This window comes from Anomalospiza imberbis, chromosome 3 (assembly GCF_031753505.1).
Source record: "Anomalospiza imberbis isolate Cuckoo-Finch-1a 21T00152 chromosome 3, ASM3175350v1, whole genome shotgun sequence".
Classification (NCBI taxonomy): domain Eukaryota; kingdom Metazoa; phylum Chordata; class Aves; order Passeriformes; family Viduidae; genus Anomalospiza; species Anomalospiza imberbis.
This window is the reverse complement of record NC_089683.1, coordinates 54186765-54675655: the sequence shown is the minus strand read 5'-3', so window position 1 is coordinate 54675655 and position 488891 is coordinate 54186765. Positions and strand designations below refer to the sequence as shown.

General features: G+C 37.0%; 1 protein-coding gene and 1 pseudogene across 3 annotated transcripts; one reads left to right on the top strand and one right to left on the bottom strand.

The window, feature by feature from the left end:
* Positions 1-18754: 18754 nt before the first annotated feature.
* Positions 18755-355251, bottom strand: LAMA2 (laminin subunit alpha 2). 3 transcript variants are annotated; one of them, XM_068184425.1, is made up of 66 exons: positions 354962-355251; positions 274183-274353; positions 270029-270141; positions 256578-256820; positions 235030-235209; positions 232861-232950; positions 230550-230667; positions 228670-228848; positions 226922-227021; positions 218438-218598; positions 214846-214986; positions 213300-213473; positions 175881-175988; positions 175062-175273; positions 168937-169048; positions 165206-165319; positions 156478-156605; positions 152551-152637; positions 146221-146432; positions 141792-141898; positions 140516-140779; positions 136979-137159; positions 133521-133657; positions 130845-131078; positions 127135-127278; positions 124574-124753; positions 123674-123862; positions 123347-123579; positions 118854-118971; positions 115641-115775; positions 114874-114998; positions 111096-111182; positions 110059-110252; positions 100352-100494; positions 99737-99835; positions 94866-94977; positions 91341-91503; positions 86815-87025; positions 85231-85347; positions 83930-84093; positions 80420-80558; positions 74791-74893; positions 68704-68820; positions 65323-65505; positions 62393-62547; positions 60587-60730; positions 59561-59694; positions 54671-54830; positions 52106-52230; positions 51348-51510; positions 48962-49106; positions 47000-47138; positions 45307-45318; positions 42745-42865; positions 40290-40508; positions 38794-38942; positions 35905-36081; positions 34911-35124; positions 32800-32859; positions 30323-30435; positions 28661-28850; positions 26164-26319; positions 22705-22858; positions 22212-22342; positions 21395-21617; positions 18755-19014 (listed from the first exon to the last, which is right to left on the bottom strand). In XM_068184425.1, exons 1-66 carry the CDS (start codon positions 355044-355046, stop codon positions 18857-18859), a joined length of 9849 nt encoding a protein of 3282 aa, XP_068040526.1. In that variant the 5' UTR covers positions 355047-355251; the 3' UTR covers positions 18755-18856. The 3 variants fall into 3 exon arrangements, with proteins under 3 accessions (XP_068040526.1, XP_068040527.1, XP_068040528.1); XM_068184426.1 differs by lacking the exon at positions 140516-140779; XM_068184427.1 differs by lacking the exons at positions 45307-45318; positions 140516-140779.
* Positions 355252-387582: 32331 nt separating this feature from the next.
* LOC137470018 (vesicular inhibitory amino acid transporter pseudogene) lies at positions 387583-410385 on the top strand (annotated as a pseudogene).
* The last annotated feature ends 78506 nt before the right edge of the window (positions 410386-488891 follow it).

The window sequence follows — 488891 nt, the reverse complement described above, 5'->3', positions numbered from 1 at the left end:
CTTTTACCTCTGGATCGACTTCCATCTTCATTTTGTTTTGTGTGATATCCAGCAGATGTATTCAGTTTCTTCCTATCTTTCACTGTATTGTGACTGTGGCTTATTCATTATGAGAGGAGGCTGCAATCATGGTGACTTCATGTATTGCTCTTAACGTTCAGCTGAAGAACTCTCTCAGCACATCAAGTGGATTCTCAGTTTCTAGCACGTGGATAAAGCTCCTGTGACACACAGGCAGCTGCTGCTTATCGGTCTTGGGCAAGTTGAGCCAAGGAAGTCTCTGGTGCTGACACTGTCAGATTGCCCTGGAGCGAAGCTTCATGCCTAGCCCAGCCTCAACAGAATCCTGGTGCCCTTGAGGAATCACTGTTACTTCAGGCCTCTGAGCTGTGCCTCAGCTGCTTTTCTCTCTTTTTGCAGTATATGGAGTATTTGTTTTGAGGCTGATGCCGTAATTGCCATTTTGGATATTGTTTGTAGGATGAGCAGACTTGGCCTTTTCCTTTGCACTGTTATAGCACATAGCACACAGTGAAGCGAGTTAAAGAATATCCAGATCCTTGTTGAGTTTGACTTTGAATGCAAATGCCTCTGCTGCTACTAAATATACATATATATATATATGTAAATTTTGCTTCAGCAGTATCAATGCAGCTTAAAAACCCTTCTATTCTCTTCCGATACCTTCCCTGTACTGCGCTACTCAAAGGATCTGATTGCCACATGTGGGCATCACTGCTTTTCTTTGCCTTTTAACTATTTTGCTTTTTAGCTTCGCTGCCAGTCTCTGTTGGGTTCCTTGATGGAGTAGCTCCCACTTCACAAAAGCACATCAATTCTCCCTTGGAATCCAGGTAAAGAGAAAGTGTCTGGGGCTCTGACACCGTGTCAACCAGACAGTTTAATGTCATGGTGTGCTTTGGTAAATCAAGGCAGGAGCATCTTTGCTCTCTAGATATCATTTTATAACCATTTATCATGGCTAGCAAAGTACATTTTTTTGGTTGTATTTCCCTTCCCCCAGTTGGGCAGTTATGGTGACTCTGGAAGTGGAGGATTTTCTGGCTTAAAGGCTGTATTGGAAGAGCCAGTGTGAGTAATGAAGCACTGACTCCTCTCACTCCAGTTCACATTCAGGACCCCAGGTCACATTTGAAACTGCAGAAAAGCTTCCCACCATCCCTTCCCCCACCAAGAGCTTGCCCCAAGGGCTCTTGCCTAAGATCCAATGTGCATGAGTGAAGTAAATGCCTGTTTCCTGACCGATTTTTAAGAAGAGCAAGTGTCACTGGAGGGTCAGTGGTGTGCCCAGGAGGGTGAGTACTGTCTCCCTCCAGGGTGTGTGTGTGTTTTGATGCACTGTACCTCAGTGCAGCATTTGAGAAGCTGAGTCTCACTGGATTATTGCCTTTCTTGTCAAGGTTTTGCTCTGACACTGGTCCTCTCCTTCTTCACAATTTAATTACTATGTAAAAAAACCCTGTCTAGGTGGAATGCAACACTCTCTCTTGAACTGTTTGAAACCTCATCTAGTATTTCTTTGTTTCCCTCCCATTTAGAAAGAGTGTATTTTCTTTCCCACCTGATTCTCTTTTCTGTCTTTCTTATCTTTCCACCCCTTTTGTTGTGTTCCAGTCCATCTGCTGTTTCAGCATCCCAGTGACCCTGAAGGCAGCCACATGACGTAAAAGGAGGAAGGGCAGCTGTTGTAATTCCTCAGTTAAGCTGCTACAGACATTCAGTATACTCAGAGACTGCAAACCATCAGCAGTCTTTAAGCTTTGTCTCTTCATTCTCCTAAATGATCATCCAAAGGGCTGCTTAGAAATGTTAAAAACTGCTCTAATTACCCAGTCTTTCTTAAATTCTTTTTCCTCTGTGTCTAACTTCCCACAGATTTCTGAATGAAACAGCATAGGCACAAATGATCTGTCCTTGAGCTATTAATTTATTTCTCCTCTGACCTTCTGTACCACTTTTAAGTATTTACGGTGTCAGGAATGCCCTGGCTCACTGGTTTCAGTGTGGCTTTTATCTGCTTTTGGCTTCGCTTAGTTTAATAGGTCCCTTATCAATGCACCTCCTGTCTACCCTCTGGCAAGGGCATGTGAGAACAAGGAAAAAGTAGTTTTTAGTGTTGGATACAGATACTAATCTCAGAAGTTATAGTAATGGCCAGATCTTCAATACAGAGCCCTAGTTTTACCCATTAGTTTAGTGTAGAAATTTGGTTTAACTGGGAGATGTGCAGCAATTACAGAAGACTGAGGGCAATTTGATACGAAATTTGAAGTTAACTATTAAATTATTTAAAATACTCTTTCTAAAGTAGAAATTCTCTGCAAATTTATCCTAATAGAGCAAATCCTTATGTCCATTATCCCAGGAATAGATTGTTCTTACTCCCTTTCAGAATGTCCTGAGTGTAGCCAGCTGTCTGTGAAAAAAAAAAAAACAGAAAAAAACCCCAAAAAACCCCCACAAAAAACCCCAACAAAACAAAAAAAAAAAAACCCAAACCACAACCAAACCCAAAACCAAAATTAATACCCAGAAAAAGTTGACTAATCTTATAACAGAAGAAGAGAAAACATGAAGTAAGCAGAATTATTCAACCTAGTTGTCTCTGGGACTTCACTGAAATTTATTAAGGAAGAGAAGGGCCAGTTCTAACTTGTATGGGTCAGATATTCTAAAAAATTTAGTATATTGCTAGCTGTTTTCTTAATACTGGATCTATCACACTTGGTTCTGACTGTGTGTTTTGTCCCTGTTTTCCCTAAAACTATGATCCCACACACTCATTAAACAGTGATATCTAAACAGTGAGAGCCTGGTTGGCAACCAGTCAATCAACTATTCTTTGTAGCAATCAACATATAGCAAATAGCACCTTTTCTTCTTCTCTCCTTGTCTTTAGCAAATCATCTGGCATAATTTTCTATTACTTTTCCATGAAAAAAGTTCAAACTTCTTATTCATTTGCTTTTATAGTTTTCATGTGGAAAATACTTCATTTTTTGTATTGCATTGGAGTGTCTTTGCGAGCTGGAGACAACTAACTGGTCAAGCAATTTCTAAACATAGACACTTGAGCACATTTTTAAATGGTTACTTTTTCAAAATTTCTGTGCCCTTGTTTGGACTTCACATTCTAGCAGAATCTATTAAAAGCAAATCAAAACAAAACCACCCACCTGTGCTGAACAAATATCAACCCTGCAGTCCTGAAATATGCACTTTGAATAGCTTGCATGGCAGAATGAGAGTCTCGTTTTCTTTCCTCAGCATTGTAGAAAATGAGATTGTCTCAGTTCTGTAATCCAGAAAAGGTTTAAACAAAGATTTATGCTGTGAAATGTAATCCTCAATGAAGTAACCCCATTCCTTGTTTTATTACATGGGCAGAAGGAAACATTCAGTGAAACCGAACACCGTGAAATCAGTATCAATCAAAATGAGAATTTGAACATTTTATAGAAATAACAAGGCTCTGATGATGTAGCAAAGGAAGAAAAATTTGAATTTACATGATTTGGACTGAATGTTGGTTTGTTCAGCTGGAAGTGACAGCAGGCTGACATTGGGACCTTGTTTGCTTTGAGGTGAACACAATCTGCTTCTCTACATATCTCTGAAGAGGTGTAGGTTTGGAGTAGTTTGTTCTGTTGAGAAGGCACTCTCCCTGCTCTCTCTGGGCCCCACAGACATATAAGGTGCAGGAGTTCTTGTCAGCTTTGTGCAGTGTCCTTAAACCTAACATGGATATATCAGCGGCTGCCTTCTATGTCCGCCTGTAGATGGAGCCTGACTGAAAGTGACAATTCCTGGGTCTTAATGGACTGCTGATATCTCACAGGCCAAGGAGCTGACAGAAATTATGAACCCCATCTCCAACTCTGCCAATGATGGAGCAGTGCCATTTATCCGAATATCACAGAAGGGAAAATCATTGAAGCCCTCCAATAATAAGAGTATCTTGTAACAACATAATCAGTCACTTCTTACTTCTGCAGACAGTAGCAGCAATATGCATGAAAGAAGGGAGATTTATGAAATGCACACTGTATAGGACTGTGTTGAATATTAGTAACACTTCCAGATCTTCATTAGGCTGGATCAAGCAGCAATAATATAGATGATACCATCAATAACATCCTTTCTACCAGTGACACATGGTCTTGCTGCAATTATAGTTCAGGGTGGGTTGAATTACAGATTTCTCATCATAAAAGTGTTGAGATGCAGATGGAAACTCAAAATCTCTTTCTGCAAAGATTCAGAGGTGTCAGCTTGCTTAAAAATGAATACAAAAGAGTTAGAGAGTTACATTTATTCAGGCTTTTAAAATTTTTCTCATTAATAGAATATTTGCCGATGTCTGCCAACTCTGTACCCTTCATGGCCCTTTCAGATCCTTAGGAAGAAAAGGTTTTCTTAGGAAAGTAAGAAAAAAATTCTGTTCAAGTATTTGGAACTCATTCACACAGGGGTTTGCCTTTGCTTTAAAGAGATGAAAGCTGTGCTAGCCTTGAATTCTGCATCTGAGATGCCCTGACTTGCAGCAGGGAACAGAGAGATTGTATAGATCAAATTTTTTTGTTAATATGGAGATTCTTACCTGATACCACTGGCATCAGACTGAAAATCAACCATGGAACATCTTAAAGAAGGAGTGTCAGTAAAAGCTGTTTCTGATATGATATTAAATGGAATCACTTAAATTTAAAAGTTTACTGTAAGTCAAAGATGTTGAGGAGGCTCTACAGCATTTAAATTGTTTTCTGTTTCTTCTTGATGTAGTCAATACTATCCTGTCAGTCTCTGTGGGTGTGGATCTGTAGGGATCTTTGTCATAATTCTTACTTTCAACTGACAGTCTGGTATGTTTATGGTACAACACTGAAGAGAGACAGATAACCCTATTTGCTGCTCTATATGTTAATTCTATTTTAGCAATGAAATATGCAGTGTACAAGTACAAAAAGCTTTCTAGTAGCATCTGGCAGTTTCCAAAAATTGGGTAGGGAGACAGTTGGAAAAGAGTATAATCAAAATGTTTGTACATCTGGAGCATTTAATCTTTTTATACTCCATAAAAGTGTTCCTGTCTTTCTTATCCTGTCACATAGTTATTTCTGTAGTTAGAAATATAAAGTATACGGAACTGAGTTTTATTCAGTAGTGTCTGACCACTCTGATTTTTCATTTGCTTGTAATGCAACTCTCTCCACAATATCTTTATGCGCTTTCATGGTAAATTGGCAAGAAGTTTTTGTCTTCTTTCTACCATTCACATGAAGTTTGCAATGTATTTTAAAAATTATTTTCACTTGCTCATAGTCACTTCTAGACAAAAAGTATTAGACTATATAAAAGAAGAATTGAGAAGATACTGCTTGCAGACTACTTGCTAGTTTGTTTTCTGCTGGTGAAAGAGATGGATCTTACTTGGTTTTTTTAAATGCATCTATATTGCTTTTAGCAGCGGCAGCAGCAGTAAAAAAAGCCACTACTCATTACTACCTTGTCAAGCAGAACAAATTTCTTTCTCGTTAAAAAATAATTTAATTCTCTTTTACCTAAAATAACTGTGTAAGGACTAATGAATTGTTCAAAACTTCAGTCCTGCACATATATAATCCAGAAAACAGTTTCTTATTTTCCAGCATTATTTTCTTGGTTCTAAGTACCCCTTCCACTGGGCTTGTGAGGCTGTTTGCAGAAATATTGGAGAAATATAGCTAATGTGATGATATTAATGCAAACTGACATGCACAGAAATTTATGTCAGAAAAATGAAGTAGGGGACCTTGCTGTAGGGTTACATGGCCAGCAAATCCATCTTTCAAACTATGGCTGAATTTGCAAAGTGTGAGTGGCTGACTCACAAAGTTGGCTGACTTGGTCCCCAAAGCAGGGCACCTCAGAAGGACGTGAGTTTTCAGTAGAGCAGGGTCCTAATGAGTGTGTTTTTTCACTGTTTTTTAATTGACACCTCTTGCTGTGTCCCAGGCTGAGGATCTAGAGGCAGTCACAGTCATTAGTTGTTTTTGAAAAGCTTTACACAGTCTTGGACCCATGAATGAAACCATTGCAGATGTGCTGAACTGGGTTTCTTTGGTGACAGAGAAGGTGGAAACAGAAATGTCAATAATTTTGATGCTGAAAGATCTTCTCCATAATATGCTGGAATAAAGAAGTTTAATATACCCAGAGCACTGAACCATTCCCGTATGACTTTTATCTCCTCCTTCTTCTAACCAACCAGGATAGATTTCCAGGTGATCAGCCCAGAAGAATTACTTGGATTTCCAGGCTTTGGGAAAGGACAGAAGTATGCCAGTGGTGGCACCAGTAAAGACTGTCCTGGGGGAAAGTCAATAGAAGGACCTGTTCCCTTTCTTCCCCTCAAACTGGTACCACCCAGTTACAGATTAGAAGAAAAAGCCTGGTCCCTAGCATCTGTGGAATGGAGGAAATGAAGTTTCAGTTCCATCTTGTTTGTTGTGGCTTTGGCTTTGTCGCAGTGCACTTAGAGAAGTGCCAGCGCTTTGCCTACTCCCTTGCTCCAAGTCTGAGTAAGTTCAGACAGGCAGATGGACAAGGTTTGCATTCTGTGTATGAGACACAAGATAAATTACCTTCTCCTTCTGAAGGGGCTAAACAGTGTTTGATTTTTTATTAATAACTAAGAAGGAGAGATTGATCTAGCAATCTCCCTTGGCAGGGGAGGGAGAAACCAGGCTGTACTTCTTGCAGGTGGGTAAGACCCAAGCTGTGCAGTGCCTGGCTGCACAGTTCCATCCTAATCCAGACTCTGATGCTTCCAGAGAAGGAAGCACTGTGACAAGCTTAACATGTGCTGTACATACAGTAATTGTGCTTTAGTCAGCTGGCATTACTTTAAAGAAACTCTTAGAGCAAAAAAGGGGGATTGCATAGAGTGTCTGATAGTGCACTGCAAGAGGACAATTTAGAACGGCAGTAATACAATGGTTGCTACAGACTGGAGTCTTGCTCACAGTGAATTAATTCTAATATATTTTCCTCTTTATTTGATTCCACAGTGTTTCCTCTAATTGCATCATTGCCTTGGAGGGACAGTAGTTCTTCATCAGCTCTTTCAAATTGGGTCTGGAGACAATGTGAAAAAATGCTGCCTCCTTTACAGTGAAAGAAACCAACTAGAAAAAAACACCAGTCCCTTAATGCCATTGCTCATTAGCCGTGAAGAGAATGATTGTAGCTGTATTGCTACAATGGCTGACTCCTCCATGCCCCTGCCTCTCCAGTCACAGTAAATGGGCTTCAAAGCAAGGGAGTGAGTGATGAATATTTATTCTGTTTATTACTTTGAAACAGCACTAACCATAAGCAGATCAGCAACAGACAGACTGACAGTGTGTGTATGTGTAACTGCTGTGAAAAATGAAGAACATGCACCATGGCTAAATAAGTTTGTTCTTGTTTGTTGCTGTAGACACGGATGTCTGATTTTGAGGGAAGTCACAGGAGGAAAGAGAGGGGCTGAATTGGATTTAATTAATTTTGTTTTTTAAGCCGACATCACTATGTACTGTACAAGTATAAGAGGGTTTGCAGGGTATGTAAGCCTTCTTCAGAGTCATTTGGTTGGCAGCTCTCTTCCCACAACTGGAGATGGGAACGTGAGGTTACATTTAATTTTTGTGTCATAAGAGGTTACATTTTTATGTGATGTCTGTGTGCTTGAAGAGCCCATGCAGCTGGTGATAGCATGGTAATCACAGGTGCTGGCAGCAGTCCAGAAGGAAGAAACAGTATACACACACACACACATACGCCCTCACTCACTTTCCCCCTCACTCCCACACACACCCTCCCTAGTTTCAACCTCCTGAAATCTGCAGCTATATCATCTCTTTGATGAGATGGTGATTTTTGCAGATGTACTCAAATGTCTTGTCTGATAGATGCATCACAGCTACAGAATATGCTCCTTTAGCAATTTCCAGCCTTCATGATGTACTCGTAGATCACACAGCACTTAAGCCTCTAATAGGCCAGGTAGTGCCGGTGGCATACACTCTTGAGGAGAAAAGGAAGTGATTAGAACACTGCAGCTCGTTTTTGTTTTCTGGATCTGTAGCACCCTTTGTGCTTTAGGTGACCTGGTTTTGGACAGGGGACTTCTGAGAGTGGTAACTGGTTTTCCATAAAGGATGGAACAACAGCTGATGGATTTTGGTAAACCTCTGCCTGCACTGGAATTAAGGCAGTAACACTGCTCTGGCTTTCTTTTTGGCTTCACTGGTTTTTGCATCACTTATTTCCTTAGGATACAGCAACTTAATGCATGAAATTCCCCTAGTGCCCAAGCTGTCCTAATTGCAAATGGCATATATCCAGAATTTAGTCTTTGAGATGTGGGTCCATGGAAGATGTGATTAATCCTGCATCTATTCCAGTGAGTATATTCCAGTATACTATTTACTGGACTATGATTTCCATATAAAGACAGTAAAAAATAAGAGGGAAGCTCAGTATAGAAAAGTAGTACAATTTCCTAAGAAATCTTAAGTGACTAAAGATACCAGGACCTAGACTCAGGAACTTCTACTCACATTATTTAGAAATCCCTTTTTGTGTCCCTTTTTTATGCAGGGCAGACATAGCAGTTATTAAGTGGAAACTTAATAAACAAAATAAATTAGGAGATGTGCTCAAACGTCCTAATTTTAGTGTTTAGATATCTACAATTTTAGTCCAGCAGACATAATTCCCTCAGTGGCTGCTTTTTGAAGAGATACTTTTATGAAGCTTTCTCTGCTGTCATTCAAAGTTGCCTCCCCCGTTACCTCCTGCTTCCTCACCCACCTGCCTTTGCAGTGTCCCTTTCCTCCTTTTTTAATTCTTGGTTGTTGGGCAAGGACATGTCATATAAAAGATTGGCTATATACACAAATCTTTATAAGAAGCGTTGCCTTTTGGCAATTTTTTTTCTACTACCAAGGAAGGATGTGCATTAATACTTAACAGAAATATTTTAAAAAGTAATAGTAGTTATACAGCACTGGTAATTCCCAGAGCCTTCATGTTATAGTCATCTGCACTAGGGAGAGTGAAGAACCCAAGCAGTATTGAATAGTTTCTGTTACAGGACACTCTTTATTATTGGTCTTTACTATTGCTATTCAGGGCCAATCTAGATGCAGCTGCACCAGAGCTACTCAGGCATGTTTGAGGAAAATCTGTCTTTGGTAGATCTGTACATAATTCTTTTACATGTTATATTGGAAACCACAAAAGAGTCTTGCTTTTTTACTTTTTTGATGGAAATTAGCTGACAGGGGACTGAAGGCAGAAGTTTCAAAGGACAAACAAATAAAATGGAATGATGTTGTTTTTGCATTGGGCAACTTAATTTCCTGGTTTTATGGCTTTGCCATAGGTATGGTCTTTGTAGTAAGCCCAAATTATGACATTCGGTTATTAATAGAAAAACAGATGAGTTAATACTCCTAAAGCATCTTAAAGACAAGTACTTAATAAATACTAAGATTTGTTACTATTTTGGGTTAAAAACTTAGTTTTTAAAGTTGTTATCAAAGTTAGTCTGCAGGTCTAAGACTTTCAGTTCTAGCTATATATTTATTTTACACATATCAGCAATCAAATGTTTCATTGTCTTACTAATTTCAGTAGGACTTTTTTCTTCATGACAACTAGATACACAAAGTTTGAATTTTAGCTCAGAATGAACTTGGATGTTTAACTTCCTTTGCATCATATCTTGAAGGTATAATCATGGCAATAACTTCTGGTTAGAATACTCAGTCTAGCTACTACTGCCCTGCAGTAATACTTCTCCATATCAGAACAGCCATTGGTACTATCTGCCACTCAGTTCTCATTCCCAAGACTCACAAAACTTAAAGTAGTTTTAATCCAATAGTGTTTTTCTCAATATGATGTAAAGTACTAGATTCTGGCTTCCATTATGTTCACCACCATCATACTTAAATTGCAAAGCCACTGAATAAATTTAAAATAATGAAATACTGGAGGTAGGCTCTGGTGTAGTAGATCAGAGCCTTCAATCCCTTTTGGGTGGATCCTGGTTTGGGCACCCTTCATAAAGAGGCTGAACGCCCTCCTGCCTGATGCCAATGTGTTAATTTTTTAAATTTTGCAATTGCAAATCAATATTCCTTTCTAAGTACCAAGTCAGGGGCAGGTCAGTTTGACTCAGCTGTAGTTACACTGCTGTATAAAACATGTGGTGACACCATGATTTTATGACCTTTTCTGCAAATGGCTCCCATGTGCTAGGTGGTTGAGATCTTTGTGGTTGAGATCTTTGAGGCTGAGATTTTTGGCCTAGCTAATGTACACATTAACAGGGATATTCAAATGTATCTTTCTTCACTGGTGTCTTTTTATTACACTGGAAAATGAGCTTTAGTTGCTTTGGTTACAGTGCTTGATAAAGCTATGAATACCTCTTGCCCTTCCATTTAGAGGGGAAAAAACATTAGAGCCCTCAGACTGACACAATCATTAGCAGAAGTGGTGGTTGGCTCCTGAGCCAACTCTTCCACTGTAAGGAAGCATTTGATGCTCTTAGGAGACTTGCTTATTTCAGTGGATAATGGTTCTGCTTATTGAGTTTGCGCAAATGCATTTGATTTAGTCAATTTAGGCTCTGCATTTAAGCAAATTACAACTTAGGACTCGATCAGCAAGAGGTAAATTAGTTTGAACGCATATAAAAGGATCTTGCTGAGGGTAAATTTACAGTCAAACCATTACATGGAAATCAAAATGTGCAGTACACAGTCAGGTTTGATAAATGAAGCAGGACTGTAAAATTGCTCTTATCTTGAAGTGTGCTTGCATTTAGCCAGCTACAGAGTTCAAGTGCTTCTTATGTCTGCTGTCTTGAACTGGCTCAGGAGAGAGAAATCTCTCCAAAGTTGGAATTACTAATTAAAATTTAAAAAAGACAAGCAGAATCCTTGCATACCCAGCTCTTTTTCCTCTGTTCCTTGGTCTCCCGCTCACTGGAACACTTGCCAAGTACAGGCATGGGGTGCTGATGCGTATTAGGGAAAGACATTATCACAGAACAAACCTTGTGCACGAATAAAAATGCAGAATTGTTGCCTAGGCCATTGCTCTGCAAATATGAGAGAGTGAACTAGGCACCCTCTTCAAGCTCTTTCTACTGTGAGGTGGAGGATTTTGATGGTTCGGGGTTTTCTTTGCTGTGAGATTGTTTACCCTAGAACTAGGGCCACACATCTTTCAATATTATCCCCCATGGTACAGGAAAAGAATTATTTTGCTTCCTTAATTGCCTCAAATCAGCCACATAATAAATGGTAGAAAAATCAGGAAGACAAAGAGTTTTTGATTAGTAATTAAGAATTTTTTAAATTTTGAAAATATACTATCTCTGTAAAGAAAGAAACCTATCGATATTCTTAAGGTCACTGATTATCTGATTATCAGTGCAAAATACTACCAGACAAAATGTTCAATTTTTATATACCAAAAAGCAGAATATTACAAAAATAAGTTGTTGATTAAAAACACCATGGAAAAGAGAAAAGCAAACTAAACAATAAAAATTTTTAGTTTCATAAACAGGGAACAGAAGACCTTCCATGAACTAGGCAGCTAAATGGTAAACTTAATTCTCCATCTGTTCTAGTACTTTTAACAGTTTCTAAGCAGTAGCAACATCCAATGTCTTTTATGGAATCACATTTTAGAGACTTCGCAACCCAACATGCCACTGCCAGCTGGTGTTTGAAAGCACACTCCTGCTGCAGTTCAGTTTATAAAACTGCTTGGAGGCTTAAAATAACAGATACCTTATGGACAATGTGTACAACGGTGTGCTTGTGCACTGTGGCCAGGCTTGCCTCAGTCTTGCACTGAATGTATTAGCACCTCACAAACTTGGCTTTAGAGCTATGATATGGATGAACTTCGAGGTTACAGTCCCACTTTGAACCTTACTTGTCAGGTTTAAAGTAGGTATGTTGGATTTTGACCAGTGATGACTGCTTAATCCTTCTTTAACTAAACTAGAAAGCAACACTGCTGCCTTTACTTTGTATTTTCAAGTGTAATGCCTGGATATAGGAGGTTTTTTCCCTCTTCTGTCTTCCCTTTGTAGAATGCAGCCTTGAATTTTCTGGCCCAAAGTAATTTAGAAACACTGTTGAAAACCTACGTAGACCCATAACCATTAACTGCTTGTTGAATAGTTGTAATCTTCAGGAGAGTAAACTGTCAAATATATACACGAGTATAACTTTGACACAATGAGTAGAACTTTTTTGGGTTTTTTTATATTCTTTCATTTACAGGAGAAAAGCCAGAGGAAAACCACAGTGAGCTATTTTGTATCTGGCCCTGGTGCAGATTTGCAGATGAATTACTCCTATCTGTAGCAACCTTTTTTTCTGCCCTGCTGTAATGACATTCCTGACCTGCTTATTTCACTGCTGTCCCTTTGGCTGCATGAATACCACTCTTGTATGGAGATGTGATTTCAGTGTTTTGCATGTTGTAAGCTTTTCCTTCAATGTGCACCAGCGGGATGCAGCATCGGCTGAAAGCTGGGTTTTATAAGTTAGGGCAACCCACTGTTGCAAGTAGATTTTGTCTGGGGATTTCACTCTTCTGCCCAGCTGATCTCCTCCATGGCCCGGAGGAGATACAGTAGAGTATTAACAATACCCTGGCCCTTTGACCTTCAGACTTTGCACAAGGCAGTGGTTTTTCAAAAGCAGTCAAGAAGTTATTAGATTTTCCTACTTGCCTCAGTGTTAGTGAATTTTCAACCAATCTACTCAGCTATTCAAGCCAAATTCACCTCCTTTGTTAAACCTTCTATTACTTTATGGGGAGATTTGTTCAGATTGTCAAAATTGACTGAATAGTAGCAATAATGCAGCCATTAACAGAAAGAAATGGGCTTAAGGGGAATACACGTACAAGGTTTATTTTTCACTTTCTTAATGCTGCAGATCTGTGAGAAAGATGTAAGAGGTTGTACTTGCAGCTTGGGTTTAGTAAGTTTTTTTTGGTTGGCTTTTTTTTTTTTTTTTTTTTTTTTTTTTTTTTTTTTTTTTTATGGAAAAGGGAAGTAGCCAGTAATGTTTGATATTATCTATGTCCGGAAGTTTTTCCCTAAGCTAGGGTTTTGCTGTACTCCATCAAGAGTAATCCTAATGCTGGGTGCTGTAGTGGATTGCAGCAGAGCTACTAAGTCTAATTGGGAAGAAAGGTTTCAGCAATGACATTAAGTGAAACAAAACACCCAGGGTGGCTGCAGGCATGTCTGTAGCTTCTGCAGTGAGCAAAGTTTGCTGCACAGTCAGCCCATGCCTCCCTGCTGTTCAGTTGATAGATCAGGCTCATAATTTTGATTCTGGGGCAGTGTGGGCCAGAAGAGCTCTGGAGGTGGCATTTGCAGACACATTGAAGGACAGCCTAAAGTTTCCTCTGGTCATTTGAAGTAGAAACTCTGCTGGGCAGATGGGTGTCTCAGTAACAGTTTGACACAACATCATTTGTTTCTAAGCAGGAATATTTTTTTACAGCTGAAGGTTTACTCCCCTCGCAACATAATTGTCCACAATGTAGGCAAAGAACAAGCCAAGAAAAAATATAAGAAGAGCAATGACTTTCCCTTAAGCAAATATAGCATAAACTCAGAATCTTTAAATAAGGAATAAAATAGAGCTGTTGCTTGAACAGGTGCTAAATAAGAAATAATAAAATAACCTGTAATATTTGCATCTTTCCTGGATCTTCAAGTGGTCTGAACTGATGAAAACTGTAGAGGTATCATTCTCTGCTGTCTTAGGCCAGTCTATGCCTCCAGGCACTTCAATGCTTAAGATGACTCTAACTTCATATAATTCAAAGTTGTGGAGAAAAGGGCTCTGGTTTATTCCACCTAACCCTCTGCCTCTGGGGTCATAGGAGTCCATGTCACCCTACGTGCTTCATTCTCTCAATTCTGAGAGATAGGCAGTTTTTCATCTCCCAGAGAGCCATTCTGTTGACATGGAACTCAGTGAAAGAGTGAGGCCTTTGGCTATTTAAAGCAAATTCGCATTGTATTGCAGTACAGAATCATAATGAAGAAAACCACAGGAAACATAGCTACTCTAGGGCCTCAACTGCCAGTCATCCTTCCTTGCTCATGCCAACTAGAAGAACCAAAATTGTCAAAATAAATTATGTTTGAAAGGGTAGATGTCACAGCAGATTATTCAGCCTCACAGAATTTTTCTGTATATCATAAAAAATAGTCTTTGAAATTCTAGACACCTACTTTCATTATTATCCTAATTACAGAATGATAGATAAATGCTGGGCAGGCAGGAAGCATCAGTTTAATTTTGTACTCAAGTGTACTGTAAAAAAAAGATGGGGTAAAAGGAGGGGACTCGAGCATTAGGAGAGTTTTGTGCAGTTCTCTTCAAAGTAAGTGAAGAGTCAAGTCCATAGTCAAGTGAAAACTGGGAGATGGGTGTTAGATTTGGGCTAAAGAATGATATTGGTCTTGTGGGAGCATTAAACATGTATGAGAGCACTGACTGCTGAAGATTTTTCACATGGGTTTTCTTTCTTTGCTTAAATAGATATTTTAGTTTCTGAAGTGCTGTCATTTTATGCTATGTTGCCTACTAAATTTGAACAGGAAAGGAGGTTTTTTTTGAGTTAAAACAGATGGCTCATATTGGGAATTATGTGGGACTTAATGAAGAAATTATTTGTACCCTTGAATATGAAGAATAACACCACAGAAATATATAACCTGAGTAAATATTGTTTACATTTCATGACATGACACATTAGCAGTGTATTTAAGAAATTGTTTTCAAGAAAGGTCTGTATGGTTTTGTGTCTTGGTATGAAGCATGAGATGGTGAAAGTGATAACCTTTCTATATATTTGCAGGAGACATTCAGCCCATGTGTGTGCTCTAAGACTTGATGGATAACTGAAGAACTGGTAAACTTTTGTCATTAGGAAATGCAGATGATAAAAAGAAAGAAAAGATTAAAAAGCCATCGAGGATATTTTCAGAAGTTTTATTTGCTTTCATAAAATCTTAACTGAAAACTGCAGGGTCTTCTTAAAAGTTTAAAAACTAGTGTGTATGTGGGGATTGGGAACTTTAGATGGTCCTTCCATAAATATGTTCTTATGAAAGTTATTGAGTACACTTTTCTTGTTGGTCAGAAACAAGTCAATGAAAAATTTTATTTGCATGTACTGAGAAACCCTTCAGTAGGTATCTCAGACTGCCCAGAAGTTGAGCAAGGGAAGGCCTAGAACTGACAATTCCTGGTGGTTTCTATGATAAAAGAGGGATAGGAGAAATGGTTTGGGTCTTTTAGCATTTTAAGTTTTTCCTGTGCATTCTAAAGAAAAATACTAAGCCAGAAACATATTCTCTTTACAAACTTCTATAAAGAACTGAAAGTATGATTTAATAGAATGAAAAAGAAAATTATTCCTTGCAAAGAGTTTGAGAACTGCTTGTCTTTAAAATTGAAAACACAACCTTTTTCAACAGCAGTTGGCCTAGATGATGAGGGATTTGTCTCATTCAGAGTAACTGTTTGTCATAAATGTCTAAAAGTGACAAGACTCAACAAGATCAATTTTAAAACAATTTAAAAACACATGGATGTAAGTTTTTTGTTTTGAAGTTTAGCAGCAGAGTATTTTAAGTGTGAGGGGGAAATATGGCAGTAAAAACATCTGTATGCAAAATATCAACCAAAAGAAGGTTTTAAATACTTGTGGCTTGTAAATATGTATTAAAACTTTGCAGTTTTGAATTGAAAGGTATTGCATTGTTCCCAGCACAGTCAGCAGTGGCATAATCTCCAGCAGCTGCATATGGCTCTAAAGATCACAGCCTGCTGGTTTCATCAATTTTAGTCTTTATCTGGAATCTGACAATCTATTAATCTCTTGTATGGCAAAAGGGAGTAACAGGGAGCTGGGATCATTCCCAGATGCTCTGCTGAATCTTCAAAGGCAGAAACTTTACTGACAGTACTCAGTGCATCCACTCACTGATCTATGAAAACAAATTAGTCAGGTTTTTCTGTTTCCTTTTACCTTATTTGCTGAAGTAGCTGTTGTTTCAGCCTACTGAGTGGATTTCCTTTAGAAGAAGACAGCAGATGGTTGATTTTTTTCGACTTGAAAGTTCAAGAAATGTAATAACGTGCATTGTTTCATTGTTTTTACTGTGTCCCACACATTCCTGGAAGGTTGCGCAAGAGAGAAATAATTCACCAGAGCTAAGAACATAAAGGCTTTTCTTTTTCTTTTTTCCCATTCCACTTCTTTTATATAGAAACTCCAGTAATTGTTTTGAAGGCAAAGACATATTTTTGTGAAAGACCATTGCTGATGCAGCACTGAGCAGGGCAGTGGCAATTTCCTGCCTCTGAGGCTGGGCATGGTTTAACTCACGGAGCTCTAGGCTCAGTTGTACAAATTTCCCTTGTGTCTTCAAGTCTGCCCTCAAAAAAAAACTCAAAATAAACTCCAAAACCTTTGCAAGCATGTGTGGGTTAAAAAAGAATGGAACATGTTGAATTGACTCTAGAGGCTAGGAAATGTGCCTGGGTAGTGTAGTGGGCCAACAATTGGCTGTTGTGTGTTGTGAGACATTCATAACATTAACATTGTCTTGGGTCTTCCTTTGTTTATATTTTTTAAGACTTTTGGAAATACTAAACTGTGTTTGAAGTGTTATGGCCTGCTTTTCTTGAGCTGCTCAAACTACCCTGAAACTTTATAGGCATGAGAATAGGTAAATACATGAGGCATAAAGAATAACACAGAAACGCATGAATATTTTACAGTGTGCTTGTTAAAAGCACAACCACGTAGAAGTTGAAGACAGTACATGTCCAATAATTAGGCTTTCTCAGAGACAAATTCATGCTTTACTAATTCCTAGCACTTTGAACACTGAGCAGCCATTAACTGTTTCTTATCATTAAAGGCCAGTTGCAACTAAAACTAGAATACTTGCTGAAGGCAATTACTTCAAGACTTCACAGGAGTTAGATGTTTTTTCTTCAGGTGTATCTGATTGATGTAGACTCCCTGATAGAGTGACAGTATACATATTTATTACCATCTCTTTAATGCATTTTCCCAGTGTAAAGGTTTTTTTTTTTTCCTCCCATGACAGTTTAAAGAAACATTGTATGCCAAAAAGGCCTTTTGTACAATACAAAGCACTCCTGCAGGAGCGCTCGCTGGCAAGCACAAATTTTGCAGCTGCCTTTCTTTTAGTAAAGTCAGAATTTCTGAAAATGTGTATTCAAGGCTCTTTGTGGACAGAACAAAATAATTTAAAAACCTTTTTCATTTAATTGCATGGTTGTACTACCTTACTGCTGGGGTTTTTATGTTGCTCTTTTTTATTTTGCACAGGTATGTTTTTTACGTTCCTACAGCAGCTGCTCTGAAGGTCCAATCACAACCTTTGCAAAACTACAGTTTAACAATTTGAAACAATCCATAGAAAACACAACCCACACTTCAGTGAAGATTTCACAGCCGTCTAAAACATACAAAGCATGAGGAAAATAACTAGGATTTGGCATTTTAGTGAGAATCTAGGAAGCAACTTTCCTCTCTCCGTCGATAGTTAAATGGCTATCTACATAGCACTATAAATTTTATTTAAGGAAGATTTGGGGTAGCTTCTGTATTCAGTATTCCTTACAAACTGACAACATGAGGCAGAAGCAGCAGAGTTGAACTTTGGAAGCTGCTTTTATGGTAAGAAATTCATTAATAGATAACAGCAGATATCAGTAGTAGATGTTGCACTAATAATCTCTGGAATGTTCTTGCTTCACCTCTATTCTGCTCCAAGTCTCAAGATTTCATCTTCCTTTAGAAAACTGGTTTGAGATTTTTGCTATGTGTAACTTCAGTATCATGTGGGAGAGAGCAGCCATGCCAAACTTTATTAAGGATCATTTAAAACTGTATTTCAAAGTAAGAAATAGAATAGAATAATAGAATCAAATTCTGCTCTCTCCATTGGAGACTCAATGTCCCAACATCAAACTCTGTTAAAATTCAATGCTGTTCAAGTGATATAGCAGGGATTTTAGTGCAACATACTTTAATCAATAATCCCAAATAAATTAACTAAGTACCAACATTTTCCTTCCTGCACTTGGTTCCATGACAGTAGCCATATAGAGCACATATAATTTCTCAGTGAAACTTCATGGGAAATATTATGATCAGAAAAGTTTTGTAAAAGCTCTTGGGTGTGACCAAAGCATAATTTTTTGAAGTAAATAAATATGCTAATGAAGGATAAGGTTGTGCATGCCCACAAGTGCATTGTATTTAGACTTGTAAAGGAATACAAGTTTACAGATCTACCCCACCATAAATCATTTAGGGAACATTTCAGAGAGTTGGACTAGATGATCCTTATGGTTCCCTTCTAGCTTGCAGTGTTTTCTGATCCTGCATTCCATAGAAAAGAAACAACCTGCATAATATATGGTCTCACTCATTACAAGAAAGATGAAACATTTCCATTTCAAGCTATGAGGAAAGAGAGAGAAAAATTATTGTGCTACTCCCTTAATGAAGGTGATGGGGGGGAAGGGATTAGTTCATGCATTCCTGGGAGGTACATTGAAAGAGCCATTGGAATATACCACAAACACTAAAAGATTTGCACAAAGACATTTTATTGTTAATGCAATGAAGATATAGATTTTTTTATTTTTAAATCTGAGGTGCTTATATAAACAGACCGATACTGGCTGAGTGACCATCAGTCTGCAGGGCACGACAGTGGCTGGACACCCTTCAGCTCCAAAGCTTTGCTAAAGGTAATCTCTTGAGGTTTTGCAGTACCCTTGGTGAGCTTTAGAAATCGAATACATCCTTTAAAACGGATATTAGTTGTCAGCCCAAACTGGGTAACACCATCTGAAGAAAGGAAAAAAATTAGAAAGGAATTATGTTAGTTTGAGTTGATGCTTAATTTTGTTCAAGAGTCCTGCATGAGAACAGATGCCCCCACCAATATATGAATGTTTTTTTTGCTGTATATATTAATTATTAAAAAATTACAAACATTATGAGCAAATGTAATGAATGCTTATGTTAGATAACAATCCAGGCTTCTTTTCTTTTTCTATCCTACTATGAAAGTGGCAGAATCTGAACACATATAAACTGTCATTGTAACCCATGTATGCAGCTTGCTACCTACAAATGGTGTACAATACACATATGATGCTCTGCAGATATTCAACTTCTCAAGCTGTTTATGCACAGAATAATAGAAGGGGGAAAATTTGCCAAAATGGATGGAATTCTCAGCCCTAATGTCACAAAGAAGCCAGTTCCTCAGGATGGATTTCAGATGTCATTTACAGACTGGTTTTGATAGTTTTCAAGTATGCTTTATTTTCCCTTGCTGATAGTAAAGCCAGGAATTGGAGTATATATCTTCCAAAAATGAAGGAGGGGATGGAAGTGAAGGTGGTTTGTTTGGGAAGCCGGAAATATTTCTCTCAACAGCGTGAAATTCGTGGCTCAACTTGTTTCTCAGCGTTCTTCCAAGTGAATTGCAGAAGTAACTTTACACTTGTAGAGACTGTCTGGCCACAGCATTATTCTGTTTCACAGAGGAAAAGATGGCTGAATCCATCTGTCTCTCCTTCCATGGGGAAGAGTGATACCAGCAGATGAATTCTAGCTTTTATGGGTACACAGGAATCTCTATTCTTGTCCACACTATGGTGGTGAAAATTTTCCCTACATAGGAAATTCTCCATCAGCTAATTCTAGCTGGTTTGCAAGTGTTTTGCTCTATTTATGCAGCTTCAAGAGGACTGGAAAATACAAATACTAATTTTACAAAATCCCATGGTACTGTGCTTCAAATTTGTGATGCGGGTGTCTAGGTATTGGGAATGTTAAAACAAATCCTGGATGAGCTAGACTAGGCAGCAAAGGAAGAGGGAAGTGTTTACACATGCAGTAGGTTTATTAAACAATTTCATAACTTGCCATGTGGCTGAACTCATGAATATCCCTTCAACATGAGGTAAGTGTAGGTTTGTTTTGTACAGATTGCAGTGTTACTGTGATTTGTGTCTCTCCTCTTGACATGCAGTCCAGAACGAGATAGTAACTCCATCTGCAGTGTTTCTTCAGTGCTGGCTCCTATGCTAGAATCTTGTTTTGTTATAAAAAGGCTGCCACAAAGCTGTTTTCCTTCTGGCACAAAGTTGTTGGTCTTTATTGATAGTCACTGTGACTAAAGTTCAACTCTCATATGTCAGTACCAAGGACAATTTTTTAAATGTTCCAAAGCTTGCAAGAGAAGGCCTTTTAGATGCACTGTATCACAGATTAGAATGGGTGAAAAAACAGCTTCCAGAAAATAATTTAGGAATTAACTAACTCAGAGGTGTCTTGCCATTGACCTCAGTACACACTAGAGCAGACACACCTCAAACACACTTCACTTTTTTGTTTTGGTTTGCAAGCTAGAGGGAATATTTATTACAAATACAACAAAATTGGTACTTTGCAAACATATTAACTGTAATTTCAGAAAGTAAACTGCTGTTGGAAAATTTATTGACTGTCTATGAAGAGATGAATACTAGCATTCATTATCAGCTTAGTAGAAGATGAAGCCAGCTACAGACCTCAGCTCAATCCTTGATACTGTTCAATTACCTCTGCATAAAACAAGTTCTCTTGAGGGCTTTCAGAATACTGATTAGCAAATGTATATTATGATTTTTTTTCCTTTAAAACCCAGCAGACCACAAGCAAAGGCATTAATTAGAAAGAGATGGTGTCTTCTTACCTCTCTGTGCAAGCTATTGTTCTTATTCCTCAGTTCCTCAGGTTTTACAGGCTGATTTACACATACACTGCCCTGCCCCCTCAAGGGCACCTATACATTCTTTGGCTAAAATTTGCTGTTTCTAAGTTAAATTTAAACATGCCAAATGCTGTTACTACTGCAGCGTAACTATTACGCTAGTGCTAAACAAAAAGTTTTAAGAGAGGCTGTATGTGTGTGAGCAGCAGAAGGCAGAAAATCTGCCTGATCCCTTGTGACAGTGCCTACATTTGAAATGGGACAGGGGTATCTGCGAGAGTCTCTTGTTGCAGAATTTCTTGTTCTGAAATGCAGCTGAATGCAGAAATGAGCATCCATGCCAACTGATACAAACTCAACCTGTCTTATCAATCATCTTTAGCATACTAGTCCTACTTACAGTTAAGTCATTACCAAGGCAGCATTGTTGGAGCCTAAGCAAAGCATAATTTGTGTGCTCACCAGGATAGCCTCCGACAAAGAGAGGGTCGTTTGTGTCTGCTGAGGTCGAGGCCCTGTTTGGGCTGTCAGTCTCCACCTGTCTGCCATCCACAGTCAGCTCCAAGCGGTGTTTGATCTTGTTTGCAAGAACCTTGTGCCACTGCCCATCACACAAACTGCCTGGTGCATCCGGCTCATAGACAGCAGAGAATCGGCCTGCACCATTGTCAACGTGAAACATCACCTGAAAAGCACAACATGGACATCAGCAAGCTTTCAAAAGAGTTCAGTTGTTTTTATTTGTTTGTTTGTTTGTTTTGAAGTCAACATGGTTTGACTGTATGCACAAAACACCATGTGGATTGCTGTCCCTCTGGGATCTGCATTCTATCACTGAGTTAACACAAGTGGAAGTATGCAAAATTGCTGTCTAAGTTGTCATTTTCTCTTTTTTTTTTTGGTCTTAGTTTTAGGGTGTTTTACACTCCTCTAAAATCTTTATAGTGATAGAATAATGACTGGTTTTCCAGACTGTGAATCAAAAAATATCCAAGAGAAACTAGTATTATTAATAACAAAGCCTTTCCTCAAAACTTATATGGTCACTAATTTAAAACCTGATTGCAGTTTTAGGAGACTCAAGTATTACAGGATCTTTTAAACTATCTTTTAAAAGTGTAAGATCCTTCAGATGTATGGAAATGTCCAAGTGTGGCTCTCCTTCTAGAGCCCTGATATTGTTTGAGACATCTTGAGACTGGGATAGTGACTTTGCATTTAAACTACCTATGCTGTCTAAAACCAGTTTATGAAGAAACAAAATGGCTTTGCTACTCACTTTTCCACCTACTAATTCAATGCCAAGCCCATCCATTTTCTGGCTGCTGACTCCTAGGAGAACACCATTCATTCGTGTTGTACGGAATTCAAATTCCACAAGCAAATCTGTTCCCACTCTGTATGCACCAACTTGGAGAGAAAAGGGAAGCACAATAAAATGAATATAAGCGTCTAATATATTATTCCTAATAATCATCACACAAATTGTGCTCAGTGTAAAGCAAAGTAACTAACTTGGCATTGTTAATGCACTCTCTTTCATGTGAAACCATGTAAATAACTTTTATGGCAATTATGCTTAGTGCAAGACCTTGCTAGGAAGTCACACAGTTTCTCCTCAGGTGGGATAACTAAAAATGATCAGCAAGAGTTTCAAGTACTGGTCTCACTCTGCCTCCAGCCAACAGGAGTTAGATAACATTGGGAGTTTTTGAAAGCAGAATCTCCTCTTTCTCTGTTCTTTGACTATGACCAGAACTGCTGTTCATTACCTGTTTTGGCAAAGCCTGTTCCATCGAAGTACGTTCCCTTCTGTGCAGTGACAAAGCATTTTCCAACGTTGAAGCTGGAAGTTGGATTATTCAGGTCAACAGCTGATTCTGTCATTTTAAAATTCCTGATGCAGCCATCAATGCTATGAAGGACCTGCAGTCAATATTTCAAACAAAGTGTAAAACTATGAGAAGCAAGCCTAAAGTATGCAATCAATGAATGCATTTTCTCTGCTTCTCTGCTGGATTTATGGAGCTGAATAAAACTTGAATTTTATGTGGCTAATCCTTAATATCTGATTGTAATTGGAATCTACTCTTAATCATACTAAGGATGAATTACATTACCTTCAGAGATGTGATCTGAGTCACATCTCTTTGACTTACTGGAAAGGACATAAAATAATACACCACAAAATGAAACATAGCAAATTACATCAGCAATGCAGGAATTTAATGGCCTGTATTTTGCCTTTTTAATTGACTAGGTTATGAGGTTTGCAAGTAGATGAAGATAGTGGCTATAGTTCTCTGGGCTGCTGGTAATTTTGCTAGATGGGTTTTCTTTTTTCCCTTCCTTTAATCACTTTACTTAGGGGCTAATGTTGCATGGTAAGACAGAGGTAATGCAGGTAACATCACTACTAAAATGAACAAAGTCCCTATGTGAAGGCTGTTGACTGCACAGTCTGATGACTCCACTGATGAGGGCCACTCAGTTGGCCAGAGAGGCACCTGGAGGCAGGGAATGTGCTCATGTCCATGTCATGGGCAGGGGTTGTTCTGGGTGTGAGCAGGGCATCCCAGTGGGACCTCTGAAAGCCACTGGCATCTCCTCCAAAACTCGCCCTCCTTTTTCTCTCCAAGGTCAGCATAAGCTGCATTTTGGTCCTCAGATTCAGACAGAGGCTTTGATCTTTGACTTAAAGAGTTAGGAAAATCTATCCTTGATACCAGTGAGACAGAGGAAAATGATACATCATGTACTTGGAGGAAGAAAAAGAAGATATATTCATAAGCAGTGCAGTAGAAAGGAGGAAAATAAACATCAGCATATAAAATTCAGCCTAGAAATACATACAAACACAAAAAGGACATAGGCACACCTGCAGAGAGAAGTCTTGACTCTGCCCACTACCCTGACCCATAATTGGAAAGAATTTCCAAGAATTTATTTTTTTGTAAATCAAAGTTGCATGTGCTATGGAATTATATAGCTTATTACAGCTAAATACACCTGTGCAATATTTTAATGAGAACTTGAGCAATACCAGTGAATAAATTCAGTTCTGAGATGAACAATGCTTTCTGTCAAATTTTTCATAAGTAGTCCTTTTTGTAATTTCTAAGTACGTCATCTCCAGATCAACAAATCTTGTTATCAAAAAACAGAAATGCCAGAAAACAAAACAAACCTTCACTGCAAGATTAAATCACAGAAATGCAAGATTTGTAGATGATTCAATAGCATTCTCTAACTTTACAATTTTCTCTTCCCTATGGAAAAGCAAATCTGGTTATACTTTAGCATGGGAACAGTAGTAGGACCTCTTTTGCTGAAAGCAGAGTTTTGAGTGCTCAAAATGTGACATCTGCTGAAGCTCAACAAGTGGGTATCAGTCTTCTACACTGAAAAGGAAGCCAATCCACCATGTTTATGTAATAGAATACCATCTAAAAAGACTAATGTGTGTACAGAAGAAAGCCCTGACTGAGATAGCACATCCTTTTAACTTGGTTTTTTGCTTCAGAGCCTCTACATGAAGCTACAACCCAACACTGTCTCATACATCAGTGTATTTTACTGAGCAGTGTATTTTACTGAGCATGACTGGAAGGCAAGCACTGGTTTTTACAGGACATTTGAAGTCACAGCTTCATTTAAATCTCAAAGCACCTAAGACTGTCAGGACCTGACATGACTGTTCTTGCCAGACTGAGCCATTTATCTGTATGGGTTCCCTCCATTACCTCTGATAAATAGTCGTAGGTAAGGACACAGTGTTATCTTTCTCCTTAGATTAGTATGTGTAAATTGCAGATATATTTACAAGAGCATAAATTGATACTACTGGGAATTATATGTTGTGGGTAAAGTATTACTTTTGGTTTTCAGTGCCTCAGATCTGATTTGGTAAAACCTAATGATTTAGACTTGCCTCAATTTGGGCTTTCTGTGCAATCAATTATTTACTAAGAAACATGATCTTACAGGTCAGTTTTCTTTATGGAATACAACTCTCAGATGTAGAGTGGTTACTCATCCCCTTCATTCCCTATGCATGAGTTAATACATAGACTTAAGCAGGATCTAGGAATTCCTTTTCTGTATTTATTTTGTCCACTTAAAGAAGGGAACTCTTGCCTGTCCATAATGGTATTAGACATTGGAAAATGGTATTTTCCATTCCATAAACATCTTGGTATAATGGTATTTACTAATGTGCAGCTTCTTTGGGAGTCTGTTTTGTTTCCTTACCAGATTCGTGCTTTGCCTGCTCTTCATGGGTTCTCTGTATCTATCCAGGATGAACCCAGGCATAGCTTGTACTGACTTTCCATTTTTAGTGTGTCTGAATTGTGCTGTGCTAGAGGCCGAATTTGTTCTTTACAAGAATAAAATTCATTCAGGTTCTGGCTTCTGCTTTGAAAGAACCATCTTCACAGAGAGCAAAAGAAAGCATGGAAGAGGTTTTTCTCCCATTCTGATACTGGTGTAGCTTGGGAGGTTTGAAGGGCATCAGTAAGATGACTGGCATGGAGTCATGCAGACAGATACAGTATATGGTCTAGGTGACAGAATACAGTCTTCCTAGTTAACTCTACAAAATTTAGGACAAAATGATATTTATTTCTCTGGGCTCTCTGTTATCTTCCATGTTTGCAAGGAAGCTGAGCATTTGAACCAAAGGAGTGATACATTTATATATGCACATTTAATTTGGAAACAGAAAGAGGACAATGGAATTTGTACAACCTTCCCTCAAAACACACTCTCTCCTCTTTTAGTAATAGCAACACAAAACTGATTATTACAGTAAGAAGCAGTATACTGGATACTTTGTCCAGGGTAATTTTGGCTTCTGCTGCTCCTTGTAGGAGATCCTTTCACTGTTTATTAGCATTTGCTGCTAGATTAATTACAGCCAAGAGAAAGGGCAGGAGGTACTCAGGAACCTATACTCTAGCTGTGCAGTGAACCAAATGGATACAAGTGTATAGAACTTTCTGCTTTTCCAATATAGTAAATAACTCTGCTATTTAATTTTTTTTTCCATTAACTGGATTCTGAGTCAGATCTTTCCACTAACAGAATGTTGTTCACCTCCACTAAGGTCCATTTTATCCCTATCCTTGAGCAGTCTGAGGGAAAAGCAAGACAGAACAAAACTGGGAAGACATCTGTACAAATCAGGACATACTTAAAGCATGTAAGATAATTTAAACAAATTTGCTTACCGGACCAATTCTCCTGGTTGTGTAGTTAATGGGCAATCCTCCCACATACAGCATTCCTACTACATCCAGTATATCGGCCTTCTTGGGGCTCATAGTCCCGTTAGAGACACCATCTACTATGAGGTTTCCTTCTTGCTTCATTCGACTTACTTTTATCTAGAAAGACACAAAAATGCAATATAATTACAGATCGTTTTCTGACAACCAAGCACTTTCAGATTGTAACTAGTGTTACAGTCCAAAATATATAGCAATATACAAGAAAGTAGTAGGAGTGGTTACAGAAGTACCACAGCAGTAGCTATGGATAATATTTATAGAACAAAGCTCCTGAGCAAGGCTTTGTACCAACATCTGACTGTGTTTAACTTGCATCTGGGTCAGGAGGCATCATGAAAATTATTTACTAGAATTACTGAAAAGACTTGAGATGCCTATAAAATGCTTCATTGTAATAGGCACGACACAGTATTTTTTTTCCTGGAATCAGACAGCAATTTTAAGTACTGAGAATAGATAAGTACTTCAGAATAAATGCTGAATGTTATGGCACCGGTTGCAAATCTTCATAGCAGCACATGTTGCAGAAAACATTGAGTTTATGATTCCACTAGCTTGAACATGCTTCAGATCATAGTTCATGCTAGAGTAAATATAATCCTAACTATGTTCTGTTGGTATTATGGCTTCTGTTCAGACAAATGGACTGTGAATCGCATGGAGGGAGTGCGGTTGCTGAAGAGCTGAGAAAATTCTAGGCCAATGTCTTTGTAAAATATTATATTGAAATCTCTACTACTCAGTGTAATAATGGTTCTGTATAAAAATGAATAAATGCAAAATGCATCATGCATGTTAGCAGATTCCTAAACAGTGTAATAGTTGGCTCACCAGAATAGCAAAGAGAGACAAACAGCATTTTTTGGCTTTTCTTTAACATGGCTGCTTCTGCTCCAGTGTGGCAGTGTATCTGTCATGCAGTGGGAATGACAACACTGACAATGATGGCCTGAAGGTGAGGGCCGGAACTTGGTGTTTACAGGCAACTGTAAGTTTGAGATGGATAACTTATGCCTTGGGCAGAAGGAAGATTAGGTGAGTGAGACAGGAACTGGGAACAGACATTCTTACAGAGGACCTAAACAGATAGGATAGCAGCAGCAAAAGTGGCTTCTGTAGGACTGACGGAAATGTTTTTAACCTAAATCATTCCGAATGGAGAAAAGGTTGTCACTAAAGGATTATTTTAAGGAAAAGCCCCTGTTTTATCAGAAACAAAGACTGTGACCTATTCTTAAAAGCATTTCCTTCCCTCCTTCTAATTTTTTTTTTTTTTCTTTTTGGGAGCTGTGACTTTGTCTCCAATCTCTGCTACAGAAACAGGACCTACAAAAATGGGCCCTCTTTTGTGGAGTGTCAAGCTGCATGCTCAAAGAGCACAATCTTCCATTAAGAAATATATGCTCCACTTAGTTCTCTGAGAATAAAGAGTAAATGGCTAAAGAAGCAAAAGTATCTCTTCTGTATGTACAGAGGGAATAGCAGAATGGTGCCTTGGTATGCTGCCAGTGCTTCCAGGCATTATATGAAAAAGATAAATGATTAATACAACTTCATTTTTTCCCTTTATGAAACACCTTGATGTAGAGCAGTTGCTTTCATCAAAAAGTTCATGACTAAAAATCTCATTAAAATAAAATTCTTGGAGAACAGAGTGGAAATGAGGCAATAAAATGTAAGAGAAAGTGCAATTCGATTTTTTCTCATTTGGGGATGAGATGTGGATGATGAATTTCTAAATATCTCTACAAAATTCAGTGTAACTTATAGCATATAAATTCAACCCACAGTTACATGTATACTTTGCTTCTCTGTCTTGAATGGTACCTTCCAGCATGTCACCTAATGAATATACTGTGTGTCTGTTGTCCTTGGCCCAGTAAATAGTAAATTTCATGGCTGTGATAGCACTCCTTCTCTCAGCATCCAAATGCCACAGGCATTGCATATAATGCTCCCTCATAAAGACCCAGAAGGTGATGCCAAATAAATCCATGAATATCATATTTATTCCCTACTGAATTAATAATCCAGGGAAGGTTTAAGTACATGTTACTATTTTTTTTTTCTTTGTTCTCAGCAATCTGCCTTAACAATAACACTATTAATGTAGAAACAACTGGTTTTAATGATGTATTCCATCATCATGAGCTGATACTCACATGAGCCCTATTAAGCAGGAAGGAACATTTTCTGTAGTTCCTTACTATACATGGCACATATTTTAAATATATTCAGAAATATGTGTTTCCTGAAGGATAAATTTCTGTGTACCAGTGCATCTGACAGAAAATTTTGCTAGATTATTTTCTTTTTTCCCCAGAAAATACTAGTTGTAAAGTTTGGCTTGTGTGGACTACATTGCAAATATCTCAAGGCAAAACAAAGCTCACTCTCACCATTACAAAGAATAATTTAGAATTAGACACTATTATACCTGGTGCCACTGGCCATCATTTATTTTGTTGGAAATCATTGTGCTGGTGTTTCCACTCCCCAGATCATAACTGAAGTAAGGCAGACCGTTCTTTATCTGAACTGTAGCAAAATCAGCGTGGTTGATGCGGGCCATATAAAACAGCAAGCCAGAATCAGCTGTTGTTCGGACTTCAAATTCAATTGTAAGCCTAGGAATCAAACAAACAGGAAACAGTAAAAAACGAAAAGATATTTGGAGTCAGGCACTAGGCAAATCTGCTTTACCTTTTTGTGTTTTTTTAAAAAAATTTTATACTGCTAGTGGCCAATTTTACTTGTCCATTAGAATTCAAGAAAAATAATCTGGTTATATGCAAATTACATTTCACACCTATCTGATCCCTGGCATGTGAACATTCATTAGTTCCTTTGCTGTGGACATACAAAACTACAATCTTGGCATAGAATTTCAAGATGTAATTCTCAGCTGCAGTTGTAGCATCTAGAAAATCCCAGCACTTGTAAAATTCCAGCAGCATTATCCATCATCCACACACATAATGTTCACAAAGAGGAGAGAGGTGTAGTGACAGCTGGCAAATGTTGAGTTTCTAATGAGTTGTATTGCCTGAAGACAGGTTGCAAAACCTTTAAAGATGCAGACAGAAGTGTTCAACATGAGGATATAAAACACTTATTCTGATCTCTCCCAAGAGAAAATGAGGCTGTGTCTAAGCAAACCTAATAACCCCTTGGACAGAATGGTAATGTTGAGAACCTCCTCTACAGCAAAGAACCTGTGAAGAAATGATTTAGATTTTCTAATGCTAAAGTTGTACTGGCAACCCATCACTAAACTTGCTCAAGCTGAGCTGCAAAGTCAGTACCTGAAAGCAGCTGATAATATAAATGAAAAATCATTGCATGAAAATGATCAGTCCAGGATCATTACTAGTTTTCTAAAATTACAATATGTGGTACAACATCTTTATAGGGATAAATACGTGTGGGGCTAATGGATTTGGAAACTATAAGCAGCAAAATTGCTTAGTGGTGTGACATGGCACATTTCTTAATGACCATGTGCCCGCAGGCAAAAAAAAAAAACAAAACAAAGAAACAACTAACAAGTCCTATCTTCACAAATCCATTGAAAAAAGCTGCATTTTTATAAACAGTTCATGGAATTCCTTTGCATGTCAACAGTTATATGTACATAGTGTTATAATTTGAGGTAGCAATATAATTTTTCCTATTTACTGTGCAAGATTGATCTTAATTATTGGAGGAAAGGGGAAAAAATTTTCCTTATTAAAAAAAAGTTATCAAGTTACTGAACAAAAAAGCCTTCCTCTGAAAAAGCCATCTTTGAAGTCAGTTGCACAACCTGATTCCATTACTCTGGTTTTTAGCAAATCAGGTCTGGGATCTGTGTGTGCCCAAACCTTTACAAACAAAGAGGTAAATTGTTTTTGTGAGAGCTACTTAGGTGGGCATTTCATTGCCTAGATTTCATGTTTTAATGCTTTCTTAGGTTTGGTTAATGAAATTAATTAGTCATGGCATGTGATCTTTTCAGATTATGACCACAGTTTTCGGAGATAACATTTGAGAGAATTAGGAGGGGCATTTTATTTTGACACTATGCCATCATAACTCATTGCTGAAACAAGCAACATACCTGTTTTTCACTTTGGTGTCATCAAATGCAACTGCAATGTGGCTGTTCCTTGAAAGACCAAACTGCTTGCCACCTTCTAAAATGGCTGGATCTGTGTCAGCAGCACAGGAATCCTGCAAAATACACAGCAATCATGAAAACTTCCTATTTTGTATCTGTCTCAGCTGTGCATATGCTGGGAGTCTCCCAGCCTCTCAGGACTGAGAATATTGTACCTAGCCTAGAGACTGGCCCTGCAATTTTCCAGCAGCCTGATGTCTCATCACACCACCTAAAGTTATAAACCAGTCTGACAGGAACTTGCTGTAAAAGCAGAGGTCATTAAGATAGCTGTAAAAGCAAATAAAAGTAATATGTGAACATTGCTGCTTTCATGCTTTCACCAGTGGACATTTACAAGAGTCTTAAGTGATTTCCAGGCAGTTCAGTGTCTCTTAGCTCAACTGACTGAGTTTTACACAGTAGGATGCCCTCTTACAGAAATGAAACAAGACTTAAGTTTTAAAGGGATGCTTTGTTGTCAACTTGAAATCCAGTCACCTTAAAAATAACGAGTTAAAAGTAATTTCAGATCTTGCAGCTGTCAATGAGTCCTTCATTTTACTTCTTTATATTGTTTTACAACTGTATTCTTTGCTTGATGTGCTGTTGTTTCCCCCGGTGCTGTTGGAAGGCCCCCACAAACAATCAGGGAATCCAAATAACTGAAGGATAGATGTAACAGCTGTTGAAATCCCCCAGCTGTCTAACATAGAGACATTATCCAGGTTGTAAAGAAAGAAACCCCTCCCTGTAGTTCCACTTCTATTAATCTTGAAGTAGTGCAACAATGCAAGGTAAAATACCTTCTGTCCACTGTCATTTTCTCGTTTTAATTTCACCAGGTCTTTTAATCTCTGGTCCTAAAGCTCTTGTATAGGGGTGCCTGGGGCAATGTGAGACCATGGTAATTACCAGCTTCTACTCATGTCTGGCTTTTGCCTCCCACTGAGAGTATTGTGAGGAAACTACTCAAAGGATCTAACTCAACAAAATATCGGACAATACTGCTGGGAAAGAAACAAACTTTGATAGCTGCAAGCTCTGTTTTTAAGCACTGTGGCTGCTATCATTTTGGATTGGTGACAGTCTCTTATTTAAGCCCTGACTCAGCAGGGGCCTGCAAAGCACAAGGTGCAGTGCCTTGCTGACAGAGTTCTTTCTCTGGAACATTTTGAAAATGTCACGAGTGACTTAAGCCCGGAGATTTCAACTGCGAAGAGGAAATTTATTTCCCTCTCTCACTCAGTTTTTCAGTAATATTTTTTGCTTTCACACATCACAAAGATCTTCACAACAGTATAGAACACTTCTAAAATATAGTTTTGCATAATAAATGCTCTAGTTTGAATATGACAGAGTAGAACACCATGCATTATGACAAGAACAATTGATACATCAATATGCAATGGGGGGAAAAACAGGGAAAATTCACCAGGACCAAGCAGGGTTATGAATGTATAATACCAGTCTTCAAAAAGAAAAAAAAAAATATTCCCATAATGCAGGGTAAAATTCTGATTTATGTTAAACTTTACAGGCTTATCTAGAAGTCTAACAACTAAGCTAATGACAATACCATGCATATAATACCTTCAATTACATTTGAGCTTGCTAAAATTTAAAGATAGGTAATAACAACTGGTACTGGAAAGAACTGGAAAATACACACACCTTTCTCTGGCACATTTTTACATTTTACATGGTAAAAGGATATATTCTGACAGTAAATTTAATCCTAGGCTGGTATATGTTAGTAAGGATCTGACCCTTACACAAGCTGCTCCCCAGCAGCAGTAAACACTGCAGTTTTTCTTCATTCCAGCAGAGTGACTGTAAGAAAGGGCAAGGAGTGTGGGAGAGTGTTCAATACACCATGATGGCTGGAATCACAGCATACAGGGATTGTTTAGTAATAACTACTTATAATAAAGCATTCATTAGGAAAAGTCAGCAAAAGGAAAAAAAAACGGTAGGGCATGTTTAAAAAACATCCGTATTTTTAAACAAGCCTGTGTCCACTTTTGTTTTATCTAAGGACAGCCAGCTTTACAGCTTTCACTAGACTGTGCACTAAGCATGGGTCACCAGCCTGTATTAAAATATCCCTTTTTGAGTAAGGGCCTTAATGTGTCCTGGCTGCTTAATAATCTCCCACATTACATGAGAGACTGAACTCTTCAGCTGCACTTTACTTCAGTCTTGTAAGATGTCAGGGACTTGACTGGTAGGTCAAGAAGCTCGGTGTATGTGGCAGTGGAAATGAAGAACAGAAAAGGCCACTGGTGGACTGTCACACACTCTCCATATTCTCATTTGCTGTATTAGTAATTACAAAGAAAGTAATTAGTAGAAAAAGCACTGAAGCAGCCCCCACAGTTCACTGGATACTGTTAATAACACAAGGCAGAAATGCATGGATCAAAAGAGGGAGGTACCGTCACGGAGTCAAAGGCAGAAGAAAGGCTGGCGCTCTTCGTTTCAGCGGCAAGCGAACCCTGAGGAGCAGGGAACAATGTGAGGCAGAAGCAGCAGTTACCCAGTGTTGAGGAACATTCTGGCATTCACAGCAAGCGGCAGCAGACTGGTGGCTGGTGTATTTCCCAGCTGTCCTACTCATGGATCTTGTCTTGCGTTTAGTACGGGGTTGGTTTTTTCCTCATTTGGGATTCAACTGCCCTCCCCTTTTACATGCAGATGGATGTATGTAGATAAAAAAGGTCCTAAAAGTACTCAAATAGAGCATATACGTTATTTAAGCCTCCTATGTGAAAATACATTTTTCTGCTGTACATTTTCCATATGCAGCCCTTCTACACTGAGATTCTGTATAATTTACTGTAGTATGAGTGACACCTTATATGAGTGTTACCTCATTACCAGACTGTAGTTACTTTTTTGCAACTGTCCCCTTAAAAATACTTTGAAGAACTCACTAATATGAATGTAACAGCTATGCAAAAGCTCGCCTTATTTAAAATAGGTTCAAGTCTTCAGCATACTAAAACAGTTTCATTATTTCCAAGAGAGAAGTGGAGTAATGGTGTTTTATTTAGAATTCCTGTTTTAAATTATCACTGCTCAAGATACGTGATATACAAAGCTCACCTAGTTGGAATGGGACTAGTTTCTGATATTAATGAGTAGATCTATTCCTCTCAATTTTGCAATTTTAATTGTATTTATAGTCTTAGGAAGTGTGCACTTGCTCTTTCACGCTCTTCTGTGGTTTGTTTCTTTGTTTTGTTTTTAAGGCTTGATCAAGGGATACTACGACTGCATTCATCACAACAGTGAGCTTTAAACTGGATAATCCTTTTTACCTTATTGCCTGGTTCCTTATCTTTCTATAGAAGACTTACTGTACTGCAAATTTGCTTTGAACTCCAAACAGAAAAGCTGCATGGTAGCCCTGGAGCTACAACTACTCCACCTTGTGGGAACGAGTCACAATCGCTGCCCTAGAGCATTGAGAGGCTGGTGTTTGTAACTGTGGGGCTTGGGGCACAGTAATAACTGAGATACAGCTTGCCTACCTTGAACCCATGCATGTGAGGTGGAGATTTCAGCAATACCTGATAAGTCCTTTTAGCTAAAGCTGTGCCATATATACTGGCCAACAAAGGTGGTCATGTATCTCAAATAGAATTTTGGTTCTTAACTTCTTGAAACCATTTCATTATTATTGAAGTGTAAATTCCAATAATGCAAATAGGTTCCTAACTGGGGAATGTGCAGTCTTTTCACACATTTTGAAACCTCACTCATACTAAACTATAGCCTGCATAAACCTGTCAGTTGTATTCAGGTCTAAGAAAATACAAATAATTTTCTCCTCAAAAATATCTTCTGGTGTATGTATTAATCATTTTAATATTCAGATGCATAAACCTATGTTTGTGAACAGTAAAATATTGCATCAGCTTATAAATCTACTATACCTGTGCGAGAAGGAGTTTCTTCCTCAAATTTTGTTGTATAAGACTGCTTGCCACTATCTCACTGTTTATTTCTAGTAACAACAGTTGAGCTCAATTTAGCAGTGACTGGGGTTTCATTTTGCAATTCTCCTGACTGACTTATAAAACAGAAGTGGAGGAATTGCCATATTGAATAGGCCTCCTGGTTAATCTTTTTTTTCATCACGTCACTGATATGACTGTTATCATGTGCATCAGAGACCGGCACAAGAAATATCATAATGAAATGGATTTCCCATGGGAAAATTTCCCTTCCAACCCCAAGCAAATATTGCTTGGTTTACACCCTGAAGTGTAAGGGTTTACAGCTAAGCATGCAAGCCAAAATATTTCTAAAGATATATCATTCTTTAGATTACCGTTGTGATAATCCAAGCAAATGATATCAGCCAATTTTCCACTATCCACAGGTTTTACTGACCTGCAACAAGGTGTTCCATTTACAGTATCATGCTAAATTGTCACTATTTTTGTGGCAAAGTGCTTCATTATTCCTGATGAACAGACTTTCAATTTTGCCTGGAAAAAAACTTTTCAAACTCTACATGACTCAAGTGATTTAAACTTACAAGTGCTGACGATAGAGATGGTGTTGGAGGAGGAGAAGCAGGAGGGATTCTTGTCCCTTCTTTCTCCCCATTAGTGTCTGGTTCAGGTTGGACCAGAACTGTTGCGTGAGTTGGTTTATCTTCATCCTCAGTTGGCCTAACTTCTGGTTCTAGTGTGGGACATCGGCCAATATCTGCATTTTCAAAGGACACAGGTTGAGCAAAGTCCATGGGGCTGAGAACACACAAAAAAGAGTGATGTCTTATTAGTTTTTCTGCCTTTTTACCACCCATTTATAAAAAGCAACTATATGCTGCAGTGTAATTTCACTTCACAGGACACAAAAGCCACCCTGTACAGGTAGGTACAGGTACAGAAGCAAGACACTTAAACTAGAGGTGATAGTGACCATTGGCTTTTCTTCCTATGGTCAGTGCAGAGAGGCAGGCATCCTCTTTGGCAAACTTTACAGGCCTACGTAGTTTCAATGGTATTATAGAGAAGTCATTTACTCTGGTGTGGATTGATAAAATCCTAATTTAGGTACATCAGATATGTGAAAGAAAGATTTAGATGGAAACTTTCTATAGAGGTTTTATTTTATTCACCATTGCTTTTCCTTTTACTGAAATGTTTCTTCCAGATTACTGCACTTTCCACAAAGTAAATTGATTCCCATGGTGGTTCTCAGAATTTTGACTTCTCTTGGAAGTCACCCTTACCTAAAGTTCACCTATTGCTGATGCACATCTTACTGCAGCGTTACCGCTGAATTTCTCTGATTAGATGGATAAACAGACAGTGTTGGCTTGTCTGTAAAACAGCTAATTAATTGCATAGCCTATGGGGCATACACTGTAGACAAAAGAAAGGAATGGCATATAAAGAAAACAGATCATATTCTAGGATTTGCTGTTAGTATGATTAGTTGCAACAATAAACTTTCTTCTGGCAACCAAGGCAGTTTAACCAGATCTCATTAACTGGATGTTTGTTGGCATCATTGAGACTTACGTGGCATTGATGACAAGATTCCATATACAGCCCTCAAATGGTGGTATGTTTCTGAGAGGTGCAGTCTGAAACTGAGAAGATGTACCCCCCACAAAAAGTTTCTTAACAGAGATGGGCTGGTCTGATGGCAACCTCTGAGTCTGGACTTTGTCTTCATCGACTTGAACACTGAACATCCTGTGGAACAGATTTGAAAGCAAAGAAATATATATTTTATGCTGGTTATTGCTTGTATTGAAATAACCCCCTTGCAAGTCCCGTTTACTCCCACACCAGCTGTAACAATGAGCAATTCAAATTATGTAATTGGCAGCTCACATTAAATGCATATTAACCACTAGAAGGGTTTCAGCTGCTGCTGTGCTTCCTTGGTAGTTGTTTAACAAAGCCTCGCAAAATTGTGCTGTGGAGGGGTGATAATGTCAGACACTGGCTGCATAGGAAGAAGTGGTTTGTGGTGTGGCAATACAGACACAGTAAGGGCTGAGCTGGCTGAACTGTGATGGTAGATATAATCGTCTAGAGCTCAGCAGGATGGGAACAGCACGGGGTCACATTTTGATTGGACTCCCTATTTCCTTATTATCTTCTTGCTGGGGCACAACCAGACTGCTCTGACTACAGGATCAATGGCAGACATACAGTACACTTTTTAAAGATCTCATAACTTCTTCTGGGGGAGGTGGCAGAGGAGGAAAACGGCTGATTGTTCACAGTGTACCAATACAGGTGCTATAATTCATTTCAATGGGTATTTCACATGGTACAAGCAAAAGACAAAGCAGTCCCATATTTACTGTTAAGGCTGAAGAGAGGAAGATAGGAGCCTCTGCGGCACCATTGGCTGACTAATGAGTCTCTGGCAAATAAATTCCCTTTTGTCAACTGCAAAATTAGATTGAACTCTGATATTCTTTCTTAACTATAATTACAAATGCAAGCAACTGAATATTGAAAATGCTTATTGAAAAGAGACCTGTTTCCAAAAACAAAATGCTTGGCTTTGTTATTTACGCACATCCTAGACAGAAATGGACAGTGACTTGAGCACCTGAATTACGTAAGTGCTGTACTATGTGTAAATTTTCCAGTTTCCTCACAGTTTTGGATGAATTAATTTGGTTTGGAAAGCTGCAGAGTAAGAAATATTATTAATTTTTCAAAGAGTTAGAAAAAGCAGTTATTAAAAGACTTATCTTTCAGGACAATGCCTATAATATCTCCCAGTCCCCTCAGCAGTGGAAGAAGAAGGAGAGAGATTTCTCTGGAGGCAGTTCAGAGAAAAAGACTAATTTAGGTTCCATGAAGTGTCCCAGAGAGGACATTTCCCTTCTCTGCCTTCAGAGGAAGTGTAGGGAAGTCAGATTGTCAAGATTCAAGTTATCCTTTTTGCTGCTGCATCTTAGCCACAGCTAATCAGTGTATACATTCTGGGTCCAAGCGGAAGCCTGCAATGATGTACAATAGTCTTCAACAATATAATTTTTCATAATTATATGGACAACTATCTCTCTGGAGAGTTTTCACAGGGTGTTCCTCACATTTCAAAAACATAAATCTTGCGTTAATGATGAGCAGAGGAAGGGTTAATCTTAATTTATGTCTTTTCATATCCATTTCAGGCTACAGAAACTTCAGAGTTCAGGCATTTGTTTTGTAATAAAGCTACTTTGAAAACACAAGAGGTCTCATCTGAACAAGGTCAAGCTAACTGTACTTGCTACAGCACTGCATAAAGTAATTTACTTTGTTGTTTAGAGCTTTTTATTATCATCTGCATATTTGTGTTCTGTCACAGTGACGAAAAATGTATCACAAAATGCAGTCATCCATTTCCAAAAAAAATCTTTTTTCCCAATGCATTTATGGTTTTACGTTGACCTAGTCATCGAAGTAGAGGAGTCTTATTGACTGGAGGCATTATTTGTGAGAGGTTTTTTAGCAATACAATGGAAATTCAGTCAGAAAACTATACAGAAAGGAAAGCAAATTACAGAGAGGACAGAAGGGCACCTGGGGACGAGACAGGAATGGCTGGTCAAGAAGGCTGCATTGTTGTGGGGGTAAGAGGGTGAAGTGGATAGGTGCCTTTTGTAACATGCTAGAAGTCACATCTTCTTTATGATTTTTTTATGATTAGTCCATAGTGCACTAATCCAACAAATGTCTGTACAGAATGTACACATTTGTATGTTCAAATGTCCATAATAAACCCTGCTTGGAACAAAGGCTATTCAAGGCCATAAATATAATTGGCTGTCTGAGTCCTACACTCTACAGTAGTGTTGTTTCTAATCACTTTCTGAATGGTGAAGTATAATAAGAAAGTTTTAAAATGTCTGAGAAAGGGCAAAGGAATTCAAGTGAAATTCACTGTAAAACAACATGGTCTGAGAAGGTCTGTGATGGCTTTTCCAATAAGAAAAGTGGGACTGTGTTTTCACTGTTTTGCCATATTTAGCTGGGCACCACTGTGTCCAGCACATGGACAAAATGGCTACAGGCTGCTGTGTTGATTGAACCATTTGAAAATGGTATTTTTCTATATGTCCTGAAAAGGAGATTTATTGCATCCCGTCAGAATTTCTCACCCACAGATTCTTTTATAAAATATATTTGCCAAGAATCAGAAGGTTAAAGATGCCATTCCAGGCAAACACAAGTCTGGAGAAACAGGCTGGTAGCCTACAAAAGCATGTAAACGCAGCTCTTCAGAACAATAATGACCATCAAACTTATTTCTAAGAATTTCTGGATAATGATGGAATGAAGCTATTTTTTGTTTTGTCTCAGAAGAAGCATTTACACAGATTGCCAAAGCCATTAACACATTTGCTTCGTTGAATTAGCTGTGCTGTGTGGTCTGTAGCACTTGTAGGTATTTGTTACCCTCTAGCTCGCTCTATCCGGATGGAATGTGGTCTGCCGTCGTGAAACTCGCCAGCCTCCGGTCTGACGGTGATTCTGTGGGGATCCCGGATTCCAGTGGAGACGTGCACTTCCAGCCGACCTCTGTTCAGGAACACAGCATAGTAGGCCTGCAAGGTACATGTTGGAGTTAAAAGATAAGTTACATTTGGAAAGAAATTATTTCACTTGGTTTTACATTAATATGTATGCTTTATTGTCTTACACTGGGTGTTAATATGCTCACCGCAGACAAGACACTGCTGTTTCAGTTCTGCTGCTGTTGCTGTGCTCAGACTCCAGCATTTTTGTAATGAGGAAGGGGTAAAACGAGGTCATGATGGAAAACGTCAACAGAAGATTTAACTCTCTATTTTCAGGGAAGGATGGAGACTTCTAACCTACAATGCTTCTGATTTTTGTTGTCACAAGACCCACTCTTAAACTCATCAAGCCCTGAAGTGCATTCATCTCAGCTTGAGTTCTGTGTTTGAAGGGCTGGCAAATCATGCCTGTAGTTCCTCTGGCACCAGTATCATACTGTGGCAGATTTCAGGATCTAAACTCCAGTTAGGATAGCGATAAGTGGTCATGTTCGCCTCTGTGACCTGAAGAGCTGGGAAGTGATGAAGGGGCCCCTAACCTGAAGTAAATGTCATCCAGGTGAGGCATTACAATGTGCTGTCCCAGGAGTGTGTTACTGTAGGTCACCAAGAGCTCTCTTCCAAAATAACCAGAAAGGAGAATAATGAAATATCACTTCCCAGAAGTCCAGAACAAAGAATGCATCAAAACAATCTGTTTATTGCTGTTTTAGTGTGCCTGTCTGTCAGGATTTTAATCAAGATTTAATCAAGACTTGAATAATTTCTAACAATTTCTAATAATCACACTTTTACCAGTCACTCAGACACTCTGGACTAATACAGCAAATTTGAATTTTATAAGAGAGAAGGAGAGGCCAGAGCACTCAAGTCTTAAATTTCACATCAGTGATGCCAAACAAGCGCCTTATCTTCAATGTGTTCACCAGCGTTTTTTTTTTTTTTTTTTTTCTTTTGGTCTCAGGGAAGTTTGATACTCATTTGTGTCTCTATGAACAGAACAGAGAGAGTTTCCAAGTATTAATAGTGCATAAGTAGTCCTCAAAATGAGTGAAGAGCAGTATTTTCTAATGTTTGGGTTTGGTTAAAAAAACCAAACATGGACTATAACAGAAAACCAAATCTGCTGCTTAGCAACAAGCAACAGATACATGACTGTAAATTTGTAAGAGAAACAATTTCTCCAAGACAAAAGAACCAATTCTGAGCTTCTATTAGATTATTTATCAGATAAAGGATGACACTAGAAATAATTTATTCCAAATACCTGAATTTTAACTTAAGCATAAACATCTGACAGTGTCTTGAAACAAACTGTGTCAGTTCAGTAGAATTGTAGGGGTTTTTTAAAATCTTTTGCCAGGTTCCTCTTACCTGTCCTATCTGCCTGCGCTTTCTCTTCAGAGGAGCAGCTTTCCTTGCAGAGTGCCTGCGCTTTCTCCTGGGGGGGACAATTGTGCCACTTGTGCCAAACAAGATGATCCCAGACTCATTCCTGGTGCTAAAGGACAGATTGATTTCTGTGCCTACATCAAAGGAGACCGGCTGCAGTTCCACAAAACCTGGCTTGGAGAAGCTGACTGTGTGAATGTTCTGTAGGAAGGAGAGGACAGGAAAGTGCATTAGTATAATTAAAAGGAATATTATGAATGCACAGAAAGATTTCTGAACTAAAATAATAAACTATGTAAATATAAATAGTGTGAAAAGATGGAAAGTAATAATAAACATTAGCAATTTACTCCTCAAAGTGTTCTGCAAATACTAGTCTATCCATTTACATCTGGCACCATTACTGTATTTGTAGAATCCTGCCTTACAGGAAGGCAAAGTTCCAGTTTTTTGTCGATATATCCTCTTGGATTAAAAAATAACTTCTCAGGGTTGTTTTTATTTTATATATGTGTTTTCCACTGAGTTAATACAGTTGGAATTTGATTTTAAATTTATACAATAAGTAATAAAATGCATTATGAATGCAAACTAGATTCTATTACTTGTCTGACGAGCTGAGAAAATACTTTTCATTAATCTTCATTACTCCACTAAGCATCACTGCTTTCTTGGTTACTCAGAGTCATAAACGATGCACTTGTTACATGTGGCCCAACTCTTTGGACATTGGTAGCTATTAACACAATTTAAAGAGTAGAAGATGTCATCAAATAATAAGTCAGTGCATGCTCCCAAAGATTTTCTGTCATCACTGCCAACTCATGTATTCTTCCAGATGTGGAAGACTAATCTATAGAAAGAGTGACTTTTTCTAAAGTAGTTCACTATTTTTTCAGTACAGCAGAACTATTTCCAGGTCTAGAGATGAAAAATTATGCCAGATAAAATCATTGCTGGTGGTGCCCACCTTTCTCTGAAATCTGAGGACATTTAAATGATTGAACACATATCCAGTCTTTATCCTTTACTTTTGCTTCACTTCTTTTTAATTTTCCTATGTCTTGTTTTGTACAATTAGAATATTTTATTTATTTTCCCAACAAAAGGGTTAATCCAATTAGATTTCATACTCTGAAAACTCAAGTATTATAAAATAATGTGAATGGCAAAGTACTTCCTAAGATTCATAGCACTAGAAGAAAATGAACACAACTATTCTTCTTTCCTGTTTCAGAAAGAATATACTATAAATAAAAATAAATATGAACCTCTCTATCAAATTTTTGCTAAAGCCAAATCTGTAAGATTTAAAAGTATTTGAACAATCTGTTTGTTTACAACTTACCTTTACCACAAACTTCAAAATATGGATATCATAACAAATCTAGTCTAATATCCTGTCTGAGAGTCCTACTCTTGTGTACTTTTGCTTTGATGAAGACCAAAGGTACAATGGATAAACACAGCAAAATAAGGAAGGCCCTTGTCTTTATTTTGGCCCGGCCAAGTTCCAGTTGCTGTTCAAAGTAAAGTTTTAATGTTTTGTAGAAAAAAAAAAAAAAAAAAGGAGAACATTGGATTAACAACAACTCACTTGGATTTACTGTAATGGCATCTGATATGGAATATCAGATATATGGTATCTATCAGATGTACGGTATATATGGTATCTGATGGATATCTTCCATCTGCTTGCAAAACTATCTTATATAGTAGAGATTATATTGTAGAAGAAATACAAATTATTAATTGGGACACAAATGTCAGTGGAAGTATTTTTTTGTATAAAAAGACTTTCCATGGAAAATTACTAAATGCTCTCCCAAATTTCACATCATACTCCTTGAATTCTATATGCACTGAAAGGTTGTTAATTGCAAGCAGCAACAACTGAAAATAGATGCATTTAAAGCTAAAATAACAACACCAATTTTTCACATTCTTAGTGATCAGTAAGAAATGTGCCTTCCAGCTCATGACAGTAACTATTCATACCTCAGGTTTTATGTCGTGAATGACTTTATAATAACAATTTTATAAAATTAAATCCTTGTGCTTTACGTGCATCAGATTTTTTTTTTTAGTTTTTGCAGTGTTGTCAATGCCTATCTTCATTAATGTCAATAATTACCATTTTAGTCAGCTGAAACAAAGCTAAACCACTGCTAAGCAGTTCAAAAAATCCTACCCTTTAGGGATAGGGATATCACCCGTGGTCAGGGATACTCTCCAAGAAGTCAGGATCTGAAAAATGGATCTACTTGCTGATCAGACTTACTCATCTTTCTTTCTCTTAAATGTAACTGTTTGGATTCTAAGGTTAGATTCCTATCTAAGAAATATACCACATATAATTACTCTACTATGACATAAAATCAGAAACCAGAAAACATTTATAAACATTAAGGCCAAAATACATGGAAATCAGACTAACCTCTAGTGTGCATCCTTTGGTTAGACCAACAAAGTCAGGACTGCTCAATATGTTATAGGGTGTCCTTGAAATTTCAATGTCTTTGAGGCAACCTGTGTATTTCTCTAAGTTCACTTCAGGCCTAAAAAACATTTAGAAGTACAATGTGTTTTCAAAAATAAAGTTTAGGGAGAACAGTCAGCCAGACACCCATATGTACAGTTTCAGTTGCACAGATGCTTGATTTTTATTTTTATTTAAACTACACACATGCACTCTAATACGTGTTGCCTTCTACAATCTATCAGTACACATTGCACTCTGCCTTGCATCACTCGAAGCTGTAACAAGAGGTTCATCTCATGTCCAATTGACAACAGTCCCCTTCTCAATTCTTTCTTTAAGGGTTTTTGGTTGGTTGTTTTGTTTTCTATGTTTTTCCTTTGGTAAAGGAGAACTATCACCTTCGGTGTTAAAACACAGTGAGCTACAAAATAAGGAACTTGTTGTTCCTTAGGCAAAGCAGAAAGACACAAGCTAGGAAATCTTAGCAGTAAGGAGAGACTTTAACTGGAAGACATTTTTCGTTCCTCTTTTTTGCACGCTAGATCCAATGAAGGAAGAACTTTAGCAGCATACAAATATTTGAATAAAGTTTTTGTCCACACACTTCAGGAATGCAATCAGGTAGACTGACATTTATTTTATATTTCCATATATTATATTTCTTATGAAAACTGCTGCATGTTTTCTTAGGACACAGCAATACATCTGACTTTTTCAGGCAGTTAAACAAAACAAAGCACTTGGGTTTGTTACAGAATGTAACTATCCATCCAAAACAGGAAAATATTGTAATGGAATTCAAGTTCCATGTTTGACTCATCAGCTGGCTGATGAGAGGAAATGAGAAACCCCTTGAAAGTAACACCGGACCTATAATGTTTGATTGCAAAAGTACAATTTCCCAGGCCTGCGTACACCAGAGTGAGACCATAACTGCTGGTAACATCTGAACCAGGCCTGCCAGAAGAAAAGCCTTATAAAGTCACTTCAGAAAAAAACCTGCCATTGATACCACGGAGAGTAAATCCAAAAAGAAAAAAAAAAAGCACCACTATTTAATTAAAAAAAAAGTATTATCTATGAGTGTTTACTAGAGCATCTGAATAGTATGAACAGCTCAAAGAGAGAAAAATTAATTTGGGAAATAAATAAGGACTTAAAACTGGGGTGGGGTGGGGAAGGGGGGTAGCAACGACCACTTCAGTTCCCTGGAAGGAAACAAAACATTTTAAAGAATATTAATTACAAAATAAAACAAATTTGCACAGATACTAATCAGCTGCATGTTTTGGCACTGAAAGCCATTCTTTGCATTATAGCCAACTGAGCAAGCGTGATGTATTCTCTGGCAAATTAGTACTCTCTGCATAAGTTAAAGCACACATCTGGTTAACTAAAATGATCCATATGCTGCTTTATTAACAGTCAAATAGCTATGTTCACCTTTCAGTTTTCTTTTTTTTTTTTTTTTTCCTAGCTCTTCTCCAGTTTCTTTATGGATTTATCTCCCAGTGGAAGAACAGTTTTGCTGTTATCATTGTCACTGGTGCCCACAGTCTTTGCCATCCAGAAACCATTCTGATACTACCCTTTCCTGCCTTGTCCAGTGACAGACTGTCCTCATCTGTCCTCTTACAAACAGCTGCTATTATCATTTCCAAACCATATCACAGAATCCCAGAATGGGTAAGGTTGGAAGGGAGCACTGTGGGTTGTCTGGCTCAACCTCTTTGCAAACACTGAACACTTGCTTGATGTTTTCTTAATACTTCTTTTTTCCTTTTTTCATTTCCAAAATACACCAAGCAAGGTCCAAGTTCACTAGATCTTGCATAATTCTTCTTTTGGTTTTTTGGGTTATTTTGTTAGTTATATTTTGCCAAAATAGGCCAGTTTTGAGGGAAAACAAACAGCAATTTCTGGAGCTTGAAAGGAAATAATCTTTCTAAAGTTCAGGGCAGGAGTGTGGGGGTGAAGTTGTATTTTTCCAATTCAAGCCAGGAATTAGGCTGCAAAACACAGCGAAGATCACATCGTATCTGAGCATACCCAAAGCAGAAGCAACGGATACAAACAGTTGCAAACTGAAAACGCAGTCAGAAATAGGTGACCTCCTCTCTCTGCCCCTCACACTCCTGTTCTTAACATGAGAGGTGGCAAATTTCCCAAAAAATCTCCCCCTCGCTTTCATGCTCTCCTCAGTAACTACTTCACTGCCTCTGGACAGGACACTCCCCACCTCCCACGGGACGAGCAGCACACGGCTGGAGGAGGCAGCTGCGTGCGGACAATGAGAGCTGCTCGTGCGGAGTGTGCACAGCGTGGGACGTGACGCTGGTGAGCCCTTGGGAGCGGCTTTGCTGGCTGTGGCAGCAGCGGCTGGCTGAACTAAGAGCCTTAGCGTAGCAGCTGCTCTAAACACTGCCCAAGCTGCTGCTGCTGCAGTGCCACCCCTGCTTTCAAGCTGCACTTTAACTAGACACATGCAAGTCATGCAAATAATCTCATTGTTTTTACCTTGCCTTCATACTGGGGTGAGAAAGAAAGACAAGAAAAGAAAACAACATTAATTGTAGCAAACGGTACTTCTTGTTTTGTTGTTCTGTGATACTTAGTAGCAAGGTTCAGCCATTTCACAGTGAAGCAGCTGTACACCATTCACAAACAACATATAATAAAAGGTGAGATTCTATGTACACTATCAGGCTATAACAATTAACAGGTTTACTCTGCAAACAGTTGCCTTAAAACGTAACACATCAGAGAGTTTTTGTAACTTGATACAACTCTTTGGTCATGAGCAAAAGCAAACCATGTAAAATAATTTGGCAGAACTGACATGACCTGATAATTATAAAGTCACGGATACCTCAGTGTCTATTGTTTGCAGTAGCTCAGCTTTGCCCTAATCCCCCTTTCACTGCTTTTGATTGTAATTTACCATAACGTTAATCTTGCCTCAGGCACTGACAAATCATAGCTGTAGGCAGAACGGTTACACAGGTCAAAGTAGCTGTGGTACACTGATTTTCTGGGCAGCCACAAAGGAAGTGGAAGATAATTGCTCTAGACCTTTTGTTATGCACTGGTGTGATTTCACAATTACATAATATAGTGTTATATTTCATGAGTAAAATAGATCTTAAATCTTTTTATTGCTGGGTGATTTGATATCAGAGGTCAATGATTATCCTAATAAATTAACAAATATGTCCATTCTTTTAGTGGCAGAAGAGTCTGTGGATTAAACACAACAGCTCCTTGTGCACAAGACCACTTCAAGGCTCCCATTATGCCATGTAGTTAAAGCTGACATAGATTAATGGGCCTGTTTCTGTATTGCTCATCTGTTCATTGTAGCACAGAATTCTCTTGTTCTTGTCATTGCAAAACTACTGAATATTCATTTAAACTTTAAATAAGTTTTTTTTTGTCTATTTAAAGCCATGGAAGAAATAACTAAATTCAAGTATCTGTTATCCCATTTCTTTAGTTTATTTGTGTTGAAGTTAACATTTATGAATATTACTATGCAATATTTAAAAATAATTACTAGGAATTTTATTTGTGTAGGAAATTCAGGATCAGACTTCTGAAGGGAAAATATTTCCTTCTGCTTACATTAAATATATGAAGAGTATCGTATACTATACTTTAAGTCCTGAACATAGGATGAATTATATCTAAGGAGATCAGGAACTAAAATCTACAAATAATTTAAAATAATATCTAAGCAAAATATTTTAATACATATTTAAAGTATACTGACACTGATTATGCAAACCCATGGATACCCATTAAGCAGTAATCCAATGTGGAATATTCTGTAGGTAAATTTTTTACTCATGCACAAAGTAAACACTTGTCCTTAATTTTGTGAAGGTATTGAGCCAATTCTCTGAATCTGCAGTCACAAATTCTGTGCATCAAATAAATACTTAAAGAATCAGCTACATCATGGTTCTGGCACAGAATCGGAAAGAAGTACTGCACTGCAAGTGTCATTTCCATTGTATCTGTGTAAGGTGAGCTGTGTGAAATACAAAACACATGCAAATAAAGCACTATGCTGCTGTGGCAGTACAGGATACATTGGGAATTCACCATTCACTTACTGCAAATGAACTTGAGAAGTAAATGCAGAGAATAAGATTACATTGTATTTACATCCCCTTATCAAGACTAAAGAAATTGGTTTGAGCCACATTACCTTAGATTCCTCAGGGTTGGCAATCCCCCAAAATATATTTTCTCGTGCCCTTTTAAGTTGAGTCCAAAGTGGCTGCCTGTAGAAGTTGTTGCTATGGTCTCTTCTTCATTAGTGTCTATGTCTACAATTGATATGTTGGCTAAAAGACATTTGAGATTAGTTACAAAATATCCATAATGAACAAGGATGTCTTAATGTAAATACCAAGAGAAAAATATTTGGAGGGTTAGCAGGTGAGGGAAGAGGCGAGGAAGGCTGTATTTTGCAATTAAGATACTGGATTTCCACATTATCAATTATGGGCAGGGGAAGAAAGCTGCACTTTCCTCTGTTTCCATAACAACCTGAAAATCTATAACAATTCTGTACACTTTATTTTTATATATTCTCTAAACCTGTTTCAATTTGGTGCCTTCTTTGTGTCACTGTAATTTGGAGCTAAAACTTCAGGACACAGTCATGACAACAGATCATTTTACATTTAATTTGTGATCTCAGTCCAAAGATTGCCTCTTGAACAGGATTTTTAGTGTAAAAGTTTGTTAAGCACTGTCATGTGCCTTAGAGATTGGTGATCAATCACTCTAAACCACTTTCAAACCAAAGCAGTCAGTTGCTGTCATGTCCAATCTCAGTCTGGAGTCAGGGATATGCTACATACAACCATCCTATGTAGGTGCCTGTTCCATGTATATTTTTAATGTACGGATTAATACAGAATATAAAGTTCAATAAAAGAAATAAGACTCGGTGAAAAATGCTGAGCAGGCCCCAAGATATATAGGGATGAAGAAAAAAGGATTTCTTTCCTTTCTTCCTTGAGAATTGAATAGATAGACTTTCTGCTACACCTTACCAAAACCAAATTAATTTTCCTTTCATTTCTATACCTGTATCTTCTTTATAAACACATGATGCTTGAATGCTATTGATACATTACAATTACATGGCATTGTATTTTATATTAATACCTCCTGGGTTAAGTATGAACTATGATAACTGGCTAGCAATAAGACATTCATCCTCTAAAGGTGCAGCAAATCTGCAAGTGAGATGACTAAATTATTTTGGCCACTGTCCCAACTTCCAAGTCTCTTTCAGCCAAATGACAGGGAAGAGGGGCTGTGTGTAAAGTGTGAAGGCCAGGTAGAGAGTTGGCACTGCAGGGGGCAGAAGCAGAGGAATGTGTTTAGGGGCTTGTGGTGACCCTCAAGATTCAGAATGCAGTAAAAATTCAAAATGCAAAAGCACAGAGTATGTCACAGTAGCCATAAACAAAATTAATTCGGCTCAGGTAAGATTCTACCAGCCCTATAACCAGACTACAAAACAAAACAAAAAAAAGGGTTTTGTCAGCATGATAACCTTTGTTATCATAATCTTTGTGATCTTATAAAATTCCACCACTTCACATTTTGTGCCAGTAACATGTTGAAGAATTAGTAGAACTTCTGGAGATGTTCCCAGTTGTTTCCGTGCAGATTCAGTTCATGACACAATGCACATCATTAGGGAAGATAAAGTAGTGGTGTTTGTCTAGTTAGATACTATCAATACTAAAGTTACTGCTTTTTTTAAGCACTTTGGTATATGCTGAGCATGAGAGGACTGTACAGGATAAAGGCTATTGCTGTCCTAACAAAAATCATACGTGTGTTTCATGATTTGGAACAACATCAGGGACCTGATGAAAAGACTTATTTTTTCCCCAGTCAGAAGAATTTTAGAATGCAATTTATAGCTGTATAAAAAAATTATGTCTGAAAAATAGGCTACCTTCATAAAGTGCTGATTGACAGTGCAATCACTCACACGCAACTCAACACAGCTATAATCTAAACAAAAGAAGTTGCTAAATCACCAGAACTTGTAATTCCCACAGCACCATCCCTGTGATTAGATGGTTAGGTGTACTGCACAGATAACTGGAAAAGTCATGCTACTGACACCACGGGAACTTACCTTGCTTTTGAATTCTTGACAGGGTGAAAGATTTCCATTTGCCATCATTATGATTTTGGTTGCTGATAACTGAAGCTGTACCTGAACCCAGATCATAGCTGACCTTTATACGCCCGCCACTGAGTTCTACACTCATGAAATCCTTCTGTTAATGAAAAAGGTTAGATACACCATTATGATTCTTGTCCATTTTGGCAAGAGGCATAAGACATTAAATAAACACTTTTTAATCCCAGGTAACTACGGACAACATATTTCAAGCTTTAAAAAATGCCACAACTTGTGCATTTACTACCCAGGACTCTCATGTACAAAACTGTGATGCCAAGCTCTTTTCCCCCCTTACATTCTCTTTTGGAGTGCTAATGTAGTTGGAATTTTTCTGTCATCTTAGTTGCAGTTTTGATGGGATAGCTGCACTTTTATTTTAGATTGAAGATAAAAGCATACATTATAATTACCTGAAATTAATACTCAGCTTTGAGTGTATGTTTGTACTATAATTAGTGTATTTATTGCATACCCCAGCTAGATTTAAACTTCCAAGGTAGAAAACAAAAATAGTGAGGATGGTAAACTGGGCGTGTTCTACCAGATTTCCGGAGAGTAATCTACAGAAGCAACAGAGCAACAGAGAGATGGAGACAAAGAGAGCTATGAAGGCTCTTATTTTCATCAACCACTGACACCAGTATCCAAGCAGCAACTGGAGATGACTGGCTGAAGCAACGATATATGCTGCACTACCTCCAGAAAAAGAGCTGGCAGGATACAAAAAGCAAAACAAATAGCCAGAGAGCCAGACAGCATGAAAGCCATTAGGTAAGTAATGGTGGAACTATGACCCAGGACATAAATGTACCAGAGAAATTTTTATTATTTTGCTCACGGCCAGTTCCACCTCCTCTCAGAGTAAAACTGAACAAACTCAGTATTCTAGCTGCTTAGGCATATCTATCCATGCAGCATTAGAAAGAGTATCTTCCAAGTTTTTATATGGTGGGATGTGGATATTCTCAGTTCAGACAGAGAGAAAAAGAGAAAGATTTCTGCCAGGCTAAGCCTGGGAAAAAGTCCGAGAGGAATGTAAACAATCTATTATCTTTCTTTCCATTCATATTGTTTATAGATATGTTCTACCACACTGACCTAAGTCTAGTGTACCAATCAGGTGAAATGTTTTTACTTTAAGACCAATGGAATTAATGTTCATGATGTTCTCTATAAAAGAGAGAAGTGCTTTTGAATAAATGCTCATTTTGCTTTCTGAAATTGTACGAGTCATTTCGCCCATCCCTGGCTCAACAGCGTCAGTGGGACAGTATCACAAGAAACAAAATATACCAGGGACCAGTTGCTTGTGTTTTTGAGATTTCAGTTAAATATTTTTTTCATAGAAAAAATACATTAGTCACAAATAATGATATAAAATAATCTAAAATAATGACTTTAATCATGCCTTCAATATTCAATTGTAAAATTTCATTAGAAAAGCTACATAAGTATTTCATTACCATAATAAAATTCTAGCTTTTGTTATAGTCAGTCAGAAGGAGCACCCTCCTCCTTGATAATTCCAGTTATTTTGATAATTATTTCCAAAATATAGGAATCTGAAATAAGACTGATTTACACAAACAGTTTTTGTAAAGTAGCAAGTGCTCAGTAATTCTTCAAGACATCAGTGAAAACTACCGTACATAATTTCTGCCCCATATGAAAAGGATAAAGGAAAGACTCTGTTTCCTGTCTGTCATGCAAATCAGTCTGGATCAGAGATGCCAAAGGTGAGTTATTCAGATCTGGACAGGTGCCTTTATAAATAATTTTTCCCTGTTAGCCACACACATTTGATACTGTGTGTGAAAAAAAACCTTAAGCAACTTTAAAACTAATGTTTCTATTCCCTATTTTAGCTGTAAGAGACATGATTTCTAGATATTGGAAAAACACAATCACTATTACATCTTATTTGTCGCACCAGTCCCCCTTTAAATCCACTTAATAAAACACACACATTTTCTTTATATGAGTAGGATTTCTACATAAGACTCGTCTCTTCCCATATTCCCCCTGCCATCACAGTATGAATAGACAAAACCAAATGAAAATGTTCACACACAAACATCTGGGATAAAGGAAAATTAATTAATAAATTCAGAAAAGCTGGAATTCTCCCCAGAATAACATTGTGATCCCCATTCAGTAAATATTAGGTAGTCAACCTCCACACTGTAACACTGTCTTCAGTTGGCCAGCAGTGAAGCACCATACCAGGATAGTGGAACCTTAAATTACTAATTGTTTTCACGATCTGATGAATTCAGTGACTGCAAAGACGGCCTGAAACCTGCAAGGAGCATAAAGATTTGCTAGCTGTTCTTACCAAGTCATCAGTAGCAAGATACATCAGCAGAGCATTTGATGAGAAGGTCCTGAACTTGAACATGACGGTGGAAATATTGGGGTTCCAGCGGATTGGGCGGCTCACCATGGCATAGCTGTCACCATCAAACTGCACCGTTCCTTCACTGTCTGCCACCTGTGGGCTGAAAAGAACAATTCCAGCCATTTTCTTTTGCCATGTGAAGTTAAAATAAAAACTGCAGGGCTAGGAAAATGTGGGCACAGCTCCAGGGAGCCTTCCTGAACTTGGTTTGATGTCTTATCAAACCTCCCACTGACAGGGACAGGATTTCCCATTCTATTTCGAGAATGCAAATGCCTTTCTTTTGTGGGGTCTCTGCTCACTACCCTGCTGGCTGTGAAAGCCACCTTGAGGCACTGGACTCTGCTCCATGCCATGTAGAAGTGCAGGCACCTTCAACACAGCTGTCCATGAGCCAGACTCAGTTCACTGTGGTTCTCATGCTCTCTCACGCTTTGACTGTTTCTGGTTACTGGCTGTCGGAAGCCTTCCTATCACAGCCCTGTCACACCAGCTCAGTTCTGGTAACTCAGTGACCACACTTACAACCCAGACTGGCTGCTTCCCCTCTCAGTGGAATTGCAACCTAACTTGTGTGGCACGCACATGGGAATTTGATGGCTGCTGTGGAAATTCCTGCTACTTACCCCCAAATGTAATGTCACTGCAGGCAGGTTCCCTAAAGAAGCAGGAGAAACAGTCGGTGCTTTACCTACCTGACGGCACACCCTTTGCAGTCGCCTTCGATATCCCTGAAATTCCAGAGTCCTATTGGTTTGCTGTCTAGAAAGGTTTCCCCCATGCAGCCAGTGAAGGTGGTGACTCTTACAGCATCTGACTTCTGCAACAGAGAACACAAACCTCTTTAGAACTGATCTACTGCATCTGAAAACATAACTGGTACAACAATTACAAAAATAAATACTATATAAAATTCCATATAAAATCATTAAAAAACCCCCGTAAGATGTTTTAAATATCAAGAGTATTATTTAATCTGAGAAGCCCTCCTACAGAACAAATGATCAGTGAAAATATGAACTGAACTTTGTATGAGTCCAAATGGGAAAGACCTTTTAGATTTGAGACTCTTGGGAAGGCCAAGGGAGAACAAGTGCTGAAGAACAAGGAGCTGCTTTGGCTTCCACCATCAGTTTTCCTGTCTCTTCAGAGAGCTGCCTGCTCTTACCTGTTCACCTGTTCTAGCTGGGTTTTCATTTCAGACTTTCAAGAAAGGACTATGAGCAATCTTGCCCACAATACAATAAGCAAAGTGTTTCTCTTCTAATGCTTGAAACCTTGGAAACTGAGCAGACTTTCCAAGCTAGAAGACAGGCTTATAACTCAGCTGTTACACCTGTAAAGTTCATGCTGAATTTTGGATGCAGAAAAAAGTGCAGAGGGCAAAGCAATTAAAACAAGTTTCCCGTCAGAATGCATTAAGCTAGGGTGATGCACATAGAGTAGTGCTCATTAGAACATAACATGGTACCATGATGAAGGTAGTAATAGTTGACAGTACACAGAATACTCCACTAAAAATTATGCTTCTAAAAATAGCCTGATTCATTTAAATTTCATTTCATCAATAGAGCTGATTAAAAATCTATTTGCTATTTGAGATAGACAAGCACCTGCTGATTTTACAGCAATTACAAATATTAAGATCTTGCAAGAGAACATGGAGAAGTGCAATTTGAAAATACTCAAGGAAAAGTATGACTCAAAAGACTTAATGTGCTACTGATATTTCCCAAGGTAATTGGATAGGCTTTAATTAGCAACAAGTATGAACTTAATGTCACTTCTAAGAAATTCATGACATCTAAGAATCATAGTCTTCTACAAGTCAGATGAAAGATGTTTCTAAAAACTGAAAATGAACTTTCTTTTTGAATACACTGCAGAAACGCATGCAAAAAAAGGGATGTGGACAAAACCATATGACAAATCTAAAGCATTCCAAACCCTAATAATATGAAAAAGCAGATTTCTGAGTCAGCGGCCTAAGATATACCAGTAGCCTTGATTAAATGTCCAAAGAGCTGCACAGTTTTAGAAAAAGTCTTGGTTAAGGTCTTCATTTTGTGAGCCTTACAACTGTACCACATGATGACAGAAAATCCCAAAAAATGGAAGTTATATTTTAATTCAGAGATGGTACTTGAACAAAACAAATCTGACAGTGTTTAAAACTCTACATTGCAAATATACCAGCCATACCAAACTTAAAACAGACTGTCTTCCTACTGCTGCCTTTGTCTTTATTTACCTGGAGAGAAAAAAATAATTCAGGAAGATTTTCCTAAATAAAATGAAAAAACAGAGAGTTCTTCAGAAAATATTTGGACAACCCTTACTGAGGTTGAAAACAGCTGTTCTGACATTGACTTTTGCACTTCAATTCTTCTGCATATTGTGTTATTTTAACACCTGAGGACATATACAAACTTGAGAGTAAAAAAAGTTCAGTGAGTTCACTATTTGGGAAAGTCTAAATTTGAGCTTCTTTTCAAGTGCTAAAATATTGATCAGGAACAGAATAGTTAATTTAAATTGTTTTGTAAAGAATGCCGTAGAATATAAGTGCTAATTAGCTTTTATTGGAAAATGATTTTTTCTAAGATTTCTGTCTATTCTATTTGGCATACATCTTCTATTCATCCCATAGGGTGAATATCCCAAGGTAGAAGGTGTCACCAGAAAAATGAACAGACAAAAAAAAGAGAAAATAGTTCAGGGTTACGATGTAGATATCTGTAGGGGAACAGGCAGGGAAACTGGAACAAAAATAAAGCAGAAACACCAAAAGCAAACTGCAAAGAAGGAGGTGATACTGTGGATACATGACAAAGGAAAGACCCCAAATGCAAGGGAAAATATACTCTTATATACGTTGTTAGGAGACCAGAAATGTACAGAAACAGAAATGGGTTCCTGTCATTCAGGAACCAAAAGCCTGTCAGGGCAGCAGTGTATCCAAGGTAAAGCATCCATCTGTCCAGGAGGAATTAGTTGTTTGGGCTAAATGTTGCATCAATACAGCCAGCTACAGGGCTTCTGATCAGAAGGTAACATCGTGCGCAGTGAAATCTCACATCTGTGCACCTTGGTCTAGGCAAATCCCAATAACATTTGAAAAGTGCAAGCGCACTACTTGCAATTAAAGCATCTACTACAATGACACCAGCATATTAAAATTTACTATTTCTATTTTAAGCAATAACAAAATTTTTCCACATAAACAACCAGCTAACACAGTAACACAGAAAAGGCATTACCTTAATTTTTTCTGTTAAACCACCAACAAACAGCACAGCGTTAACATCCACATCCAGAATGGTATAACCAGGTGGGGAGACTGCACTGAATGTGGCTGGCACGATGCTGGCTTTAGGACCATCCAGAGCTCGCACTGATATTGTGCCATTTTTCCCAGTCCTAGAGATTAAAAAAAAAAAAAAAAATTAAGCATACAAAGTCAGTAGTTACACAAGCATAGGAAATTCTATTTTAAATGATGCCTTTTAACAGAAGCACACATGACTGACCTGATCATGCCTCATTTTGATACAAATGAACAGACACTTTTGTCTGCATAAGCTAAAGACATCATCACAGAACAAGATCTTTTTCTCACCTGAATGTCCTTTGTGAACAAAATTCACTATACACATGACATGGACCTTGCATTGACAAAACAAAGAATGGTTAGTAGATTATATTTGAACTGAAATGAAGTGATAAAGCACTTCAGTTTCTTTCACTGTGAGAAACAGAATTCACATTTCCTGCAGTGTTGTCAGGCTGCTTTTCAAACAGGTACAAACCCCATTATGTTCAAGAATATTACTTCATTGTCCTTTATGAATCACATCAAATATTGATGGCAACACAACAGCAATGGAGTTTGCCATTTATTAACCGTCTCTACATCAGTTTATTTTCTACTCCTTTGATTATATTAGTGTACTAACTGGCATGGAAAGCGTTAGCTGACATATTTAGCTGACACAGGAACACACTGGGGAGAGATATGATTCCTGAATCCCCCTTCTGAAACTTCTTATAGATGGGTCTTGCATTTACCAGTTTGCAGCCACCTGGGATGTCCCCAGCTGAAGAGGACTGCTGGTATATGATTGATAGTGGCTCCCTCAGAAGTCTTGGGTGGATTCCATCCCCATGGACTTGTGTGGATCTAAGGTATAATTGGTTTATAGCAGAAGGTTTACTGATGTGAAGCCCTTAAAGGGATAAAAGTAGTAATTCTTGAAAAACCAAGAGTCACTGAGCAGACTGACACGTTTTAGGGTGTCTAATAATTCACAAATAGTACGGGTGTCTTTCATCTTCAAACAGACTGAAATGCTCACAATGGAGTCTCTTCTATAAATAATTCTCTCTTATTTAGGGAGGACAATGGAGCTTGAAGAAAGATCTTGGCTAACTTGACAGCAAAAAGACATTGCTACTCTGTGCATGACAAGTTATCAGGTTGGAAGATATTGTTCTAGTGACAGTCAGTTCTGTAAAACTGGAGGATTACACAGGATGTATCAGCACTATGTGGCCGATATGCAAAATGACACTGAAATGACACTAAATTGGGAGAAGTTGGCAACCTCCTTGAGGACAGACAGGCCCTGCAGAAAGACCTCGACAAACAAGAGAGATGGGCAATCACTAACTGTATGAAATATAACAAGGGCAAGTGCTGTATTCTGCACCTGGGATGGGGTTGTGTGTACAGACTGGAAAATGAGAGGCTGGAGAGCAGCCCCATGACCTGGCGGACCTCGTCAATGGCAAGTTGAACATGAGACGTGGCAGCCAGGAGGGCCGCCCATGTCCTGGGGAGCATTGCCAGCTGGGCAAGGGAGGGGATTGTCCTGCTCTGCTCTTCTCTGGGGCGGCCTCACCTCGAGTACTGGGGGCAGTTTTGGGTGCCCCAAAACAAAAAAAAGACATTAAAGTATTAGAGAAAGTCCAAAGCAGGGCCATGTTCAAAGCAAGAATGGTGAAGAGTCTGGAGGGAAGCCTTATGAGTAGTGGCTGAGGTCATTTGGTCTGTTCAGCCTGGAGAAGAGGAAACTGAGGGGAGACCTCATTGCAGACTTCAACATCCTCACGAGAGGAAATGGAGGGGCAGGCACTGATCTCTTTAGTCCTGTGATCAGTCATAGAACTTGAGAGAACAGCATGAAGCTGAGTTGGGGGAGGTTTAGGTTGGATATCAGAAAAAAGCTTTCCATCCAGAGGGTGGCTGAACCCTGGAACAGACTCCCCATGGAAGTGGTCACAACACCAAGACTGCCAAAATTCAAGAAGTGTTTGGACAACGCTGTCAGGTACATGGTGTGTCTCTTGCAGGTGTCCTGGGTAGGGCCAGGAGTTGGACTTGATGATCCTGATGGGTGCCTCCAACTCAGCATATTCTATATTCTATGAAAAGTTTGTATAATGACATGCAGTGTTTGCTTCTAAGGAGAGGCATGATATAAATGAGATGACTTTAGCAAGTCATCAGCATTAAATTATAAACTACCATGTAGTAAACTCTGCTCCTTGACCTCTTGAAAGCACAGAAAACCTTCACTGAAAATCATTTCTATTTGCTTATATTTGCTTATATTTGCTACAGCACTTTAAGACTGAATTCTTGCTGAACTAAACTGGATGTGCCTATAGTGAACTTGTGATTCAGGCATCCTTTGTCCTCAAAAGAAGGGCACAGCTTAAACTCTGTCACTAACAATCAAAACAATGGTAATACTTAAATCACAGTCGATTAAAATCACAACTAATCAGGTTCTGCTCTTAACTGAGGCCTACTGAAGTCAAGTAACACTGATCTAGTGAGTCTCAAAAACATTCTCTCATCCGTCTGACTGTCTCACAAAATTGACATTATTTGCATGTTGTAAATCTGCTTTAAATCATTTTGTCACATACTGTTATGCTAGATTTTCCTCTGTTAATTGATACTTGGATTGATTGCATCTTGATGCCAATCAGATTTGCTTCTGCAAGAGGTAAGTAACTTCTAAGTGACATTTGCTAAACTCCTGTATCATCAAAGTATAGGGAATTCTTTTAGAAAGTCCTATAGGAATAAACACATTTTACTTCAATTCCATTAACAAAAAATCAAGGTATTTCCATTATAACATCTGAATATACAATAAAATGCAAAGGATCAGTATGCTTTAAATAAAAAAGTTGATGAAAATTAGAATCTGTGTCCCTGGAAAGGTGATGCAGTAATTATCAATTTAGTCTAACCAACTGGAAATTTTGGTGCATGCATAAACCGACCATCTCTGATTGTTACTCAACAGTCAGATTTTTCATATTTAGATTTAGATTTAGAATGCTAAGCGAACTTGAGAATTTTCAAACCTCTGTGCCGCATCTTTTCTTTCTAAGGCCCTTTGGGATTCTTGAGAATGGCTATCAACCTATGGTGGTTTTAACACTATATCATTATTATTGTCAATCCTTGTCACCACTGAAAACAATGGCAAAATTCAGTAAGGCCAGAATTTCATTTTATCTCCTCATGCTAAGCAGATGCTCTGCTCCAGCTGCTCAGGCCATTCTGTTGGGTGGAAAAAGTCTGTGGCTGGAACTGAGCAGAAATTTGGAGAAAATATGTGAGGGAATTAAATGAGTAAAAGTCTCCAACAGGTTAGGAAGGGAGTTAGAGTAAAGCTATCAAATGGACTAAAATATTCAGAGTTGAAGACTCTTCCTCTTCCAGGGTATGTGATTTGTGAAGTCTGCCTTAAGAATGCAAAATCAGACCCAAGCTTTTCATCTTAATCCCACAAATCCACCTAATGCCTCTGTAATGTAATTCTCCTAAACACTGCTCTGTACTTCTGATTTGTGCAGCTGTAATCATCCTAAATTGCTGATCCAGCACTTTGTTCAAAACTAATGGCATGCACATCCTATATATCCAGAACAACCAGCTAATAGGTAATGGGCTTTTGTAGGATGTGTGAATTTTATACAATGTTCTGGCTACATATTCTGCTGAAGCAGCTTTCTTGTAAATGAAAGCCTGGCATTACTGTGTCATGAAGCTGCTTTGGTATGCATAATGTAACTGGTGAAGATTTCAACAATTTGTGTTGTACCCCAGTTTGTATTTTCCTAGCAGTAAGGTTTCATTAAGCCAGCTTCTGGAGACCATGCCATAATTTAATTCTCTGCTCTGAATGGCTGATTTCTGTGATTTCATTAAATTATTTAAACTGAATGTCATTTCCTCTTCTGGGAGCTATGCATGTTACCAGAATTAGAGTGCTTTGTTTTCTTCCTCCCTCGTTCTCTCATTTTCTATTATCCATTCTGTGTTTAATACTATGTGAAATTAACTGTAATGATGTGGGAGAAATTACTCAGCTTTCTATCAAATTGCAATACAGCTGATGTTATCTAAATTACTAAGATCTATTCAAGATAAAGGCTATAGAATTATGCAATCCTTATGCTGTGATTACTACACCATATGCCACATGTTTGCTATTTGAATAAAAAATACAAGCTTCAGCTAACAAATCTGGGATTTGAATATTTATATATCTATATTTCTAAAGTTCAAAGGCATTAAATAGCTGATCTCAAATTACAAAATATATTTTAACTTTTCAGAAGAGCTCCACCTTCAATTTTCATGAACTGTATCTTTCATAAATATTTCCAGTCTGATGAGACATTTTGCCTATGGGAAGGGCATTCTGAATAAGAATCAAGATACTCCTGTGTGACAGACCATTCACTTGCAGTACTGTATCAAGACCAGAAATTCAGAAAAGCTGCTCCTCTTTAAAATTCAAGGAGAAAAGCATAGTAGTTACTAAAGAGCCAAAACCTGTAACTGATTTTAAAAGTAAGCTAGTTGAAGAAGGCAATTGATAGAAGGCAATGATAGATAAACAAAAGGGAATAAATATAAGGAGTCATAGATTGTTGATGCTAGAGGGGAAATGTGTGATTGAAGTAAATTCTTGACAGAGACAATTGACATTTCAATTGTAACTGTAGTGTACACACATTTGGTACTAATGGATGCAGGTCCAAAACCTTTTATCAAACCAAATTGTAGAATTTCTCATAGCAGCCATTTTTTCTAAAATCTTGGAAGTGAAATATTTACTTACCTAGAGGCTTCAATCCGGTACCAAAACCCATCATCAATGGTCAAATCTGGATATTCTACCCGTCCAACTCCAGATCCCACATCCCACAGGAAGCTCACCTTGCCTTTGCGCATCTCTATGGCCAAGAAGTCAGTCTACATGCAAAACATGAAAGTAAAAGTGATCTCATACTTTAATTGAGGAAGTTTTCCAGAACTTTTCACTTTTCAGAAGGTCTAATGAGGCATCAGAAGCCCACATGTAGACAGAAGAGAATTAACATTAATTCTCACATTGCTCTAAAACGAGACTCTCTTTTTCCTGTTTTTATTGGTTCAAACAAGGAATCTTAAGCTAAAGACAGTAAATTATTTCTCTCAGTGATATGCAGCAAATGACTGCTAGACTTACAGAATGTTAATATTGCAGCCATCAATAGAAGGATTTAACTCACAGGAACAATGAAATATCCATTGGATGGCAGAAAGATGTCGAGATACATGATGCCATCTAGCCTTTTCACTTTGTATTAGCAAAATAAAATACATGTTGGAAATGTTGAAAAATAGAATACTTTTCCCATTTACTGAATTATTGGTTGTTCTAGAAGTCTGTCTGCTATAGGCCTCATGGGAAACCGAATCATTCACCATTACTATGCTTGAAATTGTAGTCTTGACTTAAAATTACAATAAATAGGAGCTTTGACAGATGCAACATGATTAGCTACTTCATCCCCTAAGGAAAACCCACAACTCCAAAATTACTTTAGTTGCACTGTGAATTTTAAAGCTCTAATGTAGTTCATGTACAAGCCTGCTATTTCATATCTAGTTAAAGATGTATGTAAAAAAATTGCTGGTCATATTTTAGAAATCTCTATATTAATACCAAAGACAGGAAATGTCTAGATTATTTTAGACTCTCTACTACTGCTTTGAACCTCTGGGTGAAAAAAAAAACCTTTCTCATCTTCTTTATTTATCTACTGTCAGTAGTCTGATTGGATCGAGCAACTCTGACATGAAAGGCAGGAGACAGACTCACAAACTTGGCACTTCCAAGGTAAAAAAGCAGATTGTCAGCAACTACAGTCTTCACATTGACAATGATGGTGTTGTATGTTCCCTTCTTTATTTCTGGTCTGTATGTGCGAATACAATTGCCTCCAGAGGACACGGACACTTTGATCTTCAAAAAAAGCATAACAGAAAGAATTCAGTTCACTGCTTATTATTCCAGAATTAACCATAGATGCTTCCAAATAATTATAAGACTATTACGCTTTTTTTTTCCTTCACATTTTTCTGTTACCTGTACCAGGGAGTTATCTGGATATGCGAATAAGGTAGAAATCGAATTTTGTTTCTGGGATTGTTTAGTAAAAGGATATCAAATCTCTTTTTAGAACTCACATTTAAAGGACAAACTGTGTAGATTAAAAATAGCTAGAAGATATACTGGTTTAATGCTAGTAACAGTGGAATTCTAGCAGTACAGATAGTCTGTAAGTAGAAGATGCAGCTAGGAAAATAAGCAGCACTCCTGAAGGAATTACAGCATATTGCTGTTGGGTAGTCGTAATTATCTGTTTTTCCCTTGTAATAACTTTGTGCCAATTTAAGACACCTTTTCACAATTATTTTTAAATTAACTCTTTTGTCTATCACTGCTTTTACATTGTCCCTAATGGAGTTGGCATTCATAACTAAGTTTTATTTCCACAGCTGAGTGACACATGCGTTTGGATTCATGTATTGGTTTCCTCAGGCTCTGAGCACAGATAAATACATTTTACTATTTGCTTTCATAATGCCAGCACAGACATAATGACAGTACAATGGTGTTTCAGTCCCAACTAGACATGTTTAAGCATTAGAGGAAATGTACATAATGGTATCACCTTATGCTGACAGCAAACTCTGCTAAAAAGGAGATCCATTATAGGACCAAACTCCTTATTTCCTTATCTCAAAATGCTGAGCAGTTAAGTACTTCAAAGCCCTCAGACAGAAGATGAATTTACATTCATAACAAAACATAACATTACTGTAGCCTGTCTTTCTGTTCTGTACAGATTTCATCACATATGTGCTGAAAACTTCTTTCACCAGTATCCCACTATTTATCCTATCACTTCTTTCCCAGTATCCTATTACTGTGTTGATTATTTTTTTAAACTATTTTTCAACCATTTTTGAGGAAGATTTCTCAAATACCATCTACAAGCTTCTTTTTCCTCTGCTATTTAAATCACAAGCTGAATAATCTCAATATTAACCGGATGATCCTAGAGTTGACAATATTACTAAATCAGGGAAATGGATGCCAAACTCACTGACTGGACTAGAAATACATTCTAATGTTCAAGTCTTCAGTGCTGTTACTGGACAGAGAAAAATCAAAAATATGGGAAAAGCAGATATACCCAGCAATTTCAGTGAGTCTGAAATTGTCATTCTTGAGAAATGTAACTTCTATGAAATGAAATCAGGGGCTTAATATCAGTGCTGAAGCAGAAAAATACATTTTTGTTTTCACAAAAAATCAATGATATTGTGACTCTTCTGTACTACCACCCACAATAGTTCTTAAAAATAACCTTTGGAGATCCATTCCTACAGATGTTATTCATTTAACAAGTGCATGTTTTAAATGAAGAAACAAGACACAGAGTGAAAATCATCAGAATAGTCTCTTATTTTCTGAGAAATTATACTCTATAATTTGCTCTCTTTATGCATGTTTAGAATTAGGAAAGATTCACACTGTAGGAAAGAAATAAAAATTAGAAAATAAAATCCCATCAATACTCAAAAGGTAAGTTTTTTTTTTTTGAGAAATGGGACTTACCGAATTGGCTTGCTTCCGAGCTTGGTTTATCAACTCTTTTATCTGAGAAATGTTTTTCCCTAAGTTATCCTGGAGTTCTTTGATTGGCTTGATTTTATCTAGCAGGCGATCTGCTTCCTTTTCTAGGTTTTTAATACTGGAATCTGCATCAGCAACTTCATAAGAAAGAACAAGGCAGAGCTTTAGAGAATAGCATCAGAGACTAATTATGCATTGCAATAATAAAATCCAAGAAAATTCTGCATACACAATGCTCAGGAGACTGTATATGCAACTATGAGGTACACACAGGCCAGGAAGATATCTGAACAGAATAAGGCAATTTCAGAATGTTTAGAATCAAGTTAAAGTAGCAATAGCAGAAACACTGGTGTTAAAGCAGGATTTTGAAGATGGAACTACACTTCAGGTCAGGATGATAGTTATGGAAAACATTTCCTGTACCAAAATACATTTATTAATGAAATATTTGCTTTCTTCTTTAAAAAAAAAAACAACGAAATTTTGAAGAAAAATGCTGAATTAATGAAAATTGGTTGGTTTCCATAAGTAATTTCTGAAATTATTGGGTTAAAATTAACTTGAAATGAATTCATGAACTGTAATGGGCACAAATACAAAAAGGTTTTATTGTGGTCACAAGCTTAAAATTCTGTATGTGTACTGAAAGCAGATTTAAAAACAGTGACAGTAAACTACAAATTATTTTCTTTTTTTTTTTTTCAGGTGAAGTAAATAATTTTACCATGACATTTTTGCCTCTTTTTTTTTTTTAAGTCTCAAATTCCTTTTTTGCCCCTCAATATACACCTAGTGAATATTACCCTCTCTTTGATAACTCATGAGCAGATCTATGGATTGCAACACTTGGCTCACATAAAGGTGCGGGTTTTTGTGGATGACACTGAAAGGGACAAACATGCATTTACCAGAAAGATGCATATTACATGAAAATAATAGTAATAATACGAGCTATCAAACTAATGTTTAGACAAAGCATTAAAAACTGCATATCTAATTTTTTGACCCAAATAGTCATACTAAAACCTTCCAGATATTTCTTAAGGTTTCATGTGAGTTAAATTAGCTACTGAGTCACTTTATCTCAAAGTTTTCAAAAAGTAACTATTTAGCTATTTCAGTGAATGAGAAACATGGAGGACCATGCAGAGGCTTTGGTGGTAAGCAGTGAGTAATTGTTTACTGGAAAATGCACACTATAAGCTGCAAGTAAGGAAAACATACGTACAGATTTCTGCAGGCAAGGTATGGAGACAAAGAAAAGAGAAAAAAACAGAGGACAACATAAGAGAGAGAAAATAACATAAGAGAATGTTTTGAAGATCTAAACAGAAATGTAAAGTAAGGACAGAATGAGTCTATAAATAACTTTTTACCTTTTAAATATTTCATATCTATCAAAATGAGAATTCAGCACCTGAATTTTGACATAGAGAGGCTATGTCTACTTTTGCATTTAGTTAGGAGTGCCAACCTACTCACTTCATACATCTGGAAAGGTTCCCCTACATTACTTTAATCTCATTCTGTAATCTGAGTATCCATTAACATCTGGAGAAAGACAGAAGTGTACTTCTGGAGAACATCTCACAGTTCAGCTTTATCTGACGTGGAACAGTTTGCAAGTGCTAAGACCACTCTTCCATGCAAACAAAATGATGGTGACTGGGGACAATCAAGAGATTAAATTTTAAATTCTCACTCCTAATCTCAACTAAAGTGCTTGTGTACACACAGGCTCAGAATACTTGAGCTGGGACAGGTGGCCTAGTCTCGATTCAGCAGTGCCAAGAAACAACTGCTTTAAGACTGCTTCTCTGTTGTTCCCCACTACTCTGCAAGAGACCTTACAGATGTGCTGGTTCTACAACTTGCTGTAATCTAACCACACTATTTCAATCATCAACTACTTTTCATATTGTCTAAACTTGCATGGACCCAATGGGAATTGCACTGTCACACATGTATCTCAGCTGATGAGCGATGGGCAACTTGCATTAGGCTGGCAGTGACAAACAGCCATTGGGACTAACTTTCACTTGTACAGCAACATTGTCCAGCAACAATTGGCAGAGGATATGTGTCCACAGAATGAAAATAACAGCCTCCTAAATGGTATGGTTTTAGGTGCCCAGCTTCATCAAGCTGACAACAATCTGGGGAGCCCAGAATAGCTGAGAAATTAGCCTTTCAGTCATTTTCTAAAGACACTCTAATTTTGTGGCTGTATACTCCTATATGAGAGATGGTCTAGTAATCTACCATAAAATGTATTGCAATATAGAATTCATTTTTATCCATCCTAACCAAAGTAAAAATGCTAAAGTAATTGTCACATTTGATAACAGAATTCATGGGGAAAAAAAAAAAGAAAAAAAGCAGATGAAAACCCATTCCCAGAATCTTTTTTCTTTTTATATGTGTCTTCAGTATTCTACCAAAAATAGTAACGTATATGAAAGAAGCCATGCATTTCTCCCAGGACTGATTATCTGATTGACTGAAGACAGATTTAATGTGGAGTATTTTTCTTGAATCAGGCAGTGAATTGCCAGTCAGAATCTTTGATTAGTCATCTCCTAAATACTTTAGAAAGTAATCTGAGGAACAAATCTATCCATTACATGTGCATCCTGCTGACATTAGCTTTTCTTGCAACTACTAGCACTAGTCTTTAAGATTTAAAATTCTTTCCACAGAATTGTTAGCTTTCAAAGGGACCTCTGGTCCCTTTTCATATATAAGAAGACCAGAAAATAAAAGCGATAGAGAGTCCTTTTATCCTAGCATACTGTAGTAATGCTATGTAAGTGAAATTCTGGAGTGTCTCTGTTTCATTTTGAGATATGAAATGAAAAGCACAAACTGAAAAAAAAAAACACCACCAAACAACCCGAAAGAGATCTTACTGTTCTTGACTGGATCCTTCACAACTGCATTGGTTTTGGCCACATCATCTGTAAGTTTACTGTAGTTTTTTCTCAAACCCAGGAGATTCCGATTGAGGTCTTTAATCTGGGCCAGGACATCATTTGCAGTATCGTTGGCTTGTCTTGCTTTGTCTTTGGCTGCCTGTATCTTTATGGCAGTATCTGTAAGTAGAAAATGATGATGAAAATGATTGCCCAGAGTGCAGAAGTAACTTTTTTGAGTAAATCTATATATCTGTGCTACAAAAAACTCCACCTTTATTTCTGCAGTTTTGGCTCTGAAAAACCCCTCAAATACAACAGCACCTCAGAAATACGACAGGACTCTTTAATAAACCATTATCATTGTCAGTTCTGACAAGGGAAAGAAGAGAGAACCCTGATTGCCTTTTTTCATCATATCTAAGTAGTTCCTTTTGGGTCATTATTAGAGGTCATGCACCTTTCTGTCTGAGTGAAAACTGGAGTTACTGTGTTACTTCCCTCTATTAGTCCCACAAATTATTTTCAGCCACACCTTAAATTATGGCATCCCTACACGTTTGTTCTTGTCCCACATGAGCTCTGTCTATCTCATTCAGAATCTTTCTGCTTTTATCTGACTATTAGTATAGCAGGGACAGAAGAATTATTAGTTTAAGCTGCTCTCTGCTTTCACAAATCCTTGAACAAGATATATGACAGGATCATTTTCTCTCCCTTCCTCATTTGATCATTTTCCTGTTGGACAACTAATTTACTCCATTTTCTTATCTATGCCATTTATTTGCTCTGAATTTCATTCTTAATATTCGTTTGCTTGTTTTTATGAGTGTCCTTGTGCCAAGAATAAGCATCCTGTAATTCTAATCTGCCAAGAGTTTATTACATTGCTAATGACTGCGTAATTCATATTACTTTTACTTGTTCCATATTTAGTATTCTGTGTCCTAAGGTTAACAGGCCTTAGAGGTCCATTTTGGTTGACTGAGACATCTATCGGTACTCAAGACAAATAACCATGTCAGTATCTTGACCAAAACCCAAGAAATGGTACATGATGAGCATGAAATATTAAACCATTTATTTTGTGAGTGCTGATTTCAAGGATTATTAAATCTAATCCAAAACTTTTCAGTTAGCCGGAATCTTAAAGCCACAAAAACGTACAAGATGAATACTAAATTGTTTTTCATGCTAAGGAATTACTAGTAGTCTGAACCTTCTAGACCATCAGAAACCAGACAGAATACAGATTTTCTTCAGAGACTTTTCTTAAGGTGAAACTTCAGTTTATAAAGTGCTCCTTGGAAAAAAATTCATAGCAAAATAGATTGATTTAAAACATTTAAATTTCAAAACCATTCCTTTTATCTTTCACTATTCATTATAATGAAAGTGAGATGTAGCTCCCTGTCCCTTGCTATCACAATGCAATGTAGCTAACACCCAGGACTCTGGGATTTTAATGAGTATTATATTTAAAAAAAAGTCGGTAAGAAATGACAAAGTGCATATGTGAGACACTGAAATGTAGAAAGCTAATAACTCGAGCAATGGTCCATTGTCAAAAGCAGCAGGTTGCTATGCTGAGGTCAGATAACTCCTAAACTAAGGAGAGGAGAAGAGTTTTTGGGTGTGTGGTGATGAAACCTCTGATTTGCATAAGAACAGCCCAGGTGTCTCACCCATCACCAGAGGATACCCAAAACAAAGCAACCTTTGTTTAGCAAGGAGATTTTTTTTTTTTTTTTTTGAGCCAGATTAGGAAAAAGGTCGATAAGAAGCAAATCCTGTAGAACTGGGCTAATGCTTTTTATCCCTTCAATATCCTCCCTTACACCACCACTGGGGGCATGTATCCAGATTTTCACACACATGCCTGAAGGTGCCTTCTGAGAAGATGTCACTGGCCCAACTACACCAGTGGGAGTAACAGGAGCCATGTCCTAGAAGGGGTCATAAACCACCAAAAACCCCAGACTCATTTCTGGGGCCTTCCACCAAAGGACAGCATATGAGCCACAGTGTTGCATCAAACAGTGTAAAACCACCCTCTAGGGGAGGTACCTGGGACTTCCTCCCTGAACCTGAAGGTACATTAACCCACTGAACTTAATGTTGTGTGGGGTTTCCCCCACCCTGGAGGGATCAGGACTGTGACCATCACTTCGACCAAGGGACATAAAAATTGCAACAACCAAGTCTTTTTGATGGATCCATATGTGGATCTCTTCTCTTCTCTTCTCTTCTCTTCTCTTCTCTTCTCTTCTCTTCTCTTCTCTTCTCTTCTCTTCTCTTCTCTTCTCTTCTCTTCTCTTCTCTTCTCTTCTCTTCTCTTCTCTTCTCTTCTCTTCTCTTCTCTTCTCTTCTCTTCTCTTCTCCTCTCCTCTCCTCTCCTCTCCTCTCCTCTCCTCTCCTCTCCTCTCCTCTCCTCTCCTCTCCTCTCCTCTCCTCTCCTCTCCTCTCCTCTCCTCTCCTCTCCTCTCCTCTCCTCTCCTCTCCTCTCCTCTCCTCTCCTCTCCTCTCCTCTCCTCTCCTCTCCCCTTCCCTTCCCTTCCCTTTCCCCTTCCCTCTTCTCATTTTTATACTTTTTATATTGTCAGATTTCTATAGTTAGTACCCAAAATGGCTACATACCTCCTTTCTACTGCAACCAAATTTTTTGAAAAATAACCTGCCATATTTATATGTATATATACATGTACATATACATCTACCTATCTATCTATGTACACTGATCATTCAGTGTCATTTCACTCTAATCCACCCAAGGGATCTATTAATAAGAACCTCAGTCACCCTTGCCTTCAGGGTGGGTCACAAGAGCACAGTACTTCAGAGTCCATTGAGGAAAACCTGTTCCAGTTCTAAGCAATTTACAGGCTAAAAAAGATGTACAACATCAAACAGTGGCTGGAAATGTTGAAAGGGGGGTAGAAACGTAAGACAAAACCCAGCCAATTTCACCCTGCTTTTTCTGTAAAGTCAGTAAGACTTCTTCTTGGGTTAAATTACACTGGTGAAATTATAGTGTTTCATTAAAGATTAACTTCAAAAAGACTTTTCACATATAAACAGAAGACTATTTGTCTCAGAGTGTATAATAATTTCTGATATCATAATTATTTTCTTTGAGCAACCTTCTGCAAACTGCAGAAGCATGGTACCTTTTACCATCCCAAAATTCTAACTGATACTATGTAAATATTTTCAATTCAATTTTCTCTCTCACATTGCTCATCTTTGTCTTGTAACAGCCAGTGGTCAAAGTAGAACTGGTGTGACACAGGCAAAAATCGATGAGACAAATGTTAAATGATGGAAAAACAAACAAAAGAGCACGACTGAATCAAATGTTGTGACACTTTTCTAACTTACCGTTAGGAATAGCTGACAGCTTTCCTAAGGTTTCATTCAAAGCTCTCAAGAGAATGGAATTCTTCTCATCAGCATCTTTCAGCTTGTTCTGTGTGCTGTCCAGATTATCATCCTTTTCTATAAAAAATGCATATGATACAGATGCTTTAACTCTTTATTTTCACTATTCTTTCTTTGCACATCATTTAAAATACATAATAACAAGCAATTCATTTTTCATTAAGATATCGAATTGTGTAAGTAAGGAAGTCCAGTAGAACTTGTGGGGTTCACTGATCATCTTCTCCAGTTTCTTTAAGTTCCCTACTTCCATAGTATCTAAATCCATGAGTTCCTTGAACTGTTGTTGTATATATTTAATATGGGTTTTTCAAAGGTGTGCGGGGGAAAGAATTTATGATGTTATGATTTAGGCAAATTCACACAATGACCCACTGATAGATTCAACAGCTGTGATGTTAGTCATAGTTTTGATTCCTAGATTAAGCTACTGTCTTCTTAAGGTAGTTGCCTGAGCTGAATGAGTTGAATGTGGTGCGAAAGAACCAAGACTCATTAGGCCAGCTTGCTCTTGCACTTAGAGTGGCCAGAGCCTAGTTCTCCTGGATTTTGTCAAAGGTGTTGACATAACCTCCAAGGAAATATACAAGATTACTAATTGTCAATATGAGATGAATACAGTAACGACAGGTTATGATGAAATAAGCATTCTAAATTCTTCAGGAAATCATCCACCTAGTAAAAAAACATTCATAGTTAAGAACTGGTTCAAATCAAAGGACCAGTACAAATCAATGGCACAGGTGTGTCATATTTAGTACATCACATTTGAAACTGATGTCTTCATTTACAAGCAAGTTTTTTCAGCATTTTTTTATTTTTCAGGATTTTTTTTTTTCAGCATTTATTTTTTTTATTTTTCAGCATTTACTTTGAATAAAAATAATGCAGGATCTTTTGAACCGTACCCAGCAGAGCAATGCAAGAATCTCAAAACTGAGATCCCAGTTAAGCTTTATGGCTATTGAAACAGACATTATACCAAAATTCAGAAGTAAAGTTTGACAGAAAAAAATGTAGTTACTGATTTAACTACTATTGTAGTAGACATTTTTCATTATTTCATCACTGAGCTTGGCAGCTGGAAGAGAAGAATAATTTGTAGAAAAGAAGTTCAGGATGACAAGCTATGACTGTGACCTTCAGGTATGTGACAGGCTATTGAGAATAAACACCTATGTGGTTCATATTCCACAAATTCTAAAAAAAAAGTATGGTTTCTTGAAATTAGATGTGCAAGAAGCAATTTGTAAGGAGAAAAATCAAACAAAATTCATATTGCCTACAAGAAATTATTAATTAAATTTTCCAAGGCTATAGCAAGGCTGAAACAGCACATGGAATTTAAATGAGAAGTATACTTTTGTTGTTAGACCTTTTGAAATGTCATTGAGGAAGAAATCTGTTTGCTTTATTTAAATTAGAGCAACACACCAGACTGCAGGAGTGCCTGGAGATAAGCCTTCACTCCTGCAAAATGTTCTGCAGAAGAACAGGACATTTGTGTGAACTGTGAGAGGCACAGTTAACACAAGAATAGAGTTTGGAAGAATTGCATATATTATATGATCACTCTTCTCCTTAAAAACAGCTTTATTTTTAAATGATAGGTTATGTCCCCACTGCTGAAGGAGGCTACTGGTAATGTGATATTTTTAAACCGGGATGAATTAATGAGATTCTCATCTTGTATGCTTTGAGATTTTATCTGAGTTCTTTCCTATTAAGTAATAATACAAAAAAACCTGCTTTAATTTCCAAAATTTAATTATGAAATTATGGTCTGGCTGATAATATCTTAGTGTTTCTAGTGGAATGTTAGTGTTTATCAAGTGTGTCAATATTTCTGAGAAGTTTGACTCATTTATAGTGGTGGTGTTCTAACTTTATAACATACTTTTAAATAATCTCCTTTTCTCCTCTCTACTCTGCCTATCCAGTGTGCTAATTATCCCCTGATTATATTTCTGAAGAATCACGTTGCCAGATTTATGTTTTCAGCTTTGTAACCATAGCAGCAAACTGTTTTCTACAGAATTTAACAAGGGAAGTTTCCCTAGAAATTCTGAAATTTAATATTTTCTACCTGTTTAATATTTTTTCTTTTAATTCCTCAAATACAGTTTTACTGTGGGTGGGTTTTTTTTAGTTACAATAATAAAGCCATAAATAAGTGTTCCTAGCGAGGCTCTTACACAACAAGAAGTGGAGAGATACTATGTCCTGTGTCAGCTTTTCAAGGAAATAGTTTTCACAGAGATATTAAGTTTTATTTTGAAGCAACTTTTTATCTTTTAATCCAGATGGCATCTTCACTAAGCACTGGACTAATCTCTTGCACAGGTCACAAACTGAACTGACTTCATGTCAGCTTTTCCACATCCTTTAATTATTAGCATTTATGAAAAAAGCTGTAGATTTGAAGGCCTAAGATCCTCCAGTAGAGTGCTGAAGTTTGTCAAAATACAGGCAGCTACAATCTAAGTTTTTCCAAACTATAGAGCCTATCTGACTTGGAAGAGGTTAGTAGGTCTGCACTGAAAGATGCCAGGCACTGTCAACTCTCATTGAAGTGTAGGTTGAGCAGTATAATGAGAAATTTATCTCAATCCTGTTTTCACTTAATCAGCTCTGCACAGAGATGGCACGAGATGGCAATAAATGCACTGTTTGTCATTCAAATCAGCAAAACTAGTCATGCATTGCTGAAACTAAACCCTAAAGAGTAAGAGGGAACCTGAAGGACTTTGCATGTATTGGCTTTTGCATTTGCTGGCTTGGTTAACATGAACAAAGATTTTCAATTTCTGTTTATATTAAACAGAGCATTACAGGATAAAGCATGACCCCTTATTCCTCTGCATGAATGGAGTCAAATGAAAACAAACAATGCTGTGCACATATATTTCATCCTAAGATGAACTCAGCAATTTAGTTACTTACTGTTTATTCAGAGTCATTTACAAGAGACACACAGTTTTACAAGTCTCTGCAGATCACATAAATACGTGACACTGGTTAATTGCTGATGATGTGCCACCATCATGGTGGAACAAACATATACAGGAACATAGTGAAAAAGGCCATTTTTGACAGTATGGATAAATGCAGTTTTTTCCACATGAAACTGTCCAAGGAAACATCAATAAGGCTATGCTACCAAATTCATGTATCCCAAAACCAGACTAAAGTTGGAAATCTACCAAGGAGCAAAAAATGCATCTGTTTTTATTGACTGGAGACTGCAGAAATTAACTGTTACACACATCCCTTTCTGTTATCTTTGTGTTACTTCTTCCAAATAGCATTCCTGCTCCCCACAGTCTCATCCTATAAAGAGGAACATGGGTCAGAAGCTGATTCTTTTTTTTTCCTAAACCAAGCAAGACTAAGAAACTGGCATTTATGAATAAACAGAAGAAAGAGATGTAACTACAGAAATGCAGCTAATTAAGTTTAACTTTTTAAAAGGAGTACCTTCAGCACTGACTGCCATAATCTGGTGAATGCAATATGCCAGGTCAGCAGAAAGACAACACAGAGGAGAATATACAAACAAGGGATCTATCAGCTGGATATGCTGCCTATCAGCTGGAAAATGTTATAGTTAAAAATATTCACGTGTTGTCTGACAAGACACGTCCCCCTCAAGTTGTCAATTCTTAAGCAAAAGAAATTACATTAGCAGAATTTCAGTAGCCACCTGACAGCCGTCTCTAGCTGAAGAGGAGTTTATTTATCTTATTTTCACTTTTCATTGATCAGCAGCATTTATACACTGGTAGCCCAAATTTCAAAATTCTTTCATAGCCACAGTACTACATGCAGATTTTGCTTCTCACACCAGGGTTATTCTTTCTAACTCCTAACCCCACAGAGAGAGAAATGACTAAATCTCCATTTTAATAGCTTCTGTCACAAGCTCTGCTTTGTAAGGACTGTTTCAGCAGTCTTTGGTGGTAATATAAAACATTTTCATGATTAAAAGCCATTTTATAACTCAGGTAATTGGCCACAAATCAGGGGAATGTCATAATGTAGGAAGAAAACACTCCCATCTCTATCACGGCCCAGGCTGAATTTTTGGAGGGTATATTAGTTGAGTGGCTTATGGGTCTTCATTACTTAAACTAATGTACTTCCTGTAGTGCAGACAGAGAAATTTTAAGCTAGTGATTAGTTCTGTCTACCAGATCTTTATAGAGTACCCATTAGCCATCCTGCACTTCCAGCTGAGACTCTGAAAGGGTGGCTTTATAAGGATTCTAAGGGAATATCTTTCTATTAGTTTGACACTGAACTCTCAATTTCTCTCATGGGAAAATCAAGACATCCAGAAGGGATTATGTTCATAATACTAATAACATATGTTCTATGTTATTCACAATACTAGTAATATCACCACTTTGGTGCAAAAGCAGAGTGAGGAATAGAAGTCTGTCATTACATTTTTTTCTTACACATCTGCATTCAGGGCACAATGTTAACTGATCTCCATGGGTCTAGCTGTGGAGCATGGACATGTTTTATTAGATGTAAAAAGGCATACTGTTCAAGTTCAGAATGTTTGTCTTTATGAAGCACTTTAAGATGTATTGGGAAGCATTAAAAAAGCTCCATCTCATTACCCTTCAGTTTGGGGCAAAAACTTAGACAAAGATCCAATATGCACATTTTAAGTATTGCTGCCTTCTTGCATTAAGTTTGCTTTATGAATCTTTAGGCTGTTTGGACATTTTCTTCTGAATTATGAAACCATTATCAACTTAAATTTTCACTGGTACAATGGGAAAATAACTTTTTTCAACATTCTCAGCAGTAATCATTGTATTATATCTTGTCTCAGGGTTAAATTGAACAGTTGTGTGGACATACAGAATTCATGTCCATCCTTGTAGACACCATTTGAATTTGTCCTTGAAAACAGGGCACTGTGCTTTACTCCACTACACATGCCTGGGGGGCACAGAGAGCTGTGGACTCCACTCTGAGGTGCTGAGTCTGCTCACTGGAGTGCTGTGGCAGGGGAGAGGCAGCACAGCTATTTTAGCATCTCTTATACACCAGCCATGGCAAGCTACAGCAGTTTGTATTCCAGAAAGAATCACTATTTTTTTTCCCCTTCAGCCATGCTACTGAAATTGCACATTGGCCTCTTTCAATAGTCTTGTGATTTTCTATTACATATTTCCTGAAATATGTTCCTCCAGCCCTAAATCTGTACTGAATCTGGAAGTAGAGAGTTGCAATAAAGAAGACCCTAAATATACACCCAAGATTTACTAGTGACTCAGACACATTTCTTTCCCTCAGTTCAGCTACAAGAAAATAGTCATGCTTTTCACTTTCAAACAGTGTATAACAATGAAATGCAATTAATGACTTTATGAAACATTATACTTTATGACCTTAATAAACACTGTGTTTACTTGTTACCTAGTTCTGCAGTTGGAAATCATAGAGCTGCCAAAACGAAATCAAAGTACAGTAATAGCCAAAAGATGACTAAGGTGTATGGATCACCTCCTTTATGCGGTAGGTTCTTCTTAATGTATTTCCCAGGAGGCAAAAGAGAATTTTGTATGTAAAAACATGGAAGACAGGGATCTATTATGAATATCTGTCTTGATTCTAATAAGAAACAAGTTTCTTCTTAGTTTCTTAGTTTAACGAAGCTAGCAGGATGGGGAAGATTCATGCCTCATCTCTGTGACAAATTTAAAACTCAGCCTTGAATATTTACTGTGTGCAATTTTTCTTGCCCTTATTGTATTTAGCAAGACAAGACCTAAATTCCCTCCTCCTCAGCCCTCTTGTCCAAGAAAAGGAAAGAGGGGACAGGAATTCCTGTATAATGCCTGGACACAAAACAGGAGAATCTTCTTCATTGATACACTGTCCAATTTCAAGTCAGGTAATGAATTCTAATTTTTTCCTATACTGATTCTTCATACCAGAAGCATAGCAGTCTCACAACATTTTTTACCCCTCTATTTAGTGGGTCTGAATGCCATATACTGCACATACCTTTAACATCGCTTTCTAACATCTTGGCTTCGTTAAGGACCCTGAAGCTTTTCTTAAGAGAGCTCTTGGCGCCATCCTTCAGTGATCCTTGAGGACCAGATGTCTGTAGACAGAGAAAAACAAAGTGTCAAACAGATAGGAAAGTCTGAGGTCATAAAAGACATGTGATCATGATCTAAGTGAACAGTCATCTACATTTTATGTGCACATCAATGGGCTCTGAATTACATCCCATAGCCATAATATTAGTCTAAGAGAACAAAAAAAAAATCTAAAATTTTCTAAGAAATATTTTTAATGGAATGTCAGATCCTCTTTGTAATATGAGAGATTACTTCAATAAAGAGAGACAATGTTTACAGTATTAAAGAAACAGAAACAGATTTGACTCTAAGAGCAAAACTGTCCAAAACCAACAAAAAAACCCCATATTTTAACTTAAATATGTATTTATCCTTCCAGCTATGGACAGAACACCATGAAATACAGTACTTCTCTCTAACTGCAGCTACAGAAACTCTAGAGGCCAGACTGGATCTGATGACTCTAATAATGTCAACTGAGATTCATCTGTGGTTAAATTAAAGAATTGTAATTGCTAGGTGAGTAAAGAAATAAGAAATAGAGTTTTAAAAGAAGGGCAAACTGCAGTTAATCTGAAAGAATTTTATTACTAAGTAACCATCCTTCATCATATCATGCTACTTAAAGATCTCCTGGAAAATATCCATCTCTACCTTCAGTGCAGAGACTGATCAATAGATGGAATGATTTTTCTAAATTAGATTAGTGTTTTCAGTCAGTAGGAAATGCTCCAGGTTCTGAACCACTTACTGTTCAGTTTGTAAGACTGAACTCAGGTCACACATCATACTGAATACATTTTTTTGAGAATACTCCTGACAGCCAGATAACATTCTATATTAGTCATGGGTCATAGCCTAGTAACTGGTATGTAATTAAGCAGCAGCCAGTTTTCATTTTCCAGGGCAGATACATATACTCAAAAATTAACTGTGTGTCAATTAAATGACACAATTATTATTGCTATTCATTATTTTTATAATGAGCAAGCCCAGAAGTGACATTTCACATATTGCTGAAGCTCTGATGTTTTTCAACAACACTGTAAGAAACATATAGTGAACTTGCTGTTTCTCCTTCTTTTAAAAATCTTAGCGAATGCTTTGGATACTTTCGAAATTCAGGACCAAGATTTTTTTATGGGCTATCTCATGGTATATATGTTGCCATGTCACAGGGATATAGCTATTAAAGAATTCCCTGTATTTAGATGGGATGTAAATATAAGCTTTTATGTGATTTTAAAAACTAAGGCACACATCACTGCCATTTTCTAAGCTCACCTGAAATATTAAGCTGTGTACAATTTCCTTTCAACAACAAAAACATATGCATTCAAAAGATAAAAAAAAAGTTTCTTATAGATTTTCTCTACTACATAATAACAAGCAGCACTGGTAACAGAAAAATATTAAAAAAAAAAAAAAAAAACAGGACAAAAACCCAAAACTACCCAGTGAAGCAAAAGACTGCTCCTGAAGGAAGAACTTTTGGCCAGATTTTGTGACAGATGCACCTGTCAAATCAGATAATACTTTAAAATTTCTTTTCCTGCTAGAAACAGAACCCAGGGTAACTCTGTGACCATAGACTTAAAAAATAATGATTGTTGTTGTTGTTGTTATTATTATTATTATTACTACATAACTAGGCATGGCTGACTGGCTGTTGAAGCAGCTTATAGTGAAGTTGGAAGGCCAGATTTACAATGCAATACCAAGAAGTTAATGAAATCAGGGACAATGATTGGGCAAGTACTGACAATTAGTCAGAAACAGATTTCAGCATAAAGTTACGACTAGAAGAGCCCTTTCAGAGAGAAATAAACTTGTACTTATTAAAAGCCTTATATTTTATTTTTTAAAAACAATCTTGAAAATGAGGATTAATTAAGGCATCTGATAGAAGATGTACTTTTTTACTAGTTTTTCATGTGGTTCATGAGATGTCAAGTTATGAAGCAGTCAGTAATTAAAACCCAAACATTTTATGCCTTTGTGTAAGGTGAGTCTGTACGCATGTGGCAAGCCTGGGTCGTGGTGAACCATTTTATAATTTAGCAGGATTTACAGCCAACAGACTTTGACATTGTTTACTAAATTAGGACAAATACTGTTAAAAAAAAAAGATAATAAAAAAGGAAAAAAAGGAAAAAATAAACAATTGTGATTCAAAATAAATTTGAAATTTGCAGGGTCTCTAGAATTTAATTTGTTCTAATTCTGTCTCTTCCAAAATGTCAATAATCTGCAGATAGTACCTTCCTCTCCCTATGCCTTTCTTCATGGCCCCTACCCTCCCCATGCAAAGCCTGTGCAGTTTGAATCTCTGCTTCATCTTCTGGCAGAAGTGGGACCATATTATGTAACCAAACAGTGCTGTCTCAGTCATGGTTTAGAGGCATAAACACACTGGGATGGTGTTGAGGATCACGTGAACTTACACAGGTACAAGGTTTTAGCCTCAGTGCTAATTCAAATCAGTGAAAAATAATTCTGCCTTGTTCTTAATTTTTTTTTCTTTTCACATACACTTATATTGTGAAGTTTTCTCTTATGCAAGAGATAGGGCTACTATTTCTACCAGTCCTGAAGATGGATACCAAAAATGATTTGATCCTCAGGGCATCCTCACAAGGATGTCGAGGCAGCTTTATGTTAGGAAATCTAGACATCCAACAGAACTTTGTACCACCTACAAAGAAAGTCAAAATCAAAGAAGAAAGCAGGACCCTAAACACTCAGTGTATCCCCTGTGCTTCCTACAGTCCCCAGCCTGTAAGTCCTTTCTAAAAAGCCTAAGAATAATCCACTTTTTTAATATATAGTGTACAACTATTATTCTGGTCAATGAAATATGACCACAGTATGTAAACCTAACTCCTATCAGTTACTACCTAAGTAATGGGATGCTGAAACTGACAGAATGCTAAAGATTTCTCATTTCTGATGAATTTATTTTGCTTTCAAAGGGGAGAGCAAATCCATCATAAAAACCTCAGGAGGAATTTTTCTGTCATATTTTTAATACATTTTTTCCAGTCATTTATCAGGCATCCCATAATCACAATGGCTTTTGAGCATCTTTTCATTCATGCTTTAACAACATTAGATTAATTTGAAAATTAACTCATTTTCCCATTACAAACCAAAACCCAAAAAAACCCTTGAGATATCACTAAGGTTCTTGTAAATAATTTGATCCAGTGATATACAGGATAGAACCTAAAACCAAAGCCTGTCCCTACCATCTCTGGTTCGAACACCAGCTCGTTGCTGTTGGGAAACCTTATCCCTCTGCCCCAACATTATTCCTGGTGAATATGAAAGGTGAGGATCAGGGATGCATAGTGAGCTACAGCACTTTTATCCATTATCTGTTCACAGCTGGAACTTGGAGTCTTTTACAGAAGACAGGCATCCACAACAGCTCTCATACAGAAGAGAACGTGGCTCCATCTTTCAAAAGGAGGGGAAAGACATGACCTCCATCATGCCACAGGGTCCCCAGAGCAACTTCTCAAAAAGTTGGCAACACAGTTTCTAGGGGCTTATGCTGCCTTCTAGGAGCAAATTTACCAGTGCTGCTTTCTAGGAGACTTTTTGAGCCATTCTGCTCCAGACAGCCCTGACTGAGGGTACATTCCTGGTCTTGTGCTGAAGCTCAGCTAAAAGCTCCTTGGAACCTCCAGAAAGTGGGACCCTGATTTACCTGGTTACCAGTTAAATTTCTCACCTAGACTGAGCAAACATTCAACAATCTTTAAATACAAACAAGGAAATAGAATAAAGATGTGATGACTGTAGTTTACAACTGACATATTTTTAAAATCTGGCTCAAAACCCTGAAACAATCATTTAAAAAATCACAGCTAAATCTATTGCTCTGCAACAATTTGATGGCAAGCCACCAATGACCTCCATATCAAGTCAATTACATTTAAAAGGCATCAGCTGCCTCAATTTTCTTCCTCATCAACTAGATCCCCATTTCATATATACTGCACATAAAGAAAACAAAACAAGCTCCTTTTAATGAATACATGCAAAGGAGATGCTGAAAACACCACCTTAATATTTTCATCTCTTTCCTTGCTTCTCACTTGCTTCTATTTATATCATATTGTCCATCTTGACCTTCATCACTTAAATTATCAATCCAACTTTCTCTCTATGCTATAATCATCTAGTTATATATACACTTTTGTCACCATCCTGTAATTGCTAGCTTTGTTTTGTTATTGCTCTATGTGTCCTTTTTTTCCCCTTTTCAATCCCTGAAACAGCTGCCTGTCTCAGTCATCAAAGGAGAAAAAGCACATATTAAATCTTAATGAGAAGGAAAAAGCAAAAAGGGCCTGGCCCTTATTTACTTCTGTGGTGTAATTAGGCATTCTGCTGAAAAAAAGAACTATTTAGGGAGAACTAGCACATACTAGTATGTGAGGTGATTTTTTTTATCAAGAGAGAAATACAGTAGTTAGTGTTATTTGAAAAAACACTGAAAATGTAAACAGCCTACAAATATTAAAATCTTTGTGCAGTGGCCAGTTCACTTTATCCCTCTAATGAATACAGACCTTCACAGCATGTGATTGATTTTGCTATTCTTACAATCCATTTGACTGAAGTAGCTCTCTGTAAGCTACCTTTATTCATGCACAAGTGCTGTAACTACAAGTAGTTTCTGCTCATCTACATGTTTCTATATCAAATATAAATTCTGGGAATCTCATATGATACTGTCACTGCCTCACATTCCTGTATACAGGTGAAGTGCATGTCTGTTGGTCTCTGACCGACTCCCACAAATTAGCCATTAACTCCTTTGATATCTGACCTAAAAGATAATTTTACATTAATGTTTTCTGCTCACAGTATATGCATCAAGGAGCCAAGATCCTCATTGTGACCCAGAGTGGAGAGCTGAACTTACCTTACAATCCTATTTTTAAAAGTTCTCTTCATTTTCTCTGGAAATTTACATGTTCTACCTCATAGTGAGAATGGATTTCTCTACAAAAACTGGTAGATGTCACAAAGTGAATAAAAGTTTCCACTCCCCTCCTACAATTCACTGTTTCAAGAATTCTGGCCAGATGCATGCAGTCCATCTGATGTGCAGAGAAGTGTCTCCAAGCCTTTCCAGGGAACTAAGCTGAAGAGTTAATTAAGGTACAGAGTTCTTTATATTTAATGAATGTATTACCCACATCTAAACTAGCACTATTGAATAGCAAATGGCCTATACTCCTGACTCAAAGCTGTTGGCTTGAGCCACACACAGGAACCAAAAGGTGGAAGACAGAAGGAGGAAGGATAGTAAATAAAACGGGTAAGAAAAGTAAGGATCATGAGTTAGGAACAAATAGGGACTGTCTGAAGGTACACATAGCTCTAACAGAGGCATAGCTTTCTGATCACAAAAACAAGAATGTTTCATGGCAAAGGTCTTCACATAAAGTTTTAAGATGGCAAAACATTGATGGCAAAATTTTGATTCCACAAAAAATCTAAACTTTCTTCTCAATTTACTTTTTCCTTACCTCTTGCATAGCTTCATTTGCAAGAGCCTTGGCTTCCTTGGCAACTCTTTCAGCTTCGTCTGTGTAATCCTTGATGTTAGTATAAGCATTGAAAGCACGTGTGGCATTGAAAGAGAGGTTTTTTGCTTCAATAAGGATTCTGTTGGGATGAGGAAAGTAAACACACCATTAAACCTGCTGCCAGAGCTCAACAGAACAGAGTATCCTACATTTTGAAACACAACAGCCTGTATTTCTAAGGCTATTTCTAAGGTGTTTAGAGAGCAATGCTGCATTTGAGATTTCAGGAGATCTGGCATCATGTGTTTAATGGAATTCATATTTCACCTGGGCAGAAAGACATAAAGAACAATGTTTGCTAAAAGAGGAAGTTCTGTGAGATAAAAATAGATCAGACACTGAGAAAAGATAGCACGGTGCTTAATGCTCTAATACAAGTAACATATTCATCATGTGGGTTTTTAGGCTATGTGCTGAGCCAGGCAACTTCAGGAAACTTGCACTGTATGAACATGAAGGATCATCACTGACATATTTTAAAGTAGAATCTCTGAAAAATTTATTTCTTTGTCTGACTGTCAAGCACAGAATTGCTTGTTTTGAAGGAGATCTCACAGTCTAAACCAAATCCTAAATATTAATTTTGCTGACCAAAATGAAAAACATAGGCAGTAATGCTTCATATTGAATGTGATGTTCAATTTATATGAAATACTCCATTCTGATAGCTATAAATAGATTAAATTCAGTTAGTATTTGCTGGTGCAGAGACAGCATTCAGCTAGCCTCCTTCCTAGGGGAATTTCTAGTCAGCATGCTGGGGAAAGAACTTTTCTTGCACTCTTTCTGTATGATATATTAAATGTTTTCTACAAAGAATTGCTGCGCCTACAGAATGAATTTGAGACAACTATCTCAGTAGTCATTATGACCAATGCCTATGTTGATTTTACTGAATAAAGTGTAAATGGGCTAAAATCCCCACTTGAACTAGATAAGAATGGATCTGAACTTGGATTTCTGCCTCTCTGGGAAATTCTCTAACCATGCAGGTGTATAGCAATATGAAAGAGATAGAGACTACTCCTGTTGGACCTGTTCCAGCTTGTTTAAACTAGTCATTGAGACAGTGTGTGTGGAAGAAAGGAAAATTCATCCCAGTATGTTCTCTGGAGAACTGTGACACCTGGGCTCTGATCCTTGCATCATTTACATATGGATTTCTACAAAATGCCACAGAGAAGACAAAGTGGACAGATGGTGTAGTCCCTGGACTCAACATGAGGGAGAGAGATTCCCTTTAGGTTACTGCATGACTGACCTGCCTCCGCATCACCCTTGGAAAAGCGTATCCCTTTCCTCGACTATGGCTGGAGATCACTAGGCTACTCTAAGTTTCTGTGGTGCTCTGTTAGACAAATGTGGAGCCCAGAACAACTACTTAGCAAGTAGCTCAAGAACTGCTTAAAAACATGGTTCAAATCCTTTCTGGTTAGGAAAAACCTAAACAGAATTTGCCAAATATCAATGGTGTTTACTCACGAGCAGGCAATTAGCCACAACGGAGAAGCCTATGCTAATGCTTCTTTGTACACAGCAGAAATAACATTTTTTTTCTAGGTTAAGTTCATGAATGGTTCCATGTTCTAACACTCAAGAGAACATCCTCATTGTCAATCAATAGATTATTTGAATCCTTAGAGGGTGACTGGAGAGGCAGGGCTCTCCCTCTATTTCTCCTGTAAGAAGAAACAGTAATCTATACCAAATTCAGTATTGTCTGACAGACACTCAAGTGCCAGTTGTGAATATAGATACACTTTTTAATTCCTCAAACTGATAGAGACTGTATATGGCTGTAAAGTATAACTATTTATTGTCAGTGCATGAAGTAAACAGCTTTATCCTGATTAAACAGCAACACATGATTTCTTTGTCATTTGAAGATATATATCTATCTGACCAAATCAGAAATTTTAACTTTGAACACTCTGCTTTCGGACATAATTTTTAATGTCCTTGATTCTGTAGAGTTTATTCTCTTTTTTGAGAAACTGAGGTTGACATCTGGATCAGACATAGGTATGCATGGTGCTGTTATAACATCTTAAACACTACCCTAAGCTCCTTAAAGGCCAAACTGTCACCTACATTAAGACAGAAGCACATACAAACACCCATAAAAAGGTCTCTTTGAATAGTTAAAAAGTTGTATCTCAAAGCATGTCTTGCCAATGTTTGACTAGGAGGCACCATCTTTTTTGCTTACATTTTCTCTCTTAGTGCCTTCATGACAGCCTTCCACGTATTCAGATATTTATGCGTGGATGGGTGTGACACTAAAGTCATTCCTTTTCAAATTCATTTTTACCCAGGAAACCACAGCTATCATTATTTTACACATACCTTAAAACATGTATTACACTGGGTATCTAGAGTAGTGTAACTACACTGTAAATGAAGCCAGTAATTTTGCAAGTATCAGAGCTAATTTCCTGTCTTTTCCTCAAAATTACAGATGCTGGTAAGAAAAAAATTGTGTTAAGCATCTGTTCACGAGTCTTTGGGATATTCAAGTCTTCAGGTAAATCTAAAACATATAAGCAGCAAAAAAGTAGCATATTGTTGATGTTTAAAAAAAAAAATTCATGCAGTGCTTCTATAAAATAATGGAACTCTGAAGTTATGCTGGGGGCAGGTCCAACAGGCATAATATCCATGGTCTATTTCTGAGTATTACTATTGCAAATTACACTTACTATTTATGGCTTGCTTTCTTAACTGCATGGAATGCAATAAAACAAAAGACATCCCTCTCTTTTCCCCTAAAAATTCCAAAAAGCCAACAAACCCTTGTTTTATCTTCTTTCCAGGAAACTATTTTTATGATGAGTTATATAGTATCATTCTTCTGAAAGAGCTGTGGTCAAATAAATGAAGGGCATTGCAATTCTCATATTTAGGACTGTTACAGGAGTAAACAGAAATTGAAGTTTCTGGTTTTGGGTTTAAGCATTTTGGTCCTACTTTCTTGGGAGACAGTTTTGAAACTGGTAGAGGAATTACTGTCCATCACTAAGGGGAACATCTGACAGTAAACAATTTAGCATCACAATAATAGTCTCCTACCAAAATGGTCATCTTAAAAAGGAAAATACTACTTGTTTTTAACAGATACACATGAAAATGTGTAGTGAGCTCTTTAAGAAGAATTTATATTTTTTTTCACAACATAGCAGTAAGCATATGATAAGTTAAACTGTGTTATCAGTGCATCTGAGGGCACTGTTTGCTGTCCATGCAGCCTATAAGAATCGCAAGATGTAGGAAAGTGTTTACAAGAGATACATAAATTGACTAACACAATAGTTGCATACTTGTACACATCACTGGTTATTTGTATACCCCCAGTCACAGATGTCAAAGAAGAAGAATGCCCTTCAACTTCTGCGAAGCAATTTTGCAAACCTGCCTTAAGATTTTAGCATTACCAGTGAATGTCTGCCTTACCCATCCAGCACTGCAGATGATTCATTCAGCTGACCCGCATGGTTCTCAGCTTGTAACACCTTTTCTGGAAGCATCCTGTCACGAATTTCTTGTGATAAGTCATCTATTTTATCTTTCAGCTGATCAGACATTGGCTGTATCTTATTTGCAACACCTTCCACATACTGAAAATGGCAAAAGAAAAGCCTTTAAATTTCTGATTGCAAGCATTCTGTAGCCTTATCTATATACAAGGGTGTTTCTTCTTTACTTGTGAGCTATTATCTCAACTTACCCATGCATTAAAATTTCAGGGAGCTAGTATAGAAAGAATGACAGGAATGGCTGGACCGGAAAGCAGAGAGGAGATAAACAATATTCCAAGAGCTACTTGTCTCTCTTGAGCTTAGCAGAAGCTTTTCTTTTACAATTAAGGAATTGTATAGTTTAAAAGCTTATAAACTGTAATTTGGATTTGTTTCCTAAATGTAGATGCATGTATAGCTATATGAAATTGTTGCTCTGTTCCACAGTGATTACTAATAAGTGGCAGAAGTTTCATGTTTCAGGATCCTTTGAGTGGCTACAATGTCTTTGTGCTTGTTAAAGCTTCCCAGTAAGAACCATGCGTTTTGAAGGCTTGCCACTCCTGTTCCAAAAAGCTGCCTCAGTGTGTCTCTTTTTCCATTTCTCCAAAGAGCATTTTTCAAATTATTGCAAGCTGAAATGCATGCTGGAAATTTCTTCAGAACCAATGATACTTCAAGATACCTGTTTTTTTTGTAGCTATGACACTGATCTCAAACTCTGTTGATATAACTTTTAAGGTAGAATTTTCAAAAATATTATGCAAAATGAGAGTTAATCCTCTCCCTAATCTGTCTAGACTTAAAATTGTGGCCACAGACAACAAATTATTTCTGAAGTTTCCTTCTGATATACACACAGTTTTTGTGCAGATAAGTCTATATCTAGATTACAGAGTTGTAGTGAGATGGTGAATGGGTCTGCTACATCTGTAATTCTCGAGATAAAGTTAGTACCACAATCAGAGTACCACATTTATAAATGGCTCAGTCCCTAAAACATTATAAGCTAGTTCATATGTAATCCAATGAATCACTTAAAACTCCAAATCATTAATTTTCATACACCAGACTAGCTTTTCTGCTATACAGCAATGGAAAAAGAATTATCCCAAGTAAAATATTTCAATATTGATAAATACAATGAAAAATTAGGCATTACTTTATTTATCTATTTTGCTTCCATGATGATGTCATGTTGTACTAATTCTCTGGTAAGGATGATAAAATACTCACCTCTACAGCTATGCTGATGTCATTTGCCAGTTCATCAGCTTCATTAAGGACATCATTCCCTTCCTGAAGGGTCTTTTCAACATCTTGTCTGCCACCTTCTACAGCTTGCTTCCTTTTCTATAGGATGAGTTCACACAAAGAAAAAGAAGAGCTGTTTACCAGAACAGTTCAAATGCCAGCACGTCAGTATAAGACTGCATTTTGTCACCATGCCACAATGCCTCTTCTGCAACTCTCCGAGCTCTCAGAGCTGAGGAAGTGACAACAATAAAGCACATGTAAGGTATCTTTCCTTGATCCTCCTATTCCCAGCTGTGTATTGTCCTCCCACGGGGCAGGGTTTTTTATTGCTTTCTAACAGAGGTAATTGGCTGAAGCACTATTGCAAAATAAATCAGAAAGTTATAAATCCTAATCCTTAGCCAGATGTGTAAGTTCCTCATGTTGTAAATCACCTCTGACAATGAAGGAAAAATTTATAAAAATATTCTGCTGCTTTTCTACTTCCATCCACAGGTACTTCATCAACTGCTGAATGCAAAATAAAAGGTTTGGAGTAACCTACAGATTTCTGTTTTTCCAGCTAGTAAAACTACTGCATATTGTGTGGTAAGGATGGACTTCTGAATAAGGAATTGGCAATTTCCTGTGCAAGATCCATTGAGTATCATAGATTAGTTTGATAGGAGTCCATGGCAGCATTGTGGGCAGGACTGCTGGAAAGGCACTCTGCTACAGTGATGCAGAGAATATTTTTAAAACTGAAATAGCAGGCAATTTGTCCAACCTTTATCCATTCACCTTCGGGAAGAAAATGCACAGAACAGAGATCACCTAAATTCATCAGATCCCTGCATTTCCTTAATTCAAACAAGCGCAGAAATCTCTGCTGAGAATGGAGGTCTCAGAACTCTAACCTCATATTGTACTTGAGGTGAAAGCTCACCGAGATACAGAGCTGAAACATTTGTCTTCATTAGGTTGACACTGCTCTTTATGTCTTGTTTAAATGCTTGTTAATGTACAGTATAATATGCTCTTTAAGTCTCTGCAATTTAAATTAAATCACAAGCAGACCCCTTTTCTATGAGAGAGATCATTTATAACCGCTGCTAACTACCAAGGATAGAGTTTGATTTATTACTCTGTAATATCCACACACCCCCTTCAGTCTTCTTCCCAGGGGTTGGAGAGGGAGATGAAAGCGTAAGTTTTCTAGAAGCAAATATATGACAGCAAAGATTTTAACGGAAATCCTATTTAAATATTGAGCACATGCTTTGAATTTTACATGACTATTTATACTGGGACGAATTTAATTTCCCACAGAATAATAAATCCAGTGCACCTTCCACAAAGCAGATGGTATTATTTCAGTAAAGCAGGGGAGTAATTCTACTTTTAAAAGCCAGTGCACTTCCTCATTCTGAGGAACATGTTCCCTTTAAATTACATTAGATATGGATATATTTTTATCATACTTTTTTTTTTTTGCTTTTATTTTTGTTTCAATATTTAATCATGCAAAGGTTCCATCTTTAATCAGAATCAAAGTAATTGAGGATAAAACTTGTCAGCACTCACCTCCAGCATGGTCATATTTTTTTGGTTGATTGCAGATAAATGATTGGCCTCCCAAATTTTACTTGCAGCTTCTTTTAGCAGATCTTGAGCATCAGCAACCTTGCTATGGTAGCTTGCTAGCTTGTCCTGGACCTCATTTTTGAGATCCTCATTTTTCTCACTGGGCTCACCAAATAATTTCTTCACCTTGTCCAAAAGATCTTCTGCATTCCTGAAATACATTGCCACCTATGAAGACACTGAGTTCATATTCCCTACACCAAATAATATGAATAGCCTCAATAATATACAAATGAAATAAAAAAAATTAAGTCTCAAAGAAAATTAAATTAAATTAAGCCTCAAAGTAATTTTCAAGATGACACATGTTTAATAAAGTGTAAGAACAGCTGTTTCTAAGCCCTTTCTTAAGAGAGGTTTTTAAATTCCACTAAGGTCGTATTTATGAAACAGAATATATTCAAATATTCTCCACTGAAGACTATTTTTAAAAAAAAAATTTTTTTTGGTTAATTTCCACTCCTGAGATCTGACTGGCAAACTGAGGTTTTCTGAAACATTTCAACTTGTCTAAAAGATTTCCTTCACTCACATTGATGTGTAATATGACATAAAATAGTTTCCTACCTTGAACTGAGGAGGATTTGTAGATATGCCCAATTTCAAGCTGTCTTGGACCAGACAACTGCTTTAGACTAGACAGTCAAAAATCATAAATGGTTTCTGGTGAAATAAAAAAAAACCCCAAACCTAGATCCTTGGATTTATGACTTCCAGTAATCAAAAAATTTTGCTTATCTAAAATACACCCTGGAATATTTTTAATGGATTTTGCTGACCCCAGTTTTAAGGGACTGGAGAACTGTCACCTGCCTGCCTCAAATCATTTTCACCCAAGGCAACACCACTGTGTTAATCCAATGATATGTCAAGGGCAAGGGGAAACAAAAAAAAGAAGAAAAAAAAGTGGCACTTCAGGCACTTCCAAATGATGCTTTAGAGATAAGAAAAATCCTAAGTAAACAGGAATATTTAGGATAGATAATAACTACGGAAGAAATTTATCATGCTTCCACCTAGGACAGATTAGTTCCATTACTAATCTTCTAAAAATAAAATAAATAAATGCACACCAAAAAGATACAGGGAAGGAGGAAAAGATATGCTGACACTGGACATAATTTAGATGAAGGGTCTGAAGTGGAGCTAAGGGAAGTCAAATTGTTATCTTAGTTTTGGGATTTTCTGAGATGGATTGGAGTTGGTTTTTTTTTTTTTTCCCATCAATTCTGCCTTTGGTTTTGATGAAAAAAATATTCACATATTGAATTCACAACTTCTGAGGATAAAATATTTAATCAAAAACTAAATCTCAGTATTGACACCCTGTCACAGAAGTGTAGAAAGGAATTCAGGATTCCTTTCATACCTCCTCCGTTATTCTTCCGTAAGAAGCTCCTGTCTTACACTTCTGGCAAATTTTGACACCCTTATGACACTGCAGTACTGGAGGAACAGTACAAAACAAATGAATTTTCCTTTTATTCCCTTGCCTCATAGCACAGTTCAAACTACTTATCCATCCAGTATTCTACCTGAAAACTCTTCCTTGGTGCTCTTAAGATAGCACTTTCATATTGATCTGTTGTGCATTTTCCCTCTGCTCTTTCTAATGAAGTATGAGGCAATCTGTTCCATGTAATCCCTTGCTTTAGAATTTTTGTGGACTGGACTGCACCACATTTCTTGAAATATTCTCCTGTACACTTAAGCTATGCTATTTTCACTGGATACCATCCTAGAAAAAAAATAAAACTACACAAAATGCTTGAAGTTTTAGAAGAAACAATCACAGATCTGGCCTAACACATGGAATGCTGAATGGGCTGGATGCTCAAAATGAGTGCAAGAGAACAAACAAGATTAGAAACTCATGACAAAATTATTAAAACTCATCAACTGCATACGAGAGTCTAAATATGTTAGAATTGCCCTACCAGGAGAAGAAATAAGGATTGTAACATCATGAATAGCATGTATAAGGTGATCAACTGTCCAATGTCTCTTCAAAAACAAAACCAGAAATATCAGGAAGCAATGTCAAAACATAGGTGGCATATCTTCCAACACTGTATGGCTGAGTTATGCAATTCATTCTCCCAGGAAAGTGGATGATAGAAATTCACAGAGGTTCAGAAGCCATCAGACAAATAAGTGGAAGAAAAAGTCACACAAAAATAAAGCTACTCAGCATAGTAAATAGAAAGAAAGAATTCTGGGTCACAGCATACCTTGATATCAACTCAACAGCATCTGAGAAGACATGAAAGAATGTCATAAAACAGTGAAAGACATACTTCATAAACATTAAAATCATGGCACTTCAGAACAGCAACTGGTGTGTTTCTCTATATGCTCTTTTTAGAGAGAAATTATTGACTAATATGCCATTTCAGTACATTAAGGCAGTAAGAGCCAGATTTGAAAAATTTGAAGGAAAATAAGGGAAAAAACTGCATATGTAAGAGAAGCTCTGCCATCTATGAAAACAAGAAACTTTACTTAATTCGTCTTCTTCATTTAAGTTTTGAGAATTCACTGGAAACATAGGAGACAATCCACTGAATCTTGTCATTTTGTTCTTGGACAAGATTCTGAAAACAGAATGCAATCACTGACAAAGGACAACTCACCAAAGAGGAAGCACGATTAACTACTTCAGAGTGATCATGAGGCTTGCAAGAGCCTTACTTTATTCAAAAGTAAATATTTCAAATGGGTCTGTAGATAATACATACATGTGTGGAGCACAGCGATCCACACCCATGCACCTGTACCTCCAGAGTTCTAAGAATGATTAATTTTTCTTCATTCCTCTTCCTTGCAGAGTGTATCCTATCCACTATCTTGCTACACTATTTAAAGAGTTTTATAACATTTTCCTTCAAGAGGCATTTTCAGAAAACAGTATCTCCAGGGTCCTTTCCTCTCTACCCTGTAATGCACAGTGACTAATTTTCCTTTTGTTGAGTTGACTGCCAAAATTTCTTGGATCTTAGTGACTGCCTATAAAGAGGTAACCCTATCCTTAAGATAAACCATAAAACTTTATTTGAAATCAATGAATATATACATGTATCTCTTAGTATAAAATGTATTCCTATATCAAGAAATTTAAACACTTGCTTTGTACATTTCAGGAAGAATGGAAGAAGGAGAGAAGTTCTGTCTCTCAAAAAAAATCCTGCTGCACTTTCTACTCCAGCTGTTGGGCTAGAGTAGGAAATTATTTCATCGTAGTCTGACAGTTTCATGTTGGCTGTAGCATTTGAGGACTTATAACACCTGGTGTGAAAGGACCTTCTCCAGCCAGTCCTAAATTTACAGGCAGCACTTTCAAAGGTTTAGCTAAATTTTTCTCATCTCTGCTTTTTACTGGCTTATTTCTCTGTCTGTGTAGAGAAGGCATAGAAGAGACTCAGTGGAATCAGATGAAAAAGCAATAAAACATTGCTCACAAATAAGTTTGCAATATATTCTTTCTCAAGAGAACAGAAAGCAGAGCTATCAGTTATGGGAAGAAATACTGCACTAGCAGGATTTCCAGAAAATGATCTGGTTTATAAAGTCTAAGATAGGCAGAGCAAATCTGATTCTACACTGCTTGGAATTCTCAGCTTATTTTGTATTCCATTTACGTCTCCTTACAGTATGCACGCACCTGATAACTGACATTTTCAGGCCTGCATAACTCTATCCCAGACCGTTTTCTGATCCATCACAACTTCAATGGACCATGTCACTGCTCAGCTGGATTCCCTGCTAGTTCTTTGCACTGGTGAAGAGCTAAGCAAAGTCCAGCTCTAGAAATATGCCTAGTCTTACTCATACAGATATAACTAACTACCAGAATTTTTAACTTCAAGCCAAGTATTTTTCTCAATCAGGTAAGTTTTCAGCATTTGGCATATTGCTTTATAAACAGCTGCCAATATAATTTTATATATATACATTTATTAGCAGATAATTAAATAACCAAACAGCAGGCTTCTGAACTATGCCACAGAAATGGTTTATTCTGACCTACACCATTCTAAACATGGCAAAATATATTCTTTGTAATGTCTACACTATTGAACAAACTTTTCAGACAGTTATTATTTTTATTAGACCAACTTGTTTTCCAGGAAAAAAACCCAAGCTTCCAGATGAAATTTTCAGCACAAAAGCCATTCATCAGGTCTGAAGCAGAAACTAAAATCAAACTGAGAAAAATTCTAATTCAATTAAAAATGTTGCTGGTACCTGTGGAGCAGGGAAATAACTTCCTAGGTATTGTTTTCCACATATGTAAGCATTTTCAAGAATGCAAATGCTATATCAACAGATACAAAGTATTAGACTTTGCTTTCTTTCTTGTTTCTGTAAGCCTCAGCCAGAAAACTTGACTGGCAAACATGACAATCACATTTATGAGAGTCAGACATTGTCACTAGGAGGTTGAAGACTGGGGTCTCTCTACTTACTTTAACTCATCTTCAGCTATTTTTTCTTGCACACTGAGGTCTCTATTTCTCATCTCTATGACCATTCTTTCAGCCTCACTCTGCAGTTCTGGAAGACTCTTCTCCAAAGTCTTGTCTTGGGTTCTGAGTGTCTCATTCAGTTTTAAAGCATCTTCTTTTGCAGCTGCAGGGGACCAAAATACATTTATATAAGGAGCTAGTAATTAAAAACAACAGAGAAGCTGTCAACTCTATCAGCAAATGGAGCACAATTTGCACTGGTTATTTCTGCTGTGAAATATAAAGGATGGTTAAACCAATGGTCAGTAACAAATCAGATGGTCAAATCAGATGTAACAAATCAAATGGTCAGTAACAAATGAGAAAGTAATATATGTTTTATCAAACCTTTTATTATAGTTCACTTTTCAATAATTAAAGAAGTCTTTATATCCAGTATAATAAATACACTGCTCCCTTCCTCCTCCCCCGAAAGAATTTGCACTGAACCTCCAAAACAAGCAGAAGATACTTTGCTATATTGCTTCTAGAATTAAGGAGCAGGCAAGACAAGCAATGAAAATTAGGCCTAAATTACTTTTGGAGAACCTCAAAATAAGTAATTTTTAGCATTCAGACTTAACAGTGCCAGGAAGAATAAACAACTGTGAAATTTTAGAAAATGAAGCAGAAGAGGAGTGAAACACCCACAGATGTCTAAACCCACTCATGTGTTTAGAAGAAGATACTCAGAAATGGAAAAGAATAATATGGAGGTTGGAATATATGAAGATACACTGTAAATGTGTTTGGAACAGTCGAATTATTCTGAACAGATAAAGCTGTACACACAGCATCATACTCAAGGATGGACTAAAATCTTTCTGCCATAGCACACCACAACATATTAGAATACCCACTTTCAGAAGCAGCTAGGTAATTTATGGCAACCAGTTCCATCTTCAATTTTCAAAAGCACTGCTGCCCTTCCATAGGTACAGAGCTCCCAAGCAACTGATTTCTCCAAAATGGCACCGTTCCTGGTCACAGGGGTACTTATGAGTATTTAAAATTAAATCTTTAATTTAAGAAATGAAAATCAGTCTTTCAAACCTCAACAAATTACCATTTCATCCACACATCGTATTGGTTTAGAGCAAATTATGAAGAAAATTCTAATCTAATGATGTCTTTGATTAGCTAGTGAGAGCTGAGATATGTATCTTTAATAATGAGTGGTTTTGTGAGGTCTGGAAAAAGACTGCACTTTCCTCAAATGGATCACAGATGACTCCTGTATGTACTATATTATGTATCATTACTAAGGTACCTCAGGCCAGGAATAGGTCTATATGAATTTTTTAAAAATTCTATCAAAAAATTAGTAACCTCCCTGAATATTGACCTTAAAAGAGGAAAATGAATATGTTTGCTAAGCTCATCTTAGATTCAGAAAAACTTATACCCAGTTTTATCCTTCTCTTCTCGTAACATTGTTTTGTTTTGTGTCTTGGTAGAATGCAAATATCAGAGTCCAGTGGTGGTAAAAGATCTGGATGCACTGACACAGACAAAGGCTAGGAACTGCAAAGAAGGGAAATTCCATAGCTAAGAAGGAAAATTAGTTACAGCTGCTCCGAAGTTCAGAAAGTCAACAATCAGTTCAGTAGAAGTGGATAAGCATACGGTCATTAGAACCAATCACTACAAACTTCTCACTTCTAATGAGGAGTTTTGTCAGTGAGGTAAAAGGTACGAATGTGAAGAACACAGCTGTGTTATGAATCACCAGTGGCATCCAATTGTAAAAAAAAGTTATTGAGATGTTATTAGGAGAGCTGACATAGGCAAGTTTTACTCCTCCTGAAGAGCAACACTGAAGAAACCTAATTTCATGGTTTTTACCAGTGGTTCAGAAACACTGATATAATTTTCAGCAGAGGAAGGGAAACCATATGAAGGTGAGTAGGAGATTTGGGAGAAAACTCTTTTGTGTGATTCAGTCTAGAAAAAAAAGGGACCAAAGTCAAATATGATTTCTCTCTGCAAATATATTTGGTGTTGGGGGAAGGAGGTGAAGAACTAGACAATGGAAAAAACATTATTTTGAGCTAAAGAACAAGGTTTGCTAGGAAACACGATGATAAACTAAACACAAATATATTTTTCTAGAAATGTGAACTATGTAATTATGAAGAGTACTGAAATTGCCTCCTATCCAGATCGTGTGTATTTGTAGAAATTACTTTGAAGATGAGCTTTAGAAAGTTTTTGATAATAGGGGAGTGGATGTCTTTACCCACAAGGTATCTCTCAATCCTGTGCTCTTGTATTTCATGTATTCTTAAAATGTTAACTTGGCCACTAGGCAAACACATTGATTTTAAAGTTTTTGTCTACTTGAAAGATACTGCATAAATTTATTTCACTCCCTCAATGTTTTCTAACTCTGTATTTCCTACTGCTAAACCTGCTTGAGGAAATTTTTATTTGGGCTACGAAGACTGGGCCTAAACTTAGTAGAGTCAAAGACTTTGTTTTGCTCATCATCCCAAATTCATCCTGAAATAGGAGGAACATGGTTTTTTATTTAAAAAAAAATCTCAAAAATTTGCTCACTTTTTCTTGTTGCTTTTCCCACAATTTTTTCTTGTCAAAGTTACAAGTCCTAAGGATATCCTAAAGTGCTGTTCAGTTCACTTCCAAAGCACATACTGGGATGTGTTATAAAAAGGCAATATAAAATGTATTTTGTAGCACTTGGACAAAAGTGGAAGCTTTCCCTTTCAATGACACAGGCCTTCAGAAGCATAGCTACTAAAACCAGTACTGCAGTGAATATTTGGATGAGGAAAGAACTGAAAAGACTTTTTCAAGTAAAAAACCCATTTATATTTGCCAATTATTTTAATATTTCACAGCCATTATCTATTTATTAAATATATATGTCTTACTTCTTAAGGCCATCTAGAATCTACTTTTCTCATAAGTATTTACTGCAGTGTAAGTGCAGTGAATCAGTCTGTGGAAGACAGAGCGTTGGCTTTGGCTCCATGCTTAGGTAGGGTTAGGAGTCACTTGCAAATTCCAAGCAGCAGATGTTCATTAACAGCAAAAAGTAAGTGCATCTTTGAAGTAAAGCTGGTGAATTAAGATGAAGTGTTAATGTACCAAATGCTAAAATGACATCAAACTTTTTTACCAATACATATTTTTAACTGCTTTGAAAATAAACAAAAGCTAAGTCCTGTTTGTTACTTCATCATAACAGCTCTTCAGATAACTGCAAAAATCCTGAAGGAATATGCTCCATTTTCTTCTGGTCTTTGTTCGTAATTACCAATACACTAAATGTTTATATAAACTCTATATACAGATTTGAAGAAAAATTTGAAGACTGTGTACAGCCTTTACTTCACTCAACATTTTAAGCACATGACATTTCTCAGCAAATAAAGTTTTCCTCACTGTCTCTCAGACCCTCTTCCCCTACCATCCTCCAGTTTTCCTGAGAAACAACTCGAGTATTTTAATTTTTTCCAATACCTTCAGCAGCTTGGAGAATGCCTTTGACAAACTGTCCAAGAGATTTCGCTCTGTCATTAGTCCTCTCGGCATCCTGCCTGGTCTGCTCACCATCTGCTGTCACCTTGGTAGCCTGGTGATACAAATTCAGGGAAAATATAATTAATGAACAGGACAAGGCTGCACTGTGTTATATTCCTACTGGCTGAATACATGTACAGAACTTTCCTCAAGCCAGAGGCAATCAATGAATTATTGATCAGATGCATGGGAAATGAAATGCTCTGTTCAAGTACACAATTAAATTTTATTACCTTTTCCTTTAAATGGAAATTGGAAGGCTTTATTTTAGGTTCTTAGAAACCCTACTTGTGTGCAGCAGCACATCAATGGAGACAGGATGAAATTATCCACTGACTAATAATATCTTTGCTTAAAGAAATACTGTTTGGGACCTTTTAATAGATTCTTCAGGGAATACTTTCCATAGTTTCACAACTGTGTACTTTTCGATTGACAAAGTGCAGCAGGCATCATGACCTCTTTGCTTCTTCCCTGGAGGTGTTCTCAAAGAGACAGTTCATTCCAACAGGCAAGAAGAACTTTAAATCAATATATTAATTTGACCAAGAAAGAGAGAGAAAAATAAAGAGTAGTTTTTTTCAGCTCTAATGCTTGAAGTTGTTAATTTATAACATATTGGGGTGCTCAGTATAATTTAAGCTTTCTGTTACTAAATGCTTTATAATTGCACTGAATCACAGCAGCAGCAGCAGAAAGAGAGACATCTGCTGCAGACCTGAAAAACATACCAAGGAAAGGAATCATCTTAGGACATTCTACTTAGCTCTTGAGGTCCCTACTCACAAAATGGACCCTTTTTTATTAAAAAGAAGCTAAACATTTCAAGACACAAAGCTTGTTGACCTGTACTGCAAAGCAAAAGAAACCCAAAACACCAAAACCCCCAAAAAGACCCCAACCAATAAACCCCTAGCTTTTTTCTTTAGGGATTGCATTCCCCAAAAAATCTTGAAATAGGGCATTATGAATTTCCCAGTCTCTGTGAAATGGCTAGAAGGTCAATAATTCAAAATAAGCTTAGGTTTTCCCTGACTTGAACTACACAAATTGTTTCTCCCTTACAAAAACCCCCACACTCTTCAGTAATAGTCAGAGAAATAGTAGTACTTAAACCCATTTATTTTTGCCTGATTAGCTTTTAGATGGCAGCCCTCAAGGTACTTTACATCTGGGTTTCTGAAATAAAATCCCTGGCATTATCACTCCACTTACAATTTTGGCTAATTTGGGCTACGTCAGAGTAGTTACACTGAAAGTAATTTATATGAAAGTAATTTATATGAAAAGGGTTCAGGTAAATAGAAATATACAGGAAGAATTAAGACTCATACAGACTGGGGGGAGTTTGTTCTATTCCATCCCTTTATCAGTAGAACATGTCTTTTCACACTTCGACAGCTTTAATCATATTATTGGTTACTTCCTCTAAGATTTACAAACCCTTTTTACCTGCCTGGATACAGAACTAAAATATTACTACAGGGAGCTGTACGAGGCAATTGGGATACAAAAAAAGGCAAAAATTCCAAATGGTCTTGATGGACCACTGCTCTAACTCTGCTTGGCATTTCTGACGCCGTTTAATTCTTCATGTAACTGAGAAAACCTTATTTATTGTTAAACCCTCCACAAGCAGACTTTTATTCTTTGAGTTTTATTTGTTTGGAATATTCACAATCAGTTTTATTATATTCTATAATATTTCTAGTCCTTTGCTACAAAATGGTGTTTTATAACTTACATATTAATTTCTCAGTTTTGATTACTTTTTCCACATTCGTGCTAATTCAAGTTGGCCACTTTAACCTCTCTATTTATGACTGAATAGCATGTACCTCATTTTTGTGAAAATTAATCTGTCATTGAACAATTTTCATTTCCTTTCAGTGACAGATCTCTTTAGTACTTAAATCCCATTCAGGTCCACTGAAGGCCTTTTGTATTTTGACAGAATTTCCTTTGCTGAAAAATAGGCTTTTGCTTCACTATGTAGTCTAGCTTTAATTCTGTAAACCATATTAAATGGTGAACATCCTTCATACTGTAGCTGGCCATTCCATGGCTAATTAAATATTTTCATTTGTTAATAAGGTCCTAGTAATTTTCTACGCATCCAATTCACTGCAGATCACCATTTCTACAAGGTCAGTTTTCAGCATCTTCGAATAGTTTAAACAGGCCCAACAAACTCTTGCTGTGGGAGCAATAAGGGTGAGGCAGACTGGGCGCAGAACAAGTGTTTGGAATCTTGAAGAAGTTATTTGGACACAAATAAATCTTTCTGGCATAAAGGAGATCCCTACCACAGGAATCAGTAAAGAAAGTATCTGAGATCAGATGCTTCGGTGATGAACATGCTTCGGTGATGTCCACAGCTTATACTTAGTGGTGGAGGTTCCATGAAAGGCTTTGCTCCACTCTGGAATACCCACCTAGCAATTTAAACTATAAGCAAGTATTAGCAACTATGCACACTTTTTTGTTTTGGTTTTGTTTCCATGTTTATTTAGTCTTTGTTTAGAGGACTTAATCAAGCCTTAAAGAACTCTAGATAGCATCTGGAGGGTGTCCTACAGGAATTTCTCCAGCTAGTGAGCTGCAGACCACAGAAGGAGGTGTAAACACAGACATATACAGATGGAAGTTCTTGGCTCTCTCCCCAGATGTTCCCAGCTATTGCAAACTAAGTTGCTTCTGCTACTACCAGAAATTTTTGAGTTAGAGAAATCCAGTACTTTGGGAGAAAGGCAAAAGTTAACAAAGACAAAAGAAGCATTTAAATCAAGACGAGTGATTCTGATCCCTGTCTTTCTTGAACACTCTGAAGGTACCTAATTAGAAGGTAAGTGGGGCTTTTGATGAAATACAGTGAACTGAAAGGAACTGAAGATATCAGACCTTCCTCGTGGTAGGTGTGGGAATGTGCATGCAAACATATGAACAGAATTAGTGCAAGAAAGACATGAGGATCTTCTGTATGGCAAAGTAAATGAAGCACAGAATAATGTAAAAGAAGAGAAAGGAGTGTTGCACTGAAGTAAGAGGTCATTGGTTGAAAAGAGACCACAGGGAAGCAAAATCCCCGAAAATTTTGTAGTGACTAAATACTATTGTCTTCTATATTTTATCTTAAAATTATCAGATTTTTCTTCATAGAAATAGATTCCTCACCAATCCTCAGCAGCTTTTTTTCTTCATCAGTACTGGTTTTACTTTGAAAATATAGTAAGCCTGCAAATCAGATACAGGGAAAAACTTTGGAATCTATGGTGGTACTCTGTACTCCACGTGCCAGCCATTATGTAGTTATCAGCTGTATATTCATTTGGAAATGAGCCTTGAACACACGACATCAGGACTCATGCTTCTTTTTGGAACACTATTCTTATTTACAAATACAGAAGGAGAAAGGTAGGACCTGCCACCAGTTTCCAGTCCCTAAATTAAAACAAAAAAACCAAACCAAAACAAAACAAACAAACAAACAAACAAAAAACAAACAAAAAAAAAAAACCAAAAAAACCAAAAAAACCAAAAAACCCCCCAAAAAACCAAATAAACCCCACCCCAAACTGCTCCAAGCCACTCTGTAAGGATAACTGGAAATCATAAGGTTACTTAGTCATCACAATGATGAAAAACTGCAAAATGGGAGTGAGTGGTGATAATGTGGCCACCATAATTCCCCTAAGATCACACTTTTGATATGTTTTTCCTTCCAAGAGTCGTCTACATAAGAATCTGCATTATTTTAGGTCATCTCTATGGGGGAAATTGGAAAAGGATATTAAAAAGAGCAACTTTACAAAAGGAAAAAAAAACCTATCTTAGCCTAAGATTGAGAAATATTAATAGAACAAATATAATCTTCCCTGCTTGTAGAGCTGACATGGGTTAAAATTCCAGCTAGACTTAAAACTACTGCAGTTGCTTCTTGCAGAAAAAGAAAAGATCAAACAGAAGTGGAAAAGCAAGCTTTCTCACAATGTCAGTATGTACAGACAGATACTGGTGAATGCATGCACATGTGGGTGCCTACATATGCAAACACACTTCAGATGCTTTCTTAGCCACTACCCATTTCAAAATTGCATAAAAACCACAAAAAGAAAACAGTTTCTCTGAGAATTTTAGTTCCTTAAGCCATGTACAATTTAGAGACATGATGCTAAAACTGCCTGGAGTTTATGTGATTCTCCGCAGTGTATATTGATCATTACAGTACTCCACATCTTTCTTTTTTGGTTTTTCCAGCTCACAAGCATGACTTTTGGTAGTTCTTCATATCAACGTACTTTGGATAGCTTTATTTATACTGAGCTGGTTCATTTCCCTATTTTTTCTCCACTAGGTGGTACAGTTTATATTATTTTCTTAGACATTGTCTTTACTGACCAAAAGGAGGTCTATTTTGAAATAAAACTTTTTGCTATAAAAAGAGTACATAGCACATCTATTGAAATCCAGAACATGCTAACTATGCTCATAAATGAAATCTAGAAGACATATATTTAACTAAAATCACACACCTGTTTAGTGTCATCTTTTCTAGATAAGATCATTCTTGGGACATCTGTATGGAAGTGAAAAAGCTGTCTTACCTCATTAGGAAGTTTTGCAGAAAATATGTGTCAATATATTGGCCCACAAAAAGAAATTTTTAGAGGACTTCCTGTCACTTTAGACACTGAGACTGAGAAGCATCTTATAATTCATCTATTCATTCATGTTTAATGCATATTCACAAGATTTCTGTCATTATGCAGCCTCAACCAAACCCATAGACCTCAATGTGATCACAGACATACTCTTGTCAGTAGTTCATCCATTTCTGTCACCAAGGTATCCAAATTTTCTCGTGCTAGCTGAAGAAATCTCTCTGGTGCTCTCTGAGGTGAAAGCATATGCTGTTGGGAAAGAGATGGGAGAGTGAAAAATCTGTACATGATCAATGTTGATGCTTTCAAATATTGAAGAGAAGAAGTATCAAACATTTCATTACAATATGCAATCCCTTTTGTCACTGACTCATGTCACATTCATCCAACAGGCTTTTTTCAGGAATCTTGACAACTTTGCATAACTTGTAAGTATGGTAGGGAACATACAATATATAAAATATATAGCCACTTTATAGACCATCAGCATGAAAACTATTTTATTTGTATGCAAAATTGCTTTTCTATGCCTGTAGTATAACTCCTTGCACATATGTTCAGAAAATACTGTTGCAAGATTTATTTATTAAAGTAAGTAAAAATAAATAACTGCAATACTTATTTATCAACCAAAGCAAGCCTGAAATAATTAAATCTTGAATTTTTCTTCTTCCCTGAACATACTCACAGCTGTGAGGTTGAACAGAATCAAGTATAGTTGCACTGAAGCTCTGTTATTTATGTACGTGAATACTGCCAACGTACCTTTAATTCCTGTGTCATGTTCTCAAAACCATGTAACATTTTATATGGAGCAGGCAGTGGACCACTAAGGTTAACACTAAGGATCATCTGGTTTAGCCGATCCAGGTCATTGAGAAGGAGTCCTGTGCATTCATCATCACAAGCTGGGGGAAGAGCAACAAAGCTGATAAACATTTAAGACATTTGATTTAGATATCGTATGGCACACATGCAACTCTGTGGGAGGTAACACTAATTTGATACATACTACCCCCAAATGTGTAGGGTGAGAAAAATGGAAACAACAACTAGGGAGTAGGAAAGACATTATTGCTTAGGATTTAGTAATGGACAGTTTAACATAAAACACAAAAATCAAAATTGATAGGCTTACCTCACAAAAAAAGGAAAAAATTAATGTTGTCCACTGTGGACTAGCCAATATAAAATATTAAATTATACAGGTAATTTGGATGAAGTTTGATAAAAGCAGATGGGCAATTTGGAGAATCTAAGGAGCTCTGAAAGAAAGATAGTACACCTATGGATTTGAATGCAAGAAAAAAACCGAAAAAATCTCCATATAATAGCATGGCCAAGCATACTAAACCTGGAATGCAGATAGCTGAAAGCATCCAGGTAAAAATCCTGATTTTCTTTTAAAAATGCTTTTTTCTACTTCTTTTCACTAACCAGCTTATAAGCTTTTTGTGTATGATTCTTTTCTTGCAAATATCCTTCAGGATGAAAAATATTGTTGTGTGCTGCATATATCAAAAGAAGTTTGCATTTCTTCCCCCCCTTGCTTTCGATTAACTATCACAAGAAATTCTCATCTTGTATCATTTATGCAGCAGACAGGAGAATTCTTCATCCTTTAAAACAGAGTTGTGGGAATACCTTTCTGTTTCTCTGCATAAAGAGCTAGCAAACCCAAACATCTCAGGAGATGAAGAAAACTGTGAAACAATGAATTCACTGGTGATGTTAAGAGACATGGAGAGTTGTACCTAAAATTCTACAAGCATGTAATTATTTATTTCCGCAAAGCAAGGCAGTTTAATAGCTAAAAAAAACCACACTAAGCAAGGTGCATGTTTTTTGTAGAAAAGAGAAGGATTTTCAATGGAGAATTACTTCTTTTTTTCCTGAAATCTGTTCTTCATGTAGATTAAATCTTTTCTGTTCATTAAAGTTTTCATAATTACCTAAATATGGTTATTATTCTGTTGACTGTTCAATATACCAAAGACAAAGAGTAGAGTCAAATACAGAAAAAAAAAAAAAAGTAAATTATTTCAATACACCATGAAACTCAAGTGGTGACTGAAAAGGAGACAAGGTAGATGCTGGATTAGCGTAGTAAGAAGTGGGTGCAGAAGGCTAGGTACTACTGTTATTTTAAGACTTTCTTTTGCATTTTCATTGCCTCCATTTGCAGACTTCTTCCTCCTATTTCAGTTTGTTACATAAACTGAACTGCATTGGAACTGCATTCAATAACTATAGGCATGATACATTCTGATTTATGCTCCTACGTGAAATTTTACCTCCCCCCAGCTTATTATCATCCCTGTTCTTGCCATCTGTGTGCTTGCCTTTAGAAGCCTGAGAGAATTCAAGGAAAAGCAGATTTTACAGCAAATAATTTTTTATATAACAAACACCTGCTCTGTAGCTGATCAAGAAGGTAAGGAGACCTATAATCATTTTGCAGGATGAAAATAAGTGATCTTGAACCTGAAAAGAGTTGGCCTTTATAGTTCAGTTTTTTCTGTGGTTTTTTTTTTTCATATATTATTTCACTTACGAAACAAGTGAAATCTATTCACCTTCAAAATTTTCCTAGTGGTTGGTAATAAATTGCTAAAAATTTGTTATGCGCTAAAGACAAACTCAATTCACACCAATAAGAAAAAAATGAACAGCCCATGAAGAGATGAAGTATTCTCAATGAGTGGGCAATCAATAAGGGAGCATTCAGTATAAATTAACACCTCCTGCAAAATAATCAGGTTGAAAAGAGGAACTGCATCAAGTGAGACCACAGCTGAGTAGATGAGACGGGACTAAGCTACTCCAGTACACAGTCTGTAATATACTGTAGCTATGGGAAATATTTCAAGAATGTGATTATATTTTGCAAGACTAAATACTTCTGTGTCTATCTATAAAGTTGTCAGGATAAATTTGTGTCTAATATTAACAAATACAGCACTAAATTCAGGTCATTACAGCAGTGCAAGCATGTCAGAGGAAAATCATGCAATCAATATTACAACAGTTCAACAAGCAATTAATGCAAATTACTGTATTTTCCATTTTCACCACACTTTTCCATGCACACTAAGTCTCTAAGGATTTTGACTTACCTCTTGTGAGAAACATGCCCAAAGTATGCATGCTAAAAGAAATTCTTTTAAGTTTATTCCATCTTACGAAGAAACATAATGTGTAATAAAAGAAACACATCTGAGTCACAATGTGTTCCTCCAATTGAGTGATTATCTGACACAATTTTGCTTTAATACATTCATTTCTGTGAAGATTCAGAAGACTGTTATGACTAGGAAATTTTTGTTCTAAGGGCAACCATGCAATCTCTGATGGGAGGTGGTATCCTATGATACCACTGAAGAGTATGATATCACTGAAGAGTCAGTGACTCTTCAGTATCAGCTTCCTGTCATTTCAAACAAAGTGTTGAACTACTGTTAGCTCATTAATCTGTTGGCTATTACTTCATTTTTTCCATTTCGGCACTATTCTCACACCAAATAATAAAATAGCCTTCCTGTACCTTCCAAAACAGAACCACAGTAGAAAGCTGAAAGCTTTATCTTCCTTGTCACTGCTGCTGGTTTCAGGTAGCTTACATGATCAGTATGTCTCCAAGATATGGGAAAATTCATAAACAAATCAGGGTCTAAAACACCTACTTGGGTTTATTTCTGATTTTTATTATCTAGAAATCCTCATCTGCTGGTTCTGATACATACCAGTTCTAGTTGAGCTTAAAGATTGCTTGAGTTGGGTGAAAGACAGGAGTGTGGGTCTAAACTCAACAGGAGCTCATTTTCTCACAAAAACAGAGAACAAGTGATAGTTTATCAGCTTCCAGGCCAAGCAGGGATGGCCTCATTTAGCCCATGCAGCCTGAGAAGCAGTTGCCCAAAATAGATGTAAATTTAATTCTTACAGATGAGACACACAGACACACAGCAAAACTCAGAACACTGAAGAAGATAGTCCAAGGCTTCATAGATGTAGTGTTACACACAGGATCTTTCTTTTCAGCTCACTCCGCAAAGGTTCCCAGCTCCTTCTGAATTAAGCACTGTGTAAGAGCTGGGAGAGGCTTCGTTTCACAGATTCTACAAGATCTACCTCTGACAGAGACAGCATCTCTGCCTAGTTCTGAATTTGGAATGGCTGAGATCATGGAGCTCCTCACTGTTCTAAAGGGAAAACCTTGATTCTGCCAGGACCAGTGGCTGGGACCTCCCTTGTTCTTCTTGGTGTAGGGCTGTGATGAAGCAGAGAATGACAGCTGGGAAAAAAAATCCCTCTCATTGCAGCATCAGTCTTGAGTGCAAATGCTTAAATGCCCAAGGTCTGTTATTAAAGAAATCTCATTATATAATTTTTTCTTCTACCAATACTGAATATTTAAATACATAAAGATTAAAGTTTTTTTACTGCAGCAAGGCTGAGGATCTTTTTCTTTTTTTCACCCCACAAGACTGAGTTAAGGAAAAACTCCTAACCATGAAATATCTGCTTGATCTCCCTGTATCATGACTGCTTTGTGTTCAATCCCATCAACTGCTTTACATTTAGGCTTTTGAGTGACCCCAAGGAACATTTGTGACAGGAGTACACATCCAAGAAAGGGTTTTGTAGTTTGTGTTGCAACACAGCTCAAAACATCGAAGACCTTTTTTCTGAAGTTTCCATTGTAGTTATGACAGATACCCTGAAAGCATTCAGAATGTGAGTTCTGACTTGCCATATAATATACAGAGCCACACAACAATAAAGCCTTGAAGTTCTCACCAGGATCGTTTTGTTCCATAAATATGGCACAGCAGTGAGCTGAGTCACTGTTCCTATATCACTGCCATCTAGGTTTCTTCAGTTTATGTACTACGAACTCTACAACTGAAGTGAAGTGCAATGTCACAAGGTATAACAAAAAACACACAAGAGGATTACTATTTCTAAGAAAATGCATGATTGCTGCAGGCTTGATTCAAAATCTGAGAGAAGATCTGGGAGAACTTTTCTCATACTTGACAGTATACAAGGATGCTGGCAGCATTATTGAAATTAGTTTCCAACCACCACTATTTATTATTTGGGTACTGACTTTTTCAAAAGAGAAGGGAAAGTGAACCTACAAAGTTAATTGCTTGAGTCCAAAAATTGTAAGAAAGTATTAATCAGCAGACTATTATGAATATCTCTATAGGACAACCTTGGTGGTTATTTTAGCAGGGGAAATAATCCAGCCACTAGCCATTAGAAATTTTTATAATGGGTGGTAGACCATACTCTTGTATTACTTATTAAAAGAAAAGCTACTTTTTGATATAATTTTTTATTCTCTGATGGCATCCTAGAGGAAAAAAAATTGTTCTGTTCTAAGAATATAATGGGAATGGAATTCTGTCTGTGCCATGCACCTATTATTAACAGACAATCATTGTTAACTAACAGATAATCATTGTTATTTATCTGTAAGTGAAATCTTCCCCTTGAGGCAAAAACTTTCAAAATGAATATATATTTTATTTTACCTGTAGCTCTCTAAAATATAACTGGTATAACACAGCGCTGAACAGTGACATGCACTAAGCAACTGAAAAATGACACATTATGAAAAAAAACCAGCAAAAACCCAGTAAAACAAATTTTCCTATATCAGGAATAGATCACTTTAGTGAACATGCTTCTTTTCTTTCCCCCACCTCACCTTTTCACTGAAAATCTTCATTTAAAAAATCTTTAGAATACTTATGATAAGGGGTATATTAAATTCTAACCGTTATATTTAAAGAAGAATGCATTATAATATTTTGGCTAAAATACCTCTCTGATCTGATATAAATACGCATTATTTGGTTTTCTAGGTCATACTGTGTGGTGACCTTTTATGGAATTTGCCAAAAATTCATTATTTAAATGGTTATTCTTTTTTAATTATTCAAAATAAAATTTCATTTTCTTTAACATTAACTATACCATACTAACAGAACAGCTTAATCACCATGTCTTATACTACTTACAAATACTTTTTCAAACATGAGTGACTGTATTTGAATGTATTTTCTTTAGGTTAGACCACTTTACCACCCAACTAGGGGTTCTCCATGCTTCTGACTGGTACAATGCAATTGCAATAGTTGAAATGGAACCACAAATGAGCAAAAGGAGGTACCTGCATTCAGCTCATTTTAACTAGCAAATGCAAACAGGATTCTGCTCTTGGCACTAATTAATTTTCTGTACATTAAGAGTACCATTTTTTTTACTTTTAAGGTTTTGGTACAACTGAAGCTGGTCAGAAGGGAATTTACTGCATATCTTGCAACTGATTGATATATGGAAGCAAAAAAATACATTGTCTAAAGAACCAAATTCTCAGCTGCACTAAACTCAGATTGGAACAGAATATCAGTATTCTGTGAGCAAGGAAGAAAAACTTCAAGGTTGCCCCAAAGGTGTTTCTAATGGTTCTTTGACAGGGCAAGGACTATTAAAGCACATTAGCACACAATGAATCCCTACCAACCGCTGCACTCTGAAGCCTGTGACACGGCAGACACAGTTTACCACAGCCAAATTCCCACAAAATCTAGGCATGCCACACTCTCTTTGCCACAGACCTGTGTCCACCACAGGCTACAAAGGTTATTGATCAGGCTTATTTTCTACCATGTCAGGGGTATTGTACTGCATTAGCAAAGGAAGGTTGGGAGTAATATGGGTGTCGAGGAACCTTTAAACAAGAGGAAGATCATACAGTAAGGCCTAATAGGCACATAAAATGTCTACTGAAATATTAAACTGCAGTTTTTACATTTTTTGATATGATTATTATTGACGTGGTATCAACAGTAAAAAACTATTTCCTGTGATAGGGAGATTTAAAGTACATCCCAACTGCTCCTGTAGGTGGTTCTTATCTTTATGACTAAAGAAAAGAAATCTTTGCATTTGATTCCCTACTTCTAGTGGTCAAATTATATGTTCATATGCATATGTAAAGAACTGTTTTTATGGTGAAAACTGATTACTTAGTTAAAGTAAAAATGTCACTAAAGATAGTATAGGTATATTTCAACACACATTTAAATATGTTGCCGTTAAATCAGAGATTATAGCAAATAACATCTTTCAAGGTGTCGTGGTTTGACATGGAAGTGAATTTTTTCAGGAAGCTAGGTCAAACCAATCAGTGGACGGGTTTGGATATTGGCACCTGGAGTGACTACTGAAGCTATGGATACGCCTCTGAGAACACAGGGGGTTAAAAGCAAGAACTCCCAAGAGCTCGCTCTCTTTGGTTCCGGTCAAGGTGCTGTGCAGACCTCCCCTGCCCAGCCATGGGGTTGGGTGGGGGAGGGGAAGCCATGCGGCCTGGTTGAGGTGAGCCGAGGGGGCTGAAGGACTGGAACTGAGCCAGCTCCTGTGGACGGAAGGGTGGAGAGAAGCGGAGATGCCTTTGTTGTCCCCCCCCAGAGGGATGAGACAGAGAGTCCGGACGGCATCTGTAACTTTGCCGGCGCGGAGGAGAAGGAGGAGGGGGGAAGGCGCCCAGCCTTGGCCTTGGGAATCGGCTGCTGGGCAGAGATTGAAGCCGTCCAGGGAGTCTGAACTTTTAACCCTTTCCTGAGAAATGAAGGCTTTGTAAAATATTACTCCTCCTTGATTTGAAGTAGAAGAGAGACAGCCTGGGATCTGAGATGATGGAAGAGGAAATTCTTGAGTTGGAAGGAGATGATTGGAGTGGCTTGTGGCTGGACTTCTCTTGTTAGCCATAGACTGAACCAAATTCTCCTAACAGAAGCTGCACTTAGGGTGGTGCGTTGGTAGGCCAAGAGACCTGTTTCAGTGACTGTCAACAGAAGAATTGAGAGAACAGAGGAAAGTTGAAGAGGGTGTGGAGAGGCCCTCCGATGAGAAACTGAACTGTTGTTTCTTTTGGTCCATGGCAAAGCATCCTTAAAGGAGCCCTATGAGCAGTCTGTCCATGCACGGTGGTGAGAGCACTGTGACATGGAAAGGAGAGTGTCACACCGGCAGATTTTCTCCGGGCAGTTGCCATGTGTGACATGGAAACGCAAGGGTGGCAGTTGTGTTTCCTGGGGAGTCTGTGGCACAGGAGAGACTCCTGTCTCCCTTGATGGACTGAGTATTGATTATCTGAAGGGTGGCAACTTGATCAGGATCCTGGGTGGGGTCTCACTGTTGGGTTTCTTTGGAAATTAGGTGGGAGGAGAAGGGGTGTTTTGGAAGGTCTTCATCCAGGATTTAGTGCCTAGTTTTTATAGTACTAGTAGTTTAATAAAGTTTTCCTCTTTGTTATCAAGCTTGGGCCTGCTCTGCTCTGTTCCTGATCACATCTCACAGCAATTATTTAGGAAGGTGCATTTTCATGGGGGCACTGGCATTGCGCCAGTGTCAAACCATGACACAAAGAAAAAAGGTGGAAAATATCATTTGCCTGCAAACAGCTTTTTCCATTCACAAATAGGATTTTTAACCACACAATGAAATAGCCTGATTAACAAATTGGAAAACCATGATAAATGATAACTTGCACTTAGGCTGTTTTGTACAATGAAACTCTGTCATCCTGGATACCCAAAAGTCTTTCCAGAATACTGATAAGCTTAAAGACTAATGAAAAAACATACTAAGTCATGCCTATGATTTGAAAAATAGGATAATACTGGCAATAATATAAGAGCTATTCAGGATATTGGAAAATGAAGTAATTTTCATGCAGATGGCACTCTGTAGAACACAGTCCTTATTTTAAAATTTTGTAGCTGTAACACTTATGAACTTAACTTGCAATTACAATTCTCCTTGACACATAGACCACAAAATGGAACTCAAACAGTAGTTATTTCAGCAAAGGGACTACTTACTCCAGTTGCAATCATTTTGATGTTCAAAACAGAGCTTAAGGTAGTAAGTTCAGAATTAAGTCCTAAAAACTACATCACACTGCAGGACATTAGAAACTTATTTCTCTTAAGTACACTATGCTTTTAGTCGATGAATCAATACCATGTTGTTAATAGTAAAGAAATAGAAGCAGTTTTATCTATATTCCCAGTAATCTACAATCTCTACCTGGGAATCAGGATGGATGCAAAAGCACTTATTTCAATGGACTTACTTAGAAGCTTAGATCTGCTACGTCCTGGTGACTGTCTGAGAACTGATCACAACCATTAGGTTGTGTGAAGAAATGTTTTGCATTGTGTAGTTCCTGACTCTATGTGCCTAGTATCTCCTCTTTAAGCACTCCAAAAAGTCATGCATTCCATTCTTGTATTATATGATGCCTTCAGACATTTTAAGCACTTGTTCATTTTTTTAAGTTCGCTTCTAAAATGTTTGCAATTTGTTTTAATACTAGAGAGGTGTGCACCTCTGTGTATTGAAGTACAAAAGAAATGAACAAAAAAAGTAGATGGTACCTACTCTTCTTGATGTTACATGTCCCTCACACAAACAGCCCACTCTCCATGGAAAAGCTCCAATTAAAGATAAAACATTTAAACCAGTTCACTGGGCCTAGCCAATATTTTCAAATATGTAAAGATTAATAAATATTATATACTGTGGACTTACTGGAACTCTACCAGTATTCTATTTTAAATTTAACAATCATGGCATTGAAGGAAAAAAAATCACAATGAAGTTAGTCCCTCTACATCCTGGGGGAGATGGGGAAGAGGAAAATGCCTTAATGCAGTCAGGGCTGACCAAGAGTTCTAGAAAGATTTTGCTACATTTTTTTTTATAAGTACGCAGCATTATGTGATATGAGACTGTCGGCCTAAAACAAGCACTATCCAATATAATGAAAAAAAAAATCCAAACAGAAATACAACATAATCACTTGGTATGTATCAAACTTGAGGGTAGGACAAAGATACCAGTACTGTAAAATATAAATTGATGTTTTAGGCTATTAGTTCTGTATTTTTAACAAAAAAACATTTTTAACAAAAAATGTTCTTTGCTGGATATAGTGTACTGCCATTCCTTACATCTGTTAAATTTCATTGGATGATTGTTGAATCAACATGATCAAGTAAACCTTAGCAAAAATTTTGTGTGTGCCTCATGGAATAGAGCATTGCAATTGCTGGTTAAACATTTAGGACAATACTAAAAAATTCACCAAGAGAAAATATTGTCACAACAGTAACAACAACCTTTGGCAATATTACAGACTCCAAAAATAATTGCTTCAAAGGTATTTTTTGTAAATTTTCAGTGATAACATTAGAAATTATTGAGAGTTTTTCTTGACACCTCAAGGCTTGTGAAAAAAAAAATCAGACCAGATGCCAAAGTAATAAGAAACATGGCAACTATTTTCAAAGAAAGCCATACAGCTCACCATTACACATGCAGGTTTGAATTTCTGAAATACGACAAACACAATCAGAAGCTATCCAAAATCCCATTAGTATACGTACAAATGCATTTCGTGCCATGACGCGCATGCCGATGCTCACAGCCAGCACACTTCCACCCCGTGAATCCAGGCTTGCATGTGCACTGCCCAGTGACAGGGTCACAGGGGACAGGCACAGAACCATATGGATCACACTCACATGCCTGGCAGGACCCTCCTGGAATTTGTGGGTTTCCTGTGTAGCCAGAAGAACATCTAGACATTGCAAACACAAAATAAGATTTGTCCAACTGAGATGCGGTGCACAAAGAATACCTAGCAGTATTTTAAACATAATTTACATGAATATCCATGAACCATTAAAAAAATCTTTGTTGCTTCATGATCAAGAGAGAAATATTGCAAACTGTCCAACAAAGCTACTTCTAATCAGAACACAGAACAGTCTGGATGGAGGAGGTATGCAAAATTGATTCCACATCCTTAACAATTTTCAATTAAATTTCTATTAAACTACAACAAAAATCCCCTCCACTATCATTGTGTGGCCTATAGACCTAGCCACTTGCGTTGTGTGTCAGGCATGAAATCTCCTGGTAGACATTTGCCAATTTTGATCATCTTAATCCCTCGGTGTTTTTGATGGATGGGACAACAGAGGCTGTTTAGATTATTAATTCACTATTCAGCATTAAAATGTTTATATGTAACTGTTTTTCACAGCCAATGCCCATGAGGGCACCACAGTCACTAAAACAAAGGGTATGAGTGACATCAAGATACACTATTAGCATGGCATCTAATTTTAGATAAATTTTTTTAACTTCTGAGCCCTGGAGGAAAAAAAACCCTCACACATCAAAAAGTAAGACTAGGACAATATCTGTGATAAAAATAACATTGATTATCAATTTACAGTGGTGTATATAAAAATTGTCTATGTTGGCTTTTAACAGCATATAAAGGAGAAATAAATTATCCAAAGGCATGTATTTAAACAGCAGTAAATGCACACTTGTAATATTGAAAAACATTTATCTCCTTCCTGCCTTTTCCTCATTTCATTTTCCCTCCTTCTGCTTTTTCCATTCATCCTACCTTTGGCAGTATTGGCCTTCATATCCAGGTGGGCAGGCAGTACACCGGTAGTCACTAGGTCCTTCAGCAACACAAGTAGGGCTAAAACTAAAACAAAAGTAAATGAAGAATTTTTTTCTACTCTCTTGCATCATTTTACTTTGGTCAACAGTGCAGAAGGGTCCAAGAAGTTCCACTCTTAATGTAAATGGCAGCATCTTCTTTTCTGTTTATAAAAACCTGTGAAAGGTCTCTCCTTTCTATTATAATTTTTGCAAATGCCTTGCTATGACACTTGCTCAATTTGGCCAAGGGCTCTAAGGGCTGTGTCCAAGGGGATGGAGTGAGCAATGTCCAAGCTATAGGCTTCTGTGATTGAATGGTGCTGTCACTTACTGTGAGCACTGGGAAGAATGTGAAACAAAAGATTTAGAAGCTGAGCTAATGAACATTCAGCCTTTCCAGTCGGATTTCATCTTATTTTGAATGAAATGAGATAAGGTGTGAAGAGTTTACTTGAAATTAAGATATAAAGAGGGAAAAGGAACCAAAGTCATAGCTGTGTGGAATCTTCCAAAAAGGCAGCACCAGATGATCTGCTCAAGGAGTTATGAGAAAAGCCCAGTTTACAGAGAAAAAAAAAAAAAAAAAAAAAAAAAAAAAAAAAACTAAAAATTACCTCCTTCACGATCAGGGAGAGGTCTTATTTTAATCATTGAAGACTCTATATTATCTTTTCTATGTCTCTTTACTACTGACTATAGTGTAAGCAAAGTTGCACTTAGTTGAAATGTTAGTGCATTAAGTGCCTGCATTAAGGCACATTAAGGCATTTAAAACAAAGAAAAAGGGCGAGTAGGGCAAAAGAACAGAACTAAACATTAAGATGGTGTAAAACCATGAAACTCTTTCAGGTCTTTGTAGAAGAAGAACTTGAAAAGCACAGAGGTGGCTAGTGGTGAGCCCAGGGCTCCTTGGTACAGTACAGTCAGCTTCCTCACCGAACTTGCTCATAATGCATTAAATCAATAGTGCTTGGATGAGTATATAAAATTATGTCTTTGCAAAAAATGTAAACAAATTGATCTATTACTCACAAACTCATTATCCAACACATTTTCAACTCCATAAAAATAGATGCATACTAGGAAAAATTCATTCTCTCTGTTCTTTTTTTTCCCCAGCTCATCACGTTTGAAGCCGGCTGCTGATTGTACAGCAGTATAAACACAGTATTTAGAAGTTTAGTGGAGTTTTATACAATTTCATAAATAAAAATAATTGCACTGTACAATTCACAAATACTATCGTATCAGTCATGACATAGCAAGCTAATGAGATAGCTCATTAGCCATCTGTATTTCATGTAGATTATGATTACTTGACTACCATAAAATAACTGCAGGTAGACTTTTTCCTTAATAGCATCCTGAAGAGCTTTAACTGATCTGCAAAAGATATAAATCTATGGACTGATAATCTCATTTGCCACCTAATACTGTGGCTTTATGGAATTTATCTATTCCACTCTATCCATCTAAAAGTTAGGCATTTAGTCTAAACCAATTGTTCAGGCATCCTCTGTCAGCACCGGAAAATGGACATGCACAGCCAGACTTATACGGACATTTGAAACATCTCCTTCCCTGCCCTCTCTCCAACAGTGTTTTCCTTTAGGTTTAACATGAGTGAGATATACAGTTGTCTGTCTCTATATTTACTATACAGCTACTGAAGTTGCTGATGGCTGTGGCTAACAGAAATAGAAATCCCTTCCATGATGTCTAGAGACAGCTGAGTTAAGCTCCATAAAACACAAACAGCTCTGTTCCTGGACATGCTCAGAACTGACTCCTTTCTCAACAGCACTAAGAAATTGGATGACTATCTCATGATTAAGTGTTTTTATTAAATTCAGACTAGGTGTTATTCTCTTACATCCTGTGAAGGTGTATGAAACTACAGAGTCTCATGATCACTTCCATGTGAGCGTGACACAAAAGGCTGTGACAACACCCACAGCCATGCAGGCTATGTGACTAAATGAGGTTCAGGCACATTCCTTGCTCTCCCTCAGGCAGCTCAGAAATTTGAGTGTGCACCTAGGACACCTAAAGGGAGCTTTTGAAAAAAGATGGAGGTAAGACAACAGGGAATGATTTTAAACTAATAGAGAGGAAACATAGATTAGATGTTAGGAGGAAATTCTTTGCTCAGAGGGTAGTGAGACACTGGAACAGCCTGCCAAATGAAGTGGCAGATGTCCCAATCCCTTGAAGTCTTCATGGCCAGGTTGGATGGGGCTTTGAGAAACCTGGTCTAGTGGAAGGTGCCCCTGCCTATAGCAGGAGGGCTGGAGTTAGATGATTTTTAAGGTCTCTTTCAACCCAAACCATTCTATGATTCTGAGTTACACATACTACCTACAGTCCACACATTTCTCACTTGCAGAGCACTTCAACAACATCCACTTCCTGAGTTTATGTTAGGTTTTAGATACGATACTGAAATGATCTTGGAAACACAGTGTGGAGAATATGTCTAAATTCTTGTAGCATGGTGCCATAAACACCAGGTGAAGAGCCCTACTCATTTTCTGATCTGATACATGTATTTCTAGGCAACCAAAGGTTCCTAAGCCGCATGAAAAAGATAGGATGGAATATTTGCAGCCTTTCATACTGCCAGTTAGTAACATAAATTTTTTTTCCAATATTTGCTGACTTGCAAAACTGAGAAGCGTGGTTGATCTTGTTCTTTGCAACCTGAATGTCCTTTTCTGATACTAATAGACCGAACACATAATCAAGCTGTAACAGAAAACACTCATGAAATGGGCAAACCTCAGAAAAACCTGTAGTTAAGAATGCATTATAACTTCTGACATAAAGGATGTTTCTTTAAATACCTGAGATTTGGAAGCATTTTTAAAAACTCATGCTGTGGATGAAAGATTATGATGTCTTTATCTAATAATGTTTGAAAAAGGACTTCCCTCCTTCAAAGTAAAACCAAGACCAATACAAAATGATAAAATGAAGTAAAAAGAAGCCCCCTAAACTCTCAGCTATACTTACTGAAATCCTCACTAAAACATCCTAAAGGCCAGACAAAGCACAGAAAAATGGTTTTACAGAACACTTCCAGCTTTTCAAAAGCACAATCATGAAACACAAACCTGTTCATTACACTACTACAGTATTATGCCAAATATCATTACGAGCTTCTCAGCAGAACAACAAACAAATCTCAAGTGCTAAAATATCATCTGTTGGGAACACATGCAGAAGCATTGTGGAAAGGCTCATTAGCATAAAGCAACCAGTAAAATTTATGCTGCAATAACTATAATGCTTTTAAATTGTTCTATTTTTCACAAATTGCCTAAAACTCATGTAACATTAAATAAGAAATCAATAAATTCTATAGTGGAGCAAGAAAGGCACTGTAACACATTTATACCAACATAATATGTAAGACTTTTTGCAGCTCCCTTGTGGGTACATTGTACTTGGGTTCTGCTCTGGCTTCATTTATGAAACTATCTTTATAATACACACTCATTATCTTGAGTACTGTATTTTCTAGCACTTATTAATTTATTCATCACAAATTAGCAAGGGAGCAATTTCTGACTTTTAAAGGAGGATCAATTTGCAAAAGTAGATAAGGATTTTTTATTATAGCTTCCATGAGGCAATTCTCCTGTAGACAGCCATCTGAAAAAGGACACAGGGAGCCCAGAAGGAAGCGCTGGCTTGCTGGAAGGCAATTCAGCACCATGAGTTTGCTGACTTACTTGTTACCAGGAATGGATAGGGGACAAGCACAAGGCCGACAGTCATCCGGAGAGCCTTGGACAGTGCCGTAAAATCCCGGAGCACACCTCTCACAGTGGTGACCAGCAGTATTGTGCTGACAATCCTGCCGAGGAAGGAGACAGAATGAAAGCTGCATTTGATAATGACAAGAAAGCGGACAACATTCTGCTCCTAGCCTTAGGGATTCAAACCTACTTCAATACATAATTTCCCTAATATGATTCTCAGTGGGAATGCTTGCTTTAAGCTTCTATCAAATGCCTGCTGAGTAATATACAAGCTTAAAAGGAGAAAGAATACAGGTCTGTAGCTACCCAGATGTATCCTACAGAATTTCTTATCCCATTCATCCTTTCTTCCCTCCTTTGTTCCAGCCATTGGAGAAGGAGCAATAATTAAAATTCAGTCTTACAGTACCAGGTCATGCGTATTACTGCCTGTAAGAGCAGAACTGTGTTTACTGTATGACACATGGTACATTGTTTCTTTGTTTTGCCGGTGTCTAGCTTTTCTTTTTACACTAGTAGTAATTCAGGGGTGAAAAAGCACTGCATAATCTGAACTCTAGAGAATCAGAACAGAAAATTTCAAAAGTTTGCTTTTATGACTCTCCCTCAACTTTGACATTTAAGCAATTTAGGCAAAATTGTATTAAAATACTGTCTTTTATTTTTTCAGATTAGTAGCACAACTTAGGAATTTTACATTAAGATTAACTTCCTGCAAAGGTTTAGAAGTGTAATACCTGACAAACTGATGTTTCAGAGTCACACATAGTGCTGTGTCCATGACACTCACATACAGCACAGGTGCCTAATGACTGAGCAGGTATCCTTCCCGCAGGTGGAGATGGAAGCCTAAAAAATCCTGGAGAGCATGACTGCAATAAAAAAAGATGCAGAAGAAAACAGATCATTACAGAGTGGACTGTGTGTGGGGAGCATTGCAAGCTCATCTTTCCAATCACCAGTTTTCACAAGTTGTGAAAAGAATCTGACAGGCTTCCAGCTGAGTTACAAACAATATACAGTACTTTACAGATAACAAGAGCCAGCCCTAATTGGAAACATGGCTGAAAAATCCCTGGAGCACTCTACTGGCATCAGGCTTTTATACTACAGATTGAGAGATCTTTCATTCTGATGCAGAACACCTTTCTGTTCTCACTGTGCATCAAGCATCATTCCTTTCATTACTTAAGAAAAGAGTTTGTTTTTGAAATAATTTTTACATGGACTGTGGAGAACAAGCATGATGATTCTGTTTCCTTCATCTCTGCTATGCTTTGCAGGTTCGACAAGCTAGTATCTGCCTATACACTACCTGATGGATAACAAGCAAAAACCAAATAATAAACAAGAAAATGGCAGCTTGGCTGCATTATTTATAGCTATATAATTTAAACACCATAAAAGTACAGAATTCAAAGTGTTAAAGGTTTTCCATGTCTTGAATCTATCAGCCCCAAACCAAGTTCATCCATCACTAAGTTTCCTCTACTGCAGCTTGGCAATAAAATTCCAGGAATAACCCAAAAATTGCTAGCAAAGCTGACACATGCAAAATCAAACACTTGATCTTTATTTCAGGCTTATTACACAGTTCTGTGGACGCTCTAACAGCTCTCAGAAAGCACACGACTATGGCAGCATAAAAACACAAACAGGAACATTTTGACAGTTGAGACCATTAGAGGTAAGTGCCTACTTGTCCCACGTATAAATCCCACCACCTAGTGGTGCCAGGAGCCTGTGAAAGCCAGCTGATGAGGTCATTTCCTATTGGAGACCACAATTTCTGCTTTTTGGAAAGGAGTGGTACACTTTTCACACAACAATATAATGGATGTAAAATAAAACATAAGAATCTGGAGTAAGCAATTTTTGTAACCAAAAGCAGGATTCTTGAATGAAGCACTAGCTGACATGCTAGATTTATTCATATATCATCACTCTGACAGTTTTATAATCATTGCTAAAACCTCCAGGAGTCTAAGTTATGGAAAAACTATAAACACAATTATTTTCTTTAGAATCACAAATAAATTAATCTTAACTCATTTCTGCTTTTCCCCTTCTATTTTGACTTAGACCACATTAAGTTCCCTGAAGCATAGAAACAGTCTATCTTCCCTTTCATGGCTTGTGAAGAATTCTAACCTAGATAAATAATCTCAAATGAAAGCAGTTCTGTTTCTTTACTAAAATATCCTTTTTCTCCTCCCTCTCTATCCCCACAAGTATACTTGTCCAAACAAGGTACAAAACACAGCTTTACAAGTTCTGAATGACTTCAGAATCAGATTATATATACATGGTACATCCTCAAAACTAGTATCTGGGGTTTTTTTTTTTTTTTTCTGGCATGCCATTGACAGTCTTACCACCTATTTTGATCGAAGCATTTCTGAGATGAAATAAAACACAAAAGATAAAACGGACTACATTTTTAATTGGCAGTTTGGAAGCTTTTCAGAAGTAGCCATTAGGAAAATTTTTACCACTGCTTCTGCAGCCTACAACTAGATGTGGAAAAAAAAGGGGGGGGATATAAATGTCACTTCTAGTAAAAAATGCTGTAAAAAAAAAAACTGTCTTCACAATGTTATTATATGGATAAAGCATGGCACAGACACATACACCATGTTAACACCTGCTTTAAAAATGCCAGGGTATCAGATATTTTTTTTTTTTCCTGCTAAACTTCACAGAACACACCATAACCTTCACTGAGCAGACTAAAAATAAACTAAGTTATGAGTATGTGAAGATCACACAATTAAGAATGAAGTATGAAGGTTGCAATTGAGATATTTATTGAACCCCTGGTGGGTGTGAATTAAAAAAAGTTCTAATTATATTATCATATATTTTTCTTCAAAAATCCAATTTGCTACAGTAATTAAAAAAAATTCTGTACTTCTAAGCAAATAGAGCCCATTAATTTCTCATGTATTTACACAAGTTCAGGTGTATTCTCTTATTGAAGTAGTGTGCAAAGAAAATTACTTCATTCACCTTCTTACACACCTTTCCCATGAACTTACTATTTCTGTTGACTTATTTGCTGCATAACACAATCATGTGTAACATCCAAAGGGATCAGAGTTCTCACAGATAACAAGGTATCTTTCCCTTCATTTACTTCAATTTTTCTCCCACTGCTAGTTTGGGGGAAACCCTTACAAGATCCCACTTAGGATGTTTGAGGCATTTGCAAAATACTCAAGATGTTGATCCCTGCTACCTCCACCTAACAATTGCAAACAGTGAATTCAGAATTGCTTGTGCTGAATAAAAATGAAAACACGGTATTCTGCACACAGAAAGATTGGCATTCTCATCATCTAGAGCACGGACAGTCAGAAATATTAACTTACATTCTGCAGCCAGTGGATTATATCTTAAACAATTTCTCTGGTACCTATCATGAAATCCATTTTACAAAAGCATAAACAAGTCAGCTGATTCACTAGAACACTTGAGTACTTTTGAAATATGCAATCTTCAGCATGAAATTGTAAGAAAAAATAAATATAGTGCATGTCTAAGGAGCACCCAGGTCACTTAGTTAACCAACACTTCTCTCCTGGTGTTCAGCAAGTTAGTATTTTACTATTACAAGAGTACTATACCCACATCTGTTCAAAAAGGCTTGATCTATTAGCATCAGTCACACAATTCAGCCTCAGCAATGCTGTCCCAGTAAAGCTCACTTTCCTGTATTCTAAGTATTTGAGTCATTGCCATGGTTTCAGTGGCATATATCCCTACAGCAATAAAAAAAAAAGGGCTAAAATTCCTTGTGAGAAAAATACCTGCAAGAGAAAATAAGCAATTAAATTAAGGGAGTTGCTGCCAGTTAAAAGAATTCACACTCAATTACTATTCACACTTTGCCAATGAATGGACCAGAGAAGGTGCAAAGACTTTTCCTGGGAATTAGGTTAGTACTGTACCTCACAGGACAGACCAGAGTAACCCAATGGGCAGTCACATTTCTCTATCAAGTAAGCCTGAGGAGCCATCCCGGACACAGGGCCGCCTTCAGCAACTTCCAAGGAGATCTCAGAAATCCTGGAAAAAAGGAGCAGACACCTCCAATGAGATTAGTCAAGCACTCACTCAAACCCAGTTACTTTACAGTCAGTTGGCACAGGAGGAAACAGTTTCATTTGGCTGTTTGTAGGATTCTTGATCTACAGCAGACAAACAACACTGTTTTTTTTGCATATCCCAAGAAACTACAAAGTTAACACCACCTTTGGTCTCATCTTCTAGTTCTAGGCAACAGTATAACTAACTAAATCTCCAGCTTGATTCTATCTCTTCAATTTCTTTTCAGTCAAACTAGCAAAAGTTAACATACAAAAATTCATATCTGGTTCTTCATTTGGAGGGACTCATTAAGAAATTGATGACTCTCTGGGGTATGGCAGTAAAATTGTCCTCTTAATGAGCTTTTAATGAGGCAACTATTTAAAAAACAAAATAAAATCTATCCTAATAATATTCTTGCCTCCCAACCACTCCTTGTCTTTCTAGCATGAATGCTGACCTGCTAAATAGGGTTGAGTACATCATGGACAAAGACAACAAATATAAAATCTAATGAAATACACTTAATCCTAGTGTATCAGAATGCTGTACTTTAAGCTTACTTCTTTATTTTGGGGATTTGTTAGTTTGCTTGAATGGATGCTATGATCTGGAACACCTATTGCCTCAGAGAAACAAAATGTGCAGAACAGTGAAAATTTTAAAGCTTCAAATATAATGCTAACCTAAGCTAAAACATCAAAGATGGTCTGACTAACTGGCCAAATAAATGTCAATAATGTGGGTAGAGTCTATTCAGTAAGTGTCTGAGCACAATGCTAATGGAGAGGAGCTCACAGAGCTGCTCACCTCTTCTCATGCTCAGCCTGTTCAACTTTTCCCAGACCTTGATTCCTGTGGGACTGAGTGGTGCTGCTCTGCTCATTGGCACATAGGTACCAATGTCAGGGTGAATGGAGGAAAAGCAAATGTCCACCACTGAATGAGATGAGAGTTTTGTGACTGAACTTACATGACCAGACCCACACGTCTTGATAACCTTGTGTCAATATAAAAATCCCCAAAGCAATCTAGTGACTTAAACCCTATGCTCTCTTCTTACTACCTGAAGAAAGGGGTTCAGTCAAACAGGGAAACTGAACAAAAAAAACCCCAAAAAACCAAGCAAACAAAGCCAGGTGAAAGCAGAAGACTGAAAATCAAGAGGGCAAAACCATTCAGATCTGATATGTCAATGTAAAGTTACATTAAAATATCTGTACATTTAATGGGAAAATAAAATGAAATCTGCCTCTCCAACATCCTCAAAAGTGAGGGCACAGTTGAAAAACTGTTTACTGTCATAAAGCTGTATTTAGATAACAGTACATTCTAGGACCACAAATTGTTTGTGGTCCTAGGACTACATATTGTTTGTGTGAAAATGTTACTTAAGGAAGGTCAGGCTTGGCTGACTTTTGGAAACTGTCTATTAAGCAGCAGCCAAACAACTGCTACCTGATCACTGTTGGGAATATTGAAATAATTTGCAGTGAAATTGAAAGCATACTTCAATTCAAGAAATTTATTATCACAGCCCTGTTGCAAAACAAAATCTAATAAAAGCAATGTTTCCATTTAGAGTGCTGAATGTGAAAATGAGGGCAACAAAATGAACAATACAAGAGAAAAATATTTGGGTTGGGATTCTGATAGAAACCTCTAAATCACTAATAATGCTACAGCTTGGAAGCAGAAACAACATTAGCATTGCTATTAAACTGTTTAGTTAATAGAGTGCTAACATTAGAATGAAGCCATTTTTATGTTCCCAATTGCTGCTGCTACTTTGACTTTATTTTAAAGTGTTTTTCCTGTAGTTTATCACTTACCTGCAGCTATTAAACTTTGCAATTGAAATTAAAGCACTATTAAAAACTAAAAAAAATGTAAAAATACTTCATATATATCTTTTACTCCTCCCATCCACAGATTCTTTAGCTTTATATATCTTTTTCTACTAGGCACAGTCAAGTGGAAAGAGAAGCTTTACTAGTTTAGAAAAGGGCCCTTATTTGGAAAGCATAACACACTCTATTTAAATAAATGTTTTATTGTCACTTAATTCAAACATATGCTTAAATTTGAGTATAAATATTGTTCTAAGGATGGGTCTGAACTTATTTTTAATAAAAGTTTTCAAGTCTTATGCACGGTAATATTCCACTAACCTTTAGAAACATTTTTTGGGATTTATATTTTAGTCTCACGCAAAATTTCCACTGATATCATTCAAGGTGCTAACTTGAAAAAAATAATAATGTATTCCTGCTATATTCTACCTAAAGTCTCAGATATCATGTGATAAATGTTAACTTTGTAACTAGACAGATCATAAAAATCCATTGTGACATAACTCCTCCAAAATCAAATACAGAATTATATGCAAGGTTATGACTTCAGATGGAGAGTTACCAGAAAGACCAGATGAACTGTTTGCTAAGCTCTGCTGTCATAAAATGTCACATTCTGAAATGCCATGCTGTAAAAATATATTCTGGTTCTTTAAGTGACACCTTGCAAACCTGCCTTGGAACTGAAAAGTCCTCCCCTGTTCTGACTGCCTCATTACTGGGCAGTCTTGATAAAAATGCTGGTGCAGTGCAGGCCCAGAGCAGTCACAGGAGTCACACACACCATAGACCCAAATCAGCTTTGCTGTCAAAACTTTCCTTTTGATGCTCCAGCTGAGATAGTACTCAGTTTTTGCTTCCACAGCTGAACTAAGATCTGTACTGCTTAGAGGGAAGGGAGAAACATACATGAAACATGAATATGCTTCTCAAATTTTCCACATTGCATTGAGGTTACCTCCATAACTCTTTTCCTGGGAATCCCCTTGCTTGTAATATAATATCCTAAATGGACTATGCCAAAAATAAATTAAACCAATGTTAAACACTTATGGCATCTGTTACTAATATTTAGCATCTAGCCAGTGCAAGCTACATGAATACTTTTCTTTAAATTATATACTTTAAAGAGAAACAATAGCAGCAAAAATGACTATGTTTTCTGTTACACTGTAACGTGAAGTTACATGGTATCTGCTCCTACTATTTACCTTCAAACTCCAAAGGCCTTCAAACTCTTAAAGACCTATTTGTACCTTAGAAATCTAGAAATAATTTTAGCTTATCATTTCTATCAGAAAGACAGAATCATAAGAAGGACTTCTGGAGACCTTTGGAGTTTATCTCTGAGTATTCCTATCCCCTTACCAATAAATTTTGATTACAAAGGATATTGTGTATTAATTATTAAAAACTTTGTGCAGCAATCTATGTAAGCTATTCTAGAACTTCTCTAGCCCCAGCAGTTTATCATTCATGTCTAATGTGAATCTTTCCTGCTGAAGTTTAAGTTCATGTTTGTTTTTGACTTACCCACCAAGGCAACAGAGAAGTCATTCTTTCCATTTTCTCTGTGACAACATTTTAAGCATCTTAAAGCAATTCCTAGTTTCTAAACATATCTAGTTCTTTATATCTTCTTTCTCATGTCATATTTTCTAACCTGTGATGGTGGTCGCTGATATCCTCCAAGCACTTTAATAACTATTTTCTTGAATTCCATTAACCTGAACTTCACAGTTAGGCTTTACTCGTGTTGGGTGAAAAGAAAAGAGGTTGTTTTTTTCACTTTGCAGGCCATATCTATTTATAAATGCAGATAGAGAATTAGCATTTCTCAACAAGAATATTGTTACTGAATCATGTTCACCTGGTGATATGCTGTAAACAACAGATTCCTCTTTGAAGAATAGATAACTAAGCAGTGGTTCCTTGTTTGTTCAATTGACTGCTACTTTCAGTGTAAATCTTACAACTGACCTTTAGATTGCAGAGATTTTTGTACTGTTCCTGTCATGTTGCTGCCTGATGTCCACTTCAAATTTAGTGCTATCTTAATTTCCTTGCATAACTGATTCATTAATAGATGGAATAGAAGATGTTGAATTCTACCCTAATATATTTAATTTCCCACTCGCAGGAGAAAATCCCTTTATGCACTAACATCTATATTTAATTACAGCATCATGCGTTCATAAAGTAGACCTTTATTCAAAAAGTATACTAGGTTTGTTTCAGAATGTGTGTGCCTACATGTGTTTTCTGTTCTAGGATCCTGAAAATAGAGATTCTACTTGCCTAGTGTGATTTAAATCTTGTAGTGCATAAAACTTCCCTCTTCTGTGTCTTCTGCTCTGCCAAATGCAAATTCTGTCTGCTCTTTCTTCTCAGCAATGGTTTATAGCTGGTGTCATAAATAAAAATTCTGTTGGAAGTAGCTGAGAGGTCTATGAGATTATCGGACTACTGCACTATTTCAGATCACTGCATGAAAGAGTTACCTGCTCTGCCTCATGATATTGCCATGAGTGGCTTTGATAAGAATGTAATGAACATCATACAACACGTTCATGAAGTCTTCCCGGGATACAGGTCTACTTGGTCTTGAGTCATCTCCATAATGTTTCCAGATGAAATCTGCCTGAGACATTGTCCTGTTGAGACCTGGGTTACCATGATAATATTCCCAGCGTCCAGTGTTTCTTTGGTCATCACCATAATATTCCCATTCATGCTGAAAGACAGAAACACAGAAGACAGATTATTAACGATATTCAAAAGACCCACATGCTTAAATTTTGGGCTAAAAAAGCAGATGGAAATGTTACCTCTGTCATCTCTATCTCATGCCTTGTCAGCTGGCCAATCAGAGGGGCAGCCATATGCCGGACAATAATTCTTGTATTTGTGGGAGGCCCACCTCTTATGATGACTTGTGGGGAGTAAGTAGTAAAACCTGTCTCTTCTCGTGCTTCAAAGTAGATGGCGTATTTCAGTTTCCCTCCATATGCGGTCAGCTAGCAAAGCACAAAAAGAAATCTCATTTTCAGTTAGCTAAAAATAAATTCCTGGGAAGGAGCTAGATGTGCTCTGTACCTATGTGCAGCCTGATGAATGCATGCATGGTAGAAAATAGCAATATGTACTTGTGGAATTATCTGGGGACAAGGGCTGTGTTCAAAAACACTCATCCACAATTTGTTATTATATTACAATAAAACCAGTACATTATATATTTCCTTATATGTGCCTTGATGCTCCACCAAACCAAGGAATATCAAAAGTGCAAAATAAATTGTCACAGAGGTGCATAACAACATCCAAAAGGACGGTTCTTTCAATCATTTTCTCCCATGTAATCTACAAATATCATGTATTTTTTGCCTAAAAATGAGAGAAATAAAAAACTGCAAGAGAGTTATATTAAATTTGTGTAGCCTAATTTTTCAAATAACATTTTTATGAGAAAATTTATCCTGTGGAAAAATAGAACATAGATATTTACAGATATTAACATGTAAAATATTGTTTGCGTTACTTTATGAATTTCCATAATAACAGAGCAAATAGTTTTTAATAATGGAATAGCATTTACTTTCTTTTGAAGTACCTTCCACTGTGTGAAGACATGCTTATTGGGAAGGAAAAAAGGTACTGTAAAACAATAAAGTAAGATTAAAAGAAAAAAAAAAAAGCCACATCAGTACTCAGTGGAGTTTTAGGTTTACCTTTTGTCCCTCAAACTGCTCTGGAAGTCTCCAGTAAACAGGTTCTGACCGAAGATCCTGCATCACCTGTTCTATATTTGCTACTATTTCAGGAGGCTGGAACGCAATCCCTGAAAGAGTGCTACGCTGAAGCTTTTCATCCACCAGTGGCAGAATCATTTGCTCTGGCTTCAAGGTCACCTATGCATATTTGAAAAAAATTGAGAAGAAAATGAACTCTGTTTTTTCCCCACGAAGTGTTAGTCTTTAAATTCTAGCTCTTTAAAAAATTACTTCTAGGTAATTTCATTTCACATCATGAGCAATTTGTCACAAAGCAGTCTTGCTACTCCTTCAGGTATGAACAGTGCTAATAATGACTTTCCCCTTGAGCCTTTTGCACCTTGTCCTGAATGTTAACAAAGAATGTAGCAGCACTGGTTAAAATACTTTAATCAGCAAGTAATTCCATGAATTTTATCAAAGTGATTTTCATAGTGCTATTTTAGTCTCAGGCCTCTTTTGTTCAGATTGTGAGGAATGTTACCTTACAAAGAAGCACTTTCTCATCACTTATAGATCATTGGAGCTGTAAAACACAGTGTCTGATGCCTTGATATCTCTATGCAATATTCAAGCTAAATGTTCTCCAGGCAATTTGCAGAGAGTGAGGCTTCAGTGAAGGTTTCCGTAACTCTAAATTCAGCTTTATTAAAAAAATACAAGGATGCCACTTATATGCTTGTAATTTTCTTAGACTGGTTGACAAAGTCTCATTAGCATTATATTGGAATCATTATTTTGATCAAAAACTGTAGTAAGAGTCTTAGTAATTCTGTGCCAATGGAAGAATCTCAAGGAATGCGTGAACAGATGCAAAGGGCTGGCATCAATACTGCTTTCTCCCAAAGAGTGAAGATGATGAAAACAAATGCAGGTAACAGTCATACCATCAACAAACTGGTGATGAGATAGGAGTCAGGTAATAAGGAATCAACCAAACCCTGGACTGTACTTTCAGTATCCTGGTATTTCCATTTACAGCAGCATCTATGGACTGATCAGACATGGAAGCACTCCTAACATTGCCAGCCCTGCGAGAGATTTCCTGATTTTGTATCATAACTGTATTTTACTGTTTAATACTTTAGATACCAAGAAAAGGGTCAACACATTTGAATTTCAGATCAGTAATCAGCCATGCCTTATTGTCATATAAATCTGGATTTGCTTGTTTAAACAAGTCTAATGTAATTTGAAGCACCTGAGAGTATCCAAAATAGCCACTAGCAGCTGGCAGAACACAGTCTCACTTATTTTACAGTTCTGTATCAATTCTGAAATGGATGAGAGTGCCAAATACTAGATGCAACATGGACATACACTTCTTTAGATATCAGCATAAATACAAAAGAAAATTAATTAAGAGAACAAAATAATCAGGAGGTTTAGGTTTAAATTTTTTCTGCTTTGTGCTGCCACAAAGGTCAAAGCACAATTATCCAGAACTGTTGCTGTTATGGAACTTGATTAAATTTTATAAATTGTCAGTCTTCTACAGCCTTTCATGTCCAGTCTAGCAGTATATGATGGGCAGAACTGAAATAATGAGAAAAACTGGGTCAGATCATAATAAATCACTTCATCCACTGGGAAGGGAAAGAGGTGCTATGGGACTGAACAGTGAACAGGACAATAAGTGCTATCCATATTATATTAAGCACGAGAGATTAACTTGATTTCAGCCTAAAGTATCCTTATCTAACTGATGCTTGTACATGAGTTGTCTGGGGCTTTGGCTGATTTGCATTAGGCAGACATTCCTTCTATGGCTGTCATTCTTTCAAGCAGAGCTATGATTAACCATACATGGGGACAGAACGAATAATTTTCCGTTAGAAATCTCTCCTCCAGAATGCAACTGAGGGGCTAGCATGGCAGCAGTCTCAATATGTATTTTGTGCTTGTTGTACAGATAAATGGAGACATCCAGTCTGCCTTATTTATCAGTCCAGCATAGGTCTCAAGGCCCTCTTCCACAAACAGGTGTAGAGCTCTTTGTTTGCTCTGATGGATTATACCTTTCCGCGCTTGAATTTAAATATAGTTTCAATAAGCTCTTTTTTAAAAATGAAAGAACACCCCAACAAAACAACAAAACCAATAAGGAAAATAAACAGATTAACTGAACTATGGGGAATTTATACTGGACAACAAGTATCTGTGACTCTTGAATACACCTGGGTAAACTGTGTATCACGTACAAGGGATTATGCTGCAATGCATTAGACTGCATAATTTCCCCACATGACCAGCTTGCCCTTTCTTGGGGTTTAATAGCTTTACTTTGGCTGGATGTCAGCTACCCTATCACTCATTTTCTTATCTACTTATTTCCTTTTCATGTCTTGACCCTGATTGTCTAATGGAACATACCGCTCTCACCACTCCTCAAAGCATAAAGAGGAAAGGCGATTGCTTAAATGTTTGGCCATTTTCTAGCTACCTCTCAGTGCCTGACTAAAAGATGCCAGCAGGAAACAACATTATCGCATTACATGGCTCAGCAGTTTCCTACTCACCCACACGCGGATCAGCCCCCTTGCCTCGCTGCATTGTGTAGTCAGGCCAAAGCAATAGCAACTGCTGCAGCCAAGTGGGTTTCTGGCAGAGAGACCAAATGTACCAGACTTGCACCTGTCACAGTGGACACCTTCCACATTAACCTGGAAGAGAGAGAGAGAGTATTTTTAAAAGGAAAAAAAAAATCACGTTTTATTTAAAGGTAGCAATAGAAATAGAAAATCCTACTGTTAATGATAATAACAGGGTGCAGCAAGAAATAATAATAAACTTTAGGAAATATTCAAGGAACTCTCCAGCTTCTTATCACGTGTGTATGCAAACATATGTAATTAATGCATTTGCATTTGTATCTACTGAGTAGCTCTGAGCAATAGATGCTGGCTTCACACTGAAAGTTGTAAGCACAGAAAAATTAAATGGCACTTTGGGCATGACATGCTCAATAACTGATTGATAAGATAAGAAAAATAAGTTGTTCTGAAATTGCCCATGTTAATCAAGCCTTCTGTTTAATAGGAATTAGCATTGACATGTTCAGATAGTTAAGGTACAGCACTAAATGTTCTTCCTGAGAAATGTATTTTAATGGATATTCTGAAGAGAAAAGCTTTCCCCTCTTCATGATTGTTTTCCACATCATTGAACAGTATTAACAAGGCTGAAATGTTTCACTGTTGCAATGTCAATGCTTTTATTTTCATTTTTCAATTAGTCCAAATAAAAAGCTATTCCAGATAGGGCAGATACACAATAATTTATGCAGAGCCTTTTAAAACCATTTTCATACTGAGACCAAGCCATTAAAAAGAAAAGAAGTCAACAGCATGAAAACACTGGTTGGCTTTTCCTCCCCACAAACCTTTTTTGTTCTCTTGAGACTAGTGTAAAGAAGCCAATCTAAAAAAATTAAACTTTCCAAAGCTTATAGAAGAAACCAACATTATCCCTCAGGATTTACCAGTTTTAACCCTCATTTCCACCTGTTCTATCAACAAATATGCGTGCACTGTATTTAGCTTAGATTTTGCTGCTTTTTGTCATGGCTGAAAATGAGGCTCCTGAGCCTTTGAGAGCACATTTCTGCAGCTGTAATAGCAGGTTTAAATGGCAACGATTATAATTTTATAAAAATCTAGTTTCTCCAATGTATAACTATTTCAAAAAAAGTTACACAAAAGATTAACCCTAGATTTAAATTTAACTTTAGATTAAAATTCTGGGGGGAAAAATGCTTACTTAATTCGGTATTATTTGTCCATTTTCTCTCATAAACGGCAATTTTTACTCGCTTTGAATTTTATTTCATATCAATTGCACTTCTTTATCATTAATCATCAGCTAAATATACACTGTTCATTTGCACTCAGAGAAACATAGAAGAAACTATGTTATTAGCCTTAAAAGAATCAACAAAGAAACACTTCTATTTTAAAATGCCATGAACCCCCACTCTTCCTACTTAGTGCTTACAAGAGGTACAAGAAAAATGATGACCCAGAGAAGTTGTGGAGTCTCCTTTTCTGGAGATAGCAGTCTGGACACGACCCTGAGTCATGTGCTCGAGGGGACTCTGCTTCAGCAGGGGAGTTGGACTAGATGACCTCCAGTGATCCCTTCCAACCTGACCAATTCTGTGATTCTGTGACATGCTGGACCTAATCCAGAAATGGGGCACCGAGACAGTTACAGGGGCTGCTGCTTATCATGTATCAAGAGAGGCTGAAAGAACTGAGATAATTCCACTGTTGCATTTCAGAGGCTGGCACAGGGCAAATAGCACTGAGTTTTATTCAGACAGTCCATGTGTTCAACTCACTTCCATTTTCTTATGGTGTCATCATCAAATGAGTCAGTACTTGTGAAATAGAGCCTAATGCTTCCTGTTCAAATATACCAGAAAATGGGAGGGTGGTCAAGCATTTTGCACAAAGAGGTTGTGAAATCTCTCCCCATGCTTGGAAGTACTGCCTCAGCAATGTCTTTCAGGCAAGGTGCTGGACTAGATGACCTCCATAGGTCACTTCCAACCTAATTTCTTCTACAGTTCTGTGTCTTGAAACTCAGAATTAAATGACTGTTGCCCATTTAACAAAATAATTACCTGGCAATTCAATTATTTAAATTCATCCTTCCATTTTACTATCTCTTTGTGTCAATACAGACCTAAAGAAGAAGAATTAATCTAAATCACAGACAGAATCTCTAGGGGTCATTTTTCAAAACCTCCTCCCTAGAAGTATCATCAGTACTAGGTCACATTACCCATGCCACTTTTTAGGCAGTTCTAGAAAATCTCCTAGAATGGACATTTCACATGTTTCTGGATAATGTGTACCACTGCTGCATAACTCTGATTTTTAATTTTCTAATGTCCAATCCAAAATTCCCAAGCTCCCTTAGGCAGCTGTTGTCCCTTGTTACATCTTCTGCCATCGTCAGAAAGGACTTTATTCCATCAATTACTCCTTGAAGTGGCTAATAGGTCATAATTGCATTTCCTCTTATTAGCCTATTTTTTCAGCCTAAGAGGAGTCCAGCTCTCTCAGTACATCCCCACAGATCATCTGCTTTGAGACTCTTCTCCAGACCCTTTTCAATTTCTCAACAATACTTTCAAATCAAGCTCTAAAACTGGACACCATTTCCAAGTGCACCAGCTACAGTAAGAGTAGAGAACTGAGTAGATAAAGCCTTTCTCCTGCTCACCATGCTCTTTGTGATGTCCTACCTTGCAGCTGCATTGGCTACTGGGCTCACTGCATCCAGATCAGTGGGCAGTTTGCCTTATTTACCATGAGATTATACAGTGGGTTTATGTTGTGTTTTCCAGCAGGATTGCCACTCAGGCTTCTTCCTCCCAAACTGTACTGATTCTTGAGGTCATTCCACTCCAATTAATGACCTTTCTATTTTCCCAGTCATCAGGCTTTTCAACAACCCTCTAGACAGTAATTCTACTGTTCAGCACATCAACCTTGACCTCCTCCAAGTCAGCAGTATTTTCAAATGTGCTGATCATGAATTCTGTCATCTGTGTCGCTGAGGAAGGTATTGGCTCTGGGATAATCTGCTTGCTGGCTACCAACTGCATATCAAACCACCAGTTACTGCCCTGTAAGCTCAGCAATCCAGCCACGCCTCAAACAACCTAAGTGTGCTGTTCTACCAAGCACAATTCCAAATAAGAATGTTGTCGATGATGATGCCAAAAATCTTTGCTTTAATGATCCTGAATTGGATGAAGTCTACTCCAAACAGATACTATTGCAGTGAATTCTACTCTTGAAATGATGAATTTTGACTCCATCTAAGTCAATGTACTTTGAATTAGCACTGTGGCATACTGTGGTTACTGATGTATTTGCTTTTATTGTGCCCAGAATCTGAACAAGAATTGTATTATGGGGATGAACTGTCAACAGTTCTGTAAGAATAGACAGAAATAAAAATTGGGGGGGAAAGAGGATGCTAAGGATTCTCCGAAGAGGATGCTATACTGGCAAGTGACAGTATGTGGAAAAGCAGCTGATAAACCCTGAAGTCTTTATTTATGTTGGACTCCTCGCACATCAGTTCAAAAATGCACTATGAAAACCAAGGAGATTGCTGTGCATATATTGTTTGAACAAGTAAGGGCAAGTGCCAATGAAATCTGAAATAATCTTCTCAGCAGTTATAAGATCAGTTTACAGTCTTATTGTCCTACCTTGCAGCTGCATTGTCCAGAATGATCAATGCATGAGCACTTCCCCTCTGCATCACAGCTCTGTGGATCTGTCCCAACCACAAAGCACTGACAAGCGACACAATGTGGATAATTCCAGTAGCCCAACCTGCACTCAGTGCATTTTTCCCCAGAGAATTCAGGGCGGCAGAAGCAACAGCCTGTATTTAAGTCACACTGAGAACTTAGGGCTCCAATGAGGCTGCACTCACAGGGCTGAAAAGGAGAGAAACAAGGCAATTGTAATTGCGCTTCTGAAAAAAAAACAAACAACAAAACAAAAACCCAACCAAAAACCAATTCACCTCTTTTAAGTATCTATAAATAAAATACAGCAATGAATTTCCACTGTCTAAAAATAACATATTTAAATTATAAAGCCAGTAATGTATTTTTATTAAATATGGGTCAAGCATTTACACTAAATACATTTACAACACTGGTGGGATTTTTTTTTGATAGATATTACTTACCATATATAAGTTAGGCATTGAAAACAAATAAACCCAGAAGGGTCAAGGATATTGGAATACTTTGTGGACAAAATTAACTCAGAAACTACAAGCACTCTCTAAGAAGTATTTTGTATGTAAATTCTCTGCAGGCATGTTCAGAACACTTTCTTAAAATTGGAATTGCTCAGGAGCAATGGGTTCAGTGGTTCTAGAGGAATCTAGTTCAGTGTCTATTACTCATCCATCAGACAGGTAACTATCCACTTTGTACAAACAAGACTCCTAGATGACAGTAATTTACACAGTAAGGGCTAGAGATTTAGTCATGTGATATATTTGGAAGTAAACTTGCTCATAGAATAAGACTTGCACAGGCAAGTGAGGATAGAAATAGGTGATTTTCCAGGGTGTCTAGATACTGCATACAAAAGTAGCAGGGAAAACTGCAGATTTCCAAAGAACAGAGGAATCCCTCAGTGCTATTACTGTGGTAGCACTGCACAGTTAATACAAGACATTGGCTGTAATCACTGGTGTGACCAGAATATCATATGGAGAAGTTCAACGTACAGCAAAAAACTCAGTGCCAGAAGTACAGGTTACCACAGTAACTGACATGGACAGACTTCCTAAAATTACAGACACAAAGCTGAAAAAGAGAGGAAGAAAATGTGGATTCAGTTTCTAAGCAAAACAGTTTATTAAATGACTACTTAGAGCACCTTTCCTCTGATCTGAAAACTCCATTTATAAAGAAGGTGAATATATACAGGAAAAATACAGACGCAATCTTTACTGAATACCAGAGAAACTATTTAACCACTGGTTAAATATTAGTCTGCAAGAAGACTACCTAACCTAAAAAATAAAACTTTCTGACAGAAAGAACTTTTTTCTACAAGATACATTTGAACACAAAGCTGAGAAAGCAAATTGTTCACCATTCTCTGAAATATCTTAGTGTTCATTATCAGACCCTAAACTACAATCAGATGCTATGTATGGTTTATGCGGTTTTCTACAATGCTCTCTATCCCAGACTTACAACAGCCTTGGAAATCTTCTACAAAGACTGCAAAGCAGGAGATTCACATCTCACTTTGCAGAAATTAGCAGCAACATACTGAAAGAGATGTGGGCTGTTCATCATTAATTTAGATGGTGCCATGGAACTGTCATACTAATGTGCTCACATAAAAGACAATCAGAGAATATACTTCAGAGCTCAAACAGAGGTCTTCAATCTCATTAGGCTGGTTTCAGAAGCCAGGAGTCTATATCATAGCAGCACTGCAGAGGTTTCACAGGAGTTTTACATACATACCAAAAAGAAATCATTCTTGTCAATTGCTTTGCTACATGACTAACAGCCTTTTAAGAACAAGTATTAATGGTGTATGACTATGTTCCAAAAAGATATAGTTTTCTAGAGTAATTGTAGCAGTACTATTAAATCCCTTATCATCAATGAGCACAGCAGGGAGGAAAAAGGCATTTGAACTTTGCACAATGTCCACTGTTACCAGTTTTCAACCTTAACTGAATACTGTGCCACTCAACTCAAGGTAATTAGCAACAGCTTTCATGGCCTCCTCATCATTCCATCATTGTTTTCCTATTTCTTCTCTCTTCTCTTCAGATATTTTAACTCTGTGTCAAATATTGGAATAAGAAGGATTTAAATGCTAATAATAAGGTTTGCTTCCCCTTAAAGAATACAGGAATGAAGTGCAATTTACAACTAAGGTGGATGTTTCTTTTCTCCTTGCTGTCTTTCATGCGCAAATTGAAGACTTTCTCAAGCAAACTTCCCAGTAGTGTCACCATTAAGGCCAAGGAAAATTTGTTCCCCAAAGGCACTGCTGATTACGTGTAAATATACATCTATGTACATCGTTCAATACTGTGGTAATCTCCTCAATCATGTTAAACACAGCTATAATAAAATAAAATCAGGCTTAAGCAGGACACTGACTCAGTGTGACAGCAGAACCAATAGGGTGTTTTGTGTTACAGGCGGCATACCTGAGACAGAGGATCTGTAGTGTGGTAGCAGTAACAGATTGCCAACATTTACACAACAGTCTTGCACCAAAACTTGCAGTATGGAGACAAGCCACGATTTACAAACCAAAAACTGTGTTTCAGCTATAAATTACTGTGAAAGAGGTAACACACATAGAGAAAATAGAAATCCACTCACCTTGCAGCCACCGACAATGTTATGGCCCCAGTGATTTGGTGCACATTTGTCACACATCTCTCCAACAGTATTGGGAGGGCAGATACAGCGTCCACTGACAGGATCGCAGTTATTGCCAAAACGTGAACACTCACAGGCTTCATGGGAGACAGGAAAAAATAAAGCACAGGAAAAGTTATCCCTTTATGTGACATCTGGAGAGCAGATCCTAATGGGGTTAGGATCATTCCTTTACTGTACAGTGAACTCTCTATCTGTGGACATGATGGGACAGAAAATGTAGGGAAAACCCCAAGAAACCAAAACCAGTAGCAGCCAAACACAGGTTAACTGTGGTTGAAGTAGCTGCAATGAGAACAGAATGGGAAAAATAAAGGCACCAACTGCAGAATTGCAGAGGCTTCTGAGATGGTGCACTCCTGCGACATGACTGCAGGAGGGCTGCTATACAATTTCTGGGCCCATGCTGTCTCCTCTAAGAGGCCACCTGAGGGCCTCTGAGCCATCTATGCAGGGAACTTGCAGCCTATTTAACCTCTTATATCAAATTGAGAAATACCTTCTGAAATTTCTTCTGCTCTAAAGAGACTTTCCTTAAAGGGCAAAAAAGGTGTTTAAGTTTCTTTTCCCCTTTCTATTCCTTCTATTTCAGTTTACATATCCTCTGCCTTGGGAGGACATCAACAACCTGATGTTTCCTCTCCATGGGAAATTGGTATTCTTTGCAGATTATACCACATTAAAAATACTTCCAGAAGTAGTCTTTGCTCTTAAAGGATTATTAAGTGAACAATTCATTGGTGGCAAGTACAGATTCAAGGTATGTGAGTGATAAGCAGTAAAGGGGCACAAGAAACACAAGTGATTGAAAGAGCAGAACTGGTGTGTGGTTGTTTTCACACCCACCATCCAAATAACCCATGAGGTCAGAGAAAAAGCATCATAAGCAAACTGACTCTCTGTGTGATAACCTGTTCCTTGGGTGTTTAAAGGGAAGTGTAACTTTCTTACTGAGGGTTTAATTTACGTTCATGGCCTTTACTGTGAAATACTTCAATTCAGACTGAAACTAGAAAACAAGGGATGTGCAAAGATAGAACTCCCCTCTATAGTTCAAATAAAAATTGACCTTTATTTTTCCCCATCAATGCCTTCAAGATAAGGTAACTGATACAAAGAAGATAGCAAGTTTTGCCTCCATCATGGCAGGACCACAATGTGTTGCATGCTATTTAAAATATTTTCACACACTGTAACTTGAAGTTTCAGAATACGTATCATTGGGAAACTGAGGGGTTCAGATGTGACAGCTCATCTATGGGCTTTCAGGTCTTACACAAAATTGGCTAAAAGGCATGGAGGGAAAGGAGATACTCAAGTGTTTTTCCTATTTTTACTTTTATATTTATTTTTCAAAATAAGAGGGAAAAATACAACACAGTTGTTGCAAACAATAGTGAAATAGAAACCGCTTTTGTATCTTTGCTGCTAGAATGTCAACACTGACAATGCTTTCAGGGTTTTTCAGGCTTTATGGATTTATATTGCACAAGCAAAAATCAAATTATATTCTTTTTGGATAAATGCTAGATAAAAGAGGTCCAATATTTTATTTGATACTTAACTGTCACAATGAAATTAATTTTTCTGTACTTTTCCTTCCAGCATGATTTGATATACTTCTATTAAATTTCTGATTTCCTTTGTGATTCATAATTTCTTATTTTTTGTCATTTGAAGGAATACATAAGAAGCCTACTAAAAATAAATGTGGAAAAACCAGCACACTGAAAACAGAATTCCTCTCCACCTGTTCTATTAACTTTGGAACTTTCAAAATTCTGGGTTTTCTCAACATCTATAGCTGCTGCTGTTGCTTTAAACATTTGATGATCACAGGCCAATACATTTATATTTAAAATGTTACTTGGATCTACAGTATTTTACCATTTCATTGCTGTTTCTTAAACCCTGTCATTTCAAAGTTTGCCAAGAGAGCAATTAAAATTTTAATGTGCAATTTCATTAATAGCCCTCTCATTTTCCTTCCCCAGCTGTAGTTACCAACATTTCGTTGTGTTTCACAATAGTGATGTGCTTTTAACCTGTGGAATGTTAGAATAAGATTCTAATCATAAATGATAGAATTTTTTGCCCTTCATTTAATTGCTAAAGGCTTCAGGACTCCAGTTATCATTTGCATTATATTTCAAGCGTTCTCATCAGTGAGCCTGGGAACAATCTCTCCCTTTTCTGAGGTGCCACTTTATCTGAACTTTTCAAACCTGTAAGTGGTTTTCAACCCTTCATTCCCATGGGAGACAACACCATAGAGCAACATTTTCAAACATAATCTATAATCCAGCCTGTTTCAAGGTTTATCCACATTGCAGGTAAAATTGAATTTTGCTGCACAAATATGGGTCTTGAGGCCTTGATGCTCCTTCCATTAAAAAAAAAAAAAAGGAGTAAGAAAATGTAGAGAGCTAAACTGGTTCCTTGTGCTGCCGTTCTGGATAGGAAAGGAGGAAGAACAGATTACGAGACATTGTGATTTCTGCTTCTGGAAAGAATATGTTTTATACCTGAAGAATAACAACAGCATTCTGGCATCCCAGCAGTCAGTCACACTAGCCAACTATTTATGTGTCCTGTGATTATACCTAAATGAGTCTCTGAGACTTGAAAAACACAGTTCTATCAGGAAAGACAGATATTTCCCTGTGAAGAACCTATTGATTTTTTTTTTTTTTTGATATAGCAGTCTGCACTACTTCAAGGATAGGAAGCATTCATTTCAGTCTTTGACCTGATTTCCAAAAGATAAAAAAAAAAGGTAAAGAGGTAGCTGGATATTTATGTCTAATGCTAGAGTTTCAGCACCTAGAGAAGGAGATTTTTCATGTGCTTACACAAGGGATATAGCAGATAGTTTTACTTAAAGATCTTCTTGCACACAGAAAGTTCAAGTAAGCAACTAAATATTTCTGTACAGGAAAGGATTGTGATAATGAAAGAGGATCAACCATATAAGAACAATGAAAAAGTCAAAGGGAGTGTGTGTTTTTGTTGTTTTCCTTTTACATCCCTGCAAGTTGATGTGATTTGGCAAAAATTTTAATCAGAGTTCTGTGATACTCTTAACTAAATTACAGGAACTTCATGGAATTTTTTTGGCAGACACTACATAGCGTAAAGGACATTCCTATTCCTTCTAAATAAAATAAATTTCAAAATATCTTCATAAAATAGCAGAAATGGCTTGGGTATTTCATTCTTGCTAATCACCACCTTGTCAAGTGAATGATGCACAAGGTTGTCTATGAACCCCCTGTCAGGAAAATTTGTTAGGCAATCCAAAGTTAGCCAAACTGGAATGTTAGGAATAAATAAATAAATAAATAAGCAAACAAACAAACAAAAAACAATCTGTGCTTGGGTGGAAAACATTTACATACGAGTACAGCCTCCTTCTTCAAAGTTGTAAAATCCATGTGCACAGCGGTCACACTTCTTTCCTGTCACTCCAGGCTGGCAATAGCACTGACCGTCTCCATCGCAATCAAAGGACTTGGAACCAAAAGAGTTGCAGTTGCAGGGAACGCATCCTCTGGAAGACTGTAAGCCAAATGTTCCAGGCTGCCACAGAGTGAGGAAGGGCAGTTAGTATATGGAATGATTACCAGGAGAAAAGTTGTAAGGAGATCAGGGCTGCTCTTTCCTCTTTATCACTGAAATACTGCTTTTAACAGGTTAAATCATAGTTGTAAAACCCAGGAGCAAGGACACTAAATGCCCTACACTGCTGAGAAAGGATAATGGTTTCAGTACGTTACCTGAGGCTGTAATGAATGTTCTGCAATGTAACATATTTCTTATGAGGCTGTTTCCCTAGGTACAATTCTCACTTGGAATGAAAGGTATGTCAGCACAAAACACACACCCCATCTCTGGTTGTAAGACTATGTCAGGCAGAGTTTGTTGCTAAGAGAGTGAATTCAAATTCTTAGCTATGAATGGACATCGATTCAACTAGAAAGTCTCTGAATTAGATTTTATCTCCTCTGAGCAAAAGCAATATCTGTATACAGTAACTTAAGGACAATTCTTTAGAATGATAAATAGGAATAACTTTAGAAGAACATAGAGATAGTGTATTTGTGTACAATACAAACAAATAATGGGGATTTTTTAAAGATAAAAAACTCTGCCTTCGGATTAGACCTCTGTTTCTCTTCTATTTTCTTCCTTTTCTTTCTTTTTTGCAAGCAATCAATATAAAGTTTCTACAGAACCAGAGCAGGTGCTATCAGTTGTAGTAAGAAATTTCCTCCTTAACTTCACTAGTGGAGTACAAAAAGTAAAGAAGGGAAGACACACTCATTTGTATACTGTGATACGGAGTTCTGCACGAAGCTTTCAAACAAAAGATCTTGTGAGTTTCACTGCATCAACCCACAGAGGCTCCTTGGAACAAACCAGACTTGATATTCAAACGACAAACTCAGTCTTGAGCTAGAGTGCTTTAAAATGGGAGTACTTCTCTACCTGTTTTTCAAGCATGATAATTTTCAGTGAATACTGAAATCCAAATCATATTAATAACTTCACTTGAAATTGATATTACAACATTAATAACAAAATCTATCAGCGATTTTGATAGAAAAGCAGAATGTTAAAAATGAGATATTAAAAAGATCACTGCTAATGAATATAAATGGAACAAAGTGAAAAATATTTAATTTATAATGTGCTACTTTGTGATCCAGGCATGAGGTGTTAGATTTTCACCAACTATAAATCAGTAGATCTTCAAATCAATGGAGCTGTGTTGGCTTTGACCATGGCAGTGATTGTCCATCTGTTCTAAGCAGTAGTGCTGTGTCCAGTTCTGGGCCGCTTACAAGAAGAAAAGACATCTAGGTGCTGGGGCATGTCCAGAGAAGGGCACTGGAGCTGGTGAAGGGTCTCCAGCACAAGTTCTATGAGGAATGGCTGAGGGAACTGGAGAAGAGGAGGCTCAGGGGGAAACTTTTCTCTCTACAAATCCTTGAATGGAGCTGTAGCCAGGCGAGAATTGGCCTCTCCTCCCAGGGAACCAGCAACAGGACAAGAGGACATAGCCTCAGGCAATGCCAGGGGATGCTCAGGTTGGAAAAAAGGAACAATTTCTTCACTGAAAGAGTGGTCAGCCATTGGAGCAGGCTGCCCAGGGCAGTGGTGAAGTCATTCAAGAAATGACTGGACATGGCACTTAGTACCATGGTCTAGCTGACAAAGTGGTGATCAGTCAAAGTTTGGACTCAATAGTCTTGGAAGTCCTTCTCAACCTTAATGACTCCATTACTACTATTTTATATGGATTTGTTCCACAGTAGAACCCCTAACTAACCTCTTGTATTGGTGAATTCCCTGAAACTTCAGAAGTTTTCCATGGAAAAGCCTTGAAATCTGATCTCTGAGGTTAATAAAGAAGTTCCCCACTCATACAGAGAATCTGCTGATAGATGTCAGAATACAGGACCACATCTATGGTCAGAATTTGGCCTGAAAATCATAAAAACCTAAGCAAATGCTTGATTATACATGTAATAAAGAATTACACTGATTTTCATTTCCAAACTCTATATTGAAATGTTTTGCAAATTTCATACTTCTGCCTGACAAAACATGGCATATCAGAGAGAAAGAGGTAGTCAAACTCATTTAATTAAACTCAAGGTTCAATAAAATACTTGACTATCTCTAAAGATTTCTTTTACACAGGAAGAAACACAGAAATGTGAATATGCACAATCTCAGGACAGACATTCAGAGTCATGCAGTGAAGTAACCAATGCACAGCATGCATCTCAGTTCTCAAGATAAAGTTTGCTAGAACTTAATAAATTCTGTTTATATGGGTAACATTCAGAAAAAGTCTGATATCAGCACTCCAAACTGCGTTAAGCTGGAAAAGACCACCACCATGCTGGGTTTCGTTCTGTGAGGAGGGCTGCACACAAAGTCATTTTGGTAAGTCATGCAAACTTTAGCCCCAAGTTAAAGTTCTCAGCAAAGTTTGCTTACACACAGAAATTCTAAGAATCACTGAACAAGAGATAAGATCCTAGATTACTACTAGGAAATACACTGAACTTTCTGAATATGTCATTATATTGTGTCTCCATCAGTGTACTCTGTGGGCAACACAGTAAACTAATACATGTTTATTTGGAAAAACCTAATTTCTCCAAGGAAGTCTATATGAACAAATGGGTCCCAGCGTCAAACTGAGGATGAAAAACACTGCCAGGTATTTTTCAAACAGGGTGTGGTAAGTGTGGAGATTTTGAGTTGCTGGGAGAAGAAACGATATTCCTAAAATACTGCTCTGTTAAAAGCAGTTGTATCATAATTACTTAATTTTAGGAATAAGTTGCTTTGTTGGTCTCTGATAAGGAATGAACACTCCTATCATTTTGGGCATTACATTCACATAAGTGGCACTGCACCCAGTTAAGAATGGCTCAGATAACAGAACTTTTCGCTAATATTCGCTAATGAGAACTTTTAACACCAGTTATGTTCAATATTTTAAAATTAGATCTTAACTCTTTGCCTTGGGGGCTGATCCTTCTTGCAACCTCCTTAAGCTATTGATTCTTGAATTGTTAGAAAAGCAAGTTTTATGCTGCAAAGTCCAGGAAAACCCCACTGATTCCATTGATTTATGTATATCTCCCACACATTTTCTGCATACTGCTGTTGATGGTGCTGTTTTGGGACTTAGTCTGGTATTTGATTTCTTGCTGATATCATCACCTGCATGAGGAAGCCCTTAGGACTAAGAAAGCATCCGAAAACGCTGTTTGTCTTCTGAGCCTGTCAGTTTCTTGAGAATCTCTTATATTGTAACATGGGTATTAAAAATTAGAAACCCAAGCAATCTGTGTGAACTCCAAACACAAGCAAACAGGAGACTCCAGCCCATGCAAAGCAGAGTTTCCCATTACCAGAGCTGCAGGCCGGTAAGCACCTCGTGGGCACCCACTGGCACTGCTGGTGCCCCACCTCCGCGGGGGTACTCGAATCTGCTGACTGCTTCCTGCATTTTCTTGCAATTTAGGCACCTGTCTGCTGATTTCACAGTGTCTGCCCATAAATCCTGATTTGCAGATGCATCTTCCCAACAGATCACACTGCAGTGACACAGATCCTACAGCACTGCAGCCACAGGGTATACAAAACAGCTTTTCTGGGGCCCAGACGTAGTTAGGCTTGAAGAATGAAAAGTAAACACTGTTAGAAAGTGAAGATAAGGAAACTACACCATAAAAAGGTATAGAAATAAAGATAGGAGTAAACACTGAAGTAAACAAATATTAGGTCCAATTAACCACCAGTGTTGTATTAATGAGCTTGAGATGTTTGCTGGGTACCTTATGAAACCTGCAAATTGCACTGATACCAGCAATTTTTCTTTGAACAGACTCTTTAAATACTGTTGAAAATGGAGTGTGAGCAAACCACTTCAGAAATTACATAATTTTAAAGGGTGAAAATGATCCTTTTGATTTCTGCAGAATTATTTATGTGCTTTAAATTACACATGGGTGAATGTTTTCTGAGGACATAGGCCTAACTCATCAGTCCTTATGTTGAACTAGAGAAATGTGCAACCAGCTATAGCATATTCCTTAGCTGCCTGAAGACAACTCTGAGAAAGTTTATGAAACAATATTTCTCTGCAGTGATTTATGAGACAGGAAAACAATGTCAAGGCAAAAAACACTTTCACCAGAAAATAATACATTGTTTAGACAATACAAGAAGAAACCTTAAGAAAAAAGCATAAAGGCAGAACATTCCAGCAGAACTAAACCAGCACCCTGCTTTTTTAAAAAAATAAACATCAGATGCTATCAGACATTTTGCAGCTTTCTTCATAGAGGGTTTATCTCCCAAAGCTGCAATATTTTAAACTGATTTTTTATATCAAACATTCAAAATATGAAGTGTATATACTATGTATACACATGAACATATAGATACAATGAGGCTTAAAATGCATTCATTGCATGTAAATGCTATGTCTTGTGTTCTGTTCTAGAAAACAATTAGAAAACTTTTAAAACTCAATCATTTTACCTTTCTCTACATAAGAACAATCTATATATGTTCTTTCAGTGAAAATTAAACAACAGAAAAAGCATATCCAGAACCAAATGATATTTAGTTGAGACAAACAGTGAAGAAAGCTGAAAGGAAACCCCATTTCTGGTCACTCACTTTGCAGATGTCACAGCGGCGCCCGATAACGTTGGCTTTACACTCGCACTGGCCCGTCCGAGAGTCACAGATCTCTGAGAAGGAGCCATTCATGTGACAGTGACAGGCTGCAGAGGAAGAAGAAGGAGATGTCAGTGTGTTCCCTGAAGCTAAATCTAATAGCCAAATGTTTACAGTGCAGCTTTTGCCACCCTGAGAAATGCCCAGGCCTGGGTTAAGGAGGAAGGTGTCGCTCCCATACACCGACATATTACCCTGCCCATATTAATGAGGAATTTTTCTCCAAATTATTGCAATCAGAAATTTTGCCTCAAGTTCATTAACAGCTTGTTTTAGATGCTCCTCTCAGATCAAAGCAGGATGTGGAGGGCAGATTACTAAGTACATGCCCAGAGACTTGGAGTGGGAAGGGCAGTGCTGACAGAAAAAAACCAAAAAGAGTTCAGACCCCTTACACAGGGTGTGTACAGGATGTAGCTCCAACCAGTGGGAGCGTTACTGCTCCACATGCTGGTTCTGCTGTCCTGGAGCTCACACCCTGTTCATGTAGCTGTCAGGAAATGTTGGCATGCTGCAAGCCCAGTACAAGGTTGACACTATACAGGGGCAGTAATACTCTCATGCCCCAAGCTGCCCTGAAAAACATACCAAGGACTATTTGCTACCATGACTCTCCAGGACTTCTGCCTCAGCAACAGCATCACAGTTCCCAGAGGAAATGTAACCCAACTGACCAACCTAACTCATTGCAGTGCTCTCCTGAAGATTTAAAAAGGCAGTGAAAATGCTGTTTCTTGAGGAAAACAGCAATGCTTCTGGCTCTTAAATTCTTACATTTTAAAAGAAGACAAATTTTGGGGAAGATGTCTATCACCTTTTATGTTCTTCAACCACAAGAACCTTTGTGTTCTTCAATCCTTTTGGCATGCAGAGATTTGGAAAAAACTGCTTAGCACTCGCAGTAGGGAGCAGGGATGTGATTGGTGTCACAGGGACTATAACCACACAGTCACTGATCAGCATGAGCTGGTTCCTGCACATCCTTTCTTTTTTCCCCTGATAGGTGAATGAATCCACATCTCTATTATCAATCTACTGTCTGATCTTGGACTCAACCCCACATTTGGGCTTCCTGCAGTGCCCTATCTGCATGTGTTGCTTTTTTTTCCCTCAACCTGACACCTTCATTTTAAGAAACACTTAAGAGACCCAGCAGTGAACACATGCCAGTCACATACTTGTATGTCAGAAGGTGCTATGTGAGACAAGGCAGTTATATTTTTCTTATATATAGATCATTACAACAGGACCTTCCTCATTACTTCATTGGACTTGCTAATTTACAATTTTCAATTATAAATGGAAAGGATTGGTGTGGGGGTTTTCTCCCTGCTTTTGAGGTATTCTGCAGAAGTTCCTTCTTTTAATGAAAGCAACTTGATGACTTGCCATTATGTTCATGGCATTGTTACTCAAATGTTTGCAAAAATTCTGGAATAAGTAACAAAAATGTGCTGGTTTGGCTGTTCATACCAGCTATATAACACCTTCAGAAATTTCAATCTCCTTCTGTTTTGCAATATATTTTTAAAAATTAAAAATTAAAAGACACGTCTGATGTAATTAACCTTGCTTATCTTTTCCTTTCAGCTTTCAATACTAAACAAATCTATAATTTACCTCTTTCATCCTGTATACAGCCCTCTTTAACCTGATATTCGTATTTTAAAACTGCTGACACTCCAGACCATACATGGTGATAAGTACCACATCCATATATGTTTTGAGTATATATTTAAATAAATTGGTCAGTGGATAAATAAGATGCTAAAGCTCAGATTCAACAAACTGCAATCCTCAATGTAAATTGAAAGTGTTTTACCAACCTTTTTATATATACCTCAAAACCCAAGCTCAGTCTGATTTGAATTGTTTTGCTTATCAGGCACACAACAACACAAGAATCAAAAAGAAAACTTACACCAATTTTATAAACAGATGAGTTTTTCCTATTTATATTACAGCACTGCATGGTGTCTTAACTCAGTCACAGATGACTGAGTGCAATGCAGTAGTAAGGGAGAATTTGGAATATAAGGACTTTGATTGTTTTTCTTGGCTCTAGCAAGAAAAACAGTATGTACATAGAAAAAGAAACATACAGTTAGGGCTAGCCATCTAACAAACTGTTACTTGATCTGATAAATTGCACTTATCTCACCTAGAACCTTCCCATTCATTCACCTCTACTGGGAAAATTAGCTCTTGTCCAAACCTCCAAATGGTTGTTATAATACAATGTAGCCTGTTGGAGAAATTTGTCATACTTTCTTCCCAAATGACATTGGTCAAGACTCTTCATTTGCTCTAGATTTCTATAAATATTTATGAGCTTGTATTTATGATCAAGCTACACACTTATTCTTCCACAACAGTAGTACCTATAGACAGGAACACAGGCAGACTTGATTATTTGCTTTAATTCATCTTGTGACACCGAGCTTTATTACCATCAGCTCAACCTCCAGGTATTTGCTTCAGCGTACTGCGTTGTTTCAGTCCAAAAAACAACCTACTAGAATCAAATCAAATAAGTTTGGACATTTCTTGTTGTTCTTAGATTTATGGTTTTGTATAGATACACCAAAAAATTCAGAGATGCTATGATGATATAAAGCTGTACTGTCATTTGAAATGGTTAATGCACACAACAGCACGATACTGAGAAAGTGCAAGAGACATTTCAAACAATAATTTGAAAGCAAATTCATGCTTTGCAATACTCTTGGATTTGGCTTTTTAATAAGGAACAAAATTGAAAACAACAAAGTGAAAGCACAGTCCCTCTGATATTGTTGCTGCAGGGCAAACTTCATGGAAGTCTGCAAAGGAAATAAAAAATCATATGCAAAGAAGAAAACCCACATGAAAGGCAGAGAGTAGATGAATACAAGGTAACTGCAAGCACAAGGATATGAATACATTAGGGGGCTCTCCTTGTCAATGATATGAACAACAAAAGCAAATCTCATAATTCAACATTAAACATGCATTTCTTTTAAATATTTTTTTTAGTTCTGTTTTCCAAACTCTCTCTTATAAAATCTCTTTCTCATGGACCTGTCACTACTGTGGAAATGGTCAAAGCACCAGTCCTACTGATGACTCAAGAATAGAGAAAAGGTACTGGAAGCTGTAATTTTTGACATACGCTTCTTTTTAAATCACTTTACATACTTAAAATTGTAACTTATATGACATCATTCATCAGGACCTGTTAACTTATGGGAGAGAATATATAGGATTGTCCAGTTTTTTTCTGGCATTGTGTAAAGTAGGTACAGAAAGCATTTACACAGGTATGTCTTCAGGGTTATCTATGACTTTGTGTACATCAGTGTTTATTGCCCTTAGCTGAGAAACTTGGTGATGTTCTGCATCTTGTTAGCTCCCATACACTCTCTGGATGTCCAACATAACCTAGGATTTTCACTTTTAGAAAAAGGGCAAGTCCTGGAAATGGATGGCAGTGTCTCAGACTTCTCTGCTCACAACACATACTGCAGACATGGCCCCCATGTTCCTACACACAGAGCAGTAAGGCAGTGCCCCAGCTCTTTTACTTGCATAATTTTATCCTGCTATAACACCTTTGTACTCAGTGAGGTTAATCTTGTGTTTATTATAATGGGCCGAACAGGAATAAATCCTTGTGACAGTGAAATAAAACACTTGGCTCTTTCAGGACAGTTTGTAACTTGTTTTATTCCACTTTTCAGAATATGAAGGAAGAGTACGTGAAGAAGGTTTTTAAGTTAGAAGCGCTTGTTCTGCATTCTGAATTGCGCCAGCAACAGCTCAGAGAGAGCCACTGCCCCCTATAGAAAGAAAAGGTCCTGTTCCTACCAAATCTTTCATCTCCACTGAATAATTTTTTGCAATCACTAAGGGGAAAGATGTGCTGGGGCTGGTAATTGAATAACATGCTGCCGCTCAGCTGAGAATTGGTAGCTTGCTGCAGTACCAGGCATCTTCCTCCAGAGCATTTTAGAAAAATTCTCTGGAGATTTTAGGGTCTGATTGGTAGGTGGGAGAATCTTGGCCTGCAAGCAGCAGCACGTCCTAACTCTTACTGAGGTTATTAATTTCCATTTATTTGTATTTATTTTTGTAGATCTGACATTTAATATAACCTTTGCACCCATGCAATGCTCCGTTGTTTTCTTCCCATGTCTGCTTCAACTAGAACTTTTTAAAATAAGTTCTTCTTTCTGTTTACTTTAAAGCCTTTCTAGATGCAGATGCACAGTATCATTTTTAGAGCTGTATCATTCTCTTGCTCACACATACAGAGGCACAGTCTTCCTCTCAGGAACAAAGTTATAAGATAGATCAATACTGTCAGGAGCTGTAAAACTTTGTGACTTACGCTGACAGTTCCTTGCATGAAGAGCATCACCAAAATATCCATCAGCACACCTCTCACAATATTGGCCTGTTGTACCTGGCTTACATATCAGACAAGCACCAGACAAGCTGTCACAGCTGCCAGGAACGGAGAAGTCAAGGTTGTCATTACATTGGCAGGGTTGGCATGATCCTCCTGGTATCAGAGGTTGTCCAAAATAGCCTTCTGCACACCTATGGTAAAAGACATCATCAGTTAGGACCCTTAAATAATCCTTTCATTAGAAATATTTAATTCTGTTGCCTCCCTAATCACTAAAAATGACTTGATCTTCTCTCAAGTGTGTCTTAAGTATCTTTTTTCTTTCTCTCTCCTTCTCATTTTTAACAACAGTGTAGGTACAGCTGAAATCCTGCCAGTTCTGCCAGTAATTAGACTTCAGTGGGAGAAAAATCTTGTCACTGGCACTGAAGGTGACACACAGCATAGCAAGAAATCTTAGTGGAACTCTAGAGGAAGGGGGGTTGGACTAGATGACCTTGAAAGGTCCCTTCCAATCCAAATTATTCTATGACTCTATGTTAGATATACTTTGTATTTCAGCACATTATGTATAGATGTTCTGTACTCAATCACCAGCAAGCCTGATGATGTTTTTTCCCCTCTACCTTAAAAACTTCTTTAGTTTAGAAAAACACCTTTAGAATGTAATACAGACTTTTTTTTTTTTTTTTTTTTTTTTTTTTTTTTTTTTTTTTTTTTTTTTTACCTAACAAGATCCATCCCCTGACTTAGACTTCCCCAATCTACTGCGTGGTCAGATTTGCTTAATTAATGGATTTCTAATCTCTGTGTATGGGTGGATAAAAAAGATTGCTCATTAGCACAGGAGCTATATTGTTGTGTACTACACCTTTCATATTTTAAGAGAATTGTTTGAAAATATCACATCCTTTTCCACCTTGCCCACCTGCAATTTTCTGTGAGTACCATGTAAAGCAGGTTAGTGAATCTGACCTAACACGAGTCTGTATTTAAAGCAAATTTCTACTCATCTCACAGCCTATTTCCTATTTATATTCTGGTCTGCTTTCCCTTTCTGTTATATTTGCTCACACTTCATAGTAAGAGCAACTTGTAGACAGTGAAGAAAAAGAAAAGAAAAATTGCACAGTTCTGGCTAATGAATTTATTCATGCACATCTCAGATGAACTCCAATTAGTATAAGGAAAACAGAAAGTATAAAAAGCACATTGCACAAAACGATTTTTCCTACTATTTTAAAGTCAGTTTGAATGCAGTTTTAATGTCCACAGATATCCTCTCTACTTGGTAGTAGTACTGGAGAGCACAGCTGAGGAAAGATTTTGTGTATCATTGTCAGGAATGCAGGAATGCAGAGCTCACTATGCTGTCACTCTTGTGTGTGTCAAGTTCATCCTTTTCCTTGCTTCCATAATATCTCATAATGCATTTAATTGGATCTTAAGCAAAGCTGTCTAAATATGTACTAAATATTATTCAATATCATCAGCAAAGATAATAAAGATTATAAAAACTGGATAACTGAGAACAGGGAGGAAAAAGCAGTGGGAACTAATTGAGCAGTTTTTCGTAGTTTTACACAAAATAGGATATTTTTCCATTCTCTCAAAATATCCACGACACAGCCCACAAAACAATAATATGTATAAACAGCCCAGTGGTTTGGATGCATGTAAGCACTCAGGACCACGAGTAGAATTTCCATAATCTAGCCCACTCCTGTAGCACAGCCATCTCTCAAAATTACCTCCTCATAGCAACAAGACATCAAAATCTTGTCATTAGAATAATTCAGGTATTTTATTTTCAGAACCTGTCATAAAGGTAGCAATTTATTGTATTTCCTGCAAAGGAAAATATTATTTTTTTCTTGATGGAGGATATCTCAGCAATGACAAAAGACTGATTTTTAGCTTAACTTTGCCAAAATAAATCACCTTTTTTCAGAGACTTTATCTCAGTTACAAAGGCTAAGAATGTATCTTAACATGTAACAATTAATAGCCACATTTTATCAAAACCAGAGAGTATCTGGATAATTTATGCAGTTACTTTAATTTACCTAAAATAGATTACATCTTCTGCTTTGCTATCATACTACTGATGTGTTTGTCATAAATCTGTATGTCTTGGTCCTACTAATCTATTTGACTTCACTTAATGTGTGTTTGCTTTCTTCTTTCACTCTCATTTAGGGGTTAGTTCTGTATTTGACAGCATTCACAGAAACCAAGCAGTTCACAGAAAGAGTACTCCAATGATTTATGTGAACTGCACTTCTAATAATTTCATCCTATTAACAGCAGGAGACCTCAATAACTCTGTATTCTCATCAGTTTACACTTCAATAGTTTAAATTAGAAAAACCCACTACCATCACATAGCCATAGTTTACTTATGCACATACATAATCTTGAATCCAACCGAAGATGATCCTGAAAGTAGGGGTAGATGAGTTAAAGCTGAAAAGAGAACTGTGTACATGTATCTATGCAAATTATTCCTCTTTTTCTACCACTTCTCCAGATCTTGCAAGGGAAGATTTAAAAAAAAAATCCACTTTGCTTAGTTACATCTTTATTCCCTTAAGGACATTCCTACTTCAGCTTCTTTTCTCAGGTTCAAAACATTATATATGTGGGAAGGTTTAGATTAAAAAACACCAGTAAGTATGTGGCATGGAAAATTACTTTTATGCATTACACAAAATACATGTAAAAATGACTTCTAGCTACAACAAAGCACCTCTGAGATTAAAAAAATAAACAAAAAATAGGAGTAAAAGCAGCAAAAAAAGATTGTGTTTGTTTATTTTCTATTCTCAAATGCAGGTGCGTCTGTGAGTGACACTGCTTTTATTTAGCACAAGTGGTGCCAAAGACAGGGCTACTACTAAAAAATATGTGTAAGAATGTGTACAGGGCTTGGTCAGTATGGAGTTAATATTCCTCATAGCAGTCTGTATGGTGCTTTGTATATACACATATATGCACAGAAACGCAGGTCTATTTTATACATTTCTTTATATTTACTGAGAAAAAACCACCTTGAGACAGAGTTAATTAAGCCTGCAAATCCAAACACTTTAAAGTCTAGAAATACTATTTTTATGGAGTCTTTGAAATTTACGTGCATTCAACCTGTGCACAAAATCAGGCAAAAGCCCTGAGGAGAAATGGCTTGTGAGCACGCAGTGAGATATCTTAACTCAGGTCCACAGCACAGATGTTATTGCTGTGTGACCAACTATAAATCTTGCATTTTCTAATGTCAGAATGCCTACCTTTGCAAGCTGCAAACAATCCTGGGTAACACATTTGTTGTACCAAATCTCCTGAAATGTTTGACCCTTTTCCCATCAGTACTGCAACACAGACTCGCTGCTCTGGCACGAGTGGAAGAATTATATTTGCTACAGTGAGCAGCAGTTTGAAGCCACAGTTCTCATGAGAGGCTGTGGCTGGTGGCACTCTGTGCTAGACTTCAAGAATGGGGGAGGTGGGGCAAGGAAGGACATGGGTCAGCTGACCCTTCTCCTCACACACGAGGGACACTGACCCTCCTTCTAGGAGCGAAAGGTCACTGGATCCATGCACATAAATCATGGAGTCCTACAGGAAAAGCTAGACTCTCATCTATTTTACTTCTTTTCCCTAGCAAGACTGTATTTGGAAAATGGGTATGATCATCCAGTAAATGTGCTGGGCTAAAACGACAATCTTTTGCAATTCTCATACATCCTTCCTACGAAGTTAAAAGAATGTCCATCCTACTTCATATGCCTTTGGAAAAGTGGGCAGTGAGCAAAGGAAAGAAAACTTATGTCTAATTCGTTTGGGAAAAACATTACATAGGAAAGCTGAGCTCTCTCTACAATTATAGATATACGATAACTCCCAACACAGTTTATATCTTCAATTATTTTGATGGTGTTATGAGCTGGAGCCCTCAGAATATCGAGCAATTATGACACCATTTTCCTGAGAGTTCCAGTGAAAAAAGTAGCAATTTTTTTTACACATTTTACCAATTAGACAGATACATTTATTTCCCTAGGGGACAGAGGATATATTTTTAGGCCAAATAAGTACAGTGCTGCACACTCTCACTTCATGATACTTATTATATCATGATAATTTAGCGTTGTTCAGCTAATGAATCACGTGGCTCAGATCACTTGTCACTTTGTAGCTGCTAAAATGAAAGAGAATTTCATGCAAACTCTCTCAGCAATTATACAACCACTGCTAATAGCAAAATGCAACATGCTTTCTCCTGATCATTATTATTGACAGCTGCAGACATTTTAAAACAACTTGTTACAATTAAAAGCAAATAGTTCTGTGAGTTTTGGAATTAATAGCCTAATTTCCAGTAGATTTATATCTCATGGTTACAAGGCTAAGGGCTGATTATTCGCTGCAGGATGTTGGTACTCAGCAGGGAGTAATCCCTCAGGCTATAGCAGCACTTTCTCCTTGTCCTGTGAAAGTTTTCTTATGGGCAGAACATTTAGCACTCTCTCTTGTTCGCTCTCTATCTGTTTAATCGGGTGTGAGTTCACACAGTATTCTCCCCCTTGGCTATGACATGTCCTGATTTATTAACCTCTATTCAGCCACTTCTTTTCATAAAACCTTTGGGTACAATTATCATCTTTGAGCCCTCCTACCTTCTGCCAAATTTAGTTGAAATTGACCTACAAGTACAGATGACTTTGCAGGCAGCCAGAGAGACATGCACAAAAAGATCACAGTAGCCTCATTTCCTTGGGAGATTCAATTCAGACATTTATTCAGACTCTGTCCTACTGCATCTACAGCCTGTGCTCCACTCAGAAACAGCACTTGTTTGCTAATGGAAGCTGTCAATGACCCTGCATTGACAAACTGCCACCAAAGTGCTCTTGATGTGATTTATTCCTGCCGTCATTAACTTCACAGCCCACTAGCTGAAAGAAGGTGATGACTTCCCAGACAGACAGGAAAAGACAGGCAGAAATAGCAGCAGCAGGAGCAGACTCGGTGATGATGGGTGGAAACAGGTGACAGCCTGCACTCTTGCTTCAGGACAGATATAGCACAACAGGAGATTTAAAAGGAAGTAGTTGTAAATTGGAAAGAGGGAACTATAGGGAGATTCACAGCATATGGTCAGGTTTCTGCTTTTCTGGTTGTCTCTTACTCTTGGTTTATTCCTACTTCTTCTCATCCCAGCCTGAATATTTTAAGTTTTCATTCAGAAGCCTCACCTTTTTTTAGGGTTTGCCTTGAAAAATCCTTCAAGCAATGGATTCCTCAACATGGAAGTGCCAAATGGCAAGAGCCTACTAAGCCATGTTTCCATGCCCCTTAACTGTCTAGCTAGGTGTTACACAGTTATCTGGCTCCCCAAGCCCCTCTTAAAAAGGTGTCATTGGCAGGGTCACAGGGGACTGAGATCATGGAGACAAAGCCAACACTGATTCATCATGACCTCCAAACAGCTAGCAGAAGTTCCCTGGCACACTAACTGCTCTTGAAATCTGTTCCATCCATGTGAAATCCCAAGGGACCAAAGGCATGCAGACACAGTAGTGATATCCCTTGCCTATGTGGTCTCACCTCCTGTGGAAGGGGGTTCCTGGGAGCTTAGCACTAGAAGTCACACCAGCTCTTTGTTTCATTTAAATTCTCCACATGATCCTTTCAGCATAATGCCTTTGTAAAGCTAGCAGTAAGTGTAGGAAATACATACTGAACTTCCCAATGTATTTGACCAAGAAGAATTATCTTTTTTGGTCATTAAAGCCCAGTTTGTTCTACTTGCTAAATAAAGACCGCAAGAGAAAATGAGAAGCAACAAAAATGAAAATATTATTTTAAAAGAAAAATTAAAATCTACAAATAAATTATTAGAAGAACTGTATTTTAACTGCATATTAACTTCTCTAAGTGAAGCATCAGTAATTTACTGCATATTTGTATCACCATGCTATAAACATTCCAATGACAAAAGAGCCAAAAGGTTTATAAAAATGTGAGAAGAGTGACAGGAAAGTTAGAAGAAACTTTTTTAACAAAGACTCTTACTTATCAGCAAATGCTTCTTGGAAACCTTACATTTTACCATAAAATAATAAAACAAACATAAAAAAATACAAATTCATGGATCTAATATCAGAGGAAAATGCAAAGGAATTTTTTCAGTGAGTTTCAGAACAGGAATGGGGATGAGAAGGGCAGGTAATAAAAGGTAGAACAGTTCCATGTGATCAATACTTTTGTTTCAGGTCTCATATGACTAAAAGCATGGTGCCTGCTTACCTTTCACAGCGTGGTCCCATGTAGCCAGCTGGGCATTCATCACACATTAATCCACGATGTTGGTCAAAATGACATGTTGGGCTAAAGCTGTGTTGTTGATATTGAGAAAGAAGAGGGACAAGGAAGAAACATAAAGAAAACATGGTTAGCAGCATAGCTCTCTTCCCACTTCAAAGATTGTTAATCTGCAAAACAGTGCTCAGGAAAAGTGATTCTGCTCTAGGACACGGGGCTTAAGTTCGACTCCAGCAAATTGAATTTGGAATGACTCTGCTATTTCTGCGACACTGAATATAGAGCAGTGGATGGCAGCATCCCAATAGCCTGTTATTACGGGACTTGAGCCTGCCACTGAGTGGTCTGGATACCATAAAAAAGGCAGGAATGCACAGCTGCTTGTTTGTGCCCCCGAGGGCCTGGCAAAACAATCTGTGCCATAACGTGGCCCCTATATAAATCTTTCTGAAGGACAAATGATTAAAAGCTCAGTTAACTTTGTGTATAGTCAGCTGTGAAAGGAACCCAGTGAACAAGGAAGGGGAGGGGCAAAATGAGAAATATCTGGTACAGCTTCCCAGAGAGTGTATTTGAGTTAATTGAGTGCCAATGACCTCAAGCAACAGGCCACATAGGCATGCTGAAGTTTAAGAGTAGCTTGCAGACTAGAAAGCTTTACCTCTTTGTTATGCTCTAATTATTTTTGGCTGGTTTGGGTTTTTTTTTTTCCTCTTTTTTTAATAAATGAAGATACTGTAGCCATTTGCAAGCTCCACATCTTGCTTTCCATAATCTTTGTCCCTTAACCCACTTTTCTGAAGAAACCTCCTGACACACTGGAAGATACTATACAGAAGAAGAGGCAATCTGTTCTTCTGTAATTCTGTAATGATTATTAGAGACAGAGACATACCAGCATCTTTATAAAACTTTGTCTAAGTAATGGCAATCAATTCTGATCAACTAAATAGAAAAATAGAAAAAGGAAAAAAAGAAATAAAAGACCAGGAGTAGGTGCATAGTGGGTTAGGTGCATAGAGGAGTAGGTGCATGCAAAGGGAGAAAACGAAGCACTTATGTGAAAAAAAAATACTAAATTACCTTTTATAACCTAGCAGAAGAGAATTTGAGAAGCAATAGAATTGCTCCAACAAAGACAGCAAAAGGAAGGTATATTCAAGGTAGCAGAGCATGCTACAGTAATAACGAATAGACATAATCCGACCTTGGATATATTAAAGAAGGCTATACCATGACAGTTCCTTGCAAGTAATAGGCCCAGGGAGGACAGAAAAGCTTAATTAGCATCATTTAAAGTGATTAGCTGCTGGTGACTAGACCCCACTTCTCAGAAGTCATTCATCCTGTGATTTGTCCTCAGTTTTCTTTATTCTGTGTTATCCCACAAATACAAGAGATCAGTATGAAAAACGTGGGATGGTCAGGTCCAATAAATATAGACAGGTGCTGGGATTTTTCTCTTTCCTATAAGGTTTGTGTTATTTTGCAATGGATTTACTTAATAATAGATTCACAAATGGATGAAGAGTCAGTTGGAGAAACAATAATTGTTCATTCTATTATTTAATAGAAATGAAAGCACACATTATCATCGAATATATTCAGCAGCACCTGACTTACTTCAAATAAGTTCCTGCTTGTCAGTCCCAACGTCACTCTTTCCAGAGCTTCATGGGAAACTTTGTAGAGATGCTATCGCAGCTCATTACAGCATTGTACAAAATTGACTGTACCAAAGTTCCACAAAGAACTCTGAATTTAACTACATAAATTTTAAATATAATAATGATAATAATTGTAAGGATGATGATGATAATAATAATGATAATGTACTTATTATTACTAAGTAATAACAATGAAAGTAGAATTTCTATGTTTTAAGGGTTATGCTCAGAACTTGCCTCCTTGATTCTTTCTGTGACTTAATAGCTGGACCACATTTCAACACTAAACATTAATATATTGAGAAATTTCCATCTGCGTGCTGTAAAGGAAATATATGATAGCAGGCTGAGAAAAGAAGAATTTATCTTCCTGAATAGTGAGAATCTCATTATCCCCTAGTGCTAAACACTAATGAACTGTGAGTGTTGATTTGTCAAAACAAGCTTCAAAAAATTGTAGTCCCCCTCTTGATTTTTCATTGCTCTTTATGGTTTTTCCATATGGCAACAACACTAACAGGAGTCAGGACACAGGACAAGTATGAATATACAGTATGGGAATGGATGTGATAAGTCTGTGTTGGGAGACGGGGCATCGTAAAAGCTTCCTAGTGTGTTATAGAAAACACCCCCTGACAATATGTTTGTGATTTTATCTAATTCTCCAAGAAAAAAAATTAAAATTCTGATACATCTGTACATAAAATTAGTCACTTGTTCAGTTACTCATAAAGGACAGGACATATCCTATACCTGTACAGTGATATGAACTTGGTAAAAGTATTTTTCACATGAAGGTATCTGAATTGTTTGCAAATATTATCCCTAGCATAACAAACTCATTGGCAGCTAAGTAAGAAAGCAAATAAGTATTTTAACAGCATTCAGATAACACGTTAAATCTTTAAAACTTTTTTTTTCATCATTAACAAATTTAATTAAATTTGTCTAGACTGTAACACCATGAGAGCTTGAACCTTTCAACGAGTTCTACAACATTCTAAACTTTGTATACTTCAAGACTCACACAGTTTCATAGTTCAAAGAACATTTATACTGTGTGTTTGTTCTGTACCTATTTTATTTTTCAAGAAAACTAAATATTAAAAAGGGGACTGGTAACTTCACAGAAGGAAAGTAAAGCACCCAGAAGTATGATGACTATGTAATAGAGGTCTCCAGGTGTTTTGCCAATCATAACCTAAATCCAATCTATTTGACTTGGTTTGTTGCACATCTGTGCAAGACAGAAATGTGACAGTGTTTTCCCTTCTTTGTCAGCACAGTGTTCTCAAACAAGAGAAAGATAATTGACTACTGAGGCAAGGAAATACCAAGTAATGAGAATGTCAGAGCAACCATGCCTGAGCAGCAGATATAATAAACCCATATATATGTATCTAATAAAACCAACTCAAGAGCTGTGTTAACAGGAAGGTGGGCTCCCATTCTACAATCCCCTGGAATTTCCGCTCATAAGTGCTTAGACTATTCCTGCTCTGATCAGTGCAATTTTAATAGGATGCAATGCCACAGACAAGCTTCAGAACAGTTTTATTCAGATACATCATGTAAAATGCTTTTGATACTATTATTTTCCAGGTACTCTCTTTGACAAAAGCAATGAAAAAATGTTCAAGCCACTTGGTTTATCTATTAAGATAAGCGATGGAGTAGCATGGACAAGCTTTTGTAATGAAGGAAACTTTGGTTCTTAGAACAGAATTTTTTAATAACTTTTCATTTGTATTTTTATTTAATAAAACAAATTTACAGTATTTTTTTCTGAGATATGCTGACAAAATATTTTCAATTACAAGATCTAAGGATGAATTCAAATTCCAAACAAATCACATAATGATTTGTTAAGAGAAAAGGAGAAAGTAAAAGCAGAAAGTTAAGAGAAAAGGAAAAGTAAAAGCAGGAGAAACTCACATGTCAAATCTCCAAATTCAGCTTTAAAACTAGAAACAACTACTCTTAAGGAGGACAGAAAAGCAAATGCTATTTATTAATTTGAAAAGCAATCATCCACATTCTGAGTTGCTCTTTCTGTCTCAGTGTCATCCAGCTTTTGTCTTTATCTTCCTAGTTAAGCACTCTGTACAATCATAAAAATGAAAGTTTATATTGCAGAATATAAAAGGAAAAAAGATATTTCAATCATACATCTAAAAATATAAATTTAGAAATTATGGAAATTACTATGGGGAAAAGAGCAATATGCAATAAATGCACAACTTACTTGTTAGAAGGTATATTTAGGGGGCAAGCACACAACTGACAATCTTCAGCTGTCCCTTTAGTTGCATCACCATAGAAGCCAGGCAGGCATCTATCACAATATGGACCACCTGTGTTGTGTTTGCAGTCCTAAACAGAAGATGTAAGTACAAATTGACAATTAGACAACTTGCATATGGAAAAAGGTCTGCAACATTTATCCTTATTTTCTTTTACTTGTTGAGAAACAGTTCTACAGGTTATCTGTCAAAATCAGAGCTTCGTATGTTCTTGTGGATAAATTTCTTCCATATAAAACAAAAAGAATATTTAACAGAAAACCTGTAAATTTACACCACACAACAGCCGAATTATTGTTTTAGCTTGCTTAAAGAAAACCAATTTTCAAAGCAGCATAAGACAGGTTTAGTATTGAAGTCTTGCAACAGGTCAGATTTTATGTCAAACTGTTTTCAGATGTTGACTCCAAAAATACAGCCCAGATGATATAATTTATAAAAATGAATTATTACTTTTGACAGGTATGTGCATTAGTTCATTTTTATATGGCTAGCAGTATTTGTAAACAGTAGCAAAGCATGAAATACTTAATTCTTATTTGCTAGAATAGAATCCAGCTTCTATTTTGTGAGTAGAAGGAAGGACAAGTCTACCGTGTATAGAGCGCTATCCAACACTTTATGTTCACCTATGTGACTGCATAATAGGAGAGAAATTAAGTTGAGCATATGAAACATCCAGTATAAAAATGGCAGCACTACATTTGCATTTTTGTATATGGCTTTTGGCTGATCTCAAATTAAACAATCTTTTAGTAGAATGGAAATCGGTCCTGTGAGAAAAAAGCTTCTCATGAAGACTTGTAAGAACCACGTTTTAAAGAGTAATTACCCTTTCCATTCTTTTTCTCTCTCACCATATAGGATTTAGAAACTCTACGTAATTTCACAGAATCCATAATTGATTCAGAAAAATTACTTTTCTGGCTTAATCTGTTTCCTTTCTTCACCCCACATTACTAGCACACCACAATATTCCTTTCACTGCTATTTCTCACAAAATACACAAGTGTAGCCCTTTCACAATGCAGAAATACAGAAAGCAGTAGGAATGGTTTTGGATGTTAAATGCCATATTGATGTGCTTGGTATAGACTGTAAAAAGGATTGAAAGAGCATATGTCAACTTCAAAAGGCCAAAATTAAAGTCACAAGAGAGATTTTTGTTAATGGGGTGTGTTCTGCTGTGTTTTAGACTATGGGCCAGATCAAATCTAGAATGTTCCATCTGAGCTGCAGCTTAAGAACTCTGAAGGTTTGTTTTCATTCGGGTTTTTGGTTTTTTGTGGGGATTTTTTTAGTTTGTTTTGGTTTGTTTGTTTGTTTCTTTTTTTAAGTGTGGGCACTTTCAAATTTAAGATGTAATTTAAAATTGTTTTTAGGAACACTTTAAAATTGTTTTATCATTTTAGTAAGTCATGCATATGGTACTGATTGCTATTTAAGAGCCTTACTGCCTCTGGAAGACATAATTTATCCTCAATAAGAAAACAGACAATATTCTAAGGGACACTGATTCCTTCCTCACAGCTTTCCAGGATTGCAATGATTTGTACAGAGCTTTTTTGCACTGTGCTTTGCACCTGGGCAGCTGAAAAAGCATAATATCCTTTTTAGTCAAGTGGGCATTGGCATCAAAAGCATTTGCCTTCAGAAATACTGTTTGTTGTTTTAAAGGGTGCTTTCTTATTGCTAGTGCATATAATCGGCATATATTTTAAATGAAAGCTTCAATCACAATAGTATATTTTAACATAATTTGGAGATTGTGAGCTAATATCAAATTTTGAAACACTTAATCAATTAAAATTACGGCTTTAGAACAGTCAACTGGGTTAAAATCAACTTCCATAAGTTAACCAATCCATTTGATTTGTATTTCAAGCGTTGACATTCAAAAAGAATCTACCAGCCATACAAAAAAAAAGTAGCCAGGAACAATATGCTTCTTAAAGAAGATGTGACAAAAATAATTTAAGTGTTTCAAAAGAAAAATCCTCTGCAATTCAACTTTTTTAAGACATCATGTCAAATTATTTGTACTTTTTCTGAAAAATAATGGATTCTTCTTTTGTGATAAGTTTAGCTTTAAATATCCTCAGACATATCTTAACACTTTTGAAGAATATGAACAGTTTATATGTCAAGGATGTTATTAAAGTGAGAGAAGCTAATACACTACTTTAAAGCTTCACATCTCTTACTGAGTGGTACTTGCAGGTTCTGCTTTTTTAAAGTAAAACATCTGAAACCTTCAATTTTTTAGGAAATCATTTCTTGTTACAAAGACCTGACTGCCTTCACTTTGTTGAAGTAGTTTCTAGCATTTTATCATCAGTCATTTCCATGTACTGTGTCTAATCCTACTCAATCCAGACCCTGTGTTTAATTCCTCACAATTGCAGAATGATAGAATATCCACAGCTGGTAGGATCGAGTCTAACTCCTGTCCCTGTGCAGAACTCCCCAGAAGTCTCCATGTGCCTGAGAGCATTGTCCAAATACCTCTTGAGCTCTGTCAAGGCTGCTGTGACCACTGCCCTGGGGGACCTGTTACAGTGCCCAAAAGTCCTCTGGGTAAAGAACCTTTTTCTAATATCCAGCCTAAACCTCTCCTGACACAACCCCAAGCCATTTGAGTCCTGTCACTAATCACCACAGAGAAGAGATCAGTGCCTGCCCCTCCTCCTCCCCTGATGAGGAAGTTGTACCTGCAATGAGGTCTCCCCTCAGTCTCCTCCAGGCTGAACAGATCAAGTGACTTCAGCCACTCATCATATGGCTTCACCTCAAGGCTCTTCACCATCTTCATAGCCCTCCTTTGGGCACTCTGTAATAGCTTAATGTTTTTTTTATGTTGTGGCACCCCAAACTGCACACAATATTCAAGGTGAGGCTGCCCCAGTGCAGAGCAGAATGGAATAATCCCCTCCCTTGCCTGTCTGATATCATGCCATTCACTACAACCCTCTGTGCCCAACCCATGAGCCAGTTATTGCCCATTGCATGACATGTCTATCCAGCTGTGTGCTGGACATTTTTTCCAGAAGGATCCTGTGAGAGACAGTATTTACTGAAATCCAGAAAGATTATATCAACTGGCTGCCCTTGATCACTTAAGTGGGCTACCTTGTCATAAAACAAAATTAAATTTGATAAGCTTGATTCTCCCCTCATGAAGCCATTCTGGCTGTGATTGATGACTCCAGGTGTTTTTCAATACCTCCCAGAAAAATCTTCGCCCTAATTTCATCATACACTGAAATGAGATTGACAGGCCTACAGTTTACATGCCATCCTTCTCAACCTTTTTAAAAATTCAAATGTTAGCCAGCTTCCTCTCAACTAGGGTCTTTTCATATTTCCAAGGCTGTTCAAAAATCATTGAGAGAGGCCTCAGGATGACATCAGCCAGCTCTTGAAGTATTCTTGGATGAATCCCATCAGACCCCATAGACTTACATGGATCCAGTAGATGCTGCACTAGTTCAGGGTATACTGAGAGTTTATCGTGCTTACAGCCATGGTCCTTCAGCTCAAGGCACCGGGACCCCTTTAGCCCATCATCAATGTTGGAGACAAAGGCAAAGAAAGAATTAAACATCTCTGCCTTGCCTATATCCCTGTTTGTGAGGGGACCATCTTCATCCTGTAGTGGGCCAATATTATTTCTGCACTACTTCTTGCTATTAACTCATTTAAAACACTCTTATTATTGCCTCCCATATTTTCGTCCAGCTTCAACTCCCATTGAGCTTTGACCACACAATTTTTTCCCCTAAAACTGCAAGCAACATTTCTATTCCTCTCACATTACCTGACCTTGCTTCCACTGCATGCACCTTCCCTTTCTGCCTTATCTCCAGAAGAAGATCGCTGCTCAGCCAAGCTGGCCTTCTGCCTGTTTGACTTCTGACATTTTGGAATTGCCTGCACCTGTGCCCTTAGGAGGCAGTGCTTAAAAAGTGACTAGTATTGATGGTCCCCAGCATGTTCAAAAGCAATGATTCAATATTTAAATCTAAAAACAAACAAAAAAAGAGAACCCCACATATATAGGACCAAAATCTGAATATACTATACTGTGTATGCTAGTCTATCTGAGAAATAATGATCTTGTGCATCCCGTACTTTTCTCCCTAAGCCAGTTTGGACCTTAGAGGACAAAGAACAAGGATTATGTATTATGTAGATGTGATCTGATCTGCCTGTTCTCTTCAGTGGTGCATTAAACATACTTCTTGTTAATCTGCCACATTTGCAGATCAGGACTGTAAGTACTGAAGTAGACAAGTCCTTCTAAAAATATTATCAACACTCATGAAAGATTTGTGCTTTCTTGATATCAATTGGCTGAATCTCAGTTTGAAACTTGCCAAGTGTACAGCAATGGTTTTGAACATCATCTGGTTTAAGCAATGTCTAATTATACTGAGATTACTTCTTTAAAGCATTCTTAAGCCTCTGATGTCTTAATTTCACGTTCACAGGAAAACTGTACTGTTTTTTTTCATGTCATGATACTGCATATAAAATAGATCGTGATCAACTTCTCTAACCTTCTCAGTACATTATATCTGCTTTCTTTTATTCCCATGGAAATAGAGGTTGTTCCAACACATTGATCTAGTTGTTTGGTAAAATCCATGGGGTTTTTTCACAGCTCCATAGACTTTGTGGCCAAGAACAATTTTATGTCCAAATACTTGTGCTTTCAGTTCCAAAATAATTTAAATACAATGATTTCAATTGTATCACACACTATTTTGAATGCATTAATTTTCTGTACCTCTTTCACCTCTGAACATCTTTAAACTTCTTAGACAACCTCTGTGTAACTAAAACTGTAGGATTTATTTTTGTCCAAAAGTTTCTGTATGACTCAGACCTTGTTCCCTACAAATTTCCTTGGTTATGTCCTGGAGAGTGTTTTCCACCATTTCCTACTGAGCCAGCTCTTCCTTTTTTGTAAGAAACCAAATGAATTTCTTTATGTCCAATATCGGGGAAGACTAAATTCACACTTAAAACCACTCCAGGATATACAGCTGAGTGTATATGAACATGGAAAGAAACATTTGGAATAGGATGCTAGTGATGAAAATAAAACCTTTTACAGGGATTATGACAGAGTCCAAGATAGCACATTTGGCATGCTGCTGCCCTTCCTCAGGATACCCGTCACAGAGACAACCAGGGAAGCTTTTAAAGCCAGCTAAAGAAAGTAAGTCTGGGTGCCTATTTTAGTATATGCCCGCTGTCTAGACCAGACAATGGTATTCTGACTTTGGAAGCATGCATAAGCTCTTCTAGCATTTTCAAACCACCGTAACATCAAGATGAACAGACAATTCCCTTTCCTGGTGTAACAATACAAGTGTAATCAGGACATTGCAGAGGCTTTACCTCTCTTCACTTGGAGAGAGCCTGTACTGCATTTAGCTAGGACATATCATTTTGTTACGGTGGATATGAAGATGGGTAAAGACATTTTGTCGCTCTGGTGATGAATACTGCCGAAAGCACACATCCACCAGCATTGACATTGGCCTCATTCTACATGGTATATGCTGTATCTATACACAGAGGAATACAATATGAAAAGGATGCCACTGGGGACTGCCCATTTAGGGCAATTTGATCATATCTTCGGGGAGAAAGATCTACTTTCTCTAGGTGTTATAGGTTGGGTTGGTTTAGTCAGGGATTTTATTAATGTTAGTTAGGCTTGTTCCTTGTACCCCTATTTTCCCTGACAGTGGACTGATCCAGGTTGTTTACTCCAAGATTTCCCACCACTCCTCCCAGGGTTTCTCTGTACATGGTTCTGTCAATCAGGGGTTGTCACTCCTTGTTGGGGTGTCAATCATGTAACCACTCCCTACTTCTTCACAGAAAGTTCTGTGTCATCACCCTACCTTTGCATTCCTATTTGTCCCAGAACGCTGTACCCACCTCTGTTATGTCTCCATTGGTTGTGAAACCCTACCTCGGTTTAACCCCATAGGGTGAGCCAGGTTTCCACCCCTGTCCGCCCACCCCCTATTTAATTTATTGTAATCATTTGTCTGGGGCCATTTTGCCTTGCAATAAGCTTAGTGCCATTCACAGACCATGCATGGGGGAATAACAATTCTCAGTTTTGCAGGCAAAGTGTCCTTCTCTCTTCCCTTCGCTTCCTCTCAGCGTGAAGCTACCAAAGCTGCTAACCCACGCCAGGATACTCCGCAACCCTGGAGTGCCTGTAAACGTAGCGGCTATGCCTCACAAAGAAGTGCTTTAGCTGCTTGAGGTCGTAACAGACAAACGCTGCATCTGGGCTTACTAACAGGAATATAGTATCTTGCAATGAATGAAACACCATGAAAGGTGATTGCTTTTCACAAGGTTTAGGTTTAACCAACCTACTAAAGCTACTGTAAATGTATGTGTGTAATAGGACAAAAGAATATTTCTGAATGTTCCAAATTGCCCTATGTACCAAAGCAGTTATGTATATCACAGTGGTAACGAGAACGAGGTGTTGTGCAGCTCTCTATGGCTGCTCTGGGGATCAAAGGGCTTTGCAGGTTACTGTGAGATATACGTTAAAATGAGCTTTTTATACAGGCCTGTGTCGAAGCAGATGATTTGAGCTTTTATCATGACTGAAAAACACATTTCAGCTTCTTTTCAACTACATTTCAAAGCTAAGGAAGAGCGAAAAGAAGTATCATATCAGTAAATTAGATGCCTAAATTGTCTGTTGTATTACTGAGAAAACACCATGAATAATAATAAGGAGGCCAAAAGGCTGTGTAAACCTCAATAGAAAGAATTCCTTTGATGTGAAACACTCCTCTTTTTCAGCACTCAGACTTCTCTCTTTTTCACTTCAAAAGGCTTATGATCCAAATTGAATAGCAGCGTTTAATAGCCTGCATGGATACTAACCGATCTGACTTACAGTGCTTTCAAAGTTGTAAGAAAATTCAGAACTGATTTTAAGCTCCCTGTGCACCTCTTCTCTATAGCCTGATCTAGTATGAACTACAGGACACATAAAATGCAGAGTGCTTGATAACGTGTATAGATGAAAGTGCATCTTCAGCTGGTTATTTTCCACTTCCTTGTCAGTGCTGTGTTCTCTGACACCAGCACCCTTGAAACATCAGAAGGGGGAGCTCCGCTGCCTGAGTCAACAACTCACACCAGCCAAAAAGCACAAAAAGCAATATGCAGCCTACGTGGCCTTCTCTTTTATCCAGGCTAATGCTACAGACTAAAATAAAGAGGGAAGCTGTGCAGGGGCTAAAATGTGAAGACACAGAAGCCAACAACCTCAGAACTTACATCTGCCTATGGACCCCTAACCAAAACAGTCAACAGTTACAGCACACCTTAATCAAGATTTCTCCTTCCTTTTCTCGCCTGTTAATTGATTTTATCCCACACGAATATTATAAACATTGTAGCTGGAGAATATGGTCATAAACGCAAAAAAAAAATTGTCAGGAAACACAAATCCGTATTACCCTAGTAATAAACATTTTCGCTGAGTATTAAGTGAAAGATTCAAAACATGACTGTCACATCAAACATATTTTTCATTCTAGGTACTTCTTTGAGGCTTACAGTGTAATTAAATTGAGAATAATTTTAAGCTTCTATTCATGAAAAAGCAATTTGAAAAATCCACTGATCCACACATTAAGGATATCTTGTTTTGCACTGCAATGCAATTAAACATCTTCTATGAGCAAAACAGGAAGAACAGTAATAATTCTAAGTGCCAAATTATATTGGAAAAAGCTTGAATTTTCATTTTGGCATTTTCCCAGCAAGATTTTCTTAAGGAAATAAAAGGGAACATTTAGAAACATGCACATGACAGAGTCTGAAATTCTGCAGGGAAATGAGAGTATATCCCACTAAACTGGCACTAGCTTAAATTGTGTTTCTGCAAGACTAATGGAATTAGACATGTTGTTTCAAGCTTTATACCATGTCAGACAATATAAAACTAAAAATGCCCTTGAGTCAATCAGAAAAGTATATTCAGCATAATTCACCCATTCCAAAAGGCTACTGAACAGGCAGGAAACAGTGGTGTGCTGGTAGGCTTACGATGGATAATATCACGGATTTAATTGCTGAATTAGTAGGTGACTACATAAAATCTCCGTAGTCTACAAGAAAAAAAAAATCTGATTTAACTGAGATCATATGGTTTTATTATTTTTCTGAAGTACAATTCATTAAGTGTTCCTTCAAGGTCTACTATGAATTTAGAAGAAGGAAGGTATTAACAAATTCTTCTCATCAAACTAGAACAGAATTTACAAAGTTACCTGCTACATACTATAAATTGAATATACTGCAGTAGACAAATGGAGGGGGAAGATAAATCTTGCACGAAAAAGCATTCACACATTTCCTACTTTCTGCATGCCATACCTTAAAAATATTGTATTTTAAAACATAGATCCTATATGATAAATAAAATATTTTCTTTTCTTAACAGTTCAAGACACTGTATCTTGGTGTGAGGGGATCCATAACCTCAACACAAAGATCTCCTCTGGCTTTTTTCTTCTTGATTATTCCAGGTCTCAGAGCTCACTAATCCAATTGCACAGGTATATTGGGTTGATGTTGGCCATCTCCATTGGTTCCTGTAGGAACACTTACCACGCACGTTCCTGTGATGTCATCACACACATCTGCATGACCAAAGCACGTACATGGTGCACAAACTCCACCAAAGATTGTGCCATTCACACGCCTGTGTCGAGGCCAGCATGACTGCAAGAAAAGTTAGATAAAAAAGTTAAAATCTTGTTTGCATAGAGGAAGTAATGGGTTTTTAAAAATGTTGTTGGATTTGATGCTTGCACACATGACAAACATACTTGCCAAATGAATAAAAATACCAACATTTCTCTAGAAAAATCTTCTTTCTGGTGCTGTGGCTTTGCACTGACCTTAGCCTTAGCGGTAGGTGTGAGATTAGAGGAAGCTTTAACTTGATCATTCTTCTGAAATGGTAAAATAAAGGAGAGAAATAAAGAACTGAAGTATGACAGCATGAAAGCAAGAGGTACAGACTGAAAAACAGCCAGAAGGTGAAATACTGAAGGAGAGAGAAGGAGAAAAAAACTCAAAACAACAAAAGTGTTCTCTGAGAAGTTCAGGCACAAAGAACAATTAAAATACCATTTAGTTTTCTTCGGACTCCAGCAAAATGCTACACTGAAATAAAGCACAGGCTGAAAACTAGGGTATCCTTTTATTTACAAATTGTGCTCCTTAAAGGATAGTAATTTCCCTTTAGGAAACTGCTCTGATACTTTAATTTTCTTTTTTAAATGTGAAATTCAAATCAATATTAAATGTATGGCCAGTAATTTTGTAGGCAAGGTGACACCATACAACTGTGATTCATCAGCTTCAATTCAGCTACTCCATTTGCTCATAATAAGATGTCAAGCAGCAGTCTTCCTTAGTATATACCTCACAAATGGCTTTATAGTTTTTACAAACTATCCTTCTACAATAAGACTGCTCATGTGATCCAATAATTTTGCATAAGATAAAAAAAAGCATGTGACAGATTTATGACCTTCAAAAGCATCTGGATAACACAAAGAGAAAGTTTTGCACTAACAGAATACTAAAAGTATAATTTAATAAAGAAAATCCTTTCCCCTTCATATACACACTCCAAAAAGGTATCAAATCATAATTTCTTTTCTTAAGACCTCAATCTGTAATCTTTTAGTACTGTTCTGAGCCTTGCCATTGATATTTCATGTCTAAGCTCTTAATATTAGTGACTTTTGGAGCCTCATCTTAAGCAATATAATTTATATCTATCTTCTTTATAAAAATAAAGATGTTCCTTTTTGTCCTACTCTTGAAAAACTGAAAGTAATCTAAAGAGTAATTGAAATTATTCTTTAAAAAAACATTCCAAAACCTGAGATATTATCCTTATTTTTTCACTCTTTACATTCTTAGTTACACATTCCTAAAAAAATCCTGTAAATACAAATAAATAAAAATCTAAAGTTATAAAATCCAAAACCTAAAAACAGGTTAAAATAAATTGCTGTATTTTTCTTTCTGTGGCATGAGATGTGAGTGATTTCTGCATAAATCTATAAATATTTTCCCTCTTTGGGTGACTGAAAATAATCTGTTGTGCACAGATATAAATTATATTGCTTAAGACGAGGCTCCAAAAGTCACTAATATTAAGAGCTTAGACATGAAATATCAATGGCAGGGCTCAGAACAGTACTAAAAGATTACAGATTGAGGTCTTAAGAAAAGAAATTATGTAACTGTCAACAGTTGGGATAGTTTTTGGGATAGACCATCATAGTGATGCAAGTTAAACAAAATTCCTTCTGGAGCAGAAGTAAAAGAGTACAGAGAATGGGAACAAATCTGAGGGAGAAGACCAGTTACATGTGAAGATGTTGACAAAGGCAAGAAAATTCATGAGTGAACCAAAGTAACTATCACAAAGGGGTCCAATTGGTATTAGAAATTTAAAATTTTATCTGCTTTACCTGTCCTTATGGAATTCTGTGTTCCTACACATACAAAAATGTACAGAATTTTATTTGGCCAGAGTCTTGTAAAAAATAAACTCTGAATTTACATAATGGAAAATCTTAAAAGAGACAGCATAATTTAAATGGAGTTGGTTGTCTTTGGAAGACTGATCATGTCAAAACATTCATAGCATGAAAACAAGAAAATAATAGTTGTTTCTAGTGCGGCAGCATCTATGCCAGGTACCATATCATCATTATGCAGGAGACAAATACATACATAAAATTAAATAATGAAGAGAAAATGGAACTGAAAAACTGCACAAAATCAATAAAATATGACACTCTGCTTGGTTGAAACTGGCAGAAGTAAAATGAACAATGCTGAAAGTATTCAGAAGAAGAAACAAAAATGGTAACTGGGAAAAAAAAAAAGAAAAGAGATTTTCAGCTTCTCTTTCCATACTTTCTTAACTAATGTCTGTCTGGAAATTTTAAACATCATCTTTTTTTTTTTTTTCCTATGCCCACTAGCATGAATAGGAACTTTAAATTTGCAGATATATATATGTCCTTTCTCTTGCAGGGTATGATCTTAAGTACGTATCAAATTTCAGGGACTGTTTATGATTGAAGAGAAGGTTTAGCACTGAAGGACATAATGTTGGACAGACAATTTCAGCAACACCAACACAGGAATTCTATCCAAGCCCATCAGCTTCTACAACAAAAGTAGATACTGAAATATCTGCAATCAGGGCTTTTCCAATTATTCTCTTGGACATCAGGCTTAAATCTGCACTGGAAGAATAAATGGACAAATGAAAAAAAGTGTGAAACACAGTGATACTGCATCTAGCATGTTTCTTAAAATAATTGAACAGACAGACAACGGCCAGGCTTTAAAATTATTTCTCAGCTGAAGTAAAAAATATTCTTCTCCACTTATTTTCCATCTGCACCCTTTTGGAAGTGATAGGGATATCCATTAATTCCTTCAGGCCTTCTTTCTATGTTGGTTCGTCTAGCCCCAGCAACAAACAATCACACTTGGCATGAGACTAGACTCTAAACCTTAAATATCACATATAAGCATGAAAATTTTTAAAGAAAAAGAGAGTTGACAAGCAAATGCCTAGAGTGCCTGTGTAAATGGCATACTATTTGTAGTTTTGTGAAGCAGAGCATCTTGGTGTTTGAAACTATTTCCTTAGAGGCAAAGCTTTTGAAGAATGTTTTTTTGCTTCTATTTACCCCAAGCAATGCCCACGTGAGGTAGTTAATCATATGTATACTTGTATGAATACATTCTGTGTGAACTAATGACTTAGTTAGGGAAGTGGAAGTGGGTATTTTTCTGAGCATGTGTCTACATTATTATCTGTTACAGGAGCAAAATAACGTGACAATCCTCAGAAGAACACATGCAATTCTCAACAATTCCAAGGCAAATGGCAAAGCCCTGGGAAAACAAAAGAAGAAATTCAACCCCTATTAACTCAAATAAATTGATCCATCTTTGCTGTGCACAGGTCAGATAACTGCCATTTTCATTCTAATTGTGTTCATCCGTTTGTATTATCATTTGGCTAAAGAGTACAAATATTTTTCTGCTTCCTTTTTATGAACCAAAATGTCTTTTCATAAGTTAGAAATCATCATAGAGGTGTAAAACTTCAGATTTTAAATATTATCAGATATAATGAACCATCACCTGGAAATAAAGGTAACTAGTCAAGCCATGGCGAATTCCTAACAAGGAGGGACAGCTGTCCTATTATTTTCTACCAACACAGGTCCACTGTCTCCTTCCTATCACAGTGTTAGCAACATTGAACTAGACTGCATCATGATACTCACCTCACAGGAGGTACCATCATAGCCCGGAGGACACTCACACAACTCCACTGCAGATGCTACCTTTCTTCCCCTTGAAGTGTGGTCAGCAGATTCCATAATAACGCTTCTTAATCTGGACATAACAGAAATTAAACGGGCAAAATAGCAAATTAGATGGATATGTGCAGCTGAATGCAATGAACACTTTATAGGGACATGAGGTGGCTTGTTTCTGTTTTCTTGTTTCTGTTGATTAGGAATAAGGAGATTTTCATTTTCATCTATTTCTTCCTAAACTATCTGTCTGTAGGCTTGTTACTATTTTTGTTCATCATGTGAGGGAGACTATGGTCAAATACCCACTGATAAAAATAGATTAAAAACATCTTACAGTACTGTACTAGGCTATTCCTGGCCTGCAAACCACATGTGCCAACTTGCATTGCAGCTGCATATAGAGCCAATCTGACACTAAGCAGGGTCTTCAAAATTTAAGAACCACTAGTCCAGCTTTCTAAAATATTACATTACTAAGTTTTGGATATAGGGTATTTTTACTCTGGAGATTTGACCTCTGGAAAAGATGTCAGTCCTGTCCAGAAGGATTGAGGATCTAAGTATTATGCATTTGAAAGAGAAATGTATGTACATGAAACAAAAAAGAAATCTTCTGCCATATACCCTGGTCTCCCCAGTGCCAGAGAAAAAAGTACTAAACAGCTGTTGTTTAGGTAAAGAATGACCATGATTTTATTTTGAAAGCATGGAAGTAAGATGAGAGACACAACAGAAGCCTTTTGATAGTCTTACAGCTATTATCAGAAACAGATGTAATTTACCTCAAGAGTATCTTTCTGAGGAGAAAAACTGGGATTTCGGAGTTTAATTCTTATGAGAATTCTAAGGAACATTAACATATTACAGAGGCTAAATTACTTCTATTTTCACCCAGTAATCCTAACAGACTGTTTTATAACTAAAGCTACTTGAAGAACTTGTTTTGAAGTTGTCTTCAGCAGAAAACACCTTTCATTCATGACATACATTTTATTAAAAAGGTTTTTTTTCCCCTTCATAATAAGGCATTTATGTTTTGGCTGCAAAAAAATCCTGAAAATTATTTGGATGACCTTGGACAAGAAAACATCCAAGAAAAATATTTTGTTGTTGCTACAGCGGTTGGAGGAAAGCTTAAGACACAGTATTTTCCCACTCAATTTTATGACTACTCCAAAAAAGTTAAACATGAAAGGTAATGGGGGAAAAAAGGGAAGGTTTCTTAAATTAAGATAGAAGTTCAGAAAAATAGAAATTTTACTACCACTAGGAATATGACTGGACTTTGGAGGGACTACCATTGTATATAACTCTGTTAGAAACTTCAGTCTGATTTGGTGATACTAGAACCTCAGTATAAGGTTCTTAATACTGTTTTAAGAGAAGGATGCTTATTCCTATCCAGATCTTCAGTAAATTCTGTCTGACTTTTCAGTCTATCCCCTTTGCTCCATTTATTGCTGTACATTTATTTTGCAATCATTAATTTGAATTTTCTTTATGATAAGAATAACAAATCTCTAGGATATCAGATATCAAATAGTGATTACTTTACCAGTAAAAAAAAATTAAAATTTTGAAGAAAAAAAGCAGTAAATGAAGAAAAAAATTTTTAATAAAAGGTCAAATTTTATTTCTCCTTTGAACTACAGCTAGCTCCCTCTAAGCATTGATCTTGGAACAAAGAGAAACACTAACACACAAAAACAATCTACCCAGTATTATACCACATTTGTATTCACTGAATTGTTCCAATTTTCATTACATTCTGCTATTTGCTAAATGGGATTTTAATGTGTTTAACAGTTTTTAGCATTAACAGTTACTCAGTGAAGAAAGCTGCAGTGATTTCCTTTTCTCCCATTTTGATGTTGCAATTTTGACTCCTCGATGCCATTCTGCATTCATTAAAATACATAATGCTGGCAGTAAGGGAACTGGATCCTGGAGATGCATGAACAATTTGAGGTTAGACATCAAGACCAAATATTTAAGCTGACTGTTACTGTCAGCAGGCAACTGTTGACTTCTAAAAACAAACAAGATTAAAAGGGAAGGGAACGTTTCAGGCAGTATCAGCACAGTTTACTGTCTGCTGTGCCAGGCATCTGAATCACACTGGCTACATAAGGCCCATGAAGTAGTGACCCAATCGTTGCTCATCTGTCTTGGAGCCAATTCTGCATATGGAAAAAAACCCCTGGCCCCTTCTTCCCACTTTTTCCTTGTGTCTAGCACTGTCTCCTTTCTATGTGGTTGCAAACAATCTATTCTCTTTAGCACTCCAATTTCCAGTGCCTATCTGCATGTTTGCAACACTTACATCAGTGACCACTCTGAAAATTGAAACTGAATAAACAGCGCTACTAAACTTTCTTTGAAGCTCAAGCTAACAGTATTAGATCAAACAAAACAGTAGGAAAGAGTTATCTTTTCTTGGCCTGTTGTTTCTACCACAGATGGACTTAACTGCAACCGTTTGGAAGATCTTTCAAGTTAGAGGAGGATTAGGTTTTAAACCCAGAAGCTGGGTTAACTTTCATATTGATTGCTGCACTTCTGTATTTTCAATTTTTATCTGACTTGATCATCTAATTGCCCACCCATATAAGAAAGCTTCCTAATTATGCCATAGAGCAATAATGACACTGCAAGCTTAAAATTACCTAAAAAATGTACACAAAACCATGCTTGAGTCAAAGCCCATTTATATTGTTTAGGGGATACTTGAAAACATAACAGATTTACTAATGTTTCTAGCAGGTTAAGCTAAACAAGGGTAAAAATAGAACCTTTAAATAAAGCTCTTGCCAGCTGGAGACAGCTCCATTGAATTTTTAAGTCTTTTTTTACATGTCTGCAAGAAACTTTATGCCTCCATTCTGGTCTCCTTTTAAGCACAGATTATAACAGCACCTTTGGAATCCTTACACATGTGGTGACATCCATTTTGAAAACTTTCAGTACTTAAATGAACAAGTTGCTTAATTCAGCAATCTCTAATTAGTATGTTGTATAATTCTGCTGGTGCTTTGAGGCAGAAATTGTCATTCATGATGGATCTAATAACCCTGTAATATTTCTGTCTCTCTGCCAGACCCTCTTAACCCTCTCAGAGGAATATCCATCTGTCCACTGCACACACCTGTTTAAAGACAATAAAAACCTTTTAATTAGTATCTACTTTTCTATTAAGGCTTAGTTCTACAGTATTTCTTTTCAAAAACGTCTTCCTTTGGAGACCATCAACTCCTTCGGAGTCCTTATTCAGCCCTAGATATCACAATGAATATCTTCTTCATTGGGTCTACATTTTCCCTGAAGAACTAAATGGGCAGGATATGAAGAAAAAGGCTATTTTGCATTATCTTAAGAGTGATGAGCACAGCTTTGCACCTAGTATATTTCAGCAAAAGTGAAAGTCAAAGAGAATATAAAACAGTCAGTAATGAGGCGCATCCTGAAAACTACACAGCAGATCCCTACACAGCAGATCATAAGCTGGGCTGGATGGCAGTAGATGCTGTTGCTGGTGCCTGGAAGTGTGAACTGTTCTGAGGAGACTTCACTTCGTAAATCCCACCTTAACAGGTGAAACTATCATTGCTACACTTAAAGACGAAGAACTGAATTTCTTTAATTGTGATTGAAATTTCACATCCTCTCTTCTGTCATGCTAAACCACAATGAGCACCCTGAGAGCAGTCAATAAAATTGTTTACTTTATTACACAGTAATGCAGCAACCACTGCATTCTTCTCTGGCAAGAGACATCAGAGGGACCACTAGAAATGTACCAGCAATATAAGACCATTTCTAGCAAAAAAAAAGATACTCTTCAAAATCACTTCAGTTCCTTCCCCTAACCTCTCTTTAAGGGACCAATCTTCACAATGGTAATGCCACTACACCTAGAAGCTGAAGCCTACCAACATGCAAAGGCTAAATTATATGTGTGTTGCAGAGCTCTACTCACAGAGCATTTTTTAAAAATGCTTTCAGAAAATTATCTTTAACATACCTCTAAACTGTTCCCAAAGGTTGAATATGAATAAGACTGTGAAATAGTGAGGCACCACACATGACCAAATGGCTAAGGCAGTAATCTGGGATGCAGGCAGTGATATATAGTCTTCCAAATTTGCCAGACATCTCTGCCGTATCTTACTTACAAGGCACATTCTATAGATTGTGCCAGTTCTACATGTGTGTGCTTACCTGAGCTCTACACCGCTGCCCAGAGGGGATCTCATCCATCCCATCCACACTGCTCCACAGTATAGGCAGGATGGGGCCCTTACAGGTCCAGCACTGCACTTTCTCCACAACTGCCCAGCCAAAGTGCTTATTGTGGGAGAACCCCCCGTCTCCTACTAGTACAAATGTGAGTACTCAAATATATGTAAACCTCTGATAAGTGAAGTTTGCCTTTCCCATAATACTTAGTAACACCTTTGGCCCAGGGAAAGTCAATCATACATATCTCCTTTAGAAGTTTGCATTTCCCATACAACTCAGTAAGACCTCTGGCCAAAAGAAAGTCAATCTTATATATCTGCTTTAAAAATAGCATAAAAGCCCCTATTGTCCACCCTAAAATTGCTTCTGCACTCCTTTAGTTTGGAAAATTCTGAGTAGTGGTTTGGGGGTTTTTTATTTGAATGAGAAGACAGCAGATCATCACTCCCTGAGCTCCCATTAGTCTCAGCTGTAAGTTGTGAATTAACAGCTCATGGTCTGCTCATAGTGCATAAGAGGTGAGCATTGGCCTGGTGTTTTGGCTCTTCTCAAAAACCAGGGTGGGAAGCTGAGGGACCATGAAAGGCTTTCAAACTGGATGCATGGAGATGCAAAAGAATACAAGGTTGATGACTGAATGAGCAAATTAGGAAGCAGTTTGGCCCAAACTCAAGCTAGTTATGATTCACAAACTTACTTACAGAGATGTAATACATACTAATTAACCACAGAAAAAGACAGAGACCAAAGAGATGAATTCTTTTGCAGGGAAAAAATTTACACTGCTAAAGCTCAAATCAGAAAACTTTATGCTGTTGACACAACCTGCCTTTCAATTTAGGATATATTTTAATTACCTAAGTATTCAAATGATGGTTAGATTGCTTAAGAAATTTCACAGCAGCAAAAACTCTGTCTGTGCTCTCAGCAAATAATCACTAAATATGCTATCAGCTCCCTCCATTCCAAATTGGCTTATGCTACTGAATCAACTGATGTGTAGATTAGAGAGTATTTCAGGTTTCCTGCCTTGTGAGTAAAAAGCTACTATGCAATCAATTCCATTACACATTTTAAAAATACTACTTATGCCATCTAACTATTAATGTTAATCACACAGTATCAGGAGAGATGTTTTCTTCACCCCATCTGGAGTATTTGTTCATGTACTTAGGAATATTTGAAATGCAAGATGAGCTTTACAGTTCCAAGCACACTACAGCAACTGAAATAGAACTGTTATAATCTCATATGTCTTTAATTTTATCAGAGGACTCAGAAGAGTTCACATCAAATCAGTGAATCTGAGCAGTCCATGCAGCATCCTGACATAAATCAAGGGAAAGGGTTTGGGATTAGCCAGTTCTGTGTGTGGTAATGATTAAAAACATAGAAAATTCCCCTTGAGACACTTTTCCAGCTTGGAGACTCAGGATATTATTCTCTGGTTCACTGTTAATGTTGCCCTGCATGGTCATTAAATGCGAAAAACGATACATAAGCAATATATCATTTCCTATTTCAACATGTTATTACCACTCTCCATGATTTACCATGTACATGGGAATTACTGTGTTCACAAAATAAATATATTTATAGAACTGCCATTCATGTCTTAATAGTCCATGTAATTTCATTTTCTTAAAAGGCTGCTTCTTTCTGTTGCCTTCCTCCTCCTGTCTACCCAAAATGAAAAATACTAACAAAAGTTTGAAAGTGTAAATGAATGCTGTGGATTTCATGATAATAAATTAGAGTGTTTTAAATTACATCAGCCTTGTTATCTGAAGAGAGAAAACAACTCTTTTGAGAAGCTGCCTGTAGCAAAGGGACCCGTTCCTCACATTCACCTGTAGATGGCATTCATCCCATTGCTGTATGTGGCTCTTATGAGGATCCTCTTCACGTTTGCAAGGATAGTCATGAACTCCCTCCTGCTGACTGGAACATCAGTGCCGTGCACTGAGAAAGACTCTGGTTTCAGCACAATTTCTTCAGTGTGCTCTTCAGATGGCTGCAGGTGAATTATCCCTTTTGGAGTGCTGATTTTCAACTCACCTCCCTAGACAGAGCCATGAAAGAGAGAGATTTAAACATGAAAAAAGTCTTGAAAAAAAGCCCATTGAGGTACATGATTTATTGAATAATATATTTTACACGAATAACAAATATCAGGAATAATATTCACTTTTCATAAACCTGAAATGGGCTTGCCTGATAGAACTGAAAAGCAGTGGAAAAGAAAGTTTGGGTTTTTCAGATAAAACCTACTGTCATGATGCATGGCTCTACATAGGCAAAAGCAAATTAATATAATGCTGAGGTGCAAAAGAAGAGATCTACTGAAAGAATGTCAAAGTGTAACCTCAAATGATCAACTATTTTATTTCTTCATGGATGAACAGGAAGCATTATACTTTTCTAAGCTACTTACAATAGCTGCAATAGTACCAGAGACTCCTTGAGATATTGAAGCTTTTAGTTTTATGAAGTATATCCATTTTGTCACACTAGAAATTAGCTGAAAGTATGTGCACCCTTCTGTTTTGTGTCCTCAACAACCAGACTTCACACTGAACACCTGAAAAACCAGGCCTTTTTATCTTTCTCTTTTTCTTTTTCTTTATTTTCTTTTTCTTTATTTCTTTCTTTGGCTGAAAATACTTTACCTCTATGATGACATCAGACTGAACCATCAGTTTAGCTGTTTCTTCCTCTTCTTCTTCTGTGACATCATAGGAGACTGTAAATTTCAGATGTCCTCCAGCAGCTGCTACCTGGGGAATAAAAAGATAGCAAAAAATATCTAATTAAATAAAAGAAAATGGGCCTTAACTGCCTGGGGGCAGTTTTCTTGAGCATCAGTAGATTTCTAGTGTTGTAAAAACACATGCAGATCTCTGAGGATTACAGCTGTTGAAGGCTGCAAATTCCTTAAACCCACAGACTAAGAGAAATCAGAAACATTGAATCTGTGCAAATTTCCACTAGATACTTGCATTAGACTTTCAATGTATTTTTTTCAGTTATATGGTCCTCATTTAGGCTGGCCTCTGTATCAGTAGCCTTAGCAACCTACAGAAAATTCAATAAATTCAGTTTCATTGATGGAGCAAACTACCAAAATAGAAAAAAAAGGGCTGAAATTTTTTTTTTTTAGAATGAACTGTAACCTAAAGTAAGAATTTTCCCTAGTGGAGTCAAATAAATTGACATTAAAAGAATATTTCAGCCCTTTCACTCAGTTTGACCCAGCCTAGAATGTGAGAAGTCAATGACCAGGCTCTTGTGTCATGGCAATATATTTTTTCCATGTTCTTTTAGACCCCAGGATCATGGCACTGACACAAGCTATTCCATTATAAATGGAATATATTATGATGCAAAACAAAAGTTGCAGACTTGAATGACAGAGTCCAGCATAGGAATAATGCTTTCTGTTAATTGATTGGAAGCAGCATAAGTAAATAAAATCCTGCAAGAGCTACATTTTGGGTTTTAAATGCGTCTGCCTCATACTTCATTGCAATGTGAGCTTCCTCTCCGAAAACATTAAAATCACAGGGATTCTTCTGCCCTTCCAATGCCTACTGCTGAGCACAGAGCAAATTTGTGAGTCTTTTACAAACAGAATATCTCAAAGACATATTCATTCTTCATACTGGATGCTTTTGCACACAGTAACAGAAAGCAGTGGAAGTCAACACTTCATTATTTTATGATGAATCTAATTCAAGCGTGAAAAAAATGTTCCAGCATTTAAGGCCTGGAAATCAACTGATTTTGAATTAGCGATAAAGGTATACAAAAACCCCGTATCGGAGGCTGTAGAGCTAATTCTGTTAAAGCCAGAAAACACCCTCCAGTTCATAACCTGGATCTTGAACCAGAGAATCATAGAATATCTCTAGCTGGAAGGCACTCATACTAACTTGGTCACTCTCCTCTTGATATACTTTAATAGTCTGATATCCTTGAAGTGCCCAAAAGTACACACACTGCTTTAGGTGAGGCTGCCCCAGTGCAGAGCACAGTGGGACAATCCCCTCCCTTGCCTGGCTGGCAATGCTGTGCCTGATGCCCCCCAGGACAGGGTTGGCCATCCTGGCTGCCAGGGCACTGCTGACTCATGTTCAGCTTGCCATCAACCCAACCCCCTGATCTCTTTCCACAGTGCTGCTCTCCAGCCTCTTACCTCATAATTTGTGTGTATAAGTAGGTGTACCCCATCCCAGGGACAGAATCCAGCTTTTGTTAGATTTCTCTCTAGCCTGTCCAGGTCTCTCTGTAAGGCCTCTCTCTCTACCCTTGATGGAGTCTGCAGCTCCTCCTAGTTTAGCCACTGGCAAACAGTGGCATCACATGTTTATCTACATAGTGTCCAAACCTGCTGGGACCAAAGCAACTTAGAAGCCTTAAAAGCCTTAAAAGCCTTGACCATAAAAACGTGAAAAGACTTTTTTCCTTGGATACAGCTGTTAAAGCATTGTTGTTTTGCTCGTGTCTAAGTCTAAGTCTAAGCACTGGTTTGTAACTGCTAGAGGAATGTAGAAAATTTAGATATCTGAAATGCTGCAAGAAGTACCCAGAATTGCTTTCAGCTGTAGACAAACATTTTAGAAGAGCAACTTTTGCAGAATTTTATAATTTCTATTCCAAGTTCAGACTAACAACAAAGATTGAAGAAAGTGAAAATAATGGGAAAACAACGATTAGGCAGTTTCAGGCAACCCATAAAAATTATGTACCAAGACAGGTTTTACTTTTTCCCAGCTACATAACCTTTACCTTGGTATATAAAAATCCAACACGGGAACTTATAGGTCACAAAGCAGGAAAAAAAAAAAAAAAACAAAGGAAAATAAAAAGAAAAAACCTTAAAGGAAAAGCAGCAAGAATGGATTACAGACTCCTAATATATAACCAACAGGAAACACAAGAGGAAAGGGGTGGGTTGCCTAGTCCAAAAAAGAGAACAGTCAGAGGAAACAGGAAAATAATTTACCAAAATGTAGAAGTCTGGAAAAATGTAGTGGCCATTTTTATTTACCTGTGGCAACTGGAGGGAAGGCATGAAGAAGATTCAGCTTGACTAGACAGAAAACTGATTGTAAGGATGGTTAAAACAGTACCAAATTACTTGAAAATGCTACTGAAGTAGCTCATTAATTAGCAGCAGTTCAACATGTCAGAGACACTCTGGATATGATGCCTAAGAGCTGGAATATGACTAAGTCTCTTGAGGTCCCTGCTAGCCACAGCAGTGTGAGTTTCACCTCTGCAACTGGCAAGATTTGCATATCACAAACAGGATCACACACTGAAGACGAGGCCCCCAAAAGGCACTTATTGTAGAGAATACCTCACAGTTCAGAATATGTATTTACCTTGTATGCTGTATAATACCAGTACAGATTAGAAAAAAACCTCAAACTTACATAAACCAAAAAGTACTTCCTTTTGTCATTGTTTGCAATGGTAATTTCCTTCCTCTGCATATTTCAAGTACAAGTTCTTTCACAGGCAAAGGAATTCAGAGGTCAATCCATGTACTGCATGTCATCTTGTGCAAAAAGTACTTTTCACTGAATTTTAAATATAACTGAAATACAGAAATTAGGCACCCATGAGATCCCTCTACTTTCATGTTTTTCTCTATATCACCCAAAGATTCAGAGTTCTGCTTCAAGGACTGTCATCTGAGACCATCAACACCAAAGAGAACAGGGCATAAAAGTTTGCCTGGCTGGTCACAAAGACATGTATTGTTGAGATAGGAATAGCTGTATAAAAATGTCAAGGAACTTCCATAGAACTTCTGGTGTCTCTCCCACCTGTTTTTAGATTAATGCATCAAATATTTCTTCCCAGCTTTGGAGGCAGAATCTACACATTCAAGAAGAGTCACAGACTTCCCAAGAAATAACAAGCATAGGAGAGTGAAAACACAGCTATCTTAGTTCTAATACAAGAAGTTTCTGGCAGATAAGTTTTTGGGGCTTTTTGCAATTGTTCACTGCTAACTGTACTCTACTATTATGTTACATGTTTAAGAACATGAGAGAGAGCTCTTAAGAGAGCAGACAAGACTCTTTTACAACACCCCAACAGAGCATCAACCGAATCTGAAGCAGAAAAGATGGTTCCTTTCCTGTGAACAAATGCCCATGCTCAACAGCAAAAGAGCTGGGGGGTAGGAGGAAGAACCCAGTATTACCCTATGTAAAGCATGTTTTGATGTTACATGCTTGTCCCACTAAAATTACTTTTATGCCAAGATAAGTGATAGTAGACCACAAATATTTACAGCACTGAAAACAAACAACATTTCTACACATATTAGCAAGGCTAGAGATGAGGAAAGCTTGCATCTCTTCATATGGAAATCAAAGTCTTTCTCTTCCTGCACTTAGTGATGCTTTCCCAAGGCAAGCTGTCAGGATCTTTCCTGCTAATGTCCTTGGAGAATATCTCCTTTTTATACAGATTTATATTCCATCTTGTTGTTGAGTTACTACATGAAAATTCACACTCTGCCTCTCCAATGCCTCTTGTAACTCTGCCTGTAAAGGTTTAGCACTTAGCCCACTGCACTGCGGGCTGCCTCGTTTCTTCTGAGCATCTGCCAAATGTAACTTCAGAAGGTTAGGAGCTATCTCCATTAAACAGGGTGCTGATTACAACCCCTTATCTCATTAAGCAGTAAAATGGTCTTCTGTCAGTTAAGAAGAGACTCAGTTTGTGATTAAAGCACCTAAATATGAACTGGGGCATGAGATATGGCACTAAATGGTTATGTGTAGGCAACTGGAAGAAGTCCTCTGTAGAGTTAAAGGAAAGTGGCTGGTTGGTGACCCCACCAAAGGACGACCTTCAAATCATTCCACTTTGTATTTATATTCAAAAAGCAACTTGGAAGACATAAAATTTCGCAAATGAATATGTAATTATGCACTGTGTTACTGGAATATAAAAAAATACATGTTGCTCAGATATTTGGCAGTAAAATCTATACAACAATGTATTTAACTAATAAGGGCTTGGATGTCAGGCCTAATCCAAGAGAACACAACACCTTCAAACCCAAAATTATACTACTGCATTAAACTAGATTTAGACCAATACTCATACAACACCAGACTTACAAAACCAGTGAAATAAAAGGCATCATAGAATCCTAAGACTCTTTTGCGTTGGAAAAGAACTCTGAGATCCTCAAGTCAAACCATTAATCCAACACTGCCAAGTCTACCAGTAAACCCCATCCTTAATCATCAACAAATATAAACATGAACTATATCAGTATGAATTATCTTTTCCCTCTTCACTGTTAGTGGTTGCGGCAGAAATATAGTCACTGACATATTATATTAGAGAGACAAGCATTACAGAGTATTAATATTTTTATTAGACCAATATAGCTACAAGACAACTATAGAAAGGTAAAATGATTTGGAAAAACATGAATTCTTCTTGTTATTATACAATTATATATACATGGTCATACAATTAGAACTATTTTCCCATTTAAAAATGGAAAAAAAAGCGCAAAGGCTACAAACATGAATGGGCAGAACATTTCTGTGCAGAATGTTAACACACATACAGTTGAATAAAAAACCAAGGAGTGTCACAGCAAGTTGCTAATAGTAACTTCAAGTTCTAAGATATAGTAATGTTTTCTTATTATGAAAGACATCCACAAAACAAACATCCCACTTGTTTCCTGATACACCTGTGAATGTTATTTGCTTCCTGCCATGATTATGAGAAATTACACAGATATTCATCCAGTCTTCCAGTGACTCTGTCATATTCCTATGGCTCTATCTACCATTACATACTATGCTTGAAGGTAATGGAATGATAACATACACAGCTCAACATTCCCTGCTAGCCTTCGTGAACTTCCATGAAATAGAGCTGCAATGAAAGGTTGAAATAGATTTGGACTTGCTCACCTTCACAAACTCTCTAGGCACACATTTATTTTATGAAATAGATTTCAGCAAATGTAGAGATATCTACCACCAGTATATGAGCACTACCCATGAGAAGGAAATACTTTAAATAAAATAAGATTTTTCCAGTTTTTTTTGTGGTGACAAAGTTGGTCCATAATTCATTGGCACCTAAGTAGTTGTGATACGGTTTGATGAGCCACTGAACAATGTACCACCTTAACGAATGGCTAAGTGCACGTGTTCTTCTAGCAGCCCACTCAGTGCAGAAGGGAATGGACTGAGGGTTGCTTTTTCTCCCTTAATTTACTTGTGTTGAAGGAAATATTTCACTGGTAATTCAGCTCTCATCTGGGTTATTATCTTCTTTATGAAAAAGTACCAGCTGTAAATTTATGATATTTAATTGGATTTTGCTGATCCAGTCTTCGACCTAGTTGTAGTGTAGGGAAGGCAGGGACTAGAAAAGAATTCCGATAGAACCATCACCAAGAAGACGTCAAACCTTTCTTCATTTAGTAATAGCTCTCAGTAAAGATTGCATGTGTTAGTTCTACTCCAGATCCAATTAGAGATTAAATAGACTCTCCTCTCTTAGACAGATTGAATTTAGATAGGATATAAAAGCTCTTCTGAGGCATTAGAGCAATATTTCAGATAAAGTGGGGAGCAGAATAATCATGTTTTATTTGAATGACAGTATAGTTCTGGCTAGCTTTAAAAAAAAAAAAAGTCAGTTTTCTTTATAGAGAAGTTAAACTTTTCCCCTGAAAGAATGGACTCCTACCCCAAGCTCTCTGCCATGTAGAGCTCCCCCAGCTCTATGGCAGCTAGTACATTATCCTAGTTTCCCTGCTCAAGTACACTCAAAATTCTTCTGTATAATTTGATGCTACATTCTACTTATTTTCACTTTTTCAGAACACTGCTTCCAGAGAAGTAGAGCAAATGAGGGACTAAGTTTAACTAAAGTAGCCTGACTACATATCATCGGTTGTTTCAATTGCTTTCCATGAGAATTGGTCTATAATATTGAACCATTCAAAGGGAAAATTTAGAATTTCAAATCATTCACTGTCATATTCAGTTTCTTCAAACAGAGCACTCCAACAGCCAGGATTTCCAAGTCATTCTTTCCTGGAATCTTATCCAGAATGTTATGATACAGGCTCTTTAATTTTTACTATTTCCTCTGCTGATCCTACATTAAAGCAGAGTTGAGTAAAAGAAAAAAGAAGTTTTATTGCAATTCCTATTCAAAGGAGTTTTATTCACAAATATTGTGAACACATTGTTTCTTTGGACAATGGAACAACAAATTCACAGTGAATCTCACTATTTAAAACTTTCCCAGCAATGGAAAGAACCATCAAATCTGTGGGTTTACTTTTTTCCCCCTAAGTGAATGTTTTTGGCTTAGGAGACAAAACCTGCCCAAAGAGTAAGCACAACTCATAAGGAACAATGGAAACTATGCTAAATTGTATTTCTTATGTACCTTGACTAGGTCTCTTCCCTATTTTATGCTCAATACCTGAGAAACCCTTCCAGAAAACTTATTAGTCTGAACTAAGCAGTCTTTCACAGCATCTGATCACTTCACCATAGAAAAAATACCCTGCATCTACCAGAGATATACCATGTATTCAGATTCAAACACAATGGACACATGAGGGAAGAAAGAACACCAACAGGGGAAGACATTAAAATCTAGTGAGTATCTCCTTAATCATTCCATGGAAGTATCCCTTACTTTTGCTAGAATATCAGTAGATCAAGTGTAACCAGCCAACATAAACCTGTTTGATTTTTGGTGCTGGTGCCTTTTCCTTCTTGATCCAGAAGTTAAAGGCATAATTTTGGTATAGTGGTTGATAATGTCTGCCATCCTAAACATTACAATCTGATGAGTATTTCCAGGCCCTTTATATTTAAAATAGTTTGTCACAAACAATTTAGACCAATTAAAATACTGCACAATTCCTTTAATTCAATATATCTGCTAAGAAGCCTTTAAATGGGAAATATTTTTTTTTAAATCAATAAGAAGCTTCGTATATTTTTCAAAATTATATCCACAAACTCAGCCCAGTCTCACTGTTACTGAGGTACTGTATTAAAGTTAATATTTTATAACCCTAGTTCTCTTCCTCCTTGGATGAACTAGACTGTATTATTTGGATGTCTAAATAAAATAAAACTGCTCATTGTGTTTAATATATAATGTTGAAATAGCCAATTGTCATGGAATTCTAAAATGAAAAATAGAATAAATCTCAGTTCCTAAGGAAGATAGGAACTGAATAACATAAGCTCTCCTGTGAACCCTCTGCTGCCACTCCTACTTACATTGAATAGTTGCTCCTTCTGAACTTAGCACTGAAGAAATTAATGTAATCAGTGACTGATTGAAAAATTTGCACAGTAAGATTATATGTTGTCTCCTGAAATGTATTTATGAATGTTGACATTTACACTACAAATTCTCAAATCTCTACCATAATTCCCAGCTGTCATTTCCTCTCACTCAAGAAGAGAAACAGAACTCTCCGGTCAACCACTCCTGAAGTCCAAAATTGACTCTTCTAATGATAAACTGTTACAAAATTTAAAATATGTGATTACTTTGTTACAGTTACTTAACCACAGTAACCAACGCATATCACTTTAAAATGGTTACTCCCTTTCTTTTTCTTTGCTTTCCATGAACTTGATTGTGCCTTTCCAACCACTGCTCCCTAAACTACTGTAACTAGATCAAGGATTCAAAAACAAAAAACAGGCGCATATTCTTCCAGTAGTGATGTGATAACCTAATTCACGTACAATTATTGCCCATGTCTATTACTGTGGTGGCAGGTAAATCTCAATATTTGGAAGTCAACCAATCTGGGAAAAAAAATATACCAGAAACTGTGGCTCTGTAGCATAAGTATGTCAAGCAGGCATCATAGAAGGATATTTAAAGAAATTAACCGTGTATGTCATCACAGCTGCAGACATTTTCCCCTGACTGAATACAGTTAAACTGAAGGAAAAGAAAAAACCAAAACCACTTAATACAAAATCAACAGCTGCTGCAACTGCTGCTCTGATCACTATAAGCACCAATTTAGCAGGCCAGAGGGGCTAAATTGTGTAAGTCTGGGTAAAAATACCACTTTTTATTCAACCACGAAGATGTTTCAGACTACTAGTGATATTGTAATCAAATTCAATATTTGAACATCAACTCTGAGACACGTTTCTAAGTAACATATCCTCATCAAAAGTTTCTAAATAAAAACTGTTTACTGCTGGCCTTGTAGCTGTCAACAATCTCATAATTGAAAGTAATTCTTAATTTTACTGATTAAATGTTAGTCTCCCAGTTCCATGGTCTGTGGCTCCAAAGGGGCAAACCGTAATTGCAGTAGTCATATCAATAAATGCCTTCCTGTAATATTAGAATGAATGACTAATTAGAACATTTATGTCAAAGTCCAGTTCCATTAATACACAAGAAACAACCCTTCCCCTCCCTTCTCTGGCTATACTCCTTCATGAATATTTTAACAAGAAAAAAAATTTGCATAATTTTGCTAAACTAAAAGCTGATATTTCTATGGCAACAAAATCCCAGCATGCAAGGACTATTAAACACAAAAATGTAGGACTATAAAACAAAAGCAACTGTTCAGACCCAAATTAAAAGCTGTTCTTCTTAAAAGTATTTTCCTCAGCTTTATAACGGCATTTAGGGCTATTCAGTATTTTGCGTGTGATATTGCTGAGGACATCTCACTGCTTGATGATCTGTAAATGAAAATCCACAGATGCCTCCTTAAGTGTTTACTTTCTATTGAAAAAGCTTAATGCATGAAATAGTTAAATTCTGTGTCTTTTTTAGAATCCCAGAATTATTAAGGTTGAAAAAGAACTAGAAGATAGCTGAGTCGAACCATTAACCCAACCCACCTTGTTCACTACTAAAATATATTTCCAAATGCTATCAAGTGGTACAACCATTAGTACAGTTCACCAAATTAGACTGTAAGTATTCTTGATTTTAGGTTTTCTTTTGTTTCCATGTTTGTAAAGCACCAAGCAAAACAGCCAAGGGATGTTATTTCTCAAGTTTGTCACAGAAGAAAATGGAAAAAAACACCTTTCACTTCTAGCCAGCCAAAGGTTATTTTCCTATCTCCTTCTACTTAAATGGCTTACAACATTACTATTGACAATACTGTACCACAATGACGGCTGCACTAGTAATTCAAAGCAAAGTATGACACAAGAAGCACTTTGGGATCCTTTAGGAAACTGAAATATATCATAATGGTTCAAGCTTGAAGGAGTTTTGTAACTGGAGTATCTGTTGGGCAAAATTATTCTGACAGGAAGGATTTACTGCTTTTAATAACTGCCAGTGTTTCTAAGTAGGAGATTTTGAATGAAATAAAATGTAAAGAAATCAATATTTTGGAAAAAAAAAGTTTATTTTCTAAGAAAAATGCAAGGCTTTGCAAAGCCAAATATCTGCTCTTCAAAGGTGGCTTGTCATTTGATATAATAAATATAATAAATGCAAGAATAATATATTCTTATTTGGTATTTTGCTGCTTATCATGGAGACCTCTAAGGATCACATATCAAAACAAAAGCAGTAAGAATAAACATTTGAGTATTAAGAAAATAAATAGATGTGTATAAACTTGTCTCTGTGTACTACAATTCACCAACACTAATGATAGAAAAAAAAAAACCCCAACAACTCCTTGCATTTTGCTTTCATTTTTCAGGTAAAGGGAAAAAAAAAAACAAACAGTGAATCAGAACCCTGAGGTTTTTGTCTATTTTCAGTCAGTAAAAACCATATTTTGTATTACTTTGCCTCTGGAGCCAATGCTTTCTCATGATTAAATTCCTGGCCACTTTCCTGGCTTGCTAGTTTTGCAAACTTTCCTCTGCTAACCCTACCCATGACAAACTAACACAACTTTGAAAAATACCTATGTTTTCTTTTAGAGAAAGAAATTTGTGTTTCATGTTAATTTAAATGAATGCTAGTTAGTAGTAACTGGATGTATGTACGTATCACACAAACCCTGAAATTTAATACTGTTTTACTCAAGGAACAAAGATATTTCAGAACAGAACAGACAGCACTTAATTAACAAATATGCTTTAAGACAGATTTTTTTTAAAAACATTGTAGATAAAAATCTATCATGCCATTCTTTATTGTACCCATGAAAGCAATTCTGCACTTGTTATCACCATCATGATAATCCACAGATGATTATTACTTGAGGCAATGTGCTCATATGCAGGAACACTACTCATGTGCAAGCACACGCATACACAATGCATCATATGCACACTGTGAAAATAAAAGTTGATATGAACTCATCTCTGAAAACTACAAAACTGGGCTGCTGTTTTAAAGGGTAAGGAAAAAAACAAGCTTGTTTCAAATAACCTTAAAAAAAAAGGTCCTTTATGAAAATCTTTTCAGGTATTTTTTTTTTCTTCAAGTTCAAAGTCTTTATCTTTCTTAGATATGATTTTCTATGAAAAAAACCCCTACATTTCTTCTTAGAAGGCTGAAGGAAGGATAAGCAATTGAGCTAATGAGATTGGAGAGCAAAGGAAAGACAAAAGGCATGAACTGATGCCCAAGACAGAGAAAGCAGAAAGGGCATAGCTTTCTAAGTCCTCCATAAGAAAACTTATTCTTTCAACTTCAATCTGTCTTAATGGGAGGCGACAAAAACATCCTTTAGCCATAGCAAGGATAATTCAGGGGTATGAACTTTGTGGTTGCTGCAATCATGTGTACTATTTTTAACATGACTTTATAATTTTTTCCGCTTAAATGAAAAATATTAAAAATATGTGTTCTCCATATATTGGGCCGATTCGAAAAAATACATTATTCTATAGCAAACTATAGAGGTTTCCATTTCTTATTTGTTCCCGCAAGTACAGTGCTTTCTGTTTACAGACTTGAAGCAGTATCTTTTCTACCAATTATTAATTTATATACTGTATCTTTTATGGGAAGGAAAAAAAATGGACCCTTATATTCATGAGTTACCTCTGCTTTATAGGCAGAATGATGGAGAAAATTTGTTTTGGATGAATTAATAACTGTCAAAAAAAGAGGGCAAGTCTACTGCCCAAGGGTTACATGTGCTGAAAGAATCAACATCAATCTTACACTGGCATAAGCTCTATGACTGTCATATAGAGAGTCCCATTCGAAGGATTCATCATGAAAAAACATTACAGTTCCATGAGGTATGTTAACATAGAGAGTGTGATTAATATAATATGAATTTGAATTCACACAAGTAGGGAAAGTTCTACTGAGATTAAATGTTCTTAGGCCTGTCAGCTTCAGAAACTTAATCATGTAGATATTTTGCAATTTTTCTTTTTTTACAGAAAGTGCTATGTGGATATATGTGAAAGTCACCTATTTCAAAGAAAGCCTCCTATTCCCTTCACAAATTCACTTTTCAAAATGTCAGAAATTCCTTTATCTTTGGCTATAAAATATAGTGCACAGCAAATTGAGCATGAAAACCATGTGATAGTATTGTCCTATACACACTTCATTTTAATATTCTGAAAAATAAGAGGCACCTAAAAAGTAATACAACACTCACAAGCTTGGGGAATACATACATTAAGTCAAGCTATAAAATGATATCCAATGTGATCATAATGAATGCACGTGATGAACACAGAGTAAGTATCCACAGATAGTAATGTAAGAATTTGGAAAAAACCCAAAACTATTTCTACTGAACAACTATCTTCTTCATGTCCATGTTAGTCACCTAACTCATCTTATATATTTTGTACCTTTCCAGAAGATATACTTGACCCTACTAGCTAAAAGAGATCCCCTCTTTTTTTGTTGCTTTCCCTACAAATACTGACACTTTTCAATTCAATGGAGACTTTTTAAAAAGAAATTCCTTACCTTACGGTACACAGGCACTGTGTAGTTTATATCTGGTTGCTATTACAGGAGTGGATACTACTCACCTTTGATGACTGGCAGTGCCCTTTCTTAAGATTTATTTCAAACTTCACTCTTTCTGAGTATGGAAGATGGAAGGATAAATCCATTATCTTTCAGACAGTTTCCTGAATAAAATTCAGCTCTTATTTTCAGGACTGAAAAATCCTTAGGATGCAGAAAAAGGCCATTGGCATAGTTACAAGGAAAAAAAAATCTACACAGAGATCATCAAAGAGCAACCAAGTTAAAGGAAGGGGACACTGATGTTTTAACAGATCACTAATTGAAAACCAGAAGTTTAGTGATGGACTGCAATCTTTTTCTTGACTCAACCTAAAAGACTGAGTCTAACCATTAACCCAGCACCATACCTATCCTTTACAGAGCTGCTGCCTTTTAGATATCTTAAAACATCTGTTTCAGTCCCTATAATTTTATTTATATCCATTTTTCATAAAATAAACTCAGTTCTCCAAGTTTTTCTTTTCTTAACCTCAAAAGAGAGTAAGTCTAACTCTCTTTTGGGCTATCTCCAGTTGACAATAGAACCCTAGACACATCAATATCCTTTTATGAGGGCTGAAGAGTCTTTTTATAAAGTTGGAATTGCAAGTGTCCTTTGTAAAGAGAAAAGTTTAGCTATAGAACAGTGAACAATACTTGACAGACCAACAGTTTAACCTTGAGAGAAGGAGACTGTGTTTATGTGTGTGCAGGCAAATATACGTGTTTTTATGTATATAGCAAGCATACTGTATTTGAGATAGCCTAAACAGAGAAGATACACAAACCCCCATTCCAGGTGCTTCTGAATCTCTCAGGAAATATCCCACTTGATTGCAGTAAAAATTCTCATGTCAATTTTCTAAATAAGGAAGCACTCCTTACTCTAATGTCAGGATAAACATATATAAAGTGAAACAGCTATAATACCCAAATAATGAAATATTATTTACAAAACCCACTAAAAATCAGTTTAAGCTGTTTATCTATTTCTCTCAACATAAGTTCAGTTTCTAGCAACTGATTTATTCATGTTTCCTCATTTTTGTCCTTGAAGAATGCAGAATGACATTATTTATGTGCATCAAAGCCCAGAAGAAGAATGAAAAAATCATGCTGACTTTTGGTGTTGCAAGTAATTGTTTGAAAAATAATTGTAATTTTACAGCCTTAAACAGTAAAATCTCAGAATTTCATCACGTGCTCTAGGATCTTTAAACATTATTACCAGCATATGAATCTTGAATCTAATAGAATCTAGGATTTTCTTTATTATTCATTATTACTCACTTGGTTTCAATGGCTTTTCAAAAGTTATTCTGAATTTCAACAGAGGTTGGAAAACCTCAACTTAAATTTATATTTTATCCAGGATACCAACTTTTAACTTCCCTGAAATGTCTTTTGAATTCTTGGTGTAACAAAAAGCTATAAAGCTCAGAAAGAATCAACCTCTGCAAGTAGTTCATATATAATAGATAAATGCAAGGTCTTCTGAGTGTGATTAATGTGATTTATATACCTACATAAATTTCCTTTAATTGAATGTGTTCCTTCCTTCTCTGTTTCTGTTGGCGATGTATATTTTCTCCCCATTTCTAACATAAGCCAGGCTGCTAGGTCCTAATAAACCAAGTTTTGACTAACAGTTTAAATTTTCTGCTTCCATCTCAAAGTCTTTAATATTTAGCAGGGTTTCATGCTGCCTTAGATCTAATGTAAATGGTGTAGTATGAACCAATGATTAACTTTATAGCTCTAAGATAAAATATGAGTAAAAAAGCTATCACTTCACAATAGCATTAGGAGAAAAAAAATTATTAAAAATGTTGACCTTAACTTAGTGCTGTTTAAAATATGTCATAAATGAAGACTTTCACCTACACAAAGTTATGGAAGTTTCCAGACACAGCAAGAACATATCATAAACTCCTTTAAAAATGTTAATTTATATTTAAATAATGCTCATGTATCAAGTTAATCACACACAATCAGGGAGTGGGGTTTTTTGCTATAGCATCTCTCTACAGGTTGCAAGTCATTGTTTTGACTCAGTAGTGTGTTTAAGACCCTAGTGCATTTGGTCATAAGAAAAATTAGCCTCTCCACTGTTGTGAAATTTCTTAGATCTACAATTGTTTGAAATTTGGAATGGGCAGAGATTAGATCCAACACTATCCTTCAGTCTTCCACTTCCATCATGTCCTTCACTAATGTATGAATTCTGTTTTTTCATCTGTCTCTGCCCAGCCCCACCCTAGCTGTATTGACCCATTTGTTATCGTTTCACAATCTCTTGCATTAACTACCAATTACGGTTTAATTATATAAGTAAATCACCTTTTATTTAAAACTGTATTTTCTAATCTATTCAACATTTCATTTTCTTGCCTTGACTGTAACAGAGACATTCCCTAGCTCAGGAAATGAGTGCAAATTGCAGAAGACTGGGTTGGTGGGCAGGACAGCATTGATGTGTGCTTGCATTCTTACACTAATCCATATGCATGTGGTATTAGCCACAGCTGGAGACACACAGACCTTTCCTCAGGACTAACTGCAGCTGCTCTTACTTTCTCATAGCTGTTCCAGAGCTGATCTCCTGCTGATAGAAGCTGCAGTAGCTCCATGAACTTAATTGATTTCTGAAAATTTCTGCTAACAGGGCATCTGTCTTTTCCTGTTTTGCACCAAGTGCCAACTAAGGTGTTGACATCTCACTTCTGAAGAGCTAAAGATAGTCCTAACAATCTCTGGGGAGTGAATGAATGTCCAAGGTCATTGAGCAAGAATTACCATTACTTAACACTTGAAACACATCTCTTTCCACTACTTTTCACAGCAAATCTGCTGCTATATCCACTTAAGTCTATGAAGAATTTCATAGTCAACATCTTTTATTAATCAATTGCTGAATGTCAAGCAGAAAGCAGGTAGGTAAGGTCCACACCCAAACATCAGAACTTTTTATATTACGTAAAAGAAAGAATAGAGTGTGAAACAGCAGAGAACATATTGCTACATATTAAGCCTGTCCAAATCCATACAGGCCATCAGGTTTTATTTTTAAAATGTAAGTGTGCTGTGCTTGGGAAACAAACTTAAAAAAAGCATGCAGCCCCTATTTACACACAACCTGTGTACACACATCAACCTGTCTCATGTCTGTGTCACTTTCCTGCCCTGGCAATAAATTTTGTGCATAAAACTCTGTGCACCTTCTTGTACACCATTAAACAAGTCATTAATAGGAAAAAAACACATTTTGACACATATTTAGGAAGACTGTAAAATTTCACAGTCTTGTGCCAACGTGCATGGAATTCCAGTGCATTCTCAACATTTCAAATGCTTTTTCATAGTGAATTGTAACTTCAGGTGCACAAGCCTTCTGTACAAATAATAGTGATCAGAAAGACGCATCAGGGCCTGTCGTTTGCAATATGTAGAAGCTGTATTTTGAAAAATTCAGATGACAGCAGGGTTGGTCATAGTACATCTTTCAAGAACTACTGAAATTGTAAATGGTAAAAGGTTCTTATAAATCTTGCATTTAGTATGTAATAAAAATTTAAGATCCACAGATTCCTTTAGCATTCGAGACACTAGTAAGTGATCCTCATAAAACTTTTAGTTTATATGGACTATAGTCTGAATAAGCCTCAGTTAGTCACACTTTTCAGATCCTTCTGCAGAGAATCTGAAATCTCAAATTGTTTCCTGTTTATAGTTTCTTTTAAATATACTTCAGGATAAATGGCATCAAAGGTAATACCAGTTACTTCAGTATTATTGGGCCAAAACCTAAAAGATTTTCCACCTAACTATTGACTTTATGTTTTATTCTTCAATGTTTTCTGTAATACAGTGCATTTTAGGCTATTGTGTATAAGTGGTGAGATTTTTGTAGCAGGTGGATTGCAGGAATGACCACTTTGGAGAGTGGTCAGGGGCTCCCATGAGCAAGGCTCAGTATGGTCCAGCTAGCTCTGCAGTGGACACACCACAGCCCATCAACCAAGCTGGTTATGCTTCTGCAGAAACATATGTAAGAAAGGGGGAAAAATATGGAATGGACAGAGGAGAAGGGAACAAAAACAGTGAGAAACATCAGAGAGAACACCTAGGTCAGAAAAGGAGGAGGTGCTTCATGGCACAGCAAATATCACTGCAGCCCATGAAAAACCCATGCTGAACACGTTTTCCTGACAGAAACTGCAGCCCATGCAGAGCCCAAACTAGAGAGAATTTTTCCTGAAGGACACACCAGAGCAGGGGAAAAGTGCGAGAGAGGAGTCGCAGAGTGGAACTGTTAGGTACTGACCACACCCTCCCACTTTCTCTCATGCACTCAGGTAGTGATGGAGGAGTCAGAAGTGAAGGACTAAAGTTCAGCCTAGGAAAGGAAAAGTATTTTAATTTCTTTTTCTTTATTTCTCACTATATTAATAGGCAATAAATTAAATTAATTTTCTCCAAGATGAGCCTGTTTTGCCAATGACAGTGACTGGTAAACAATCTCCCCATCTTAACCACTATGCATGAGCTTCCTTATTCTATTTTCTCCCCCTGCCTGAGAAGGTGAGAAAATGGAGAGACTGAGCATCTTGTTGGGAGTTTGGCCCTTAACCACAGTTAACCCACCACACCACCTCATTTTCATTCTAGAGCAGTTGATTTGAGATTATTATGTGAAGTGTGCAAACATCAAGATATGCCTACTAGAAACAGAAAAAATGTCTCAGTGATATTTTTAGTTACAGTTTGAGGAATACATCCAGTCTTTTTATAAATACCTGAAGGCAAGGAATACAATCTATTTAAACTCCAAGATATCCAAAGTCTCACTGAAGTCAATGCAGGGAGCTGGATTTCAATAATCTGAATTGAAGCTATGGTGTCTAAGGTTGTCTAGCACTTCACAGATGTACCACAAAAAATATAATTAGAGAAGGTCAAAATATAATACACCACAAAAAGCTTTTCAAAGACTTTAACTTGCAGCTAATTCAAATTCTTAAAATAGTTTACCCATATTAATACATTACTTTACATCTAACAAGTTACATTAAGCTCAGTTTATTTGGATACTGGTTTAATTTATTAAAATGAACAGTAAATGAACAGTTCTGCAACTAAAAGAACTCCTAACTTGTAGTGTGTCAGCCACACAACCACAGGTTTTCAAAGAAAAACTAGACCTACATTAAGTCCATATGCCAGATATGGCACATAAATGTTTCTCACTGTATTTTAGACCCTGTGGATCTATCTACTCCCATTTAACCACTGTGAACACAGGTACTCATTACTGGCATTTAAGATTTCTAGTATGATGCTTAATCTCTGGGAAAGGTCACTGCACTGCATTTCACCAGAGACTAACAGGAATGTCTGAGATTAAAAAACAAAAGTGTAACACAATAGCTTACAATACAGTGATTTCCAAATAGTCAGCTGTATCTTTGTGATATAAAGTAAGTTGCAAAGAAATTTAATTTATATAATTTTAAAGTAATTACTGGTACTTAACTGCTTGTGGGTTTGTAACTAATACAGAATCATAAAATGGTTGAGCTTGGGAGGAAACTCTGGAGATAATCTTGTTCAATCCCTAAATCCAACCAAAACTTTGGATAAAAATTTTTAAATTTAATTGATACCTATATATTTAATTTAGCTTAGCCTTGAAAGAAGAAGGATTTGCAATAGCAAAGAGCTTCTAACTTCAGCTTGTGAGAATGCAAAAAAAGAGGAAAAAGATGCCAATATAACTAGATGAATAGAAGAGGCTTTAAAAAAATATTCCCTATGGCCTCCACTATTCCTCAAAAGAAGGAAGAAAAATGAACACAAAGAATGGCACATTGATACCACAAAACTACTTGGAACAGGAGTTGAGCTGTGGAGTCTTCTTACCTTTTAATAATGAAGCAATTTCATTTTTAAAATGCTTTTTTGTTTGTTCTGGAACTATTCAGAAAATCTGAAGAAGTTTGCCTGACAGTTTAATCCAAAAAGTATTTCAGAGGCTAAACTGACAAAACAGAATTTACTAGTCATCCACAGATGCGCTGTTCTCTTTATTTTAATAAATACCTGCCAGGCAAAAATATCTGCTCCAGGACAAATGAAACCTCTGATATGTAATGAAATCCTTCAGTTTTCCATTTTAGTGAGACCAAAAAAAAGTTTTTATCATGAGCTGATCCCAATAAATTCCCACTACCTTTCTCCCAGACATTTTATGGAAGATGGATTATCCACCTAGACACACTTGAAAATTATTTCCATGTTGCCAGAATCCTTGCTCTTCATTCATGGTTATATCTTCTAACCCTTAAAATGAAGGCACATGAATTATTTGCAGTGCTAATTATGACTACCCTTTTTGAGATTAAAAATCTAGCTGCAGTAGGGAAGAAGCAACTGTGAGAACATCAAGGTGCAGAATAAATATTTGAGCAAGATAATTTAAGTGGGTCTACAACTGATTGTTAGTTGGCTACTTACCGTAAATCACAGGTGTCTCCACTGTGCCTTTTCATCAGCTGTTTTCTAAGAAAATAGGACTTTCTGCTTGGTAAGGGCAGGCTCCCAGGACACTACAGAATGTGTTGCTAAAGTTCAAAGGAGGGTATGAAAGCACTGACTATGCATCAGAACATGAACTGCTATCACAATCACACTGTCCTGGGTGGCACAAATATTTATGCAGTTTTCAGCACATTTAATTTGAAGTAAATCCCACGGAAGTTAAGTAACTGTTTTCCTGGAAATCTATCTAGGCACAGGATGACCTTGTTTTTATTCAAGGTTCTTCCATATGTTTCCATTCAATTAAAACTACTTCTCAACACACTTAGTTATCTCCTTATTTGGATATGCTGACTCTCTATATTGCTTTTGTCTATTCCGCAAATGCTTTCATCTGATTTTTTAATCAATGTGATTTCATCTGATTTTATGCTTTCATCTGATTTTAATCGACCAGTATCAAATTAGTGCAAAATTGTACAAAAGTTAGTGAATTATTGCACTAATTTTTTTTTATATTGAGGGTGCAAGGACTGGAAGCTGAACAAGAGAGGCTGGGAATTCAGTAATTAGTACCTGACCTAGATTATTAAAAGTTATCTCAGAACATTTACAACACCCTGCTGGTAGCAGTAGAGCTAAGGCAATTATTTAATAAACACTGCTTTGGGTTGCTGAGTCTATAACTGACTGGTCATGTGCTGCTGAGAGGTTTCCAATTACTTCATCTTATGCAGAAAGCTAAAATATATAAATAGTTCTTAATAGCAATTATATTTTCCACTGGAACAATATGCAGCCATGACTGCATGGAGCAGTGACCTTTGCAATCATGAGCTGATTCTAACAATGTATACAAATTATGTGTTTTGACTTGAAGATTATAGTTTGGAAAGCTAATGTTTTATAACCTGCCACATCAAGCATTTTAATTATTTATATATAAACATTTCTGTCATGTGTAAACCATTATTTACAAACTATATTGACTGTAGTTTCCTTATAGTTATGTTACACACAGGACACTGTATTTTAGTTTCATTTATAAATGAGAAAAATGACAAGCTATTATTTTTTGTGAGCTGTCTCCCTGATTGGAGACCTGGGAGTTACTGTACAGGATATCTAACAGGCTTCTATCACAAATCTAATACCAGAGGGACAATGAGACTTCCTGTGTTTAAGCTTCCTATGTATTGTAAAATTAAAAAAAAAAGTGTAACTGCACAGTAAACTGTCCAGTGCAGACTGTCAAAGAGATTTTCAACATAAATTACAACCTAAAGTACTTCTCATGAATAGGGAGGGATTTGGTCCCTTTTATCAAGCTTTTGCCAGCATTTTAAAGCATTTTTCTAAACTGAATTATTTTCAGGTTAAACTGGGAACTGCAGCGACCCTAGCCCCATCTAATGTTATACACCTTATTTCTCTTTAGGCTTGATATTCCCAGTGTTCCTCCACAGTCAGTGGAGAAGCAGAGTGTATCCCTAAATTCATGTAGAGCATAAGTTAATGCTATGATTTGTCCTCTGTGGGAACTTGCCTCTCCTCCAGTTACACAGGGAGTCGTCAAAATTGCCTTGTGAACTTAACACATCAGAACAGACCTAATCATTTGGCAAGATTTCTGCATTTCCCATTTAGGAAGTTGGTTTGATAAAGTGTGTGGTGAGCCAGAAAATCACAATTGTTTAAATTGTTTACAACAGTTTTCTCTAGTGACTCTCATCCTGCCAAGCAATTAATGTGGTTTGAAGTTTTTGCACACTAACCTAGATGTAGGTAGACTGCAATGAAGTCTTTCCTCAGTCTCTTTCTCCAGACTGACCGAACTGAGTAACCTCAGCTGCTCTTCAGATGTCCTCCCCTCAAAGCCCTTCACCACCTTCATTGCTCTTCTTTGGACACTTTCTAGTAGCTTTATATCTTCCTTATATTGTAGCATCCCAAACTGCAAGCTACTCAAATACTCTTTAATAGTTTCTCCTAATTCAACAGCATGGTGTTTCAATAATATGGCAATATCAGCGGCCTCAAAACTAGAGAACAGAGCAATTCCTAGATTAATAAAACAGATGTGTCCTTAAAGTACCCATGTGAATAATAACTCTGACAGTGTAGCTCAAAAACTACTTTGCAAACTTTTCAGTTTTAGTCATCTGTGTATCCAAAACTGATTCAATCCAAGTGCCATCATATGGCTGAATAAAGAATTTTGTATGTTGAGTTTTGGCCCAAGCACCATTTTATTACCTCAGTTTCAGCCTACTGGAAAGTTCATGAAAATTATTATTATTAAGTGCTTAGGCCCTCATTTCAATATAGTTATGGCTCTTGACTTAATAGAGTATCATTTTACAGTAAAATAAGGAAGTATATTATACTTTAAGAGCATTTAAAATTGTCTAAAGTAATAGTTGTATGTCCTAATACACTGTGCAAGACTTTTACCAAACTAAGAAACAGACATAAATTACTACCATATTGTACACATGTTGTGAAGATAATATCCTGCCAAGTATGAAAATGTCATCCTAAAATAGAAAGCCACATTTCCTCAGGATATTGATCTAGCTTAGCTAGACCCCATAAAAGACGGAAAAGTGGATAATGCAACTTCAGACATGAGAAGTTATTAAGTGAATTGGCTGTTGGAGCAGGACCTAATCCTGAGTCCCTACAGCATAAGAATTTCTCAGGTCAGATTGTTTTTATAGCTCTAATCTAATGCAGTGCACATTTGGGAAGGAGGAAGAACTCTGAATTGAGTTACTTGCTGTGGTGCCTGTGTCATGTATTTTTGCACAATTATTTGCTTACTTGCCTCACAAAGTCATAACTTTTTTTTTTTTTTTTGATGGAACTCCACAATACTCTTTGAACATTTTTGTAAAGACTTTATTTCTTGTCAGTGTTCTAGCAGTAATTTCTGCTATGAAGGGTTTTGTTTTCAAGTTCATGGTGTTTTAATACCTAAAAAGCTTAATCAGCAACTTAACAGACATGTGAAACAAGATACAACTAACAACATAAAAAAATTACATTAATTGTTAGACATTTATATGCTGGATCCCACATTACAAGAAACAGCAACAGTTGCTCAGTGCAACTGTGTTCAGCGACCAAAACTTGGCCATCTGCAACTTGTAGTGCCTACATGAACACACAAGACAGCACCAATGCAGAGTTGCTACTGAACCAGTATGCAGTTTAGAACAAAAAACACAATTCCACTTTGAAGACACACACTATCATTCCTATGGCCCAGAGAAAGACGTTTAAACTTTAGGACAAGACATTAGAAAATGAAGTGCATCTTCTCTGCCTCACAACTTATGTTGATAGAATGCAAAATATCATTAATTGGTGCATCTTTAAAGGAGTATGGTCAGCATTAGTCACCAACTCTACCACAGCTGAGGAGCTGGTGACTAAAAAGGAGGAGGCCATGATCACATATAATTTTCTACTGTGTAGAATGAAGTATTGATCTCATTCCTGTAATAAAACTGAGACACCATAAGCTGGGAAAAGCCTTTTTTGTACCATTATTTTTCTTGCATGGGCCCACTCAAGAGAAACCAGAATATGCCTTGAAAAGTAGTTACACTAATTCTTTTTCTGTATCCTCCTTTGAGTCTACTTGATCTGATTTATTGCTTCCCTTCTTCAACCCTATTTAGCTCTTTTAGTACTGGCTCAGATCACTTTCCAGGGTTCACTGCTTTTGATATACTCCAGTACAAAAATGGAGTGTGTGATGCAATCACATAAATTAGGAGATTGATAACAATATGTTGTTCATTTACTTTCATACTAACCTGAATCAAAGATATGTTTAAAAATTCTTAAAGTGTTATTACCAAGGACATACAGATTCTAATCACTGCTAACATAATTGTTTTAAACAACTAGCAGATTTTAATGTGACAACAGAAATAACTCATCCCTGAAAAACAGACATTTAAAAGGATTTTCTTACGATATAATCACAAAATATCTTCCTTCTTTCTGATGAGTGTCAAATGCAATAGACAGGAATTTACAACATAGCCTGACTGTCAAGAAGCAAACAGTAGTTTGTGCCTGCAGTTTTTTTATGAAGTACAGGACATTTTACCTCTAGGCCACTTATCTGAATTGTCAGTGTAAATTTTTCCTAGATTTTCCCATACAAACCATTTTTAGGGACCTCTCAAAATCAAATAACAATGGTAGAGGGCTGGACACAGAGTGGGCTGCCACAGAAACAGACTTGGTGTCCCAAACAAAACCTTCCTTTATTTATCATGTGATAAAAAATTTAATGTGCATTTAGGATGAATAAAGACCATTATATCCAAAGACACCCCCATGAGTTCGGAGGTACCCAGGCTACAGGCTTGAGGTTATGTGATGAAGTATCACTACATCCTTACCAGCTTACACTCTTCCCTTGGCACTTACTGGCCGTTGTGATTATAAAGAGACAGCTGGGCTGGTTGACTTTCCTCTGGTGCAGTTTAGATACTGTTACATCCTCAGACTTTGTCTTTTCCTAAGAAATATACTAGTGGTTTATGATTCTATGTAAAGAACTGAAGCAAAGAACTCAGTGGGCTCATGTGATATTTTTAGACCACTTTTTAAGAACATAATTGTCTCTAAAGCTTGCATCAATTTGAATTTCCCTGTGGTGAGCTGACACAAAAACTAACAAGGAATAAATAAGTAAGTTAACTTATTAATTAATAAAGAGAAGCTACTAAAAGTCCTTATAGAGCTTACAATTCCAAAGCAGCCCTATGGAACCTTGGGAAGTTCAAGATCAGTGAACAGGCCATGTACTTGTGGTAGGAGCTACCTGCCTGATGGGGTAGTTTTATTCTGGCTCCTAATGGGATGCTAAATGGTGTCCCAAGCAGATGTACTCATCAGGGTAGCTCAAGTCACTGAGTATTCCCATTTCTGTTCACACAGTCAGGATAATAAAGCACACCAATTAAAAAATGTTTGCTTAATTGCTATTGCCATACTGCTGGGATTTCTATTTCAGATTCTTTGTACACAGAAGAAAAGAAAGTATTTATGGCCTTTTGGGCAGTATTCAGGCTATTTTTTTTCCTACTTTTAGTATTTTACATAAACCATATATATGTATTTCTAGTGAAGTGGTTAAGAATGCTTTTGGCACTCTGGTCAAATTTTCCTGAGGGTCCCAGATTGCCCAAAGCACATGCACAGTTAGCTAGGATATGTTCATAAATCTGTGGAACTGAATACACATTTTTACTGACTGAGTTAATGAATAAAATTTAGTTTTAGTGTCCCTCCTATTACTCATTCATTTGGTATTCATTGTTTTAACACTGACCATAATGATACCCATTAGGTTTTAAAATGGATGTCATTTATCCTTCCATAAGAATTCCATCATAATTCAGCAAGACTGCAATATACTCATTATGATGGATCTTTTCATTAATAAGGTGAATGTGTGTCGGCATTATCCAATATACTATCTGCTGTATTCAAGCATTAATTAACATCCACTTATTTTAAAGTGGTAGTCACTACCTGCCTAGAGTAAAATAAATCCTGAATTGTAAGCTTAAATTCACCACATTCTTCAAGCAAAGTGAAGACATTTCAGTAAATACCCAGTGTTTCCAGTGCTTTATGAAATGCTGCAGCAATAGCATACGTGCCCCAGTATTTATGAAAACTGGGCTTTCCTATGTTAGAAAGCAGCATGCTGTTAAGAGGCAAGAAACCCTGGGACATCATTTTCAAAGACACAGTTGACTGTAGCCACTTTGCAGTTATTTCTGCTGCTGTTCTGAGCATTGCAGAACAATCTCAGGTACCTAAACAGTGAATGGAGAGTGGGTTTTCAGCTCTCTGAAGATTTTCATATTTGAATATGAAACTAAACTTACATTGTAGAAATGTCAGAAGGACTTCAATAGGTCAGATCAAAATCTCTTTAGACTAAGGCTTTCTCTTAGAAAAACACAAGAAAAATTGCATAATGTTACTAAGGAAATAATCTGTCATCTTCAATTCAAAAAGCTCTGGATGTATTCAAACTGGCCTAAGTTTCTGTATTTGAAAAATACAGTCTTCTGCTGTGTGGCAGTGCAGAATATCACTACATGTTCTAAATATCTTTAATGCATAAATGGATGTAAATTAGAAAATTTTAAATGGAAATCAAAAATAAAACATGCAAAATACATACAGGAAACCTACATAAGAATTTAAATTAGATTTTATGGGTTAAAAATACCAGGAATCTTTTGAAGAAAACAAAGGAATATTTTTTATGGATCTACTATAAGTTTTTACTTTAGCTGCTTGTCATGAAACATTTCATAGATCTATAGAACAACCATTTTCTAAATGCAGCATTTAGCCTTACAAAATACCAAAAGACAGCCTGAAAGAACTATCACATAAAAATCTCGAGAGGAAGTCGAAGTTGCATTACATTTTGGAACATAAAATGTGATCAGAGTAAAGTTACTTCTCTGTACAATACATCTACAGATAATTGCCCAAAATTATCTTACTTCTCAAAAACAAGTATATAAAAAACCTTCACAGTACTGGGAATCAAAGTAGACAAAGAATCTAAATAATGATTTACAAGAAAAGTAGCTCAATCTTAGTTATTCATATTTGCCTAGAATAATGGTCTCATAGACAGCCAAGTATACAAATGGCAGAATGAAAGCACACTGTAGTCAGTAATAATATTTATAAACCCATATAAATTAGGTGAAAAGTTGCTGCTTTAATTATTTTAAATAAAGAATCTCATAACTTTTCCACCACAAAAACTTGCATTGAAAGTTGGGAAGCTTTTTTCTTATGTAATTTCAATTTTGCCTGTAACTTTCAGAAAAACATTATATTTGTAACTCAGTAAATGGAATTAATAACTGTGTTGTGTCATACATTTTGATTGATGAGGCCACCCCCAAATGATGAATGTACTTCCATTTGATTCAAAATTTCAACAGTGCAGGGACAGTCAAGAGAGACTCTGAGATTTGGAGAGCTCTTTTGCCTATCCCAAATCTTTTTAACTATCATTTATTTTCCTTGAATATTGCAAGCAAAACCATGTTTTGTTTCATGCGGCTCTGGGAAGGCCTGCTAATGAGTCTGGTGATTTACTAATAGAATCATCTATTTGATCATACTTATGGTAGGAATAAGAGATTCTGAGTTATCCTGGAACCATTAAGGCTCTAAAAGACCTCTGTGATGAATATCATTCATCAGTGTAATGCTGCCAGGTCCACCACTAAACCATGTCAGTAATCACCCCATCTACACATTTTTGAACATTTCCAAATGTGGTGATTCCACTACTTCCCTGGGCAGTTTGTTCCAATGCTAGACCACTCTTTCAGTGAAGAAATATTTCCAAATATCTAATCTACACCTCCTCTGCCATAACTTGATGCTCTTTCCTCTTGTCCTGTCACTTATTACCTGGGAGAAAAGACCCATGGCCACCTGTTTATATCCTCCTTTAAGGTGGTTAAAGAGAGCACTAAGGTCCCCCTGAGTGTTTTCTCCGGGATAAACAACTCCAATTTGTTACCGAATGTTAGGATTTTTCCACTACTGCAAGTGTCTTTTCAGAAACAAAGGAAGAAAATTGCAGTGACATTACCTCAAAGGCACACTGCAGTTATTCAGCCAACTCCATTAATGCCAACGAGGATCACACTTTCCAAATTCAGAAACAAAGTAACTCTCTATGATGTTTCTAATGGAAAATTTGAGAATTTTTAGTGAAAAAAGCCAAAGCAGTATTTTAATGAAACATTGCCAGCTAGCTCTAACATAAAAGCTTGAGAGCTTTTTGAGAAAAGTTTCCCTGATCATTCCTCTATTTAATTTTCTGTAATTTTTAATCTCATGTGGCAGTTCTTACTCTCTTTCATCCTCTGTATTACACATTCATATTTTTGTTCAACAAATGAGATGCATGTATAAAGTGATTTTTATTCAAATGTATAAGTATACTTATCACCTATTTGATACAAGACAAAAGACAGAGAACAGTGACAAAACTGGATTCTGTGCATCTACCTAACTGAGCTAATACATCACCTGTGAAAGAGAGGAAAAATTCACTGGGCCTCATAACACTGAAGCTGAAACTCGGCAATAAAACAGTACAAAGTGCTTTCTCAAAAAGAACTTTTTATCACAGCAGACTAAACAGAATTAGCTCACACATTTAAGTAATAAGACACAGCTGACCAAACAATGTATCTATTTATTTGATTAGCTTTAAAGGCATCTTTTGTTACAAATCTACTTTCTAAGTTAAAAAATGCGGCTTCGGTCCACCAGTTTTATTATTTTCTACTGTTTAGTTTTATTAAGTTAGGAAATCTTTCCAAACCTAATAAGAACAGAATACTGATCTATTATTTCCTTTTTCATTTCACTTTTTTAACTTTTCCATCTGTTTTTTTTTAAACTTTGCAAACATTTACAATTACTAGGTATGTGTACAGCTCTGTATTGTTGCATTTAATTTAAAATATGTAAGAAGAAAAAGTTCATCTCTAATATGACAGACTTTGATCATCCAAGCTTCAAATAACTTCAAAGTAAATGAAATACTGTGTTGTGATTTTTCTGGAGCACAGAAGATAGAATATTGATAGGAAACTACAGATTACTATTCACTGTATTTAAATCCATTAATATTTCTGCAAACAAGCTACCTAGTTCACGGCACAGCAAACTTAGAATGGTGTGATGTTTTGTTTCAGTAACTGCATGGTCAAGCTTGTGCTGCAGTGAGCGAGAGCTCACCAGGACACGCATCAGGAAACCTCCTGGTACGAAGAGATACACAGCCATGGAGAGGATTGCTGTACTGACTGGCTAAGTGCACAGCCTAAAGTCTTTTGTTTAAAGGACTATTCACTCCAGGTCACACCTTCAGAGCGTGCTGGAGCTATCCTACAGATAACTGAGACCTGGTTCAGGAATATATAGAGCCATTTCTCTTCTTCAATTTCATTTTAAAAACTGAATCATAACCAAAATCATCTAGGATTTTAAACTGAAGGGATGTATCTCTGGCACTGTCATTTTTAATAAATAAAACACATTTGAAATCCTCAACATAACAAAAAAGCCTAGAAGAAAACTGACACAGAAAGTTGTTAAAATGACTGCCTTCATTGTGAAAAATGTTCCTGTCTCTAAAATGAATTGAACTAGCCAAGGAATTGATCCAGCAGTGTCAAATATTTAATGATACTTGATACTTACAGCTTCAAAAACTTGTAATAAAATAATGAAAAATATTGGTAATGTAACAGTTCTTCTATCTTGCCTATTTTTCTGAGGACGTTAGCTCTGGAAAATTAAGTGACAGAGCTAAGAGGGCCATGTGGCAGCAGCTCTCTGGCCACAGAGAGCTTCAGACAACTTTCCAAGGCCTTTCTGGGAAAGGCTGTCAGAAGACCAGAGAAAAGAATGAGAAACAATTCTTATCTTCACTTGCTGCACCTGTTGCTGTGAACACGTGGAATATGTTACTGAGATTTGTTTACCAAAGGGTGGTTTCTTAACTGGCCAATGGTGATGGTATTTGGATAGAAGGACCAATTGGGTCCACCTGTATCGTGACTCTCTGTAAGGGCAAGGGGTTTCTTAACAAGTATAGTATAATAAAGTGATTGATCAGCCTCCTGAGAATCACAGAGTCAATGCCAATTATTACCCGGCTGGAGGCCTGCGACAACAGGGCCAAACATACATCACTCTGTGCAATCAGAAAAGAAAAAAAAAAAAGATTAACCTGTATCACAAAAGAGAGTCCCTGTGAAACTGAAAAAGTATGTAGATACCAATCACAAATTCATCCAGCCATCTCAGGAGACAGGGGTGGTACTGCATGTATTGTCAGAAACATTCTAGCAAAATATGGAATGGTAAGGCAGGCTCATGAAAAAACCCACACAACCACAAAACAACCTCACTACAAATAAGTCAAAATCCATTCATTTGGGTAAAACAATCATCTGTCTCTACTCATGCATGCTATCTGCTCTTGCTGCTTTCACTCCTGTCAATCTGAAGTTGAATGGCCCTATGATTCAAAAAAACTGCTGAAGTGTGTACTCAGGCTTCAGTTTGAGTGAAGGGTTCATTTATCATCACAATAAGCTATTACCATTGATAGGTTACAACACATTGAAGAGACAGTCAGCCTAATTGGCTCAACTCAGCTCTGATGTGCCTCTAGGAGACAAGCACTGCTTTGCAGGTAATATTCCATCCTCCGACAAACCACTTGTTTAATAATTCACTGCAGTTCAGATTGGGGTTCTAGCATGTGATTATCCCTTCCATATACCAAATATTGAGGTCTTAGCCCTTTTGTATCTTGGGTGCAAGAAGACAAATAAAAATGCATTCTACAATTATGGTAATCTACACTTCTAAAAACTTACTGCATATTTAAAATTACCACTTTTAAAAGAAATATATTGTATTAAGCTAGGGTCTCTCTCTGGAAAATAAAATCTCTTCTGCCATCATTCTCTTCTAATAAAGTTCATCTTACAGTATGCAAACTTACTAGGAATGTTAAGTAATGGATCTCATTTTGCTTTCAAGAGATTTCACAAAGCAGTATGAGTCCATTCAGACTAGTCAGGATAGATGAGACATGGGATAGTGTATATGAGGCAGAGGATCTAGAGGATTTAAAGAATGCTTCATACTCTGTTCAGGTGATCGATCAAAGCATGATACTCAGTATTAATATTCTTAGAATGATAACTCAATGAAAACACAAGTTATAACTAAGCAAATAATTCAAGCTTCTGATCACTATTGTGCTACTTACTTGTCAGTTCTGGTTACCATTTCATTATTCAATTCCTTGGCTGTTTATCACAGCCATAATGATTACTGCTTCCCATAAACTGACACAAAATAAATTTAAAAATCATTACTTTGCATACACTTTGAATATCAGTTTGGGTTTTCTTTCACTAATGATGTCTTAATTGAATTAGTATGATTTTCAACCATTTGTACCACCTTTACATCTTCTGTACTCTTGTTAGAAACGCTGCTTTGTGTTTGAAAAATCAGCAACTCCTGCCAATATTTTGTTTTACAAACACACAACCTTTTTGTTAATACAATAGATGTAAAATGCTGTTTACCTAGTTGGATTAGGTCTCCCAGATCTGTGTATTGATTAAAAATTCCCATAACACCCATACAATAAAATATGAGTCCCATAAATCCACACACACAGACTTCCTAATTGCATGTGTACCCGGGTGATTAGCACTTGGATTTGGGCACCTGTGCTACACCTGTTTGGTTTTAAAACTTCTTAATGACACAAGGTAGTGTTTCAATCCAGCTTAGGTACCAAAACTTAGTTTCTAAGGACAGATGTAGAATAGCAAGGTTAATTCCTATATGTAAAATGGAAACAACAGAATTTATCCATCTTGTAGAGAAGCTGCATGTAAGGACAATTTTGAGATTGTCAGATGCTACTGAGCATGTCAAACTTAAAGAAAATATAGCAGAGATTGAATATACAACAAATGGTTTGTGCTAAAGGCTGTTTCCTTTGTGCACCATCAGAAATTCTCAGAATTTCTGCCCTGCTGCACACTGTCTTTTTGATATGGAAAGCAAAATTGAGCACCAGAAAATTACAAAACTAAAGCTCAGTGGTATCATGCAGTGTTACTAATGCATTATATAAATTCAACAATTTCAATTACATTGTGTTTCAAGATTTTGTAAATCATTTAAATTTGAAGTAAATTGGGGGGGGGGGGGGGCAGGTAAATCAAACAGAAATTGCAGTTTATTTATCCATAAATAGAAATCTGGAAACTAAACATAAAACTAACTCTTTATGGCTCTCAATATTTTGAGAACAACTATTCAGTAGTTCTCAAGTATACCCTTTCAGTGATGGGCACAAATTCCTTCATCACATCCTGTGTAACCCAATATGAACTAGATGTTTGGACTATAAATTCCCTCTGATTAATCTAAGTGAGTAAAACTTGATTAAACACTTTATTACAGGTACCCTGTGATGAGCAAGGAACTCTAAATATAGTTTTCAAAGCAAACACTTATTTGCTAATGAAGTATTTAGCATGCGGAGGAATGTATATAAGAATGAAATATAAGAAGAGCAAAACCCCTATGTATTCTTCCTTTCATAAATTTCAGTTTTCCTTTGCAGTTGTTAAGTAACCACTATTCAATCTAGCTATCTTTAGCTTGGGAATCATAATCAACATATATCTTTGCATGGTGAAAAGCCCTCACTACCAACCACCAGATATATAAATTCCTCCCAAGTCAAAGCCTTTTTTTCTTTCTCTTCTGCTTCTTCAGATCCTTCATTATTTTAGTATTTCAGATCAAAGAAATCAGAGAGTAAGACTTTGCAAGCTGGAAAGCGTATTCCCCCAATTTACTTCCTTCTTCATTATTTCCTATCACCCCTCATTGCTCTCTCTCTAGCATTCACTTCCCTTCTTTTGTCAAACTGCTTTATTTTCTGCTTGTTTCTCCATTTTTCAACTGTCTCTATTGATTGAAACCCTTGCCTTCAAGGCAGACTTAGGTAAGCAGGTAACACAAAGGACACTAGAGATTTATGAAATAATTTCACCAACAGTAAATTTTCTCTTTTATCGAGGGTAGTGTAAGACGATTTTAGCATTAAGAAATTAAATGTAACATGGAATACATGAAATACTGCAGTCAGTGTTCTCAGCTAGGCAGAGTCTGAGCCCTGTTTCAACCCATTTCCAAGGCGCAAAAAGCCTGTAACAGTCTACTGGGCATCCTTGGTTTCCTTGTAATCACAATAATGGCTGTACTTGAACCGTCCCAACAGGCTACCCAAGCATCATTAAAAGCATTAATGAGGAACAAAGTGTGCAAAATTTACTTATCTCTTGGTGGTTCTTTACAGTCATGGGTAGCTGAGCCCCAAGTAGGACAGTACTAATATTGTTGCCCTTTTTACCAGGGATCCAGCCAAATTTGGCAAGCCACAGCTGTGAAAGACTGAGAGACCTACCCCTGTCCATTTCATGGTGCCAAGCTGAAAGAATATTTCAAGGGAAAAAAAAGAATCTAAACTAAATAATGAAATACAAATTAAGTAAACTTAAAGAAAATATCAGGTGTGGTTCAAATCCTTAAAATGATTTGCTCTTCCCTTGGATGTCTGCACTGTTTCATCTTTTCCATATCTGACTCTGCCTATTATCTCAATTTTTAGAGGCTATATTGAAATAATGCTAATAAAATAAACGGCCCACTTGGTATAAAGTGAAGACAACTTCATACTGTTGACTGAGTCTGATTACTATGGTGACTTGGTTTCAGTCAGGTCAGTTTAGATTGTCATTTAAAATAAAACAGCACTATTTACATCAGTTTAATGTTACTTGTTATAAAACGAAAAACATCAATAAACTAAAACATCTTTTTCTTAGAAGAATGCATTCCAATGTGAAAGAGAGAAGATACTGAAGTAGCTGTATTAAAAAAAAAAATTAAATTTATGTTTAACTGAATTGCTTTAATTTTCTGCCACAAGTTGGCTGTTGACTATTTAAAAAGATCTGAAATTTTCAGCAACTCTGAATAACTTCAGGGGTGTTGAAGGACATTTCTTGCCTACTATGTATGGCTGATGCCTATTACTGTTATAGATATGGATAACATGCATATAACCCAAGTATTTCATCCTACTCATACTTACAATAAATATATTAAGAATCATTAAATGTCCCAACAAAATTGGTTTTATTATGTTATGCCTTACACTTGTGGATCACATTTCCTACTCTGTTCCCAATTTACTGTTGCAAGCTTGGTGATGTGCTTTGCTACACATTCAAATCTGGTGCTGACACTTTTGTGTGCAGAGGGCATAATAAAAGCAAATTCATCACAAAATACTGGACTTACCATCACAAAGTGAGCAGATACTTCAAGCACTACCATTAGGTCACTAAAGGGTGACATGCTAAAATTTGGACAACCCATATATATTAGGGAACAAAATCTTCTACTGATGGCCTAAACTGTCCATACAACCTGAAATAATGGGTTTTCTTACAAAGGTGCAAAAATGGAGATCACACCAACCCACCTAAGCTGCACTACTTTGCTTTCCTGACAATAAAAGCAATAGACATATGCTTAAAAAAATCAGTCTGTTGGCTGAATTTGACACAGCTGAGTGTTGAAATTCTCTAGGCTAGATTACTTTCATTAGGCCAAATAATTTCAGAAACAACTGATGGTAAAAATAGTAGCTTCCAACTACAATTTAACTTGTATTTCATCCATTTATACCAAAAGAATTATATTAGATTGCTTTCCTTTTTGAGGCAAGCACTAAAAGTAAAGGAGTTGTGGGTCTTTGTAACTGCATCATGTCCTATGAACAAGAAAATCTTGAGATCTGAAACCATGACAAAACCATGATGAAACTTTCTGGGCTTAGATGCATTCATAATTCAGGACAATTGATCCCAGCATTTCAGTTCCAGCTGATTATTGTATTATTTACGCTTCCTTATGTTTTGGGTCTCAACTCCATCCCTTCCCCCCTGGGAGCCATAGATTGCAATTTGCTTGCATTATTCCGCCTTTTGTATCAGAATTGCCTAAGAAATGAAAACAAATGGAAGGAAATAAACATAAAAGCTATGAGGACCTAGTTCATGATTATTTTATAATTCAATTTTTAATCCTATGAGGTATTCTAGGCAGTCTGTAATAGATAATATGTCACAAAACAAACTGCTCATTCTATCCCAATCTAGTTTTCCACAAGTGAAGTACTTTTAAAAGGCTGACAGATTTTTAAAATTTGTAAGAATTGACTACAGGCTTATTACAGTGTCTTCATTTCTGGACTCAAAGAAACAATGACTTAGTGAAGTCAGCAAATAGGTTATTAGCAAATAGCTAATTATAAAATAAAAGGAAAATAAATGAAGGGACAGGGTCAAAAACTTCCCTTCCTGTTCTGTATGCACAGACTCTACATAAGACTTTCAGCTGCTGTCTTGGTTTTAACTAAAAGTCACAGAAGGAACACTACCTATCATATGGCTGCTTTAGGTCTATGGAGTTGACAAACATGATGTTCAAGAATTTTTCCAAGAGATAACAAAGCTTAACATTAAAACATCTTTTACTTTAATTTTCAACATGCTCTGACTTCATGAAGGATCAGCTTACATTAACCTTACTTGTAGTGAATGGGATCATGCTGTACAACTAATTTAAATTATTCCTGTAAAACAGGGTTGGATTCAAGAAACATCTCAATCCAAGTGTGCCAGTATGCATATAGTGGTTTGGAGAAAACGTGGTTTAGGGTTTCCATCATGTTGTTTGCAGTTTGAGTAATGGCAGCATTAGTGGCTGCTCAAAGGCCAGACAGAAGAGTGTGAGGGGATGTATTACATGCTGTGCGTTGAGACCTAACAATGTCCAGATATTTGAATTCTAAGATGAACTCCACCTAAGGACTAAATTAACCTGCAACTGCTGACCCTAATCATCTGAAAAAGGCAAGGTAAATCACCTTCACATTCAAGCTCACACTTGGCAGAGAAAGGAAGGTAAAAATTACAGCTGCAGAAAAAAAATAAAGCATGTACCCAAAGATGGAAGTTTCCTCACAGAATTTCAAGTGGCCTCAGCTACCTCTCATGTGTGTGTCATGGAGGGGTGGGAAGGAGTGTCACATGTTTAGATATGTTGAGTATTATGTTTACTTTTATCTAATTATAAGGAGCTTCTACTCATCATACAAATTATCAAATTGCTTTTTGATGAGGCATCAAAGAGGCATAGTGTATATGTAATGTTAGACTTTCAAAATACCCCACACACCTAACCCTTCTGAATTGATTTTAAAGAAGCAAGTGTCTCACATTATCCTGCTGAGTTGGGTATCTAATTTTTAATTTATTTTATACTTTTTTTTCAGTGCTCTGATCAAACGTTATCATACTGTAACTCACAACACTTTCAGGCAAATTAATAAAATATTTTAGCATGGACACATGTTTAAAAGAAACTTATAGATCCATTGTCAAAACAATCGAAGAAACTGCTAACTAAAAGAAAACAGGGTTTTCAAATAACCTAAAATGTAATTAGAGTTTCTATAATAATGCATTTTTCAGATTCTGGAAGGTCTAACACAGCACATGACCTCATGATTGCTGCAATCCTTAGTTCAGTAGGCTATGAGAAGGTAGGCAGGCAAGAATATAAACTGCTTTATGATACCTACTAAAACCTTAATACTAGCCATTTTAAATCTGTTCTCTTAAATTATCCACTAGGTATTTTATTTCTACAAATTGAATTCCTCCAGATTACTCCCAAATGTATTCTGCATCAAAAGCATTGTTCAATTTTTCAGTGCAAATGCATATTATATGGCTTTTTAAAAAATTACCTGAATTTATACAACAAAGTTTAAGTTCTGGTAGCAGCACATATATTTAGAAGACTATAATGACATGGTTAATGTTATATTAATTTGCTCATGTTTTTGTCCCACTCTGACATAACAAGAATCCTGTACCATCTACAGCCTCTTGTTATTTAGAGTATCTCCTTCGAGACACAGTCAAAGACCAGTATCACATAGCCTAAATCACCTGGATTTAGATGAAAAAGAAAAAGCTGAAGGCTGCACAGGGGTATTCTATTTATAATGCTTTTTTTCCTTCAAAAGAGGCAGTTGGAGATGGATGTAAAACAATCAGATAGCACACATATGTCAATCAACACTGTGGAGGAACACAGAGGACATGCCAACTATATATTAAAAGCATTATTTGATATAAGTTTTTTGAGCTATATTTGGAAACTAGGAAATGCAGGATGGTTACTACCTCTATTCAATTTTATTTTGGGGAACATCATTTAAGAACAATAATTTTAGCAATATAGAGGAGAGGCAGCTTTCTGTGACATAAGATTTAAAAATTACAAGAGAAGTGTACATCTTGATAAAAGATTTCCTCAATTTTTTTCTATGTTTCTTGAGACAAAAAATTCTTAAAGAGTTTGCATGCTTTGACATACCAATTATTCTACAGCTAGCAGTTATTCTGAAGAAAGGATGTTTTTATCTAGATTCAGCTATTTGGTTTTATTCAGTTTCAGCTATTTAGAGAAATGTTTTATTGAGTTTACAAATAAGGACTCTCAATATTCTATTTGCATTTCCCTTTCCATAGCATAAATCATCTGGCCTAGGCATGTCATTATGACTATAGTTTACATGATGCAACATGACAGTTAAGATGTACTGTGGTAATTTGAGTGCTTTCACTGTTATTGTAGTATCAAAAATTTATATGGTTCAGTTATTAAGGCAAATTGCTTCATTCATACAGTGATATCTGACAGTAACCACAAAGGACCTCCAAATTACACTGAAAAAATATCTTCCACATTCAAATAATGTGTGCATATTCCTACCATTATTTCGTTCACTGACTAGAAGCAAGATGGAATTCTGTAAGGAAAAGTATCAGTTCGCATTTCAGGGTAAGTTCACCAGACATGCAATAGCATAGAAGAAACTCCCCCTTGCCCAGCTCAGTGAGCCTGACTCTCTTTAACAATTTATAGGCCATGAACAGGATGCCCAATTCTTTGGAATGATGTTATTTAGTTTCAATGTGCTCACTTACCTTCTGTCATGTTGATTTTCAGCCAACAGGAAGAAATAAATAAATAAGAGATTGACTACCCTGAAAAGACTACAGAGGAAAACTAGCTCAAATACATCAATGTTAGCATTTCTGATAAGTTTTAGCATAATCAGGGTTACAGAAAATGGAAAGCTGTTAAGCTTTCTTCACATTTAAGACTCATTCAGTCTTCAACTGAACTCTCTGGAAAAAATAATGAGATTTTCATGAAAGCATTTTGGATTTGGTATTAACCTGTGGGATGTGAATATGTATGTACATACACACTTACATACACACAGACTTCAATACACACATTAGAACTGTCACAAAGCTCACAACAGCAATTTCTGAGTTCCAGGGCAGAGAGCTCCCCACACACATGTTTCCTGAAAAACATTAAACACCCCCACAACATCTGATACACAACCTGCATCTCTGAAAAGCAGATGAGGGAACTGGTTTTCAAAGCAGAGGACAAGGTGGGAAGAGAACAGGCCAAGCTGAACCACATACATACCAGCTAGTTCATTCAAAAACTAGCGCTGTGAACCAGCTGGACTTCTCTAACACCTGACAGCAAGAGACCAAAGAGGGCTCAAGGTTAAAGATACTTAATTTTTTCTACCTTTTTGCCTCAAAAGGGTACTCCACACAGGTGATTCCTTTCTGCTTGCAATTTTGCCAGTCAAATAGCTAACCAATTTTATCCTCCCTCAGTTCCACCCCCCCTTCAAAGCCTTACCTTTTTTCTCAATAAATCAAATTAGTGTTTAGGCAAGTACCACCTGCACTTACTTTGTTGCCCAAATAAGTACTGGGTGCGCTCCAATAGTAAATCTGTGGCAGTACTTTTTCTGCAGCCACGTTGCTGATGCTAAGCTGCTGATGCCCATCAAATCTCTTTTGCGTGGGGATAACTCTGATGTGACCTGGTAAGTCAGTCAGATACCAACCATTCATGTCTTCTATCTAAAATGATAGGAAAATAAATAAATAAATAAAACCCTCATTACAATAAGAATCAGGGCATCAGTCATTTCAGTAGTCACAGCCTCTCATTCTTCCATTAAAAAAAAAAAAAACTGATTAGGTTTAACAGCAGTGTAGGAACCACTGAAAACACAAAGTAAAACCAGCAAACATTTCTTGTTGTCTATGACTGGGAATTATAACTTCTCAGTTTGAAAGAACTGCAAGTATTTGCCTTCTGTGCTTCATGGTCCAGAACAAGAAGGAAATTCCATCATACAAACATATGTGCAAGAATATCTACAAATATTTTGCAAGTTTTCAGTAAATAATATCAGTCACAGATTGTACAGAACATGAACTGACAAATGGATATACATTTTTTGATTGCTGTAGGCAGCATAATTTATAATATTTTTCCATTCTAAAATCTTACAACTTACAAGGCCAAATACACTTTTTATACTTTTATGTCTTTTTGTGCTGCAAAAGCACCAGAACTTGGATTTCTGAAATCCCATAACTAGAAATGAATCATCAGAGAAGAGCACACTGTTCATACAAAGATGGTTTTTGGAGCCCAGATACAAGCAGAAAAATAAATGAGCTCAGCCATGGAATGGAAAATTTCCCAGTTGCTGGCATGTAAATGAGAGCATTAGACATATATGATGTTACTTGCAGATCTCCAGCATAACAATATGGCCAAAATCAAGATCTAGTAGACCTAGAACACATTTCCCAAACTCAATCTATAGGCATGAATATGTAGCAAACATCCGTTTCAGCGGCATCAGTGTCTGAGCTTTGAGAACTAATTTACAGTTTAGAGTATATTTGCAGGCTAAAGACATTTTTCTACGGTATAAATAAGAACAGCAGGTTCATCTCCCTCTCACATCCTTTCCTAGGAATGCAGCATACAAAAGAAATGCATTCAAAATATCCCCTGCAAGGCATTCCTTTTTCCTACTTAAGCTGTGTGTTGTACATTTAGTGTTTCCAAATTCTTAATTACTTCAGGTCTAGAAATTCAATAATTACCTGGAAAAGAGGTTGCCCTATGGATATGGAGCATTTAATTCAGGAGTGGTTTTGTATGCACATTCCAGGACTACATATGCATATGGCTTCTATTTATATTGTTCAATTTATATTGTTATAGCTCCTTTTGTGCTTTTCACTGTTCTAATTGCTCTATTTCAGAACTTTCTCACAAAGAAGAGAGACAAAGCTTACAAGCATTTTCTTCTGGATAAATGAAAAATAAGGGACATGCATGATTTTCTAATCAGAAAAAAACCTAGTGACAATGGTTACTGACAGCACAAAAAACATAAAGCAACAACATGTATGGTATGATTTTTCTTACACTTCTGTAGGTAAAGGGAGAGTGTCTGCAGATGTTTGTTTTCCCAGAGCAGAAACATTCCTCACAGCCTTCGGGATTATTTTGCTGAAGATTGAAGAAACCTGGTTTACAACGGTCACAGTTTTCTCCTTCAACATGTTCCTGGAAAGGCACATTAGAGTATTGCTTCAATTTTCATAGATGAGAATCAATGATCATTGGCTTTTTATTCTTCAGGAGGACTCTAAAGACATTTATAGGAAAGACTTTCTTATTTGTGAATGTTAGTAGCAATTCCTTTACACGGTAAAACGTGCTACGTAGCTGCATGTAAATAATAGGACATGGAATTTGGACATTAAAAGAGTTGTCATTTCTCATTTCTGTGAATGGACATGCTTAATTTCAGGTAATAATCTAATTTATATCCTTTACACTTGAGAGCCACAGAGGAGAAGGAAGTATGGCACAATGTTACAACCTCAACAGCTGTAGGTAGGGCTGACAAAATCCATGCACATCCAGCTGATCAAAACTACAGGTATGTGGCAGTAGTTGTACCAATCACTCAGAATATCAGTTTTTCAGAGATCTGTCATTAACAGTTGAATTCAGGATAAATATAAGTGGTAAACAGGCTGCAGTATTTCTTTCCATAACTACATGTGTTTGCCAGTCATGCAGCCAGGTTTGGAAACTCTTCCCCTGCAGGAAGACAGGCACTAAATATACATCAACTATTCTAAACTTGGCATTTTGTAATTATATTTTTTCATAAAAAGCTTATCTTGTGCATTAAATTCTACTATCTTACACTATAAATCAATTTGTCCTATAGGCAAAATTGAAGCTAGGTTTTCTACACAGAGTTGGCGGCAGGAGGCTCATGAAATGGTGCTGGCTTAGTAATTCAGTATTTTCCCCAACAGAGCTCAGAAAATGCTTCCCCTTTCAGAGGTATTATGCACAGTCTCCTTAACCCTGGAGACAGCGCTCTGTGGAATGCACACAGGACTGAACTGTTGGCTCTACATCAGCAGAGAACAAGTACATTACAAAAACCCTGCCTACACAGTGCAGTCTAGGATAGCTCAAAACACACAGCTCCGAAGTAAATTCACTGGAAGCTATTTGATAGCCTCCTGGTTAAGATGTAGCAAACCTGGCAAAAACAGGGCAAAGCAGGTGGATGTATGGGGAGAAAGGACAGCACACATGAATTAAGAGAAAATAGAGACAGTGTGCAGGAAGGGGCAACAACCTGCAAAAAGGGAGATACAATGAAAATGTAATAATGTTTTCACCACTGATTATACAGTAAAAATATGTGTAACAAAGTGTCTTTTTCTCTACTGCTGTGCTCTATGCTCCTCTTCAATAATATCATACAGACTATTAAACAAACCACAAACATCTTTAATAAAACTCAAGGTTATAAGTCAATTACATTTAACTTCAACATCTCAATAATCTCAAGGCTGGCAATTTTACATTTTTACCAGAAATCTTCGGATTAATCAATGCCTATTACCAGCATGGTTATGTCAAAATGAGCTGGTTACTCATGCTTCATGTGAATAATAACATGGGCAACACCTGGACACAGAGATACCCTCACCCTTTATTTAAGAAACTACGATTATGAACACTGGTCCCAAAAGTTTCATACTGTGTTGATGTGCTTAGTGTGTGCAGAGCGGGAAGAGGAAAATAAAAAGAGAGCTGCAAACCAAACATGTTAAAATGCAAAGTTGCCCATTCTGCAGTCACAAACATCATCTGTGAGTAAAGCCTGTAGAACTCCATTGACTAGGCAGCAAATTCAGTGAATAACAGATAAATAAAATTCAGAATTGGAAAGGAGATCTAACCTATCCCTCAGCACATAAAACAATGTTTCTGCAACCCCATGTATTTCTCAATACTTTTCAGTGCAGTGTTAAGCTATCCAAAGATGAAACTTTGACCACATACCTTCATAAAGTTGTAAAGCCTATCCAGTTAGGACTGTTTTTCAGTGATTTCCTTTACAAGAAAACTATCTTTAGCAAATGTAAAGCTCATCATAGGTAATTCAAAGATGTGACTAGAAGAAGGGAATAATTTCCTAAGATCTGCTATTAACCAGATATCCCACTTTATTCTTCACATGGAGCATAACTAATCTGATGATTTCAGTGTCCCTTTGACCATATTCTGCTTTGTTTTGAATTTGAAGATTGCTAGTGAAATTAAATGTGTATGTATCTGTATCTCAGCTTTCTACAAAAGGTATCATTTTTCTCCCACAAGCACTTAAAGAGGGATTGGAGGAGCACAAAGAAGACAAAAGATGAACACTGGGGGAAAATTGCATATAATGAGAACTCTCTGAGACAGGAACAATTATTTCTATTCTTTATTTGTTCATTTTGGTCTGCATGTCAGTTGGCTTTACAAACAGGTCAGTTTGGCTTTACATGAATAACATCATAAGAATCATTAAGCAGTATTTATCTGGTGTTTAGCATAATACATCTTCATCAAAGCTCCATTCCAAGCCAGCACAGAGCAAAATCACCCTCTTATGATCTTCTAGACTTGATGGCTAAGTAATTAGAAATATGATGTGGATGATTTTATTTCTGACAGAGAGCACGTGGCTGTTACATAAAGTGAGGATAAAGTTAATTCTCTGAGTAGATTTCAGTGCCATTCAGCTGTCAAAACAGAGGTTTGTGTGTGTCCGCAGCATGAGATTGAAGCGCTTTTGTACATTCCTGTATTTAAGATTGTCATGTAAGTATTTTTAAATTCTCATTTATGACTAATTCTGTTAACTAAATTTTGGAAGGGAATTCCCACAAATATAGTATAGAAAAATTGATCCACAGTACAGTGAGCTGTCCTTTGGGCATATTCATCGTCACTTACTAGACTGTGACTTAGAAAGCAAACCATTTCCAAAGCGTTTCTGATAGCTAGGTATTTTATAATTGGATGTATCAGAATAAAAATGTTTTTCATTTCAATATAATATCAAGATATAGTTTGAGGGAGATACCAAATGGCACACAGAGAAAAACCCTATTAAATTTTCTTCCTAGAAATTAAGATATTAATCCTACAGAAAGGATACATTTTGTTTTTTAAACATGTTAGAAATTTTTAAACAACCATCCCAAAGCAGGAAAGAATGTCTGCTCCTAAAAGGCAGCTTTCTTGTTTTAATAGATCATCGGTTCTCTTCATTTTCTCTTTTTGAAATCGCATTTACAGGTTAGTTTAAGAATCAACAGTACTGTGAACATATAGTTTCCGAGTAGACGAGGATGGGGTTTGAAACAAATGATTCACAGGCTTTGTAAGTATCCCATATTTCCAAGGACTTGTATGACTGCCAGCACACAAGGCTCCTAGGTAAATATGTTGATTGAAGTGAGTTCTGAGATGGCACAAGACCATGTAGGAATTTGTAGGACCAAGACCAAGTGTTCTGTGAGAAGTGGCTAACATAAATACTAACACAGCTAGGTAGAACAGTGGAATACTCTGGCATAATAAAAGGGCATTAATGCAATCTTTCAGCATCATGAGTATCTTTCTATAGATCAGAAGAATCCAACACCCATACCTTGCAGATGCAGGGACCTATGCAGGGGTCATCATTTTCACTGCCCTCAAGGGAGCAGTTGCAGGGCAGGCACTCGGGATATCCTGTATAACCCAAGGCACATCGATTGCAGCTTTCTCCTGCATAGCCGGTCTTGCAGCGACAGAAACCAGGCAACAAATCTACGAGAAGAGGGAGAAAACATGAGATATATTTCATTTGTCATTATTATTGTCAGATATGTGTGTTAGAGTGCTCAAAGCAACACCTTTGGTAGGTTTAACGTAAGGGGGTGTTAACTGTTGCTCACACCACCCTCTATAACTCAGAGTCATCTGACAGAGGCTAGAATGAACAATGTAAGAATAGGGCAAGTATACATTGATTTCAATGCTGAGTTTCCAGAAATCTGCATATTAGAAATCTTGGAAATTGAAACATATTCCAACTTCTTTGCACGTAACAGTCCCTAAAACCTTTTTCTTCCATTAATTCATCTAAAGACCTTTCAACATGCTTTTACTTTCAGAATCTGTAAGGCTCCCTAGCAGGGTATTTCACATTTAGCCTTGTATAGCGTGAATGAAAATACTGGTGTGTGCTAAATCTCTAATTATTACCATCTAATTGTTATATCATAGAAAAGAGAAAGTAACCATCCACTTTATCCATGCCATCTGTGATTTCAATATACATCTATCATATCCTAACATTTTTAATTCATATGCCATAAACTCCTAAGCTTACTCAATATCTCTACACAGAAACTGCTGTTGTCCTCCTCTGCACTGCTTCCAGTTATAATAAATTATTTGAAGAGGGTGTGCATACTGTAAATTGGTTTGATTGGTTTTTCTGATGATTTTTAAGCTTTTTTTTAAAAAACAGTAGTATTTCCTAAGGACCTGTTAATGTTTTTGACTACTGCTGAGACAGAACTAAGATGACAGACCTGAGGCACAGTCCAAGGTAATTCCAAGAGCTGATTCACAACTGATAGTGCTTAATTCAGAAATCACTGTACAAGTCAAACTACTTTTCTCAGTGTTCTACTTTTCCTGTAATTGCTACAAAAATTCATCATTTATTTTACTACCCAGCCACTGACTATCTTGAGATCCTTCTGAACATTTTGCAGTTCTTTCATTTTTCTATGCTGAAAGATTTTGTACTTGTTAACTTTGTCACCTTCCTACTCATCCCTTCTCCAGGTTAAATATGAATATTTTCAACAGTTCATATTGATCATTACTGTGAAAATGGTCCATTTATTCTTTTAACCAAGTACTAAGCCATGAAAGAACCTTTTTTCCTTATCCTATTACACTTTCTTCTGTGGATTTTGGTAAAAGATTTTGTCAAAACCTTTTGAAAATCAAAATACAATATTAATCAAATGAGCCTTTGTTCACATATTCATTTAATCCTTCAAACAGATTCATAAGGCAGACTGTCCTTTACATAAAACACCTAGTCTTGATTTTTGCCCATTTTTGCCACATTTCAGAAATGGTATAAATCCTTTATTGTAGTTCTAGTCATTTCTGTGGAATAGAAACCAGACCTTCTGATTCTAGTTTCCTGGAACACCCTGTCTTTCTCTTGGATAGTGTCTATTTAATATTAATGTCTGTTTTAAAAAATATTATAAGCTATATTTAATGCCTCAAGCAACTCAATTTTCCACTACTCAACTCATCCTGAAGCCATGGATAAATATGCCATATGCCTGACAAATTTTGATTCTGCATTTATCAGTTCACTTTAAACTTGACACTACTGTTTGAGGCAGCTTTTCTGACTTGTCCCCATGAATGAAGACTCTCAAGTGGGAAATTCCCTGAGCTATTCTACTCACTGTTAAAAAGAATTAATATAGTTTTTCTGCTGTGTCCCTTTCTTTCTTGAGATGTCCATTTGTAACTTGATTACACCTAAACCATATTTTACTCCTACTGCATTTGAATCTCTAGCACTCTGATTCTGAATAATCTGAAAAAGCACCTCTTAGCAACATCTAAGTATTTAGAAAATTATTCCTTAAAATATGTGTATTTATTGTTAAGAGCATGACTTTCTCGAATCTGTAACAATTTGTATTCTTTTCTCTTATCCTCAGTTAGAAATAACTTCTGATTTTCAGTGAGTTTTTTTCAGTTGTTTAAATAGATGTATATTTTTTGTTAGCTTAATTGCATTGCTTGAATAATTTTGAACCAGAGAAATGCATCTTCTCTGAATGTCTAATATGCAGTCTATAAACCCTAAGCTTGCCATTAGCAGTCTTAGATTGCTCATTTTTATTTTCCTTTTATAGATTTCCTTGTTTTGATTAAGTTGTTTTTCAAGGAGGCTTTCTCATTCCTACAAGAATGTTGAATTTGACTGCCCTTCAGGAGGAGAGTTTTAAAACAGTCCCTCATGCATAAATCCAGAGGTGCTTCTCCTTTTTATGGCTTCTCTAACTAGCTATTTGACAAAGCAGCCACCTACAGGAGTTTTAAATTATATTATCTGTTAATCTATACAGAGATGAAATTCAATCTGTCTACTCTAACCTTGAAGCCTCTTTCATCTCCTGTAGCACATCATACTGAGTGTCACCTTCTTGATCTGTCCTAATTATACACAGAATTTCAGTGCATGAAATTTCTGTTACTTACTATCTCAAAGTGATGTGCTCCATGGGTTTTGATGCCTTTGGTTCAGCTGATTCTCAAATTTCTGAGTTATTCCTCTCTCAAACAGCTACCATCAAGGCCCCACAGCACAGCAGGACATAAGCTCTTGTAATCTGGGTCAATGCATCCTAACTGGACAATCCGGAACAGAGAAACTTTTGTTCCTTCCAGATGAAAATAGCTGGCTATACTCCAGGGTTCAGCAGTAAAAGACATAGGTAAGCCTACTCTTTAGAAGTGAGCCCACCTCATTTGAAAGCTTCAGGAACTCATATCTCACAAATCAAGTCTCAGCAAGCTCAAATTCAACTACATGTCTCAGTATGGAGCTCCCAAATAGTCATTTATATCTATAGTCTCTCCTCCATTGCCACTCTGTCAATTTTTTTTAGCTCCCCAACAAAAACCATCCCTTCTCCTGCTTTTCCTTTCTATGCAGCTATTGAAAACTCTACTGTCACCAGCCCGGCTTGCCCCATTCTTATACAGCACACACAGATAACCTCAGCACATCACTTATCAAGAGACCTCACACGTCACATGAGAGAGAGGAAGGCAGGAGATTGCTACCTGTCATACATTCTTCCAGCTCTCACACTTGTTGATACAGTTAGGCTTACAGTTAGTTAGTTAGTTACTTACTTGATTTGGCTCCATGCCTTCTCCTATTTACAGCTCTTGTGAGATCTCAGCTCTCCCTGTGTTACACACTGTGTAAATTCCTCTTAGTGTCCCACTGGTTGTTTTTGATGAGGCTGCTGTAGTGCATATGTAATGTACAATATGTCAACAGTGTAAGTACATTTCAATTTAAGGCAGATGTTCCAGGTTTGTCTCTTGTTTTTGTTGTAATGAACTGGTATTTCAGAAGAAGGACATCTTTTGCTTTTGGTCTATGACTTCATAGGACTTGTTTGAATGGGGCTTTATTTGATGAAGCTTTATTTGATTCCCTGTTTTCTCCCTTAATATTATCAGTTTCTGTCCTGTCTTTCAGCATGCAGAGGCTTTGAAAATGCACCCTAGAGGATGACTCATCTTGAAATATGAGTTTTACCAGTTAGTTTTTCTTAGCCTAGCAGTCTTTCAAAACTGCACAAAAATAAATGCATGCAAAAGCATGAACCAGACCCTTAAAAAACCTGCAATCCTAGGAATGGCCTCTTGTCATTTTCACTCCTGTTCAACAGCATATAAATTTCAAAAATAATTTAATGGAAGTCAGTGGTACTGCTTGCTGAGCAAAGTAGTACAAAGCCTGAATAAAGATCTAGGTGTCTGGATCTTATTTATCCTAAAATGTCTGAGGACTCTTTTAGTAAAAATAAACAACTGTCATTTGGATTACATTGTACATAAAGAGGCAATAGGGGAAAGAAACATAGCATGCTCTGAAGACTGACTCATAAAACTTTGCCAGGTTCCAAACCTGTCAGTTCTTGAAGGTGCTTAAGAGCCAAAGAAAATGGCTATTTTTAAAAACTAGCCATTAGAGCTTGAAACAAGAGTACCAATTCATGGAGAAAGCCTTAATTACTACAGCATTTCTAGATGATTGGACCTTCACTTCTGTATGGAACACTGAAATATCAGCAATGGTTAAGTTTAGCTATTATTAGGATGAATTGAACGCAGATGGAAAAGTTCAGTTTTAGAATTACTCCCTTTCAGTTACAAAACCTATAGGAATCTTCATCAGTTTATCTTATGATTGATCCTAAGCTTCTCTTTTTATATTTCTCACTAACATAAGATACAGGATTGCCATGAAAGAATACTTAAAAAGCATTCTTGAAGATTCAAAATCAAAACCACACTTTACATGCAATAATAATATTTGATTTTAGACTACTGACTGAGACACATGAGGACAAAGAGATCAAAATGGAAATTATACATAAAATACAACAATACTTCTTTCTTTCCTGAAACAATGAATGCTATATTATAAAGCAGCTTCTCCATGCCCCTCTCTTATCTAGCAAAACCTGATTATGACTACAGGATGCGGTCCGTTAAATCCTCTTGACGCATTTCACCAATGCACCAGTTATTGTAGTATTTGCTACAGTTCTCCATTTTAATTGCTGCTTACCTACTGTATTCAAGAGCAGAGAATGTACAGCCTCCAACTTTATTTTAGTTGAGAACTCTTCACAGTGACTCTATAACCCCAGTGATGTTCCTTATTATCTTATTTCCATTTTCATTTAATGTCTTTTACTCGCTAAAAGCATTTACTTAGCACACATTTAAGAAGCATACTCCCATCCTACACCAAGCAAACAATTTATCCTCATACAACCAGCCAGTGATTCTTTAAGATGTATTTCAACCCACCCAGAGTTTTCATTCCTGTTCACTGGTGAATAGATAGATTCCTTCAGAGAGATCATGCTTTCCAGCCTTTCCTTTATGAACACTCACCAATGCTTCAAACCAAATTGCTATCCAGGGTGAGCAGTATGCATTAAAAAGAATTTTATCAGTGTACTGAACACAAATGTGAGAGGGAAAAAAGGGAAGAAGTGATCTTCTTTTGGGATAGTTTTATGCTAAAAATTATATTCGGACTCACTCTTGATTCTAAAACAACCTCTTCTGTTACCACAGAAATCTTTTCTTAAAAGAAGTATTAGAAAGGCTTTTCCTTTCAACCCACATTGTGGTGTCTTTTTTGTTAAATACGGCATTACGGTCACAAATATATGACTGGTTCAAGAACTACAAACATAATGAGCAAGAAGAAAACAGTTTTCCTAATATGTTGGAAACTTCTTTAGTACAAGTAAAAAAAAAAAAAAAGGCAAATAAACAGTAATAACAAAGAGCAAAGAGCAAGTCCATTGTAGGCAGAACAGCTTTGATGCCCACATATATGTAGAGCTGGCTTGTTTTTGTTGTTGTGGTCTTAAAACAGAAAAATAATAAGATAGATATCAAAAATATCCTCTGGCCACTGTCCAGACAGAGCAAAGTGTCTACTTCTCACTAGACTTCCAATACTGGGCAGGACACAGACAAATGGTCCCAAGAACAAGTGCATGGAATACTTTGGAGAGGGAATTTCATACATAATGGCAGTTATCTAAACAACAATTGTGCTTGTCACATATGAGAATAAATACTTTAAACACAGAGAATAGCCTCTACAGTAAATAACTTGGAAACAGAAGGCATCAATGAGTTTAGAAAGGAATGAAGGGAAAAAAATTTCTTCATGTGTCGCAAATAGCAGATTCAATAGAGATTAAGAAAGCTCTTAACATCCTCAAAAGCAATAGGCCTCCAAACAACTGCAGCAGCATGAGTTAAATTTCAGGTAGACAAAGAAAAGCTGGTTACAGTCAAGACAGAAAAAGACAAGAGTTTTCATTTTGTGAAGAGAACAAAAGAACTCTCATTCTCAGGACTGGAGAAACTAGAGCATCAACAGCTTCTTTGAATGCCTGGGGCCAGATGAGCAGGACTGGCTACCTGCAATAAAAGTAAAAGGTGGAAAAGCAGAAAAAATAATCTAAGATGTTATCTTCAACATGTTAGTATGACATGCTTATTGATTTTCTAGAAAGAGAAAGTGATCCAAACAAGAGCTTAATTCTCTTCCTAGAGATATTCAGAAATGATGCAAGAGAAGAATTTGCCAGAAAGAAGATCACAGCACTAAAAAGGCAGAAGGAGACATAGCAAGGTGTCAAAGTACAGTACCACCTTGTCAGATCCAGAAAGTATAAGCAGATTTAGAAAGCAACCATGAGATGGTTTAGATCTGCTGAATGCTTAGAGGCATAACACATTTTGAGAGCTCCTAAGGACACCATTACTGACAAACAAGATGGAAAAAAGTCTCTATCTTTTTGCTTTCCTCTTCTTGTGAGAGAGGAGCTGTCAGTCTGTTAAATGCTGATCAGCTGCCAGGCCCCAGGAGGATGACCCACACCAGGGGCCAGAAAAGAAGGGGTGAAAAGAGAGACTGCAGCAGCGACAGGAGTCAGAGACCAAGCAGCTGCTTAACATGCAAGTGGGCCATCAAATTTTTTTTTCAATTAATCATTCCCCATCTCAAAATCACAGTCTGAGAGGTTCCTTTGTTACATTGTCTGTCATCTGTAACCTGTTTTAGTCTCACCCACAGGTTTGGTACAGGCATTGAAGAGTCTTGCTGTGTTTTTGCCAGCTTTGGGATTCATCCTCCCTTCTGCTCATACTGTCTCTCATATCACTCCACGTGATACACTGCACTGGGTATCCATGCCCTGTGCTGGCAGCAGGGAGGGGGCTGCAAGGGCAGCCTCTGTGAGGAAAAGGCTGTGCCAGACACGGCCAGTTCCCAACAGGGCACACACAGCCCCTCAGCCAGCCAGGTCAGAGAATGGAAAAGGGGAAGGAGTGGAAGGAGAAGCTCCCCAGGTCCAGAGCAGATACACCCCTGCAGCCCCTGGAGGAAACCAGGCTGGAGCAGATATCCACACTGCAGCCCATGAAGGAAATGTTAGATATTTCTTGAAAGAACTACAGCCCATGGAGAACTGCTGGTAGAATTTATTTTTTTTTCTTTTGTGAAGGATGTAGGCCCATGGGAAGCACCCACACTGGAGCTGGGGAAAAGTGTGAGGAGGAAGGAGTGTCAAAAAGGAACTGTTATGACCACTGCTATGACTCCTGCTTGCTATCACCCAGCATCATATTGTGGTAGTGGGGGAGGAGGTAGAGGAGCAGTCTGGAATGAAGAAGTGATATTGAGTCGGGGGAAAAAAAAAGAAGGTGGAGGAAGAGGTATATTCTTAGTATTTGTCTTTGCTTATCACTACCTGAAACTATTTAAATTGGTAATAACTTAACTTTCCCCGGATAAAGTCTGTTTTGCCCAGGATGATAATTGGAAAATGATTCCTGGTCATTACTTTGGCCCATGAGCTGCTTCATCTTATGTTCTGCCCCTGTCCTGCTGAGAAGGGCAGTGAGAAAGTGGCTGGGTGGGCAGCTTCAGCTGGCTAAGACCAACCCACCAGAGATACCACTGGGACAGTAAATCGGTATCATTTTATTACACTGATGCAATCAGTACATGGTTATTACAGTAGATTATGGGCCCTGTCTTTGCATCTCTGCCATGTTGCTTTTATGCTCTATTGATCTCTGTTTTAAAGGATTGCTGCATCTCATCAATTGATTGTAAGTAGCCCAATTTATAAATCTCTTAAGAACCGACCCTGAGTTTTGTTGTCTTCCTACAGTATTTTCAGATGTTTTACAATGAAAGAACCAAAACATATGGCAATTCATTGTTTCCAAAGCCCAATGAACAGTTCATTGTCTATGTGAAGACAGCTTTTACAGGGCTATGGCAAGCATCTTGTAATCCTACATGAATAACACAGAAAGCAAATAAATACCTTTCAAGAGTAATTTTTAGATTTCAAATGGAAATATGCTTAGATAGGAAAAGATATTATAACATCACTGTTGCATGAGTTTTAATCTCCGTGGCAAAAGAAGAAAGCTCTTTAATGACCAAATTCTTCAATATTTTCCACTGGGAATATTCTTCCAAACATACACAAGTTTCCCAGCCATTAAATCTGAAAGAAGCCTGAACAAATTGGGAATATGAGTTTCAAAAAAGAGAAAAAAAAAAAAAACAAAACAAAACAATGCAGCTGGATTACTGTTTGCATGAGTAAAATTTAAAAAAGAACCACAATAAACCAAATCCATACCTAGTGGTTTTTTTCCTTGTTAAAGACACCAAAAATGTGATTCGGCATTTCTCTGACCATTGCTGGACTTCATCTTTAACATCCTTACATCTGAGGGATCTTACCTCCTTCTGTATGTTTTTCATCCTTGACACAGGTATCATTTAAAGACCCATTTGGATCGCAGGAACATGGCCGGCATGGATCTGGGTTTCCTGGCAATACCTATAAAAATAAAGATGTTAGAAGAAAAAAACCTTACTTTCAATAATTGGAAACTTTTATTTAAAAAGTAGGAGAGAATGACTTCTGTAGAAGTGGCTCATACTTGAAGAAAAATGAGACAGCTCATAAATTTAGTCCAGGCAGACTACGACAAGAAGAAAAGGCCTCAAATTGCACCAGAGATTGGATATTATGAAAAATTTCTTCACAAAATAGTTTGTCTAATATTGGAATGGACTGCCCCAAAAAGTGGTGGAGTCACCATCCCTGGAGGCATTTAAAAGATATTTAGATGTGGCATACAAGGACATTGTTTAGTGTTAGGTTAAGGGTTAGACTCAATCTTAGAGGTACTTTCAACATAAATGATTCTAGGTTGTGTGAATCAATTAAAGCTACATTTGGGATTTTTATTTAGAAATATGTAGTGACTTAGATGCAAATATGTCTTCAACTAAAAAAATACCAGGTGTACAGATTGTAACAGAACCTTATATAATTAAAATCAATAAATGCAATTAAGTAGATTTTAAGTATTTACTACCTAAAGTAATATTGACAATATCAGCTGTTCTGGTCAACATGGTTCAAAAAACAAACTAATGTTAGTCAGTAAGAGAGAAAAAAGGTAAGTGAAGAAAAGTGAACATTAAACAATGGAACAATTTCCTTTTGTTCTTGAGAGGTTACCTCAACCAAATTTAAACCTTAATCTAATATCACACTAGGAATATAAATTAGAAGTTCTGCATGAACTAGATACATACACATAGTATGGATATACTACACTATACAAACACACACATATATATCAAATCCCTTTTAGCTGTATGATAACTTAAAACAGAGGTAAAAATCAAGTAAGTGCCCTGCTGCTGAAGAAATTGTTTCTCAGTACTCCTTTTCTCAAGTTGTAAGGCTTAAACTAGTCTATCAGAGAAAACGTAATTACTGCTATTTGCTGATGTTTTCTCTTTGAGGATTGAACACCAATCAGACTAAAGGCCATTATTTACCCATCTGAAAATATACAGATGAAATAGAAGCAATTCAAGCACACACTAATAGTGTAGCTGTCTAAAGCACAGGAATGGCCCATATTGACAATACAACCTAATATAAGATTCATCTTCTGACAGCTTCCACTTAGATGAAAATACAGTCTTATACGATGAAATACAAAAAAGCAATTTCCACTGCACTGAAATTTAATGACATTCATGAAACACTATAGAACTTCAGTGGTTATTAATTCTACATTGCGTTTAAAAAACAGAAATTACAGTCTCTCTTTCATCAATACCAAATATAGCAATATTTCTTTGAACTTTGATAACAAAAGTTGAAATTCATTACTGAGGCAGAAGTTCTGTTTACAGGACCACATCCTCTTTTAAATTAAATTGAAATACTAGCTGGAGGCCCTGACCTCAAGTGCATTCCCTCATATCAACACAATTCACTTTCCTATTTTTCCGAGCGTTAACTTTATACGTTCCCAGCTGTGAAAAGCAACCACTGCACTGCCAGATTTGGAAGTTAACCCTCACAAAATGGCAGTCCAAACTCTGTTTAGTAACGTAAGCTGATGAAGCGATGGTTTGAACAGCGAGCATTGCAGCGAAGGGAGGCGGGAGCAGGCACTTACCCCTTTTGGCCTGAAGTAGCCGTCCAGGCAGGTCTCGCAGTTGATGCCGCTGGTGTAGCCTGAGCAATTCACACACACTCCGCCCCCCAGGTACTCCCCATGGATGTTCAAACTCTGATTTCTGTCTGCCACATCCTGATCGTAGTAACACTCCTCAGTCTTCCCGTGACAGTTGCATGCTAAAAGAGAAGGAATGCGTTAGCAAATACTTCTCCACTGGGGATGCCCCACTGTTACTGAGGTATTAAAAAGAGACATTCAATATTTTATCATTGGTCCTGTGTATATTGTAAAAGCACATCCAAACATTAATTTACTACTTCATTTGTGAAAGGCAATGTGGTCCCATTACAAGCAAAGTCTGAAATTCTATTGAATTAAATAAAATTGTATTTTTTCTCCTCAATATTTTGTCTTGGGAAGTACAAAAGTTGACAGTCACAGTCTAATTATGATGTTCTTGGTTTGTTTCAGTTTGTTTGATTTTTTTTTTCTTCTTTAAATTGATAGCTGAAAAACCTTTTGGTGGTTGCATACACATACAGCTCATGAAAGGGTCATCTAAATTAAAATGCAGGAGGAGTCGTAAGGAAAGCAGCACAATGGGATGAGTAAATTAAAGTGAATCAAATAAAAGCTGAAAGACATCCTAAAAACATCTCACTTGCACATATGCATATAGGAACTGGAGCAGAACAAAGGGATTCCCAATCTTAAATCTTCTTTTGACATTTATATCTGAACTCTAGACTTCAGGTCCAAATACAGGAAAGATAATCTCATAATCTGTTGCAGTGAAAACGAGGTAGTTCACTGTCCCTTTCGCTGTGGTATTAAAACATTCATTTCATCATAAAGAGAAATTCAAAGCTTGTCAACATTGTGGAGAGGCGTTCTCCTTACATGCGAACCAGATCCCAGGGAACTGTTTCGACCAAGACAGCACAACAATTCACTGATAGCTGAATAGGGTGTAAGTGTCTTAAAAATTAAACATGAAATTAAATTTACCCTGCCTTCATTCCATAATGCATTCCCAGTGCAGACACAGTCCCAACTAAAACAAAGACCTCTGTGACCAAAGTTTACAGGACACAAATAAGCAATGGCTACTCTAAATACGGGCATATCTGCTCCTTTTTATTTATTTTTAATCCCTCATGATAACATTATAGCTGAAATCCTACAAATGAATAAATATTTAATGTAATGGAGCATTAGATTTTATTATGTTCAGAAATATAAGTGGTATGTGACCTTTGGAAGTAAGATGTTAAAGTTCAATTATAACTACCCTTACTACAATAAATCTGAAAATTAAATTTCCACCCTGTGGGAAGTTGATATCTCAAGGCATGTTTTCATTACAAGTTGGAAAACTAGATACATTGTATTTTCCATTAAAAAAATATCAGACATCAACTTGCATTTTGATAATACAAAAATATTTTGTTTCATCCAAGATGAACATTATAACATATAAAAGTGCCATTTATACAGAAATCACACCAGTAAAGTTTCCTATAATGAAAAATCTGTAAAGAGATATTTTTACTTACCAGGACATAGCCCTGTTATTTTATCAAAACAAAACCATAATGATTATAAAAACTAGACAAGACATTTTTTTTATATAGCATTCCCCATATATCACCATATTACAATAAAATACTCTGAGTTCAATAAAACCATAACTCTACATGTAATTTTTCCACAAAGTCTTTTGAGTCAGTCTAATTAAGTGAATAACATAAAATCAAATGTTATTCATAAACCAATGTGGTTAGAAACCAAATTAACTGCAAAATCACGTCGGACCCAATTTCAGTTTTCAGTAGCAGTTGCAAGAAATTTTCTCTGCTGTACTGCTTTCAACTTACGTTCACATTCATGCTTATGCAGGAGAGTGCCAGCATGCCAAGGCTTTTGATGGAAACCAGGACAACACTGATCACATGTCTCTCCGCATGTGTTGTGCTCACACTGACAGACGGATTTCTAATTTAAAAGAAAAACAAATATTTACACAATGTGATGATTTGAAAAATCTGTCCATGTACATAATATGCATTCCAGTTCAAATTATGAAAACATTACGGATGGCTCTACTCTGTAATTCCTTTGTCTATTCATTTGTATTCGTTTATGCATCCTGCATTCACCAAGTGTGTTTAACATCTATAGCTCTATTTGAAGAAAACAGCCACAAAGCAAAGGAAGACAGCTGGCCAGATAATCTAAGGAGAATCTAAGAATGCAGGAAAATTTATTTCCAACTGGTTAAAGAAATGATGATGGGAAAGTTCCCCAATAAAACAAATAAGCCAAAGTACAGGTACCCCTTGGGTACAGGAAAACTGATCTGACCTCTGAAGGAGCAAGCCATTCTCCACCCTTCCCTCTGATGCAGCAATTCTGCTGCTGAAGAATGAAATAAATTCCATTAGCTGATCCAATACAAATTGCCTTTTTTTAATATTTTGATATTATTTTTTGACTGGATAAGTCAACTTACCATGTAACCTTCCAATTGTGTAACTAATTCTATGGGAGGGATAGCAGGAGTGTTTAAAGTAATAATAGATGAGCACAAGTCCAGCCTTTCAGTCACTTTACAGTTCCCCACAAGACCACCTTAGCCTGGCATGAAAATATTACTGTAAGGAACACCCAAACTCCCTGAAGCCACAGAGGCAGCTTGAAAAAGGTAAAAAAACATGCTGTTTGGAGAAATAAGAAGTAAAAATTGCCTTCCTGATAGTTATTTAGCGAAGGGGATTTTCTGTGGTCCTTGTGAGGCCATACAAGGTCAAACCAGCAAGCCAGAGAAACTCCATGGCTCACAGGACAAAGCATAGATCTTGCAAAACAAGGCAAACTCAATGACTGCTTTGGAAAAGCATGACAGTGAGTTCAAGCAAGTTTATTCCCTGCAATGCTAAGGGAAAGATTCTTTCTGCTAACAAGTACAGTCATAATGTTTATAAGCCTATTTTGGTATGGCTCAGTCTAAAGAATATCCCTGGACAGCTGAACTTCCAAATCTCTTCTGGCTTGAGCTGTTTCACTTAACGCTATTTTTTATACTGGTGAGACAACAAATACGCATTTGATGTCCTACAAAACAGGACATCACACTTGTCAAAATGGCTTTATTTTATCTAGTAGCCAAATTATCTGAAGTATGATATTAATCTCAGTAGCAGCACTTATTTTCAGAGGCAGGCCTGATTCCAACAGATGGCATAGAGACAATGCTGCAGCTTCATCACTAAGGGCATCTGAAACAATAGTTCAACACTTACTGGTACATATCATTACAGAAAATTCTCAGAAGGGTTAAACCAAGGAGTTTGCACAATTTTTACAAGGATCCATAGAAATTGCTTAGAACTCTAAATGTATTCTCTAAAAGCTTTTGTCATTTCTTTAAATGATTTCCTACATAAGGGTTTAATGCCACATAGAAATAAGATTTTCAGTTAAATCCTATAAAGCTCCTACTTAAGCGAATAGTACATGAAGAGATCCCACAATGTGGCATGTAATAGTAAACAGGAAATTCACTATTAGTGACAATGGGTGCATAGAGTTGGACAATCAGTAAAAAAATATATTTCTGCATTAATTATATTGCTTATGTTTTGATTATATTGGTTATGTGCAAAAAAGAGAGTTACAAGTTGAAAGATATTATAAACAGCCCATCATTTTCTAGATTATCTTAAATGATCATTCAATTGATACTCGCTACATAGCCAATGCACCATTCTAGAGCCATCATATGTTTGCAAGCATCAATTAAATATCTGACAATCATTTAGGAAATATCTTGATTAATATCATGAAGGAAAAGAAAGACTGACTGCTAGTGCTCATTTCTACAGCTATGTAGTGTAACCAAGATTTCTGTTTTTCCTAGGAAACTTCCAATATGAATTATCTGAAACCTATTCTTTCATTTCAGGAAAGTCTCTGCTGACACTGTACAAATGTTTATTATTCTGGCTGCTAGCACTGTTTCATTCTGGCACTGCTTCTGACTCTTCTTCTAGGTGAAAAACAGACATAAATTCACAGAACTCTGAAGAATATCAATATCAGGGTTTTTTTTTTTTTGTTTGTTTTGTTTTTGTTTTTTTTCCTCATGTTCCACCCTATAAGTAAGGCACATGAAAAAAAAACACATACATTGGTCACTGGATCCAGTGGACAAGCCTTCGCATGGCCTGAACATATGCACATGCCTCCAACGGAGATGTCTTTTATAGAATAGTAATACTGTAAGACAAAACAGAAATTGAATTGCTAAGTGGATTCTAAAATGCAAGTGCCAAATTGCAGAATTCATTTCTCCTGACAAGACTGTCAGGTCCTGTTTTATTTCTTTTTTGATCTATTACAAATATAGCAGACAGTTAATCCAAGCCATGTCTTGATCAACAGATTCAGGCTGAGTGAAAGAAAGGGTGTAAATTGGCACAGTTCCATTTGTTTGAAGTCACAAAAGCCATGTCAATTTATACACAGCATACAAAAACATGAGAATAGGAAAAAGCTATATGCACACTGGATAATGAAAAGTCAAATGCTATAGAATTTATTCTCTTCAGAAAATATGAAAAGGAAAAGGCATGATGATGGGAAGAGGAGAAAAGCCAGGAAAAAGCTATGAAACAACTTTGTTCACCTTAGCTGGGTCTAATTTGGGCATTCACTGAATGTGGAAAGAAGAACTGTTTTTCACTATTGGCCTTTTGAATGATCATGAAACAGTCTTTATTACTGAGATTTAAGTACTTTTGACCAGTTTTTCTACCATTTGGCCATTTCTCTTTTTTTCTTTGGTGAGGATTAAGAGCCCTAAGCAGAAAGGAGGATAGAAAGATACTAATAATCTTATATTACAAAGCCTGTGAAAAGTGAATCTCATTCATTGTCTTCTGTTTCAACAAGGGTCTCGCAACATGCTCACAGCTGGCTAATCAAATGAAACATATGCTATTTTCAAATTTTGCTATTACAATGTTCAACCTCTTTATCAGATCATGAATAAAAATATCAAACAAAATGAGAACCCTTATCACTCCTAGTTAAACTTCCAACACAAATAAAATGCATAATTTGTGGCTACTCTTTGTTTCCTGACAAGGGTGGCAAGTTTCTGTTGCTCCTTGATCCTTTGAGGTCAGCCTCATGGAGAGATGCCACACAGAAGTTACAGTTCTTTGCTGGTTTGAGAAACCAGTATATTGTCCTGCACTCTGCCTTCATGAGTTTAGAATAATTTTTCAAGTGCTATTTCAATTTTGTATTTCTACTGGTTTAGAATCAGATAATGAAATATCCACTTTTATATAGACACACAGTATTCATGATTAGTGAGGCTGCAATAACTGGACTCAACTGGAAGGGATTCTAGGTTTGCAATTCGAAACAAAATGGTTTGTTCCAAACTTTCAGCAATTGCCAGCACTCTCTATTTAGACAAGGAAATTGAAACAGAAGAAACAAATTTTCTTAGCACTTAGCCATCAATGACAAATGATATTAACAAAAGAATAATGGTACACCCCCCTTCAAAATAGGACTTATTTTTGTTTTGGAAAGTTAGGCTACCACTATAATATGATGACCAACAGGAGGAGGAAGTGATCAAAATAAAAAAAAAAAAGGAGTGTTATATATCCCCCAAACCAGTTTTTGAGAAGGCTTAGTAAAAAAATCAGAGGAAAACAAGAATAACACACAAAATTTGATCAGCAGGACAACAGGGAGATATGGCTTAAAAAGGAAGTAAAAACTGCAGAAAGAAGAAACAGGGGTGTGCACACACAAGACACAGTGGAGAAGACCAGACTATGGGTATGGTATGAGTTTAAATGCTGTATCCATTCTTATAAGCTAAAGCAAAGGACAAAATGCTTGCTGCTACCCTCAATCATATGAAAATGCTACAAGTGTTGCATTCAGGCCCTACTACTACTTATAGTACAGTTAGAATTTTTACTCAGAGGGAGTGTTTAAGGCATGTTAAAGGTAGCAAAGGATTGAGTAGCAGAAGAGGCAAGAGATACTAACAGCAAACACTTGCCAAATACCTACATCCAAATGTTTGCAGCCAGAGGAGCTGGGTGTTTATGTTAATAACACCATTAAGCAGAAAAGGTAAAATTGTTAATTCTGCTCTAGAGAAGATAACAAAATAGAGTGCACAGGGAATTCTCCAACACCAGAATTTTGAAAGACAACAGTAGGTAATCATCAACTCCCAAAATTTCCTATGGCAAACAAAGGCAGGTACAGCACTTAGTGTAAGATAACTTCTACACATCTTTCTACTGTCTTGCTAGAACTTACCCTCCTTGTAACAATGGGATCAATCTCAGCTGGATCTTTGTGTGCAAACATCATTAAATCAGCATTTAGTGTCCGTATCCTCTGGAATCTCAGGCGAATAAAGCGAGCAGAGGTGAACTCCAGTAATTCACGTGACGGATCATCAGCACTCGGTCGTCCATTAATTAGAGAAGTGTGAATCTGAAGAATTATTAAAGCAGTAAGGAATTACATTACATCATTTTTGTCATGATTAGGCCAACAAATATCATTACAGGCAATGGGTTAATGCATTTGTACATGCAGAATAACTTCTTTCCTTAGAAAGTAGATTTCCCCCAAAATATTCCATGTGTCCACAGACCTCAGCTATGAAGAGTCTTTATAATAAAAACATTTAGAGCACAGGAAAGTCATCAGCTACAAAAAGACTGCATCACAAACTGCATACGTGTAACCCAGGCCCTAATCCAGTGTTCATGCTGCAGGCAATTCACTTCTCCTCCCCCAGTCTGAAATTAGGTAATCATACAACCAAATGGGCTCAGAAATTTTGAGTCAAGGGAATGTATACCTGCAATGGGATTCAGAATTCAACAGGGGTCGGTCAGTTTGCACTTCTTACAGCGATCATCATCAAAAGGCTTTTGAACTTTTGAAATACTGAAAACTACAACAGCTAGATGAGACAAAAATCAGCATTCATAAGCACCTCTCCTTTCCCATTGTCACTTTACACATCTTCTCTTTTGAATCTTGTTCTCGGCAAGGTGAAACAATTTCCTGGGTTGCAACTGTTTTCACCTGGTCCTAGAGGGAAATCTTTATCACTTCTGAGAACTTTGTTTGGCATATGTTTTTCCAAAGACACTACCACTCTCTGCCTACACTGTGGTTTCTGTAAAGATTACCTCCCCCTTTCTCTGTCTGCCCTATACTAAAATCTAGAAATCTACCTATGCTCTGTGGCTCCTTCATAGAGACTCTCTCACCTCAACTGAAGCATCAAGGGCAAGGCAACAAAAAACAAGACATCATCTTCCCCTCCTGTCTTTGTGGCTGATCATGGCACACATTAGCTCTGAATCAACTAAATAAAGCAGATGGGCTGCTACAGAACTGTTCTTGGAAAAGGCCTACAAGAAGAAGCATGTCAAGTATAGCAAAATACTGTTAATGAGCACCTAGAGGGAGAGAGGAAAGAAACCATTAATTTTCCTGTATTCTCAAGTGTTAAATTTTAATTGGGGCATTTTTATTACAGACTGGTACACTGAAAGAATGTTCAGATGCTAAGCCAAATGTGCAGAACATTGGAATGAATAAGAGAATTATTTATTCTTTGCAATGAACATGTGTTGCCTCATACCTCAGTGTTCTGAGTGAGAGGTCAGGCCACACGGCCATTTTCTGTAATTGAACATGGTCATATCAGTGCTGGTTTAGGCAAACAGCTGCACTCAAACACCAGCTGGCACTCAGCAGTGGCTGCCTCACACTGAGGAAAGAGACTGTAAATCTACTGCTCCCAGGAAAGCAGCTGCTCTTGTTTCCTGGAGTTTTTGGAGGTGCTGGATAGACTTACTGAACAACTACTGCCTTGCATTGCCTATGTGATACTATCAACTCACTTAATTATCTCAAAGGCAGGCTTCAAGAGGATGGTGCCAGACTCTTTTCAGTGGTGTTAGGACAAGGAGCAAGGTCTCTAAACACAAGAAGTTTCACCTCAGTATTAAGGAAGAACTTCTTTACATTGGCAGTGGCAGAGCACTGGAACAGTCTGCTCAAGTAGGTCATGGAATCCCCCTCTCCAGAGACATTTAAAAGCCACCTGAATGCATTCCCGTGTAACCTGTGCTATGTGACTGTGCTTTGGCAGGGGGCTTGGCTCAGATGCTCTTCAGAGGTCCCTTCCAATCCTAAGAATTCTGTGATAGTGAGATTTTTACTGCTAAGATGGAAACTGTATACCTCATCATGTCCAGCATTCTGCTCTACTGTATCTACAGGTACACCAAATCACTGGGAACCACTCTGCCAGAAGCAGCCATCAATTATATCTTGCCTGTGTATGAATCAGCACCTCTGGGTTTCTGCCATGTTACCTTCAGGAACGGGTGATATCACTACCTCCTATTCAGATCAGAGCAATACAGTCACTGAGCTCTGACTCAATTCTGCTCTTGACTACAAGTAACTAAAGGACATATCTGGAAACAAACAGAATAAAATGCTGTGAAAAAGACATGGTGCAAACAAACAAAAAAAAAAAAAAAAAAAAAAAAAACACAAAAAAAAAAAACCCAGAGGAAGTAAGGAAGAGGTCCTGAATGAGAAATGTCTGGCTCTAAATAGGATAAAAGCACATGACCAGAGAACTGCTCAAATCCCTGGCAAAGAGAGAGAGAACATGTGTGGAGAGAAAACTTCAAAAGCCTGAAGAAGGTGGCAACAAGTCAAGTGGAAATTGACAGATCTTTCAAAATGAAGGAGAATTTTAGCAAAAACACATGCCTAAAGATTTTTTTGCATAATATTTACTTGTGGCTAGGAAACATATTTATTCAGAGTATTTTTTCACACCATCACTGCCTTCCTTTAAAGCAAGATCCAAGAGATTTCTTTTATACTGCCAGCAAACATACATGGGTTATGGTTTAAAGCAACAGAATGCTAAACATTGAAGTTTGATAATCCAGAGGTAAGAAATAAATTTCTTCTTGCTCAATCTGATAGAACAACAGCACCATGGCAGTAATAAGCAGCATGGCAATCTCTCTTCAAATAGACAAAAATAAAGATTTTGGGGGTGGGGGGACAAAGATGCAGGTGAAATCCCATGTATCAAAAGAAGCAAGTTCCCACAGAGAGTTGAAAGTATTAATCGCAGACACAGATTGACCACAAATGACACAGTTGACAATCATCAGTCATACCTTTTGATTATTTTAAAAACAATAAATTTAGTCTTCAGACACTGATAGGGGAAAAAACACCTCCTTGGAATGATAGTTTTACAGAAGTAAAATGTAAGTTAACAAAATAAAACCAGAGGTATTCATTTTAGAATACACCCTATTTTTGAAAGGATTATCTGCCAGCAGTTCATCTATTTGGCAAGGCTAATCTAGTAAGATGATGACTTCCATTTATATTATTTTTAAGCTTTATCTTTAAATGTTTAATAATTTAATTTTAAAACAACAATTAAGTTAACATAATTATTGAAATGCAGCTATGTTCTTCATTAAATATGGCACCTGCTCAAGTATGTACAGCAAAATGACACTGAGACTAGAAAATTCAAAACTGGATAGTTTTATCAAAATGAATCTGAAGCTAAAATTTTACAATGGCAAAATTAATTACTCTAAATTATTTCTCCTCCTATAACCATCTGTGATGAAATAACTCATTTCTTCCTAGAAACACTTAAAATCAACTTGAAAACTGTCCAACCAAGTTGTTCCTATTCCTTGAAAAGAGAATAAGGAAGAAATTACGAATACTTTAGGAACATCTGTCATTAATCAGAAAAAAAACCCAGTAAGAATCTCAATTTAAATAGGTTTAGATTTACAATATTTTCAATATGACTCTCCCAGTGAGACATCACTGAGCTTTTCCAGAGCACACTTACTCTTTAATCTCCCTCCACTATCTTGCACCTGTTTGAAAGGCACTGTTCCCAGGACAGCGCATTTTCAGTTAAGACTCTAATGTGGCCCCTGCCCTCCAAGTATTTTTGAATCAGACTTGAAAACTGTCCCAGTGAACACAATCCTCACTAAGCATCTACCCCTATGCTATATAAGATCATCACAGTATTCCACATACAGCTCCTGTGAAGATTAGCCCCCCTTCCACACTTAGCTGTGCCCATGCTGCATTGTGAGCCACTCCACAGCTCTATAGCAGAGCAAAGATCCAAAGCTCAGTCTTCTAGGAAAATATTAATACTTTAATCCACCCACTGGGCTGCTACAACTTAGATAATCTAAGTCCCTATGAATGAACAATATCAAATTTTTTTCTAGTTTTATGGACAACTTTTTTTTACTATTTCCAAGACTGAAGTGATAATCATAATTTTGGGTTCTAAATGAAAGATACTCCAATTTCAGCTAAAGAATACTTTTCCTTAACAAGGCATTTGTCCATGACTATTTTACAACAAATGGAATATTTAAGACTCTCCAAGAGAGGCCAGAAAAAAACAGTTATGAAAGACTATAAGAAACAGAGCATTTCAACACTGATGCCTCTAATACAATATGATCACTTCCTCTGACTAATCAGTCTACAGGCTTCCTGAGCTACAGCGTGAATCTGAGTCATAGTGTTTAATATCTACCAATTGCCCTCTTCTGTATTAGAGCTCCACTCTCTTTTTCAACCATTATGTTTTTTATCACTACATACCCTTGTCCCATTGTGAGGAAATTTTCTTCTTAAAAAAAACCAACAAACACAGCTGTTGCTGGTGGGGTTGTTCTTTCTTTGTTTGTTTTCTTTTCCCTTTTATAGCTGGAACTCATAATTATTTAATTGAAAGTATTCTACATTTTCATTGGAGAAAATTGTGAGCAGTCAACATATTCTCATTTTTACAATTCAGTATGATGATAAATCAACTTTTTCTTATCTGAGAACTGTAGAGGATGTTACAAGTTTTCTACTATGAAGGGAATTTAGTCTAAGACTAGCCCATCAGCATTCGTGCAAAATTCTTTTTTTCTTCTTCTATTTATTACTCTGCTTTTAGCAACACAGATTTTCATATAGTATTTTTCATGTAGTATCATAAGCTGCTAATAGAACAAATTATCTTAAATTTCACATTACCAACAAATGCTGCTATTACACAATTTTCTGATTTTTTAGATTGCCTGCAAGAATGCCGAACAACAGGGACACTACCAAATATATTCAAAGGACATCTCAAGTACATCAGAAGCTATGGACCATGTCAGAACCAAAAGACCTATCCAGCTTGGCAGTCTGCCCCATACAGCATCCAAGCCAGCATGCTAACAGTAAGAAGGCAAGCATACATAATACTTCCTCAGGGATTTGCTGAGCTATAGGTAGCTTCCATCTGGTAAGCCTCAAAGTATTTCCATGAACTCTGTCTCACCTTAATCCAAGTCACCTTTCAATATCTACACCATCACTTAATTAGGATTTTCTCATCTCATTTAGATGTTGTAGGGAAAGAAATCCTTCCTTTGCTGGTTTTAGGTGTGCCTCATACTAAATTCACTTAATACTTCCAGTTCTGAAATTGGAACAAAGAAATGTATCTTTCTACCAGTTCTATTTTTCATTTAATTCCTTTACTACTAATTAGCTTTGCACAGGTATCAGGCTTCCAGATCTGTAGTTTCCTTGGACGACTAAGGAATGATACTAAAAAAAATAGCGTTTCATTTGACGGTCCATGCTCCTCAGTTACTGAGAATATCTGACAGTGAGGAGTTAAATAATAACTGTTATAATTCACCTGTTTTAGCCTTGAATTCCTTTTCACTACTCAATTTGTCCATTTTTTCTGCACCTCTTCAGTTAACAATCTAGTTTGCAACCGTTTCTCCAACCCCTCTACTGTAAATAATATTTCCAGTGCAGAAACCCTCCTGACAGTCTCTGTAGAAAAAACTGATGCAAATCATTAATTTAGTTTTTCAGCGATGACCTTATCTTTCTTGAACACTCTTTGATCATCTCTCAGCCCACCAATTCTCTGGCAGGTTTCTTGAATCTGATGTGTCTGAAAAAAGGTTTACTTAAACTCAGTCACTCAGAATCTTTTCAACATCTTTATTGCAGTTTAACATTTCATTTGCTGGAACTTATTTTCTTACTTCTTTGCCTCATTTGCGGGAAAAGATACAAATAACACCAGTTGATTTTGATATCTATTATCTTTCCTTGCTTTATGATTTAAACATGATGTGTGATTTCTGTGGCCATTCTAAAATGTAGCATGCATATGTGCGCAATTATATAGTTATTTGACAGTTAATTATTTGGACCAGGATCTGTGCTCTGTTTTCAATTAAACCATCTCAGCTGTACTGAGAACATTCAGGTTTTTAAGAAATACTCTTTTGCACTACATTTTATTGTGACACCTAGAGAATCTGCCAAAGGGTTGTAGAAGGTTGATATTATATTCGTAGCCTTCCTTTGACAAGAACAGCTCAGTTCCACACCTCTGGGCAATTACTGATACTACATTAAAGCAATGCTGTCCCACTTTAGGTGCTGAATTTTAGTTCACAGAGATCTCATACACCATTTTATTTCTGCTGACTTTCTTATGTTATTAAATCTATAGTGCCTCTCCTCTATATGCCAACCAGTCATTCCTAAACAGCTTCTTGTTTCTGTCATGACTATAGTGTCACGTTTCTCCAACACCCTTTAAAGGCTGGTATTAATTATCAAGACAACATTTCTCAGCTGCTGGGTCTGGATACTGGGAAATACTTGGATCCATCCAATCCTAGCTACTGTAACAAGGACACCTCAAAGGGCTTGCAATGTGCTCCATCCAGGTGATGATGAGACCTACAACTAGAATTTCACTACATATTTCATTGGGTTTCTGCCAATGAGGAAGTGACAGACAGCCTAGGAAACTTTTTGCTATTTCTGGCAGTAGACAAGTCCCATATACTGATGAACAAGAACTTATTTAGACTTTACTTGTAATAGGTCTTCAGGACAGAGAAAAGTACTAACCTGCACCCCATCAAATACTTTTTAAATGTTAACAAAATCTCCCTGGGACTTCTCAAGTCTAAGCAAACCCTGCCCTCTCAGCCTCTACTTACAGGACTGACTCTCCAAGTCCTTGTTTGTCTTCCCAAACATTTCCTGGACTTGTTCTAACATGTCCATGTCTATCTATTACTGAGGAGCCCAGAACAGGACTCATCTCTTCATGTGAGTGCTCTCAACACCTCCCTCAATGTGCTGGTGACTGTCTGACTAATGTAGCCCAGGATACTCTTGGCTTTCATTGCTTGCAAGGGCACCTTGCTAGCTTATGTACCACTTAGATTACACCCCTACTCTCACTCAGCTTCCTCCCAATGCTCCTGGGTTATGTAGGCACAGCTGCCTCGCATCTCACTGAACAGAGCTCTCAGCCCACTGCTGCTAGCCCGCATGGTACCAGGCACTGAATTGTCATTAGCTGCCCATCTGCAGGCGAAGAAGGAGCCCCTCTCCTGGTCTCAAAGTCACCAGTTTGCAGTCTTCAGCATCATGGGAATCTCCATTTCTGAACCAACAGACACAGACTCTGCCTGCCTCCCTCTTGTACAGTTACGGCTTCAGGCTGCAGAGTGCCAGATAAAACATAGTTACTCACTTTTGTCACCTCTGATACTGTGCAGTCTAATGTTGTCTACTAACATCCTTCTGCAGTACTTTACTCGGTGACACAAATACTCAAACACATCACCCATTCTGCAGGCAAGGACTCTCCCTTTCTCCCTCAACCTCAGCGAGGTCCAGACAGTTCTTGAAGTCTCTGAGGTTAAATCTGCATCCTGGCTCTGGAACTTGGCCTAAGCTAAGGGCTCTGCTATACTGGGGCAGTCATGGCAGCCAGTGCTGAGGACTGTGCCCAGACTGTGCCTCACCACCACGGCTGAGCACCTAAAACCACTCCTTTGACCCCTCCTTCTGTGTGTGTTTCTGGCACAAACTGATATCCAAAACTGCATCATGTTAGCTGCCTCTGCTGTTAATATGCAACAGTGAAAATGCTGCCATTTGGAATTAATGTATATTATCAACTGCTGAGTTACTTAAAATTAACACACTTTAACAAAGTTTTTAGAAATTTTGAGTATATATCATGGTCTCACACAAATTTAAAATACCAATATAGGAATCCAAGTGGTGTATTTTTCTACTTAGAGCTTTGGTATTTGAAGCCCATTACTTTGCCAAGCAATTTGAGTGCAATCAATCTCAAGCTGTTTGTAGGATACAAAAGCACCCAGCTGTGTGGCTGTGTGACATGGAGTTTTTTTGCTCACTTTCTTTTCAAGAAAACAGCACCACTAACCAGTATGCTTTTCACTGATGACAAGCAGGAAGACTTAATTCTTTCATAAAAAGAGAAAGCTACTTAATGTAATTTGTTATAAGGATGGACTGGGAACATCATCCTACAATAACTTTTGGGTAGTAGTGGTAAAGAACTCCCTTTGTTCAAGTACTCAGTAGATTATTTTGTACATTATATCAAGACTGTGGGCTTCAACATTGGTAGTCTGTGTAAGGCAGTGGTCTGACCCTAAACTATTGTCAAGAAACGTCAGTGTCTCACTAAAGTCTAATCTCCGAGAGAAGCATACAAGAAAGAAAACTTTCTGTCCTGCACAAAAGGTCTTGCAACTTAATAATCAGAAGTGGAGAAGACAAAAATGTCATTAAAACAATGATTAATTAAAATGATCTAATGCGAAAAGTAACCCATGATTTACATTCTCAAGTTATGCAAGCACATCAATATGAAGATGAACAATGCTGAAAATAAATTTTTCAACAGGTGATTCAGTAGTTCTCGTAATTCTCCTAAGCAATACCACCTTTAATTATCTGCTGCAAATAGCTCATTTGCAGTAGATGGAAAATTACTGCTGATTAATTAATCTCTTGGTATCTCATATTTAATCCCTAAAGACAAAATTTCTGTGAGTTTTCTTAGTGCAAGACCTAATCTATGATTAGAGTTGATTTCACAACTAAAATAGTAGATGGAAGCATATGCCAGAACTCAGCATCCAATTTTTCTTCATAAATACATATTTATAATAATAGTGTATAAAAATGGTATATTTGGCAATTTTTTCTATATTTCTAATAAGCATCTTCCTATCTTAATAAATTAGTGGTTTAGTAAGTGAAAGCACAACTCCCTTCTGTGCCTCATTAATGATTACAAGAGCTGCTTGAAATGCAATGCTTAAACTTGCATTAAAATGTCAAGGGCTATGCATGTCAGATTGTATCTCAACTAATTCATTCCCCCTAAGAATACAGGCAAATGTCAGTTTAACACACTGTTTAGCAAATACTATTGTGTCATTGACAACTATACCCTACAGCTTAAGCTAAATAGGGCTTCATTGCTTCAGTTTTCATTAACTTGCTTTTGTCACTTTTTTCTTTCCAATTTCACTTGCCTATTCAAGCCACTGCTTTTTTACGGCTTCTGAAATTCTCATGCTTGTCATTTTTGGACAAAAAACAATTTGTCAAAGACATCATCTTGCATACTTGTAAACAGACTGCTCGTTGTCAGAGAAATAGTTATTAATAAATCACAGAATAATAAGAAATTTTATCACCTTGAAAGTGTATTTATATAATGTCAAGTTCTTATTTTCTTGTTGTAACTGTCTTACTTAAGTAGAAACACTTCACTGAGCTGTAGTTTCAGCAACAGTTATGTCTTCCACAGTCTATGAGGGACTCTGACAAGCTGCAAGGCTTGGAATACTGTACACAACCGTTATGGTTTGTGCTCTACTGGCTCTTCTAAGAAAGCACTAAAGCGAGCTGACATTACAAAAAAGGTATATTTTTTCTTTACTACTCCTCAAAGTAGTACACCTCTTCTTGGACAATGATCATAAATAAGACAAGTAATTTCAAATAAATAACAAAAAAAGTAAAGTTAAGTTTTCTTGGACATTGTAATAAAAAGCATTCTGATCCTCAGATTTAACTAAAAGGCTTCTAAGTATGCCAAACCAAACAATATTAAAAAAAAAACTCACCCAAACAACACCCATCCCCACTTTCCTACCAAGATTTTATGATTTCCCCTATTCATTATATGATTATCCTAAAAACTCATGGCACTTCACACTATATTGTCCCTCCTTAATGAGATACACTGTGGAGTCCACTATGGTATTGCAGAGAAATTACTGCCAGTACAGTATTGTGACCAGTAGAAAGAAAATCCACAGGAACTTTTAACAGCTGTAAGCAGTTGCAAACTGCTGCCAAAAACAACTGCTGATGTAAAAGAGGGAGAATGTGAGGATTTAAGCTGTTCAAACAGTAAACAAGTACATCTGCTCCTGAATGTTATCATTAAATAAACTGTGGTAATATGCTTTACATTGATGCAACATTCTTGTTTTGAACCACAACTCTGAAGAATTTTAGACTGAAGCAATTTTAACAAAACTTTTTTGAGATTTTTTTTGTGATGGAAATCCATGTGTGGAAAAGTTCATTACAATTACTGTATAGCGTTGGACTCAAAGTTCTAGCAAAACCTGTGTCATGTCATTTGGAACATAAACTGATGAATGCTTTTGAAAACCAGATGGGATCCATGTGAATGGTAAGCATTAATTTCCTTTAAAACCATTTATAATGATTTAAAAAGAAAGAATAAATCGGACATTCACTTGTAGAATACAACAAACTTTGATATCTCTCCAACTGTGAACCTGACCTGTTCCAACTTCAGAGATATTTTACAGCAGCTACTAGAAGAAAAGTCAGGGGAGGGGAAAAACCCATTTCTAAGTAGCACAGAATGAACAGTCCAGGCCAGGAATGTAATCAGAAATCTTCTGTAAAACACAGCAGATTAAAGAATTATGTGCAAGAAATGTGCTTTTTGTTCTTTGCTCCTATCATGATTAATTGTTGGAAAGTTACAAAAATAGCAGTGCTTACTTTAATTACAAAAAACTACACTTGGCAGGGTTTTTTGAACTCTCAAATGCCTGGATTTTTCAGATTTCAGTTATGATACATGATATAAAATTACTCATATCATATAGTCAACTATGGTGCTGGTTTTTCCTGGGACTGAGTTAATTTTCTTCACAGTATCTTGTGTGAGGCTGTGCTTTGGATCTGTGACGAAAACAGTGCTGATAACACAGAGATATTCCAGCTACTTCTCATGCTGCCTCTCTTGGTGAGGAGTGTGGGGGTGCTAAAGGGGTCAGTAGGGGACACAGCTGGGACAGCTGACCCAAACTGACCACAGGGATATCCCCCACAATGTGATCAGCAATAAAAGTTGGGGAACAAATCTGCCACAGCCTTTAAACCATTCTTTTGGATCTGTGTTTCCTTCAGAAGATACTCCAACTTCTGAAACAAAGAATAGCTCTACTGTGGCTACTTTGTTATGTCCCTCCGTAGGAAGCTCAAGCCACAGAATCCACCTGCTATGGATTTGCTGTCCTTGGCAGTCCTATTATATCTCATTTGGCTATCAGCTTTATTATTCTGATGTGCTTGAAAATGCTTCTCTTTGGATTTTTTAGGCCTCCAGCATAAACATTTTTTGGTAGGAAAGGGCAGCAGTTTGGTTCTTGGCTCTTCTTTTACCTTGCCACAGTTTTATGTTAATTCACAAAATTCCTATTTTCCTTGCTTTTAAATGATGTTTTTCAGTGTCTAATACCTATTAACACTCAGGTATTTTATGCTGCTACCTTTTTGGATACTCTAAAATCTATTCTTTTTTTGCAAATAGCATGCATAAACTCCTACATATTTAAAAAGAGAAGATATAAAAATATATTTCTACCCTCAGAGATTGATTTATAGTCTTTTACTCTCTTTCAAAATTTTCTTAACATTAAACAGTGAGAATATTATTGCCATTTTACAGAACAGTCTTTAAATAACAGTAATTTGAGCCATCCTGCCTTGCACCTCTTCTCACAACACTTTGAATTGCATCCCATAATCTTAGTTCTACCATAACATTGCTTCTTGAAAGAACATTCAAATGGATTTTAAAATCAGTCTTGGTGACAGAAGCTAAGAATAGTTTACTTTTTCACTATAGTGGGTTTTTTGCCTTTTTTTTTGCTTCAGAGCCTCCTTACGTAGTCTCGCCACTTTGATTAAGTAGTACTGCAGTCCTAACTTTTCCTACTCTTCCTCAGGCATGATATACCAATTTTCTTTGACAGAGACTTGTTTGCTGAGACAGTCTGTCTACTTACCCAGATTTCTCTCTGCTTTCTTCATTTAAATGTTCTTAACTCCAGACCTCAATCAAATAATTGAGTAATTTGATTTTTGAGTAATTTGAATTTTGAGTAATTTGTCCATTGGTCCACAGTGTTTAATTGACTAACTTTCCTTCTATTGAATTTTTGTAACATTTACTAGGTAAACTATGCTGCTCGGGTTTTCTTTCCTTTTCTCTTTCACTCTTTTATCTTTTCTTTTCTCCTTTTCTTTTCTTTTCTTTTCTTTTCTTTTCTTTTCTTTTCTTTTCTTTTCTTTTCTTTTCTTTTCTTTTCTTTTCTTTTCTTTTCTTTCCTTCTTTTCTTTTTATTTCTTTTCTTTTTCTCTGACATGAAAGCATACCTATATTTGGCCTCAGGCTGATATATTCATATCTCCCTGCTTCAATGAGATTTTAGTAAATAAAGTTGCTTCTTCACGAAGTCCACCTGGCTTTTAATGAATTTGTCCTTTTTAAAAAAAAATTCATTTTTTGACAATTAAGCTATTCTTTTGCCCAGTAATTTTCCATGTTAACATCTAATAAAAAAAAAAAAGAAAAACCAACCAATGAAAAAAACCAAAAGAAAAACCAACCAAAAACAAACAAAAAGAACCAAACCAAACAAAGAAAAAATAAAACAAGAAAAGAAAAAAAAAGAAAAAAAAAGAAAAAAAAACCCACTCAAAATGGATCTTCAGTTCTTCTAATCAAACAGAAGACAAAAAACCCTCACCAAATACCCACTACTCTTGTTTTGCTGTCAGAATGAAACCTATTACTGTCCAAAACTCTGCTACCAACCCCAAGAAGAGAAATTTGGGTCATTCAAGTAAATACCAACACTTAAGCATACCAGCTCCCTTTGGAATGCTGAAAGAGTATGTTGAGTTATAAACTACATTTACAGGCACGAATCGTCCTTTTAAAATTTGGAAAATCTTTCACAGATTTACATAAAGATGTGTAACACTTTTCAGTAAGCATTGTGGTCAACAAACAATGGATGCTAAAGGAAAAAGGTAATTATTCTAATCAATTTGACTTCAAACTGAAAGACTGCTCTGTATATATATATATTTTTTTTTTTTTTGCATAAAGCTACTTCATTACTTTTTAAGTATTATTATTCATATGATTAATAAGGTTTTTTTTTCTTTCAAGAAATGGTAGAAATTACAACATCAGTTTTTGCTCAGGGAGAGATGTGCCAAGATAGAAAACTGGGCTGTCTAACTACACAAAAGAAACTTTCATTCCAACTTGGCCCAGATGTACCAGTAAATATCCTGTCTCTTGTTTTCACAGTAATGGGAGACTGCAATACCACTTATACTCCTCTTTCCACATTTTTTTCCTGATTGCAGCATAATTTAGAAGTACATTTCATATTTTTATATCCATTCTTTTTTCTGCATTATTAAATATCAGAATATAGTCTGAACTATCAACTTGAAAATATTACTTAAGTTTCCTTTTTCGTAGGCAAAAAATAGCAGTGAATATTGCTATAATGTTAGTACCAAATTATCAACTTGCAAAATTAGTTGTAGAAGTTTTGAATAAATTATTGCAAAGACAATTCTCATTGTGCATAACAAAATCATTTAAAATTCTATGTTTTCAATACTTTTTATGATACTGAGCACATATGTCAAATGTTTGTCTTCCTTTCACATATCTTTCAATTTGTCTATTAGAAAAACAGGAAACGTTAATTTTACATTTGTGAGGCAATATACCATTGTGTAATCAGAATATTTAAAATGTATCCATTTATTTGGCAGGCATTGTTAAAGGTCTTTTTTTCTCAGTCAGATACTCAAGTTTAGTTGTACTAAGGCAAATAACCAAATTTAAATAAAAAGACAAAACCCCAAAAGTAACAAAGTTAAGTAGACCCAAATCTTTGTCCAAACCTCTAATCTGTTTTATTTCTTTTCGTAAACCATTTCATTCAAAGTTATTCCACTGGAAAGTTTGGAACAGCTGAAAGCTTATGTACCAAATTTCTGGAAGAAAACCAGTATTCTATCACTTCTTGGTAAACACAAGTAACTTTCTAGGCTGCTACATCCTTTCAAAGCACTTGAGAAAGAAGACTTACAAGTAGAAGTTATCACAGTCATTTCACTGAGACCAATCATATATAAAGGGTATCCAAAAAATGGTATCCATGTCTTGAGCAAAAGTCTTCCTGAAGCTGCTGTAGCCAGAAGGTGGGGGTGGGGGGGGACTCAAAGAAAATGTAAACCAAAATCAATAGGGAGTATGAGTAATCCAAGAGTGTTAAGCAGGGACTGTTCAACCTCTGAAGTGATGCAACACTGAATAAAATGAGATTAACAGCCTTCATGGCAGACCCAATCTGAAGGTTACTGTTGATTTCAGTGGAAAGATCTTTAATAACAAGCACCATTTATGTACAGATCCTGTTGGCTGTCCCTACTACTAATCACTACAAAAACCTAAATGTGTATTGTAAGATGGAAAAACGGGATGAGAAAGATCCTAAACTGATGGGACACTTGGATTTCAGTTCAGAGAAAACCTAACTCATTATTTCTTAGAAAATGAAGTTGTGCCACCTAGCTAGACAGCCTGACTCAAAGTATACTAAAAACCTGGGAAGCAGAAGATCTTGGATGCAAGAATTGCATCTGATAAGAACTCTACTTGCTAAAGTTTTCCTTTGCATTCTAAGCAAAAGACTGTCACTCATTCATAGTTTTGTGAAATTGTTTTTCATTGTCTTTGCATTGAAAAAATGACCAAATAATTTTTTTTTTTCATTTTGCATCACATGGAATAATTTTTATCAATCAAAATAAAAATTTGCCTTTCATTGTTTGGGAAAAAACCTGAATTATTTAAAATTATTATTATTCTCCCACTTCAGATGTCAATCAGAAAAAAACTGTTCACAGATCCCTATTTTAGATTCTGAGTCAGACTGCATTCATTAGTCTCTGCCTAACGTCTTTGTCTAAACTGTGATGCTGGAAGTAGAATCCACTTAAATTTCTGAACAGTTCCATCCATTAATAATAGACTGTTACCTATTTTTTTGATATGGTGTTTTTGTTTTTTTTTTTTTTTCAGTGAAAATATAGCAACACAATACTGGTAACAAGACAACATATGACATAACCACAAGTACTGTGCTGAAGTGTACAGAAATGCAAGTCAAATATATGGAAATTTAGCATACTCATGAGAAATGCCTAGGGTGATTGCAGCTGAGGGCAGGGACAAAGATATTACTGGCATTAATTTTTACCATTGATGCCTTTTCTATATCTTATGCATTTGAAAATACACCTATCACTGTTACTCAAGGGGAAATAAGAAATTTTTCAGACTTTAGAAAATTATTTTGCAATAAAGACAGGATACTGAATACATGTTAGGAGCTGAGACGATTAATATAAAAATAGGAACTATAAAGGCAGCATCAACGCTGTAATTCACAAACTCTTAAGCAATTTCTTAAGAAACTGTGAAGCATCTGTATCATTAATAAATAAGAAAAAAAATGAAATAAACTCAAAATTTTTAGTCTGCAACTGAATACATTTCAATTTTGAGTACTTCTAAAATTCGCACCCTCTGTCCTCTTAGCATTGACATTCTCAGTCTAAATTTAGCTATGAGAAGAACACACTTTAAAATCCATTTTTATGTCTCTTTTTCTTCCCTTCCTTCTCTGTGAACCACTGAGACTGCACCAAACAGGACAATCACTATGGTATGAAGAGGAGAAAACCAGCATGCAAATATTGGGAAATACTAAAGTTCAATCTTCATGGTATCACAGGCCTGAGGCAAGCTCAGCTAAGTACTGGGACACTGGGGGACGTTCCAAGGGACCTGAGGCATGCATTTAAAAAGGGACACAACACATGCATTCAAGTACTACGGCAATAAGTGAACAAAATGAAAAAAAAATACTGTCAAGGCACTTGTTTCTGTTTATTTTTCTTCTTTACTTGGTAAGTACACACTTTGAACTTCCACTTGACTGAAGAATATAAAGGCTAATGAACATGCTTATACAAGGCTTGTCTTTACTACCATAGAGTATTTTAATTTTTTTTTTTACGTTATAGTTACATTGCTACAATCACAAGAAAGGTATGAGATTAAGCACTTAAAGGAGCAGAACTGAAGCATCACCTTGACTGCAGTATCGTCCTCACCACTGTAACAGCAGTAATAGAAAGACTTATTGCAGAATATGAAGGAGATAGGTTACTTAATTCCACCATAACTCTCCTCCCCGTCAGTCCTCTCCTGCTTCAGCCTTAGCCATAGAAGAGACAGAATTTTCTTGTTAAAGGACACTAGGACTGAGAGAATCTTTGATTCTATTGTTCACACAGACACCTTTTGCCAAAGTCTTTCAGTCTCCAGTTCTCGCCTTTGAACATGGAAGTACCATGCAGTTTGCAATGGACCATAGCAGATGTGCAAATATATTACCTCCTTAATAATAAACCAATAGTCATTACCAATATTGTTTTATCAACCATCTGGTCACACTGATTGCTTCACAAATGCTTTTTGCTGAAAAGAATCAAGCAACACCAAGGACTGTGTTTAATATGAGGAATCCAGACAAATGTTTTGGAAATTTGGTCCACTTGGTATACTGCTATTAGGAGTCATTCTCATTTCTACAATAAGATTACTTCCCTTCAAATACAGGGTTTCTTGTATCCTTCAACTTTTCTAAATTTAAATGTCAAGGTAGAGCATTCTCAGCAAATGAAAATAACATATGAAAGGCATCTCACACAGGACAATCAGAGACTGTTTCTCTTACTTTACAAGGAAATATTTACTGAATCCTGAGATTTCGTCTCTCCATTGTCACTGTATAACCCAAACTTTAATCAACTGCAGAAATATCCTTTGAGGCAGCATCTTCTGACAACAGATTCTGCCTGCAAAGAGGGAATTATTTCTTTTCCTTGAAAGTTTACATACCTTCCACACCACCAGAAATAATTATATTTTTTTAACCAACTTTGACAGAACAACTCTATTTGATGACAGACAAGGGAGAAAATTGGGTATTTCAATTAAGATTTTAAAGTGTGGGAATTAAATTCACCACCTTACTCTCAATTTTTAAACTTTCAGAAAGCCTTAATTTAGAGAAACTCAATGTTTCCCAGAATATTGGTGGGGGGGTGAGGCAGGAGGGGGGAGAGTGTTTTTGCCTTCTTAGTAAAGGGAAGTCCTTTCTTATCAGATTAATTAAGCTTTTCTTCCACTGCCTTCATTGCATGTGACTTTCAATATCTGCTTGCACAAAGAACTACTTGATACAGAAGAAAAAAATATAACAAGTTTTTTTTTAATTTAAATATTTATTTTCTCCTAGTCTAAACAAAACACTCTAAATTAGTGTATGTTTGAAGAATGCTGCGTCCAAGTGTAACCTCCAATTTTACTTCCTACAAAGCTGTGTCCCATTTCTATGAAAAGACATACATTTTCCTAACATGTTACAGTGATCCTGCTATATCCTTGTTATAATTGCACCTGAAGTTTTGAGATGGTCCAGCTTTGAAACAACTGCAAGCAAGAGGGAAGATTCCAATGTATCAAAATACAAATAACCTACATGTGCTAATTCAAACAAGCATTTGCTAAGAGAAATCTTTCAGCATGTCACAGAAGAGAAAATTACAGCATTGAAGGCTAATGTTCAGAACCTTACATTCACCTAATCACCAAGGTAAACAGGTTGTGAAACAAATTTCAGTCTAGAAGAAGGAGAAATACTTCAATAAAATGGTGCAAACTGGATGTAAACATCAGAGGCTCCTGTGTAAGCAAAATGAAGTAAAAATCACTATAGTAACACACTAACTTTTAGTTCTCAAAATAATGATCGTCTGAGGAAATAAAGAAACAAAGAAATGACATCCTTATACAGCGTTTAAGTAAAGATGAAAACAAAATAAGCATTCTTATTTACCTGAAAATACCAGACTCACATCACCAGCTATTATTTTTTACCTAAACTGGTCTTCCTTACACAATGTAAAAAAATATTTTAAAATACTATTAAAGCAAGAAACACCGGTTCAGCAAAAGGTAATGAATACCTCATTAAGTGAACTAATCTCTTCCCCTTATTTTTATGGTATGGGGAGACGGAGGAGTTTTGTTAATTCTTGTTTTGAGATACTGTTTTGGGAAGCTTTAGCTCATATTTATTTGGGAACTGAAGCATTTCTCTTATGAGGATAAGCTGAAGGAGCTGGGTGTGTTCAGCTTCAAGAAGAGTTGACACAGAGGGGACCTCATTGATGTAGGTAAGTATCTTCTCAGTGGTGCTGAGCATCAGTGCTAGAAGCAACAAGCAGAAAATGATGCACAGGAGATTCTACCCAAACACTAGGAAGAATTTCTTTACTGTGCAGTAACTGTGCACTGGAACAATTTGCCCAGAGAGGCTGCAGAATCAACCTTAATGGAGATACTCAAAAACTCTCTGGATACAATCCTGTTCCATGTCCTCTAGGATGACCCTGCTTATACAAAGAGTTTGGACCAGATGATCCACCATTCTTACCCATTCCATGATGCTGTGAAACAGCTTTGTTGAAAGTCTACCTTAGCCAGTATGATATAGAGACACACTGTTTTTCTAGCTATCACTGATAGCTTAGTATGGAAACCAGAATGCTAGGAATCTTTCTGCATTCAAGTCTTCACTTTTAGAGAAATTTCTTTGAGAGTTTCTTACATTTTTCATTTAGAAGTTGTCATTATGCAATTTTCCATTAACTCATTCAATAAAATTCTTTTTGCAAATAATCCCTGGCCTATAGATTGCTTGTTCCCATTTAAAATTGTGCTAGTTACACAGACTTGAAGATAAATCACAAGAGTTTTTTTTTTTTTTTTTTTTAATTTGTTGTTGCTTTGTTGGCTCTGTTGTTCTAGCTCTTGTTGGTTCTAATTCTGTGACTGGCCAAGACAATATTACTGGTGCAAATAGGAATAGTATTAAAAGACAAAAAATATTTGGCTTAGAATGAACATTTCTGGAAATATGCTAATTAATCAAGTCATTGACTAAAATGTTCTTTGAAAGTATACATGAGGAAAATATTTTCTGATTTTTCTAAGATGACAACTTAGACAACTTTTAACTTCAGACAGTATTGCAGATGTACATTTGACATTGGCACTGGCTTGCCAAGCATGCTCTCTGTGCACTTCATCAGGTTTTCTGGGTGTACACCACAATGGTGTGCCTAAGCAACTTGTGGGGTTTGAAGCAAAGGCACTTCATTTACATTTCATAATCCCATCAGTCTTACAAGATGACTGCAATATCTGATTCACACAACAAAATTACTCTCCTGGAACAAACATAAATTATATGCAGATGTAGGTCTACTGAAAGACCAGGAGCCAAATACCACCAGCAACACAACTGCAAGTAAATGTGATATTGGTAGAAATGTTATTTTTCATGTTACGTGCTTGACAAAATATGAAAATTAATTAACTTGGGTTAATTCTCTGTAAATGTTACTTCATAACGCAGCCTTTAGCTACTCAGACAGCTGAAACTAGAGGTTTACTTATGAAAAGAGTATTGTTAAAAATGTAAGATAATTAGTTCACGTGGAATGATACTCCTCCAATCACTATAAAGGTTAATACTTAGGCTTTCCATTTCAAGCTGTTCTCTCTCTATTACAGCCACATCTCAGATTAATAACTACCTGCAGGAGGTAGTTTAGGGTTTATCCCATGCCTTTCATGAGTATGCCTGTATCTAACAACTCCCCGTTGCCAAGTGGAATGGAACAGATACATTCCTCCCTTCAAAGACATCTTTGTCTTTAAAGAAACCACATACCAGATGTAGGTAATTTACTAAGGAAAGGATAGAGCACATCAGACCTGGTTAAAAATTGTTAATTGCACACTTAAGATCAGAATTAAGTTCAACTCAATTCAGTAGGCTTTAACCCAATGTTTCAGTCATGGACATATACCAGTGTGCAGAATAAAGTTCTTTGCTGTTTAGCTCAGCCACTGAAGAACACAGAGACTCAATGGTTTAACCAAGAAGACAGCAGACTACTGGAATCAATATCTGCCTGTGAGAGAAGTGGATAACCAAATAAATGGAAAAATGTGAATTAGATTAATTACTGGAATAATTACTTTTGCATTATATTTTCAGTGCAGACATGTTCTCCCAAAGAAACATAAAATTTCTTTGCAAGTGATAAATTGCTAACTCATGTTCTGTTCACCCCTCAAAAAGCACCCAGTTAGAATCTGTTTAAAAATACAGCACATGTATATGCACTATTTCTTTTAATATCACTTTATCTGCTTCTGCTAGATTTTACAAGAACAAATACCCATGCAAATGATACAGCACTAATGATACAAGCACAACTACAAATACAAAATACTTGCCATTTTTCCTAGAACTGAAATGATTTCCCATATGATAACTTAATAATCTGAGACTCTCTTAGATTCAAGGTTATAGCTTTCTACAGTGTATCGACAGGATATTTTCACTGAAAGCTGATTTTTTAAATTTTTGTAACTGTCATTGGAAATTTTCTGAGAACAGAAACGAACTATATATATCTATACCCAGGACTCAAAAACAACTGCATTAACAATTTTGCATGTGAACATAGCTTTGTGTTTAGGGGAACAGAAGAAAGTAATTTTGTACTTACTTATATGAAAATAAATTATTAAAAAAGTGGAACATAAAAAATAACAGAGGGATAAATATTGAGGCTAAAATTTCATTTGCAGAGCAAGTGTTGGAAAAAAATAGTGAAAAAAAATACAATTAGAATGTGGTACACATGGCTTTTCCTCTCATCATTTTGTGTGACTGAAAAGGCTGCATTTTCAGCTACAGGTGTTACATTTGCCTTGTTCTTTCAATCACAGATTCTCATTTTCAAGTCCCCACATCTTTTCCACACCTTCCACACCACAAAAGACTGGTCCATGATTCATGTGCTTAGACTTGAGTAAAACAGTAGCAACCTCTGAAAGAAGAAATAGGCATAAACAGGGGCAGAGGGTCACCTCTTAAGGCATTAAATTAAATTCTGGCTAAAATCATTATCATTTGACATCCTGGCTTATACACAGGGACTGAAAATGCATCTCAAAGAAAAGTGGTTTATGAATTCACTGAGTCCGTGATTTTTCCCAGTATTCTCCCCTTTGTTCACAAGTGACATGGGAACATATTTCAAGCACGTAAAGTTGTCCAAAAGTACTAAGTGCCTACCTGAAAAACTCTTTTTACTTCTTGTTTTACTTGGTAGAATGTTCTTTATTAGCATGAATCTTGGGTGCATTTATATAGGACCATGTAAGATGAGCTTTTAAAACTTGCAAATAGATTCTCTCCACATTTATCAATTGTACCAAAACACTCTGTCTACTGAAGGCAGATTTGCAATTAACCAAAGCGGGGTTTTTTCTGCTATGTTACATATGGAACACCATCTGATCTTACCTCTCCATTTTCCAGAGGGTGGATTTTGGAATAATAAGAAGTGCATATGACTTCATCATCTTTTATGTAGGACGGGGTTCCAGGCCGGGGATGAATGTTGTAGCGTGTCAGGCACTCGCTGTCTGTGATGGCATAGTACTGCCACGGCTGATAGTCCACACCATCCAGTGAGCGCTCCAATATCCAGTTCCCAGGACGAGGGGAGTTAGCTGCTTTCACAATAACATACGCGATCTGGAAAACCTGAAAAATACAAGAATTGTTAAAATACAACTAAATACACAATTTAAAATTCATTCCTATTTCTTCATAGCTGCCAAAATAAGTACTGTAAATATGCTAATGCTTGACTGGTCTTCTTTCCTCTAGAAATGGGGAATGACATTATGGCCTTAGATTACACAGAAACTCTAAAACTACAAAAAAAAAAAAAGTTGCATTAGGCCAATAGAGACTTCGAAAATAGAATTACAAAGCACCCTAAGTTTCACATAGCTATGTAGGTAACTGCTAAACTGCCATTTCAACCAAATGTTTGCAGTTTGTTTTCAAGTATTTTCCATTTGTAGGAGTGGCATTGTTTCTTTATGTATGTTTATAGACATACACTTTCCACAATGTTTAAGAGTTGCCAAACTACTACAACCCTATCTCTGTTAAAGAAAAACATACTTTTAAGCTATTGAAAGAGAATCACATCATGCTGAAATCATTCTTTAAAACATTCTTGTTTCAATCACACAACCCAGCACTGTGACCATGAATAAGCTTTACAGGACAGAGACACATCAAATATCACTACAAACAGAAAGCAAGCAGATAACCAATGCTCATTATAGTCCATTTTACCTGCTATTCAATTGATTTATCAAACTTTATTTCTGTGTACATGCTTGCTGGAATGCAAACCACAAATATATTTGAAATTGCAGAATGACACACATTAGTGATGCAGGTCTAGTATGGTTTGGTTTTTAACCTACTAATAGCCATATGCTACAGAGGTAGAACTGAAGCCAAGGAAAAGAAGCAGCTATTTCTATTAGAAAAGCAGAACACATATCGAGTTAATATTTTTAAGATGCAGTGCTGTGAGTCTGCACATGATGATGCCAGAGGGTATAATGGCAGTGTTGATTTAATACTTAAAGGTTTTTGTATTGGATAGTCACTGTAAAAAAAAATGCAAGATTCAGATTTAGTCCACAGATTTAGTTTCTTGTGAATGCTTAGACAAACAGTAAAGCCACCAAAAGAATATCCAACAGTAAACAATGAAAGAAACAGTAAGAAGATTTGAATTGGTGTTTATTACCCACCAGTATTACTGTAAAATAGAAAATGTGTTAAGTGGCAGAGTACAGCAAGTATTCCTGAATACTTTATGCTGGAGACAAGGAAAATGTTTCTCTCCAGTTATCATTCCTAACTTTTGTGCAGATGCTGAGAATGTGGTAAGATTCACAATCATTTCAGTCAGGAAAATAAATCACTAGCAGCCAATGTTTTTCAGTGGAATAAGAAGTGGGTGAGACAGTATTTATTTCAACCTGAAGCACATGTCTGTAACTGTACCTTCTTGGAGAATTATCTCATTATTTTTCTTTAATAACATTAAATAAACACTCCAGAAAATGAAAAAAAAACTGTGTTTCCATTGTTCCAACAGGAATCATACAATCATTTGTCCCCTTTCAGAAATCCCCTTTCCTCTCTCAAACTCATTTACAGCTATATTCCACTGTGGCCACAAACAATTATAGTTTTAACTGTCCTAGATCAGTGTCACTAATACTCTTTACAAAAAACAGAGACAAGCAAACCATTAACAAATCTCTCCAAACTGTTTGCCCCCCAGTTGAACTCTTAGAAATGTAAGAAATACAGACTAGAGATTTCATTCCAGAGTACTTTGAAATATTTTTTTTTTAATTTTACATAAGCAATTTACCTCAAGTTCTCAGAAAAAAGACTGTTCCTTATATGTTGAATAGGTAACAACTGAGGTTAAACACATTGCTAGGACTTCTACCACAGAAGATCAGTGGTTTAGGACATATCTCACAATAAATTCATAACCACAGGTGTGTATACATATAGTTTCCTTTTTGGAAGTCCTAAAATTTGCAAAACTTCATGTAAGATTAATTGTTAAATACAGCCAAAAAACCATTTAGTTCTGCAAACATCTTGGATGCATTGGCTCTGTGGGCCAGAGGTTTAATCAACTGGAAGTCTTTTTCTGTTTGCTTGCTTTGAAATATCAGGCTGTGTGGGAAAGTGAAACTTTCTACAGTGACTTTTCAAATTGAAGCCCTTTTCCAATAACATTTCCTGCATATTTTGCTGAGGATGTGTTTGAAGTCTTGTTTCTTGCCTTCATATAGTGCACTGCTTGACTGCAATGTAATATATACCTTTGGCTTTCATTATTTTTAGCATGCTCTGTGAATGAAACTGCAAAAAACCAAAAAGAAAATCAGTGGAGAATAAAGAGCATATTGCACATCACAGTGAAATGGATGTAATTTCTCTAATCTAAATCTGACAAGAAAAAGAACTTCTTAATGTAAGTAAAAGAATACACATGAAGAGCTGGTGGTTTTAACTACTATTCAGTTACAGTTTTCAACCTGATTTGGACTACTACTGTCCCAGCCTCTACGAGTTCCTTCTGTCACAGCACTGAGCTATCTGCAACTGCACTAACTTCCTGGACAGAGAAACAGAGCTGGATCTACCAGTCGTTTTAAACATTGGTACACTGTTAATGCTAACTGCAGACAAAGGAAGATGCATCAAAAGCATCATGCATCAAAAACATGGCCTGGATGATATTATTCCTGATCTTTCTAAGGCTAGGCTGAAGACAGTACAGGATGCTAATCCATGCTTCTTAAAAATACCTTTCCTTTGGGAGACAGCTAGAACTTTAGCATGACATGAGAAGATGGTTGCCCCAGCTCAGTCTGCTACACCAGGCACTACCAGCTCACCACAGTGCTGTGAGGCAGAGAGCAATCATGGTGCATGCCATGTTTTAGTGTGCTTTCTCAGCAAGCTGGCAATGACAACAAACAGACTCAAATTAATAGCAGCTGTATAATTATTCTCAAAGCAAATCAATGTAATGGAAGCAATGCTGACTTTCCAATCAGCTGGAAAACTGTCCTTCTCCAGTTAAAAGAGTAACTCTTTTTTTACTGTGGCGTTGTTTAGCAAATACAAAACCAGTAAGTACTACTTAGTGGCATGAGAAATCTAATAAAGTCTAATGTTGCATTTGTTTCCACAATCAAAAACAGTGATATGTTTGAACAGTTGGTTCAGTATTCTGAAGCCAACCTTCCTAGTACATCGTAACACCAATCTTCTACTCCCCTGGGGTAATCAATGGAGCAGCTTGGTTTACTTCTTCAAATGGCATCAATAAATCAACATATGTCAAATGACAGAGCAACTGCACCACCTTAAAGCACATCTGGATTTGTACAAGTCCAAAAGAATGCAACCTAGGGCCCCTAGCTTGCCTATACAAATGGGAAAATGGAGCAATACCAAGATGCCTGGTAGCATGCAAAATATCATTAACACAGCTGCCAAAGCACAGGTGGTGCTTTTTTCTACTTGTTCCTGCTCATGTGACCATAGCAGTATAATTATGGGAGTGGGAGCGAAATAGTCTAAATACTCCTTTAAACCTTTCCCAAATTATAGGCAACATAATCCTCAAGATGAGAAACAAAATGAGTCTTGGGTCTCATTTTGACTGGTAATTGTCTCAGCAGTGAGAACTATGAAGCACATATTGTAGGAACACTTCCGTAAGTTATAGCACTGTACCTTCTTGTGAATGCCTCATAAGACACAGAAAAGTGCATCCTACTATAAAGGATAATTTGCTACACTAATATTATTCAGATAGAGCTGAAGTGAATCATTAATCTACATAGGGTTAACTACTGAAGCAGGAAATCTCATTGTGTCCGACTCCCACTTGTGCTTCCATTAAAAAAAAAAAATCCTTCAGTTAGAAAGCATTCATGTAAATCAGAATATCAGCAGAGGAAAAAAAAATTGTACCACACAATTCTACAGAAGTATTTCCATTTCATTTTCTCAACAGAAATTTTTTTTTGCTCTAATGGAGGCTTCCATCAACAGTCTGGTGTAAACTCTGTATCTACTTGTTTAATATAGTTATGTAAAGTTACTGATTATTATTGCAGTTCAGTGTCAGGACTTAAGCCAGGACTAGTTTCCTTACAGGCTGATATAAATACTGTCACACCATATGACCTTTACCATGACACAGATTTATTTAAGCAGTTATTTAAAAGTGCTGATAGGGGTAGAAAAAGCACTGCAGACTCCCCTTGTCCCAGTGTGAAATCCATCCAGAGGAGTCGAGGCTATCTCAGAACACCCTGAGGTTAAAGGGGATTATTGGCTACAGGGGGGTCCCCCTCATTAAGAGAAGCAAGAGAAAGTCTATGCAGAATTCATTATGGAATGTGTTAAGGGGATTGTATAAATGGATGAGACTTACAATGGAACTGTTTAGGGGAAGGAATAGAGGTAGAGAAAGGGAGGGATCAAGGTGGATCAAGAAGGAACAAGTGTAAGATAGAGGGAAAAGAAGATGAAAGGAACCAGTTGACTACAACTGGCTGATCAGCATGTTAATCCTGAACTGATAAACTGAAGTTTATCCCATTTTCTCACTAAATCCTGTTTCTAAATATCTTCTTTAGATGTGCTCTCTCTTTTTAGTGGGTATGGGTGAATAAGAGTTAACTTCAATCTCAGCAAGCAGAAGAGATCTAAATACCAGCAACTGTAATGGGGCTGTAAATCTCCAAGACCTTCAAAGGATTATCTAAGACTAGCTACTGAAGCATTGCATGCCCTGGTTGCATCCATGGATGTATATGCCCCTAGCAGACATTAATCCTGATCAGCTGGAGAGGAAGAAGAGGGTGAAGCAGGCTGTTCTGTGTTTGCGTTCATGTGGGTGCTGACAGGGCACTGTGGTCTATTTATGTTGCTCTGTGCAGCCATGTGTGTGTTTCACTCTCTCAGGAGTATTGGCTCTGCCTTGCTACAGTCTGAATTTGAAAACAGACATAGGAGCCTGAACTTCTAATACCACAGGTGACCAAGAATCAGAAATCACAGACATCTACAGATTCTCAATGCAAAAGTGCTCCTCAATCATAAACTTCTATCTTGATACTCACATATAAAAACATTTGTTATATATGTAGCACATCATGCATAATAAATACCACATTTTCACTGTTTCTCATTTTAAATTGGCCTCTCCTAAAGGTTTAAGACATGAAACAGACCAAATTCAACTACTCATGAATTGAAGCAGAGATTGTGTGAGTTTTGAGTTCCTTGTGTTCTCAGAGGCCAATTTATGAGGTCAGTAATATTTCAATTAATGGATACTTATGGATTATTTTTGGTCACTATGTATGAAAGAGAGAAGACAGTTTTGATGCAAGAATTTTTATACCATTGGCTACTTAAGAACAATGGCTCTTCTCATATTAGTCTCACATCCGACTCACACAGAGAAAAAGCCTTCTTTAGAAATTGAATGGCTTTCCAGATTCCTCAAATGGCCATCTACCACGTATTTTTTCTATCACTGTTCTTAGAGACAGTGGCCATGATTTCAAATATTCTGCTCACAGTTAGAACTTCTGTAATTGAAGATGTTGGCATGGGTGGAAAAAAAATATGCTTAGCAGGATTCCACTAATACCAGCTTAGAAAGCTGAACATCTCCCACCATGCTGCAGTTTGCCTTTAATGACAATGTTTCTCCTGTTCCTCTCAGCTGCTTTCAACTGAAATTCCGCTACCAGATGGACAATTTGGGCTGAAAGAAACACATACTTGATTCCAACATTGATTTTTTTTTCCAGTGTTGAAAGCAATTTTAGCAGAGCATCCCTGGTCCAGAAAAATTGTAGCTACAAAAAGTTGCAGCTACAAACGTCATGCAAATTAAGATGTCCACAGCACTCCATGGGTAAAACTGAGAAAGATTTTATCATAGCTAATCTTGAGAAGCTCTAAGGCAGGTGTCTCCAAACCAGTTACAAATTAACCTTTTCTAGTTAGGCAAAAAATTCACTTTTGTACACTGCTCAATCCCATTCAGTTAATGCCTGCAGAACATGCATAAAAAAAAAACAAAACAAAACAAAACAAAAAACTATAAAAATACCTGAACTTAGAATAAGCTCAGCTTTCTCCCTTCCATGAATGTAACTGCTGGAGAGGCACAAGTTCTTTTAAGAACACTTTCTTCTCTGTGACAAAAAACACATTGTTCTAATACTTCTCAACTTTTGTTCATGCTATGTCATTAAAAAAAAAAAAAAAAAAGAAAGCAAAGTCTATTGAAAGAATGCATTTTATAAAATGTCAAACTGTAAAGCACTCAAGTTGTCCAGCTGTTGAATATCTGAAACACATTAAGCCAAATGGATGGAGTCAGAAACTATAAAGTTTCTGTCAATGTCAACTTTTTTCTTTGTAATTTTCTCAGTTGGTTTTTCTCCATTACCAACTGTTCAGCTGTTTGTGAAGGACTCAAAAAGAATAGCTGCTTTCTCTTGACTATTTTTGCTGCTCATCATTGGCCTGGTGTATACCAGAATAGAGGGCTGAAGTTAATAATCTCTTTTCACAATACTTTCAAATAAAATTAGAAAGCAATTTGTTTTCTAAAGTTTATCACTTCTTTCCATGACAAAAGACTATTTTGAGAAAAGGAAAATTTATGAAAATGCCAATATCCAAACTCTTCTTAAAACCTGTACAAGAGGGCAGGACAGAAATTGTTGTACCTCTATTTTGGTACTTAAAACACACAAAAATTAAAAATCCTTTTTTAAAAATTTCCTCAATCCAAGAACTGATGCTCAGCCTGGGTCTATTAGCATTGAGATTACTCAGAGTGAAGTGTTCTTATTCCCTTCAGTGATGTTTCCATGCAGTGTTCTCTCATGAGCTCTCACTTACTCATACCAAATCTGTACATTTTAATGTGCTTATCACAACAGAAGCATTATTTCACAACCATCATCAGCTGCAAAACTTATTTTTGCAAGTAAGCTTCTTATTCATCATAAACTATTTAAAGACAACACATTTCTTCAATATCAATAACAAAATCTGCTCAAGACTGAGAATCCTATGAACCCTTTACTTATCACATCACCATTCTCCTAGGCTCCACAATTTTCTTTAGAACCAAGACAGCTAACAGCACAAAATCAGAACACAACCTCATATTCATGTCAGAATGTATGTGTCACTGGATTCAAAGGAGAATAGCTCTCTTCCTTAAAACCAAAATTAGCAAAGTGGAATGTATATGTATTACAGTCATCCAGGGAAAATATTAAGGCAAGTAATCTCAAAAAGAAAATGTATAAATTCTCAACACTCTTCAAAATCTTTGTTATTGTGTATTATGAACTGAAGCTGAAAGTATTTGCTCACTTAGAAATCTTTCTGACTAAGCAAAAAGCAATAAATTTAGGGTCTGATTTAATGGTGAGCATAAAAATTTGGGCAAAAATAATCCTGTGGATATTTATTGTTAATATAACTCTTTAGCCCAGCTTACAGCACTTTGTTTGGTGGGTATTACAATTCATCTTACATTGCAATAATGGGTTCTTAGCATTTCAGAATGCATTTGAGACAACTCCCTCCATGTACTATTGAATGACTCATGAAAAACTTTCTCTTTTTTAATGCTGTAGGAAAGTCAGCTTGAGCATCTTCATCTTCACACATTTGTTTCTTAGAACATCTAGAAGCTTCATGCAGCAGCCTCTTCAGGAATTATGGCTGGCATAGAGGTGCAGTCTCAGCCCTTAACTGGAGAAAAAGATAATTTTATTTTCCTTAGGCTTTTGTCTGAGTGACATCAGTGGGGAAAACTTTATTCTGAGACAAGAAGGAAGCCCTGGGTAAAATCTGTTACTTACTAGTGTGCAAATATTCTCTCCTTCCTGTAAATGAAAATCAAGGTGGAAAGATAGATAATCTAAAGTAAATTTGCTAGTAGCATATTAAACAGGTAGTTCTTAAAAATGTTTACTGTAATGTCAAAATATTTACTACCGTTCTGTTTGTTTTCATGATAACAAATAGTTTTTTCTAGGTATGTTTCCTATAAATCCTTACTGGTATATTTATATGGTTTTTTTTCTTGCTTTTCTTTTCAAGGTTTTCAAATGCTTTCTTTATAAGGTAACTTCAAGTCCAACAGTCTTACTTTTGAAAGATTTTAAAGTTACATACTAATTAATAATGTAAAATAATTAAAAAGTGATAATAATTTAAAAGAATGTCAGAAAGGTAAATTACTCCTTTTCTCACCCTACACATATCTCTTTAGTTCATTACCAGCAAATTGTAAAACTAACGAACTTAAGGGAATCACTAAAATATTAAGATTCAAGACTATAAAGGTAATGAAAAAAAGAAATAAGAAAATAATGAGTATTGCAACTAACATACCTGTCTAAAAGTTGGCTGTGGACTTTATTAAAACAGAACACCTAATTCCTTTTTCTTTTTTTTTAATTGATTCAACTGTCATTTTCATGGTTTTAGTTGCATCTCTTTTGGGCTGTCACTTCAACAGTTCCTTTACTGCTTAGGTGCAACTCAGCCAGAAAACTGGCTTGGTTTTGAAATAATTTGTTTTCTGAATTCTCAAATATCTATGTAACTTCAGAACGGAATGATTCATGAGCAAGAAGTAGTAAAAACAAATATTGAGGATGACAGCCCTATGTTGCAGGCTTGGACTGTAGCTCACTGATCAGTACACTTTGAGTTTTTACAAAGTTAAAGCCAACGTGGAGTGTTGGCTGCCCCCTCCCCCAAGCTGGCAATAAAACCTCACACAGGCAAGCCAAATTAGAAAATTGATTCGGCAGAAAACCATACCCCAAAAAACAAAACAAGACATAGTTTCCAGCGCCTAGGTGCATCTGGTTTCCTGTATGGCAACACAAATACTAGTGCCAGAACAAGAAGTACAGAAACATCTCCCTTTCAGCAGGGAACGGAAGAGCGCCAATCAGGGAATTGCAGTGTGATAGTCTCAACAGACTTTCAGTTTTTCCACTTTTTTCTCTTTAGAAACATTTTTGAAGATGAACAAAACTGACTGTCTTCTGTTGAAGGAAAGTCCAAGTTTGGGCTAAACTTCATTTCTGTTAAACTACCTTCTGGTTTGGGGACAAAGAGAAGCTTTAAAACTTACCTTTACAAAAGAAGTTTTGAAAGCATTTAAAGCCCACAGTTATTGGTAAAAGAGAGAAGGAAAATATTAATTGAATACCTAAACAAAATGTTTGCACATATATAGAAATTTAACACATAAATACCAAACAGCATTTCATTTTGCTAAACTGGTTATTATATCCCAAGAATAAACAGTATAGTTAATCTTCTCTTCATTCCTTTAGCTGTTCTGATATTTGATATCAGAAGGTATTCAACAGAAAGCTAGCTGGTTTTTCCCCAATGTAAAATGTATTTGATATATGAAAATATAACATTAAAACAAATATCACCCAGTGATATGCATATTGCTATATGACTATACAGCTAACGTGTAAAGGCTATTTTAATATGCCTTTGTTGCTCAATATGTTTTGATTCCTTAGCTGCTGTCCAGTCAACTGTCATAAGTTAAAACAAAAAACTACACTTTTGTATTAAAAGAAGCAATGTTTTCAAATATCATACGATTTACCTCTTATTTCACTATGGCTGTTTTACCTCTTATTTCACTATGGCTGTAAGATTACCTTCAGTCAATCTGTAAAGGATTAGTTGAACTGGACCTTATTGTGGGGTTCAACCGTATAAACATCCAAAGAACGGGTTCCACTAGTCATTTGAAACCAGATAACAGGGAGATTGTTCCAGAATCCAAAAATCATGCAACAACTTTGAAATAGCCAAGACTCAATGGCCTGGTTATTTCTTCTTTAAGAAAAAAAAATTAATTAGGCAGGGATGCAAATTTAGTTAATTCATGGGTCTCTGCCACCAGTCTGCTGAATGACATTCCTGTAATAATGCCTTTGGAAGGGATGGTGACTGCAGTGATTTCTACATAGAGTCAGACTACGATTTCTTAGACTCCCTCCTCCCTTCCTACAGAAGAAGGGTAGGGGACAGGATGAAAAGATAAGGTGAAAGAGCTGGATGCTATCAGAGCTAAGGGAACTTAAAACTGATGAAGTGAAAGTCTTTTAGAGAGAAACAGCTACATAGCTTAATCAGTTATTCTTGTTCTTGCAGTTTACAAGGCTCTGTAGAGTGTCCATTACTTTCTTTTTCTTCAGATATGTATGCCTGGAAAGCATACCTGGACACTGAACTGATCCTCCACAGTCTCAAGCAATTAAGACATAGTTATTAAATCCAGAAATTTCTGCCAGAATATTAACTCTGGGTCCACCTGCATTCCACACATCTACAATTCACATAAAATATTCCAGCATAATTAAAAAAATATGAAGTGCACAGCAAAAAAGTCTAAATCCACATAAATATGCTCCTGGCACAAGTATCTGAGCAGTATCAAGGGTATTGCCAATGTCCTTACTCCCTAGAGTAGTCGGGAATTTGTTAATAAAAGTGTCCTGATGTGTGTAGAAATCAGAAACAGATGGGCTGACCACTTCACCTCAAAATGCCAACTGGTCTTCCTGTGAATTTGCCAATTTTCTTTAAAGATACTCTACTAATCTTCCACATCACTGTGAAATTAAGACCAATTGAGGATATAGGAATACCATGACTACAGGGAATATGCTCTCCCTGGATGCTTAAGCATTTCTGCTTTGCCAGCTCTCTGCTTTAAAATCCTTGAAGAGAAGGTCTATTTTCAGTCCTGCGAAACGCGGCACTCGTGGGACCTGAAGTACCTCTGTTTCACTTAAACCACCCAACACTCTCAAGGCAGAGCAGACAGACTCGCCCCAGCCAGCAGGACTAAGAGCTGCAGAGCAGCAGACAGCTTCTCTTGGTACCCAGCCCATCTGTGAACAACCCACTTCCAAACTTGGATCTACCAAGGTAGTTTAACCTATCACTCTAACCTCCATTTAAATTCATGTGAGAAACTCCCAAATAAATCTGTATTTTTGACTTTCTATGCACTTGCTGGATGAAAAGCACTGTAAAAAATAATCTCACATTTACAGGTAAGAATGGAGTTCCATAATTTTCTTGTGATATAGATGAGACTTGTTACAATGGCTAAAAAGTGGGAAAAATGAAGAGTTAAGAGCAAATTATCAAAGATACTCAGTACCAAATAGTTCCAGTTTTCAACTCATATTTTAATAATATATGGAGTAAAAATTTCAAGCATACTTCAATGAATTAGAAACCTAGCCTCCATTAGATATAAAAGCTCTTTGTAAATATTAAGGCAAAACTCAACTGTTGAGAGAAAACAAGAAAAAATACTACATTTTCCCAACAGAACCGATAAAATTTGGGCTTGTTCGAACATTAAGTAAATGTTACTTCCTCTAGTTTATTAGCTATTGCTAAACAGTATACATTATTTTTATATGGCTTCCCTGCACAACAAAGTTAAAAAAAAAAAAAAAGTTGCTGCTCCAAAAGGCCAAGCAGTATATAAATGAGGAAAGTGTAATTATTTTTCTGATTTTTTCATGAAACTGGGATTGCTAAAAGCATACCATGTACTATCATAATTACCAGTAATAACATAAGAACTAATGCATTCCTGCAATTTTCAGTCCATTACTTGTGGATTTGTCATTTGTTATTTCTATTGCACAAAAGGAAGTTAAGCATTTTTATACTTAAAGCAAGAATTCATCAACATAAACATAGCAATTACTGAATCTCCTAAAAGCCAAAGGTAAAGAATGGAATTTCTTTTAAGTGAGATCCCAGAGATATCTAGTGACCTTCACCATTCATAGCGACTCCTACACAAAACAAAAGCTGAAAGAGAAATTTCATATACTACCGATTACTTGAATAGTCTATAATGCTCTGACTATGAAATTCCTGGATAAGTAAATAAAAACTTCTAATATTTCTCAAGACACAAACAATGCTTATTCCTTACTGAGCAGTCCAAAAGCCATGCTAATCGCAGCAGACCTTTTAATACATTCTGGGGAACAATACTTGCTCTGTTCCTGTATGGTGGTGACTAAAATCTCATGCATTCCTAACTAGATGGGTTACTCAGCTCATAAAGGGTGTGCCAGACAGCATTAGTGACACAGGGTCTTATCCCACCTCTCTGACATCCACAGAAAACTCAACACTGCTTCTATTCCAGCCAGTAACAAATTAATGGGCTTAAGAGAAGGTATCAGCTTTAGAGCTGCAGAAGGACTGCCAAGTTTCCTTTGAACAGATAGTAATAGGACATGGGAAAGAAACAGGGTCCGACTTGATCCTTGTCTCATTTTTAAGAAATAGTAACAAAAAACCCCAAACCCATGCGACACACAGTGCAGCATTCTCAGACCGCTGTCAGCTGGCACATGGAGAAGCCTTCTAAATACATTAGAACAATCCAAACGTTTTCTCCAGTATCCTCATTGCTAGCTTTTAATACGTAAGAAAACGTAAAACTTACAGAAATTCATAAATTTGCTAATTTCTGATGATAATCTAGATAATGAAATAGCAGGGGAAAAAACAGGAGTCGTAAAGACCTAGTTTAAAAGACCTCACCTAAACAACCACACAATTAAATTTCTAGGGTGATGGAAAACAAGGATGGAAATTTACTTTTAATGCTCGAGAGCTACTTGCATATTAACAGATCACAACCAACAAGAGGCACAATTCCTTGCTGTAAAAGCAAAGCAGCAAATAACTCTGAAAACTTAAAAGACATGTTAAAAAACCCTACAAACCTTTTTTAATGCATAGCATCCTACTCTCAAACTACTGTAAAAGTTTTAGCTCTCCTGTTTGAAAGAGAAATGCACATTGAATACTTTTGCATATATAAGGCCAAAAAAGCAGATGCAGGATTGTTTCTGCCATTAGCAATGCGAGCTCCAAAGCCAGAATGCTAATGACACTCCCAGGATTCAAAGGCGCTTCCAGGTATAAAAATCCCTACCCTCCAAATACTTTCAGTATCACAGATAAAAGGTACTTACAACTGCATGACTTCCTAAAAATATATATGAAGTAATTTTTTTTATATTTGGCACATTATGTTACCATGAGTAGGTCACTCATACCTATATAAACAACAGAAAATTATAGGAGAAATTGGCCATGTCTTCATACAGGAAAGCAATACAGAGCAAAAATTAAGACAATTCAGGTGATCTATCATGCAAGAAAGCAAGCCTAGAAACAAACAAATAGAAGTCTACCTGTTGGAGGTCCAATGTAATGGTCACATAATGATAATCAATTCCATTCTGGATACTAGGGCTTTGCCACCAAGTGTTCTTGCCATCAATTGCATTTGCTATCGGGTGTCGTTCTGTTAGAAAAGCAGAAACATATAAATAAATTTCAAAACTATTACAAGATTTAATTATTTTAAGATATGAATCTAGATTTTAAGGCAATTACAGTACTAATAAAGCAGGACTTCAAAAAAAATTAATTTTTCCTGTACTCTTGAGCCACCAGTCATGCTTATTATTACTGGAATACTGACATAATATTAGTTGTTTAATTTTGGTTATGATCACAAGGTCATTCAGAACATCTAATTGCAGAAGGCCCTCCTTATGCTACAGAAAATGCAGGTGTTTAAATCAAGTAAACACTTCCTGCACTCTTCCAAAGTTTCAAGTATTGCAAAGTCAGGGAATCAGAAACCTGAGATATGGTGTGCAAGAAAAGCAGAGATTAAAGTAATACTGGCACTGGCATTTCTAAGACATTTCTAAGCACACCTGGAAATAATTCAGGAAATAATTCACAAATCATTACACAGGAAATGATTCAGAAATCATTACAGAATATATTCCTCAACTGGAAAATTTTCTGACTCATATATATGCATATAAAGGTTTGTTTGGTTATAATCCATATCAAAGTCCAAGACACACTATTTTTCATGTTTATATTTTGCTGCAGTGTCCCAAGTGAATCCTAAATAAGAGGGATACAAATTTATTTACAGAATTGAATTTTTCCTGAATTTCAAGATCTTCTACATTTTCCAAGTTTGCTTACTTAGTACTTTAATGTTATTAAACTGAGAAAGATCACACTCAATGTTTCCAGGTTATTTTTTGTGTTTCTTTCCTGTACAAAATGGAAAATAACAAAAATCGAAATTTTAAAGGGTACAAGGATCTATGTATTTTGAAGTCCCTAATTTTCTAGAGCAAGCCATTATGAGGAAAATAACCCAAAGGAAATTCATATATAGTAAGTTTCTTCTATGCAAGTTCTGTTTGCAAGAACATGAATTAGGAGAAAACCCTACCCCTCTTATTAAGGATGACTTTCTAAACTCTCTGGTTTCCTTGGTATAAAACTGGAATATGATTCATTACTAGCTGGGCCTAGAATTGCAAATAATTACTTCATTAACTGATTTACTTATTATTTTAATTATTACTTAAATCAACCAGCCAGACTGATAGTCTTTGTATCTCTGTTTTTTTTTTGCTCTGTCAGCCACCTGTGGGGGACAGGAGTCCTAGCTCATTAAGGGAAGCCAGAATGCCTGAACATATTTAAAGATACAATCAAAGGGCTTTGTGGGAGTGAGTGAAGGCATAAACGCTCAATATTGAAAATGACAAAAATTTCATTTAAATATTATTCAATGGTATTAGTGGGCAGCAACATTTTCAAGCTAGAAATCTGGTACTACAACTGATAAAGCTATAGGTAGCTTTATCTATATATTGAAAAGAAAGCAAAGCAGACCCCATGCTTTACATGCTGTAAGTTTCCACAGCTCTGATCATTTTCTCAAATCTTGGCTTTAAATGAGTGGCAACAAAAATCATCTGTAAATTAAATTCAGGGGCTTTCAGTGATTGTGACAGAAGTTGTCTAATTGGAAATTTTGATCTAAGTCTCTCCAGATGAAATTGATATAAAGGTAAATCATCAGAAAGAGGACTGGGAGATGAATCAACAATTAACCATAATCGCTATTATGAAAGTTTAATCATAATTAATTTGAAAATTGATTAATTGCTGGCATGTTTATCTTACCTAAAAGGTAAGGGGGAAAATACAGTATTTGTTAAAAGGACTGGATTGCAAATTCAGTTCAAGGACCAATTTCCCTGATGGATGGCAAGAGGGAGAACTTAGAGAGTGAGCCCATCAAACTGTGCACTTTAATTTGGACTTACGTGTGATTAACCAGGGAATTTGTGTTCATTTCCTACTGCAGTAATTAAGGGGAGGCATTCCATACTCACACATTCCAGGGGGATCATTTAAAGTCTGGTTATATTACATGGTTCTCCTATTAACAAGCCATCTCTGTTTAAACAAGGCACTTCCCTTTGCCAAATGAACATCTGAAGACCTTAAAATGAGATATGATTATCACAAAAGACCATATATTATGAAGCTGGACTGATTCGAGTTTAGAAGAGAGTAGGAACAAGGAGAAACATAGATACAGACCATTCAGATGGGTTTTTTTTATATACACACATCTATGTCTGTGTGTATACACATATTTTACTGTACACTGTCTGACATCATAGACAAGACATAGCAATATCTCTGGTTTAGGTTTGATTTTTGAAATAGGCAAGCTTCATATAGGAAAAATACTCGGTAATATGTCTCTAAATTCCCATCTGTAAAATAGGAAAGTTTTGCACAGTCTCTCTGCCAGTTGGGATGCTTCCAAAAACTGAATTCTTCTCTGAGTGAAGCACACTGCTATAATGTAACTGGATGTGTCTATTTGTAAAGAATCATATGACCTTCCCTCAGAAGGTGGCATTTTCTGTAGTTAAAGAAGACATTGAAACTTGGAACACAATCTGGAAAAAAAAAGGTGGCAAATGTCTTCAAATAAATTAAGTAGTCTGCACTGGGACAATTACAAATAGCTTCACAAATATAAAATGAGGAGTAATTTAGCAGGAAAAGAAAGCATCTGAAGTTTGCAATGGACAACTAACTGTTCTCTCAGTGGTGTTTCACCATTAGCAATGGGAAATATCAAAGTAAAACGTGTGAACAGGAATATATGATTATTCTGAAGCAAACCTGGATCTCTATGTAGTGATAGTAAGAGCTCAGGTGAACTTTAATAGATATGAAAGTCTCTAGAGAGAATTCAGAGAATTGCAATTCATGCAGTTAGAATTCTAGAAAATAAAACCCATGAGGAGAAACAAAGAAAAGATAACATAGTGTAGAAACTAGATAGAGCAATACCATCACCCCTGAAATAATTAAAATATTTTTTTAAGAAAAAGGAATAATAGTGCATTCCTTGTATTGACTGAACTTTGGATATAGGCAACATGAATTTCTGCAAGGAGATGCAGATTAGCTATTAGAAAAATGCTTTGTTTTGAGCAATGTAATGAGTGAGCCACACGTTTCTAAGGAGAATCCAAACAAGCTTCTGTCCGGAAAGCTACAGCCACAGATAGCTCATCCTGTCTAGAACTAGCAGACAGATTAAATGTCATCTTTTTTTTTTATTATCCTGTGGTTTTAAGCACATGCTTAAATGTCATGAGGAATAAATGTATCTGAGTTAAGTTTTATTGGAACGCAATTGGAAAAAAATAATTGTCTTCATGCTTCTGTGTCTGTGCTTCTTCCAGTATTTTATCTATTCCATTGAAAGCTGTCTTAAGTATCCCTACATCCTCTACAATCTACAGTGCCAATATACCCATGAAAATCTAATAATGTTAAAGCTGTTCATGTCTTTCACTGCAAGGTTACATGAAATTAAACCTGTATAACTTGACTAGAAAATTTTCTTAGCTCTAATCTTCCCAACTACCAGAAAAAGGCATAGCTGAAGTAGACGATGACAAATTTTACTTGAAAACTGATTTTCCTTCCAGGTAATCTTTAAGAAAGCAGTGTTAGCAAAAATCAATTTTAATATTAAAAACTAAGCATTAAACCAAGCAGTGCTCCATTACTTTATCTTATTTTTTCTGCTTCGGTGAAACTGAATTTACTGGAATTTCAGATATTGCTTAGATTGGCCAAAATGTTCAAGTTCCACAAGTAGGTATGCAGGTAAAAGTCAGTTATCTGGTTTTTATTAATTGTTAGTGTCTATCAAAAGAATTCAGCAACAGCTGTAGATACTTAATTTTTTATAATCTGAATTTAGGTGCTCTGCTTTTCAGTACCTGAATGAGAAAGTTCCGTGGGACGAGTACCCATATCAGATACAGATTTTTAAAAATCTTTGGAAGAGATGGCTAACCTGATTTAAAAAGAGACACACATTTCACAGTAATCAGCCTGGCGAACTACTGTTTTGTTTCCTGAGTATCCGCACCCTTTGGAAAAACATCTTTTTAAAGGAACAAAATGAAAATGGCACACATACGATGTGGAACTCGGCTTCTTTGATCACAAATGCGGCACTGAGGGTTCCTTGCAGGCTGTCCAGGTACATGTTCAACGAGTTTGCAGTACATTTCCCGCCCCTTTTCTCCACAGGTAGCATTGGTTGTGATGAGAGCATTACTAGCCAGATTCAGCACTGCAGGAAACAGTCCTGAAAATAAAATAAAATAATAAACAAAAGCAACAGAGGCAAAACCAAGGTGAATTTAGCAGAATAATCACAAATGAATGTAACACCTGTTACAACATTAAAGCAAAAGCCTTCATTTTCAACAGCTATGGAAACAAAAAAAGAACTTTGGATGTGTATCCAGAATTTAGACATCAGAATAAAGCCATTATATTGATGGGTTTATCCCCATTCCTCTAAAATTCAAATTGGTACCTTCTGGTTATATCATGAAAAACAGCAGGATGCCAAGGAAAAAGTACAGAAACATACAGAGCATCATAAAATTTTATGATTCACAATCAAATCTTGTGTTCCTATGCAATTGGCCACTGCAACATAGTACACAATGTACCTAGGAAAACTCCTTATCATTCTTTTCTGCTGATATGTCCGTGGAAAAGCTTTTCCTCCACAGACTACAGCACTTGCATTACACTGTATTACTGTTCTGCTTAGGACTTCATAGACACCTTTGTCATCAGAACAGCTGGGTAATTCATCCAGCAGCATGAATAGCATATGTCATGTTTCCCTTTCCTCAAGAAGAAAATAATATATACGACATCGTATCTTTTATGGTAGTGCTGTTGTTATTTTTCCAGGTACACATGCTGAGTGATGTATTATAATTCTCATTCAGCACAGCATTTAAACACATCTGAGTGCTCTGCTGAGCAAAGTTATATGTAGCAGTAAGCTATAAAGATTATAAACCATATGAAGAACATTCATTAAGGTGGGTTACTCTCCTTCCCACTAAGTACTGATCAAAACCTTTGAGCCATAATAAAATTGATCCACAGAGACAAACTGGTAGTATGTATCAAATGTATATATTAGTACCTCTCTCATTAGATCAACCAGTTTTGTATCTTCAAAAGCAAATTTGCCATGGCTACAGGTTAAACCAAAAAGCCCAACCCAAACCAACAAACCAACCAAAAAAAAAATAGGCTGATGTATGGACTCTTGGGATCACTTTTAGATTAATTTTATGACAATTTCAAGTGGCCCAAAAGTCACTCTTTTGCAATTTGTTCACCTTCCAAACCTATTATACTATTAAAACCTTAAAATAAGGTTTTAATAAAAACTGAATTGATCATTATTGAACTCTCATCAAGCTCCCTTTATAACGGTGTTTTTTTTCATCCTCCTCAAATGGACAACACTCTTCAACTGACTCCTTTCAGTCCTTTAACACCAGTCTCCTGCTTGTCTCTGCAATTAACCTGTGTGCCATTTAATTACCAAGCTTGTCTGGACATGGTACAGCTGTCCTTTGACACTGTCAGTTAGTGACTCTCACAGTCACTTTAAAACCATGTGTAAATATACTGCTTGAGCAAGAGAGCCAATTAGTTACTAGCCCATCCAATTTGTGCAGTCAATCAATACTTGAGATTTTATTGATCATGCAGCTTCCTCCTTCTGTATAGATTAAAGCTTATTTTTATCACATTTTAAAATCTATACAGTCGTTCTTCTATTTTTATTCACTGCATTCAGTGGAATTTTCTGCCTTCTGTGATGGGGCCACATGGTAAAAATCTGTATAAGCATTAACAGAGTAGATGAATTAATAGCTGTGGAACTTCCTATGTTGACTAACAGCCTCATTATTCTCTTTTTGGCTGTACAAAGTTAATAGTCCAGAAGCCAGTAATCATTTAGTGTTAACAAAGAGTCTGGCATTTGGTTCAGAGCTAAGTATTTTAAGCCCTCAAAAGTGAAACTCGTACAAAGGACAGAATGATCCTACATGCAAAGAACTACAGTACATGGCATCAGGAGAATAAATCCTTCAAGAAAGAGCTGAAAGACAGCAACCAAAAAGCCTCCAGATTTGCACAGCTATAAAAATATTACCTGTTCTATATCTATCACAAATCATACCATTATTCTAACACAAACTTTAAATGTAAGATATGCAAATAAATGAAGAGTACGTAAGAAACCCATTTATTAGAACATAACTTCACCCTTGGGTCACCTCTTTAATGTGCAGAGCACCTTACAATAAAGCTACCAAAAGTGCCTTATCCATAATCAGTACAAACACAGGCAAGAAAACAAATATTGGGAGTTTCACTGAAGAGCCGATGTCAAGATGCCAGCACCTCACAGAAGTGCTCCACACTTAATTCCCCACAGGCTCAGAGCGACAGGAAGAGAGCAAAAGATGCACACTACAGCCAGCACTTCACCTTTGCCAATTCACCTTTGCCAGCACTTCACCTCTGCCAGCACTTCACCAATTTATTGATTAATTCCTCGGCCCTGGGGTTTTAGCAAGTAATAATTAACAACGACATATTTGAATGTTTTTTGAAAATCTTTATTTCCAAGGTCCAAGGGGCTGGGCTCAATAGACCTTATGAGTCCCTTCCAACTCAAGATATTCTATGATTCTATAATACTTCTTTGTACAGCCCAAAAGAAAGCTTTGCTTTAAAAGAAGATTTGATGTGCAAGCCTGATAGAATGGAGGAAGCAATATTATTCATATTGATTTCTAGCAGTTACATATAGATATATATATTTGCACAAGAGAGGCATGACATTCTAGCAATACAGAAGATGAAACCATTTTCTTGAAAATTTTAGCTAGACCTTTTGAATATGAAATAAAAATGTGTATGTTTATGATGCTAATATATCTTGTCACATGAGATTCACGTTAAAAATTCATCTTCTAATCATAAATCCCCAGGAAAAAAGTCAAGAAAGCTCTAGATAGCACAGTTAATTTCTCTTTGCCTTGTTTTTCATTACAATAATCATACACAAGAAATATTTAAAAACTGGTGTACTAGTTCTGCACATCTTCAATTTCCCAACAGATTTTAAAGTTTGTTGTTATCAATACCACCTTGAATTCTATGTGCATCCTACCATCAAATACTTCCAAAAACATGATCTGCTAAAATTACAAAGACTTTTTCTTTCCTTATTGACAATGACTTTTGTAAGCCTTTGCTACAGTACAAAGACTGAATAAAATGCCTCTGAGCCACAAACACATCATCTCCATTTTGTGTAGTTCAAGTGTAAGCAGAAAAATTTGACTCCCTTAAACTGCCAGCTACATCTTCTCTAATCTTTTCTCTCCTTTGTGTCACTGGCAAAAATCATATTAGCAATAATTTCTATCTGTTAAAAAATAACTAAATTCTAGCAATTGCATGAAGGAAACAGGAAGAAAAGACTGGGTTTTAATTAGGTAGTGGTTTTAGCAAATTGAGTTCAATTTCTGGTTTTCAAAGGACTGCTGCTGTGCGAAGAGAAAGAGGATCAGATTCTCCCCTGTGAAATGGGCAGTCATCTTTCTGCTCTAGACTTTGGTTTTTAAGCATGGAACATATTCCATGAAGATTTTAGTGCATGGAAACACAATAGAAAGTTTGTTTAGTGTTGACAAGTGATTTAACTATGAAAGGCAAATAACACAGAAATTCATCAAATTATTTAAACTGTTGTACAATGCACAGGTAATCAAGCATGCTGCTCAAATCATTAGAGAATTAATGATGATGAGTTTAGCATGCATTTTCAAGAGAAACAGTTCCAGACAAAAAAACTGTAAAAAAGAAAGGCAACAAATTAGCAGGATTTTCTTGCCTACAAACCCCTATGTACTTAAGTTTTGCACTACCACTGTTCTAGTTAAGTAGGTGTGGTATCAAGGTACTAACTACATTATCTTTTTTTTTTTTTTTTTTTTTTTATAATGGGTCCTGGATCAAAGCACATCTAGATACCTATCTTAAAGATAAAAATAGGGACTGCTTGGGATCTGTGAGTTTTTTTACAGATGCCTCAAAAGCCACGCTTTATTAATACTAAAATTTTCTGGAGACACCGGCAAGCATGTCAGTGATTTACTGAGTTCAACACATTTAGACTAGTAAACAGACTTTTACAAGATTCCACAAAGGAAGTAAGCCATCATAACACATGAAGGAATGACCTCTCATGAGGTCAGAATTAAAAAATGGAGAATAGCAGTGGAAAACCATAGCAATCTTTGCTGAATCCTGTTCTGTACCAACAGCAACATAAGAAACTTAGAAAAGAGGATAAAAATTAAGATTGTTGATCATAAAAATTATTCACAGAAATTAAAATAAGCATAGACCACAGAATGGTAGAAAAATTCCACAGAATGTTTTGTCTAGGTAATAAAATGGCATATGAAGTTATGGAATGGAAACTGATACACGGGAGAAATATGATTACTTCTGCACTAGCTTTTATCAGTCCTGAAAGAGTTATTATTGATATTTCAATGAAAATATTAGCTCGAGGAATAGAAAAAAAATGTCATTACACTTTTGCGTAAATCCATCTGTACTGACAATTCAAATACTGCATGGTATCCCTTACCTCTCATCTCCAAAAGGATATGGTAGAGCTAAAAAAAATTAAGTATGACAAGCTATGTTACAGCTATGGAACAACTTCTGAATGTGGATATGAATAGGCAATGAGTTTTCTACTGGAAAACAAACAGGTTGGGAGACGTATAAAATAACGTAACTGCATACAAAATAATAAATGCCTTTAGTAAGTAAATCTTTGCAGTGAACATGGTAAGTTTAGTTATCATTCTACCACAATTTGAAGGTTCTGAGTCAACTTATCAGACAGCAGTTTTCTTCACTGTTTGGGAAATTTTTCCTATTTATAAATGAAACTGCTTTTCAACATGATAGCAATTAAATTCTAGAACAGATAAATAAGTTATATAATAAAATATTTTTATTCCAAAGGCAAGAATGGATAAAAATCCAATTAGATTAATACACAGAATAAGGGGTAATTCAGAGCTGTTAAACATGAATGGCTTGTGTTCAGTTGCCAGTTCAGAACATCCCTGAATCACTAGCTGATGCAGGGCTTTACCCAAGGAGACATCCCTGTACTCCTTCACATTTATCCTCAATATTGCTGCTGATAGATATTGGTAGTTTTTTTCTTACTAAGGCTGGTAGCATACATATCCCAACATCAAGGTTCATCCAAAATGGAAGAGAAAATATAATCTTAGTTTTGTGTGGTATTGCTAAAGAAACTGTAATATTTTTGCCAATATTCAATTCTTTTCACCAGACATGGTTCCCTATACTACTTCCCATTATTACCTTGCACCCAGAGAGGTTTCCTCAATGGCTGCTTATTCTATGGAATAGATCTTGTTCTGTAGATCTTCTGTAGACCATTCTCTTGAGCCTGGCAATTTCCTTGCAGTTTTCTGCAAAGCAGAATTCCTTTTCTTATGCTTTCCTTATTTGCACTGCATAAAGGGAAGTAACAGCCCAACTTCATGTGTTTTCTTTTATCTACTTTTCATGAGTTACCACCAACCTTCAGCTCATACAAGCTCCACAAGTATCAGTGGAATAAAACCTACCAATCTGATGCCTGGCATGCTGCCTCATTTTGTCATGCCCTATTACCTACTCCCCTGCCAAACGAACAGGTTTTCCGCATGCTTTATTGCAATAGTGGAGATCAGCAGAAGCAGATGAGCTACACAAGTAGCAGGTACAAGACATTTTCATAAAGCCTGTCAGCTGCTGAATTCAGTCTCATTCTCACTCTCACTCCCTTCTGGAACAGCACTGTTTGATTGACCTTCAGAGCCCACTGAGTTGATTTCCCTAGCTGAGAGAGGATGGAGGAATTCTAGAGGGAAATCAAAGATATTAACTGCATCTCCAGCTGCTGAATGGTCATTACAGGTTCATTATGAAGTGGGGATAGTCACTGGGGTAACCTACTTTTAAAATGTATCAAGAAGCAGTTACAGCAAAGGAGGGGTACAGGAAACAGATATGAATGTAAACAAAATAATTTCCTTGCACATTAGTGTTCCTGCCGCTCACCAGTTCTGACACATCTTTCTTTCCTTCCCTTCATATAACTCATGGGAAATTGTAAATCCTGTTTCAATCACACCACCATCCCACACCTACAGAGCAACTGGTGGGGTAAGTCTCACTAGAATTACACTCCAGCACTCCATTGGAAGCATAAGCAAGGAACCAAAACCAAGATTACAATCTCTGTTAGACTTCTGCTACTGCACAGAGGAAAGAGCAGACATCTTAAATAAGAAAGAAGGAACCACCATAGGTGGTTGATAAGGACACAGAAAACAGCAGCAGAGATCTTTGCATGGAGATGAAGGAAGGAACTCTCTGAGTGGGGAAGACTGGAAGAGAAAAAAAAATTGAAAGCAAGACCACTGCAAAGATACTCACAGAGCCTTTAACTCTTCTTTTTTTGCAGAAGATTACTGGCACACTGAAATTTGTATTCAGTATTACTTAATGTCTATACTGAGGTTTGATTACACAGCAATATGATCAGTATCTCATTTTACCGAGGGTAAAAATTAATATAAATAATTGCAGTGCCCGCATGTACAAACAAAATGTTAACTTTAAAAAATCAAGATTGATTTTCAATAGCTTTTTTTAAGTACTTCCAAGATAGAAGACAAACTTTGGTTTACCAACTCTGGGATTTCTTTGTGTCTTATTAAAGCATTAGAACAGAGAAAATGTTTTTCTCCTTCAAAGAAAGCTCTGTTAAGACCTGCATATGCCTCTTCTCTCTTCTAAACAGACCAGTATTTGGCACTGCATACTTCCTTCAATCTTCTCAAAATATCTAGTCTCTTCAAAGAAGCAAATAAAACAGCCTGCCTAAATATGTCTAACTTTTCAAGCCAATCTTCCTAGTCTATAGAGCACTTTGAAATGTTCATGGAGTCAAGCAGAGCTGTTTGCCACTGAATTTGTACTAAAAAGACAAAAGAAAATATGTCAGTTTCCGATGTTCTAAGAAGTGTCACTGGAAAAAGAGAGAGTTGTCTGCTGCAGCGCAGAGCTATGCTAGGCTGTGGGAACACAGTGGGGAGAAAAAACTGGGACAAAACAAAACAAAATGTTGCAGCACTGAATTGCTTCCAGCTGTGCACAACAGGGAGTAACTTAATGCACTCTATCCACGATGTAGATGAATACTTTTATACAACTAGAAAATAAACCCAATTTGAAGAAATAGCTGTCCAGACACAACAGCGCATGCAGACTGAAAAAACAAAAATTGACACTAGGATCATTTGTCCAGAGGAAAACAAAATGGAAAACAAATGTTTCAGTATCCATTTATGTCAGTTGCCCCAAATCACTGTGCATTACAGTACTGTTCAGCAGTCAGCCTTTTTTCCTTCCAAAGGAAGTGAAAAAGTAGTTTTTGATGTCTGGTGGTAGAGATAGCTTGCTTTTACTTAGAGGTGATTTTCTCTATCCATTCTAAGCAATATTACATACAGCCCCCTTCATATTTATCTTCAACACAAAAAACAGAGTATGAAACACTAACCTGAAGAAGCCTGATAGCAAATCTAAATATAATCCTTACATAGTACCAGACACATCTGAAAGAAGGTATATCGATTATCTAGTAATATTACTTTGCCTTTCCACAGCTCACAGCATAGAAAATCTGTAGGGACTTTGCTTATTTTAACAGCAAAACTCAGCCAGTTTTAGAGATTGGAGACTGAGTGAAAAACTTGCTACTGGCTTACCCTAATATAGTATTGTATTAAATATATAAGCATCCTCCTTGCTTTGCAATGAATTTCCTTTTTTTTCCCCAGAGCTGTCACAAAAGGTTGTTTTACAAAGGAGAACAGGAAAAACACAGGTGAAGATGAAATCCCATCTTGACATGTGTGGCAGAACTCCCACTGAATCAAAAATCCAAAGCACAAAGACTTAATGGACATCTCATTTTCAAAGGTATTTACATGCCCAGCCTGAGACAGACACCCACTGATTTTCAAATGTATTCCGTCTGTATTCTGGCAAAAATTTTGAAGGGCAAAATCCCAGTTGTACAAATACCTTATCTGTAGAAAGGGTACACTATGCATGAAGAAGCAAGCAGCAATGCACTCTTTACAGTTATTTCCTTTTATTTTTTTAATGAACACATGATCTCCATTAAAATCTTTGCAATGCAGTAGTATGGTTCTCGGCAGCCAAGCAGGCCTAACAAGAAAAAGCAAAACAAACTCTAAGAGACAACAGTGTCCTGTAAACAGGAATTTTCCCAAATCACATGTCTTCTCTTCTTAGACAGCATACACCAATTTACAACTTCCCCAAACTGCAGGACATGGCTAAAAATGTCCATTTTTATTCCATCCCCACAACTGAATACCAGGGTCTTCATGCTAAAAAGACATACTCATGCACTTCCCTCATTTGCAAATGGAAAGCAAGACACAGGCCTGTGTGATTTGTCTATCCCATCACTGAAGGAGTAAAGAAAAAAAAAACAAGCATGAACAATGGAGAAAATTAAATCAGAATTTCTCAAAGGTAGGATAGAGCCTGGGAAAATCAGAGCCTCCAGATGTAATTTACTGATGACTTTTGTCTTGATGAATTTTTTGCTTTATGAAAAAAATCTCTGCTATGCATTGTCTCAAACACTAAAGAATATTTAGAATATGACTATTTTCGAAATAACTTTAAAATCAATGTCCACTGAAACCACACAGAAAAGTCAGAATTAGTTACTGTGCCCTTGAGTCTCCAACACTGTTAACAGAAAGACTGAGATGTATACTGTGTTCTTGTACAAGAGGCAACAAAATGCATATTATGGGGGCTAATAAAAGTCATCCACTTATTCACTTTTATCTAACTGACAAAAAAAAATCCAAACTGAGTCTAACTTTATGAAACCAAAGAGCAAAGGGAAAAACTGATCTCACCATATGTAAGAGATTCTGTGCACTTATATTTACCCTGAGAATTCAGACTAAAATAGTTTGAAGTGTTTCAACTGATGAGCTTGAATAAACATGAAATTCAATTTTCATTCTTTGAACTGATTTACTTCTCACTATTCTGCTGTAATGCTTTAAAAATATGTATTTTTAAGGATTGTAAATTTTCAACATATTCTGGCAAAAATGTGAAATCACCAATTAGCAATTTCTATGCAGGGTTCTTAAGAACTGTCTTCAGAGGATTAGAGAATCACTGAGGCTGAAAGGGATCTCATATCTAGCCCAAACCCCTACTCAAGCAGGGTCATGGGAGCAGGTGGCCCAGGACTGTGGAGCCATTTTTAGTGTCCCTAAGGATGCAGACTCCACAGGCCTTCTGGGCAATATATTCCATTGTTTGACTACACTTACAGTAAAAAAATTGTTTTCTTCTGTTTAAATGGAATTTCCTGCATACTGATTTACATCCATTACCTTTTGTCCTGCCACTGGGTACCACTGAAAAACGTTTGGATATATCTTCTGTATCACCTCCTGACACATACTGATACACGTGTTGACAAAATTTCCTTGACACGTCTCAAAACTAAGCAACCCCAGCCCCCTCAGCTTCTACTTATAGGACAGACACTCCAATTCCTTAATCATCTTCGCAGCCATTCCCTGGACTTGTTCCAACATGTCCATGTCTCTCTTGTATTGAGAAGCCCAGAACAGGACACAGTTCTTCAGGTGTGCTCTCATTACCCCTGAGCTGACAGGGAATGATCACCTCCCTCAGTCTGCTGTGGACAACCCATTTGTCTGGGTTTTTTTTGCCACATTGCTGGCTCATACTCAGCTTGCCCACCAGGACAAGGTCCTCCTCTGCAAAGCTGTTTTCCAGCCATTTGGCTCCAGATTGTACTGGTGCATGGGGTTGTCCCTCCCCACATGCCGGACTTTGCACCTCCTTTTGCTGAACTTCGTATGGTCAGTCCGTTTCTCCAGCCCACCAATGCCCTTCTGGCACAGCCTTCTGGCATATTAACCAGTCTGTTCAAGTCTATACTGTTTGCAAACCTCCCAAGGGCACACTCTGCCCCATCACCCAGGTCATTAACAAAGATGGGACACAGTATTGGCCACAGTATTGGTCCCAGTACTGACTGCTAGTGCCTGCCTAGTGATCACTAATGACCTGCCTCCAGGTGAACTTTGTGCAACTGATACAACCATTCAGACCTACTCATTCAGTTTTTAATCTACTTTGCTGTCCAGTCATCTGACCTGTATTTAATCAGCTTTTCTTTGTTACTGAAACAGCATCAAAAGCCTTAATAAAGCGAAAATAAATAACATCCACTCTTCTCCTTTCATCTACCAAGTCTGTTACCTCATCACAGAAGTCTATCAGGTTGACTAATCACAAACTGTCCTCCAAAAATCCACATGGTCCTAAAACCATCATTTTAGCTACATGTACCATTCACATTTACCATTTTATGCCTATGTGTTACTTAAACCCATGCTGCACAATATCCTATTGAAATGAGAACTAACTTGCCCTTCTCAGATTATACTGTAAGGCCACACACCTTTGATCTGTTCAATTTCAATGCATGTAAAGTAAAATTAGCAAAATCAATACCTTCAGTGATTCAGTATCAAGGCAGAATGCAAAATCTATTTTTTACATCTTAGACTCCCAGCTTTTCATAAAACAGAACAGGTTACCTATTTCATTTCCATACAAATATTCTGAGGCATGAATAAGCTAAATAACTGAGAAATACTGAAAATAACAAAAAAAGCACAATAAATTGAAAAATTTAATTGTATATTTGTGTAGTAATACTACTACTGTGCACTGAATCAAGAAATGCCCAGTTACATATGAGAATATAATAGAATATTGTGAACACTCTTTGTCAGTTTTACAGTATTCTTTTGTTCTAGTACATTGAAATAGTTCTTGTGTGTCACCTCTATTTATTCACTGGAGACTTTGCTATAAAAGGGCTCCTAAATACATCTAAGAGCTGTAGTACTGTATTCATATATTTGTGAATTATATATATGTAATATAAACAGGTATGAAAATACAATAGACAGTGCATCTGTATCATTAGCCACAGTAGTTAATTTAAAATTCTTCCTGTTTCATGAAGAGAACAGAATATGTGCATGATTTTAATATATTTTAATATATATTTTGGGAGAAAAAAAAATAATATTATCTCCTGAAATGAGATAATTTCCCTGCCTTCCACATATTTTGTTCCCTTACTTGAACTGTGACTGAATGGAAAAATCAAATGAGGTCTGAGCAGATGGCTGTCAGCAAACCAGTGACAACATACCATGGTTTAGAATTAGACAAAAAATGTGCAACCTAGTATATAATTTCTGCTTGTAATTGCCAAAGACATCTGGCTTAGAATATAAGCCAGTTTGAACATCCCTACCTTACTTCACCATTCATGAAAACTGAATGATATCAGTATCTCTTAATGTTTCTCTGTTAAAGCTGTGGCTATCTGTATTAGTGTAAACCCTCTTTTTCTTCCTTATAAAAGTAGACTCAGAGCCATGACAGGCGTCACATCTTTACATTCCATTAAAATCAGTCAGAACTGCACACACATGAATCCCTGCACATTGCTTTAAAAATGCATGGGATGACACATCAAGGAAAGGAATTCTTCAGGTCTTCCAACAGGATTTTAACAAGTTTCAGTGGCACCACTGTCACTAATATGACACTTATTTGCATAACTAAAGGTTTTAGCAATGAACTCTCAGCTGGAAATGGTTTCTTTTTCAGAAGTATGAATCAAATGCACATCTCTTGGGTTTTCCTTTGGCTGTCCTCACTGTTCAGAAAGCTAGCAAAATGCACCCCTCCCCTCACAGTTTTCATGTTCCCCACATTTATGTATAGCAGCTGCTTTTTATGCAGCTTTTTCTAATTAACAGAAGTTGCTTTCAGTCATTCAGGCAAGAGACTGCTCCATTCATGGAGACCTTAGACACTTTTTGATTCTGCAAGAAGTGTCCCCTGAAGCACACTGAAAAAGTGTCACCTGAAAGTTCCACATTACCTTAGACTTCTAGCAATAGTATTGACAAGAGACAGCTGATCGGCATCCATACAAACAATATATTTGAAATGTTAAGGTCTTTGCAGACTTAGCAAGTCAATAACACTCACAAGCATACCTGGGATCGTTGGCTCTAATATTTAAAACTAATTCTAAAACTTAAGTGTTCTCTGAATTAGTTGGCCTAGGAAAGAGGAAGGGAAGGAGAGGCCCAAAAAAATCAGAGCTAGCTAGGTTAGAAGAAAGACAGATTTAATTGCTTGTAATTGTATAAATTCACAACCACCAGAGCTGAATGACAAAGGCTCCTACTAATGCTTTCCAAGTAACAGCGATACACTTGATCATTCTTTTCAGGGAGTCTAGTTACTAAGACATAGAATTGAAGAGAATTATTTCTTGATCAGTGAAAATCCAGAAAAAGGGGAAATTTTAGAATAGGTACTGAGAGCTGAAATAGACAGGAAACCTAATACTGCAGATAGGTAACAATGAAATGCAGCACTCCTTTTATGCAAAATTGGGGGGGATTTTGATATATGAGCTGAAGCACATGGTAGAGCAGAAGCTCCTTTTACAGAAGCTCCTTTTACAGACAGAGACCAAGGGGACACAGACATTGTCAAGAGAGAAAGGGTTAAAATCAGGAAGTTCCTGAAAGGAAGAAGTGAGATACATTTTTATAAGGCAAAAGGATAAAAGAATACTCAGCAGATGTATCTATACCCTAAAAGCGAAGGAAAGGGTGATCAAGAGACCACCACTTTTGGCACCCCTTCTGCTTTTGAAACCCACAACAGCTGAAGAGGAGAAGCAGGAAGACAAGGAGAGGACTACACGACCCAAGAGTGTGGGCAGTGACACATGGAGATGCACTGGATTTCTCACATCAGGGCACAGAGTCAGAAAGGCAATAGGTGAAGTGGGAGCAGTAAAGCACAGAGGGATTTTGGGCTGAAAACAGAACATCAATAAGCACACTTAGCAGTGAGAGACAAGAAGTTGTGTAACAGAGAAAACTCGTAAGAAACCAGTCAAAGGCTGCTCCCAAAGAGAGGAAAGATGATTGGAAACTTTTACACAATAAATTTGGGTGGGAACACGTAACTCTGGTTACTAAGAATACAAAGACTGTAATCTTCTCCTTATACCCTGAGGGAAAAAAAAGCCTCCTTTTATGAAGGACAACAGAAGCCATCACCCCAATGTAAAAAAAAAAAAAAAAATTGCAAGATAGATGTGGTATCATTTCTACAGGCACAGTGGGAGAGTCTGAGAATTTTCTTCAGAGTAATTTTCTGTGGAAAGGGCTTCCAACTGTGCAATGGCCACTGTAAAATCAGCAAAGAACAAAATGCCTGAAGCCACATCTCTTCATTTGAAAGTTTAAATTCTAAAGTTTTGTTTGCATTTTCTAATAAGGAAAGGATATTGATTCTTACGTATTTTTTCTCTAACTAGTGCAGTTATATCTACCAACACATCTCAGCTTTTGCTATGCACTAATAGTGTACCCTCTCTGTAAAATCCCATGCCTAATTTTGAGTCTAAGAGAACTTCTTTTACATTTCTATCAGACTGAAATACCTAAAAAAAGTTAGCAATCGGTAGCAACTTTCTTCATTCTTCTAGGATAAACTCATAATACAAGTACTGCCTTTGAATCTTCTTGAAATCTAACAGTACACATAATTATTAATTAGACTCTGCATTCTTTGAGTGTCACATAAAGGAGCTGAAAAAAGATTCTGAAAAGAATATACAAATTAATTCCCTCTGAAAGATTCATGTTTGAAATATTTTCAGTATGGGACCCTTATCACAAAGATAGGACTATTAAAAGGTAATTAAAGGGGAGAAATAATAAATATATTCTTATTTTAATCTACATTTTACATGTTTCCCATGTTTTTATTACATAGGGAATCTTAAAAGCTGGGTTGGGTGTGAAGTAGCCATTTCCATGCAATCTATGTCCTAACTGCAAAATTCAAGTACTGATCCTTGTATCTACTTAGTTTCTTTCCATATAATTATTCCTTTAAGGCAGCAGACAATTCTACTCAGCATTACCTAGCATAAAATATATCTTTTTCTACTCCAAACATTTTAACCATAATCTTGTAATCTTTGCAGTGCATTCAGATGTTCCTAGACTAGGACCAAGGCAAAGACACTTGAAATTTACTAGATTTCTCAGGCAGCACACCAGCACACCAGGGAGGCTTTGAATAACACTAGGGAGAAGCACCATATTTTCTACCATTTAAATCTTTTAGCATGCCTAAATGTGTCCCTATTGATAAGTTTTTATCCACTTGTTGAAAAAATTAAATTTGTAAGACAGTGGAGATCAGTTTAATATCCTGTGACAGGAAATTTTCTTTCATTAGAAACAGAGAAGCTATCCAGTTATTGGAAAGATAACAGAAATACACATTTCAATTAATTCTTCATATTACAAAAGAACCCCTAGGGTCATCTTTACCCAACTACTCAGCTCAAATTAGAACTATTCACAAATATTCCTCACAGATTTCTACTCAGCTGCATGTCCACTTCTCATATAATCAATATCTGAGAGACACAGCACACGTGGGTTGGTAGATGGGTTTTCTGTGGTAGTGGTTTCTCTCTGAAAAATGATATTGCTGGTCTTTATCCTTTCTTAAATAATGGTTCCATTGTACTGTCAATGCAGTTGAGACCAAATAAAAGTACCCCTGCTGTCATGTAGCACAATTCCATTTTCTGCTGACTCTTGTGGGATGCTCATACTTTATTCATCTTGCTCAAGCCTTGACAAAAACATGTAATATGTTACTATTATATAATCTTAGAGTTTTCCATTCTTTTAATCAATATGCATTCTAACCCTTCTTCCCTATTTTAATTGGATTCTACTGACTATTTTTATCACACAGTTGATCTCCAGCAAGTAACTGTACTGTACCATATGGGATTATAATCTCTATACACAGGCTAGACTTGAGTTCTTGAGCTCTCATCTGAAAGAAACCTAACAGAGTAATCTGAAGGAAAAATAGTGTAGTTCCTGCAGAGTGACAAGTCTCCAAAGACAATCCTGCAAGAACCTTAATCTCTCGTTTAAGGGAGACCTGGTATTAAAAAGCCAAGGCTATTTTTTTTAAGTATGGCTCCCTCTCCTCAGGCACCTCTGCGAGATTTTATTTCTAACATTCTCCTTGAAATACACAAGGAAGGGCATTGGAATTCCCACTTTATATGCACATACATGACACTGATTGTGTACAGTACAATTTATCTTTAATACTCTGATTTTAGATAATTATTAAACTGATGAGCTCCACATAAAGTAACTTCCAAAACAATGTTACTAAATAAGTTGACAACTATACAAGTTCCTAGCAGTATACTTTGAAAATCTTTCCCACTGAGATTCCAATGGCTGAGAGCAGCTTCTCGCGATAGAATAACTCTGCAACTGGATGGGAAGTAAAACTGGAACAGTCTGTTTTAAAACAAATTCCTCTGGCATTTAGCTCTCAAACACCACTTCCCTAAGCTTTTGTTCAGTTCTTACCAGACTATATAACAATATGGGAATTCTTTTCCCCATTATAATTGCACCTTCCCTCTTTTTTTAATGCTACAAACTACCATGCTCTTAGTCTTTTCAGTTCTAAAAAATTACATATCTGAATGACCAGATAGCTTTCCCATGGACAAGACACTGAAATAACACCGGCAAAAAAAAAATTAAAATAAAATACCCATTTATGAGAAGGGAAATTTTGGCAAGCAGAATTATTTATGAAAATGTGAACATGCAATTATGAAGAGATATAAATAATACATATGAACAAAAAATCTGTAAGATAATCCTCTGATCTGCCAATACCTAGAGAAAGAGGCTCTGAAGTAAGGGAAGCTGAGGGCTGTTCCTTCGGGTCAAAAAGACCCATTGGTTTTAATTGGAAGAACTACTCTACCTGATGTAGATAACACAAGGTACTGGCAATGCAACAGCAAAAACTTCGTATATGGTTTTCTTACACAATTTCTATGTTACTGTTTTATTCATTTCCATTTTTACTATAAGCCTATTTTTAAGAGCATAACATTTTTTCCCCATTAGAGCATTGTGCTTGTAAACAAAGGCAAAACAAAACCCATGAATTTCTTTCATGTGGCACTCCATAAAGGATGGGATTTGCTTCTCTCTGTTTCTGTCACTTTTGTGAGGTTTGAGTTAAAAGAAATGGAAATAGCTTTTAAAAATTCATCTGCCATGAAGTATACACACATAAATCAATCACAGTAATGTCTGGAAGGCAAAATATCAAAGTTCTGCTTTAAACTCTACCACTGATTTATTCTGAAACCCACATTAATTCTCTTTTTCCAAATCTGTAAAATGAAGATAATATCTGCCCTGTTTTATAAAAGATATGGAAATTATGTTGGAAGAAAAAGTCTAGAGGTACCAAAAAAATTAAATATATTTACATATGTACTTTTTTTATCCTGAGGTTGCAACATCTAAATGTATATTTTATTATTTCTATTAAACAGGACAAATAATGTACCTTTTTTTTTTTGACATAGGAGATTAAGGGAGGTCAAAGGGCACCTTTCATTCTGGAAACACACAACCTTAGGGAAGAACAAACACACATATATATACACACATAAGTAAATTGGGGTAGATCACCCCATGATATTTCTCATTAACCATTTATTTAAACATAATGTTCAAACATTAAAATGTGACAATGTGTTTCATCTTCTTTTAAACACAGGGAATCCTCTCTATGTGTCTCAAGCATTAACACTGAAGAAGATAATACTGATTCTGATTCCCTTAGTAAAGGAACTTTAAGATCTACAGAATAATTTATTAGATATTTTATAATCCTCTTGAATCCCCTCCGTGGGGAAATTCCCACTCCAATAGTTACACAGTTTAACAGACACTTAGATATCATGACAATGAGTGCAGAAAAAAAAGACTAGAAAATTTCAGTCTGAAATTTCTAGTCTGAAAATTTTTCAGACTCGAAAACCAATGTAAGGCTCTTGAGTAGTTCTGCAATCTTTCATACGTCTTTTCTGTTAAACACCAGGGACTAAGGTCTCTTTTTGCCCCTCATCACAGAACCAACTTATATCTACATATACAGTTCCACCATCTATTTTGATGTAGCTAACACTCAGTGTGTGCTGGGGAAAGCATCAGCTACTTAACAGAATCAATCTAATAAACTTACTAACTCCAAGTATCAGATGACACAAGCTGACAGACCAACTGAATACAATGCTGATAACTTCAAGTTTACTCAACACAGTTAAGAAGCCATATGGTGTATCAGATATTTATTTAATTCTACATAAATAAATCTAACATAAATCCACTAAGAATATGTAGGTTCTGCTGTCCACTTTTGCACATCTCTTACATGACAGAGAAGCAATAACCTCTGTGAGTAGCTATCTTAAAATATGAAAGAAAATGAAAAATATGTAAGTCACTTGTAAGTGACTTGTAAGTCCCTTTAACCGAGAGTTAAAGTAAAATTCCACAAGTAATTCAGATTGTGTATATATGGACATCCAGGAACCTGAAGGATAGGCAATTGAAACCAAATTCAGCTGAAACAGAAATGTGAAGAAAAGAATGCATTTTGATGATTTTTCATTTTCGTACAGTCTAATGAAGTACACATTTAAGTTAGAAGAACGGGTCAGAAGTTAAGGTGTTATGGGTCAGAATTCAGGTGCTGTGTCTTAACTGGGCATTGTTTAAAACTGGTAGAATTCCTAGGCAGAGTCTGAATTCTTTGTCTCTTGTTGACAAAAGTCATCTGATGCCAGCTACCAGAAGTCAGATGAAGTCTGACAAAGAGAAACCTATATTAATTTCTTCATTTAATCAGAACTGCCTAGTCCAACTACTATCCTCATTCATACAGTGGTTTACTTCTGCAAGTTTATCCTGCTTCTGCAAGGCACACACTGAGGGCATCATTAGTGAATCTTCTTGTAATGGCCTTCGCTAGTCCTCACTACTCTGCTGACTTCTTTATTGACACTCATATGATGTGGTTCTGTGTATTTTGCTGACATAAGCATTTATGTCACAGAGGTAAAGAAATCCTGGGATGTTTTCTGACTATAGAAGTAATTTTTTCCTCCTAATAAAGTAAATTCTTTTCAGCAAAGTGGTAAATCCCACAACCTTCTCCTTAAAGATATTCTCTGCTGCCACTTTATTTCATGTACGTGGATGTGTACAGAAAGGAAATAAACATCAAATCAATGTCAAAGCCTGGATGATCTATTAAGATAATGAGTTACAGAAAGGCACTGAAAAACTACTGTGAAGTAAATTATTTCAGAAGCTATTGAGAATCCTCTCAAAATGAACTTCAGACAAGCTAGGTGAGAATTTCGAGAGCTTCATGAATATGTAATTAGAATACAGTGCTATGTCTGTTTATGGGAAACAACATAGCATTTGTATCAGAAATTAGTTATATAAAATATAGTTAATACATATTAACACAGAGTAGTTAATTAATATAGTCACATTCAAATATACATAATTATGAATAACACTGCTAATTTGAAAACAGGGTTGCTAATAACAGTATAGACCAGCATATCTGGTAAACACTCCAGATTCAAAGCCAGCCTAAGATGACAATTTATTAGAGTCTGTGGTACTTATGTGAAGTAAATGCAAACTCCTTATGACTTGAATGATGTCAAACATTTACATTAATGCTAGAAGAGAAGGATCCTCCCTTGATTAAGAAAAAAGAAAAAAATATTTAGCAGCAGACACCAGGAACACAAGAGTGTGAGGTAAAAAAGGAGTCATGAATACGCTAAGCCACAAGAAGAGATAAAGGCTACACTTTTCATTTTGAAATGTTCAAACTGGAGACCAAGAAAAACTGCTCTTGATGAGTAGTTTAGAAACCTGGAATAGGTTTCTAGTAAAACTGTGAAATCTCTGTCATGGCTGATTTTTACAATTTGGCTAGACAAAGTCACACCTAAAACTGTATTACTTGAACAATTAATATTACTGTATTAATTATGTGCAGGTCATATTATGGTATTTGAATCACAGAATGTTAGATTCCAGTGGTCCTTTCCCACCAATATTTCTATGGTTAACATGTGATAGAGAAAAGAGAAAAATAAAGGGGAAGATTTCAAAAAAGGCTTACATTAAAAAAAAAACAACCAAACAACCAACAATAATCGAAAACCAACAGAAAAACCCTTCCAGATCCACCTAACTATTTTTAGCTTATTTTTAATGTCTATCTTTAGCTATTTTTAATGGCCCATTTTTAGTAAACATGACATAAAACAAATGCATGAGGATCCATCAATTCATACCTCTTTTATCCAGATCATACATTTGGATTATTTGGACTTCAATTTTCCTGCTCTTTTGGGGAGGTTTTTTTTTTTTTTTTTTTTTTTTTTTTTTTTTTTTTTTTTGAGAAATCACCAGTGTTTCTCCTAAGCAGCTGACCTTCTGTGATCATCAGAAAGGATACAAAATAATAGGGAAACCTCTTGTTCTGTTTCTTCTTAGAAAGAGATGCTAGAGTATTTACTTACTGACTGAAGTGGAAATGATTTTTCAAAACATCTTGTTTCAAATAATGTATTTCCTTGCTTCAAAATACTTTATTTTAGGATCACTGTTTTATCCCATGGTTTCCAAGACTCTCTCTCATTATGTAGCCTATATTCATCACAAAAAAAAATGGTCAGCTCTATGTCAACATCAGCAATGTTTCACTTAATTGAGAAAAAGGAAAGTGGCAGCTTTGTCTCTCAGTGACCTTTTATTTTGCACGTTTCATGTTTCTACTCAGGTTAGCACAGATTCACATCTGCCTTAAATCAATCTTGAGCAGGTCCTGCCACTGAAAATTGCAGATTCCCCTTCTGCCTATATCCACACATTTTTTCCATACTTTTGTCAACTGCAGAAATCATTTGGCTGCACATTAAGCTGGAATTGCATATTCACCTGAAGAAAAAATTAGTATCTGATAAGAACGGTGACCTAACTCACAATATGACCACAAAATCTTTAACAACCACATGAAAGAAATGAGGAAATGTGGGAAATCCATAGGAAGGGGTAGGGTCATCCCCTTCTGTAATTGCACCCTGTTACAGGCACATCAGGCCAGCTACAGAGACACAGGTGTTTTCCACCTCCATTTGTTTATTTATATAGTGGCAAACACATATAGTCACAGACCCACTGCGGGCACTTACTGCTAAAAAATGCAACCACCAGATCTTCAGAAGGTAAAAGCCCAAAACTTGAAAAACTACTGAATTAAATTTGGCTTTCCTAGGCCACAATTCCACCAGGACAACAATTCAGCTGCCTGTCAGCACTGGCACACTCCCATCTATGCTTAAGCACACTCTTCAGAAACTAATCCAAGCCAGAAGCCTTGCAGTTTACAAACACATTTGCTGTCAGGAGTGGCATGTCATTTACCTCAGATGGGCGGCTGGCACTTACCACCCAAGTAGTGCAGCCTTGCACTCTTCACTGTTCCTTGCTGTGACTACAGACTTCAATTTATGAAGCTTTTTGTAAAAATTGAGCAAGGGAAGACCACCCTTAAAATTGAGATGCCATTCTAGTTTGATACAAAGTCTTCCAAATAGAGTGAGTGTACTCTCTGTAGTCTGTCTGTAACCCCTTTACGCAAAAATCTCCAGCTTCCTTCCATTCTGTGGTAATCTTCGTAATACTCAACTACATCAATAGGAATTCAGTTAAAACTGCAGGTCTAAAAGCTGCAGAACATTATTTTTGCTCTTAGTGAGACTTTTTCCTTGCTCAAAGGCGGTAGTGCAAAACATTTTAAGAGACTTGAATGGTGAACTGAACATAGCACAAAAGAACTTTTCTTCATTTACATACAGAGTAGCTACCAGATAAAGACTAATCATAGAAAAGCTGGCTAAGTCAAGGGAGTAAAAAGATAAAATTACTTAGGAGGAATACAAACGGGGCATGGGAATGGAAGGCAACAGAAATATAAAAAAATTCAAATATTATTTTTCCCACTTGAGGTCTTTTCAAACATTGCCATGGGCAAGTGACAAGGGTGAAGTCCTTCAAATAAGTAACAGAGATTTAGAGAGTAGATTGTCATTAAAATGATAAATGAAGTTAGTTGAAGTTATTCTTAAGGAAGAGACATTTTATGCCCTAGGATTTCTAGACTTGGCTAATAAGAGAACAATTTAGTGGCAGAAGAATAAGCTATTCAAGAAGGATGTAAAATGAGCAAGAACAGATGTGGTCTTGCAGAAAATTAAATAGGCATTTCTCAACTTCTAGCAGTACAAAAATACCACCTTCCTACTCACAAAAAAAAAAAAAAAAAAAAAAAAAAGTTAATAAAAAAGAAAACCTGGTACAATTTCATTAAGTCATGAGATTTGGGGCTTTCTCTACATTTTATGAACCTATCACTACTGGCCACTCCAAAATACATAGCATGAGATCTGGTTTTGGCGTTTCCTCCAGGAAAAGAAACTTGATTTCATTTCTTTAAACAAAGTAGCAGAATCAGCTCTTACTAAACATTTCTCTTTCAGTTCCTGCAAACACACAAAGACTCCACCAGAACCATAACGTCTGTGACCTTCTAGCAGTAACATTCATACTCAAAACAGAAAAGAGAGATATGGTGCCTAGTTATTCTCCAAGTTTCTGAAAACATCTCTGAAATTGCACCATGAAGACTAACTCTAATATACAAATTATTGACCAAATAAAATTCTTATGCGTTCAAGGCATAGACATGGTAAGGAATAACACAAAGCAATTGTTTTTCACTTCCATCTAGGCTGAGAACTTATATGTCAGAAAAATATTTCTTCTGTTTTTTTGCCTTAGTGAATTCTGACTTTTCCTCAACCCCATGTGATATAGCCTAGAAGAACAGACTTTGGTATGTGCCTGAAGATTGCATGTATTTTCCTAGCTACCTTGGTCCATGGCTGTATGCTGTTTCTAATATAACATTAAAAATCATCCAGATATAACAAGACTTACATCTTTTAGACAAAATTCCTGAGTTGTTAATTGAAAACTTATTTGCTGTTATTGTTATCTTGCTCATGACTAATAAACCTGGAGTAATCCTGAACAGCTGTCAGCCAAGAGGTGCTGCTGAGTAACAGTGGAACACCATGCCATGAACAGGAATCAATTTTGTCTCCTTCATCATTACAATCAGGCAGGCAGAACAACTGCGGCATTTTTAATATTATTTTTAATATCTTGCAGAAACTTAGTTGAGAGATGAAACCTTACTGTAAAATTAACAAAGCACGTCCTACCATAATCACAATTATTACAGCTACACATTATATGAGATTTGAAGGGAAGCTACAGCAAAGTTCTTCCTCTGTTGCTGAATGCAACTGATAGGCAGTGAGATGAACACAGAATACACAAAATGTTCTTGAAAATGATGTCTTGAGTTTCATTAAGTCCTAGACCATACAACCCAAAGCCAGCTACAAATGACTCATAACTTATCATTAAAATTATTTTAAGTTAACTCTTTTTGTGCTTCAAGACTTTCCTTGAACTGCACTGACAGACAATGAGAAATCAGAGCCCATGTAAATATTGATTCTGTATCTAACAAAGAGATTGTTCACAATATTAAATTTCTAATAATGAAATACTGATGTAAATTTCTCTGAACTTCACTCTAAAATTGTTCTAATTATTCTAATTCAATAAGAAATGTTGTAAACAAAAATTGAAACTCTAGCACTATCAATAAAAAGTACTTTCATAAATGAATCTATCTTCGACCTCATGTGGAAGCTTAGAGTAGAACCCTATTATAGCAGCTGACACACATAATTTCCATAACAGAAGAGAGAAAAAATTGATTTCTGAAAGTTAGGTATTCTCCTGAAACCCAAATCAGATGTAAACAACTCTTCATTTATTTAACTGGTGCTTTGATCTTGCAAATTAAACACATTAAAATAGCAATTGTTATATTCCTGACAATAAAATACTATGATAAATAGAAAGTTCTGAAGATTTTCATAGAATGACCTGATTTGTAATGCTAATATCTAATGCATTATGTGGTCAGAGCTGTTAAGGGGTGTTACACAGCCTTGTTATATCTTCACTCTTCCCAGTTAGGCAGTCTCTCAAAGGTCTTCAACCTTGTTAGCAATCAGACTTTATTGTTCAGCTTGTCAGGCATGCACTCTGTGGGGACCCAGAAACCAGTCAGTCAAGACAGTGCTATAAATATGCAAATCTAAATAAACCAACAACCCACACAATTTTCACCCTTTTTTTCCCTAAAGCTCTAGCATTATTTTATGAAAGGCATAGTCCACAAGGAGACTAAAAATCAACCTCTTCAACTGACACAATCTCCTTTCTCTCACTGGAACTAAGAACCACGTAATCAAATATATACTTATCTAACAATTGTTTCAGTATTCCAATAGGCCCAATAATACTTGTCAATTATTGCAATTTTGCAAGTTCTGTGTGACACTTCCATTACACACAGTTGTGCAGCTGAAAAAGTAACATCAAAGTGACTTCCTCGAACAGTCAAAAAGCAAATTTTATATATTATATATATATATATTAAATTTTTTCAGTTCTATCAAAATTTTTATAGATGAATATCCATTTTTCAAGAGCTGTGTCTTAATCTAATTAAAGTATCTTATCTCCAGAGTGATCCAAGAGGACACAATTTTAAAATTTTTATTCTTTGTTTTCTGCATAAATCAACTTTTCAAAACTAAATTTCCACAGAAGACAGATAGAGTTATCTGCACAAATATTATGTCTTTTTCAGTTAAGCTCTGTCAATAGGCAAAATTAAATTATGCCCCTCAAGAGATACCTCCTAAGTACCTAATACAAGCAGGCTGAATCATACTATGGAGATGTCTAATTCTCGCCTAAGTTGAATGAGAAAAATACTACCATAATACTTATAGTAGAATTTCCTTTTGGGATTTAACAGTAATTGCACTAACATGTCTCACAATATTTATGTACAAGTGTATGGCTAACCCTAATAAAACCAGAGTGGGTAAAACTGCAACACACACAAGCAGTCTGTATTTCAATGCTGCTTGAGTATTCATTTAAATATAAAATTACTTCAAGAAGTCTAAGAGATTCAGGAAAACTAGTGAAGTGTGATTTACTTTGAAGAAAAATCTGAGATTTCATATCCTGGGCCACAATATCCTAACGTCAGAGCAGGCAGGTCATCAGGGGCTCTCCTGACTGGCGGCTTAAATATTTTCAAGTACCTTGCAGCTCTCCCAGGGATAGGGATCAGATGATTATCTCTGTCCCTGCCTCTTCCTCCTGTTCTGAGAGCCTTACTTCCTCTTCATCCCTCATTACGTGAACTGATTTAATCTCTAATTTCTTCTTCTGTGTAGGGGCAATTGCTTGTGCTGTTGCCCTGGTTCAGCTGCAGTTTGAGTGGCCACAGTGCCTGTTGATCTGCTTTCCTCCTCTTCAGTGCTTTCCAGTGATGAGCAGTGTCTGATAAACACCAGGACCCAGCACACTGCATAACTTTGCTTCTCTCTGAAACTGACATAGCAATTTTCTTTCAAATAATCTGCCACTTTATCAGGGTCCTGTAGATGTTCAGGGGTAAACCTCTAAACTACTGGAGCAGAAAAATCCTTCAATAGTAGGCCCACTTTCCATAACACTCATGACTGGCCCCTCTTGGGGAAGATCTCTGAAAGACCCCCCTAAAAATCTCTTTTTCAACTCTAAATATGGTGTAGATCACGCTGAGGAGACCTGGCAGAACTAGCAACAAGAACATACTTAACATCCAAGGGAAATTAAAAATCCTCGGGAGTTCTTGTAACGGGCCTGAAACAGGAAAACGGTGTGAAAGCCTGAGGAAAATGATCCTCTCCCGTTCCCCCTCAGATTGGGTATGATTATTTATGGTGTCCCAAATGCAGCACCTGAGGTAAGGGTAAGACAGCAACACTGAATACACATCCCAGATGATCCTCACTGCCCTTGATGTTACCATATCATAAACTGATATCCCACAGTACAGTAAAATTCCTGATCCCTCTCCCTGCTCCGAAAAGAGCACTGTGATGGGCATATAATGCATATACAGAAGAATATACAGGATTATGTGCCACATCCACATGAACAGACCAACCAACATAGTGACCAGTGGCTTCCTACCTACTTCAACAGATGGTTAATTCAAATTTGTTTCCAACACCTTCTGGGCAGATCTGTTGTTATCTCAACAGATACTACACTGGGCACCAAATAAGGCTGTCATAGTTTAGGAATGATATTCGCCAACTTAGTGCTCTCACACTGCCACTCACTCCCCCTTCCCTCTCCCTCAGGCAGGTGGCTGGAGAGAATTGGAGGCATAAAAGGCAAAGATTATAGGTTAAAAAAAATTACTGGCAACAGCAATGAGACAAGAAAGGAAATGATAGCAGTGGCAATACTAATGACAGAGGGTACAAGAAAGGAAACGAGTCATGTGGGGAACAAAAACACCAAAAAAATACCAATAATAAACAATACCAGATGGCTTTCCCCACCATGTTTTCTCAACAAGCAGGAAACCCATCTCCCTGGAAGAGTCCCTTTCTCCTGTCCCCAGCAATGACTTGAGGTGTTACAGAATAACTGCTGGTGTCTAGCCATATCCCCTGCTATTACCAAAAAAAAATTAACTCCCCTGTCCCGGCCAGAACCAAGGGATGCTTGGCTGGCACATTTGCAACTTGTCCACTAGGCCTCCCTGAACTTTGTAAGGTTCTTGTCAGTCCATTTCCCCAGCTTGTTGAGGTCAGCCTGTCCCTCTGAATGGATGCACAACCATCTGTATCATCCACTCTGTCCAACCTTGTAACTTGCTGAGGGTGATCTCTACCCCATCATCCAGGTCATTAGCAAACAGTTCACAGTATTGGCTCCAATACTGATCCTTCACTAACAACCTGCCTACAGCTGTCCCTTTGAGCCCAGCAGTTCAATCTGTTTTCAGTCTACCTCACCGCCATTTATACAGCCTGTATTTCATCTGCTTATAAAATATATTAGGGAAGACATTGAAGAAAGTCTTATTTAAATTAAGACAAACAATATCAACTGCTGTCCCCACATCCATTGAAGCAGATATCCAGTTATAGGTGGCTGTTGGATTGGTTAAGCATTTCTCCTTCACAAATCCATGCTGACCACTCCCAGCTATTTTCTTGTCCTTTATATGTTTGGAAATGGCTTCCAGCCTGGGAAATGGTTTTAGCCTCAACTTCCCAGGGATTCATATGAGACTCAACAGCCTGTAGTTTCCTAGATCCTCCTTCTCATGCCTCCTGAAGACAGAAATGGCAACCAGATCTGTGAAGTATCTAATTTTTATGGTGAGGGGAAGTGTAGTACTTCATCAAAATACATGGCCCAGACTAGATATGCGGTCTAAAAAGAGAGCTCAAATCTAGCACAGTAATACAGGAGCAATAAACTAACAGTACATGAGATCACTTCTGTAGAAGCTTTCAAGAAAATTGACCAGCTTGTCTTCCATCTTCAAAATCACTCATCATAAGTAACCAAACTGATGCTGATTATGTAAGTTGATCAGTGCCTGAGCATCTCCACTCACTTGTGGTCACTGCAGCACCAGACTGTAATTAGCCCTCCATAGCAGATGATATGCCAGTAACACACTACAAATATTTCAGGTGACACAGATGTTCCTCACACAATCCAAGAAATAAGGAAAGTATGCAATCATATTCAGCTTTACTTTTAATCTTCAGCCACTTTGTATATTCTTGCCTGACATGTACCTTTTATACAGAAGTTTGTATTCCTGACAACTTCATCACTGTCTGCTAAGACGTGAATAAAACTCACATAGTGTAACACATTACACTTAAATTCCATCATCCTATCCTCATGATGACAAAAAAATCAACTAATTATCACAGCCAATTTCACTGCCAATCTTATCTGCTCTTGTTAAAGGAAAAAAAGGAACTTACTGGATAGTGATGAAATAATAGCTTTGTGGATAAGTGATATTCAAAGGCAAAACTACACATATTTCTATTATAAACTGATCACGTTACACTGAGCTCTGTAACAGACATGTAAAACTCCTATTTGTTATATGTTAGATATTCAAAGCAGACCCTAGACCCTAGGAATTGTCCTACTTCTTATTTACAGGAAAAGCAAAAATACCATGTCATGCCCTTTACTTCATGCTTTCATTGCAGTAGATGAGTAGTAAACAATAGATATTAATGGTGATTCCACAGATTCCCCAATTATTTCCACAGTTAGCTGTACCAAGGTACGTGTGAGTTTGTGCCTGTCAGATTCTCAGGAAAGAGCCTAGAAAGCATATTGCTTTTTCCAAACGCCAATTTCTTCCACTGCAGACACACATATGCCCTAGAAGGACTAACATCTATCCTTTCAGTAATTTATTTGTGATAGCTGTCAAGGGTTGCCACTCTCAACATATTACATGCTATTTATGAATCCCACAATGCAAATGCCATAAGAAATTCTAATTTGTAATGCTGAGGCAATACCCCATCCTCAGGAATTACAAAAAAGGTTTTCATATATATATATGTATGTGTATATATATATATATATATATTTCAGAAATCTGCCTTGTTAGTAATGAGCTGCTAATCTCATAACTTCTCACATGTAAAACAATAAAAGAAGAAACAAAAAAATTTTAACTAAGGAGAAATTATTAGATGTATTTTAGCTCTCCTCTTATCACCCTAAATTTATCTTCATGAGAAACAGCCAATGCCAGGGCTTCATTACCCTAACCTAACCATCTTGATATTATCATGTTAGATATTTCACACAGTATTTTCCTACATTACAAACACATTTGGTAACTTCTGTTAGACAGTCAAGAAACACAGCTCATCCCCAGAAAAGAGCACCAGTACTTGTAATTATTCTTGTTTGATTCTGATAGCCACTGTCACTGATTTCAATTTGAAATACAATAAAAGGTACATACCTTATGCATACATTCAATCTTCACTCTGATTACTAGGCAATGATACTTTTTCAACATATAGTAAGCATACAGCTTTTAAGATGAGGAAGAAACCATAAATAAAAATTTAAGATCTCTAAAGAATTATGAATTCTTAGGTTGTTGAGAGGAGTAGAGCAATTATTTGCTTTGTTTTATTTTCAGTCAAGATAGGTCCTCTGTCATCAAGACAGCCACAAAGTTCTTTTGCACCAAGAGACAAGAAGTCAGGATAAGCCTAACTACATGTTAGCCCATTCAATAATTGAACTAAATGTCTAAAAAAATATAGCACTTTTTGCCATGATTTTTCCAGACTTATCCTGAAGGAAAAATGCCAGCACTTCTATAATGAAAGATATTTACATCAAATCCACAGATAGAGTTGACATATGATGAAGATTATGTTTAGAGGCTTGCAGCATTTCGGAGATGTTGCTAAAAATTTTACTTCTTAAGGTGGCCAAGATTCTCAGTTTTGGAGAGAGGCTTACATTCATTGCATGTGTTTGTAAAATATTTTTAAAAAATATAAAGTGGATAGTATTCACCCAAGAATTTTTTTTAAAAATTAAAATCTCTCATGTTATGCCAAAAGAAGTCAATCATTAGATGGTTGTGACTCAATTTCCAAACCAATCTGGCAGCACCATGGGAATCTGAGCCACTATAAATGCATGGAAGAAAGAAAGGGAAAAAAGTGTTTCAAAAGCAATAGGGAGCAAACAAAAAAAATTGCACTTGTAGTTATTCATGCTAACAGAAAACACAATTCTGGATGATCGGCAGCATCTTTTAAAACAGCTGTGACTTTTGAATTACTAAATTCCGATAAAACCATTAAATTTTTATTGTTTATTGTTTATGGTTTAATAATAATTTAATAAAATATGTTTTATATAACTATTTTATATAATTTTATTTATTTATTATTTTATTTATTTTATTATTGAAAAACTGAGGAATTCACCTCCTTGTTTACCCTAGGATTGCAACTGTGCTAAACTTTGACTCCTTTGAGACCAATGTCCCACTAACTTCAGAGATGCTAAGACTTTTTCCCATTCGTTTGCCTTTCATAATATACATGCTATGTTCAATAATATCTCCTGAAATAATTCAGAGAGTAAACCAGGGGCTTGGTGTTGCCCTGCTGAGAGGAAGAGAAATCTGTGTATTTTAGGAAATGTTGGATTACTTTAAATACAAGTGCCCTTGTTCACATGGCCTCAGAGTTCAGCTAACCAGCAGGAAATGATGAACTCTTCTCAATTCAATTAAGTCATTCCTGAAAGGTCTATTACCACTCTGTAGCATTTCCATCAGGCCTCTTCTTCAGACTGGTACCAAAAGGGAGCTCCTCTTCCAAATTTAAAAGAAGCAGCAGGACACACTAACAATTCCCAGACTCACCAGCTTCTTCACATCAGTGTATCCCAAAACATACAAAAATATCATCTCTATCAAAATATTCCCACAGGATGTTAAAATTAAATGCATCCAAAAGGGTCCATAGCAGGTCATTATAAAGTCTAGAAGGGCTGTATTGCCATGTGTGCCTTACTCATTGAGTCACTTTTTTCTGAACAAACAGGTTTTGATGTAGCTAGTGACTACGGGGAAGATATATTCCAGAGCTCACAGCACCACAGGAAAAAAAAATGGGTCCTGCAGTTAGACCAGGATTGCATTTTAAGTTCACAGTTGGTAGCTGAATGCCCTAATTCATCAGCACTGTTCCTAGTTTAAAAAAATATTCAGAGAAGCAGTATGCTTACCTAGCTGGAATCAAGGAATGCTGGTGCAAAGGTGACACCTACCAGGAAGTATAGCAGGCCAAAAATATATCTTACAATATACCTTCACAGTGGCATCCTGTGAGAGCTAAGGATACAGACAGATACCACAGAGCAGCACCACAGAGCTCCAGAAATCTTCATATTCTCAAACAATATCCACTATCTGTAACTTCAAATAAGCAACAAATTTACGGCTGTATTTCAATCCAAAGATCCCTTAAAACTCTCCCTACTTGTCTGTGTCTGCTGTATGACACACCTCCTGTACTTATCTTCTTCACCTTGAATTTTATACAGCATTGTCTGCTAGTCTTTTCCCAGTGGCATTTAAAAGTTTAGAAACATTCTGATGTTCTAATTATTCTGCAACTAGAGAAATTGCACAGATTTATCAACAGTCACTTCCTTGAGACCTTGGTCTGCATTTCACCTGATTTTTAAACAGATTGAAATCAAAGTAATCAAAACCAAAAAATAAATAATAGGGTTAAAGTTCAACATGACAACAGAAGGTATGGTAGGATTTCCAAGAGGGAAAGTATTTTTCAACTAGAAGGGTGGAAGAATGAAGAATAAGCAAGCTGCTGGTCTGAAAATCATGAACGGCACCGAGGCAGAGAAATCTACTTCATTGTACTGCAGGAGAATTTAAGAGCCCTCTGTTAGCACAGGCACCTTATAAGTATGTGATAGAAAATCTTGTTAATTGAGTTGTCCATTCATTGATTTAGGTCTTAATGGGACTGGAACAGATTTAGGGAAGAGCTTAAGGTTTAGAAAGACTGTTTTGAGAATAAAACACAGTAAATGGAGACAGCCCTTTGAAACAGCACACTTTCTCCCAAGGAAATGGCTAGTGTAGAAATACCAGGGCAGAAGCTTAGTCACCCAGCTCCTGGATAGGTAATTTATCAGTCTGTCTCCTGAGGTAAGCAGGGGTTCCTTGAAGGCTCAGTGGTTACATCAGGTTTACACAGCACATTTGCAGACACCAACCCACACCTCATCCCAGGCATCAATTCACAATGTGAATCCCACCTTCAGTGTTAGTATAATACTAGATAAAAAAGCAACTAACAAGCAAAAAACCAAAACGCCAAAATAGAATTATCTATTTACCAAACATACAGTTTCCATTCATCTCAGATATAAACCACTCTTAGATCTTTAATGTGGTCTATGTGTCTCTTGGAAATTACCTCCTAAAGTCAGAAACCTAGAAACGTTCAAATATCACTGAACAGATATCTAAGACTGAACAGACTTGTGAGCTAAAGATGAATTTGACTTCCCTAACTTCAGCTGCCTCCTTAGAAGAAGGCTTCTTCCAAAACACAGTGCCTCAAAATGCTATTTATTATTATCCAGAATCATGATAATTTGTCATCTGTGACAGACCAAAGCAACACATTTCTGAGTCCTATTGCTCAAGAACTGCAAACTGTACACACAAATGATAGAGCACTTGTGTCCTTGAACACAGAGAAGAGTGAACACAGAAAGAAGTTGTGCTTGAACACCAAAAGTATTCTCCCACTGCATATATCCAGTGTATTTTCAGGACAACATAACAATGTTTCTCAGTTGACCTCCTACAGTATGAATTTCTAACTTTATTTTTCATATAATTTTTAGGTTTTAGTGTTGCTTGATAATAGAGTTACACCAGAAGATTACTTTGCAAGTGACATATCTACAACTAAAAATTCATTTACTAATAGCATACCAAGAAATTATAGGGAAGCTATTTTAATTTCAGTAAGCAAAAGGGAAATATGAAATGATAAGGGAAGTAACAGTTACACAGGCTCAGAACACCTCTGAATAAGAATACTGACTGTGTAAACGTACTTAAATTAAATTTAAAAAAAGGCATCTGCTCACCACTCCCAACGTCTTTAAAAGAGAACTCTCATGAGAAAGGACTTGGTCCTGACCATGAAACTAGAGAACCTGCAGAGCCTTCAAGGCCTTTCACCTGACAGAAATACTGTCACTTTTGGTCGGTCTATACTTTACATCTGATTTCTACAGACAAGAATCTAAAAAGGTATAATTTTTTAAACCAAAACTGCACAAGCAATTGACCTATTTACATTCATAGGGATACATTTTGTATTCATGGCCATACACATGTAACAGACATAAATCAAAAAAGGATGAAACAGGTTATGAATAAATGGGGCTGGTGAGGGAGGAATGAGCAGTGAGATACTTACAGGTAGTGCTCTGTGATATACTTCAAAAGAATAAAATGCGATATTCTGTCTTTGAATGCCTAATAAAAACAGGTATTTCAGACCTGCCAAGTAATTAATTTGTAGAATATGCTACACAGATGAGACAGTGAGACAGTTTCTCAACAACAGTGAAATATTAATACTTTTACATTTAAAATTCTGTAGTGCTTCAAACTCTACTAAAGCAAGTCCCAAAGTTCAGGAAAGCAATTTATGCTATGTAACAGTAACATGGGCACCCCCAGCTACCCCTGCAGAAAACCAGAATGCAACAGAAAACTCATCTAAAACATGACTGGCTGCAGCAAGCAACTGGTTCTTGTGATTAAACTACAGTGTAATTTGGAAAAGGAATCCAATAGCTTGAGGTTAAAACATCATGCCCGCACCTCAAGTCTACTTCATTTTAATTGACATGAAATATAAAAAACCTGTTTAGGTCTTCCCTCACAGAGCTGCTTTAATGCTTACATCCCAAGGGCTGGAGGAAGGCTCTCATGTCAGAATAGGTTCTCTTTGGACAAATAGTATAAAATAAAAAGTTACAAGAAATAAACCCCTGCTCAGTCTATTAAGCAGCCCTTTCTGCTGAAGGAATAAGAAAGGAGAGAGCACTGCTGAAAATGATTTTTCACTGATATAACAGGTAAACCCAAAAGCAAATTTTAAGACCTAAGCCCCACCATTCTACAGAACAAGAGGAAAATCCCATAGACAAGAAGGAAATGTAGACATTACATCACACTACAGAGAAGATGAAATTAGAAATTCATGTGTATGTTTGTAGATGTCTATCATACAGAAAAGCATTTAGCATCTTTCCCCTTTACTGCTGATTTATGCAAGAGGCTTTCCCTTTCCTTTTTGTAAGAACTGTACAAACTTTGGAGTCAAAATCAATTCAGAACCACCTGAAATTCCCTTTTGTATATTTTCATGTACTATGAACATGAATCAAGAAACTAAATGGTCCTATCACCCTTAAACCACAGCTGTCTCCCAGTAAAGCTGAAAGAGATTTTGTTGATTTTGCTTTATTTTAACATTTGAATCTCTAATTTGGAGACCTAGCTCTTCATTTTCTTTCTAGAGGAGAACATTATGACCTTGTATGAATCAGACTTACATTGTCAATCAAATGTGTGTTTGATCATTTATTCAGTAATGAGTATCCAAATGTGATTCTTAGCTCCAGTAATTATGAATCTAGAATTCGGTCACAGCATTATATACTGAATTCAAAATCACTTTCAGTATTCAGAAGTTTTCTGCATTGCACTAGAACTGATCTATTGAGTAGGAAGACAAGTTTTAGTATATAAGAACCGACTTGTGCTAATCTAGTATTAACTGAACAAACATGATTAAAGAAAATTCTCTATTTTTTCAGGAGCATATAGAACCTAGAAAATCAATAATAATTCAAACAAGTGCATTAAATTTAAGAAGGGAATTATTTTTAAGCAAAAAAAAAAAGTAATTTTCATTGTATCTTGCTAGAGGGCAATTATTTTATTGAAAAAGAGATAATTCTTGAAAATAAGAGCATCAAAAGAACTCAAACTAACAAGGTAAAGCTTTTTCAAAGGCAAAATATTTCACAGTGAGGGACAGAGGAACCTCTAGAAACATGGAGTTTCCTGCTCCTTGGCAATAGTTTATTGTGCTCCTAATCAAATTGAAAATTCACAACATGCCCCAGTACCAAATGCTCTGAATTAGAATTTGAACAGTACAGAAAACTAACAAAATTATTTTCTTTTCAGAAAGCACATGAACACAAACTTAGAACTTCATGCTCAGATTAGATGACGTTAGACACCTAGGGGAAAAAAAAAGCAGGATGTTCTTCTTTGATTACAAATAGTCACCAGGAAGCCAAAATGGACACAAAAATTGAACAAAGGACAAATACAGAGTTTCTCAGGTTCAGAGACACATAATCCTAATCACTTCTGCTTTTACCTCAGGCTAACCTATTTTATTGATACAATATTTGTTCACATTGCTTACTTCCTTACTTAATTAGTAACTTGGTAATTGAAATGTACTATGTATTTTGAATTCAAATAAGCAGTGTGTGATTCCATCCACAGCTTTCAGGTTCCAGTGCTCTTTAGAGCCAGTGGAAAAAACCAGTCCCTGATCCAGTATCTGTTCAAAAAGCCTGCAGTATGCAGTCTGGAGAGGAGCCTGGTAGATATTTCAGTCATAGCAATTACCCATCCCTTAAGAATTTATTCCTGTTGACAAAGGAACTTGGTTATTTCTCCCATTATTCAATGCTTTCCTTTTTTTTTTTTTTTTTTTTTTTTTTTTTTTTTGCCTTCTAACAAGAGAATTTCAATTCTCATCCACAGAACTTTAATTCTCAAAGTACTGCCAAATCTTCTTGGAAAACATGAGTAAAATGCACAAAAAAAACCCAAACAAGCAAACAAAAAAAACCTCAACCAACCAACCAAAAAAAATCTCAAAACCCACAAGTGTTTTTTTTTAAATAATCACTGTAACCAAAATGCTCTGAGATCAAATCAGTGTAGTGGATGATGGCAATGGGCATCATAAAACCTTATTCCAAAGCTCCTTTAAATCTGTGACAGCCTTTGGATCAGACCTAGTTAACAGCAATTAATTACCAGAGCCATCAGTTTAAAATCTCCCACTAATATTACATTCATGTTAATTAAAAAAAAAAATTCCTCCCAAATAGTTTATGAGTGAATTTTTCTTTCACATTTGCATCTTTGGAGCCATAGAAACATCCCCTACAGCCCTGAAAACAGAGAAGTCATGGTCTTGCAGGTGTATGAAAACTCAGTTTAACATCTGAGATGTTAGAGATAACTGGGGATGCAAGGAAAACGCAGGGGTTTTTTTGAACAGGAAGACTGGAGTGACTGTCTAAGGCAAAGCACGTGTGCAATAACCAGAGAGGGATGCTGCAGATGGCCGTGACACTGTTTACATGAAATCTGATTACTTCCCTGATTTTTGGCACAGCGTATAAAGAAGCTTATTTTTCCCGTACATGTGTAATGCCTTTACCAGATACATTGAAGAGCTCAACAAACATATGCTTCACCTAATACAACCCACTGTCCCTTGGGATAAGGTCCTGCTGGGAAACAAAAAGTCAAGAAACATTCAGATGGAGGAACTCATCCAAAATACAGGTGCTAATGGTGTAACAATGCTCCTTCAGTCCACAGGCTTCAGAAAGAAACCAGAGAAGCATTCAGCACAGCATGAGGGTTATTAAGACAACATCAGCTGGAACAGCATTTCTAGGCAAACACTTGCTATGACTAAAATTAAATTATTCTCCTCATTTTTTCCAAACTAATTCATTATGATACAGAGTAGTAAAATTAACTACTCTCTTACTGTTCTCTGTTACAGTTTCCTGGAAAATGGTGTATGTCAGTATGTAGTTATTTTAATTAAAACAAAAAAAAAAAAAACCAAAAGAGAAAATAAAAGGTAGAGTCAGATTAGTTGCTTTAAATAACTATTTTATGAATTATAATATGTTCAAGTAGACTGGTAATAACTACTAGAGCTCATAATTGCTTGCAAGGCTTACCCTTTGTTCAAGAAAATTATGAAGTATTATCTGGAAGGTTGCTTTTCATTTTTGTTACTTTTGTTTCTTGTTGATATTCTAAGGTTTGTACCAGAAAATGGAAAAACTATCTTGGTCTAAAGAATCAACATACAAAGAGTCAAAAGGCAGAAGCATAGAAAATAATTAAAATGTTGAAGAACAAGACTTTTTGCTAAAGTCTATAGCTAAGTGAAAAGTCTATAAAGTCTATAGCTCAGAGAAAAGTTGAGCCCTGGCAAGAAACACCACCACATAAGCTGCAGGACAGAAAGTGTAAATACTCAAATGAGCATTCCCTGTTTTGAACCACGTGGAGCAGGAATAATTTACTTATTCCAGTGACAGAGAGTACTGCTCCTAAATACATACACTAGCTTAAAACCCAGGGTTGAAGTTTTATTAGAGCACCTGCCTTTGACTAGATTTGCTGAGAGTAGGCTCTGAATCCTGAAATACAACATTCATTATACTGCAGTGAAGCAGAACAGCAGCGTAAGGGCAGTTTCTTACATATTGCACACCCTGGACATCATTAAAAGATACTAGCAATAAAAAGGGAAGTAAAATAAAAAAGTTTTCTCTTGTGTCAGTACTTCTCCCATGGCTGCAAGAGAACAGGCTGCACCAGAAGAGAACACATGGCTATTCATGGATACTAACAGAGTAAAACAAAATACTTATGTCTTTTGCCACCCACCAGAGAGCCCAGATGTTTTCTGTCAAGCTATCTGGACAACAGCCTTCTAATGTAACTTTCTCTTACAAGAAGAAAGTTAATGTCTCCTTTGAAAAAGTTCACCTCTCCTGGGACCTCTGATTTTAGAGTAATCTTAGTAATTGTTTTGGTACTCATACCCCCTGGTAATCTGCAGATTCATTACTTCCTTTCACCTTAGAGGAAGATTCTTTGGGATGATCCTTCAGAACACCATGCAGATTTCTTTTCAGGCTGTGCAAGAAGCAAAAGAACCTCACTTGTCTCCACAGTGACTTCATCCACTTCTAATTGTATGAAAAGGTGCTCATGAGTATATGTTGGTGGTCAAAATTTTAAGAACGCACAAATGAATTCACCTGGGAAAGTCAGAAGATTTCACAGCTTCAAATTTAATGTAAACGTGGCATGAAAATGGAAAGGCTTTCTTCATGTTACAGTGTTACAAAACTCATCTCAGACATTCACGGTAGTAGACATGAAATGTCTACTGTGTCATGTTATGTCTCTATGCATTAGAGACAGGATATTCAAGACAACAAAATGCCAAGATGGAAAGTGAACACCAGGACCCTATTCTAGATGAATCTCTAACTTGCTTCCTCACCTTGCAGCTTGGATAGACCTCCCAAACCAAGATGTTGGAATTACTTACATTGCTCTCACTAATTTTCCTGAAGTTTTTTGAGAGCCTGAATGCTCTGAAGTGGTATGTTGTACATTATCAGCAACTCCCAGAATCTTTCTAAATGCATAATCTATGCAGATAAACAACAGGGCACTCCACCAGTATATATTAAAGAAAAAAAACCAACTCACCAAATCAAAGTCCAACTGTCTACCTAGCACCACCACCATATTCACCATCGAGATATGCACTCAAAACACAATCCCGATCAGATCTCAAACACCTACAGAGTTGAATCATGAATTTGGGGACAGAAAAATCTCCATCAGGTCCTCAGGCAGATGAAAATATGAAACTATAACTCATAAAATGACAATGGAAGGTTTCACAGAATTACATCTTAAGCTATGAATCACAGACTGATTTAAAAACCCTTGCAATGGATATGGAATAGAAACAGAGGAGTAAATACTTGCCATGACTAGATCACTAAGTGATATGCTGTATATTGAAGAAAAATGTGAACCAAAAGAAATTATGCAGCCCAGCTCTATAGAACAACTTAATGACTCCACAAAACAATTCAAAGGCCATAGGTCAAACATGGTGCTCACACTGCTGCAGCACCATCATTTAAAGACCCAGGGGGAGATTCTGCCCTACAGAAGCAGTGAGGAATCAGTCCAATCAGGGACTGTTACAACTTTACATAATAATTCTGCTTTCTTATTCTGACCTATTATTTACTCTGTGCACAAAATCTTGCCCCTGCCACAGAATTTCAAATTTCAGTCTTTCACATTTCATATCTATGGCTCTGTTCACACATATTGTGGTTTTTTATGTGCTGTACTGCAGGGATTGCAAACAGCTGAGTATACAGTAGAGAATTGACTCTGAACACCTATTTTGAGACAATAATTTTGCCAGACATTAAAATAACAAGCTCTATGACATTTAGTGCCTTTTGAAGCCAACCTTGAGCATTAACAAAAAAATGCTCCAAAGTATGAGATGTCACTGTGAAAGATATAAACCCAAAGATTTTTCCAGATGAAGAAAGGACACAGGCATAGTCTTGCTTCTAGGACTGCATATGACTATTAATGAGTGTTCAGTGTGCATACGTAGTCCTCAGAGAACCTTTCATAAGCTGCTCCCCAGCTGGGGGATGCTTGACAGCGCAGCTCCACAGGGAGCCTCTATAAATACTCCAAGGCCAAAAGAAACTGTGAGGATGAATAGCTTGCCCTTCATATAATTTACATGCTCAAAGTCACAAAACACTTTGCATATATCAGTAAGGCTCATGGCCTTAACTTATGATTTCCTATGCAATAAGGGAACAGCATCTCTTTTCCTGAATTTGAATCAAGGAAAATAAAAACAAAGTGTAATGTAATTAATGGTATGCCTGCATGCACAAGGCCACTGAGGACTACCAGAGCTAGGCCTCCTTAAACTACCTCAGTTATCAGTAGTGCTGCAGTTGTACTGAGCTGTCTCATAATCTGGAAACACGGCTGCCAACACCTGAGCTGGTTTTTTCCTCTATACTAAGCAGTCGTTTTGTTTCATCAACACAGAACTATACCGAGCCCATAACAGCTAAAGAAAACATCCCTGTGTTCCTCAGAGGCTTTGGCTGAAATACACCACTGAAAAGTAAATAAAACACTAACTTACTGTCCCAAGAATTTGCCAAGAAATAAATAGAGACAATAGATTTAGATTATAAGTAACTACTAGAAGCATCAGAATCAATCAAAAGTATAAGAAAACAGAAAATGTAGGAACTGGGAAAGACAAAAGTTAACCCTACAAAGGCTGAGAGAATTACCATCACAGATTTTTGAAACCTTTTTTTTGTAAGGTTCCTGTCACAAATGAAAGGATAATTTATCTGGGTAACAGTACTGCTTTACATTTTTCATAAGTGTAAGCCAGGAAACATTAATACATAATTAATGGCACATTTTTATTTATTTATGCAGCCATGAACCAAAGAGAAACGTGTAGAATCTATGACTGAGTCTTAGGAATAGCTTTTGGAAGGCACCTAAATTTCCCAAGAGACTGAAGTCTTACAGCAGATATTTGATAACTATTGCTTTTGGTCCTGGCATGAGGCATAATGGGTCTATATCTCATTCACATGCTTAGTACTACTGTGACCTTAAATGAACATTTAGAAAACTTCTGGAAATCAACTAGACCAAAATAAACTACTAAAAGCTACATAACGTGTATGCAGACTGCACAATAATCCTTAAACATAGTGTAGTTTATCTATGTCTAAAGATGGACCTTTGATTACATGAAATGTTTCCTGTAAAGACAAGATCTTATTTCAAATAAGATGATGCATTATGAGAATTGCAAAATGATAAAATAAATCAATAAAACAATTGACACCGTAATTGATTTTTAAAAGACAGGGAACTGTCAGCTTTAAGCTACATCTAAGATTTGAGACTAGTGTAAAACCAGAATAGATGAGTATAAGCCTATTTTATTGCTTATAGAAACATGGTTGTGTGCAATTGGACACTGTGTAGAACTCGATCTTGAGAAAAAGCAATTGTAGATATGAAAAGTGGAAAAAAAATTTCATGCAACTGTTTTATGGGACTTAAAGAGAACAAATTCCACAACAGTGTCAGTTTTATCCTTTAATGTCTTTTGTTAATGAGTAATTAAAGATTACTAACTCAAAGAATGCTGCATGACAGGATCCTAAATCAAATTTGCTAGACAAAAAGAGGTACCAGTGGACAGTAGAAGTACTCACAGGACGAACATTTGTCAGCATTCATCAGTTCACCTGGAACTGGAAATGATAATTTCTTTCTTATGGATATTTTTGTTTCTGGGGCTCAATAAGAGGAAAAAGAGGAAGAATGTGTCTTCAGTCAGACACATTTAACTATCATATACTAAACAGTACAGTATTAATAAGAAAAAAGTGTGGTTTGCAGTGAGACTGCAAACCAAATGAATCCCTGATGCAACATGACTGATATCAGCCTAGTTCTATCAGGATTACTGCACAACCATAGCTAGTTTTTTACTTCTGTAGTTTATCAGCAGTGTACAGGAAGTGGCTTTAAATCCAAAGAACACTTAATGCTTGCTTCAGTTACACTGAAGGCAATGAAATTAAGCCTATGTCTAAAGTAAAGTGTACACTTGGATACAGTGATGAAAAGTGACCTAAATCACTGTACTGCTGTAATTGGATCAGTATCTGAAAAGTCTTCCACTAATGTCAAGCTATGATCATAGCTTTTTCTTTCCTCAAATCATAGCAAGTAATTTCTTTATATACTCAACAAGAGCAGCCGGAGGCTTTCACCCCAGGAAAGCTTTTGTTTCAGGTGGTCTGTAAAATAAAATGGGAGTCACCACTGCATTTTAGCATGAGACAGCTCCTGAAAGTGCGCACTAAGGTGACTGGAGTACCTGTAAAGGAAAGCAAGAACGCCCAACTTCTGCATCTTTGCTATAGGTGTAGCCTGTTTGCAGAAACAGGATCGATGAAACTTAGAGCAAGAAGAAAAGCGAAGATTTTAGAGTTAAAAAAGTAACATGTGTATGAGGTATAAGCAGGCTAGGAGGGCATCTAAATAATTTTATAAAATCTGATTTGCTATGTGTACAAAAAGGAAAAAAAAATGCAGTTCATCCAATTGCATGGCAACATCACATGCATTAGCCACAAAAAAAAAAAAAGCGGTTTCAGAGTTCCCTTACCATTCCATGCTAGGTCTCAAACTGCACCTATAAATAAAAGCATCAGTTTTGTGAGTCCTTTGTACAAACAAAAGTACAGACAGAAGTACACACAAAATAAGTAATGTGGTAACAGGACTGGACTGTCACCACTGGTCTTTCACATCTGCTTTAAAATATATATATTTACTGGTTTGTTCACCTGGATAAACTCAAACTAGCTACAAAGAATAATATTTTAAAAAATCAAAACAAACCAACTCAGCTATTCTGGTCCAATAAAACAACTGATAATATTTAGGGCTAATTAAAAAAATGCTAAATCTTACTTTTATATTGAATTTAATTATTTGGCATATTTGTCTAGCATGATGATCATTTGAACCCTAATATAGCTATACTAATTGGAATAGAAGTTTCTTGCCCCAACTTGTTTTTTTTTTTAATGTCACTAGGACAACAGACCTCCAAATTCTGCAAATACATAAAAATAACACCAATCAAGTAAGTATGCTGACATCATCTGGTGTAAGAATCACAAATTAGGAATCACAATACTTCATTTGCTTTTCTGCTTGATAGGTAAGAACATCTTAAATGATCAGTAGCATAGAACAGTTTTTGAAATATTTAGTTTTTCAAACAATATCCATGTTAACTAGATGAATCCCTGCTGACCTTAATGCAGACTGTCAAAATATTAGAAGTCTGGAACAGAATTCTTTTCTTAGTCATGCTTAATCTTCACAAGCATTACATTTTTCTCAGAAAAAGAATCTTCTTGCCTTTCATCAAGCTCTAAGGTTCTCTGTTTCTCATACCCAAGATTATAAATAATCTCTCTAATAGCTCAACAGTCAAATACCCCTACAGCTTTTTGGGAAGTGTTCATCCACATCAGCATACAGTCTTGCCCTTTTCTTACGATGGGCAGACTTAAATGATTTCACACTTCCTCCCCTCAGGCCAGTAACTGACCATCTTCTAACTAAAGGTCACCGCAATGCCATGATGGAAAAGGAAGGTGGATGAAATTTAGAAGCTGTTTGTTTGCATATATTTCTTGCTAAATGAAGAAAATTGATTTCAGAGAAAAATCATGATGGTACAAAAAAGGCTCAAATTACTTTACATGTGGCTAAATTCTAAAAGAGACAGAAGGATACAAGAAGCATTATTTTGCATGTGAATTCTGTTCTACATTCAATACTATTCAATATACTTATTAATTACAAAAATAGAACAAAGAGTATGCTTATTACCATAGCACTGTCTGGAAAACAGGTTCAAAAGCTCTCCAGCAGCTAGAGAAGTATGAAAAGCTGAGCTTGAAATCTAGAAAATTCGAAACTTACACAAGAGGAATAAGCAGCTTGACACACACTGGAATGGGCACAATTACTGAGCAGCTGTTCTGTAGAAATTATATAGGAGCTGCAACAGACCTCAGTTCATGAGACCCCATATAATGTAGTTACAAAAATGGTCATCCTCATTCCAAGGCACCTAATCAGAGGTATAGAATGTCCAGGTTTAAGGTCTCAATAATTCGTATCAGAAGTTTTATTAATAACCAGAAGTTAGAAACAGCACTAAAAACAACAAAATATTTTCCAAGATGAGACCTAAGCAATAGTTTCATTTTAACACTACACTTCAAAAAAAGATCTGTTTTTTTTAGAAGACAAGCAAAATTATTAGAATTCCAGGTTACACTGAGTAGAAAAAGTCAAGATGTTCTGCTCAGACCAAAAGTACTCCAGATGCCGACAAAGGCCAAACAAAAAGAGTGGAATTTTGCAATAGTTTTTTTTTACATTTTTAATTCAATTAGGACGATGACTTGAGAAAATCTCTAAAAGAACAAAAAAATGCATAAAAGAACAAAAGTAAGCACACAGCATTAAGAAGCTAAGTGATATTATTTCACAAACTTCTTATTGTATCACGTAAGAATATGTTTAAGCAATTAAAACTCATATGTGAAGCAAACAGAGATTTTTATACTTTGCATTAAAATTTTAGTAGAAATTTCTGAATGTAAGAACACTTCTGTGGATGCCCAAGACAAGTTTGGCAGAGATAAATGGTTTTGCCAGTGTTAATGATTACTTTCCCAAAGTATAACTCTATCTTAATGCAGCCCTATAAAGGACATGCCTTTATGCTGTATTGAAAAGATAATCAGCTATCACCTTGCTCATGTGTACTCCCTCTTTTTCTGTGTATGCCTTAATAAGCAGAAAAGAGAGCAGTTAAAGTTTGGCAGCAAAATTTCTGAAATTCCAGTTGTGGTTTCCCATATTTGGAGAAAAGATTGTACTCCAAATGTCTCATGGGCACAGAATGATAATGGAAAATTTTTGGTTAAAACATCTTTGTTACTCCATTTACTGACTGTAGGTAATACCTTTTGCAGCCTGACTTGGTAGGGGATTCTCACTTCCTTTGATTATATAATGCTTTAGTACTAATTACTATTAAAGAGAGTATTATCAAGAGAACACAAAAACATGAAGAAGGAAAATAACCACTTTTTGTGTTCAAGACAGGGTACAAATGGAAAACAGTAAGACAAAAGACCACATCTGAGGAATAAAAGAAGACTGGAAAGATCTTACACTTTTGTAATACCCAGTAATAAAAAACAAACAGGATGTGACCAAGAAACAGAAGACTGTATTGCAAACAGATGAATATGTAATCCTTTTCTGAAGATCTAAACACTATTTTCTAGCTTTTAAATGCTCATTTCCAGTGCTGCACATTCTATGTGCTGGGGAAGGGAGCTGGTTTTGATGGGAGAAAACCAATAGTGGAAAAATGGCTATAGATACTACAGAGAGATTATACAACTAATGTGTCGCACTATACATGAAAACTCAACTTGAATACTTCTAAAATAATTAAAAGGAACGAACTGGCAAGCCTTACCAGTTTTGGCTGATGCAAGTATTCTGAAGATTCATATTTATACTTCCTTTTGCTTATTTACTATAATAACACATACATGTAATTTAGTGACTCCAGTGAAAACTTCGATTTGGCATTCCTTTAGAAGGGAAGAAATTTTCAAGGGGCATTTACTTATATTAGAGGGAAATAATAATCTGTATACAATAATTTGTCTTTTAACTGTCATTTATCAAAAATCTGAACACAACAAATACATTAAAAACAGCTATGAACTGAACCACCCTAAAATTCGCTATTTGTGATCTGAAATCCTTACACGCCCAAAAAAACAAACCTGAAGAACATGTTACTTCTTTATTCCTTCCTATTTCTGACACCCACCTAAAAGCTAAAAATACCTCAGGTTTACCTAAATTAAGCCAATAGGATGTTGAACTTAAACCACCCCAGTGGATTGTGGTCTTTCAGCTCTGTACCTTGATATATTCAATATTCTAATAATGAACTTTCCAAAGCCTCATACTGATAGCATTCCAATGAATGCTTCGTAAATCAAAATACAGTAATTTAACTATTATTTTTATTCTTGCCTTTAAGACAATGGCTGATAAAAATTTGCAGACTTCTCAGCAACACTGAAAGCATAACTGGATTAAACAGGCAAGCATTACGACCCTACTGAACTGTGGAAGTGACACATAAGTTGCTGCTTTACTGATGCTTTGAAGAGATATTACTTTGTCATCATTATCAAAATCTGATTTATTTGATATGTTCTATGAACAGATTAAAATATTTCTATCAGTATCTCCTTGAAAAGCCTATCCAGTTGACAGAGTGAGCAACAAACACTCAAGATTAAGCAGTTTGAGCCTTTAATCTTCAGTGATTCATTGCATGGCCTTGAACAACTGACAAAGTATAATCTTCAAAACTGACCAAGTAATTTAACTTCTCTTGCAGAATTTAGATATCTAAAGAAAATAATTTCATAATTTGTATGGATTCTGCAAAATCGAAAACGTGTAACATTTTGAGACTTTGCATAGAGAAGCTAGAGGTACTTACATATTCAGGATATCTCACTGTCTAGACTTTCTGTAAAATACATTTGAAAGAAGATATTTTAATGTGACAATTCAAACATAAGATTACTTTTTAAGAGTTCAGATATTAAGCCAAAAGGTTTTTCCTTATTCAGTATAGGATTTCTCCAGTCTCCTAAAGTATAATTAGCAGACCTCCCTCTTACCAGCATAATTTGAAGTGGTACAAGTTTGGGACTTTGCTCTAGAAGGAGCCACAGTGACATGAATAGGGAAACATCATTTTTGTAAGGGTGTCAAGTCATTTTGTGCAACTTATCTCCCCTACATCATTTGTACTGTATGATCAAGCTTAAACCAGAGGCTCTTCCTCCTCATGCTTCTCTTATCTTCTTTGGAAGATCCTTATTTTTTTATTCCAGGACTAGTTTGACAGAATCAGTAGATTTTTTGAATGTGGTACTCTGCACTTCTGTAATGTTATCCAAATTTCATACTGCATTTAACCATGGCATTTCATGCACATATAAATTCATAATTTTGTTTCTTTATGCTTTGTTTGCATTTTAGCAGTCACTGGGGATGAGATGACTTCTGTAGCATTGTAACATTAGCAAATGCATACATAATGATTTTTCCTTTATTTGCCTCATATGAAATATGGTAAGAGTCTGGCTAACAAAGGAAAAAAAAACAAACAACTGAAGAAGTATGAGCCAGATAGGGGAGTAACTTTAAAAATTAATTATGTGAATGACACTTCTCTTCCACCTTTTAAATAAGAAACAACCAACAGTCAAATTATGCTATCAATCAAAAACTAATTAAACAATACACTACTTCATCAATTAAGCACAAAAATTAGAATAAAGGACGGAGAGAGACAGTGTATAGTTTCAGTGTGATACCTGTAAAATCACAGGAAACAACCAAAAGGAAAATATGTTAAGAAGAGTCCAAATTAAAAGGTTAAAAGTATTTTGGTCTACAACCAAACCACAGAATCACAGAATATCCTAAATTGGAAGAAACCCACCAGGATCCTCATGTCCAACTCCTGATTACACACAGGGTAACCTAGAAGATAAACCACACAGCATTTCCCAAACACTTCTTGAACAGTCAGGCTTCAGACAATGATCATTTCCTAGGGAGCTTGTTCCAGTGCTTGACCAACCTCTCAGTGAAGAACTCTCCTAATACCCAATCAGAACTTCCTCTGACACAGCTTTAAGCCATCTCCCTATGGCCTAAGCCATTCCCTTGCATTTCCTTCTTAAATAAAAGAATGGGCTGTTTCCCAGGATGCATTTGAGAGAGAAGGTAGAGACACTCATTCTCACACCAAATGAGTAGTCTCACCTCAAAGGCATAGGTAGCTCTGCAAGTATTTTAAGTAAGCAGCATATGCTTCACTTGAAAGCTTTGTATAACTGGTTCAAAAAATGAATTGGGATAAATCAGGGAGCCCGATTAAAAAACACAGCATTTTCCCTAGAGTTAGAAAAAATATTTAAGAACATACAAAAATCACAGATATTTCCCTATGTCTAGTTTACTGTACCATGTGTTTCATAGACGACAACAGATATCCTTCCTGTAACCATCTGTCTGCCTTACTGAACATAAACAAGGGAATTCAGGGGGAAAAAATCCATTCAATTCTGACTTAGGGAAAATAAAAAAAAAGAAACACACAACACTCTATTGTTATAGAATACATATCCCACTGAGTTAATCTAACTCAAGTTTCTATTTGCATAAATACACTTGCATTTCACCAGCAATCTTCCTGCATATCAGAAAAAGAACAGAGATATCAGAATAATAAATAATTCATAGTAAATTGCTAAACAACAGCTGAATGACAGATTCACCATCTTTCAGCTGCAATACAAATAACTAGTATTTATATAAAAGCTCTAAGTTTGATCCAATTCAGCTTAGGCTCCTTCTTACAAGAATTTCTGGCACAGTAGGATTGTTTTGCAGGAGGACAAGCAGCAGATCAAATTCCATAAAGACACTTTCATAACCAATCTCTACAACAGACACCCTACATTAATTTGGCTTCCTTTGGCCCTTATCATTTACCAATCACCACAGAATCACAGAGTATGTTGAGTTAGAAGGGACCCATCAGGATCATTGAATCAAACTCCTGGCCCTGCACAGGACACCCCCAAGAGTCACACCATGTGCCTGAGAGCATTGTCCAAACACGTCCTGAACTCTGGCAGGCTTGGTGCTGTGACAACTTCCCTAGGGAGACTGTTCCAGGGTTCAAACACCCTCTGGGTGAAGAACCTTTTTGCTAATATCCAACCTAAACCTCCCCTGACACAACTTCAGGCCATTCCCTGAGGTCCTGTCACTGGGCCCCAGAGAGGAGAGATCAGTGTCTGCTCTTCCTCTTCCCCTCACAAGGAAGTAGTAACCGCAATGATGTCTCCCTTCGGTCTACTCCAGGCTGAACAGACCAAGTGACCTCAGCTGCTCCTCATGCAGCTTCCCCTCAAGGCCCTTTACCATCTTTGTTGCCCTCCTTTGGACACTATCGAATAGTTTAGTATCTTTCTTACATTTGGCACCCAAAACTGCCCCCAGCATTAGAGGTGAGGCTGCCCCAGTGCAGAGCAGATTGGGACAATCCCCTCCCTTGCCTGGCTGGTGATGCTGTGCCTGATGCTCCCCAAGACACCATTGGCCTGGCTCCCAGGGCACTGCTAATTCATATTCAACTTGCCATTGACCAGAATATCCAGGTCCCTTTCCACAGTTCTGCTTTCCAGCTTCTAGTTTCCTAGTCTGTACGTACACGCAGGGCTGTTCCAGGGTCTCTGTGCCCTCAAGGGAGTCAACAGCTCTCAGTACAGTGCTGATGATACAATTCAGTATCATCAGCAAACTTGCTTAGAATCCCTTCCAGTCCTGTATCCCAGTCATTTGTGAGGATGCTGAAGAGCTCAGGGCAGAGGATGGTGCCCTGTGGAACCCCACTAGTGACACATTGCCAGTCTGAACTCACTCCATTCACTACAACAATTTGTGCCCAACCCATGTGCCAATTGCTCACTCATTGCATGACATGCTTATCCAGCTGTGTGCTGGACATTTTGTCCAAAAGATTCCTGTGAGAGACAGCACTGAAAGCTTTACTGAAATCCAAAAAGATTGCATCAACTGGCCACCCTTGATCACCTAGGTGGCTTACCTTACCATAAAAGGAAATCAGGTTTGATAAGCAGAACTTTGGTCTCATGATCATCTCTCTCTCTGGAATTTTGTCTCACTGTACCTCACAACTTCCCAGGAAAAATCCTGGGAGAGAGAATGTCTCTCTCTGTTCAGAGAATGTGAATACCACATTTTTGTGTTGTAAAATTTTCGTAAGAAGCAAATGCAACTAATTTTAAATTATTTTGACAGCTTGCTTGAAAAGAACAAGAAGAAAAAAGTACATTTTCAAAATCTTTAACATTTTTCTAAAGATAGCACTTTCAAACTTGTGTATGCTTGACTGAGAAAAACAAAACCTAAACAGATATCCAAATTTCATGAACAAAAACGGTCTGGTTGAAATTTTTCTGACTTAACTTATTGAATGATCTTTTTTCTTAAGAATATTGGAAAAATTCTGCAGAATTGAACATTCCTTGCAAATTCTGTTCCCATGTTACAGGTACAAGGTATTCTTTAAAAAGTTTTCCCAGAAAGTTTGAAAGGATAGTGAGATTACCTTCTTAAGTAAATCATATGCATATCTATATATATATATGTACACACAGAGTAAAAAACACCTATGAAGATTAAAGAATCCCATAAAGACAGACTAAAAAAAATCAATATTTAAGTAACAGGGGGAAAAAGTACTTTTCAGAATTATCTCTTGGTTGTGTCCTCAGAAGCAATGCAATTTCCATTAATTGTTCTAGATAATGCCAAAATTAGATGATAGACTAATACAAACTCCTAAAATTTAAAGCACAGAAAACCCTTTTTCATCTAGTGCAGTTACACTCAGTGCCCAGCCTATGGATTTTTTCAAAGAGATTCCTGTATTACATTACCTAGCTGAGCTAGGAAAATGTTTCCAAGGAAAATCTACAGTCATGACTAGTCTCTTGTCTTGTCCTAAAATATTTCAAAAGTAGGACCTTATGTCTGCTGAACTAATTCTTAGAAATTTCATTTTGATATTGTATTAATTCTTTTACTTCAAAATGCTGTAAATATTAAAAGTCTGTAGAGAATTTAAAGCCTTTAAAACAAAAACAGGTAAAACTTATTTTAGACAAAGATATATGGATGAACTTTTAATGTGGAAAAAAATCACTAAAAAATCAATTCACACAATTTAAGTCAAAAATCTTTTGAAGATGTCATTACTAGAATAAGACAACAGCTTTTTCAAAAAAACAAAAACAAAAAAAACATGCTCATGCCAGTGAAGTAACAGCTGCCTACTCTTAGTTTGGTTTTTCTCTAAATTACTGCAGAAGCATTACTGTTCCTGTGGCCACCAATGTGCATTATGGACCCTTGGCCATACACAGCACTTAAATTCTTTGCTGCATGAGTTCAGTTCTCTGAAGGGGTCTGCACAGTACTTATATATGTATGATTTATACCATTTGGTCACAAATGCATACCCTATTCAAGCAAGATTATGATACCATGCAACCTCTGGTGTGCTGTAAAGCTCTGTCTGATTTTGATTATTTTAATGATTGCTTAACCAGTATTTATGATATCTGTAATGTTTAAGGGAAACAAATTCAGGTTTTCATGCAGGTATGTTATACTGATGACAAATGGCCCCAGAAAAAGAAAAGCTCTTTTGGACCTGGCTATAACCTCATTACCTGATTTTCTGTTTACCATCTCTTTGGGATATCAGTTATCACTAAACTGTGATACACTGGTCTTTGCAGAGTACTAGTTTTAATGAGGTTAGATTGATCAAAGAAAGCTAAATAATTTAGAGCACTAAATATGTCAACATTTTTAAAATGTATCACCTAATAAACATTTTATTATAGTTGTTTCATGAATCCATTTTCCAGCACTGGATTTCTTATTGGCTAATTTCTTCCTAACTAATCCTAAAAGTATCATGCTTCTTGATTGTCTCTGGTTATCACTCTTCTCCAGGACTTTTCTTTGGATTAGTGTAATGCTAATCTGCCTACCACTATCTGAAGCACCTTGCTTCTACTTTCCAAATGTTGCTTTTCACCTTTTAAAGACCTTCAAGTTTGTCTAATATTGCAATGTTCTAAAAATCATTTTATCATTTCCTATCCAATGGTTGTGTGGATGCTTTATTGTCTCAAAAAAATTTTATTGTCCTTATCCAAAATACCAAAAGATTAATAGTTTCTCCAAAGATTTATTTAGCTTTCAGATATCTACTCATAAATTTTAATTACTACCAGTTATCTTCCTTTTTTTTAATTTATTATCTATTCTTTTGTTTCTATTACCATTTTCATTTCTCTTAACTAGGTTTTTTAAAAACTTTGAGATTAGCTTTTCCATTTAGAGAACTATACTTTTTCAAGTATCTAATGTGGTTTACTTTGAAATAATGTCCAGTCATATACATGGCAGTGTTTTTTTAACATTTTCTTCCCATATAATTTCACAAGGATAAAATCTGAATGCATTAGAACTATTTATTTCACAGTTGTGACACACTGGTAGTGAGAAATGCTTATTTTTCTATTAGAAAATAGAAAAATATATAATTATATAATATAAACTATATGTTAAAATATAATTACAATATATAATTATATAATATTTTTCTATTAAAAATACACTGTGCAGTGTATCTTTGTAATGCAGAACTAGACAAATCAGGCAAGGTGAAGCTTTTTTCAAAAAAACTGTTTCTAAGATTCTGGCATCACTACACTGAAGGAAAACACAGATGCCTTCTACATGAAAATATGAGCTTGGGAGTTTGTTTTCACAGGATTCTGAATCCGAGGAAAAATAAACATATAATAGGAAAATGTAAGAAGGAGACAAAACTGTTTTTAGAAAGGGAAATCTGAGAAGTGACAACAATAAGGCAGAGACAAATATTCTGAAGTCTCATTACTAGATGTTTTCCCTCACCTTATCCAGTATGTTCATCCCCCTTATTACTGTATATATCAGGTGAAAACTTTGCTATACCTTTTAATAAAAAAAGAAAAATAAAAAAAAACTAATTCCATGCTCTAAGGGGTCTTGTGATACGACTTGTGTATATTAATCATGAAGCATGTAGTTCTTTCCAAATGGAGCTAATTCTTGGAGTCAGCTAGGCATAGATGGCATTCCCAAACACTTTGTGGGACTACCCACTTGCAAGTTTACCAGCAAAATGGGATTTCTGAATATCAGCCATAGTAATCCTAAAATTGAAATTGGTAAAAAACAGAGTATCTGAGAGAGCTGCCTACTCACTTAGTGTTTGTTCCATATATCATGTTTATTTTTAAGATTTTATTGTTTTGCTTTTTTGTTGAGATGCATTGAGCAAAACATATTCCCAGCAAGTTCAGCCCTGCTGACTCCTGCTGGATTTACACAGAAGATTATGTGTCCATAAAGTCCCAAAGTTGCTTTCTTCTGCATAGAAAGAATTAGCACATAATTTAGGATATTTTCTCCAAGTTACGCAGTACACAAGAACTCCAAAGTGTAATGGAAGCATGCACAATCACAAACCAATTTTAATGTCTTCACATCACTTAGCTGTATATTAGAGTAAGTGCTGATATTATTTTAATGCTCATCGATGCCTTTATTTTCTAACAGCAAAAATGACAGCCATTTTTCACAGCGACAATTAGGCAAAAGCATCACTCCAAAGCACAGGTTTTCTTTCCAAATTAAGTTTTTGATGTCTTCTACGGTTATTATTGTCAATATAGCATTGCTTCAAAAATACTTCTTCAACACAATTCTTTGTTCTTGAGTAATTAGAACACATTACTATGGTGGACAGTGGGACAAGTTCTTAAATTGAGATGAGTGGTAACACTACTGCTTTATGCATTAATGATCTCTTCAAATAAGCAAATGCAATACAAAATTAGAATTTAAGCCTGAAGGAATCACATAGTTTAAGATAAGAGCCCATTCAATGTAATATTATAAACATACCACCTTAAGGAAGGAAAACAACAAAAATTGGCATGGATAACAAACCTTACAAACTTTTGAATTATTAAAGTTTTAAAAGAGTTATGTTATTTTGTTACAGTTTTGCACTTCCAGCTGTAACTGAAAAAAGTACACACAATATGAGTGTCCATTAAGCTTTTATAGTGGAGTAAATAAAAGAACTCTGCACTACAAAAGCACTTTTGTAAGAGTTACAAGGCAAAAATAATTTAGTTTGATGGATATTCAGAAAAGAGAGTGCAGCTAAAACAGATGCAATAAGAAACTTAGATGAATGTGTTTAATAGGAGTGTTTTTAAAAATTAAAACTGTAACAAAATGTTAATGGGTATATGACAGTGGTACTCAGAGTAAATATTTTGGAAAAAAATCTGACTCTTATATGAAAAACAGATTGAAATACTAGCCTAAAATTTAATGAAACAACAATAAAGCAAAGAACTGAATTCCAGACCCCCAAGAAGTGGAAGTCCACCGATAGTCCAATCATTACTGCAACTCAGGCCCAAAACCAGTCATCTTTATCAGTTTCATTTTTGTTTTTTTATTAGTAAAATTAGTCAGCTAAAACTCTGACAGATCTGCATTTCTGCCAGAAGCAGAAGCCAAGGAGCACAGCATCATGGTATCGTTTTTATCTAAGGCTCCATTACTCCTAGAAAAGCTGAGAAAGATAAAACAAGGATGGCCATCAAGATGAACAAAATGACTACAAGAGACTGCAGATTGTAAAGGCACTTCCCAAAGATAAGAAAGGCATGAAGATGCCTTTCTGAAGATCTGCCCTTCCCTGTGAGCCTTTCTCTATCTCGAGTTAAGGGAGAGCAGAAATTCCCCCTCCCACAGCCTTACTCTACATAGGTATGAAACCAAAAAGGAGATGGGTATGATGGACCTTATCAGAGCCCCGAATCCCTTCTTTCCCAGAAAAATGTAGAAGGAGCTGCTGTGGGATGTGTTACAAAAGGATGAACTGATTGTATCCAACAGTATGGTTTATTCCACAGAAGAATGTGAAAATGAAGCAACTAAAAGATTACCTTGCTTCAGCATTCCCCCATAGTAGCTGCTCTGTGTCTCATCCTCTGATGCAACAAGTACTCCATAGGCTAACTGGGATGCTTAGAGATCTAATTTACTCATGTATCCTTTCACAGCATCCTGAAGATACCCAGAAACATATGATTCTGTAAATTACCAGCCACACTTTTTTTCACTTTAAACCACCATTTGAGTGGTTTAAAGTCCTATGGCCCAGAGATAGTAGAAAGGTCAAATTTAAAAAAGAGACTTCCAATTTATAAATAAACTGATTTCATTAGCAATCAATGCTTGTGTGCTTATTCGGGCTTGTAGATATATTTTCATTGCATTTTTAAACAGAGCAAACAGAAGTAGAGCTTCAAGTGGTAACTTCCAAGCAACTAACTTTCTCAACCTAAAGCACCTAATTCAAACTACAAATTTTTGTGGGTAAATGAGAAATAATTAAGAGCAATATTAACATTGGACTTCATATTAACAACATCACAAAGAACACTCTCTGCAACCATTTTATAAACAGAAAAAATTTCCTTCCCTCCCAGGTATAGCTAATGCAGGAGTAAATGTAATAAATACCACAAGACATTCAATCTTTATTACAACATTGCCTCAAATGATTGGCAAGTAAATGTAAACATTTTCATTTAGGCTTTTGAGCTCTCCTGTGTGAAAAGCACAGGCACAGCTTTTTATGTCCAAACAGTGATTGGAGAAGAACCCAGAACCATGAGTTAAGCTGCATGTGTATGCCAGTGTGTGTCTGCACATTTATTAACTTACACATTATCCATCCTTCAGGAGTTATACTCATTGTTATCACCCTCATTGTGGCTACAAATGACCTAGTCTTCTGCTCTGCCTCTCCAAACTCAGTTGTCCCAGCATTACAACAGCTTCCAGATAGGAAAAGGTATTTAAAATAGAAAATTAAACAATTAAAAAATTGATATAATGCAAGATTATCCCCAAAAGGAAGTCAGGATGCTGGAGAAAACAAGAACAGTCAGAAACACCCAGATACCCATATTAATTCTAGCTTTTTCATAAACAAGTTCACCATTAATATCTAAAACTGATAATGACTTTTTAATACCTTTTTAAAAGCTCACACATAATAAAAAATAATGTCCTCTTTGGAAAATAATTACTTTTTATTGTTGCTTGTTGGTAAATGGGATTTTGTATTTTCATGTGGAATAAAGATCTGAACAGCTCATTAGAAGAAAGATTATTACCTGAATTTAAAAAGGGGGTGTTCTTTACTCTGCCAAAACCAACATAAATCAATTTAGCTTTGAATATTGATAGTGACATGGACTCAAACTGGACAAGAGTTATTTTTAATGTAGCCGCAGAAGAAATGTAGCTCTGCTACAGATCACTACTGCATACCTCATATGCCTCATTCATTAGCCCAGTCAGAGGCAATTACAAGAAAGCCATTCAAATGCAAAAAGCCTCTTTAAGAAGGCTGTCATCTACAGTTTCTCTGCCATAAGGGAGAATTCAAATACTGATACATGGCACCAGGACTATCTCATTTCTCAGTTATGATATTTCTTCCTATTTAATTTTAGAGCACTGTTCATTTGCATGAAGTACACAATAGTAATCAAAAATAGCACCCAGGTTAAGAATAGAATGTGACCTTCAGGTCACTGAGTTCAAAGGCAAAAGAAATATCAAAACTTTCCTTGATAAGACTGACCCACAGACTGTCACATGGCTTCCTTCCTCTGCCTTCTAGTTCCAAGTCACAAACAAGGTTTTAACTCCCTTTTCCTCTAGAAGTCTGACCAAACTCCTTCCAAACTCTAACAGCCCTTGCTGAAACCCTTAATTTTTTTGCTTTATAATTCAGCTGTGGAACAGTCAGAGCACTGCAATTTTTCATTATTAAAGGAATCTTAAGTCCAGTGCTGTGACAGGCTCCTAATACAGACTTATGATTTCACACTAACAGGGCGGAGCCACAAGGTGTTAAGGCAGTTATATCAAACTATGCTAACAGAATGCCTCCCACAACTCCACATTGTATTTTTCATCTGCAAATTCAAATTTTGTTTTCTTTAAAGGCTATACTTCTACATTTCTTGAACTTCAGATAAACTGTTGGATGGATGGAGAGTAGGGAAAACAGATGACAAAAACTTGAAAATGTAGAATATTCTCAAGGTAGGTATAAAGGCTCTTTGAAGTACATGCTGCTGAAGCTTCAGAAGCTTCTCTTATTGCATCTTCTCTATTGACACAATCTGACACAATAATCCACATAGCTAAATCATCCTGAACCAGCTGAGTTTGGCTCAAACTCACAATTTAAGAAAAACAGGAAAAACACTTTAGCACAAGTGAAATGCTGGCAGCATAAAAAGTAACACTTCTCTATAAGTCCCTATCCCTTTCTGGAATGGGTCAGTGTAATTGTATAGAATGAAATTCACACTACCATATAACATAACAATTTCTCCCTGGTTCAAGCCTATAACAGTATCTGAAAAAGACACAAAAAAACAAACCAAAAAGCCACAACAAAATCAAAAACCACCCCAAAACAAAACAAAAAACCAACAAAATAATAACAAAAACCTCAACCTAAAAACATGGGGGGAAAAAGACTGTTACAAAAAAGGAATTGTGTACACAAGATTTGTTATAAAATGTATGAACCTCTCCACAGAATTTGTGAAGATGATAGGGTAGTTTGGGATCCCCTGGGATCTCTGCATCCTCACAAGATAACAAGTTTTGTGAGAACATCTGTCTTTTTCATTTGTACAAACTGGTAATAAAAAACAAAAAAACAGCAACTGGTACAATATATACATATTAAGACAAGTGAAAATTTACTCTCTTGCTGTATTGCAAAAGGATATTTCATGGCACTTCATGATTTTGTAACCATAGATTTATTGATTCTGAGTAAGCATTAATTATACAAAATTCATAATTCATATTATTGAAAGTTAAATTCAATAAGATATGGCAGATAGCTTCCTTGAAGGTAGAATGGCTGACATTATCTGAAAACTGGGTAGACAACTTGCAATTGCCAGAAATTAATTTCTGTACTAGAGTATTGACTTTTCCTGTACCACTTTATAGAACAATTCTTCTTTCCAGGTAAAGAATTTAGTTGCTTTCTTGTCCAAATAATGCAATAATTAGTCTATTTTTTCTCACTTTACATTTACAATTATGAAGAATTTCCCTATTAGCTTTTAGGTGTGTGCTGTTGGTTTGGGTTCCTAAAGAATTCTATAGAATTACTTATTAAATATAGAATTAATGTACCACATTTCATTCAAAGTAGAAACAGTGTATTCCTCCATTCTTCAGGTTAAATTAATTTCTTCCTTTTATTCACCCCTTTCCTTCTTCCTGCCTACCTTCCTTATGACATTTTTTTCTGACAGAAGTTACTTCGGGCATTTTGTCTATATCGTTCAATCAGTACCGTCCACTTTTCATAGTCTTTTTTAGGCTTCACACATTCTCTTAATTTACAGATCACACTTAAAGGTGGCATTTCCAAGACATATTCAATATAGAGCCAAAGAAAACCTTAATTTCTAAGACAAATCAAATTAAAATAATATTGACTGAATATCATTATTTTTTGAGAGCTTGCCTGTGGAGTTGCGCAACAAAAAAACAGTTGATTTGCAGTCTTCCATCATGCCTCCCTTCTAGTAATTTATGAAGCAAAGAGAGGTATTGCTATTCAGATATGAAGTGCCTTAAAACACAGACTTGGCTCTTTTCAGCATACATAAAATCCACTGAATGAGAGAGAAGCATTATATGTGCTGGCAAAGATCCAAGGATAAGAAAAGAAAAAATTCTTTATAGGAATCATGCACATCTTCATAGTAGGATGACCATGATCTTTGAAAGGCACATTAGAACTCTTCATGTTCACATTACTATAGATCACACTAAAATATTGCATGGGGAAAAAAATGTATGTTAACAGAATTGGAAAGAAACATAAATTATTACCATTAAATACTTTGATAGAATTCAATCAATAATGGTTCTTTCTTCATTAAATTGATTCTTAAATAATACTTCTTTTCTGTCATCCAAATGACTGCATGGAAGCAGATCGTAAGATGTTCTTCATTTAGGTATTTTTCTTCTGCTGTTTAGCAATTGATTCCTGCTTTTCAGTGGCCAACAATATTGGCAATTATAATAAGCTTTAGTAAAGACTTAGACATAAGATAGTACACAAATCTTTCCAACCTACTTGCAATACTCAAGCTTTGCATGCTTCAGCAGCTTTGCCAACCGTTTGTCAACATTCTTGTAATCATTACTACTCTTGATTTATTTCACAGAAATTACTTAATTTATGATCTAAGACTTATTTCTGTTCTTCCTTCTTTTGCACTATGCAAAGATACAATATGTAATACAGCAGACCCTGAATACCTTTGTTCAGGGTTCACCTGTAGACATTTTCTGTGACCAAAGGAGGCATCTCATTTTCCATTTCATCTGTGAGCTTGCCACATGCACAGGACCAGCACGACAACAGCAATTTGCACTCAAAAATGTTGGTACAGTTGTGGTGGCCACCTTTTCTATTCCGCAATGCAAGTTTGAAGTCTTGTAAATCCAGGAAAAGGAAAATCAAAACTATCTTTCATCATGTTCTACTCATCAGGCCTAAAAGGATGATCTATGTGAATTCTGCTGTCGGACTCTCTGTAAAGGCACATGGAGCGCTATGGGATGTAAAAGTGGAAGGCAAAGCAGTCTAAAGGAAATTTTAAGGCCCTGTTCTCATTTTAGTGGGCATCCGTATATTTTTCACTACAGAATCAGTGAATAAAATGTACAAAATATATAACTGTATTTAAAAAGTATGGGGACCAAGGAATAGATATGAGATACAGTCTGTTTGCCAAAAGAAGTGCCTTACCACTACAGATACCATCCAGTTTTCCCAAAAAAAACTTGAACTCTTTACCTGACTGGTAATCTGGCTTTAACAGGAAAGGTTAACCCCACCATACTGTCTGTATATTGATGCATAGGACATCCTATTTTGAGATCAAACATCTCTGACTGAATAGAAATAAAAGCTTAGCCCTCATATGAGAAATGAGAGACCTATTTCATAAAAAACAGACACTGTCAGACACCTCCTCTAGCAACTGACATTTGGAAGAATGGCTGCATATGCCAACTTCATCCTGAAGAACAATACAGACACAACAAATTGAGCACTACACCAGGAATCTTTAGATTTGGACTGCAAGTCAGCACCTACATATGCTAAAAAGATACTGAATTTCATTTTTCAGCACTGTGCTTTTTCCTATTCACTCAGGATTCTCTCTTCCACTCTCACATTTTTCCCTTGTATCCTTTCCTGTACTACAAAGTAGTGAACCTTCAAGGTAGTGGTGGGAAAGACTGGATTGCATAAGAGGATGCAGAATGATCACCCTCTTTCATCCACCTCTACATGTTACTATCAATCATTATGTTTAAACCAAATTTAAACAAAAAACAGTCTTATTCTTGATATTATTAAAGTGCTTCAGGTCTCTGGTGAATACTTAGTGTGTTCTAGTTACCTGAAGCCTAGAGGTTTTTATATTACTATATTGAACATAGCAGGGTAGTTTGAAGATTAAAATTATGCTTGTAATTTGCTCAATGATGTAATATGTGTAGCTCTTCACCATGAAAAATTAGAGTTATTTTGGGTTCCATTCTTTTGTAATTTTCCATCTCTTCCCCTAAATGTGTCATCCCCCATACAATAATGATTTTCTCTGTGTAACATTTCTAAACACCAGCAGATCCCTCAGTAATTGCGCAAAACCAAACAACTAACATTTCAGACCACTTCAAACTAGAAGACTTTTTCACAGCAAGGCCACTGACTGTGATATGCAATTCTGAAGCACAAATCACTTGAAATGCTTCCAAACAGTAAATGAAATATTTTACTTATGTGGCATTTGATTGAAATTTGCACTTACAGATAATCACAATATAATTTGATACCTTCAATACTTGATTTGTGCCCTTAAGTTATACTGGATAAGCAAAACCACAGCTTGTAATCTACACAGACATGGCACAATCCTTACACATACATTTCATAATGCAGAGCAGTTCCGTGGGGTTGGTGAAGGCAAAAAGAAAAATGGGAATTAAAATGAATAATACATCAGTCCTCCAGCATAAGTATGGGAGTGACATTTTGAGTCATGGTGAAGTCAGGAGGTGAGCAAAGTGAAATACAGACACTTGGCTTGTTTGTTGAAAACTTTCAATCATTCTACTTGCACATTTAAGTAAGTTAGTTCATCTACAAGATGTGACAAACTCTACAACTGCAGAACAGAAAGACCTTATATAACACTGAAAGGCTGTTAGAAACATTTTCCTCCCAACAACAAATGTACAACTGTGTTTTAAAATCATTATAAGAAAGTGACACAATGAAATTCTTGTAGAAACATATGGAAAAACTATATTACAGCACCTGAAATTAAAAACTACATAGAGCATATTTTTATATAAACTGCATGAAATTACAGATTAGATGGCAGGTAGATGATAACCTAGACTACTAGCCCTGATAAATTGACCATAACCTCAAAATATATATATACTTCTTCAGCTGAATTGTATTTCAGAGTAACTGTATGTATCTCCTGATTATAACCACTCAAAGGCACAATCTGGCAGTGAACAGAAACACTGCAGCTTTAAGAATTTCTGTACTTCACACATAAAGTACAATATATCATAGAAAAATAACAGTATTAGAGAATAATTATATTGTTCCAAAGTGTGAATCACGTGCTGCAAGGTGATAGGATTTAAGAAAAAATAGATTAAAATCACAAATTTCAAAATTACAACCTTTTGATTAAAGCTATTCAAAATCAAGACCAAAATATTTTAAAGACTGAAGAGAAAAACTAAGGACATATCTGTTTGAGAAAACTAAGTGTTGTTCAAAATATCTTCCAAGTAAACTGTAATTTACTTCTGTGCTAAAAACATGGGAAAGTGGCAGAAAAGGAATTTATATGTTTGCGATCTGGGCCATGACAAAGTTGCTTGAGTCCTGCCATTCATCCTGTCCCTACTTTTCATAGAACAACAGCTTTTCAACTCTGTACATGCCTACCGTCATCTTCCATGTCAGGCATTAAAATAAATTAAAGTTCCCCCTTTTCTAGGAGTTCCTAAAATTTAAAACACAATTGTTCTTACTTGCTCATTTATTCTATGAAGAGTTAACAGTGAGACAAGCCACCCAGCATTTGTGTCTATTTCTCTCACAACTGAATGGCAGACCCCTTCTGCTGACTCTATTTCCATTCCAACAAGCACACAATATTTAGGAGCTCAGATTTCTTTTTTTTTTTTTTTGCATGCATAAAAATGTTCTAGCATACTAAGGAAGACCCATAGACTGATACATAAGTTCATCCAATTTAATTCACATAAATTATTGTGTACTTAAATGAGATTTAGGTAGTCAAATGATTAGTTTTGATTCTGATAGCAGCAAAATGGCAACTTGACACTGGTCTGAATGCCCCCAGTTGCTGGTCAAAGCAATCAGCATTTCAAACTGCACCATAAACAGAACACAAAATATCATGCTATGATATTTTAAGCATGCTTGCTTTGGGCTAGCTACCTGGCTTCTAGGTATTGACTGAGTAACACAGCCTCAATGCACTTCGTAACAAGACAAGCACAAAATCACAGGTCTTGGATTTCAGCCTTTTAACTGCTCAGGAGTTTTCTTCCCCTACACCTTCACTATCTATGTAATACTGGCAAGCAATTGTCAGTCTTCTAAAATAATGTTACTATTACTTAATGTAAACTACAGTAATTCTCTGATTACTTGACATTTATGAGAACTCCTCAAGAAATAGATTAGGCTTTAACTAACACATATTCTGTTTTAATTTAGTTTGCTTAATATAGAAAATATCTCCACTATTCCTTGAATACAGTGCTTAATAAATGTATTATACTTGAGCAGATATTGAGTCTCTGTACAGATTACTACATAATTATATAAATATACATTTACACGCTTACTTAAAATTAACGTAATTTTATAAAACACCACAACTTTTAAGACAATATATAGACAGCGAATCCATTGCCAGGAATACTGCTCGTGCATGCTTCCTGTTACAAATGAACACTCATAGTTTAAGCCAGAGCTGTCACGTATCAGCCAAGTTATCTTTCATACAGGAGCACCACTGAGATCACACGCAGAGAAATACACTTTATCTGTACTTTCACAACAAGCCTGCACTTACCACCACTCAAATACAGGAAGGAAGGAAAGAGATATCTGTACTCTATTGAATTGTTGATTTTGTCAAATGCAGCTTAACTTCAGTGGAGTTCAGCTATAATGTTCAATACTTCATTGACTGTAATTGCAGTCATTCCATGCTCCCAAAAAGCCAGTTTATGTAACATCACACATAGCTCAATATTCTTCATGACAAAGTCTTGCTATTCTAATCTAAATTATTATGTGAGTTTTAAAGCCTGAATATTTTTTACTTTATGAATATATATGTCTTTGCAGAGACCACAGAAAAACAGTTATCCTGTGTTTTGTTAATATGGAATTGAGTGTCTTATATTTTTAAAAAGCTTGTTAGAGTACCTTAGATACAGACAAAATATATGGGACATCCCAGATAGCACATATAGCAATAGCACCCAGAGGAAAAATAATCACATATACCTGATACTTAAATGCCGAGACAGATCTACAGCATGCAATAAAGGTAACTTCTGTCCATAAGAGACCTGTGTCATTATTCACAAGCCTTTAAGAAGATTTCTAAGTTCACGTTCCTGAAATTTTTACTTCTCCACCAAACTACAGCCATTAATCTCTTTAAAGATCTTGCCTCCTCTATACACCCCACAACCCTAAGCTGCAAGTAATTTCTCATGTCTTCCTGAATTGAGTTCTGCATCAAAGGAAAGTGGCTATTAGCAAGTTCTGTACCAAGGGAAGGTTCTATTAGCAGATCACAAATGTCATTTCATGAGAATTTACTGGGGTTTCAAAAAATTTTCCTTACAAGCTGCAGAAACTTAAAACTTGTTTCCCTGAGTCTTTTGATGAGATAAAGGTATTATTAAGGTACCTTCTTTCCATATCTAAACAAAGAATTGGGCACCCATAAAGCTCATTAATTTTTCCCTATGTAAACTAGTTGGTCTATTCAATTATCTCATCCATCTGTATCTGCCGGAGTCCAGCAGAATAGAAAGCTTGAAACCAGACCCACAGTTACAGGGATTTGCCTTATAACATCATCTTGACAAATCTTGCCCAATTCACTACCTAATCTGCAGGCAAATCAGTGTAACATCCTAGTTGCTTCTACTGTCGCCCTGTTTCACACTCTTGTTTTCAAGGAACGAAATATCTAGCCTAGTGAACATTTTGGGCTTAAAAAGTAAGATTTATGGTTTCTCAGACCTCATAATTAAATATATAATGGAGGATTTCTATAACAAATAATTTTCAAGTAAATTTCAGATAGTAGAGATGGGAAAAAGAACATCACGGGGAAAAAAAAAGAGAGAAAATTACAGAAATATAAAGATGTAAGCAGCATTAGTTTTTCGTACTTTGGTGTTAGAAAATAAGTTGCCAGGCCAAAATCTAATAGCTTTTTAGAAAGTATAACAAAGTCAAAGGATTAAGGGTAAAATCCTCTTGAATTTGATTTCCAATGCAAGCATAACAGACAGTCTCAATCTCTGTTATTTCCTTCATGCCAAATGCTGAAACACCACAGTGGATCAGGGCCTAAAGGACTCCAAGACCATCACTGTTGCATCTAAACTGTATTCTTCTTCTTTGCTGAAGAAAGCTATAGCTGTTTCAAATTCGAAGCCTAACTACATTGGTATGTAAGCTAAGGCTTCCCTCATTCATGAAAAGAGACCACATTAGAAAGTCAGATCCAGAAATGCTGCAGGCTTCCAAAATCTTGAAACAGCATCCAAGCTCTCAGGAGTGCAAACAGTAAATCGAGTGTCCACAATGGCTCATAATGCCCACTAGGATCTAGATATTCATTAAAAATAGTGCTGTGGCTCTTTCACCTAATTAAAAATGATTAAATTCTAATAAAAGGCTTTAAAAAACAAGTATCTGGTGTTCATCTGGCTTTAATACATTCATTAAAAATGTTCACAGTTCTCTGCTGATCAGGTAACTTTATATATGTTCCATATGCTGTAGAGAGTTTAAGGAAAGGCACCACAAATACTGCCTCTTCCAATTTTCAACATCTTCCTCAAACCTCTACAAGCCAAATATTGAGGAATGCTGAAAAGGCCTTTAAATTGTGCTAGCCCACTTGCCACACGTACTGAAAGAACCCTCTGCAGCATAAGTAATGTCAACATTTACCTCCGGGTCACGCATAATTGCAATCCATACACTCAAAAGGACAGGCAGACTTCCCAACAACAGTTGTTTGTCATGTCTGATGTTACTAAGGGAAAGAATCTTCTGTTGGCTCAGCTTTGGATTAGAAAGTACAAAAAAATCTCAAAGGAAAACAGCTACATTATATTTGATTTATTAAGTTTCAGTGACAAGATTGCCAAGTTCCTTTCAAATAGAAGTACACAAATCTAGTGAGGTAGTAAGCATGAACCACACCTATTCTCTGAATGTAATGGAGATCACACACAGCTGCTCCTTTCACAATATTTGGGGTTTGTCATGCTACACAAATGAAACACAACATTTCCATTTTACAACATAAACTCACGTTTTCAAAAATTCTGATCATATCCCTTTGAAAAAGAGAAAAGAACTGAAGAAACTGAAGAAACTTTACCTCAGAAAACTTTATGACATGTGCCAGCTTGTTAAAACACAGGCTTTACAACGAACCTGTTTTAGATCTTACATACCATCCCTGCTCCCAAAAAAAACAATGTAGTGAAGATTCCACTGGGAGGGGGGGAAAGAAAAGTATGGGAATAGCCATTAAAAACTGTGTACTGGTGATTTGGTTTATATCCCTGTTTTTGCAAATTCAGATGCATGAAGGCTGGTCTCATAATACAGAAAACCTCTAATTTTAAGACATCATTGCCTGGCGTTAGGTACTATCTTTGCCTTTTAAATACAGAAGTCAAGTTCCAGATATGATTCTGATTTCTTGGGCTATTTATTTTTCAGAAAGATAGAATTAAATTAGTTGAAAAAAAAACTAATCAGCAAACTTTACACAACAACATTGGAAAATCTTTCTGCTGTTGTGAGTTCCTAGGCATGTGGTTCTCACTACATCAAATCTGCCATGTTCTTATGCTTTCTTCCCTGACATTGTAATCCTGATGTATGGAATATTTTACAGGCTTCAATTTCCTGACAGGCATGCAGAATTCTCTGCACTATCTAGACAGGTCAAAGTAAATTATTATAGGATGAAAGATATCATTTGGTCACTGTTCCACTATGAGAGGAACAAGGTTTTCCTGTTCTTATCTTCTCATGGGTTTACAAAAGTCACAATCATACCTATTTCTTGAGTTCAGCTTACATGTATTTCAAAATGAAAGCTGGAAATATGCTTCCTTTTCCTTTCATAATAGCAATCTTTAACGACTGTCACTAAACCATAACTACAGCTGCAAGTAGTATTTTACAGATGCAGTTTCTTCACAGAAAAGCTGCATTACACAGCAAATTAAAACCGTCTTTTTAACTCTCAGTGAATATAGCTGTGTAATAAAATGGCTACCGAAGACATTGGTAGTTGGTTTCTATTGCCAGTTTTGCCACTGAAAACTTTAGTTCTGTGTCTTTGTAGGTTGCATAAACTTTGCCTGCAGCACTTGTAGCAAGCTATAGACAAACTATGGTCAACATGTAGTACTCAAAAACAACATCACAAAAGAAAAAAAGGAAGTTTTGAGTTTTTCAGACTAGGTCTCAGCTTCTGACTTGTTCTAATTCTGGCTATTTCAACTTCACTCCTAGCAATAGTACAAGTATTGCTCATTTTCTAAGACTTCAGTTACTGTCACCTCCACGGAGTAGTACATGATTTGTGAATTTTTACACTCTTCTACATCTAATAAGACATCAGAAATATAATTTTTGAAATAAACCAAATAGCTTCAGTACAGAGGACTGATCCATAATTGTCCAAAAGGATTTATATATGTGATTTTCAACTCCTAGGACACTGGCCAAATTCCAAACTACTTGAGAAGGAGAGGGAAGGAGTAAGCATTTTCACACTTCTTACTCAACCTGTTCTCCTGAATTCTTGAATATTAATTTGATTCAGAAAAAAAAGGGATGCATTTCACAGTTATGAAGACTAGTCTAGTCTAGTCTTTCAACATGAAAAGTACATTGTAACATCACCAATATTTTTTCTCATTACTATTCTTTCTTTGCCTTTCTATCTAAAAAATATTGGTCTCAATTGCTAATTATATAATCCACTTTCAATTACGTTAGGTCTTTCTTCATGACCTTCCTTTTTTCTAACAGTACTGGGGCATAAGGCAAGAAAGCAAAGCCCCTAAATTTGAGACAGTTAATCTCTCTATTTAGATCTGAGCAAGCCTCCTTTAGAAGAAAAATGAGAGTACCCCAAATTTGTACTCTGATGTCCTGTATGAAACAATTGTTCTAAAACAACTCTGTCAATGACTGACAGAACATCTCCCTAATCAAGCCACATGCTGATGCTAACTTCCCCCAGCACTTCATGTCTCAGTGGCTCAGGTTTCTGAGGTGGCTTTCCTTTTTTGGTTATGTTCTTGAAATGCCATATTGAGTTAGAGAAATACAGTGTTAAGAAACTTCTAGCCTAAGAGAGCAGCATAACTTGCTTGTCTCTTTACAAATGTGAAAATCCTTAATTTTGATCCTTAATTTTAATGCGAAATGGGGGGACTACTGTGTAATACTACGTATTTTAGAGCACAAACCCACCAAAACTCTCTCAGTATAATTAGGAAATGTAGATTTTGGAATTCATGTCTAAACATCTGATGGAAGTCTGCCCAGACAGGGAAAAAGGAATGAAAGACACCAACTCTTAGTATTTTTATTTATAAATTCTACTTAGCCCTCAGAAAAAGCAAAATGATTCATTTTATTTGTTCATACTAAATTTTGCTGTTGGAGTTTAATCTTCATAAGTAATCTATTGTATATAATTTCAACTAAAATTTTAAAAAGCTTACTTTGCTTTTTTGTTTTTACTTTGCTTACTTACTTTTTTTTAATGATGCCAAATCATGATAATTACATCACCATGATGAAAAGTTTTACAGCCACTGAAGAAACATGAAAGCAGTTGGTTACCCTGAAGATGCTGCTTTGAATAAAAGTATTTCTGCACATAAATGTAGCAGAATATAAAACATAACTGCACTTGAACTAAACAGACATGTAAACAGCAATAGCTTACCATTTAGAAGCAAGTCTACACACAAACTGAATATAATAATGTTTTCCCTTTTGTGATAGGGAACAGTTAATCACAGATTACAGGAAAAATAGGGGTAATAGAGAGTATCCATTTATAACAGAGGTTGGTTTTGGATCCAAGCTTGTTTTATCTGGCATATCAGCAATACTACAGGAAACCACACTCAGATTAGAATGCATAAGGTTGAAAGATTCACAACATTATCAGATTTCCCAAGCAGTATGCTGTTGCTCTGGGCAGCATTCTAAGACTGGTAACAAAAGCCAGATGCAAATCTAGGGCATGATTTTTTAACCTTTATTTAAATTTAAAACTTCCTATTTATGTTGTTCAAATATCCAGTTTACAAGAGTTTGTTATCAAAGGCAAAAACATAGGCTGTGACCTGATTTAGAAGGCCACTAAACTTCTGCGTCCTTCATGCATTACTTGTCCTTCTGGGGCCCGACTCTGCAAACACTAAGCATTCCTTTAAAACAATAACTGGATAATTTTCAAAAATCCCATACTGAGCATGTAGAACAAGATACTAAAAGTGTACCACTCTTAAATAAAGGACAGTATCTCTATTTACACAACTTTTTCTAGGGCCTGCTTCACATTTCTCTCCACACCACTGAGGATCGCCTTAACACAAATACCACATTTTAAACCCACAGGCTTATTTTTCTAGTCAGCTGATACATGTGGGGCTTATCATCAATATTGAAATATTCACCAGGACTAGAGTAACAGAATATGTGTGAAATATATATATATATATATATATATATATATATATATCTGTGCATCATGGCATGCATTGCCTAAAAAGCATCAGCCAGGAGAGTTTCCAGGAACACTGTGCTTGAATACTCCTATCTGGGAAGGAAATCTGACCCCAGATTCGCTCAAGCAGATTAATTACAGATTTTAAGGAAAACAACAATCCCTCATCACACATTTCAAATCATTGAATGCAACAATATCCTGACAAGAGAGTCTCTTGCTTTGCAACAACTTATTTCCAAGACAAGAACTATTACTGTTTCCCGGCCTATTAAAACAATCCTCTTGAGCCTTTTTTGTGAGGCTGAAGACTGACGCACAAATAAATTATTCAAGGTATGTTCACCTCATCTTTCCCTTTCAGGCAGCTTACTTTGTACCAAAGTAAGCTGCCAGATCCAAGGATAAGTCCGTGGGCAGAGGACATGAACGTGTTATATTTAATAATATTACTAGAATACTAAAATTAATTCAGTATTCCATTATACATCCACTATATCAAAGCACAATGCACTTATCTAAATAGCAGTTTACAGACCTCATTTATGAATGTGGAAATAACAGCTTAGCTCCCCTTCCAAGTGCACATGTATTCTAGACCAATACAAAAATTTCAATTTAATGGAAGTTATGCAGAAACATTCAAGAGAAAGGGGATGTAGTAAAACATATATTGGAAAACAAAAAGGCTTCTTCCAAGGGTGGGAAATATAATTTGTTTCAAGACAAGGATGTTCTTAAGAACACTATTTTAAAAAGCAAAGTGCCTCAGAATAGCTACAATCTCCTTACTTGTTGCTCCTTACAGTCTCTATTGCCGTAGCTAGGTCATGTCTAAGGGCCATCTGTCAGCTTTAAACTACATGCTCTTTGTCTCAGTCCTACACCCTTAGTCTAGTATCAAAACCACAGATTTACCGAAAATTGTTGCCAAATTCTGAAAGCCCTAGATAACTAATTTGGTTGGAATTTTAATGCATCTCAGCAACATGTAGTAATTCTAACCATTATATATGTTGCATCTTAGGTAGAACGACATACATTGTGATGAAGCTTAAGTTCTGTGATGAAGCTTAAGTTCTCTGATGAATAGTAGAGCACACCAGGGACAAAAATTCAGTTAAGATTTTAGTAAGAGAGAACATCCATTAACTAGAGATAAAATAGGTAAAATGTCAGGGATTTTTATGGAGAAAGCTACAAAATATTCAGGAAGAAATCAGCTTGTGTGTGTTTGCCAATTTAAAAACAAGTAAATAAATGTAAAGCAAATATACTAATTCACTTTCATGCTAATTCTATTACCTAGTGGAAACTAAGGATGAGAAGTATCATATCTTAAAATCCCTTTAGGCCAAATAACACTAAATACACTCTTACACATTAAATCCACCTTAAAATCTAATAAGGTGTCAGATACAATTAGCTCTGCTAATAAAAATTAATCTGAATTCTTTTCGAATAAGCCTCTAAAACCTTGAGCTTACTTCTTAAGACACTTTATCCAATAAAGGCTGAATCCTTTGCTGAAGTTTCTCAGCACTGGTAAAAATTACAAGAATTATTTGTACATAAAGAATTATATTACTCTTTGGCATTACTCCTTGTCAGGTTTTTCATAAAACACAGATATACTCATAAGTGCATATGTAGGAGTGATTAATGTTTATGAAACAGAACAGTGGGATTCCAGAAGTACCATATGATGACATGTCAATATTTTGATCCTCACAAGCTCAGAACAGCTGTTTCTTCAGCCCAGCTGATACAGTGAAAACATCTCAAATTCGACACAGATAAGTTTAACTCCTAACAAAAGAGACTACTATGGATCTGTTTATGTAATTTTAAAGAACATACCATTTCTAGGATTAGTTTATCTTAAATGTTTGGTTTTCTGTTAAGGTATTGCTGTAGAGTCAAAGGAGCTGATACAAAGATAGAAACACAGCCTCATTTAAATAGGAAACAACACTAAATGCTTCTTAATAGCTCTGTGTAGCCACTCACTCCCTAGTTTTCAACTAGTGCTAATGCTTCAGTTTAACAATACATTCTGACACCCCTGGGACCCTCTGGCCCCTCTTGTTCTTCCAGACATTGTAGAAATAAATGGCTTGCACACAAACACGTTCAGCAGAACAGTAAGACAGAACAAAATGTTACGTTCTCTGTTGTATGCTTCTTCCATAATGACTTGGAGTTTAATTCTTGCCATGAGGAAGCCAGTAAGAATTTCACTGGAATTTCAAACAAACCAAACTTTCCTCTAAAATGAGTACATATCACACAAGTTTACTTAGATTATTTCAACTAACAGCCATAATGGAAAACCAGGTAGTGATTGAGAGAAAATTGTTTCATTGGACTCTCTGTGGATTTGGTTTAACAGGGAATATGTAAGTTCAGTTTCACTTACAGAAAATAATTGTAGAGGAACTGTCATACTGTAGATAGATCTCACATTTTTAAACTAATTCCAGTAGTGATTTAAAGGCCTGCTATGCAGAATATAATGGCTTTTTAATAAAAAATTTAATAATTACTTGAGTTTATTAAACTGATTGAAGAAACTAATTTCATCTCATTCTAGATTGTCATAATAATGTTGACTCACTTTGAAACCAAATGATGTATTACAAAGATACTTAGGTCAATTAATGGATTCATTCATCAATGGATTTTCAGATAATTGGAAGTATTTATTTTCATACCTTTCAGATTTTCAGATAATTGGAAGTATTTGTTTTCATACCTTTCACCTGAAATTCCTTTTAATTCCCAGAAACCACTATACACTATGGGACAAGAGTAGCGTAAAAGAGTGCTCACCTTTTGTGGACCATGTGTGAAGTCATCCACCTGAGCAGTGTAAAGGCTCCTACAGGCACATTTTACCCTGGGGGTCTGTAAAGTTATCTTAGGCACACACTGCTCAGCCACTCAGCTTCTTTGGCACAAACCTGATTGAGCCCATGCAAGAGTTACTGGGAAGAAAACTCTCTGTTGTCAAAACAGCAACATCAGTGCTGCTTAGCTTACAGCAGGGAAGCTTGTGTGAAGACCTCATAGAAACCTTCCAGGATCTGAAAGAGACCTACAGGGAAGCCAGGGATGGAAGGAGTAATGGGTTCAAACGAAGAGGAGAAATTTCATTTAGATGAACTTCTTTACTGTGAGGATGGTGAGGCACTGGAACAGGCTGTCCAGAGAAGTTGTAGATGCACCATATCCCTGTCAGTGTTCAAATCCAGTCTGGATGGGGCATTGAGTTACTTGGTCCAGTATCCCTGCCCCTGGCAGAGGCATTGCATCAAGATGATCTTAAAAGTCCCTTCCAATCCAAATCATTCTGTGATTGCTACAGCAGAGGAAGGGAGGCAGTAGTTGAAGGTCATATTATGTATGTTACAGCAGAAGTTCTCAACAACTCATACAAACTTATATTTATATAAACTATGAATCTATTTAAGCCTTACTTTTCCTAACTTATTGTCACTGCTTATTCAGTGACACTTTCTGTGCTGTGCTTCTTAATGTTTCCAGGCATAAGTCTTTCTGTGAACATATCTACAAATAAAATTAAGGAAAAGTGAGACTCAGAATTTCTTTTATGAGAAATGTTAAACAGGTTTTTTTTACAAATATACATAAGTGAGGTGGATGATTAAAGAACAGTCTATGTTCGAGCCACAAAACATTTCACCATTTTTGAAGCAGAATGCCTACAAATTATTCCATCTTCCACAGGGATAGTGAGATACACATGAAAATTGATGGTCTATAAATGATTGTGTGTAGAACTGGAATTCTTGATCAGTCATAAAACCTTAGATAAGGCAGAACACTTGCTACTTACTGGATCTTTAACAACTGAGTTTTAAGAAACTAGCTGAACCCTGTTTAGCTGAATGCTGCATTTTCTCATGTTAAGTGAAGATCAGACCAGTGTAAGAATTATAAAAAATTACTGAATAGCCTCCAATGTAACTAATGTTCACATCTATCAATTCAATTTAAGACTAATTCCATCCTAGACAGGCATAGAGCTTGTCAAAACCTTTATGAATTTTTCCATAAACTGAGTTCTTTCCTTTTTCTCTGTGAAATCATAGTTTATGATACTCAGACATATTCTCAACTGCTCTTCTGAAAACCCAGGTCTACTATTATAGCCCTTATTAATATGTCTAATACACATTTCTTGACAGTTTTTTTCACCATATAATATAAAAAACCCACTCTGGATCTTGCCAACACATTTATCCATGTCTTTACTAATTCTATACTTTAATATATCTGCAAATATGTTCAGTTCTAACTCTACAGTTACAAGTTTGTCATGGGAGGCCTTTTTCAATATGAGCATCATATTTGCTGCCTTCTATTTCACCTCTAATGAGGCTGTTCATATAATCTGTTCAACAATCAGTTGTGTAATTCCATTACTTTATCAGCATTTTCACACGAAATTCTTTACAACCTTCCCTAAGCCTTGAATTCAAATACCTATTTCTCCTAGAGCTGTTAAAGCACTCCTCAGCTTTATTTTGTATCAAAGTTGATTTCACAAACATTTTCATGCTAACAACAAATTCTATACCCAGGGTTGATAACTTCATAGATCAGCTTTTCTATCCTCCTGTATCTGCTGTTGAGATCAAAACCCCAAGGATATTATCTGTCTATGTTTTCTATAATGCTAAACACAAATTACTGTGTTCAGGAATTACTGTGTACCTTTCATTAATTTGCTTATCACCACAATTTTTCTCATCCACTATTTTACAAACTTTATCCAGCACCCCATGACCTCTGCCTATAATGGCACTTCTATCTTAGTCCCAAAGAGCCTGGAATATAAAGACAAGGTTTCATGTCAGTAAAGGTTTATTCCTGAAGCAAAAAACTTCATTTCTTAGCAGTAATCTCACAGAGTATCTAATTAGTTTTTTTTTTTCATCTTACAGACATGAATAAATAGTCTTGCCTCCCAAATTTTTACCGTCAAGAAGTACATTGTGTTCCTCAGTGTTTTTTTTAAATGAGCACTGACAAGCTATATATGTTTCTGTAATCTCACATGTATCTGTAAGTTATGTGTTCAAATGAAAAGTCACAAATTACTAAAATAAAGCCTAGATTTTATAGATAATGAAAAACAGAAACACTGTGCAAAAACTATACACACAGTTTTGCACTCTGTCCAAAGTAATATAATAAACCAAGCACTGATTTCTCTCTTACTTGTGGCACACATGCAATATTTTTATTTTGAGTGACATTATGGGACTTAATTGAGGTGCAAGCCAAAAGCAGACCGGCAGAACAAGTAGCTATATAAAAACCTCTTTATAAGAGAAGTTTTAAATAGATCTTTTGGGACAAATATATACTGAGTGGAAGCAAAGTACTGTACAAACAGCCTTCAGACATGTATCATAAAGAACCCAGTCATTAGAATGAGGTGCATACATTGATTCCTTTAGATATTATTCTCCGAGAAATACACCCAAATTTGAAATCATGAGTGTACTAACCCTGACCAAAAGATAAGGCTTATCCTCAATGAACAGACAAATGACTCAGTCTAACATCATGAGTTCCACTTTATTCTTGTGAGACAGTGCCTCATTTCAGCAAGAACTGACTCAAGCTCTTGATGCATATGATGATGATTATTGTTATTGTTGCTTTCCCCATAATTTTTATATACCACAAAAGTTCTTTCACTAATTAAACTGTGGGCTTCAAAGTCACTTTTAAATAACTCCTACCAATATGGCAGGCAGATTCAGTACTTTTTCTCCTCTAGTTAGCAAGCTATGAAGTTGATACAAGCACTTAACTATTAATTTTTCTGGCAAATTACTGTCTTATTCTTTATGTCAAAGCTCCAGTGAGGAGAAGAAGCTGAAGCTGGATGCATAATCAATGATTATAGGGCATGCATGTAAAGGCTTCCCACTTACTCTGATTTTAGAAAATATTTCTCATATTTACTACATAAGCATACCAAAAGTGACACTTACAAACTCTAATTCCACACAATGCACAACCTTAATACAATGGAACTAATTTAGAAGGCTGTATCCAGCTGTAGAAAGACATTGTGCTTAAGACAATAACTCAGTGTGCCTATTACAAATATATTTTTCAATTAAATGTGTAGGTGTTTTTCCCATGGTAAAGAAAACCTTTTGTGTGAGGGCTCAATCATGTTTAAGAAGGAATGATTAATATAAATTAATCTTGAATTGTACCAAAATAAAAAAATCAATGAGAAATGTACTCTGGTTTATGCCATGAACTACATGTGGAATCCCTATATTCACAATTGGGGTGTTGCCACAATTGTCATAAAAGTTGACTAAAAAAGTGATCCGCAGGGATGAAATAGTATCAAGATTAGGTTTTTTTGCTGGTAATATTAACTAATTCAGCAGTGTCAATGATGGCTTAGAGTTAAACCTAAGAGATGTACTTGTGGTGGTCTGCAATCTTTTTGTTGACAAGACAAAAATTTATGCATAATTCACACAGTCAAATTAGATGTGCAAATGCACCACATCACAATCACCAGCTCTGCAATTTGCACAGATATACTTGTTCTATTCCTGGTGGTTCCACATACCAAATTCAAAAGCCCTGTATTTTTTGCCATGTCACTTTGAATTCTTTGAAAGGCATGGATTTCTTGCTCCGTAGAGCTTTCTGGCTTTCAGAGGAGTCCAGACTACTCCCATTATCACCATTGCAGAAGTGCTCAGAAAATGCACAAAATAGTTATCACTGCCACACAGTATTTTATCACACATATTTAGAAACTTAATGATATGTAAAAATAATGCTATTTGTTCCTTCTCCCAGTCTAAACTTTATTCATCAACAAATGTATAGCAGTAGTTCTGCATTTCCAGGGCAGGATAAATGCCAGGAAAGTTAATATATAATGCAATTTTTTACAGTTGCAATTACCCAGACATTTCTGTGGAACAGGATTACAAGCTGTTGACCAGTTACCATAAAGAGAGTAATAAATTGCCATATTCAGCATCTCCCATCAAAACCTAAAGGCAGCATGAGTGAAAGTGTCATAAAAAATTCTCAGGGTTCATCTAAGAAGCAGGTGTATATGTAGAAAACCAAACTAAATCCTAAACCAACTCTCATTATCACTGGAAGTGTGCAGAAAAACAGGGGTTCTGATTTCTTTTCCTTGCACCTCCAAACTCCTGATTGCCAATCCCCAGCATTGCTCCATTTTCCTGTAGCAGTGGGAAATACATTACAGTATCTTTAGAGGCATTCTTCTAATTCTTTCTAATTGACCTTGAAGAACACCCCCACTTATTGGGTTAGGTGAATAATGAGAAGGTATAGTAATGTGCCATTAAAAACAATTGATATAGCTATAAAAATAAATTTTATATAATATTTTGTTCACTTTTAGGTAACTTTCTATTTTATTACATCTTAAGTCCGTGAATCATGACAGTAGTACATGTCAGCTCGGACAGAACAAGGCATTGTAATGGTATTTGGATAATCCACTCTGCAGGAATGTTCATTATTCTTCCTGAGCTTTCACAAGAGTTCCCTGGCATAATGCTGCTACAGCTGCTTTACAGTCTAATGTTATTACAAGGTCTGATTCAAAGATAATGTCTGCTAGAGGAATCTGGCAGGGTGCAAGAGTCCTATGAAAATCCTTGTGACACTAATGTGTAACTAATGGAGACTGAACTGCTGAAAAAAAAAGTGAGCAGTAACAGTTACTTGTTTTGAGTGTTGCAAGAATCCTGAGAGATCTTTGCTATTTGTTAGCACAAAAATCACACAATTCCAAGTTATTTTTTCTGGAAATCTCATAAATTTTCTAATAAAAATAAACTATAAAAAAGTCTAATCTCAACCTTACCCACAGTACAGAAGTGGTGCAAAATACCATTTTCTTCAGAACCTCTCTTATCTACATGTTTTGGATTGAAGAAAACATGAAAACTGCAGAAAAACAGAAACTAGGAATTGGCTATCAACTACAGTAGCTGGTAAAAGATAATAAATAACATGTAGTCATCAGCAAGAGCCAGCTCATGAAATAGCTTTATTGGCAAACACAAGGAATTCCCTTTCCTGTTTCAAACACATGGATGGAAACAATGTAAAGTTTTGGTCCGTATTTTACAGACAATCTTGCAAGCACGATTTGGTCTGTATGATTGCTAGTGTGGCCTGAGTTGCTAGTGTGTAACATAGGAGCACACATATTCTAAACAGAACTCTTGGTTAGGAGAAAAATATCCAGTAATTAAGGAATTATTATCTATGAAAAAAGTTGGGAAAGAAAAGGAGATCATTAGGTATGTGCACTGGCTCACATTTGCATTTATTTCCACAAGGCATTACCACCATTCCTGACCTGTAAATATGAGGAGTCTGGACTTCAGGGGGGGAGAAAGAAACTGAAAACAAAAAGAAAAGAAAAGAAAAATCCACCCTGCACCAGGAATCCAGGCTGCCTCTTACTCCAAAGTACTATAATCTCAAAAAACTGTCAGTCCAAGTAGCTGGATAAGAAATTAGAACATGTGTGGGTGGATTCCTTCCTCCAGCCTGAATTAATTAAAAATGATTGTTTGCTGTATTATTTTAAAGCAGATTTTTGGAACAGGTTAAAGAACCACTGTTCTGACTTTAGCATTTCAAGCCTAATAAGAATGACTCATGTAAAAAACTCAGAGGAAAAATTAATAATAAGGAGGTTAAATATAAAGTTTTATCCATATAAAGCACCATCTTATGTTCTTATTTGTTGCTTGGAGAAATTCACACATTCTTGTATAAGACCTACCTCATTCGTTTTGGCTGTGGTTATTTCTAGTTAAAGCATGTACACAAAAAACTTATGTCTCCAGTCAGTCTGGGCAAGTCTACCTATTTCTAACAACTTAGACTGGCCCTTTACTATTTCTCACATTCTAAACCTTAAACACATACTATTTCCCTCTGCTTTCACTTTCTCAGCCAGTTATTAAACTATAAGAAAGTGATATGGACAACAGCTTTGAAGTAAAATGTTAAAAGCAATCACAAATTGAGATTGTGATTGAGTTTGTATATTTGAGAGCAGCATTTTGGGGCTGGTTAATCCCTACTGATCAGACAGTAGTAAATACTACTAAAAGTTGCTGGAACTGATTATGATCTTGTACACATACATTTAAATAAATAACTATAAAAAAGGAAAAGAAATCATAATTTCCAGATCACCAAAAATTTATCTGCCAAAACATTAAACAGCATACAGACTGACTGTGAAAAGGGATCATACAGAATGTACTATACTGCAGTACACCTTCAGTGAACAAGGTTTGTTGCTTGTTATAAAATCCCAAAGCTGGAATAAATAAATCCTTTAAAAAAAAAAAAAATACACAGAATTTTACAGATTCTAAGATGCCAACCCTCCACAATGGACATATTCTCCTTCATGTTTTTGAAGCCAGAGTTCTACACACGTTGACTTACATGGACTGCATGGGTAGGATAATGGCCTTTCTTCTTACAGAAGATAAAATACTTCTCTTAAACAGCCATTGATTTCCAGTGATCATATCTTATAGATTTTTGCATTGTTTTTACACTTGCTGATATTGGGTAACAGACTCAAAATTTATTTAGGTGAGAAGACGCTGATAAACAATCATCTAAGCTTTGTTTTCTCAGGAAAGTATAATGCAAGTTTACCAACTAAATTTCTTACAAGCTCTGTTCTCCAAATACAGCCAGAAGAATGCTTTGAATGTTTAAATGCCATCAGTCATAAACAAAGCATCTGGGGTGTTTTTTGTCTCAAGAAAGAGAGAATCTAAGTCTACACACATTCTTCATTCTTAGGATCTGAAATACTAAACTTATGTCCTATTAGCCTTGTCTCTTGACTTTTCAGAGTATAGGATACAATATACACACAGGTTTGTATGTGGGAAAGAATCTTGTAAGTCCTAGTTGCAATGACATAACACAGAGAACACAGTTTTGAACTAAACTCTCAGGAAACTTCTTTAAAAAATGGACACTTAAAGAGAGACTTAAAAATATTGACCTGCCTGACACCATCCACTTCCTAACAGACGGGCACTAGTCATATCCTGCTGATGTTCACCCTCGTTCGAGTGAGAAATCTCACTTTGACTTTATAAGCATCCTATATACATCACCACTTGGAGTCAACTTACACTTCCTTCCACACATGCTAAAAGCACCTGTACTCCATGAATTATCTCCACTCAGCAGCTGACATTAAAGATCAAGTTACTGTGCAGTGTATCTTCCTTAGCCCTGTCCCTTCTATTCACACCTTCCAAAGACACACAGCTTCCGTTCTCCCTCCTAACAGATATTGAGATCCTTTTTAAAAATTCATGAATTCAAGATCAAAAGAAATTTTACATTACCTTCTAAATTACTACTATTTTGGTTCTAATTCTTCCATTTTCTGAGAAATTGCACTGGTTTCAGCTTGGGTAGAGTTAATTTTCTTCACAGTGGCTCACATGGGGCTGTGTTTTAGATTTGTGTTGAACACAGTGATGATAATACAGAGATGGTTTTGTTATTACTTAGCAGGCCTTACACAAAGCCAAGGCTTTTTCTGCTTTTTGTACTGCCATGCTCATGAGGAGACCAGAGATGTATAGGAAACTGGGAGGAGACACAGCTAGGACAGATGACCCCAAATAACCAAAAGTATATTCCATACCATATGACATCATGCTCAGTATATAAAGTGGGAGGAAGAAGGAGGAAACGTGAGATGTTTGGAATGATGGTGTTTGTCTTCCCAAGTAACTGTTATGCATGATGAGGCCCTGCTCTCCTGGGGATGGCTGAACACCTGCCTGCCCATGGGAAGCAGTGAATTAATTCCTTGTTTTGCTTTGTTTGCCTGCAGAGCTTTTACTTGACCTATTAAACTGCCTTTATATCAATCCAGGAATTTTCCAGCTTTTACCGATTTGATTTTCTCCCCAGTCCTGCTGGGACTTGAAGGAGTTGAAGGAGTATGGGGCTGTGTAGTATTTGGTCAATGGCTGGGATTAAAACCATGACAGAAATTCTGCATGACTATTTAGTGTTCAAACAACAACAGAACAGATACAATGTGTAGCTAAGAAAAAAACAACGCCCAACAACAATAACAAAAAACTGCTTGAAATTAACTCCAGGTTTCTGACCACAATAAGTCTTCTAACAACTTAAAAAGAAAAAAAAATTACCCACAAGAACAGAAACAAAAAAAGAAATACAGACTGTTCCCATCTTTGAGGTGCAAAATGTTCTTGAAATGTTCTGTTCTATAAAACAACATGGGAATTCATTGTGATGTCTCAAATACTGTTTTTCAAAGTGTTGCAGCTCCGTTACATAATTTTGTCCACAGACATCCAACTGGTGCTAACAATTAGTAAGCATCCAACGTTATGGTTATTACCAAATAACATTTAAATCAAAAAACAAAAGCTGTAAGTCTAAAGATACAAACCATGAGTCCAGTAACATTCTTGTACATGTTAAAAATCCCCCAGGACTTCAGTGAAGTCAGACTTTCCTAACTTTTTGCATTACAGAGGAGTTCATTCTCTTTGTCTGTAGTGGACAACACAGTGACATCGACATAGTGCTAGCACCTCCTAGCAGCTGCAACAGATCTTAAAAAGAAATTTAGGAGACAGTAAATGGCAGGCCAGGACTTGAATTCAACTGTTAAGTTTAGCAGGCCCCATCACTACATTAACATTTAATTAAAAGTCCTAGGATTCTTCATGGAATTACCAGAACTCACTTATATTATAAGTGATGCAGCAGATGAACACCAAACACACCCACTTCTAATTTAAAAGGGAAATAATTAACATGTCACTTCGCTGTTGAGGTTAAAGGAAACCATGATACTGCATAAACAAAAGGACATTCTCTAAAAGTGTCTCTGTATATGTTTGTGTGTGAAAGAGAGAGAGAGAATGCTAAAAGAAATGCCACATCAATATTAGCCAAAAAATTAATTAGGGTAAAAAAAAAAGAAGAAAGAATCAGCAAGAAGAAGATGCATTATGCACTGTACTTTAAATGCTCTACTTTTAAAATCCCAATCTTCAATGTTTACCAGTAAGTCATCATCTAAACACAGTCTAATTCTGGATGAGTTTTAATCTACACAGACATTTGATCAACTGCCATTTATTCTCACACAGCAAAATTCATATTAAGGAGTCAGTGCATCATGTTTTCCAAAGTAAACCCTGAATGGTAAGAATCCCTAATCCATAGTGTTCACCCTATTATGAGACATCAAGGTCAAAGGAAAGACAGCTGTTAATCCAGGGGCTTGAATGAATTTTATTTTGACACACCCACAGTATCTTCTAACTGAATTCATCTCAGCAAGGCTAAAAATGTTAAGAGTACAAATGGCACAAATGTAAGCACCAGAAGGAATACTGAGGGCTGAAGAATGGTTTTAAGGATTTCCTATGAGAGCTGAGAAACTGACTAAAGTTTATTTCTCCCATACCTGTACAACACCCTTTTTGATCTTTCCACAGAACACTAACTGAAAAAGCAAACAAAAAAGTCCCCTTGTAGTGTCAACACACCTAAACACTGTAAAATGCATGATAATGGTATGTCTAAGACATTTACTACCCATGCAGGATACAATTGATTCCGTTCCCATTCCCGTCGTGGCTCGTTTTTAACAGGAAAGCTTTGTGACGGGCTAAGTGCATCAAATTGCCACCTGAACTAAAAGCAGTACAGGCAGCCCACACGTGTTTCAACACAGCCTATCAAGCTTCCCCTGTCACAGAGATGCCAGCAGACGGGCACATCCCGGCTGGAGGAGGGATGCCAGCAGACCAGCCCGTAACGCCGTGTGACGCTTCGGGGACGGGGTCACGTCCTCCAGCGGTCCCAGACCTACGTGATTTCCCCCTGCGCGTCCAGGCACAGCGCTGCCCATCTGCGCTGCTCCGAACCGGGCCATTAAGCGCTTGTGTAAGGGACCGGGAATTGCGGCGGGAGGCGGGATGTGCCGGCCCCGCAAGCGCAGCCCCCGCAGCGGCCCCCACTCGGCCCGGCCACCCGAGGTACCAGCGGTGGTGCCGCCCGCCGAGTCCCCTCTCTGCAGGCTGGGGGTCACTCGTCATGCTCGGTCCCTGTCCCCTCGTCCCTCCCGTCACCACAAGGACTCCCGAGCCGGTGGTGAGGTCGCCTCCCCCTCCGCATACTCCGCGGTCCCGGCCGGCCGGGCGGGCGAGGCGCGGGCTCCCCGCTCCCCTGTACCTCTTTGCGGCGGCGGCGGCGGCGACTGGCCCCGGCTGCCGAGCGCCGCCAGCAGCAGGAGCAGCGGCAAACTTTCCCGAGCCATGGCTCCCGGGCAGCCCACCCGTCCCGCCGCGGGACGGCCAGCCGAGTGAGCCGCAGCCGCCGGGAGAGGAGAGGAGACCCCGGTGCCCCGGGCAGGGAGCAGGCGAGCAGGACACACCCCTGCCCCCCCCGCACACACTCCCCGCCCCGCCGCCGGCCCGCGGAGGAACGAGCGGGGCCGGTGGGCAGCGAGGGCTCGGAGCGCGGCCCGGGAGGAGCCCCCGAGCCCCGCGCGTCGGGAGCGGCCCGGAGGCGCTGGGCCGGGGGAACAGCGCGGCTCCAGGCTCCGGGATCCAGGCTCTGGGATCCAGGCTTCGGGATCCAGGCTTCGGGATCCAGGATCCAGGCTCCGGGATCCAGGCTCCGGGATCCAGGCTTCGGGATCCAGGCTCCAGGATCCAGGCTCCAGGCGGGCACGAGGCGCCGCGCGAGGAGGGCAGCACGTGCCTGCCCGACGGCCGCCGCTCGGAGCCGGGAAGCGTTCTCGCCTGGAAGTGTGCTGGCCATTTAGATTAGCCTTTGGCAGCTTATCCGACGGGGGGGGTCGGGGAATAGCTTTCTGAGAAGTCACTTGGGAAACGAGGATTGCGACGGAGTCAGGCACATTTTTCCTGCTGTGCCCGGGAGTGGTATGTCAGCACTAGCCAGGTATGACAGGGGAAAAATCCATATTACTGCATAAAGGAAAAATTAACCTTGCAATAAAGTAAAATTTGGATTAAAAACTATTGCATTGTTCTTCTGAAAAAACAATTGCTTTAAAAAAGTCTATAAAAACCAGGTTTCATCATGGAACAGCAAGGCTCCCAGCCTATGTGTGAGCACACAGAGAAGGGACGTCATGGGCATCAGGGAACTGGGAGGGACAGAGAAGGAGATGGTGTTTACGCCTCTATCCACAGTTTTATCACTATCAATATTTATTTACTCTGTAAAGTGTTTCCCTACAAGCAGTAACAGTCACTACTTTGTTCTGGCTGCTTCTCTCTTTGCAATTCCCTTCATGCAAAAATTTTGACTGCAAGGAATTGTGTATATGTGCAAGAGGAATAATCTAATGAATTAAGTACAACTGATAAACACTCCAACCCAAGTATATGTCAGTAATTTGGAGTATTTAGTGCCAGTTTCTTACTTAGGGCTCTGACTACATCAATATAGGTTTGACACATTTATTGGTTGAATTTGGTCAAGCGTAGTGGCAACTGCTGCATAAAAGCCATACTAGCATGGGTTGCATACTCCTCCAGCTGGAGAAATTCCTTCCAGGGCTCCAAAAGCTGCAAGTGCCACGGTTGAGTTTCAGGTACTACTCCAGAAGCAGATTGTAGAAACTGTGAAGTAGAGACCTGAAGGGGGAAACCTCTGCTGCTTTGTGTTAAGGTCTCATCAGATCTGATGAAAATGTCTCTATGACTTGTGATCTCCATAAATTTGAGATCAAGAGGAGATTTGTTGTAGGGGGGTCCCTACTTCCCCAAATATCAATACTACAACAGTATTAAATACAACAGATTATTTACCTGAGCTTTTATTTGAATCAGTTTATCCTGCTGTTGAGCCTGTGTAGTCTTTAATGTGAGGATATGTTGTGAGAATTCAGCCTAGTTTCAGTTTAGCAGCACTGCTGGCATACCCAGGTACCTCATCACCGGTCAGAGCCAATACTGACTATCTGTGTGCCAGAGATAAAAACTTTTAATACTTTGGGGACACCAAGAGGCAAGAGATGCCAGGAAGGCCTGCTGACTCATTCAATGATTTTTCACATTTGAACTACATGAAATAATTTCATACCATAAAATGCCAAGCTGTATCAAGAAGCAGCAAGAGACGGCTGCTCCAGAAAACGAAGCACATTAGAAGATGAAGTGACGCCACTGAGGTAAGCAGGGCAGTGTCCTCCTGTGGTCTCTAAATACAGAAGGAACAGATCTGAGGGTAATAACAAGGATCAAACAAAATTACAGGTCTGCAGACAAGTTCGTAGGCAGGAGACGGATCTGAGATCAAGTCTGCAAATCAGGGTTAGGATCAGTGAGGTGCAAAGCGATGCACAGGTGTATCTTCAATGTAAAACAGGCTGGGACTGGGGCAAGGGCTAGAACTTAATTGCAGCATCCACTCCTTAAATGCAGAGAGAAGCCAACAAAGTTTTTCCAAGCTCTTCCTCCTACATCAAATGTGTCACCACTGCCTGACACAAGGTTACATGGCTGTGCCAGGTCAGAAGTGGCCTTGAGCACAGGCAGACAAACCCATAGGAGTGAGAAGACAAGGCTGCAGAGCCTGTAGCAGAGCCTGTAGCTGCACCCAGGGCCATGACAAGCTAGATAAGAAGTTTTTCAGCTATAGCAGTGGCTAAAGGGGCATTAATGGTAGTCTGTACTGAGGATGGAACTGCTGGGCTGAGAGGAGGATGTGAGTAAAATGAGATAAGGACTCATCTGGGAACCGATATGACCATATTTTAACCACTTTGCATTAGAGAGAGGGGCTTTTAAATGAATTCTGCTGATAAAATAGGATTGGGAGGACCAGTGCATATTTTGCAATTTTGCATTTATGTATACAAATATACATTGTGAGTTTTTACAATTTTTATTCTCAATGATTCAAGTATAAAAAAATCAGAAGATCCTAAATGCTATAAGATCCTATGTCATGCCAATATCAGTGGCAGGCTATCAGTGACAGTTTCTTATGAGAATGATCAATAAAGAATATAACCTCAAACTCCTCGATGGAAGTCAGTGAGTCACAGGGCATTTTTGAGTCACCAGAATATTGCAGCTATGAAATAAGCAAATAAAGCCTAGGATGCATAAAGCCTAGCATCAGGGAAAATATTTCCAGTGAAGATATGAAAATTAACACTGCTGCATCCCACCTAGGATATCACAGGGAATTATGATCACGCATGTTCAAGAAGAATTTATTCAGAGTTAAACAGAGCAGAGGCCTCTGGGGAAGGGAGAGCTTATCTGAGACAGATTAGAAGGTTTGATTTGTTTAACCTAGGAAAATAAGATGTGAGACATTTCTAAGTGTAACAGAGATGTTAATGGATGCAATTGTCATAAAAGGAAAAGAGCATAAGCAAGATACGGATCATTATATGCTGGAAAATGGAAGATAGTTTCTAATCATAAGGTGTGGAGACAGCTTCTGTTAGGAGAGCAGAGGGGAAAAAAATAATCAATTTATAAGTAGACCTTGGCAGATTTATGAAAGTAATTCCATGACAAACTTGCCTGCAAAAGGCAGGAGGAATGGATTTGATAACCTGCGCGACCCTGTTCTGTGTTAAGTGGACTACAATCAAAGGATAAAGAAAATAAACATTAAAAACAAGCTTTACAGGATTAAGAGAAGATTCAGATACAGCACTTAGAATGAGTTGAAGTATGTGAACCACAAGAATCAAAGAATTAACCCAGTTTAGAGGCAAGGTGAGACACAGTCTGTGATTTGGACCCAAGTCAGGAGGAACCAGGATGTCCTCATGCCAGGTTTGTGATTGCCCAAAGCAGCTGTTAGGGAAGGGGCTGGCAAAAGACAAGTTAAAAGACAGACAAGGGATAAAGAAATGAGATCTGTGACTAGGAATCAATATCAAAGTAGAGACCAGAATTAAAGATCAAAGTAGACAAAGGACACATGAAGAAAAGAGCAAATCTAACACTGATAGAAAACTGTTCTTGTGCAGCCCTCTGTTGCCAGGGTCACCGAGTATTGTCAGTTTAAAAGCTGATGCAGATAGCTGCAGGTCAGAAAGCAATCCTGTAAAATTAAGGGGGAAAGAAAGGAAAAATAATCAAAAGAACAGGGGGAGGATAGGATAGGCCTGGGCCTAGGTAATAAAGAGAGGGTAACTATAATTTGTCAAGAAAGACTGTGAAGAGAGGATGACAGCAACCACAGTCCCTGCATTCTGAGGAAGCTAGAGTCAAGAGCAGAGTTGTTACAGTTTGATGAGCTACACATGGCATCAGGATGGAGCTCATTTCAGAACAGAGCTCATTTTGTTTCAACCCCTCCATTATGCCTTGCTCACCACCCCTGTAATTAGATTAATTAGTACATCCAACCCACTTACTGTCATTATTTATCATTAACTCTTATAAAAGCTAAATGCTCATCTGTTAGTACCTCTGTATTGGTACTTACACATAAGGAACAGAGAAGAGTCATGGTCTTGCCTGATATTGGATTCTGTGGGCCATTTGAAGTGCCATTTATTTCTGGTCTTGACTTCTAATAACTTCCTTTATGCCTATGCTGCTATTTTAAGTGGCTTTTGTTTTAATTTTGATCCTGTGAAAATAGAAGAGCAATGTCACTGACATTATGTAATCTTATGTTTACCTAAGAATATGAAGCAGAAACAAATAGAGTTTCTCAGCCCATAATTAGTTTTTACCAACAAAGTCTGTATGTACTCTCCATAAATATTATGCCTGATGCAAAGCCTTTTGTGGCTCTATTTTCAGAGAATCAGATAGCTGCTAAAAAGGGCTTACTGATTTTAATAACTACTCATTACAAAGAAACTAGAGCTTAGTCTGAAGTGACACATAATTGTTTCAGTTTTAGAATGCATTTTAAAATATTTTCTACCATTCATTTATTTAGGAAGTCTGTTGTGTGTGAGAAACTGTCAAAATTGCTAGATCCAATTAATAAGAAAAGTTAACATCTACTAATTTTGCCCTGAAGTATAACTTTGCCTCTCATGGAATGGAAATGAAAATTATTTGGCTGAATCACTAGTGTGGGTTTTATGTTTCACTGCCAGCCATTAATGAATCGTAAAAAATAAAAATTAAAAAATAATAATAAAGCATGAGATTAAACCAATTCTGTAGAATTAGATTGACATGCCTTCCTAAAAATGGATATTACTGCAAAACATGCAGATAGGGAGAGAAACAGATGGGCGATATCTGACAAATAAAATTTCCAGATACTGCCCCATCTGTTTCCATCTACACAGTTCAGCTATAAGCTTTTTAGCATTATAGGGTTGCTTAGGTGATATTCCTCTTTGCAATGACATCACACCCAGAGACTAGCAAAAGCAGGTTGGTACAGTAATCTGAGATCTAGGATCAGTTCACTACATGATTACCATTTTATATCCTCAAGCATACAGGCATTAGATTTCCTTCTTTCATAGTGGAAAGATTCTATCCTCCAAAAACCTTTTGGTAAACTCTTCAGCTTGTTTTTGAATTTGTTTTGCCATTCCTGTTGATCTGCTGTAGATTTGAAAACCATATTATTTTATCTGGTAAAATCTAAATTTTTGGCTTCTCTGCTTAAGTTTTATTATGTTTTCTTCATTTCCTAATACTTTGCTAAACAAAGTTTATCGTTCCTCTCTGAGACTGATGCCTTAATTTATGAAAGAAAAATGTGTCATCAATATTGCTACATTTTACAACACCAGAAATCATCATGACCCTAAGGAGATAACCATACAGGACTATCCAAAAGTCAACACAATCCCCCACACCTCCCATACACCTGGGTAGGCGTGGAGACATCTGAAATTATGAGTTTGGTCCATTAGAATCAATGTAATCAGCTGCAGGGTTATAGTTGCCCACATGATTGCATCTTACTGAGCTGGCTATACTGTGGTTTGATGAGGAAAAATCTTTGGTATGTTTCTAGATCAAGGCTTTTAGAACTCTGTATCACAGAGTAATAGAAGCTGATGATGGTTGTGTCTTAGAATAGAGAAGCTTGTGACTAACTAGAAAGGAAATTATCAGAAAAGAAAGAAAGGAAAAGGAAGGCAGAAACTCAGGAAAGAAGAAAACATTGGATCTCTTGAACTGCTGTTGAGTTTTTCTCAGCTGATTTACTCCAAAGCACTAAACAGAAAGGGCCAAGCAAGAGATCTTCATTAAAGACTTCTTCCATGCAGCTGCTCTGCACAGTGACAGATGGTTAGTGTATTCTTCCTTATTTTGATAAAAAGTCAATTGGTACACTTTGTTCATTAGGAAAACCTGGAGAATTTTGTAAAGGAGCAGTGAAGGTCACACTTTTGTCAGATTACGTGTTTGTATATATGATCATAAGTGCACTTCTTTATTTAAGATGTAGCATAATTTTCCAATCAATAAAGAAGCCTCCAGATCTATCTGCATCCTTAAAACTGGGTTCTTAGAAGTAGTTGAAGAATAGATTTTTATGACTCACTTGAGTTTAGGTTTTCTGAAGGAAAAAAATGTGAAAATCTAGAAATTGGAAATATATAAAAGGAAGAATTTTGAATACAATTTCCTCTTTGAGAGAAGAGTATATCATGTGCTATTTAGCAGATGCGCTTGTGTACATCTACCAAAACATCTGTCTAAGGGTCAACTTCTGTATTGATAGAATACATTCCCTTTAATAATCTTAAAGTGTAAAATTAAGGGATGTTTCTAACATGTGTGTACATCCTCAGAGAGAAATTGTGGCTTGGTGCCATTAGGAAGTTGCTTATTCTATGAAATCATATTTTTAAAAAGAATTTTAAAAGGCCAGATTAGACAATCATCTTTCATTTAAATAAATATCCAATTGCACAATCTTTATTGATAGGCTCACTGTATTACTGTTGGCTGGACGATTATTTTAGTCAAATAAAACTAATCTCTGTCATGAACTCCAAAAACTTTTGTTCATGGTATACCTGCCATCAGTTAGCCTGCAGAACTATGTACACAATACAAGTACTACACATGTTCTAGGCATCCAAAATAATACCACTTCTGCACAGAACCAGTAAAACATAGGAAGAAAGATGCATATGGAAAGTAACTGCTAATGAAAGAGTTGATCTTGTCCTATATTTATAGACAAGAAACAGAATATTTTTCAGATACCTCTCATCAAGCTTTAGCTTGACAGCTTGACTACAATAAACAAGATATATCCCTAGATTCATTTTATATGGGGCTGGTAACTTGGTGGTCAGAAGAACAGAAGGCTCTTGTCCTCAGTCCAGCATTGTAGACTATTAGAACTTGCTCTGAAATCTGCTTCTTCCTTACAGAAATAACACATCAAATTGATTTTCACTTGACCTAGACAATAGAGTTCTGTATATTTTATATGAGAAATTATTTTTTGTTGTATTTTCAGGGTATTATCCCAAAGATGTTGAGACAGCGTTACTTGATTTCTCTGCCATGTTGCTTTGTGGAGAGTTCATTTGCGCATGCAATTGTTTCACTTTTAGGCACTGGCTTTATTGTTTACAAAAAGGAAGGAATGGTTTGACATCTATAAGAGAAACACAATTAAGTATAACTGGTATGCACTGGGCAACTGAGGTACCTTTTACTATTCTTTGCTCTTATTTTTTTTTGGATGTAATATACCTTCCTTTAGTAAGACTTTTGACATCATCTCCTGCAGGGAATTCACTGGGAACCAGAAGATGCATGACCTGGATGAATCAACTGTTAGATAGGCTGAGAATTAGCTGGACTGCCAGACTCAAAATGTCATAATTGATGGCTTGGCAAACAAATGGTATCCAGTAGCAAAATGGACTAAAGGACCTCTGAACATCTCATCCAACCAACATTTCTGCCTGTGATACGTGTTTGGCATGTTTGCTGTTGCTCCAAGAATATGATTCGCTCCTTCATAAATTGTGAATGATCTTATAAGAAAATCAGTAGATTCTCATAAATTCAAAGAGGTAGAAAAAATTAGTTTTCCTTGGCATATTTTAGGTAATGTATTGCAAGCCATTCCCCTTATAACTAGTTTTCAAACTTGTATTTTATATCTTCTTATCCAATTACTGCAACTACAAGATACTTGTTTTTACAAATGGATAATGAGGTATTTGGCATAAACTGTTTGCTGTGTTTGGAATATTAAACTCAATAAAGTATTAAAATACATATGAAATTAATATTAAAACCATGCATTATGCTTTAATAACATTAAATATAACATTAAAATAACAATATTGAATGTGTACATATAAATATGTTTCTAAAAGTTGGTATATATGGTTTTAATTTTCTGCTGATATACATATATATATATATACATACTTGCTGGATATTAAAGACTACTTTTTAATGAAAGGCATTCATTAATCTATGTAAATTAATGATATATATCTCTCACAAACACTCTTCATACTATTAATTTTTTAGTAATACCATTGTTTTAAATCTACCAAAGGGAAATTTGAAAAAAACCTTGAAGTTGTTTGAAAATTGCTTGTAATTTCAGACTTTAGGAAGTTAATAAATTTATATTGGCAGCAGTTTCCTAGCTCCATATTTTGATTTTATTCTACTATAAATTTAAGAAAATATCACTACGGATTTATCAAGATTAATCTGTTGTTTATGAAAAATACGTAAGAGTCTCCCAGTTCAGAGTATTAAAGATATATAAACAAAAAAACCCAATTGAATATGTTAAAACATAAATTAAATTCGACCTCAAATCTACAAGAGGAGATTACTGCTCCCTTACTGCTATGGCAGAGCATACTGCAGTAATGTTTAGGATGTCCTGTAGGATATGTATGCATACAGAATAGGCATACATACAGAACTCTGCCAAGTCAGTTCGGTTTCCTAATCTTCATGTTAATATAAAATGGGTTCATACTCCAAAATGAACTAAATCAGTTAATTTCCAGGACAGCTGGGAATTACCAGCATGAATCCTCCCCCATCCCAGGAGTCTGTCTGCCTGGACTCAGGACCAGCTGTGATACATTAAGGGCTTTGAGGAGATATATGAGAAGCTGCTTTGGGGAGCCTTCCCCTTATTCTCCAGACCAGAACATAAGCTCAGGCTATCATCCTGGTTCTGTGCCTGAGTCATGCTGCAAGTATGATTGTTCATACCTCCCTGATTCTGCCTCCAATCCACACACTTGACTTTCTGACCTGATCCCTGAGCTGTCTGAGCACTATAGACTGGCAATCACTGGGCCATGTCCAGCCACCAGACTTGATCTGCTTTCCTCATTCAGGTACTAGGGTCTTTTCATCAGGGCTGCTGCTCTCCCTGCCTTGGTGTCATCCTCAGCTTCAGGTTTGCCTCTGCTTGCAGAGCAGCCCCCTCATGCTGCTCCCAACCACTGACAGGAGAACAGGCACAGGGGTTCCAATGCTATATGCAGCAGGAAAGTGACCTGAGTAGGCTCAGCCCACTATGGCTCTCCAGGGATGTCCCAGGAAGATCTGTACCACCAAGTTAGGATTCAAAGCAGGTTGCAACCCCCTTCCATGGATGGAAGGCCCATGTTGTTGAGCTGCAGGGGACAATGAGTCAGTCCTTGAATCACAGTGCTCTCTCTCTTGCCACTGTGTCCTGCTGGAATGATGTCACTCCTCGTCTCAAAGGACCTGAATCATAAACAATATACATACAAACCCATTTACATTACTTGGCATAGAGAGTGTTTTCCAGCATGGTGATTGAAGGCAATGCAATAAAAAGTACAGCTTTAATGAGAGACAGCCTTGACCTGGTAGACCTTATAAACAAAAAGGGTAAGATCAGCAGGGTTAAGAAAAGCAGGGAGTAGGAAAAAGGGAAGGAAATAAAAGACTTGAATTTTGGCAAACTAGATTAATGGCTGAGATTTTTGAAGTATTTTTAAATAAATATATATAGTGTTTGCTACTATAGTGTTTGCTACTATAGTAGTTTATTCCAAAATATATTGTATTTTGCCAAATGCTATCAATATCCAGTGCTGTACTCATCTAGTGCAGCCTATCCTAGTTTTAACTCCCAGTAAGAGCTCTTCAGGCAGCCTAAACATTACTCAAAGTATCAAAATATTCTTTTTTTGTCTTTGAAGGTCCACTTCCTGGAGGCAACTGATTTCCTGTGAATATCAACTTCCTTTTAAAACACAATGACAATTTACAGGCATATTGATTGCAGAGGGAAATTTGATCTAAGTGCTTGATTTGAAAGAATAAAGAAAAATTAAATAAAATAATACATTAAAAACATATTGGATTCTTATAAATTTGGGATTTGTTGGTGTATGCTTGGTGTTTATAATTTTCAGTACGAAGTTGAACCTTTTTTTCAATCAAAATATATTTGGGTTAGTTGCTGGAATTGTTGCTAAAACAGATGAAAGCAAATCGAATGAAATTAGCATTGTCAGCCATTGAGGAAATGGGTCTTTTTTATCCCTGTGCTACATATGAACCTGATTCTGAAAAATAAATTCTTTTGGCAGGATTTGCATGAACATTGAAGATTATAATCAGAATGAATAAAATAATGATTTTTTTCTCTTACCTCATAAATGAAAAAGAAAAAATGTGGTTAAGAAAATACATTTATGGAAGTTTAGTCTTCTGAGTAGCAAGCAAGGATTACTTTGGCAAGCTGTGTAGGCATTTATATCTGAAAAGCAAATGGAATTTAATTATTTTGACAAATCACTGTGGTTTTCAAGATTCATCACTCATGAAGAAAAATTAATATGCTTAATAAGTGATCATTCTTGTTCCAGCCTAGCAATTCCAAACTTTTAAATGCTCTTTTCTTAATTCTAGTTAGCATATTAAGCATGGAATTAAATTTAAATGTTTAAATATGTCATTTGAACTATAGGGGTTTATGTAGGAAATGTGTTGCAGTTCTGGTCCAAGCAAAAAATGTTTTATCTCTGCTACCGGGTATTAGCCTGCACAGTCTCAGCTGTGTTTCCAAGCAACATGAATTCCCTCATCTTTTTGATGCACTTCACCTCAGTTTCTGTCACATTGAGCTCCTACCTCACCTTCCACTGTGACACAGTCTGCTGTTGGTACCTCCCAGAAGTTCTTGACTGAGTGCTGGTGTACTTCATAACTAGATTGTGGTATTTGAACAATGGCAACACACAGATCCATACCTACGTTTACAGTGTTCTCCTGGATCTGTTCCAATGGCTGCCCTAACAAGAATATTTTTGGGACATCACAGTTTCAATCATATCCATACTTTGAATTTCTGGGGCATCTCTGAATATCTCTGAATATCTCATGTGACTTCACAGTCCTGGTTGAAAGGAATTCAAGCATTAATGTTTACTGATAGTACAATTTCATCCTCCAGATTCTGAGATGATCCAATGTAAGCTATCACTTTCAATATATCGAAGTCCCCCTTCCAAGACTTAACACTAGGTGTGGATATTTCTGGTCCATTGAAACCTAAGACAACATTATCAGGTTCCAGAGGGAAAAATGCCCAGCTGTTCTCGGCTTTAAGCAGATACACATTCCTTCCAACATCCGTGGAAAAATATCCTTGACTTATATAAGGAACTGAAAGAAGAGACAGCTGCTCACAATACTTCAGTTTCTCTCAGTCACATCTTATCAGCATTAGACACATCAACCATGTTTATGATGCCCAATATTTTTGAAATGCCAAACAGACTATCTTACTGTATTGATATTCATTGCATGACAGTTCCTACCTCCATTGCCAGCAATGGTACATATTTGCCATTGCTGAACATTTACAGTGTCCACCAGGGCTGCATGTGATACTGGTTGGATGACGTGTGCCCTTTACAACCTAGATAAAGAAAATGAGGAATCTCACTCACATATTTGTAGTAAGAATTAACATTTCCTAGACTTTTGCCCCCCTCATGCTGTGTTAATAGCCTTGTGGATCTGGTTCCATGAGAAAAATATCATCTATTGTAGCATCTGCAGCTACACTGATTCCACTTGTCCTGATTTATTCTGATTTGGCCTGATGTAAAGAGTTCTCCTCTTTATATCTTTTTCCTTGAGATATTCAGCCTGGAGAAGAGGAGACCGAGAGGAGACCTTATTGCAGTTACAACTTCCTGGTGTGGGGAAGAGGAGGGACAGACACTGATCCCTTTCTGTGGTCCCCAGTGACAGATCTAGAGGGAATGGCCTGAATTGTGTCAGGAGAGTTTTAGGTTAGATATTAGGAAAAGGTTCTTCACCCAGAGGGTGTTTGATCACTGGAAAAAGGTCCCCAGGGAAATGGTCACAGCACCAGCCTGACAGAGTTCAAGAAGTGTTTGGACAATGCTCTCAGGCACGGTGTGACTTTTGGGGTGTCTTGTGTGGGACCAGGAGTTGGGCTGGATGATCCTGATGGGTCCCTTCTAACTTGGCATGTTTTATGGTTCACGATTCAGTGACTCAGGGACTCCTATCCTTCCTCCTGTCCTTTATAATTTCTTTATTTCTCCTCCTTATTACAGGCAGAAAATTGGCTTGGCTGGCTAGAGTAGGGAAAGAATATTTCTTGTATCCCAAATGGTAACTTTCTGCTTTACTCTCACTTGTAAAATAAGTTTCACAGCACCAAGCCCAAAGCCCCTCTCACATCCATATGTAGCATCCTGCTGTTGTGTATGCCCAGTCCTTTTAAAGAAGCCTGGGTCCTCTGGGAGCTGAATGAAAAACGTCATTTTGTTCAGTGCATAACATAAGGCATGGTGGGTGGCTGCCCACGCATGCAACAAGTACAAAAATCTGTCTGCAGGCTGCTTCCCACACATTTCCCAATCTTTCCTCGCTCCCGTGATACCATCCTGAACCTGGAGCCTAGAGTCAGGACATACTACTCCACCTTTTATTCTTTTCTCATCTTCCCTGAGGTCTCTACTCTAGACTAAAAACTACTAGAATGTGCAGTAAGCTGTGGAAGACCTCTCTTGTTGCAGGGAGTGCAAGGAGAAAGGAGAGACAGAGAGATGGACTTTGAGGCATCAGTGCATCAAGAACAGGTTTTTTTCTTTCCCCCTTTAAATGTTTTGTTTCATAGTACCTCTCTACATAAGCACAGAACAGAATCTTTTTAGTAAACTTGTTTCCTGAGAAGAACCAGCCACTTTCCATACCAGTCTAGTGATTTGGAAAAAGAGATAGCAACTCAAGATGCAGCAGTGGTGCCTCACTGTCTCTCAGGGGCCCACTGATGGACTGGGAACATTTACCTGCCCGAAAGCTCAATTTCAGGCTGGAGGCACTTGTCCTTAATGGGTATTAGCAGAGCAGCTATGCTAGAAACAGGATTTCTAGCTGTCGATTTGACAGTGAATTACTTCTGGTGACTGAAGGCCTGAGGAATTCAGTCCCTTGCTCCTCTACACTTTCTTTTGACTGCTTTCTGGGATGGTCTGGTGCTCTTACACAACATGCCAAGTAGGTCTCCTACTTGACAAAGAACAGGTTGAAGAAATACAAGTTTCCAAGACAGAAGACAGCTCCATTGAGGACTGTGAAAAAAGGTCAGAAACAGGGGGCTGGCTGTGTGGGGATGGGCTGTGTCTAAGCAGGGGGTTCAGATTTCTGTGCAGATAAACAATAGATGTCTACTAGCCAAGACCATGCTTCTGGGCTGGTATTTTAAGCAAAAATCAGTAGTGAGTTTTTTCTACTCTGGGATAGAAATACAGCTCTACATTAGCCTGTGCAGAGTTGATGCCTTAAGTTTTAGCTTTCATATTTTCCAGATTCTTTACTGCTTTAGTGTGTGACTCTGAACTTCATATAAAGTGTTAACAAGTTCTCTTCACAGTTTCGTTAGACAAAGCAATCCTTTTCCAGCCTGAGAACCAAGAACACCATTGCAGCTTCTGGCCCAAAAAGTATAAACAACAGTGAATTGAGGTGAGCAATCTGGGAGGATGGGACTTCATAACCTGAAGCTGTAATTAGACAATTAACCCCAATATGTAAATGGACCAAAACTTATAAAAGTGTGAAAACTCATGACCAGTCGTCCATCTTGGTCCGTCTTGGGTCAAGCCATGGCCAGGCTCTTCTACTGCCCAGGGTGTATCCTTTGAAGGCCTTTTAATAAATACCTACTTTATTCCTTTACTACTTTGTTCCTTTAATTCTGTCTAGCCTCTGCTCCACAGTAACCTCTTTAGGCACCAGAGTCAGCTCATATAATTTTTTCAAGAAAAAGAAAATCATCTAATTTTGTGAAATCAGAAAATCTCAGTGGGAAAAGAATGAAGAATCACAAACCAGTTTTATATAAGAATATTACTTTTTAACTAACTTTCATCTTGTTTTCATGTGTTGAATGAACTGAATCATTCTAGGATTTGTTTACTCCGATCCAGATTTCTTTAGATACAGTACTGGAAATGGAATATTGATCCTTCTTTAAAAAGAAAAGTTCCTTGCCCTTTTATTTGTAAGCATAGGATTTAAAAAATGTGTAAGTGTACTTACACTAGATTTAAGGAAATAAGCAACTGAATTTTACTTCTGTATCATGATGCAATGAACTTTACCTTTGTGTCAAGATGCAATATACACAACATTGTGTGAAGCTAGAAATATCTCTGCTAGATATTATTGCTAACCCCTGGCTATTATCTCTGCTAGAAATATTATTGCTAACCACTGGCTCTCTCTGAAGACCTTTAGCCAGGTCTGTTCATAATAAGTGCTATAGGTGCACAGGACTTGCAAAGAGGTGAATAGTAAGAGCAGAACACACAGAGTTTGATAGAGAGGGGAAAAAATTTTGGTTTGCAATCCCTCTCAGAAGGCCAAAATTGACTTTAAAGCAAACATTGTATGAGCTATACCAACACAACCATTTTTAGTAAAAGTAAATATTTTCCTGGTCTCTGCCTAGGAAATGGAAGTTGGGTTGTGTTTTCAGCATTCAAGACTGAGTCCTTTTGATAATTTATTGTGAAAAAACGTGATACAGATAATAGTTACATTATGCTGTGGATATATTACCTTAAATCAACAGCAATTTACTTTAACAACTTTTTATTACAGATTTTCTGCATATGCCAATAATTACTATTACAAATCTGAGAAACTGAGAGTATCTTCCAGGCAAAATAGCCATTCTTCTGGCTAACATGGAACATTGTGTGAAACCCAATATTGCTTTTCAACATTTTTTCTCTCGGTTGCAGCTAACAATTTCTGGTTGGGAAAAGTGATGAAGATAACTTTTAAGAATATCACAGAATGACAGGTGTTCATTTGTCCTTAATTTTTCTCTTCTCTTCGCTTCTCTTCTCTTCTCGTCTCTTCTCTTCTCTTCTCTTCTCTTCTCTTCTCTTCTCTTCTCTTCTCTTCTCTTCTCTTCTCTTTTCTCTTCTCTTCCTTTTTTTAGCATGCATTTCTTATTGTTTAACTTTGCCTATCTCTATCAGCAAACACACTGTATGTGGGAGGAACACAACACACAAATTCAGTGCTGCTCTAACTGCAGTAATAACAGTTGGAGTTCTTGATGGTCTGGACATGCATAAGTCAGTGGGTACCCATGGGATGCACCCGTGATGCCCAGGGCGTTGGCTGATGTCATTGCAAGGCCACTCTGGATAAACTTTGATCAATCATGGCAACTGCAAGAAGTACCTGAAGACTGCAGGAAAAGCAAATGTTACTCATATCTTGAAGAAAAACAAGGAGGATCCAGGGATCTACAGGCCAGTCAGCCTCACCTTGATCCCTGGAAAGGCAGAGGAGTAGCCAATCCTGGAAACTATTTCCAAGCACAAGAAAATCATACAGAATGGCCAGCATGGCTTTACCAAGTTAAATTCATGTTTTACCAAATTTATATGTTTTTACCTTGAAATTTCTGGCCAAGTAGATGAAGGGAGAGCAGTGGGTGCTGTCTGCCTGGACTAAGGATATCCTGGGCTGTGTTAGATGAAATACTGACCTCAGGTCAAGGGAGGTGATCCTTCTCCTTTACTCAGCACTTGCGAGGTCAAACCTGGAGAGCTGGGACTGCTAAACCCGGAGAAGAGAAGGATGAGGTGGGCTCTTATAAACCCGGAGAAGAGAAGGATGAGGTGGGGTATATGTAAGTACCTGAAGGCAGGGTGCAAAGTCAATGGATCCTAGCCCTTTTCAATGGTGCCCAGTGGCAGGACCAGAGGCAATGGGCACAAACTGAAACACAAAAGGTTCTGTGAATACATCAGGAAACGCTTTTATACTTTGTCAATGACCAAGCATTGGCACAGGTTGCCCAGGCAGATGTGGAGTCTCTGTCCTTTTATTCAGAAGCCGTCTGGACACGATCCTGGCCAAGCAGCCCTAAGTGATTCTGCCTAAGCAGAGGAGTTGCAACCAGATGAATTCCATAGGTCCATTCCAACCTCAACCATTCTATAATTCAGTGGTTCTTCTCATAGGAGTAATTTAGACTAGAAACCTTAGAAGCTTAAAATGAAATTTGATCAGTGTAAAAAACAAATTACATTATAAATTTGTCCATAATAGGACAATACTAGAACTGGTGATAGTGGAAGTCTTTCATTCATGTGTGTCCTACTTTAAAGTTACCCTTAAAAAATTCAGTAAAATTTTTCATTAAAAGTACGTACTGATAGAGGTAAAAATGAGATATTTTAAATATTATAAAATTATTTATGTTGTTTAATTATGCAATAATATGTATGTTATGCATAATTTAGGCTGCTTTTTTACTTAAAAATAATGAGCTAGGTATTTTACACATACAGCCACAAAAAATCTTCCCTATAATCAAACCACTTTGTCAACTCGCTTTACGTTTAATGAGTTGGTTCACTTCGACTGTACAGCAATATCCTTTTTTATGGCTAGGTGTATAATACAAGGGATCTCAATAACAAAGAAAGAGCTACAGGAGTTGGCCAAATGTGAGCTTCATCAGAGACTCACAGACACTCTGTTTTTGCCATTCTCATTTCTAACTTCTACTGCTATCCCCTCTCTACCCTGCTCATATTCCTAGTTTACTCAGCTCCCTTCTATGAAACTGGACTCAGCAGCTGGATTTTGTACATACCCAACCCCTTCATGAGTCTTAATTATTTTATCATCTTGTGGACTGACCCTCAGAAGTGAAAAGTCATTCCCTTGTGACTCAAAGGGAATTGTTCATGAGGGTCTGCGATTTGGCAAGAAGTGCTCAGTAATTCTGTGCTTAAAATATGAATGACTTCTTTATACACAATTTTAGAAGTAACAATAAATCTACTGTATTGCTATTCCAGTGTGTTGTAACAGCCTGTGCACCAGCTGTTCTTGTTTACAACATGAGAAAACCCTTCATCATAAAGGCTCTTGTTTAAACAGAAAGCATGCCATATATTCTGATCATGCTATAAGCATGTAATTCTTATGAAAAATTATATTATCTAATCATATTATTTGATAATTATTTAGATCTAGTTAGGTTGAGGTTGAGTGACTCTTGATCTTTCATCTAATATTTTCCATATACATCTGTACATGGAGATACCTATACAGATTTAACTTAGAAATAACATGTTTATTATAATGCTTGCTCTACTAAACAGGTAGTAAGGTGCTAATGTAGAATAAATTGGTTTGGTTTAATTGAGTTGATTTGCACCTTCTACTGTTTTCTCAAAATCAGCCTATTTTTAAATCTAAAAGACTGTGTCGACATATGCAATATGTAGAGTGCCCTTCTATTTATGCAATACTGATAATAAGCCACCACACAATTCCTCTTAAACTCTCAGTAATGAAGTGCTGGCATGTGTCTGATTTTTCTCCACATGGTTTTAACGAAGAGCTTTTCAGTTTTACTGGTACATAATTAGAATATATGCATAAATCCCACTCTATTGCTCCAATGTAATTAAAGATCTTTCTTCAAGAAGAAAATTATAAAGCTTTTCTAAGCAGAGTTGCTGAAACCTGAAATCCCTGACTAAATGCATTTTTATGCATGAATCAATCTTCTAAAATAGTTCTGAAAACAATTAATAATGGTCTGCTTAAAAAAAAGCATCTTAGTTGTTTAATGTGGGAGAGAAGTTTCTCAACATTTCCTTCTGCACAACTTTCATAACAGTGTTAAGAAAAGCAGAATGTTCAGGCATTCTGCTCATGTTGAAGATACAAAACTCCTTTGTGCTAATTAACTTTAAATAAAACTCCTTTCAGGTAAAGTTATTTACATTTTTTGATGTCTTATAGTATATAAACCATTAAAGTATAAAGCAGAAGACTCACTCCAAAAATAGACATTATGGAGCTATATTAAGTAATGCTAATTTGTGTAAACTTTACCTCCTTTTGCCCAGGGTGCAGCAGAGGCAGCTAACAGCCATAACACTTTGCACATCTATTTCTGGGCTTCTTTTCTTGCCTGGGTTGGTTGGAGACCTTCCAGGAATTTGACTAAGAATTTTGAGATGCCTCCTGCTGCTGGAAAAGTGTGAGTACTAGAGGTTTTACATCTAGCAAACTCAGTTTATAAAAATATCTGCAAGTCTTTCCTTCTCAAAAGGTGCTTAGAGCTTTGTTTGAAACTGACTCCTGCTTATGGAATGTCAAACACCCACGGGGCTACAGCGGTCAAGCGACCTACCACACCTATGGTGCATCAAGTAGTAGCTAATGGGCACATTGGTTTGTGCAGAGCAGTAAGGGAAGGGTGTCGCAAAGCTGCTTAAAACAGCCTGGATCTGGAACACAAGCCTGGGCATGTGCCACGAGACACAGATCCTATCACCAGCCCAAGCAATAGTGGCACAGCAGAGGCATTGGCTCAGAGCTCTGAAGGGCAGCTGTGGCCTTCCAGGTCTGGGTCTTCAGGCAGCACCAGGTGCCTCTCCCTGGGCCAGAGCAGAAGATGGTGTCCTTGCCTGCAGGGGATATGCTGTGGCTCAGAACCTGCCTTTCCAGCAGGAGAAGGCAAGCAGAATAAGTGGTGTCAGAGGATGTGAACAAGATTAACAGCATCTTCAAAATGATTCTGCAGAGACAAAGGCTCAAATCATCCACTGCACAACAGAAGCAGAAGCTGGCATTTTCTTTTGTCTTCCTTTTATTACCAACATTACAGAAACTTTTCTTTTCTACAAAGGCTGCCCTGGATGTCCCTAACTGGATTTATTTCTATCAGAGCTCTAAGTTTCCTAACCAGATCCCTGGCAGTTTGGACAATCTGTATGTCCAGATCACTTTGCTCTACTACACCCTCTGTAGGCTTCCTTTTTATGTTAGTTTTTGTTCAGGATCTTCTTGTTCATCCATTCAGGCCGCCTAGTGTTTTCTCCTGGCTTTCTCTTTCTTGGGATGAATTGATTCCAAGCTTGGAGGAGGTGATCTTTGAAGATTAACCAGCTTTATTGGGCTCCTCATTCTAGGGTTTTATCCCATGATACTCTAACAAGCAGATCTCTGAAGAGGCCAAAGTCTGCTCTCCTGAAATCCAGGGTAGTGAGCTTGCTGTGTGCCACCTGCACTGCCCCAAGGACCTCCAATTCCACCATTTCATGGTCTCTGTGGCCAAGGCATCATATTTCCAACCAGCCCCTCCTTTTTGGTGTCGCCACAATGTCTCCACAATGCCAGTAAAATCATTGCCCTGCAGATGTGTCCACAACTCTAACTCCTCTTGTTTATGCCCCGTATTACATGCCATTTCATAGCTCATGAGGCTGACTTACCTGCTGGAGTAGCTGAAAATACTTTGTGATGCTTTTCAGGTGCTCTCATGCTGACCTGATCCCTCTCCAGATGCTGGACATCTCTTAGTGGTACTGGCATCACACTGGTAGAAATAGAATGGACTGACATTTCTCTTCCCTGGCAACTTTAAATTTATTCTAAAATTTAGTTTTATGTAGTTAATTTTAGTTTTAATTACTATATGATCCTATTATGAATAAACTATTTCATCTTTCATATTCCCTTATCAGCAGCTGCACAAAATATGAAAATATCATGAAGATTTCATATGGTTGCTCTTCAAGCACAGAGACTTGAATGACATTTGGTATTTATTTTTAATCAGAAATGTGTTTTGGAATTGGACACTGTCACTTCCAAAACACAGTGACAGTGGTTAAAAAGAAGTCATTAAGACAAAGAGATGAGAAAAAAGAAATAAAATGCCTTGTTTTTTAATTGAGTTCTTGAGGAAAGATCATTGCTAAAGGGAAAAAACAGTAGAGATAGACTGCCTATGAAGCTTGATGCATTTCTAACCTAGGGAGAAGAGCACAACAGTTTTATAGTCAGGAGCTGCAGAGGTTCTATTCATCTGTTTTCTGTTTCTTTTGTTTTCTCTGCTTAATCTCATTTAACCACCTTAAAAGTTTCTATAATTTTGATTTAATTACTCCATACTGCTTATTCTAATCTGGGTAAGTGCTGATATTTAATTTCAGTTGCATAATACAAACAAGTTTAGCGCCTCAGAGCGTCTCTTTAACTGTCACAGCAAAGGACAACAATTTGTTTTGCAGTTCTTTCTTTTTTTTGTTGATGGATGTCTATGTTGTGAACCTATGCTATTTCACTATTTATCCACGTATTTGAACTTTGTATTAAAAAAATAAATGTCGGAGACTGTGAGGAAGTCCCAAATCATCCTTCAAAGACTAAAATGTATCTCATCAAGAATGAAAGTAAAATATTTGGTTTCCAAATGACTGTAAGCATCACAACACTAAGTAATATCTATAATTTCAACTGCTCATAAAAACTATGGATAACACTAAATGAAATGCACAGACAGATGACAATAATGCTATGCATGTAAGTTACACCTGTGTCTTCCCCTATTGATTCCTTGAAGACAATACCTATAATGAAGACATAAAATAAGTGAAGAAACTCTTCCTGTAAAGAATGAATACTTGAATGCAGATGCTATAGATGAGCACTGAGGGAGCAGAGCTTGCTGATGAAGCAATACAGTAGGACCTGGGAGACTACAAATAAACCCAAAATATTTCAGCTCTGGTGGAAACACATTTGCTTTCCTGAAAGCAAAGTAAAAAATCTATTATGCTGTGGAACATATGTACAAAAATATCTAGCATGGTTTTCATGTTGCACATCTCAATTATTTCTGGATAAGTGGAAATAATAATTCTATGTGCTATGTAAAGAATTGCTTCTGTCTGCTGCTCTTCATTGTCACAGTAATTTTATTTCTCAACAACTTTCTCAACTTGAATCGTAGCCATCAACTTCATCTGTTGTTTGTAGATGGGCTTTATTTCTTTCCTATCCTTCTCCCTTAAGTGGCAGATTGCTTCATCTGAATGTTACATTTCCAGGTAGTAAACTCTTGATCTTCACATCTTCACAGTTCATTTCACAAGGAAGGGGAGGAGGATGTTAGTATCCACTATCCACTATCCACTTACCTACATCATGGAATTTTTTCAGACACGACAGACTATTTATTGTCTGTTGTAGTGTGTGCTATTAATATATGGCTTGCTAGATTGAAGGGCAATATGCTGTGACTGATAGTTCTTTTACCATATATAAATACTTATTTATTTTTGTAAGACTGTCATTTAAATTTAGCAGAACAAGAACAAAACTGAATTAACATACCTTCTACTATTGTCACTTAAGTTTAAGTTTAGATTCATATTATTTCATCAGTCCAATACAAGAATTATGCCATTGAATCACTGTATATGTAGAGTTTCTACCAGTGCTGTGTGACAGATATTTCCCACAATCTGAGATCCTTTCTGTCACGGTTGACTGGCACGATGCCAGCACCCCAATGAAAATGCACTTTTCTAAATAATTGCTGTGAGATGTGATCAGGAACAGAGCAGAGCAGGCCCAAACTTAATAACAAAGAAAAGAACTTTATTAAACTACTACTACTATAAAAACTACAAACACTAAATCCTGGATTAAGACCTTCCAAAACACTCCTCCTCCTCTCAACTAATTTCCAAACAAACTCAACAGTGAGACACCACCCGGGATCTTGATCAAGTTGCCAACCTTCAGATAATCAGTACTCAGTCCATCAAGGGAGACAGGAGTCTCTCCTGTGCCACAGACCCCCCAGGAAACACAATTGCCACCCTTGTGTTTCCATGTCACACATGGCAACTACCCGGAGAAAATCTGCCATGGTGACACTCTCCTTTCCATGTCACAGTGCTCTCACCACTGTGCATGGACAGACTGCTCATAGGGCTCCTTTAAGGATGCTTTGCCATGGATCAAAAGAGACAACAGTTCAGTTTCTCATGTTGGGACTACAGTCCCCGCCATTTTCCCCTGGGGCTGAGGGTCCAAGAACAGAGGTCTTCTCCTCTTCTTCTTCCTCGAAGATAGAGGGCTTCTCCCCACCTTCTTCAACTCTCCTCTGTTCTCTCTACTCCTCTGCTGGTAATCATTGAAACAGGTCTCTTGGCCCATCAACGCACCCCCCTAAGTGCATCTTCTGTTAGGAGAATTTGGTTCAGTCTATGGCTAACAAGAAAAGTCCAGCCACAAGCCACTCAATCATCTCCTTCCAACTCAAGAATTTCTTCTTCCATCATTTCGGATCCCAGACTGTCTCGCTTCTACTTCAAATCAAGGAGGAGTAATATTTTACAAAGCCTTCATTTCTCAGGAAAGGGTTAAAAGTTCAGACTCCCTGGATGGTTGATATCTCTGCCCAGCAGCCGATTCCCAAGGCCAAGTCTGGGCGCCTTCCCCCCCACCTCTTTCTCCTCCACGCCGGCAAAGTTACAGGTGCCGTCTGGACTCTCTGTCTCTTCCCTCTTGGGGGGGGATGACAAAGACATCTCCGCTTCTCTCCACCCTTCCGTCCACAGGAGCTGGCTCGGTTCCAGTCCTTCTACCCCTCAGCTCACCTCGACCAGGCCTCATGGCTTCCCCTCCCCCACCCAGCCCCATGGCTGGGCAGGGGAGGTCTGCACAGCACCCTGACTGGAACCAAAGAGAGCGAGCTCTTGGGAGTTCTTGCTTTTAAACCCCTGTGTTCTCAGAGGCGTATCCACACCTTTAGTGGCCACTTTAGGTGCCAATATCCAAACTTGACCACTGATTGGTTTGACCCAACTTCCTGAAAGAATTCACATCCATGTCAAACCACAACACTTTCCCAGTTCTATGTAACAGGTGCACCTCTACAGAAGGGTGTATCTGTTTTAAAAGCCAACCTGAAAAGGCAGTGCTGAAAAGTTGTAAACATTATTTATGATTTGCTGTTGTAATCTGAATTTAGCTCCTTTATGCATCATTACAATAGTAATTTACCACAAAATCATATATTTTCACCCCATCTTATCCTGTGCTCAAGGGATAGTCTCCACATAGCAGACAATCATTCAGAATCACTTTTTAGTCCACATTCTTGCAGTCAAGAACCATGAAATTCCTACTTTCTATAAGGTGATAAGGTGACAATTTAAGAAATGTAAGCATCCAGTTTCCTAGATCAATGAGAGCAAATTACTTCCAAATATATTAGGTTTCAAATATTTTGCTTATTGCTTTGGAAAATGAGTGAATATTTTTCTACTATAACATTTAGCAATAGGGTGAATTATTTTAATTTACTTTTATTTACATGTCTGAACAAATTATTGGCACAGATTATTGGCAAAATATGCCAAATTTATTGATAATTGATAAATTCTAATGCCAAATTTAATCAGTGTCTGGTGAGAGCAGTAAGATGGGCTACATGGCAACAGCAGTTACAAATTAAAATAATCATTCAGGAAATGCATAGTATGGAATTCACTTCACCTGCCTTCACATAACTACAGTGCAGACAGGTATAGAACTCTAAGCCAGTAACTCAGGATTTCCCTTATATACAGAGGGAGAAAATGGCCAGTTTCATGCCACTGACCTATGGCATCCAACCTGCTTCCCTGCTTCAGATGTCAACTTTAAGCTGAGACAAACAATTCTTTAGAATCATCTGTTTTATTCTACTGATTATATGAAAGGGACCTAAATGGGTAGCTCAGAAAATGTCTCTGCTGCTCAGAGGAATCCCATCCATATTAATTTATGTAAAACCATTATGCAACTCACCAAACTGTAACTTAAGTGTTGCAGACAGAGAGAAAATACATTTCTCCATGAGCTATAAGACTGCCTTGTCTCTTCTGGATATCATCAGCCATCTTAGCCCCATAATGCTAATCCTTTCCTAGATAATGGTGATTTCTAGTCAGTGAACTGGCCAATGGGAAAATATAAACCTGTAGACATTTAAGGACTACATCATGATATATATGTACAAATGGCCTGAATAAAGGTCAATGCTTACTTCTAGCATGTGCATCTCTTGAGAGCTTGATTTGTAGCACAAATATTCCTAGAGGGTGATTCCTGGGATATGTTTAAATAGCCACTCATGATAAAGTATCTTTCTGTATTTTTTCTTGGCATTTTCTCCTATCCTTACAAATTGCATTTCTTTTTCCCGCAGAATATCCTTAACTGTGAAAATTGCCAGAAATTATTCTCTTTCCCTCTAATGCAAGAAATAGAAAGAATATTAGCATGTAGGAATTTTGAGAAACTCAGAGAAGAATCCGCCGTTCTAGGTATATACGAAGATTTTGTGGCATGTCTTAGAAAATATTCTATGTAAAGTAACAAAAATCTTCATACTATGACATCCTGTCCTTGACCACTTGATCTTTCCAGTTTCCTTTCTGTCTCTATGCATGTTCTTATCTTCTCTTACACCACGCAGACCTATGTTTCTTAAAATCTTATCTCCTACTGTTTTCTTTCTTTCTCCTCTATGGGCTTAATTCTTTCCGTGTCCTTTAGGCTTTGAATAGTGCCTTCTCTTTCTCCAACAAGAGAAGTCCTCTACAAATTCTGGTTCGTGATCAAAGTCTTTCAAGAAACTTTCAAGTACTCATCTGTTCAGTGTAACCACTCCATGCTTTCCCTTTTGTTTTAAGTTGGCATCACAATAATCCGTTTTTCTCTAGATGACAGTTTATCTTCATAGGACAGGGAGGTTGCCTTTCATGTTCCTCTAAAGTGTCACATGCATTTACTCTCATATATATATTCACATGCTTGAACATAATTTTGAATAACTGTTTAAAGAGTTGCCAGAGTAATATGCAAAGAGCACTCCACAATACAAAAAAAAAAAAAAATCCTTACAAAAGCATACAAATAAACGTAAGTTAATGCGAAGAAGCCTTTTCAAGCACATGCAATCGATTACTAATGTTATCTTTCATCATGTTTTGTGCATTTTCTGCATCTGCTTTTCAAATTTGGATATGTGGCAGAAACACCTTGAGATTAATTTTGCTAATAAACCTGAGCATTCAAAGAAGCATCAGTTAAAAGTGTGAAAAAAAAACCTGTTGCAAATATTTTCGTTAGGGATCCATAGTACCAAAAAATTAAATCCCTATTTCACTACCAAAAAATTCCTCATCTCAGCCATCATAAACCTTCACCACTCAAAGGGTAGATGGATAGTCTGTAATTTTTTTTCTGGATGTATTTGTCAAAATGCACAATCTTTTGTTTCAGCTACTTTTTCATTTTGCACAATCATCTCTAGTTTAGTTTAAAGTCATTCAGCCATCGTGAAAAGCTGGACTAATACATCTAAAGAATTTCTTTACCAAAAAGGTCCCTATTGAGCTTCTGGGATGCACGTAAACTGTATAACACAGGCACTCAGCAGTGCACCTCTGTTCCCGGTTGCTCCATCATACAGCTTTGGAGTTCCATGGGAAGACACCACAGGTCTAGTATTGCCTAAGATTTTCATGCTCTCAGCCCAAGTTTATACATAGGCCTAATGCACATTGACATGGAAAGACTGAAAAATCTCTTCAGTTGCAAACTGATTCCATTATGGGAAGTAACAACAGTATGTATCCTCTGAGCATTTATTTATTATTCTAGATAAAACATCTCACATACCTGGAAGTCCTGTGTTTGCCCCAGCTACCCTCAGGACTAACTAAGAGAGGTGACTATTAAGGATTCCTTTTTTGTGGAGAGAAGTTTTCTCCCTTGTGAAAGGGTGTGCTAAGTAGCAACAATATTCTTACTACCCCAATACTTGAACCAAACCATGCCCCCCAGCAAAAGTGAGCTTATAAAGATTCAATATTAAATAAATGCACTGCTATGTAGGAGAGAAGCATATGGGGCTGATAAACGGTTATGTTGGCCTACTTTTTATTATGGCTCTAAAATACTCTTCTTGATGGGTAGAACTAAGGGTTCTACAGTCAAACAAATTTTGAATAAAACCATGGCCAGCACAAATGGCAGCTCTGAAGACCTTATTTCCTTGGCCATAAGCAACTGCACTATGAAGTTCTACTGACCAAGAAGGATGTCTTTTCCAAGCCTATTCATGTGCTCCTCCTGTTCCTGAAATTCAGCCCTGTCAAGCTTATGATTCACAGTCACAGTCTGCTGGTTTCCAAGAAAATTTGAATCTTATTTTAAGTACTGAAATAGAAATAGGTGAACAGGTGCCAAGGACAATGATAACCACACTTACGAGCCTACCATAAATCAGGCAGTTTTTCCTAAGATGAGAGAGAACATTTAATTAAACTTAAAAGACTGACTTGTGTGGATAAAAAACATCTGTAGAAAGAATGTCTAGCAGGATTACTGCATGGGAAAAGTAAAGAACCCTTCAACTGAATCCAGTTCTAATTTGTTGCCTTTACTGCTTATTTCTGATGGCTTGGAAATAGCACAATAAATATGAAATTTACTGCACTCATCCAGACAGTGGCTTTTAATGCAATAATAAAACTGATTTTGATATATCTTCCTTTGTTCATTATTTATGTCAGTGAAAGAACCAGTAAGTGTACAGTGATGTAACTAAGAGCACAATTTGCCCTACTGGCGGGAAAAATCAAAGCTTCAGGGAATGAAATATAGGATGAAAAACCCATGTCCAGCAGACAAAGAATAGACTCCCAGATTGCCATGTCTGTCTTCACTTGTTAAACTGTATACCTTTCATAAAAAAGCTGTCTCCTACTAGTTGATTTTAAGACACTTAATCCAAAGGTGGCTGCTAAGCAGCATTAAACATAGGTAATAATAAATATGAGTGGGGTTGTCCTGTGCTATGCTGTATGTCAGAAATGAATTGAATTCATATATTTCTTTGAAACAAGTAATGCAAAAAGCATACATGTTTCGGATAGCTAATATAAATATTTTATTAAAATTCAGATCGTTCTGGAAACTTTTAGACTTACTTGCCTTTTTGGTCAGTAGGGAAGCAGTGAATTTAAACCAACTAAAAGCTATTTTAAGCTATTAAAAGAGATTTTACATCACTTCTGAAGTTCAGTGTAACCATGAGAAAACAATTTTAACTATTATTTAATTTTTCTGACTTCTGGATGTGATGCATCTGGCAGATAAAAGATCTGAAAATGGGATTCCTTCCAGTGCTGTAAGAGGACCTTGGATAAAACTGGATAATTCATCTCTAAGCCTGTGTAGTCAAAACAAATGGTTCTATACCGAGAGCTATCTCTCTGTTTCTAAACTTGATTACACGTCCCTTGACTGAGATAGCTGCATGAAATCCTAACTAATCTACAAGGAAAAAAAAACAAATAAAATATTACATAAAATAAAGACTAAAACTAAAGCAAAGAAAAACAAATACCCCACCTCCACCAAAGAGCTGACTCAGTAATTCTTTTGAATAGAAAATAAAGATCCTATTAACACCAGATAAATGATGCAATTTCTTTTGTAATACTTTGTTTGTAGCAATCAACATTTATATTTGATGGAATTCAATTCCTCAGGATGCTAAAATGGTTCTTATCTGTATTTAATTGATAAAATATCTTTTAAAATGCTAATTATCTGTTCCATGACATTGTGCCTTTTGCATTAGATAAAGCCAATGACACCAAAATGGTCCTTTCCAGAAACGTAAACATCCATTTACATTTTTAGTCCTTTCCAAATATGTAAACAGAAGAAATGCTTCGGAACAGGCTGAAAATATGTAATAATGTTTACCACTTCCCAGGATTCCATTTGTGCATCTCAGACCATTCTCTCTATATTAAGAAAGTTACCCATGTGATTTCTAACATTTTTTTTCACTTTATAGACACTGTTGCCAGGTTTACTTAATTTGTAAAAGACACATCAGTGAAGGTCCTCTCCATGTTTATTTAATCCTGAGCACATAAGAAAAAGGAGACAAGGCCTGCATGATTCATTTTGGAAATGGTCAAGTCCTGCTAATGAGAGAGCTGCTAATGAGACTGCAGTTCATTGGTTTAGTATTCTTGTTCAGAAATATAAACTTCTAAAATTGTTTTGAGAATTACTGAAATTTCTTTTAATGGGAAGGACATGCTAGGGCATGCAAGGACTGTCACTGCTCTCACATGATCCAAGGTCCTCATGCCAACCTTTTATAAGTGAATGCTTTCTTAAGCATGATCAGCAGTGTTGTACCAGTTATTCAGTTGGTAATGTAGAAAAGCTTGGCTGTTAAAACCCTGTAGTCTTTAGAAAGACTGAGAGAAGGGGAATGTAAGGCAGGTATAGCTAATAACTAAAGAAAATGGGTATAAATAAACCTACAATATTGTAACCCAATTCTCTCTACCTATCTTCACAAATTCCATGGGCCATGCCAAGAAGGAAGAGAATACTTTTGTAAATATTATTTTAAGGATTTTTACAGTGTGACTAACCATAATATATCAGTCACATCCATAAAGTAAGTGTATTATCATACCTCTAGGTCTTTCCCCTAAATGTTGCTGGTAACAACTAAATAGAGTTACAAACAAGCTACTTTTCTTTTTCATTCTACTTAAGCTCTATTAAGAACATTTTTAAAGTTCTACTGACCTCTGTAGACACTAAACCACAGCAGAAAATCTCACATCTGGAAAAGCGAACTTGTTTACTTGCATTTTCTTAGCAGTCAGTCCCTCAGCTCTAGTTTTTAATGAAGCATTTTTTTTCCTTTTGGCAGAACTATTTATTTGTATTAGAAACATGCATAATTTCTGGGAAAATATTCTTGCAGCCACCTGTAAACGCTTCATGAATGACTGATCTACATAGATGCCATAGGTAAAAGGAAAAACAATTTGAATTGTAAATTGAAGCTTGCAGACTACTAAATCTTCCTGCATGCTACTCTGGGCAATATGTTGAAGACCCTGGAGATATTTCTTTAGCTGCCATTTGAAACAGCCACAAATAAATGAACCAAAGATAGCAAACTCCATTAATCACAGCTACACTATCGAGGCTAACCTACCAAAAGGATTGACAACATACAACTGCTGAAAGAAATAAAGACATGTAATGAAAGATTTTACTTTTATACTTGATACTGAGGATGGCTCACCTGAAGGAGACTTTTTCATCTCTTTTCAAATGCTTTAGAGAAACACCATCTCTCTTTTTGGGACTGGTGAGGTGGGACAGCTGCCTAGACACCGATGAAGAGCACGTGAATTTTGCTAAAAGCGATGAACTGAACAGAGCTCACAGTGAGAACAGAGAGGAACCAGATGGACCCCTGAAATTTGAGCTTGATATTTGTCACCAGGATCCAGAATACAAGTCCCCAGATCCCTTTCCACATGCCCAGGTCAAACTGATCACCAGCTGGGAAGCAGGATGGAATGTAACAAATGCCATTCAGGTAACCTTTTATTTCCACGCTTATTCCACTCTTCGTTTGAAAAACCTGGTCATCTCTTAGCCTGCTGTATTTTACTTAGCTGTACCATCATTTTGAGTATTATAAAAGGTTTCTGTGAATTTATTACTCACATATTTGAATCTTTCTGCATAAGATTAGCACTCTGGTAAAACAGAGTTCCAAAGGGAAAAACTATACATATGTTATCTGAAGTTTAAAAAGTGTTTAAATTAGGTAAAATTGAAAATGTGGCGATTGCACGTGTTTTGGCAGTGCTGACATTATCTTTAATAAGCATATTTGAATTCAGTGACAGAGATGTTTGATAGAAATTTGAGGTAAACATCTAATAAAAGGAGGATGGCAAGAGTCAGACTGACGTCAGACATAAATTTACTGACATGTAAGTTAAACTAGAAATAAATTGAAGCACGAAGCACAAGAAGTGTAATAATACTTGTCAGTGTTAAAGAAAATAGGTTGAATAGACTTAAAGCATTTGGTCCCAGCATTCTGTGTAGAATTTGAGTATCTTTCCAAATCCTTAAATTTAGCATTAAATATTTCAGAATCTTTTTCTCACTTTTCATGATTCATTTCCTTACATAATTCTATCATTACCACTAACTTTCTGTCTGACATAGTAAGAAGAAAGCAGCATCCACAGACACATCTATATCCCAGTAACTGTTGCTTAAACACTTTTTTTTGCCACTTCAATTTCAGAAAAATAATCCTTCCAGTGTCACACAAGTCTGATTATGCCGATGAACATTTGTTTACATATCCGGTCCATCCCTCAGCTCTGCAAAGGAGGACAAAAAGGACATGTTTCTAATCCTTTTGTATTTTCAAACATGAGCACTACCACATGAGAGCCAGTGCAATAACAGGGCACTGTAGCATATCATACTCTGTGTTCAGCTGCGAATAAAAGTGTGAAAGTACTAAAATACCCCAACTGCATTCTAGTAACTCATTTTATCTTCAATCTCCCTCAGCAGCCTCTAGTCAGGACAGGAGTCTGGGATGAGAGCCCATTGTCTCTGTGAGTTTTGCATTTGATTTCACCAAACTCAAGATTTCATTTTGGAAGTCAGTTTTGTCAATATTTTCTGTATGACCTTTTGGCAAATCATATTCTCTAACCATTGTTCTTCTCTTTGAAAAACAAAAAATAATAATGTCTCTGTAAATATATGAAAGTGCCAAAAATCCTAAATATTGTTGTGTACAAAATTATTGCTAATGATTAATAATATAGGTTTCAGTTTAAAAATAGACTAATAACATATTTTAAAATACAATCAAATATGCAGTCACCTATTCAAAATCACTACAAATTCAAGCTAAATTATCCAAGCAGATCAGTAACTATGATCCTACTCAAAACTCTCAGTACACTGAGTGTTGCCTACTATGGCTGTCATTTGGTAAAATATTTTAGAAATTAGCATTAAAAAGCAGTTGGCTACAGTTGTACTGAGGTTTCCTCCTAAAGTAGGCTGAAGGTTGCAAAGCCTGGAAAGTGCAGTTTCGTTCATAATATAGCCAAAGTGCCCGAATGACACATTATTAAACTGTGTGCATGTACGACCACGTATGTGAATCTGTGTACACATATTTGTATCATTCCTATTTCCCAATACCTGGGATTAGAAGCAAGTAACTTGGTTTAGAAACAAAGCAGAGAAAAGCAAGGGTAAAGGCAGGAGAGAAGCAAGGAGAATATTGAATGGGCTTCTGCCAGTAGAAAACAACAGTTTAAAGAAATTTCTATGAATAGCTTTGAAAAGAATAGTCAGAGTTGTTAACAGAATGATTAAAACAATCCAAACATTCTTGACTGGTGAAGACAATCTTTGATAAAATGACAGTTGTTTTCCCCTACCCAGAGGAAAGGGCAGAAGTGTTTTGCATGGCAATTAGAGGTAAACATTTCAGCAGAATTTTGAAACATTCTAAACATTTATTCCAGTGAATACATTTAGTCTAAAATTGAAAATATTTTCCAATCCAGATTTACTATGGGAACAATTAAATATTTGATCTCTGAAATTAAATACAAGGTGTTCCTCACAGTGTTTTAAATATGTCTTTTCAAACAAAGAAGAGATTTTTATTTTGTTCTTAACTTGAACTGAAAAAATATGCACTTTTGGTGCTGATACTGTATGTGTAAATGATTGCTTCAGACATTTAAGTTTCCAGGGAAACATGTTTCATATTCCAGCACTGCACAGGCAAATCAAAACCTGTGTTTGGTTAATCTGGGTGAGGACAGACACCATAAAGCTGAGTTAATTCAAATGGGAAAATGTACAGCATCATCTGGCAGAGTCATGCAAGATGCATTTGTTTGTATGTAGCAGTAAAAGGCCAAAATTATTTGTAATGACTTGTACAGTGGTGTTGGATAGATAAGCAAAGCAATAGTCACAAAGAAGAAGGTAGTTAAATTCTAATGGTACAGTATTTCACAGCAGAACCAGAGGACAATAAAGACTGTTTATTTGCCAGTCACATGTAGTAGGATTTTTGCAAACACTGTGGAGGAAGCCAAACTAAAAGAAAAAGGCATTCATTATATTCCGTCGTGAAGGGGCACAAGAGAACGGAGAAAAAACTAGAGAGAAAGAGAAGTGAAATAATGGAAAGAAGTGAACTAATGTTAATCTCACCTATAATTTATACTGTGTAATTTATCACTGTAATTTATACCATTGTGAGTCAATCTCCACATAGGTCTCGGGAGGACCTAACACTGAAAAAGTCAACCACTTTATCAGAAAGCTTCAAGTGACTTTCTGTACTATGATGCCTGAACAATCTTTAAAATACAGACTAATATAATTACACAATTTTTCTCTGAGTGTTTGGTAAAACATGATGTATCAGATCTGGCTGAAAAGCAGCCCTGGAAAAAAGGACCAAGGTGGGCTGGTCAGCAGCAGCTGAACATGAGCCAGCTGTGCCCAGGTGGCCAAGAAGGCCAGTGGCCTTCTGGGCTGTATAAGCAATAGTGTGGCCAGCAGGACCAGGGCAGTGATTGTCCCTCTGTACTCGGCATGGGGGAGCCACACCTCAAATCCTGTGTTCAGTCCTGGGCTCCTCACTACAAGACAGACATTGAGGTGCTGAAACATGTTCAGAGAAGGGCAACAGAGCTGGGGAAGGGTCTGGAGCACAAGTCCTGTGAGAAGCAGCTGAGAGAGCTGGGGGTGTTTTTCCTGGAGAAAAGGAGGCTCAAAGGAGACTTTGTGACTTTCTACACCTACCTGAAAGTCAGCTGTAGCTGTGTGAGGCTAGCCAGGCAAGCAGTGACAGAATGAGAGTGCAAGCCTCAAGCTGTGCCAGGGGAGGTTCAGGTTGAACATTAGGGATTATTTCTTCACTGGAAGTCTTGGTAAGCCTTAAAACAGACTGCCCAGTGAGGTGATGGAGTCACAATCTCTGAAGGTGTTCAAGAAACAACTGGACATGGCACTTAGTGTCATGGTCTTGGTGACAAAGTAGTGATCAGTCAAAGGCTGGACTTGTTGATCTTAGAGTATTTTCCAACTAAAATTATACTGTGAAATCATAGTGAGCATTCTCTTTGATTCAATGCACCTTATACCTAATGTTGCCAACATTCATATCTTTCCTTTTGCCAAAAATTAGGTTGTACATAGATTAGAAATACCTGCAGCAGGAGAAATTTTCTTATTCCATGATCAAAGAAACACAATAGGGTGCTTGACTACTGTAAGTTCTTCTAGGAATAACAGTACTTAAATTAGCATTATTAATCATTATTTTTCAATGTATCAATGATTCAGTAATAATCATAACTATTCTTATTATATTTATATTCTGTATATTGTACATTAGTTTAGAAAATACTCAAGACTTCAATAATCATAATTTTAAAACCTGAATATCCATGTATCTTTCACTTCATGCCTTTATAACCATATTTCTGTACTGGGTTCCAATTTAGGTCATTTACTTAGGTAACTGCAGCTCCTAAATACTTAACTGGAAAACACGTTGATGCTGAAGAACAGAATTAGCAGACATGACTCTGAAGATATAAAGGCAAACATCTGAGGGGTGTCTAAACACCCCTCACATTAAGCTTTACTGACATAAAATTTAAGCATTTTCTAAATAGAAATATGTACACAACTGTGTGCTTAGAAAGCAGGTCATTAGATGTATAATGGTATAAATTCTCTTATCCTGAACCTTGAATTATTTTGTCATGTTTGGATAAATAGCCACTTGGATTTTAACTGCAGCACTTGATCTTAAGTATTTATTTTCCAGAGGTGAGAACAAGGGTCAATCTTTTCTCGAGCACAAAGCAGTAACTTCCTTGAATTATACATTATATATTGAAGCTGAAGGTATATGCATTGAAGCTTAAGTCATGCTCTGAACTGAATTATAGACATCTGATAGAAGCTAACTTCTGCATTTCCTATCAAGATGTGGTACTGAGAATTGAAGGGAGATGCCCAATGCTGATATCTAAACTAGGACCAGAAAGTAATTCAAGTTTCCAAATGAAACGTCAAAAAATGACAGCACAAAGTAAAATTTCAAGATACTAGGACTATTGTGGTGCACATAAAAATTCCCAATAGTGAGTATGATTTTAGCTGAAATGCACTGGCAGTACTGGCAAATTTATTTTTCCAAGGCTTGCAACCACAAACCCTTATAGCTAGAACTGAAGACACCAAAAAAGCCTGGTGAGAGCCATCTAAGTTCAGATCTGTTTTTTTCTATGATAGAATGCCACCATTATGCAATGCAATTGATAAAAGATATATTTTAGGGGAGAAGACTCTGTAACTAATGTTTGTGCCCTGTTTTTCCCTTCTGATTTTTTCTTGAGGGGAAAAAAGGTTCCAGACGTACATCACTACTTTGTATAATGTTTTATTTCAGCTCAGACCCTGTGGTAGGCTTCTTTTGTGCACATATTCATATAGTACAGAGAAGGCTGCATTCAGGATATATATCTTCTCTATTCCCAACCCTATTTCATATCACAAAAGCTCTATATCAAAAATGTGTTATCCTACAACAAAGAAATAATATCTAATTCAGAGAAATCTCTTTAAAGACATGTAAGCACAGTGCAGCAGAATGGTTTTGAGTTAACTGACTGCCATTCCCATAAATCACATTAGACAATGCACTTCATCAGTCTGCTTTTTCATTGGTCAGCTGCAAACACTAAAAAATGTTATGAAGACAGAACTCCAAAATATAGAGAGGTGGCTCATCAAACATTTTTCCGGGAATAAATATTTGGATAGTTCTCATGGGATATAAGTTGCTGATTTGTAAGTTTTGACTTTTATGTCATCATATTATTTGGGCAATGATCAGGTATGAAGGAGGGGCTGTTGAGTGGATTTACATCAGCATATTCTACTGTAGTTATTATGGAAACTTTAGGAGTGTCAGATCAGTTTTCCTAACCCACTCCATATCAGATTTTCCATCAAATAGTAACTGTGATATAATATAACTAGTCCACAAAATTATTCCTTGGACATACAGACAGTCCCAACATATGGACTACTGGTTCAGAAAGCACCATACTAGTTGTTGAAGCCCAGAAAAAAAATGCATGGGTTGCACAAGCAACAGAACAAAATATTGCAATTCTTTAAGCCTTTTAGGTGTTAAAATGACATATTAAAATATCTTTAGAAGTTAAAGCAGTACTTAGATCGTGCTTATCCTCACCATGTGTTCAAAATTGTATTTCTTAACAGATGAGTCACAAGAGTCACAGGAGGTGTCTCTCTCTGTGTCTCCTTCATAAATGATTCTAATAGTCTCAGTATTTTGGCTGTGACTGATATACTTTATTATATACTTTATTATATTGATCTATTTTAAGCTAATTAGCATATGTGATTTTTATCTCATATGAGATGAGAGGGAAACATTCTAAAGTATAATACTCATAAAACCCATGGAATTTAATATGCAACCTCAGTTTTACATCTGAATATCTTGATTCCACTGAGTGTAAGATAAATATATTTTAAAATATTTATTTATAACCAATACCTTATTTTATATCTTTAACAGATTTTTACCTGAGTTTTACAGACATACCTGTCTAATATTTCATTACTTTGATACCAGTAGCCAGAAGCACTGCTGAGCTTAAAGAAATATGAATAATTCTGTTCACAACCTCAAGTTATAACCTTACATTTCAAGAAAGTATATATTTGGCACTTGATTTTTAGCAATGTATAGCAATTATCTATAATTTCCAAGAACTTTAGCAGAAGCTCTTCTTGCTTTATAGTTTTGAAATCTCTATATTTTGGTATCTAAATTTCAAAGCCACCCTATTATCTTCAGTTTACTCCTAACAGCAATTTAGTCACTTCAATGCATAGTATACTTATCCTGGGGTTGATGTTCATTTTGTCACAGTCTGGTAAAGAAAGTGCTGGAGAGTTTGCAAGTGGTTATTTCTTGTAAGTGAAGATTTCTCGTTGACTGTTCAGCTGTCATATAAATTTGAAAATCATTTCATCTGGAAAATCTACTACTATTAGTCTTTTAGAATACATATTTCATAGATGTGAGTCCTCCTACATGAAGCAGCCGTTAATAGAAATTGTGTGCATATAAAAGGACAAAAGAACTAGCAAGTAAGCATACAGTAGTGTGGCAAGTAAACTGGGAGAGACCAGCTCAACTCTTTTCCTTATAAAGGTCCTTTCCAACAAGTAATAACATGAACTTTTGCATTAATTGGAATTTGCAAGTTGTTTTAGCATGCTGCCAAATTCATCTTGCCAAGAGATGTCCCTAGTGAGGACATAGAGTCTTAGAATAACAGAAGATCCTGAGATGAAAGGGAGCCATAAGGACTCATCCTTGGGTCCAACACCTTGCTCCAATACCTGCAAGGTACAGTACTGCCTCCAACACTGGCAGAATTCCTTGGGTGGATGCACTGGAGGAGTCTGACAGTATTTGAACTATTTTATATCTCACTCAGCTTAAGTACTTCTCCATCTAAGAGCTTTAAATCCTGCCATTATTCAAAGGCCAACTACTATTAGTGGTGTTGCTACAGCTTAATAGGCAGTCTGTCAAGTGACAAGAGTCTGATTTACATGCTCATTTACATATATTTGCAAAAAGGGTGTGTTCATTTCCATTTCTCCCATAATACATATAAAATAAATAGTAGATGCAAGTACCTCAGAAACCTGAACATTGTGCTTCCTGCTCCCAGGCCTCTTTTTTTTTTGTTTTCATTTCATCATTAGGGAACTCCAAAGCACCCTGGAGATGGCCATTTCTGGTGGTGTTAATGCCTAAAAAAGTTTTGCGTTGGTGCACAGATAAATTAGAAGCACACACACACTACACCATTCTTTTTACTTTTCACTGAAACAATTTTTAATAGGGAAAAGTCTTACATGAATTAATGCATAAGATCACTACCATCTTTCTCTTCTCTATACTGCTGTCCCTAACGGGGACACACAGCTAATGCTGGCAGTCTTTCCTGAATGTCTGCCTTGTGCCTTCCTCCCTGAGGTCATTGCTTGCAGCAGACTTAGGCTCTTGGGACTCTACAGACACAGCTGATAGACACCACATCCTTCCCCACCTGTGGGAGTGTGGAACTGAAGCAGAGTGTGTTTTCCTGGGCCAGTTCAAGTTCACATCTTGTTTAGATCCTGCTGCTGCATACATAAAATACTGGTCTGCCTTTCCAGCAGTCAAGCAGCTGAACAGAGCTCCTTGTCTTCTATTCACTGTCTGCCCACATCAGAATTTCTTCGCTGCCTAAGTCCTTGTCCTTGCTACCATGCAGGCCTATCATCTGGCACCATCTTTCAGGCCTCTTTCTACATCCTCACATTCAGACTAGATCCATGTCCTGCTTATTTTTACTGTAAAACCACACTAGTACATAGTCTGGTTTACCAATCCACAAGGCTAAAACTGATCTGAGCACTTATAATTCCCCATCTGGGCCACAGTAACACACTTTTCCCTAACCTTTCTTGTTAGAATTCTGGATGCTGAGAATTTTAAACTTTCTGTGTTGAAAGGCACAGAATCATAAGGGAGAACTGCATTTGACCTGTGGCTGTGGAGAAGACTTCCAAAATTGATTAATAGCACTGGGACTATGGGCGTGTAGTTAGTTAGAAGTGTGTAATATCACAGGATGAAAAACTTAGAGTTTGGGGTTTTAGAAAATAGAAATAAATATGAAGCAAGATGGAGGTTTTAAGGCAGAGGCAAGTTGTTCTTCTTCACCTTCTTCTTCCTTCTTCTTCATAGGTTTGGGTGATGTTTGGTAATTAGACAGAAAGGTCCGCATTGTGGGCTTCGAGGGATCGGTTATTGAATTAAAAGGGAAAATAATCTAGGTATCATTTCTTAATTAGATAGTTTAGTCTTAAAAGACCTTCTAACAAGAGATAGCCATTTTGTACCTTACTAATAAAAAGCTGCAGAACTCATGGTTGTGAGACTGTTTTACTGATAAAAAATAATAAACACCTAAGTCCGAACATAAAATACCATCTCAAGTGCCTTCAATTCCGACCTCAACAAAAGTAAAAAAAACAAGCAGAGAACCCACACTTTCTAAACTCACTCCATGCATACCCACCTGGAAAGCTGATCCAGTTCCATAACTCATGAGACCACTAGCTCTTGCAAGAAACTCTTCAACCATATAATCAAATCAAATGTAAATTGCTCATCTTTTCTGTAATAATCTACCATTTTTCTTCCTGCTTTTATTGACTTTGCTCTCTCTTCTTCCAGTTACAATTACCATTTGCAATTTGGTGAATACTTAAACAAGCATTCCTCAGAACTTATATGAAGATATTCCTCTGATACTCTTAGAAATGCCCTTTTGATGAAATTGCAGTTATAAGCTACATTGAAACTGCCATTTGCTCTCTTGACTCACAGTTTCTGGTATTGACTCAAGGTTTCCTTGACTCCCCTCTCTGCCTGTATTTGTGTCCTGGTTTAGGACAAATTTGGGAGGAAACTTCCAAAGGGGTCCCTCTAGAAAGCAGATTCAAGCGGCCCCTCCCCCAACTGCTTTGGGAAAAGATTTCCTTGGAGAAAAGTGGGAAAACCTGTTTATTTAACAAGCAAAGTATTCACAAACATTTAAAATTAATTATATCAAACAATAAAACCTCTCACTGTTCTGAAGAGATGGTAAATTCAGAAAGTCCTTTTTGTGGGGTGTAGCTCAGCTCACTCAGTCTCTTATCAGGCCCTCCTGTGCTGGACAATGCCATGCCCTGGGCCCTAGTGGGCCACAGGTGAGTTCCCAGTGTTTTTCTGGGATTTTTTAGTCCAAAGCAGGTCTGAACAGCTCCAAGAAAAAGAAAAGCCACTGTCAGGGGAACTTCTCTGCCTCAGCTAACGAAAAAAAATATAAAAAAATAAATAAAAAGCAAAGGAGAGGTCTCTTCCACTGCCCGTGCTGCAGACAGCGCAGTCCAGGAGAAGGATGGGGGGGAGCAAGTGCATTTTTGTAAACAAACTGAGTGCTTCTTTTCCCCCCTTCACTCTCAAAACCAGTTTTAAAGGTGCAGAACTTAATATCCAGCATAAATAGAACACAAAATTGGGGATACAAGCATCATGAAGTCACCCTAGGACAATTTGTTTCTTGTTATCTTACCCCTGTATTTTAAATACTTTGGAGAAGGCACCATCATTTTGTGCTTTGTTTGCACATTGCTTTACACAATGGCCTTTATATTCAATCCTTCCAGGCGCTCCAATAATGAAAACAATTTTAAAAGTGAGTCTCAAAATGTTTCCTATTTTACAGAAACTCTTTAAAAAATAATGATTGTTTAAATGTAGCCTGTGATAAATCAGCTTGACATTTGATTCAGTTTCCTCTCTTTTCTCTATAAGGAATTGATTCTCCTAGCTATTGAGGCTCATTGTAGGGGCTGAGCACAAGATAAATCAGCAAAAGAATGTGATAAGAGTACCTTTAGACTATTCAGCCATAAAAATGGGCATTCAGTCTTAAAAATCCAGATGGCCAAGAAGGAAAATGACGGAAATATGATATCAAAGATAAATGGATAGTGGCATTATGAAAATTATATTATTTGAAACAATAAATGTTACCAAAAACAAAGGATCAAGTAACTGTCAGCTGCTTGAAAGCAAGGATCCCTTTATTCCATGGAAGAACCCAATGTGCCACAACTTGTTGCTGAACAAGGATCTCTGGCTCCCTCAGGTGAAGGGAATAGCTGATGTACTTTGCCACTATACTAAAATCAAATTAACCTACCATACTTTTTGGTGTCATCAAACCCTGTGAGCATTTTTAACAAGTTGAATTAAAACAGATGGTGTATTTTTCCTTCTCTTTTAAACTCATGGCAGGTCACATGATATTTAAATACACTGTTATTATGCAACTTCAGATTTCTGTATCTATTTGACTAGTTCATTTTTGTGATGTTGCATTTAGCAGTTAACTTTCAAAACAAAGCCTAAATTACCTATTATAATTATTCTCCATCTTTCTGTGGCTGAGATAATTTGTATACTTGTTCCTCTCTATAGCATATGCCATTGACCAGCTATCACTATTAGAAAACATTCTTTAAAATGTTCTTTCTGCCCCTATTCTTAAACTTATGATCTCTGCAACCTCATCAAATTTGCTTTAATAAACCATATTGAGTCATATAACCCCTGCCAGGATAACATTCCTCCCAAGACAGCAAAAAAAGAGTGACAGGCAGCAGAAAGTAAAAATATTTTGTCATATGTATTCCGTTCCTGTTTTTTCTAAATTTCCCTCACTTCCATTAGCAAATTTGCAGAAGGGAATGTATTTTTTTATGAAGTAAAAGAATGAGCCCTAGGCTTCATCAAAAAATAAAAGTTGACAAGCTCAGCACTTGTAAGTGCATATGAGAATTTAATGCTGAAAGTAAAGGACATCTGAATTATTATAATGTGCTGGTAGAATCAGAAATAGTGATGCTTCTCTAGCAAACTTTCCACATGGCAAAGCTTCTTCTACACAATCCATAGATGGTTAATCTACACTTCACTACAGTGTATATAATTCCTGACAGCAGTAGATTCACTGAAATGGTACAAGCTCAGTCTGAATGAGCAAATGGAGTTATTTGAGAAAATAAAAAGCACTATACACAGATTATACACAGTATTGAATATGATATATTGTAACCTAGTTTTAGCACAGTAAGCTGTATAAAACATTTTACCCCCAAAGCTTAATAAAAGAAATTGTCTTCTATTTGTGTATCTTCTCCCCACATACACCATGTTTCTTGGAAGGCAATGTTTCTCTGTATTCTTGGCCAGTGGCACTAGTTTTGCCATATGTACAATGCTGTGTTACTAAATAGCTAACAAAAAATGAAATTTAATATTTACTTCGCAAAAATGTAAACATATGAGTCAAAGTGAGGAAACATTCACTTCAGCTCATACACACAGACTGCTATCCATTTCAGTTTCTCTCAGTCCATTTCTTGAATCGACACAAATAACAGTACTAGTAGATAATATTTTGTAGTCTCCACAATAAACATTTTTTATTGTTTTATGTTATCAGTAGAAATGGCCATTCCAGTCCTTTTTCTTTACTCTGCATAGAAATTTCTATTCATTATGGTTTTTGTTGCTGTTTTCATCTCCAGAATCATGTTAAATTCAGGCTAGCTCCTCCCTGATAACCAGAGAACTTTTTTCTTTTCAGTTTTAAAACCATTCTGCTTTAATTATTTCAGACTAAATCTGGATATTTCAGAAATTGTGGGTAGTTCTACTGAAGCTTGAAAAAAATATGGATTGAGAATAAGAATTATATGCAATATAGACTCAATATATCTTATTTTTATAGGGAATTTGTTTATTTTGTTTATAAGAAATTGGGTTTTTTTTCTGTTACAATGCATGTTATTGCTCTCATTTTATTGTCACTCTAGAAGTTGGCACTGAAGTTTATTCTATCTCACTACATTTTGAACCCGTTCTCTTATCTCATTGTCTGCATGATTTCTGCAACTCCAAATGACATCTCCTGGGCCAGCTTCCCTTGAGGGACTTAAAAATCTCCTAAGATTTAATTGGAATCTGGAGTTTAAAATGAGTTCCCCACTCCCCCCCTTGTTGCCTTTACTTTCCTGCTGATTTCTTTCACTTTGGCTGGAAAACCAGCTGCTCTCAGACAGAGCTCTTCCTTTTATACTTTTTGTTGTTGTCATCTCAAGCTAAAAATAAAATACCTTTTCAAAACTGTAGGCTTCCCTCTGCTCCGTGGATGGGATTTCAGAGACCCTTTACTATCTCCTAAATTGTGACGAGCTGCCATTCCACCCCTGAAGGTTTCTTTTCCTAATCAGAAAGCTGCATAATGCATACTTTCCCTCTAGCTTTCTCCTTATTCCTGTCTTATGCTCAGAATTAGGTATTTTTCATATCCAATCACAGCCTCCTGCCCATCATATTCTCCTACCCTTCTTTCTACTTCATATGGTTCACAGCCTTATGTTCTAATGTTCTGCACTTTACCTAGCAGCCCTTTTTTGCCCTCTTCCTGCTTCCCCTGGTGCAATCGTGTTACCGAATTATCCAGCTTCTTACTCTTTGCTTTTCCAGGACACACTACCATCTTACAGCCTTTGTAAAGAAATTCACCTGACTCCAGAGATTACAGAGTGACATAGGCATCTCTGATGGAGATTCCCAAACCTAAAACAAGTGTCCTACACTGTGGGAACAAATAGTCACCTGATGATCCTTATTTCTATCCATTCTTTCTGGAGTTACCAGATATTTCCAACTCAGATATTCTGTGATTCTGTGATTAACTTAACTTTTTGCTATGTTTAGGAAGGAAAAGTTAGGAATCCTGTTCCTAGTAAGAGTGCATCAAAGCAAGGCAGATTTATCATGTGTGTCTCTTCTGCTGCTGTGTGCCCTCATTCATTGAATGTCTGTTTAAGACAGAAGTTGGATGAGATTAGCCCAATTCATAGATGCTAAGAAGTGATAATTTCCTTGGATACCAAAGACAGTAAAGAAAGTAGCCACTTTAGTAACTTCAATTATAGCCCCTGAGTTTTCACCTAAAATTCATTAATAACACTTTGTGAATAAATTCTGATTTTGCTAAAAATTTGAATGTAAGAAATTAATGTCATTTAGGAGAAAGGAACAGAAACTAAATGCAGCCTTGAAATCAATTTTTCAAATATGAAATCACTACAGATCTCAGCACCAAGTATGAGCAAAGGAGAGATCCAGTTGGGCTGAAAAGTTTTCTCTGCACTATCAGAATAATTCAGGTTAAGGAAAAAAAAACCAGAAGTCTTTTTTTTTATATACATACTTTTGCAGCAAATACTTAGCTATCTTTGTTTTAATAATGAAAGGAGTGTTTTTATTTCATCTCATACAGGCAGCTTTTGTATGTGAAAGTTAAGAATAAACCTGAGGTGCTTATCAAGTGTCAAAAATAATCAAGGTCCCCAGTTTGTTCCCTCAACTTTTGTCTTTCCAGTGCAACTACAGACTAAGAAAAATGAAAAAAAGTGAAAAAAAAGAGGAAACTAAAACAAAACAGACACAGAAAAGGAATATTAGTTGTTTTGTAACTCCAGTCCTTTTTCTCATGGGTCAGTAGAGGTCAAGGACCTCTATCACACTCTGTGCAGCAGACTGAGAAATACCTCTGCATGTAGTGATACTTCAAGTATTTTACATCTAGAGACCTTAAAAAGATGATTTCAATGTGTATTTTTTATGTCATATGCCTGGTTTCACAATCCAGAACTGTATTATTTTTTTTCTTTTTATTTAAATGAGAGTTTACCTAACTTTGCTTTTATGACGATTACTCACAGCATGCCATAAAACTCACTCATATTTATTTTCTGACCTTTATTTTTATTCTTTGTTATTAATTATGCCTGTTTGGGAATGTTTGTCTAATCTACTTGAAATTAGGAGAATTATTCTACTTCGTTAAACGTTAGGAATTATGTCTTTGTATGACAGAGACACCTCCATTATGTGGATTCAATTGCAACCTCAACTTTATCTGTATCTGTACATGATGAATTATCAGGCAGTAAAATGAGTTGCTGCTTCTTTTATCCTAAAGGTAGAAGCCTTCAGTGGTGCCACTGAAGTTTAAGCGAGGTTAAGAGAGGAAAAGCAGTAGAAATTTGTTGTGTATACCCAGCCTAATGGTAAATCAGCATTTTTTTTCTCATATATTCCAGAGGAATACAGTATGATACTCTGTATCATTTTACTGGTTCCTGGAGACCAAACATAATTGTATAGCACTATTTCTGTCTTTCATCCAGACTATTAACTATATTCTCCCCAGGCTGCGCTCTAAGACAAATTTCCCCTTTATATACTGAAGTCTAGAAGTCATAATAGCTTGAGTAAGAATCCACCTAAATTTGGTGGTTACGTCTGTGCAGAGGAAAGAACAGGATAATATCAACCAGGGGAGGATTCAGTCACTTTTTATTCACAACAAATCCTATGCCAGTGTTCAGAAAATATAACTCGGCTTCTAGTAGATGTAACCTGGCTTCCTTTTCAACTCTCAGAGGTGAATAAGGTTTTTTCCCAATGTAAAGTTCTTTGTAGTATGGAGTTGTTTTCTTCCATTTCCAGTTCAGCACTGCTGAACTGTGGCTTGTCCCATCCAGGCAGCATTCAAGAAAACTCCTAATGAGCCAAATGCTTTCTCACAGCCTGAGTTTGAACTTTCTATGCACTTTAATTCTTCCTTTTGTTATGTCAGTGAACATTCAAATATATTTTTTTGACTTGCCACTGCTTTGCTTTGCTTGTAGTCTCCCAAAGCCCCCTCTGCTTTCCTTCAAGTTCTTTTGACCATACGTTCATGGAACTCACTTGCATGTTGCTGTACTGGATGCTTGGATCACTTGCCTGCCTTCAGGTGAAATCCTGGTCTATAATGAGAGAAATAAGTAAGCAGCTAGGGAGTCCATGTTGTTCACCACAACTTTCAGAGTAATGTTTGTTTTAGTTTTCACTGCCTTACTTTTTTCATTTCTTTTTCCTCTTTGATACATAACATAAAATAAGAACCCTCATTCTTTTTATGAAAGCCTTCTTTCTCCTTTGGGACCAAGCAAAATAATGTTTTCTTAAAAGGTAATTTGCTTGGGAAATTTTCTTTGTGTGTTTCAGTTCATTCTTGCAGAGAGCTCTGGATTTATGCAAACTAACATTTTCCATCAAACCATGAGGAATTAAGCATCAAGCATACTTCAGTTTTGGAACAAGTATTTAAACCAATAGCAAAGCCTATGGGAGCAGCTGTCACATTTAATAGCAGCAATTTTTCCCCCTTATTTTCCCAGATATTTTCTTTCCTCTGTCCACTTATCTTTAGGACATTCTTCAGACTAATATGTCCACTAAAAAGAGAAAAAAATCAGTGGCTTCTGTCAGTCAAATGGACACTCATTTTGCTGTGCAGACCATGCAGCTTCTTTACCTGCTTACCTTATCACAGTATCTCATGATCACCTATATCTGCCTTATCATCTACTTATGGTACCAGAAGGATTGACAGGTAAGCACTTCTAAAGCATTTGTCAGTATATAAGGCAATTGAAGTCATTCATCATAGAATAAACACTTAGTCACTGTCCTCTCTGCAGCTGAAACAGGTTGGCACTGGCAAAGAGAAAGAATAAGAAAAATCAGGAAAAACAACATTTCTGAGGTCTAATTCAACAATCCCTGATGTTAAAGGAAGATTTTTCACTGACATTAGAGGAGATGGATCTGCTGCTAAGGTCAGACAGGCCATAGACAATATTTGAAGTTTTCCACAGAACAGCTCATAGTATTTTTGAATTCAAACTTAGCTGAGCTGTGAACAAACTGTGAAGTGAGAGGGAAAGTAAATGAATTCTTTTCCTGACATCTGCAGAGCTGTGCCAGGAGTTTGGTTAGCCAGTCAGGGAAATGGAAAGTCTTACTGCAGAGAGGAAATAGGATATAACTGATAGTGCAAATACATGATGGGATGATCTATGCAGCCAGAATTTAAAAATAATTACATAAAGCATGTTTACCTAAAAAGAACAGGCAAAAGAAATGAGGGTGACACTCTGTGTTAGAGAGATGATTATATGTATTAGAGCTATTGTCTGGAAAGAAAAAATGTACTGTTCTTGGTGACTTCAGTTTTAAAGACCTATGGTAGACATTGTATGCAGTATGTAGTAAAACATCATTGAAGTTTCTAAGAATTATAGGTGATAATTATGTAACACAAAAGGTATTGAACCTAGCATAAGATAATTCTCTTTTGGGCCTCATTAAATTGGATAAAGAGGAACAAATTGGAGGATCTAATTACATTAATTATGGGAAAACAGAGGACAGTAATATATCTACGTGGTACTTCAAAAGTGAATTTTTCAAACCTGGAGAAAATTATGAGAGATAATTGATTAGGAAGAATAAATACAGACAGCCCATTGGGAAGGAAACTTTTAAGTTGTTTAACAAGAATTTATGAGATGTCCAGAAGCCACATCTCATAATTAAGAAATAGTATACCAATGTGTTAATACCCCTCCTACTTCAGGAGTGAAGTGGGTGTATCAATTAATTTTTTTTTTTTACAAAATATATATATAGCAAAAGGGAGAAATAAAAGGTGAGCATAATAATTATATGTTATGAACAGTAACAAAGAGAGGAAATAATGCTTCTCCCAGGAATTAGGGCAATATGAAAACAATTTTTAGAGATAAGGAAAAAAAAAACAAGGTAGGTTTAGTGTAAAAATTTTAAAACAGAGATACTAAGCATGGCAAAAATTAAGTATAAATGGAAGTGTGTGTCAATGTGACTATGTATGTTTGTCTGACGGTACCAGCAATAACAGCAGAACAAAGTGAAAAGGGAAGGTATGTGTTAACTGCTAGGGAGCAGCATATAAGTGATTTCATTTAAAAGGAGAGGTAGAAAAATTCACCTTTAGATAAGTGTTAAGGGAACCAAGCAGAACATAGTATTTATAAAACGTGCATATAAGATAAACAACACTTCTGTTAAAAGTCAGGAATTTTGCCTAATATTTATGAGGGATGAGACAAAATAATGAGGCAAAATATCTAAAACTGCATCTGTTCCAGAAGAGTATAGAAGGTAAATCAAAAATCTGTCATCATTATCCAAGATCAGCATCATAAACATAATGAGCACTGACCTGACGGCATCCCATGTCCCCCTTGGTGCTCACAAATGATCCTGGCCAAGTCACTGAGACACAGACACCAGAATATGTGGATGTAACAATGGGAAAAATTATGTCAGAGATTTTCTATTGTAAGATCACCTTCATTTTCTCTGAGATCTCTCACCGAATTTTCCAACTTTGACTTCCTACATTAGTAAAAGGAGGTTCTGAGGATCTTCCTTGTTCTGAAAAGTAGATGCAGCTGTTCATAAGTAGTTCCTGGAGAGAACCAGGAGGACATGCTCATAGTACAAGAGAAGAGTGTGGTATTTTGTAATTTTTCAGGATAGGCATTATGCTATTTTGCGTAAGATATTGAAAAGTTAAGGCTCAGAGTTTCTAGTGTATGCATACTTCATTCTCAGCATAGACATTTCTGAAAGGAAATTAATCTCAGCTCTGCTAATTACCTATCTTAATGTAGGTGTGAATTTTATATTGGTGTGCCTAATTTTTCCAAGCTTAGACTTGGACAATTAACTATAACCACATTTAAAATGGATGTTAAAATGTATCTCAATAGAATTTTGAAGGCAGAATGCCCAGTAAGTTTTCATTTGGGAGACATAACAAAAGACACATCTGACCAGGTAATATTCTTATTCAATGCTTGCTACAACATATGGAATTTTCAGGAGACTGTGGATATCATCACAATATTTTAAAAAACATAGAAATCCTGACTAGTGAAACCTGGCAACAATGCTGAGAAAAAGAATGTAATTGTTACTACATTTTTTAATTGATTGAGAATAAAGAGCTAGAAATATAATTAATGTCAATCATTATGTTTCTGGAGAAAGAGTTCTTACAGTCCTTATTAAACACACTTCAAATAATTATTTTATGACATTGTAATTTAGGCAGTGAAAGATAAATAATATATTTATACTTTTAAATGGAATTTTGACACATTAATACACAACATGCTGATTTAAAAATTAGTGCAACCACAGAGTACATCTTAAATGGATTACCAACTGCCTGCGTGACAGGTTCCCAAAAAATAACTGTCAATATGTATGTATTGTCAAAGGAAAGAGTTTCTAGTAGTGTTTACAAGGTTACCTGGGGGAATAATCAGCATCTGGTCCAGTATTATTCAATGTGGTCAACAATGGTTTGGAAGAAGATACAAAATCACTGGCAATCACGGTGATGGCTGAGAAAGAAGGAAGACCACCAAGGTTAACAAGCAAGTAACTTTCTTATCATGGCATGAGAGTAAGGGATTTGCTATATTTTTTAATGTATTACTAACAAAGTTCCTTCTCTGTATAAATGCCACAGCCACCAAGGCTTGCATCTGTTTGGGAAAATTATTTATTTCAAATAGCAACAAACGTTAAACAACATAAATAAATAATTTGTGGAATTGTACTGAGAAGCAGGGATCTTGAATTTATCTTCCTGCTCTTCCAAGAGGATACAGGTAGGACATTTTCTGGTATAGTTTCTATGTCTAACCCATGTTCCTGCAAGGAATCAAATGCATAGTTGGGGAATATAGTCAGACTCAAATGAACCATTCCAGTGGAGTAACTACAGATGGTGACAAAGGCAATCAGAGCTAATTTGGCAGTGTGGCATATCAGCATGCATTCTGCATATAGAATAATTGTCCTAATGGAATAATTTTCAGTTAAATTCTTCTTCATTTCTTAATTTCTTTTTCCATACGATTAAGTCTTAAAGTGAAATAATTTTCTCTTTTTTTTTTTTAGAATTGATTTTCACTCAATTTAATTTCATTGTCTTTTGACATGCCTCAACTCTGACCTTCATTTGATCTTCTTTATTTTTTGATTACCTTTCAATTTGCTTTATTTTTTCAAAATGTCATCTTTCAAGTTAAAACAACCTATGAAACAGAATATTTTACTTGGATCTAAAAGCATTAAAACTGAATATTAAGGAATTTTGGTATTTTTCTCTGGTTGCATGTCCATGCTCTCTTTTCAATTTTTTTTAAACACATTTTATTCCTTGGAGAGGTGCCTGCCCTGAGGTAAAGGAGTACAACATTATATCATCATATCATATCATATCATATCATATCATATCATACTGCTATAATAATAGCGGAAAGCCCATTTTTTTGCATTCAGCACTGGTCCAGATGTCAGGTATTTTAAAATGAGCAGCTAGCCTTGCTGGTGTGGGAAACACACATGTGTAGTACAAACATTGTAGTCAAACCATCAGCAAAGTGTTTTCATGTGCAGTTGTAATTTGGAATTCCTGTTTTCTTTGGGGTTTTTCAAAACTAATTGTAAGTGGGTTGGTGATTCCTGGTGACACCTGTCATGCCTGGATGCTTCTGCTTGGGGGTATTCTGAGAAGGCAACGAGCTTCTAGCTGATTTTGACTTTTTCTTTCATTCCCTTTCTTCTCTTCTCCTTGCTATTTCTTCAAAGCTGAGCCCTCAGTCCTTTCTCCTGCATTGGCCAAGTTGCCTATAGCTAAGTCTGCTCTGGGTGTTTGACAAGGACCTCCACCCAGACACAGTGATTGACAAAGAACAGTGCACTTCCGTCCTCAGTCTAGGGTGAAAATACCCAAGTCTTGCAAACTTGTCTTGGGACACAAGGGAAGATGCAGCCTGTTGGGCAAGTTTGGGTTCCCTTTCCACCCAGGGTGGATGGAGTGATGGTAAATAACACAACCACTCAAGATGCTCCACTGCAGAGGATTGTTCCAAAAATTCCATCTCCTCTGTCCCGAGATGTGTGAGTGCTTTTCCCTGTGATATTCTATTCCATAAACAGATCACCTTAAAAGAGCATATTTAGAGCTAACACATTTGACTTTTCTCTAGAACAGTTGTAAATAAAATCACTCAGACTAGAGCACTTCTCAGACAGAATACTGAAACTAAGAGTTATGAGGCAATTTAGGGAACAGTTCCTTTTGCTGCTCATTTTTAATGGATGCCTCACAGCTAAGGCTGTCTGTGCCATAATTTGGACATGGGAACACAGGATCAGAAGATTCAATAAATGCAAGTGCTGGGGCCAGGCTGGACAACATGTGCAATGACAAGTGGTGCAAGAATTACCTGGGTCCCTTTTCCACTAGCAAGGAATCAGCAAAATATTGCCATGCTCTATGTGCATTCTCAATACATTCATTTCTTGTGAGAGGGGCACAAAAGGCAACTTCATCAATACCCATGGAAGGAATTCTTTATGGAGGAGGAATTTTCCACATAAAAGTCACTTTTAGCAATGCTTTCAAGTTGCTGAACAGCTACAAGCCAGACTGATGCCTGTACCTGTTATATTACATTGACAGCAAAATAATTCATTAAATATATCTCTTTTTTTTTAGCTTAATTATTTAAACTTGATAATGTTCAGGAAATTGTCCTAACAAAAAGTATCACTTTGGAAAGGTAAGAACAGAACAGCAAATACAAAATTAGTTTTGAAGTCTAGAAAAGTTACATTCGTTCTTTGAGTTCTTGTGACCATCAACAACATTTTTGGTTATTTTGTAGAATTTTGTTATTACTATTTTTTATTTTAAATAGAAAAAAAGTTCCTGGAAAGTTAAAAAAAGCTCTGTCCTTTTACTACAGACATAGTTACTGTATTGGCATATTCAGTGTTCTCTCATTTCTCTTTACTAATCATGCTCTATATCCAAAAATCTGCAAACCCACTTATGTCCACAGTGTTTGTTTTCATTACTAATTGAGAGCTGAGGTTTACAAACTCTGGGAAAAAAATATGTCAAAGACATCAGTTGAAAGAAAAACTTAGAGTTTCCATAGAAGTGTTCAATTTGGAAATTCTAAACTCTAAACTTTGGGATAGATAACCACTGATAGATAATCTAAGAAAAAAATATATATAGGTAAAAATGGATTTGTTTAATAAAGTCTGAATTCACAAAGTGAAAAAAAAAATCAACCCAAAATCCCCCACCTCTATCATCCTGTGGTCTGTGTTAGGTACTGAATTAAATTATTTAGCATAAACAACAGCAAGGAGGTCAGAATTATGTTATGCTCTTATTAAACTAACAATTAAGCATGGAAAAGCGGGCATCTGTGAGGAGGGCTGTAAAAGGCTGTGATAACATCTCTCAAAGTCTTCTGCTTTGGTTTAGGCTGAGGCTGGTTGTCCTTAACACACCGAATTCAGCAGGGGAGAAGCCGTTGTGGGTAAGGCCTGTGCTGACACTTACCTGCAGCTTAATTATACAGTGACCCTAAGGGTCAACAGATACTGTTTGAACTCCCAGCTGCAGATTAGACAGAGAAATAATAACACTGTGAGTATGGAACAAATGAGATAAGCTTGGCAGAAACTGCACTGAATGATAAATCATTGTTCTTATGTCAATATGGAAGACGACTCTGGCTTCATCTTGATTTTTTCATAGACTTGGTTTATTTGTGATGCTTTTAAATTCAATCTGTTATGCAAATGTTCTCCAAGGACTGTTTTCATAGGAAAAAAAATTTCTTTAGGGAACAATGTAGCTTTCCAGTCAGTGAAAGCTGTGATTAAAAATGGCATAATATCAAAAGCTACTGTTACATATGTGCTACCTGCAGCCTGGATGCAGCCAGATATCTAATCCTTTTAAGAAAATAGACTGCTTGATGGCAAAAATGGTAGAATTTTGAACAGTTATGTGAAGTTCATGTATAAAACAAATGCTAATTACACTGCAAGGTAATTGGGTGATGAGACCTGTATTAGAATGGAGACATTGAGTGGAGAGATTTGGGTGACTAAGTACCACAAGCTGTGTAGTTGAACGTGCCAGCTCCTAAATGAAACGGCATCTGTAACTTATAAAAAAACAGTGCTGTAAATGAAGTAATGGAAAACAACCATAAAATGTATCTGGTAAATGACTTTATTAATATTTCAGTAATAATAACTGAGGTACTTCTGTTTCAACACATAAAGGCATAGACCTTTCTAACTGAAATATATTAGTGCATGTATTTAATTCTTCCAGCTCTGATTCAATTGAAAGCTGAATATACCTGCTTCTAGAGTGAAGCCTGGTGAATTAGGCAATGCTGCTCTTTCATATAGTAGGTACTCTGTTTTTCTCATTGGCTTAGAGAAAAAACACTGCTCTAATTTAAAGACTTCTTTCTTTCATGATTGATGCTCACCCCATAATCTGCCCCAAAAAAGAATGGCAATTTTGTGGCTAGAAGAGGAGAAGAATATTTTAATATGCTGGTGATTATTTAGTGCTTTTAAAAAGGCCTGTTTTCAGAGCTCTCCTTATGGATCAGGCTTGGGAATACTAGAATCACTTAGAAGTGGGATGCTAGGTATAAGCCCTACAAAGCTGAGACAGGCACCTGCCTTCTTGATGAGCTCCATCAGAGATGGGCTCCTAGACTGTCTTCACAGAAACTGTCTGATAGGCATAAAGCCTGAGGGAGTTGATGGAAAACACCAAAGGCAGAAGCATGTCTGAAACTCTGGTTCCCCACATGGTGTCATGATCATGATTGTGGATGATGAAGTCTAAGATTAAGATTTATACCATTAGGCTCACCTCTTCTGCTTTGAAAGTAACTACCCACTCAGGAAGTGAGAGAAGAGTGGGTTACCCCTTCTGTGGGGAGGGGTTTCTTTAGGGGTTCATAGGTTTTGCAGAGCAGATAGGGTTGCTCAGGTGTGGCAGCACATTTCTCTCTCTCTAAGGATTTTTCATAGAGGTGCACAGAGAGAAAGAAAGAGAAAACAATTTCTATTTCTGCTCCTTGTTTTTCTCATGTGGAATGTGCTTGGAGAATTAATTACCTGGGTTGATTGCTTGATTGGATTCTGGTGAGGATTGTTTGGGCCTGATGGCCAATCGGATCCACCTGTGGCTGGAATCTTGAGAACAGGATCACAAGTTGTTGGTAGTTAGATATGGTAGAAAAAGTAGGTATGTAGTTTTAGTATCTTCCTTTATATCGTATATTAATGTATTATAGCATAGTTATAATAAAGAATTCATTCAGCCTTCTGAACTGATGTTGGACATCATCATTCCTTCCCATTGGGTTTGCCTGCGTTTTACAATACTCAGGTTTGGTCAAAAAGAGAATGTAGGTGTGTGTTCCAAATCAGTTCTGTCTGTCAGGCCAGAATAAAAAACATGAGCAAAAATACTCAGATTTAATCATGTCATGGGTGCAGTAAGAAATACTGAAGTAAAAATTTCTGCAGAACCACTTGTATTTCTGCATAACTGTGTTTTGTTTCCTCCTTACCTTTCTTCAGTTGTCATGAATAAAAATGCCTGACCAGTCTGACTCATGTGCAATTCCTAATTTCAGGTTTGTAATACATAAAGAGAAATATCACAAAAGCATCTTTCTTAAATTGGATGTTTTTATTAATAACTACTCTTCAAGGGTTTTGTTGGTTTTGTGCTGATGGAAATGATGAAAACTGATGAAACCACACAGAAGTTTAATTTGTCCCTTAATACAGAGAAGAAAGGAAAAAGACAAAGAAGTGTTCATAATGTTCTGTGAAAGTAAAATTCCTTCTTCATTTTACCAGATACAACAAGTAAACCTATGTTCTTTTCAAAAACTGCTTAGTAAAAAATGTTTTGCATGTGTTTTTAAACACCTAAATGAGTTTGCACAGTCTAGAATCTCAGCAGTTAGAAAAATAACTTTATCAGTGGACTTAGCAAGAGCAAAGGCCCTGTGAGGCAGACAGAAGCTGTGGAGAAAGCACAAGCATAGTGTGATGCACTCTAATGCCATCTTCTCTCCAGAGGTCTGTTAAAAATTTTTAGACTGAAGGGAATTGTCATTACTGAATCTATCAACACTGCTATTTTTAATTGGAGTGAAACTTGTACAGATGATGCTACAGATGCTTAATTTTACTGATACTGAACCTCTTTCATTAATATGCATGTTGACTGAATAACTAACTACCAACTTTCTAAAATGTGCTTCTAATCACATCAGCATTAAATATTAACTAGAAAGCTGACTCTATCATTCAGTCACTTTCTCATTTTCCCAGCTTATCTTTACATGTGTGTTGATAGAAGTAGTTACTTTTGCTGGTAATTTCATTTATCATAAACACATTTCTCATGGTTGTTACTTAGCAGAATGGAGTAATTTCACCATGCAAGTGGGTGAAAGCAATGTTCAGTGGAGGACGGGTTTGAGGGTGCAACTTCTTGTAAACATTTTGCCCAAGGGATTTTGTGCTATCTTTTCTCTCTCTTCTTCCTCTTCAGGGAATATTTGTCCTAGGATTGCCATATGCTCTCCTCCACAGTGGATACAGTGGTCTACTTCTTATTGTCTTGGCTGCAGCATTATGCTGTTACACAGGCAAAATTCTAATTGCTTGCTTGTATGAGGAAAATGAAGATGGGCAACTGATAAGAGTGAGAGACACGTATGAAGATATTGCAAATGACTGCTGCAAAAAGCTGTGTCCCAATCTTGGTGGCATAGTTGTCAATGTAACCCAAGTGGTGGAACTGATCATGACATGTATTTTGTATCTGGTTGTTAGTGGGAACTTGCTGTCTCACAGTTTCCCGTATCTACCCTTGACTGAGAAAACTTGGTCTGTAATTGCATTTGTTACTCTGTTGCCTTGTATATTTATCAGAACTCTCAAAATTGTTTCCAAACTCAGCCAGCTTTGCTCTTTGGTTCATTTTGTTATCATCTTTGTAGTGATAACTTACTGTCTCACACAAATGCATCAATGGTCCTGGGCAAAATTCAGACTCTCCCTTGAATTTGAGGACTTCTTGGTCTCTGTAGGGGTGATCATTTTCAGTTACACTTCACAAATATTCCTTCCCACACTTGAAGGTAATATGAATAACCCAGGGGAATTTAGGTGTATGCTAAACTGGACTCATTTTTTTGCCTGTATATTGAAAACAACCTTTGCAATTACTGCTTTCTTGACCTGGGGTGAAAAGACAAAGGAAGTTATTACTGACAACCTGCCATCATTTCTTGAAACCCCAGTGAATTTATGTCTCTTAACCAAGGCTCTTCTTTCTTACCCTTTGCCCTTTTTTGCAGCGACAGAAATTGTGTATTCTTGTATTTCCAAAGACAACCATTCCAATTACAGATCTCCACTACTTGCTCTGACTGTAAGAGGCTCATTTCTCATGTTAACTCTGTTGATGACCATGCTCACACCACATTTTGCCCCGTTGATGGGTTTGTCAGGCAGTGTAACAGGTGCTGCTATGACTTTTCTTCTTCCTTCTCTCTTCCACTTAAAACTTAAATGGAAAAAACTGTCCTTCTTAGAGAAATGTGCAGATATCTCTGTTTTTATTTTGGGCTTCCTTTGTAGCCTTGCAGGCATAGTTTGCTCAATAAAAGGGCTGCTCAAAGTATTTAGAGGAGTGTAAAAGATTTCCTGAAAGACAAATAAGGAGCAAATCTTATAAGTGGTTTTACCCTGTTAGTCAGTGAATACGCGATTTTGTCACTAGGTAGAATTAAGCATCTGCTTAAATGTTTGCAGATTCAAGTCTTTAACTGGAAAATTATGTATCTTTAATCAAAATGGAAAATAATATTCATAGCCAAAAAGTGCAAAATTTGGCCTGTTTAAAACATTAAAAATAAAGCTGTTGGAAATGGTTTAACATGAAAGTAATTGTAAGTAATCCTACATTATTTTAGTCATGCATGGCATGCACATCCTGAAATTACTATTGCAAGTGATTTCACCAATTTAACCAGAATTCTTCATAGGGTTAGATACTGTTCAGTGTCAAAGCTATCAAAACTAGCTTACAGGATGTGAGTGAGAGAGATCACAGAATCACAGAATCACAGCATTCTATTGTTAGATCTATTATTGAAAATGGATGAAATATTATTTCACCTCATTGGCTGACTGCAGTTCAACATGTGAAAAGAACAAATCAGTGAATTTTGGTTTTTATGTAAGACAAATTCTACTACTTGTTTTTTAAATGAATAGGCAAAAAGAGAGCTCAGTTTAGAACAGCTTTGAAAGCCTGCTTTTATCATGACTTCAAATGAAATACAGTCAGTAAAAGGGGCATTCTAACAGTTCAAAGTCATGGAAAATAGATCTTTTTTCTGAAATAAGCTATAGCCAGTGACTGCAGCTTTTCTGCAAGTCTAACTCCTAAGATTCATGTCTCTGCAATGCAACTACTGTATTGGTTGGGTTACTAGAAGTCTCGCTGGTAGCATGAAAAAGTTATGCAGTTCACTTTCCCTCTTAGGCAGGAAATTTCTTTGATCTGTGTATTTTATCTGATTCTATTAAAAGCTCAATGGAGTAAATCAAGTTCAACAAACAGACACACAGTTGACTTCCTGTACAATTTGGTAGATCTTTAAGTTTAAAAGATATTGGCTTAATAAAAAGATCAGCACTGCAACATATTTCACATTAGTGATAAAATATTATGACAAGAAGCAATCTAATCAGAGTGTTCTATTCTAATGGATACATATTATTTTATCATACTAAATCTCTGTTATAATGCATAATTTAAGTAATTATTTCAAAGAAGAAAGTATGCATTTTTGTTATCAACAATTTCAGACAACCTTGTACTGTGTCATATGGAAAAGTCTTTGAACATCAGAGTAAGACCGGGTGACGAAGAGCCCAGCAATATCTGTTTAACTGAGCTATTTTTCCTGTGTAGTTTCTCAGCATTAATGCTTCTATCCTGCATAAGCAACAGTTGCCTCTCAAGGCTGATTTGCTGAATGATAAAAAACAAAGGAGAGGAGCTCTGGAAAGCCTTGTATGCCACCCTGGTCTTTCCCTGTCTGCTAGTGTATGCATGTCATATGTAATAGTGATGAAAATTTATTAAAACAGATTAATTGCATTACGACAACATTATCAAGAAAACTGGAAATAACTAGTATCTCAGAAATTTATTACTTCCTCCTGCAGTGGGTCAAATTCTGCACTCAAATCCACAACAATTTGAATTATGTTAAAATTTGTGCTGGAACAAATAGGAGACTTTTTATCTTTATGTAAAATGACAAAAATACATTGCCCATTGAAAGAATTGAAAGCTTATTATTACTGCTAAGACATAGTCAGAAAAATATTTTTACTTGGATGATATTAATCAAAGGATTTCATTACTTTTTGTGTGGAGAAGTTTCATAGATAAACAAACATGCAGGAACAGTATTTGATCTGTTTATCCTGTATAAATCTCTGAGGACAGAGGGAGGTTGTCCAAAGAGTTTTATAAAAATTCTTTCTCTTACTTTCTTAGGAACTCTCAAAAAAATCTCTTTTCCCATCTCCTACTTCTATTTAAAGTGTTTTGTCTCTAACTCTTCGGAAAATCAACAAATGCCTCAGTGCATTTACTGTTGGGGAAAGCTTGAAAACCAAGATAAGCAATTTATTTTGTGGCAGTTTTAGATATTCATTAGCTCATCACTGTGATTCAAAATTGGCATTAGTTGTACTTTCTTTTCTTAGCCTTTTCAAGAAGTCAGTGCCCAGTCCTTTCAAACTAAAGATGGTCACTTCCCACTTAATCATGCTCCCTCTTATGTAAGATCTTTTCTACAAGGATGAATGTTTCCTGCTTTATAAAATATGTCCTATTATTGTCCTTATTTAATAATTTATGTAATTTCTGTTAACATCAGGGAAAAAGCAAGGGCTACGATTAACAAGTCAATACAACTGTAAATGCACAAAAGTGAAAGTCATCCAAGTGTAAGGCCTCAAGAAGTCACTTAAAAAAGGCACTAGATTAAGAGGGAAAGCATAAAAGTTCAAGACTTTTTGTGATTAGCACTCAGCAATTTTGAAGTGTGCCATTGTTGTGGGACACAGAAGATATATGAGCTTTGCTTTAAAGCCATGCCCAGACAGCTTGATGAAAAACTGTCTTCGGGGCTCAAGATTAAGTGAACCTCCCAACCTGGAAAGGCAGAGATGCATATACACACCCTACAAACTAAGCCTGAATGTGGTGCATAGCACATGATAAAGACAAATATTCATAATGTAAGACTAACTCACTGGATTTCATTTCCTAAAACACACAATCGCATATTTTTATATATAAACTTATTTCTGAACATTTTCCAATCACAAAATTCTTTTAATAGGATATGTAAAACATTTGCAGCTTTCTGTATTAGACACTAAAATACGATCTATAGAATATGTTTAGAGAATCTGGAAAGGTGATGTTACCATAAATTATGAACCAAGAGGATCTGCATTCATCTAAGTAATGACTACTTAGAATTTTTGTCACTAAATTTATACTACCAATCATTAGAATCACTGAAGCTAGGAAAGTAAAAGACTGACTAAATATTAATGTATTATTTTGGCCACTCCTGGATTATTAATTGTACTATGATAGTGCTTTATCAAAATTAATTCTGAAAGCAAAAGACTGACAGTTGTGAACGTGAAGAAAATGCTATGGAAAAAAATATGTGCTGAAATAAAGCATTTTAAACCCTCTTGCTTAATTTCCTCTGCCAGTAGAAGTATGAGTAAAGGAACCTGCTCCCTTTCAGCAACAATAACACAGGCATTGCCCAAAATTCTTCTCCCATTTTGTGGGGAACACCAATCACTCTATTTCTACTTCTGACAGTAGTAATGCAGATTTAAGTCAATTGGATTACCCTAAAATTAAAATATAGTCTCAGCTAAGTTATCTTAGGAACTTCAAGTGTTTATTTATGAAGGCTTTTCAAAGCTGAACTCTGAAATTAGACTGAAAACCTCACTCTACTGACTCAGTGGGAGAAAAATAATTTACTTAAGTGGAACAATGTTCTAACCCCTGTAGTCCATTAACAATACTTAATTTACTTTTACACCAAAGTTTGGTCATCACTTTACTTCCTTACTGTAGTTTCTTTTCTACCTTATTCAATCCCTTCTCTTTTTCCAGCAGTGAGATAAATATTTTTCCTGCTGATGGTGAGAAAACATGTCTGTCTTCTGACAGAGATGTTGGAAGAGCTACAGAAAAATTCTTGAGGCTAACAATATTTCATTACCTCTTTATCCTTGATTGCTCACCTTTTTTTTTTTTTTTGTGAATTCTGTACTTCATGTACAAAATGCATGTCACAGTAACTGGTTACTCAGAGAAAGCGATTGTATAAAAATGGAACAAATATGATGTCCTGCAAATGCTTCATTAAGGCAAGTTACAATTTTCAGTACTTCTTTTCAGAACTACTAGATTTTAAAAACTGATAGCTGATTTCTAGAAATCATTTATTCAGTTCTTCTTCATTCTTAATAATTATCTGGATGACGTACTGGTCTTAGAAAATATTCATCTTCTAAAATAAAGTTGAAAAAGAAATATATCTCAGAAATATTTTTATAGTATTCTGGGATTTAGTTGTCCCAAGGGTTAATATGGGATATAAAATGTTGGAAAATTTATTGTGCTGTTTAGTTGCTGACAATGAATGTAAAAATACACAGTCTAAAATCCTCCTAAATATTTTTTTCTCAGCATAAGTATTTGTTAAGCTGTTGACACACTGAAGTTAACTGTTCTTCATTCTTCCTCATCATCATTACCTTTATGTTGTCACCCCTCAGATGTCTAATATATTTCTCTTCACACTGCCTCTTAGAGGGGTGAGTCCTGAGATCTTCATTTTACAGTTTTGAAGTGAATTCTCAGAGCAGAGATGAACCCCAGAGGGAATCCCAAAGAATCTCTAGGTTAATACTTGTTATTATGCCATGCCTTCATGGTGATCCTGACAGTCAACATTGCTTTTTTTTTTTTCCTCTTGTTCATCCTTCCTTTTGTCTCTGTCAGTTTGTACCAGGATAACATGAAGATAATAGAACAGTAAGCAGCCCATTATGCAGCATAAATATTTAACTGAAAGCTGCCTTTCTCCATTTTTTTTAAAGACAGAAATATAAAATTATATAGCTAAATAATATAGAGGGATGCAGCACATGGGAGAGGAATTAAAGACAGAGTAAATGCAACACAAAAAGCAAAAGGGGAGATGGGAACATGTGGTGAGGGACTGGGAGAAGAAAACTGAAAGCTGGCAAAAGTTTGAGAAGAAGTAAAAAGGAAAAGAAACATCACGGAAATTAAAAAACTCAGAAAGAGAGAAGGGGAAGGCAAAGTGGGAGAATTCATTTAATGTATAATTTAATATCATCTATAAACATTTTCTACAGTTTTGCACAAGCCGTGATTCAAACTATTCCAGGTAATATAAGTCAATATATTCTCTGTGTTAACAGTTTTCCTTTCTTTCACTTCCCCATACCTCTTATGAATTCAAAACATTTAAAATAAAATCATTCTCATTTGTGTGGAACCTCTATGTTTAATGTTTTCTGTTACCCAAAGGAATTTGAACACTTGTTAAATAAATAGTATTATAAACAATTTTTTTCTCTGTGTGTCTTTATCTATTTCTCCTCTTGACCTCTTCTAGAGAAATTATTCAGACATATGCACCACCTCCAGGCAGCTATTGCCTTGCAGCCCCAAAAATAGTGCAAAAAAAGGTCTTAAAATGGGTAAAAAGTGTTTCAGAATGACCACCACAGAGGCTCTTTTGCACTTGGGACAGAAACACAGCTAATATTCCCACAGAAGTCCCTGTCTGGAAATGGCTTAGATTGATCTACATGTCTGGCAGCAAACTCCAGCGAGGTGGGAGTTGGGAAAGCTAGCTCTGAGATGTCATTGTACCGTACCCCTGTTGCTCCTCAGGTGACTCAACATGTAAAATGGCAAATTGTACCAGCATATAAAAAATAAAGTATCCTTGTGAGCTCCTTCACTCTCACAATGGGGCCTATTTAGACAGTTCCCCAAAATGAGCAACGTGTAGGAGCAAGATCCAGCTCTCTCCAGAGAGTATGTAATAGGTCAGCAGGAGATCAGGCTGCCTTTGAATGCAGCATGACTTCTGATCCAAATTCTGCATGGATGCTTCAAAGCAAAGATTTTGCTCCTACATTAAAAGGAGTTTTACTATATGCTTTCTGTGATAAGGTGCTAATGATGGCACAAAGAATTGTAAGAAACCAATGATTTATTAAATTAAATTAAAAGTAACAAATTAAACTGAAAGGTACAAAGTTAATCTTCACTGTGTGCAAAATTGAACATAATTTAAATCATAGCTAAAATTTAAGGATTTCATCAAGGTTATCCTTTATCCTGATCTTCTGGCTTCGGTGATAGATACAAAAGGAACTGTGATCAATAATTAATGTTCTTGTGTCATAGGCTACCATCTACAATGCTATTTACTCTTCCTACATAAGACTCTTGACAGCCATAAAAATGTTCCTACTCAGGGTAGAAAACAAATCAAAAACAAAACAAAAATACAAGAAAAGTAATAATTAGCAATGAATTCTGAGTCTAGCCTACCTTAGGCCAGGAGCCAAGGCAACAAGGAATGTAGAGCTAAGTCAACAGGTGACCATATTGTTAGCACTCTAGCAATGATAATTTGCAATAATAAGGTAATGAACAAAGATGGGGTGAAGGCAGAAGGATTAAAGGAGAGCATGCAGCACACATAAGCCATGCTACATCTAGCAAATTCCCAGTGCAGCTGCTCCAGGGATATTAAGCCTCCTGCAGACAGCTGCATCCCCCTGCTGCCATCTGTGGCTTGCATCCCTGGTGATACTACTGTTGACGACTTGCACAGTTGCAAAGGCCTAACCCTTCATCAGCAGAATATATCCGCTCCCACACCTTCTCACAGGGAGCATGGCTGCCACCTGATCCATAGGATACAAGGGCTTTCCTGAGATTTAATCAGCTGTTAATTAATCCTAGGAGTGATGGCTAGAGAGGGGAATGTCTTGCCAGCTGAGATGTCAGATGGGAACACAGGGTAGGCATTAAGTTATCAGTTTTATTAGACAACACTAATCTCATTGGTACAGACTTGCTAATCACACTTCAGGAGAAAGTTTTATTACAAATGGTCTGAGAGGAATCTGAAAAGGGTCACATTTTAAACATGAGCCAATGTAAAACAATCCAAATCAAAGTGGATCAACTGACTTCCAAACGACTTCCAAATGCACATAGTGCAAAGGTTCAGAAACAGATGATTTTTAAACACTCTTTCCCTTTCTTCAGTCTCACCCTCAGTCCCTTAGAACTTGCAGAGACTTACTGTGCCATTGTTACACCTTGCTACCCAGAAAAAGGTTTTCCTGTCACAGTTAAGGCCCAATGGGGTGTCTGCTCCCTGTTCTTCTTGAATAGATCCTCATTCTCCACTTGTGTGCCTCTCCAACTTGCACATCACAAGCAAACTCACCTCTGTGTGTTCTCAACACCCTTTAGGAAACAAACTGCTTCCCTAAACGTCCGTGGCCTGCTCTTGGCCTGGTATAGCAGCCAGGGCAAGGGAAACATAAGCAGGCAGCCTTCTGTCCTACATCAGTGGTGCTGGTTCAGTGTGCTGCTTTTGCATGGTAATCCACAAACAGGTATCTAAAGTCATTTGAATTAAAAAAAAAAAAAAAAAAAAAAAAAGCTACACAGCTTGCTGTTATGGGCCCAACCACAATACTCTAGAAATGGAAGCCATGCAAAACAAGGTACTACTAAATAAAATATATATGCTTTACTTACTGTGAGTAAACCAAATCTGAGCTTGATAGTTTACATGTCACAGTGACTCCGTGCATGAAACATGTGAGACTATCAGGTCCTACAATACCAATTCAAATCAGCTGAGAATTGTGCTCTGAAAATCTGTTACCCAATCAAATAAAAATTTTAAAAATCAACATCACGGAATTGTTATTATTAAACTTGCCATAATGCAGCCATACAGAGTGCTCCAGGCCAGAGTGTATTGTATCAATTGAATCTGGAGTACAGCACAGCTGTTTTCAGAGCCCTGGAGCAGCACCAAGCAGAGCAAGAGGATACGAATTGCAGGAGTTTGGAGAGTCATTAAGCCCACAGATCTCAATGTGTGAAGGGCTGGATCAGAAATCCCAAAGAAGTCTTATACTCCTAGGATGGACAGTATGAGCAGCTCTGAAGGACACATCTTAAATAAATGTCTAATGCAAAGCATTATCCCTGCTGTTTTCCATCCAGGCTTAACTTCAAGATCCAACACCTCAATTATGCCTCAAGACTACAAAGTAAGACTTGCAGGCCTAACCTGTTTACAGTCCCTGGGAACAAAATGATTTTAAATTACTCTTCTATTTTAACTCCAGAAGTTGGAAATTGTTTATTTGACTAGACCTGCAGCTGAAGCAAATGCAACACCTTACTTGCTGTTCAGCTTTTCCCTCAATGCAGCATTTTAGCCTAAGGCCTGATTAGGATTCTTTTAGGGTGATTGGATATGGTAAGCTCCTGGAATAGCCCTAAGCCAGTATAATTGGAAGAGGTCTTAGAAGAGATACAGCTTCTTAATGACATATGGTCAAAAGGTTACTTTGAAAAACAAGAGGTCTTTCTGACTTCAGTTTTCAGGTCTACAATTTCTTCTGGACTCAACCTGGGAATATGGTTCTGAGACTTTCTTCTAAAGGATGAAGGAAGGAAGCAAAGCTTTTGAATACTTACTTTATGTGACAGAATAGTGTATTGGAGCACTGAAAATAGCATTTTAATGCCTGGGAATACTGTATTTTACTGCTTAATGTTATTAAAACTACTGATAAAAGATTTCTTTATATCAGTCATTAATTTCTGATACATAATATATTATATATACGAACCACAATTTCATTTACCATTGAACTGAAATAATACTAGAATAGATAAGATAAAGCACAAAATAAAATTGGATAAGACAAAATAGGTTAAGAAAAAAAATTTTATACCTTCCTGAAGACAGATACCATTGATATTGCAGGGAGAGGCAGTTGTAAATAAGAATTACTAATATTGATCACATTTAAAGGTATGATTCAATCACAATACGGTCAGAATCTTGTTTTTGTGCAAGAATGGATATGTACAGCATCATCTATTTAGAAATAATAGACCAAAGTTATATTTATTTCTCTGAAGATTTCTCCCCCAAATTAAATAGCAGAAAAAGAGTTCTGGAGGGAGATAGGTACAACAAATCCATAAACAATAACAGAAGTGTTTGATAAAATATGGAGTTCCTGTGACTATAGTATAAATCATAATCTTTGAAAACCTTAGCTATATGTAAAAACACTACTGCATTTCATTTCATATAGGAAGCCTATAATATATTCTCCTTTAAAGTTTCTGACAAAAACAGTTGACAAAGTCATCCTGGGCTCTTTTATGATGCAGCCTACTACATGAAAGGCAAAACAGAGAGCAATCTGCTGTTTTAATTACATGCTCGAAGCAAATGTAATATCTGCAGCTTTAATAAACATTGACCCTTTAACTGAATGTGCCCTAGAAACACATTAATGCCCATCTGGGAAATAATCCAATGAAATAATCCAATCATACCAACAGAGAATGACTGTTAGATTGGCAAGTGAGGGCTCATACACTTTGGTCAGTAGCAGGATGTTCTCAATTATCTTGTTGCCAGAGCTAATAAAATTCCATAGAATTCTTCATCTTTATAAGCAAATTGAAAATCCAACAAATAGAGAGGAAAATTTTCTCCCTGTTACCACACTGGTGTTTACTGCCACCAGTTATGCCTAAACTACAATGAAAGATTCAAAACTTTCCAATTTCGATGTTACAATGGCTAACAAAGCCATAGAACTGGCTAGTATCTTACAGATAGGTAAAGTGTCTCTGAACCAGTGAGGTCCAGCCAACAGATATTGATTATTATATTAATTTAGAGCCAGTGCATCCTGATATTTATCAGGAAATTTCAAAGTGCAGAGAAGGAGGTACATTGCTGGTAAGATACATCTGCTGGCAGACAAATATAAAGAGAGGAACAGGTGAGTGAAAGATTGGCCTGAGATTGGCCCAAGATTGGAGAAAGAAAGTCTGTCTTTCTGTTTTCTGCCCAGATATTCTATTCATTCTGCTTAAAATGTCATGATTTAAAATTGCACATATAGGTCCCTACCTATTGGTCAATGCAACCAGGGTTTTTTAGAAATTGATTGACTACGAACAAAAAAAGTGAGATCAGACTCCAACTATTTGATTCATAGGAATTTGGGGCTGCTAGCAAAGTTTCAATTCATGTTAGACTTTTTGTTTGTTTGAATGTTGATTCTCAAAACCAAGAAAGCATTTAGTTAATTCCTATAAGGTTTTCAGCAACCAGCAGAAGATAATAGCTTGTATTCATTTTAACCTTAAAAAGCGAGGGTTTTTGTGAATCTCAAGCACTCATCAGCAAAGTACAAACTGTAAAGGAGCATTTTATTCCTACTGCCTTCATCAGAAACTGTGGAAAGTGGCCACACTGAAGATATGAGACTCTCTTTCCAATTAAAAAGTCTAATTTGGCAACAGAGTTGCACAGATAAATAAATTTTCTGTTGGAATTCATAGCTGTCTAATATTTACAGTTACTAAGCATTAAAGGAGATCTAGTTTTGCTGTATATTGAAACACAAAGCAACTACAGAACAGCTTTAACATTTTTCACTTCTTTTTATTTTTCGCCCTCACTCAAACAATTCTTTTAGGATATTTTGGAATATTTTATTTTTGCACTATCCTGATTACACAGACTTTCACACACAACTTCCTCAGAGGCACACTGTTGTGTGCAATTACGACAAATCAGTAATTCATTACAGTCCAACACTTTTTTTTCCCACAAGATCTGATGAAGTAGTTTGCATTCTTGGAAGACCAAATATTAGCAGTAGCCATGCCACTCCCTTCATACCTAAAACCTAGCCACATTTATGCCTAAGACAAACAGAAGGTAGATTCTGAGAGTCTGCACACATAAATAGGCACAAGAAACTTCAGAAATTAACCTTAATAGCCCTTATAATTTTGTATGAGACATTCCCATGCAAATGAAGGTCTGTAACTATAGCTCACAGTATGAGATCAAAAGTCCATCCAGAAGAGTAACATCTCTTTGTCAGTGACCAAATACCGATATCTTGGTAACAGTGTCAAAACAAAGCCAGAATATGCCAACACTTATCCACACTACTTTTTCAATCTACAGTGGTTAGTGGTTCCACAAATTCCTGAAGGAGAGATATTATATTTATTTGATTATTATCTGGCAAATTTTTCTTCTGTTAATTAGCTTTCTGAACAGCTGTACAATTTTAATATCAAAATAGGCTGTGGGAAAGAGTTCCACAGTATAACTAATTTTGTTAATTTTCAACCTACGTCTCAAAAATATAATTTGAACTCTCAGTTGCTTTGTAACAGAAAAAAAATATTATTGACTGTCTTGATGGCCATGATGACTGTACAAAATTAAGTCGTCTCTTCTGGGCTGAACATTCCTAAACAATTTTGTTGCTCCTCTTATGGAAGCTATTTAATCTCTGATCACTGCTATTGTTCTTTCTTGAACCTTTTTCTAGTTCTGCCCTGTCCCTTCTGGGCATGAGAGATAGGAGGGAAGACCAGAAATTTAACACAGTATTTTAAAAGTGTACATAACCTGACATGCTGTTTTGTTCTCTATTTGTGTAGTAATCATTTCCTGCTCTTTTATTGGTAGCATTGCTCCTGCTGTGGTGCCCAAGGACATATCAAAGCAAGCAACTTGGAAATGGAGGTAATATGTTTATCAAAACAAATGAAAAGAAAAAAAAAAGATACTTTTGGCATGTGTTTCACAAAAGAGATCATATGATGAAGAAAAAGCATAATACCTAAAAATTGTTTTATTTTATACTTGCTCCTTTGACTTTTACTGAACATAAAATTGACATTTTCACAGAATTATGTGGTTTTTGTTGAGCTGCAGCAGGAAGTACAGAGTTTATGACCCTGCATATGAGTTAGGATTATTTTTTCCATATTGTGCGTTACTTCCCAGAAATCAAAACCATAGAATGATAGAATCATAAAATATGCTGAATTGAAAGGGACCTCTCAGGATCATTGAATCCAGCTCCTGGCCCTGCACACCACACTCCAGGAGTCACACCATGTTTCTGAGGCCATTGTCCAAATGCTTCCTGAACCCCGTAAGGGCCTTTGAGGGATTTGAAGGCTCCTCACAACTTAGCATCCTCAGCAACCTTACTTAGTACTCCTTTGACAATAACTGGTCTGCAGTCTCAGAATCCCTAACTGAAATGATTGCAAAATGTTATTGTCACAGTCACCATCTTCTGTATCTTTTGTATAGAGGTAGTTTTAAGGAATATAGTAGTTAGGCTATATTTCATCCTCAAGTTCCTTTAGATCTCCTGGGTGAATACCATATGGTCCTGGCAGTTTGGTCCCCAGGGAAAGTGTAGTGCTGATTTGCCAGCTGGGGTTAAACCACCACAATTTGTTTTACAACCTCCTCCCCAGACAGTTCAGTTTAAAAGAGATAAACGGTTACTTTTGGAGTGTGAATTTCTTGGATCTTCCAAGCTGAGGAAAGATGAAAGAATCCCTTTGGATTTTCTGCTGTAACTCCTCCTTTCATTGATATGTCAATTGACCTTAATGACTCCAAGGGAGAATCCCCATGCCGCAGGACTTTGAGGAAGAGTTTGCTTTTAGTTTATGCATTCAGCAAATAGTCCCTAAAACATTAATTGCTGGCCTGTGATTTGTGTCAGTATGTTTAATTTGCCAGTTTTCAGGTTTTCTTCCCTTTTGCTTTCTTGGATATCCTTGAGTTTTTTTGAAGGATATTTTCTTCTTTCAGCACTTCTTTTACTCATTTTCTGTCCAAATCAAGACTGTAAAATGACACATTTAGGTAGGAAAACCAGAGAAGTTCCTTTTGTATGCAATTATTTTTTTAAAGTCTTTAAGCCCCACCCCAACACATTACTATTACTTTTATTTTCTTTCTTTCTTTACTACTTTTTAAAGACTGTTTTATTAGTTGTTTTCCTTTTTTAACCTGTCATATATTCACAGTAATTTAATTTATTTTTCTGCTTATTCTTTCCTGCCTTCTGAAAATTTCCTGCTCTTAATTTGGTATAAATTGCTGCATTTCTTTACTCTTTGACTTCTTTATTTTCTGTTGGCTGGAATCCACGGAGCACATTTTTAGGTTCAACTATGTCATATGCTAATTACAAATGCTTAAAGTCAGATAATTGTGATTAACATGCAATTATTAATGCATCAGAAACAGAATGTGTCGTGTAAGCAATAATTTTTCTGAACTGCTGCACACAAAGTATATGCTGCGATCTACGTACTTAAATGAAAATCAATAGATAGCTATGAAGTGAAAATACCTCAGGGAGACTCAGGTTCCACTGAGAGCATTGTCTTGGGAAAGTGCAAACATTTCAGACACAAACAAAAGCTATTGATTGAGAGCTGAATAGAAACAGAATTCTAAAAGTTCCCTTTAGGAGGCTTATTCTGTCCTGTATCCTTAGCACCCTACAGATATTCATCAGGAAAATTTAATGTTTTCCTTCAACTGGCTTAGCCACAGAGAAGAATCGCTGTCCTAAGAAAACATGTATGAAATGCCTAGCCTAAGATGATTCACGTACTAAGAAGACCTCTAGATCCTGCCTTTATCAAAGACACAGAAAACAAATTTTCAAAGGATGGAGTGTCTGAAACGACTGATGTAATGAATTACCTAATCAATTTTCTGCTGAAACACTAGGCAATTTCCTGTCTAGACTATATTGTAGAAGTGCTTGATACTAATTTTCAGCAAGCAAAAGAATAGCTATCTGTGGCTATTTTCTGTTCACACAAAGCCTGCAGAAAACGCTGCAAGTTTTTAATAGTACTGAGCTGACTAAAAGGCAGGATACACAATAAAACATAACATCCTGCTCTCCTCAGTTTCTGTTGAGAGCAGGAAGTGTTTCTTTCTGACTTACCAATTGAAAAAATTGTCATACTGACGCCAACCTTGCCTCAGGTCCTCTCTTACAATCTCAAGGCTGCATGACTGAACTGTGATACTCTCCTATCTGTTATACCAAATTAATAGAACTATATGTGAAACAAAATGCTTTTTGAAAGTGAAGATATCACAATTTGACTGAAAGGTTGCTTCCTTTGCTCAGCCATTTTTGTCTCTATTATTAAACTACAATTCAAAGGACAAATTAAAACAATTATTTTTGTTTCTGAACTGGATTTATCTCATTAAATATACTATTACTTTGCAAAGAATTCCATTTCTTTGATTACTTGTCACACACTTGTTGCCACTATATATGTTCTACTAGGTACTTGCTATATCTCTGTTACAGGAGAATCACCACTTTAATGTTAGCGTTAGTTCATTGAAACAATTAATTCTTGAATTGCGACACTTCCATGTGTTTTTTTCTCCATTACATATATTTATTTGGCTAATGGCATAACAGAAAAAAAAAAGGCTTTAAAATTACAAAGGTGATTTAGGAGCACTGTGGTCTTGCTGAAGGATATGCATATTTTTCATGGTTTCACAATACTTTATTCTGACATCAGGAGCTGATTTCCAATACAATACAATAAGAAAATTTTCAGAGGAAAAGCCAAAAGAGAAATATTTGCCATCAGTTCAAGGCTGAAGGACTGAATGGTAGAAATGCTCTGAAATTTCTTTTAAATGTTGAGAGTATTCAATAAATAGAAAGAGATGTTAAATGCTTTTCAAATTAATCACACTACAAAGTAGGTTGGGTTTTTTTTTTTTTGAGGGTAAGGAGGAATGGGTATTGAGTTGTTTTTTTGGGGGAATTTTTAAAATAAAAACACAAGGACATGAACAACCTAGGTTGGAAGGGGCAGGTAGGGATCATCTTGTCCAATCTCCTGCTCAAAGCAGATCCGACTCAGAAATCAGGTCCAAAGTGGATCTGCCTTTGTCTTCTCTGCATCCTGAGGGTGAGGTACTCAGATCTTCACTGCACCTGCCCTTCTGGCCTCTCAGCTCAGTCACCTGAAGGCAGAATCTGGGGCAGTGAAACACCTAGCTGAGCTGGGGATCATTAATGGAGGGAGAAGCATCAGACAGGATGGCAGATCCCATTCAATCTAGGTACCACAATCTTTGTCTCAGGAGCCAAGGAGATCTGCTCCAGAGCTGCCTCAGAGCTGTGATGGACATCTTTCCTATAACCTGAAAGCTGGTAACAAGTTCATGTCACTGTTTTAGGGATCTTTTTTTCTAGGATATTACTTAGCACAGTGTCAGATATCCTTTGAAAAGTGAACTTCACATGAGATAAAGCAATAGGTTAATAATTTCTGAGCTGTTTTTCCATAGGAGGTTTCCTTTTGGGGATTCAATAGGTTGTACATTTCGGCTTGTATTTCCTTGCCTTTGCAGTAGTTTAATTTCACAATTACAAAAAAGGAATTTCTGTAGCATTGTAGGACTAAGAAAAGAAAAGAAATTAGAAAGAAAAGGTCACTCATTAACAAAGGTTCTGTAATCCTATCCTGAAAATTATGGTTATTGCTATGGACTTACAGAAAATCTGAAAGAGTTTTGCACCACAAAATACGGAGCTATTTGAGTTAGTCTGCAGACAGTAGAGTCTGAGAGAGAAACAGTAACACACTTAACAGTACTGAGCACATTTTTGGCAATAAACAACTACAGATCTTATTCCTGACATTTTTAATCAATCCTATTCAGAAAAACAAACAAACAAACAAACAAACAAACAAACAAAAAACCCTTTAGCTTTAGGGATAACCGTGCTGAAATAAAAAATGTTTATGGACTTCATGCTTTAAGCATGTGTTAATAAACAGATTAAATATCCGCTTCAGAGCCATTGGGAGCCATTTAGGAAAAAGCTGTAAGACAGGTAGCTCTCTACTATCTCAGCACAAGCAAAGAAAGTGGATTTCTGACTGTAAAAGTATTTTCAGCAGCTCTAAAGATCAAGTTAAAAGAGTATTTGAGACTTTTCAAACTTACTTACTATGTTTTGTGATGACAGAAGGAGTAACATAGGCTGTCAGCATACATCTTGAAATAAAATCTCCGTGCCATGTAAAATAATACTCTTCCACTTACATGGTACTACTGTGGACTTCCTGAAATGAGATACAAAGGAATAGCACAGTTAATCATATTCTGATGTCAGAATATGATTAACTTATTTTTCAGAAGAAGAGGTGAGTTTAAGAATTTCAACACCACTTTCCTAGTGAAAATTGTTTCCCACTTATAACCTTCCTGTTAAAGAGTCAGATTACACTAAAGGAGCACCTATACACATTGGTCTTGTATCACAGGTGCAGGAACTGTGGTTGCTTAATGCCAGAATTAGTGTGACTGCAAGTACCTGTGAAGCTAAAGCCAAGCCATGGTCAACTGGTACAGCTCAGATTTCTCCCCATCTTCAGGCCAAATCTATTCAGGGTGAATTAATTTCAAATTTTAGAATTTGTCTGCTTGCAAGTCTCTCAAATATATCAAAATGCTTGCCTGCTAATGCAGAGATGACACAGCCATTTAAAATGTGTACAAGAACATTCTACACATGCTGAATGGCAGAAGAGTTAAAAATACAGTGTTGTGTATGCATTAGGCAAATTGATTGGCAAACAAATGTCAGTGCTATCTTTGCATTAAGCACATCCACACCTTGATTGGACTTGGAGGCAGTGCGAGGACAGCTCCAGCATTCCAGTGGTAATGGTATATTTCACAGGTTATGACCATAAGAAAAGGTTAAATTCTCCTTTGTCTTGTGTGCTATGCAGTCATTGAAATCTGATGGATTGAGCACAAACATGAATCAGAGCAGCAGTGGTGCAAGTACACTGCAGGAGGTGGGCAGTGGGTAAGTTTACATCAGCTGAATCTCCTCAAGAAGTTGCCTCCTCTTCCTCTCCAGGTGCTTGGTCCAAACCCCTTGACTCTCCCAGCACCATGCTGATACAAGTACTACTTCAGCCACTCAGATCCAGCACAGATTCCAGCTGAAAAAACTGGCCTTTGATGTTGGGGTGGGATTTTTTTTTTTTTGATCCAGGTCAGTCCCCTCTATGACCCATACTGAGCCATGCAGACCTGAGAGTTGGCACAGGAGCTGAGGCAGCAGCAGCACTGCTGCTGACATCAAATCACTGCCTTAGGGAGTGTCTTGTTCCAACGAAAGGTGTGTCCAATAGCCAAATACCAGTTACAGAGAAACTTGTCAAAACTGGAATTACATATGGCATTTCCCATAACAGCAGAGAAAATTACTGGAATCTCTCATCTCACGCAGTAATGTGGTTGGTATCACCGGACTCCACACCCGCAGGCCTGCGTTCCTGCAGGCTGGCATCACTGAATTTACATCCACAGGTGGAAGTCTTGTAAAACTGCCTTAGGAGAATAGGCATGCATGCACACATTACACACACACACACACACACACACACACACTCATGTGCATGCTTTCCACAAGAGAAAAAACTATACAAAACCTCTTCAAGGTCTATGAAGCTCTATAAGAAAGTTGGCAAAATGTTTCAAAATAAGCCTCAGACACTTTAGCCTTCACATTCTAACTGGTTGGTTGCAAATTTTTGGATTGCTAATGGAGGAAAAGTATAGCAGTTTTTGTTGCCAAAAACCATTGCAATGATCACACTTGACTGCCCTTTTCCTGACTGCATTGTGTTTTATATCCTCTGTGCATGAAACAGTAGCAGTTCATTAGGTACATTACAGCAACATCTGCCTTCAGTAAGAGAGAATATGCTCTTGCATTGCATAGGAACAGTCTATGAATGAAACTGATATAATTAACATCCAGTTTGAAGACGCTACTTACTAAACAAATAAATACAGACGCTAAATAGCAGCCAGTGCATTACTATGTATACAGATTTTTTTCAGCTATCGGTATCCATTTTATTCTGGACTTGTTATTTTTCTCTTCTAAGTTAGCACAGTTCTTTTCCAGACACAAAGCTATATGCAGACATGTACATTTCATCCTGATACCAGTGTAGATGATACTAGATGATACCAGTATAGATAGCAGTAGATCATATCTTTGGAGCAGATCAGAAGCTGAAGGAAATTGGCTTCAATGTATCCCTGACAGTTTATACCAGCTGAGAGACAAGATTGCTCTCTCAATGTGAAATGGAGTTTCAAAGACACATCAGAACACTTTTATAAAATGACTTCAGTTTCTTCAGCAAAGAATTATCTTTATACTCCCCATCTCTCCAATAGGTATTTTTCTACTTTTTCTTTCATTTCTTCTAACAGTTAATTTCATTGATTTTTTTCCTCTTCAATTTTTTTTTTTTGCTATATGAAGCTGAATTTGACTTGCCTTGTTAAGGTTTTTTGGGCACTTAAATATAAAAATTTATTTAGGCCTCTGCAAATAATGCACATGTACCTGGAATGTACGCACATACTCCCTACAGCCTACAGGATCATTACACAACCCAAATGGTTATTAAGAACTGTCATACACTGAACATGGAATTACTTAAACAGCAAAACCCCCTGAGTACGTGAAGCATTCACCTGTCTAATGTTCAGGATCTAACCAGGACTTACAGTCTCAAAACTTCCCCATGAAGCACTTACCTATTGGGGTTTTTTTTAAATAACTCATTCTCTCAGAAAATGGACACATTTGATTCAACACCTCCTCAGTCAGAGTTTCCAGACCTCCATCTCTCACACTCAGGAAAATGTTCTGACCAGGATAGAGAGCCTGGAGGTGCAGCTGTGATGGCTGTGTGTACCCTGCACTGCTGATGGAAGTGGGGCACTGTGCATAGAGTCACTTGGTTCCTCTGGGGCTGGAGCACATTCCTCTGCAGCTGAGAGGTAAACACATGCAGTGGCAGGAGAGGATCCAGGGCAGTTTCCTCCTTTCTGAATCAGTGGGAGATTCTGCATTTTGTGGGAGACTCCCAGCCCGCCAGAGCTACCTTAAGGCAGCCTCTGACCTGGAGCCTGGCTCACTCTTCCTGGCACAAGTCAGGGATGCTCCAGAGCACATGTAAAGGACTCCACATTGTTTCAAGCTCTAACACAAACACAGAAAGGCACGCTATTTCATGGACCTTAAAGACTAGGATGCAGTCCACACAGGAATTTTTCTGAAACAAGATTTTGAACTCTAATTTTCTCATTTGGGTTTTATTCACTTTCCATAGTTATCTCCATCCATTATCCAGACAGCTCCATGTAACTGGAATCTCAAAGGCTTGATTTACAGTCTAGATTCAAGATTATTCTTTTTCCCTCACATAAAATTTTACTATACTTGATTTCTAAAACAGTATTTTTTTTTTTTTACTTATTATTGACCTTTGTTGGTTGCATGAGTGAGCCTTTTTTTCAAATACAATTAATTACTTACCCAAGTCTTTCTGATTTCTGGATTCCTGACAAATTGTTTTAAATTCCTTAAAATATGGACGTGTACCAAAGTAGCTGAGCACACACTAAACCTTAAGCATCCTCTCAAGGCAACCTCTCTTCAGAGGGACTCTTAAAAAAACATGGTTCAAGTACATGTTAACAACTGGTTTGCTCACTAGAGGATGTACTGCAATAGATCCCATCCTGCTCTGGTTGAAGCCAGTATAAAAGGATATTGTCTAAAGCAGTGACTATTGAATTAGTTGGTTAACCTCACTGCTTTGACACTAATCTGGGAAAAATTCGGATGTGCTTAACTGGACCATAACTCTTCAGAAACTCATAAAACTTTTTCCTTACATGGTAAAACACAAGGTATCTTATAAAATGAAAAATAATTTGTACCCTCATTTTCTTGAATGTAATTTCATTTAAAAAAAACCCCAAACAACAAACTAACAATGTACAAAGAAGCTTCTTGCCTTTAGGAGGTCTTAAAATAATTAATAATATGAATTTATATCATCTTTGTTGAGCAAATATATTAGAACAAACTTTGTACCATGACCTGTTTGGAACAGAATGATTAATCCCAGGTACACTGTCTGAGATCACCAATGCAAATTACTCTGATGGTACAACACCACCTATGATTTGAGTATGTTTAAAGTTTCCTGATAAATAAATGGGGTGTTAGACTAATTAATACTTGTGAAGTGCCCTGACTGCCTAGGATGAAAGCTGTCAAAAGAGTACATGCTTTTTTCTTATTATTTTGAACAACGAAAAGCAAAGAAATGTACAGAATTACAAATAAGTGCTTGTTAATCAAGAGCTTTAATTAATGAAAAATAACAGGAATTTTCTGCACTGTGTCTGTAAATATCTGCAGAAGAAACAAATGTTTAGGGTTTTATGCACAATTATTGATCTCTACCAGAAATGTCATAGGATCCTTAGCTCAACTGTCACTTCTCCTCAGCTACAGCCTATTTTTCATAGCAGGTGTAAGAAGTTCTAAGTTTAGTCTATTAAAATTAAAGAGACTGATGTTCATACATTAATGTGCTCCTTTCACCACTGGAAATAGATATCTGTTTAATGTATAGAATATAGAGTCATTCAATATTTGTTTAATAGCCATGTCCAAAGATCTCTTTGCTAGTCGGTTCAATGAATTCTGTTCTAATTTATAAAAAAACAGGTCTTCTCTGTAGAGCTTGTATTCCCATGCTCATTTTCCCTTTCCCCACATGCTTATTCCAAGGTTCAGACATTAGGCTTCACCTGAGAGTGACAACTGTGCACACCCTTTTACTGAAAGCTAATGGACCATCACATCCTATTGTGTAATTTTCTCACCATTCTTTGAATTCTTCAGGATGAAGGTGAAGATGGCTGTATAGCAGGCTGCCTGTAAACCTGCAGTCAAAATGGACCATCTGTGCACCTGGATTTGGAGACAAATGCTTTTATTTTCCTTTTGTAAATTCTTCTAAACTATGTTGGAGACCTAGCACTAAAACTTCAACACTGGCTCTCTGTGGTCTACACCATGTGTTTTTTGGCAACTTGTCCCTGACACCACATATCACTGATGTGATCTCTCATGTGTTTCTTTACCATGGTGTGTATGAGATACACTACTGACTTTAACCCAAGATAAAGCAAACCTTGCTTTTGTCCACCACTATTATGCAGGGTTTTTAAAAAATGGGGCAGGTTATTATACTGAGTTTGAACTCTGAGAGATTTTTTTTTCCTAGAATTTAGACAGCAAACAGTTGGCCAGTGCAGTCTACAAGACAATACACAGTTTTCCTGCTTTGGACACAATCTACCTCCTAACTACAACAGTCTGTGGAAGATACAAATAGAGGTACCTGACATTCACTGTAGAGGGAGAAAAGGTCTACAACTGCTACAACTCAAAATACCACAGATACCTTTTTATCTCATTTTATCTCAGTAAAGAAGAGGGAAGAATCTGACAAACTAATGTGCAATGGCCTGCAAAGTATTTACTGCCTGCACAAAAAATTTCCCACAGGGAAAGTTCAGGTTTTCGAGAAGAAATCCTACAGGAAATAGCTCCTTATCCAGCCACAAACACCACTCACAAAATGCAGCTCTGTTGCTAAAGGGATCCAACGTTACAGAGAAATTTATCTGTTACAGATATTTTCTTACCTCTTTCTGTTTTCTGCAGAGCTGTGCAGTTTTTAGTGTATCTGTGGGTTAAAAGAATCTTGGATACTTGCTGTATCAACAACCCAACTCTCAAGCTTCAGCTCTCTTATCTAAAACCCATTTTCTAACTGTAAACTCACTATTTATATATATATTGATCCTAAAAGGTAAAAAAAAAAGGCCAGTGCAGTTTCAAATGGCATGAATGCTCCTTTCTTTGATAGATTAGTCCACAGAATAATGGATTGCAATGTAGGTTTTTTTCCCCACAGGTTAATTTTTGTGTTCAATATTATTAGAATTGTTACCACTGCACCTGATGTATGGCCTGTGATATCTCACTAACAGAGTGCCTATCATGTGTGTATGTGTGCAAGAAGACTGGCTATTTTATCTACTGTTTCAAATAAGCTTTAAAAATACACGTGAAGCATTGCTTCCCCTGCAGCTGCATAGACCACAGACTCTTATTTAGTCCTGAAATATTTAGAAAGTTGAAGCCAATAGAAACTTTAACCTTCTGAATTTAAGACTCTTGATTTTGCAGGCCCTTTGCTTATTAACTTGGTAAGCATAAGACTTTTCCGAAAAATCTTTCAGCAATCTCTAGCTCTAGTAAGACAGAGTAGGTTTAGAGTGACTTTCCACCATTATATTGGAAGCAGGCTCTCTCTTGTGTGTTTTATTAAAATCATTTGCAACCAAAATTAGCTTCACTGGCAGAACTTCATTGCCACCTTGCTCATACCTTCTCTTGTCAGCCCTTGTTTTTTTTCACACTACTGGAACACATTCCTTATGTTTTTTCAATAGTTTGAGTGTTTATGACATGAGATTCATCTCATCTGTACTTCAGATTTTAAGTGGGAAATTAGTTAATTACAGATATTTTGCTTTTTTGGAAAAGGACTGCTTTTTAATCTGTTTTTATGTCCAGGTTTTAAACCTTCATCTCTCTTGTAATCTATTGATTAAGGCTGCCACTTTTGTTCAGCTAAGGATGCCCAAGGATACCTGTTTAGGCATTAAGATCACTAACATTCCTTCAAATTATCCACTTAAAATCTTTGGCAAAACTCATTTGTTTTCCACAACACTAAGTAGAACCTAAAAGTTAGGTGTTCCTTGTCCCTAATTATGGCTTTTACAAATAATGTTTCTTTTCTGGAATGTCTAATGAAAGTAAAAGGCAAAGAAGAGACCAAGTGATCCCTCTAATTACATCATTAGTGCCATCAGAGTGCGTACCTGGAAGGTAGGCACAGGCCTGGGGACAATCTTGATCTGCATGGAGAACTGGCAGTTATGACTGCACTTGGCAATACCAGTATATACACCACACCCCTGAAAGCAAGAGAAGAAGCTATTTCCCACTACTAACTCCTTCCCTTACAGCCCAGTAAGTCAACATACTTAATAGGAGCAGGGACCTTTCATTCATGCTTGGCTGTTGATCTCTTAATTTATCACTAAACATATTTCTCACTAGGTTATAGGGGTTTGGGTGTCTCCTACTCTCTTCTTTGAAGATTTTCTCTTGTGCACAGATATGGAAATACGGGGAATCAGAGAGCATTTTGCCTAATAAAGTGCCCATAGTCTTGGGAGGCTCCTTGGGTTGCCCTATGGCCTGTGGTTAACACATTTATTTGAGAAACTGAAACCACCTTCAAATTCCTGGCTTCAGCTCAGGTAAAGGACTGATCTGTACTTTGCTGGATGCCCCCGTGATCTGTATTCCTCAAGTCCCTCTGTGAGCGGGCTCTCAATCTCTCAATTCTCTGCTGTGTTAAAAGTCACTGAAAATTGCAGGCTTCAAATTTCTCCAGGAAGTTAGGAAATGTTTTGGATGTCATGTTGCTCATCATAAGCAAAACCTTTGGGACCCAAAACAGAGTAGCAATAAAAAAGACATTGTATGTTCCACACTCTTCAATAAAGACAAGGTAATATCTGCTTTGGAAGGAAGGATTCAGAGGACTAACCTGAGACCCTTTGCAGAGGAGTACAGAGACATGCTGCTACTTGGTAAGGTCCAATTTAAGCCTCCAGAGCATTCTCACCACTGCACCAGTTCCCAATGTGAATAAGCTTCCTGACAGAGGATGAGTGAAGCCACAAGAATAACCATCTGCTGTCTCTCCACAAGGGAGTTCACAAACTCTTTGGGGATCCTGGACCCCTTGAAGGTACACTACACTCCTCCTGGCCTGGGGAAAGTCCCAGTGGAATTTATTTGAGTCATGACTGCACTAAATTTCTCTCTGTTTCTTTCACTGTATGATTTAGTCTCAAATGTAATTATTGAGAAAATGACCTGTACTCCTTCTCCCTTCTGTATGTCTGGGATAATATCCAGGCTTATTTCCTTTAGCAAATAACTTTACAGAGGGAGTTCAGCTTCCTGGTTTTCCAGATTAACTCAGGTTAATTAATAACAAATTCTTAGTCATTAAGTTAAGGGTAATTCCTTAGGGAAAAATCCCCTTTTGTTTAATCTCATTCTTTTATCATTATCCAAAGAGAATTTTCATTTCATAATGACAAACCTGAAACAATTCTCTTCTGATTAAAACCAAAAAGTCGTGTCATACTTATCTTCATGCATTCCTGCAAAACTCTGCAGGTACCAAAACCCACACCTAAATCAGCCTCGATCCCAACAAACAAACTGAAATTTTCCCCTTTCACCTCCCACTTCTGTTTCCACAGACTGAGGATTACTTGTAGCTGGCTTTTTGGAGCAACTTGTGAGTCAGGCATTGAGAGATCTGAATCTAGATCCTCTGCTCAGAAGCAACCGGTTATGGGAACCAGAACGTTTAGTTTCAAAGTATGTATTTTGCATTACAGTACTTTTGGAGGACCACAGCCAATGAATATTTGTGGAATACTTCAAGTGACTAGAAGTGTCCTAAGTTATTATTTATTTGCAATTTCACTTCAATGGATTTAGTGACATTTTGGCAGCGATTCACAATTCAAGTATTTAACCTGTCTAGATATAATACAGACAAGGTTATATTAATCAGCAATGTAAACAGTGAACTTGACATAGTAGAGGCACTGCAAAAATATTCATGACTGAAAGATGCCACTCTCAGTTCAAGTAACTCCAGTAATAGGGATATGTATACATGTGATAGGTAAAACTGTGTTTGTGAAGGAGGATCATAAATCTTATGTTAAAGCAGTCTCTTTCCACCACAGTATACCTTAATGTTTGTGTGAAACAGAACCCTGTTCCTAATGGCTCTATCCCCCCCAAAAATTCAATCACTTTGTGTTGATTGCTTGCTCCAGATACCAAAATTCCCTTTAAAAAGAGGCAGTTAAATCTTTCGACTTTTGTTTTTCCTGTCAAGGCACTGAGGGAGGTGAGTGAGGTTTGGGACTGCAAATACTTTCAACTGTCTCAAAGCTTGTTACATAGGAAGTGAGGCAATTCACGGGGCAGAATACTTTGTACTCCTGGCAGCAATATCTTTCCTTGTTTAAAGCTGCCTTGTTTGCAGAAGGGCCACGCATGGGTGTACATGAAAGCAACTAAAGCTGCTATTCACAAGGTTCCCTAAATACATTAACCTTGCCTTGGAATGGGGCAGGGATTTACTTTAATGGTTACTGCAGGAGCAATGACATTCTTGAATTGAACTCTCACTTACATCAATATTTAACTTTGAGGAAGGCTAGAATTCAGAGAGATATTGCTTCTCCCCCCTTGTTTTAATTGCTATCATCCTCCTCTCCCGAGATACTTGAAGGTTGTAACAAGAAATATTTAGATCCCTCTTTCCATATTCATTGAATATACTGATATTATATTTTATTAAAGATCCTCAAATAGCTTACATCCTCTTCTTAATAACCCTATGCTTTACAAGCTTCTGTTTCCTCAAGCTACAGACAAATCCTATTACAGGGAGTAGATTAAACTGGGCCTTGAAAGATCTTTGCAATTCACTGACAAAAAAGGACAAGTTGCCTTACTAATAAGACGACATCGTGATCACACTAATATTATGCATCTCAGTGCTCTCAGATGCAAAAACTTTTATGGAAAACCCCTCCAGCAGGCACATCACCCAAATAGAACCCAAGCAATTTTCTTCTAACAATAAGCTAAACTATCTAGTAGAAAGAATTACTTCAGTTTCATATTGTACACATTGGAGCCATCAGTCAACAGCTGCATGCTTAATCATGCCCTCTGGCTCCACATCCACAAGGAACCCCACTCATCCAGATTTTCTTTTGCCACTATGAATGATGTGTATACTTTTGTGTACAAACATGAACCCTAACAGAGGACAGAGACAGGGCTAAGGAGAGAGAGAGCACAAAGGATTGTTTTGTTCTATTTTCTCTTAGGCTCCACAGTGTAGCAGAGGATAAACCTCTGGTGATGAATGCAAGGGAAGAGAATCACAGTGTGCAGAAAAAACAGTTGTACCCTTTAAAATGCTCTGAGGTCTCTAATAATGCCTAATTCACAAGGATTTTAAACAACATTTTTTCAGTCAACAGAAACTAACCCAGCTCTCTAACAATGCCTAATTCACAAGGATTTTAACCAACATTTTTTTAATCAACAGAAACTAACCCAAGTTATTGGGTGCTTGCATTCAGATTTTAAAAGTGGCCATGTGATTTCTTCAAATTATTTTGATGTGTGCAAGGATAAAGGAAACTGGTGGCATCACCAAGAGAGTAGCAGACCAGTTTTCAGGGCACCAGTCTGAGAAGAACCTCTTGCAGCAATTCTGTTATCCAGGATTTCACACTCCTGGAGAACACCCATAACAATTAGTAATCTTTGATTCCTTGGATGTCACTGCAGAAAAATTAATAAATTATTATGGCTAATAAAACCATAAATAGTATAGGCTTCTGAGATTCTGCTCAGACTTTCTTCATGTTGCTGTTAACTGAATAGGGCATAAAATTCCCATGGAGTTATTTCAGGCAGGGATTATGGCTGGATGGAAATTAGAAGCACAGTAATGAACCTTCTCCATCAGTATAAGCTACTTCCTTTGGAAAGACTTGAGATGAGTTATGAGTCTCAGGTACTTTTTCTGTGGAGCCCCCAGAATACTCAAGAAATCTCATCTCTCCAGGCAGTCTGAATGTGCAGCTGAAAGAAGAATCTTATTGAGCAACAACAAGTTTAAAATCTCTATTATCTTATCTGCTGTAGTATCTTTACCTTTCTAGAGTTATAAAATGGTACAGCGGTCATAATGCTTTCTTTACAGACTACAGTGTAGACTGTGCAATGAAGACAGGTAGCATAGAATGGCTTCAGGATAAATATGAGAGAGAAAAAAAGAATTAACATATATAAAAAAATTAACTTTTTACCATGTTCAACAGCTATGTCTGAGTCTCCACACAGGAGTGTAAATCCATTTTTTCTGTTCCTTTTGATAGCTATATGTTTTTGTTTTGCAACAGACTGGCAGAAATATGAACATTTTCAAGTGCTAGCTCAATAAAATTTGGGCCAGATATATAAAATTTGAAACATATATATGCAGCAGTATAGGATTCTGTTGCCAGATCCATTTAGTTGTATTCAACCTCATCATGTTTAGCCAATTATAATTACATTTTCTATTTAAGACTGGCAGTGACTTACGTTTGTTATTCTCCCCCTCATGCTAATCATACTTGAGTACAACTAGCTTGAGTTTTGTCCAGTATTTTTTGTCCATGACCTTTCTATAGACTTTTTTTGAACAAAATATCATATAAAAAAGTTAGGAATTCAAAGTCATGGTTCCCATGGAAACATTAAGTCCTTCACATTGCATTGTACATGCACTAAAAATAAACATGTAATAAAGTACTGTATTTTGTATGTCAAGGGGAGCAAGTGAATAAGACCAAGTGTAAGGTCCTGAATGTGGGCCAGGGCAACCCCAGTTTGGGCATAGAGTGGATTGAGAGCAGTTCTGAGGAGAAGGACTTTGGATGTTGGTTAATGAGAAGCTCAACATGAGCTAGCAATGAGAGTTTGCAGCTCAGAAAGCCAATCATATCCTGGACTGCATCAAATTAAGTGTGAAAGGAGGTAATTTCCTACTCTACTCTGCCCTCCTTGAACCTCACATGGAGTACTGCATCCAGCTCTGGGGCTCACAACAATAGAAGGACCTGTTAGAGCAGGTCTAGAGGAGGGCCCTAAAGATGATCTGAAGATGAAGCATGTCTCCTCTGCAGACAGACTGAAAGAGGTGGGGTTGCTCAGCCTGGAGAAGAGAAGGCTTTGGGGAGACCTTACAGCAGCCTTCCAGTAGCTACAAGAGAGCTGAAGAACAATTTACAGTGGCATGTAGTGATAGGACAAGGAATAATAGCTTCAAACTGGAAAAAAGTAGGTTTAGATTAGTTATTAGGAAGAAAATCTTTCCTGTGAGGCTGGTGAGGCAATGGAACAGGTTGCCCAGGGAAGTTGTGGATGCCCCATCCCTGGAAGTGTGTTTAAGGACAGGCTGGATGGAAGTTTGAGTAACCTGGTGTAGTGGGAGATGTCCCTGCACATTTCAAGGTGATAGGAATTAGATGATCCCTAAGGTCTATTCCAACTAAAACCATTCTATGATTCTGTGAAGTGACTGCAGCTTTCATTTTACTTGCCTGGGTTTTACAGAGTGAAGTTCCCAGTCCCAATATTGCAGAAATGTGATTTTACACTGACACAGATCTATAACTTGCAGCATCTATTTACAGCAGCGAGCACATACAATCTGCCGGATGGGCAGCACTGATTTACACCAGCTGAGCTTGGGACCATCTGCACATGTACATTTGGGGGGATGCTGAGTCTGCAAAGGGGTAGGGACAGCACGTTCCTGTACAACACACAGGCATGCTGGGGAGTTCCCTCAAGCTTCAGCAGTGCCAGAAAGAGGGGGCAGGGGCATTGCAGACCTTACCCAACCTGTCATTAGCATATCACCACAAATACCAACAGGAGCAGCAATACACTGATAGGCCAACCTGCTTTTCTCTGCAATTTGCAGCCCCTTGGCAGTTTGAAGATATTTCTAAACGGAAAAATATATTTTAAAACTAACTATAAATTCCATGCAAATCAACACCTACAGTGTCAAAGTGCACCTACAGCATAAGCAAAGATCTCCCCTTCATACTGGGAAAGGAAGAAGTGTTTTATATATACTTCTTGTCTTCAAAAGGACTTAAATATAATCAAGAACTTGTGGGCACAGAGAAGGATGCCGAGATATTTTTTCTCTCCAGAGATTGTGGAAACCAGAACCCAAAGTACATAAGCAGTTTCAATATTTATTTTATATGCCAGGCATGGTACCTTTCATATGAAGGTATCCTCAAAATCATCTGGGTATCTGATGTTCAGTCACTGAGACACAATTTCCTTTTACCTCCAGAACACGTTCATACATGTTTAGTGTTCTTCATCTTAGATAATTTCATCTTTAAAGGAGGTTTTGTTTTCTCATGCATTGAAGATGCAGCCTGAAATACCACATGGCTCTAACTCATGGCAAGTCTCTGAGATGCTGTAGTGCTATTAATGCATCCCATAAACCACACCAACACAGTTTTGTTTGACCTGCAGTTACTAAATAAATATTATCCCTTGCATAGCTCCATTTAAAATAAATGGGCATCTGAAAACTAGCTGTGGCATGAGGTGAGTTAAGCTTAAAAACAAACAATTCCTTGTGTTTGAGGTTGTCTTTTGTTTTGTTTTCTTGTTTTGTTTTGAATGATCCTAAAAACCAACATGCAGAGAAAGACATAAAAACATGCATGGTGTAAATGGTCGCAATAAGGATCATAGGCAGCAGGCAGAAAAGTAGGATATGTTTGTTTCTGGAAGAGGAGAGTGAGGCACTATATTACTGCACTTTTCATGTGTTTTTAAAAGAGGCAATCCATACATACTCTTAACTTTCCTAATACTCATGTTTTGTGAAATTAGTTTAATGTAATGACTGTATCTTAAAAATATGATTCCAGTCCTACAGGGCAGAAGCACTTTCTGAACATTTCCATGTGACTGGTATAATGTTTGGACTTAGTCAAGTACATTTTGACTCTGAAAGTAGGTTTGAGTCCATTTGCTACGCCTCTAACATGAAACAAGGGACATCTCCTACATGTTTAATATCCAGATTATTTAAAGGTGTATGAATTTGTGAATGTGTGAAATTCAGGTGCGTGAAATGCTTTGCTATGAGTCATCAGAAAAGAGAACTGACTTTAGAGCTCTTCATGATGCTTGCTTGTGCTAATGATGATGGGTGAACCTCTCTAAAAAAGTTGTGTTAAAATGACACACTTGTGAAACAACATATGTCAATAGAAACAAAAACAACCTGAAATGCTGTGACCAGCCCAACTTCTCACCTACTTCTACAGTAATTCTAACACTACTACCTGTAATGCAGTAATTCTCAGCATAAACTCCTCAGTTTTGGAGAATTCATGTCTTTTCACAGTCTTTGTCAGTTAATTTACTTATTAAGTAAATTCTTAAGAATTTCTCCCATCTATGAAACCACTAAATTCACTGGCCAGGTTTATGCAACTGTAAATATTCATTGAAAGGCGTATGTCTATGTTGGGGGGCATATCTATTGTTTCTATACTTAAGGGGCCAAAAATTAGGGTTTTTTTGCACAGACCAAATATTTCATGTAGTGACATTGTATGTAACAGGCTCCACTGATATATCTGAAGTTTTACTGATGATTGACATAAGTTTTCAGGAAACATAATGCTAGACTGGCTCCCCTGGAGTGTGTACCTCAAATGAACTCAGATATAGAAACATTTTCCCTTTTCCAAAGAGAAAACTGTGATGGCAGCTGGATAGCAGGGCTGTTTCACACAGATGTTATTGAAAGCAGGGTTTGCATTCTAAATGCAAATCAACATATGGCATACTAGGTATAATTTTATTTTTCTATCTTTGCTGCTACTGTCTAAAGTTATTTATTGCTGGCAAGGCTGAAAGAGGAACAAGCTAGAAAGTATTCCACAGCAACTGCTGTGGAGGACACAAGGATACACTCTCTTTCAAATGGATGAAGTATTTTAAGACACCCCTGGTGTTCTACAAGTCTACCATGGATCACAGGTTCATGCCTCACCTGCTTCCCTGCAAACATGATCTGCTTCAGGTAACTGTCAGATTAGACTTACCTGCATGTACTGAGTGAAGTTGAGAACACTTAGTCATCTGTTCCTGTTTGGTAGCAGATAGTGAGAAGCAGTGATGTCTTTCTGCTCCACTTAGCTGTGTCCTGACAGAGGTCCATCCTAGCAGGGACTTAAGGAAAATAAAACCCCAAAAAATATGAGAATATTTTCTCTTTGTCTGTTGGATTTTTTTAACTGTACAACTCCTATCAGACTAACTGTAAGTGTAAATTCAGTGTAACTAGATGCATTTTAACCCTTCTCACCTAATGCTTTTATCCCATCAGGACCAAGGATATCTCCAGCTGGGATAGCTTTATCACAAAAGCCTACGCAGCTGGGATGTTTCTGTAGGTTAAGGCAGTGCAAACACTCGACATACAGAGCCAGGTATCTGACAGGACTAATCAGTCAGAACTTGGCTTGTGATTCCCTTGATCAACCATAAACAAAATACTATTTTAACAAACTTTACATAGTGCTTTGGAAGGGAAATTCTTCATCCAGTACTCCTCCATGTCCACAGTATTGACTTCAGCTATACAGCATCCACACTTTCCACATGTCCTGCTGCACTCCTAAAGGACTCTATCATAAGATGTCTTTTCAGTCATTTACCTTTCTGTTTATACTAGGTGAACTTCTCCAGACTTTGCCCCTTGGGAGGTATCTCATTACTCTCTTTGCTCTGAGGCCCACAGTCCTTACTGGACATCCATCTCCGGTGTAGAAAAAGCAAGAGGCTGTTGCTCTGCACCCTTCCTGCTCATCTTCCTGCATCCTTTCCAACTTCTGCTCTTGGCTGCCATGCATTTTCTTCCAACACTCTGGAAAACCTGGTAAGCTTTTTTTGTTTCTTTCAATTCTCATTTTTTATAGTTTCCCCATTTACATCCTCTGGGAGACTCTTGCAAATAGCTCAGTCTCTTACTCCCAAGTTCCTTACAATTCTAATAAGAAAACGTGGGTATGAAAACATATTAATTCACTGATGCTTTTGCACTTTTAATTCTTCTGTATGTTTAATTCTTTCTTTCTGTATATCTAACTCTCTCGTTTCTCTGTAGTTCCAGGGGAATATCTAATTTTTCATCAGATCCATGCCAAGAAGTACTTATTTTAGTTCAGATCATCTGATTCTTGCTAATTACTTAAGGGAAAATGATCATGTAAGAAGCACCTGGAAAGAAGTACAGATGAACTACTGGACCTGAAATGAATATTTCAGAATATTATAATTGAGCAATGTACATTTGTGACATATCAAATCTAGTAATTATGTAAGTGCCAAAGTTAGATCCTCTTATGTAAAAAGGGCTACTACAAATGTTATACTTGTTTCATTTAAAAGTACTAGAGGAAATACATGTTGTTTGAGTCAAATACAGAGAATGAGAAAGTTCTGGGGAAGAGGTAACTTACAGAAACAAAATTCCAGTGTTCAGAATTACCTGCTGGTACAGAGATTCAAACTGGAGTAATGAGGTAATTAATTTTATCTTTCTTTAATTTCTATGCTTTGTAGTTTGGTTTTTATACATATTTGCACAATACCTAACTATAAATGGTGCTTCTATAAAACAGTTCACACTTAATAATGGATATCTGAGGTGAGGCTAATGCAGAGAGAAGAAATTATAAACAACTCAAGCAGCTAATATGTTGACTATTAATTAACAGGAGTGATTCATTCAGTGTTGTAGCCAGACATAAAACCAGACTGAAAGATAAAAGGGCAATTTAGAAAAAGACTGTAACTTACACAGTTATCAGCTACAATATCTGAGACCTCAGATACTGGCCTAATTACAGCTCATCTGAAAGGTATCAGGGCCTTATCCTCTACAGGACGTATTAATAGAAAATTACTTACCTTTCAAAGCCAGTAAGCCCATCTGCAGGTCCTATATCAGCTCAAGCCAGACATATATCATTTTACACATGGGTGGTCTGTCATATGATGATTGACTCAATCTTGACAAGAAAAGGGATAGAAAAATTATCACCTTGTGTAGATAGGACAACTTGTGACTTTGGCAGGTGAATCACTACAGATTGCCCAACACCAACTTAATTGCAAAAGATAATATTTTCCTCAGTTCTTTCATTTTCATAAGCACCAGCCAACATGCTTATCTTTTCTGTATTAACTAATCCCCTCTCAGATTATGATTCCTGCCATATTTTGTCCACTGGGACCAACCATAGGTAACACTAATATTCAGTGGCACTGAAGCTACAGAGCATTCTTTTGCACAGCAAAGTAGTGCTGAGTACTCTGCTACACGCATGCAGCTACTTGCAGCTAAGGTATTTCTCATTGTCAGCAAGATCCTCACATTTCCACCCTTTTACTGAGGTGATATGTATGTATGTTCAAAGGCAAATGAAGAACTCTTCTGCCAGGATACTGGCACCCTGGATTACGGGCTGAAAGAGTGATGAGCTTAAAAAAAATAAAAGAATTTTTGCCCAGGATTAAGATATTAAAAAATAGTGTAGGATGATAGTCCCTCAGACCACGGCAGGGACTAAACCAATTCTGAAATTAGTCTCTAGGATATTCAAATTTCATCAAACTGTAATTTTAATATTTTTTCCTCCACAAAGGCTGGCCATTGACCATCTGACTGAGGTACCCAGCTGAGGTGTTGTAGTTGGTCACAAGGACTATTTCTAAACTTGTTCATCTTAATTCTCTTGCAAAGGCAAAAATCTCTGTTCTTGCCTCTCAGAATTCATCTGAAACAAAAAACAGGAGGTACTACTACACCTAATGGGGCCAATGCTTACTCACATTTATTTACAAAACAGATGCTTTCCAAAAATAAGGTATAAGAAGGAACACGAACACCTAGTTTCAAGATCAATCTCTAGGCTATGTTTTAAAATAACCTTTCACTGTACCTGAATGTTGCTGAAGCAGAAACAAAAAAAAAAAAAAAAGAAGTCAATGACTACAACCTCACTTGAATAGTAAAGAACTGGCAGATGTGGAATCTGAATATTATAACTACTAAGGAGAAACAGTAAGTGTCTCAGTGTGGGACAGTTTTTTGTTTGTGTTAATTATATTAATTAGAATTAGAACTTCCACCACTCCAATTTCTAGCAGCTGTGTGCTGTTAGCTGCTATTGTTTGCACTCACGAAAAATATTCCAATAGAGGGCACCAAGAAAATTACTTACAATCTGAACACCCACACAATCCTGTCACATTGGAAAGACTGCAGACAGCATAACTGATAAAGTTATTGTGCTATTTTGAAAGAATAATAGCATGTTTGAAGAGACCACATTAACCCTGTTGTAAAGTATTGATTGCACTCTATAGTAAAGGAAAGGAAACAACAAAGACATAGTGCTTTAATTCTTTTCCTTTTTGCTCTTGCTAGTTTTACTCTTTTTCAATTTACACCTATATTTAAGAACACAGAAAATATGTCACCTATGGTTCACAGTTTTATTTTCATAGACATTTTTTCAGCAACTTGGTGTTTTTAGGATTATAGTTCAATTCAAGCAAGCAGTTGTGAATATGAAAGAAATTCCTGTCTAAAATTGCTTGAATCCTGTTTATCATGTTTCCTCCCCTTAAAAAAAAAAAAAAAAAGTCAATTAAAATGTCAAAATATGTCAGTTGATTGATTCTGGACATTTCAGTTTAGACATGTTAGCAAAAAAAAAGGTATAATTATCATTTCAGTCTCTAAGAAAATGCTCTAATTTTGTATTAGTGCATTACAAACAAGCAAAGCAAGTAGTGCCTTCTGCAATAATTTGCTGCTGTTTTGAAAGCACATCTGCTTGCCTACATCTAAAATACAATGCCACAGTAGAAAACTGTTACAGATCAGGCTGAGACAAATATTCAGGTTGATTTTAAGATTTAACATTTTCACAGCATTTAAAGCACTGGTCCTCTCATTAAAATATTCAGATTCAGTTATTTCTACTAGATTTGTTTAAACCTGTTAAAAGCTACTTTCTTATTCTGTGCTAAACAGTGAATTTAAAGGCGTAAATTTAAAGAGGAAAACTGAATTAGCAGAGAATGATGAACACTACAAACACCATCTTTTATAAACACCAATACATAAAAATCAGTTATCACTCTGTCATATTGTGAATGAACAAAATTTGTAACCAGTCTTGTGGTGATTTCATATATATAAAACCACTTCACCTTTTTTTTATCTTCTCATATGGTTCTTTTAAGAGCATGATTCCTGTAATTGCATTTCCTTCCTTTTCTATGAAAGTATCTGTAAAGACATTTGGCATCTCATCAGCAAAAACAGCAGATGGAGAAAGGCCTTCCTACGTGCTCTGTCAAGGGAATTGCAAGTTTAGGTGGGGTTTTAATAGACATCAAGGATTTAGTGACATGCCAAAGATTGCATGCCTTCACTGTGCTTATTATTTGTGCCTTTCTCTTTTAATAGAAATGAAAACAATTACTGTGCAGAAAACATTTAGCTTCTCTCTGAGAGTATCATACCATATGGTATGGGGGATGTATAGCTGACAAAATGAATGTAAAAATGAAGCACATACACTTCAGATGATGCTAGTTGAACTAAATTTATGCTTGAAATTTTAAGTGAACTGATAGAAAAGTTTACACATAGCAAAAAACTTCCTATGTAAAAAGGACTTCAAACAAAATATTAAGATACTTTTTAGTGAGTTTGACTTTATTTAAAAATGGCCTTGGGGACCAAAGAACATTTAACAGACAACTAAGTAAGCACTGTAATTATAAGAATGAAAATCAACAGAGTTTTTCCAAATAACAGTCTTGTTATCACATGATAGCACATGAAATCGCAAACAGAGCACATACTTTTCTCAGTTACTGGGAAAAGAGATTTTCCTGATAGGACATGAAGTTCATAGATGAGGCATGAAAGCATTTGTACTGGCCATTCAAGGAGGGGGAAAAACCTTTTTGGTAGAAGAGAAAATTCACAGCTTAAATTTTGCATATTTCTCAGGGAGACATTAAAAATCGCTTTATCTGATTTAAACCCTCAGAAAATTTACCAAAAAAAAAAAACCCCCAAACTATCCTGAATTTGCACTTTCTGTGAGTAAATAAATGTGCTCCCAGAAAGTTCATTAATGTTCTCAAAATCCTACAAGACATGAAATCAGTGTCAAAATTCTCCATCAGGCATAGATGTGAAATGCTTGGGCTGGTACAGATTCTAGAGCTGGATGAAAAGATTTTCTAAAGGGCTTTCAACTGCCTAGTCTCTTTCAATCTTTGATGGTATGAGTTCCCTTCTTGTCTTGTAGAACAGAGAATTTCTGTCTTGCTCTAGAATTCAATGAGGAAATACAGAAATAAGACAACTCAGCATTAGGTAGACCTTCACTGACATGGTGACAATATTCACATCCTTGCAGCAAATATTATTTGCAGAAAGTGAAAAAACAGAAAGAAAAAAAAAAAACAAGATTAAATAAGATTTTGGGACTTTGAGAATAACGTAGCATTGAAATATTATTTACAGTGTTATAAAAGCACAGGGGAGTTATACCAAGAGCACTGCAGCTGCAGGAAGATCTCTTGAATTAGATTTCAGACAGCTCAGTATCTGGGTGCACAGGAGAGAAACACGAGCTATTAATTGCAATATTAATCATATATTACCACTGTAGTATTGCAAGGAAGTATGTCACCTCATGTGCAAGACAAAATGTCAGTAATTTCTGCAACTGCTGAATTCCTTGCACCAAACTACTACAGAACATTATCTTCAGGCGGAAAAATAGTAAAGGTATAATTCAATTGGCCTGCCTGAGCAGATCCCTGACCAAAATTCACAACAATCACATAATTTTATACTCCCTGAGTACTGAGTACTAAGTACCAGGCATAGGGCACAAAGAAAGGTTTTGAGGAGTTTCTCTGGTAACCGTTCCTATGCATGTTTTTTCCTGCCTTCTCTTTATCTTTGATCCCAAGATTAGTCCAGCCTCAGTATCATCCTCTCTCTCACCAATGCCTGCTGTCCAAGGGAGGCTGCATGCCCAGAAAATGTTCTCCTCTTTACTGCCCCCACCCCAGAATGATGATTTAATTTTGGCTTCCTTGAAATAGAAATGTGCTAAGAAACAAATAATTTACATTTCTGGTGTACCACTTCCCAAAATGATACTAAAGCATTTTATGATCTGTAAACCACCGAATCAACACCTTTGAAAATCTTTTGCAATGATCAGTATGCAAATAACACACTCACATGCTCAGGGTGCTTTGCCCACTACTACTGAACTCACTACATTTTATTTGTGCAAGAAGAGTCATAAAAAACTCATGGTACATCCCCATCCATTTCAAAGAGGCACCAAACCACAGAAATTAATGTGAACAGTCCCACATGTCATCAGCCAAGATTGCTTTCCCCATACAAATAAATGCAGAAAATAACTTCTTTCTTTTCCTTTCAAACAGGGCACACTCAGAGTAGCTGAAACACTTAGGTGAAAGATATTGAGGCATTTGTCTATGAAATACAGTTGAAATTCAGACCAGAAAGCTGATGCTCTCAGACATCCAGATCACAGAAACTGCCATTGCTGCGGTGGGTAGCTTTGGCAAAGACAAAGGATTGCATAACCTGAGTAACTAAACCTCTAGCATCCTGTATGTTTCCCTGGCCATGCAGAAATACATTGGTAAGATATCTCGTGGAAAGTTACATTTTTGTTAGTTGTGCTGTGTCTGTACTGGGGATAAACAGAGGGCTTTCAGTTTCCCAGGGCTGTCAATCTGTCGTCTTACACACACAGAGAGAACAGGTTTTGCCTTTTAAAGAAAGAACACTGTGAACAGAAACTCATCATTAATCAAGGCTTATTTCTCTGTGTGAAGGAAAAAAAAAGCAAAGTCAAGTCACCATCTCCACATTTGGAACTCTATTCCATTCCACAAGCTGTGGGTAAAGAATATAAAGTAGAGCCAGAACGTTTGTCCTTAGAGAGAGGAGAAAGAAACACTTAGGTCTCTGTGTGGGATATGCTGGTCTGTGGAAGTTGAATAAACTAGTACAATACACAATGCGATGATTCACAGTGCTTGATGGAGGAGCACTGTATGCTATCCATCAAACATTTTCTTCAAGACAATCCTTGAAACTTTGAACACAGCAGGATGAGTAGATCACAAACCTCTCTGTAATCCCTGCATGCTGCTAGACACTCTGCCTGCCTTGTAGCAACAGTGGTTATAAAAACCCCTCCATGTTTCCTAACCTGAAATAAATTAATGAGACTGGTTATAATTTATGCCTGGACAGGTAGGCTTCCACTTTGTGATCCCAAAGACTTGTTGGAGTACTCATTGTGAGCATAAGCCAACAGATCAGGCATGACTCAAATCCCTGACAGTCGATGATTAAAATGACAATAAAATAATTTTAACTTAAGTGCTTGCTAACAATATATTCTTAATAATTTTATTACTGACAAACCTCTCTGAGATCTGTAGTATATAGATAAAACAGTAATTAGTGTAGGCAAAAGCAAAGACTAATTTAGAGAGATATTAACAAGAGCAACTTTTGGAACTTAAAGGTTGATACATTTTCAAAATTAAGTTGATTAGTCGTTGAAACCTATTATGAGGCCAAGTGTTGGTTAAAGACTTAGACTCTACAAAAAATAAAGACTGTAAACTTCTTCAGGCCTTTAATTTAGCTGAGAACAAGTGTGGTCATTTAAAAGAGGATATCATTGGATGACACTACTATTGATGCTGTTACACATAAAGCCCACAAATGATCCATTCTAGTGGCCTTAAAAGCTAAATTTTGAAATCTCAACATTTTTACCATTTGGAGTGATTTAATATGTATTTTTCTCTTCCACATAGTTTGAAAATGCCCTCAGGAAGGGTGCAGGGGAAAGCAGGGAGTCAGGGCAGAGAGTTATGACATCTGGCCAAATCTAGCAAACTATTATCATCAGGAATGATGAATGAGGCTCTGATTTCAGTGGGACTGTTCAGAGTACCACGTGGAGAACCTCTGTTGCTGGACAGAGCTTTCATTGATTACATAACAACCAAATAACCAGACCTGAAACTCTACAAAATGCAACATCTGAGTGCTTTGAAAAATAGAGGGAACATATATTCTCTAATCTTTATATGTGTAGATGTTACTTGTAACCTCAAATGCAAAAATGTAGGCAGAAATGAGAATTTAAGCAGACTATACTCCTTAATAAATGAAATATTTAGCACTCTGGAATTAACAATTCTAATCATAAATGCCAGGAGCCACTTTTGAACTGCTACCATAGCTAATTACTCCAGTGGGAAAGGAAACAGCAGAAAGGGCATTTCAGCTGTGCAAGGACAGGTTCTCCCTGAATTTATATTTTGTCCAAATAAAACCTGTAGTTAGATGGAGTTGATGGGAATCTTAACCCTTCCTTCTTAGGAACTAAAGGGTTTCTGATAAATGTATTTTTCTTCCTACTGAATAAGCTAGTGATTTTCTCCAAGACTAACATAATTTACATTTATAGTTTTCTTTTTTTACTTTATCATTGTCTATTATTATTTCCTCTGGGAAAATGATTTAATGATATTGTTGTCTTAGTGGTGTTATAACTAGCTCTGTCATTATAGTAGTGCCACATAGTGAGTAGTCATTAAGTGCTGGCACTCAGGTGGGCACTGGAAAAGGAGTAAACAACAAGCTACCTCCTCTCATTCTCATGTCTCAAATGAGACAAACATGCCAAATTATTGTGAACAGGACCCAAGAGGTATTATGGCATTTCCTGAAGGCTGAAATATTCCTGTCTGAGAAAACCTGAAGATCAGGTCCACTAGAAGTTACTATGAAACATTTCTGGGGGCTCAGATTCATTCATAATACCACCTTTGAGGGATCTGAGATTAAAAGAAAGCCCTGCTCTTTTTTGGAGTATGAGCAGCCGAGAGTGGGGAGGAATAGACTAGAATGTGGAGAAAACCAGGCTGAGATCCTACACATTGCCTCAGGTCTCCTGGACCAATATCGAGTTAGGAAGATAATAAGCTACCCAAAAAAACCCAAGCTGAAGGTGAAAAACAGCCAATCCTTCATACAGAAACACCACCTTGTAAACTGTATCAATGTTACTGCTGCCATCGGTACTATAATTGTATCCTAAAAGTCCCTGCCTAGAAGAGATGGCAGTTCAAGAATAGGATGGGATAATGCAGAGTGCAACAGTAAAATGTCTTTATCTGGTTGTCGAACCTGGAGAAATTACCTTCTTGTAGGCCAAGGGAAGATCCATAGGTACATTTCAATCTGCAAATATAGCTGAGAACCTGAGGACTGTGGTTTGTGTGAGGCAAGTGGCATCTGGAAGGTGTTAGGGAAAACAAAGGATGTGGGCATATTTACAGCACATAAAATGATGGTAATGTACAGTATATTTGTCACAGATTACGCAGGTTGACATTGCATTTGACATAGGTATTCTTGAACTGTTCTACTGTCCTGTAGTCTGTCATTGCTGAGATACAACAGACAGTAATACCACTCAGATGAGTAAGTAAAGCCATAATAATAAAAAATCATCCCAGCATTGACAGAAACAAAGCATCAAAGTTCATTATAATATTTTCCAGATTATTCTGCATAAAATGTAAATTAATTTTTCTTTTATCTTTGATGAAAGGAAGAAAGTTTCAGAATCCAGTGGAGATATATTTTTAAAACTAAAATAAACAATTGCATCAGGTAAAACAATTTTCTCACATAAATGCCTGAATGAAACTTTTTTTCAAGATACAACAAATTCTATAACAAACTTCCAGGTAAGCCCCACTAATTCTGGTCTACAAGGTTTTCATTTTCCAACACTCTCCAAACTCAAATAAAATAATGTTTGAATGTATTATAGTATCCTGTTTCAGGTAGCATTGTCTTCCACAATGCTTTTCTCTCCAACTTCTCTGATTTGTTCCTATGAAGTTATTCTAGAGAAGGAAGAAATCCTCCAGGTATTACACAACTAAAACTGGATATAAGAAATGTAAGTTTTAAATTTAGAACTAAAAAAAAAAAAAAAAAAGAAAAAAGAGAGAAGAATAGAACAACTTTACACACAGTTTCAACATCCTCAAATACAGCAATTCATTGTGAGTCACTTTCCATCCAGCAAAGAGAGAGTATGGTAATTCAACTGCCGATAAACTCTTCGGGCAGAAGGTAGCCTACTTTGGATAAGATAAATACGCATCTATTCCTGGAGTAGGTAGCCTTTTCCATTTTAGTAGCTTCTTTTAAAAACTGAGAATTGAAACCTTCAGCTCTAAAATGAAGGAACATAAAAGCGGAAACTTAGGGCTTTATGGTAGATATCTGAAAGTCACACTGAAATCTTGGAGTTAAAGTACTCACAACTGAGGTAGTAATATTCTAAGAACAACCAGAATATAGCTGTCAAACCCTAGAGACAAAGTCTTTATGAGTCTGTAAGATTTACCTGATGACACTTTCTACTTTTGAAGAGAAGTTTAGCAGCAGACTTATGAAAGTGTTCTAATAGAGAAAGCTTTTGTGGAGTGACATGAGCAATCACTATACCAGACATCAGTTATGACTTGTGAGTCTGCTGAGTATGTATTAATGTGTCTTGATTAATTTCCCTTGGGGATGAAATCTTCTGTAGACAAGATGGCAACCATGATTTTTTAGCAATTGTTTCTGCAAAAGTATTTTCAGAGCATTAACTATTCCTCAGGTTTATATGAGATGGAGAAATAATTCAATGTCTATTCCTCCTTCTTTGAGAGGTCATACATTCCTACCCCAGTTGACAAATTTACATCACAGGCTGAAGAAGAGAGGGCTATATTTTGTTTAGCATCTTTCCCTGCCCAAATCTCTTTTTCTCTCTGAGTAATATCAGAAAACCTCTGCCAGGTATGAACTTTCTTTTTCTGGTAGGCTGTCACTGATCAGCAGTATAGCCACAGATATGAAGTACATATAGATGGGACCCAGTTTTGCTTTCAGTTGGAAGCCAGTGAGATTGCAAAAATAAATATGAGTACAGTCTTGGACTTAAAAATATCTTTAATCATATTCCTGTTCCCTTGAGTATGGAGTGATTGATTGCAGATTCCAATTTTTATTCCAGGCTATCATTAAAATTTGTGAGGGTAAGGTTGAATCATATACTGTGCTTCTTCAGCCTCTTTCTTATTCAAATCATAGCCATCTCTTGGTTAACAGGAAGAACCTGAATTGATGCTTTTATAATCGATAAATGTGCCAGAGCTTTGGTTAATGTTTTTTATATTGTCATTTACTCGTGGTTGTTTATGTTCAGGGTTGCTTTCTTCAGACCATTTTATATTCAGGCAGACTTATCAATACCCTCATATATATAAATTTCCAATTAACAAGAAGAGGTGGAAAGAAAAATTTGGATCTCACAGAAATTTGGAACACAACACTGTAAAACCAACAGTTATTTCAGGGAGACTAATTGCTCTCCTCCAAGCCAAGCCCAGCTTTCTTTCAATTTGGTAACAGGTTTTAAGTAACCTGTATAGGACATTTATATTTGGATAAGCCAAACAAAGTTACTATCTATCCCATCAGACCTGTTCAACTCTACAGAGTTCTGCATTACTTAAAAGTCATTTGTCATTGACAAGCTTTACTTATTTCACTTCAAGATTTTCTGATATGTTTTCTTTCAGATAAGAGATCGACAATGTGCTGTTGAGGATCTAATGGTAATCTCAAGAATGGTATATCCATTAAGGGAAGGAAGACTGAATTCTCAATTTATTGTACTTTTATATAATTAATTTACCTTCCAGCCCCCTTAATAAACTGATCACTGAATGTAGCACAATTGGACATAGCAGCACTGTGAGAGGCCTTGAGGTTACGGATTACATGTATGCCATTACTCTCCCTAGATAAATCACACCATTCAAATGAAGTTGTTGAATTTTTTTTTGTCAGTAAAGGGACCCATGGTTCGACATTTACAAATGCATTTCAGATGTCTCCTCTACAACCCCCAAATCTCTTAAACTTTGGGAAAAAAAAAAGCACCTGGATAAAGAGATTTCATAGAATCATAGGAAGGACCTTAAAGATCCTCCAGTTCTAACCCTCCTCCCATGGGCAGGGATGCCATCTACCATACTAGGTCCCCATCATCAGGGACCCATCCAACCTGGCCTTGAACACTTCCAGGGATGAGTTTCTCTGGGCAACCTGTTCCAGTGCCTCACCACTATCACAGTAAAGAATTTCTTCCTAGTATCTAATTTAAACCTGCTTTCTTGCAATTTGAAGTAATTTCCCCTGTCCTGTCCCTACATACTCTTGTAAGTAGTCTCTCTTCATCTTTCATGTATACTGTCCTGTAGTAAAGGAAGGCCACAGTTAAGTCACTTCAAAGCCTTCTCTTTTCTAGGCTGAACAAGCACAATTTTCTTAGCCTGTCCTCATAGGAGAGGTTCTCCAACCCTCTAAAAATCTTAGTGTCCCTTCTCTGGACTCGCTCTAACATATCCGTGTCCTTCCTGTGTCTGGGACCTCAGAGCTGGATGCAGCCCTGCAGGTGGGGTCTCACCAGGGAGGAGCAGAGGGGCAGAATCCCCTCCCTTGTCCTGCTGGCCACACTGCTTTGGATGCAGCCCAGGATACAACTGGCTTTCTAGGCTGCGAGTACATGTTTCTGAGTTATGGACAGCCTCTCATCCACCAGCACCCCCAAAATTATTTTTAAGTGTTTCAAGGCCTATCACTTGACAATTTACAAACTGCATTCTCCTTAAAGGTTCTCAAGACAAAATTATCCAGTTCTGCATTCTTTTTTATGCACAAAATATCTCCATGTTTCTTGTGTTAATCACAACATGCCAAGCCTGGGTTAAAGGTGGATGAAAAGCACAACTTTATTTTGCATCATAGTGATTTAAAGTTTGTTTCTTTCATCTGTTAACTTTTTACAAACATTTTATTCACTGAATTTTAAATATGCATATTTACTCAATTAAGTTACAAGTATATGCAGGTTTGCCTAATAAGGAAACAGAAGCAATTTTGTGATTTTTCCTTCTGATCACAGACAACTATTTAGCCCCAAAAGCTGTTGATAAAATGATAGCTCTAGAAAACCCATCTATATATTTTCCTTTTATACTCATTTTTCTATCAGCTTCTTGTTTACACTGCATCAGATTAACACCTGCAAGACCTCATTCAACTCAACCATTCTCTACTATTGGTTATCTTTGTCTACTGCACTTCACTGGCAATAAATGCTCTAAGGTCATCTGTCCATTTTTCTTCACAGTTTCTCACAAATCTGTGTGCAGGGCATATTGAGTATCTTTTTGGAGCTGCTCCAAGACCCGAGTGAGCAACTTCAACTGAGTTCAAGCTCAGCTTTAATGTTGTGGACTTTAAAGCTCTACATGCTTTCAAACCACTGCAAGCAGCAGGTACAGGTAAAATTATCTAAAAGAATTGGGCAACCAGTACAGCAGGGCAATGTACTTTTGCAAGTCCTCAGAAACTTCTAAATTCTTTCTGGTGTCTTCTCCAATGGCAAAAAGCAATGTTTCCTCCTATGTTTCTAATAAGGAATATGAGCATGAAGCTGTGATGAGTGGCATGGGGGTAGAAGTTGACTGGTGAAAGGCTTATAGGCAATGTGGAAAGGTGCATTTGCTTAAACACATACATACAGAAAACATGTAGCAAGAACTTGTTTGAAACCAAGTGGTTCTGAGAAATTTAATGCCTTCATAATCACTGGTCAATGAATCACTCAGATATTCTGAGTTTCAACTATTATCTCTCTTCCAAACACCAGCTCTCGGTGTTCCTTGCTTTAGCCAATTGTGTTTTACAGAACAAGACCCTACTAGAACAGAAACTTGTACTGAACTTTTTCTTTGATATTTAAACAAACTCAAGGACCAGTTTCTTTCTGGGCTGGACCCTGGCATGAGGAATGAACAGTACAATGTAATTTTGAGGGCATAGAATTCAGTAAAACACTTTATTTCAGAACAAGGCCATGCCTTGCTCCTTCTTGAAGGCTATTCCCATGCTATATTTCAGTTGTCAACTATTTTGTCTGCTCAAAGGAAAAATAAGACAGTATTTGGTCAATAACAGGGAGTGTGCTCTTTTTAAAAAAATCACAGGCTATTTTATCAAAACTGCAGAAATGACAAACAGACCTAAGCAATATCCCATCGCTGGATAGATGATGGAAACTTCTACCCTGAAAGGTGAACATTGCCATGTATGGTTGTCAAGTGAGAATGGGATGCTCAGGATGGGAAATTATAGAATGATAAAATAGAATAATAGAATCATTAATGTTGGAAAAGACTTCAGAATCACTGAACCCACTGTTTGACTGAACAAAATGCCACACAGTAATCTCTGTAGTCACACAAGCTTGTCACCATCTTTGATGACAGGTGGATGAAGAATGTGAGCAAGAGCTGCAGAGATACCCCTGCCACTGGGCAGTTCACCTGCTGCACGTCCTAGTACCATGTATGTTTGTGGTCCATGTACCACAAATAGCTGGGTGAATATGGGATGCTCCTAATTGGAAGGTATTATTCAGGTCCCCCTGTGCACACGATATACATCGGTGAATCCCCATACTTTTTAGACTCTCTGACTGCCCCACATTTGCTTCCAAAAAGCAGCTGTATGTGGGGAGGATGCTGAAAGGAGTCAGTAAGACTCTCAGCATCTGTCTCCCTTTTCAGTCCACATATTCATGGTTTCTTAAGACAAGAGTGTTGGTTGCTGATTGTCTGTCAAATTAGCATTCTCTCAAAAAGGCTCTGTAAGCACTAGGCTTTAAAATAACACATTTAATTGACATTTGAAGTATATTTCATAGAGGTATTCTTTTCAGAACTCAAAATACAATGAAATGCCTGCCATGGGCATTGTTGTATAACACCAAGAAAACCCCGATCAATACAATTCTCAATATTTAGGATCTCCAACCTCGAAGAGCCAGAACTTCAAGGCTTGGGATCTTGATAAGGCTCACAAAATAAATGAGCAGGTTTTCTCAAAGGAAGCAAATGTGCAGAGGGGTGGAAAGTTGGATGGGAGCAGCAGGATAATGAGAATACTTCACTATCTTTTTTGAAAAAATTAATTTAAATCTCTCCAAATTCCCTTGCAGTCTAGGACAATGGTTGAAGGTTCCTCAAAAAGAAAAGAAGGAAGAGGGAAATATTTTTCTGGTTAGGAATATATAATTTACTATAACATATCTAGACTTTACATACTGTTCAAATACCATAGGAAAATGTGGATTCTATCATATAGCACTGAAATATTGCTAATTTAAGATATTTTGCTGTGAAATGATATATTGTGCTAGACATCTGTCAGTCACAACAGATATAATTAAGTGATAGCCTGTGTTAAAAAAATATGTTATGACAGGCTTAGCAACACCCAAAACTATAATGGGAAAGTTTTAACTGTGAATGCAAAGAGGTAGAGTGATCTAGTAGAGTTTCAGAACCAGTTTCTTGAAATTGACAGAGATTTATTTGGCACTTTATTTAGATGTTGCAATTATTAAGATAAAGACCATACCTTCCTTAAGTTCCAAATAGCCCTCAGGCTGGATGGAAAGATTTTACTGTGGGGTGTCTCCATCTTTCTGCTGTTATATTAGACTTTCATTTAACATATAGTTTGTTAGCTCAGACAGTTTATAAAAGACACACGACAGCTAATACAGATTTGCTTGCTCTTAATTGAAAAGGTGAAAACTGTGAAACATTTATAGCTCTAAAAATATAAAAGCTGGAGTAAAAATAAATCCATTCATGTCATATAGCATAAAAAATATCTCAAACCTAATGTGTCAGCATGCCAAGCACAGTAGAAGGACACATACAGTGAACTACACATAACAGTTCAACAGATGCACACACACCTGAAGGAAAAGTAGAGTCACATGCACACCTCACCTCTACCTCTCAAGCCTGAACTCTCCAGTCAAGGGAAGAGTAGCAATTAAAATACTTTTCATTGCTTTTTAATAGTAATGGAATAATGGGACAGGATGAAATCTCAAGAGACTCCTACTGGAACATATGTAAGCTTTCTGGATAAAGCCCAGATGATTGTACATCATCAGTGGATCCATCACCTCAGAGCAATGAAATAAGCAACAACCTGGGGTTGCACATTCACCATCACCTAACAACCTCTCCGCCACTTCAGATGTGGCAATCTGCATTGCTGACCACCGGAGGTAGCTGCAAGCCTGTCATGGAGGTTAAGGGGAAGGAGACATTAGTCTTCCTCTCCTCTGCCCTCCTAAACAACTCATGAGTTATCTGGCTTGAGGCCACTTTTACAGTGTTAGCTGTATAGCTCCCAGCATGAAGGCAGGCATCAGATACCCACGTACTCCCTCACACCAGTATGACTTGGTATATCTTTTTCATTAGCAACAGAAATGGTCATGTATCCTCAGGCATCAGAAGCTGGGCAAGGCACACTTCTTTCTTTCACCTTGCTCAGAAAAATTTCCCATCTGGTACATGGCCCATCCTTCCTGAAATACTGGGTGTCATGAGATCATGTCACACAGCTCCCATTCTTCTTGAAGTTCAAACAAAGAGTCAGTGTTCACTGAAGCACATCATTTTACAGTTCAGGGTAAGCATGCAAGCGGGTTTTCAGCCACTCCACCCAAAGGAAGGACAGGGTTTTCCAGGTGTAGAGTTTTTTTAGTGTTGGGCGTGTGTGAACTACATGGTATTTTGTATAACATGTTGTGATTCACTTTTTTTCTGCTGTGAAAACCTAAGGGCTTGTGGGGCTTAAAGGTAAACCTATCAATTGCCAGACAATGGCTGGAAAGGATTTTGAATCACAGCAAACCTTTGATGAACCTGGATTGAATTTCGAATTTGCAATAAAACCTGTGAGTTTCCAGTGGTGTCAGGTTCAGTTGTAATCATTATACAACATCTCTAATTACAAGTTGCCATGCGAAAAAAGAAAATCTAGTAAAAAAATAAGTAAAAATAATTTGAGGAAATTATGTTTATTTAAATATAAATTCCAGCACTGGTGACTGTTTCTGTCATTCCAAATGCTTTTTGGAGTTCTAAGCTCTGGAAGCATAGGGACCTGCAGTGCTTTTAGAAACAGAGAACAAGGCCTTTATTATAGCGCATACCTGGGGTCTGGATCAGGAGAGAGTATCCTTTGTCACAACCCACGGATGTCAGAGTGGCACAGCTGCACACAGACCTGTCTGAAAGGTCAGATAGTGATCACGCGTGGAAATGATAGGATAATGGCAATACTGTTTATTACCATTCCAACTGAGAACAATGAGTCTTTACTGGCGTTTGGAGCCAGACAAGTGTTGCCAAAGAAAGCAAAACCACGAACCCTGACTCGAGGATACAGCCGGGCTGTTTGATGCGCGCTGATAATACCACGCTCGCCACTCGATCCATACCGCGTTTCTAAGAGCGGGAAGAGCCAAGAGGTCCCACCCGAGGCGTGGGGACCGTCCCCCGAAACCAGCGCCCGAGACCCACCGCCCCCGGCCGCACTCGCTGCCCCAACCCCCCACCCCTCCGGCGGCTCATCCGGCGCCCTCTCCCTTCCGCCCCTTCTCCTCTAGAAGCAGCAGGTTTCCCTTAGGCGGGAGGTCGAGAGCGAGGGGCTCGCACAACCGCCTGTAGCTGCTCCTGTGCCGTGCTGAGCCGAGCCGAGCCGAGCGGAGCCCCACTGAGCCAGGCTGCGCCGTGCCGGAGAGGGCGGAGAAGAGCCGAGCCGGACTGTGCCAGGGAAAGCCGCGCCGCGCCGCGCCGCGCCAGGGACAGCCGATCCGAGCGGAGCGGAGGCGATCCGGGCAGCGCCGATCCGAGCCGGTGCTGCCCCCGCGCCTGCAGCAGGAGGCGCTGCCGGGCGCCGCTGCGCCCGCGCCGGGCTGCGGGCCGGAGTCCCACATTCCCCGTGCCAAGTGCCGGGGAGCGGGGGTTGGACGTGCGCGCTCGGCTCCTCCCTCCCGCCCCACTCGCCCAGCAGCAAAGTAACTCCGGAGTACGAGGGGAATCGGTGCCACCGCCGCCGCGCTCGTCGCGCCGCAGACGGCTGCCCCAGCGGGCGGCCTCGGGGCCAGCGGGCGCCCCTCGGCGCGGGGGTCTCCTGGCGAGGCGCCGCGGCGAGAGGGGCGGTCGAGGTGCGCTCCGCCCGCCGCCGCGGGCCGGGGCAGCACCGGCCTCTTTCAGAAACTTCTCCGCAAGTCGGCATGGGCAGGGGGGCCGGCGCCGCCGCCTCGCTGCCGCTGCTGGCGGCGCTCACCCTGCTGGCCGGCCGCTCGCCCGCCCTGCTCGGGGCGGCCCGGGCCCAGCTCTCGGCAGGTGAGTTCTTGCTCGCCGCCCAGGTAAGGGCGGGCGGCGCGGCGGGGTCGCGCCGCGCCCGGGCTGCCTGCTGGGAAAGGGAGGGGAAGGAAGGGGAGAGGGTCGGTGAGGGTCGCACTGCTCTGGGACTCGGCTCCCGCCCGAGGAGCGGCGGTGGGGCTGCAGAGGGGCTGCCCCACGCCCCCAACCCCTCCGCTCTGCGAGGCGCGGTGGGCGACCCACGCCTGTGCGCAGGCTGCTGGCGCGGGGCTCGCAGGGGCGGGCAGAGCGCGGGCTTCGGGCACCTTGCAAACTCCCCTTCCTCACCTCCTCCTCCTTCAACCCCGGCCGGCCTCCCAGGTGCCAGCGGGGTTGGAGCTGTTGTCGCCCCTTCCCCCGCTCAAACTTTTCCCGGCGTTTCCCTGCCTGGCGTGGAGAGCGCAGCCCGGCCGCTCCCCTCGCCCGGGGCGCGGGGCGGGGAGACACGACCTGCCGCCGACCACCGGGATCCCCCCTCCCAACATTAATAAAAGAGTGGTGGGTGACAAACGGGAGGGAAAGCTCCGATAGGGTCGGCGTCTGTTTTGTGTGAAAGCCGCGAATTTCTCGCCCCTTCCTTCTTGGCCGCCCAACGCCGCGGGGTTTTTCGGAATTAAAGCCCGCGGGGCCGGGCGGTGGGAGCTGCGGCCGGCGCGGTGGTGAGTTGTTGGCCCCGGGGGAGCCTCGGGGCAGAGAGCCTGGGGCTGGAGCGGCCACTCCTGGAAGAGGGGGCAGCATCTCCCGTGCTGTGACGGGGTAATGCGGGGGGCACTGGGGACTCGTGTGCTGGACCGTCACCCCCACCTGTTCCGCTGTAGTTTATGAAGCACCCTTCGTTTGCTTGGGTGAAGCTTTATTATGAACGTGTTCTTATTGTTTGCGGCGTGAAGTATTACACCAAGGACTGACTGACTGAAATAGACTTAAGGCTCTTGTTTTTCTTTCTTCCCTCCCCCCCCTTGTTTGAATAGTACTTTCAATTGCATCGGGTGCATCAATTGGACAGGCATTTGAGATCTTTATCATACGATACTGATTTGAAAACTGCCATTAATAAAAGTATGTACACTCTTGAGACTTTAAAGGACTGATGTGTAGTCAGCGGTATTTCTTCTTTTCCTCCTGGTCCTCCTATAAATTAGTTTTTAATTGAGACATTTGAAATGTCATCAATTAAGAAATATGCTGAAGGAGTGCTGGTCTGAGCAGCTTACATCCATCCTTGTGTCTGACTTTGGTGTGTGTAATTTAATGTCTCTGTATCAGAATTGTAGAATTACGTAAGCACCTATGAGCCCTTTACCAGGGGAAGGGAAATGTACCATCTACACAGCTGGTATGTTGTAGGAACAGCTAAAATAAAATATTCCCATGTGTAATATCTTTTCATTCAAAACCATAGTTTAGTTAGACCAGTGATTTTTTGCTTTACTCCTAACTCATCAGACTAATGTTAACACCAAAGGTAACACTTACGTAAAGATTTTTTATAAGCTTGTTCACTGGTGTAAGGAGAGTAGGAAGTTCTGATAACTTATATGGTCTGTGGTATTTTATGCTGAAAATGTGGCATGCAGCCCATTTTGAATTGCAAGTACAAGCAGTCAGGTTGGTACTGTTGGGTATGTGTTAGGTAAGTGGAAAAGAATGTTCAATATCCTTCTGACCAGAGTAGGTGAAGCTTGTCAAGGAATTGAACAATTGTATCTAGGAAACACAAGATTATTTTTTTTGTGTGTGTGTGTGTGTATAGCATGTCAGCAGCTAGAGACTTTAGTTTCTATTCCAAGTATCAAGAATACTGATGTGTTGCACTGGTCAGAGGTTTGTTGATCAGAGACATTCAGACCTTTTTGCAGGTTTAGTGAAATACAGTTGTTAGTAGCTGGTTCTGTCATTTTGCTTGGTTTAAGGTATGGTTCTTGCACTCTTATTAAATGCATTTGATATCCACAAGTGGAGCTATGCCCTACTGAATTTAATAATTGCCACAAATTTTGTTTCATTACTTATTCTAAGACAGTTTCAGGACTGTGCATGTGTGTTTGTGATTCTGTTGATGAAACTTCTTTATTTTGGTGTTAGTGGGTGCACACACAAGGGTTTGAGTTTATATGTCCCAGTGAGAGCCTTTCTCTAGCCTACAATGAGAAGTTCCTCATGTAATATAGCAGCCTGTGCTTTTCCAAGTTAAACTAAACCTAGCTAATTCTGAGCTCCCTTTTTCTTAATATTCTCCTCTGAATTGCAAGAATTGAAAACTGTTAATTTTCCTTTATCATTAATGAGAGCATTAAGTCAGTCTGGACCTTTCACAAATCTCTATCTCATTGTAATTTGATTTTTATTTTCCTTTTATGATGCTCTGTGCTACTCCTGAGCATGAACGATAGCAAGATCCAGAAGTCTTCATAAAATTCTTCATAAAAACTTTGACATGTTTATTAAGGGTCTAATCAAATAACAGAGTATGAATTTTTTGAAAGCTGGCTTTCTTTGGGAACTGTGTGTGATAGTTTGCCGTCTGTTCTTCCTTCTAACATATTCCGTGAAAGCAAATGAGAAGGAGCTGCAGAAACTTAGGAAAAAGAGCAAGATACATTTTAGAATTTGTTGCTGTCTTAGAAATTGTGCTTGTATATCTTCTCCGCCCCCATCGCACATAATCGAGACATTGTATCTTTTGTTTTTCTCCCCAGATTTCAAGTGAAAAACCCCCCCAAGCAAACATAACCCCAAGCAGCTTCTCTCTGCCCCCCTTCCCTGCCCCCTTCCCCCCAACCGCAGCACTAATCCGCAGTGTAATGTTTTCTGGTCTCTGTAGATTGTTTCTTTACACCGCTGCTTTCCATGACCCTTCAACTTGGGTGCGTGCCTGTCAGAATCTAGGCCAAAATGTTTTGGCAGTGTGTTCTCTGTTGAAGTCTAGCTATTCCTTATATAGCACCTCCTTTCATCTGCAACTCCTACAGTTTGATAAAGAACAAGTTCAGCTTGTTTTCACAACTCAATCACTTTAAACGTATATTTTTTAAAATTTTATTTTTAGCAATTTACATATTTTCAAATTTGAAGGAAAAAAGGAATATTAAAAAAATTGAAGAATGCTGCTGGCTTGTCAACTGACTGATAGAAATATGCATTGCACTGTGTCTTATGGTGTCTGTGCAAGTGTGTGAGGTTTTTAATTACTAAATAAAATATATTAGGATAAAAACTTCAGATGCATCAGCTTACCTGAAGTTATTTAACTGTGATACTTCAGACCATAGGGACAGTTAAGCATAGATAACACTGTATGTTTTATGAGTTCAAATCATTTATTAGAATAGTTATTCCTTAGACTTTGCATGCAAAGTAGTTAGTGTCACAAATTAGCATGCAAGAGTAAATATTTCTAAGTTAATATTTTTCCCTTACCCTGATAAAATAGTTAAAGTCTGTCTTTGGGAGTGAATCTAACTCAGAAATTTGATACAATAAAGTAGAAGATATTATTTGTTTTATAGATTTTTTTTCCCATTAAATATACTTGTTGAGAAATATACAAAAATGTTAACCAACATATCTACTGTTGGTAATCATGTTGTAGAAGAAATGGAGAGCTCTTTGAAAATATTTCAAAATACTTTAAAGTAATTAAACTCAAATTAGCTCTTTGCTGCCAGAACAGCAAAAGATGCTTCAGTCATATTTTATCTTGAATCAACTACAGTTTGCATATATGCAAGATATACAGGAGACACTGGTGCAGATAGGTATGCATGTATAAGGAACTTACTAGTAGCTTTTTTATTTCCCATCAAGCTTTTTAAATGTATTAAACAGCTTACCTGGAAAATGAGTGAAATTAGAAGTGAAGTTATTTTCCTGCTTTCGTCACCTTGTTCTCAAATGTTTTCTTCTCTTTTATATATTAAGCTCCTTCCATGGCACTGTGGGTTCACAGATCATTTGCCTATCTGTATTTTCAGGTGCCGTATTACACTTATACAGTGGATATAATTTTTTTAAATTGGAACTTAACTGATTCATGTGAAATTGAAAGCACCCAGAACACAATGACCCCGGAAGTCCCAATTAGTCCCTTTTGTCTGAGAATCACAGTACTGCTTGATTGGTGTGGTAGTGATATACACATGGCACCTTAAAACAAGGGACATGTCTTGCTCTATTTAAGATCTACTTAGAATAATAAATAAAAAATAAAAAAATCCCAAGGGTGGGGGTGAGGTAAGAAATCTGCACATGTTGAGGTGAGAGGTCCACCTATCCAGTCTCTGATGGTGGGCACTTGGGGAGGGGGATATTTGGCAAGGTGAGTGACTTCCTCTGAGTACTGTCTGTCACTGCCACAGTGACAAAGTGCTGGTAATTTATACTGTAAGTGGACTATGTAACCATAATTGTGCCTAATGACATTTTCAGCCTCCATTGCTTTTAGTATTTATCTTGCTTTGTGGTAAGGAATCTATAAGTTGTGTGGAAAAAACTGTGGTCCTTTGTTTTTTGAAATAGCTTGTTGTATTTCATATATCCTAGCTATTGTATGAAAAGATGGATAATAATTTCTCCTATTCTACCTTCGTCATGCCACATAGGGTTTTTCAACTATCTCAACTATTCCTTTTCTAATCAGAAAAGTCCAGTTGTAGCCACCTTCTGTGAAGCTATCATTCCATATCTTCTTTTTATCCTTTATCAGCCTTCTCTTTCTGCTCCAGTTCTACATTGCTCAGAGCATCCATGAGACAGCTGCCTGATGGATTTATATAGTGCTTAATAATGATTTCTGTTCTCTATCCGTAGTGTGATCATTCCTGTCATTTGCTTGGCTTTTTTGACCATTTGTCTCACTCCTGGTTGTGAACTGACACTTTTATGGAACTATTTCATTGCTGAAGAGCTGAGATATTGCATTAAATTATAGTCTGTGGAGTGGCTGTGCCAGTGGACAGCAGGATGCTTGGGAAGGAAAGAGTCTTTAACCAGCCCTTTTGGAGGAAGGAGAGGTTTTGAGCAAGGCTCTTGAAGAACCTGTGACCTCATGTTGAATGTTTGGGACAGTTTAATGCTTACCACTGTGGTTTGCCTCTTTCTCTTTCTTGATATGCTCTTGTGAGTTTAAACAAGTTTTAAACAAGTGAGTTTAAAAGAGTTCATCCTCTTACATATAAAGATTGGCAGTAACTGCTGTAGCGTTGCTTCTTGCTCTCGAGTCTTTACAATCTCTATCTGGTAGTCGTCCAGGTCATCTCGCCTCTCAGGGGCTGGTATGTGACTGAGTGTCAGCAACTGTTTTGGTGAAATCTCTATTCTTCCTCTTGCAACACAGATCCTGTTCAATGTGTAATAGGAAGCTTCCAAAAAAAAACTACTTCAATTCTCTTAGCTGAGTCAATTAGGACATACCTTGTGTTTTCAGGTGCTGATGGAATCCCATCTGTCACAGTTTATCATTGTCATGAAAAGATGCCTTTGTTGTGCTGCTCCCAGAAGTGTGTGCTCCGATTTGGAGCTTCATTTGCAATCTGCCTATGCTATTAAGCTGATTTAAATTACTGTTGCCACAGAGAGGGGCATTTCTGTCATTTGAATGGCTCTCAGGTCTTTGGCTGTGCTAGGTGTGGCTACCAAGTGGCCTGTGGGTGAGTTGGTTTAGCTTTATGTGAATCTCTTTGAAGGGAAGATGGGGCTTTGGATTACTTTCCTATTAGCTCACTGACAGATGTGCAACCACCTAAACCTGACATATAAGGGAGGATGAGGGCTGATGGTGGGAAGGCTCGGTTTGACAGCTGCAATCACAGTGCAGCTCATGTGAGGTGAACCTGGCACTGGTTTGAGTCACACTGGATCTACGCTCTGCTCACCATACCAGCACTTCATCCTCCCAAGGAACTACAAAGAGCAGCCAGGAGGGCATGGATTGAGGTGGGAAGAGAGGCCTGGTGCTCACTCTGGAGCTGGAGGGGTTAGACTGGGTGAAGGTGTTTGAGGCTGTGCTCTGGCTGACTGCACACCAACTGATGACAGTGTTATGCTAGTCTTTCTGACATGCAGCTTTGAGTAAACTGGGCTTAAATGTGTTCTTTTGTTATAATACATAGCTAAAGTGTTTATTATATAATTGTATAAACAAGGAGTGGCCTATTCCTAGCACTTAGTAGGGAATAATTTTGATGTCAAGCAATAGAGGACTTGGTGGAGGTGACACCTAGATACACAGCTAGAAGTAGAGGATGTTGTGACACCCAGTTTGGTGCACAGCAGGAACTGGTTTAAAGCTGCCTTCTGTGATTTCACATCTTTCTGTGCATGATCTGTCCTTGACCATCCTATGGGGTTTTTAAATAGGATTGCTCATGAGACGTGAATATGGGTTCAAAGGGGAAAACGGCCGTGGTTTCTAAAGGCCAGCGTGAGCCAGCTGGGCACTGGTGAATGGCACTGGTGACAATTTTGTATCATCTGGCTGAGAATAAAATCCTTCTACACATAATTTTGTAGGTCAGAAAGGTCATTACCTTGTGCTGCTTCCTGGTAAGCCTTGACTACAGGTGGCTTTAAACCAGTAGTTTAAAACTATGCAAACTATGCAGCTGAAGTCACCTATAGTGCATACGGACTTTGTAGTTTTGAGTCACTTAGTCCGCTCTAACTAGGAGGCCATGGAGTTGAAAGTTGTATTTGCATTTTCAGTAAAAGATTTGAGGGATTTAATTTCTTGAGAATTTCTTGAGGTGCTGTGAAAAAATTCAATTCTTTGCCTAGTACTAAGGTAATATGAGGTTATTTTTGTTAGCGAGGTTATTTTTGTTAGCTAGTGTATGAAAGATTAGACCTTTCAGTTTGTCAGAAAGTCATTTACTTCTGTTGCCACTTAATAAACACAATCACATGTTTTTAGTAATTGAGTAGCAAAGCCATTTCTCAACTATCATGTCATGAAATTAATTCTACTGACTTATGAGACGCTGTTGAATACTTTAAACCCAAGTTCTGTTGCAATTAAGTTATGGTATGTTCATTCTAATTATTATACACTGGTTACTCAATCTATTTTGAGGTGGAGTTGTATGCTTTCTTTTGTGGGTAAACACTTGCTCTGTAACTGTAAAAATGACTGATGAATATTAACCAGAAGAGAAAAATACTATGAAGACTAATTGTGGCTGTAGTTCAAATGAATTCAAAACTGCTCAGAGTTAAATATTTGGCTGGATAACTGACTTCTTGAACTATTTTTTGTATTACTGTATTCAAATAGAAGTTGTGTTTCTTTGTGAGTCCTGTAGTGTGGTTTATGATACTTGCTGGTTTTAAATGATTTATGGTTTTAAGTAAAAAAGAAAAGTATTGAAGCACTGAAATTTTAGACTGCTTTTGTCTTCTTCACTACAGTGAAAAATTAAAATTACAATACCTAACAGAGAGTTGACCTGTTGCTATTAATTAGAAAAATGCTCTGATTTTATATTTTGGCCCTCCATTATATCTGTATCATATCTCTGTGGTATTAGGCAGCAGAAAGATCAAAATGTTATCAGTTATCTTGGTTCTCCCAGTGTCACCCTCTTTGCCTGTTCTTTGTAAATGTGAATGCACTTATCAGCCATGAGAGTGCTGAAGAAATGTGACCGAGTTCATGACTAGATAAGTTGTCAGTGCTGCCATCACTCTAGTTAAAATATTTTAAATGGCTGATTTCTTATAAAAATACCAAAGGCAGTCTTATATTTTGTTCAACTTCTGATTCCTTAGAAGAAATGCGTTTTTACCATGTTTTTTTCAGGTATCTCTCCAATTAGTATCGTCAAGTATGCATATGCATTTTAAGTAGACAGTACATACCAAAACATTGTTGTGTTAACTTCAGTGCTATTTGTCATAAGTTTTCCAGAGAAGATAATGGTGTTGATTTAAAGATAATGTTCAATAAACAAAAACCCCCAGTTCAGGCTCGAAATTACCAAACGCTCAGTCCCACAATCCCTTCCCCCATACCTGAAGAAAGAAGTGGACTGTCATTTTCCCCACAGTTCTCACACTCCTTGTCCCTGTGGTGGTGCATCCTCCTCCCACCTCCCCCACCCCGGCCCCAGGCCGGGGAATCTTTAAGCGACCTTAAACACGCATTTGAGCATCCCCCTCCCGCTCCTTTTTAAAATCTTCTTGGCTCTCCTTGGTTTTTGTTGGAAGAGTTTAATGTTAGAGTTTCGTGCCATAAGTGAAGGAAGGTAGATGAGATTCCTTACTCAGAATGGTTAAGTATAAACAATATAAATAAAAAGTTGAGTATAAATATCACTTTTCATGAAGTGTTTGTGTGCTCCTTTGCTTAACTAGTTAGCTGTATCTGTCTTTGTTGATGTGACAACGTTGTTTGGTTCATTCCATGTTCACTTTTCAAGCTAGTAAATTTCCAGTTAAAGAGGCTTTCCACTCTTGCACAGCAGAAATATAATAAAATGGTCTTTTCAATATTTTCCTTAGTCAACTCAGAAAAGCCAAACAAATATTCTTTTTGCAGTTATTTTTTACCCGCAATCAGTCCTGACTCAATTTGTGAATATACTAGAAATTGCAAACTAATTCCACAGGCTTACCAGCTCTTCAGTATATGAATACTTTGTGTGTGTGGTCTTGTTTAGTGCAAAAGGTCTATTTATATTAAGTTTTTAGCATTTGTAAATCTCTGCGGGGTTGGCTTTCCTTTCATGCTACCTTTCCTTTCAGATAGCATGACAAACTATTCACAACCCCCACCAAAAACAAAATCCTTCATGTCTTTGCCCTGCTTACTTATAAGAATGTAAGTAGATATGTGAGGGTGGAAAGACATTTTCCAGGTGAGAACAAAACCCTTAGCGTGTAATGATTTGGATTTCTGAATCAGTTGAAACGAAGCTTGGTAGTGAAAGGGATTGTAATTTTCCTGGTAGACACAGGCTAAATAGATGGGTGTAATGTCACGGCTTGTAAAGATTTAAAGATGGGGTTTTTTTCTGACTGAGGTGGCTGAAACCTGAAGTGAGAATTTGTAATCAAATTGGCTTTTGTTTTAGCTTTTAATATTTTTAAATCACTTCTGTTAGTAGTTATTTACTCTATATGCTGTTATTAGCCACTGTGGCTGACTTTTTTCTTTGATAAAGTTAGCTTAATGGTTTAATGCTTTGATTCTTCTTACATAAGTGGGAAAGTGTTGCATTCCTAGGTGGTGATTCCTAGGTGGTGTGTCATTCCCAGTAGTTTTTTTCCTCCCTCCCGCCTCCCCGCCCCTCTCCCCTCTCCCTCCCCCCCCCCCCCTTTTTTTTTTTTCCCCTTCTTTCTCCTTTCATTTGAAATACCTGTATGCTGAGCTGGTTAAATACTGGAGGGTAGGTTAACAGCTCCTTCTGAGTCATGTTGAAGGGATGAAGTGCTTCCAGGTCTGCAGTTCTTTCCAGGGATGAGAGAGTTCCTGGCCAGTTTGTGTATCCTGTTGTCTGCACAGCAGCAGTTAACTACCAGACTCAGTTTATAGGTTGTTTGAAAGGCATTGAAATGGATATATTAAACAGCCTTTTGGGGGGTGCTGGGTGGTGGTTGTTCCCTCTGGCTCACTTACCTGTATTTTTTGGGTTAATACTCCAAATGCTCAATCCTTTTGGTGATTTATTGGTGTTTCTGTCAAATGTTGATCAAGGACCTGAGTTAAATCACCAGCATTTTGATAGGGCAAGATTATGCTCTCGTTTAGAGAGACTGCACAGATGTTCTTTATGAGCATTCAGAAGAGGGGAGTTGGTACATTACTTTCAGATTGACAGAAACCATGTATTTTAAAATCCTTGGTCTGAGCTTTATGGGCTATGTGACGAGGCTGTGAACCTGAAAGAGTAACATTTCTGATTAATAATGACATTTGCAGGCCCTAGGAATACTGGAATAATCTGTTGGATTGCTTTGCTTGTATAGTGATAGTATCCAGATGCTAAGCATAAACATCTCTCTCTGTTTGCTTAAGAATGGAAATGGGAATGAAAACAAGCACTAGATAATTTGAGTTTCTGGGAAATTATTTTGACCATCCATCTCTTTAAACAGCTATTAAATAAAAAGCAGCCTTAAATAATTAATGGGCCAGTCATATTCTGAGATGAAGAAGTTGAAAGAATTAGAAAATTGTCTTTTAATGGAAGTGCATATGTGATTAAAAAACAACAAAGAAAACTCCCACTGCACTTGGACATGAAGCATTTGCATTGTGAACCTAAACCTAAAAAAACCCCAGCATTAGCAAGTGGAAGAAAAAGCCAAAGAAAATGCTCAAATTTACTAAGTTTGTATATTAGGCAATCCCCAGAGGACACACAAGTGAACGAAGTTGGTAAATGTTTATTTATTTCCCTAATAAAATAGCAATTTTATTCACTTTTGAAGTGCACAGCAGTACTGATGTTGATTACCTAATAGACACTTTGTTAAGTTCTTACCAAGTGCTGTTTCCTGGCCACCACTTGTGCAATGCTTGCGACAAAGCTGTAGTGGAAAGTAGTTTTGGAGAATTTCTTGCCTTGAATAATACTTTGAAAATGGGAAAACAACATAATCTTACTTTGATTTGTGAAATATAGGGGAGGCAAAAATGCACTATTCCTTTGTCCTTAAAGGAAAAGCAACTGCTCTTATATTTTTTGGAGGACAACATTAAGTACTGGGATCACAATTTTGTAATAAATAAGTCCTTAAACCATGAAGATCCCTAGTCCTCTCACATGTTCTTCCACATTAGTTACTGTCTTGTGGTTGAGGATTGAGTCCTCTGTCATGGTGGCAGCATTTCAGCTGTGCAAACAAAATAGATTTGAAGAAGAAAGTGTAAAATTAAGAAGGGGTAAAATGAATTTGTGAATCCATTGCAGAAATTTTGAAGTTGATGAGTTTCTTCAGTACTGTGCCATGAATGAGGAGAATGCCTTTTTTTCTCTATAAGACACAACATGTGAACTGAGAATGAAAGGACGATAAGCCCATTCATTGTACTTTTGGTACTTTAGGAATAACTCATATTTTATTATTATCTTGTTACACTAACAAGTTTGTGGGCAGTAATATATAAAATTCTAAACAGCTCTGCTCATGCTGTATGTTGAGTGTATTGCCAGGTGAAAGAGGTCAGAAAAACAAACCAGGCTACCTGCCTGTGGGATGAATACCTTCTCAGTTAAGACTGAGTTATGGCTAGGCAGGGGGTTTTGGTCATTTTCTTGATAATTCTCCAGTTTCTTCCAAGTGTCTGCTTAGCTTTTGCTTTATTAGTGTGGGGTTTTTTAAACTCCAAGATCAGGGTACCAAGATCAGGGTACCTTTATCTTCCTGTTTACTATATTTAAAAGGCTTTGTCAAAGAGGAGTCCAGGTAAAACTGGTTTCTTTTTATTTCCTAATCCTTTTTTGAGACATTCTGCATCCAAGATGGCTGTGTATTGTTTATCATAGTATTCTTCCTGTCCTTCTTTTACATTCTCTCTTATCTGCTTGTTTACTATATCTCAACTACAGTAATTAGACATCTGAATATATTTGCATTTCTTTGGATAAGAATTAAGAAAGACCAGGCAGTATATGGTCTCAGTACTTAAGCAAAATGGGTCCTTATATAAAAGATTACTTTTGCTATTTTTAGGCCCAGAGAAGTTGCTATTTCCTTATAATTTTGCAGTTCAGAACACAATTCAGAAAAAGAATGGGATTGAACCTCAGGATTTCTGTAATCTGGGGAAAAAGTAGACAAAGTGTAACAACATTAAGAACATTAGAGTTGCACATATTAAAAACTTCTGGCTAAATAAGTTGTAATTAAGAGGATTTGCCTTTAGCAGTATAAAAGATAAACTACCAGTGATTGTATCTTCTATGTAAATGTTCAGTAATTGATGTATAGATCATAAATGGACCCAGTGGCTGTTTGATGAATGTGTTTATACATGGTAAAATATATAAAGACATCTAGGTCTCTGGAGTATATTTGGTTTCTTTCATATATGATTGATCAGTTTACCTAAGAGACAGACTAGTTTGTTCTCAGGCACAATTTACGGATTCTGGCATGATGAAATGTTATAATAGCAGGAGACAAAATGCATGGGCAAAGAAGATATTCTTAATGGGGGACTGCAATCAGCATTTGAAACCTGGCTAATGGACTGCAGAAGACAGCAGCCTAACAGACAGACAACAATAACGACCATGTATGAAAATGCAAATGCATGGTAAAATTAAATGAAGTCAAAGCTTGGATAAATGTTCCGAAGTGTATTTCAGTTTGCTTTCCGAAAGCTTTGGAATGCAAGACTTGGATAACTAGGAAGTCATCCTTTTTAATTCAAGCTTTTAACTTGAATGTCTGTGAATAGAAACAGTAAAAAAAAAAAAAAAAATTCCAATGACAAGGTTATGTTTGAGTAAAGTTGTCTACACACTTAGCTGCACTGTATTTTGCTCTTGGAATCTTACGAAGTGCTACAGCAAGAAGTTAGAAGGATCTTGCCAGTTTTATGTGTGACACTAGTACCTGTCAGGGCAATTCTGTTTGCTGTGTCTTAGACAGACTATGGCTGTATCTGTTTTGACAAGCAATTTAGTGCAATAGATGCTGGTTGCTGAATTGAAGCCTTACAGATAGTGAGACACTTGGAACCATTGCATGTGGTGTAGCCAGGCAGGGTTACCTCAGATTTCATGGTCTTCCCCTGTAGGCTCCTTTTTTCTGGTGTCTTGGGTTCCTAAGGATCTCATGATACATTGTCTACTAACTTTGAATCAAGCTTCCCTGAGAATTGTTGGAGCATTTCAGATGTGGAGCTTCTGGTGTGCTCGTCTTGGTGGTGGTGAAGTTCACATGTACAAGAACAGTGCTGAGAAACAAAATGGTAAATGAGGCAATCAAGGCATTTATTTTCCTTCTCTTTTGAACCAAATTCCCAATACAGGTACAGCTAATTAAAAAAAAAAATACTCTCTGCTAGAGAGTATATAAAAATCAGTGGGACAAAAAACTGAAGAACAACATGCTCTGAAAAAGTAGCAATATTTTTGAAATTGTGTCTCTTGCCCTTTTCATAAGCATGCCTTTCTGTTGAGGTTTTAAATATTTGGCTAGTTGGTTTTTCAAGTGGTGAACAAATAATAGATGAAGATGATGATGATGAGTGATGAGTGTTTTCAAGACTGAGAAGCTAACCTGGCAGAGAAAACTGAATGCATGTTTAGATAGTAAAATTAAATACTGTATTCAAACAATGCTTTTTATTTGCTGGGAAGAGCAAAGATTGGTCTCAAAATGTTTGAGGCAGATATCATGCAGGCTAAAGATCTCTGGTTTTGTTTTGCTGTCTGTGATTGTGTTGCCCATTATGATACTAATATTTGAGAGACCTGAAATAATTTTGCCTCATGATGTTCATGTGATTTCTGTTGTACTACACCCCTCATTTAGGACAGAGACTTGACTGTCAATTGGAGGGTGTACAATAAGGCATTATGCTTTAATTTCTTATGCTCTAACTTATATCCTAGTTTGTTACCTTGGTGTGGGGTTATCCCATGCTGCAACAGGTAAGTGAAATTTTATATGAAGCAAAGCTGCACAAAATTATGCCCCACTGAGAGAACTAGTCCTTAATAGTGCAAGCATTGTCAGGGTGTTTGCAAGTAGCGTTGATGGTAATGACACCAATAACATCTCAACCTGGCAATAACATCACAATGATTCTGAGGGAAGTGGTTAGTAAAAAGGACCAAATGGGTAGTTTTTCCTGTGAAAATCTCTGAAAAGAAGTAGGGGAAGGAGAGAGAGAGATGACTTGTTGATAAAAATGAAGCAGAATATATTAAACTTGAAAATGGAATATAAATCACAGGAAATTAAAGTTAAAATAAGAATTGGCCAGAAGGGGAGAAGCTGTGTGCTAAGGCCAGCTGAGATGTCTGCCCCTATAGAGTTTAATATCTCACTATGTGTGAAGAGTGCGACATGGAAATGAGATTAAAACAGGAATTGACCAGAACCAGGAGATGAACCATTGCACCATCCTGGAGGTGTCCACCCCCATGGAGATTAATACCACACAGACTAAGGAAAATGTGATTTGCAAAGAAGATAAACATGCATTCTCCCTATCAAGCAGATCATCTTATAGGACTTGGACAGGAAGTAGCCTTGACTTTCTATCAGAGACTTATGGTCTGTTGTCAAATAGATTCTTTGAAGGCCATTTGAACATTTTACTTTAGCAGACATAGAAACAAAACTATTGAATGCAACAAATTATTTAATGTTTTATTAATGTTGCAGAACATATTGTAGCAAGTTCACTCTTCTTATATTTAATCTTCTTCCTTACATGGTAACTAATTAGCAGATCAGATTTCTGATTAAGCAACGGGGGATTGATGTCATTGCTGACATAAGAGACAGTTTTTTCCCTACCTCTGTTAGTGCAACAGTTCCCAAAAGCATGGAGTGTTTGAGATGAGATTGCCCTTTAGAAGTAAAGAAGTGCAATCTTTTCATAGTTTAACTGTTAGAAAACAGTGGAATATGGTTTTTTTTTGTTTGGTTGTTTAACAGTTCAGTTAAATACAGGATTTAACAATTGAGTTGCCCCCTTTTTTTTGAGTTCTAGTGATTGTTTTCATAGAAGTGAGGGAAGTGCATAAAACTAGTAATCTCAAAATACAAATCCAGATGCGATATATTTGGTTGCACATTGTGTATATCTGATGATGAAAAAAATTTTTCAAATCTTCGCCTGCATCCCCAATTTTTAGCATCACATCTTTCAGGTGTCTAGGTTTGCTTTGGCCAGAAGTCATGTGGATGTCAGCTATCAAAGGTGTGTGTTTCACCAGGCACTCAAAAGAGAAGTGTAATTGTAATTCATGTTATAATAACAATACCTACACTACCACTTATTGCTGTCTTTCCATTTTGAATGCTAGTTTTTTAAAGGAGGATGACCAGTGCTCCTGGTTCTGTTGGGGGCTGTCTGTTGTTGAAATGACACAATTTACAAAGTGAGTCGTGGTGTCTCTTCTGCTGTGGTAATCCAGACACATGGGATATTTCTGCAAGCCAGAATAGTTTTGGATTGATGATTTAATTTTGAATGGACTTGTGAAGGCCATCTGGACCAAGAACATCAGTGCATGGACCAATCTTGGCAGTAGGAATACCTGTGGGTACAGGCTGGATAGTGGCTGGGTGATGCCCTGCAAGAAATGGATTTGTGGTTGATAGCTGGCTGGGTAGGCATGTGGGGTTTTTTTTTGTTTGTTTGTTTACTTCTATGGGGCTTTTAGTTAATTTTTTGTTTTTTTGAGCAAAGTGAATGGCATACTGGACTGCACTGCATTGTGGCCAGCAGATTGTGGCAAGCTGCTATGCTCCACTACTCGGTGCTGGTGAGGTATGTCTGGAGTATTTTGTTGGGAATTGTGCCTCTTGCCTTCTCCCAGGTCATGAAGGATATGAAGAAGCTGAATCCTCTTGGGAAGTTAGCAAGGTTGGGGTCTGGTGTGACATAGATGGTGTGATCTCCAAGGGGCACCTGAAGGGAGCTGGGCTTGTTTAGTCTCAAGAGGAAGAAGAGTAAGGGGATAATCTTAACAGAAGGTTGCAAGAACTTGAAGGGTGTTTAAGAAGATGACAGAGACGATCTCTTTGATAACAGCAAATAATACAGCAAGGGGCAGTAGACGCAAATTGCAGCTTGGAAGGCTCAGCTTGAATACTATAAAACCTTGCTCATCTGGATGGTGGTGGAGCAGAACAGACTGCCCAGGGCAACCCCTGTCCACTGAGGCTTTTAGTCCTCAGCTAGACAAAACTGTGGCTGATGTTACAGTCTTGGTGATAATTCTACTTTGAAGGGGGTATTTGGCCTAGATGGCCTCCAGAGGTGTCTTACAAGCAGCACTTCTTTGATTCTAGTAGAAGTGTAACCTGCAATTTCATGGGGTGTGGGAACAGGTCGATGCAGGTTGAAAGTGCTCCAGCCTGGCAGAATGGCTTGTTGGTCTCTGCTTCAGAGAGACATTTTCATAACCTTTGCTCCTTCTCTGAGCAGTCAGACTGGATTTTTTTTTCTTTTGTGAAATGATACATTCACAAATAACCCAGGAATGGGTTTACAGAAACGCATGGACTTCATTGCTGTTTTTACTTTCCTCCCACACCTGTAACTTAGTGAATTGGGCAAGATTTATGCTTCTGCATGCAAACTCATTTATAAACTTTATTCACTCTGCAAGTCTAGCATGAAGACAGCAAAGGTTTGGAGTTTGGCTTCTTGCTACTGTTAATTGGAAAGTACATCTCTCCTAGTAAGAGGATGTCTGGAAGTTCTTCCATGCTTCACAAAAGAAGCATCTTACAGTTGTATTCAGTGCTTGCTGAAGTGAAACCTCTCTAGTCTGTTTAACCATTGCTTCTTAAAGGAGGTGGTGAAATGAAACACTCCCTTTCCAACATGAAGAACAGCTTATGTGAAGTTTTCTGCCTGTCACAGAAATGTTTCTAGATAAATTTCTCTCTATTGTCAGACCGTTTCTCAAAGCATATGTGAAGGTGATGTGTCCATATGTGACAATAAGATCAAATTAAATCCATTCAAATTAAAAATTAATTTAAAACAGTTTAGTTAAATCATGTTAAATTTCTGTGTGGGTTGCTTTCATTCAGTATTAATATGTCATATTAAAATTCAGTTAATATAATTCACCTTAGGAATGGATTACAGTAAAGTGGATTAAAGTAGAGTAATTCTGGGAAAAGAGGCTACACAAGTTTTTCAATGTGAAATAAAATGAATTTAGAGATAATTTAGACTAATTTTCATTGTTCCAATGTGTCATCCTATGGTACCTAAACACTCTTTTGTCAAGATTAAAATAAAGTAGGTACATGATTCAGCCCTTCCTTGCTCTGCTGAGGATAAACATCAAATTTGTTTATTAATGTTGATTCCCCATTTTATACTTCTCTTTTGGAAAGTCTCTGAATGCCCTGTTAAACCTTTCTCCTCAGTATATCAGGGAGGTACATTTTTCAGGTTCTCCAATGAATTTACTTGAGAAGAAGCATGTACTCAGATGATGTATTGTGCTTACTCAAGCTGAGCTGTGTAGACTGAATAGCTTTTAGTACAAGGCTATTTTTAAAGTTATCGAAAAGGAGGTGTGTATGAAGGGATGTCCTCAACAAACAGCAGTCACTTAACTAAAGGTATGGCATTAAGGTCTGTCAGCAAAACTGACTTATCATTTGTGTAGTGCTTTATTTGAGAAAGCTTGGCTTTAGCCTCAGAAATACTTCAGATAACCAAGGTCCCCAAGGCATCTAGTGATCTCCTTTGGGGCAATTTAAGGAATTGTTATCCATGACTGTCTGCTCCAATAATCCAGGTCAGAGCTTGAAACCAACATGCAGATCATAGAGAGGGAAGTGTGTTTAGTCCTTTGTGATCACAGTGGATGGCCTTACTTCTGCCAAGGGGCTGTGCTTCTGCTTAGCAAAAGGGGGACTTAACTCCTTCAGCAGCTTTAACCAATCAAGCAGGAGTTTGGGCAGTGAGCACGCTGTGTTGGCAGATTCTGAAAGGGATTAGTTTAAGTCTACTTGAAGCTGTGCTCTGAAGTTGTTACAGGCAAACTTCTCATGGTTAAAAATCAAGAAACAAGCTCCTGCTTACCAAGGAAAACATGCCCTCTCTCCCAAACCCTCAAACTCAAACAACCCACAGAATAACACCTTTGTGCATGATGTGTTTGATGTGATGTGTATTGGTATTTGTGAAACAAGCTTAATTCATATTGTCAAAATATTTTTAGCTAATATATTCAGACTTTTGTATTTGGGAAAAGTAGTTACCTGTTCGTATTTGTTTTAACATATGATAAATTGAGTGATGAATTTTGTGAATTTAGAATTTGAAACGGAAGCAATCTTTCATTCCAAAAGTATAGATGCTTTTGTTTCGTAGAAGATCAGTGCAAAATTTTCTAGTAATTTTCTGTAGGCTCAGTGTAAAATATTAATATTCAAGTAAGTCATTTTGATTGGCTATTGCATTTCTAAGTGCCTAACTACAAAATTAAAAGAGCGAATCGAGTTCTCTTTCACTTAGCTAGCACAGAATTCTTCATCAATTTTCTGTGGACAAGGTGCCTTCTGTTCTGGGATGCATGCTACATATAAAGATCACCCAGTGTCAGTTAGTTAATATCACTTCTACTACATTTGAAGGAACAGTCCCTCATTTAAAGTGCATTCAGTTCAAGGTTACGTAACACTAACCTTTGAGACAGCTGTGACTATAGGATTTTACTTTCACTTCTACATCTCATGTGTGCATTATTATGTACTATCCTGCTTTGTCACTTTCTGTTCCTTTTTTGCATGCTATATTTTCATTCTCACGGAGTTTGATGCATGCTCTGGAAAACTAGCAACCTGTAGAAGACTAACAACCTGTTGTCATGAAAATATGACAAATATTTTTGAGGGCAAATATGCAGATAATCACAAAATATTTGCTTTAAAGTTCTGCTTTGAGAAACATCAGGAACTTAAGTCGCTTTAGAGGGGGGAAACCCTCTCTCCCACTGGTTGCTAGTAACATTTCCCATTGAAATGATAGTACTGTTGACCCAGATATGTTTTATTGTTTTCTTTTTTTTTTTTACAGTACAATTAATGATGATCACTCCTTGCCATTCAAAATTTCAGGAATAATTATGATTCAGATGCTTTTTTAAATAGGAAACCCCACAATATTAATGAAAATGAGGAAAGGATGAGAAGCCAAAAAACAATTGAAGCACCAAAATGAGGAGATTGTGTTTAGTAGAGTGGCTGTTTTAATTTTTCTTATTAGTATTCTGTATTTTTCCCCACTCTCTGTGATTTAAAAGCAGCATGAAGAAACTTAAAACACTACTTGTTGGCCTAGGCCTTTGAATCCCATTCTTAAATACTGGCAGTGTTACATCTTATTGAACATCCTCGAAACTTTAAGTTTCCTGGAATTTCTGAGAAAATGATTCAACTCTAAATCGTTTTTCTTGATTATTCTTTATAAACTGACTGTGCTTAGGAAAGTTAAACAACCCTATTCAGAGACTACTTCAGGACTACCCAAATCAATTAGCATAAACTTTGTGGTTTCCAGCTAAAACTTCTCATTTACAAGAAAAATCTATCCCATTTTTGGCTTGCTATTTTGAATAAAAGAAAAACTTCTAAGCTTTCAAAACTGCATTTGTAAAATAATTTCAAATATAGTGTGTAGGCTTCCAAATTGCTAGCTGAACACTGGTTTGTTTAGAATGATGTCAAAACCAATTAAATTTAAATTCTGTTTGGTTTCATGTATTGGAGGTTGTTCTTTGTAGGATCTTGAGCTTTCCTAAGATTCTGTAGTAGTAATGTGTGCTGCTTGAATGAGTTAACACTGCTGGCAGTTCAAGTAGAAAGAAAAACCTGAGGAGAAATTATGTTCAAGTGGTTAGCCACTTGCAATATGATACCAGTCTTGAAATTCCTAGAGCCAGATTAGTATGATCTACTTTATTCCTACAAATACAGACCTTGGGGCTTTCTTCATTGTCAAGTGAGTATTTTGAAGTCACAGTTCACTGTGGAGCCATGTGTGTTATGGATAATACATACTTCTTATCTTGAATAAGGAGGGAAAAAAATGAGAAGTCTGAATGTTTTTGTTTTCAGGCTAGCTTCTAATGTAGAGAGAGAGGCAATTTGATAGAGCATTTGGAAATGTTGGAAGAAAAAATATAATAAACTCTGCTTACATTCAGGAAGATTGGTATTTTATTTCCCCTTCTGTGTTTCTAGGAACATCTTAATTAAACAAGAAATCTTTCAAGCATTGCCGAAGCAATGTTGCAAAATTGTTATACCTGTTTTCTCTGAAACTATAACTGCCTGTATCAAATTTGTGAATTAAAAATTATTCACTCCCCTTTTTACATGAGACAAGGAACATTTTAAAAGTTAACAATAGGGTGCATGTAAGCATCCCTATGTAATTTTTATTTTTTGCATGTTAGTTTATTATCCCTACTCTGTTTTGTCCTCTAATTATTGAGCACTCATTTGAGTTGCTTTCACTAATGCAAACAGAAGGGAGACCAGGAGAGAAACCATGAGTCAACTGAAATTATTACTTTTCATGCTGGCAAATTGAAATTGATTTATTCAGGTGCCATGTTTCTGCATTTTTCTAGGATTATCATCTGCAAGTTTGATTCCATCCTAGGGCTATAAATTTGTCTGGCCTAATGTATAATTTGGAGCTGATTTTACAGTATATTTTTGGGATTTGTTGGAGGGTTCCTTCCAGCCTGCCTGAAGTTTTCCAGCATCTGGAGGCAGGTGGATGATCTTTGGGTGATCTTGAGGATCTTGGAGTTCCTCTGAAACAGAAACTTCAGCTGGTACTAGACTGCCCTGGCACCAGGGATTTGTGCTTTTGCCAGTCTTCTTTAGTATTTCTGTGACTTTTCTGCTCAGCCTCCTCTGAGGGTGGTAACCAACTTCCCTGTGAAGACACTGGAAATAAAGTGGGAAGAGACTGGCTGAAGCTTAACTTGTGAGCTATGGAAGGTAGTATTACTCATGGTAGCTTTAGGCTGTCATGAGACTTTGGGCTGAACTTTACATACAGGTTTAGTGCTCTGGAATGCACATGTTTATGGTAATTGTGTCTTCAATCCTACTTCATTTCTACAAATGGAATGCGGCAGTAAGGGGTTTTAAACTTCTCCTCAAGCTTGTGTAGATTTTGACTGTTGTCTAGATAACTCAGAAATGTGAATGCATCTGGGTTAACATGATGAGCAGTTTTTATTTGTCTGGTTTTCCTTGAGATAAGGTTAGGAGTAGGTTCCTTGGCACCTGACCTGAATTGGCATTTCTCTTGGTGTCTCTCTCTTCCCTTTTCCTTGGCATGAACCTTACTGTTCCTGGTTTGCCAGTCCAGCCTGATAATCCAGCAGGAACTCATTCCTTGAGGTGCCACTTAGGTGGAAGGGAGGGCCAGGAGCGGTGCTGCTGCCATAGAGAGGCAGCGGGGTCAGCAGCGATCCTGGCAGTGCAGGGCTGATTCTCAGCCTGAGAGAGCTCCACATCCTTGGCTTTGTGGCTTGGGTGAGCAGGAGTACGGGCACAAAGGGTGGAGGCCATAGTCGGTGTGCCACTGGGTAAGGGTGATGAATATTAAATCATGCCCCTAGGTTTTCTCTTCATCTGTTATCTGGTTTACTGACAACCCTTTCAATTTTTTCCCGATCAGACATGTCTGGGTAGCTTTCTAGGGCTTCAGAGTTAAGGCCGTGTGTTTTGCTTTAACTTGGGTTGACTGCTTGCTGTTGGTTAGAAAGGATGAAGTGTCCACTCTGTTTTCCTGGGCTCCCTGCAGTTACAGTTGCAGCTAAAAGGTTGGACATTCTCCAGAATTCTCTATCCACTTCTGGGGGGAGGATGCAATTTATTTCATTCTGAAACACTGTGCAATGCTTTTTGCCAGAAGTCCTAGGAGAAAACCAATAAATTGTGCTCTGTCATAGTCAGCCATATACTGGTTTAACCAACTCAAATGCCAGTATTCTCCGTAATGCCAGTATCCTCCTCCTGCCTCCTGTGTTATGTCTCCTGTGGCCTCTTTGACACTTTATTAATATCTGTTTTCAATTGCTGTAAAAGGTTACAGTGTTACTTTAAAGGGTTTCGCAGGCTTGTAGTTGGGATGTTGTTTTTCTTCTGCGATTTCAAGTGGTGAAAGGTCAGAATTGGTAATCAAATCTACATTCCTTACTGAACTGAACTTAGAATGTATGCTTTCCCTTTTACCAATTATTTTGTGTCAGTCTATTTGTAACTTTCCTTGGACAGCATGTGGAAACCTTTTAGAAGCATGAGCATGCTAGAATTAGTGTGCCAGCATGCTGGAAACATTTTTCCTGTTGGATTTTTTTTCCTAAGTAGTCCTCTTTTAGGGTTAGGAAAATAGGGAAGCAGCCTGTTAATGATATTACTAATTTTGTGCTGAAAGACTTGAAAAGGACAGGCTAATGAAACAGTTGAAGTGAAACTATGTAATTTTTTTTATTCAAGGTGACTTTGAGATCCTTCTGGATGACATTAGTCCTGTCTGAAGGTTTCTGTAGTGACTCATAAATTTGAAACCAGATAGCATTTTTGTAAAAGCAAATCTGTTGTTTGGCATTGTAGCTTACTAAGTCCTTTTTTATAAAAGACTGAAAGTGCTACCTCTTCTTAATGAATCATACTAATTATATTTTTCTACTGTAATTGCATGTGTAGTATTATTAAGTGGCATTAAAGATGTAAATGATAAACATTGCAGATTTATTCTTCAGATTGTGGTTTCAGGGCTCTGTTTTCTGATTTTTTGGTCTTGACAATGTTGCATGGAGGTAAAGTCTGCTGCTTCTAATCACACTTTTATGAGTTCCATGTGCCTTTTGGTACAAACCAGGTTATAAACGCAATGCTTTGCACCGATATATACTTTTCTTGGAGCAATTGAGGAGAGAAAGTGTTATAGAACTAAAACCCCAGAGTTTATTAACTGGCCAATACAGAAATTGTGACTCTCTCTAGGATTTTTATCTGTGGCATTCTGGGTTTTTGAAGGTGTCTAAAGTGGACAAGTAAGAGTAATTAATTTTGATAGTCTGATTAACAGGAATACGTGGTCAGGGCCTGCTCTATACAGCCATTCTGTGTTACCAGCACTGGTGTTGCCATTAACATGCTTGTACATTAGCATTTACTAGAGCTGAAGGGTTTTTGTTGTTAGTGATTCTATTTGTTTATTTATTTAATAAAAAATAATCTTGCCAGGGGCTGCTGTAGTCTTAAACAATTACTTTGTAGAAAATTAGACAGGAAACTTGTGTCATATTCAGTACTGACCTTGAGGATGTAAATACACAAGCATCTAATTTTGACAGACTTGTCTTAGAAAACACTACTTTTTAAAAATATATTTTCCTGTCTTAATCACCTGAATTTTTAGCATTGTGTTTTCCTATGCCTAAACATTGAGTCAGATTTTGTACTTCAATAGTGTTTAGAACAGAGCCCCTGTATTGAAACATCATGGTGATCACACTGAGAATAGAAACTGTATTTGCACACACAGATTTGAAACTCCTTGCTTTTTCTGGTTTTGTTTGAGTAGGGTTTGATATATCTAGGAGAAATAACAGAAATATTTGTATTATTGTTTTCTATTGTGCAGGCAAACTAGAATCTGTGTTGTTGTCCTATTCTCATGATTGTCATTCATGTCCAGTTTGGGAAATAAAGGCGTTCTCTGGGAAGAGACAAACCTTGCTTGGAGAGGTTGCTGTACTTGTCAGTACAGTCTCTTTATGGGAGGGACAGAGAGCACTGTGATTTATCCGAGAGGTGTTTGTTGAGTTTGTGACAACCTAATCAATATTGGCAATATTCATTGTTAAATTTTGTTGTTAAATACCAAAGTTCATTTTGTTGTTAAATGTCAAAATTCATTAATGTGAAATGTGTAATGATAAAGATTGTTTTACCCATAATTGTTCAGAGACAACTTTTTTTTTGTTGTTGTTGTTGTTTAGTCCTTATAATATGCACTGGAGACTAACTCAGAGTTAGTTAGCTCAGTGGTAAATGGAACATTAACTGGTCTACCATTTGGACTCCTAAAAAAATGGGATCTCTGGTCTTCAGCAGTTTATGTAAAGGGTCTGTGAAGAAGGTGAGAGTAGTGTCTTGGTAGATAGAGTAGCATGCTCTTTGAATATGACATTCTTAACTAATAATTTTGCTACAAAATTCCTTCTAGAGTTACAATTTTAGACTGTCCTCATCTGGAATCTCTTTGGAAGGTTAAAGCTGGTTCTAGATCTTTTAAGAGACAGGTTTTACAATATCATCTGCTTGTGCTAAGTAAGGCATTATTTTAATGCTTCTGGGACACATCAGAATAGATGCCTCCATTTTCTCACCCTTCCTGTTTAATTAATTTTTGTTGGTCATTAATTGTATGTTGATACCTTTGTTCAAGTTGTGGAAGGAGAATGAGACCAGTAGAGTTTATTTAAATTACTTATAGTGTTCCCATTGCCATCAATATAATAGATGAATGCTTTATGGAAGCTATGAAATTTTATGCAATAACTTCCCTGTTTTTTAAAGAAGGTTTGTGGGATTTAATAATTTCTCTCAGACAATGTCTGCAAATGAGAAGCAGAATGCATGACAGAAGAAGAGAAATAGTGTTGAGAATAATGCAGAGAAATGCGTTTAGAAATCTCTCATGTTACAAACGCACAGTGTCTCTTTGAGGTAATAGAAAACATGAAGTTGTAAGGTTACAAACTTTGAAATTTAGGGGAATGTCAGTTGATCCTTTTTTGAAAAGTAGTCACTTTAAAATATCTAATTCTGATTAATGGGCTGCTACTGTGCTTCACTTCAGTCAGTTATTCTTTTGGGTTTGCAGTGGGAAAAGTGGGAGCAGTGAAGAAGTAATCTTCCTCTTCACTGACTACTACACTTCATCTGTGGAAGAAACCCTTTGAGAACTTGCTTTTATATGTTCCTCTTGATTTTTCTGTGTCCTTTCACTCTTCCATTTGGCTTTTGTTCTTGCAGGTAGTGGAGTAAAATTTGGAAGTTACCAAGTTTCATAATTCTGAGCACTAGTACAAAGTCTGAGGACTTCTACTGTGAGTGGCGGTCAAAGTAAAGATAAAGAGAGAATCTTAACCATGTAACTACTAAGTTTTGTCACAGATTTAAACCTGGAACTTGTTTTTTAAACTTTCAAATATTTCTAACATATTTTTCTAATATTTCTATTTTCCCTCAATTTGTGAGGGAGTTTGTGTGCATGTTTTTGTTGTTTCTGTAGAGTTGTAAATATGAGTGGCATTTCCTACCAAAAAAAAAGTGTCTGATTTCCCTTCTCTAAAAAGCTTATGAACTGAAACACAAGAGAAGCTCTGGAGCAGTAGCTTAAATCAAGGAGATAAAAGAATGAGCAGGAAAAAAGGTATAATCTGCATCCGAGTTGAGATGAAATTCCTTATTTTATTCTCAGATTTTAAAGGTATTTTTAATCAAAGCTTAGTAGAAAACCTGCATATTTACGTAGCAATTTTTATGGGAAACAGGATAGCTGAACATAGAGCAGGCTATGAGCACATAATTTGTTATCCAATGTGCAAGCACATGTGAATGGAATAACATAAATTAGGAGAGGAGGCAAAAGTGCTATTTTTCATAGAGATTGAATTTACAGGACAGCATTAACATTGTAAACATTTTAGCAGAGGTCAGTGTTAGCCAAGCAGTGATTTATAGGGAATGGCATAATTTTTTTTTGGTCAACACACAAAGCAAGGTTTAATTTCCATCTGTATTTGCTTATTACTTGCTCGTGTTTCTTCCACTCCTTCCTGGTCCCTCACCCCTCCCCCCACCCCACAAGCATTCCAAAGATAGCCCAGAAATACTCTTGGGTAAAATCAACTTGAAGGCTCTGGAGCGCTTGTTGTAAGGAAGAGATTAGATTTGTTTGGACAGGAATGTAGAGTTGAGTTGCTCATAGCGTGGTGTCACACAAGTGCATGTGAATTGTTCTAACAAACAAAGTTGGACACATTTTATTTTACATGTGATATTGTTACAAGATCTGTTTCTATAAGTAGCCTATGTTTGAGATAGCAGAAAGCATCAATTTCAGATTCTTGTAAGCCACACTTGTAAATTACAGAAGTCATGTGTGGGTGGCTTATTTTGTATGTTTGTTTTCTTTTGGGTTCTGTTTCCTTTTTTTTGTTTTCTTTGTTATGAGAATTGTGGTTAATTTTTTTTTTACCAAAAAAAAGTGAAATTATATGTGCACTATATATAAATGCAGCATTAACCTGACATTTAACCACAAAATCAGTATGTTTTGCCAGATGTTAAAGTAGTATTATTTTTGCAGGCACTGCACATGTGAGTACTATCTTTTTTTTGTTGAGATAGAGTCTTGGGTGGTAGTTTTAGTTACAAGGAGGTACAACCACAAGAAATGCACAAAACCTAAGAACATAATTTTTTTCTGATACAAACACATACATTTTCATATATTAATTTTTTTGACTGAACTTTAATTTATCTTGGAATTTCAAGCTTCTTATGCACAGCAATTTTCTTTAAAGCTGTGCCGAGATTATTTGCAGAAGCAAATCCATTTTGTCAGTAACCAGTAACCAGGAAGTAAAATGAAAAAAAATTATCTGAAAAGAAGCTTTAAGAAAAGACTCAAGATGAGTGCTTTGCTTCTCTCTATCTTGCACAAAAGTGTCTTTTTCTTCTTAAGCAATTTAATTGCGGGCGTAAAGGGATTTTTGGTGTTCCCAAATGGTCTTTTCCTAACTAGTTGGGACCTATCTGAACAAGGGATGGGGGAGGCCTTGCTTGCTGCAGAGGGGTTTAAACTTTCTGCTGGAAGAGCTCATGTATCCAGGAAGCTGACTTAAAGCTGTAGGTGTTGGCTTATGGTATATGGTATCTCCTTCTGGTACTGCAACCCATGAAGACTCTGTTCTCTGCCTTCAGGAAGGCAGGAGACAAGAAGAGACAGTGGATGGATAAATATCCAGGTGACCTCTCCTCAGCTTGCGGGCTCTCAGGCTTGCTGTGGAGCAGGCATTTTGTAGAAACCCGATGGTTTATTTTTTGACAAATACAACGCTGCTTCGTTTATTTTCGTTTTTTCCCATTTCACTAAAAACTAATACGGTCTGGGAGAAGCTGCTGTTGGAAGCTCAGTTGGCTTTGAGCTTGTCATACTCTTTGTTTTCCTGTCTCCTCAATTTTTTCGTTTCTCCTTCTGCCTTGAGCCACCCTTTCTTTCGTCTTTTGGTTGATGGAAGGAAAAGAAGCTTAAAAAAAAAGCGAAACACCCCCCCCCCCCCCATTTCCTATCTTTTTTTCAGTTTGCTTTTTGTAGTTTGTTTGGATATTTTTGTTTATGTGTTTAGTTTTGTTTTGGTTTTCCCTGCCAGTGAGTTTCTCTCGAGACCACCTCTAACAACCGCCCTTGTCCCGCCTTTCGCAGCATCTTCCGCAGCCGGTCCGGGCTCTGCGGGCCGGCAGGGGCCAGCAGGTGGCGGTAGAGAGCTCGCCGGAGCCGCGGGCTGGCGCGGCTCGTCCCCCGCGGCCGCGGAGCTGCGGCCGGAGCGCCGTGCCCGGCCCTGTGCCAGCACAGGGGTCCGCGCCCTCCCGCCGCTCCGGGAGCCCGTGTTAACAACGCTGCGTCTAACGACAGGTTTTTTGTTCGGTTGGCCTTTTGTTTGGGTTTTTTGATTTTTTTTTTTTTTTTTTTTTAAGTTTTGAGATTTTATTAGGACAAACTAGGTAGAAGAGAGGTAGCACAGCAATATGTGCATCTACGTGTTAATAAACATATTCCTCCTAACCTAAGTACAGTGTAGACAAACAGTGACTGGCTTATTTAAGGTTTGTGAACTTTTCCTGTCCTAAATTCCAGATCTGTTCTCATCTATTCCTCATCTTGCAATATTGGAATGACTTGAATTTTGTTTAACCAGACATCCTCTTTTCCCACAGGTTTGTAGAAATTCATGAGTTGGAGGTGTGAAACTGGAGAAATGTCAAAAGTTAAGGAAAACCCATTAGTTTTATTGGAAAGCTGAAACAGTTGGGAGTTTGAATGAGCAATCGTAGCAGTGAAGTACCTCCTCTCCTCCCACTTCTGTCTTCATGCTGTCACGAAAATGTAAATTTTATTTGACCAATTTAGAAGCCTGTGCAAGTAACTTGTGCCGTATGAGTACTAGTTCTCACACCCTGTCTCTCCCAAGCCCACAGCCTGTTTGGGGAAGGCCATTCTGCACACTGGTACAGGCTGAGATCCTTTGGCTGGTACATCAGACGTGTGCCTGGTAACAGAGAGCACCACGCTGTCCTACTGGTTTTGAATTCTATTGTCAATCTCGAGATGGGCTCAGGGAATGAGACCATGGTGGTGTAGGGCTGCTGTTGTCTGCAGACAGGATGCCCACAGCCTTTGCAAGGGCCAGTGACTCATGTGTGTCCCTCTACGCCTCCAAAATGTGGGGGAGGCTGGAACTGACCTCCACAACCCTTGGTGAGTGAACTGCAAGGGGATCCCCTCTGGCTGTCCAGATACTTCTTAATTATCTTAACTCTATGGGGCCACTTACACTAATATTTAGGGCATTTTACTTAACAAATTGTATGGTTCAGTATTTTACAATCTATTCAAGAAATAGTGTAAACAAACAGTATCTTCAGTGCTAACTGGAATAGAAGTGTTAGTTGTATATGTTGAGCCATTTTCTGTTTGACTTCTAGGACTTTGAAAATAGTTTCCTATTCAAAGTTATACTTAGCATAACTTGTTATTTAATAATTGTGACATCTTACGTTTTCTGTCACCTGTATCTAGTGTTGAATTGCTTCCACGGAAGAACAAAGCAGGTCAGTTTTTGTAGTTTCCCTTTTTCTGTCCCTCCCCTCCATTCTGAAGTTTTGAAATGCTCTAAAAGGCTCTCCTGGAAAATCAATTTGCTGTTTGTGTTGGTTTAATGCTTAACACTCACTGTGTGTCCTTTGTACCCACAGCTGTGGAATGCTCTGCTGCAGTTGAATTTGTGCATTTTCTGACATGCAAAATAGAGTGAGAAACTTCCTTATGAGAGGAAGGGATTTAGGTTCATTTTCGGTGTTTAATATTTTTGAAAGTATGTTTCAGGATTAGCAATTCCGTGCACAAAGATTTATGTCCAATCTTGTACAACTGTTGAACTACAGTTCAACACAACTGTTGAACTACAGCTGATGTTGAAGTTTGATAATTAATTTTATATTCCACTTAGTAAACTTGCAACCACTTTGTATTTTAGAACTGAAGTGCTACTACATTTATATTACTACCTGCCAGTTCTGTTTAGGGGAAACCTGAGGTAGGAAGGAATAGAAGTTGGAGTGTGCTGAGTATTGTAAAAGTTAAGTGATATAGTTTATTTTCTTGATTATTATTTCTGTTGTTTGTTTTCTATACTGTAGGGGAAAGTGAGCTATCGTTCCAAGATCACGTAATTAATACTTCTTATACTTTGTGTGGTACAGCAAGACTGACAGGCCTCTTTGTGAACTTGCTGTTTATCTCTATTATGTCTTTTCAGGTAACTTGCTCATGTAGAATTCACTTTGTCAGAAGGAAAAAAGGAAGCTGAGGGAGGCGGTGGAAATATTGCATAGATATTTTGAGCTGCAGTCACTATTTAGGATAAAAAAATCTCCTAAGATTTTTTAGGGGCTTATCGTCCCTTCATTAAACATATTTCAGAAAGCAGGAATACCATCTAACAGCTAACTTTTTTTTTTTACTGCAATTTCCAAACTTCCAAGTTTATAACAGTTTCTAAATATGAATCTTGCTGATAATTTCACAAGGACCATCAACTACTTTGAAGTAATTACTGTCCTTTTACAGTTACCAAAAATAGCAATAAGTTAGGAGATAATAGGAGAAGGAAACCTTGTAGATTTTTGCATGTATCTTGGGACTAGTTGAGTATGTAACTGTGAGGAACAAATGCCTAGTGGCAAGGCTTTGAAGAATATTGTAAGAGACGTTAGTTAATTTAAATTGGAATTTAATTTG

Bases quoted from the DNA above. Each gene is read 5' to 3' on its own strand.
- LAMA2 (XM_068184425.1), bottom strand. From the start codon at position 355,046: ATGGCTCGGGAAAGTTTGCCGCTGCTCCTGCTGCTGGCGGCGCTCGGC. The intron at 175,274-175,880 runs GTAAAGTATTTT...GGCTCTGTCTAG, and splicing joins AGTCTGATGTCATCATAGAG to GGAGGTGAGTTGAAAATCAG. The intron at 35,125-35,904 runs GTAAGTCTCAAT...GTGTGTTCTCAG, and splicing joins AATCTTGTCATCAATGCCAC to CCCCATGGACTTTGCTCAAC.